The sequence below is a fragment of the Artibeus jamaicensis genome, unplaced genomic scaffold (assembly GCF_021234435.1).
Source record: "Artibeus jamaicensis isolate MK-2021 breed Jamaican fruit bat unplaced genomic scaffold, CSHL_Jam_final contig_3176, whole genome shotgun sequence".
In the NCBI taxonomy this organism is placed as follows: domain Eukaryota; kingdom Metazoa; phylum Chordata; class Mammalia; order Chiroptera; family Phyllostomidae; genus Artibeus; species Artibeus jamaicensis.
Window position 1 is genome coordinate 6990204 of NW_026521740.1, and position 531304 is coordinate 7521507.

A 531304-nucleotide genomic window follows, 5' to 3' on the forward strand; every position below is an offset into this window, starting at 1 on the left:
AATACAATGACTTTCCCAGTGGACAGGCTGGAGTCAGTTCTAAAGTGGTGATAGTGACCTGGGCTCTGGGATGGAGGGCCATTCCTGAAATGGTGCCAGTCAAAATGGATCTTGAGCTGTGAAATAGCACAGCCGGTGTGGGGAGTGGGAGCAAGGTCATAGCCAGGAAGAGGAAAAGGCTGGCAGGGGAGAGAAGAGAAGTAGATAGAGAATGATCCGTGACGTCAGCTCCCTGGTAGTAAGACCCTACGACATGTGCCACAGAAGAAAGCGCCTGACATCAGCTGCACTTTGCATTTGCATTTGTTTCTGTACTATAATTTCCTTAAGGTAGAAAATAAGAACACAACTTATGAGCTCTTTGTAATAGTTTTTCTCTTGTGCCATCTCTACTCACATATTACCTTTCTGCCAGGCTCACTTCTCGTGGAAGACAGTTTTCTCAAAATGAAACTCAGTTCAGACCTTCCCAATGAAGGAATGAGCAAGTGCACACGGATTTATACTCAATGCAAATAAAATCTTAGCTCTTGATGTGTGGCTGTTATCCGCTTAATCTTGGCAGTTGGTTTCACTGCAGGGCTGTCTGGGCCTCAAAGGCTGTACGTGACCTCTGAGGGTCAGCTGAGGCCTTCAGAGAGCATGAATCCTTGTTATTTCCAGGGGTCTAAAACAGCATGTCCTACAATCATGAAGAAAGACAGCTCAAGTGCTGACTGCTTATTTTTCATCCATAATTGGTAACTAGGCAGAAAAATATAATATCATGCAGCGATATTGCAGAAGGGTTTGCCAAGTCAGTTAAGAGATACATGATACCTTATGTATCGTGATATTTCATCTCACCTTAAATCAATGGGCTCTTTGGTCAGCTTACTTTCACACTTTGTTCTTTCAACGTTTATCTCAGAGATCCTAAAGCTCTCTGTTTTTGTTTACAGGAGACATAGTGAAATAACATGGTGAAAATCAACCTGCTTTCATGTTACTGAAAACACAAGCTGTTTGAGTAACATTACTGTGAAATTTCTTTTTTTTTCTAGCGATTTTTATTTATTTGTAGTAAGAGGGGAAAGGAAGGGGACAGAGAGGGAGAGAAACTTTGATGTGGGAGAGAAACATCGATATGTCACCTCTTGCCTGCCCCCAACCAGGGACCTGGCCCACATCCCAGGCATGTGTCCAGGAATTGAACCAGTGACCTTTTGGTTTACAGGACAATGCTCAACCCACTGAGCCACACCAGCCAGGGCATTACTGTGAAATGTCCCCTGAAACTTCTGGCTCGCCTCTGTCCACTTATGTAGACACTTAGCACTACTTTGTGAGTAATCACATTTCCTCCATGTCACTCCCTCCGAAATTACTGTACTTTCTTCGTCTTTGGTGAGATTCAGATGCAGAATCGGATGAAGCTGGAGGGGTGGTTAGAAACAAGCAGCTCAAGGCAGAGTTTACAAGCAACCGCCACAACAGGCTGCGGGGCTGGCTGAAGCGGTAACAACGCGCGTGCAGTGGATGAAGAGGAAACTAAAAGAGAGGAGTGTCGAACTGTAGATACGTTTGTTGGTTCCTCAGTAAATGCAAGCGTATTGATGTGCTGACTGTATGCTCATGTGCAGGCGTGGGGACATGTCCTGGAGGAGCCAGGCAGCCCGCCTGCACGGTACACAGCACCTACGTGACTCCGCTGCGCATGCGCAGGAAGACAGCCTTCAAGGCTGTCTTAGAGACCGTTTTGAGCTTGGTGTTAAAAAAAATAATTTTATCATTCTTTTATTTTTCGTATGGGATTTGGTACTGAAGTTTGTTCTTTAATAAGTAGTTGTCTTACAGTACTGTTTTTTAAATCTTAAAAATATTACCAGGGAAATCAATTGTAAAAGCCTTGGAAAATAAGTATTTTTACATAAATGAACTACAATTGAGCCTTGAATAAGACAGGCGGGTGTGAACTGTGTGGGTGCACCTATACACAGATGGTTTTCTTTTCATTTTTTTCTTTTTTGGTTACAGTTGACATGCAACACTACATTAGTTTCAGGTGTACAATATAGTGATTAGACATTATATAACTTACCAAGTGATCACCTGCGGTGAGTTTAGTACCCACCTGGCACCATACATAGTTATTATAATGTTACTGACTATATTCCTTTTGCTGTGCTTTACACCCCTACACAATTTTTTTCAATAAATGCAGTTGGTCCTTTGCAATCTTGGGTTTTGCATCAGAGGATTCTACCAACTATGGATGGAAAACAGTATTTTCCCATTCCTGACTGTGAATTCTCAATCGCAGATCCCCCACCTTGGATAAAAAATGCTGTATTCGATCTGCTGTTGGTTGAATTTGCGGATGCAAAGGGTATATGATGGAATCAAAAGTCATCTTCACAGTGATGCAGATTTTCAACTCTGGGGGATTGGTTGGTACCTCTCACCCCCTTATTCAGGGGTGACCCGTAATTTGAAAATGTAGGTGAGAAAAAAGGCAGAATGGGGCAAGAGTGGAGGACAGTTAGGGGCAGGCAGGATCAGTGAGCATCCAGTTATGTCCGCACCTGGAGGGGGGCTCCAGGGTCCAGCAAGAGGTGGGGGGCAGCACCTGCTTAGGACGAGGTAGGCTTTGATTTATTCTGATGTGAAGCAGGGATCACAACTCAAAGGCAGAGGCAGAGAAGGAACTTCAGCTGCGTTTTGCCAGTTGCTGGAGCTGACTTCTGTTGGCTCAGTCATGACTGTGAGTACACTCACTCCAAGTAAAGCAAATACATTTTTAATGTCTATTTATGAAGAGTTTTCACATAGATCATCAAAATGAAACTTCAAACTGTTGTGTAAAATGGGTGCCATTTCCCAAATTATGCCTAAGAATCTTAGTTCTAACTAAAGTTCCCATTCAAACTCAGGTACCCTGACTCTAAATTTAGTGTTTAGAGTTCACTTATGCTGTTCACATCCCTGCGAAATAGCTGTATATTCATAATTTAGATCAATTTCGAATGTCTCCAGAAATAAACAGAATCCGGATGTCCCACAGTAAGGGTTATTCTTATGACGTTGGTGCAAGAGCCTTCTGCTACAAGGAACGTTTGCTTTGCAACAGAAATTGCTAACAATTTTGTAAATTAAGTTAACAGAACCATTTGGATAATGTTAAAAAGTATTTACCTAAACATGTTTTAAAACTTCATTTCCTGGAACCCAAGTGTTTAAATGACTGCAGCATGGTAAATACACAGTGTAATTTTGCCAAAGAGTTTATTTTGGCCAGAAACCACCAGATTGGTTAATTGGTTAAAAAAAATAAGTGAAGTCCTTGGGGAGAAAGTACTTAAAGATGACATTTGAAAAACCTTTTTAAACTTCAGTGTTAAATCTTTAAATATTTAGAGAGAAAAGTTAGAGGCTTGTAACAGTAGGGGACTTGCATAAGTTCATCTGTCTGAGCTCAAAATCATTGGCGTGTATAATAATTCCTGTAATGTATCCAGCTCTGAAATAAAATATTAGTATGATGTAAATGCAGAAGATTGGATAACCAGAAGATCCCCTTTGGGACAAAAAAGATTTATTTGACAGAACTTTTATTTGCACCAATGGTATTAATAAAGATAATTTTTATATTTGAAAAAATTAGGGGGTTCTGATTTTTTTCTTTATGGCACAGTTGTCAAATGAGACAATAAAAGAACTTATGGTGCCCTCTTAAGAGTTTTTCATCTTTCAGGCTATGCCCACACTTTGTCTGTCCATCACTGATAGTTACAGACAGCGCAGCATTATGGCAACAGTCTGAGGTGGCTGTGTTAACTGAGTGAAAATAAAATAATGCATTCGAAAGCTCTGGCTACACACTAGACTCTCAATAATCAAGTATTCAGTTCTTTGTGGAGCTGGAAATTTATGGGAAAAAGTAATTATTTAAAATTTTCACTTTCAAAAAAATCTTAAAATGTACAACATGCTTCAAATGTACAATAGGCTCCAAACAGACAACACACATACATGGTGTGCTTATGCATTTGAAGATGCCTTGCCCCAAAGTGCTATTTTCCCATAATAATGTAGTTTATGTGCCAAAGATTAACTGCAGACGTTGTTTATTTTGTCTTCATTAGCAAGAGCTGATGAGACCCAGTTTGTTTAGCCTCAGCTAAGAAAAGAGGAGGAAGCTTTGATTAACTCACAACACTTCAGTTTCGGTGAAACAGTAACCTGGAGGCAAAGGCAGCACAGGAACTGACTGTTTCTGAATTCCTGTGAGGCCACCTGGATCGCCCAGGCGCACTACTCTCACGTACAAAAACCACACGTAATTCTTAGCCCAGATTCTTTGTCCCATTTTTCCCCTTTTATATAGAGAAAGGGAATCTATATTTAAGTGAAAAATTAATAATTGGTGACTAGCTTATTTAATTATTTTAATGTCTTCATGAAACACCATGTTAGTTTTCATTTAAGAAATCAATTTAAAGTACAAATAAGCATACTTAACTGTGTATTGAGAAGAGAACTAATTTCTGATGAGCAGTAAATATTCACTGAACAGTTGTGAACAATAATGGCCAATGGCAGTAATTGAACAATTAGACGATAATGTTCAATGACTTGTAACCTTGATTGAAATTTGTTTCCTGAATCTTTCAAGCTGTATCAAGTCATGAAAGCAGGATTTATGCAGATTTCTTAATTTGAAAAATATTAACATGGTATTAGAGAAGCAAAACTAAGTATTCCTCTAGTTTCATTCCTGTAACAGCTAGATGTTAAACTTAAATATCCACTTATAATTGTAGTAGATAAAATGGGAAGGTTGAGGGAAATTTTAAGATATAAGACATGAAAAATGAGAGATCATAGTTTAAGGAAGGAAACACTTTTTAAAAAAAGATTTTATTTATTTATTTTTAAAGAGAGGGAGAAAAAAGAGGGAGAGAAACATCAATTCATCAATTGCATACCCCCAATTCATCAATTTCTTGCATACCCCCAAATGGGGACCTGGCCCACAACCCAGGCATGTGCCCTGACTTGGAATTGAACCTGTGACCTTTTTTGGTTTATAGGACCACAGTCTAACCAGCTGAGCCACACTGGCCAGGGCAAAACAATCTAAATTGACCTTTTGGTTTTTGTGACAATGCCCAACCCACTGAGCCACATAAATCAGGGCAAGGAGTAAATGTTTTTACCTTACCCTGGTAGGTAAATGTTACAGGCTGGAGACTGTGAATTGAACTGACGAAAGTCAGATTAGAGAGAACAGATTAACATCATATGCACCTGTGGAGCCTCACAGAAAAGAAATGGTTGGCCCTGGAAGCTTGTATACCATGTTAACAAAGGACGATAAATTGTGGAGAAGTGACAAGGTCAAGGGGTTTGGGCTTCTAGGGCAGTAAATCACAGGAAAGTAATTATATGGGACACACTAATGGAAGATGAGGATTATCTGTAAGGCAAGTTATGCAGACTTAAGTCAGCACTTTCTCCAGTGACAAGTGTCTTTTCGCTTCCTGACACAAGAGAAGGGAAGGGGGACAGCTTCACAAAGGGAAATATAAGCCTTGTTTCTAGGCAGAAAGGGGGAAAACAAAGTTTCTTCTACCTGCTCTTTCTCAATTGCCTTTACCTTAAAATAACCCCTATGCCAAAGTGGCATATTTGGGGGTAGAATATTCTGATCCCCTTCAACAGCATAGTGCAAAGGACAACAAAGTAAATACAGAATACTCAAGTGTCATCACAGGTATTATTTATCTTCTTGACACTGAGCTCTCCTGCCTAAGATGAAGACAATGATGCTGACCCCACCTAAGAGGTTGCAATAAGGACCAAATGGAAACTGTGTGCATGCCCTTTGTAAACTGTTAAGAACTTCATACATGTTGGGTATCACCTAGTAAGGACACTGTGTGGTGTAGACTCCATGTTAGTTTTTCTCAATTGAAAAAAAAGCATTGCACCTGGAGATTCTGATACAGAGAGGGGTGGGTGTGAGAGAGGCTAGCTTCTACTCTCTCAAGAAGATTGGGTTTTTTTTATATCCTTACATTAGTATTAACAAATTTTTCTTTTATTTGAAAATACATTGTGACATTCTTTTTAAATTACGCTAAAGATTCTTATGTGCTTCTCCCCCCTAACTCTTACCTCAGTTGACAACCTTGTTTAAAATGTAATAAATAGTTCTCCAGAAAAGTATTAGTGATGGTTCCAATTTGGGGGATAGGTGCCCTAGAGGAAATGGCACTTAAACTGGTCACAGAAGGAAGAGAAGCCTTGGGCCAGGATGAGGACGGTGGGAGACTGGTCTTCCAGAATAAAGTAAAAACAAGGAGAAGGTGAGAACAGGTGTGCAGAGAAATTTAATGGTGAGAGTATCTTAAAATATTTAAAAATATAACCTAAATGGTAATTTAACTCTTAAAAAGGATTCCTTCTGAAAAGTCAGTTTAATGAAGATTTTTAATCTACTTTTGGTCTGGCTATTTTGTTTTATTCTTTATCTTTCTGAAGAGCATGATCTAATTAATCCATAATTTTGAAGATGAAATTAAGTGTTAAGATGGCCCACATGTAAAGTTCTTTATAACAATCTATTCTTTCATCACAGAAGATAACCTTAATTTGGCTGAAGGCAAATTCGGTGATTTTTTTCAGTAAGAGCTTTGGGTTAAAAAAAAAAGTTATCCATTCTTCTGAAAAATGCAGCAGACCTTTTAGAATCAAATGAATATTACTTTTTTCGACCCAAGCAGCCAAGTAATTCATGCAAGTACCCAGCTCTGGTCTGGCACTGAGCCATGAAGATGCACTTTGACAGTTAATTTTCAAGTTGGTTGAAGGATATGTCAGTGAGATGCTTTTCTGTACTATGTCTGTAGAACAAATCTGTCACTTTGCCAGTCTTGATAATGAGACGGACTAGCCTTTCTAGAGACATCTGGGATATAAACTATTATGGCACACGTAAATAGTATCCTTCAAGTCTCTGCATATGATATAAATTCTTCCTCCTCTCTGGAAGCTTCTGGGAGTGCCTGGCAAGAAGAGGCTGCTTACTGGAGTTCAGGACCAAGCTCATCAACTCTCTGAAGTCAAAACAGTGTGTGACTGATGAGCCTTCAGGCAGATTTCAGGAATGCAGAACATTTGGTATATTTGCATATTGTACCAGGACACTCTTATTTGCTTTGCTGGTTAAACCAAAGCCAAGAACTTCCTGGGGAACCAGAAACACTTGGGTCCTACTATGGTTGTTTGAAAAGCCCTCCTCCATTCACTCACTCACAAACGCAGAGCAGATCCTTACAGTGGAGAGTACATTGTGCTGGGGACTTGGGATGACAAACAAGTGTAAACACATAAATCTCTGTGCTTAGAGGACTGTTCAATTTCTAGGGGAGACGGGAAAACACACAAACAAACATAATAAAATTAAAGGAAAAAAATCACTGCCATGAGACGTATTCATTCTATCTTTCAACAAATTTTACTGATCATTTGTCATCAGCCAGAAACTCTGCTTGCTTTGGTAAGGAGTTGATAGTTCAACTGGAAGCCACTGAAATGTTGAAACAAACACTAGCACAACAAGATTGTGCTTTAGAAAGGCCTGTCTTTGGCAAAGTGGTAAGGTTAGAGTCAAAGCAACCCAAAAGTGGATGTTTCAATAATCAAGGCAAGAGGTGAGAGTTGCTTGAACTAAGACAAAGATGTAGAAATGGAGAGAAGGGAACAGTCTGAGGAAGTACAATTGGAGAACTTGGCCAGTGATGAGATGACAGAGAATTGAAAGGGAGAAACCCTTGTCAGGCCCTTCTGTCAGAAGAAGGGTGTGAGTACTTGTCTGGGGGAGACATGGACATGACATTGGGAAATGAAACTGATGGTGTGGTTCCAGTTGGGGCAAGAACTGGAGAAGTTTAAAGATGCAGGGGAATTTGTTGATTCTAAGCCAGGGCAATGTTTTCCACAATGGACCAGGATCCAGTAAGTGGGTCAAGAAATCAGTTTAGTGAGTTTTGACCAGCATCATTTAGAACTTTCTAAGCAGCTTTGATAGAGTATGATTTATGTACCATAACATATCCCTATTATCCAATGAGTTTTAGTAAATTTATAGTTATAAAGCCATCACCACAATCCACTATTAGAATATTTCCAACATCACAACAAGTCTCCTCATGCCATTTGCTGTTCATCTCTGCTTCCATCCTCAGCCCTAGGCAACCATGGATCTGCTTTCTGTCTTTTTTATTTGCTTTTCTCAGATACTTCACATACATGGAATCATATAATATGTAGTCTTTGGGGTCTGGTTTCTTTCATTTTACATAGTGTTCTGGGGGTCATTCATGCTGAGCATGTATCAATAGTTTGTTCCCATTTTATTGCTGAATAGTCCGTGGTACGGATATAGCACATTGGGTTATCCATTCACCAGTCAATGGCCATTTGGATGATTTCCAGTTTGGGACTAATACCAATAATGCTGTTGTAAACACTGGTGTGTCAGGCTTTCGGTGGACATGTGCTCATTTCTCTTGAATATATCCTTAGAAGTGGGTTTGTCATGTCATATAGAAAGTTTATGTTTAACTTCTTAGAAACTACTACATTATTTTTCAAAATGGCTGTACCATTTTCCATCTCCAGCAGCCATGTATGAGTGTTTCGGCTGCTCCATACTCGCTAGTTGGCGGTGCTAGTCTTTCTAATTATAACTTCTCTAGTGGGTGTGTAGGGTACCTCAAAGTGGCTTCTAATTTTCCTATTAACAAGTGTGGTTGAGCACACTTTCATGTGCTTATTGACCGTTCATATATCTTTGGTTCATTTGTGCATTTTAATTGGGTTGTTTTTCTTATTATCATTGAATTATGAGAGTCCTTGATATATTTCTTTATCAGAAACAAGATTAGCAAATATTTTTTCCAGTCTGTGGCTTGTCTTTTCATTTTCTTAATGGTCTCTTTAGAAGCACAGAAGTTTTTAATGAAATCCAATTTATCCATTTTCCTTTTATGGAGTTTATCTAACATCTCTCTGCCCACCCCAAGGTCACAAAGATTTTCATCTGCTTTTTTCAAAAAGTTTTATAGTTTTAGCAGTTATATATAGGTCTATGATTCATTTTGAGTTAAATGTTGTGCAAGATATGAGGTAAGGATATAGCTTTATTTTTCTGTATGTGAATATGCAATTGTCACACAACCAGTTGTTTATGAAGAAAATGGAAGGTACCAGGATTCACTGCACATTGTTTTGTAAAACACGAATACATTTCATGTGTTTTCTGAAGATTTCTTTTGTTGGCTCATGATCAAAATACATTCAAAGCTACTGCAACGTGGCTTCCTGAGTGCACGGAACAAGGACCTGGGAAGGAGGAACAGGAGGGACAAAGCAACCGAGAGTGATGGTCATGAGAGGAGAAGCCCCGTGCGAGCACTGACATCTGGGGCAGTGATATAGCTTAGACTGATATGAGCTGGTGAGGGTTCTGTATGGTGTGGGACTCAGCCATGGGGGTAAGAAATGTGTGGAAGTGTGATTAAGGAAGTGTAATATTAACATAGAGGATTAGGATAATTTCCTCAAGGGATAGAACATTGGAGCTGGTCTTGAAGGATGAAAAGGCTTTATCAGGCATCCCAAAGAGGGAGGCATGTTACCCCAGGGAAGAGCAGGGGTCCAAAAATGAATAAATCCATCAGAAATAAAAGAGCTGCAGCCCACTGTGGTGAGACAGGATAGAAAAGCAAGTCAACTGTGATGAAAATTTCACTAAAGAAGAAATCAGGGCTTGAGCTTTTAAAACCAAAAGCTTAATTGTGTTTCAACACCTAGCAAAATAAGGATGCATATGTGTTTTTCAATAAAAGTGTGACTAAAAATAATTAATGTTTGTTATATATATGTGTAGAAAACTCTTTTATCCATTCACTGTTCAGTCACTCAAAATTCGTGTATCTTAATTCTTTGACTTACTTTTTTCTAAGCAATAAGCTTCTTAAAATTGGCATTGCCTGTAATGACCTGTCCATTCTATTATTTTTTAGTTTACAAGATCTACAGCATTAGGAGAAATTGGAGGCCCATCCCTTTATGCTGTCCTTCTTCCCCAACCTTGGTAACCTATGTCAATATTTAACCCCCTTTAGTACTAGACCATTCTTCACAAAGTTAGGCTAATGGTATATTTATGTAGGACCATTAATCTCTCCGTTTGTATTTTGAATTATTTTCTGAAAGCTAATTTAGCATGGAGGTCAAGAAAATCAGCGGTGTGGGCAGGTGCATGCATTTTTACAGCTCACAAGTAAATTTTTAAATCCCTATTTGACAGCTATCTCACATGTAGATGTCTGCCATTACCTTACTCTTGACCTTGAACAGATATAATTACAAGGCCCAGATTGTCCTACCTATAAATTAAGAAACATGGACTATTCTTAGTTTCTCTTGCTACATTAGAAGCATGACTATTTTAGGCATTCCTATAGACATCTTCAGTGTAAATCATATTCACTAACATGAGCCGAGATACAAAAGCAATAAAGAAATTCACCTACTGGACAGAAAAGTATGATTAGTAAGGATAATGGCCATTCACATACATTGTTAAGGAATAGCATTTTCTCCCATACTACATTTTTCAATTCCTAAACACATCAAGGATGTTGTGTTTTCTTTTGCAACTAGTTTATAACAGATATGATTTTTCATCTTAGGCAGCACACACTTAGTCATTTATTTACTTAACAGATACTCCCGGGCCATGTGCAGAACACTGCCCTGGGTCCTGCAGTGGGCACAAGCACCTATAAGTGGTCATTTTAAGATCTTAATAAGGGAGGTCAGACAGGGACATAGAGAGGGATGGCACTAGTCAGTATGTGTGGTCAGTAGAATAGGGGAGTCAAACTAATACCCACTCTAAAGGGAGTGGGGACTCATTTTCAGGTGTGACGAGCAAGACCCCAGATGGCGGGACTTGAGAAAAGTCCTTTGCATCCCAGTAAGCACCTGCTCTGCAGAAGGATGCTGACCACCTACAGGTTTGAGTGGCCAGGCCTAACAGCAGCAACACGGCTCGTGTCAGTGTGAGCCCCTGGCCCAAAACGGATCTGATCCAGGTCCGTAACACCTAACAGTGTCCCCTCAGAACATCCGAGGGTGCCTTCTGTACATGCCCCTGACTTTGGTGCTGCATTTACTGCCCAGTATTTTCTCTTTCAGCTGTCAGTTCAGAGGCAAAGCTCTGTCACAGAAATATGGGAACTACACATAGAGGTTTAAAAATATTTATTCTCAACTGGAAAAAGAACTTAGGAAATTGATGGTATTTTAGTATGCTGTTTTAAATATCACATTTCCTCTTTTTGAAGCTGCAAGAAGTCATAACTCAGTTATTTGAATGCCTTTAAAGAATAACACACAGGTTTTTTCTGACTTATTTTTAGTCTTAAGAAACAGTGCTTTTTTAAAATCCAAATTTGGAGTCAAGTGCAGACGATTTATAACCAGCATGTGTATGAACCTTCATGTATATTCTGGGTGTAGTACAAAATGGTGCCATGGGGAGAGGCCAGGACTTGAAGTCCATGTCTAGTTCTGTCATTAACTAACTGAAAAGCCTTGGCTGAATCTTCTAATTTTACCACCTTGGGGGGCTTTGCAGCCACAAAATCAGGGGACTGAAATAAGTGATCTTTAACCCCGCTTGCAGTTCTAATGATTTTCATCTATATTTATAATTTATTCCGTGTAGAGGCAAATACCCAAGTTGTATAGATTAATATTTACTCATTAGTGCTCATACTGAGAAAGTCTCCTTGCATTGAAGCAGATGAGCCTGGGAGGGCTGCCGGCAGACACAGACATGAAATAATGCACGTGTTGGTACGGCAGGCAGAGCTCGAGAGGGAAATGCGGTGACTCCTGTTTGCCTGTGTCAGCGTTGGTACTAATCAAATTGTTGCGATAGCTCTGACCCTTTGCAAATCATTGCAACTCCTTTGTACACAGGGAAATTCTAAGGAAGCACTTGCTTGCATTTAGTTTCAGAACTGGAAATAGAATAGGATGTAATTGCTCAATAGTGTAAAATAATTTATCTCACAATAATAGAGTAGAAAGATTAGGCATTTGAAAGAAAAACAGCCCCACAAAACACAAAAGTGGTGTCTGGTGGGAGACGAAGGACTCCAACCACTTGCCTGGGTATCCTGAAATCACCCCAGAGATAGCTGGCTCCTCTGCCTACGTTCACATCTCCTACTATTTGTGGGTTTCAAGAGAAGCAATGCAAAAGTTTCACAATGTATTTGGCTTGTGATAGGCTTATCCTCCAGGATTATTTTGCCATGAGTCTTAGTTGCAAACAATGTGCTCAACTCAGAAGAGGTATTTCTAGGGCACAGTGCCAGGGGCTAACAGGCATTCCTACAGCGACTGCCTCAGACCATGGTTCCAGGTCCCTGGGCACTGGTTTGCGTTCAGTGCTGCCTGGGGCATCTCAAATGGGGGCAACCTGTCCAAGGAACCTGCCCTAGCCAATGCTCTGCTCTAGTTATTGAGGATGTTCTGATGGAGAAGTTGTTTAGAAGGGCTGAGGCTTTGGGTTACTGTAGGACAACAGCCCATTACTCTAATGACAAGCCACTTTCATTTCCCCAAATCTGTTGATTTATTGATAATTTGAGCTGGGAGTGGACAATGGTACCAAAAGGACAAATCACTCAGTAGAGGGGCCAAAAGGGCCAAGATGCAGAAGAGTGAAGAGTTTCAGACATAAAGCAAAAGTCAAGAATGGGTCATGATGGGCTGGACATGAACTTTGGAGCTAGACAGAGCCAGCTGTTCATCTCTGCCTTGGCTCTTGAGAGTGGCTCTGCCACTCTCAAACTGCCTGACTTTATGTTTCAGTCTCTTCGCCTGTACATTGGGACTAGAAACCCTGCTTCAAAAGACTTTGGGAGGATGTGATAAGGTGTGTAAAGTGCCCTGAATCCAGTTAGCATTAAAAAACGACCTTTCTTTCCCGGCTTCAAGAACTGCTGTTGAGTCCCCCAAAATTGGCACTGAAGACTTAACTCCTAGTACCTTGCGATGTGACTATATTTGGAGATAGGGTGTTCACTTAGGTAATTAGGCTAAAATGATGTCATCAAGCCAATATAATTAGTGTCCTAATAAGAAGAGGGGATTAGAACACAGACCCACACCAAAGGAAAACTGCATGAACACACAGGGACAAGACAGTCATCTGCAAGAGAAGGAGAAAGGCCTCAGAAAAAACCCACCCTCTTAACACCTTGATCTTGTACTTCTAGCCTCTAGAATTGTGAGAACATATGTTTCTGTTGTTTAAGCCACACAGTCTGTGGTAGTTTGTTGCAATAGCCTTAGAAAACTAATAGAAGTGCCAGCCCCCACCCCACTGCCTGCAGAAGGGCATATGGCAACATCTGGCCGCCGTGGGGGACAAATCTAGCATTTAGGAGCAGCTGTAAGTGGTAGGTGACAGTGTACTAAGGACACCTAAACTCATGCCAGACCATTTGAGATGTGCTGTGTGGAGGACAAACAAATACTGTGAATGCGAAGCTAGTCAACAAGATCCTAACATGATGTAAGCCTCTAATAAAACGTAAGTTTTTCCTTATGACAAAATAAAATAAAAATTTTAATAGTGAGCATGTTATATCATTTATATATAAAACCATACACTATCGGAATTACATGCTAAAGCAACTGAAGTGTTTATTTTTGCTGTTACTATCATGATGACTAAGAGTGATGATAGAAATCTTAACTTAAAAATCCATGTGTGTTGGTTTAATAAGGTGCCTCAATTTAAACCCTGCATGGACTGACTAGTCATCTGAGAGCTTTTTCTACCAGTCTCACTGATTGAAAACGCTCACTAACCTTATTTCTTCTTGGAGGGAAGCAGGTAAATCGGATGAGCAAGGAATGGTTTTCAAAGCAAGGCCTTCCCGTTCCAAACACACTTCAGGGTTAGTTATTGAAATGCCTTTAACTACATTTCCAATGTGCCAAAGGACTATTAATGAGCTTTGGAGGTCTGTGTGCTTTCTTGCTGATTTGACTCCTGCAGATCTTTTTATAGAAACTGAAGCCCATTTTATTTTAATGATGGCAAAGTGAGGCTGGAATGTAAATTCAGCTCTCAGTGAACATGATGGCCTCCTCAAGGAATGGCACCACCACTGTCTCTAACCTGCACTTAGGGGACTGTGAATCACTGAGATTAAACAGATACTAACATTTTGCTGTAACTGCTTCAGAATGAAAGAAGGAAGGAAGGAAAGGAGGGAAGGTGGGGTAAAGGGAGAAAGGAAGGAAGGAGAGAAAGAAAGAGACTTCCAGTCAGGTCTGACACATAAAGAGCTTGGAAGTCATCACTCCCATTCTCACAACAAGAAAAATGGTGAACGAGTTGAAACCCAATGGTTTTTGTTAGATCCATCTGAGAGCTGAGGTCACAGGGCGAACTGCCTCCAAAAAACTGGAGAGATGGGCAAATATAGAAAACCCCGGCCAGGACCAGGTTACTGGGAGTGGAAGCTACTAGAGTCCGTCACTAGGAAGAACACTTACATGATAATTTTGGCATATTGCTAGAAGCCGGGTGGAGACTAGCTTGGGAGTTAAGACCCTTGAGGGGTTCAGTCTTAGTGGTGGAAGGTACGGTTTTGGAGGCTTTGCCTCCAGGAGTCCTACCAGGTTCTCCTGGGGAAGATCAGTGGAAAATCCCTCCCTGTTTCAGGAAGGAGGAGGGGGAAAAATAACCCTTTAAATTATACCCAGAGGAAAAGTAATAATTTTGAAATACCTACAGAGTGTTATATCTGAAAAGACCAATCATTTAGGGCAAATTGCTTTCCCAGAGGGGACAATCCAACAACTCTATGACCCCCCAGCCTTCTTGTGCCACATAAGGGGAGGAAAAAAATGGCTAAGAAATGCTTCTGAAAGTCAAAGCCCAGTCAAAGATTTAGATGTAATCATGAGATTATAGAAGCCTTCTCCTCCCCATCTGAATATCAAGAGGGCTGCAGTATAACCATGGTAAATTACAACTAAGAGAGCTGTAAGGAACAGACTTTATGTAAGAAGGAGTTCATGGAGAAACCCAAAGACAACTGGGGGAGAAACAACAGGGGAACTGGAGGAAAATGAGGCGCTGGCACTAAGAGCTAAAGAAAACATTACGCATAGCCACATTAACATAAAACCTCACACTGAAAGCCTAATTGCTTCAGTTCCTATTACCCAATACATCATGTCTAGCTTTCAACCTAAAATTACAAGGCATGCTCAAATGCAAGAAAAAATACAGCCTGAAAAGAGAAAGCAAACATCAAAAATAGACTCATGTAGGTCACAGATGGTTGAGTTATCAGATATCTAATTTAAAATAAATAAATATGACTAATATATTAAGGGCTCTAATGGAACAAGTACATACATGCAAGAACTGATGAGTAATATAAGCAAAGAGATAGAACTTATTTCAATGAAGTCCACATTACCCTAATGCCAAAATCAGATAAGACATTATAAGATGGGAAAACAATAAACTAGTATCTCCCATGAACTTTTATGAGAAAATACACTCAACATGATGTTAGCAGAGCCAGTCCAATATGTTTTCTAAATGTAACATTTAAAATCTGTAAAACATCTAGAAGATAACATAGGAAAAATCTAGATGACCTTGGATTTGGCGATGAGCTTTTAGGTACAACACTACAAGTGTAAGGCATGACAAAATTGATCAATTAGACTTTATTAAAATTAAAACTTGAAAGACACTTGCAGGAGCCACATATGATTTAGAATTCAGGAGAGAGCATCTAACTGACCAAGCTTAGCCCCTGAGGAAGGGACAAAAAAGGCTCTAGCAACAGAGAGCGTCCTCTTTCTGAGCAAAGCTGTATCGATACAGCAAGTTGGTGATTCCCTCCAAGGCAGGACTTTGTACTGCTGGCTGGTGACAAATGTGGAGAGCAGGGGCACAGAAGGCTAAACATAACAATTGCAAGGAGCTCTGGAAATAAGTTCTTATCAACTGCAGTCCAGCCTGTCCCTGGATCACCCTCTCTAGTCAACATGTTGAAGAAGAAAAGTGAGGACACCAAACGCAGGAGTGAATGACCAAGAAACACCATTTCTATTTGGGGACATTCTCATCATTACTTACATAGAGCTTTCTGGAGGGAAGTTTGACAATATATGCCGAAAGCCATTTAGGAATATATACTTGACTTAACTGCCTAGAAATGGAGAAAGATAGTGTGACATTTCTGTATTTTCACAGTTTGCCTCAGGGTTAGTCATGTTTATTTTTAACTCTTCGAGGGTAAATTTTTTAAAAAACTCAAGAACAAAAAGAGATTTTTTTATGCTCCATAGTAAGAACATCACTTTGAGTGCTAAGCTGTGGTAATAAGCTAATTATGTATTGTGTTAATTCACAATTTTTATTTTGAAACAAGGCAGAATTTGCTCTAGGAGGTACTTTCTTTTTAGCAGATCTGTTCATCAAGGTCACACTGTGTGATCAGTAGTTTGATGAGCTAAATGGAATGTTCTGTGGTTATTTGTCCTGGGCTGATGAGAATGTGGATGTATTGGGGAGGGCATTTAAGGAGTGACCCAAGAAAAAATTTGCTGGCTAATAGTTGGTAACAAGAATGATTAGGGTATGTAGTTTACGTAGTTTTCTTGTTAAAACCAACATTTGCAGCATCTACTGTGTGTCCTTACTGTAGGAGGTGGAGGTGTAGCTCCAACCAAGAAGGTGGAGCTACAGAGACTAAATAGGTACAGTCTCTAGTCTAAGGACTTTGCAGTTTAGTGGAGAGGGCCTGTTCTTTTAGGAGACCCTCAACTGCTATACTGTCCTTTCTTTCTTCTTTTGGCTTTGATTATGAATGTGGTACCCAGTACTTCAATAGCCACGTTGTGATAATGAGGCAGCAGCCATGAGGATGAAAAGCTAACACACTAAGAACAGCAGAGTGGAAATTTGATGTTTGGTTCTGTGATGACATTACTGAGCCGTTGTTCCAGCACGAAGACCATTGACCTCTGAAGTCAACAGTAAAAACCAGGTGAAGAACAGGCCTTTGGTTACTTATAGCTGAAAGAGTTCCTGACTTTTGCAGAAGAAATATCTGCTTGTGAGACTAAAGCTATCATTTAAAGGGTTACATTAGGTTTAACTTTCTCCAACAACAACTTGCAATGTTTTTTTTTTTTTTTTTTTTTTTTTCTTTTTTCTTTTTTTTTTTTTAATTTATTTATTTATTTATTTATTTATTTTTTTATTGATTATGCCATTACATTTGCTCTATTCCCCCCCCCCTCCCCTCCACCCTGCATACCCCTCCCCCACCATTTCCCCCTTTAGTTCATGAACATGTGTCTCAAATTCTTTAGATTCTGTATTTCCCCTACTATTCTTACCCTCCCCCCTATCTATTTTCTATCTACTGTCTGTACTACTTATTTTCTGTACCTTCTCCCCCTTCCCCTCCTCCCACTCCCCTATTGCTAACCCTCCATGTGATCTTCATTTCTATGGTTCTGCTCCTGATCTAGCTATCCTCTTAGTTTGCTTTTGTTTTAGGTGTGGTTCTTAGTAACTGTGAGTTTGCTGTCCTTTCACTGTTCATCTTTTTTTATCTTCTTTTTCTTAGGTAAGTCCCTTTAACATTTCATATAGTAAGGGCTTGGTGATGATGAACTCCTTGAATTTGGTCTTATCTGAGAAGCACTTTATCTGTCCTTCCATTCTAAATGAAAGTTTTGCTGGGTAGAGCAATCTTGGTTGTAGGTCTTTGGATTTCATGACTTGGAATACCTCTGTCCAGCCCCTTCTTGCCTGTAAGGTCTCTTTTGAGAAATCAGCTGACAGTCTGATGGGAACTCCTTTGTAGGTGACTGTCCCCTTAGCTCTTGCTGCTTCTAGGATTCTCTCCTTCATTTTAATCTTGGCTAATGTAATTATGATGTGCCTTGGTGTGTTCCTTCTTGGGTCCAACTTCTTTGGGACTCTCTGAGCTTCCTGGATTTCTCGGAAGTCTATTTCCTTTGCCATCTTGGGGAAATTCTCCTTTATTATTTGTTCAAATAATTTTTCAACTGGTGGTTGTGCCTTTCCCCCTTCTGGTACCCCCTATAATTCGGATGTTGGAACGTTTAAAGATGTCCTGGAGGTTCCTAATCTTCTCCTCATTTTTCTGAATTCTTATTTCTTCATTCCTTTCTGTTTTATCATTTTTTTCTTCCGTCTGGTTCTCTCCCTTGATTTGAGTCCCAATTTTCTTTCCATTATTATTGGAATCTTTTGTATCCCTATTCATTTCAATTAATTTAGCTTCCATATGTTTCTCTAATTTGTGGCTAAAGTCAACCAGTTCTGTAAGGATCTTTATAACCAGTGTTTTGAACTGTGCATCTGAAAGACTGGCTATTTCTTCATCACTTAGGTCTATGGGTTCTGGGGCTCTGAGTTGTTCTAGAGCCATTTTTGGTCTGTTCGCGCTGTTAAGTGAGCGGAGCGAAGCCTTAGTTGTTTACCAGGACGGGCGACCCAGGTCGCTGGTTTGTGACGCTGTGTGTGGGGGCGGGGTCAGAGAAGGAGCAATGGCGTTCCTCTCCGCTAGCCCAGAGCATCCAGTCACACACACAAACGCCTCGGGCTTGCTTATCCGATCCTAATTTTGCGAGCCTGCTGCACCGCGCTCGGGTTTCCCTTCTCACTGGTTTCTCCGCACGTAACTGCGCGCGACCGACCGACCCACCGCGCCTCTTCCCTATGCGCTCCGCAGCCAGCTCGCTGGCGATCAGCCCTTGGTTGCCGCCTGCGCGCGCCGCGCACCGCCGCCCCGGGAATTTTTTCTTGCTAACCTGCTCCGCTTCTGGTCTCGCTCCTTGTACCGTTCCAGCCGAGTATCTAGTTGTCCTTTGGACTCCGTATTGTTGATTTTCCGTATAGCTTGGTTGTGACTGCTGTTAAAAATAGTTGTTCTTAGATTTGGTTGTGCACAGAGGCGAGGTGGACCCTCCACCTACTTCTCCATCTTGGCGGCCCCCACAACTTGCAATGTTTTAAAACATTTCTGCCCAACTCCATTGGTGCCGCTTTTGCTACAGAAGTTCCCTTTCTCATTTGGGCACATTATTTCTGAAAAGACTGAGCCTGTTCCTTTTCATACAATGAATAAACTAGACATTTCAGTAAGAATAAAATAAATCTGGACAGATGGTAAAGCTGGAAATTTTTCCTTCTTCATTAGGCAGATAGCTATATTTTTCAGCATCATCCTTAGAATAAATCAATGAAAAGAACATGCTAAATGTTTCCGAGACTTGTTCTGAAGTGACTCTTTTAATTAGAGGCTCTTCGCTTTTGGCTTCTTGAAACCTTTCTAATCCATTTCTTTATACTTAAATGAAGAAGCTTTTACAATTTTCTGGAGCTTCAGGCTGTTTTGCTGCTACAGCTGCCACATGAAGGGCAGAAGAGAAGTATTGAATAGATGCAGACAAAAATTCCTAATTTCTCTTTCTCTTTTTGGTTTTCAAATTAATGACCTATATACAACTAGATGGGCAAGCCATTTGGCACAGGTTAGTGTCTCCCTTCATTGCAGGTATCTTATGCTTACCCATGTCACATGGCAGGCTGGAACCTGCATAATTTTCCATTAATGATCCAATTTACTCTATGTGAATGTCACCTCTTGTCTGTATCCACAGCAGCTTCTGCCTGGGAAGACTTCACATTTTGTTCATGACTGGGGATCATAGCGGGCACGACTATGAAGACAGCTGTAGAAAAATGAAGTAATGGGCCTCTGATATGCCTAATGGCCTCAACAGCATTGAAAGTTAATGTGCTTAATGCTCATCTCATTCATAGTTGCCCTTGCATTATGATGGAAAGACCATGCATTATGCTGAGATAAAAATGGTCCAAATGTCACTGCAAGTACAGAGAAGGAGAGAGAGATAGCACAGCAGCAATATAAAATTTCAACTCAAACTCATCTTTAGAGGAGAGAATTACATTATATGAGGAAAAGGCAGCCAACCAAGAGACTGTCGCTGGCTTAAGGGAATTTAGCTCATGTGTGGAAGGGAAGACATCCTGAAAGGCTGTGCGGAGTCAGTGATCTGTGATGCTCCTGACAAACGGACTTTTCACTGGGGAGATCACTTTTTCCTCTAGTAGGTACAGGGTTTTCTCCTCTGGTAGGGCTGTGTTTCAGACCTTTCCAGAACTCCCCTTCTTTGTTCTATCCCATATTCTTAGGGAACTAGTGGTCGTGAGTTAATTAGATTAATAAATTCAGATCCTACTTCATGAATTAGCCCTATGTGAGAAGATATTTCAGGTGGGGCTCTTTCGAGGAAAGCCTCATGGATCATGAAGAGTTGGTGGCCCCTTTAGGACCCTCGATATTTAGGCCAACTCCAGAGGGACTGCAGAGGGACACAGGGAGGTCCTGGAGAAACAACTAATAATGAGGTTTTAAAATCCGAAGACAAACTTTCCGGCAACATTGGGGCCTCTTTTGCAGAATCCACCACCTCAGCCCTCAAAGAACCCTAGTGGGAGGAGGATGATCTTTCCGTCTCCTTCAGGGATCTGAACAGGTTAGAGGCCCAGGCACAACACTGAAGAGATGTCCGCACCCACATGTTCGCTGCAGCATTATCCACAACAGCTAAGCCATAGAATCAAACTCAGTGTCTTTCGATGGATGAATGGCCAAAGGAAATGTGATACCCACACAAAAACCAAATTTTATCTGCCATTTGTAACAGCTTGGGTGGGCCTTGAGGGCATTATGCTAAGTAAGATAAGTCAGACAAATACTGTGTGTTCTCACTTATATGTGCAACCTAAAAAAGCTTAACTCAGAAACCAAGAGAACAGTAGTTCCCAGGAGGGGGGAGGGGGGGAGGTGGGGGAGGTGGGGAGGTGGTGGTCAAAGGATATGAACTCCCAGCCATGAGACGGATGAGCTCTGGGGATCTAAGGTACAGCATGCTGACCACATCAACAACACTGCATAGAGACCGGGAAATTATTAAGAGTGTAGACCTTAAATGTTATCACCACACACACACAGATAGAGTAATGAGATGAACTGATGGAAGGGTTAATAACTAAGTTTATTTGGAGAATCAGTTTTCAGCATACCCGTATTAAATTCTCACATTGTACACCTTAAATTTACCTATGTTATATGTTGTTAATATCTCAGTAAAACTGGAAAAAGTAGTTTGATTTGATATATTATGGTAGAAATGATTTCTAAAGGTGAATAATTTTATATATCATTGAAATGTTCTTTTCCACTCTGATAAAAATCAAAGTATAATGATCAGTTTTAAAAAAGAAGTCCTCAGAGTTATAGAAACCAACTATGGACACCAAGGAATTTTTCTACTTACTGATAACAGGCATCTGCACTGAACGAACCTCCGAAGGCTGGGTACAGAGATGCCAGCCGCCTGCCCAGCGCCAGCATCCAACATGGCTGCCACACTGCTGTGACTCAGCTTTGCAGGGGTCCCGCCTTTCATAGCACTGCAGAATATCCTTTCCTATCAATTCACACAGGGGATCATGATGTGTCCCAGAAAGAAGAACTTACCATTTTTTCCTCTCTTTTGAGTAATTACCAACAATGTATGTAATTATTAGAATTTGTGAAATATTCAGGTTTAAGCCTTAGCATATGTATTATACCTCTTGCCGGTTCAGTTCTGTAACATTACATCACAATTTCACTTTGGCCATAGCATCCTTTACTAAGCATTTGTGTTCACTCACAACTGCTCACTCCTGGGTCCTAAGAAAAGTATCCTGTATTGGTTGGCTTTTGAAGAAAGGCAGTTCAGAAATTTAAAAAGTTGGGGAATAAAGAAAATGATGAAAGCAGTGAGTCTTCTTAATGGTTCTGGGTAACCTGAAAAAGCCGTGCTACCACAGTCCCTCGGAGCTCAGACACTTCACTTCCGATGGATGACACTTCACTTCGGTGTGGTGCCCGACCACACCGAAACAACTGGTTTCACAACCACATCTGATCTCATCATGCATGTTTCCTTTGAAATGAGTTTATAAAATAAACTCTCCAGGTGAAAATAAAATTTTCTTTATTGACTTTATTTTTAAGTAGTTTGTTGATACTCTTTCCTTATCATTCAACTGGAGCACATATTTAAAAGGGGGAGATAGCCCTGACTGGTGTGGCTGAGTTGGGCATTGTCCTACAAAGCGAAGGACACCAGTTTCATTCCCTCAGGCCAAGTCCCCAGTTGGGGGTGTACAAGAGGCAACTGTCTCTCACCCTTTCTTTCTCTCACCTGTCCCTTCTCTCTAAAAATAAATAGTCTTTAAAAAAGAAGAGATTATTCTAAATTAGAGGACAGTTGATATTCTTTTCTACCAGCAACTATAAAAGGGGCTTCATTTTGTTGACAACTAGGAAAAAAGTCGCCTTCAATTTATAATTTAATAATGCTCTTACTTTTCTCAAAATAAAAGAGCAGATGAAACTTGGTGTAATGGCCCCTATTTTCTGACACCTAAAGTTACTAATCTAGATGTTTGAAGTTGTAGTTGCATAGATTTAAAATTTAGAGAGAGTTTTTCCATGACCAAAAATATGTGATTTAGTGAAGGGCAGCTAAGCCATGTTAAGAACAGCAATTCTTTCTTTATGTACCAAACACAAGTATATGTACTGTTTTAAAAGGCTATAATGAAGTGCAAACTGTAAAAGTGGAAAGACAAATGGGGAACATTTTACAACAATACTAGCTTTCTTTTAGAATCTTTAAATAAAATAGGTGGAAGTACTATGTGCCTGGTATTTTAATGTGTTATATTAGTCTCCCAATTGCCATATAAAGGAGGTATTATTGATTCCATCTTACACAGAGGAAAATCAAGGCCAAGAGTATGTAAGTAACCTTGTCAAGGTCCACAGTGTCACTAAGGATCAGGCTGGAACCCCAGCTCAAGCTCATTATCTTCCCACTACACCATGTTCCTGCTCATGGGAACAGCCACAGAAAAATAAACAAAACAACTATCTCTTGGTCACATATATTATATGAAATTAAAGGCAGAAAATTTATCAGCAGTTTCTACCCAGAAGAAAAATTGGTTTTGCCTGAGCTGTCTTTCATCTCTAAATGTCTATGCACCCTCCTTTTACCTGTCCATCACCATGTGAGGCATGTGGTGGTGCAGAAAGGCAATGCCCTTGGCCTTGTGGTGGTGCAGCAAAGCAATGCCCTTGACTGAAGAAGCTCAAAATATTAACAATGGCTGTGTTTAGACTAGAGTGAGACTTACTCTGCTTGTCTCTATTTCTACATTTTATAATAAGCATATACCTTTAAAAAATAAGATCATAAATGTATGTTTCTAATTTTTTAATTAAAAATGTCTGTTGGTGAAAAATAAAAGATTAAATAAACAATTGAAATGTAAAAATCTTTTGGGAAAGTCCACTGGCTATGAAAGCCCAACTTGTAGATATCCTCAAATGTCAACAATCCGGATTCACTTAGCTGTCATCACTTACATTTCATCTCTCTCACAGCCTTTGTATGTGCTTGCACGGGTCTTGTGAGGACACAAAACCATGCTCAGTTCTCATTTCTGGGTATCAAGGGCGCTTCTTGCTTAATCTTGTTGGCATTAACCTTCCTGCCCTTCCCAGTTCCTCATCTGCCTCCAGGGTTTTCCCAGAACAGTGATGGGTTGACAGTGATTATTTTTCCCTGTTTTGAAGTATTAGGTCAGATTATGTTCAGAAGTTCCAGAGTACACTCTTTCCTTAAACACACATATTTTTTCTCTTATTTCAAAAGTAATAAGGTTTTGGAAACCTTAGAAAAAGAAGTAAAGCAAAGAATGCAAAAAAACTACCTTGCCACATTTAATTTAATCAAAGATATTTTGTGCATTTTCATTTATTACTTCACCTAGTTAAGTGTGTGTATATGTGTGAGTGTGTGTGTGAATGATTCAGTCAAGATATAAAATGAAAACTTAAAATATGGTTTTATTTCACCATGATTGCTTTTAAAACACCCCTCTTTAATAGTTTGCATAAAGACAGCTCACTAGTAGTTACATAAAATAGCAAAACTAAAATTTGCCTCTTAGCTTCAATTACCTATCGTGAAGAGAGGTATTTTTCTTTCCTTGAGCTCCCTTTAATGGAGAAAATTAGAGCTTCCTTCCTCTCCGTCAATACATCCACCACCTCCAGGGCTGACTGGATGAGGGAGCTGCGGAATTCTCTGCACCTCTTCACCAGCTCCTCGCGTTGGAGGCGGTGACTTTCATGACTGGAGGGATGGGACAACCAAACAGGCTGTGAATTGGGCTGATGCCCAAGTGTCATAAGAAAAGGTGAAATAATGCCTTTTGTGACGTGGATGAACCTTGACAATATCATGCTGAGTGAAATAGGTCAGTCAGAAAAAAACTAAGAATTATATAATTTCACTCATATGTGGGGTAGAAAACTGAAACTCATAGACACAGACAACAGTATGGTGGTTAGCAGAGGGAAGGGGGAGTGGGGAGGTAATAAAGGGTAAAGGGGGTTAAACACCTATGTGCTGACAAAAGATGATTTGACCTTGGGTGGTGGGCTCACAATGCAACATGCAGATCATAGACATGTACACTTGAAACCTACATAATCTTATTGTCCAATAGTAGCCCAAATAAATTTAATTAAAAAATAAAGAAAGCAGGTCCACATCTCTATCTCCACCCTCTTTTATCTTCGCTTGTGGTTAGTGCAGCAGGAAGGGTACCTCCCGTCTGAGGTTCTCCTTCTCAGCTGCAGTGCGTGTGGCTGCATGGGTGGGGGCGCAGTGGGGGCGCTCGTGTGGTTAAGCCAGATTCATCTGGGGAAGCCACATTCTCCCTCCTGCTGCACAGCATTCTGGGTCCTCCCCTCTGTCGCCTCTGCGTACAGCAAAGGGGTTAGAACCCAGAGTAAGAAAGGAGTAGGATTAGTCGACATTCCAAATCCCAACGTTGTCCCCTATAGAATAACTCTATATTTTACAATGCACACCTGTTTTCTGGGGGCAGGAGTTGTGTGTGTGGTAAGTATACATTATTTCTCAGAATTTGAATTACAAGTAGACTTCTGTAAGTTGTGGAGAGACGTTTCATTCCTTTAGACTCCATAATTAAGCTTCCTAGAATAGCTCAGAAAACAAATTTGCAGTTATGTCAAAGCAAAGCTCTAACTTTAGTACAAAATTTAGCGAAATATAAGTTGAGTAAAGAGTCATTCAGATATACTCAGAAACCACCAACACATGCTCACTTAGATGAGAGCAACAGAGCAAATTTAATTTACTTCAAGTTAGTAGAGTTGTGTTTTAGTCAAGGGGTTGGCTAAGGCTCCGTTATGCCTTCTGTCTTCCTCATACCTCAGTGTTTCTAGAAACCATGAGGTACTCCCTGTACAGAACTGTGCAGGAACATACCATACCATTCTGCGACAGTAATTTCACATGTCAACTTGACCAGATCATGCCATGCCCAGATATCTGGCTAAATGTCATTTCCAGGTGTTTCTATGATGTTTCTGGAAGAAATTAGCATTTAAAATAGCAGATTCAGTAAAGTAGTTTGCTTTCTCCATTGTGGGTGGGCATCATCCAATCCATTGAGGACCTGAGTAGAACTAAAAGGTGGAGGAAGGAAGAAGTCACTTTTTCATCCCTGGTTGCTTGGGCTGGGACCTCAGTCTTCTCTTGCTTTCTGTGCTCCAGTCGTTCAAAGCCTTCAGATCCAGACTGGAACCCCTACCATCAGCTCCCTGGTTTTTAGGCCTTTGGATTCAGACTGAGTTACACCTCTGGCTTTCCTGGCTCTCCAGCTGGCAGACAACAGGTCATGGGAATATTCAGCCTCCATAACTTTTAAGAAGTCTCCTAATATATATTATACATAAATATATACCTCTAAGTCCCAAGTAGAATCTGTTCTTTTCAAAGAAAGAGGGAGCTCACCTGAGATAGAACTGCCACAGGTCCAGACAGAATAGATGAAGAAGTAAAACCAGAAACATTCAGAATTACAGAAATGAAATAAGGATACTAGACCTATTTACTGACCCAGACCTCAGTGTGAACAGACAAGAGAGATGTTCTGAAAGCTCACCTAACATGACTCTGGGCACATGGGTACTCAAGGGGAATCTGCACAAGGAGGCTCTGTGGTGGCTGGGCACCCACATTAGCAGGTGGGCACTTGTTTCACTAGAACAAGAATGACTGCAGAAGCTACACAACTGGAAAACAGGAACATTCATACTACTTAGAAAAAGTGGACATGAGAGAGAGAGTGAGAGCAATTGTCAGGATTGAGTTATGATTGCAAACTCAAAACATGTTCTATAGCAGAGCCTGGCAGTATAGATTTGCCCATTTATGTAATTTAGAGTGTTTTGTTCAACCACGGTTTGCAGGTTGGGCAGAGGTAGGGTAGGAGACGGAAAGAGATTGATGGTCATTGTTGCATCCTCTCTGAAGATACCCTATTTTTCTAAGATACCTTGAATTCACCCTAATAGTACATCTTAGGACTGAGAAATATGTGCTTGGAATAGCCTGTGAATGATAACTACAGTATTAAAGAAATTTTTTTTGCTCCAGTTCTGTTTTTCTTTGGGAAATAAAAATAATATATAAAAACCCCAGCTGTCCCTTAGTACTAATTGCATTAAGCCTAAGCATTATATAAAGTCACATTACTGTTACAGTGATTTAACTTCCTGTAAACTTACTCATCTTTATGATTCTTGCAACAGTGAAGATTCCTCACCCCTTAGGTCTTGCGTTACAGGAGAACCTAGAGATCTTTGTGAACAAAAAGGATAAATTCATTGTCTTAACAAATTCTATAACTAGTATACATTATGAAAGATAAATCTCCTTAGTAAATTTTCCCCCTGAAATTTTACTTAGAGCTGGAGGATGTAGAATTTAATTTAATGTTACCAGGCTAATGTTTTTTTTTATCTTGGAGTTACTTTGAGTAAATACTTTTTCTTCTTAACTACTAGAGAGACAGTGGTAGATTCCCAGTGGGTATCATGGAACCTTGTTGAGCTGTCTCTGAGCCTCAGAAGGTTTTTCATGTTGGGTGGATGGAGACAGGAGGGCAGCCCAGCTAAAACCCTCTTTAAGTATCAGACTCCAGTCGACAGGGGCCAGTAGACACACACTAGTAGTTACAAACTATTTAAAATGCTAAAGATGATTTCTCATCTTCATTCATATTTTCTTTTAAAAATTCTCCTCCTTTTTCTATCCTCTCTTTTCTCTTTCAACTTTGGCTCTTCTCTCTCTACAAATTGTTTTTACTCTTATTTTAGCTGCTCTAAATAGGCCACTTTAAGGTGTGATGAAATCACTGGCTTTAAAAATGTTGTGACCAAACTTTCAGAAAAGTTGTTTCACGATACCATCAAAGTCTCATGAATGCTCAGCATTTGAACTTGCAGTTCTGCCTGTAGAAATTTGTTTTAAAGAAATAGTTAGAGCTGATAAAAAATGATAGAATTTATTGAGGTCATGTCATGAGCCGGGTACTGGCTTTACAAAATAATTTATTTAATCTTTACAGCAATCTGTGATGTATCATTCCTGTATTGCACACAAGAAAACTAAAGAACAGAGAGTTTAAGTAACTTGCTCAGGAGAACACAACTAGTGAGTGAGGGAGCTAGGATTTGAACAACAGAAATCTAACTGCAAAGCCAGCACTCTCAACCAGTGCAGTCCCCAAGGTGTGCAAGTTCTGGGCAAATACTTTGATGGGGCCTCAGCATATATACACAATTTTATTAAAAATCCATTTCACAAGTCATGTGTCCATGTTAGGTACCATGAATAAAGATTGCCAATAAAGGGTTGGAATAATACATAGAGGAGAAGTACTTACCTATGTGTTTATAGTCCAATCCATCCAATTGGAGAAAGGTTATTTATAGGGTCCAGACACCATCTCTTCCTGTGAAGATCCAGAAACAATCTTTTCATCCTTTCTTATCAAATTTTCATTCTGGGCTAGTTTCTTGATTCGCACCACAAGAAGAAAAGAGCAAGACTGTTGTTACTCACCATGCCATGGTTCTTCTGACATAAACAACGTAGAGCTTGTGTCTTCTACAGGTTCCTAATATCAGTTATTTAATGCTGTTTGCATCATTCCTCACAACGATGAACTATTATCTGTCCACTGCCATGAAACCTGGCTTCCAATGTTTTCTCAATGGTTGTTACCGGACCTTTTGGGGTAACCGAGTTGGGTGCCAGCTGCCGGGTATGCACAAAGCAAAGGAGTCCTGCCGCCACCCTCTGCCATTGGGTGACTCTGTGGTTGAAACATACGTGGGAAGAACTGGAGCAAGCACCCTGCCCTCCTCATATACAATTTGTTTTCTGTCCTCAGTGAGCAAGATAGCCCACTGTGGAAATGGATAACAAAGGGAAGACTGTGTAGAGCTGGAGGGAGAAGATGGCCATCTATAAAAGAAGGAGAGAGGTCTCGGAAGAAACCAACACTGCTGGCATCTTGATCTTGGACTTCTCACTTCCAGAACTATGAGAATATAAATTTCTGATTTTTAAGCCAAAAAGAAAAAAAGAAAGTGAGGCACATTGGAGTTAAGTAACTTTCTCAAGATCACACAGTTATAGACTTCTGGCCAAGACGGAGGTGTAGGTAGACACACTGTGCCTCTTTGCACAATCAAAAGAAGGGTGACAACAAATTTAAAACCAAAAACAACCAGAACTGACAGAAAAGTTGAACTGTATGGAAGTCCAACAACAAAAAAGTTAAAGAAAAAACACTCATCCAGACCGGTAGGAGGGGTGGAGACAGGCCGTGGAGCAGTGAGGACTCATGGTAGCTGGTGGAGCAGGCGGTTCCACATTCAAGTGCAGATAAACTGGGAGGAACAACTTGTGAGTGAGACAGACCACGCAATCCAGAGTTTTAGCGCAGAGAAATAAAGCCTCAAACCTCTGAGTGAAAAGACCTATGAGGGTTGAGGCAGTCAGAGAAACTCCCAGCCTCACAGGAGAGTTTGTTGGAGAGACCCACAGGGTTCTAGAATATACACAAACCCACTCACCCAGGAATCAGCACCCAAAGGATCCAATTTGTTTGTGGGTAGTGAAAAAAGTGACTGAAAGCCAGCAGAGAGCTGAACAAGCACCATTGTTCCCTCTCTGGCCTTTCCTGCACATACAGCTTCACAAAACAGCGATGTGGGTTGCCCCGTCCTGGTGAACACATAAGCTTCTTCCTTTTACTATGTAACAGGCATGCCCAGAACCACCCCCACCCCCCACACACACAAAATGGCCCAAATGAAAGAATAGATCAAAGCTCCAGAAAAAATACAACTAAGCGATGAAGAGATAGCCAACCTATCAAATGCATAGTTCAAAACTCTGGTAATCAGGATGCTCACAGAATTAGTTATGATTGCAAAACAGAGAAAAAAAGCAAAGGCTATGAAAAGTGAGTTAAAAGAAAATGTACATGGAACCAGCAGTGACAGGAAGGAAACTCAAACTCAAATCAACAGTTTGGACCAGAAGAAAGAAAGAAAGACATTCAACCAGAACAGAATGATAAAACAAGAATTCAAAAAAATAAGAGAGGCTTAGGAACCTCTGGGACAACTTAAAATGTTCCAACTTGTGAATCATAGCAGTGCCAGAAGGAGAAGAGGAAGAACAGAAAATTGAAAACATAATGAAGGAGAACTTCGCCAATCTGGCAAAGGATATAGACTTCCAGGAAGTCCAGGAAACCCAGAGAGTCCCAAAGAAGGTGTACTCAAGGAAGCACACACCAAAGTACATCATCATTACATTACCCAAGATTAAAATGAAGGAGAGAGTGTTAAAAGCAGTAAGAGGAAAGGAGACAGTTACCTCCAAAGGAGTTCCCATAAGATCATCAGCTGATTTCTCAAAAGGAACCTTGCAGGCAAGAAGGGGCTGGAAAGAAGTATTCCAAGTCATGAAAGGCAAGGACATACATCCAAGATTGCTCTATTCAGCAAAGCTATCATTTAGAATGGAAGGGCAGATAAAGTGCTTCCCAGATAAAGTCAAGTTAAAGGACCTCATCATCACCAAGCCCTTATATGAAATGTTAAAGCGACCTATCTAAGAAAAAGATCAAAACTATAAGTAGCAAAATGAAAACCAACTCACAACTATCAACAACCAAACCTAAACAAAAGCCAACTAAGCAAACAACTAGAACAGAAACAGAATCGCAGAAATGGAAATCACATGGAGGGTTATCAGTGTGTTGGGGGGAGGAGACAGGGGAAAAGGGCACAGGAAATAAGTAGCATAAATGTTAGGTAGAAAATAGACAGGGGCAAGTTAAGAATAGTAAAGGAAATGTAGAAGCCAAAGCACTCATATGTATGACCCATGGACATGAACTAACGGGGGGTGAATATGGGTAAGAGGGGGTGTTCATGGCAAAGGGGAATAAATAGGGGGAAATGGGACAACTGTAATAGTGTAATGAATAAAATGTATTTTAAAAATTAAAAAAATACAATATGTACATAAGGAAAAAAAGATCACACAACTATAAAGGCAGATCTGGGACCCAGATTAAATACATTGCAACATATCATCACACACAAAAAATCTCATAATTTTTTTATAAATATATTTTATTAATTATGCCATTACAGTTGTTCTATTTCCCCCCTTCATTCCCCTCCACCCTGCACACCCTATCCCCCACCCTTCCCCCCCTTTAGTTTATGACCATGTGTCTCAAGTTCTTTAGATTCTATATTTCCCCTACTATTCTTGCCCTCCCCCCTATCTATTTTCTACCTACCATCTATGCTACTTATTTTCTGTACCTTCTCCCCCCTTCTCCTCCTCCCACTCCCCTGTTGCTAACACTCCACATGATCTTCATTTCTATGGTTCTGCTCCTGATCTAGCTGTCCTCTTAGTTTGTTTTTGTTTTAGGTGTGGTTGTTAATAACTGTGAGTTTGCTGTCCTTTCACTGTTCATCTTTTTTATCTTCTTTTTCTTAGGTAAGTCCCTTTAACATTTTCATATAATAAGGGCTTGGTGATGATGAACTTCTTGAATTTGATCTTATCTGAGAAGCACTTTATCTGTCCTTCCATTCTAAATGAAAGTTTTGCTGGATAGAGCAATCTTGGTTGTAGGTCTTTGGATTTCATGACTTGGAATACTTCTTTCCAGCCACTTCTTGCCTGTAAGGTCTCTTTTGAGAAATCCTCTGACAGACTGATGGGGACTCCTTTGTAGGTGACTGTCCCCTTATCTCTTGCTGCTTCTAGGATTGTCTCCTTCATTTTAATCTTTGCTAATGTAATGATGATGTGCCTTGGTGTGTTCCTTCTTGGGTCCAATTTCTTTGGGACTCTCTGAGCTTCCTGGATTTCCTGGAAGTCTATTTCCTTTGCCAGATTGGGGAAATTCTCCTTTATTATTTGTTCAAATAAGTGTTCCACTGGTGGCTGTTCCTCTTCCCCTTCTGGTACCCCTATAATTCAGATGTTGGAATGTTTAAAGATGTCCTGAAGGTTCCTAAGCCTCTCCTCATTTTTTTGAATTCTTGTTTCTTCATCCTTTTCTGTTTGGTCATTTTTTCCCTCCTTCTCATCCACTCCTTTGATTTGAGTCCCAGTTTCCTTTCCATTACTATTGGTTTCCTGTGTATTTCCCTTCATTTCAATTAGTTTAGCCTTCATATGTTCCTCTAATTTGGACTAAAATCAACCAGTTCTGTGAGCATCCTGATCACCAGTGTTTTGAACTGTGCATCTGAAAGTTTGGCTATTTCTTCATCACTTAGATTTATCGGCTCAGGGGCTCTGAGTTGTTCTTGAGCCATGTTTTGATCTCTTCATGCCTGTTATGTTTGAGGAGCAGAGCCTTAGTTGTTCACCAGGGCGGGGCCACCCAGGTGGCTGGTTTGTGACTCTGTATGTGGGGGCGGTATCAGAGAGGGACAATGGTGGTTCCCTCTGCCACTTCCTGCCACTGGGGCCTGCACAGTCCATCTCACTGCTAGCTCCTTCACTGGTTTATCTGCGCGCGAATGTGTGACCATGATCAGCCCTCGGTGGGTCCACCGCCTTGCGCCCTCAGTTAGTCCCTCCACTTCTCCACACCTGGGATCTTCCCATGGCTGCTGGCGCACCTGGGTCACGCGCCCTGGTCGGTCTTGTGGATCTTTCTTGCCCGACCCCACTCTGCTGCTGGCTCTGCCCCTCTTACCAGTTTGGCTGAAGGGTTTGTTGTTGTCAGACTTCTGTGTAGATCAATTTTCTGTGGTTTGGCTGCATTTTTGTTGCTAAAACTTTGTTGTTTTTAAACTTGGTTGTGCGAGAAGGCACAGTGCTTCCACCTATGCCTTCATCTTGGCAGAAGTCTGGAAACACCCTTCATAATGTTTTAAGTAAATTTACAATTCGGCGTTGGGCCACATTCATAGCCATCCTCAGTTGCATGTAGCCTGTGGGTTGCAGGTTGGACGCCCCTGATTATGTCTTCCCAAAGTCATTGACAAACCAGAAGTTATCTTTCCTGTCTATGGGTACATGTCAAAGAGAAAGGTTCATATTTCACCATCTTGAAACAAGTTCGCAGCCATTTATTTTTCATTACGGGCTCTTTCTTTCAGTACTCTTAAAATTTACAGGGCAATGCTACTTAGAATAAAATAGTCACACTGGGTATGTCAGCAGAGTATGCTAAAACAAAATAAAACGGGCATATCTTTCAAAGGATACTCAGTGTGTTTTTTTTATTGTACAGACTATCTTGTTCTATGGTGATGTAGAAAAAAATTCCTTTCCTTCATACTGACTGACTTTGGGAAAAATGTGAAAAATAGAAAAGATCAAGGTTTTTCAATTACTTTTTAATAGAGGGGCAAAGATGTTTTGTTTTTGGAAACAATGGCTCTGGGTCCTTTCCCATCCATCCACACTTCTCTCAACTTTTACGTCATGCAGAGGTATTCTTATTATCTAAACATTTATTATTGAATCCCTAATGTTCTGAGATTGCAAAAAAAGTCACAACCTGCAGTTTTGAAACAATAAGCTGAGCACATTTTTATAAAAGAGTTCCTACTCAGTTTTAAACATGTTTCAATATCATTGGTTATCTCAGTGTTCATGATGGTTTGATTTTATTAACATTCTACAATATAAGGCAGATGAACTCAAAAGAAACATGGTGAATGTAGCCAATTATGTAGAATTTGATGAGGTCATTGAAAAGAGTGCTTGGGAAGGTAGGAGAGCATGAAGAAGGGATACATGGTGATAGAAAGAAATTTTACTTGGAGCAGTGAACACACAATACAATACACAGATAATGCCTTATAGAATTGTACCCCTGAAATCTATATTAACCAATGCCACCCCAATAAATTCAATTGAAAAATGTAAAAAGAAAAGAATGCTAAAGAACCACTCCACTCACGCACAAGGACATTGGCAAATAAGGATCTGGCACTGAGAAGACCTGACAACTGAAGAAGAAGAATTTGACAAGGATGTCAAATCCTTGATATTTTGAAAAAGAGTGACCTGAATATGAAAGGATTAAGAAAAGGTCCTGTGAAATATGAGGAAATCCTTGAATATATTGTCAGAGAATAATGATTCTTTTTTAGTTTGCCATAGTCAATGTGAAAAATGTCACATTGTGCTATCAAGTAACTTTGCTGGAAAAATTACAGCCATCCTCCACCCAAGGTAATTAATACTTAATTTCTTCTTAATCCTAAAAATTATCACATAGATGTAACTTTAGCCTAAATTTTAAAATGCAATATAAAACATTTAAATGTCATAATTTTAGCTTCATTTTTCAAGGTAGGATGCTAATCAGACTTCTTAGTTTTCTATTTACTATTAAATGTTGGTTCTCATTTTGTGAAGATTCTCCTTTTTTTTTTTTAAGTGGCTCTTCTCTGGTACCAATTATTCTTGGATAATGAGGACTTTCTGTACTTTATGCTGACAAGGCAGAGGCTAAATGGGGTTAGCAAAGCTAGATTGCTTCCTCATCTTCAACTTCAATAAAACAAACACATGAACTCTGCTAAGGACCCACGGAGTCTGGAATGCAGCAAGTTGACTCACTTTTCACCTTGTTTCACATCCAAGTTTATCTCCTCATGGCCATCGTTGAAGAAAACCTTACAGCCCCACAGACACAGTCCTGGACTCAGAAAAGATTTAGTGAACACCCAGCTCTCAAGAATGACCCTGGTCCAGGTCAGGTCCTCAGTTAGAAAGTCCTCCTCCTCAGAAAATGCTTCTAACTAAACAGTGTGCATTGCCATACACGTAGAAATATTGATTAAGTGAATGCTTAACACTCAACACTAATGCTCCTATTACCTTCTTACATACCATGGATATTACTACAAATGTGGATGAACTGTTCCTCTGGTTAAATCACTTATGGCTGCATTATGGTGTTATCTCCTTGCAAATAACTTAATAACAGGCTATTATTTTTAAACTATCTCTCAAAAATGATTTATTACAAATACATCCAGTTACCAAGACCACTGCATCTTTCTCAAGAACTAAACCTTCTGCTAAATTTTATCATTGATATTTTATGCACAATAATCTTAGTCGACAAGGAAGCACAACAAAAGTGACCAGTGTTAAGAATTAATCCTCAGTTTGAATAATTTCTTTTTTAAAAATATTTTATTTATTTTTAGAGAGAGGGGAAGGGAAGGAGAAAGTGGGAGAGAAACATCAATGTGTGGTTGCCTCTCATGTGTCCCCTACTGGGGACTTGGCCTGCAACCTAGGCACATACCCATACTGGAAATCTAACAGTGACCCTTTGCTCCACAGGCCAGTGCTCAATCCACTGAGCTACACCAGCCAGGGCAGTTTGGATAATTTCTTACTTGGGACAATCCTAATTGAAACTGAGTGAATACCTCTTTTAAAAAAGGAAAAAAATATATTTAGATACTTAACAAACAAACAGAGAAGTGGAAGTCTTTCATTTAGGTATGGGCAGACTGTTTCTTAGTCAATTTAATTTTTTCCTTTTGGATGCTAAAGTGACATGTGACTTATATGTCTATAGCTCCTTTCCTAAAAAGCCATTACAAAAAATTCAGTCTTTGTTTCTGCTGAACATGAATGGTTTGAATTTCTTGATGACAAGCCATGCTACCTTTACATGTAGTCAGAAACTCTATATTGCATGTTAAAAAAAAGTTAATATTATAAAGGGCTTGGAGTCAACAGTACTTAAAATGACATCATTGAAAAAGGATCCTTAATTCAGAAAATGGAGGTTGAAAAAAATCCATTCAGAAGTAGAGCTATAGCTAAACTGTCACTAGTATTTATCAGAATACAAGTGGTACTTGCATTAGAACATCTTAATATTAGCTTCCAGTAATCTAGATGTTGGCTTGCCAATCAGCCAATTATCTTGTCTGGTTGCCAGTAGGCTCCACCCTTGGTTTTCTTTCTTCCTAAACACATGGCTCATTAAAACATCCATTAGGAAGATAGAATAAATAAGAATTAAAACTTGAATTCATAATTTTAACCATTGTCTCCAACACTAATTCAAAGAGCTGAATTTAAAATGTTAATAGATCTGGGATTGTTTTTATGCACTTCAATTATTTGTACCATCCCTGGTAAATTTCCTTATTGTGTGATTTATGCCTATCCTCCCATACCAAGTATTATGAAATGAAATACATCATTAACTTTATTTTTCCAAAAATTAAATTCAATCTCACTATGAAAGGAAAGTTAATAGCAGTCACTACTGGGACTCGATTCTCTGTTACCCACTGTCTTTCCACACTGACAGCCAGGTTCTTTTGAGGGCTACTGAGGACTTACAACAAAGGACATTTGGGAAACCCCAGTGCTCTGTGGCCCCATCCTGACCACTCCTCATATTATAGTTGTCTATGGCTTCATAGGCTTTAGAAATTGCTCCACAGTTCCAGTGCCACCCTAGGGTGGGGGACTCAGTGCCCAGGACCCAGCTGCCAGAGGTGGACCCTCACTCATGCTCTTCTGAGGTTCTGTACCCTCCCTTAGTCACTAAATTAAAATATAATGACTGGTCCCTTCTTGGATGAATTATTTTGTCTGTCCCTTATCTTCTCCCTTACTCCCAAACACCTGTCTTTCTTTTCACTTTCAAAATCTCTTAATTTATTTTTTATTTTAAAAAACAAGAGCCACAGAGAAAGGTTGATTTCAGGAAACTTCCACTTGATTTTGAAACATAAACTTGCCTGAAAAAGAAAAATCCCAAAGTCCATATTTCTTCTCGGAAAGGATTAAAAAAATAAAGAGGGAGAGCCAACTATAATATGTCATAATAATTATTATTTATGATGTGTTTGTAATTAAATAAAAAAATAAGAAACATAAAAATGCAAAGTAAATGTAATGACTTCAGATGATGAATGAAGGGTATAAAATGAAATTGAGAAAAGTTCTTGGCAATTATTAAAAACTAAGATGTTTTGATTTAATCTGACCTCAAATTGTCCACAAAGATTGCTTGCATTATTAACAATGACTGTGAGATCCTCACCTCTTCCCCCCTCCCATTCAAAGTGGACTTTCCAGCATTGGTACTGAATTTTCGGCCTCGAGACTCAATTCCGGCAATGCTGACTGTTCCTCCGCAGGTGGGCATGTAGACCAAATATCCTGTTAGAATCACCAAGTACAGATTCCTAGGCCCTTTCCAATACTATGCCTTCCTGCAATAGCGATGACTAATTTTTTTATTGACTTTTCAGGGCAGCATTGATTAATAAAATTATATAAGTTTCAGGTGTACAATTCTATAATACATCATCTGTATATTGTACTGTATGTTCGCCACCCCAAGTCAAGTCTCCTTCCATCACCATTTACCCCCTCTTTACCCTCTTCTGCCTCCCCTCCCTCCTTTCCCTTTCCCTCTGGTAACTACCAAAGTGTTTTTTGTCTCTGAGATTTTTTTTTTTGCTTAATTCCTTCACTTTTTTCACTCAGTCCACACATTCAGGAGCAACACGTGACCTAGTCAAAGACAAGTACCTTTTACTTTAGTCACTGGCCAGTTAAAACTTTCCATCTCAGGACATGCATCTTCTCAAGCCTATCACCCCCACACCCCTCTGGTTCTCCTAATTGTGTGGGCTGTCTCCTCATCTCCTGTCAGTCTCTGGGTGGAGATGGGAGGGCCAGGTGAGTTGCTTCCCTGATTGGCCCATGACTGGCCCAGGTTTGTCTTTCAGCAGCTCTGGTTATTGCCATAAGCATTCATCTGTCTTACTCAACTCATGAGTAAGTCTTTGCATATTCGGGGGAAAAAAGCAAAATAAATTACCCATAGAATACTTAACTTAATCTGCCTGCCCTGCCTCTTTATTCCAATCTGTCTACCTGACCCAGGACCATGACCAGGCGGAGCTCTTTCCAAGCTTCTGCCAGGAGACACTCCAGGTTCTGGCTGCTGTCATGTCTCACGCCTCTGGGAGCCCACCTCTGGGGGCAGCTCACCTCTTGATGGCTCAGCTCCATTTTGATATGGAGAGTTGTTTGCTGTTTAAGGGTGCTGTCTTATGTACAACATTGGGAAATTTTAGACAAAGCATTTAAAATTGAGAAGGTGTCAACCAGAGTGTCCTTACTGTTCACCCAACTTGGAGTTTGTGGAGAGTGAAGTGACGTTCACCTTCATGGTAACAGGCACTCTGAGAAGTGCTACCATGGCCATATTTTCTTGATTTTTAAAAAAAATTTTATTTATTTATTTATTTATTTATTTATAGACAGAAGGGGAGGGAGGAAGAGAAACATCTGTCAGTTGCCTCTTGCACACCACCAATCGGAGGCCTGGCCCACACCCCAGGGATGCACCCTAACTGGGAATCGGACCATTGACCATTCAGTTCCAAGGCTTACACTCAATAAAGTCAGCCACACCACCCAGGGCTCTTAATTTTTTTTACAACTCATCTCAACTTTTCTTGAAGCCCCTATTTCTGCTGACAGTTGAAAAAAAAACCTTAATTTTGCCATTTAAGAAGAACTTGATGCCAGTTTAAAACTTAACCCAATCCCTCTAAGTGCAACTGCTCAAGCTCTCAGAAATTCTCACACATCCTCCCTTCCCTTCTCCTGGTAACATCTGGGTGTTCCTGAAGATTGTGCATTTAAGTGAGGACCCTCTTGTCCAGGAGCCATTCGGTAGTCCTTTCTGTCCTCGTTGACCTCTGATGGATGAGCAGCTCAACCCTCTCAGTCATTAGACCTGGAGCTCTTGTCCATGCTACATCTGCTACCCCATGGCTTCAGTGGAGTGCTTCCCAGTTTGTTCTTGGCATTCACAAGGCCATGTGGTCGCCTGCCCTGTTATCTCCACCCCATCTGGGCTCCCACAGTGTGCAGTCCCTCTGAGGTCCACCTGTATTTAGAATCAGGCCAGCTTGAGAGGGTTCACCTCTCAGCCCTGCTCTGGGGTCCTCTTGACTTCTTCTGGAGCACTTTCTGGCATCCTACTGACCACTTAAAGTCTATATACCCTGCCAGGGCACAGCAGAATGTCTGGACCCGCTGAGGCATGTCCCATGGACTCTGCATGGAAAGGATGTGTAGAGAGTATGTTGCTTCCTAAGTTGTTAAATCCATGATACACTGCTCATCAGTGACCTGCTTCACTGTTTTAAGGGAGTTTCAACTTTTTTAATCTTCACTACAACCTTCTAGTGTAGGTTCTGCAGGTTACGAATGACGAAAGAGGACAGAATAAAAAAATTGCCTGAGGTCACCCAGCAAATAAGGGACAGAGCTGGAATTGGAGTCCAGGAAGCCTGATATCAGAGTCTACACCCTGAACCACTATGAACCACTCTGCAGGGAGAATTTGGGGATTAGGCTGATGAAATGACTATTAAACCAGAAGATTCTCATCTACATAAATTACTTAGGTGTTAAAAATTCTTCTAATATGAATAGATACTGTGACTCTCAATCTTTTGGAGAATCTAGGTCAGCCCTTTTACTCTGTTAACCTAACTCTTCATTTAAAAACAGCAGTTACTATCATTATTACTGATAATTAAAGTAATAGCTTGATTGACTTTCTGCTTATAAACCCCAGTGGTATGCTAGTTAAATAAATAAATAAATGTGATTTCTTCAAAATTTATTTATAAAGGTACAAATAAATTTATTTAAAAGGTATAAATAAATAGGTATGCTGATCTCTGGTGTCTTCCTCTTATGATTTCAGTTAATGGGATGCTGGCAAGTATAGGATAGTTATTAGTACTTTCAAGAAATACTTGTGTTTTCTTTCCTTAGCAAAGCAAATCTGTATTTTAAATACAAAGAAATCAGTCACACTGTCGTAGATATCCCCTTCTCTTTACATCTCTAATTTAATTTTGTACTGATTCCAAAGAACAATTGTGAAATTTCTGGATCTTCTGAAGTGCGTCCTATTCATTTCCTGAAGCCTTGGAAACCCGATTTCTGCATAATGCTCTCCTCTGCACACCTATTCATTTTTTAATTCCCTTTCTGTTTTCGACCAAAAGTTGGTCATTCTCCCAAACCTCTATGTTTGTAAAATCTTTCAGTCATTGGGTGAGTTTTATATCTACCATTTTTTTCCTCTGTATTTTTCCCCTGAATTGTTTTGGTGATTCAATTTTTGGGTTTCAAATATATAATTGTCCCATTTTTACTGCTACTGACCATAAAATTTTGTCCGGTCACTAGGCTCTGAAAAAGCAGAAACAAAAGTCCTCCTTCTGTCTGCCTCCCAGCTGTGTGGCCCCAGGGCCAGAGACTGAGAGCAGGAACCTGCTCCCTACGCATCATCTACAGGACTGCCCAGTGACTGCCTATAGATAACCACCTAGTGCTTCTTATTCACTTAAATAAAGTTTCATTTTCATTTTGATTCAAACTGCACATTGCTATTACATAGAGAATGTTATCTTTTTTCCATTAAGTTGAAATAGTTGTCATCCTGACCCTGCGGGTCCAGAGAAGCTATCGTGGTACATGGGAACTTTCAAAATAAGCAATATTAGCTTGCTGAGCCGTGGCTGGAATTTGGAGACCCAGACTTGGAGCCGAGGACGGAAGTAGCACTCTATGGAAGACTTGCGGTTTACCGCCTATTGACAAAGGGATCTGTACCTGCCCTGGGTCACCTCCTGATACATTGAAATCCAACATTCTCTGGCTCCAGGGCCTTCTACACTTTAAGTATTCTATGGAGATCAGGACAGAGACTCAGTTTGCTTTTTTTTTTTTTTTTAGAATTTTTCCATCTTATTCATGAGAAATATTGGCCTACAATTTTTTTTTCTTGCAGCGTCATTATCTGGTTCTGGTATTAGGGTTCTGCTGCCTCAGACCTCATGTCAAAGAGCAGGACAACTATTCGCTTTTCATCATTTTGTCACTTTAGGTTTCAGTACTATGACTTCTTTGAATAAAACTCCTTTTCAGGCCAGAAGTATCTTATTATCAGCAATGGCACAATAAAATTTTTCTGAGAGTCATCTTTGCCTTGGCCATGGTCCTGAGATGAATTGTCAATGAATATCCATTTGTTTGGTGTTACTGTGAAACAAGCTAAGCGGCTTTCAGAAAATGTCCCTTTCTAATGACCATGCTAGACTGAGGAGATGTATAGTCAGATAATAAGCTGCCCTTTGTAAGAAAAATTCCTTGGAATAAAACTGCCTTCAAAATACTTTGCAACAACAGCAGCAAAGAGCTTCTTCTGGAAAAAACAAAAAACAAAACTCTGACTCTAATTCCAAGGCCAGAGACACCACACTGTATATATAATATAGTTTCTTTGTGCAAAAGTATGAGTATGAGTACAAAGGGAACATTTACGAGAGCCAACGGGATCAATTTGAAGGAAACGGCAGCTAGAAACTGCAATCCAATTTTTTTCTATGTAGAAAATCAATGAACCACAGGCATCTAATAAATTGGTCAATTATACACAGATGCCAGGCTCTACAGAGATGTAATAGGAGGTTTTGCAAATCATTACTGTCTCACAGAGGTTTTACGACAGTAAGTTCCACTGATTAAAATGTCAGTGTAAAACACTGCCTTTCATTCAGATAGCCAGCACAGGCTCCCTCTCTGTAATGACGGAATGTCATAATTAGACAGTGGGCAAAGCCCATGTACTAGTAAACAACAACAAGAAAGAATCAGACTTCCCAAGAAAATTAAAGAGTTGGCGAATCACCACTGAGGTGGCTTCAGACCTTTTTTTCCTCCCAAAGGAAAGAAACAACCAGAGCAACACCCAGGTACCTCATTTGGCACACACTGGGCATATTTCCATAGCAACTGCAAGGGCTTGGCTAAGGACTTATCTGTGGGGTTGCAGAGTTGGGATTTCTTTCAAAGGGGAATTAAATTCATTTTTAATTAAAGAATTAAAATTTGTTTTTATTTTTTATTTTTTAAAGATTTTATTTATTCATTTTTAGAGAGAGGGGAAGAGAAGGAGAAAGAGAGGAAGGAAAATATCTGTGTTTGCCTCCTGTGTGATTTGTGCTTGGGACCTGGCCCTCAAACTCAGGCATGGGGGCCCTGACTGGGAATTGAACTGGCGACCCTTTGATTCACAACCTGTGCTTGATCCACTGAGCTACACCAGCCAGAGCTAAAATTCGTTTTTAAAGAAAAAAAATTAAAAGTGTATTCCTAATTTTTAAAATTGAGGATCATTTCTAAAGTCTTTGAGCTCTTCCTTGGCTACGTTGTCTGGGGCACCATTGCACTGCATGGTGAGTTCCCCTTTGTGTTTTGTAGTGAGACCTTCTAGAATGCAGGCAGAGGCTTCCCGAGTTGACAGCAGGCTCGGCTTCCTTTAGATTCACTAGCCATGAAGCCCTAAAGGAACTGTCTCTGGGCTGAGGGAAAAGTCCCTTTTGCAGGGGTAGGTGGGGAGGCAGGGGAATGAGGTGGGCAGCACTCCAGCAATGAGGGAGCAGACCAAAATGGTTTCATAGGGTTTGTCCTGGCTCCACCTTTGTACCCCACCCCTTTATTTATACTGCCTTTCCCTATTTTCCTCATTTCTGACTACCCGAGAAATGAAAGAGAAATCTCTGTCTTCAGTCTCTTCTCTCATTCCAAGGGAAAACTCAGCTGAAAAGCTAGAATAGGACTCATTTTCAATAATGAGAGGGGCTGTGCTCTGTGCTTAACCCCACTCTGTGTGTGACACTCATCCCAGACAGGTGTGGACAGTGGCTATTAAGGATTAAATGTTGGTGCTTGTTTTTAATTATATTTTTTTCATTACCCTTTATCTCCCTTTTATTCTCTTCTACCTTCACCCACACCCAGTCACCACATTGTTGTCCATGTCCGTGAGTTCTTTTTCCTTTTTGCTCAATCATTTCACCCCTTAATACCCCCCAGCCCTAGCTGTCAGCCTGCTCTCTCTCTCTCAGTCTGTCCCCTTTTGCTTGTTAATTCAGTTTATTAGATTTCACATATCAGTAAAATCATGTGGTATTTGTCTTTCTCTGACTGGCTTATTTCACCCAGCATAATGTTCTCAAGGTCCATTTATGCTGTCACTAATGATAAAATTTTCTTTTTTAGAGCCACGTAGTATTCCATTGTGTAAATGTCTCATAGTTGTTTTATTCACTCATCTACTGATGGACAGTTGGATTACATCTAGATCCTGGCAATAGTAAAAATGCTGCAATAAACATAGGGTGCTTATGTTCTTTCAAATTAGTGTTTCAGGTTCCTTCAGAAAAATTCCCAGAAGTGGAATCACTGGGACATAAGGCAGTTCCCTTTTTAATTTTTTGAGGTGTCTCCATAAGGCTTTCCATAATGGCTGCACCAGTCTGCATTCCCACCAGCAGTGCAAAAGTGTTCCCTTTTCTCCACATCCTCACCAGCACTTGTTTGTTGATTTATTGATGATGGCCATTCTGGCAGGTGTGAGGTGATATCCTACTATGGTTGGGAAAATTGGACAGATACGTGCAGAAAAATAAAACCGGACCACCTTCTTACACCACACACAAGAATGAACTCAAAATGGATTAAAGACTTAATTGTTAGACCCCAAACCATACAACTTCTAGAGGAAAACATAGGCAGTAAAATCTCAGATGTTGCTCATAAAATATTTTTTCTAATGTATCTCCTTAGGCAAGAAAAGCAAAAGAAAAAATAAACAAATGGGACTACCTCAAACTAAAAATTTTTTGCACAGCAAAGGAAACAATCAACAAAATAAAAGGACAACTCACAGAATGAGAGAACACATTTGCCAATACATCTGATAAGGGGTTAATATCTAAAATTTATAAGGAACTTAATGGGCAAAGGACCTGAATAGACACTTCTCTGAAGAGGACGTACAGATGGCCAATAGACTCATGAAAAGGTGCTCAATGTCACTAATTCTCAAGGATTAAATGTGTCTCTCCGAGATTCTTGTATTAAATCCTGAGCTCCCAGTGTGGTTGTATTTGGAGATGGATCTCTAAGAGTAATTAAGGCTGAATTAAGCTGTAAGGGTTGGGCCTTGTTTTTAAGGATTAGTTTCTTTGTAATACACACCACAGAGCCCGTGCTCGCTCTCTCTCTCTCTCTCTCTCTCTCTCTGTGTCTCTCTATGCATGAGGACATAGTAAGAAAGCACCTGTCTGTAAGCCAGGAGAGTTGTCTCAACAACAACACAAAAACCAAATCAGCTGGAAGATTGATATTGAACTTCTTGCCTCCAGAACTGTGAGAAAATAAAGTGCTGTTGTTTAAGCCACCCAGTCTAAGGTGTTTGGCTAGAGCAGCCCCAGCAGACTAATGCAATGACATAACATTCCCTCAGAAATGGAGATAATTATCGCATAAGATTCTCTCTGTCAAACACAGATGGTATATCAGCCTAGAGTCCTGCAATAAAAAAACCACTATATTATTGACCTTCATGTTTGGATGGTATTTTCTCTCATAGGTACAAATATGTCTGGAAATCCTAAGGTAAGATAGCATTTTTAATGTGACTTCTGGGTAATGACTGCCCTGTGTCTGCTTAGCTTGCTATGGTGGGTGCTCAAGCCTTATGACACAAATGACACATTGAACATTGTCATAACATCTTACAGATGGGACACAGATGGTCAGTAACTTTCACCAAGGCTAGGAAACCTGTAAGTGATCAGGCGAGAGACCAGAAGGGACTGGAAATTGAAACCCCGCTTTTCTGCTTGGTCTTGGGTGCCACTCTTGGCAACAAAGTAGAGATTTGACATCTGTACCTCCAACACAGTCTGTGGTTCTCCCTGATGTTCCTTGCCACCTCATCTGCAGCCTGTGCTAAGGGTGTGATTGAACAAACCCTACCCATTAGGAACAGGCCAGGAGGAGTTTACACAGGTTGTACAGGGGGAGAGAGACTCGCATGCTTTGGGCTGGTCGTGATTTGTTAATTTTTTAGAGTAATCAGGGAATGTTGGTTGATTTATCCCTATTTTGGCACTCTGGTTTTTACTGCTTTCTGAGAATATTTATTTCTTTTGTTTTTGTCTCCTTCCTGTTTTTCATCCCCAAAATGAACATTTTTAAAGAGATTTTTTATCCTTAAGCTATTGTGAGCTTATTATGTATTGTTCGTGAAACCTGATTACTTGTGTTGTTAAAGCGTACTTATGGGGACACTACTCCAGTTATTCATTTAAAAAATTCCAAGGAGCTTTAGATTCATCTTCTTCCATGACTTTCCAAATGTTAGGTGAATAAGCACGATCGGTATACTCTTTGGGGATACAGTGTCAGATTTTACATAACGGAAACACTGTGAGTACAGCCCCTCCACTTCCATGCTAACAGTTCTCGGTAGATAGTACACCCACCGAATAGGCCAATGTTTAACCACTGGGGTTCTGGAGGCATTTGCCAATTCCCATGGTGTAAACACTCCCCCAGGACCTATTTCAAGCCAGGAACATGTTGTCACTGAATGTGCAGTTGAGAAGTGATGCATACAGTTAGCTTTCAAGCTCCTACTTGGTGCTGGTTCCAGGCCTAAATATTTCATAGGAAAGGAAGGTTAACTCTCTGCACCTTATGTTTGATTACAGCCCTGGCCCTAGGGGTTCTTGTCCTTCAGAACCAGCCTTGGTTACCTAGCCCTGTATCTCTGGTTCATGCACTAGTCTCCAAACATGGTGGAAAAAATATAGCAAGGCTTTGAAAACACAGCCAAATCTGACAGTGCTCCGGCATCCCTCCCTTAGACCACACCTTTCACCTCCTTAGTTCAAAAACAGTATTTCACCACACAGAACCATGTCCACCATGGCTGTGTGATCCAATGTATTCATTACACGCTGATAAATACAACTTTCTGTGTCAGTGGAAAGTGGAATGCCACTGGTGAATATGATACATTGTACATTTGGTTTTTACAAATATTAAAAAAAGAGTAAGAGAGACTTTCAGTTGTCTGCTCATGTCAAAAGTTAAAAAAGGTTTATTACACCTAGCCTATGACATACCCGGTGGTCAGCGGTGGCAGCAGGACAGTGGTTTTCTCACCGGGCAGCTCTGCACTTTGGTTTCGGGGATTGTTCCTGGCTCTCGGGCCTTGTGTCTACTTCTCAGTATTCGCCAAAGTTCTGTGGGCTGCCCACTCTCCTTTGAATAAACTTCTCTCGCACTAGGTTGAACAAAATCGGCTTTGCTTGCTATTGAGAGCTCAGGTTCTAAGGCTAGACAGCTTTGGTTCCAACCCCCAACGTGCCATCTACTAGCCTGTGTCCTTAAGGAAATTCTCCTCCCTGATTCAGGTCCCTCATCAGTAAAAGTGGAATAATACCACTCATGGAGTTATTATGAGGCTTGAATGAGCGAATGCATATGAAGCCCTTAGAATAGTAGTACTTGGCACATAGAAAGCCCTCAATAACAGTTAGCTATTATCATTGTGCTGGGCACGTTTTAGCAAAAATTGGTTGATGTCAACCGACGCCAAATGTGCAGGAGAAACAAACAGCCTTTAAACCATCATTTCTTATAGCATGTATTTTACATGTTCTCAAACATAAGAAATGTCATCATGCCATAATAGCTTCAAAGTTGATATAGAACAGAGAATATGTATTTAGTTTTTCCATGGTAATCAGCAGTTTAGAAGTTGATCACTCTTTAAATCCAGCATCTGTTAATGTTTAAAAAAATTCATAGTTTTCCTCAGAGCACATGATTTTGGACAAAGACGACAACACACCAAAGTGCCAACACGGGCTAACCGGTTGGTTTGCATATATAACGAAAGGATTCGAACAAAATCTCTGTGTGAACTGTACTTATTCAGTTCTGTTTTAACAAAACCTTTTATTCTCCTTCTCAAAAATTCCCCCGATGTTTGTCTTTTCAAATTCTGGAATGCCTGTGCTAATTCTAATGTCACATTCTTGTTTCCTTCTTGGCAAAATTCATTGTTTTGCTTTAGTGTTCAAAAATTGTTTTAATGTTTCCAGCATTTTTAACACATGGGCAATTTTTAAAACTCTGGCCTTCTACTTTTTTGGTCGGTTTGTTTTGATTTCAAAAAGTAGGAAGGTAGGAAGCCCTTTGCATTTGTTAACATATTTTACAATTACCACACTGGCTACTGGCTCTTCTAGAGACGATTTATTTATTCATTGGACAAATAGACACAGGGTTTTTATCTTGGACAGGACTGGAATGGATGCTGGAGAGATGTTGGTGAACAAGGCATGATCCCATCCTCAAAGGGTTTACTGTTTAGTAGGAAGGGACACAGGGAAACAGGAAGATCGAACACCCCTCAGTGAGAGGTCAGTCCGTGGAACTAGGAATGCACAGCAGAGACCACCTCACCCAAACGCAGGGTTCAGGAGAGGGTTCTCGCAGGAAACAACATTTAAGCCAAGACTTGTACAATACGTACAAGTTAGCCTAGCGAAGAGTAGCATTTTTCTTTCATCTGTTTGTGGAACGGTAAATAATGAGACTATATGATGCTATGAATATATTTTATAAATCTTTTCCTTTAAAAAAAGAACAATCACAATTTTTAACATCCTATAAATGTGTGATTTCTTTTGACAAGCAAGATGTAAACATAGCAGATTCCAAAATTGAGAGCTTTACATATATTTGCAAACTAAATTGTACTCCTCATTTCAAAATACTTCATAAAGTATTTTATGAATACTGTTCTCTTAGGCAGCTTGGGCTGCTGTAACAAATACTACGTATATTGGGTGCCTTATTCAGTTCTGTATTAACAAAACCTTGCTTGCTTGGTTTTGCAAGTGACACACACTTGCTTGTCACAGTTCTGGAGTCTGGAAGTCTAAGATCAGGGTGAGGTTGAGTTCTTGGTGAAGGCCCTCTTCCCAGTTTGCTGTGTCCTCACATGGTGAAGACAGAGAGCTCTGCTCTTCTCGTTCCCTTATAAGGGCACCAATCTCATCATAGGGGCTTCACCCTAGTATTCTTGTCTAAACATAATTACTTCCCACAGGCCCAGCCTCCAGACACCACCACTCTGGGGATAAAGGCTTCAACATGTCAATTCGGGGAGTTCACAAACATTAAATACATAGAAACATATATTGTGTAGTTATTCTTATATTTTATTTTCCTTATGTGAGAAATAGATGTTCACTTCAGTCACATGGTTTCCTAAGAATAAACCAAATTCATTAAGAACCAAACAATAAATGTTTAGGTCTAATAAACATAATAAACTACCAAGCAGATTCTTTAACACACTTTGAAAATTTGTACATAATATTAGAATCTATCGTTTTTAAGCTACAAATTAGAGGTAAAAAATTATTTTTTATTTTTGCACAAGATATTTCTAAAATGTATCCAGTAATTATTTTGAAAGAATAACATCCACAAGGAAATATTTTTTTCATATCTTATATTTATTTTGAAACATTATATTCCATTTTTATACAGAATTTTTCAATTCTGATATGCTAAAACATGACATATCAAAATTGTCAACTGTAATTGAACTTGCCTCTCTCTCCTTCTCTTTGTACAGAGCTTCACTGGCTAACCTGCAACCTAGGTCAACCTTCTCACCTGCAAGTTGAGAGGTAAGTGAGTAAAATTCATTTTCTTGAACTTTAAATTAACTTGAAAATATTCTCTCTATTGGGTTGAAAACTGACACTTCATTTACAGCCATGAAACTCCAAAGGCACTCAGCACTGCTCAGTAACCCTAAGTTTCCCTAGAAAGTTTATTATTCTCCTCTGTTATGACTATTTTAAATCTCCCCTCTGCCTACGCATCCCATCCTCCCTTCCCTCTCCCCATTCTCAGATGATGACCTTGCCTTATTTTTCATCGAAGCACAGAAATATGGCAGAAGAAACTCACAATCACAAAAGTGGGTATGATAAAGGACTTATTTTTCTATAACTGAATTGAGTTTTACCTCTAACTCTCATTGCACAGATAGCAGAACATTGAAATCCAGGTTCATTTTCTCAGTCCATTCAGGGCTGTTGTTTTTCCTTGATTCTTCCCAGATTTGCACTTAAGATCCAGGGGTGTTTTATAGTATAACTAGGAAGAAGCATATATTCCTGCCCTAAACACTAAAAGGACTGAAAAGAATGTCCAACCTAACAGCAGTTTTGACTCAAAAATAGTGTTTCCTACTAAAACATGTCAGGGCTTCTAAATGTAAGACTATAAAGTTTTAATTTATTTTTTCAATATAAAATTTGTTTCTCCTTTTACACAAACTACAAATCCAGATTGATGGACAGTGGAGATGATGAATTAGAATTTCACATAATTACTCATTTGATTTACTCTTAAGTACATATAAAGTGATGTGAGATTAATAATACCAGCTTCTTCAGCAATATAATTATAAAAACATTTAAAATTGTTTTTGTAAGTACTCATCTCATTTTTTAGTGGTACTATTATTTCTGTATTGTCAGACCATATAGTTGTTACATTTTTATTCTTTCCCTTCTATTTTCAATTAGTGTTAATTCATTTAAAGTTTACCATCATTCTTTATTTTAATGCCTTTTCTACGATTTGGTTGTCTGAAACATATTCTCCATTTTCTTAAGAAAGGACTCAAGGAAAAAGTATCACCTGAGTTCTTTAAATTTAGTCAGTTTGTCTATAGTCTTTAATACTTGAAAGTCATTTTGACTGGTTCTAAAACCCTTAGCCCGTATTTCCTTTTCTTCAGCACTTTAGAATGTTATTCCATTTTTCTTCCAGCATAGAACACTATTGTAAAAATTTTATGAAAAATATGGTTTAAGTTTTTACATATAAGTGATTAATTCTTTTGGTGGGTGCCCAAAGGATTTTTCCTTTTTTTAAAAGTCTAATAATTTTATTAGAATATACTTCAATATTTGTCACTCTTGTTGAGTTTTCCTAGGATTGCACTAGGCCTGTTCAACATGTTATATCAAATATATTATTGTTGTTATTTAGTGTAGGAGAGTATTTCTTCTTCTTCTTCTTCTTCTTCTTCTTCTTCTTCTTCTTCTTCTTCTTCTTCTTCTTCTTCTTCTTCTTCCTTCTCCTCCTCCTTCTCCTTCTCCCCCTCCTCCTCCTCTTTGGGTAACTATTCTTATTTGTTCTGTTCCCTTGATTTAGTTTTCTTCTTCAGTGCCTCCTACTATATGTATGTTGGGTCTTCATTTCCTTTCTTCTAGAGTTGTTATTTACTTTCTAATTTGTTTCTTTAATTTTATATTAAAATTTTACCCTCTAATTTTTTTCTTAAAACATTATATATTCTACTTATTCATTCTATGTTTCCTCTGGCTTAGATTTTATTCTTTTAAGGATTTTTTTATTCTCTCCTTTCTGTCTTCTCATTCTTGAGTTTTTATTCTCATCTATTCATTTGGATATTGTATCATTTTCTTAATTTTTGGTATTGTTTAAAAATATTTGTACTTTTACCTATTGAAAACATGTCTTTCTAGCTTGCTTTCATTGTTTTTAGGGATATTATCATACATTTTTTCTTATAACAACTGTATGAGATTTGACCTTAATCATTTTACATCACTCATTTTTATATGAAATTCATTTTCTTGAACTTTACATTAACTTTCCAACTTTACAGATCTAGGAGTCTCTCTTTTGTTGCTTTTGTGATGTATCTGAAAATGTAGTGTCTTACCTTGTGAGATTTCCGGGCTCTGTTCCCTTTTTCTATTTCTATCCAGAGTTTTCCTTTTCCTTTAACTCAATTGACCTTGTTCTGTTCAGTTTTAATTTGATTTCCAAAAATTTTACCCCAGTGTAGGGTGTTTTGGAAGGGAGCTTTTGCTAGTTAGTTTTGAGAGTTCATAGGTTTAGACTACTCCAGCAACTTAACACATTATAATTGACCTGCTATCATAGTGTGAAACACTTCAACTTGAAATGCTATTTTCAAATTGCCTTACAGAGCTGTCAAGTGAATATCTATTTGAAATGCTTAGGTCAGTCAGTCGCTTCATTACTTCCTTCTGATTTTTCCTTTATAAACTCCAATTTCTTGCAAGTTTTAAAGCTGTCAGGATAGAATTCACCTATATTTTTGGATTCATGAGGTTACCTTTTCACTTAATTTTATCATAGATGTTGTCCATGGATTTTTGTTTGTGCTATTCTAGTTGCTGTATGCTTTTATGGGGGTCATTTGAAAAGAAATCTCCCCCAAACAGTAGCTTCTTCCACAGCTATCTGCCCCAACTTCTACCAGTAAAATCCTTCAAACTTATAACTGGAAAGTGTTACTCTCTTGCTTATAACCATTTAAAGACTTTGCACTGTATTTAGAATAAAAGATAAAGTCCTCACCATGACCCAAAAGATCATACATAATCTTGCCTCTGCCTACTTCTCCAAGTCCATTTTTATACTCACTTCCTCATATTCTCTATACTATAGCTTTCACTGATCTTTTATATTTCTCATATAAACCAAGTTTGTTCCCACCTTAGGGTTTTCCACTTGCAGTTTCTTTTGTCTAGAAAGGTCTTTATCCAACCCTTCTCATGGTGGAATCTTCACATCCATTAGCAATTAGTCCAATTGTCATTTACTTAGAAGGAACTTCCCTAAACACTCTTTCCAAATTATTACTTCCCTTCCCATTGAGTCATTCTCTGTAATATCATCCTGTTAATTTCCTTCATAGGATTTATCCAACATTATCTCATTTCTGTGTTTAGATATTTATGTTCTTATCTCTGTATTGGTATACTGTGTTGCATCTCCAAAAATCATCTTTAGAAATGAAGGAGTTAGTGCCCCAGTTAAGGAAGTACCTAGAGAAGAACAGCCCTCAGTTGTCAGCTCTCTTCAGGAAATGCCTTTGCAGTCCTTTAGGCTCAAGTCTAACGAGCCATCTCAGCTTCACAGGTCCCTGTTGGGTCAGCTCCGCTGAGTTTCCATTGGTACTATATCACAGCCTTACTTAGCTAGCCTCTGTCCCCAGCCATCTTACTGCCAATGCAATGGGGACATTAATATAACTGTGATGGGGACAGGGACAGGGGGTCTGCATGAGTTCAACAGCATGACCTCTGATTTACCAAGTCTGGCCTAGCTACTTCTATAGCCTGTAGTTCAACTCATCAGGAACAGAAACTAACACCACTTCTCCAGTGAGACACTATCTTCCAGAAGGCCACATATACACTGAATCAGACCTTTATATGGTTCTGTGTCCCCACTGTTGAAATACAGGGTCCATGAACCAATGAACAGAAGCAGAAGTGGCCCTGCTTCCCATCACTCTCAGTGATCCACTCGGGGAATCCGGGCATCTCATCTCCACAGTTTTGTGTTCTGTGGGCTTGGAGATTCGGATTCACAAAGAGAAATACTTCTACAGGTGACACATCAATTGTCCCCATGGATATATAAGCTATGACTGCTGTCAAGGCATTTTCATATTCAGGTACCAAGGGATCAGCAGGAAAGAAATGTTGCTCTTATCTTTTAGAGACAATTGACCCTGGTTATCAGAAGAGGGTAAGGGTACTCTTACACAGTGAGGATAGAAAAAAAATGTTTGACACTTAGTGATCCACTTGGGCATCTCTTGGTAGTCCCCTGTCCAGTTTTGATGATTAGTAGTCACGTGCAGTAATGCTGGCCTGAGGAAGGCATGCAGGTCAGCAGCTCAGGACCCTCATTGATGCGGGTCTGGGTCACGCTGCCAAGTAAGCCACTGAAACCAGTAGAGATGCTACCTGGAAATGATAGGAATGAAAATGGAAAGTGGGGGAAAGACTCAATGAGCTTCAGTTGTAAATCCAAGATCAGTTCTCCTTTTCTAATAAATATTGTGGGAGCTGTAGAGCATTCCATTTGCTCTTTGCTTACCACGTTCTCTCAAGAAAAGAGGCCTGATGGAGTCCAAAAGGGCTGCTGAGGAACTTACATCGAAACATGTATCGAGGGACATCTGTGGATGCCCAGATTTTCCTTAAGGAATGAAGGGCTTGTTCCTTCAGTTGCTGGCAGACAGCCTCCTCTGGTCGGCCCTCTTTATGAGGTGACTCAACTGACAGAGCTGTCATTTTATACTCCCTTTCTAGGGACACCCACATGCAATTACTGGTCATTGTGAACATACAAAGGCCCAGACCCATCTACACACCTTGGACCATGCCTGAAGGGCTGTCCCAGGCTCAAAAATAGCCCAGCTTTTCCATCTAGCCTATCTGTAAGTGTTAGTCCCAAAGGCACTCCCTCATAGTCTTCCTGCAGGAAGATCACTTTTTTCTGAGCCTGCTTCCAGGGAAACCAGCCGGCAACAATCAGAGTTGCCCTTAGCTTCATATGACAGAAACCCTACATCCATAGATACACCAAGCATGTATTTACAGATCTCTAAGTAAGCGAATCATTTTCTCCACGCTGGCATCAAGAACTAGGCTCCTCCTGGCTTCCTGCTACACCACTATTAGACGGTAGCTTTCATTCCCAGGTAGGAAGACGGTTGCCCTACTTTCAGGTATCAATTTCATGTTCTAGGTGAGAAGAAGAGTGTAGAGCGAAGAGCAAAAGACAAAGGAGCGTGCTTTTAAAAGTTTTAAAGAAGTCTTGCCTAGTAATTTATTTTTTAATGGACAGAATGAATCACTTTGTCATCCTTAGTTTCATGGAAGACTAAGCAGATATTTTCAACTGAGTACATTGTTGTTCTGAATTAAATCAAGGTTCTGTGAGTTAAGAATAAGGCAGAATGAGGTTACTGGAAAAGCAACTAATTGTGTCCTCCTTTCCTCACAGGATCAAACCTCCCAAAAGGAGGGGACTTTATATGTCTAGTTCATCTCCATATTCGCAATGTCTAGAACAATGCCTGGTCTATGATAATAGACCAGTAGTTGATGAATGAATGATTGAATCACTTTTACTTCAGTTGGGATGTATTTCCTATTACTACATCACATTGAAGATGTAACAATCAGAAGAATGTGTTATTTGACAAGGGAAGGGAAGAAGAATAGCCTCAACAGAAATTAAATTTAAAATATTCCTTGAGGAAATGAAAATACTATTATTGAGTAATTTCATTTTTTTCTTTGTTTTTCTTAAATAAAAAGCATTGGAAAATGTCAAATCAAAAACAGACAGTATACAAAGACTTTAAGCAACTTAGGAGGAGCCAGGCTGGTTTGACCTTGTATTCTTGGCAATGGCATAACAGGGAGCCCATGAAGATTTGTGGTGAGCGATGACAGAAGTGAGTGTTTAACAAATAAGACAGAAGTAGTCTAGCAAATCTCATGTTCTTTGGAAAATAATCTCTCAAATATTTGAGAGGATGCATGTAGAGTTCAGTCTTATAAATTATAATATCAACATGGATATAGGCCTGAGAATATAGCAAATGAAAGGCAAGCTGATTCAAACAACTTTGCACTAAAAGAACATTTTAAAATTTTAATAGGAATGTATTTTCATAAAGATGTGCTAAGTAAGATTTCTTCAAAATCTTTGCATCTTGTTCTAGTGATATAAAAATAGGAGTTAGTTTAACTAAAAGGGAAAAATGAGGACAGTTAATTGAAAAACTAGAATCTCTCTCTCTCCTTAATACCTCAAAAACAATTGTTGGCAAGAAATAAAAACACTGAAAAATCAGATTTATAATTCATCATTATTAATTAATGAAAATGCAACTTATAAATCCTTTAACTGGGTTTGTGTTTAGGAAAAATGAGAAGAGACATAAGGAAACAAAAATATTTTGTACCAACCAATGCACTTAGTTTAACTTTAAAAAACACTGTAGCCCTGGCTGGTGTGGCTCAGAAGATGAGTGCCAGCCTGCGAACCAAAGGGTCACTGGTTCGATTCCCAGTCAGGGCACATGCCTGGGTTGTAGGCCAGGTTCCCAAAGGGGGAGTGCGGTGCATGAGAGGCAAAGACACACTGATGTTTTCTCCTTCTGTTTCTCCCTTCCTTGCCCTCTCTCTAAAAATAAATAAATAAAATATTAAAAAGAAAAACCACTCTAGTGAGTGCTTTTGTTTTTTCAAACTCCTGTTTATTTCGTTGAGAGTTAAATTTGTGTGCTTTCAAATAATGGAAACATTATTCATCAAAATACAGCTTTGTAAGATTTAGTTCACATCTAAAGAGAATTCCATTTTATAAGCAATTGGCTTTGAATAACAGGGTATTTCATCTACAGTTTGAGAGCCTCAACCTAGAAGGCTTTTTTAGATCAAGTTTTAAATTTGCAACCACAAAATTAGTGTTTGTTAAAAACTTTGGGAAATGTCTGCTATTTCTGTTAATAACTTTCTGAAATTTTATTTGCAAGCAGATGCCCAATGTATTCAAACAAGCTAGAAAACATATTTAGAGTCATGAATCTTGGACCCATATGCCCCTGGACTTCAAACTATGGGCCTGAACGATAGATACACTGTGAGCTGAACACTATGGAGCTGAACACTGTGGAGAATACAGCTTCTAACAAGATAGATAAGGTCTTTGATTTCACAGAGTTTATTGTGCACTTTTTCCTCAGTGAACAACCACTGCAATCATGGCTTACATTTCTATTACTAATTAGTAGTTCCCGGGCCCAACTTCTTTTAACTTGTTCATAAAGGGTAAACAATAGTGAGTTGATTAAAGTTCTTTGAATATGGCTACTCTAGGAGCTGGGGTGTTTTGGCTGTAAGTTATGGACCATTCAATTAAAGATGTTACTCATATTTCAAGAAGTCTGACGATAGGGTTATGTTAGGGTTGGTTAATGCAGTAGTAGAATAATGCAGAGAGACTATCCTTCCTGGTTTTCCTAGGGCTTAGAAGTTTTCTGAAACATATTTTCTGAGGGAGAATTTTGGGTGAGATGGAACTTTTATTTTTCATTTGGGCATATATTTTATTTTCTACCATCTAGTGTTTCTACAGGTGTTAATTTGGAAGTGGCCGATTTTAGGTGTCTTTTTCCCACACTCCCTGCCCCCCCCCAGATACAAGAAGAAATATGCTATTTAAATGATGCTTTATCTTAGTGAAGTTGTTTAAAGTTTCTTTTCTTAATTGAATTTTTGAGGGTGACATTGTTAATAAAAGTATATAGGTTTCAGGTATACGATTTTATAGGACATCTTCTGTATATTGCCCTGTGTGTTCTCCACCCCAAGTCATCTCTTTCCTCATGATTTATCCCCTTTTACCCTCTTCTCCCTCTTCCCACCCCCTTCCCCTTTGGTAATCACCATGCTCTTGTCTGTGTCTGAGTTATTTATTTATTTACTTGCTTACTTATTTAATTATTTATTGTATTTTTCCATTACCACTTATTCTCTGTATACAGCAACCCCCTCGGAGCTGTCAGCCTGCTCTTTATGAGTCTGTCTCTATTTTGCTTGTTGGTTTAGGTTGTTCATTAGAGTTCACCTATGAGTGAAATCATATGGTGTTTGTCTTTCTCTGACTGGCTTATTTTACTTACCATAATGTTCTCAAGTCCATCCATACAGTCACCAAAGACGAAATTTTCTTCTTTTTTAAGCCAGCTAGAATTCCATTGTGTAAATGTACCACAGTTGTTTTATCCACTCATTTACTGATAGACACTTGGGCTGCTTCCAGATTCTGGCAATTGTAAATAATGCTGCAATGAACATAAGGGTGCCTATATTCTTTCAAATTAGCATCTCAGGTTTCTTCAGATAAGTTCCCAGAACTGGAATCACTTGGTCATAAGGCAGTTTCATTTTTAATTTTTTGAGGTATGTCCATAAGGCTTTTCACAGTGGCTGTACCAATCTGCATCCCCACCAATAGTGCAAAAATGTTCTATTTTGTCCACATCCTCACCAGCACTTGTTGTTTGTTGATTTATTAATAACAGCCATTCTGACTGGTATGAGATGATATCTTATTGTGATTTTAATTTGCATTTCTCTGATGATTAGTGATGTTGAGCATATTTTCATATGTTTATTGGCCATCTCTATGTCCTCTTTAGAGAAGTGTCTATTCAGGTCCTTTGCTCATTTTTTTAATTGAATAGTTTGTTTTTTGGTATTGATTTTTTAATAGTTCTTTATAAATTTTTATATTAACCCCTTATCAGATATATCATTGGCAAATATGTTCTCCCACTCAGTGTGCTCTCTTTTCATTTTGTTGATGATTTCCTTTGCTGTGCAAAAAAACTTTTTAGTTTGATGTAGCCCTATATGTTTGTTTTTCTTTTTGTTTCCCTTGCCTGAGGAGATATATGAGAAAAATATTGCTATGAGCAATGTCTGACATTTTACTGCCTATGTTTTCTTTTATGATTTTATGGTTTGGGGTCTAGCTTTTAAGTCTTTAATTCATTTTGAATTTATTCTTGTGTGTGGCATAAGAAAGTGGTTTAGTTTCATTTTTCTGCATGTATCTGTCCAATTTTCCTAACAGCATTTATTGAATAATCTATTTTCAGCCCATTGTATGTGCTTGCTTCCTCTGTCAAATATTAATTGGCTATAAGGGGGTGCATTTATTTCTGGCCTCTCTATGGTGTTTCATTGATCTATATGTTCATTTTTATGCCAGTACCATGCTGTTTTGATGACTATGGCCCTATAGTATAGTTTGATATTAGGTTGCATGATTCCTACAACTTTGTTTTTCTTTCTCAACATTGCTGTTGCCATTCAGTGCCTTTTGTTGTTCCATATAAATTTTTGAAATATTCGACAGCTCTCCTCAAGCTGTTCCAAAAAGTTCAAGAGAAGAGAAGACTCCCAAGCTCATTTTATGAGGTCAACATTATCCTAATCCCAAAACCAGATAAAGACACCACGAACAAAAATATAGGCCAATATCTGTGATGAACATAGATGGTAAAATCTTCAGTAAAATACTAGCAAACTGAATGTAGCAATACTTCAAAAAGATCATAAGCCACGATCAAGTGGGATTCATTCTGGGAATGCAAGGTTGGTACAACATTTGCAAATCAATAAATATGATACACCATATAAACAAAATGATGGATGAAAATCACAGGATCATACTAATAGTTGCAGAAAAAGCATTTGATAGAATTGATAGAATTCAGCATCTATTTATGATAAAAACTCTTAGCAAAGTGGGAATAGGGGGAACATATGTAAACATAATAAAGGCCATATATGACAAACCCAGGGACAGCATCATACTCAATGGGCAAGAACTACTAACATTCCTCTTACGACTGGGAATAAGACAGGGATGTCTGTTTCTACCTCTCTTATTCAACACAGTACTAGAAGTCCTAGCTATAGCAATCAAATAAGAAGAAGAAATAAAAGGCATCCAAATTAGAAAGGAAGGAATAAAATTGTCTTTATTTACAGGTGACATGATATTGTACCTAGAGGACCCTAAAGATTCTTCCAAGAAACTACTGGAACTAATTAAAGAGTTCAGAAAAGTAGCAGGTTACAAAATCAATATCCAGAAATCAGTTGCATTTTTATATGCCAGTAATAAACTACCAGGGAGGGAAATTAAGAAAACAATCCCATTTACAATTGCTTCAAAAAAATACCTAGGAATAAACCTAACCAAGGATGTAAAAGACCTATACTTGGAAGATTATAAGACACTAAAGAAAGAAATTAAGATACAAATAAGTGGAAGCACAGACTGTGTTCATGTATAGAAAGAATTAACATCATTAAAATGTCAATAAGTACCCAAAGCAATCTGTAGATTCAATGCAATTCCTTTCAAGATACCAATGAAGTATTTCACAGAACAAGAACAAATATGAGTTTTTTCTTTGCTCAATTCCTTCACCTTTTTCATCCAGCCTCCAACCCCCTTCCTTTCTGACAGTTGTTAGTCTGTTCTCTGTATCTATGAGTCTACTTCTATTTTGTTTGTTTATTTTGTTCATTAGATTCCACATATAAGTGAAATTATATGGTACTTCTCTTTCTTTGACTGGCTTAAATTTTCAAATTGAATCAATTTCCCCTTAAATTCCTAATTTGATAAGTAATTTTACTTTCCAAGTGTTTTGTTTTCTGGAAGGAGTGGGAGGTGACAGAACTGTGCTCAGAGACTGATTCTATATTTGCCAGCAACTTATTTATCACAGGTTCGCTGTGAGAATTATAATAATTTCACCAGCTAATAGTATATGGGATAACATTTCTTAATAAGCCAAATAAACAAATACCATACCTCAAACAAATGACAGATTAATCATGTTATTGGTCCAGGCAAGGGAAAGTGAATGAATAAATTAAAATTTGATTTGAGGTGTACCTTTTTTATAGGAAGGAGGCCCTCAACAAGGTGGGGGTTGAACCAAGAGATGATTTCCAATTCCCCACAAGAGCAAAAGTCCTCTGCTGCTAGAGCGCGTTGCTTGGGAATGAGACACCAGTGTTGGTGTGGGGCTGATCTCTTTCACTGAGCCTTTGGGTGGGGTATCACCAAGGTCTTCTTGTTTCTGCAGGGTTTTTGAAAAGTTGTTAGGTTAGCAAAAAGTCACCTGGTGCAAACTGAAACTCATGAACAGTCCCCACAAACTTTCAGTGCTAATAGTCTAAATGCCCCCTTATGGTTTCTCCATTATGTTCTTGTCCATGAGCCCCCAGCAGGGCTTCCCAGCAGCTTGGCTGCTGACTGCTTTTCCGAGATGACAGATGTAGAATGATGACATCCCATCATGGCTCAATACTCTTCACACGTCAAGGCGCCATTTTTTCCTTGTCACAAATAAGTGGATTAAAACAACGTCACTTAGGTCATAAACAAGTGGATTTGAAATCATATTAAACCTATACACAACACCCAAGCATCTAATAAGACAATATGGTAAGATGAAGGTTCGTATTTAGATCCATGTTAAATGGTGAAAGGTAATTTGTTTTCTGCTATTCTTGACACCTTCCTAGTACTTCATTACCCTTGGCTTTCCAGACTGTGTGTGAGCATCAAACCTACCTTCTTTCTCTCACATTTCATTAGCACCCTAAGTAGACTGCTAAGCTGGCTTTAGACACTAAACCAGGTCAATTGTCTGTTTCAGAGAAGCAGTTACATTTTAGCAGGCCTCCTGAAGAACTCAGGGGGAGATTTCGATGTGCAGAATTTCATGTTGATCTGTGATGCAGACATTTCTAAAGAATCAGGTTTTTGATCGTGCTCATAAAAAAAATGGAGTGGAAGTCCACTTTGAGACAGACAAGTCAGGCAGTAAGGCAAACCCTGCAGAGATTCAGTTAGACCCTCCATATCACCAGCACTAGCTGCTGCACAGGGCTGTTCACATTTTAAGCAATCTAATACCCATGAGCTGTTTTAATTCATTTGCTCAGTTATTCAGGATGACATTGCAAAGTATGAATATAGTTTCCTTTTTCTATGTATTTCTCTTCTCATTTCTGCCCTCACTTATACCCCATAGAAGAAACTCCAAGGCCATACTGAAGGAGAAACCGAGTCTTAAAGAAATTATTGGCCCAAGTGTGAGTCCCAGAGGTTTGGATTTATGCTTTTCTAGCCAATCTCGACCTGTTCTCCTTCCTCCCTACACAACACATACACCACACTAGGAGGGCAGGTAGTGCTGGAACCAGAAAGGAAAAGTAAGGGACAACTGGAGAAGCAAAGGAAGCTGGGCATCGACTGGACTTCTCAGTAAGGGCAGCAATCTTTCAGAATTTCATCGTCGCCCCTCATCTCTTGGTCCCAGCCAGAAACACGTTTCTCCAGAAGTTAATGAAGCCCATCTCAGAGCCCCACCCCAGCATGCTCTCTGCCATGTCTGGGAAAGGCCCCAGCGAAGTATTCACACAGTCAGATGTTTCTGTGGTACGCAAGTTCTCAGAGTGACTTTTGCACCATACTACAGGTCTGAAAATATACCAAACCAAAGTGTTAAGGTTGATCATGCTTAAAAATTAATAAGGAAAATGACAGTCACTTCAAGGGGGGAAAAAAGTAAAGGACATAACTGAGACAGTCCAATAAAGCTGTTAGATGTTTAACAATACCAAAAAGAGTGACATCCCATTCACTCTGTCTCGCCTGCTATCACACTTCCTTTTCAGTAAAATGGTGTTGGAGAGGCTGCGAGTATTTTTAAGACGCAGCTAAGGGAACATTTTTGGGGGGTGTACATTTATATTGGGTTTAGCTGGGATACAGGGTTCACAATAAACTATGAGTATAGTCATATAATTACTAGCTGTTCTAATGTAGTACGGCTTCAGGATTCCACCTGCTGCCTGAAAAATCATCTCCCCTTGGTTCATAACAGGGGACAATTGCTACATGATTTTGTACCACAAAATGTGAACTCTGAGAAAGAAGACACCTACTAGGAGGAGCTTCTGGTGGCTAACTGGCTAAAATTTTACAAAACAGAGCCCAGCGACATTTACACAGAGGGGCCTGTCACTCAAACGGCACTTCAGGGAGAAGCCTGCACGGTGTTTCTGCCATCTGAGCCAGCACTTAAAAAGGAGTTCCTGGAATCCTATTTCAACCAATAGGATTGAGGCTTTCCCCATCCAATTGGAGATGTACAACTCTGACCAACCAGAGTGGCTCTATTCTGTATAATTAGGACAGTGCCTTTGGACCAATCAAACTTGGATGACTTGGATTCCTCTTTTGTATAATGAAGGACCAATCAGGGACTAGGGGCGGGCCCTTCTGTCCATATAAGCTCCCCTTGGGCTCTAAGAGAGCACTTTCCATTCCCATGATGACAGAATGTTGTGTTTTGCTGACTGAGCTGAAACAAGGAAGCTGTCTCACTGGAGCAGCACAGACCTAATCATTTTTCTTCTCACTCCACTGAGATTCCAGGGTCCAATATCATACTCCTCCTTTGCAAAGACACTAACGCCACTGCCTTCTCCCCATTTCCCTAGTAAAACTCCAGCCAAATACTAAGCACAACTGAACACCTACTGAGCACCTGCATACAAATAGCTGAACTGGGCCACGGGAAGACACAACACTGGTGCTGACTTGACCCACTTTGAATTCAGAACCACCCATTCCAATGAGATCAAAGCCATTCGGCAACCCAAATGCACTTCCTTTGCATGTGTTTTTCATGCTCTGAAACAATCATGCCACAGCATGTTTTCTCTTTTTAAAGATTTTATTTATTAATTTTTAGAGAGGGGAAAGGAGGGAAAGAGGGAGAGAAACATCAATGTATGGTTGCCTCTCATGAGCCTCCCACTGGGGACCTGGTCCCGCAACCCAGGCATGTGCCCTCGCCTGGAAATTGAACCAGTGATTCTTTGGTTCACAAGCTGGCACTCAGTCCGCTGAGCCACACAGGCCTGGGCAGCACAGTACATTTGCTTTATTCAAATCTCCTACCCCACCTCTTGCCCACATCCACACTCTCAGCTGCCTCATATTTCATTGATAAAACAGATGCTACTACACAAGAATTTCTTTATTTTTTATTGGTTAATTTCAAACACATGCCTCCTTTTTTCAATGGACAAAGTGTCTTTGCTCCTATTAAAGATCAAACTCTCCACTTAACTCTGGATCCAACCTCTGGCAAATAACACCTATCTTTCCTGCAACATCAATTTTTCTCTTTCTACTAGAACATCCCCATCACCACATAAGTTCTAATATTTCCTACCCTTAAAAGAGGAGGGGGAAAAAGAGATAGAGTAACAGAGACTTTCTAGCCCCCTATACACTTCCTAACTATTTCCTTATTTCTTTGCTCCTCTACATAGCAAATCATTTAAGAAATGTTTCTATAGCCATTCTATAGACAACCCCAGAACACACACTCTCCAACTTAGACCACCTCTCACCACCTCCACCATTGTTGCCTAAATCCAAGCCACCACCATCTGGATCAATCAATCAACTGCTTCTACCCTTACAACTGCATTCAGTTCTTCAAATAATAACAAGATCAATATTTTAAAATGCAAATTCTGGTTGACTCCTCTCTGATTACCCCACAAGCTTCCTATCACACATACAATAAAATTAAAATTCTTTGCCCTGGTCTACAAGAAATTTCACGACCTAGCATCTTTCTCTAGTCTAGATTCATCCCCTGCTTCTTTCTATCTCATTCACTGTGCCCCAAAAATAATCTTTTGTTTTCCAACTTACATGCACCGGCACTGTAAAACTATATTTGGTTTCATTACTGAATGCTAGGTGCTTTACTGCATCTTGCAGATAATGACAATGAGGCTCAGAGCATAGTCAGGCCACTTGCCCAAGACCCCATTCTTCCCCAGGTAAGTTCTAGACTGTGACCCATGCTTCTTCCTCCAAACTCTGTGCTCATTTAAAAAAAAAGTTTGCCCTGCTATACATTCTGCAGCCGGATTTCCCTAGGGAGGATAATTTCTTGGAGCACTTCACTTGCAAGTACTCTAGAAAGAACACTGGCTAGCTGATGATGCACTTTTCCTACCAGGTAAGTCTCACCCTGAGCCAGTCAAGAGCCATGTGAGTCCAGGAGTACAGTCCTTCTTATCCATTCTTTTACAAAAGTGAAAACTGAGGAGCCAAGAGGTCAAGCATATAATTGACATCAGGTCAGAGAGCTAGTAATTTGCAGAGCTGGAAGATTATACTTCAGGCTCTATTATTTTCTCAAATAATCTATTAAAATGACCTTGAGAATCTTTATTGTCCAAAGATTTTGAACTGGAGAGCTGACTCTCCAATCTTTCCAGTTCAGTTTTTGGCTGCTCTTCAAAAAACTATTTTAAAGTACTTTGCACAGCTTGAGCAATATTTTTCTCTAAGAGGACAGGAAGGTATGCAACGTGCCCATTGAACAAGAACTAATGACATTGTTATGAAGGGAGAAAAAAAAAGGATATCACTTCCATATCAATTTCAGCTCTTACACATTAACACCAAGCAATGACCTTTAAAATGAGGAAAGTACCAACTTAACGTGAATTGACAAGGATCTCAGAAATGAAGCATTAAAGTTGGCCAGACATTCAACTCTGTGGGTACATGGCTGAATAAGAGGAAATTAAAAATAACAAGAAAGTAACTCTTGAGTATTTGACTTAATTTTTTTCCTTTTATTGTATCTATACCAGTGGTCTATTACAATTTGTAAAAAATGGAAGAAATATTAAGATGATACTAAGACCTTGGCATTTAGGTAGCCAGTGATACCATAGTGGCCAGTTCTAGGGAACAGCTGTGGAAGACAACTTTTGATTTTAAACACATTTGTCCTTAAGTATAAGTTAAAAGCTAATTTTCATAAGTCATGTCATTGCATAGAGTTTAAATATAAACAACAGCTTGCTGGTCATTGAGTATATAATTTTTACTGTCCTTCTATGCCAATGTAGCTCTGGGTTGCATTATTTAGTCACTAGGCTTTCCAGATACCATTAAAAAAAGTACAAGTGTTACCAGCTCCTGACTGATTTCAGTCCATTTCTGACCCATATACCAGGGCAACTCCCCAATTTATTCCTTCCTTTCTTCCTTCCTTCATTCCTCTTTTTCTTTTGCTTCCCTTTTCTCTATTCTATCAATGCCTTAGTCTACTGAGCAAATAGCTCACCCACTTTATTCAACCGATTTGCCTAGAAACACTTTTGACCATCTCTATAAATCAAATCAGTCTTTGAAGGGTGGAGGTACTTTTTCTTCCAGTAACTGCCAACACAAAAAGAAATTCAGAACTAAAAGGTCCAAAGGTACATACTGTGGATGATATGGTTTGAAATAATTCCCCGGCCTTCCAGTTTCTTTCCCTGCAGCTCTTTTGCCAACATTGACAGAGAAAACACTTCAGGTTTGTGGGGGCTGAGGATGGGAGGACAGGGAAAGAGAGAGAAAAAGGGCAAGTCATGACAAAGAGCAGTCATGGTTGTCCCTCTCCAGGTCCAGATACTGCTGGGCTGTAAATCCTACTCATCTTGCAATCCAGCTCACATACCACCTCCTCTCAGGAGCCTTCCCAGACTAGGTCTCCCGCAGTTGTTATCAACTATTCTTATTGTTTTTCCCCTCATGTGTAAAATGGGGAAAATAAAAGAACCTGAAGCATGAGAGTGTTGTGTGGATTAAAAGACTCCATTCATGTAAAGTGATTACATGATAAGAACATGGTAATTCTAACCGATAATTTAGTAGTTGTTATTTATTACAAAACATCTGAGATTTTAAGGCTGTTTTGCTTAAAGCTTTCTTTATTTGCTTGCTTGCTTTGTTTACGTGTTTATACCTTGTTCCCTCAAGAGCGGAGGCAGTGTAATGAGGGCACATAGGTGGAGAGCACTTCTTATTCTTCACGTGTGGGTAGCTATGTTTAGGAGGCACACTGGGGAGCATACAGAGAACCTGTAAGACCACGTTGCCATGGTCACAAGGACCAGGGATCCACAAGACTGGAAACAAGTGGTATTTTAATTTTGTTATTAAAACCTATTCTCTCATGTGAATCACAATTCCAAGACAGAGAAACAGATCAGGGTAGCTTGTGATTTATCATTATTGTGATACGTGTATTTCAACTTAAAACTTTCCTAAAATAGCCGTACTCTTAGCCACACAGCAAAAGAAGAAGGTTGGAACACAACTTTGATGGTCCCCTGAGGCCAGAGCACAGAGAGCGTGGTTTTCTATGAGACTGAATGCCCCAGCCCCTGAAATGAGCAGCAGTCCTGAAGATAAGGCACTTCTGCAAAAGCGGATGGTGGCACCAGGCAAACCCCATGGATTCATATTCCTTTCATGATTTTATGAAGTTTTCATAGTCCCAGGGAATAGCTGAATTGATCATTGGACTAGATTTCTTGGAGATGATGAAGGATTCTTTCTTTCTTGTGGGTCACAAAGGGCCTGGAAGGGCACTTGAAGGGCCTTGAAAGAAGGATTTCAGCTTTTACTCTGAGTGTGTGGAGAGCTATTGACAAGTTGTGAGCCAAGGAGTGACATTCTGCTGTTGTGAGAGAAACGGAATATACGTGGAGAGGCTAGAAGCAGGACGGAGGATGACTGGTGGGGACTGCTGATTGGCAGGTGTGAGTCACCTGTCCTTTCTTACTTGAGTAAGAGCAAGTTTTTACCCTGGTTTTTGGTGGCTGCAATGTACCCCACTGAAATCTCTATTTCCTGGTCCTTATAACCGAACACATTCTGGTGACAATAAGCTGGCCAAAGAACTTTAAGATAATTGATAGCATTTTTTGGAACCCTGCTTAAAAGGAACCTTCGCGACTGGGAGCGAGTCTTCTTTCCCCTTTTTGGTTCCCCCTGTTGCCAGCCTGGAACATAAACATAATGGCTGGAGCCTCAAGGACCATCCTGAATCATGAGGTGACCTTTAATGGAAGCCCCATACTGGGTTAAACAGAAAGCACCAATAGATCCCTGATGGAAGCGTGGAGATGCCTCACCAATTCTGGATTGCCTATTTCTGGACTTGTTTCACATGAGAGAAGTGAACGTCCATTTTGTTTAAGCCATTGTTATTTTGGGGTTCTTGAGCTTCCATAGCTAAACTTAAGCATAACTGATGTAGGAGCCGTTGCAATAATCTAGGTGAGAGAGATGGTTGCTTGGACCAGAGAGGTAGGTAGCAAACAGGGTCAGGTTCCAGATTTTTTTTCTGAGTAGAGTCTATAGCATTTATAGATGGTTTAGGTACAGAGTGAGGGAAGGAGAAAGACTAAGAAGACTTTGGGTTCTGTGCTCCAGTGACTTGATGTTGGCATGATTTACAGAGATGCAGGGGCTAGGGGAGAGCATGTGTGGGTGTGGCGCTGGGGTGGGTGGACTCAAGAGGCTGGGGCGGTGGCAGGTTGGCCTTGCCAGAAGCAGGGAGAGACACAGTAAAACGGAGGAAAGGGAGACAGCCTGGGGCATAGATGGTGGGGAATGAGGAAGCTTCTGTTTTCTCAGGAAAGAATGCCAGGTCCTCAGCTGAGACTGCAGGGATGAAAAGCTGTGGGTGAAAATGGGGAGGCTCGAAGGGAGAGAAAAGTGTGAAGAACTCATTTTAGAGAAGAATTTCTGGGCAGTAATGAGTGAGCACCTATTTGAATTTGTGTTTATTGAAAGTGAAGCAGTTTGCAATGCTGTGTGTCTTTCTACAGGCCTGTCCAGGGGCCCTGTTGTGTTTAACTGGGTTTTGCCAGGCAAGTACTGTACACAGAAAAAAAAGGAGTAAGGGACCGAAGGGGTGTTTGCGAGACAGGAATCAGAATGATGGATCAGGAGTCGAAACTGGATAAAGAAGGAAGGAAACACTCAGGTTGGGCGATGGATTAGAAAGTTGAGGTTCTTGCAAAGTCTGAAAATTGCCAGAGTGTGGGCACTCAGGAAGCTACACAAAAGGACAGGAAGTGATGATGGTCAGAGGGTGTGAGTGTTAAAAGTGAATGGCTTGGGCGAGAGAGGTGAAAAGGCACCAGAGAGGGAAGGGATGAAGAAGCCCACGATACTGGAAAGCCTTCAAGGTGTTAAATAAAGTACATTAAATAGTAAGACGAATAAAACAATTTGTTCACCAATTACTATAATCAGTAGATTTATTAACTGGTTTGAACAAATATAGCATTCATCAGCACAAGTACTTTAAATTAAAAGGTGTTCTTTTGAAGGAACATTTACAGGACTTCAAAGGACTAAGTTTTATCCAAACATTTAAGCTTTTATTGGGTGAAAATACAAAGCATTTTTTCCCATTTGAAACTTCTTTGTATTTGGATGGGTATCCTTCTTTTTTTCTTCCATAAGGTTTTTTTTTTTCTTTTCTTTTTGGCAACTAGTCCATTAAAAAATTTTTTTAACTGACCTTTTTTCCCTCTAAAATTCTTCATCAAAATTTGTTTCTTCCGAGTTTCAACTTGCCCCCTTGTGCTTTCCTAAGTATTCACTCTTTAAAAAATAACTTTTATTCCCATACTTACTTGTTTAAAATTATTTTTTCTTTTTACTGATCCTAGAAAGAGGGAAAGGGAGCGAGAGAGGGAGAGAAACAGCGACATGACACAGAAACATCGGTTGGTTGCGTCTTGTGTGTGCCTCTGCTGGGACCGAACCCTCAATCCAGGCATGTGCCTTGACCAGGAGTCAAATCCAAGAACTTCCAGTTTGCAGGATGATGCCCAAGCAAGTGAGCCATACAGTCCGGTGCCCTTTTTTTTTTTTTTTGAGATGTTTATTTCCTTTCTTCCTGTTATCGCCTCACTGTTGTTTCGATTGCTGACCTTAGGAGAAAGAACCAGAGGTTCTCCACGCATTCTGTGAGAGAAATGTCTCGACCTGGGGCGGGTGGACCTTGTGAGCACAGCGCATCTCACACATTATTTTCTAATTGAAAAACGTTCACACTATGGGGCCAGGCCTCAGGTACAAGTCCGATTTGACAAAAGTGGTTTTGAAATACCATGGAAATTGCTTTGCTCCTTCCATATCTTAGTCGGTCTTCATTGACTCAAAAATCACTAATGGAGAGCCTCTTCTGGCCACTCGGTGTGTTGATTCACATTAATGGGCAATGACTGATTGGCTTAAATCTCTCCGGGGCATTCACGTTTCTAAAATGTGTGTATTAATGTAACAGAAGCTCTGATTCATGCAATAAACGTGAAACAAATCATTAATACTCTGGGATTTCCAGTGACCAGACAGAGGCTTCCTTTGTCTGCAGGCCCCACGCCGCCTTCCTACCCCTGAGAGAGTGGAGGGAGCAACAGAAAACTGGAGACACGTGTGTGTGTGCACCGCCACTTCATTTATAAGTCTCTGCGCCTCATGATCTATATGTCCCTCCTCCACTTTCAAGTCAGGAACCAGAGATACTCATGCATGTATTGGGGTTCAACCAATTTTTTTCTTAAATTGTAAGCTTTTTTAAAAAAAATTTTTAATTGTTTTTCAAATACAGTTTTCTGTCTTTTACTCTCATCCCAGCCCACCCCCCAGTCCTCCCCACCTCGGTCCCGTTTCCACCCCCCACTTAGTTTTTGTCCATGTGTCCTTTATACTTGTTCCTGTAAACCCTTCCCCCTTTCCCCTGAAACTCCCTCCCTTCTCCCCTCGAATTATAAGCTCTTGACCTCAGGATCCTAATCCCCTAATTTTCCGTAGAAAATTTTTTAGCTACCTAACTTTATAAAGGTTTCCAGGACAGTCATAGAGCCATGGTGGTCCCTGGCTCCTGGTTCTTCCTATATTCTGGTGTCAGTTCCGGGAATGTACCATCCGGAGTGAGTGGGGAGCCAGAGATGACAGGCACCAGTAATGGAGGTTTCCTGGTTCTCACTGTGGCCTGGCCTGAATGAGCTATAGCTCATCTTCAATTACCATGCAAATTATGAGGACAAAAGGACCCTGGCTGGGTGACAGTTCGTGCAGTGGTTGGTATAGTGAGGTTGAGGGTCAAACATGTAAGAGTGAGTGCAGCTCCCAGCCGGATTCCTAGTAGCTCTGTGATCCTGGACAAGTCGCTAAAGCCTCTGGTGATACAGCTTCTATGCATCGCAATAAATTGTTCTTACTGACAGTGTGGCTGTTGAGAGCAGCCCTTTCCTGCATCATCCATCCCCATCCGCGCTTCTGTGTTTGATGCAGCCTTGCTGCCCAGGTGGTTCCCTTGGAGGGAAGGGAGGCCTCGATGACATGGGAATGTTGGGGCTCTTTCCCCTGGTATCTGACAGCAGCATAACCTCCTCGAGTCCGCTCTGTACCCCTCACCCCTGTCTCTCTGGTCGCGACCCGGGATGAGTAGCTGCAGTGTGAGGAGCGAGCGGGAAGAAAGCTCTGTCTCCTTCCCGAGGTGGTGGAGGGCCTGGGCGTGTTGAATTCGGATTTACACCACTTGCTCCTTTACCGTCTCAGCAAAGTCTTGAATCTCTATCCCAGGATGTTTTATCGGTCTTTAGTGAAAAGCTCGGGATACCGAAGGAGAATCAAGTTTCTGAAATGAAGAAAAATTATATATATATATATATATATATATATATATATATATATATATATATATATATATATATATATGAAAAGAGGTTGTGCTTCTTCCTGCTGGTGACTGTTTACGAGAGGGAAGTCAGCGGGGCCCCCAAGAGGTCGCTGGTGGTGCAGGAACTGAGGCCACATTGTAGAAAAAGGGGGAAGGAAAAAAAAAAAAAACCCCAGAAACTTTCTTCCTTGTTGCGAATAATCGCCGTGCACCCGCCTCTCCCCAGGCAGAGGCAGTAATGTGACACCGGAGAGAAACCCGGAGACCCAAGCAGGGAGAGAGAGGGAAGAAGGAGGGGAGAGGGCTGCGGAGAGCCGGAGGGGGAAAGGGGAGGAGAAGGAGGAAAACCCCTGTCAAGGAGGTGGAGCGAGGGGCTGGTGTCCGCCTCCTGTTCCTCCCTGCCGTTTTTTAGAGGAGCCTAAACCGGGACAAAACACGCCGAGACCGACAGACACAAAGCCGGGGGTCCACGCTGGCGCTGGAGGCGAGCCCCGGCGGCCGCGAGCGAGCCCGAGGCGCCGCGGGACGCAGGGCGCGGGGGCGCTAGCGGGCAGGGCGCGGGCAGCGCCCCGAGCCGGGGCCGGGCACCTCGGCTGCTCGGGCCGCGGTGGCGGGGACCATGCCGAGGAAAGTCTCCTGAGCCCGGCAACTTCGGCCCCTCCCCGCCCCCACCCGGGCTGCCCTCCGCGCGGCCCTGCCCATGTGCAGACGGCCGGCCGGGCTCTCCTGCTTGCAGGCGGATGGGTGACCTTTTCCTGGCACGGGCAGACTGTGCGAGGCGGCGGAGCAGGCGATGAAGAAGAAGCAGCAGCAGCATCCCGGCGGCGGCGCAGATCCCTGGCCCCATGGGGCCCCTCTGGGGGGCGCTCCTCCTGGCCTGGGCAGCTGGAAGCGCCGGGTCTCCCAGCTGCCTTTCCTGCGCTTCTCCCTCCGGGACTACGGTTTCTGCATGGCCACCCTACTGGTCTTCTGCCTGGGCTCCCTCTTCTATCAGCTCAGCGGGGGACCTCCTCGCTTCCTGCTCGACCTGCGACAGTATTTGGGTAAGGAAGAGAGGCAGGCACTAGGGGGACGCTGGCCCGGAGAAGTTGTTCCGGGGGGTGGTGGGCAAGAGGCGCGCCTAGGACTTTGGGTGCTTCCCCTGCCCACCTGCCCGCTGCTGCGAGGCTTCCCAAGTGGGATGCCTGCGAGCTTCAGTGAAGCAGCCCAGGGCGTCTGCTCCTTCCCACTTGGCTGTCTGCCTGGGTCGACAGGCCGGACAGGTACCCCAAGGCGGGGCACTGCCTACCTTCCCCGCCTCCGCCACCCCATCTGGGCGGAGTGCCGGCGTGTGTTTGTGGGTGTGTGCGAGTGGGTGTATATTCAGTTCTGCCGCTCTGGAGAAAGGCAGCTACTGCCCTGTCCAGCTCTCAGGGCCGTGCGGGTGGGTTTAGCTCCTCTCCAGGGTGGGTTCTGCAAATTTTGTCCCTAAGTTCTCCTTCTGCCGTTGGTCTGGGTGGCCCAGAGACAGTTTTCAGGTTCTGCGCTGTCCCTGAGCTGCCTTGACCTTTGGCAGCCCCCGCTCGCCGGTGCCCCGCAGACAGCGGGACTTGGGGAGCGGGCTGTGCAGGCAGGTCTGGGGTTGTCAGAGGGCGTGAGTCAGGCTGATCGGCAGTGTTGCCTCTCTTGACCCCACGGTCCTCTGCGCTCTGTGTGTTTCAAGTCCGAACTTTTGTGGAGGATCCTGCTTGTTGTTTTAGGTACAAGGCTGCCTATTTTTAGTAGAGGTAAGGAAGAGGTTGTGCCGCGAGAAAAGAGCGGCTTCAGAGAGAGGGCGTGACCCGCAGCTCTTGGTCCAAGCGCCGGAAGCTAGCGGTGCCTGCACACCCAGGTCCCAGGTGCTACGCTGGCTCGCGCACCCAGGCCAAGGCAGGATGCAAACCTCCCACAAGTCTGTGGCCAGAAGAGGTCCTGCGAGGAAGATGGGAGAGGCTGGGAGGGCTCCACCTTCTTGCAGACCTGCGAGGTGATAAAACCAAAGCCACCGGCAAACATCCGGCGTCTGACTGACGCGAGCGGGTGCGCAAAGAGAAACCGCTAAAGCACTCGAACCATAATGGGCCAAATGACTCCGGCAGGCTGCAGGCTGCCACCCTTACCCACCCGAGTCCCGTTTTCAAAGGAAAAAACCACTTCAGCAAAGTGACACGTGTTAGAGTTTTTTGAAATGTAAACTCAGATCAAATAATATTCTTTCTATGTAGAGAAGCTCAGATTTTAAAAGTAGCACTTCTATTTCTGAAGAAACTTTGGGGAATTATGGTTTTGTAAGATTAAAGGAAAATATAGTCCAAGTAGATTTCCAAAGTATGATCTTAAGCATCTGGTTTTTAAGAAGACTTGGGGTCCTATGCACTTTTTCTAGGGAGTCAGATCTCTTCTTTCCCTGAGTTCTGTATTTTGGAGTCTCCTAGCTTCACCGGCTCTCAGACACCTGCTAGTGCCACAGAGGTAACTATGTTTTACCACCAACAACAATCACCGTTACCTGGCTTGGGAAAGTGATTGCTTTTGAAGCTCAGGAGTCCTTCTCCATAAAATCTGGTAACGAATTCTTTGGACAAGTTTCATTTCAGCAAAATATGGAAGCCAGTGGTGCAGGGAACATACAGGGGATGGGGAAGCAAGACATTTGTGTTGAGTGTGCTCAGGAGCACTTGGCTTTGGGCAGGGCACTGCATCGTCATGGGCCTCAGTGTTTTAGGTAAAATTGGGCTGGACTAGGTTGTCTCACACCTCCACCTGGCTCCTGAAATGTTGTGGTTTTGATATTCTTCTTGGGGGTAGACAAATCTGGGGGGATGAAAGAACAAAGACATCATTAAGGTAAGATGATGAAACTTGGATATCTACCACATTAATCATCTGAAAATTCAGATACATGTTGTATCCAGAATTTAGTGCATTCATTACGTATTTCAAAAAATGACACCTCATACACTTGGGTGAATGCACAGCATTCACTCAGGGGAGCAGGAAGAACTAAAGGGTTATGCATCACTCTTATTACAAACTGATCATTAAATTTCCGACTGAGGTGATTCGTTACAAAAAAATGACATCACTGTGAACTGAAAATAGAATGTCCTTGGCCAAATTTGGCCCTTGTTGTTTTGTTATACAAATAAAAGTATTTTGGGGCAAAATGGGCTTGTGGTCCCGAAGAGGGTCTAAAATATACCCTTAATAATCTGAGGCCAAGGTATCTGTAGAATTAGTTTCCTCTTGTTTCCTCCATTCTATTATTTTAGTGTCTGTCAAAACAAAATTTGCTGTTAGTAAACACATCCTCTCAGTTTCCCTAGTTAGCCAGTTTTGGAGGTAAATATTTTTCTTAAATATAAGTTCATGTAAAGACATAATTTTCCAAATCTAAATAACATTTATAACAAACATTTTTCTTGACAGGATATTATTTTAATATACTTGTGCAATATTATGCATCTGACACATAGTTACTTGATAGCTATTTGTTGAAGTAATGATTGAACCTGTTGTATCAAATTGGCAGTGTACTTAATATACTGAATATTGACTATTCTCATAGGGAATATGAGATAGGACCGCTCACGAGAAAAACTACATTATGGTTTATGTGCCAGCCCACGCAGGAGCAGGATGAATTGTCTCAGCACAGTAATAGTATAGGTAGGTCCTACTGCTATTCTCATTTTTTATATGGGAGAAGTAAAGGCAAAGAGGTTCACTGACTTGCTGAAAGACACACAGCACATAATACAAGACCTGAACCCAAATCTGAGTCAGGACTCACTGTATAGCACTGAGCAGTTTAAGAGATAAAATGGGAATACAGCCAAAATGCAAGTGGGCATCTGAAGAACTAACTGGCAAAAAATGGTCATACTTATTTGCATAATTTCACTTTCCTTTACTTGACATTTTTACTAAGTATCTTGAGGGACCAACAGAAGAAAAATAATTCAAGCAGCAGGTCTACTCAAACTCCACCTTCCTGTATTCATATCCGAGTTGCTGCCTTTATGTGCTAGGGAACTCCAAGCCACACAACTGGAGGTGATGTGAATTGGAATCATAAAGTCTTGATCTTTCTCTCTTTCTCTCTCTTTGTTCTTCGTCTGGACTAGTGCTTCTCAGTGTGGTCCCCAGGCCTGCAGCATCAGCATCACCTGGGAGCTTGCTACACATGCACATTCTCAGCTCTCATCCCAGGAATGAGGTCTCATCCTGCGGAATGAAAGAGCCTGGGTGTGGGACTCAGCAGTCTGTGCTTCAGCAGTTCTTCCAGGTGATTCCAATGCCTGCTCAAGTTCGAGAACCATTGTTCTGGAGTACGGTATTGCTTTCAGGCAGCTTCCTGTATATTTGAAAGGGGAGATGAGAGAGAGGAGAGATTTATAAACTTTTAAAGGTGCTGTACACGGTTTCATTTCTTTAAAAACTTTTGAAATATTTTTAATTGGTTGATTTTAGAGATGAGGTTGTGGGGAGAGAGAGAGAGAGATTTATTTGTTTGTTCCACTTATTTATGCATTCATTGGTTGCTCTGACTGGGCATTGAACCTGAAATCTTGGTGTATTGGGATGATGCCTTTACTAACTGAGCAACCCATTCAGGGCTAAATTTTGACTTTGTTAAAAAACATATTTTATTGATTATGCCATTACAGTTGTTCTATTTCCCCCCTTCATTCCCCTCCACCCTGCACACCCCCTCCCCCATCATTCCCCCCCTTTATTTTATGACCATGTGTCTCAAGTTCTTTAGATTCTATATTTCCCACACTATTCTTGCCCTCCCCCCTGTCTATTTTCTACCTACCCTCTATGCTACTTATTTTCTGTACCTTCTCGCCCCCTTCTCCTTCTCCCACTCCCCTAAATCTTGACTTTTAAAAATGCATCTTCTTTGCTGCTTAAGCCCCATTGTTTCAAGGAAAGGACCAGCCAACAGCTGCAGTCCCAGCTGGCTCTAGACATTCTGAAGTTGGGGTGAAGCAGGGCAACCAGTAAGTACAGTGTGAGGAAGGGAGGGAGAGGAGTGAATAATGATGCTTTTTCTTCCTACAGGAGCCAGGGTCAGACAGTTCCTTCTTTTTAGTCATTTGGGGGGAAGGCAAAGTCTGTTCACATTCAGAAATGGGAAAGCAAGGTAGGGGAGGAAAACTAGGCAGGGGTAACTGTTGTCCTGACCTTTTCCCTCCTTGAAATGGGTGGAGAGAGAGCACAAACAAGACCCAGGGATAGTCAGACGAATACAGCAAATTGCTGTACTTGGAGACCATAGTCTTTTCAGTTCAGTGAAATGATTACTTTTTGTCTAAGCAGCATTCAGACTGTGATTTGCTATGGGAAATAAACCAACAACTAAAATCTCCCCCAGAAATTAGGTTATGTTTTAGCCTCTGCCAGTAGCCTCATTACTTATGATCTGTGGAAATATCAAAAACTTGGAATAACACTCACTACCCTGATGTAAACGGAATAAACCAGATGGCTTACTACTGATCTTATACTACCAGCAAACTCTAATGATTTATCATCAAGCCTTGGATTTGTGATTTAGCCTTTATGGGAACTGAATTTGTTGGATTGATCTCAGGTTAATATGCTTTCCTTTCTATTTTTAATTTATACTCCTTTAAATGGGGGTATACTTCTCTGGTTTCCAAAATTGCCGATATTGCTCTCTCTCTCTCTCTCTCCATATATATGTATGTATGTATATATATATGTGTGTGTGTGTTATATAAACATATAACTAGCAAATTTAGAATTTTCTAAGTTTAAATGAATTTAAAGAAAAATATGAAAATAAACATCCAGATCTGTTACAAAATAGTTTCTCTAAACCTTAAAAGCCAAATTTAGTTTTTCTTCTGCACCTCAGGTATGGATTATGTATAGTACTCCAGGCCCCAGACAGCAATCTAGGAAGCGACTGAATAAAATATGATGTTATCAGTAGAAATTGTTGACATAAAAAGAAAATGACATTCTTGTTCATAGCTGAAAATTTGTCTTATAGGGTTGGATGGGGACACAGCAGCACTGTATTAGAGGAAGAAAAGAAAGTAGAATTTGACTGTGGTGGTCTGTTCCATAAACACACAGAATGAATGGTGAAAAGCATTCTGCCTTGTAAACTATTTTTAATGTAGACTAGTCTTAGTATGAATTGTTTAAAAATACATATAAATATGTATTATCTGGATACCGTCTTTCTTCAAATTCCCTGTCATCAAGCCAGGCTTAAAACACTGGTTGGTTTTGTATTTGTGAAACTGGAATAAAAGTGGTCAAGTGTTTTGAGTCTCAAGAGAAACAGTATCTTTTGCTTCCCCAGTGGGAAGCCGCAGGAGAAGGACGGGAGCTGGCCCTGCAGTAATACTCGGAGGTTCAGTGACGGTCAATGATAAGGCCTCTTATCTGATGCATGGTGGCCACTAAAATTATTAAGAATTATAACTTGCTAATTTGTTTTGGAACAAAGTAAGACTTAATGACAAATGTACTTTGCCTTACCTATATTCATTTTTACTGTAGAAACTCAACTTTAAGCAAACAGTGATGAACATAAACCCCTTTTTTATCAGAAATGGGGACAGAAGCACTAATATTTCACCCAAAATTCTTTACAAAAGTGAAGAGTGTAGCAATTATTGTGTAAGAAAATGCCAAATGAAGCACACTTTAGTATATGCTGTTCATGTTTAAGCAGCTTGACGTATAATTTGCAGACCACACAATGCACCCATTTAAAGTTTCAATAGCTTAATAGTTTTTAATAGTTGTTTTTGATGTAGTCACAGGTCAGTGCAACCATTGCTATAGTGAACTTTAGGGTATTTCATCACCACAAAGAGAAACCTGCTATCCTTTGGCTAACTCACTAGTTCTTCTTCCCCCTTCCCCACTCCACCCTTAAGGGGTTACTAATCGACTTTCTGTCTCCATAAATTTGCCTATTCTGGACCTTTCATAGAAATGGAATAACATAACATGGGGTCTTCTGGGATTTGCTTTATTCACTTAGCATTTTGTTTTCAAGGTTCACTCATCCATGTTGTAGCAGGTTATCTGTACTTTGTTTTCATGGGTGAATACTGTTCCACTGTATGAATTTTGTCTATTCACTCATTGATGGATATTTCCATCTTTTGTCTATTATAAATAGTGCTGTTATAAATATTCATGTACAAGCTTTTGTTTGAACACTTATTTCCTGTCCTTTTGGGTATACACCCAGCAGTGGAATTGCTGGGCCATATGATAATACTGTGTTTAAGAGCTGCTAAGCTGTTTTGCACAATGGCTGCCCCATTGTGCATCCCCACCAGCAGTGCATGAGAGTTCCAGGTTCTTCACATCCTCACCAACACTGGCCATTTTCCATTATTTTGATCATAGCCATCCTAGTGGGCGTGAGCCGGTATCTTACTGTGGTTCTGTTCTGTGCTCCCCTAGTGGCTAGTTACGTTGAGTGTCTTTCACTGTGCTTGTTGACCACTTGTGTATCTTCTTTGTTTTTTTTAAATATATTTTATTGATTATGCCATTACAGTTGTTCTATTTTCCCCTCTTCATTTCCCTCCACACTGCACACCCCTCCCCCACCCTTCCCCCTTTAGTTTATGACCATGTGTCTCAAGTTCTTTAGATTCTATATTTCCCCTACTATTCTTGCCCTCCCCCTTATCTATTTTCTACCTACCGTCTGTGCTACTTATTTTCTGTACCTTCTCCCCCCTTCTCCTTCTCCCACTCCCCTGTTGCTAACCCTCCATGTGATCTTCATTTCTATGGTTCTGCTCCTGATCTAGCTGTCCTCTTAGTTTGCTTTTGCTTTAGGTGTGGTTGTTAATAACTGTGAGTTTGCTGTCCTTTCACTGTTCATCTTTTTTATCTTCTTTTTCTTAGGTAAGTCCCTTTAACATTTCATATGTATCTTCTTTGGAAAAATGCCTATTCACATTCTTTGCCCATTTTTGAGTTGGGTTGTTGTCTATTTTTGTTTGTTTTAAGTGTTCTTTATACATTCTGGATACGAGGCTCTTATCAGATATACAATGTTACTATTTATTTTGAAGTTGCAAATGATGACACAGGTGGAAACACAATACTGTTACGTATCATTCTCAATATCATAGGTATGCACCTCTCAAAGCACAAGAAATTCATTTTATGCTTCAGTCACTTTCAAAGTACTAAGTACAGTGTACAGTGTCTAGGGTGATATAGTAAAACCTAAGTAAATTCCTAACAATTGATCGAAAGCAAGAACCTCATAGAAAGCATCTGGGGGGGCTTTTTTACAGTACTTCAAATCTTAAACACTTTGGCTCTCTGCATTTAGCGCTAACATATGATAATTTATGGATAGCTAGCACTTTGATGTCACAAAGATTCCTGCAACTTGGATGTGGAATCTAAGCATGGCCAATTTTGAACAACAGATTACGGTGCAGTGGATGGGAGTATTTGTCTTTGTATTTGCTCATGAGAATGGAGCTGATGAGCTCAGCAGGGGGAAGCATTTGGGTGCATTATGTTCTTTATATGATGCGCGACAAGGCTATCAAGGATCGTGAGTGTTCTCATAAAAGTGGAATTCATACACAATTCATTTTGCATTCACATTGTTTGTGGTTTAGCATACAGGACAAATATATAAGGACAATATTTCCTGCCTCTGTTTCTCCAAAGTAAAATAACTTACAAACTTTAGGAAGAAATGTTTTCCAAAAATGTTTGAATTTTTTAGTAGGTTTTAAAAATATATAGTGTCAAAATAGGAAGCTTTAAAATAAAGACAGCCAGTTCCATGCCACTTGGTATAGCTTCAATTTGAATAATTTGTAACAGTTTCATATTAATAATTACCAGGGAGCCACATTAGCTATTTAGCATTTAGGACGTGCTATACCACTTGGGCTGTCTCCAGTTTTCTGTCACCTATCTGCAATTTCCCAAGATAGCCACCGACTCATTTTCCTTGCCCACCTTCACCTCACTGCCTGCCTTTGCTTCTGCTGTTGCTTCTATGTGGATGGTTTGAGGACACTAAAGTTCCATCGATGATCTCTGAACTCCTGCGGCATTTATGTCATGATCACTTCTGAAGTTTTGACAGTCTACCTTGTACTGTGATAATTTGAGGGCAAGCTCCTTGAAAGGAGGAAGCTTATTCAGCGCCTTCCATCTCTTCTCGGACCCCTCTCCAGGGCTCTCTGCACAGGCCTGCAGGCAGGGTCTCTGGATTCAGTAGCGTATTCACGAAGCAGACTGCTCTTTGTTAGGGTTCCTTAGCCTGTTTTGTTTGATCACTATTTTAAGCAGACAACATGGAGAGGGGTGCCAGGAAAGACTCATACTCAGTTGATGTCTACAGCCCATCTCTTCCAGGCTGTTTGGAGTGTGTGCTCCAAGCAAAGGCATTAGAACCACCACGGCACATAGTTTTTTAAACATTGCCTTCTGTGTACAGGGATCATGGTCCACCTCTGACCTGTAGGGATTTTGAGGTGTATTTGCAGGGCTCTCCCTGTAATTAAGAACATCCAAGGTCAATCAAGAGCTTTGGCTGCATACAAACAGAATGCAAAATTCTTGTTTCTTGTCATTTTCTTGAACCCCCGGCCAGCTGTTTTGGGAGTGTGCAAAACAGTAGTTTATTTCTCTCTCTAGGAAAGTGTCTTTCCTGGGTAGTGATTTGTTTTAAATTAGCTAGTACATGTCCAGCATGACTTTGAGTCTTTAAGCAGAGGAAACCATCAGATGATGTGGTTTTTGAAATAGTGGCTGCATGGACTTTAACCTAGAATTGCAAAGTGGTAGACTGTATAATTAGGGCTTGGTGCACAAACCCAGTCACCCTATTTTGATGAAAGATATTGAAATAACCTTAAGCCATGGCTTTAAATAATTCTTTCTCCATTCATTAATAGATGATTTAAATAACCAACCATTTACATTCAACCATACTGCATTTCTGGGAACACCACTGATATTTTTCAAGTTCAGTGAGCATGACTTTCATAGTCTTGATGAAAATAAAAATGAAAGTATTCTGAAACATAAATTCCTTTGTTCAAAAGTCATTCATCAAATATTCATTGAAGGCCTTCTGTGGGCCAGAAGCCTCAGAAATTAGAAAAAGTATACTTTAGAGCAGTAATCTTGGTGTGAATCGTTGTGTTACCACTTATCTGCTGTGAATATTTGTGCCAATTTTTTTATTCCTCTGAACCGTGGGTGTTTCGATCTATACAATGGGATTAATAATTGCTATTTATAGAGCACCTCTCTAACTCAAGGCCCAGCATCCGAATTCAATGTGTCCATTTTCTCACCTTACTCCTTGCCTCTCTCAGACTCCCTCTTCTTCTGGCACACATGAACTTGTGCACATGTGCACACACATGCATACATGCTCATACACACATGCATACTAGTAAAGTATGCAAATTCACCATGGCTTGGCTTCTATTGAAAGGACCATGGTGACCAAGAAATATGAAATTGCCAAACTAGTCTAGCATTTTATGGTTTATCTTGTCACTTTCACCCTTAGATTGGCAAAGGCTCTTCAACAGCTAACAAACTCCTGTCATTTGCCCCATTAATTACACACACACAAACCTTCCTGCTTTTTATCGTCTCTTCTGCTACCCGCAAATAGTCTTGAAAAAAACACATTCTTTTCCCAGCCTGCTTTCTTCCATTTTGAATTTATGCACTGTTTCTCCACTGTGTTCACAAAATAAAAATAGTTGTGCAGAGGGAGTGTGGTGCAGTTTACTCTCTGGGATCGCCAGCTGTTCTAGGGCTGGACTAGCGATCCAAAAATCACACCTTTCCAAACAGTTGTAATGCCAAGCATACACTCTGACGGCTTGAGAATGGCCACTTATGATGGACTTAACCACACCCAGTAGTAAGGACACTTTCTTTCCTCTGCTTCTACAGGAGGTCAGGGCAATAGTCGTGAACCAAAGATCCTGTCTTTGTCAAGAGGCCAGTGAACTTGCTTCTGTTTTCCTTTTTCACTTCTTTGTGTCGCTTTGACCTGCTCAGTCTCTGATGGGTGTTGGGGCAAGTGAGAGCTACAGGGTCATTACCAACCATTGCAGCTGGTCACCAATCCCTTGAGAAGTTGAAAGCAAAAGTGATTTTACGTTATTTAAGAGAAAGTTAAATTTTGTCCAGGGAAACCATGACCTTGCAATTCCAGCACAGAACTTCCTGCTTTGACATGAAGGCTTCTTGGCACGAATGCCTTCCCGCTGGCGTAAGAGAACTGTCAGGCAGCACGTGCGGGTTGATGGAAGAGGAACTGGACCTGGGTCTGGAACGAGTCCCTAAAGAATTCAGTGATCAGTGCTGTTATGTCACACAAGCCTCCTAGGCTTAAGTTTCTGAATCTCTAAAGTGAAGAAGTTTCATTATGTCTGGGATTCTCTTGGTTTTCTTCCCTAGGAACCCTGTGAGCAGCAATATTTCTATGTGGCCCTGATGGTCCATCTGGGAATATGTCCCACTACCAGGAAAGGGAGAATGGGTTGGTTTGGGGGTTCCTTAAAAAAGTTTTCTAGGTGAATTTCATAGGCAATCCCAAGGGCTGGTGCCTCTCTTTCTCTTTTGCATCACTGAGTTAGATGCTTTCTAAGGTTCCATCTCCTCTTAAAATCATGTATTGAAAGAGATAAGAAACAACCTAACTGTAGCAAATGAAAATGTAAGGTTATTTCTTTTGGAGCCAAATGCTTATATGAAAGATTGCAAGAATCAAGTGACTAAGACAAACTGAATATGCAAAAATATTCTAGCTCAATATTTTAAGAGTTTTAATCATAATTGTGTTTTCCCTAAAAAATACCAGTTTGCCCCAGCCTATTTGGGAAGTCATGGGAGAATCTCACTCTAGAAATTGTGCGGAATGGAATGTCCTTAGCAAGGCAGAGTGAAAGAGATGGGGGGAGGGGAGGAGATAGACTAAGCCGTGGCTTTCCAGAATCCAGGGTCTACCAGGGTGGTAGGAACAAAGAAGCAAAACAAATAGAATTAAATAGCTTGTGTTGTTCAAAGAGGATTCTCACAACCCCAACTCAGCTGCCTGCTACTGGTCGTCCCATTCTGAGGTGGACAGATCCACTGGCTGAGGGGAGTCATTACCATGGGGGGAGCTACTTCCCCGTAGCTTCCAGCTACTTCTGCTAATGCTTCTTCTGGGAACTGTGTAGAACAGTCTATTGAATTTCTTCCTCTTTCAAAGAATTGAAGATATGATGATTGTCATTTGTAACCCCCTTCCCCCAAATGCATAAATCTTGTCCAGACAAATAGGTCTATTTTCCAGTTTCTCATCTGAAGTCACTTTCAGATACAGAAAGCACAAAACAACAAAGAAAAAACAACATTAAATAGAAACCTTCTGAACAATAATACCCCATAAACAATGCAAAAGATGCCAAGATTGGAAACAAATGTTTCTCCAGGAAATGGGATTAATATACAGGTGGATCAATAAACCAATAAGAAAAAGAGAATTCACGAGATAAATGGGCAAAGAATATGAGCAGGCAATTCACAGAAAAGGAAGCTCAAGTGGCCCATAAGTACATGAAAATAGGAAATGATGTTCATTCCCTTGTGCATCTTGTCATTTTGCTCTGTCAATATGATCCTTCACTGGCCTGAAGAACTGAGAAATATGCCAGTTCCTTTTGTTGGACAGCCTACTTCATGGATAGAAGTTGCTACCAGAAGTGACTGTCTTGGAAACTGCCTTTTTTTTTAGAATGACTACCACATTCACCACTGTCCTGTAGTGATGGTGGGAAGTAGACCCAGGTTTCAGGACCTGAATACAAAGTTTCATTGAGATTTTGGGGCCACACTTGTGTTGGGGCGTCTGCCAATGGAGATGCCCTTCTGTACACCAGGAACCACGGCCAGCAAGCAAAGGGCCCTTCGCCTTCATCCCTGCTTCCCTCCACCCCGAGACTTTGCTGAGTTGGCAAAAAGCATGGGAAAGAAGGAACTGACGTGGTGCTTAGACCACAGCATCTTATCTTGCCTGGAAGTATTTTCTCAATATACAAGAAAGCTTTCCAGAAACGGGACTGCAGATTTCTTGTGAATTCATTCTGCTGGTGTGTCAAGATTCATCCAACGACGTGCCAAAAAATGTGTACAATCACGTACAGATTTAGTCACCTCAAGAGGAAGTTATTTTTACCACAGTGGTGAAGAAACCAACGTGGCAACTGGCAGAGAGGCCAAGGCAAGGCCGAGGAAGGTGGGGTATCTGAGCAGCTGGGGCCTGGGCACACTTACATCTCCAGTCTCGCCAGACCGTCCTCGGGATTGCGGTCCCCTCTGAGCGGGTTGAAGGAGGAGTTCCTGTGTGCAGGACCTGCACGGAGGAGCGGAATGTGGACGTGACCTCAGAGTGTGATGCCGTTGAAGCAGAGTGGGGCTCACACTGGTTACTCCTGTGAACGTGCCGTGTGCCCTCCACAGCAGTTCTACAGAAGCCGCTCTCTACCTGAGGTCTGCAGAGCACGTTGGACGTGAAAGAGGAGGAAGGGATTCCAGAAAGCTACATACAGATCAAAACTAAATGGCGCGGTGTCTTTGTTCTGCTTTGGCAGATCACAGGATGGAGACTGTATTATTTTCTTTGCCTGTGTTTTCCCCAGCTCCAAAGGTGGCTCATGTTTGCTTGCCCAGCAGAGATCCAAGGCCTTAAGGAGTCTGCAGTGTTTGGGGTTATGTCCCTCCAGTCCTGCTGCGAGGTGAAGCGGTTCCCAGAAATTAGAGGGAGGGGGGAGGAAATATCTGTTAGCATCCGCAACCTCTGTTTTTCTATTGCCCTTTTCACATAGACAAAGGATCTCTAGAGCTACCACTTAGGGAAAATATTCTGAGTCTCACAGTTTTCTAGCTTGACAGTGAACTTTTCAAATGCGTTTGGACAAACTTTATTCAGGCATTCTTGGGCTTGCTCTCCTGTTTCTTATCATGGGGACGAGGCCAGCGGGTTCTATGTGTTCGTGTCCTGATCATTAACAATGGTGTCACTCTCTGACCTGCCCTCTGGCCTAGTGAGTGTGTGCGTAGGCGTATTGTTAGGTGTGCTCCTTAGCTTGGTAGGGAAAACATACTAGAACATTCTTTGGTTTCTGGGTGGGCTTCTGTCATTGTGTTTTGTTTCTTTTATGGCATATTGCATTCCTGTTTCAAAATGTAGCCCCCTTACACCAGATTAGTCCTGGCTATCTGGTGGGAATGATAGGCGGCTTTTTGTTAATTTTAGAGTAAGTCTTGCCCACAATGCTTATCCTTCATTGAAGTTTCACATCAAGGAGACGTAGAGGCTCAGAGAACATATGTTTTCCTATTGCTTTCATATGCCCTCCCTCCAGTGTGCTTGGCAGTCGCCCTCTCTGTCCTCTCCTCCGTCTATTCAGGTTCATTCCTTCAACCAGTGCTTGTCAGACCCAGTCATGTGCTGTGTGCTCGAGACAGTGTGACTTAAATGTATAGGCTTTTATTTGGCTGTGACTTATGACACTTTAGCCTTCTGCTTCCTTATACCAGCTCATCTCAAACATTAATGTGCATTCCGATCACCAGGGGATTTGTTAAAAACTGTGGATGCTCGTGAGGTAGGTCTGAGATGGGAGGGGAGTGCTGAGACTCTGTATTTTCCTCAAGCTCCTAGGTGTTAGCAGGGCCCCAGGTGGAGGGCCACACTCTCAGTGGCAAGGGTCCACACGGTGACATTCCCGGGAAGTCATCAGTACCCATTACCAGACAAACGGGTAAGGGTTCAGCCCAGCTTGTTAACCATCTATGCTATGAAACACTTTATACATTTCTTTTTAACAGAATTTTCATTCACCAATTTGATCATCTGAATTTAAGAACATTAGATTTTTCTTAAGGGATAATGACATGCTTGTCTGATTCAAGTTTAGAAGTACCTGTTTTTATTAGAGTCTGCCATCCACAGTATTGAAATGCATGCAGGCTGTTTGGAGATTTGGGAACATACAAATTTTGATCTAATGTCAAGTTCATTAGTAATTATAGGAAGTAAAACAATTGGTCTTGGGTGTGAAGTTTCTTCAAATAGTTCCTGAAGACTCTCACCTTGTTTTAAAATTTTATGTTTAAAAAAATTAAAATTTGCTGTTGAGGCATAGTATCAGGATTCATTGCCAAGTGTTCCTACTATCCAAATGCTCCAGGTAAAGTTTTCTCCTGGCCAGAGCAAATTATTGGATGCAAACAGAGCAAATAATTAGAACGACTTTGTAGAATACTTTAAAAGCACTATTTTAAGAAATAGTGGACCCTGTTAATACCCGATCATTGGAGAAAGCTTGGAAACAGAGAAAAGCACATGAAGAGAATAAAAACATGTTAATTCCTTTATCACAGTTGCGTTGGTTTGGTTACATGGTTCCTTCCTGTGCTTGGTAGTGTCACAAATGTGATTCCACGTGTTTATGTGTTTTTTTCACATTAGTTTTCCTGGTGGCAGAGTATCTTGTGAAATAATTCCTTTTGCAAAACTTTTTATTTTGAGCCCAGTTCCAGTTTTTAGTGATTCAAGATAAAGCTGTGATAAACATTATCAAATTTTTGCATACTTTTCTGCTTCCCTGGGTAAATTCCTAGACTTAGAATTGCAGGGTTAAAGTATGTACCCATTTTTAAATTGCTTTTAGCACAAATTGCTGTGTTTTTGGTGTATTTCACCAGCAGTCTATAGCCTGTTTGTACTCATACTTTTTTTGAAATAAGTGATTCTTCTTTTTTTTAAGATTTTATTTATTTTCTTTAGAGGGGGAAGGGAAGGAGTGAGGGAGAGAAACATCAATGTATGGTTGCCCCTTGTGCATTCCCCGTTGGTAAATGGCCTGCAACCCAGGCATGTGCCCTGACTGGGAATTGAACCTCGATCCTTTGGTTCTCAGGCCTGCGCTCAATCCACTGAGCCATGCCAGCCAGGGCATGTGCTCATACTTTTATAAACACTGGACACAGTCTTATAAAACTCCTTACCCATTCAATTGGTAAAAAATAATATTCTTAGGCTCTAATTTGCATTTGTTTTAATATTAGTGAAATTGAGCAGTTTGATGATGTTTATAAGTTTATAAAATATCTTTTTTGAATTACAGCTTTGCTCTTTCCCTTTTTCCCCTATAGATGGTTTTTTCTCTTATCAATTACAAGAGTTCTTTAGAGACAATTATTTGCCCTTCACCATATATGCAAATAATAATCTCCTTGTTTTTAATTGCCTTTTAGTTTTTTAAAAAACAATATCTTTTTTCCTGTGCGCTAATGAACTTTCTCCCTTTATTATTTCTTCTTTGCTATTGGGCTTAGAAGGGGCTTGTATCCTGATATCAAGTGCATAACCTTTATATTTTCTTCTGATTCTTTTGTTGTTTTATTTTCATTTAGTTTTAAAATCCTTTTAGCTTTTATTGTGATGTAAATTACTCAGTGATTTTTTTCCAAGCCTAGCTGGAGACAAAGTCATCATATCATTCTTTAATAGTACATTCATTTTTCAAAAGTCACAATGAATTGACTTGAGCTTAACTCTTTTTAGAGGATTTGTAACCTCTTGTACCATTTAATCCTAAGCTTTCGGGGATAGGATGCCTTCTGAGACCACCTGGGACCTCTCCATAGTACAGTTGGTCCTCAGTATCCACCGGAGATTGGCTTCAAGACCTCTGGTTACCAAAATCCTCAGATGCTCAAGTCCCTTAGCCCACCCTCCGTAACCATGGGCTCCGCATGTTGGGATATGGAGGGTTGACTGTACTTGTGATAGAAGCTGGGCCTGGGCCTCTTCTTTTGCTGCCCTCCCAGCCTTGCTTTGCAGAGGTCCCCCAGCCCCCAGCCCGCTGCCATTTAGTCTGAAGAGAACTTTGTGTGCCAGTGCATTGAGTCGTGGCTCCCATGCTGCCAGGTGGATGCGACCAGTCTCCACTCTCCACTCTCTTTGCTTTCCCTGCCTGCTGCCCAAGTGCAGATCTCCGCCTCTTGGATTCCTACTGGGTCTCAAGCAAAAAATGAACCAGCGTCCTTCCCATCCCCCACCCCACCACCTGCCACCCTTCTCAGCTTGGCTAAAAACCTTAACTGGGCATGCTGGGTGAGCTCCCTAAGGAGAGCCTGGCTCTGGCAGCCCTCAGCCCTTCACCACATCTCAGTAATGGGGACAGCATTCATTTGAACACTATTTTTATAAGCAGCCTGATGATAAGTTGTTTCGTTCTTGTGGGCTGTTATTCTTTTTAAAGCTTGCAATAGTCAGGGGACCACAATTTGAAAACACAGACATTTATAGGTCAACCATATGGTCTATGTTTTCTTTTTCTGAAATCACATTTCTCCTGTGAATTTGTCCTTAACAAGATGTTTAATATCACAGGAAGCAATGCAGTGTAACAGAGCATTGAGCTTCGAATCAGGGGTCCTCTGTTTGAATCCTGGCATGGCCACCATGCAGCTGTGTGACCCTGGGTAATTCACTTAACCTGAGTCTCCCTTGGAACTTTAGAGGGATTCTTTCAGTTCTAGAACAACCACCACCACATTATAAAGAGAATGCTATCTGGTACTCTGCTGCCTGGAGCACTGTGAAATTTGCATTTATGTGTATCTCCTAACACACATCTTCACTGTAATTATCCAGGCAGAAGCCTCGCTAGAGCAGGTGCCACCCCAGGGTATGGAGCCAAAGGGATGTTACTTACTGTGTTGTGTGTGTGTGTGTGTGTGTGTGTGTGTGTGTGTTGTTGTATCAACAAATCCATCAAAACTCTGCCTCTAGGCTTTCACAAACAGGGGTTATTTGTTGTGTATATTCCTGCCCTTTCTGTCACATTTTTTTGTAGGAAGAACCTCCTAAGATAATGAAATTATTTGTTATTCTGTTGGATATTTTTATTCTTTTCCCTATTCTCCTAAAGGACAAAAGATGTTGTGTGTGTCTTAAGACCTCTGACTGCTTCACTTTTAAGTTGTGAAGAATAGTTTAATGATTAAAAGTCCTAAAACATCTACCTTGTCATTATTTGATAACATTTTAATTGTTAAATTCTTTTAAAAACAGATTGTGATGGACACAAAAATAGGGCTGTGAGAGCCAGGTTCTCACGAGAGGTGCTAGTCTAATCTCTGATATGCTTATATAAATTGATTATTTCCATGCATATATTTGTGATACTAGAGATTCATCCACATGCCTTGGGGAGCACAGAGGAGGGAAGAAATCAGAGAGAACAGCAGGGCTTCATGGAAGAGGCGACACTTGAGCTGGGTACTAAAGCATACATAGAAGTCTGCTGGCCAGAGGTGTGGGAGAAGGTTATTCCAAACAGAAGGAGCAGCACTTGCAAAGGCAAGCCAGTGGGCAGAACAGTGGCACCTTTGGATACACCAAGCACTGCAAAGCAGCTGGTGAGAGATTGTGGCAAGAGAAAGGGAAGGGTGGGGGGCTTGTTGCAAGGGGGGCTCCTAAGGTAAAGGGTAGACTGTGAAGGAACTCACCTGTAATGGGGAAACCACTGAACATTTTCAGCCCACAGATTTGTTGTTCATGAAGATAAGTCTGGGAAGAGAAAGCCATAAAAGGGCCTAAGCAGGTGTCAGAAATGGTCCACAGATTCAAGCAGCGTGTTCAAGCTCACGAAGTGCTTGCCCACGAGCTATATCACACTTGCTTCTTTGCTCTCTGGAGAAGTGGATGTTAAGCTCACTTTGCAGATGGGGAACCTGAGTCCAGAGGTGTTTGGAGAGGTCGGAGTTGCTCAGCTGGTGAGCAGTGGGGAGTGGGGTTTGGGGAGAAGACTTCTGTACCTAGTCCAGGCCTCCGTTCCCTTTTCATCCCTTGCCTGATGGAGGCTTATTATCTCAAAAGCACTGAAGTATTTTTCTAACTCTTTTACCGAGAACTCTCAAAGTTGTTTTCATCTTGATAAAGCAAGTTTGATAGGAAAATCAACTTCACTCTTATCAGGCTTTTATTTAGTGTAATATAGGCATGTCAGTTTGCCTCCTTGCTGACATTTTCTTATGATAGCATGCTCCAAGCTGATGGATTTTTTTCTCTGATTAGCTAAAATGGGAAGAAAAATCCCCACTGCGCTTTTACTGGGATAGGATATGCCATTATCTTGAATCAATGTTCATTTATTTCACTAACTTCGATCATGCCATTTTGTCATAGATTAACTGGGCATTCAGGCTGTAGTTTCTTGGTGCTTTAGAAATATTGTTTTCTGAGTATTGCAGGGTTTTGTTTTCTGTTGCTTTACAGAAGGTTCTTTAGAGGTGCCTTCACTTACATCTTACTCAAGTCCCAGAGGCTGGGGCTGCCGATCCTGCATTCTGAGTGTGGCTTTTCCTGGGGCAGCTCAGTCCTCCCACCCCTGCTGGAAGACTTCCAGACTACCTGGGCTGCCGCCTGCTCTGGAGGGTTCAAAGCAAAATGGTCTAATTATTTTGTTTTGGTTTTAACCAGAAACAGGTTCCTAAATCTTCAATTTTGTTAAAACATAGTAGGAGGAGCAGGGTGTAGGACATCAAAAAAAAAAAATAGAACTGCACTAAGATTGCAGTAGGAGGGTAGGTATTCTTTGAAATGACTCTTTGCCCACTTGAATTTCAGGACACCTTTTAAGAGAGGAGGTGAAGGGGAAAACAGAACTCTGGCTGGCTGCTCCATGCCCTGAGTGAGCTTGTCTGAACTTGCCCTGGGTCAGGCCCTTACTGGGTGATACGTGTTTTATTAAGGTAATTGTGACATCTGGAGTAGAGAGGTTTTGTAGCTGCAGTTGAAATAGATACCAAGGCAAAAGGGGGGTAAAATGTGCCTTGTCGTCCTTACCTAATGTGAAAGGCATACCTTGCATTGGGAAAGGGCGGCCTGCCTTTTCCCACCCGCAAATAATAGGAGAAATCTATTGGGGCTTATAATAGACAATATCCTCTGCAGTGGTTCTTTCTTTCTGTCCCCCCACCCCCAGCCCCCTGAAAATGACCTGTTTTCATGGGGCTGGGCCAGACATTGGCCTTTTATGAAAGTAAAAAGCATAGTATCCAATCACAGCGCAGTGATGACATTTCCTTGGAAGCTGAGCTGCTACAGTTTGGGTGTCTGCTTTTCAGTGGGTTTATGTGTTCAGAAAGTGGGTATTGAACGTGGCCCTGTTGTTTCTCTCAAGTATCAGTTTCTTCAGCTTTATTTTTGGCAGGAGTGGGAGAACAGTGGGATGACTGATGTTAAGTGCTGAGGTGTAGAAATTCAGTGTGGCTGGGAATTTGCATGCTGCGATGGTAGATGACTAAGCAGCAGGAGCAAGGTTCTGGCTCATCCTCCTTCCCTGGGCAGGCTGTGGGGATCTGCTGGGCCAGCGGAGGCCTCGCCTTGGATGAGATCCTCCTGGACTCTCTGCATTTTTCCTGATCAGCAAGACCTGAGCTGGGCTGGGCCAGAATCTTCCTCAGAGGCAGACGTTCCAAATAAACATATTCCGAGTGCCTTCACAGCTGACCTCTTAGCTGACCTTTAAAATAATACATCTAACATCCTTCCAATTGTCAATGAGGAATTTGTTTTACTGGCTTTTCTACAACTTTTAAACTTATTATTATTGACCCCTTTAACCAATTCAGCCAACTTTCGTTAGTCTTGCCATATTTTAAGCATTCTTGGGTACATAATCTCACAAAAACATATGAGGAATTTTGAAAAAATCATAGAAAATAAAAAATGTTGTGAGATCAGTTATAATGTGGTTTATGCACACTGGAACTTATATTTCTTTCCATATCTTTTAATTTCACCTAAATTTATATGAATTAGAAAATGGTCAATTTTTGCATGTTTGGAATCAGATGACATGTATACGAAGAGTCTAATGTGTCTTTCAAGTGTAAATGAAGTAGAAAAACGGACCCACACACTCACGCACACACATGTATGAACATATGCGTGTGCACAGATGCACAGGCACATTTTTAATACACAAAATGGTAAATATTCAAATCCTGTCCATTGGATGACACCTTGTTTAAATATTTTATAGTACGTTCATACTGATTTTTACCTTTGAAAAAGACCATGTAAGGGACAGGCAAGAGGAAATCTGTGAATTAGCACCAAATACCAGGTGTCCAGTTCTGCAGCATCTTAAATGAATAGGGTTTTGTGTACCTTTGGGCACTGTGCACTCAGACTCTCCAGGGGGAATTGAGTGGGGGTTGTTGGAGTCAAATTCTCAGTGGTCAGCTGCCTGATTATTCCTTCCTACAATCGATCTCCCTGAGAACTTGTTCCCCACGCTCTCCTTTCCCACTGGTCCTCCCTCAACGCCCCGCCCGAACTTGGCAAAGAGTTTCGCCTGAATTTACTCTGCTGGTGTCCACCCTGCCACCTGGCACAGGAGGAATTCACAAGACCAGTGCTGGGAGGGTGCGTGACTATTGAAGGTGGCACGTCTCACTGCAAGTCGGGGAGTTTCAGTTTTTTGCTTTCAGTCCAAGTGTAGGAGTTCAAGTTATTCAAGGAATCAAGATCGCTACAGGATTTAGAAAGACATTGAAAGAATGAGTGATGTCGCAATAATGTAACTGCTTCAATTCCCATCTGCTAATTTATGTCAACAAAGTTTACCGGCACTCATGTTTATTATAATGAAAAACAGGAATAAAATTGAAATAAGCAAAATTCAGTTACAGATATATTAAGTGGTTAAACAGCATAGGCCTGTTCATCTCATTAATATATTTATTTTCAATCAAATTTTACTTTTTAATAATTATTTGTAAATTCTGAATGTACTTTTGGTCAATTATGAATGAGTGGTAATCTTTATACATATATATATATATATTTTAAGCTCATAGAACATTATGTATGGTCATGGGAAAATTTTAAAAATACCATATGGTCTCAGCTATGAGATGAATCTAATGAACAAAATAAACTAATCAACAAAATAGAACCACAAGCATGGGAACATGGAACAGGCTGACAGTGACCAGAGGGGAGGGGAGGATTATGATGGAAAGAAGGGGAAAGGACTAGACAAAGAACACGTATGAGTGACCCACGGACATGGACAACAGTGTGCGAACTGACTGTGGGAGTGGGGGGTGGGCTGGGTGGAGGAGGGCAAAGGGGGAAAAGTTGGGACAACTGTCATAGAATAGCGGTAAAAAATCTTTAAAAACAAATTTTAACCTACATACCAATGTTTGCTGTACAAAATAGAATAGAGTGATCACATGTGTTCTCCAACATGAAAATATATATATTTAGTTAGAACAAAGGTCTGTGGGGGAAGTGGAATGTAAATACAAATTACTAGAGAACAATGAACGAATGAAAGGAGCCCGTTACTTCCTCCCTCCTTCCTTCTCTCCTTCGTAATGACTCACCTCTGACGAGGATTTTCCTGTACTGCGGGCATCTGAAACATACCTGTGCTTGTCCTCTTCCCCCTCCCCTTCTCTCCCACTACTCCAGGTAACTGGTGTTTTCAGTCTTGTGTTTACTGTTCTCTGTCAGGTTGTGAATATGCTGCAAAATTGAAAGCTTTTTTAAGGAAAAAGAATAAACAATTATGAGCTAAAAATGCCCAGTCAGTGCAGTGTCACCCAGTGTGGGAGGGAATAGGAGGAAGGGAGATTTGAGTAGAGAAAGTGGTCTTAACTAATTGTACTTAAATAGCTTATCTTCTTGGATTTTGCCGAAACATGTGACTAAGTGAGGTTATTGCTTAGTTCATTTATGCAAGGAAGGCTCCTGAAGTTTAAGCCTCAGCAATTGCGCTGAATCTTACCTCTGTGTGTGTGTGGTGTGTGATGTACGCAAACATGTACCTAGACACCCACACACACCTGCGTCCCAACTTCAGCTGATTTGAACTTTATATGAAACACGTTTTTTTAAAGATTTTATTTATTTTTTTAGAGAGAAAGGAAGGGAGGGAGAAAGAGAGAGAGAGAAACATCAGTGTGTGGTTGCCTCTCACGTGGCCCCCGCTGGGGCACAACCCAGGCATGTGCCCTACCTAGACTGCGAATCGAACCAGTGACCCTTTGGCTCGCAGCCCGTGCTCAATCCACTGAGCTATACCAGCCAGGGCTGAAACACATTTTTATATTCACAGCGGCAGGTATAGTATCCCTTGTGTATGTGTGTGTATATATTCTATTCACATATACACATATCTATATTCTATTAGATATGTGTATAAAATGATATAATTGTTTGGTTTTAAAATGTTGATATATATCTTGCTGGAAATTATACCCCTTGCAGCTTTTTAAACACATGGTGAAAAATTCTAGAGGTCAGCTTGAAAAGGGCTAGGATACACAAGTTCTTCACAATTCTTACGGGGTCATGTGAACACAGAAGGGGAGCGACCATCACAGTACTCAGCAGTCCTCGCTGTTCCAACATGTGGGATTCTGCTGAAGTGAATCCTGTGGTGTGTTCAGAGGTTTCTGAATGCAGGAAACTGTCCTGGTCCCCAGAGGCTATGACAAGTCTTGGGACCTGAGAGCTGGGCTGCACTTTGAGAAATGTCCTGGCCGGGGAGGCCTGGAAAGCCAGTTTCCTCCATGAGTCTTCCTTCCTCCTCTCCCTGTCTCTGTGCTTCTGTCTGTCTCCCCAACCTGCCACTGCGCTCAGTTACACCCTTGATTAAGAACAAGAAATCGAAGGCTGTAAGTTTCTATCAGCAGGGTTATTTGTTCTCATTTGGAGCATTTTAATGCTGAGCCTTTCCAAACTTGGCATTCTCACACCCATCCCTTCACTTAGAAAACAGGAAGCCATTGGGTTGCCAGACTTTAGGGTGGCAGGGATCATGAAAATAGCACATCACCTCTTTTTTGTTGTTACAGTAAAAATCATGTTCCGTTTTGGTGGTGGTGGTGGTGGGCAGAATTTAACTGGACCCCACCAATATTTGTTGGTTGAGGTTTCACTGTGCTACGCACCTTATTCCATTTACGTTTATAAATTCTTTGATGACGGCAGAGACCAGGCCTCACACATTGTTTCTTATTTGTCATGGCATCCGGGGTCATGTTAGTACTCAGCAGGGGAAGGGCAACATGGATAGAATGTTGTTGAATTAAAATCTTATTGATACAGTCATTTATTCAAAAAATATTTATTGATTACCTACAGTGTGCCAGGGGGCTTCAAGGAGGTCAGAGTCCAGTGAAAAAAAAATTCTAATGTTAGTTGATCGACTACTCTGGGCTCAGTCACTATGTCATTTATTTTATTTGACTGTTACAAACTCCTCAGTTATTAGCGCTCCAGTTTACTGATGGGCAAACTGAGGCTTAGAGATGCTAACTGGTTTGCTGGGCAAGTGGAGATGCAGGGTTTGGACCTAGGCCGTGTTTCTCCAGACTGCACACTGCTTCCTCAGTAGTCCTGGGCAGGGAAAGGTAGGTGACCATAGTTTCCACCTTCTTGGAGAGGAATCCCAAGTATGGGACTGTTTTACCATGTCACAATGAATTGTTTACACTTTGGTAAGATAGGAATTTTACACTTAGAAAGCAGAAATCTCCAAGAACAAGACCTACATCTATCTCTAATTGTCTTTTCTTTTTTTAACTTGGAGGAACTCTGAGCTGAAAAGTTTGTTACTTATACTCTTTTTTTTGCATATTTTAAAGGACACATGAGCTTCAGAGAATGGCTCTTGTTATTTTGGCTGAATTACAGGGCAAATTCACTTCATCTCAAGGAAGCAAATGACAAGGACAGATTCTGTCTTTAAGCTCCAGCACAACGCCCTCCTCTGGGCCAGAGCAGCTGTGCCGTCTGCACTTGCTGCTTCTCATTCAGAGTGAATCTTTTTCCAAATTAATAAAAAAAACATGACCATTAGCTTACATTTTACAACACATTCAACTTTTTTTTTTCTCAGCAAAAGTGTTTGTGGTGGACTTGGGTGGGTGGGAGTGCGGTCAGTGACATAGCGGGGAATTCGGGCACTGGGAACTGGGGCTCTTCTGTGGGACTACTGGGTTTGCACAGAAGCACCTAATTCTCTGCATGTGGTTAAAACCTACATTTTAAGGAAATACAGCAGTTGGAGTCGAGCAGTTTGAAAAGAGGTAAAGAGAACTACTTGTAATAAAAGGCAGTGTGAAGCCTTAGTTACCTACAGCCCCAGTGTTTGGAAGGCCCACTCCAGGAATCTGTTTTCTAGAAAGTAAACATTTGCACCTTTCACCCTCATGCTCTCCCTTTTCTTCAACTGTTTTTGTTGGAAGTCTCTCTAAAACATGTTACACGTTTTTTTTCTTCTCAAATGGAACTGTTACTCATTGCTTGGTTTTTTGAACGGCCCATGGTCCTTGTTCAGGCCCCACGTGGGGCTGGTGGCTGTGACTCAGCCTTGTCCTTTGGGTCCGTCCAGGAGGGCGGGGCTGGCTGTTCTCACTGTACCTTCCCTGGGTCTGCTTTGCTTTGTGGATTCGGGTTTGTCCTTATAGTTTTGCAGTCTCCTGTCTTGTCATGGGTGCTGCTCCCGGCTGTCAGGTGGCTGGCAGTAACAGCTCTTCTTCCTCTGCTAGCTTGCTGCCTCTAAAAAGCAGTGTATTTAGAGAACAAGTAACACCTCGCTGGAGCTGTTGGTAAAACAAAGGGGACTCGCTCTTAGTAGAGCCCAACGCACGTGAATGCTGTCTCCGTTAGCTGTCATTTCATTTTCCACACACGTCTGGCTCACTCCCCAGCCCTTAATAACCACGCTATTCAATGAGTAAGTGAACAGTATTCATAACCTTTATCTCTGAGACTGTAGGCTACTAGCTCATCAGAAGCCTTTTTGTTTATGTGTTTGTTTAGCTCCAATGTTCAGTTGTGTTTTAGATGGGTGAACCTGAGGGATAACTCTGAATAAATAAATACATACAATTTCACTGACTTGTGCAATTTTGATAGATTTTTTCCCTAAGGGAATACTGAATCAAACATAAAGCCAAACAAACAAATGGTTCTTCTTTATAAAATAAGGCACTGTATGAATATTTTAAATCAACATCTTTATGTTTAATAGCAACAAAATTAAAATATCAAAAATAAAAAGAATGCAAAACAGTTTAATTTAACGTTCAGTCTAGAAAGCTGGCAGGAGACGGCTCTCTGGAACATGGGGCAGGCCTCATTTTTTCCTTGGCAGGTCACTCGTGCAGGGCTGGTGGCTTATTTGCGCTCTTAAACAGTAATTTCAGAAGCATGTTAGGAAGGTTTTTGCCTATTAGAGATCCTTTCTGTCTTATTTTCTCCCATCAAGTCATTTGACTAAATGATTTCAAGTCCTGGGGATCTCGGGCCCCTATTGGACATACTGTACCTTTGTGGCAGGTGGACGATCACACCCCTCTGCAACTAATAAATTATGTGAGGGTGCCCCCCCCCCCCTCAGAGGCTGTAGGAAGCATGGCCTGGTGAACAGAGTGTGGCCTCCCTCTCAGCCCTGCCCCACCTCACAGGCCATCTCACCCCGGACACACAGGTGTGGGCAGCGGTCCTGCAAGGGTCCCAGTGCACGGTGGGGCCTGGAAGGAGGGTCACTGTAGGGTCACAGGTTTGAGTCTACAGGCATATAAGACATCACCATTGACATTGTGTTGACCTAGGGACTGAAACCCAGGGCTTTTAGGCAACTTGCTGAGGATTATAAAGCCTGAACTTGGTGGGCCCTCGAGCCAGAGCTCGTCTTCTCTGACGTCGCCCCCTGTCTAAAAGCTCTCGGCTCTGTTCTGCCCCCTGGTGGGCACAGTATCCCAGCTCCTCCGCCCCGCTGCAAGGCCCCGCCCCAGCCTCAGGGGCCAAGCACGGCCCGGCCCACGGCTGTGGTTGTCCTTACCAGCTGAGGCGCCACTGGGGGACTTATCTGCTTTTCTTCTGAATAACTAAGCTTTTACTTCACCAAAGAATGTTCTTTGTGGAACATATTTTCTTTCAACCACAAAGTGCTACCTAAAACCTCCTGGAAAATTCCTTGCTACTTAAGAATCAGCTCTGTACTCAATTGACTCAGCATTTTTTGTCTAATTTTCAAGGATGGATTTCAGGCACACTCCGTTTCATTGAGGAAATAAAACAAAGACAGGAGGAGAATTGTTATATTATTTTTTAAATGTCATTGCATGTTTTTGGTTTTTTTAGATTTTATTAATTTATCTTTAGTGGGGAAGGGAAGGACAGAGGGAGAGAAATATCAATGTGTGGTTGCCTCTCATGTGTCCCCTGCTGGGAAATGGCCTGCAACCCAGGCATGTGCCCGGACTGGGAATCGAACCATGATCCTCTGGTTCGCAGGCATGCGCTCAATCCACTGAGCTACACCAGCCAGGGCCAGGAAGCATTATATTATTAAAATACCATCACCCTAACCCTCTTTTTGAGAGTTAGGGTGTTTTCCAGAAAGTCTTCTTAACATTATTTCCTCCTCCAGGTTTCTCACCGGGTGTTTTCAAGGAAATCTCTAATTTTCTAGCGGAAACAGGACTGAGGGACAGGAGAACTGAGTTCACGGACACGGGAGAATGCTGACATTGGGAGGAAAGAGCCAGGGTTGTGGGGGTTCTGGTCCTGGCCCCGCCTCTGCTCTTCCTCTGCCACAGGGAAATAATCACTTCCAGACGGCCCGTCCCAGGAGGCGTCGCGCAGATGAAATGGGATGCAAACGGTACATGTGAAGGCACTTGGAAAATTCAAAACATAAAGGAGCTCCAGAAATTATCAGTCCTGGAAAAGTAACGGTGACAAAAGGGTGATAAATTGTGGAGAAGGGACTAGACGAAGGAAAAGGATTTGGGCTTTGGGGGAGGGCTGTAAATTTTGAGAAGGTAACTGGGAACCATATGGTGCATAGGGTTGTTTGGTAGCGTCTGTTACATAGACTTAAGGACTTAAGTTGTCTCTGGTGGTAAGAGCTCAAGTTTTAATCCACCTTGCAGAAACTATTTTTCTTCTGGTGTCTGGCTCATATGTACCTTTTCCTTAAAGAAGCAAAACTACTATTATTTTTTACACTTCTCCCTTGTTTAGAGAAGTTATGGGCCTATCCTCTTCTCATAGCTACCGAAGGGCCCTCATATCTCAGCTCTAACACTTACGTGTAAAGTCAGAGCTTCTTCAGGTTTTTGAGCTGGAAGAGGCCTTAGAAGTTGCCTTGTCTGGTGATTCTCAACTCCCAGTACATTCTCAGCGTGACGAAGAGAGTATGCTTAGGGGTGGAAGCGTGGAGAACTTTGAAAAACTACACATTCTCCTCTAATCTAATTACTACTCTCTGTACCAGCATTGCCAGTAGTGAAGTCACTCTGCCCCATGGGAGCGAGTCATATGCCTAGGGGGTTGGGGACAGAAATATGTTACTCAATAGATTACAGAATCAACAGATTGAGTTAATAGCAAGTTGCTGTGTTCTGTCCAAAGTCACCTTGTAACATCCTAGCAGTGGACATGAAGTGTGGAAGACCCAGCAACAGCAGGGTGCGGCCGTGAATATTTAACTCACTGTGAAGAGCCCATGTGCGTTCCAGCACCAAGAAGACTTAGGCCATTAGCTTTTATAGTCCGTGTCGCACTTTCCTTTATGTGATCTTGGAGTGGCAGTGGTGTGCTGTGAGGACAACAGTGGCGAGGACCCAGATTTGAATCCTGATTTTGTGTCCCAATAGTTTGATGATTTGGGGTGAACTGTACAATCTCTTTATGAGACACCTCAGATCTAAAACTGAGGATGGTTATAATGCCTACCTCAAAGGTGGTTATGAAGATTAAATGAGACAGTGCATATGAAAGTCACATTTTAAGTACTAAAGTACTGTACTGATTTGTCTGTATTGAAATTACATACTATCACAATGACTAGTAAACTGCCATTTATACCAAATGGATGGACACTATGGCATTCTTATTGTTTGAATATTCTGGATAATAGAAGTGGAGTAAATGCCTTTCTAGTTAAAAAATATTACAAGAAAATATTCTTACTATCAAATCTATACTGAATACAATTAATCATTTGAATGAAAATTTAAGTTATTCCTGTATATTCCATGACCAGCACTTGAACACTAGAATTGTATTAAAGACATAAAAAACTATAGGAAAAGAACTGACTGATTCTAAATGGGCGCCCCAAACCATACCCTTAAAAAGACTACTTCATAAAACACATATTGATTACTTATTAACTCCCTGATTACAAAAAATATGAATTGAGGAACTGACATATGATAGAAGAATTGTAGTATTTGCTTCTTATGGGGTGAAATTTGACAAGAATTGTTTTATTTTGCCCTGTTCAGACAAAAAAATTATGCCAGTTTTCTTTGTAATATAATACAACTGGAATCCAATCTTAAGACTCTTTTCTTTTTGAGTAATATAAATTCTGCTATCACAAATCTTGATAATTCAGGTAGTGACAGTGCTATTTTAAAAACACTGTGTTTAAAGCTGCTAATATCACCTGGTCAATCTTTGTGATGTTGTACTACTGGGTGATTTTAATAGTTTATCTTCTTAAAAGTTTTGTTAAGATCTAAAAATAGATTGTTCAATTAAATATATACATACATACTTAGTGATAGTTATTTTTTATTAATTGGTCAGGATAAACTTTATTAGGTGTTTATACAATATAAATGTGAGTCACTTTGAAAGGAAGGGTTATCATACAAACAGATCTCTAAAATACGTTAGAAGTTTCTTTTTAAAATGCTGTTGTGCTATTACTCATTTCAGAAGGTTTTCATGTCCATGAAGTCGAATCATTTCCACAGATCACTCATCATCCTCATGTAATCCAATAATTACCCAACACAGTCAATCTGGATGGCTGTGGTAAAATGTGATCCAAGATGCTGATTTATAATCTATGAGCTCTTTAAAACACAGTAAGGTTCTCGAATGACGCTAGTCATATAGAATAAAACTGGCAAGAGAACCTCAACTACTTTTGGCTCTAACAGTCTTTGTTCAGTTTGAAGATCAAGTCTTACTCCTTTATTAAAAATGTTTAGTAACTATTGCATCTACATCATGTTTGTAGCAGATTATTTTTACTCAAGGGCTCAGCTCTGACACTTGAAGAGAGTGGCTGTGAATGCCCGTTCAGTTCAGGAAAATGCTGTGGTTAAGGGCTGGCCCATTTGCACAGGGAGGAGCATTATGCAAGCCTTGTTTTGTGGTATGTATATAGTAAATAATATATCCACAGTCCACGTAACTACCTGTGTCTGCCAGCAAATGGTACCTACCTAATGTCAACTTAGATCCAGACCCATATTGTTTAAATGCTGAAGGAAATATCTTTGGTTTGTTGAAAGTTTTAATTAGGGTTCACTTTGCTACTAAGACACCCACTAGATTCTTGGTACAATATTGTCTCCACATTTCTTTTTCTTTCTGGGATACTCGATTATTTTTTCACCTGGACCTTCACAACTAGTTGAGCTGAATGACCTGGAAACTTGCTTCTTGACGTGTGGTCTGTGAATTCACAGCATCAACATCATCTGTAAATTTACTAGAAATGCGGATTCTCAGGCCCACTCCAACCCCATTGAGTTAGAATCAACATTTTAAAAAAATATTTATTTATCTTTAGAGGGGAAGGAGAGAGGGAGAGAAACATCAATGTATGGTTGCTTCTAGTGCTTCCCCTGCTGGGAAATAGCCTGCAGGGAACTGGCCTGCAACCCAGGCATGTGCCCTGACTGGGAATCGAACCGCGACCCTCTGGTTCGCAGGCCTGCGCTCAATCCACTGAGCTACACCAGCCAGGGCTAGAATCAACATTTAATAGAATCTTCTATATAAAGACCACTATGTGGACTATACATATATTTTGACACCACAATATTAACTTTATTATAATGCACAGTTTCATAGTGTTTGCTTTCCCCCTCATGCTGATAATGTGTAGAAAAAATATCAGCTTGGTGTGAAGATGGATTTTTCCCTTTAGAATCAGCAGCTTGAAAACTTGAACAGTGTCCTGGTGACTGTGATTGAAGTGTTCTTGAATCCAATGGCTCTGTGCCAGCTTTTTCCCAAAAGTAACGTTTCCCAGGAGCGGAAACACCACAAATTTCCACTATCTATGTTGCTCCCTCATCCGTATTAGCACCCAAAATAGCTAATCCGTATCTGGATAATAAAAGGATTGTATGTTTTCTTTATTAGTGGGTGACAGTTAGCATGAGAGACTGATAAGTGGACATTTTTGGTTTCGTTGGGGTTTGGGCTGAGGCCTCAGCAGACAAAGTCGGGTGATATGTGCACACACGTTATGAAGAAGGAATGTCGACATATCTGGGCAGAGCTTCAGAAGTGTGACGCCATCCCTCCCCTCTCCCGCCATCCATTTGAGTGGCATGCATTAGAACTCTTTTACAGATTGCACACACAGGCACTGTTTTCCAAAAGTAGTTCCATTTTATTTGTCTTGATCAATGAATTTAAAGAGAAATGCAACACTGAAAATATTTTGATAAGAAAGGCTTATAAATAAATACAGTAATCTCCCCTTGTCCATGGTTTCACTTTCTGTGGTTTTAGGTCCCCAAGGTCAAGCATGGTTTGAAAATATGTATTAAATGGGAAACTTCAGAAATACACAATTCATAGGTTTGAAATTACATGCTGTTTTGAATAAGGCAGTGAAAACTTGCATGTCCCATTGTGTCCCATCTGCTACGTGAGTCATCCCTTTGTCCCCTGTACCCACATTGTACACAGTGTGTTACCATTCACTCAGTACCCTCCTTGGTTATCAGATTGACTGTCGCTTATCACAGTGTTTGTGTTCAAGTCACCTTTATTTTACTTGCTAATGCCCCCAAAGCCATTCACATAACTTTTATCACAGTCTATTGTTACAATTGTTCTTTTCTTTTATTACTTATTGTTGTAATTTCTCAGTTATTGTTGTGCCTCATTTATAAATTAAACTGTCTTAGGTATGTATGCATACATAGGGTTCAGTGCTGTACGTGGTTTTAGGCACCCACGGAGGGTCCTTGGAATGTACCTATCCCTTGCAGATAAGGGGGGGACTGTTGTATCACACAAGTCAATCAACAGCCATATTTTTTTCACTCATCAAGATTTCAAAGTATTTTCAGCTTTAAGCTCCTATTGCTTTTCTCTGGGAAAACCTAATACCTTTAGCACTTTCCTTTAGGAATAATAACTTCACGTTTTCTGTCACATTTATCTTTAAGTGGTTTCAGATTTAGCCACACACAGTGATTTCTTTGCTGATAATGTTCACTGTTTCTTCCTCAGGCTGCAGCCCAACTGGGTGGACCTAGTTCTCTTAGGTCGCTTCATGCCCACACTAATCTCACTCCTTGTCCCTCTATGCCTGCCTGCTAGGACGAAGGCTCCTTGTGAGTAGAGACTCTATTTTGCCCCCTGAGATATCTCCAGCACCTGACAACGCCAGGCACAGGGTGATCATCACTATATATTTGCTGACTGACTGGAGTACTAGGGACCACAAGGGTCCAGTTCAGAGGGAGACAGGTCAGCATGCCCAGCGGGAGCAGGCATTCCTACCTAGCTAATCTGAAGTCCTTGCTCTTACTCCCCTCCATGAACCTCTCGTGCCTGGTGCCTCTGACTCCCACATCATCCAGATGCTGTAAAGGATGCTGTGTTGTGCCACCGTTAGAGAGGCATTCGGGCCTTTCAGCCCTTGAGTGCTGGCTGCTTATGGCTCACAGCTGGGTCCCTCCTTCACCCTCACCCTGTGCTCAAGGTTACACCTCTTCCCGGGAGGCAGCCCACTTCCAGTGCCTGGTTGATGTGGGATGCAGAGTCCTGATCCTTTTGCCTCAATTTCTGCCTCAAGTTCTGCAGGGCCATCCCAGTTCTGGAGCTCCCTGGGGGGCCAGATGAGGTCTTCATCGCAACTGCATTGCAGTGTACCTTCTCTCTCTGCCCAATCCTCTTCCCTCGGCTCTTTATAGGTCATGTCTGGGTGCATGCACATCTCTGCCTCTGAGTCTGAGCATCAGCCAAAACAGATGCTCTGACTGAACCTCAATGACCAGGGTACGCACCTAGCGACGCTGCCGCAACTAGGCTAGAGCCCTTCTCAGTGAATGCTTTTCCAGTCCCATCATTCTGACTCCGATGCTATGGTTCTCAACAGGGGTGATTTTATCTCCCAGGAGACATTGGCAGTGTCTGGAGACCTGGAGGTTGTTACTGGCATCTAGTGGGCAGAGGCCAGAGATGCTGCCAAATGTCATAAATACATAGGACAGTCCCCACAACAAAGAATGATCCATCCCCAAATGCCAGTAGTGCCAGGGTTGACAAACACTGCTCAATGGATGAATGAAGCAATTGAATACTGCCCCTTTCATCATATTTTCCTAGGATGTGGAGTTAATGTTTAAAAACATCTTTCATATTAAAACCGTTATATGGACAATTGTATTTTTTGTTACACATGCTTTGCATATTTTACATTTACTAAAGGCCCGTGTGTAAGAAGTGGGCGGGATTGTAGAAATGCCACGGGCAGTCAACACTTCTACTCATTTGTACTCTGGGGGGCAATGGCTCCTACTCTACAACCCTGAGGTTGGCTGTAGTTCTGATGACTAAGTACCCTGAAAAAGCACATTTAAATACAATATTTCTGTTGTCCTAAGTCTTATGACTACTTCTCCTAGATTTTCTGTTTTTCTTGGGATGGAAATGGTGCTTTCTGTCTAATGTAACAATAAAGAGAAAATGGGAATCCAGGAACGCCACATCAGGATTCTGGAGCTGAAGCTTCCTTCTTTTTCTTGACAGTCTCATGCTTTCTATTCATTAGCACAAAGCTCAAGAAACGATCATTGAAGAAATGAATAAGCCAGCACCCAAGCTTCATTCATGGGACACAAGATGCTATAGCTAAGACTGTGGGTTGACATTCCAATGGAAACTCCATCCTCAAACAGTTCATCTCATTTTCTTCGGTTCTGGAAGGAGACCTCCAAAAGGAAATAGACTACACAGTCCTCCAAGGAAGGGGACAGAGGGTCCCTGAGAAGAATGACGGGGCTGGAGGAGTCAGCAGGTAGCCCGAAGGAGAAGATGGGCAGGCTCTCTCCAGTTCCTTTCAGATCTTATCAAATTTCAGCTTATTGGGGCTCACTACTGAGGATGACCTGGAGGGTAACCTGCTTCCCAATAGTGGGATTGTAAAAATATTTTCCACACTTGTATAAATTGCCCTTGGCACTGTACAGATAAAAATATAGTCAAGTTGTATGAGTTTTACATCTGCAAAAAGCAAGAGGCTGCGCTTTGTCCGGAGTGGATCCTGTGCTGGCAGTGAGGAGAGCTTGTGGGCCTGAGGTGTGGAAACTGCTCAGCCTCCTGGAGGCTCCTGACTGGAGGATCAAGACAACTAGGAACGTCCTCCAGAAGGGAACGTGTGAGGGCTTTTGGATGTCAACTGCCTCCCTCATGTCCCTTTTCTTGCCATCAGCTTGTGACTCAGAGATACTGTCCAAAACTGCCTGAGCCCACACTTTCGGCTAAGACTAATTTAAGTCTCCTGTAGCTGGTGTTTTCAATTTTATGAGAAACTTTATGGTTTAACTTTTAAAATACATTTTCTGGGATCTATCTTTAAAATCTTTTGTGTGAGCGGAAGAAACTTAATATTTGAAGCAGCCTTCCCAGAACTGTATTTTGTTGCAGTCTTCAAAAATTAATGTCATCTGAGTGGGAAGTCTCTTTATTATTTTATATTTTAAATTTTATTTCACTCTTGTTTGTTCTATTGCAGTTGTCCCAGTTTCCCCCTTTGCCTTCCTTTGTTCCACACACCCCTGCTCCCACAGTCCACCCCCACACCGTTGTCCATGTCCATGGGTCACTCATACATGTTCTTTGACCAGTCCCTTCCCCTTCTTTCCCCCCTTCCCCCCACATCCCCTTTCTTCTGGCAGCTGTCAGTTTGTTCCCTGTTTTTATGTCTCAGGTTCTATTTTGCTCATGAGTTTATTTTGTTCATTATGTTCCATAAGTGAGATCATATGGAATTTGCCTTTCACTGACTGGCTCATTTCACTTAGCATAATACTCTCCAGTTCTTTCCATGCTGTTACAAAGAATAGACACTCCTTCTTCTTTCTTTCTACTGCATAGTATTCCATTGTGTAGATGGAATCCATTTATAATTTTTTTAATCCATTCATCTACTGATAGGCATTTAGGGTGTTTTCCAACACTTAACTATTGTAAATAGTGCTGCTATAAACATTGGAGTGCATAAATTCTTTTGAATTGGTATTTCAGAATTCTTAGGATATATTCCCAGCAGTAGAACCACTGGGTCATAAGACAGTTCCATTTTTAATTTTTTGAGGGAATTTTGTACTGTTTTTCACAGTGGCTGCACCAGTCTGTGTTCCCACCAGCAGTGCACTAGGGTTCCCTTTCCCCACATCCTCTCCGGCACTTGTTTGTTGATTTATTAATGGTAGCCATTCTGACAGGTATGAGGTGATATCTCACTGTGGTTTTAATTTGCATCGTTCTGATGGTTAGTGATGTTGAGCATCTTTTCATATGTTTCTGGGCCCTCTGTATGTCCTTCTTGGAGAAGTGTCTACGCAGGTCCTTTGTCCATTTTTTAATTGGATTGTTTGTCTTCCTGGTATTGAGTTTTATGAGTTCTTTATATATTTTGGAGATTAAACCCTTGTCCAAGGTATCATTCACAAATATGTTCTTCCATATGGTCGGTTTCTTTTCATTTGATGGTGTTTCTTTAGCCATGCAGAAACTTTTTAGTTTGATGTCATCCCATCTATTTTTTCCTTTATTCCCCTTGCCCTAGGAGATATATAGGCAAATATATTGTTATGTGGGATCTGAAATTTTACTGCCTATGTTTTCCTCTAGGACTTTTATGGTGTCATGACTTATATTTAAGTCTTTTTATCCATTTTGAGTTTATTTTGGCATATGGTGTCAATTGGTGGTCTAGTTTCTTTTTTTTTTTTTTTTTGCATGTACCAGTCTAGTTCTCCCAACACCATTTATTACAGAGGCTGTTTTTGCTCCATTGTGTACTCCTGCCCCCTATGTCAAATAATATTGACCATAGAGACATGGGTTTATTTATGGGCTCTCTATTTGCTTCCATTGATCTATGTGTGTATTTTTATGCCAGTACCAGACTGTTCTGATTACAGTAGCCTTGTAGTATAGTTTGATATCTGGTATTGTGACCCCCTCCTAATTTGTTCTTTCCCAAGATTGCAGAGGCTATATGGGGTATTTTTTTTATTTCATACAAATTTTTGAAATATTTGTTCTACACCTCTGAAATATGCCTTTGGTATTTTAATAGGAGCTGTATTGAATCTATAGATTGCTTTGGATAGTATAGACTTTTAATGATGTTAATTCTTCCAATTCATGAACATAGTATACACTTCCATTTATTTGTATCTTCCTTACTTTCTTTTTCTAGTGTTCTGAAGTTTTCTGAGTACAAGTCTTTTACTCCTTGGTTAAATGTATTTCTAGTACTTAATTTTTCTTGTTCCTATAGTAAATGGGATTTCCCCCCGAGTTTCCTTTTCTGATATTTCATTGTTGGTGTACAAAAATGCTATCAATTTCTGAATATGATTGATCTAGTATCCCACTGTTTTGTCAAGTTCACTTATTAGGTTGAGTAGTTTTTTTGTGGAGACTATAGGGTTTTCTATGTACACTATCATGTCATCTCTGAATAATGACAGTTTTACTTCTTCCTTTCCAATTTGGATGCCTTTTATTTCTTATTCTTATCTGATTGCTGTGGCTAGGGCTTCCACTACTATGGTGAATAAGAGCCGTGAAAATACACACCTTTCTGTTGTTCCTGATCTTAAAAGGAAAGCTTTTATTTTTTTGCCTGTTGAGTATAATGTTGGCTGTAGGTTTCTCATGTATAGCTTTTATTATGTTGAGGTATGCTCTCTCTATTCTCAATCTTCTGAGTGTTTTATCATAAATGGGTGGTGGATTTTATCAATAGATGCTTTTTCAGCATCTATTGTTACAATTATGTGGTTTTTGTCCTTCATCTTGTTTATGTGATGTATTAGTAAAAAGTCTTAAACACAGCTGTTGGGAATATAAATAAATAAAAATCCTTTCTGGGGATAATTAATATTTTACATATCATTTGATCCACACAGTCTTTAGGTAATCTATATTAAGGGAATAATTACGGATGTGGATAAAGATTTATCTACAGATATGTTGAGTTGTTTTGACAGTATTGATTATAATGATAATGATTAATTTAAATAACCTAAATGTATAGCAAAGTACTTATTAGTTAAATGATTTATTGTACATGTGTGGTATTGGTTGTGATACAGCAACTGAAAAGATGTAGTAGAAGATTATTTAATGACAGAAAGTGATTTATGATATTAAGTGCAATAAGATATGGTGATAGGGAATGCTTCCTGTGTAGTTACTCAGAAAATGTAGCTAGTGGTTAGTTACCTCTGGATGATGGGATTTTTTTTTTGTCATCTGTATTTTCTGTATATTCTACATTGAGTAAGAGCTACTTTTGAGTAAGTAGTAATACTACTTTTTTAGCAATACTAAAAAAAAGTATTACTCAAAAGGAAAGTCATGTCTGTGAAACTCATACCAAGAAGTTCACAAATAATTAAGTGTTCAGCTTATTGAGTTTTGACAAAAATAAATGCATCCCTACAGCTACTACCCAGCTCAAATAGGATACCTCGGGGGCCAGAAGGTGGTCCTCTTGGGCCACCTTCAGTCACTAATCCTCTCTTCCTCTTCTCTGTTAGGGAAAAGCACTGTCCTGACTTCTGAGCTGCAGAGGTTAGAGCCTGTTGTTGAACTTTATATCACTGACATCATATATTCTATGCCCTGTTGGGTTCATGGCTTTTTTCTGTTCAACATTATATTTGTGAGTGATTCATATTGTCCTGTGCAACTGGAGTCTTTCAGTTTCATTGCTCCACAGTTTCCATAGTGTGCATACACTACTTTTAATGCATTCATTCTACTGTTGATGGACATCTGGTTGTTATGCACAGGGCTGCCATGAACACTGTTTTGGTTAACATAACTACACATTTCTGTTGGGGAACCTCAGGAATGGAACTGCTGGTTCATAGGGTATGTGTTTACTCAGCTTTAATAGAGATACTGCCAACCACTTTTCCAAACTGTCTGCACCAATTCACACTTCCACCTCTGCATTTTCCCTCTATTTTCTAATAGTGATCAAAGATTTCCCCAAGCTGTTTTTAACTCTCCTGATTCTTTGATGCTGTTATATTTGAAATAACTTCTACTTCTGGTATGATTGTGGCTATACTTTGAATATCAAATAGATGTTCTAGCAAACTCTGATGTCATTATCTACATTTTTAGGTAAGTGGTGTTTGATGGTTCACGATGAACCTCCTCTTTGCTTAGAGTGGCTTTAAGTCTCTTATGATTAAAGAACAGGGGACAAAGTTTTTCCTCTAATAATTATATTGTTTAAATTTGAAGATAATCACTGCTCTTTCATTACTGCTAGCAGAATTTTACTTATAAGGAAGTTGCTCTTTAGAGGTAAAAAAAATGCTAAAGTGGTATGCTTACGAGGACAAAATCTTGTAAGATTTCTCTCAGATTAGGAGCCAAAGATTTGGTGATCTCGTAGTTGACTGTGTTTTTTAAGCAAATGGTCCCCCACTTAGAAATAGAAACACTTGATACACTTCTGGGAGACCAGCAAGGCCCCCTGGCAGAAGATTCACTACATCTAATGCTCACCCCAGACCCCCAGCGAAATACTACCAGACCCTGAGAGAACTAGCTGCGGGTGTTGCGTGCAGAACCTCCGATGAACTAACAAAAGCTTTATGTGGAAGATCTTTCATTGGAGGCCTATAAATACATGGAATGATGAAAAGAAAGTGTGGAGGTTGGGGCACCTACTTCCTCTGGTTTTACGACGTTCTCTGCACTGCCGTGCACATCCTGCGTCCTTTTAAAGCTTCTTTCCGTCTGAGCGTTCAGATCTACAGCTCCCTTTGAAGGCTGCATGGTCTTTTCCACATCCTAAGGAAAGGCAGTCAGTCATGCTAAACACTGACTCATGTGGTTTTTGGCTTTTAAATATGAAAGGGCATTGGTTGTTGATGCAAAGCCTAACGAATCCAGGAGTTTCCTGGCTTCTGTTCCTGGTCAAATTGCAACAAATCATTTCCTAATTTTCTGTAATGTGATTTGTAATACTTTTTTATAATGGAAAAATAAATCCCCCAACTTTGCAAAGGGGCCATAAGAAATATTTGAGAGTGTCAGGGTCGGGATGGAGGTGGGGGCTGAGTAGGGGAGCTCTGATGACAAGAGGGTGTTACTGGCTCAGGTGTGAACACAAGGGTGTGGAGGTCTGGAGGTCGGACATGACACGAGGCCCAGCTGGTCGTGGGCCACTCCCACTCCCTGGGAGTTCACAGCCGAGGCAGGGAGGGACCCTTTCTCGCTGGTTGACTTTGAAGGCTCATGAGTTCATGCATGTCATGGATGTGCTTTTGATTTGTAATATAAAGTGCCCCCTTGTTTAACTTTTTGGACTTGGTATGAACATGTTTTCATAAAGAGTAGGTTTTGGGCAGGGCTCAAACTTCTGTACTAGGGTTTAAGAAGTTTTTTTCTCTACCATGCCTAAAAAAATCCACACCTGTTATATTTTACCCAGGGATTAAAAAATAAAACGAAAAAACTGTGCTCTTAACTGGAAGAACCTCTTCAGATGGGATTGTAGAATGGATGGGCAGAGTCTGTAGTCTGTGATCCATCTTATCTTCACTCAGACTATGTATTTTTGCATTCTAATGGAGCTATAAAACTGCTGTATATTTGATTTGTATAACTGTTATGTCAAGTGTGAGCAATGTTAATGTGGTGATATTAATTCACGTATTCTGCCTGTTCATTTGGGGCTGGTTAAGGCAATATGCAACCACTAGTTTTATTTTACTTTGGAGGTAGCTTATTATTATATAAGCAAAAGAAAAGGTTGGCTCTTAACTATGCCTATATATACTCTATCATCAGGAAAATATTTATAGTTCAGTTAATCCTGTTTAGGCCTAAAATACCCATGGTTTAATCACTCAGTAAACAAGAGAAGCCATTGTGGTGGGTAATTGTGCCAATATTCCCACCAAGCTGCAAGGTCAGAGTGCTCCCAGGGCCTTTCACAGCCCAGGACACCAAGAGCTGAGTGTGAATCCTTCTCTGGGAAGAGACTCAAAGTGAAAATCCACTTAGGACACATGCATCCACACACCTAGAAGGGAAGTAGAGTTTTGCTTTAAAAACATGTACATATTTCTTGATGATTGTCTGCAAGTTGAAGTTCTGTAAATCATTGTCATAGTTTACAAGCTGAAAGGAAGACAGTGAAGCATGCTGAGGTTAAATGGTGTGTTCCTAGACCTCAGAGGTGAAACCTGGGGACACTTGGTTTCAAAGTACAGGCTCTGTCACCATGAAGTGTTGCTCCTTAGGAACTAATACTCTGTCATAATTTAGAAGGGTTTAAATAGTACGAGCATATACACTGTTTATTTTAATCCTCACCAGTGAATCTAAAGATTAATACATTACAAAAGTAAAGAGTCATGCTTAAAAAATTCTTAACATTTTCTTCATTTATTCAACAAACTTATTGCACACCTACCATGTGTCAGGTATTGTAGCATGCATTGAGAATACAGAGGCTAACAAGATTCAACCTGCCCTGAAGAAAAGTCAGGGAGATCCCTGAGGGCTCGGGGTACAGACTGATGAAGTATATGGTGGAAGATGTATGTGTTCACAGCATGTCAGAAGAACACAGAGGGGTTGCGGGCTTTTGCGGAAGGAGAAGCAGAGAGGTATTCCCAGAAAAGTTGATACCTGCATTGAGTTTTTAAGGATGAGAAGGAGGTTCCCATATGAAGGAGGGAAAGAAGGCAATCCTACAGAAGGAACCTGCAGGTGAAGGTCAAGGTGATGATCTTTGAGGACTGCCCATTATTCAATATGTGCAGAGCCTAGTGGCTGAGGAGGTGGGTATTAGGGAGGGAGGAGTGGTGGTAAGCGAGGAGGCTTGATAGATAAACAGTGGCCATTTCATAAAGAACATGCCAGTGTATTCCAGGAATAGTGAGGGCTTTGCCAATCCTAAATGATGTCAGACATCTTCAAGTGGTTTGAAAGAGGCTGGTATAGAGACCGAGAGCAGATTTAGGAGTGGTCCAGAGGAGAGAAGGCAAGAGCCTGAAGCAGGGCAGGCAGACTGGTGAGAGCAGAATGAGATAAGAAAGAAGTAGAGCCTCCAGGGCTCGGTGGATTGGGAGTGAACTGGGGACACATCTGCACCCCACAACTTAGCTTCGAGCTGCCTCAGAGCCAAGATGAGAGAGTGGCTTTTCTTGGAAAGAAGGGATTTTGTTGGTTTGTTTTCCCTTTTGCTAAGGTAGGGAAATACATTAAAAGAGTCAGGCTAGGTGATGGGGAACAGGAAGGCTAATGGGTTGTATTTGGGGAATATTAAATTTGAGGTTGTAAATTGTGTGGAGGAAATGGTACACAGATGGTTGAGTACTGGCCAGGAGCTCAGAAGCCTGCCCTGCCCAGAGATACCATCTGAGGAGACATCAGCATAGGATCGGCATGTAAATTAGAAGGATGGATTCTTGGAGACAATGCACTTTTAACTGATGAACAGGGAGAGGAGTCCCAAAGGGGCATAGATTCCGGGGGTCGGCCAGGACAGTGGTGTCATGGGAGCCAGGGAAGGGCAGAGTGTCAAGAAGAGATGCTCACCAGGGTCCGACACTAGCAGGTGCTTGCACTGTCTGAGCACAGTATGAACGCTCATAAACATTGGTTACCATTGACTCTTAAGATCACAGAAGATGGGGGCATGACAAGCTTGGAAGGAATGGTGAGGAAGAGCAATGAAGGAGGGTATAGGATTGAAATGAAGACTTTAAAATATGTACTGAATTTGGATGATGGAGGGGAGGCAGGCTGACATCCCACATCGAGGTAACCGAGCGCAATCATGGCAGTGACGGTGGTTTATGAGGAGACTATTCTAGTAGGAGCTGAGGATGTGTATTGGGACCTGTGGGAAATGAGGGCCAGCTCTGTGCTCAGAGCCACTGCAGTCTGATCTCTTATGTGAAGTCTTCTGCACCCCCATCTTGCCTTCCCTGTGCTCAAACTGGAAGCCATCTGTTTTTCCTGATTGCCCATCATGCTTCATTCAGACCAGCACTATGACATCGACCACTTTCTCTCTGTGCAGTTGCTATTTGTTCACACTAGGTCTCCCCAGACCTAGTGTGATGGTCTTTGAGGACTGCCCATCATTCAACATGTGCAGAGCCTAGTGGCTGAGGAGGTGGGTGTTAGGGAGGGAGGAGTGGTGGGAAGTGGCTCTAACTCCCCAGTAGCCAGGGTGGTCGTTCTCCTCTGTATCTTTCATCATGCGGCAGTTTTGGCTCCGAGTGATCAGTTAATAGATGGTAGTAGAAGGACTTGATAAAGTGGGAGCAGGTGGAGATAAAAAGCACTCAGCTCCCACGGGTTCCCTCTTGGTCAAGAAGTCATTCGTGTGCTCTACCAACATAAATGACTTGTTCTATCTGGTCGCCTCTTTTGTCTGCACTTTGTCTCCCTCACCCCTTTTCTCTCTTTCCCTCTCCCCACCTCTGTCTTCTTCCCTTCCTCTCTCCCTTCTCTCCCTCCCCACCTTCCTTTCTTTTCCTTTCTATCCCCTCCTCTCCTTCTTCCTCCCTCCTCTTTCCCTCTCTCCCTCTCTCTTTGTTCCCAGTGTCTTCTGTCTCTTTCCTCTTATCCTAATTGCTATGTGTATACTTGTTCTTATCAGAATGTGCCCAGAAACCCATCAAATGTGTACTCAATCTTTATTTGGCCTGTAAACATGTGAAGGTGGCAGCCCTTTGTTGGGCACAGAGTTCACTGTGAAATATTTTGGATTTCACTTAGACCTACATGTGACGTAGAACATTGGGAGGTAATGGAGCATTTCTCTCTCACACGCACACACATTTTATTTGTTTGCTTGTTTTGTATATGTGAGTGTGTTTGTTGGGGGGCTGGAACAGAGGAGGAGGAGGCTTGTGGACTTTTAATTGTTCTCCAGGTGGGTCCAAAATGTCATCCGCAGTTGAGTGCTATCTTCAGGAGAGACTGAGGGTGTGTGTGTAGGGGCAAGTGGACTTTTGGGTGCTCACAGGTGTGAGGGGAAGTTCCTAGTTCATCTTCACTAGGATAACATTTTACCAAATCTGATCAGGCAGGAATTTGGGGAAAGTGTTTCAGTGAGCAGTCCTTTTCAGCCAGGCATGCAGGGTGGCTCACAGAGACAGGCAGATGCCTACCCTGTCTCGTGAAAGGTCACCTCCTCAGGTATGTTTGTCAATGGACTATCACTAAGTAGCTTTTCAGAGTGTGACTCAGGTGCCACACTGCCTGGATTTCCATCCTGCCTCCTGTTTAACCAGCCATGTGACCTTTAGGAAGTTCCTTAACTGAGTTTCCATACCTTAACTGTAAGGTATGGGTTTGTCATAGTGGTCTTATTATGTTGAAGTATGTTCCTTCTATATCCAATTTGTTGAGGGACATATATGTTTTAATTAATATAAGTGATATCAAACCTGTCAAGTATCAATATAAAAAAACACTTTGTTAAAAATAAAACTCTAAAACAAATATCTGAGATTTCTTAACCTGGAAGAGGAAGAGTTCTTTTTTTTCCTGTAGCCTTTGCGAAACTTTGGTGTGACTATGGGCTTTATGGACAGAGCAGAATGAAAATCCTGGGCTGTGGAGTCAGAAAGACCTGGCTAAGTTTCTGTCACTCAGTGTCTATGGCTGCAGGCCATCACTGACCCTCCCTGGGACCCAGTGTCTCTCACCTCTACTTTGGTTCAGAAGCCATAGGATTCTGTGAGGATTCAATGGAAAAATACTTACAAATGATTACAGGGTAATTTGTAAATTTACAAGCAGCTCTTCAAGTCCCCTTTCGCCCCTCAATTTATGGTTTTCCTTCAACTTTCTTTCTCTCCCATCTTTGTCCTTACTTAGAACAAGCCATTGAAAATCATTCAAATAACCTTTTTATGCAGGGAAAAGCCTCCCTTGCCCCTTATTTATTTAAGGATCTGGCTTTGAGTTGGAGCTGGAAAGTGTCCTGGTCTCATGGTAACCACAGACTTGAACCATTGTCCGTGGCCTTCATTAACGGCTATGAGGAAGGATTACAGTATATATTTGTTTACAACAAGCCTCTTTGGATTTCTTCAAGGGATATTTGTATCATCTGTGATTCACAACGACAGAGATTGCCAAATACAAAGGAGTTGAGTTTTTCTGGTCTAGTTACTGTTTTGCTTGGCAAACAATGCAGCCTCCTCACCCACCCTCTTTTTCATTACAGCCAATGATTGCATAACATTTTCAGATTAGGTTTTTTTGGGAAAGCTGATTGAGACACGTGCCTCTAAAGGAATCCTCATAGAAACTTAGGACTCTAAGGGAATTCAAGAGGAAAACTACTCCTCTTGCTTGCATCCAAAGAGGTCTGCCTTTAAATTATCTAAGGAAGATAACGATGATATTGGTAAGCCCTTCTCCTTTTAAGGTTGAAGGCCATGTCCACTTTCTCCTTAAAACCAAATTCAAAGAAACTTTTTTGAATAACTGAATAGATCTTTTAAATTAATGACACAGAACATGGCTTGCATTTCCATGAATAATGTGGTTCAGGAGTGGAGCTGCCAAACAATCACCTTGGTGTCTTTAAAGTTAAATAGCAGGAAGGGTGCTTGGACTTTGACAACACAAGGATCTAGTTTTGCAGTTTATTGTGTCTATTGATGCAGTCATAGTGGCATTTGCACCCCTTTGGTATTCCGCTGATTTCATTTGTGGGCTCATCTTTAGGGGGCTTCTCTGTGGGTTTTCTTGTGGTCTGGTTCAGAGTATTTCTCTCCAGAGAGATTTTACATTTACTTCTGACTGGGGCTCCATGATATGTCTGACCTGGGACCACTTACATTAAGTCTCTTATCCTGAGGGTTCCTATACTCATCAGTAGTTTAGATTCGACTTTCAAACCCTATGAAAGTCAGCTCTCAATTGTGAATTCTCAGGGATACCTTTCCTTTTTCTTCTCTTCTTTTCCACCCAGAGTGCAAACAGAGATGAGCATCCTTACTATCTCACTGTGCTAGTGGGTCAACTTTGTTTCTAATTCATCCTTTCAAAGTTGCCCTGGGAAGTTCCTGGCTTTTCATGGGCTCTCAGCTATCATTCCACTCTACTTTTGGGTCCAAGATTAAACCCTCAAGCCTCTTCAGCCTTAAAAACCGAACTCCTGGGCTTTCTGCCCTCATCCCCCTGAGCTGTCTCAGCAGCAGCACGAGCTCACTACTTACTTCCCTCTTTCTTTTTGGCTGCTGGATATGCCCTGTTCTCTCTCTGAGCTCAACCAAGATTGTAAAATGACGTTTATTATCTTTTATCCAACATTTCTCGGCATTTTCTGCTGGGAAAGTTTTCAGGGTGTCAGATCGAATACGCAGAAGTTGAAGTTGGACGGATTGGGTTAAAGTACCAGTGCTGCTGAACCAAGCCCCTGGCTGGTCTAAGTGACTTTGCCTCTCTGAGTTTCAGCTTTTGCCTCTGCCAAGGCGGAGGGGCTTAAGAGCCTCACAGGTCACCCCACATACTGAAAGGTTCATAAGAAAGCAAGTTCTCATTGTGAAAATGGCCTGCTGTGCATGCTGTTGGTGCCCTGCCCGGGCCTGTCTCTGGGTGGGCGCCCTCAGGCCCCAGCTTCTCTGAGTGTCGACTGCTAAGGCTCACAGCTGCCCTTTTCTGAGGAACTGCAATCCCAGACTCTGCTTCTTGGGAACTTAACCCAAGACATCATCACAATGCTTAGTTAAACAAGTGCTCATAGTTCTCAAGTTCAGGCGGAGTTTAATAAACCAGTGAGTCAATAAGCTACTGTCACAGTTTTGTAATTATCCAAATTTTTGCTATCTTATGAGCACACATGCGTGTGTGAGTTTATTTGAGATTCCATAGAACTTGGCTTTGGTGGGTTGGAGCATAAGAATATATGTAGGAAAGATCATCTAGACCAATTCAATTCAGAATTAAGGACTAAGGGTTTTAGAGACCACTTTAAGACACCCATTAATTCTCTTTCTGTGTGTGTCTCTCTCTAAAAAAATGAAAATTATGGAGAATTTTTTATGTCCTCTGTTGGATCTCAATTATAGCCAGATTTGGAAGAGCTCTGTATGGAGGGCCACAGTGGAAGGAAATACTCATGTATTGGTATCCAAGAGTCTGTGCTTGGGAAGCACCAAGAGCTTCAAAGAGACAAGGTATGTGTACTCAGGCATGAACATGACCCTTTACCCAAATAGGCAAGAACAATTTTAGGACGGAAGTTGTGAAAGAGAACTTAGAGCCCCGAGATGAGCGGTGGACACAGAAGGAGACTGTTTCAAACCTTTACCAGGACAAATTCTGATTAACATCTCTGAGCTTCGTTTGCCTCACAATTCTATTACGTGGTAATAATTTTATAAGGATTAAACACCCCTGATTCATGACTTGCTATAGGCTCTCAAGAAAGGATAATTCTTTTTTGTTATCATTGGTGGTCATAATGGTATGAAAGATTTCACTATCATCACCATTTTCATCATCATTTACAGACTGTGTCTTCACAATAAGCTGTAATAAAGGCCTGCAGCTCTGGCTTTGGAGTCTGCAGAATAAGAGAATGTTGTACTTGCTGACTTTTCTGATATAGGATTTATGGCAGGGAAGCCTATTATGCCACTGATTCATAGACAAGAATAGTTCTGTCTCCCACCCCCTCCTTTCTCAATTTATTTCTACTTCCCCTCTTGGAAAGGGAAGAGTGAAAGTTTAGGTATGGTACCAAACTGAATGCAGGATCCTGATTTCCAATTCTTTGCCTTTAGCGTGATGTTCTGAGATGCTGCGACAGTTCTCCATATATTGCCCCGAGATCACGTTCATGTTTGGAAATCATTCCTAACAAAATAAACTGTATACACAGTCTATCATTAGTCCTGTGGATTTTACTTCTTAATTACCTCTTGAGTATCATTACTTTTGTCCAATTCTAATTTTGACACCATAGCGTAAGCCACAATATTCTCTGCCCTTTAAGACAATGGAACAGGTTCTGCCAGGGCCAGCTCTGCCTGCCCTGGTGTTCTGGCACTGGCCTTCTCGATTTTTCCCTGCTCTGTCCTGCCACAGGGCCTTTGCACATGTGCTACCTCTGCAGGAAGGGCTATTACATTACTTAACCCCTACCTGTCCCTCAGATTTTAGGAGGCTTCCTTGAATTCTTGACTGGATCAAATCACCTAATTATATGTCTTCCTAGCTCTTTATCATCCTCTCCACTTGATCATATGCCCCATGAGGTCAGAGAAGATGTCTGATTTGGGTCTCTACTGTATCCCCAGGGCCTACAAGGGCCCACCACGTAGGAATCAATCAGTATCTGTTCATAAGAAAATTAAAGGTAATGAGGGAAATGCAGGAGCTGAGCAATACAGCAGCTGGCTCACTCTTGGGCACCCCTCCTATTACAGAACAGGGCCAAGAGGGGTACGATATACTGTTACTGAAAGGACCCCCACCAGGTTTGCATTGTCCGCCACCAGAGGAAAGATGTCTCTCAATGCCAGAGATTTGTGAAAAGGAAAGGAAATGTTTATTTAAAGCTATACAGACTTAAAGTAGTGACCCAATGTCTTTACTAAAATATTAAAGTCTTTCAGGATATCCACAGACACACACAGTCCTTCCTTCTCCCTCTGCCCTAACCAGGGTACCGTATCTCAGGAAAAGAAGCACAAGTCTGTGATTCAGGCTCCTGGCACCATCAGCTGTGTCGCCGCCAGAATCTCCAGCTAATCCAAAGCCACGTGGCACCTTCTCATGGCCCACCAGCAAGAGTCCTTTCACCCCTTTTCTTCCAGGCAGTCTCCCATTTCTTAAGCCATGTGGCCAAAGAGAACACCCAAAGAACATGCGTGGTTCTTTCTCGGCAAAGCTGCGTGGTGATTCTCTCTCACATGGCTGTGGGAGTCTCCACTCTGGCCAAAGCCACGTGGTTCTTCCTAACAGGGCCTCCATGTCTGTATTTAAATCTCCGCACCAATCTTCCTCTGCAGCCCCATTTCCAATTCCTCCCACAATCGGCTACACTTGCCAGCACTCCCATATCCTTCCAGCCTTACTGGGTTGCCATAGTGAGTCTGGGCAGGTGTGGCCCCATGGTGTGGAGCCAATCATCTCCAAGCTCTCACGCAGGCACTGCAACCAGGGGGAGTTGCTTCCCAGTTCCATCTTGGGTGGAAGTCACTTCCATCCCTCTGGCTCAAAGCATGACCATAGCTATTTAACATATCTATGAAACCAGTTAAAGGTTATAGATACTTTAAATGACCATGCCAGAGGTTAGCTGCAAAGCTGTTGCTATGCAAAACAGCTCTCAATGGCCCTACTCCATGTGTCCCTTCCCCCAACTCACACCTGAGGTGGGAAGGTGGGGCGTGGTAAGGACATCCTATATATCTTTCTAATATTTCCTGGACACCTTGAGTTCTGTGCCCCATTCCAAATCTCTACTTGGACTCCCCCTCTTGGCTGCACCCTGTTACACTCCTTCAACTCAAGAGATGACTTCTGTGACTCTCTGGGCCACTACTCTCACATCAGGTGGGGTCAGGTGGAGTGGCTGGTGTAGAGCTTTGTCGCTGGCCCTGCTGCCATCTCAGAGATGGAGTGACGGAAACTCTTCTTCCCTTCCCACTCAGGAGACTCAGTTCAGTTGCGCTTCTCAATTCTCCCTGTGAGACTATCCCTTCTCAATGCTCCCCCTTCACCATGCAGCTCTGTGTCCTCTGCTGCCTTCCTGAACTGGGAACTGGGGGTCACAGGCTTCCACCCCTTACCCTAGAGCAGAGCCCTCTCCATCACCTGCTGCAGGGCTTCCTCTGGTAACTACAATGTCACACTCAAGGGCAAGGTGGCCTGGTCTACCTCTACTTGTTTACAAGGATTAATGAGTGAATATTGCGTATAAACAACTTGCATGAAGTTTGTGCCATAATTATATTTAGTCACTAAACAGATGAGGCTTTTTGGAAAAGTATTTCAGGGGGGATAGTCATAGCTGGAATTTTATAATTTGTTTTCTGATGAGTGTCAAAGACATTTGTCTTAACATTTATGTGAGCATGATATACTTCCAATGTAGATGATTTCACATTATTTGGAAACCTGAGTTCAGGTTTGTAAAGCAAATATTTAATAGGAAATATATAAAATTATAATTACTATGTGTTTTTCCAGAGTGCTTGATGTTTACATATTACATAGGTCTATGTGATTCATAAAATAAAACATTTTTGAATATTATGAAATGATACTTGCAAATGTGTGAAATTCTAATTTTTAAATAATATTTTTTAGTGTGTGTTCCTCATGTATGTGTGTGTATTCATTTTTAGATTTCCCTATGACCAGGGTCCTCTCGTAGAGAGTTGGTATAAATATGTGCATAAAACATACCATTTTATGGAGCTCAGGGTTTCAAAATGATCTCCCAGATAATTTTATTTCCTGTCTCACTTTTGAAGGGTATTCTTTAGTATCCCAAAGTCATTAAGCAGTTTGGTTGTTTATGTAAATGGCTTCAAGGGATTCTGCAGAAGAATTATTTCGGTGTTTGTTATGTTCTGTAGAAATGTTCATAAATCATGTTAATTAGAAAAGGAATGGGAAATGAATAGTCTGCCTGCAATTTTGATTCCGTGATCAGTCATCCAAAGTCAATTGGGATAAAGCTCGAGATATTGGAGAATCAGTGGAAGTTTTTTGTTATGTTTTGTTTTTTCTTCTAAAAGGTATGTAGAAAAGACATGAGATAGGAGTGGGGGATAGTTTTCTCTTAAAAACAGAGTCTTAGAACTCATTTGATTGTAAATGAAAATACAAATAAAATGGTGAGGATTTCTGGCATAAGTTTCCCAGCATAGGGACCTCATTGCTTAAGGTCATTCACATTTGGAGAGGAAATTGAAAGTTGATGTAATTTTCCAGTACTGTTCAGAATCCAGGCTTTAAAGTTTCATTTTCTTAAACTTTTCATATTCCTTAAAATCAGTTGGCACTTTGGAAATTTTAACTTTACTCTGTTGTATCTTGAAACTTGAGTGAATATCCAGAAAACTCAGATTCTGAAGGAGGTCAGACACATGTTTTATAACTTCAAACATTTTTACAATGTTATCTCTAAAAGGAAACTTCATGGAGCCAGGGAATGGAGACTCTAACTACAGGAGTCTCCTTTGGGTGCTCTGAGCAACTCCTGTTCACTTTTCATTATCTTTACAGAAATACTAGAGCTTATTCAAGGGAAAAAATTGGGACTCAAGTTTGTAGGGCTGGAAATATTATTTTTGCTAGCCTCAGTATACATTTCAAGAAATCTAAGGGACAAGTTTTCTTCTTGTCAATGTTTGCAATGTAATTGCTGGTTAGTTTGAAAGCAAACATGCTTAACTATTTATAATTTGAACCAAGTTTATTTAGGTTGAATTTTGAGGAGAATATTGAATTTGGTTAACTTTTGCTCTTGTGGACCCATTTTTTTTTAACTGAGATATAATTTATTTATAACATTGTATCAGTTTCAGGTTTATTCGAGTTGAATTTGAGGAGAATCTTGAATTTGGTCAACCTTTTTGTTCTTGTAGGCTCATCTTTTTTTACAGTTGAGATAGTTGACCTATAACATTATGTTAGTTGCAGGTGTGCAACACAGTGATTCAATATTTACACACATTGTGAAATGATCCCCACAGTGAGTCTAGTTAACATCTGTCACTGCACATAGTTACACGTTTTTTTCTTATGACTTTTTTTTCTTTTAAGATTGACTCTCTGAATCTGGCCAAATTTCTTTAGCATTTATTCCATCATTAAATGATTATAAAATATTGCTATCCAAGCTTATTCTTGAAATTAAAACGGGACAGGATTTACCTTCCCGATATCTCTAATGTGTTTCCTTTTCTCTTTAACTTCTTTGTGTTGAAAGTAGCTCAGTATTTGGGTTTTACTCTCAGGATGTAAGGGAGGGGAACAGTTGAGAGACCTCCAAAATGAGGGAGAGTCACCTTGTGGACCTAGGGAACCCCTCTCTTTTGGGTCTGCTCAGTACCTTGTCAGCTGCCCAGGGAGGGATGCACTAACTTCTTGGCAAGTACATTGATGCTGTGATTCAGGTAGGTGGCTGGAAAAAACATCTGATGAAGTCTCTGCTGCGTGGCCTGGTGGGGATGGAGAGATGCTCTGTTTTCCTCATCGTCCTCACCTCTTTAGGCCTTCAAAGGAGATGCGGAGGAGTGGAGGGGAAGTTAAGGACTGGAGTCAGGGTTTTCAATTCCAAGTCTCTACCGGAGCCTTTGTTTCTTTGGGGCAGAACGGGGACAATAATGAAGTTCTGAGAATTTAATGTCTGTTGAAAGCACTTGTTGCCTAGTAAGTACGTGTACAATAGATACTAGCTTTCTTCTCTGCTCTAGAGGTTGGCAGGTCAGGAGTCAGGAGAGAGGAAGCTGGAGCAGCAAGATGAATTGTGTCAAGGGAACTCAGGGTAAGGTATCACATGGGAACTCCCTCCCAGGGAGCTCAGAGGTAGCTGTAGATGTATTTAGCTAGGCCGTTTGGGTGGTTTGGTTAAGAAACAGGAGGGAAAGGCCATATTTTCATATTCAAAAATTATGATGGGTGGCCTGTGACCACAATGTCACATACACTGTGTATCTGAAAGAGATTACAAGGTCCCCATGGATGATTGTATATGAAGAGAAGATGTCAGGGATGGGTATCCGTGCTGAGGTTTTAAAGACACCAGGCAGGAATGTGAAGAGGCCCACTGAACTCAACTTCTGCCTGAGGAGAAGCCAACCGACAAGGAGGATTAAGATACTGTGGGGATTTATAGCTCCGCGCTGTGGCCCGCTGGATGAATGCACACTTGGAGCAGTGGACAGCGGGTGCTGATGAGGAGCCGCACTGGCAGGCAGGGCTGAGGCTGCCAAAGAGCAGGCACCCTCGTCCTGGAGGGCTGGAGTTCCTGTGGATGTTGTCAAGGGGCTAGATGGCAGGAGAATGAATGCTGGCACCTGTGGGTGTCAGCCCACCGAGAGGGTGTTCCCGGCAGGCCTCGAGGGAACCAAGGGCCTGTGTGTGAGCAGGGTCTCCGTGGGGGTGGTACGTCTTCTTACCCTGTCACTCCTGTCCTCTGACTGCAGGAACAGCAAGAGCAGCAGACACCTTGGTCTCCCACCCTCCTGGGCCCATGCTTTCTTATCTGCATTTTCTCTGGTGTTTTGTGCCAGTGCAGGGCACCCTGTGGGCGATGGCTTTTGCTCAGTCCCAGTGAGGGCAGAGACTTTGCCCTGCTCCACAGAGGAAGCAGCCATCCTTACCTGGGGGGGGAGGGGGCTGAGAGAGCTTCTTGGTCCTATCCCCGTGGCATGCTGATTTTGTCGTGCCAGAGCAGGGTCAGCTCTGGAATGTGGGCAGTTTCTTACCCTGTCGCAGCAGCAGATGGCTTTTGTTTGACTTTTATTTGATACTAGAGAGGGTTTGGGGCATGGGCAGGTTCTGTGGCAGTCTGCTTTGGACTGAATACTCATGTAAGCCCCCTCACCCCAATTCGTATATTGCAAGTCTACCTGCCAGTATGATGGTATTAAGAAGTGAGCCCTTGAAGAGGTGATTAGGGTTAGATGAGGTCATGAGGGTGGAGCCCCCGTGAAGGGATGAGTATCATTAGAAGAAGAGGAAGAGGCACCAGAATGCTTTCTCTCTCCACCATGCGGGAAGGTGGTCAGGAAGAAGACCCTCACTGAGAACCAAATCTGTTGGCACCTAGATCTTGGATGTTCTGGCCTCCAGAACTGTGAGAAATAAGTGCTTGTTGTTTAAGCTCCCTCAGTCTGTGATGCTCTGTTCTGACGGCCCGAGCAGACTGACACACTGTCCTGCATGTGTACTTGGTCACCTGTACTCACAGAAGTACTCACAGAAGTACAGGTGACCAGCCTAAAGGGCTCATAGGCTTCGCCAAAACCCCTGCACCACATCATACCTCAGCAAGCTCTAGGCATCTCTCAGGTGTTGGCTCTCATCTCTCAGGTGCTGGCTCTGTCCCCAGAGACGAAAATGCTTCTCAGGAGCCTTTCAGTGGAGGCCTGTGAAAAAGTGTTGGGAGGCGGGGGCCGGACAGCTGTTCGTAGGAATCGGGATTTCCTTAACCATCCCACTAACGCACAAGAATTTGCTGAAATCTCAGTTGTTTGCTTCTCCGCTGCTTTTCTGGCTGCCCCTCGTCCTGCCCAGCTTTATCAGGGGTGAGGTGCTGTCTTCCCTCCACCCCCCAGGAGGCACAGGCCTCCCTTGTGACTCCAGTTCACTCAGATGCCTTTGGACCTCAACATTCTACTGAGCTCCAAAAATGATGATATTTTTTTTTTGGTAGATGACCTGTTTTTCTTTTTCTTACGGTTAGGTGGGAGTGGCATTCTCTGGCAGCTATCTATACGAAGCAGAAACAGATCTGGGGATGGGATTTAGAAAGCAAGAGCTCAGAGCTGTGATAAGTGCATTGCAGTATCGTCGTTTCTTGCAGGCCTGGCTTTTCTTGAACATCTCAGCCTGATGAGGGCTCTCTCGCTTCCAGACTCCTCTGCCACTCCTGTGACTAGTCATTCGTCAGTGAGTCTCAGGGTTGGAAGTCCCCAGGAGTCTCATTTTGCGTGTTCCCATACTTTATTCTCATGTTCACATGTACAGCCAACTGGTGTCTTTCCAACAGTTGTCTTGACCTTTTAGTTAAATCTTACGTTGTCTGGGACAGTGCATACTTCTAGAGCTCTGTTTCACTGTATCAGTTGGTGTCTGCACCGGGGTCATGTGCAGAAAATTTGCAGTTGGTTTTATTGGGAAGAAATGTTTCCTCCTGAAAGACAGGGGGGAACAGAGCCATCTGATCTGTTTTGATCGCATTTTTAAATGTATTGCCAGAGTCAATTTTAGGATGTAGTAGGGTTCAAGTAGTAGCTAGAAGAGACAACCCAGTAGCCAGAAGTAACCAGAACACTACAACTTTTGACCTCTGACCATAATATTGAACATTATGGCTGACCATCTTGGGGTTAAAAGGTTAGGAAGAGGGCGGACTGAATAGCGATGTATTTTTAGTCTGTTGAGAATTATAGCTGCTTTGGAAATTTTTGGTACACTGCCATGGATCAGGATTAAAATAAAGGCCATAAATGTGGTTCCAAAAAATGTCTTTTGACACTTCATTATATGGTTTGCTATTGGTTTTAGCAGTAGTGCATTATCTGAATTGATGTAAATAGTATTTATGTTTCTCTTGTCCTGCGAATAATAAGTATTGTATGTAGACATTTCCGTTTCTATTACTTAAATAGATCACCACAGCAGTTTGGTACATAGTTGCCATGCACGTAATTACTGCGTGGCTATTATAAGAAAAAATGTGTGGGTAAAATCAACCCTGCTATTTGGCTGTGTCTGAACCTTACTGACCATCTGCTAAGAAATACGGGGTCAAAATACGGGTAGTTCTGACATTGGCCTCTTTGGAGATGGGGTCAGTTCTTCTCTCTACAATCCCAAAACTTCCCTAGGGGGTGTTACTAGAGAAAAAGCAATAAATCAAACCCAAGCTCACCAAATTGTTACTTCCAGCACTGTGCTTTGCCAGTGAACCTTACTCTGAGGTTAAACTACTTCTTTTAAACTGTATCACTTCATATACATCATTACGAGTTGCAGATCACCAGTGAAGCTACAAAATGATCCCTCAAACAAAGTTGGGTCTGTCGTATCCTAATTAGTCTACATTGAGTCATGAAAGAAATTTTGACATATATAATGTAACATTATTGAGCTTTTGCGAGCTGAGCTGACGTTTTTATGTTGTAAAGAGCACACCAGTTTGTCAAAGACACTGCCTTTATAGGATGATTGTGTCCAGTACCTACGGCTGCAGGAACGTTGTGTAACGCCCAATCGCAAGAGCTCACTAATGGCCAGCCAGGCAGTTCATCTGGTCTCATGTGGAGGGCTCGCTCCTCTGTTCGTGGTCAGCTGGGAGCCGGTTGTTCTGGGAGCATCCCAGAAACCCAGGAAATGGTTAAGGGTAGCTGTTTACTTCATTTCAAATTCCCAGTGATCTTTAAGAAAATGTGTACATCCATACTTTCTATATAATTTAGTTACTGTATGTATTTGTGCTTTAGCTTTTTTCAAGTTATTTTATGTACATAAAATGCTTGTGATTTTTATTTTGATTATCTAGGAGTTCATCAAGTTAATTGACTTAGCAGTTTCTCAGCTTGGGTATCTTGATTATTTGCAATTACACTAACTTGATAGCACCGTGTATTAGATATCCATTGCAATGTGGCCAATTACTTGAAAACTTAGCAGCTTAGAACAATAACCATTTATTGCTGCATGTGGTTTCTGTGGGCCAGGAATCCAGCAGTGGCTTAGCTCCTCATTACACCACTCATGACTTTGCAGTTGAGCTGTCACCTGGGCTACTGTCCCAGCCTGGGCTGCACTGGGGCCACAGGATTCCCTTCCACCCTCACTTAAGGAGCAGCTGGCAGGGGCCTTAGTTTCTGACCACACGGATCTCTTCATAGCGCTGCCCGTGACGTGGCAGCTAACTTTTCCAAGTGAGCGATGAGAAGGAGAGAGAGAGAACCTGAATGGAAGCTGTGTGTTTTTTCAATAACCTAGTCTTGAAAGTAATATACCTTCCTTTCTGTCATATTCTATTAGTCACAGACCAACGCTGGTTCTATGTGGGAGGGGGACTGCTCATGGGTGTGATTGCTGGGAGACAGGGGTTGCTGACAGGGTCATCTTGGATCCAGGACACTACCCATTGCTGTTGCTATAGACAGCATCCACAGATTGCTTTTTAAGGATGAGCAGAAAGAAGATATGGACTCTGGGCACATCCTCTTAAAGTGGAATCACCAGATCATACATATCAACAATTCAGTGGCACTCTTTTTACAAATTGTAAAGTATTCTTATAATTTTTTTTTGCATTGTAAGGTATTTTTGTATTTTACATAATTTCATTACATTATTAATGTGTACATAAAATGCTTCAAAACATGTTACAAAGCACGTTGTAGCTGGCGGACTTCCAGAAAGTGCCCCAGGCAGGCTCTGGTTTGGGAGAAGGACAACTGAAAGTGAGGGAGACGGCTGGGTTCCCTCATCCCCAGAACCTTTCCATTTTTTTTTTTAATTTAGTGCCTGGTTTTCATAAATTAGGCTGCTGCCCCCAAGCTAATATAAGCCACTGCCATTAATAGTTCCTTTAACGGAAGAAATTTTAATTGGCAAGAAACTTGACCATTACACAATGTCCTTCGGCATTTATGCTAAGTTTCAGTGAGGCCATCTTTACCACTTCGGAGGCAGCACAGAGGAAATGTGCCCCCGACCCGTGCACAGAAAGGGCTGCTCTGTGGCAGGTGATTTTTAAAGCCTTTATTACAATCTGTGAACTAATTTAATATGTTATAAATGAACACTCGGGCGTTTTGTGAGTTCACACCACCCCCTTGGCCATTTATGGGAGATAAAATATAACGGATTCATTTTCATGTCTGTAAAAATCTTTTCAGCCTTTCTTTCCAGAAATACATCTGGATTCATTTACATGATGCACTTTCAATCATTTCAAAATTTAATAAATTTTATAGCACCTTCCGTGTTGTGGGCGCTCAATAAATTGCCATTACCAAGTTAAATGATGGGGTAATAAGGACAGGGCTCTGGTCGTTTATACTAATGACAAGGTTTGCATTTATAATGAAGTCCTGGCCACCAGGGGCAGGAGGCGCACCTGTGAGGGGCCTGTGTGAGGAAGGGCTGCCTTTTAAACCTTGCCATAAGGATTATGCTGTGCAAATAAACCAAACCGTGTGTGGGTGGTCCTCTCTCTGCCCCCTTCTGCTTTTAAAGACTTAGAAGAGCTGCCAAAGTACCTATAGAAGGTGTTTGATTTAAAAGGTTTAAAAGGAAACACTCCAGTTTGCCTTCTTGTAGGGGCATGCGAGCTAGCAGAGTTTGCAGCTGCCTGGAGGGATAAAGAACAACTCTGAGTATTTAACAGCATTTTGAAAAAAAAATCATGCCAAGAGGGCCTTTGACCAAGAAATTCTTACAGATTTATGGCTCCTGGTGCCTGAACTCCATCCGTGACACCAGAGTTACAATTCTGTGAGCACCTCACCCTGCGGCTGATCCCAGGGGCTTCTGGCTGCACTGAGGGCCTGGTGCAGTTTGCTGCACTTGTGTGTAAACTTCAGAAAGCCAAGATGATTATTTGCAGATTTGCAGAATCTCTTCTTGGTTTTTCACTTTCCCTTTTGCACAAGGAAACTCTCTGGGGTACACAGCGCAACAGGATCTGAACGGCAGTGCGTTCTCTTTGACCCAGCTCCTCAGGAGTTGTGGGAGCCTCGCCCGTGCGGAGTGGGTGGGGGTCAGCCCAGGTCGTTTCTGCTCCTGGGTCGGTGACTGCCCGCCTGGGCCAGGAACACAATAAGCCACTCCATTAAGCATGGCTTTACACACTATTACAGTGTGTGTGTGTGTGTGTGTGTGTATGATAAAATGTGTGTTAATGGTTTGTAATAATAAGATTGAAAGCAACATTACTGTCCATCAGAGGCGCTTGTTAAATGACGGTATGCCCACACTGTGGAATACTATGCAGCTACAAACCGCATTTACTAGTAAGGGATGAATTTTTATACTCATCAAGTGTAAAGAGAGGAGTATATACTTATTTGCTTGAATAGTAAACACATTCTAGAAGGCCGTAGGAGGTATAATATTGGTTGCCTCTAGGGAGGGATCTAAGTTGGCAGAAGACAGAAGTAAGAGGGGTACTGTTCCTTGTATAACCTTCTGTGACCTTTGAATCTTGAACTAAGGAAATAAAATGAAAAAATATATTGAAAAAATGTTGAAATGAAGCTTGGTGGGAGTGAGACTTGGGATGAAAGTGAGCCCCAAGAGTTCAAAGGATCAAGCCCTCTCCCCCTGTTTTCTTCTTTTTACTGTCATGTTCCAAGTGTGTTGTGCCTGGCACATGGCAAATCTTCAATAGATATTTATTTAGTGAAAAAGTACTGTGTGGATGATCACCCTTCAATTTTATTTAAAAATATATATTAATTCTTTATTTATTCTTTATTTAAAAAAATATATTTTTAAGAATTTTATTTATTTGTTTTTAGAGAGAGGAGGAGGGAGGGGTAGGGAAAGAATATCTATGTGCAAGAGATACAGCAGTTGGTTGCCTCTTGTATGCCCCCAATGGGGGACCTGAGCCGAAACCCAGGCATGTACCCTGACTGGGAATTGAACCTGCAACCCTTCAGTTCACAGGCTGGCACTCAATCCACTGGCCACACCAGTTAGGGCTATATATTAATTCTTAAAAATCAGTGCCATTCAATATGAAAATTGTCTTGGTCAGAAAAAAATAAAAACAAAAAGTGGAATTTGCGATGACAACTCATTTGGTCAAAAGAAAGTGAGTTTGGGTTTGGAAACAATTTTCTTTCAGGGTTTCTCAACAGTTTTCCTATTCTGTCCAAAGTTCTGTCTTCAGATTTAAATAGTTGATTATGGTAACTGAAATTATAGAATGAGAGAATTTTATTGCCAACTGGGTGCTCATAGACTTTGTAGTTATAGGCAGGCTGAGTCCTGAGTCCACTTCTCTTTTTTTTATTGTGCTTGAATTCCCACCTTCCTCCCTGCCTGGGACGTTTCATTGCTCGTGAGCAGTAGACATGATGGCCTCCCATGGGAGTCAACTCTTTTTTTTATTTTTTTATTTTTTATTGATTATGCCATTACATTTGCTCTATTCCCCCCTCCCTTCCCCTCCACCCTGCATACCCCTCCCCCACCATTTCCCCCTTTAGTTCATGAACATGTGTCTCAAATTCTTTAGATTCTATATTTCCCATGCTATTCTTGCCCCCCCCATCTATTTTCTATCTACTGTCTATGCTACTTATTTTCTGTACCTTCTCCCCCCATCTCCTCCTCCCACTCCCCTGTTGCTAACCCTCCCTGAGATCTTCATTTCTATGTTTCCACTCCTGATCTAGCTGTCCTCTTAGTTTGCTTTTGTTTTAGGTGTGGTTCTTAATAACTGTGAGTTTGCTGTCCTTTCACTGTTCATCTTTTTTATCTTCTTTTTCTTAGGTAAGTCCCTTTAACATTTCATATAGTAAGGGCTTGGTGATGATGAACTCCTTGAATTTGACCTTATCTGAGAAGCACTTTATCTGCCCTTCCATTCTAAATGAAAGTTTTGCTGGGTAGAGCAATCTTGGTTGTAGATCTTTGGTTTTCATGACTTGGAATACCTCTTTCCAGCCCCTTCTTGCCTGTAAGGTCTCTTTTGAGAAATCAGCTGACAGTCTGATGGGAACTCCTTTGTAGGTGACTGTCCCCTTAGCTCTTGCTGCTTCTAGGATTCTCTCCTTCATTTTAATCTTGGCTAATGTAATTATGATGTGCCTTGGTGTGTTCCTTCCCGGGTCCAACTTCCTCGGGACTCGCCGAGCTTCCTGGATCTCTCGGAAGTCTATTTCCTTTGCCATCTTGGGGAAATTCTCCTTTATTATTTGTTCAAATAAGTTTTCAACTGGTGGTTGTGCCTTTCCCCCCTTCTGGTACCCCTATAATTCGGATGTTGGAACGTTTAAAGATGTCCTGGAGTTTCCCAAGCCTCTCCTCATTTTTCTGAATTCTTATTTCTTCATTCCTTTCTGCTTGATCATCTTTTTTCTTCTGTCTGGTCCTCTCCCTTGATTTGAGTCCCAATTTTCTTTCCATCACTATTGGTATCTTTTGTATCAGCATTCATTTCAATTAATTTAGCTTCCATATGTTTCTCTAATTTGTGACTAAAATCCACCAGTTCTATAAGGATCTTTATAACCAGTGTTTTGAACTGTGCATCTGAAAGACTGGCTATTTCTTCATCACTTAGGTCTATCGGTTCTGGGGCTCTGAGTTGTTCTAGAGCTATTTTTGGTTTATTCGTGCTGTTTAGTGAGCGGAGCGAAGCCTTAGTTGTTTACCAGGACGGGGCGACCCAGGTCGCTGGTTTGTGACGCTGTGTGTGGGGGCGGGGTCAGAGAGGGGCGATGGCGTTCCTCTCCGCTAGCCCAGCAGCATCCAGTCACTCAAACGCCTCGGGCTTGCTTATCCGATCCTAATTTTGCGAGCCTGCTGCACCGCGAGGGTTTCCCTTCTCACTGGTTTCTCCGCAGGTAAATGCGCGCGACTGAGCGACCCACCGCGCCTATTCCCTGTGCGCTCCGGCAGCCAGCTCGCTGGCGATCAGCCCCTCGGTTGCCTGCGCGCCCCGTGCACCGCCCCGGGAATTTTTTCTTGCTAACCTGCTCTGCTTCTGGCCTCGCTCCTCGTACCGGTCCAGCCGAGTATCTAGTTGTCCTTTGGACTCCGTATTGTCGATTTTCCGTGTGGCTTGGTTGTGACTGCTGTTAAAAATAGTTGTTCTTAGATTTGGTTGTGCACAGAGGCGAGGTGGACCCTCCACCTACTTCTCCATCTTGGCGGAAGTCCGGGAGTCAACTCTTTAAGGGGGCTTGCCTATGACCTGCCAGGTGCCAGGACTCTGCAGTGCAGGGGACTGTTGCAGGGTGCCTCGGGAGGGGCTGGCCCCATGTAAATGGAGTGGTTGAATTTGCATTCTCTGTGGTCTGCACCCAGATTTGCATGCTTGAGTCAAAATTCAGTTAAAATTAGGAAAGGCCAGTGATTTGTAATGCACCACTCCCTAATTGGTCCCACAGTGTGAATTCCGACCAACTGGTCACTGTTGGTGGGGAGAGGATGAGTGACAGCTGACACTGACAAGGTGAAGTACGACTGTGACACCCAGGCAAACAGGTAGATTGCGCAGAAAGGGACACGTGTACCCACTTGAGGAGTGTTTTTGTCTTGGGTAGGAGAAAATTAAGTTCCAAATCAAGTATGTATTACAGAAAGAAAAGATAGGGCACAATGGAAATGTTCGTTGTGACCCCTGGGGAGGGCTTTTGTACTAAGTCTAACATGTAAAGCCAGTACATAGAGTTCTATGCAGCTGCCTGTGTATGTTATACCGCTGATTTTAGATGAAATAAATGTGTTCTGAATGGAAAAACAAAGCAGAACAAAAGAGTGATGCTATCAAATACATACTCATGGGTGTAGGAAGAATGGATTGTAAAGCATTACACAATTAAGATTTATAACTAGTTATTTACATACGAGAAAACCAAAGCTGAGATTATATGACTATTATATAGGAGCTACTGAGAATAGGATATACAACATTGATTTCCTTTTTGTTGACTTTAAATTTTTCAAACATTCAGCTCATCAGTGGGGTCATGAATGGTTCTTAAGGTAATGGTCAATCCGTCTTTTGGACTTAAGGATGGAAATAGAGTTTTCCTCCACACTGTTACCCCCAGCAGATGCAAGATTTTACAATATATACTATCTTACCTTGAAGTCATGGCTGTTAAGGTCTTAAATTTGGTGCCGTCAGAGTTAACTGCTTGTAAACTTTCAGATTCCCAGGCCCCACTGCACAGGATCCTGGTTCAGTAAATTAGAACTGGAGATCAGGAATATAAATGATCTTCAAAGATATGAAGAGGTTGGGATGCAGGTGACGTATGGACTACTGTTTCAGGAAACCTGTTCCAGGTTTTCTAATTCTTTGTTGTTTTTCTCTTTGCTATATAAAGGCTAGCCTTTACAAGACAACAAAGCCAAGAAATATTAATGCTCGGTCAGCAAGCTATAGCCTACAGGCCAAATCTAGGCCTTATTCCTGCATTTGCAAAAAAAAAAAAAAGTCAAGTCTCATTGGCACACAGCCATGACCATTTGTTGGTGAATTGTCTATGGCTGCTTTCCTGCTGCAGCAGTGGATGTGAGTGGTTGGGACAGAGACTATATGAGCTGCTAAACGTAAAAACTATTTCCTGTCTGACCTTTTACAGAAAAAGTTGGCCAATCACCATGTTAAAGCATGAACATGTATCTTTATGTATAGGTTGCATTGATTTTCCTGAGAACAAATAAGACCTTGACCAGAAGACTTTGATATTTAGCCTGTCGGTCAGTAGTCTGGTTCCATTAGCCACGAAAACTAAAAAGACCCAGCACAGAGTAAATTTAAAATAGAAGAGTAGTGACATAGATCTTGAAGGAGAATATCTGTTTCAGGCTGCTAAAATGAATGATTTACTTCATTTACCAAAGTGTGGCTTGCAGTGAGGGGCACACCTGGACCTTGCTGGGTTTGACCCTTGATGTGTACACAAGGCTTGTTCTAACCTCACTTTTCATTGGGAGTGGACAGGTGCATTAACTAATCTAGAGAGGGGCTAATACACAGGCTTCATTTTCCATCGAGAGAGAATGCTGTCCCTAATTCAGCCAGTGGGAGATGGATTTCTTGGCTTTGATAATCAAGCTGGCAAAGCAAATTTGGTTCCAACATTTTAATGAGAGAGTGTGGGTGGCCAACAAATTGCAGGTTCAGACATAAATGTTTCAAACGTGGGTGGCTGGCTTTTAACCCCAGGGCAAATTCTGTGATTGGTAGGAGGTTTTAGGCTGGTAGCCAAGTTCAAAGAGTATTTGCCAAATATTAAGAAAAATGTGAACTACTCGAAGCAATATTATATAATTTGAGGACAGGATTATGTTATTCATTGAATATGGTTGGGATGATAAAGTACTTGAGCCCATTCATATATCTGTGTGAACATTCACACGTGTGCATCCATGCTTGCACTTCCCACATGGGAGTTATCTCAAAAGACAAAGAGAAGTAAGGAGCAGAGAAAGAGGTGAATTTGTTCCTCTTTTTCCATTTTCTAGTGCCTAACTAGAAAGGGTATTCAGACCCATGTAGTACTTTATGTCTGGCTCTGGTTTTCTATCTGGGACGTAATCAAAATCCGGACTCTTATGTAATAATGCAAGGCCACTGTTTGGAAGAAAAATGAGTTCAGACCAAGAAATGAAGGGTTCAGTGAATTTCCACTTCTATAGGGGGGGCCACATTTGAAGCAGAATCCTGCTGGGTTCTGTGAGTTAACCTTACATCAGAAAGATAGAGCAGATTTGCCAAAGAAAGTAATAGATTTCAATTTAGGTTGCTTTTCATCCTGAAAAATAGTCTGAATTCAATCTCTGATCCTGTTAGCAGAGATTATAATGAAATGCAAAGCAAGTATGGTCTGAATGTTAAAAGAGACTGCAGAAGTGCCACTGTGAGTTCTTGATTTACTCTCTCTCCTATTACTCAGTAGAACAAAATATGATTTGACATAATGATCATTGTGTACTTACCCCAGGGTCAGAAAACTAAGCCCTGTTACCATATACATCTTAGATTTGCCAACTAATCAAGACTGTGACTCGAATTGGACTGGAAAAACCTATTGACTTAGAGACTGAAAAATATTAGGCATTGAAATATTAAAATCTCTAATCTTTTTTCTTTAAAAATGATAATTTAGAAATAATTTCAAACTTATGGAAAAGTTGCAGGGATAAAAGTTGCAAGAATAGGAAGTTCTCACATACCAATTTTCCCCAAATTAGCAGTTAACCACACTTGCTTCTCCTCCATCTCTCTCTTTTTCTCTTTCTGTGTATATATGTATGTGAGGTCTGTCTGGAAAAAACCCAGCCATTATTAGTATAAGAGAATGGTTTGTGAGACATCAATATGATATAACCTGGCAGCCAAGGAAAGTAGACTGGAATGCACATGCGTAAACAATGACAACTTCTCTGTACTAGTCAGTGGGGGCGATAAATGCTGTTGAGTGAGCATGTGCACTGTGTGGCCGTCACATTCAAAATGATTGAGTGAGTAGAGCAATGAATCTGCATCAAATTTTGTGTTAAACTTGAACATTCCTGTGTGGAAACTATTCAGATGATTCAGAAGGCTTTCGGGGATGATGCAATCATTGTGGCACAAATAAAAGTGTGGCATAAATGCTTCAAAGATGGTCAAGAGTCTGTTGAAAGCAATCCACATTCTGAAAGGCCTGCAAGCAGAACACCTGAGAAATGTTGAACATTTCTCCCACTGACAGTGGGAGAAATAGAAGCTGATCTGAGGATTCCAAAAACTACCATGTCTGAGATTTTGACACAGTATCTTGGCATGAAATGTGCCATGGCAAAAATCATTCCATGGCTTCTGTCTCCAGAGCAGAAGGAACATGGTGCTGCAGTTGTCAATGACTTGATTCAAACCACTATCAATGAATCAGATTTCTTCAGGAAGGTAATACTCAGAGGTGAATCAGGGGTATATGGCCATTATCCAGAAATGAAGGCCCAGTTGCCTCAATAGAGGATTCCTGGTTATCCACACCCAAAGAAGGTGCAGCAAAGTTGCAGCAAGATCAAGACCATGATAACTGTGTGTTTTCTTTTTTTTATTGGGAAGGTGTTGTCCATCACGAGTATACCCATCCATGCCAAACAATTAGTAAGGAGTACTACCTCAATGTTCTTTGTCAGCTGAGAGGTGCACTATGATGAAAACAGCTGCTGCTGTGGGCAACTGGTGATCGGCAGCTTCACCACAACAACGTGCCTGCTCATGCATCACATCTCGTACGGTTTTTGGAGAAACATCAAATCACTCAGGTGACTCAGTTCTCGTACAGCCCAGATTTGGTGTGCTATAACTTCTGGCTTTTCCCAAAACTAAAGTCATCTTTGAAAGGGAAGAGATATCAGACCATCAATGAGATGCAGGAAAATACGAGAGTGCCACTGATGGTGATTTGGAGAACTAGAGGAGGTCCCAAGGTGCCTACTTGGAAGGGCACTAAGGCATCATTGTCTTATGTACCATGTTTCTTGTATCTTCTTCAATAGATGTCTTTATTTTTCCACACGACCAGGCTGGATACTTTTTGGACAGACTTCATATATGCATATTATCTTCTCTCATTTAATTTTGCAAACTAATTCGGCTTGGTTGAAGATGCAGTGTCCATACTTTTTTAATTTTATTGTCCAAAAAGGTGTTCCAGGCTCATCTTGTTCTTTCCCTGCCTTGGAATCAACCATTCTTCAAGTGACATCTGATTATTTTTGTAGAAAATAGGGTTTAAAAACCAAGGCCTGGGTGTTAGGTACGTGCATTGCCACCTCAGGGTCGTTGCTTAGTCAAGGCCCTGTCGGTGAGCAGAGTTAGAACGTTCATGATGGCACCCACACCCGCACATGCCCGTCTGCTGATGCCCCCATCTGCCTATATCTATTTACAAAACCTCATGCTTACCCTGGTATGCCAATTTCAGTGGAACAGGCTGGGTTTATTCTAGTCAAATGAATAATGCCCTCTCCATGCTTATAACTCCTTCTCTGACTGAGAAGCAACTGACCTCAGTTATCTTCAACATAGACCCCTCCTTGCTCAATTGTGAGCAACCACACCTCACACCTGTGGGCTACCTCCTTGCCTCTGGCCCCACTGGCCTTGACCTCCCATTAGAAAAAAATGCAGCAGTCTTTAATTGGCAAGATTTGTGAAACAGAAGTGTGAGAGAAAGAATATAGTATTTTTTCACAGTCTGTGAGACCAAGTCTGACGTATATAGCCTCAAGGAAGGTTTTTGACACAAACAGCCTAAGTAACCATGGGCCATGAAACACTTCTGTAGGGAAATATGAATAATTTATCATTTCTTAAATGATATAAACAAAACTAATATCCTTTAGGAGGGTGTTTGTAATATCAAAGGTGAAAAATAAATAAAGAAGCATAAGACATTACTTTTGCGTTGAAAGTAAAAATTGTGCTGAAAAAAAACCAAAAAGTAAACTATATATATCATACATGGTAGAAAAAAAAACTTTTTGTAAAGTACAAATAAGGTTTTAATTGTTTAATTAACAATCTAATTAAATAAACGGGCCATCACAAAGAGCTGATGCAATGTAGTCATTCATGGCTATTACATGACTCATAGGTACTTGCATTTGTGTGTGGTAGGAGGTGGCCCGGAACGTGTGTGCTCACACTGAGAGGGGGGTGAGTGTTCCCACATCTGCCTTTATTGCCAGAGAGGTATAGGTAATTTCCTTTAGTTTTAGAGGAGGGTGTTGTGAGACACCATTATTTTACTTGAGAAATGTGAAATATCATACGTATGTTGATTTTGATGTTTTCTTTTTCTGAAAACTGCATGCTTTTCAGACTGTATGAAAGTTGATGACAAAATCTAAAAGAATGATTTAGAGGGCTTTCTAAAAATTTAAACTAAAGAAAGGAAGTTTATCATTGACAATATAAAAATTACCCTTGGGGAAAAACATAAAAAGCCTATAAAATAATCTGTGGGCTTTTGCTCTATGAATGCCTTTTCTATCTCCAGCTGACATCAGGTATTCTTGAAATCAATAGCAATTCAATTGCCTAGAGAGAACAGTTGCCCTCCTGTGTTTTAAACTACAGAGGACCTGTGTGCTTTTGTGATAAACATAATTTAGATGAGGATTATATTTTCTTCCTCAATTTATTAGCTACTGGTGCTGCCTTATCCTGTTACCCATATTTCTTTTTCATTATTCAACTGCCAGTACAGAAAAAGAAATGTGATAGGGTGGGTAGCAGTGCACCTTAATTTGGCAGGATTGAGAAATAAAAGCTTTCTTAAAACTGTCTTTTTAATTAGAACATTTAGCCTGTGTGTTTAGAGTTTTGTTAACTGCTTTCTGATGGATTCTATCCTGCGTATTGTAGAACGGGGAATAGGATTCTACAGTAATATACACTTTTAGATTCAGAATAGAGTTATATCACCAAGGTGGTGGACTAGGAGACACCAACCTCCAACCCCCAACAAGAAAACAACAATTAAACCACAATCCACAAAGAAAAACAGCTCTGGGAGAGTTCTGTAGTCCACTTAAGAAACTTCAGCAACACAGTGGAACAAGACCAACCAACCGACCAAACAAACAAACAAAAAACCCTTGAGAATAACCCCTCAGAAAGGGAGGGAAAAACAGCTTTATTATATCTGCCTCCCCCTGTCCCCTAAGCTGGCATTACTCAGCTTCAAGAGGGAAGCCCCAGCTAGAAAGTATCCCTCACTGGGAAAGAGAGAACAAGGTAAACAACAAGCTTTCTAGCCTTTCAGGGCACCACATGAAGGACCCTTTTCAGTTTCGTTCCAGCAGCCCTTACAGCCTCTGTGGACCATCCACAATGTTCCCTAAGGGTTACACAGTTGTAGTTGCTATGGAGACCAGTGGCCTCTCTGGACTTGTAACTACCATGCCCCCCATACTTGGTATGCTGCATCAGTAGACCCCAGGTCACAGCACATTCCAGTGTGCTCTCAACTACCGTGAAGGTCTTTTCTTACCAAAGTCAGTCCCTAATGTCTGCAAGAGGTGACTGCTTCTTCAAATGCACAGACACCATTATGAAGAATTGAAGAAACATGACTCCACCAAAGAAGTACAGTAAACCTTTGTAACTGCCCTAAACAAATGGAGATACAGGAATTGTATGACCAAAAAAATAGAATAACTATTCTAAAGATGCTCAGAGAGCTGTTAAATTTATAAAATGGGAAAACAATACAGGAATAGAATGAGAATTTCAACAAAAAGAAAGAAAAGATTTAGAAGAATCAAACTGAAAGTTTGGGGCTGAAGAATACAATGAATGAACTGAAGAATTCAACAGAGAGTTTCAACATTAAGGTGGACAGTGAAGAAGAAAGAATCAATGAGTTCCAATTCAGATCATTTGAAATTATCTAGTCAGAGGAGCAAAAAGAAAGAGGAATGAAAAAGAATGAAAAAAGCCTATGGGATATAGGGGGCACCATTAATTGAAGCAACCTGTGTATCAGTGAAATCACAGAAGGAGGAAAGAGGGAGAAAGGGGTAGAAAGCTTGTTTAAAGAAGTAGTAGCTGAGAATTTCCCAAATCTGGGGAGAGATTTAGACATCCAAGTTTTCAAAGCTAATAGATCACAACAAAATTTCGATTCAAAACAATCTCCAAGATACATTACAATAAAACTGTTTAAAATCAAAGAAAGAATTTTAAAAGCAGCAGAGAATTTTGAAACTTATAAAAGAAACTCCAATACAATTATTAGCAGATTTCTCAGCAGAAACCTTGTACCATATTTTGCTGTGTATAATGTGCACTTTTTTGCCCAAATTTTTTAGAAGAAAATAAAGATGTGCGCTATATATGGGCAGTACTAATTCCATATCTATAGAAATGTTTTTAATTCTTTTATTTATGCTTATGCATTAAAACTGTAACTCTAGAAAGCAATAACAATATCTGTATGCAAAATAATACCCTGGAATATGACAATTGGTTTTGTTTCTAAATATAAATAAATAAAAATTGAATTAAAACAAAATATTTTTTTCCTGAAAGTTTGGGCCAAAAACAAGGGTGCACAGCATGCATGGGAGTGCATTATACACAGCAAAAAAAATGGTAGTTAAGAGAGTGGGACGGTATATTTGAAGGGCTCTAAGAAAAAAACTGTCAACCAAGAATACTTTACCTAGCAACATTGTTCTTTGTAAATGAAGGTGAAATAAAGACATTCCCTAACAACCAAAAGCTCAGGGAGTTCATCATCACTAGACTTGCCTTATAAGGAATGCTGAAGGGTATTCTTCAAGTTGAAACAAAAGGATGCTAAATAATAAAATGAAAATATACAACACACTGGTAAAGGTAAGTATATAGTTAAATTGAGAATACTCTAATACTATAATATGGTGATGTGTTAACCACTTCTCTCTAGTATAAAGGTCAAAGGATAAGTATTAAAAATAGCTATAATAATATGTTAATGGATAAACAGTATAACAGGATGTAAATTGTGACATCAAAAACATAAAATATGAGGAGGGGAGGTAAAAAGGTAGACTTTTTGTATGTGATAAAAGGTAAGTTGTTATCAGCTTAAAATAGACTATTATATCTATGTTTCAAGTAAGCCCCAGGGTAACCACAAAACAAAAATGTGTAGTAAACATGTACAGGATAAAGAGAAAGAAATCAAAATATACCACTATGAAAAATCATCAGTTCAAAAAGGAAAACAGATGGAGAGGAAGAAACAAACTACAAAATAATAAACACTATGGCCATAGTAAGTCTTTATGTATGAATAATTACTTTAAATGTATATAAATTAAATTCTCCAATCAAAAGGCATAGAGAGGCTGAATGAATTAAAACAAGAACCAGCTATATGGTTCTAGAAGAAATACACATAGATTTAAAATGAAGAGATGGAAAAAGATAGTCCATGAAAATGTAAAACAAAAGGGAGCAGGAGTAGCTATACTTGTATCAGACAAAATAGATTCAAAATGATTAAAAGAAGAAAAATCTAACAAATAAATCTTTAAGTGATGATATGGCATATATTTCATGATTTCACTCTTTTAGGTACATTTACAGTCTTTCACTATTTGCCTGAAAGCAATTTTTCTTTGACTTATAAATGTTAGATTTAAAGAGAGAATTTGGAAGCCTGAGGATGGTTTTGATTGATACCAGGAAATAACACAAAGAAGCTGAAATAGAGGAGGAAATTAAAATAAATGACCAATAGTGCCAAGGAAATCTGAAGATGTACTTAATGTTCGGAGGATATTCCCACTGTAACTCTACTGTTTGGCTTTCTTATTAGGAGCATCTGAGCTCATTTTGCTTCATGAACTCCAGATCATATTCCTGGAGCTCTAAGGTACACTTATTTTGATGAAGTGCACTCAGGTGATCTGGAGAAGTTAGGTTTTGGGGGCTGAATCTCAATAATGTGTTGGATATACCTGGCTGTTTTCTAGCTCTTAAAAGGTGAATTGGGACAAGGTCTGTGCCCCAGCTACTAGGTGACTGTGCACAGACGTAGTAAGAGGCAATTCTTTGGCCTCTTGCTTGACAAATTTAGGGCTACCATACTCTAACTAATTAGCACCAGTATACTTTGAAAGTTTCTATTGTGCAATATAAGCAACTGGCCACTAATGGGGAGCTTCAGAGATCAACTTCTGCACACTCTACTGAATGGATGGGCTGGGTACCATTTCGAAACACCTAATCACCATCATGAGGAGGTAACACTGATACACTAAAGGACTCATGGCTACTGGGTGATGGTTTTTTGCTAGAAGGCACACTCCTCTTTTATTTTCACTGTCTGGACAACTGTGATGTGGATAGATAGTATTTTCTTAGCAACAAAATCTGGTCAGTAGAGTTGCCTGGATTACCCAAGCCATTGTATTGTATAGGGTACAGCATCTTTCTTTTCTAGACAGCTGGAAGCCTGGGAGACTGAAAGTAGGAGAGATGTGGGTTGTGACTAGTATGTCCTGTAATGGTTGGCCAGTACATTCTGCTACTCTAGTTGGAGCCCAGAGTAATTTTATTGGGCACGATGTCTTAAAATTGCTTTATTTGGCTTCAACCATGCCAAATATGGGGCCACATGTCTGATCTAATCCCCATTATATGAGCACATTATTTAAGCAATGGGGGCCTACTTATTATAAATAAAGTTGAAATTTGATACAAAACATTATTTTAACCTAGGACTTGAGCCATTTAGGCACTTAAGGCAGAAGATTATATCTTGGCTGCTAACATTTTATCATTTATTTTCTTCACTTTCCTGAGTCCCAGTTACCTCCTGAGACTCACAAAGTCTCTAAAATTGTCCCAGGAAAGGTTTTTGCTGGTGTATTATGGAACCATCTCTCCACTGACCTGCTAGTATCCAAATGTCCTGGACACTCAAGCTGGTGAGACATTGGCTAACATTACTAGGAGCTCAGCCGGAGCTAACTCAGACAGCTTTCATGCCCAAATGAGATGCATTCCCAGCCTATGAGATGCAGAGGAAAGTGACCAGCTTCTCTGTTTTCTCCTTGAAATGAAGAAGGTTCCCTAGAATAAAGTAGAATCTGGCAAGAGAGGAAAAGCAGGGAAGGGCAGACTCAATGTGTATTTTCATGAAGGGGATCTGTCTCCTTCATCTGGGTTGAGTAGAGTTGTGGATGGGGTTGGGAAGGGGGCAGATAGAACTCTCAAGGGACACAGAACTACCAAGCTGTCCTGAGAGATATCATTGATGGAGTGGGTCAATATTGAGACATGGGAATCAGTGACAAGAGAATAGATTTGACTGTGGATAGATAAATGAGTTCTATTCTTTTTAAATGTTTTATTTATTTATTTATTTTTAAAGAGGTTGGAAGGGAGGGAGAAGAAGAGGAAGAGAAACATGGATGTGTGAGTGGTTGCCTCTTGTATGCCCCTAGCTGGGGACCTGGACTGTGTACCCCAGGCTTGTGCCCTGACTGAGAATCAAGCTGAATTCTATTTTTATTCATCATGATTTCTAATAGACAACCTACAATAGATAGTATCAGCATTTGCTTCACTGGATATCAAAAAAGACACGTGCTTTTCATATTAGAATGTTTTCCAACTTTACTCTCCTTGGATCAATTGCCTCCTAGACATCTAAACTTCATGAGCTATTTCAATTCTCCATGAAATCATTGGCCATGAACCTAACTTTCAACTTTACGTGCCTGTATGAGTTGTAGGCTGCTGTAACAAATTACCAGAAGCTTAGTTACTTAAAACAACACCAGCTTATTACTGTATAGTTCTGGAGGTCAGAAGTCCAATGAGGGTCTCCCTGGGCTGAAATTAAGAGGTCAGCAGGCCGGGGTCCCTTTCTGAAAGTGTCCTTCTCACACTGCATCCCTCATCACATCTCCTCTGATTTCTCTTCCACCTCTCTCTCCGCAATGACCTTAAACCCACCTAAATAATCCAGGATAGTCTCTCCACTTCAAAGTCCTCAGTTGAATCACATCTGCAAAGTCCCTCTTGCCATGGAAAGTAACACAGTCACAGGTTCTGGGATTATAACATGGACAATATTGAGGGCCATTATTCCCCTAATCAATAACTGCCAATAAGGGCATTGCTGATAATGACTAAAATGCAGATGAGCTTATTTGTTTTGTCATATAATTCATATATATGGCATACTTTGGGACTGGCTAGCAAAGGGACTTTTGAACATCCCAATTCTCATCCAAATAGGTTCAATAATTTAATTATTCTTATAGAGTAGAACAAATTTCTGAATAAAAAGAATCGCATATAATTTGTTCCTTCATTCTGAGAGAGGAGTTTTTAGCATCTTATTGAAAAAAAAAAAAAAGTCTACACTTCCAATGAGGTGATCTCAGCAAGAATATTTGAAGAATATTTGTCATGACCGCAGAGGCCTCATTTTTTTAATTTTAAAATTATTCCAGTCTATAAAAGAATGTAGTTATGAGTTAAAGAGCTTACTCTCTTATCATTTAAAAGAATAACCTGAGCGTAATATTATGATGAACATATGTGGTTTTCTAAACATATGATATGGAATTTTTACCATTAAGCATGTACATTTTAAAGTGGTTTTTTAAATGCCTTTTTTGAAGGGATTGGACTAAGGAAAGTAGGAAATCTCTCCTCTAACAATGCAGTTTTATTTTTTGTATGTGTCAGGGAAGCTTTTTCACAGAGATGGCCAATTGTTTCCATACATTTAAGAATGAGTTTGAGCTGCCCACTTTCTGGATTTGGGTCTCCTGTGAATTGTGCTGGGTTTTGATTTCTGTTAAATCATCCATTTATTTAACTTGGCCTGACAGGTGGATGCTCCCTAATACTTTGCTAGTTCGTATTTTTTAAAAGAAAAAACTGTAATTGTGCAGTTCAGAAATTTGATTCCTATTTTAGCACCAGATTTGAGGTCAAGATTATATATAGGAAGAGCTGAGAAAGAGCAATGTCAAAGCTAATAATGCCATTACATTGTTGTTGGAAAAATGAAGCTGTGGTGCTAGAAATATAATTTCAGGAATATACTTAATTATATGCACCTTAGATTTAAAAATTCTATTTCTTAAGAGGGACAGGATAATGTGACACAAAGAGCTCAGACTTTGGACCTAGATTGCTGGGGTCAAAATCCTTGGCTTTGTCACTTACTAGATATACTGGGCAGACCATTCTACCCTACTTGGCTTTATTTTTCTCACTTGTCAAATGGAGGAGAAAACTAAACAAATTTATGTACACAAAGCACTTGGAGAAAAGGCTGATCCACAGTAAATAAAAGTGTTTGCTAGGAGGGTTATTGTTGTTATTTTTATTAAGCTTTAGGGCAGAAGTATTCATTAAGTAATCATTACTAAGCATCTACTAAGTAGTAGCCACTTTTTATGGCTTAACAAATCATTAAATTAACCAGATTGGCAGTAGAAACAATTTAATGTTACAATAACATTTCATAACCAGTAATACATTGCGGTTACCTTTTTATTGGTACTCCATTTAAATAAGTCAACTAAAAACAGATTTGCCTCTTTCTTAAAAATTAGAAAGCAGATGCTTATTATTTGGGAGGGAATAAGCAAGAATTACTCAAAATATTCATCATCTACCAGAAGCACGATGCCATCCATTCCTTAAAAGTAGAAAATCCATTTCAGATCTGTGTCCCTGATCAAGTTGAGGGTTTCAAGTTTTTTAATCCTCACCCAAGGACATGCTTATTGATTTTAGAGAGAGAGGAAGGGAGGGAGAGAAATATTGATGATTCAATATTGATGAAGCATCAGTTGGTTGCCTCTCATACAAGCCCCAACTGGGAATCAAACTCACGACCTCTCGGTTCACAGGACAACACTCCAACCAACCAAGTCACATTGGCCAGGGTGACTGGATTCAATTTCATTGTTAAATTGAACACTAACTGTGTTTAACCATGGCAAAGAAAGCAGATCCCAATTTAGGCCTTTCTATGTAAATGCATCCTCTGCTCCCAGGCTCCCTTTGCCCATGAAAGCATGTCACCTAGTTCTGCCTTTCCAACCCAGCATGAGAAGGAACAGGGCACCCGTGCTCTAATGATACTCGGTGTGCCCGGCTTCCCAACCTGGGCACAAATGCAGGTGTTGCCAGCTATGCCCAGGAATCACAGCAAAGCTGGGAGGGCACATGGGACAACAGCACACTTCACGAAAGTCCAGATGCGGGTATCAGTAAATGTGCTCTGTTCTGTTCATCTGCATCCAAAATCCAGCTCTGGTCTTTCCTGTTCTCATCATTTCCACCTGCTTGTTTTCAGTCCGTCATTTCCTTCCTGGGCCCTGCACCAGCCTTTCTTTCCCTCATGGTGACTGTGTTCTCCTCATCTTCACTAGTTTTCCTGAATTCAAAAACATTCACGACTTTATCTTATTCTTTTCTGTGTTCCTCTTTTTTCTAATACTGACTTGGAGCTGCAGTTCCCAAAACAAAACCATCTTACCACACCCATCATTATGTATTTCTCTACTTGACTTTGGCGGGACCTACGGAATATTATTTCGGAAGTTTTATTTTGGAAGTTGTTATTTTTAGCCATTTCACAGTTGTGACCTACAGTGCAGAACATGCTGGAATCAGTAGCATGGATAAAGATTTTCACACCACCTCCAAGCCATCTAAAAAGCACTGGGCACTATGCTTAAAATATATCTGATTAACAATTGCATGAAGGCCTACAAGTTCTGAAGCACCCTGCCTGTGAGGCTGGTTATTTAAGAGTTGAGTGCAAAAGAGGAAGGCTTGAGATTTATGACTCTTAAAGTGATTGGAGGAACTGAGACCTCCCTAAAAACAGTTCCCTTAATGAAGCAACTTAGTGAATTGTTCAGAGGCAGCCATGAGGAGGTACTTTGGAAACTTCAGTGTGAATTAGATCAAACCTTCAATCTCCTTTGGCCAGTTTTTGTGTTTAGAGGCAGTATTTTCCATTGCCCTTCCATTTTCACAAATATAGTATAACTAGTTTAGAGCATAAGAGAGATATGGTAGTTAAGATGGGAAATGATGGACTCAACACAGGTTCAGTCCAGTTCTACCCCTGGAAAGCTGACAGAGCAGCAGCCTCTGGGACCTGCCACATTGCCACACTATTTAATATTTACTGAGCACCTACCACAATGTGAAAGTGTGGCAGTTGGCCTTGATCACAAGACTGGAGGAGTGCCAGATGAGAAGTTAAAGGTTTTCCAGTCCAGTGGGTCCCCAGCTTTTGGATGAGAAACTAGTTAAGAACATTACTTGGGAGCTGCCAGGTACACACACAAAAATCTGATTTTGATGATATTACGTTAAGTGAAACAAGGCAAACTCAAAGGACAAATATGTAATTCTGCTTACATGATGCACTTAGCCTAGTCAGATTCATCAAGACAGAAAGTAGAACTGTGGTTGCCAGGGGCTGGTGGGAGAGGAGAATGGGGTGTCGACACTTAGCAGGTGCAGAGCCCCCATTTGTGGGGATGAAGGCTCTGGAGCTGGATGGTGGTGGTGGTTGCACCACAGTGTGAATATGCTGATGCCGCAGAGCCGTACACCTAAAGGTGCTTAGTTTTATGTTACGTATCTATTTTACCACAATATAGAGTCTACCGTCCACTTTCATCACTGCTGCATAAAAAGAAGTTTTCACATCAGAAAGAAAAGGAAGAAAGACGAAGGAAAGAACAAAAGACAGGAAGGGAGGGGTTAAAGAACATGCCTTGAAAATTATCAAATGTAACTTTATGAAAAAAAGCCAATTCATTGTTTTTTATTTTGCCTCTGTGTCACAGAATGGATCAGCATTTACTGGCTCATGACCACAAACCTGCATTTAGAAATTATTATCGTAGAATTTTCTCATTTTGCAGATAAAAATTCAGGTGCAGAGTGAGGAAGTGTCTTATGCAAATACCACAGGGTATATTTGTGACTGGGGTAGTCATTCTGTGACTTACAGAACAGTGTTTTTCCTACTACCATACCCATTATTGTAGGAAATTTGCTCTGAAGCTTTAGTGTTTTATTAAGGCTGCATTGCTATTGGTTTCATTTATTCTGTGTGCCAGACATCGTGAATATTTTCTCTTTTCATTTAGCAGATGTTTATATACTGCTTATTAGGAGCAAGGCATTGTTCCAAGTGCCTTACATATAAATAATAACTCATATATTTATAATAACAGTAAGAGATAGGTACAGTTATTAACCCCATTTCCAAAATAAGGAAGCTGAGGCCCAGATTGCTTGGATGTCAAGTTTTGGTATATGTCTTAGTCATCTTAGGATGCCATAACAAAATACCATAGACTGGGTAAACAACAGACATTAATGTCTCATAGTTCTGGAGGATGGGAAGTCCAAGATCACGGTGCTATCAGATTGAGTTCCTGGTGAGGGCCCACTTCCTGCCTTCTGTTGTGCTCTCAAATGGGCTTTCCTTGGTGTGTGCCTGAAGAGAGCAAGATCTCTTTTTTTCCCTCCTCTTAAAATGGCACTAATCCCATCATGAAGGTCCCACTGTGACCAAATCTAACCCTAATTACTTCCCAAAGGCTCCACTTCCTGATACAATCACACTGGGGGTTAGGGCTTCAACATATAAATTTTGGTGGGGTGGGTGGGGGTCACACACACATTTAGTCCACAACAAGAGTGTACATACTAATTTTCTGTAGCTCTTAAAAAATCCACAACTGAACTGTTGCTTACAGATGTAATTTACTTATCTTAGTACGAAGCCTTTAAAATCCCAGTACAGTGGAGGTCTGATTTAAAGGTATAGCTTCAAGAGATCTAAAAACAAATCCTACAGAGTAAAAGGACAACATGCAGCAAGCACATCCACAGGTCTGCACTGCCCAGTGACGATAACACAGTGGTAGAGAAGTGAACGTGAGTGTCAAGACTATATTGCACATTGAGTTGGCAGTAACCTTGATGGTGACTTATTGGCAATTGTTTTGAGGAATACTTTTCAGGAGGAAAAAGTCCAAATATTCTGTACAGGAAAGTGAATCAGAAAATGCAAATCCAGTTGCATCCACAGAACTCTCTGTTTTAGTAGAGTTGGGATACCTCGTGGAGAAATGTAGCCAATTTCTATCTGGACCTCTGTCAGCTGAGGTTTTTTCATTGTTTTTATTTTTTGCTATTTAGGCAAGGATTTAAAACTTATGCACTATTTGTATTCCTTGATTTTGTTTTCAACTTGCTTCTCATAACTAGCAATGCCAAGTCAGCATGATATTTCTGTCTTTTCTTTGTCATAACTGTCAGAACAAATAATCAGTAGAAAAGAATGAGAAAAAGCCTTTATTTGAGACATTCAGAAGAAGAAAAGAAGTTGCAGGCATTCACCTCTCCAATACCATTTCATGGAATCATTCTTGACCTTCCTGTTTTTCCCAGAACAAGCATCAGACTATTGGTAGACCTTCTCACACTGGTTTATTTAGTTTGGTGAAGACAGGATTGCCAGTGTGTAACAAAACAGTTATTTGCAATGATAGGAAAACATCGCAAACATCTTTAAAAAGCTGTGGAGCCTATAGAAAGAAAAAAAAAACAGACAACCTGGATTTTATGAAATGAGAACCAGAAAGTTCCCAGTAGAAAAAGTGTGTCCAAGATTCAAAGGCTACCTTGTGGTCAAGGAAATTTAGGTGGAGGACAAGTAGGCTATAGACGTTCTAAGCTTGCTGGAAATATTGCCACCTATCCAGCCGGCCGCCCACCCATAAACTTCACAGAGTTGTCCACTGTGCAGACCTCCAGCTCCAAAGTGGAGTAAGTGATTGAAATTCAACATGTATGCATCCAAATATTGCTTTTAAAAAACATACCTTCACAACCAGCCATTTCATCAAAAAGGTTAAAGGAAAAAACATGTTTTCCTCATCTAAGCACAGTCATGAGAGCCTGTGTCGATTTTGGTGGTTGAGGAGCGGAGCCTTTTTCTTATCAATATGAACATTCTCGAAGTGGCTGATTCGGGGGGGAAAGGGTGGCCATGTTGACCTTTTCCCACCTTGTTTTTTGTTCAGAAACTGGTGCTGTTACCGGAACAATATTGTTAAGAGTCTGTCTCAAACGTGTAATTTTTTCCACCTATTGTCTCCATGGTTTTACATTGTTTAATAGCTTTTAAAAAGATCTCAGAACAGCAGTGATATAGGAGGGAAAAAAATCACAACGGTTGTAAGATTCATTTCATTTAACTTTGAATCGATTCAAAGAGAAAAAATATCCAATGTCGAAATAATTTTACTTCTTTGAACACCTGAACCAAACAGTTTATTACCATTTAGTCACCTCTTGCAAGAAAACCCTTACTAATAGGTAGCCTTTAGATTTCCCAGGTAAAAGTAAGCCATTTGGGGAAAGTGTTCTCTTTGCTGAAACAGCATTATTTCCAATAAGCAGGCCACTCATTCATTTAGTCCTTCATTTAATAAACCATTGCTGAGGGCATACTATGAGCTTAGGGGCTATACTGGATGTGGGATACTTAAAAACATGGATCTTCATATCATGGAATTCCCTCTTCAAAGATGAACTTCGTCTGAAGTTTGCTAATAGAAAATGGCTGCTAACATGACCTATCAAAGTATAATCCCCAAAGTATACAAATGAATAGTCCATTTTTAAGGCAGTTTGTTGGTACCAATTAGAAATTTCATCTTGGGAAGCTCAGAGACTTTTTACTGGATTAAAGATGAATACAAAATGTGTAGCGATCCCTGTGCCATACACAGAATGTGGTCAGTGGCCTTTTCCAGCTGGGAGAAAGGTAAGGACTTGGTAAGCTTTCCCAGAGAGAGCGAGTCTCAATCAGGCACATCTCTGGTCCCCCGGGTCGGCTCTAGTCGTGGCTTGTTAGGATATAACGAATTTATTAGTGAAGTGGTCTTGTCATGAAGGGCTCAAGTGCCATCATTTCCTGAGTCTCCAGTCTGTCATTTGCCATGTTACAAAATGGGCACCTTGTCTGCACTGAGCAAGACACCCCCTGGCACCCATAGATATTGGCCCGCCCGCATACTTAGTTGGGGGCCTTCAGGGTTTTCCAAGACAACGCCTGGTTGATTCATTTCTGAATCCTAAGTATTGACATTTGTGTAAAAACATGGGAGTGTGTAGGGCAGGAAGTTCAGAGCAATCAGCTTTCCTCGGAAAATATTTTTCTTTTTCAATGTCGTGGCTATTTTAAAAAAGGCATGTTAGAAACTTTAGTTAGTTTAAAGATGAGTATGTGTTTTCCTTTCATGATGCCACACGATCATTTTCAGTAAAGACTAAGAGAAACCACCCTTTTTGTTGTGTGGCCAGTAACTCACTGAAATGAGCAGTGCTGATTCACGGGTCTGGGATGTGGTGACAGAAAGCAGAACTTGGGGAGGTTTCATTTCTTTTCCTTTGGTGTGAATGATCGGATTTGGGATGGACCAGGAGAAGCAGTCCCGAGCGCACACAGCGGGGTGTGGGGTCTGCCTGACAGCCTTCTCTGTGAATCCCTGCAGCTACATGTGCTCACATACGTTCTCGCCACAAGCCAATGCTAATTTAATGTGTATGGAAATGATCTATTCTGAGTCATGAGTTACTTTTCTTGTTACTGGTACTGTAATGGCCTGGCAGCATTTCCCCCTCTTATGTCTGGCTCATGTTCATGTGTGTTAATTCCATCTCAAAAAAACCAAACAAACATAAATTTCATAGGACCTACTTGGCATCCGCCAGTGTTTCACACAACTACCTAATTCATTTGTTGAAATTTATAGTAAAGATGACCCATCTTGAGATGATACAGTGTTGAGACCTTGCCACACTCTAACTGGGTCACCTTGGGCAAATCTCTTAACTTCTCTGAGCACTGCATTCCAGATGTGGGATTAAATTAGAAAATCTCTACATTCCATTGAGCTCTGAAGGAAATCAGAGATTTTGGACTTCATGTACATATTCCAATTGCTCCTAGGTTATATCTTCAGCTTTCTAAGAATTGTCATCATTTTCAAATGCCTGTGGAAACACTGAGAGACCCTGAAGAAAAATGGACATTGGGCCCGCCAAGTATCCAGGATGGGAGGCAGGAGCTGGGGGTACACAGGTGATCCCCCGGGGAGACAAGAAGTTTTCCCCAAGGTGGGTGAGAAAGCAGGACACTTCCAGGTGAAACAGCTGCTCCCCAGAGACACTATGGTCTGGGAGACTGGATTATGCCACAAAAAAGAGATCAGCAATTCTCTCTAGAAGTCACGGGAAATCACTTGAATCAGGATCATTTTCCTCAGCTGATAACTCACTAGGATATAAATAAATTGGAGGTGAAAATGGAGTTCTAGATAGTTCCATGGGTGTTTGAGTAAGATATTCAGCTCTCCCATGATACCATTTATGCTGATAGCTATTATCAACATACATAACACGAGTTGTGAGGTGTGCTAGGACTTTAAGCAGTTTAATAAATATTACTGCTTTAGTCCCCTTCTGCATTTTGGACCAGTTTGAACCATTGGAGACTAGAGTATTTCAGCAGATACATTGAAGACAGGCCATTGAAGATCAAAATGGCTTTAAATTTGCACCCCAGGGGGCTTGCTAACCCCCCTCCAAATTGGAATTATTCACTGAACCCATAGCACCTCCCCACCCCCTTACTGGGACAAAGCCTGCCCCATGAAGAGAAGTTAGGGACAGAGGGTATCAGAATCAGGGAGAGAGGCTGGCTCCAAAGGCAAAAATGAGCAGGTTTTTTTTTTTTAATCTCATCCATCAAAAAATTTGCTGAAAGGAGGTGGAAGAGTTGTCTGGCTAAAGTTTAGCCAGGAATGTTCTCTGGCTAAAGTTCCCTCACTTGGAATTCTGAGGTGTGGGGAAAGGAGCTTCCTTCTAACAATTAGCATCAAACCCATTGTATTGGGAATTTCGAAGAAAAAATATAAAGGAAGTAAATATTCAACAAGTATTTATTAAATGCCCACCAAGCACTTTTCTGGGCTCTGAGATATAACAGAGAACAAAACACACAAGCCCTTTTCTTATGGAGCTTACATTCTTGGGTGGGAGAAGGTGGTAATAAATAAGTAACCATACAAACAATTTCAAATATTCATAAGTACCTAAAGAAAGAAAAACAGGGTAATATGATCGAGAACAATTGGGGATGGGGTGAGGGAAGGGGACTCATCATACAGGGTGACCAATGAGCTGAGGAGCCAGCCACATGAAGGCCTGGGGGGTGAGGGTCAGCTGGAGCAGCCAGTTCTAAGCCCCTGAGACAGGGATGGGCTTGGTGGGCCCAAGGAGCAGAAGGAAGGCCAGTGTGTGTGCATCTCAGTGAGCGCGGGGACTCAGATACCCGGTCAGTCGGAGAGGAGGGCGGAGGGAGATCACCTGGTGTTTGAGGTTCCCTCCAAGTGTAGCCGAAAGTCACTGGAAGATTTCAGCAGATAATTTGAATCACCTGAAGAAACTTGTTAAACTGGAGACTGGTTCAGTAGGCATAGGGTGGGGCCTGAGATTCTGCATTTCTAACGGCCTCCAGGTGATGCTGCTGTAGCTGGTCCATGGACCCACGTTTGCAAGGCTCACTTGGGTTCCCTGCTGAGAATGGAGAATGATTTGCAGAGGAATAGGAGTAGGAGCTGCTGTAGCTCGTGTGAGGGACCGACTCTCAGGATCGTACTCCTCCCAGAATGGAGGTGCCCGTAGGTTCCAGTCAAGGGTACTGCACATGTGTGTGCCCAGCGTTCCATTTCAGTGAGTGTGCATTGTTGTTCAACAAATAGGCTATTTGTTCAATAAGGCTACTGTTGTTCCCCAAGTGTCTTCTATGGTCCAGATCAGTGCCCCTCAAGCTGGCGTGCACACAGGAATCACCCAGGGGTCTTGTAAAACTTGCATTCTGATAGAATATGTCTGAGGTGGCGCCCTGGAACCTGCTTTTGTAACAGGTGCTATGGGTGCTATTAGCTTGCAGAGCACACACTCAGCTCTATCCTAGTGCCTTTCAGATTGTTCTGTGAGGGTGTCACCTGGGGAGATTTGAAAACTTCCAACATTTGCATCACAGTTGAGAGGAATTATCTGACTCTCTGGGGGAGGAGCCAGGCGTGAATTTTTAAAAGCGGTTCCCCATGTGATGCTAATGGGTAGTCAGGCAGAGAACCTTAGAGCTAGAGGCTTTCGCCCCATTTTCCTGGGACATAGCTGGTGCTATTGTTTCCACTGCACAGACTGGGTAAGTAGGGACTAACTCACTTGCAAACACGACCAGTTAAGTGGAGAGAAGAGTTCAAATTAGTGTTTCTAAACTCCAAATTCCATAATTCTGTACCTCCTATTCTGGGTAAAACTCACTGTGCTGGGTAGTGAGGAAAACATGGTATGAGGCAGGGGTCCAAGGAAGAGAGAAAAATACAGGTATTTCAAACACAGGGCGTCTTGTACAGGAGATCGGTTATGATGGTGTTGAGCAGGCAGAAAGGACAGTTGTAGAAGGGATAGAAAGGAAATGACAACTGTTGCAGAAGGGACAAAAAGAAGGGACATTCCCAGAGGTCAGGAAATCACCATGGTCTTGGGCTGGCTATGAACTTGCACCTCGTATTGCACTCCTAAGGATGCTGCTTCTGATGGTCACACTGTGACCACTAGACCCTAAAACCCCAAACCCTACTTGAAGCCAAGCCCTGTTTGAAAAAAATGTGCCAGTAGGAAGATAGGATTTGACCTATGCATTTAGTGTGAAGGTCATGTATCTGGGGCATGCGTCTCCTGTACGTGGAAAAAATGGGATAGGTGCTCTGAACACTGAAACTTTGAGCTGTTGGTTGTGTCCTAGAGGTCACCAGCAAGACAGAGGTGGATATTGTTCTTTGGCACCTGAAGCCTGACCCTCTTCTGCTCTGGGCCCTTCCCCTGTGAGCCTTCCATCCCGTGAAGCCCCAGTGACTGGACTGCCGGCTCTCCCATTGTGCCTTCATCCCACATTCATGATCTTGACCCCTTTGAAGAGTACCCTTCTCTGCCATCCCCTGCCAGTGTTTGTTAACGACAACTTGCCTTTGTACTTGACCATGCCTGCTTTCTGAAACTTGAAAATCTTCAATGACCAAGAAACTTTTGAAAGGAAAAAAGAGAACTTTAAGATGACACTAGTTCTTCTTGTTATTTTGGAGGATTTAAAAAAATAGAATAGTAAAATTTAAAATAGAATACAATGTCCTATAACTTGTGGAGAAAATGCTTTCTTTAAAGCAGGGAAAGATCACCTTTTATTAGGTGATACATTAAAAAATGAAGTTACAAAATTTCTTATGACATCAGTAATTAATTTGTAGCCATAGAAAATTCCTATACCTGCATTTATTTACATGATTTCCTTCTCAAGATTAATTTAATACTTAGGGAAAAAAGAAATTATTGCAATAATATGTATGTATATACACACAACAGCAGTCTAAGAGGAATAAGAATGATGGCTTAACATTTAAATACTATAAGTAAACCTCAGTTAATTTGTTGTATAGTCAAGAACGGGCTTTCTAACCATCCTTTCTCATTTGAGTTTTGAAATAACGGTCAGACAGTCCCTTACACATACCTGCAATATGCAATTGTCTTATGCCAATCACGGTCTTAGTCACAAAATATAGTCGTATGTGAGATATTGTTGCAAAAACTATGGTTTTAGTTTCTTGTGTTTTAAGTGAGAAGAGCAAGAAGATGACACAGGTTCTGGCCACTCAGAGTTGTAAAGACAGTTGGGTGACTCTGTTAAGGTGATGTGTCACCTTTCTGAAGGGAACTAAGAGGTGCCCTTCCCTGAAAGGTGTGAGGAGCCTGAGGAAGGCCGTGGAGAGCTCCTTCCCATCTGCAAATCTCTTCACCTGTGGTTATCCTAACAAAACGAGACGTTATTTCAAGCATGTACTTTATTTTGCCAGAGTATTTGATATGTTTAAGAAGTGTAAAGCTGTTTCTTCAGTAGGCACATGCTTGCACTTGGCCTTAATTTATACCCCTGGAGGCAGCAAATTCAGCATGGCCCTAGTCCGTGTATTTTAAGAGGTTTCTTATAACAGGGCTGGTCTGTGGCGATACTGGTGAGTAGCACTTAGAGGGTTTACAAACCACTCTGTCACGGTGATGACATACCCAGTGTGGTTCTGGAAGCTAAATAAAACACAGGAAAGAGATATTAAATAAAATAAAGAACACACCTATGTAATTATTGCCAGAAATGAAATTTTGAAACCCTAAATTTGAGTGTGGCCCGGGCACCTGAAGATTCCTGTAGATAAACAAACTTCATTTCCCATATTCAAATTTCCAGAAAGAAATGTCTATATCAAGAGGCTTATTTAGATAAAATATTCTGAAAGCATTTTGACGGATCCCAGGAGAAGCAGGGGGCAGAGGTGGAGGAAGGCAGGTGCTCACAAAAGAAAGGGCCCCTTTCAGGGACTTCATTTACCGTGGTGTAAGACCACAGAGCGGCCTGCCCGTGCCAACACCACTTATTTTTGGCCAATTTTGGTAAAGAGATACTGACTGTTTTGGTAGAACTGTTTTGTGCTTTAAAATACAAGTCTCTTTAAAAACTGCATTTTTCCTTTTGAGGGATTCGTTCTTTAATGACAGTGATCCAATCAGCACTATTACAGTTGGAGGTGAAGGGACACCCTCCTCCCACAGTTACATTCTAAGTCTAGTCTGGAATTTTCTGTAGCCATTTCCATGGGAAGTTCATGAATGCAGTTCATGCTTCTAGTGTGCTAAATGCCCTACTGTACAAGCTGTTTTCAGTCGGGTTATCTCACTCAATCTCCGAGACTTAGATATTTTGCAGGTAAGAAAACTGAGGCTCTCAGAGGTGAAGGGATTTGCAAAAAGCCACAGAGCACACAGGTGCCCAATTCCAGATTCCAGACCCAGCTTTGTCTGCTGAAAACAATATACTCTCCCTTAAAACGCCTCGATAGCTGTGATTCAGTGTGATGTGAGCCTGGCAGGTTCAAAGACATTCATAGCCTGGCTAAGTTTCCCATTGCTCCTGAAGCCACGCTTCCAGTACAGTGTTCACTGTCACGTGGTGTTTGATCTCTCCCACGGGTAGTACCGAGCATGATGTGCTGATTAATGAATAGTTGCTGAATTAACCCATTCTCAGATGCCTTGAGCTCCATGAAAGCTGCTTAATTTGCAGGGGTCAGAGCAACTTTGTTATAAGAGGTGCGGGGATGGGTTACCTCCACCCCTTCTTCCACCCGGGGAAACCCTGTTTCAAGGGCTAGTTCACACTGTCTTCCCATTCATATAGCTTTCTCAGGCCCATTTGCCACTGAGGCAGAATTGCTTTTTCTGGGTAGAACCTAGTACTTTATACATACTTCATGTAGTTTTTTTGAAAGTAAGAATGATAATAGCTTTTATTTATTGTGCCTGTGTGCCAGACATTAAGTGAAAGGCTCCACAAATGTTACCACTTTGAATCTTCAACACACCCTGAGAGACGGCAAACCCTAGGCAGTGTTATCTGTGTCCCAGAGAAAAGGGAAGCCCCGAGGGATTAAATAATTGGCCCAGGTCACAGTGAGTGTATTTCAGAGATGCAGCAGGAACCTAGATCTGATTCTTAAATCCTGTGATTTCAATTTATTCCTTTATTTTTAACTGAGCCAAAATTTACACACAGTCAAGTGCACATACCTTAGGCGTAACATTTGATGGGTTTTGTTAAGTGTGCACATCTATATACCTGTCTACCTAATCAAGTTGTAGAACTGTTTCCCTTCACAGAAAGTTCCTCATGCCCCTTCTCTGTAGGTTCCGGCCACTCAGGAAGATTAAGGCTGCCTATCCTTGTACTTCATAGAAATTGAACTGGAGAGTATATGTATGTTTTTGTCTATCAGTTTTTCATTCAGTGTGTTTGAGAGTCATCCGTGTTGTGATAGGTACTGATATCCACCATATCAGTGTTTCGTTCATTTTTATTGCTAAGTAGTATTCTGTTTTATGACTGTATCACAGCTTGTTTGTCCATTCTCCCATTGATGGGCGTGTGGAATCTTTCCAGGATTTGGCTATTGTGAATTGAGTCCACTGTGAACATTCTCATACCCGTCTTTTTCAGGAAATATGTTTTCATTTCTCTTGGGTAATTACCTAAGTGTGGAATCGCTGGGTCATAGCGTAGGAACATACTTAATAAGGAACTGCTTGTTTACCACAGTGGCTGTACCATCTTACATTTTCATCAGCAATATAGAAGAGTTCCCATATCTTCATCATTCCATACTGTTGGCCTTTTAAAGTTTTATGCTGCCTTTTACAACGCCCCTTTTCCTACTTGACTGAGCCTCTCAAGGTCAGGAAGGGGTGTTCCTGGAGCCTGTATCCACTGTGCTTAACTCATGTCTGGCACAAATATGATGCATGTGAAACTAATTTGGGGGATTGCAAAAAAATGGTTGTCAGGGTTTCCTTCTAACAATGAAAATCTATCATTCCACCCCCAGGCCACACGGCATACACATAGTTTTAAACTGAAAAGGCTTTGGGCAGTCATCTCCAGAAGGTGGCAGCCTTTCAAAGGGAGGTGGCCATCCCTTTGAAACTGGCCATCCTTAATGAGGAGGTAAGTGACCAGCTTACTAGCCTAGCTTCCCTCAAACCTCATGAAAGGGAGGTACCGGCCTTGCCTCTTGGACTCTAATTTACCTTTTCTCATTCACACGGTGTTCCAGTGCCCCTGGCTTTATGTATTGCCGACCACAGTACTAAGGATCTTGCCACCAATTAAAGCCATCATTTCTCTCTGCTGGCCTCCAAAGAGTCTTTTAAACTCCCCATGCCGGGCCATGTGGGAGGACAAGTGACCTAAGTAAAATGATCATAAACATAGAGAAGGGCTGACAGCATCTTCTGGGAGCCATTATGCATTCTTCCTTCCAGGGTCTAACAGCGCCAATACGCACAAGCCTTCTTTTGAAAAACGCCTCTTGAGACTCAAGGCTTACTTGAAAATTGAGCTGGCCTAAATTTAGTAATAAGCCTGTCCTCTAACCTCAAGGTCAGCTAAATGTCTAGTCTCTTTTCACAACATGACCAAATCTTTTTATCCTGTAGTTGGTGGGGAAAGGCTTATTCAGAGTTTATATTATATTCTTAAAATAAACCTGAGCTTACAAAAAACATATAACTCCGTGTCTATAACAAAACATGGAAGAACTGCTGAGTGAAAAAGCTGACCAGAAGCAGAGAAACAGATCTGTGATCCGCGCTGGGGGAGGAAGTAACCAGCCAGGCATCACCTGTCCTGAGCAAGGTTGCCTGCTGAGTCCCACTATTTGCTGGGAGGCTGTGCTTCCTAAGCACAACTATCTGACATGGGAAGTCTACTTGGATAACTGGATGTCACTGAAAGCACAAGTGTCAGCCTCTGACTTGTTATTGTCTTGTAAGATGATGTTTTGGTTATATATGGCCACACAACAATATGACAATGAACTTGGTAGCTTTAAAACCATGCATATTTATCATCACATAGTTTCTGTGGATCAGGAGTCTGGGCTTACCTGGGGCTTCTGCTTCACCAGACGGCAATCAAAGTGTTGGGCGGGGCTTCGCCTCCAAGCTCACATGGTTATTGGCAGGATTCAGGCTCCCGTGGCTTGTTGGATGATGGGCCTCAGTTTCCTGCTGGTTGTTGACAGAAACCACCCATAGTCCCCTGCTATGTGGGCCTCCCTGACATGGCTGTTTTCTTCTTCGAAGCCAGCAAGGGAGCATTTCCTAGCAAGGTGAACGTTAGAATTTTATGGAACGTAATCACCGAAGTAACAGCCTGTCGTTTTGGCAATAATCTATGGGCTAGAAGCAAGTCAAGATTCCACTCTCAATCAGAGAGAGAGGATTGATTACACAAGGACACAGATACCAAGAGGCTGGGATCATTAGTGTCTGTCTGCCACAGACGGTCAATTGAAATTTCTTTTAAAAAGTGGAAAATACAGATACCATGAGGAAAACAGTTGTTTTGACCCAAAGAGGGTATTAAGTTTTCTACTCCTCTAATGAATAGTTTCAGAGACTCCAACTTTACCCCAACACAGAGATGCTAATCTGGATAAGTTCTCTGTGGTTGATGTCCACCGCTACAGAAGACTGATAGAAAGGCATGAACTAATTTCTGAAGAAACAGTTCTCAGTGGGTCCATTCAGTGCAGATGAATTGAGTCTTTTCTGTGATCCACTACTGGACAGAGCTTCTGGTCTGAAATGTGCCATGGGTTAAAGAAGTAGAGAGATTGGCAGCATGAGCTCTGTATTCCAAACTTTTTGGCAATGAGTTTGCTTATCTGAAATAAAATGATTGACCCAGACCAAACACAAAAGAAACCTTAGGGTCATATGAAACTAAATTGTCCGTACATTTTGAGAGGGCACTTTTAATTTTAAATGTAAGTCACATGTGTATAGATCAGTGCAAACAGAATGTTGTAGTTGTTAGAAGGTTCCTCGTAGATGTTCAGGAGTTAACCCTCAGCTTTGCTGAGTTTAGAGAGTCAAGGAAGAGCCTCATCTGAACTTGACCATCCAGTGTTCATTCTGCCTATCCTCGATCATTAAGGATTTCGAGTGCTTTCAGTGTTTTTCCAAATTTAAACCAAGCACAAAGTTTCACTTCCAGAGTCTTGAAGCATCATTATAATCCTTTAATAGTTTAGAAAGATTTGAAAAACTAAAGGCTGTGGTTCCCCTGCAGCTGGGCTGACTCATGTTCCTGGACGTCTTGAGCCACGGACAGCTACTGTCATGGACATTTAGCATCACTTGTCCCTGAAATGCAGTTTGGGAATGGTCTAGCCAGCTGCCTATTCAGAGTGCCCTGGTTTACTTTATTTACAAAAGAAAACTATAAATAAATTTTATTGTACATGCATAAATAAATATGTTAATATATATGCCTATTTATTCATAGCTTTAATAAATATATATTTATACACTAAAAGTTATATATTTATAATTTTGTATATCTTTATTTATAGTTTTTATTGACAATAAAATAAAACATTCCCATTGTAACAGTTCAGACATGCAGAAATTTATAAAGGAAAAAAAAGGTTAAAATCCAGTCACTCACAAATATTTGCTTTGTTTACTGAAATAGAGGCATTAACATTTAAAATACCTTTCATGCAAATCTCTATGGACCTATACCTGCATTACAAACATATACCTGTATGAGAATTTAACTGCACTAAAACAGCTGCTGGTAAACTTTTCCACCCAGCGAGGCATGTGGAGTTCTCTCATGGTCAATAAATATTGATACAAATCATCTCTGTAGTGAACAGGAATAAGAAGATTGCTGGGGCTAGGCTTTCCTGGCGGGCAGGTGACAGCGGAGAATTGTCAGAACATCTAGTCATGTGCAGATTTTCTTAAATCTTTGAAAACTTCCTGTGTATATGGGGACAAGGAAGGGTATGCAGGAAGCCAGAAGGAGCCTTCCGCCCCCCTGGCTGGTTGCTTCAGGGCCAGCACATAAAGAGACAGAAGGTCGATGTTCACTGAACGTTCCCTGTAGTGCTGCCCGGAAGCTGGCCCTGAAGCTGGCCCCACGGTATGGAGCCAGAAAACATTTGCGATGGTGACTTTTTACGCCTTTTCATACAGGACATGAAGAATCCAGGGGTGATGGCTGTACCAGTTTGATTATCAGCAGAAGGAATCAAGCAGCTAGACCCTTTCATCTCTGTCCAGTGAGGACCTGTTGAGTTGTACTCGTGTTATGAGTCTGTGATAAAAGCCACTGTTGTCAGTAGGAAAGGACCAAATGCAAAGCAGAGTCAAGACCAGTGTGTTCACAATGTTTAGAAACAAAGGGGTGCAAAGACCACCGATTCTTCCTTTGGGAAAAAGTGACACTTCGTGTAAATAGATAAATTATACCGAATCTATGAAAAACACGTGTTGTGTTTGGGGGAATGCTAAGCTCTTGTTTTCCCTCCTGCTGCCAAGGCCTGTGGTGATGTCCTGGATCTGAATGTATGTTTAGACTATTACCGTTCAGGAAAAGAACCGCGTCTCGTTTATGTTACATAGAGGCTCCTATCCTCAAACTGACTGATGTTCAACCCGGGATTCCACTGAGATAGAAATGACCGTGTATCACTGTGTAAACCAAATGCATATTTTTCTTCATCCATTTGCATGAGGAAACGTTCTAGTATTCAAAGCTCTGGCATTTTAACAAATTGCTTCCAGGATATATAAGCTGCCTAGCCAACTCTGTTCCCTTGGCCTCAAACATGTTTCCTTCTCACCAGCCCCACACTTTACCTTTTAATTATTTTTATCTTATATTTTTGGAAAATAGTTTAAAAGTATTTTTTCCATTCCAGTTGATGTATAATATTATATTTGTTTCAGGTATACAACATAGTCATTAGACACTTATGTATAACTTATGAAGTGATCATCCCAATAGATCTAGTATCTACATGGCATTATACATAGTTACCACAAGGAGATGTCACCTCACACCTGTCAGAATGGTCATCATCAATAAATCAACCAATAACAGGTGTTGGCAAGGATGTGGCAAAAAGGGGACCCTTATGCACTTTTGGTGGTAAATGGGTACAGCCACTGTGGAAAATAGTATGGAGATTGTCAAAAAATTAAAAACAGAACTGCTTTATGACCCAGCGATTCCACTTTGGGGTACTTATCCAAAGAAATCCAAAACAGTAATTTGAAAAGATATACGCACCCTGTGTTCACTGCAGTATTATTTATAATAGCCAAGCTATGGAAGCAGCCTGTCTTTCTCATCAGAGCACAGCTAGCACTTTGCCCAGGAAACTTTTATGACCCCCTCCAAGACTGAGTTGGCTATCCCTTGTCTGTGTTTTCCTATTCTTCCACTTCTCATACCTGATTACGAATGCCTGCAACCCATCTCCCTCTTTTACCAGGCAGTTGGTCTGTTAGGATCAGACACACATCACCTAGTACCTGCCATACAATCTCAGTAAACATCCGTTGAGTGAATGAGGGTGCTGATCTTCTCCAAGGCACACTGCTAACACTTCCCATGCCTGGGGCCACCCCCCATCCTATGCATGGAACCTTGGTGTGACAGCTGAGAAGATTTCCACTCTGCTAAATACATAAGGACAGAAATGTGCAGCTTTGGCATCAGATAACAAACTCTTTTCTTCATTCTCTACTGATATCAGACATGATTAAGTCTGAAAATTCATGGCAAGTATTTGATCAAAACACTCACACACAAAACTTTAAGACAAAGCAAACCTGTGGTCTTCAGGATAAGATCACTTTGACTAGATTACAGAAATATGACTTGGAAACATTGCAGTGGATACTCCAGGTCCTGTCCCTCAGCCACCTTCTGGCCTGGAGCCCAGCACCTCCTCTGTCCCACTGAGCCAGTTCTGTGGGATCTCAGAGTTGGGGGCTGGACCTGGGGCATTGCATGGACATGGAGGGTGGACGTGGTTGTGGTGCGGCTGGGAGGAGCTTGCCCAATCTATTTCAAGATGATAAATTACACGCTTACAGAGATGATTCCATTTCCTCCAGAAGATCTTGACTATTCTTTCTTTTCTCTTTTTGCAGAACTGAGAATTAAACTTTGTCTGCATGCGCCCTACTTCATAGTCACCTATGCTCATAGTGCTATGTTAATGCCATCTAATGTGTTAGTTATGTCCCTGGTTTTGTCTTCATGTTTTATTTCAGGAAAAGGTTATTTGCTGAGGGCCAAATCTTCATTTTAGCATCACCTTGCTTTGGGAGAAGTCCATGTAATGAAACTTTAGACAAATGTTGCACTGGCATAGAAGTGTTGGGGCAGAGGAGGAGCAGTGTGGTGGGAGATAAAAGGTCCTTCTTCTGATTAATGATGTTAATACGTGGATGGTATAAGTCACTGTGTAATGGACAACACTTGGGTGGAGAGGGTAGAACTTAAAGGTAGAAAAATCTTCTAGTAGCCTCTGTCATTGAAACATTTTGACATTATGGTTGACATCACTCACTGTTCCAATGACAATCCTCCATTAGTGGCCTGGGCTTAGAGGAATCACTGTTTTACAACCTACCACCTCACCACAGATCTGTTCCTTATCTTCTTTCATGGTATTCCAGCCACGGCTCCCAGAGGACTCAGCTCTCCACAGGGGAGGGATTTATGGCTTGAAAGCAGCAAAGACCATTTTAGCGGCAAGGTACCACCCCTTGGGAAGGTTGTGGGGAAGACTAGTAGGGATAGGCAGGAGTAGAGTGATGTGTCACCTTCTGGAAGGGTCTGCTCACCTGGAGAGGGTCTATTTGGAATCTGAGAGCCAAGCCACTAAGGAAATTAAATGTCAGTTTCCATTTTGAGTGAAGAGGAATCTGAGGCAGGTGGGGACTTGTGCATGGAAGCAGTTTTGGCAGAGGCTAACTTCATCCCTTGATGCACATATGCACAAGTGGAAATATATATTTTTTCACCTGAGTTTTGGTGATGAATGATTCTATTACTTGAGGCAAAAAGGTGACTCCTAGAGACAGTTAGATTAGCAAGAAAGCTGAGCAGGGCATGGCCCCTGGGGTGAGGTTGAGGGTCCCACTGCAGTACAAGTGCTATTGCGTGACTCCTGCAGGCTTGAACATGCAGCACTCAGACCTGATCTTTTTTAAGTCCTTGGACTGGGGAAATGTTTCTTCCTTTGTATTTGGCGGGGAGGGGGGAATCCAGCTTTCTGCGATCTAGGCCAATTGCCACTTTGAAAACTATCTTTTGATTAATATTATATAAAGTAAATGTGGTAAATATGCACAGAAATTATTCATGTTAAACAGTAAACAAAGCCAGAACCAAGTGCATTAGCATAATGTTGTGCAATCAAGGTAGGACTAAGGTAACTTCATAGGAAGTTCTATGCAGACGAAGCAGCCAGAGCCAAGACACATGGGTGGGGTCCTATGTATGGAAATGTCCTCAGCAGCAGCTTTTCCTTCAGTCACACAAACATCAGTGACTAAGGCACAACCACCTCTTGAGGAGACAGGACTAGAGCTGGAGGTGGGCCTCCCATGTAACCTCCTGTGTAATATCAGGGATTAATTAGGTAGAGCAAATGTTTATGCATAAACTGTTTGACCTGGTTGGGAGCACTTCCTTTGAACTGATTAATGGATGAAGGATGAGTAAAGACTTGCTCTCAGTTCCACTTCAGGTCGGTCTTCATACCAGAGCTGTTGAGAGTTGGAATCTAAACTGCATTACTGTGTTCAAATCCCTGTTTTTTTATTCTTTTCCTCCTTTTTTTTTTTACTCCCAGAAATAACATTTTATAACAAGTAATTTCTTACATTGAATTAGAGAAATACTGACATTGAGAATTTGATGATACATATATGCTTTTCCATATTTGAAGAAGGGAATCTCTGTGTATGTTATGTCATGTTTTGAGGGTGTTTGATAAAGAACCTCGATTTAGAACATCTTGAAATTGGCTAACACATTCAGCAAACAGAACTTGGCTTCAAGTGTAAGTTTTCATCCGCAAGCTCCATGACAAATTGCAAGTTGCCCGACGAAGAGCTGCGGATGCTATTTTGAGTTCATCTTTCCTTTGCAATGTATCTCCCTCTGTGTGCCCAATGTCCCCCTAGCCCACAGACATAGCCAAGCTGATACTGCCTGCCATTCTGATGGCTTATGCTGTTCCCTTGTTGTAAATGCCCTTCCCTTTGTCGCACCTGCACTGAGTCATGTGTACCCTTAAGGCACGACTTAAGCATTATATACTTCCGCTAAAATTTCTGCCTACAGAGACCTCGAGCCCTTCCTGTGAATTTAGTCCATCAGTCAATTAACACAGCTTGATAAGTACAAACAGAGGCTCTGGGCAGGTGCAGAAGTAGTGTTTACATCAGGACTTTAATTCTATTCCTCTGAGCCCCATGTTTGCATATGAGGAAGGTGAGCCTCAGTGATGCTAAGTGGCCTGGCCCACGTTACACAGCTGGTTAATGGTGAAGCCAGATCCAAATTCCAGGTGTCCTTGAAGGGCTTTTACCTCTTACAAAATTTCCCAGCTGTTGTAAGAGGGAGAAGCACAGCCAGGCTCCTCCACCTGTGTTTGTTTTCTCTGTCTGATCCAGGCCCGGAGACTAGTGGTTGAGAAACCACAGGGTGGTGGTTATGCTGTCAGGGGACAAGGATACTCGCCAGACGAGAATCCAGAACCCGGTGAAAATGGAAAAACCCAAGTTCACATTGATTGTAAAGAGTAATGTTTACCGGCAGCCACGTGATGGAAGGATGTTGTGTAAACAGACTCATGTGCTCCAGGGGCCCAGCAGGTCAGCGTGCGGTCCTTAGGCGGCATTGCTTCTGTGAGGGAGGTGAGGCTGTGGGTGAAGCAAACTCACACGCCGCTGACTTCTGAGACCGTGGAAGCACTGCAGGAGTCGGGTGGGAGTGCTGGTATTGATGTAGTGATTGGTACCGCCCCTGGCCTGCTTCCCCGAATTTCATAATCAATGGTCATAGCAAAGGAAAGGATGGCAGCTTGGCAATAGGATGGTCCAGAGGCCAGGTTTCTGCGTGATGATGCAGGCCAGGAGTTTTTCCTCCGGTTGCTCTTGTTTTTCCCTCAGCCTACAGTGTTCCAAATGGTCGATGCGAATTTTCTCTGTCAGTGCTAATAAAAATACTTATAAATCAGTTTGCATTATGTGTATCATGGTTTTGTTCTAAAAGATTTAAAATCTAGATTTTACAGATTTTGAGTAAAAAACACTACTTTGTACTTTGCAGTATTTAGGTCTAGAAGCAATTCTGATTGTGAACGTCCCGTGGGCTTTGAACCTTTAGAAATTAATTGGCCTCTAGAGTGAGTGTCATTCGGGCGGCTGGTAAAACGTATGTGATGCGTTTAGTGCTGGGATGGCTGTTTGGTGCTGCCCCTTCGAAGATGATTGATGTTAGAGGAATTCGGCTCAAAATACAGCCCTGTCTGCTGGTACTTGGGGAGGCGATTTTTGTAACATTAGTGATTGGAATAGGTGCTCGACATGATCTTTGGGGAGGCGTAACAAAAGGACCCACTTTTCAAATTGTCTTTCAGGCGCCCTTTGGGGCATGGGGTCGCAGTATCTAAAGCTTAGGAGTGACTCTCTATAAACATGAGTCAAGCACTGAGTTTTCAGCATGGGGTTTAATTCTGTGGTACAGCAGGGAGAAATCAGTTCTCTTTAAAAAATTCCTTGACTTTTAGGAAAAGTTGTTTACTTTTCATTTTTAGTATAAAGAATGTAAAGAAAGAGAAAACACTTGGTTTTGGGAACAGCTGGGTTCATGCCTAAGTGAAATGAAACATGCAGCAATCACATTTAGCTACTATCAGGACTAGTGCAAACCCTTCTCTCCATGTTGGAAAAAGATACTTTTAATGTGTATACTTATAAGAATATGAATATATAAAAGTATATATAACTATATTTATATAAATATTATATTTTTCACCAATCTCCCTTTCTCTTGTCTTTCTCTCCCCTCTCACTCTAATGGTGGAAATTCAAAAGAGAGATGAGTGAGTGTAGCTGAGTTTTGAAAAACAGCCTTAATCAAAGAAGTAAAGATGGGGTGTAAGTGGCTAAAATGTGGGTGGGTAAAAAGTGGGAATAAAACACTTTAGGTGAGGAAAAAACAAAAACTATCCACTATAATTGTAAACATCTCTTAAATGTCTTATAAACTTGACTTAAATGTTTTTGGGACTGTGCATGGCACTTATTTAAAATTAGAATGAGTCTCTTCAATCGAAACAAATTATCTTCCCTAGACAAATATCTCCTACAAATATGTCAGCCTTGTGTGACATTGGTTATATGGCTTCAGATGACGTGTGTGGTGCGTAGCAGGAGTTGTAGAATTCCTCCCCACTTTGTAGCAAATGTTGATTATTGTTTGTGTTAACTAAAAAAAATAAAATGATATGCTTTTTAAAGCCTGTGAAAAGCCCCCTAATTTTACATCCTTCGCTGATTTGAAAGCCTTTTCAAACTCCCTGATTTTATTAAATCTCCGGTGTTAGGCAGGCAGAACCAGCAGCACGTGGCAGGTCTGAGTATGAGGGGGAGTCTACGGTGGGCTCTGGAAGTGCACCGCTCCAGGTCCGTCCTGGCCCTGCTGGTGGCTAGCTGTCCCTTCTTAGGAAAGGTTTTGTCTCCTCCTCTACAACCTGGGAAAACAATATCCACCTGGAGATTGAAGAGAGAGCCACATGTAATGATTTGCCCAATGCAGGATTCACAACTGGCACCCAGAAGATACTCATTTCCTTCCCTGTTTTTCTCTGTTGCAGGAAAGGATCAAGGCTTCCCTACCGAAAAATCCATTTTCCACTGCTTCCTATTTCTATTAAGTAGTATAACCTAATGCTCTATTTCTAGTTTTCATTGTCACGATTTCATTAGCATATTCAATATCTCCTATTATTTATAAGCCTGCATTATTGTTTTTATAATCCTTGTAAGTTATTTTTGCCCCAGTGCTTCCTTGCTCCAGCACGAAATATATTCTCTCCATTGCTGAGTGGTTTCTTCAATTATTCTCGGTTACATGTAAAATCAGTCACATCCCCTCTTATGATTTATCTTTTTACAGGCCTTGTGGAGCTTTTTCTTTTTCTTTTTCTTTTTTTTAAGGTTTGTAATGGCTTTGCTAAAATCTGAAGTGTTCGCAGTCTCTAGACCAGCCAGAGTCTTGTTCATCACTTTGCCTGGTCTGTGGCTTCTCTTGTAAACTCTGAGCTACAAAATCCTTAACAAGAATCCTTCAGTCCTCCTCTGCTCAACTCTTTCGGTCCCATGTCTTGAAGTTAGACCAGCCCCTCTCCATGCAGCACCAGTTCCTACCGCCTCAGTGGGCATCAGTCAGGGCATGTTTGCCTGGCACTCACAATAGAGAAAAGTCTATGACACTTATGTCCTTTGCCTGGCATAGAGTTCCTGACAGAAAAACACATTTTGCATTAACCAGCTTTCCCCTCCTTCCCAGTTCTGCCTTTTTCTAAAGCACAGTTGAATATATATGTGTATATACAACCTTATCTGTATTATATAAAAATATATTGATATGTGTATTTACATGTAATGTTAATACATTTATTTATAATCAACATATATTGATTATATTTATAATAAGTATATATAAATTTATCTTTTAAAGCCATTTCATATATCAAATACTGTGCTGAAATGAACATGTTCATATTCAAATGACTGCTTGATATTATCAATATCCCTATTTTTTATATTATTCATACTGACTTGTATGACTGAAATCTACATGATAAATACGGTGACTTTCAAAGTCATTTGCTTCTTGCCATAAGGGGCCTTCAGAGGACCTGAGAGCTGGAAGGAGGGCTGGGAGGTCACCACGCACTTCCTTCCATCCAGTCCAGTGAGGGGTCTTTCCTATAACGTTAGGCTGGGCTGGTCATCGCGACTTCATCTCTGCCACTAGGAGGACACTGCTCTGAGACCCATGCCACCGCAGACAGCTCCTCAGATGGAAAGTTCTGTCTTTTGATGAGCTGATCCTCCCTTTGCACTGTAACCATTAAGTTATTTGGGGGAAGCCCAGATCCATTTATGTCATTGCTGTTTTCTGCTGTTGGAGAAATTTTTTTTAGTAAGAACTGACCAGAGGGGAGAAGGGAGGGAATTTCAAGGGAATTTCAGGGGAAAAAGGGAAGGGTTTACAAGAACAAGTATAAAGGACACTTGGACAAAAACTAGAGAGGGTGGAAATGGGAGGGAACTGAGGAGGGCTGGGGGGATGGGCTGGGATGGGAGCGAAAGACAGAAAACTGTACTTGAACAACAATTAAAATAAAATTAAAAGAAGCAACATTTTCCAACAGGCAAGTTAACATTAAGTAGGGTTGAATGTATTTGGCACTCTTAAGTATGAAGACCAGGAAATTAGCTGTTGGATTTAATGCAAAGATGGACCCTGTCCAATTTTCTTCTAGCAGAACTCGGCCTTTGCCCCCAGGTCCTATGCCTGCCTCTACCTTCAGACCCAGCCCTTCAGTGGGCCAGCAAAGCGCTCACTGCCGCTTTGAAAGACTGTTACTATTTTCAGATTTGTGATGAATTCAACTCATCCAGCATTATAGGAAGGATTCCTCTTCTGAGTGTAAGAAAGTGCACTCCCCAAATCACTTTGTTGGGGGAAAGCACAGTTAAGACTTTGCTAGAAAAGAACCTGATCTACTCTGTACTAGAGAGTATTTATGACCTTCAGTGCACTGTATCTTTCAGGATAGTAATGGAAGCCTAGGAATACCTAAATCCTGCCAGGGTGTTAAAAATTACGTTTCATTCATGCCCAGGTATAACCTTCCATCATAAAACCCGAAAAACGCGGAGGAAGGCAGCGACAGGCCATTGTAGTGCATAATGAGGGATGTATATTTCAGTGCCGGGCTGATGTTTATGTATGTAATTACTCAGAAGGGGTGTTCTTTAACCTACCATGTCTTTAAATTAAGTCTATTTTAAATATAATCATAACAAGTACACTTTATTGTGTGCATGCCAGGCAGTTTATAAATGGTAATTCAAATCTCCCCAGCTGTGTGAGGTAAGTTTTATTCTTCCTGCTTTACCTATGGGGAAACCAAAACTCAGAAACTTGAAGACCTTGGCCAAGGTCACATCCCGTAGGTAGATTTCACTGCAAACGGGCATTCTTTATCCTTCATTCTTTCCCTTGTGCCTCAACTCATTTTGGTGAGGATTTTATGATTTTTAAGCACCTATTTGTTTAGCTTATTTTTTTTTGGCAGGAACAACGGGTTTATCTGTGCCTACAGAATAACATATGAAAGTATAAGAATCCACTTTTATCTTCCCAAACTTTTATATTATAGTCTTACCAACTACAAAATCTTGTCTAAATCCTATTAAATCTGATACAAAACTAGAACTAAAGAGATGGTAGAAAAAAGGAGAGAGATTACAATTTTTGAAACTTACTCTTTTTTTTAAATAGATACCACCATGTTCATATGAGAGATTGCTAGTTAATTTTCTGAGGATTAGTGTTCTGAGTGATTTCAATAATTCCTGCTGCTCTATTAAAAATCCTTTTTAGGCTTGAAGACCTAATAAAGAAGAAACTAAGACCCCTTCCTGGTCTTAGTTCATAGACTTGAGCGTTTATGTGAAAGCATCATTCAGATGGGGTAGTTGTGTCCACACCACAACGTGTGTGTGAGACCGACTTTGCCATCCGCCCCGTCTCATCCGCGCGCTTTCTCAATCAGCCTCAGCATTTAGGAGCCGCTCTTCAGATCTCTTGTTGGCATGCATATTGTTAGTGCAGTTTATTTGGAACATCCCGTAGAATGTTCCTTCATACTCATTTCCCTAAAGCTTGAGAACAATTGGCAAATGATAAGTAATTTCTATGTGAAACATACTACAGTTTCATGAAGAATATAAAAGACACACTCATTTACCAGTGCCTTTAGGCCATGCCCTAGAAACCCATAAAGCAAGGAGGCAGAGCTAGGAACAGAAAATCTTTTTTATCCATTAAAAGATATGTTTGGATACCAGCCTTCAAGCAAGCAGTGATCTGTAACCCAACAAGAGTTATTTCGCTCCTGGAATGTCACAAAGGCCTACTGATGAGTTTCCCATGGGGCTTCCTCACTTAGTCCTCAGACTTCTTTCATCACATTGTGGGTTCAGCCTCCTCCAGGCTCACAGTGGTGATTGATGTTTTTGTCCACATGGTACCACAAGATACCCACCAATCTTCCCATTGTTGCACAGAACCCTGATGTGGTGTGCTGTGGGGTTCCTAAGACCTTCTACTCAAGTCCAAGTCTAGCTCTGACACCTCCCAGCTGTGTGCATTTGGGTTCAGCTTTCTTCCCGTCCTGCTTCTCTTTCTGGGTTGATGGGGATGCTGCTGAGATGGTGCAGAGGGACATGGGAGCTCCATACATACATAAGCTTATTTCAGATGTGCCCTGAAGCCCTTGGCTTTGCACAAACTTCCCTTTGCCCCTCGAATTAGACTTCATCTTCTTATCTTGATTTCAAGATCATGAGGATATATGATTTCAAGGTCATAAGGATACTGTTAACTTAGACTTGCCATTCTGCAGGGATATGTAGATGCCCTGCCCGTCTCCAAGTATTGCATCCCAGGCACTGGGAACCCTGGCCAGGGGTGCCTGCCACTACTTTCTTTAAGACTTAGCCAGAAGACATCCTCTACATGTTGCTGTGCCTGACTCCATTACAACAGTGCAGCTCACATTTCTGCACAGGGACAGATCTCATGTGTGTTTGATTCATTCATGGAAGTTGATCTTCACAAGCATTACTTGTCAACAAAGCCTGTTAAGACTTGAACATCTAAATGCATAGTCCCGAGAGGTTGTAAGCCCCCTGCAGCAACATGCGAGGCATTTAAACTACTCTCTCTGGGAATGTTCTTTAATGTTGGAAGTACATCGTCTTTCTAACTTCTCTCAATGATGATATATCTTTTTCCTGAGAGAAAGAATTTGATTATGTAAGAATAGCCCAAAGTCATTCATCTTCAAGTTTGGAGATTAAGCTATGTGATTAAACTTGAAAATACCATTCAGGGTAAAACATGGCAGGAACAGTGATTAGACTGCTCTGTTATGGAATGAACACCAGGGACCTGGGTCAATTCTTAACCTCTGATAACTACTAACCAGCCATGTGTGTTGACCTCTCTGTGCTTAGTTATTTCCTCCATAAGCTGAGGGGTCGGACTACATGATATCTGTGGTTATTTTCCTTTTCTGAAATTATATGGGAGGTGGGTGCATGGTGTAGGTGTATGATAGGTGTGGCCCACACTGGCTCTAATAACAAAGACGAAGAGAAAGTCTAAATTTAGAGCGATGGCAGTTTGGTTGGACTGAAGCCCTTTTACAAAGACAGCCCTCCATTCAGCTGAGGCCTGATGTGTTGGTTAAGTAGAGCAGTGTGTTGCAACTTTTCCAATCATGGAATACTTAGGAAATGATGTTTTTACGGCACACTGAAATAGACTGGTAAGGACTGGCGGTGGCGGGGTGGGGTTTCTATATGAAGCTTGATGAAAGTATTTTATTACATTTTCTCCTTATTATATAATTTTTCAGAAAAACAAAATGCCAAATATGAGAGGAGATATGTAGTTTTGAAGTTGTGGCAAACTTTTAAATGAAGTTTATCATTTTATCACGAAATTTATCAATTGATCATAGAGAGTGATGAGCTTTTTTTAGGTTTCAAACTTGCAATGCTTCATCCAATTCTTTCTCTAGCATTTTCAATGAAAATTTTCTCAAATTTTTGACAGTCACCACTGACGAGAAATTTTATTCATATAAAGAGGAGATTTAAAAAATGTGCAATTGTTTTAAAATTGTGTTAATTTCCTATTGCTGTTATAACAAATCACCACAAATTTAATGGCTTATAAACAACACAAATTTACTATCTTACAGTTCATCTGAAATTGGTTTTAATGAGCTCATATCAGGGTGGAAGTGGGGATGTGTTCCTTCTGGAGGTTCCAGGGAAGAATCTCCTCCTTTCCTTACCCAGCTTCTAGAAGTCACCTGCATTCCTTGACTTGGGGCTGCTTCTTTCCTCTTTTAACAATATCAGTCTGACCTCTTCTTAGGGTGTCATGTCTCCTTCCAACCCTGACCTTCCTGCCTCTCTTTTATAAGGACGCTTGTGATTATATTGGGCCCATCTGGATAATCAAGGGTAATCTTCCCCTCTCAAGATCCATAACTTAATCATATCTGCAGAGTCACTTTTTACGGGACTATATAACCCATAAGTTTATATAGGCACGGGTTCCGGGCATTAGGATGTGGACAACTCTGAGTTCCATTATGCAGCCTATCACAATTTACATCAATTTAAGTTACATTTAAAGAATCAAGCACAGCTTCTGTTTCTCTACTTGTATGTAATGTTGATATTTCTTGCAATAATATGAATGGGTTTCTAAGCCAAGCTACTTTTTTATATCAATATTTCAAAATAATGATGACTCTGCAGAAAAGCACACACTCACAGAGTGGGCATCTCATAATTAGCCAGGACCCACTTCAATGGAACATCAGTTAGAAATGAACCTATGGTAGCCAGAGGTTCCAAGTTGCCCCTGGAATCTGGGGCCACTTAACTTGTCCCCTTCTCACACCTGAGTGCTATGTTGTTAGCTCCTTGGGCTCTTCAGTAGCCTGCAGGTTCATGTCCTCAGTGGGTGGGTAACCCTCTGCCTAAGGTCCTGAGAGCTGAGACCCTACTCTGCTTTGGCCACCCAAAGTAGCTCTGGGTGGCCATCGTGAGCTTCCCTGAGAGTTGAAGGGTTCCACATCTTAAAACCCTCTGTGGCTCCCAGACTGGAATCTCTGAGCGAGGCAAGGAGTGTGTGGGTGCAGCTGTGGTCCAATCCAGGAGCTCCTGCTGATTAGCTGGCTGACATCCCAAGGTCACTTCACCTTCCTGAGCCTTGGCTCTCTCTGTTGATAATGGGGGATCATGGTAGTTCCTACCCCAGAGGTTGTCATGGAAACCCAATGGGAAGAGGTGTATAGAGTGCTTAGCACTAAAGCCTCAATCAGCATGATTCTAAAACCACAATGGTGATAATGCAGATGCTGGTATTTTGTCCTTTTTTTGTTTGTTTCTTCAAGGTTAGATGCTTAATTATCTTCATCCTGCCTATTTTCCACTATAGTTATTAGGGGAGCTTTATACAGCAAGCATGTGATTGAAAATGTCAGTTCTCATGGTGGCTGCATGGTGGCTAGATCCTGATAGAAGAGGTCTTACCTGGCTGCTGGGTAGAGCCTGACAGTGAGCAGGGCTGGGGCTGTGTTATAGCTACACAGGGGGTCAGTTGACAGTAGTAATTACTCTGAGAGGAAGGCCTCCAGGACCGAAACAGGAGCCAAGGTGATTCTGTCTCCCTTTGCTACTTCATTCCTATCTGCATGAGATTACATAGTATAATTTCGATGGACTCCAGAGCTCATTTGGCAATAAGTCATATTTATATTTATAGGTTTTTATTACAGCAGTAGTGCACTGATCATTTGATTCCTAAAGTAATTTCCTTCTGCAAATGTACCCTTGTCATTCTAAAATGTATATTCATATTTAATACAAAAAAGATATGTTATAGAAAAGGCAGTATTTTTTAATCAGGAATATGAAGAGAGAAGCATTCGTTTCCTTTTAAAATTTATTAGAAATGGAAGCTACTTTTTAAATCATAATCGATAACAGTTTAATTTGCATCTTTCAGGGTCTGGTATGCTCATTTTTATCATTTGGAATCAAGAAGTGTTTTCAGGATGTTTTTGCCTTTGTTAACTCATTGGGTGGACAGTCAAGATACTTTTAAAGGTATTTTAATAAATATATTTAAGTATTAATAGTTAATAGAGCCATTGGTCTGAATTCAGTGGCAAGTAATTTTATTAAAGCTTAAGGAAAGCTGTGCAAGCAGTTTTCTTCCATCCCAGTGTCTTTGGGCGGCCTTAATTATAAGAACCAGTGCTATTGGAGATGTTTACCCAGCATACAAACTCCTCATTGTTAACCATGGCTGGTGCGTGCTGACAGCTGCCTCTCAGAGAAATGTAACCCATGGTTAATGGGGGAAAGGGTGGCATTAGCATAATTTTTTGGCAGAGACTAGCTGGGGTTTCAGTGTTGCCTTCAACAGTGAGTCCTTCATTAACAGTGTCTTATCAGGGGCGCAGACTCCACCGGGGCTTGGGGGGCAGGGGGAGACGCAACCTAATGATCGTGTGGTAGGTAACCAGAATCCTGTGTGAAATGTCTGCTTCTGAGTCACAGGGAAAAGGATTTCAATTGCTTATGATTATAATTTGAAAAGAAGCCCATGGAAGAATGACTCTCAGAAGAATTGCTGGTGTCTGATCAAAACTGACACAGTGTAGAGGTGGCTTTTTTGACATTGACACTAATGCGTATTAGGGTTTCTATAAGAGGAATTAGAATTAAAACATTTTTGTTCTTCAGGGACCAATTCAGACAAAAATAAATCTGCTAATGCAAGACTTAAGAGTCAAGAATATATTAATCCCCTGAACGTTCTGTAAGTTCATTTGCACATTGTTAAAGGTATTTCAAATGATTGGGGGGAAAATTGTGTATTTTTGGAGACATATTAAGCTGGTTTCAGAAAGTAATAGGAAATGACTTTATGTTAATATTCATCCTTTAAACAGTAAACTACTCCCCAGGCCTCAGGAGTTTCTTTGATTTTCTTAACAATAAAAATACAAAATTACATGTAAATGATAAAATGTAAATTGGAAAATACATGATGAGGAAATAGCTATCATTCATTAAGCACTTACTGTGTGCCCAGTCGGGGCCATGTTAAGTGCTTTTATACAGGTCTTTTTTCATTTTCATAACCGCAAGTGGGAACAGGAAGCCCCAGGGAAATTAGTGATATTTCCAAGGTCACTCAACTGGCAAAGGGCAGGATGGAAATTTGAAGACAAGTCTTTTAGCCTGCAGTGCTTCCTCTCTCACCCCTGAACTGTTCTCTGTCATCAGCGGCAGTCACTTCTATTAGCGGTATCTTCCTGAGTCCATTAAATGACAACCTCCCCAGCCCCGGGCTCCCTTCCACCCTTCCTCCTACAAGAGCCACTGTTGCTGTTTCACACGCCTGGCACCCTGAGGGTTCTATGCAATAGTCCTTCTTCATGCCAGTGCTTCTAGCAGTGACCTCTTCATCCGGTTGTGTTGGTTTCTGCTGGGCTTATGTGGGCATGTGTTGACCAGGTGCCCCCACCTCCTCTCCACTCCGGGGAAACAGCCTGGAAGAAGCAGTGCCTCACTAGACTGGGACCAGACCGTGTCTTTGCTTCAGATTTTTTTGAGGCTTCTCCTTTCAGGTCCTTGTGGACCTTTAATGTGTGTGTAAGGATCAAATACTAGTGTCTTTGAGGACTAACAGCATGTCCTTTGTTTAAGTTCAGTGGGGTCTGAGAATACTGTGAACAGATGAAGGATTATGCTTTATTTCCTCTTTTTACCCTGAAGCACAATAGATCACAAATATGTCCTGAAATGATAACTTCTGGAATTTAGTTATGAAAAGATGTGTGGAGTCCCAGGAAGGTTTGGGCAACCTGTGTGGTGTCAGGGGTAAGCTCAGAGTGTCCTGTGCCAGCCCACTTTTGGGAAGCTTGTGAGCCGTGGCCCTTTTCAGTTGTGTTATGTCCCCTGGAGCAGGTGCGCCCCAGAGCTGCCCGGCCAGCCTCCTCTATGGCCGGAAGCCCTTCCGTGAGCATCAGCACCCCATCAGCGTTCTCCTGTATCATCTCTCACCAGAAATGAGGGGGATGACCTGTGATTAGGATCAGCTTGAATAAGATTTGTTACTTCTTACTTGTGGAAAACAAGATTCGACCTGAATTATGGAGTACATTAACTTGCATTTTGTAGCTCAGGGATTCTCAACCCTGGCTGGACATTAGAGTTACCTGAAGAACTTCAGAAAACACCAAATGTCAAGTGACTTGTCCCAGAATAATTATATCAGGATAGCTGAGACAAGGCCCTGTATCAACATTTCTTAAAATCATTGCAGGCACCTGGCTGGTGTAGCTCAGTGGATTGAGCGCAGGCCTGCGAACCAGACATTCACAGTTCGATTCCCAGTCAGGGCACATGCCTAGGTTGCAGGCTGGTTCCCTGTAGGCCAGTTCCCAGCAGGGGATGCACGAAAGGCAACCATACATTGATATTTCTCTCCCTCTCTCCTTCCCTTCCCCTCTAAAGATAAATAAATAAAATCTTTAAAAAAAAATCATTGCAGGCAAGTGGTATGTGCAGGAAGGTAGGGGTTGAAAACTACTGAGTAAGAGGATGGAGAGACTCTGAGGAAAGGTCTTAGGCTGCTCTGGCTACTACTCATAGTCCAACTAATGCTGCTGGTGAACTTACCAGGTGCTGATTCTGTGCAGGTTTGGTCCTAAGTATTTTTCACGGAATGAAATTACCCTTGGGTACTCCTTACAATAACCTATGTGCTTATTTCATCTTTATAGATGTGTGCATGGAAAATTTTGGGAGGTAGAGCAATTTATTCAGAGTAGAATGACACCTCTTGGCAATATTCTCTATTTTAAGTGAGATGTAATCTGTATATGTAAGTATATAGTACATCTGTTTTCTGACTGCTCTTGTCCCAGAAGACTTAAACAATTTTTATGGTTAGCATGCCTTGGTTATGCCAGCTGAGATCCAAGTATACTATAGTAATCATTGAGGAATCTTCAAATTCCACATCACAAATCCTGGCCTCCTAACTCCTACTCAGACTTCACATGAGTATCCTGAAACACTTCTTTGTGGTGAATAGTTTATATGATGCCTAAAGTAGGTAGATGTTGAAACATACTGTTTGGCAAAGACTCTGGTAATACACATACAATCTAGTAAGTCCACAAGTTGTAATCCCATGTACTTGGATTTAACCGCTTTGCATGTTCACACACAATCTCTCAGGTTATATTTACAACCTCCCTGCGAGGTCTCCATCATGAAGGGTTGGATGGGCAGGGTGAGATTTAGAATGTATTGTGATTTAACTGGTTGCAAAAGTTGAGATCACTCTCTGTCTAACCAGGGCATCTTTAATGCCATTAAACCACAAGGGTTTTGTTGGTGGTAGTTTTGGTGTATAGAGCCATATATTTTAACCACATACATAGCCACGTGACTACTATCGGGTTAGTTCAAAGGGTTAGAGTGTTGCTTCAGGTCAGTAGCCACCTGTGTCCTCCACCCACCTGAGCAGCCTGGACAAGCTTGACTTCTGTGCGAGGATTAGATCCATGCCAGCCCAAGCTAGCAATTTCTTGGCAGTTTAGAGACAGGCCCTTCTGAAAGTTGACTGAGGGTAGGAGTGGAAACATGGTGGGTATGCTGTTCCTTTTTGTTTTTCTGGCTTGACAAGATACTGTAATCCGTGATTCCAGAAGAAAAGACTTCAGACACGAAAAGGAAGCTAGAGGCAGAGTTTTAAGGGCATAGGCATTTTCTGAAAAAAATGAAATGTTGGAGGCCTTTCTAGGCCTCCAAAAATAAGAGGTACTGCCTCACAGGGTGCTGGGGCCTAGGTTCAGAGACTGGGGTCAGAAGTGGACATTCACAGGGCAATGGAAGTGGGCAGCAGGCGAGCACTTGTCCTCTGTCCTGGCTCCAGACCCTTCATCAGCCCTCCTCCGCCTTGCCTTCTCAGATTTACATCCTGACCTCCAAGCTCAAAGACCTGGAGGGCTTCGGTCTGATCTTCCTTCCCCTAAACTTGACAGCTGCACTAGAATTCTCTGTAAGACTAAACAGCAGGAAGTGTCTTTGATGTTCCAGGGACGTGCATGTGATAACAGCATTCATCCTTTGATCTCCACAGCCAAAAGGTTACCAGCTTCAGGTCTGAAAATTCTGACAGTTTGTTTACTTTGCACTGGGGAAGCATAAGACCCTAGGGTGAAAAGCTCTACCTGCACATGATATAATAATGTAGTTACACCCTAGGAAAACAAATACTTGCTGTCTCTATTGGAAGAAATTCAGGTAGCTTTTCATTTCCCTTTCTGCACCTCTGTTATGAGGAAAAGGCATTTAGAGCCTCTGTCCTAAGATGATGCAGGAACACAACTGTGGATGGGAGGTCAGGGAGCTGCTGGTAGAGAGATAACAACGTGGTCCATGGCCAAGTGCTGACACTGGTCAGCCCTGTTCCTTTCTCTGTGTAGAAAGAAGTGAAATCTTTTATCAGTGAAAGGGAGAGAGGACATCTGAGCTGAGCCTGAGTGAAGGGGGTGGAGAAGAGCCTTTTCTGGCAGAGGAAAGAACTAGTTCAAAAGGTCCCTGGCTGACAAGAGGCTGGTATGTCCGGAGCAGAGAGAAGGCTGTTGTGGCTGGTGGTGGGTGTGGTACGAGGCAGAGCTCGGGTCATGTAGGGTTATAGACCATACAAGGAGTTGACTGTTTTGTTCTTAGAGGAACAGATTTTAAGCAGAGGACTAACATGGTCTGCTTGATAAGGTTAAAAGATCCTTCTGATTGCTGTGTGGATTGGAAAAAACATCAGCGATCAATGAAGAGACCCAAGGGCTTTCCTTGGTGGCCCAGAGGGACTGGTGAAATGTGATCAGATTTGAGTAATACTGTAAAGGCTGAGTGCATAGGACTTGCAGCTGAGTTGTGTGGCTGGCATAATGGAAGATGAATCAGGGATGGCTCCTGGGCTTTGGAGCCTATGGGGAAAGGGTATATCCTGTAACCCAATAAGGAAACAGGGGAGGCAGAACTTTGTGGGGCAGAATCAAAGCAAAGAAAGAGTTCTGTTTGTCCTGGCAAAGCATGAGTTGCCTATGGACAACCAGGATGAGGCACTCGTGAATCGGGGTACCGACCTTTGGCATTTGAAGTAGAAGTCAGGCATTTGTCAGTCCTTTCTGGAGTTTTTAGTGACTTTGGTTCCTATGGAAACTTTGAGTATTTTAGAAACATTTAGTTGTTTGAGCCTTCTCTGATGCTTGAGATTGAGCCCTGGAGGACATGCCGGAGCATGCTGGGATTCCTCACATCCCTCCTGGGAAGACACATTAGTGTGGTGAGCACGCGGGAACCCTCTGTAACTGTCCCCATTGCATGATCGACAAACAGTTCTGAATTTTTCTCTAGACTTATGCAATCATTATTCTGAATTCTTTTATGCACCTCCTCTTTACTTAGTCAGACATAGATATCATTTCCTGTTTACATATGTTCCCAGGAGAGGCCAGCACAGTCATTTGGATGTAACAAATTGTCCACATTTTGGAGATTCCTGAAAATAATGCAATCATAAGTATGCCAGGTGTTTGTGCTTAAGAGTCTCGTACATGAATGTTGGAACCTGTTTTCCATCTCCCGTGTCCAGCTGGCCAGTGAGGGAACAGTCCTCCTTGACATCAAGTGGGTGATACATTGGTAGATTACAAAGCAAAGGGGACAGATGATGCTTCGGTACAAAAAAAAAATGATTTTAAGCCAAACCCACTTACTTATGTTTGGATCAGTTTTCCCACTTGAACTGCCCCTGGCTTAAGCTCTACTTCCCCTTTTTATTCCAATTTCTTAAGTCATTTTTGTTCTTTCCTGAAAAATCATTTTTCATCTGCTCCAATGAGGACATTTACCTCATTCCCTCAGTTACTGTTCTAACAATCCTTGTGTTTCTCGTATTTCCCATAGTTTGTTTCTGTTGCTTCACTTTTTGTGGAGATGATTCCCCCTGGACTGACAAGCGTTACCCTCTTGGAGAAGAGTCTCCAATTATAACGTCCCTATCATTGGCTCCCCCACGTGATCAGATGTGTTGCCAGGTGGTCACATTGGCGGTGCCCAGGCTGCCGGAGATGTGAACACCCAGCAGGCTTTTTGGATATGCAAGGGCCCAGGCACCCTCTGGAAAAAAATAGTCTTCTCTCCTCTCTGCAGTTTAACAACAGTGTGACCATGAGCAAATTACTGGATTTCTCCAGGCCTCTATTCTCTCCTCCATAAGCAGGGATAATTCTAACCCACTTCTGATATTTGAATTCAGTGAATGAATACCTGTAAAACACTGAGTTGAGTACCAGCTACCTAAAAGGAACTCCACCTTTAGTTCCTTCCCTAAACCCTCTGAGTCCTTGTCCATCAGGACAAGTAGCCATGCACTCTGAAATCACACCAGCCAGACAGTGGCCGTTAGCGCAAAGGCCAGTCGAGCTTTGGAAGCAAGGCAGACTGGAGAGGTGAAGGAATCTGACAGTCAAGACAAAGTGGAGAAACAGTGCAGTGCTTCCCCAAATGTGGTCCTAGGACCCGCAGCCCCCACGTCACTTGGGAGCTTGTTAGAAATGCAAATACTCAGAGTTATGGAATCAGAACCTCTGCGAACGGGGCCAGGCAGTCTATTTTAGCATCTTACATGTAACTCTGATGCCACTGGTCTAACGTAAATTCAACAGATATTGGGTGAGGAATAATGACACGTATTTCTGCGTGTGTGTGTCTGTGCATACACACTCATGTATATAGAGTGTTTGTAAATGCATATGTAGTACAGCAAAATCCCCTACTTTTCTTTGGTACAGTTGACTGAATAGAAACATGTCTAGAATGCTTATTTGCAATGATTTTGTCCTGAATTCATTTTGGGTATAAAACTATAGACTCATCAACTTTCTTCTTTTTCCTTCTTCCCTAGGAAATTCCACTTATTTGGATGACCATGGACCACCTCCTAGTAAGGTAGGGTCTCCGCTTGTGGTATAAACCCCCTTTTTCTTTTCTCCACACCTACAGCTTCTAATGACCCCAACCAGATCCCCCCGGCCCTGAATTGCTCACAAGAAAATAGTAGCTGACAGATGTCAAGTTAGTCTTTGACGGAGAAAAAGAAGCATATGGAGGCAGCCGAAATGGTAAGAGAGGAGAGCTGTTACTTCCTCAGTAGCTGTAGCTGCCCCAGCACTAGAGCCTTCGGCTGACCTAGGTGTTTGGCAGCTTCTCGTTTGCTGCCTCCTTTGCCTTGGCATCTGTGCTGGCCTACGATGTTATTCCTACAACCTGGCCTTACAGCCTTGGCCAGACTCATTTCTGCCCACTCCTCCCTGGCCTGCCTTCATTGGCACACCCCACCCAATGCTCAGCCCTTTAGACCCAGATTTCTTTGCCATTGCCCTTTCCAGTTTATGTTTTTAAGGGTCAGAACCATCCAGTGGAATATTAATATAGTTCCCCACCACTGTTCACTTCCTTGAAATCAATGAAAACCAAATGCCTATCTACAAAGAGAGAGAGAGAGAGAATCTTTTTGACCGTTGAAGGTAATGCCTATAAGGTACAGTTTTAAGTGCATCATGAGAAGAAAATCAACCACTAACCTTGAAGGCTGGGAATTTATCTTAATGTTGGTTTTTCAATTTGGGATTTGAAGACCCCAGTTATGACCATGAGATTCTGAAGCAGGTGTTTCTGGGTTTATCATTGGCACTGCCACTTTTAGTGTATAACATTGGGCAAGTTACTTAATGTTTTGAGCTTGAGAGTTTTAATGTGTAAAGTAGGATTAAAAATACTGGCCACAGTGCAGGGCGTCTGAAAGGGCTGAACGTGCTGATTTATGACAAGCACTCAGCATCTGGCATGCCAGGAGCATTAAATAAGTGGCGGTGAATGTCAACTAGCCTGGAGTAGCATTAAGATCATTGATGAATGTGCAGTAGCACTTAGCAGAGTCATGAATGTCTCTACCATGTGGTCTACTGCATACCAAGTGTCCACAATGATATAGGCACTAGAAATAAGTGTCCACAATGATACAGGCACTAGGAATACAAATATGAAGCTAAACAAAACAACAGCAATGAAATAGCCCATACCCTGGAGGAAAAAAAAGGAATATATAGGATTTGATGCCATCTGACGTTAAGAACCACATGTAGCTCATTTCAGGATCCTCTTGTCCTTACATTAGTACAACGTGGCTACTCATTCAGTTTCACTGAGCTGGACCATGCCATCAGAGCTGGGATCTAAACTAGGTCTCCTGGCTCCTATTCTGGGTCCTTCCACTAGGCCAGGGTTCTCAAACTTAAGGTTGCACCTGGGTTTCCTGGAGGCTTGTTAAAACACAGGTTGTTGGGCTCAGACCTCTGAGTGTGTGATTGGTAGGCCTGAGATGGGGCCTGAGATGGGACCTGAGAATTTGCATTTCTCATAAGCTCTCAAGAGATGCTGGTGCTGCTGGTCTGGAGACCACATCTGAGAATCTCAGCTCTGAAGGCCAAAATTTAAACTATTTCCTGGATATTTTCTGTATTGGGTTTTTTACTGCTAATGGCCACAAAGAGTGGTATGGCTTATCCTATAAAAGCTATTTATTAATATCATAATGAGTTCCACTGTAAATTTTCTTGGAGTGAAAACATTTTCTTTGGTCAATAACCTGCATAGGAGGGAGAGTAATTTCGGGTGGAGAAGAAGAAAGTTGCACATGGCCTGCTAGGTTCCTTTGCCACTAACTATACAGAAGTTTCCAAGTGGGGCCAAGTGCTCTCCAAGGAAGAGAGAGGAGTTAGGGGGGACCCCTAGGAATTAGCTGTTTCTCTCAATGACACGTCAGGACATTGCTTTGGGTTCCAGGTTTGATAAATGGGGTTTTACCTGTTCCAAGGACCCAGGCCCACTTCATATAAACTTGTGTTCTTGTACTCAATCTTCAGTGACCAGCCTGGGGCCACTCCTTTAGTCTGCCTGGGGCCTTACTCTTGCCAGCGTGGCCATCCTGTCTGTCCGTTTGCTAGTCTCCTAAGTGCCTGGATTCTGTGTATACTGAGCTCTCTCCGGTGCCCTGATGTTCTTTCTCTGTCAGTGTGTCTCCCTCCATCCCCCCTGCCATCTGTTCTGCACCCCTCCCTCTTTCTCCACCCTTAACTAAGGCTCCCCATGATGTATAAAACCCATCAGGTCATATCAGATCATTTTAGAGCACTTTCAGAGTAGAAGAATTAAGAGTAGAAAGTTAGAGACTCTCCCAAGTTTGAAAATGTGAATATAATCTCTTTAAATGAGCAGAAGTTTATATAATACAGATTCTTTCCCTATAACTGCATTTTCATCATCTAGAAGTGGAGTAGCAAAAACCCTCTTGACTTTCTAAGCAGTAGCCAAAATAATAAGAAGAATACAAAAGTGGATAAAAATAATATCTGTATGCGAGCATCTTTTCATCCATGCTTATTGTTTCTGACAGGGTGGAAATGAGTCCCAGCAGCAATGAGGTCAGACTTCCAGATGAAGGTCCCTTGGGTGTCCCCTGCAGTGAGGCTTTGGTTATTTAGGTCTACAGACCACTGGCAGAGCCACCACTGGACATGGTGGCAGCCAGAGGATAGGGACCGACACTTGTGTGCCTCTGCAGTGAGCCCCCACCCAACTGGGGGCTGCCGGACTGAGCCCAGATCCACAGTTCTTATCTTGGTTTAGCATTCAGAAGCCACTTTTTGTGCCAAGACAGAAAGAGCTGTGATCTAGATAAAAATAAGACTTTTAAGCCCTGAAAATGCACTGAGGTTTATAGGCGAGTTCTCATTTTATTAAAAGTGCAGTTCTACAAGATTCACGTTTCACAAGTAATAGCCATTTGGGGGATGGGGGACGTGCCGCACGACGCTTGGGGGGGGGGGCAGGTCTTCACTGTCTCCGGCGTTTTCATGGAAAAGGACCAAATGTTTCTGAGTTTTACTTGTTTTTAAAGTCTACTGGAACCACATGGCTCACCTCAGCTTTTGAGCTAAGTCATTTTAAAAAAGATGTTAATATTTCCTTCCGTTGACCACTTTTTTGCTAGCATTTTGTGCGTGCACCAAATACAGCCTAAGTAAGATCAGAGCCCTACTAAGTATGAATATGTATATCTATCTTGAATTAAATAGAAAGATTTCACAAGTATAAAACAGGCATGAAACAGCTAGCATAGTGTGATTGCACTTCTTATAAAATTGTGTGCGTGTGTGTATAGAAAGAAGCCTGGAAGGATAATTGCGTTTTTTCCAGATGATGAGATTTCAAGTTTTTGTCCTATTTCTTATGCTTTTCTGTATAAATTGAGTTCACTAAGGTACTGTCTGCTCAACCTGATGATCAGGAAAAAATATTCCTGGTGTAAGATTGAACTTGGGCTTCCAAGTCTTCGGGACTGTAGTTCCTGAAGCACCATTCTCTGTTCTGTGGACCCCCCCAGAGCATCCTCCCCCCAGAAGGTCGACCTCCTCCCCCCACCCAGTTCACTTCCCCTGGAACATGAGCAGCGAGCATTCACAGTCATCAGTCCAAGGCAGCCACCGTTGCACTTGCATTGGGCTCCAGATCTGACAGATGAGGAGAATCGGTCTGAACAACCTAAGGAAAATGAAATCACGCTCCATAGCTGATGTATATTGTTTCCTATGTGCCAAGTACTCTGCCAAGCACTTGCATGCACATCTAGTTTTTATAACACTCTATTAAAAAGGAAGTAATTTTTAGTGCTCATTTTAAAGATGAGGGGTCTGGATCTTACAGAGACTGAATAACTTGCCAAAGGCTATGCACTAAGTCTCGGCCTTGGGAATCCAGCCCAGAGCAATGTAGTCTCAGGGTTCATGCTTTTAATCATTTCAAGATTACTAATTTAAGTAGAAATACAATAACTTTTCCCTATTTCTAGTGTTTACTCTTTTATGTAAGTTGTTTCGGACCTTGACTAATACAATAAACAAGTTTTAGCCCTCGGTATACCAGAAAAAATAGTCATCACCATTTACTACTTGGGTCCAAGGGGCTCTTTTAATTTTTTAACCATCTAGTGAATTTTTTCTTTTCTACCTCATCTTTTTCCTTCCAGTCACCTTTGGGTACATACATACCTTCAGTATATGTCCATTATACATAAAATAAATTTTGGTATATACACATTACAAAAAGCAAAAGAATATTGTCCCATATTCATTGAACCAAATGGATGAACCAGGCTCTTGTTGCAAAATTCTGATGAAGTTCTTCCTCTTGATGACTAACTGCATGAGAATACCATACTTTCCTTTTGTCCTTAGGCATACAGTGCTAAAAAACAAAACACAAATAAAATTGAAAATACAGTGAAAGATAATAAATACAGTTTTCACTCACTGACTCAAGTTTTAGAGAACTGATCCAGGAGGTAGCTCCTCATCTGAATGGAGCCTGAGGTCTCACGCTCAGGATCAGTTTCAGCATCATCATTAGAGTCCTGAGTGCTGTGCTCTCCCAGTCTTGGCATTTGTCTCTGATTCTGCTAATGCTGTGAAACTCCTCCCCCTCTATTTTCCTCTCTTCGTTGTTAGAGGTAGGAATGAAAAATTTTGAATTCTCCATTCTATTCAGTGGAAGTTAAAAGCAACCTACAGAGTTGGTGCCTCTCATCTTCTTTTATATCTTTCAGAAAGATGTGAATATTTTGGGTAATGCAATAAGAGATATGAAAGGTGATACAACAGTGACAATTGATTTCCCTAATGAATCATTCTATTCCTACACTGTTCAATACAGTAGCCATTGTTCTCCTGCAGCTATTTGAATTTAAATTAAAGTCCAAAAAATAAAAATTTAATTTCTTTCACTAGCCACATTTTAAATTCTCTATAGTTATAGAATAGCATAGTTCAATTACCACTGAACAAAAGTGTAGTTCTAAGACATTCCCTCATTCTTCCATTTTCCTATTAATTTAGTATTTTTTAAAAGCATATTTGGGAAGAATTGATGCATAAGTTGATAAGTAATTACCCTAGGATGATTAAATAACAAATTGTTTTAAGATACAGGGAAAATAAAATTATTAAGTTCTTATAGTGGATCTTAAATTTTTAAAAGAGGCTAATGGACCCTACTTATGTGGTAATTATAATATTTATTATTACATGGAATTATATTACATGGGTCTATTATGCAATAATTGAAGTGTAATATGTTTTATTCTCTTTATTTAAAAAAGTATATTTTCTCCAGAACATTTCTAAGAAAGAATAAAGTCAAGAAATATTAATTTATGCAAATAGTTAGAACTGCTCAAAAAAAAAACCCAAAACAAAATGGGTCCAATGGATCCTGATGGTTCATGGAGGGATAAGAGTGATGGCTGGTGTCTACATTTGCATGCAAAAGCAAATGTATGCAAATGACATATGATGCCTTGACATATGAGATAATACTTATAAATTATTTTTATATATAAAGTAATGTGCTAGCTTGTGTCATTATTCAAATTTCTATTTTAAAATGGGTTTTTTATGAGAGAGCTTATAACTTACGCTGAACAAAAGCAACCTCCAAATGATGAGAAGTCATAATATTAATTGAGATAACATGCATAGGACCTAGCAGTTTCTGGCAATGAATAATCACTCAGTAAAGGTTGGTCCTTCTTACCCACCCATCCCTCAGAAGCCAGCTTTCCTTCAGTATCAATCAATTATTCAGTGCCTACTTTGTGCAAGGGATCAGGAAGACACACAAAAAAATGAAGATAATCTCTGATATCTAATTCTTTAAAATCTCATTGTATCTCAAGTTCTCAAAGAATCAAGGACTATGAGAACACATGATTCTGTATTTTACATATTCTGTAGTCTAAATGACCGTATACACACAACCATTCATTCATTCATTCATTCATTCATTCATTCAAGAGTTTACTAAGCACCGGATTTGTGTCGGGCTCTGTGCCAAGTGCTGTGGCGATAAGGCTGCAGAAGACTCAGTCCCTGTCCTTATGGAGCTCAGAGTCCAGTGGGAAGGACAGGCTAGAAAATAGGACCAATCTAGTATATTAGGTCATTGCTAGGTGCTATGATAAGGATGAACACAAAAGTCTCCACCAGACCTCTTTGTAGGCAAGAGTCCTGAAGGTTGAGTAGCAAGAACTTACTAGGTCAGAGAGTCTGGGATGGAATGGGTACAGAAGGAAGGGCCTCACTATTGGGGTTTAAGGAGTGGTGGGCAGAAAATGGAGACATGAACTTCCTTGAGGAGCTTGACTCTAACAGGAGAGAGAAAAAATATGATAACTTAGCCCTGCAGAGGTTGTGGCTGATCTGAGAGATACAAACAAACTCTTAAGAGATGGGGACCATGTCAGCATAGTTAAAGAGTAGGAAAGGAGTGGCAAGTCACAATTCAGTCTGAATAATATTATGGATTGAATTGTGTGTCTCCAACCTCCAAAGATGTGTTGAAGGCCTAACCACTGGAATCTCTGAATGCAGTCTTATTTGGGAATAGGCTCTTTGCAGGTGTGACCAAGTTAAGGTGATGTCACACGGGAGTAGGATGGACCCTGTAACCAATATGAATGATGTTCTTATAAGAAAGGGAAGTTTGGACAGAGATACACAGAGAGAGTGCCATGTGATGACTGGGACTGAGGCTGAGTCTAAGTTTCCCAAATTGAGTTACCAGAACCTGAAAAAGGCTGTATAAAGAAAATACAGTACTAGGGACCTACTGCTGGGTGCTTTCCTGTGCCTGGAATCATGCTAAGTCCTTTCCACTTATTGCATGTTAGTCTTACAACTCTAAGAGGAGGATCTTACTAACCTCTTTTAGAAACAGAAAACTGAAGCTTAAAGGGGCCGAGATTAGAGTTATGCTGCCCCAAACCCAGGAGCACCAATCCTTGCTGGCAACCACTAGAATCTAGGAAAGAGGCCTGGGGCTGATTCTCCCTCTGAGCCCCCAAAAGAAATTAATCTTGCTGACAGCTTGCTGTCAGACTAATGGGCTCCGTAACTCCGAGAGAATAATTTCTATTGTTTAAGCTACCCAGTTTGTGATGCTTGGTGTGGCCCTAGGAAGTAATTCAGATGGGTTGAGTTTAACATCTTTGATTACCAGGATAGCACTGACTGACTGTTATGCCCTGTTAGACATTATCTGGTTTGATTTAATAAACATTGAAATCATCCTTAGAAGTCTATTATTAGGATAATTTAAATGCATTTTCATGTGTTTTTCAACTTTTAGTACTACTAAGTTTTTCCCCAATATTCCTCCTTCACTTTTCTTTGGATTTTTTTCTTCATAATTTTCCATCTTTAGCTACTTTAATATCCCCGATATCCTCTCTAGTCTCCTCTATTTGACATTTACTTCTACTGTTCAAACTGTGTTTTTTAACATACAAAAATCATATTATATTACATTATATTTTTCTCTGAAAAGGACCTCAGCAACATTTATTTAAGAGAAAGTTACTTAAAAGGAACTTACTATTTTCACAAGATCAGGGGCGTGAGACCAACAAAGAAAAAACAGTAAAAAAGTCTGTTGCCTTTTTAAAAATAGGCTCCTATTTCTATAGGAGACTCCTCAGCCTGCCGTTTAACCTCACTATCACTGAGTCCCTAAGAGAGACTGCATTTTCATTTCCGTTTTTTACCTTCCAATAACTCCTTTAAAGGTGGAACTAATTGGCTGATCGGAGATATTTTAATGTTCTCTAGTACAGAAACCATGGTTTACATTCCTTGCTTGGAGCCCAGAGAGGGGAAACCACACATCTAGTAATCATAGTAGGTGAGTGATTTCCGGAAGCTACTGGGAGCACAGTTACTCTCAGGTGTCTTGGCCAAGCATTAGTCAATTTGGAGAGCGTTTCTGGATCCAGAATTCCCCTTTTCCCCGAGGGCAGCTTGCTGGAGCTCTCTGTGTATATACTATCTCCTTTGGTCAGAATCACTTTGTATTTGGAAGAGTGGGACTGAGATTAAAGAGGAAAATCAATGGCTTGTTTTTATCCCCTAAAACCTTCAAGCATAATTTTCAGGGTATACATATGGCCATCCACCCAGTTTTCCTCTTGTCTCTGAGGACTTGCAAGAAGACTATAAATGTCTGGCCCAGAATCGGGTTGTGTGCTAGGCCTGCCTTGGCTGACAGCTTCTATTCCAACATCAGTTCCTGAAACCATTGCTGTGATAACTGGCCCAGGTTTACAGCTCTCGTCCGTCCTGAGAATAACGTGAGGAGTGTCTTTAAACCCACACTGTCTTCTCTTCCCTGGGGCAAAAAAAAATACGGCATTCTTAAGAAGTTTATACCTTTTTATTTTTATCTAAAGCAGAAACAATGAAGTTTCTCCACAGTTTTTTTAAACTATGAAGTATTCCAACACACAAAAAAATGGTGAAATAAATGAAATGCACAGCCCGTATACATACCCAGCATACCCATACCTTAGATTTACAGCAGGTTACTGTTTCAACTCACCAGATTCTCCATTCCAACCTTCTCGTCTGTTGTTGGTGGCAAGGAGGCAGGGGAGCAAGGGTGTTGAAATCAGATAGATCTCCATTCAAATCCTAGTGATGTGACTAGTTACCTTAGACTAAGAACTGCACCTCCCGAGCTTCCATTTCCTATTTCTAAATGAGATGAATAATGCCCACCTCTTGGAGCTTTGAGACTTAAATGCAATAAATGGAAAATACTTAGCATGATGCCGGACACAGCAGTGAGTCCTTACTAATACTTACTAGTACTTACTAGTACTATAGGTGTTTTCTTTCCAGGGCCTTTGACAGATTGGAAACCCAGTTTGGGAAAACAGAGTAAGCCTCACTTCCAATCCACCAACTCCATTTTCCTTGGGTTTTTAATATCAATTCCTTACATGTCAGTTGGCCTACCAGATGCCATCTACTCATTTATAAGAACTTTCAGGTCCCCTGGCTGTCCCTCCTTTTATTCCTCAGGCTAGTTCAGCACACTAAGCAAGGCCTTCCACAATGCCTTGCCATGTAGCTTTTCCTAAGCTCGTATTTGTCTCTGTGTCCAAACCTGACTCTACCCAAAGTCCTTAAAAAAAAAAGACCTACAAAATTGAAGCACTTTTCATTTTATGGAAGAATCAATTGCACTGGGTAATGGGTTTGTGTTTAATGATTTATGGTAAATACACTAGGATTAGAGAAAGAAAGAACCAGCAGGACAGAATGAAGCAGGGAGTTAGGAATCAGTTTCACTCTTATGAGCATGACCTTGAAGGAGTCCCTTCCACCCTCTCATTTTTTTGTTTGATCATTGCAAATGGTAGGAAAATTAATGACTTGAATATTTTATTTTTAAATAACTCTTAGGGCATGTGCGCTCAGTGTGGGCTCTAAAGAACTCTGTGCTTTGGTATTTTGTTTGAGATGGGTAATTAAAAGTTAGAAGGTTAAAAGACTCTGCAAAAGGCAAGTCAATTAACTTTACATAATAGAGGTATTGTTTCTGATCCTGAAGTCACCTGTATTCTTGCTTCACTTCCCTTTGCACTCCTCACCGCTCTTAACCATGAATGTGGAAGAGTTTGGCCCACCTAGTGGCCTCCTGAGATTTCAACTTTCTGTGCAGATCTATGTCTGAGTTCAAAAACAGTACATCTAAATTTATTAATTTTATGAGCATTTAATGTGTCCACTTTTTTCCCAAGAACAATGTAATGAATTCATTTTTTTCCTCAACAAATGTTTAATGCTATTAAGTACACCTTTTTACTTATCTTTTTTTAATTAAAAAACTTTGTGAAGCCATAGGTCTGAAAATATGTGGTTTATATAATTGTTCTTTCAGCATCTTCCTCATCCCGAGGGCCAGTTATCATTGATACGATATCCTCTAACCCTTACTGGAATCCACACTGGTTACAGTCATGGACGTAACAGGTTGCTGGGTTTGATCTGCCTTTAACAAAAACAGAGAGCTTTAAATGAAGCATGAAATTTTATGTTTGCACATTGTTGTTGGAAAGCATATTTAATTAAAGAACTGCTTTAGTAAATTATAAAACCCATGCCACCATTCCTTGGCAGGGGAACAGTTAGTTGCCTCCGGGTTTTCAGAGTTGTTAGTAACTTAATCATCTTAGCAGCTCTCAATACAGTGACCTAATTCTTTGTCTGGTTTTTTGTCTTCTTTGACCACATGATCAATGCTTTGGTTTTGAATGTTATGCATGCGCCTATTTTGTTTTGATTTGGAAAGTGCAGAAAATTATAGAGCAGTGGGAAAAAATAACCACCCATACTGCCACCCCTCAGAGACAACCAGAGAGGCAAACATCTCTCTTAATTTTCTGTCTTTCTGCTTTACCATCTGGTAGAATTTCTCATCTTTGTCTTTCATTGTTTCTGTTGAGTTTCTCCCTCATTGTTCTCATGTTCTTATTTCTAAGAGTCTGTTACTGTGATTGCCCTCTGAATGTTTTATATCATAGCATTCTTTATTTTTTTAAGATCTTATTTATTTATTTTTAGAGAGAGGGAGAACAAGAGGGAAAGAAGCATCAATGTGTAGTTGGCTCCCCCATACCCCCTTCTGGGGACCTGGCCCGCAACCCAGGCCTGTGCCCTGGCTGGGAATCGAACCAGCAACCCTTTGCTTTGCAGACTGGCACTCAATCCACTAAGCCACACCAGCGAGGGCTATATTATAGCATTCTTTAGTTCCATAAAAGGGTCATTACATTTCTTACAAAAGGTTATCCTTGGATATTTTTAATTTTTTTTTTTTGGTTTATTCTGAATGGAATATTTTTCCACTATATTTCAAATAAATTGTATAATATTGAAAATTATTGATTTTGTGTTTTATATATACTCATGTGGCTGAATATTTTATTTCAATCATTTGTCTTTTTTTTCTTAATAGGGAATTACATACTTGACAAACAACATTCATTTTATCTCATATCTTATTCTATTTTAAGTTTTATAATATTACCCAGAATAGTATTAAGTAACATGAAGTCTCTGGTGAGGGACTGCATATTAATTACCACCATGTCGCACATTTATAACATACCTGGTACATAACAGCACTCAATAAATATTTGTAAAATGAGTGAAAGTTGGTTACAGGCAACATCTTTGTTTGTTTGAAGTTTTAATGATAATGCTACAAGTGTTTTAATCACTATGCTTAACTTTGACATTGAGGTTAATAGATTTTTTATCATGTCAATGAAACATTTTAAATTTTTTGTAAGCATATAACTATTTGAGAGAATTATATTTTCTAGTGATCTTGTACTTAGAAACACACTGAGTTGAATTAACTTAATTTACTTTATTTTTTAAAACTAATGGGGGATAGTTGATAAGTATAATCAGACACTTTTTAAAATCAATGTTCAACTTCTCTTAACATCTCTACTTGTGACCCGGAAGAGAAAGTGCTTAGAAAAATCTCTAAGTTTGCAGATGACTTGAATCTCTTTTTTTTATTGGTCTCGGGAGAGAGAGGAATAGCAGTAAACCACAGGACTGTCTCTAAGCCTGGTGCGTTTGTCAGCCATCGGCCAGGGGCTTCCACTCAGTGTGATACTGCAGCCCAAAGAGACTATCAACACACTGGACACCTGTCAGCAGGCAGCACAGCCGCGCAGTGAGCAAGCTGTGATTCATCCACACCTGAAAGATTATACACCGTTTTAGTCAGTAAGGATTAAAAGAGGCATAACGGAGCTGGGGAACATACAGAAAGTAACAACTAGAGTGATCCTGCAAGGTGAAAGAAAAAACTAAATTGGTTACAATTCATGTCAAGAAAGACGTTGGCTGAGGGAAATGATCAGTCTATAAAACCAGGAGCAGGACTGAGGCGAACACAGCACCATTGGCCAAGGCCTTGAACACATCTCTGGTGTGAAGTGAACAGGCTCCTTGTCCCTCAGGTCTTATTAAGGTGTATCAGAGACAGATGGAAGGTGGCTCTGTGTCTCACAGTAGACATCACTTACCCAGATGGGAGTGCAGGCCAAAACGGTGAATCAGCCTCATACAGGTTTCTACCTTTCCATTCATGGAGAACAAATTCACCTCCTGAATTTGGATTAGGAGGTGGATTAGGAAGAGAACAAGGTTGTTTGGAGGAAGAGCCTGCTCTTTCAGAGTTGACGTTCTTGAATGCCGGAAGATCATTATTTGATATATACAGGAAAATGGACATTCTATTTCCCCCAATAAGATATTAATTAGTAATTGTTGACTCATCTACAATCTAGTAACTACTGATACTCATCTCCAAATCATTCTCTAGACCCGTGGGTTCAGATGACCCATCTTGTAGGGCTCTGCTTAAATCCTGCACCCTCTGTGGCTGCCCTCACTGAGGCTGGTACTGTGTGAATACGTTAGAACTAGGAGTTTGCAGTTCTGGGTACGGCCCTGTTCCAACTCTTACTAACTCTTAGGACTGGCAAGTAGTCTTTCTGAGTTTTGTTTTTCTCATTTATAAAGTAGAAAGCAATCATGACTTTTCTGTATTCCTCACATCTGCATTTGTGAAATGTGAAGTAATGTTTGTAAACGGGCTTTGAGAACTTTAAGGTGTTGGCTCCCTCGCTGATGGGTGGGTTAAAGGTGGGAATGCCCTGTCTCCCAAATGGCTACATTCCGGGGAGCTGCCTCTCTCTTCCAGGGTTCGGCGAGGACACCCCGCAAACGAACCCCAATACGGCCTGCTGCTCTGGTGAGCGGGCTTGACTCTGGGGAGCTAACAGGGTTCCTTTTTGTCCCCTGAAGTCTAGAGTCTGGTGAAGGCAGGCTGAGTGACATCCAAACAGTTCTCTTCCAGGCTCTCATCGTCATCTTGACCTGTGCTTTCCCCACCCCTGAGGGTGCCGGGAGGCAGGAAGGGAATGGTCGTTACCTTCCTGAGGTCCAGAGCACAGAACCACTGGACTCCCCCCACCACATCCTTTCTCCAGGCCATCCCCAGACACCCTCTTGGCTGTTTCCCCCCAGTAAGGGGAAATTTGGAGCCATTTCCTTCTTTCCTCAGCTGGATACAACATAATAGAAGAATGAGCAATGGGAAACAGGCCAGAAAGAGGAAGAAGCCAAGGGAAGGAGCCAAGTGGAAAACGGCTTTAAAAACCTGACCCGCTGCCCCTTGAGAACACCACTCCTTGCCACTCTGGCCCAATTTTGTCCTTGAGGAATGCATGACCTTAAGGAGCGGTCCCCCTCCATGGGGAAGGCAGCCTTGAGCTCCTGCTACAGATCATAATGTACAAAACTATACAACACTAAAAATATCCCTTAGGATCTTATCATACTCTCCCATAACAATGGTTGGCACACATCGTTATGCGTTGTACTGTCGCCTGTATGTATATATTTTTATCTCCTCAAAGATAATTGTAATTCCTTAAGGGCACGGAACATGTTTTATACATCTTTTTGGCTTAAGGGATATGTACTAATTATAGGTACCTAGAGGAATCCTTCCATCTGGCAGGCAGAGGTAGCCAAAAGCGTGTCGGTCATGTGAGCCATACCCAGCCGGATCCCGCCGTGGGTCACAGCTCCGCGGGGCGCCCTAGAGCACTGACAATCAGAGGGGGCCTGGAAAAAGCGGGTGCTGCTTGCCCAGACTCACTTCTTTCCCTGACTTTGATTCTCATCTCTCTCTGGGTTTTTTTTTTTTTTTTTTTTCTCTTCAAAATCTGACGCCCTTGCTTGTGTTAGGGAAAAAAAAGTTTCAGCGAGGAAAGGTATCGTTAGCTCAGCGTCCAGAGCTTAGTGAACCTGCATGAGGATTAAGACTCTGCGTCTTGTTAGTGGTGTGGTTTGGGGCAGGTTTCTGAATGTCTGTTTTTCTCCGTTTCCTCGTCTGTGTGACAGGAACAGAAGCCCTGTTTGATAGGGTTCCCGGGAGGATGGATCAAAAGAAACCATAGAAAATGATTAGCACAGGCCTAGTACTAATTGCATTACCTAAGTGAGATTCTCTAATGCCACGAGTTGATGAATTGCATTTTCACTGGGGCCTGATATGAATTGGTAATATTTATAGATACTGTTTTAACATCTGTCCATTTACTTTAGGGTAAATGTTTTAAATCAATTTGGTTGTGTATGTTTTGTGATATGTGGTTCAAGCCAGATCAGTTTGGTTTAACAAATTTTTTCTTTCCCTAGCAGAAGGCTTTTTGTTACTAACCATTTTAAATAGGTATATATGATATCTCTTTAATCAGTGATATATTGAGGTACCTTTATAGATTACTGTTTCATCCAATCAGAAACATAAAGGACAACCTGGTTATTGTTAGGTACTCAAGGCCAATCAGTACCTGAGTAAAATGTCCCACAGAAGAGTCATTTCCTTTCAACATCCTGGACTTTTGAGGGTATGTTTTTCATCTTGGTGTCAGAGAATGTCAACCACTGTTATCCAAAATAACAAAAGTTATACTATTTTACTTATTACATTTAATTGTTTTATTTGTGCCTAAGCCTTTTAGATTTTGAGTATGTGTAAAACATATTCACATATTTATAATTTTATATTTTAATCATAAATATTCAATGTCTTTTATTCTATGTGAACATGAATAATTCACATGATTGAGTTATATGATAACATATTTTCAATCATATTCATAATTCAAAAACTACAAATAAAAATGAATGTTCACTCATTGTAATATCCAAATGGTCTTATAATATTTTGTAATGTAATTTTTGAAATGAAGAAAAAAATTTTAGAGCATCACAAGAGCTATTGATGAAAAAGCTGCATCATCCTTTCTTTGGGTATCTAAAAACTTAATTATTCCATAATTCGTAAAAGTTTCATTTTCAACCTTATTAGAAATATTTTCAATAGTGTACTCGTAATCTTCTAATTCTTTACAGTTGATATTATGGTTGCATGACCTTTGAATGCTTGAGTTACATCCCAAACCTATAATTTTTATTCAAAATTAAGGATTATAAGGATGGGTTTTTATATATTCTTTGATGCATATTTTATATTTCATAATTTTAAAACTTATAATTATCTTTTTATAAAAATTTCTTTAAATGTTATATAAATATATTATTTTTCATATTAGTTCATTAGAAGTTATATTTATCTCATAATGTTCTCTTTGAGCATAAGTGTATTTTAGTGAAATTCCTCCTCAGTTTATTTAGTCAGAAACTCAAATTTAATGGAAAGTAATTCAACCTTTTATGTTGAAAAAGTTCTGATTGTAGTTGACCTTAAAGTATTATCGGCGGGCAGTGCCATCTGCTTTTGGCCTTGAGTAGTCTGAGACAGAGATCCAAAAGTTCCATCATCAGTGTAGACAGAAATGTGCTTCCTACTTCTCAGAAGTCGCCACATAAGGCACAGAAAACTAAGTGCTTCCCTAATAAGTGTGCTAATGGCAGTAAAAGAGATGATTGATTTTTTAAGTATATAATTTAATATTTTTCCATATATAAGCAAATATAAAAAGATTAGAATTTTTCATCTCGCTCTGAAAAGGCTGCACTCTAGTTTCAGGCGCCCAAAGGCACTCTGGTCAGACAGATCCCGTGGTTCTGTTTGTTTCGGCAGCGGAGCACGTGCGTCCCCCGGGACGCCTGAGCACTCAGAATCTTCAGTGTTCCAGCAATGTTGTTTAGCCGTCCTGTCCTCGAGACTGTGTGCTAGCTGAGGGGAGTGTGCTGGCAGACCCCCTCTATTTTCACTTAGAAAATTGCCATCCTGTGATCCTGCCTTCTAAGTGATTACTTGGCTATGGTCAGCATACCTGCAAGAAGATAAATCTCTTGCTAGGTAGACATTTCTTAAGTACTTTTCCCCCCGTCAAAAAATAATGGCAGATGTGGTGAGTTTGGGTTACTAAATAGGCAGGTTCCATTTTCACAGGATATAAAAGATGCATAATGGCTTAAGAACTATTGTCTTCATTATGCAGCTATAGAAAAAACTAGGAAAGATTCCTGGGGAGAAGCAGAAGGCCACTGTTCTGCTTTATTTGGGGGAAAGGGATGTGACCTGTTGATGATTTAGAAGTTTGTGTCCTGTTAATGAAGCCTAGGATTATTTGACTGCATTGGGAAAACATAGATACATTTCACAATCGAAACAGATTAAGTCTCCTAAGGTCAGCTTGAGTGCTGTTTGACACTCCCTCTCACCTAGTCTCCCTTTCCTCCTTCTAGACTTCTGTTTCATTGTCAAGGACAACTTAAGCCATCTCCCGGTTTCGTCATACTACAGCCCACTTGCTCTTGAAGATTCCTCCACAGGCTCACAACTTTTAAGAAAGTTAATGAATTTACTCAGAACTGTTAGATGGGCCCCTTTCTCCCCTTCTCTCCATTAACCTGAGTCAGTTTACTTTCTAGTAAATTTAACTGTGTGTGGATAGATAATTAGGTAGATAGATAGATGGACACAGTTGGTTGGCCTTATGAGGGTGGAAAATATGTGAAATAAAATGTTACATTGTTGCTGACACGTACCATGTCATTAGGCCTACGATGGTTGTGTCTGCACTAAGCATGTACAGATAACTTTTTCTTGCCATTATTCCCTAAACGATGCAGTGTATCAGCTATTTTCATAGCATTTACCTTGTGTTAAGTTTATAAGTGATCTAGAGATGACAAAGTATACAGGAGGAAATGCGTAGGTTATATGCAAAGAGCATGCCCTTTTATATCAGAGTCTTGAGCATCCATGGATTTTGGGTATAAAACCAGTTCCCCCCACATACCTAAGGTCAGCTTGTGTGTGTGTGTGTGTGTGTGTGTGTGTGTGTGAATGTTATGAGGGTAGGTATGTAAAAATGTAACATTATAAATTTTTCCCTACCATAAAGAAATCTAATGTAAGAGTCCCCATCTCCACAGATGGTAGAGAAGTATCTGTTTCTTCCAGCTTCAATCAGTCGTTCAGGGGTCTCCCCTCCCTTCCTTTTATCCCTTGTCCTTGTGGCTGACCAAGTTCCCTGGGGGTTTTCTGTGGCCTCAGGAGAGTGGCACTTGGTCCAGAGGCTGTCCTCTGTTCTGCGTTGCCCCAGGTCATTGGGCCTGGTCTTGGGTGTCAGCCTGCAGCTTCTTCGTCTGAGTCACAGACCCTGGCCACACCAGGGCCTCTGTTCACTGAGCCTACGCATGCCGCAGCCTCCTGACCCCATGTCCCTCAGGTCCCGTCCTTCAGCCTCAGAAAACATTCCAAGAGACTTGGAATTTTTGTAAACTGTCCCAGGACCATTTGTCTACTGTGGCCATCAACATCCTGAAACTCAAGCGACGGTTGGAACTGAGGTTGCTTTATGTGGCACAGGGGTGTCCATCCTGTAGCCCGTGGGCCACACGTGGTCCCGAATGGCTACAAATGCAGCCCAACACAAAACTGTACATTTACTTAAAATGTTACTTACTTTTATTACTAAATTTTATGCCAAGTTTTATAGCTTAGATATGTACATTTCCTATATTAGTGATTGCAAACTTAAGACCTACTCAATGATTTTAAAAGATTATTGAAAGGGCCGCTACATAATGAGGGTTATTATTGTGAGGACTTTTTTGCTCATCTGGGGTGGACCAAAAATTATGTATGGACCTTGTTTTTTTCTTTTTTTGCTCACCAGTTTCTGTTAGTGTTTGTGTATTGAATGTGTGGCCCAAGACAACTCTTCTTCTTCCAGTGTGACCCAGAGACAACAAAAGTTTTGATACCCCTGGCTTAGAGCCTCGAAGGACATGCTCTGGAAAGTCCCACCTTGTTCTCCAAGATTCCCAGCAAATGATTGGGGTTTTCAATGAACATGCCTTTCCTCAAACAACTTGGCTTGCGAAATACAGGGACCCAGGCAGCTTCTAAGATTTAACCTTGTCCATCCCTCTACATCCACATTCCACCAGGCAGGTGAACCTTTCTCTCCCTTCGAGAAGCAACCAGCTCTTACTCTATTCTTTATCAGTCTTTGATTTTGTCGATTAACTTGATGTCTTCTTCCTTCAGGCCTCATTCTTTAGCATTCCAAATCACTCTTCCCTCAGTCACTCGGGGATGGAAAAATCTGGCTTTCAAAACAAATAGCTTTTCTAAAAAGTCTTAACTTAAACCAAAAAAGAAACATAAAATAAAAAGAAATGATCAGAAAAAACAATCAGGTATGACACTGAAATTGTCTCCTTTTTCTATTTTACTTACTCGTATTTTGTTCTTGTTTTGGTTGTCTTATTAATTTTTTAGTGCTTTTTTTAAAAATTGATTTTTGTTGTCATTGAATGCTCTTTTTCAAGGGCAGGGTGTGGAGAAGACTCAAATTCTTTTTGGCAGCAAAGAGTTTAGAACTTAGAAGTAAATTGAAATGCCTCATGTATGGGCTTCTTGGTGGCCTCTTACATGCATTTCCTGAGTACATGTAATTTACAATTTTAATTCATGAGTTGTTTCTTTTCATCTCAAAACTGCTTATCAAAGGACATACAGGTGATCATGACAGAAGAAAAGGACAAAGGGAGGGTGAGCTGGTAACACACATTAGTCCTGAACTGTGGTTCATTATTTTCTACAGTTCGGGGAATTTCAGACCTTTCTGTTGTTAATAACTCCAACCCTGTGGTGTAAAATTTATGAGAACATGAAGATCAAGGAGAAGCAACTCTTATCTCCATCGCCTTTGCTTGTAATGGCTTCCATAATTCACCCCCAGGGAGCAACAAGCAATTGGAAAAATTCCTCTCTCGCTGGTCACAGCCTGTTCAAAGATTGTTTGGCAAGAAAGGAAGATAAACAGTTATCAGGTGTAGCAGATTCCCCCTGAGAGTTTTATTTTTATCTCGAAGTAAATCACCCTCTGATAAGCACAGATGATAGTACTTAAAAATCTCTTCGGTGAGTGTTTGATTTTGTTACAGGATGCCCACTTGGTCATTGCACAATGACCAGTTCACTACCCGTTGTTACAGAGCAAGTCTGTATGCCTAGGCTGTTCTTTAAAGGATGGGTTATCCGATGATAACATGCGTATGAATCAATGGGAATCTTGTTAAAATGCAGTAGGCCTGGGGTGGGGCCCAAGGTTCTGCATTTCCTGATGTGTTCCCAGGTTACATAACTGCTATTGGGGCCTGGTTCTCCCTTTACACAGCAGAGTGTTAGAGACACTTAGAAGTCTTGAATAGAGTTGTACAGAAGTTTCTTAATGATTTAGTGGAACCATTAGGGACTTGTGATGCCAGTGGCTTTTATGGGCCCCTTAGCTTGCCAATCATTAAAGAAATTGCCCAACTGGAAATTAATAGTTTAAGCAAGGACAATCTTGTAATGTTTGGCTGTGGCCAGAGCAGCACCTCTGCATATGTCCATCCCGAATTGGTCCTGATGTTCTGACCCGCCTGTTGCCAGGGTTGCTCAAAGAAAGCCTTTCTTCTAGACTCATTCCACCTTGAGGTGACAGGAGTCCCTTCCAGAGCTATGTTAAACATTGCTCTTTCATAAGCAAGCAACTTCTGCACTTGCACAATCTTGTAAGGATCTAAGATCTTCTGCAAAGATTGGGGTGGCCCAAAAAGCCAACTGGAAGGATTAGATGTAATTATTCTAATTCATCAAATGATAGTTCGGTTGTCAGGGATGAATGTTTCAAAGGTTTGAACACATGATAACAAGGAATTTTAGGGGAAAGCCATTACAGTGAGTAGTTTAGACATTTCCTGGGATTTTGATTTCTTAACAATAGATCCTAATTTCAATGCTTGTCATTCCCACTCCAGTTCAAGTAAGATTCTGATTCTACTAAGTATTCATTCTACACAGAAGAATCTGTGTATTAGAAGAATATTGTTCCATCAAACAAAGAAAAAATATTGAGTCTACCAAAGAATACAGGAGTTTTATTGAATATTTGTTACCAGACTAAAGGGGACCATTCACCTGGGTGCATCAAAGCTCAATCAAATGCAAACAGGAGTCTGCAGCCAAGAAAATAAAAGTTTATTTTTAAGGAAATGGTGCCACACCTGTGAGCTAACACTCACAGACCTGGCTGCCATATGTCTTCCAGGGTGTGGGTTACATAGTGGGGGAAATCATGGCATTATTCCATCTGGTTTCAAGGTGTGGTCCATGGAGCCAGTGCTGAAACACAACTGAAGTCTAGATGTTGTCTAGAGCTTGACCAAAACTTTCTGTGGTCCACAGACCTGAAGCTTTGTTCTTAAGACAGTTTGATGTTGAGCAGAATCTGATGTCCTAAGGACTAATGATTAAAGTAGGGGATGGACAGATAGGAAGCAAAAATTGGAAAAGTCAGCATTTGTGCTTTCTGTCACTACCAGAACCAGTAAGTAGAGACAAGGACTGAATCTTTATGGGCACTTTATTCAGATGCCAATGATATGAGAAGGCAGTGGGTTGTGTACCCTCAAAAATCATCTTAACATCTCATCTCAAGCTGACCTTTTTATAAGGGAAAGAAAGTGTAGGTAAGCAGTTTGGGGGAAAGGCAAATAAGATAAGAGTTGCAGTTTGAAGGTGGTTTTTGTTTTACTTCTTTATCTGTTGATCAGAAATTCTCATCTGCTGCACTAATCTTCCCTCCTGGAACACAATGGCTGTTTACAGACCCCCTGGGGCACAAAGGTTGAATTGCTTGTCAACCTCCTGGAGTTGTGCATTCCATTTTCTGGGATAATAGTTTTCCATATTCATTAATCCCTTAAACCTACCAACTGAAATTAAAATCTTTAACTTTTGAGTTCCCCTGTCAAAACTGTCCTGTTCAAAAAACGGAGTTTCCATGGTTACATCTTGTCTTCAAATCCTCCTTTTAGATTATGGAAAGTCTTAAACACATACAAAAATTAGGAAGACTAGTTTGAGAGCCCTGTGTACCCATCTTGCAGCTGTACCAGTTACCAACCCATGAAGCTACGGATTGAATGTTTGTGTACCTTTAAAATATAAAAATTGAAGCCATAAGTCATGGCAGGAGGAGGTGGGGCCTTTGGAAGGTAATGAGATCATGAAGGTGGAGCCCTTATGAATAGGATTAGTGTCCTTCCAAGAAGAGGTATGAGAGTGAGGATTTCTCTACCTCTTGAATGTTTTTATCCTGTGTTAAAGGATACAGTCAGAGGCCAGGAAGAGAACTTCCATCAGGAACCCAATCAGCCTGCACTTGATCTTGGAATTCCCAGCCTCCAAAACTCTGAGAAATAAATTTCTGTTCTTTAAGCCATCTAGTCCACAGTATTTTTGTTATAGCAGCCCCAATTTACTAAGACACAGGGTCTACTTTATTTCATTTATATTCTCAACTCCCCATCCTCAAATTATCACCATGATCATCATTTAATTCTCACCCAAAATTGCCTCCTGTGTATGCCCTGACTGGGGATCCAACCCACAATCTAGGTATGTGCTGATCAGGAATCAAACCCATCACATTTTGGTGTATGGGATAACCTCTAACCAACTGAGCCACCTGACAAGGGCCATCCTTGAATTATTTTGAATCAAATTCCAGACATCAGGTCATTTCCTCTAGAAATGTATCAATATGTATTTCTAAACATGTACATAAGAACTTTAAAAATATAACTGCCTTATCATTATTATTAGTTTAAAAATTAACGGTAATCCCTAATATCATCAGAAATTTGTGTAGTATTTGTATTCTCCTGATTGCCTCAAAATGTTTTTCAGTTAGTTTGTTCAACTCAGTATCCAAAGAAGTTTTTCCGCATTGCATTTGTTAAGGTGTCCTAAATCTCTTTTAATTTGTGAATTCTTTTTTCTTCTCCACCCTCCCTCTCCCCACCCCTTGCAATTTATTTTTGAAGAAACTGGACCATTGGTCCTGGTAGTTTCCCACATTCTCGATTTGGACGAGTACATCCCTGGGGTATTGTGGAACACGCTACTCTGCTCCCTGTATTTCCTGTGAGTTGGTAGTTAATGCGGAGACTTACTCCAATTTTAATTCAGTGTTGTGATCTCTATGTCACAGCGGGTGCTGCGTGCGCCTCACTGCATCATTTTAGGAAGTTCATAATTTCTGCCTTTCTATTTGTTTTAATATTGCTAAAGATGATCTTATCTTTCATCGGAGAGTTCAGATGAAAGTTCAGAAATATGAGTGTTCAGAAATCCTAATCAAAAATTTGATTTCACCTTTGATAAATGAAATATGGTATAAGGGCTGAATATGGGCTATATAATTTTACATATATGAGAAATATATAAGATTAAATTGGGCTATACATAGTAAAAAGACAAAATGAAAGTGGCCTATATAAAGTAGAAGTTTCTTTTCTTTTTAAAAAAATAAATCCAAAGATTGGCTGTTCTATACTGTGGTTGTCATAGGCATGTCTATGACAGTGTCATGTCATAGGCATGACAACCACACTGTAGTCATCCAGGGGCACTGCTTTTTGTGCGTTACCTCTATGCTTAAGATTACCACATGTACAAAATGGCCACCGAAGCTCCAGCCATCACATCTGCTTCTCAGGTTGGTAGCAAGGATGGAGGAGATGGCACAGAAAGCAATCTACCTCCCAGGTGAGTCAGTCTACTTCAAGAACCCCAACCTGAGTTGGGGAATTCTGAGTTTTTCTAAATGGTCACCCATAACTTCAAGAAAAGCAAGAAAAGTTAGAAAAGTGAGATTCACGTTGTGGGACGCTATCAGAATACTGATAGAGTATTCAAAAGATTTCAGGCTGCCAGAAATGATAAATGGCTGTGATATATAATAGAAGACTACATCCTGGTATAACCCATTATCATGTAGACATAATTCCCAATTTCTGAAAGATATATTGATCCAGATAGAAAAAAAGAGGCATGCATAAAAATGCAGAGAAATTCTTAGCTAATATATTGCCAGCATTTGATAGGTTTTTGTTGTCGGAGGACGGATTTGAATGATTGTGTCCAGGAAAGCCAGGCTGAAATGGGAACTGCAGTCATATTTGTCCAAGGAAAGGAAAGACACTTCCAATTTGAAGGGAGGGGAGAAGGATGGTCTCCAGAGATCCATGCATGAGGGTCGGGGTTGGGGGAACGGGTGCTTAAGCCAGGCGTGGGGCTGTAGGTATGACGGACAGACCCCCTGCTGTAATGGAATACAAAACACACAGCTTCCCCAGGAACTACACTCAACAAGACTCACTGCTCTGAACAGGATGTGCTCTGCAAGGATGTGCCTCTTGTTCCACTGAAACTGGAACATTCACGTACTTATATTTTCAAAGTAAATGGTCTTTTGAGCTGCTTGGTTTTTATTTTGTTTTCGTAGGAAGTTTGGAAAGGGAAAGAATAACAGCTAAATTGAATTGGATGCTTACTATGTGCCCCACACTCTTTGGGATAGTTTACACTTAAACCTCACCGCCCATGAAACTGGTGCTATTATTAGCCCATTTTGCAAATGGAGAAACTGAAGCACAGAGGTTAAGTAACGTGTCTAAAGCCACTCTGCTGGTAAGATGTGGAGCTGGGATTGGAACCCTTTTCCTGCACAGAGCAATCATAGCACATATTCTCGAGTATTTTTTGTGAATTGTTAGAAAAAGCACTGGCAGTGAAAAGGCCTCACGTGTTAGTGGCTAGTTGGACCTCAGTTCAGCAACCTTGGTACTTCAGTTCTGGTTAAGAAAGAATTCAGAGGCAAGACTCAAATACAAGCAAAAGTTTATTTTGAAAGTCATAGAGCCAGCTGGGTTCTGTGAGCTCAGGAAAAAAGTTACAGAGGCAAAAGAAGACCCTTGGAGCTTAGAGAGAAAGAAATGCAGAGAAAACAGGTTTTGAGGGAAGAAGAGGAGGAGAGGCAGGGTGTGCTCCAGAGAGAGGGGGTCGCCCTGGGGAAAGAAGAGGGTGGGGAAAGGTGCAGGCATGCTCAGCAGAGAGAAAAAGCTTATGATGGGTTTTAAGGGCAGAGGTTTTTAAGGACAGATCTCAATAGAATATTCATCAGTTTATCAGGGGTTTCCTTTTAGGGTCATGGTCTCCACTGATTGGTCAGAGCCAGGGCAGGGGGTCATTAGCCATCACGATTAGTCCTGATGTCAACTATAGCATCGCCCCACTGGGCCTTACTGTTTTCCTGGGCTTGGAGCTAAAACACAGCTGAGGCCTAGATGTTATCTCTAGGGCTTAAATCTTTTTTTTTTAAGATTTTATTTATTATCTTTAAAGGGGAAGGGAAGGAGAGAGGGGGACAAATATCAATGTGTGGTTGCCTCTCATGGGTCCCCTGCTGGGAACTGGCCTGCAACCCAGGTATGTGCCCTGGCTGGGAATTGAACCACGATTCTGTGGTTCACAGGCCCATGCTCAGTCCAATGAGCTACACCAGCCAGGGCTAGGGCTTAAATCCTAAGGGTGTAGTTATGCACGGGCTTTATGAGGCTGTCCTCCAGACCCCTTGTTCCTCCTCTAAGGGGCTCTGCTCTTGTGGTTGGGGACAAGCCAGGGGAGGAACAATCACCCTGAGGGCGAGGTCCCTCCCACCTTACAATTGTCCGTTGCTGAGCACCTGGGGCTTTCTGACCAGATGACCTTTGGTGCCTGGCCCACCCTTCTTGCTCTCTCATGCCTGTCTAATGGCCTACCACAGAAGCAAGAGGGAGGAGATGAAGTGATGGCACAACTTGGCTTCGTCATAAATAGTGAACCAGGGAAAAGAGATTGTCGGGGTCTCCCAGGTGAATGCAGACTTAGTTCTGGGTCTTGGGTGCCCCATCATCCATGCTGTGCGTAGGGCACTCTTGACAGCTTGGTCCAGAAGTTTCATAATAGACCTTAGACCCTGAAACTTGTGTCCCCTCTGCGCTCTCCTTTCTCGCCTCTACCACTTCTTCATGTCCTCCACTTCTGGAGCAGGTTTGACAGTCACACACCTGCGAGGGACACAGTGACCCTGCCTTGAGCCTGACCCCACCCACATACACTCCAAGAGTTTGCATCTGAGCACACCACTTTCTAGACTTTTCAGATCTCAGACTTTGTGTACAATGTTATGTTTGTATTTGGCCTGTGGACTGCCCTGAGAACCACTGATAAACAATTTTAATTTAGCTCTTTGGCAGGACCCAACCTTGGCAGAAAATACAGACTAGAGCAGAGGAAATTACTTCCTGACTTGCTCATCCAGTTGCACAGTTAGGGTCAATCCTTCGAGCCCTCCCTCCTCTCTTCTCAACTACCGTATGTGCCCCTTTGGTCTGATCTGACAAATGTGGTCCAGCCTCAGGTGCAGTGTAGGAAGTGGTGAGGGGAGCACAGGGAGGTAGGAGAAGGAGACAGGGCTGGCAGGTCTCAGAGGTGGCATCCATCACCATCTGGGCTCCAAGTTCAAACACTGGCTGGAGGAGGAAGAGCTCTAGGCCAGCAGCCTCCACTGGCTTTTCTGCCCCGGCCCTCTGCTCAGTTCTCTGGAGAACCTGCATCTCTCTCCTTTACCGACAAGTATACACTCCTTTGGGAGCAGGGCTATCTTGCGCACTTTAATGTCCGTCTTTACCCCCATGCCTACTAGCACAGGGTCTTGCATATAGCAGGCCCTCAAAAATATTTAAAGAATGAAATTCATTATTGTCAGAGTCCTGAACTCTGTGAAGTTGAGCTCACTCACATACTGGCTCTGCATAAACACACTGACTTCTGGAAACACCCACGCATTGCTCCATGTTATCCGCCTCCTTCCTGGACCTCATAATCACCTGGGAGCTTGTAAAACATACACCCCAGAGAGCCTGATTCAGGAGCAAGCAGCGGGAGCTCACAAATCTGAATTGTTAATAGGTGCCCCCAGTGATTCCAAAGCAGGTATTCTGTGGAACTTGGAGAAACAGCTGCTGCAGCATTTCTCAGTCTTTCTGACCAGAGCTCACTGTACCAGGGGTGTCCAGCCTTCTGGTGTCTCTGGGCCACCCTGGAAGAAGAAGAGTTGTCTTGGGCCACACATTAATTACACAAACAGTAGTAAAAACCGATAAGAAAAAAAAAAAAAACGTTTTAAGTAAATTTAGAATTTTGTGTCGGGCCAAATTCATAGCCACCCTGGGCCGCATGTGGCCGGGGCCCGCGGGTTGGACACCCCTGCGTAGGTACATTGATGACTCTGGCCTCCTGGTTACCACAGGCCACAAGGTGCACACATTAGAGGGGCACCTTTGCCAGGGAGGCCCCATGTCCTTAAGAATAGAATCTGAGTCCTCATGAGTTTAAAATTCCACAAGGGCTTGAGTGTTTGCAAAATACTGTGCAAGGAGGAAGGGGAAAAAATGATTGCCGTATGAAACTTGAATACTAACATGGAACTACTCCCAAATCAATTGAACTGTAGTTTCCCATTTTTGAATCTTCATTAAATGCCCTTAAGTGAGTTTTAAGATACCATTTCCATGTGAAAAGCTTATAAAAACTTGTTTTCTTTAAGAGTGTGCTTGAAAAAGAAACATTTCTATCCTCTTCTACATATGTTAGCAAAACTGATAGGTTTTTTCCAACCTTTCTCACCTACTTTTAGCTATGAAATAGCCTTTGCTCCAATACGGCTCCCAATGCCTGCCGCCCCCCCCCCCCCCGCACTGGTTCTGCATCAGCCGTCACCTGAATTTGTCTGCGCTCAGGACGCTTCTTAGAAACTGGCCTGCACAGTGCGCTTGGCATAAATTTTACAGAGCCGTCTTCTTCAGATTTTTCTTTGTCAAACAAATTACTCCCTTTTTAATTATTCTTACTCGCTTTCATACGATGATTAAAATATCACAGGAAATGTGTGTGATTAAGTTCATGTTTCCTGAATACATTTTATGATTAGGCCCAGACAGATGGCTCCTGCCATATCTAATAGAACACCAGAAATACATCAGTAACGTCTTTATGGGGTACATTTTAGCTCCAGCTCCTGGCACCGAGTTGGATCCTAAGCCTTGTACTTTTTTTCTTAATTTATTTTTCTTATTAATTTAAAGATAATGAGTCCTGTTTTTCATTTGTGCTTCTTTGCTCTATGGTAGATATCTTTATGAGCTACCCTGTTTCTATGCTGGCATAAACTAGCATTATGGGTAAATAAATATCATTCATAAACATAAATAAAGGAAAGTAAGATACTCATTTATTTTCATTTAACTTGTGGTTCCTTCGGATTCACATTATTTTCGCATGGACATTGCTGTAAGCCTGTGATCCCTGCAAAGCACTCTGATCTCTTTCTGAAAAAGGAAATCCAGCCCCCTTACTATCTAGTCACCTAATCACAAATATTCCCTATTACAAATGCTCCCCCCAACCACCAGGGGGCACCCCACCTCCTCTCCAGGTTGTGGTCCAGGGCCCCACTGTCTCTCCACTGCCCTTGGAACCTTCCAATATGGCTGCGTGCCACTACCAACATCTCCCCCCGTCACACCTGAAGTAGTTCCTTCTGCCCCAGACCCGCTTCAGCCCAGCAAAGGGAAAGGTCGAGACCACCTTGGAGCTGGGACAGCCATCTTTAGAATCTCCCGAAGAAGGTTTGCCTCCCACATCTAAGGGAGACCAACACTGAATGCTTAACTATGTGGTTGACTTTGTTTCATTTTTAGGGGCTTTACTTGGTCTTTAGGAGACATGTTAGTACTGTGATCCTCTTGTTCCCAGTGGCTGTTATGTTTTGAGAGAGATCTTACAGATCTTCTGGGCTCCAGCTTCCTTTCTCCCCGTGCGATCTGTTCTGCACACTGTTGCTTGCAGTCTCCCTTGACCCAGGTGTGGCCCAGACACCCCTGCTTCAGCCGCTTCTGGTGCCCCTCGGCGTGAACACCCAGAAGCACTAGGGCCTGGGCCACCCCCCACCTCAGTGCCTTCTCCCCACCCTGGGGAGGTTTACAGTCTGTTTGATTTTTTTTTAATAGCACACTGGGGTTTCTTGCCTGCTCCTTTAAAAAAATGAGACAGACTCTTTACAAGGTGATGATTAGAGACCTCTCATGTTTATCAAATCTCTGTGTGTTCCTTAGCCGTATTCCTATCAGGTGTGTCAAATGCACACTCTGCAGCCTGGGCTTGCATGACACACCCCTCCGTGAGCTTTTCTCATGAGGCCCTGCTGGCACCCGGAATAGATGGCGTGAGAGTTAATTAGATGCCATTACTTGCAGAAATCTCCGAGGCTTTTTTTTTTATTGTACACAAGATGAGTCTATTAATTATTTCTATCAAGGAAGGTTTAAATAACATCAGTTAATGGCCACTTGCAGCAGCCACCAGCAGGCAGAATGTGGAACCCTTGGGTGGGGTGTCATCTTCTTCCCTGTGGGGAGAAGATCTATGAAGAAGAACCACTGCCTCCAGCAGTCTGCAGTCTGCGGACGAGGATTAAATACACGCAGAGTAAAGGGTTGAAATGACTTAGTGTAGGGCTCCGTACTAGTGATCACGGCATTAGCACAATGGGTGAACATGAAACCCCCTAAGACCCAGAGAGGATATGAGGATTTGAGTCCAGCACAAACACCAAGTTGCTTTTCCTAGTGCTTTTACAGTTGTATAGTAGTGCAGTGTTGTGTGAGTCTGTTGTGAAAAAGTATTCGACTCTTAATGGTGTATCCAGGTGGGGAGCTCACCTGCAAAGTTTCTCCCGCCCCAGGGGCCCTCCGTGTCTGGCATGTTGCCGTGAGCAGGCGACCGTGTTAGAGTTAAGCGTTGTTGTCTCTCTGGTCCTGCTCTGGAGCACTCACCCCTGAGAGGAGAGACCTCACTGAGCCTTTAGCACTTCTACGCAGACTACTGAGCCAGAAGCTTCCTGAGCGGGAGGGTCCTGGAGCATCTTCGTGGGTGGTGAAAGCACAGAATGGACCGGGGATGTCCAGCGTCCAGCTCAGTCATGGAGGGCCACTCCCTAACCCACCACGGTCTGGAACCTGTCCTTCTACAGCCCCGTATTCGTCTGCCTCACTGTCCCTTCCCCCCTCAAACCCCACTTCTCAACTCTGAGCTCCAGCCATGTGAGGGTAATTTGTTTCTTAGCGCTGCTGCCGCCTCTGCCCAGAGCACATCCTCCCACACCAGCACAATCAGAGCCAGGGCCAGTAACTCGGAGCCCGGACACGGGAAACACAACCTCAGATTGGTGAAGCGTGAAAGGGGCTGGGGAAGAGATGCTGGGCAGCCTCCTGGTGGGGCAGGGAGAGAGATATCTACACAATGGTTTTTTTTAATTGAGATATAATTCATATACCACACAACTGTCTCTTTTAAAGTGTACAATTTAGCGGTTTTCACTGTGGTCACGTAGTTGGGCAGCCATCACCACTATACAATTTCGGAACATGTCCATCACCCCGAAAAGAGCTCTGTATTCATCGACGATCGCTCCCCGCGGCCCCTGCCCCAGCCTCTAGGGGCCGCTAGTCTACTTTCTGTTTCTATGGTTTTGCCTATTCTGGGCTTCATATAAATGTAATCATACAATACGTGGCCTTTTGATTCTGGCTTATTTTCCTTAGCATATGTTTTCAAGGTTTATTCATGTTGTGCCAAGTATCAGTATTTTATTCCTTTATACGGCAGCATACTATTCAACTGTATTATACGGATATGCCACTTGTTTATCAGATCACTGTTTAATGGACATTTCTGTCCACTTTTTAGCTGTTACAAATAATGCTTCTATGAACATGCATGTACAAGATGTGGTGGGGCATATCTTGAGGGTACACCTAGGAGCGGAACTTTAGGGCCATATAGTAACTCCATGTTTAACATTGGGAGGAACGGCCAAACTGCCTTCCCAAGCGGCCGCTCCATCCTACATTCCATCAACAGTGTATCAGGGCTCCAATTTCTTCACATCCTTGCCAATATTTGTCATTGTTCATCTTACTCATTCTAGCCACCTCAGTGGGTATGAAGTGGTATCTCATTGTGCTTAACCCAATATTTTTTTAATTAAAGTGTTGGCATGTTCTCTATTTCAGAGATATAGGCAAAACCCCAGTGTTCCTTACAAGCTAGCTAATTCCTAGTTACAGTTCTTTGGGTCAGTTAGAAGTAGGTACCCTCCCAACCGCTCATGGACACAGCCTCATAGTGCATGGCTGGATGAGTAGCTGGTACCTCTGTGCAAAGAGAAAGGTGCCTCCTCCCCCATCCTTGAACGGGACGGGACTCCTTACCCAGGTTCATGGCTTGGCCTGTGGGGCACACCTCTTCTGCATGTGACTTTGTCCAGGGTTCAACCTAGACAACTGGCCTTGGCCTGCACTTGGCCATTTGGAAGTTGGATTTGCATGGATTCCAATCTCAGCTGAACTTTGGAGCTGTGACTTGGGACAAGTGATTAAGTGTCCAGGGCCCTATTTCCTTGTTGGTAGACAATAATGACAATAATAGAACACTCATGGTATTGTGATGATTAAATGAAATGAACTTTATAAAGTAGCTATTCCAGGACCTGGCAAATCAGAGTGCTGATCAAACAGTTCATTTTATGTCTTGTCTTTAGGGACCCAACACAGGTATTATTTCCTCACGTGGGTATCCAACCTTTTGGCATCTTTGGGCCACACTGGAAGAATTATCTTGGGCCACACATTAAATACATTGCAACACCTAATCACAAGAAAAAATCTCATCATGTTTTAAGTAAACTTACGATTTTGTGTTGGGCGACATTCATAGCCATCCTAGGCTGCAGGCAGCCTGCAGGCCACAGGTTGGACACCCTGCTAGGAGATGGGTCCACAGACTATGGCCCACGGGCCAGCTCAGCCTGACGTCGTATCTCCCACAGGGTGAGAATGGGTTTTAAAGGGCTGTGACACAAAGAAGAACATGTGACACAGGAAATATGCCCTCTGATCTAAAGTATGTCCCCCAACATTTCCTATCTGGCCCTTTACAGAAAAAGCTTACTGCCCCCTCTTATAAACCCCTCTCTGCCGGCCCCTCCCAACCCCTACCCTGTCCCACCCCTAGTCCAGGGCTGGCTGTCCCCACTCATGGCCCCTCTCACCTTGGAGCTGTCTTAGTCACATCCCTATTCACACAGGACCCTCTAAGAGACTATCTTCACCAGCTGAAGATAGTGAAGCCGCAGACAGCGGCTTCTTCACCCCTGAATCTCTTGCCACATATAAGGAGAGTAGGCAGGGATAGAAAGGCCAGTGAAGGGGGGACTCGAACAGTTTTTCTGGCTTTACAGTTTTGTTTCAGTCCTGATTGTAAGGAGAAACCAGGCCTGCACTCTGGATGACCGCCCGTCATTGCATTTTAGCTAAGCAACACCTTTGACCCCAACTTTATCCCAAATAGGAGGGAATCCGCTCAGTATGTTAGTGCACAGAGCTGTTCTGAATTTGCCCCCAGCCGAGTGGACTTCCTAGGAACCTGTTTCTCAGTGATTCACAGCCCCGTCCGGAAGGCAGCTTGGCCTGTGGGGAATGGGCCTGTATCCAGCAGAACTCCTGCCAGTCCCAGGAAGAAGTGACCCTGGCGTTCTCTCAGCGAGGCTGAGTGAATTCAAGATCTGCACCCCCTCGGACAGGGCTAGACTGAACGAAGGCACAGCGAGTGTTTTTTGAGCATCTAAGAGCAGCAGCCGTGGGTCTGCCTGCTTGATTCTAATACTTTGGGCATTAAAAAAGTTTCTTAAATCTCAATTTTTCTTGCATTTACACTTCTTCATGCAAATTCCTCATGCAGACACAGATGCTTTGCATTTACTGCAAAGCTTTTGCTACAGTTTTATGGAATTAGTCATGCAAACTATGCCTTCATTTTTTTGGTGTCTTACATACTAAGCATGATTTTTACAATTTATTTTTATGAACTCGAGCTTTGTGTGTATGAGAGAAAAGGAGGGATTGGTTTGTGCCCTGATGACTTGTCCCCTGAAGAAAGGCCAGAAATATCTGCAATGCCAAGACACAAACAGGACAGCACAGGTCTGCGGGAGCAGATGTTCGGGGTGCCGTCGGGGATCTGAGTTGAGCTGTCTCCAAATCTCAGGAAAAACATGCACTCTTCCCCCTGCAGATAAGAAAACTTTCTTAAAAAGGAAAATTACAAACCTAAATGAAGGATTTGCAGCTCACAATGATTTGTTAACTTTTTACCAAGAAAAAAGAGGAAAGAAAAATAAGAGGAAAAAAAGAGAATAGAAAAGAAATCTCTCAGTTTGTAGCAGGTTTTCTCCAAAGACTCTCAACGTGTCAGTTGTTTGCAAACACACTGACCAGTGGAGGGAGTAGGGAGAGGTCTCCAAGTCTCAGCTCTAAATAATTTATGTCAAAGCTTATCAAGCATTACTCTTCTGAAGCTTCAAAGCAGTTGTTTATAAATTCAGGAAAAGTAGAATTGCATTTCTAGCCTTGGATGTGAGTAATCCCCTGGATGAGCTCACTTCCTGTGACAATTGGAGAGCAGAGTATGGCCTTGAGAACATCTCACACGAGTAGGGCAGAAGTTGTGTACTGACCATGACATCTCCCAGGTGCAGGGGATGCAGAGTGTGTGCTAAGTGTAGTGACAGTCATGTCGGGAGAAAGGGCCCAGGGACTGAAAGACTCTTTAGATGTGCATCTGAGCAATTAGCATGCTGTGTGAGTTTTGTTTTGTTTTTGCTTTTTTTTAAGTAAACGTTATACATCTTCAGGAGAGAGTTTTACCATAACAGAGCAGATGAAAATTGCTGCAGTGGGTTACTTGGCTGCGGGGACAGACGGATGTTTATAACAAACGTGTCTCCTTGGCCAGCTCCCTTTGACTCCCAACCATATGTATTTTATAAACTGCCCAGAAAGAGAGCATCCTGTTAAACAAAGGAATTTTGAAGTTAAAACACTTAAAGAAAGCAGGCATACTTTAGGAGAACTTACCCAGTGACATATTGTGATCACAGATGCAGGATTTTTAAGCTAATGGTGCCTTGATTGCAATGTGATGTCCTGTGAGATGAAAGGAATGGTGTGAGAGTTTTATCCTTAAAACCATCAAAAAGTTAAAAAGGGAAACGTCTGTATCAGTGAGAAATGTGTTTGGCAGAAAGCGGCAGAAAACCTAACTGCCGTGGCCTGGACAGGGGAAGAGGCTTATTTCTGGCAGTGAGTGGTCCTTGGCCACTGCAGCGGTGCAGCGAAGTCTTCGGAGCCCTCTCTCTCTTCTTGTACTGTCCTCGCTGGCTTGTGGATGCCGGCCTGTAGGATGACAGTCATGCTTGCTTCCTCATGGTCGCACTATGGCTGCTGCACTTCCTGCCATCTCTGCGTTCCATGAAGGAGGAAGGAATTGAACGTGAAGGCAAAGGATTGAAAAAGGATGCCAGATAAATCTGTCCATTATTAAAAGATTTCTCAAAAGAAATCACCTGCGGAAGCAGGTGTTGAGGGCAGCCCTCCACATTCTCAGGGACAGAGCAGGAGGGGTGATGGTCTGAGAGATGCTGCTGCGGAAAGAAGAGGGGAGGGGGCAGCTGCTGTTGTTCACTGAGTCAGGCTTGCAGTGCATTTACCACGGGGCTGTGGATGGTCGTAAGCAAAGAAAGATAGTCACAAGCTGATGTTTTAATAGGCAACAAGATAATGAGAATGCACTTTATTTGTCAGTGGATTTATGTACTACTTTGCTTGTTCTTCAGACAATTCTAAGCCATTTACAGAAAATGTAAAATAAAATGATAAAATATCAAAGCCATGAAGAATATAAATTATGAAAGAAGCTCCCATATAGAGAGACCATAGTCCCACAATATTGCTGTAGTTGAATAACCTTCAACTGCAGTTAAATTTCCTGGCAGTCGACAGGAAAGTGGGTCTGTAAGTGGTTATGCAATTCTCATTTTCCACGAGGCAGAGGGATACTGGTTTTTCCAGAAAGTGTAGTGGATTTGAGAGCATGTGTGTTGGTTTGAATAGCTGCTCTGCAAGTGACCTTGGATAAATCATGTAATTCCTCTAATTCTCAGTGTTTCCATCTTTTATATGGGAGTCCTTGTACTCAGGGTATTGGGTGGTTTTACAAATTAAGTGAGGTAATTGCATGTAAGGTTCTAAGAAATGAGAGACCTGAGATGAGGGGAAAATGAGGTGTCAGGAGGCAGTGTGGCCACCGACACCCCCTCAGAGGCACAGAGCCCAGCTGAGTGATGCTGTCCCTCCCAGTGTCCAGAGGGGGTTCTCTAGCTGCAAAGATGCCTGTGCCCTGCAAGCTGCCTCCCTGGTTTTCTTGTTCTGTCAGATAGTAAAGTCTTGAGGGATGTCAAATATTTGTGTCTGTTTAACATAGAGTTGGGGGAATAATTTGGAGACTTCTTTTATTTGGCTGTGTATGATAGCCTGAATGTAATAATAGCTCCCTATAGAAAACAGAGTGCTTCCTCTATCTTGGGGAAAACTTCTGAAAAATCCATTTATCTAATACCAAATAACAAATGAAAATAAAAACCAGTGCGCATCAGTAAATGAGTGGGTCACAAAGCTGTGGTACCTTTACACGAGGAGTACTATGCAGCAGAAAGAAAGAAGGAGCTCCTACCGTTCGTGACAGCAGTATTATGCTAATGAAATTAACCAGACAGTGAAAGAGAAATATTATATGATTTCACCTACAAGTGGAACCTAATCAACAAAACAAACAAGCGAGCAATGTAGAACCAGAGACATGGAGATAAAGAACAAACTGACAGTAACTAGAAGGGCGGGGGAGGGGAACAGCAGGGGAGAGAAGGGGAAGGGTCAAGTCAAGGAACGTGTACAAAGGACCATGGGGGAGGGAGGATTGAATGTGGGAGTTGGGTGTGGGTAGGGCAGGGGAGAGTTATAGGGGAAATTTGGGGACTACTGTAATTGAGCAACAATAAAAGATAAAAATTTTTCAAAATTCATACTATTACCAGTAAAAAAGAAAAAGAACCCCCCCCCCAACAGCCTATAGATCGTATGGAAACCCACTCTCCATGATCGGATCCACGGTGCTCTGGTGAACTGGTCTGTATTATATGCCACACTTGTTAAAAATTAATTCATTTATGAAAAAGTTGTACTTGTGAAAGCCTCCAATATGTAGGCAGTATGACATTTCTTCATCTGAGAGCAATTTAAATATCTTATTACCATCTCCAGCTAAAAATACTGTATGAATTCCATATTCTTGTGAGGAGTTAATCTTCCAGCTCAAGTTCACCTTGTCGCTAAATCTCCATCTCATTTCAATTCATGGAGGTGGAGCAGGGAAGACGGGGTGATGTTACTTTATGTCCCCTTCTCCAGCTATCAGCAAATCTGTGCCAGGAAAGGGGCGCTGTGGGGGTGTATTGGAATACAACCAGCAAATGGACCCTTGTCATTGTTTAGGAATGTTCTCTGTGTCTGTCGCTCTTACTCCCTTTTCTGCAGCTGAAATTGTAGTTTTTGTGAATGGGTGCTTGAAGAATCAAGAACAATAGGGCCTTTGAATACTTTGGTATAACAGGCCTTATTGGTTGCTAACCCAACTTCCATGTCCCAGTATCCTCCCCAGTCTCCTCCTCTTTGACCCCATTGGTTAAATCTTACCCTGTGAAGAAGGTAACCCCATCCCCAGCTCCAGGGTGAGTCCTGAGTAATTTAAGCTTATAATGATCATGTCATTTTCTTTGCTAATGGGTAGTTGAGATGTGGGCTGGTAGCTTAGATCTAGCCAAGAAAACATGAGGGCAATTTTCCTTGGATTATAAAAGAAGGTAAGGTTTTCAGATCTTAAAGGAGTAGCCAAGAAATACTTTCTTCTTTCCCTGAACTCTGTCACTCCGCATGTGATTGTACTCCACTGGAATTAGAGTCGCCATCACGCAACATGAGGAAAAGCTGGTCTGAGGACAGTCCTGACACACCAGGATAGCAGAGCAAGATGGAACAAAAATATGGAATGAATCCTAGATCTCCATAGCTAAGGACATTTCTTTTGAATGAGAATATATGCCACTATTATTTCTTTATTTGTAAGAGAATATGTTTTTCTTTTTTTTTTTTGAGATGCTGTTTTTTATTTTTTCATTTTTACTTAAAAAGATCTTATTTATTTTTTTTAATTTTTATTTACTTATTTTTCAAGTAGTTTTCTATTTCTCCCATCCCAGCCCACCCCGCCCCGTGCTCCCCACCTCCCTCCCATCTCCACCCCCCCCCTTAGTTCTTGTCCTAAAGCATCAATTTCAACGAACCCTAGAGAATATGTTTTTCTTATCGTTTGAATTGGGTTGGCGTTGCTGATGCCTACAGACGAACGCATCCTTTTACTACACAGAGATAGGACATTGACCCAGAGCAAGCAGAGGAATCCTTTCGCCACGTCTCAGCCAGTTGTTCCCAGATGCTGCAGCTCCTCCGTTTTCCTGCCCTGCCTTTCTAAGCCCAGTGGGCGTGCGGGACGGCACTAGCCCAGAGAGTTAATGAATTTTGCATGGTGTGTTTTCCTTGCATATTACACACGCACCACACACACATTCATGAATGTAAAACATGCCAAGAAGCCAACTCTACACAGCCAAATAAAGCATGGAGGGCTAGAACGTTCCTTATTGATTCAAACCGACAAGCATTAGGGAGGTGTACTTTGGCAAAGGGGGAATAACTAAACTGAGACTACTCAATGTCAAAAGATACCACAGCCACACTCTCTCTGTGAAACTTCTCTGAGGCACCCAAACCATTACCCCTGGTCCCCCTTCTCCTACCACATCTCTCCTGGGGCACTGGCCGGAGTGTCAGTGCACGTGGTGCCAGTGTTTGGCTCCCTTACTAACCTGAGAGTTCCTACAGAGGACATGTCGTGCCCTTTGTCATAGTCATCCATCTCACAACGAGTTATTGAACTACTACTACGTACTGGTGTCTCCTCGGAGCTGGGTACTGAAGATACAATAGTCAGGAGAAGGAGCTGTGCTCCCGGCATCATGGAATTCAGAGTCTAGTCAGAGACCATTGTTGTATCCCAGTCACCCATTCGTTTGCTACTGCTTCCCAAATGCTGGCCCTCAGGAAGAGCGCAGTAGGTATCTGTTGGATTCAGGCGCAGAACTTTCTATATTCCACGTAGTCTCCTGCCTCACAGTTGTTCACGTAGGTTCATACTGTGGGGGAAAGGTTCCCAGAAGCAAGCAAGGTCTAACCCAATGTGCAAGCTCTTTCCAGGCCTCTATTTGCAGCGCGCTTACTGCTGTCTCACTGGCCAGTCCCATGGCCAGGCCCACGGTCCATGTGGGAGCAGGTCACACTCTGCGTGGATATGGGAGGTGGGATTGGTTGGGGCTCTTCACTGTGCCAGTCTGCCACGCTATTTTAAAGTGTGGGCTATGTTATAAAAACCTGAAGATCAGCCAAGGAATCTAAACAATGGTCATTTGAATCCAAGAATAAATTTCTTGCTACAAATTCACACAAACTAAAATCATATTCAGACATTTTAAATGGAAAATGATTACGTGGTTCACAGGGAACAGTGGATCTAGGCCTTTGGTCTTAAAATCTTTAAAGTGCTTTGCTGAGAGGGAGAAGCGCAGACAAGCAGGTGAGGCTCTGCCCCGGCCTCTGTACTGTTTTCAGTGGGGGCAGGCGTCCCTTGTAAGGCTTCGGGTGAGAGTAACAGACTCTGCCCATCTCCTCCACATCCAGAGGAGACCATTCTAAATTAAATGGTTGGCCTATGCCCGCAATGCCTGCTGGAAATGTTGGAGCTTACAACCAATAACCAGCACTTCTCCTTTGTTGCATTATAATAAATAAATTGTTTAGACTGAGCTCAGAGTATAAATTCTTAACTAAAAAAAATGGAACAAATATGAATAAATAAAGCTTAACTTTAAGCAGACTCTTAAATCTTGAAAGCCTATATAACATGCCTGTGCATGTTTTATTTGGAGATGTGTGTAATTAAGAGAAAATGTGTTACAGTTCTGACTGAAAAGTTAAACTAAGTATGTGGGTCTGGTGGAAAATTTATCTACCCAGAATTATCTGCATAATTTCATATTCTGGTCCAAAACTTAATGTAAAAAGTCAGTTGGATTGATTAACACAAAAGTGGAGCAACTCCAAATTCTAGAATTAATTAGAGCACTGTGAATTCTCTGTTCTAGCTGGGAAATTTGTGACTCTCCTTTTCAGAGTTTCATTTAAAAAGGACTTTTGGATCACTAAATGCATAGCATATAAGAAAGTCCCAGAAATAGCTGGACTTGGTGCAGATTCAGTGCAGTGATATTACCTGTGGTGCCTCTGAGCTCAACAAAACGTACAAGGCACTTATACATAAAGATGAGGGTTGAGTAGGAGTGCCAATCTCATACTGGGTTTCCCGTACCATGTTGATTGTAAGAGCCATAGAGAAACCTTAAAGGGCCCTCAGGAGAGTAGGCAGAGGCTCCGTGCACAGTGCAGTGGGGCTGTTACAAATGTGCGGAGACAGCACCAAGTCCTGGGTAAACATTTTGAAACATCCCCTCAGGATGATTTAGCCTTTGAAACTTTCGCATCCTCCTTATTTTGCTCATGTTTCACATATGTGGCATGCGGGCTTCCTTTCTCTTTTCTGTCAAACATGTGAGTATCCCATGGACTCGGTTTTCTGTGGACCAACCCCAGGTTTGAGTTTTAGAAAACTGTAACGTACTATAGAAATGAGATACCCAGATTATGGACTTCCTGTCTGTGGTTTGTGTTCTGACCAGAGAAAGAAGCCTAAAGAATGTGGTAAAATTAAAAGCAAACCTAGCTTTTCTCAGTATGTATTTATTTTCACATTCGTCAGTTTGAAGTGTGAAAGTATTCATCTTCCTGTCCGTGGATTCTATGAAGGTCACCTGAAATAGGAGTTTTTAATCAAACTGGAAGGCACATTTTTCAGAAGATTACTTTAAAAGTTCAACTATGGTAGTTTAATCATCACATCCAAAAATTGTTTCTGGCTCCTTGTGAAAATTGCTTTTCTCTATGAGGATTCCGTTTCAGCATGCAAGGTACCACGTGCCTGGGAACAGTGTAGTGATGCCGTGCATGGTAGAGGTAAGGACATTAGATAGACCAGCAGGGAATGAATATTTAGAAGTGCAGGGTGTCATTCCGATAACTCCCTGAACACCTGTAAATATTGTGTAACCCAGTCCTAACATCAGGCAGTGTCAACAAGAAGGAGCTCTAAAATCAATGGATTCAAGAACCCCAATTTACACTTGAAATTCGGCCCAGAGAAGTTGGTCACACGTACTTGTCAATGTCACTCAACTGGCTTGACCAAGGGAACAGCTAGAATTTCATGATTTTCAGTCCAGGGAACTTTCTCTACTTCTCCATACCTTTTCTTTTGTGATACAACAAATAATAGTGTTTCAAAATACGAGTGTACAAAAAAAACTGATGCAGTCTCCTTATAATTTTAGGAGACAACCAAAAGACAAATGATAAATATGACAGCAAAACCAAATGACAAATATGACAGCACTGATTGTGAAACAACATTTAATAGTATCTTCTTCCCCTGACAGTCCATCTCTTTAATAGGCAGATAGATATGTACCATTTATCTACTCTGCACATGGCAGGTAGGCCCAGTCTGTTACAGAGATAGGACAGATGGGTTTGGAAAGGATTTATAGCTCTATTTGTCTTTCAGTCGATAGCATCAGACACGCACCTGTTTCCAGCAGGAGCAGGAAAAAAGAAGGAAGCCTAAGTCTCAGGTTTGGCAAGGCTTCTGGGTTATGAATAATTAGGGCCGTCACTTGAGGAATGACAATGAGGAAAAATAGAGCTCCTTGGCGGATCCTCTATATTCCCCCTTCCAGAATGGAAGACATGAGCCCAGGGGTGTGGAGAGTTGGTGATTAGGAAAGAGAGGAATCTGTCAGAAAACCTAGAATGGCTGGCTTGGCAAAGCCGGTGAGAATCATTGCCAAGTTCTGGAAGGTACTGCTGGGAAGCTGAGTCCTGTGCAGCCTCTGGCATTCGGTGATGGCCTTAAAAAACGATAGAGAGAGAGTGCTCCAAGTGATTAAAGCTGTAGAAGAGAAGGGAAGCATAAGATGATCATAAAGGCAGATTTGTTACACAACAAGCCCAAACTAGAGTGGGACGTGAACAGAAATGCGCCAAGTTCCAAAAGACAGCTGGAGCACCCTCGGAGCTGGGACCCGCGTCATCCGCACAAATACTGGAACTCATTTTTCCTCTACTCTTCTTATGAATGTATTTGACAAGGGAAATGTTAGAATTCAGTTTTCATTTTTAAGGCATTTCCAGATAACAATATAGGTTAAAAGTAATCATTCAATAGCTTCAAAAGAGAGTATCTTTTACTGGGCTGCCCTCCGGCCCTCTCCTCTTACTGGGGGGGAAGCCGAGGCCCGAGTGCACCACGGAGTCCCAGGGAACTTCACTTGCAAGTGCTCCCCGAATGGATTCAATCGCTCAGAGCCGTATGGACAGTGAGTAGCAGAACTCTTCCTGAGTTCAAGCCTCAGAAAGCCCTGAGGTAGCGATTCTTCCTCCACCCCACACCTTCCAGTTCACAGTGCTGTGAGCTCACAATGTGCTATTTTATTTACCTCAGAAAATCGCTTCTTCTTTAGCATAGTATTAGTACAAAGGGGCTCATGCTTTGACAGTGTGGGTCTAAATTTCAGCTAATCTAACCAACCCACCTGCACACCTGCTTTCTAGTCATTCTGCATGAGTTGACCTTGACTGGTGTGAGCATATTTGTTCGCTTAATCGTGGCTTTTAACCGTGGTCCAGAGGCCATCAGCATTCCAAGGAGACCCCAGGAAGACATGGCAGTGCCTTTCACCCCGAGTCCCCTCCAGTATCACGCAGGCAGCCCTGCCCTCACCCTGCTGCCCCGGAAGGTGGCGTGAACCACTCCACGGCTTCACGGGGAAGGCCGGGAGCCCTGCACAACAGTGGTTCCTCGGAACAGACGGTGCGGCCACGGATCCCGGGCAGCGCTGCAGAGCTGGGCTCCCAACCCACATCCTAGGCCCCTCTGTTTCCGCTGCTCCTGGAGTGGGGCCCAGGAGTCTTGAGTTTTTAAAGTTCATAGGTAATTCAAATATATAGTCATTTGGGAACCACAGCTTGTAACCTACTATATTAAATATCATTTTGCAAAGGTTTAAAGTAGAACTGACATTGATTCACCTAATAAGACCAGTCCCAGAGAGTTCTATAAGCATAGACTGAAGGCCTTGGTCCAGAGCAACTTCGCTTCTTACCTAGAAAGGCTTCTTTTGTCCCCTTCCCATGTCAAAGCTGGGACCGTCTACTGAAACTGTGGACATCATCTGGGGGCAGTTGCTGTGGTGCTCAGCATTTTGGTTTTTTTTTTTTATTATTTTCCTTTTTTTAAAGATCTTATTTATTTATTTATCTTAAGAGGGGAAGGAGAGAGAGAGAAAGAAACATCAATGTATGGTTGCCTTTCATGCATCCCCTGCTGGGAACTGGCCTGCAGGGAACCAGCCTGCAACCCAGGCATGTGCCCTGACTGGGAATCGAACCACGATCCTCTGGTTCTCCTCTGGTTCTCCTCTGGTTCGCAGGCCTGTGCTCAATCCACTGAGCTACACCAGCCAGGGCAGCATTTTGGAAAGACTTCGGTTTATTTGGCTCGCTCCCCACAGCCCTGTGAGGCCCCGGGGCTCTGTGGTGTGTGGGGAACCCACGAAGCAGGTGACACAAAATATGTACTTCAGAGAGTGAAACATTCTGGAGCTCCCTCTGTGTCTACAAACCGGCCATAAAGTAGAAACCACAGATATAATACTCCTATAACCATAGTTATCAACGATGAAGACTCATCTGGGGTGGAGGGGTGGGACCGGAAGGGTGAGGGCTTTTGGTGTGTACTTCTTTGTAGGACACCCAAAGAAAGGACATTCAAAATTTGTGTGCAGATGATAATAGGAACATTTAAGTTGGGGTGTCGTTTTCTGCTTGGCAAGTATCCATTGAAGAAAATGGGGATTTTGAGGTTGATCTTAAGAGGTCTTTAAAAATCCTTTCATAGTCATTAAGTTTATCATTGGAGGGAATGGTCTTATCTTTATAGAGAGGTCAAGGGCATTCGGGATTTCCTAAACTCTTCGCTATGACTACTGCTCCTATTTTTTCCTTTCCCAGTGGAAGTGGTTCGCAGTATCGGAGGCAGCTGTGACCACCTGTGAGAGATTAGGGGGAGGAAGGAAGGGAAACCATATCCTTCTGCTCTTTTTCTCCTATTAGCTGCTTTGACACACTGGGCTTACATTAGCTTCTAAAGTACAGGGTCCAGCAGAAGTGACGCCTGCTTCACGGTGGTTGGTAGGATAACAGTATAGGTGTAATAATTTATGGTTTTAATTTGAACATTTCACCTAAAATGGCATATGGTGTGCGTGGGTGGGATATTGTTATAGTGCAGAAATACATGCTCATAATTTTGTAATATGAGATTTGTAATAAGAAAAGGGGGATGCTATTTGTGCCGGACCCTGCACACTGTCAGGAAGGAGAGAAGCTAATCGACTCTTCTCAGTTCCGCCTGAACGTCCAGGGACCTGAGTATTGCATGAGAAATGGCCAGTGATGCCGGGTGTGATAGGTGGCTGGTGAAAAATAACATTCCACAAGATTGGATACATTCAAGACATAACAAAAGAAAATAGTATCTCTGTCACGGGAAATTGAACTAAATATCTTTTTCACCCTTTGATGTTATAGTGTATTATATAAAGTGTTGTCTTAGAGGTCAGGAGAACCAGGGACTGAGTTTTAGTTGTTACACTGTTTAGCTTGGTGACCTTGAAATTGATGATCCCTCTGGGCCTCAACGTTCTCATCTAAAAAATAGTCCTGTACATACCTCACAGAGCACTTGAGAGTGTGAAAGGACAATGTCAAGGCAAGTGCTAGCCCAGCCACACCCAGATTGGGCTGGGGGCAGGTGAGGCAGAGTGGTACGTGGGAGTGGCGAGGGGATGCAGGGATGGACTATCCTGGATTGCATCTGGACCTCAAACACTTGCTTCATGAATCTGTGATCCATGGGGTGAGTGGGACACCCAAGAGAGTCACTTAGGTGCTGTTAATGATGCTTCAGTGATTTGGTAATTTAAGCTCCTAGAGAAATGCACAGCTAGAGTGAAGACAGTTGTGCTATTTTACTAATTATCATTAACAAGGATTAAAGGGATTTACATGGCACCTAGGACGGGGTTGGGGTCAGGGTTCGGGTCAGCTTTCTATAAAAATCAGTCCCTTTTCCCACCGTCATTCCACATGTTTACAGCAGACTTTCGGGAGCAAATCCATTGGTCCACCAAAAGCAGGGTCGAATCAACTTGTTGCTCTTGTTCATTCTAACACCTTATCAAACATCAGCACATTGACTGGGCCTGCCTAAATTTGCCAGTTTCCAGGGCATTCCATAGGGTTCTTTTCAAAAGTGACTTAAAAGCCTCCGCCTGCATTTGAATGTTATTTTGTAATGGGGCCTGCTGTGTCCTCAGAAGTCACAAGACTAGGTCCAGAAGCTCTGTGTTCATGCTCTGCGGCTGTGTGAGTGTTTAGAGAAAGGGTAGAAATGGAGCCACAGTGTGGAGGGTAAGCCCTCCTTTCTTTTTACATATTATTGTAGATAGAGCTGAAGGAGTGATGCAATGATTCTTGTTTTTCTATGTGTTCTTTTTAAATAACGAACATTTATAACCATTATCGGGGAGCTTCCCACAAGATTAATGAAAAAATTGAAGTGAACATATTTTTAAAATCTAACTAACCAATAACCTAAAGTTAAACAATAGCTTTAGCTATTAGCAAAAGGGAGTAGATAGACACTAAGCCTGCTGCTATATTGATTGCCCAAGAAATTCAGGAGAAATTGTTTTCACCTATAGTTTCTAAGTAAGTACCTCAATTTTCTGCTGAAGTCTTCTAAGACATGCCTGTGCTCTCACCATGAAGTCGTTAGTATGCTGTAACTCACACTTCCAGGTCATCAATTCACCATAAGGAATTCTCGCCGGCTGTTCTGTGCTGTGCTCTATAGAAGGCAGGGGAAAATGCATTCACCCCAATCCTTAAGCAGTTTATTTCTCCCAAGACATTGACGCTGTGTTTACATCACAGCCGTCGTCCAGGCCCCAGCCCAGTTATTATAGGAAGTCCAGTTCTGCTTTCCTGGGTCATCACCTTGTAACCAAGAATGCGGTGATTTATCCGAACATCTGAACTTCTGTAGTTATGACAGAGAACAAGCTTTCCGAACACTGAATGACAGAACCATAATTAAAATGACCTATTACAATGACCATCTTTTTACTTTGATGACTTTTATTAGCATTTGACCAGAGAGATCAGCTGTATTTGAAGATTCCTGTGGTCTCATATTTTAGCAGAATCATTGTGTTAATTAGTGCTAAACAGTCCATTAAATCTCGCAGGCTGCCAAGAACCAATCCATGTCTCTTGAAGCTCTGTAATATGGACAAGGTGGGTTCTAGACACTTCGAGGACATTTACTAGAATGTCCTGATTGGCCTAAATAAACAAGGCTTTACTCATTAAAAAAAAAACATACTGGAAGAATTGTATCAACATGTACATGACTGGTTGAGTGATATAGACAATATTTATGGTTTACTTCAATGGCAATTAGCCTTTAAGCTCAAAATTTATGAAATGGCATTCTGCATAAGATTACCTATATTTATGGACAAAATTTCAAATGACATACCATAGACAAGTTTGGGGTATGTTTACATTTATACTGTGCTATATTATTTAGCTTTGGGCCTTTTTATGGCCTGTTATTAATATATGTTGAATAAAGGAAACTTTGAATTATCATTTGTTAGTTGTTCAAAGCTAGCATTCAGAAGGAAAATAATATTTTTACTGGGGATATAAATATTTAGTCTATAAAGATCATTGTAACTGAGCAATTAGAAAAAAAAAGGCATCTGTACTGGGAAAAAAAGAAGTAAAACTATCCCTGTTCGAAGATGACATGCTCATTTATATAGGAAATCATAAAAAATTGACATCTCCCCCCAAAAAACTATTAGAGCTGATAAATGAGTTCAGCAAAATTGCAGGATACTAGATTAATATAGAAAAATCAACTGTACTTCTATTAATGGCCAATCAATCCCAAATGAAATTAAGTAGACAATTCTATATATAATAGCATCAAAAATAATAAAAGGAGTGTAAGACTTGTACAGTGAAAACTGTAAATCATCAGTAAAACAAATTAAAGGAGAACCAAATAAGTGGAAAGCTGAGTCATGGATTGAAGACTATTAAGATGGCAGTAGTCCCCGGGTTGATCCACAAAATCAACACTCCCTCCGTCAAAATCTCACTTTTTTTTTTTTTGCAGAAATTGACAAGCTGCCCCTAAAATTCATATGGGAATGCAAGGGATCCAGAATAGTCAAAACAATCTTGAAAAAGAATAAAGTTGGAGGGACTCATTCTTCCTGATTTCAAAACTTATAACAAAGCAAAGTAGTACTGACATAAGGAAGAACATATAGATCCATGGAATAGAATTGAAAGTCTGAAAATAAACCCATACATTTATGGTTAGTGGATTTCCATTTCATAGTTAAATGGAGAAAGAATGGTCTTTTCAATAAAAGGTGCTGGGTTAGGCGGAAATTCACATGCAAAAGAATGAAGTCAGAGCACCAGCTCATACTGTAGACAAAATTAACTCAAAATGAGCCAATAAGCACATGGAATAGGCTCAACATCATTAGTCATCAAGGAAATGCAAATCCAGAACCACAGTGAGATACCACTTCACACCTGTTAGGACGGCTATAATTAAAAAACAAACAAACCAAGCAATAACAAAGGGCGGCAAGGATGTGGAGAAATGGGACGTCTTTTTGTTGCTAGTAGAAATATAAAATGGTGCAGCTGTATTAAAAAGAGTTTGGCAGTTCTTCAAAAAATTAATCATAGAGTTACCATGTGATCCAGCACTTTCACTCCCAGGATGTACTCAAGGTGAATCAAAAACAGATACCCACATAGAAACTTATATAAAAATGTCTGTAGCCTCCTTAACCCTACCAGCTAAAAAGTGAAAACAATTCAAATGTCCACCTACTAATGAATACATAAAGAAAATACAGTCTATCTGTACATATAGTATTATTCAGCCACATAAAGGAATCAAGTACTATGGATTCATACTCCAACATGGGTGAAACTTGAAAACACTTTGCAAAGTAAAAGAAGCCAGATATAAAAGACCACATATTGTATGATTCCACTTATGTGAGATGCCTTGAATGATACAGGCAAAACCACAGAGACACAAAGTAGATAGTTTCAAGAGACAAAAGTAGTGCGGGAAATGAACAGTGATTGCTAATGGGTATAGAGTTTCTCTCAGGATGAAGTGTTCTGGAAGTAGATAGCAGTGCTGATTCGCAAATTTGTGAGTCTACTAAATTGTACACTTTAAACAGATGAATTTTACTGTATGTAAATTATGTCTCAACTTTTTAAATTACTGTATTTTTCCTTGAGCACTCTATACATAAGTTCAATAAAGCATAATTATAACTTGCAAAAGAATATTATTAATGCACATATTTATATATTTTGCTCCTAAGGAAAAAAAAAAAGTTCCATGACCAGCCTCGTAGGTGGCATGGAATGTTACCAGTTTTAGGTGTCAGTGCAGATGGCAAGATGAGTCCAGCTTTTGTCTTGAGTGACACGGTGAAGGTAAATACAATTCATCGCTTCCATTCTCAGTTAGGTTCGTGTGACCCTTTTCATTAGACTGATGACACATTGGCTGTTCTGAAGTGCGGGGAAGAATCCTGAGTGTTTTAAGCCCAAAGTCTCACATTTGCTCTCTCGTTCTCCCCCAGGTGCTGCCTTTCCCGAGCCAGGTGGTATACAACAGAGTGGGCAAGTGTGGGAGTCGTACTGTGGTCTTACTTCTGAGAATCTTGTCGGAGAGGCACGGATTTAATTTGGTCACGTCAGACATTCACAACAAAACCAGGCTTACTAAAAATGAACAAGTAAGTTGTCTTTGACTACTTTACTTCAATTCATTTGCGTAATTAGTAGGTGCCTTAAAAGACTTCTTTCAAAGCCCTGACAAATGAATACCAGAGTGGCAATGTCATACTGTTATTTTTGCCAGAATGTGGAAGGAAGTTTAAGTGTTCTGGTGGAAGGAAGCCTGTAAGACAGGAAGTTTGCATGAAGGAATACTTTTGTTAGGACTGAAGGACCATGTATACTCATCATTGTCTATTTAGCTAAAAATAGCAATGCATAAATCTCAAATAGTTACACCTCTGACATCCTGACAGCAAAAATAAGAAAACTTTATTTTAATATTTCTTCTTTTGTGTTTGCTCACAAGTATTCTAGGTCTTTATGGTTGTAATAGAGAGAAAACCTTCTTTGGACCAGGAATCTGACAGGTGGATGGGGACATAAGCTTCTTGCCCTGATCAGCTCAGGGAACCTTGAACTTCCAAAGCAGCATTAGGCATATTCAGCAGTAGCAAAAGAATCATCCCATTTCCCCGAAACCGCCCTGCCCGAGCCATGCTCACAGACATCCTGGTGATGGAGTAGGAGTGTATTTTCTGCCCAGAAGCTGTGCACATAGACACTACTTTGTAAGCTCATACAAAAGCAGGGTCAGCAGTCTCTACTGGGGTGCTTTGCTGATGTAGAAAAGTCAGGCATTGTGCTCTCAAGGTCGTTTTAGAGGGTCAAGTTTGTTAACCCGTCTCACAAAGCTACTTCTGTGTCCGTAGATGCTTAGGATGGATGAGTAGCTGCCAGCACGTGTCAGGGTTTCCCAGAGAACAGAACCAGCAGGATGGAGATGTATATCCATCGATCAATTGGTTGATAGGTACAAAAAGTGATTTACTGTGGGAAACTGGCTCATGCATTAACAGAGGCTGAGAAATCCCATGATCTGCCATCTGCCAGCTGGAGACCCAGGAAAGCCAATGGTGTAATGGAGTTCAAAGGCCTGAAAACCAGGGGAGCCAGTGCTATAAATCCCAGTGAAAGTGTTAATGAGATAAGATGTCCCAGCTTAAACAGTGAGGCAGGAAAGAAAGCTAATTCCTCCTTTCTCTACATTTTGTGCTATTCAGGCCTTCAAGAGGTTAGATGCTGCCCCCACACACAGGCGAACAGTCCACGTTAGGATGTCCATGGATCCAAATACTAATTTCATCCAGACAGGCACACCCAGAATACTGTTTAATCCGGGGGCCCCTGGGCCAGTCAAAGTGACACATTAGCCATCACACCATCCGGTGAGCACATACGTTTGGGAGGTAAAGAAGGCACCTGGTTCACTGTCATGGAAATTTCCACCCACGTCCGCTTCTTTCTGACATAATCCTCCCCTCTGAGCCATTCAAAACCTCACATGCGAAAGGAAACGTGCAATGGCCCTTAGTTCTCTTTTAGCATGGGGGACAGCGGGGCTGTTTGTAAGACAACGACACAGCCAACAGTACTTGCTATAAGCCAATGTATTTAGTGTCTTCCACAATATAGAGATCAATATGCCCATTCCTTTGAAAATTCCCACTAAAGAGTCTCTGAGTATCGCATCTAAAAAGTCCTTTGCAATCAACAATAAATATTTTGAGGTTAGCCCTTGTAGATTCGGTAGCAGGTACTATATAGAAAAATTATATTTGGTGATATTTAAGGACATTGCATTTTATGAATAGCTTGAATAGTGGTAGGTTCTCAGATTTCTTTACCTGACTGACAAGCTAACATATTAATTAGTCTAGTCATGTCCTTTGGACTACTTGAAAAAAAGTAACTATACATTAACAGCCCATGTGATTGCAGTTTTATCATAATGATATAATTGGGTGTTCCTTTTCGTCTTGGGGTCTGCTTACCAGATTAGAGTTTGACATTGCTCACGTGTGGGAACTATGCCCAGGTCTCAGAAGCCTCATAAAACACAGCAGCTTGCTTCCGGTTCCCACTGCTGGTCGGGTGCCAACAGTACAGCCAGGTGACTCGAGTATTAGACATGAAGATGTTTAGGAATGCCCTAGAAGAGAGAGCACATGTAAATACTTTGTGTGGTTTTTAGACAAATAAGCCTCCTTGGTTTCCTATGAGGAAGCATCTTGAGAATGGAAACTATGGTTGCAACTATGGTTAAGAGAAGGATTTAGATCAAAAATTAACAGTGACTGACGACAGGTGTGGAAATTGCTACATCTAGGAAAGGGTTAAAGACAAAGTCATGTTTGTCCTCTAAAGCTGGAGTCAGCTCTCATGTGTTTGGAATGACTGGCTTGTCTGGAAGCCAGGGAATAGACTAGACGATCTTCTAAGGTTCTTTCCAGCCCTGTGATTCGGCGATATATTTATCCAGCTTCTAGTATGATCTGTGTATAGTGTAAGTTGAAACATTTCTGATTCCTGTGGTCAGGGTGAAATATAGTTCATTACTCAGTAACTCCAGATTCCTGGTAAATTATAAGGCAAGTTTTAAAAACTCCAGGGGAAGGTAAAGATACAGTAGGAAAAACAAATAATGCAGTTTCAATGTGAAACCAAACGACAGTGACGGCTGCCTCTCTGCCGCTCGCTGACCAGGCGGTGACACACACAGGGAGCCGGGAAATGCCATGACGAGAAACTGAGTTTGAAGTAGTTCAAGATTGTTTAAAGAAACTCTTTTCCTTATTATATGTATCCTTTTACCAAAGTTTCAAGGTGGATAGAACAAGCAGAGAAAAAAATATTATTTTAACCTAAAGTATTCAAGAAATAATTTGTGGTATGAATAGCTCTTCCTCTTGGTAATTTATTAAAGGAAAGGGGGGTGTGATTTAGCAGACGAGTTAAAAGTTTCGAGTCAGTGGTTCTGCACATTAAACACTAGAACTCTGAAAACGCGTTTCCATGGAGACATTGTTCTCTGGCGTTAATAACTGTTCTACTTCAGGTGCAGAATGAGGTAGGTTGGCTCCTGTGGGCTGGCCGGGGCCTCCGGCCACCATGGAGAACATTTATTTCATGGGAAAATGTGTTCTAAGTTCCAAACGAGTGACTTACAAATGAACTGTAGAATGGTATTCACTTATAAGACTTGGATTATCTATACCATTGTATTCATATGCAACTGCATCTGTCTGGCCAGTTGCAAGAGTCAAACTCACGTACATGCATGCGTTTCATGCCAAGAGGGTAGCTGTCACAAGATACACACACATTCCCTATCTCTCTGGCTCTGTCTGCTAAATTTTTTAAAAATTATTTAATGGAATAAGACACTGAAGGAATTATTAAAGAGGCAAGGGACTATGAAGACACCAAATGTTAAAATGCCTATAAAAACCCCATCACATCTGCCCTTAGAGGAATAGAAATACCTTAGAAGTTAACGCGAACTTGAGAAAACTCCGCCCCCCAGAAGAGCATGCGCAGCAGCTGCAGGCCCAGTGCCGGCCTGCCCTTCGCTGGGCGCGCAACACAAACCCCTGGGGCCCTCATTTCTTTTATGCTCTGAAACCAGATTTCAGTTTCTTGGGCTGGTTTAGATAATCTCTTGGAAAATGGAGACTTCATACAATTTGAAAGATAGGGAACTATTTTTCAGAACACATGGGGTATGATTTTCAAAAGACTTGTAACTATCTTTGCTAATGGTCTGGTGCTATTTTTCTGAAAATACTGCTCTTGGAACAATCAAGGCTAATGGGTAGCAGGCATATCACAGCCATGAGAATCCAAGACTGTTCATTCTTTTTGGAGAAAGGCAAAAATGGGAGCCCCAAAGTTTGAGAAAGCAAATCCTTTTACTATTTTTATTCATATTGAAGTTCCTCGGGATTGCAAATTGGAAACAACATCCACTCCATGCTAATTGTTTTACTACATTATTTTATTGAACTCTTCTGAACCTAAAACCATACAAGCTAGTGGGTATGAGATCCTATCTCATAAATCAGAAAACTGAGGCAACCAGATTGTCACTTTCAGGATAGAATAGAATACAACAGGATGACTACCCATGACACCTGAACTTGAACTTTAGCCCTCCGGAATCCAAGGGCCATTCTCCTAAGGCGTAGTGATCTGTTCTGGCCACACAGCAGAATCTCCAGCAAAGCCTTTCAAAACAGAGAGTTACAATGGCCCTTCTCCTGAAGTTTCCAGGGTAGAGTCCAAAACACATTTAAAAAAGTAATAGTAAAATGTCACATGATATTCTATAGTACAGAGAGGGTTAAGAATCCCTGTTAAAACTATCACATCGTTTTCCTAAGTGTGTTCCTGAGCATCTAAGAACTCTCAGACACTGAAAAAAAGAAAGGAAGTATCATGATTATATAAATAAGGGAAATGCTGCCTCTCTGTCCCCTCTAGGAGATTTGCAACAATTATTCACATTTTTCGAGACTGGGAATCCTTTCAATTAAAAACATTTGAAAATCTGTTTAACTGGCTTTCATCTAATATTTCCCAGTCTTAGTTGGCCAGGAAACTTTTTATAAGTGTTTGTGGCTCTCCTGTGCATCCCCAGCTGCACAGCGCTCCTTTCAGCAGCTATTTAGATGATCAGGATCTTGAAAAGTAGTCCAAAGGTGAAGGAAACGGAGAACCTACGCCCACATGCTCTAGGTTGCTTTAGCCTCCTGGTCAAAAACAGAATTTCTTTACAGTGTTTTCAGCTTCCCTCTCCCATGGCTCTGCTCTCTGCAAGCTCTTAAGTCTGACTGTGGCTATAAGGCAATTCAACTCCAAAAAAGAAAACCCCACCTGAAGAAACCATGGCAGGTTTGGAAAAGGCCCAGCGGCCACAGGGATCCCTGCCAGCCTTCCCTAAGGCAGGGTCAGCCAGCCTTCATGGAAAGGAAGGAGTTCCCTCACTCATTGTGAAGCAGGTCTCTTTACTGTGTCTTCATTCTGATGGCTGTTTATCGGGGACCTACCATTAATGCTGTGTACTGAGCATGAGACAACACACTAGATATGTGTGCATCTTGTCTCCAGCCTGTTAGGCAACTTTATTAGGGAAGTATCATCACCCCATTTTGGGGGAAGCAACAAGTGTTCGAGAAGAGTGTGGAAGACTGAGACCAGAAAATGAAGTTGGGTCAAATCCTGGAGAGCTTCGAACTGTTCAGTGGACAGGGCCATTAAAAAATGGTTCTTTGTCAAAATCTTCCTGGGAGATTCTTCACAACACATGTATCTCAGTCCTACTGCAAAATACTGAGTTAGACTCTTAATGGTGGAGCCCAGGTACTTGTGTCTTTGGGGGGAATCTCTTGAGGGGACCCCTACTCACCATTCTAGTGAGGACTCATTGCAGTAAAAGTTCTGATTATTAGAACGTTTTCATTTGATTAAAGTGAATCTGCCACAAAGCAAGGAAAAAAAGTTTTCCTTCACTCTTGAATCCCTCGAACCTCGGAAGATGTCATGTATCCACTGAAGTCTTCCTTCGTGAGTGGCATCTCCTCAGGAGCCTTTGCTTGAGACCTTTGGAAAAGTCTCCTTACAATGACCCTCAGAGTTTCCTGACTTGAGATTAGGAGGGACAATGTCCACAGGACAAGAGCTGTTCCCACTGAACCTTGGAATCAAGCCAAAAAAATTAGCGGAGTCCATCCCCAGGGGCCAGGCAGGGATGCGTTCACCTGGCTCTGCAAACAAGGTCTTGTCTTGGAATCCCATAAACTGAGTCTGCTAATGGAAACTCAGTGGAAATAAAGGGAAAAAGAGGAAGAAGCAACAAAGCCTGAAAATTAAAATACTTTCTCCTCTTTCCAATTACAGCTGGCAGATTGATTTTTCTCTACTATTCAGACCCAGCTTCTTTGCTTCGTTCATGTCATTCTGCCCCCTGGTGGACATAGTCTTCTTTGCAGGCATTGTTTGTTGCATGGACTGCACAGCCCTGTGAAGACCATCCTGCCCCTCCCATGCGGGGGGTAGAAGGGCCACCTGAGCCAACAGCCATCCTCCTGATCCTTGAGGTTAGAGAGCCACAGAGTTCCCCGGGCTACTCCTTGCAGAGCTTCGATGTGTTAGAAATGTATCTTTTCTTTCATTTAAGATGTTTTGCCAAATTACAGGACACCTAGATCTAGTTACTCCTAAGTGACACAAGAAACCAGACCAGAGCAGGCTCGTTACTGTGGGTGCGGCAGGCTTGTCCTAAAGAAGCCGGGAGCCAGGCCTTTGCACTAGCCCGCTGTGTTTGTAGCGCTGCAGGTAGAGGCTTTGTCTTCTACCTTCCCGGTGAGAATGAAAGCAAAAGATTAGAAACTCCTTCCTGGCACATCCTCCGCATTATAAATTCTGTCTGGTTCTGGCCTTTTTGAAGGTCCTAAATTCTATCTCATTCTCAGATTCACTATGATTTAACTCCTTCCGGCAGATACATTTCATTACGTGGTTATCTCCTTTTTTAAAAGCATTTTAAATTCATTCCTGCTCTTGTTACAAGATGTGCTGTTTCCCACCGAGAACAAATATCCTCACTGATAGTTTAATGTTTTTACTTTTTATTATTAATGTTTTTGCACCTGCTATAACTTCCTTTCAATTTTCAGCACCTTACCTGAAAGGTAGAGAAGTTATATTCCTATAAACCCTCTTTATTCTCCAGACTTACTTTGCTAACCAATCCCCACCACCTGTTGTAAGAGGTAGATCAAGTAACAGTGGGAGGAGTGAGGGGATTGCAGCTCAGTGACAGAGAACAGGGTTTCTGGTGTCAGACGGACTCGAATTCAGGCTCCACTGTTTCTCGTGGTGAAGCCTCACACCATCCATGTAGCCTTTCTGTGCCTCAGTGTCTTCACGTATAAACGTGGATAATAATGCTTAACTCATGGAGTCGTGTGAGATAAAGTGATGTCATGCATATAAGAAGCTTCTAGGTACAGTCACTTCCAGGTACAGTGGGTGGCCCAGGGGCCACTCAGAAAACGGTAGTTTGTTTGGCATTATGTCCTAGGTGTTGTAATAATCAAACGGTCAGCTCCACTGGGGTAATGGATGTACAGGTTCGTCCGAGGAAGGCTGAACTCATTGCTTGGATGATAATTCTGTCTTCAGTGAACTATATATTTCTTGACTCCAAAAACACTTTTTAAGGGGGGCATCTTTCTTGCATAAACAATTGTGGGGGGCATGTGTTCTGTGCAGGTGACTGGGTGTGTTTTGCTGGGGGGATAAGTCAGGCCTGCCCACAGCCCTCCAGGGGCATCCAGTCTGGTGTGAAGCTGGCGCACAAACTCAACTCTAATGTAACAGAAAAAGCACACGTCCTGAGAAACCCTCAAAGGGCTGTGAAAAGTCAAAGAAGGCAACGTCATTTCCAGCCAAAGATGTTCAAAACCAAACCTGTCTCCCTCACTTCTGCAGCTGGACACTGAGCTCAACAGATTCTTCCTGCTTAACATCCCTAAACCAATTCATCTGTCTTCATTTCATTGACCTCGCTTAGGGGTTCTTAAATTTTTATGCCTTAGAACCTCCTGGAGGACTTGTAAAATACAGATTGATGGACCCAAGCCCCAGAGTTTCTTCTAATTCCGTCGGTCCGGGGTAGGACCTGAGGTTTTGCATTTCTACAAGTCTCCAGTTGATGGCTGTAATGCTGCTCTGGGGGCCACAGTAAGAAGTGCTGTCTTAGTTCGGGATCTCATCGTTTCCTGTCGGGATTGTTGACCTTTCTTCCTAGCTAAGCTTTCATCTCTGATCCTTATCTTCATTCTTCGCATTCATCCACCTTGACCTTAGACCTGAGGAAAAAAGAGAAAATCCTCCTGTGGACCACTAGTTGCCACTAAGAATGGGGAAAGTCTCAGTGTTTGTGAAAACCATCAAATGACAGCCAGAACACAATGCCCTAACCCTGTGCTGTGGTTCTTCACAAGTGGCTTCACCATTTGGTGTGCAGGACGAGACGGATGACAGCTGCAGTGACTGCACCTCCCCCGACTTTACTGTACTGATGCAGTAAACACGCACATGAATACCTGTACGCTATGTTTAAACATATGTCTAGAGAGAGTTATGCATTGTCACTGCTGATCAATTTCTCCCTGTGAAGCAGACAGTTTTATGCCTATTATGACACTGTTCTCAGACTCTAACCACTACTGTTCTATCATTAAGTTTAACACGTTGACATGTGCTTGGGGAAGGTAATATAATGTTGAATACATGAAAGAAATGGTTTTCTATGGGATCTGTTTTTCCAGCCTTCTTGTATAATACTCTGGGGCGTTCTCATATTCTTCTTATGTGTGTGGAGAAATACCTGAATAAAAATAATCTAGAGATTAAGACATTAAATGGTGTTTTCTATTAAACATACACACAGGAAAGACTTATGTTTCTAAGCAGACATCCTTGGGGACAGTTGCGTGTGCTTCCAAATAGATAATTCTATTGGTAGAGCCATCAAAAATCAAAATTTGCAGTGCGACCCGACAGGAAGATTTATTACGAAAAACAAGTACCAGGGCATGGGGGGGGGGTGCTGTAGAGAATAAACAGCAGATAAAGAGGCAGAATTCAATTTCCTTTTATGCTCAAGCTCCGGCAGAGTGTTATTTACTTGTGCCTGCCATGAGCAAACAAAAGCACAGGGTGTTGAAACTGCAAGCCATTCACTTTGAAAATTCAATTTCATACCTTCAAACAATCGCCCTGTGGATATCTAATAGAAGGAGCCGGCATCAAGAGTAGCATCGGCCGGCGTTAATTGACTGCACAGATATTTCCTGTGCGTTTGTTTGTGTGCGTCACCCTGCGCCTGGCACGAGGGGCGCAAGGCAGGCCCAGCTGCATGAGGCAGCCTGGGGTCCAGGCTCCGGTTTTATTGTTGCTGCTGCCGCCACCGCGGTGACCACGTGAATGCCCGGTTTTGTTTCCAGTTTTCAACCTGAACTAATTCATAAAATATGAAACGCCGTACTTGTGATGTGCCTCCAAGAGTAGCCGTTTTCAATGTGCCTCTTAAAAATTCCGCAGCGTGTCCGTTTTGACGGGGCCAATTAGAAAATCGAAGGAAAGTCAGCTTCAGGAAGCCAGGGAGTTATAAGAACGCTTGGAATTTCTAACAGATTTTACCAAATGTTTTCTGCATCATGACATGTTCCAGAAGATCATAAATGTTAGTCTATACCAATATAAACTACTCTTTGCCTTGCCGATAACTGCAAATAAATAGTTCAGATGACCACCCACCAAAAAACCAAGAAGTTTGGGAGATTTGCATGTTTCCTATGAAGTATTTGCTTTACCGTAAATGTTTGTACTCAGAAAAATAATAATACGTTGCTGCATTTTACTTGCACTTTTCAATTCTGCAGAACAAGTTTCAAGTGAGTCTGCATAACCCCAGTGATATCATTATAGAAATATAAAATAATGATTAACCTCTTGTCTTGATTTGACTTTAATGGGAGGGGATTAGAGGCGTTTTCTTATTTGCATTTTTGAGCAGCAATACACTGACATTGCCAGTTAAAATTAATTCATCTGTCACATTGTTTTCATGGTAGCAATCAACTATATTAAATTCAGGGCTATAAATCTGGATGGCTCTGTTTTATTCAGTGAGAAGCCCTCAGTAAAGTTCATAAATGTTGCACAAAACACAGCTGTTTGGCTCTGGTCCAGGAGGTAATATGTGGCTATGCGAGAAGTTGGGGAGGCAACCTTTAGCTTAATGTAGCTTGGAAAGTTAGATCCTACATATGCTAATTTTGTACTTTTTTTAATAGATGGAACTGATTAAAAATATAAGTACTGCCGAACAGCCCTATTTATTTACTCGACATGTTCATTTCCTCAACTTCTCAAGGTAAGATATTTTCCAGTTTAATGGTTCTTTCATCTCTTTTCAGCCCTTCCACTCCTTCTAACAATTACTTTAACATCTACCTTCATGCCCTTGAAAAGACATTTTTTAATCCTGTTATTTTCACTATGGAGGGACCAAACTTTGAAATATTTGGACACAAGCTTCATTTCTTTCTAGAATACTAATCTCAAATCTTAGAAAAAGTTGAAATTATTTTTAATAAGAAGCCGTTTGACCTGATAGGGTATTTTTTTTTGTAAGTCGTATTTTGTATTGAAAGAGTAACTTAAGAGGTAAGACGATTATTTTAACAGAAGTATTTTATGGTACATTTTTGTACAACTTGAAGCCACATAGGACTCTGGGAATGACTGAATGGTGGAGTGATGTGTATTTTATAGAATCCAAAACACTGGTACACTGGCCTCTTTGCCTACCTTTTTCATAGTCTCCGGTTCTTCCAAACTTTGCATGTTTGACGGTAAGGGGGTATTTTAGGAAGCTCTTTTCTCTCCAGCTACAGGGACTTTCCGAATTTAGGAGACCCTCAATTTGTAGTGGCAAACTGCGAGCTCTGGGTATTCTCTTCCCCAGAGAGTCATTTGCATGGGTTCCCTGGTCACCATGCTTTGCTGTGAATTGGGAGTTCTCACATTCTTCCCCTCTTCTGGCTGGCCCACGTCTGAGCTCACAGTTGTATCCCTGGCAGAGCACTGGGTCCAGGGACAGATCTGCTGACCAGCCCTGGGCCCTGGGCCTTCCTCATCAGCCAACTGACCAGCACATCCCTCATGTTTACTCCCGTGGGGATACAGGGCCTCACAGGTCTGTGGGAGAGCGCCAGATTGTCCTGGGGGCTGGTGCTGACCCAATGGTCCTCAAGACCCAGGCACCCAGGCAGGCGCTGAGTATTCCCAGCTCCCAAGTTCACACAGGCTGGGCACAGCTGCCTGGCCACTCACACAGGCTGGGCGCAGCTGCTTGGCCACTGGATGCCTAACAACATAAGGGGGTGGAAGAAAGTTTCAGCCTTCAAAGGACTTCCCTGCTGTGCAGCCGGCACAGTGCAAATTAAGTGTGAAGAGAAGGAGATTCAGCAAAGAAGTCACTGAGCTGCAGAGAGGAGTTTTGGCCTTATCTTTGAAAGCAAGCTTCCCCTGGTGTCCGGGCTGCCCAACCGATAACCAGGGTCCCCTTGGACAGAGACAAGGTGACTAGGACACCTGCAAAATCATCCTCTGTGGCCATAGTGCTCCGAGCTGGCGTGTGTTTCCAACCACATGTATAAACTTACTTGCTCCTGGATTAGCTGAGGTATGCGCCCTTCCTCTCACTTCCAGTTGGCCAAGAACATATAATTCCACATAATTAGATAATGAGGACTCGTTAGCTATTTCGGGCATTGCAGTTTATTATTGCAGAGCGCTGAGCTTAGCCCCTCTGACCCCACTCGTGAGCTTCCGTCTGCATCACCCAGGATGTCCTACAACCTCCTCGTTCCTTTAACTCTTGCTTCAGGGTCAACTCTTGACAACCAGAACAAATTGCAATGCAGCAGATTTTAATAATGAGCTCAGGACAGTGCAACATTCCCACAACAAGCCAAAGCCCGTATCTTAATCGGATCAGCAGAGCTGGGCACAGTGCGGGGAACTGTATTTTTATCATGGCCTCCAATGTCAAAAGTGTGTTTAAGAGTTTAATGCTGATTAACTTAATTGTGAAAGAAAACCTATCGATAAATATCTTTAGGAAACAGCACATCTGCAGAAAACAGTGTTGGCCCAGGTGTTAGACTTTCTCACCGGCCATGATTCAGGACGAGCGATTTAACCTCTTGGGGGGAGGGTCTCTGGTTTTCTATCTATGAAGTAGAGACAGTTCCTGCCCACTACAACCTTATAGGGATGCCCTAAACACAGGAAGGAGAAAGCCTTCCAAGTTCCTTGGAAAGAAACATATTCTGTGTATGCGAAGTGGCCTTTGAAAGGCATTTGGGTCAGGAGTCGGTCTGAGCCCACAGGGTGGCTCCTGTGGGTCACCCCACCCCCACCCGTGTCTCTATGTAACCCTCAAATACAGGGCCCAGCACTTGCTGGTATCTCCTTTCTCCATTCTGTTTTGTCCAATTGAACACGTGTTTATGGAGGACATTCTGTCTTCTATATACCGCCCTAGGACCGGGCTTCTGCAGGGAACAGGAAACATTTCCCATGCCTTCATGTAATGGTAAACTCTTCTTCCATTAAGGAAGAAGTGGCAATAAAGTGTGATGACTTAAAGAGAAAGAGTCACAGGGTCTCCCTGAGAGAAAGTGGAAGGTAAGACCTCCCCCACCCCCCCGGAAGAGGAAGTCTGGAAGGCATTGTGAGCAGGAGCCATTGCTGCTGGGGTGTGAGGGGGGGGCAGACAGCCTGAACGGGAAGGGCCTTGGCAGCCCAGGAACTAGCCTGAGCCACAGTTGACGGACAGAAGAAGGATGGAGAAGAGCTGAGTCCATAGGAGCCAAGGCAGGGACACCCTGCAGGGAGATGGCAGCCCAGAGCTGGAGGCAGGAAAAGGTAGAGACCCACCTGATCAGCTTTGCCCCTTTAACAAGCTCACGCCCTCTTCCCATCTGAGGCCTTGGGTACATGACCTCCATAAACAGGGCACAGCTTTCATACATTACAAGACAAAGCGATACTCACAAAATGTGGGAAGTTAAAAATTATTTTTTCTTTTTCGAGGCAATAGCTTTATTTAAGGAAAAAGTCTTAGGTGTAAGTGATAAAGTGTGAGCATACAAAGAAAACCCCAAAATGCACAATCAGAGAAAAACAACTAAGTTAGGGCTTGTTAAGAGGACTTCCACGTGATTTAAAAATGAGTTCTGTGTTTCGAATTGTAAGGCACAGAAATAACTAACTGCCCCTAAGAAGCCTATCCTAACCTGTGCTGATAGGAATGTTGATAGGTTTGTTTCGAGAGAATAAAGTTATTAAGAGAAGAATTGATACCTCAACCCAATATTCTTTGTTGATATTTTATTTCTAATCTTTCTTACATTTTTAACATGTCACAAGGTACTTGCCTGTGAGCAAAATATAAGAAAGTCTAGCTTTTCTCCCAATGCCGCCTTTTGCACCTAAATGTCCTAAACTTCTAAAAGGTGTGGCATTATACCAAAATGAATTGCCCCTTCATTATTTTCCATTATTAAGAATGCCATTAATTTTGGCATTCTTACCTTGAAGTTAAGACATTCTAAGTGATGCAAAATATTATCCCATGAGCTTCTGGCTCTTCAATAGGTGAATCATTTTATTTATTCATTATTTAGACATCTTTCTCTGTCCCTCATTTTCCCTTGTTGTAGAACTAGAAGGAACTGTTTTGCCACACCCAGTCTTATTAATACAACTATGAAATCCAGTAGGACCAGACCAATGCAGTGTGTTTGTAGTTACGTCAGGGTATGGATTTGGGAAGTCCTCCACATGAGCCAGAAAAGAGTTTTCTACCCGGACCACCAGATAATTGAATCCAAATTACCTTGGTCTAAAGGACGCAGCCCTTTCCTGTAGTGTTTAAGGAAGAGTTTTAACATTTGCATACTACGGTTTCATGTGTCTGTTCCCAGTTGTCAGAGTAACTTCAAGAACTATAACTTTTGAAAAGGTTCGACTTCCCAACATGGACAGTATCTCTTTAAGTTTGTCTTAGATCGACATGCTGGAGAGAATGTGATAGAATTCAGTTTGTCTTAGATGCACTGGCTGGAAAGAATGTGACAGACAGTTCAATTTGTCTTCCTCTTGCCCCCACTTTTTGTTTGTTTGTTTGTTTTCCAAGCTTTTGCAGGGAGAGGCAGTCATTCTTTTTCCAGTTTCCAATTCCTCTCAACCCCCAACTTGGGTCTTGCACAGAAAACATTGTGAAGCTTTGCGTCAGAGCTGAGTGCTATCAAAATAGTCCAAGCGAAAAATAGGAGATAGCAATACGCCAAATAATTTCAAACTATTGCCTCACTAAGCCACTTCTCACCCATGACCCCCTCACCCCTCACCCTCCTCTGCACCCATTACTATGTAGTCTTTCATCTCAGATGGTGGCTCCAATACCAACACTAACTTGAAAAGCAAAACATTTAAAACTCAATCAGTCACTAGGGAAGCAGGCAGGGTGAAATGAGCAAAGGGGGGAGTGTTTTGTGCACTTTCTTTCTTTCCTTAAAGGCAAGTCTTAATTATCGACATGAACAAAGCCTGTCCTCTGATGGCATTACTTAGCAAAGCAAATCAGACCTTGCTAACTCTGTAACCCGTTCGGGTTTCCACATCCGACTTCTAAGTGTTGGCTTTGTTTCTCTTCTCGTTAGCGAAGTGATCATTTCAGTTCTGCGCCCTGCAGATCATGTGTAGCAGTAACAGAAGCCTCCAACTTTGACGACAACGCTACTACACACTTTCTTTACTTACTTCAGCAGAGCCCAGAAGTTTGATTGGAAAATGAGAGATTTCTCCCAGTTTACCCTATTGAAACACAGCAGAACTAATCTTCCTGAAATGGCCCTTCCTTCCCTACTTTTCTCACCCCACTCTACAGGAAGTGGCCCTCCACTACCCATCAGTCCTCTGGCTCTGCTAACCCATTAAGATCAGCATAACCTGGACTAGCCCTGAGCTCACCTTCCTGCACGCGAGGAAGGACCTCCCTCCTGGTCATGTACTTACTTCCTGTCTCATCAAGTCATCTTCCTGTCTGAGCAAGAGCCCTAACTCCAGTGGCACAACTGCCCCCCTCCCATTACCCCATTGGTCTCTACTTCCTACTGAGTAAATGTGCCCCCCCATCCAGGGAGTAGAGAGTAGCTCAGTCTCTTCTGCCTGTATTTTGCGATGGGCGGCTCTATCCTGGGCAGCCAAAATGAAGTGTCCCCTCATTAGGGTTGTGAGGACAGAGCATGGACCTCCCACCCCATGAGTTGGCCCATTACTGGGATTAGCTTCCAGCAAAGGACCATTTAGTAACCATCTCTACTCTCTCCCCCACCCAGGCAGCTCCGCCTCCTGCCCCCCTTTCGTATCCTTTCCCACGTTCAAGTGTCTCCTCCCTCACTGGCAGGGATCAAAGCAATGCACCTCTATCCTTGGGTACTTTCCATCTTTTACTGTAGGTAACGCAGCGAGGGTAACTTCTACTTTCAGGCCAGAGGTTGGAAGGAAGGTAAACTTTGGGTGGAAGGTGGTTACTACAGGCTGGGAGAAGGAGGGCAAAGGAGACTTATTGTGTAATGGGCACAGAGTTTCTGTTGGGGACACTCAGAACCTTCCAGAGATGGTTGTTGATAAAAGCACACCTAAAATTCTCAGCCAAGTGCTTTATGTAGCTAATCAAAAAGGTGACAAATGTCCATGTGTTGATCGATTGAGGTGGCAGTATGGGGCACAGGTTGAAGAAAATGCTCAGAATTTAAGAATTCATGAGAAAAATGAGAAACATGCAGTTATTATTCCTAGAGAATTATATGTTGCTTTGGATCTTTGTCTTCTCAGCAATCAAAAGAAAACAAGAATATGATAAATTGACAAAGAGTCAGAAGGAGACCCACAGGGGTGATTGAGCATTGATGACTATGACCTGTGAAGAAATAAACGTCAAAGAAATTGGAAATACCTGCTATTTTAGGGTGATTTAAAAGAGAACTTCAGACACGCGGCCATTATTGTGGTGACCAAGGGACAAGCAGGTGTGTCGTTAAGTGAGAAACAAAACTGTGGCCTGACTCTGCGCCCTCCCGTTAGTGCGACACGGGGCCTGTCAACGGCTGCGGCCACCACAGTTGTTTAGGGCTCGACAGAAACCGAATTAGAGCCATAGATTATAACTGGAAGGGAAATAAGTCTCAAGACAAACACTAAAGGAGTTAAAATACACACACAAAAGTTCAAGAAATTGAAATTGAAGCTGAAAATGCTAAAAGCTGTAAAAGCACATGAAGAGAAGCTGATCCTTTGTGCAGAGTGGAAAATTAGGAATTTGAGTGAGTATAACAAAGACTCGTCAACTGTCAGGTTGACCTGTCAGGTGGACTCCACAGGGACGCTGTGGACTCTCCTCTCAAGGGTTTTAACGCTGAGGCGGTGGGATGTGGGGCGGGGCACAGACTGCATTCTTCCCCTGCAATGAAACCCAGCAGTAGACACCAGGTTCAGGTGACTCAGGGACCTTCTAAGAGGGACCAGGAATTCTGCGTAGAATTTAAAAGTTACTGAGGGGTAAAACTGACGCTGAGAGAGAACGGAATTAGGATGAGAAATCAGTATCTCTTCCCGGGCACTGAGACACAGAGCAGCGGTTTCCCACCCTCTTTGGTGTAGCTGACGCGCCTCCCTGATTTCGGCAATTTGGGAGGGAGCCCTGTGTCCTAGAAAACAGCCGAGGATTGGCAGGCCAAAACTGTTATCGCTGTCACTTTCTGGACAGGACAAGGTGTATATCAGACACTCCTCTGGCAGAAATTTCTAGAGAGACTATTATATTACCTGATACTAGACAACAAATTCTTCAACTATCAAAAACTTCTATTTTGGAAAATTAACCTGGAATTCTTCCATTAAGTTGCAATTGCAAAGAGGAGCAAGCCACCGCTGCTCAGAAAGCCTCGTCAGGTCGCCCAGCTGTGGCTTCCCAGGGGGAACATCTCAGAGTGGGGAGCTGTGATTGTGTCCCCTGAGTGGACAGCTCTGCTAACTGGTGGTGACAGTCATTCTCCGTGTGGCCTGGAAGTACGGTTGAGGGTTTTAAAAGCATGATGCAATTTCCGAGGGCTTAACTACATTCACATCTAGTGTTTGTGCTTCATCGTCCTGTCCCTAGAATTGTTACTTTCATCACTATTTACCGTAGGTAGGACTAATTTAGAAGGGGAAGGTGCATCTGGAATGGTGGTGGTTAGCTGGGGGCGGCACAGCTGACTTCTGGGACGAGTTCATTGTTCTTCGGGTGGCATGAATGTCACCTTGTGTACATCTGAGAACTGACGAGTTTGCTACTGGCAGAGTTCCCCTTATTCACGGGTAACGAGTTTTCCAATGTGGGATATTCAGGGTTCCAGAATACCATTCACATGTCCTGGTGCATGGAATTCCACTGCTGGAGAGTCATGTCTTTTTCTTTGTATTTTTCTCTATGAAGATTCTGTTTTAAAATGCAAATGAGCTGAGGGAAGCACTGTGTGAATTAATACACGAGAAAGGATTGGTGCTGTGTGTCTGCTTTCCTTGGACAGCAGAGCCCTGTGACATTGGCAGAAACGTGCAGGCATTCATTTCTTCATGGTTGAGCACCTACTGTGTGCCACGCACTGTGCTCAGTGACATTGTTCCTGGCTCCAGCAGGCCCACAGTCTGATGGGAGAGGCTAGAGATAGGACTTGGAGCCAAAGGATGGACGTTAGGACAGAGTTTGTTGCTGAAGGATGTAAATGTGGTTCTGGGCTGGGCTCTGAGGATGAGTGGAGTCTGCCTGTGGGAGAGAGGTGGGGCCAAGGTCAAGTTGGCGTGTTTTCCCTAAGCTCTCTCTGACCCCTGACGGAATGTCCAGGCCTCCTCGTGAGAAGGTCACAGGGTCATAGGATGAGAGAAGCCCTCGGGTGTCTCTGGAGGTCTCCAGAGCAAGACCTCTGCCCAGAGCCTGGAGTGTGCTCTCGGGTTCCTCGGGACAGAGCTTTCGGGCAGGTCCTTGAGAAAGGGGAGGGACCCTCAGGAGAAATTCAACCAACCCAGTCATTTTGTCTTAGTAAGGCCCTGCCCTTGGGCCAGCACTCGGCGTATCTGTCTAATTCCTGGGTGGAAGGAAGCAAAATGGAGCACCTAGATAGTTGGTGTATTTTTATCTACAACCACTTGCCATCACTCAAGGAAAACTACACTGATTTTCGTTGTGTTCGTGAGATCCCTCACACTTTTCTCAATTCCAGAATTTTTTTTCATGGGCCAGATTACAGATTCTGGAGCCAAACTGCTTGCGTTCCTATCCTGGCCCAGCCACAAGTGACTCACCCTTTCCCTGCCTCGGTTTCCCTAAATGTAAATGGGGATAAGTATGGTTTCTACTCTACTGAAGTGTTGTGAGTTTGCAGTAAGTCAGACACATAAACTATTTGCAAGGTAAACAGTGAACATTTAAGAAGTGTTGACTCATTAATCCACTTAGTGCAGAGCACCTTACCTGAGACTGTCTAAATTAGAAGGTAAGATAAGTCCTGTTTACCTGAAAGACAATTAGCAGCCACTTGAAACATCTACTGAGGACTAGCCAGGTGCCAGGTGCGGGACCCTGGGGACACAGCATCCAGTGCACACCCTCAGGAACCTTCCACCTAGTAAGAAAATAAGACGTTTACCATCTGACAAACGCTGTCATTTTTATAGTGCTGTCCTGCGGAGCAGAGCTCACAGCCTCTCAGCAGGTGCTGATATAAAAAGCCGACCAGGAAGCGCTGCTTGCTGACTGGACTGTTCACTGCTGCCCTGGCAGAGGGGCTCACCTGGTGATAATCTGTGGACCTGGAGCGGGGAGGTGTCCATCTAAGAGGGCGCTCTTCTCCTGCAGAGGTGGCAGGTGGTAACCGGCCTGTGTCCCTGTGCTTGCGTCAGGTTTGGAGGAGACCAGCCCGTCTACATCAACATCATCAGAGACCCCGTCAACCGCTTCTTATCAAACTACTTCTTCCGGCGCTTTGGAGACTGGAGAGGAGAGCAGAATCACATGATCCGCACGCCCAGCATGCGGCAGGAGGAGCGCTACCTGGTGAGTCCCACGGCATCTGAGGGGTGGCCACTCCCCTGCCCTGCTGCCTGCCTGTGCCATTCCCAGGGCACCTCTTCTGAGCCCTCTGTGGCACGGGGTCTTCCTCGGGGAGGGAGTTTGTGCCAATGACAACTTGTCCCAGGAGGCACAGATCCTAATGAACGTTTCCAAAGGACTGTTCTCACCTTGTTTTCCTCGGTTTGTCTTTAGTGTTAGTGTTGAGGTCCCAGGGAAAAACGGTCTCTCCTAGGAAGGCCACAGAGCGTATTCTCACATCCCGTTCCATTCCGTTCCCCTGGCAGTCCTATGAGGGAGGGGTGGTTCAGATGAGGACCCCTTCCTTCCAAAACAATGGGGGGCTTGCCAAAGTCATGCCCCCAGCAAGGCTGGAACTGACAGTCTCTGGGGCCTGTTGACTGCAAGTCCAGAGTTCTTTCCACCACAGCACAACAAACCCCGGTCATCTCAGCAAAAACTGGTTTGCTTTTCCTGCACTTTGTTTTGGGACCCGCAGCTCCAGGGGGATGCTGGTTTTGACCTCAGTCATTGTTTCCAGGGTGCCGTGTTGGTGACAGAAATAGAGGGCAGATGTGCATCTCTGGGACAAACCCAGGATGGAAAGGGACACTTATCACCTCTTTGTGACCTAAATTGACCAGAGCTTACTGAGTAGCTGACAGCACGGTGTTAAGGAGCCTGAAACCCTGGTCTCTGTGGGCGAGGAGCCCTCGGGGGTCACTCGGACCCACGTGGGCACAGACAGAAAGAGAAGAAAGTTGCAAAGGGGCCCGTGCGCCCATCCCTTCCCACGCTGGAAACTGACACAGAGTTGGCACCCAATGCTGACGGGGCTGCAGCAACGTCCTGGTAGCTAAAGAAAATGGCATTCGGCAGAGTTCTGGTACAAAACTCCCACTTCCTCAATTTTTAAAAATGTAATAAAAGTATGCATTTGGAGGGTGGGAGATTTTTGGATGATGCAGAGAAGTGAGGTGTCGCATCCAGCGCTGCACAGAGGTCGTGGATGCGCCAGGCACAGAACCTGGGCCTTTCGCTCACCACGCAGTGTTGGCTCAACTGCCAAATGCTTCAGTGAAATAATTCGATGGCATATTTTGACAGTGGTTTTTAGTTTTGATGGCCGTCATCTTTTTCCTAAACTGCACCTTACGAATATGGCTACCTATGTTTCATTCAGTGATGAGTATGTATGCAAAGTATAGAACCACTGGCTGGAAGGAAAATGTTGACTCAGATAATCTTTATATTTCTACTGAGTCTTGATTAGCATTTCTATCATTTTCTGAAAGCATGGAGCATATTCCACTTAATCAAAATATATTTCAGTGTTCCTGATTTGATCTTGCTATTGAGAAAGTTAGAACCAAGTTTTAGCAGAAGATGCTAGAAAACTGAAGATATAGAAATGAGTCTGCTGAATCGTTCTCTTCAAATATTAATGTCAGTGAATTCACAGTCTGCCAGAGGGTGAAAAGTGAGAAAGTGGAGGGACCATTGGGATCCCAAATGCCTGAGGGGTGGGGAAAGGCTGTTACGGGTCCGGGAAGTCACAGAAGATGCGGCATCTGAGCAACTATTAGAATGAGAGATGAAGCTGCTTACCAAGGGCAGCAGGGGCCTGCAGTGGGCACATGACTGGTGTGGCTCCTTCAGAGATGAGCCCAGAGAACAGTATGGCTGGTATACAGTGGCAGGCGGGGGCACGGAAAGAGGGAAGTGGCAGGAGGTGGGTTGAGAGAGGGGAGGGCTGGAGGCGACAGGCCACATGAGGCCCTGGGAGGCAGGGCAGTTACTCGGTGCTGGGAAACACCACAAATGTCCCCGAACTGAACACCCCTTAATCAGTGATTCTTTCTCCTGAATCTCCACTAGAAAGCCGAGCCCTTCTCGCAGCAGGAAATGCCTCGTTCCATCGTGCTCAGCAAGTCTCCCCCTTCTCTCTAGCACTGGGGACTCCTCCTTCCTTCCATAGACCTATAAGTCGCTGAGACCTGGATGCTTGTCCTGGAAGTCTCACAAGGCCCCTCACACTCGAAGTGTCCAGGGGGCTCCATAGAGACTGTAATTTGTGGGATGGAGACCCCAGGGTTGCAGATAACACCACACAACACACACAGCCGAACTACAGGAGGCCCTCATGTTCTCCTCCTACGCCCCCACCGAGTTCTGTGCTGGCCATGCCATTTCTCTGGGTGATAAAATGTCTTAGGTTCTTTCCTCTCCTCCCAACAGTCTATAAGCTCTTCAGGGGACAAAAAAGGATCATAGTTCCATCTATGTCCCTGGTACCCAGGTGAGGGGCTAAAATACTGGAGACCTCAATAGCACTCTGCTTAATTAATTAAATAAACAACCAAATATTTTTAAAGATTTTATTCATTTATCTTTAGAGGGGAAGGGAAGGAGAGAGGGAGAGAAATGTCAATGTATGGTTGACTCTCATGTGTCCCCCGCTGGGAACTGGCCTGCAACCCAGGCATGTGCTCTGACCGGGAATCGAACCACGATCCCTTAGTTCTGAGGCCCGCGCTCAATCCACTGAGCTACACCAACCATGGTGATAACAACTCAATATTAATGTAGGAGTTGGGGGGAGATTGCTAGGTTTTTCTACCCCATCAAGTTTTGTTGTCCTATAAAGCACTCCATGTAGGGTAGCCTTCACACACTCACACAAACAAGTTGTTGTCACTACTGAGAGAAGTCATAAACATAAGAGGAAAATAATGGTTTAGATTTTTTTTAAGCCCATAGAATGTTAAAAGTTGGTAGGGGAGGCAGGTCTTATATTTTTGAGGAACTGGCAGCAGCCTTTCTGGCATGATTTGGGAGGTTCCAGGGCACTTTCCCCCTTTGGCATCCTCCCCTCTGAGAGATCAGCAAGGCCGCCTTTCTGAATGTGAGCACTGTGTCCTGGAAGGGCCTCGTCAGCTGAGCTCATCAGATCCTTCCTGGGCAAGGCTCAGCAGGAGAGCAGTGGGCTCCCCAAAGCCACAGAGGGAGGCACCAGGGAGCAGGGAGTGGAGGGGGGGCCAAGGGACACGTGACTCCTTTATAGTCTGGTCCCAGCCTGACCCTGTTAGGAAGCTGTTTTCTTGTTCAAAGGATAGTTTGTTTATTTGGAGGAAGAAGGTCTATTGCCATTTTTTTAATAGATAAAACTTTTTATTTCATCTCCTTGGCCCCATTAAGCCCTTGAAATAAAACTGCCCCCTTTCAGACACTGTCCTCATTTTGGCAGCCTGGGTGGTCAGTTGTTTGCCTCAAAAGAGGGTGTTGTTTGTGTCTCCGTGGGGTGCAGGGCAGCTGTGAGGAGACCACCGTCCCCTCCCTACCGCGTGGCCCTGCTGGAGGCTGAGGGCCTGAGAGGGGACCTGTAGGATGTCCCCTCTCCCAGGAGGGCAGGCATGGCAGACCACGCCCTTGGGGACCTTGCCACGAAGCCCCTTCCTGCACACCGCACGCACACAGTCACAGGGGCGGCCTGAAACAGGCCTACCGACAGACTCACATGATCCGGCATCACAGCGCCCTGAAGCCACTTGCTTTATCCAGTTGCCAAAAACCAGGCAGTTCTGCTTCTGGCCCTGAGCCTCCCAGAGCTGCTTAGCATACAGCTGAGAGAGGGCCAGGGCCTCTGAGTCTGCTCTGGGAGAAAGCAGGGTGGGGGAACATCATCATCTCGAGATGCTGGGTGGTTTGGAAGAACATGGAAGAGGGTAAAGGGAGCCCAGGGTTTGCAGGGTCTCGGGAGGTCATGAAGAAACCAGCTTCACGGGCGCAGGGATGGGGCCTGGGTGGAGGGGGCGCCTCAGGGGGCCCCACAGGAGTGGCAGCCAGGCGTCCTGATTCTACAGCTGTGCTGTTTGAGGACCTGGGCTTTATGTCTTACTTCCTGAATGGCAAAGGGAGACAAGGACTGGGCCAAGTTCCATGCTCTTTGAGCAAAACCGTTCTGTCTAGCATTGTACATCCCTAATAGCTGTCATAGCAACTGTTTTTTCCAAGTATGCAAGTGTCTTATATAAGCTATTCCTTATATTTTCTGGGAACACTGAGATTTTCTTAAAGTGTCCATTTCTTTCCAAACCATTCTTTATTTGTAGTTGCCAAAAAAAATAATCTTAAGATGAATTATCACTAGAATGGGTACTGATTCAACGTATAGCAGCCGCACTGTGAAAAGACTCATTTTCTCTCTGTTCAGAGCCAGAAACTTGGCTCCCAGGTGCCGAGGCGGTGGCCTCCCCAGCCGGTGGCCTCCCCAGTCAGTTAGAGAAGCGCCCGGTGAGGCAGAGCCGCGCCCAGGCACACTTGGAGACATCCCAGCCCGTGAGCCTCCTCTCCAGCTGGAGCCCAGGCATCTTTATTTCCAGGGCTGAGCAATACCTGGCGCACAGAATCTAGCTGATGAGAGAATGAATGACTGCTAATGAAAGGCCACTGTGGTGATTTATGAGCCAGGGAGAGCATCTCGTTCCTGCTGAAGCCTCCAGCGTTTCCCGTCCCCGAGTTGCCCTGACAGTGGATTTCTCAAACTGCCATTGCTACTCCAGCAGTTAGTTACCTGCATGTGATTGGGGCTGGGTGTTCTTCTGAAACCCCGGCCTTAGGAAGCAAATGCTAAGCAATGTCAAGTTGGGCTCCTTACCTGAACCTACTGCCACTTCCCTAGACGACCTCCATGGGAAGAGCAGGAAAAGAGGGTAGGATGTTTTTCCAGAAAGAAAACTGCCATGGTGATACTATTTATTCAGCTTGGCTATAAAGATGGAAAGTAATGCATGTTTAAAAGAAAAGATGCGTAATTTAGCTTCTTAATTTATAAAGAATTCAGTGAATCATGTTGGCCCACTGGGTTCTGGAGAAGCTTGAAAACTGTCCAGAGCAGGAAAGGTTTTCAGCAGCCTGTGCATTTCCATCTGCTTGTAAGTTTTGGACCCTGAGTGTTCTTTTGCTGTGGAAGTATGTATGTGAAATACTCATCTCTGGAAAGTTCCACTCTGTTCTGACCAGCTGAGGCCGTCCTGTGAGTAAAAGTTCAGGCCCTGCTTCTGTCTCTAATGTACCATTTTCACTTAAGAAAACAAGTAAGAGATTTGGATCATTGCTCTTTGAAGTAAATATCTATGTTTTCCAAATCTTCGAAGGTGAAAAGGTAAAGTTCTTTGTCTCCAGCTAGTTCAAATTTGCTTCACGGTTGGGGGCTGAGAGAGTGGTCTGGGACATGGTGTGCTTATATTGCCTTGTCTGCTACTCTAGGTGGGTGACTTGGCCAGTGATTCAGCCTCTACGAACCTTACTTTTCTTGTCTGTGCAATGGGCCCATACTACTCACCTTGCCTCTGTCATGGTAATGACAGGAGAATAAACTGAACACTCCACACAGAAGTGCTCTGAAAGTTAAAACTCTCCTGAACGTGTCTTGGCACGATGCTTTCATCCTTGGCTCTGTCAGTGGCTCCATATGACCTGAAGGGACCATTTTTTCCTATTGGGGGTGGTCTTCTCTTCACTGGGGAGCCAGCAAGAGCAGTTCTTCCCACGTGGCTCAGGCCATGTTGGGTCTTGCCCTGAACCTCAGCCCCACCTTTACTGAGGTCTCAACTGGCCCCACTAGACCCCATCCCCTGGGAATTTATTTCCAAGGAAACTGCTTCTCTCTGTGTTCCCAACAGCTGGAGATCGTTTTGATCCCAGCCTGCTGGCATGCCTTTGTCCCGCGTGTATTTACTTGGAAACCTAAGCTGGTGTGGGCGCAGTAAAGCTGCAGAAGTCACACAGACTCACCCCTGGGGGTGGGGAGGAACGGTGCGCAGGGGCTGGGAGTGCTCTGACTTGCTGGGCAAGCTCTGCAGAGGACAAAGAAGCCCCCCCTGGAGAGAAATGTATTTGAGATTCGTATTCCTGAGGTGTGCTGAAAGCAGCATCACAGGTATTTTTAGAAGCAAGGAACACTTTGGGGGTTAGAAATACATGCAAGTATCCTGGGAGCTTCCAGCAAAGAGAGAAGGTGATGGGTGTAGCAGGAAGAGAGGCTGGAGGAGCTTGGTGCACAACAATGAGATCTGGGAGAAAAGGAGAGGCCAAGAAAGAGCGGCAAGCTTGGTAAGGAGCGAATGGAGCGCTACTAGCCACCAGCCGAGAGGCCACCAAAGAACAACAGCAACTTGTGTGGCATGCCGTGGATTAGCGTGCTGTCTCCATGTTGGCTCATTCACCCTCCCAGCATCCACTGGTGCAGGTATTACAGCTGATTCCTTTTTGGAGGCAGGAGGGGAAGACTACGTCTTCGTTCTCTGGGGTAGTTACAGAATTTATGTCCTATGGCTGTAAGACTGACATTCTATTTTCTTGCCGGTCATCTGCTAAACACCATTCCCATTTTCTAGAGGCATCTACATTCCTTAAAATGTGACCCCTCATCAGCCTTCAAAGCAACCAGGGGTGGGTGGAGGCCCACATGCCTCACATCTGCCCTCCTTTCATCTCACATCTCAAACCCAGGTGGGAAGGGTCCTCCACTTCTCTCTGTGGTTGGATTGGGCCCCCCAGGTAATCCAGAATAGGTTCCCCATTTCAACGATGGTACCCTTCATCCCTTCTACCGAATTCCCTTCACCATACAAAGTACCACATTTCCACACCCCAGGGATAAGGGTATGGACATCTTTGGGGTCCATTATCTGCCTGCCACGGTGTCACCAAGGACTGCTTCCTCAGCAGGGACTGAGGGGACTGTGGACGAGAGTGTGAGCATGACAGGCATTTTGAGCTTGGCCTGGGCCGTCCACAGATGGAGAGCCCACATCTTCCCACCGTGCCCTGCTGCCGCACAGTGGCACCAAACTGTGGCTTTCACGTCCCTGCTCTGCAAAACCAAGTGGCCACTCATGCGTTTGGTTTTTTCTCCTTCTACTAGTGACTCATTCATTCACCCATCCTTTCATTTACCGTTCATTCATTCACTAAATACGGATTTAGTACTTTCTGTGTGGCAGGCACCGGAGGAGGCCCTGGAGATAAATCGTTGAGCAAGTACAGATTCTGGGTCCTCATAGAGCAAAAATGGGCATTAACCCCCAAACCACAGAAATGCATGCCTTTGTGCACTGCGCAACAGAGACTGCCTCACACTCTATAAAGCAGGCAGATGTGGCTCTGTCTGAGCAGAGAATGGGACACTTGGCAAGGCTATGGGTCAGAGCTGTGATAGTTGAGTCAAGATCTGAAGGAAAGAAGAGGAGGAAGAACACCCAGACATGGGAACAGCACATCCAAAGGTCCTGTGGCAGGAGGGAGCACAGTGAGCGTGGGGAGAAGAGCCAGGGAGGCTGACGCAGGCTGAGCCGAGGGAGAAGGAAAGCACTGAGTGCCTTGATGTGGGCAGGCAGGGCTCAGGCGACCCTCCCAGGTCCTGTTAAAGAGAACTGGGAGGCCCTGAAGGATTCAAAACAAGGTGGTACATGGGATCCTCAAACTTTCACGTTTTGAAAATAATACTTCAGCTACAATATACAGAATCGAGAAGGACTCCAAGTACATGTGGATGGTGGTTCATTGGCAGTTACTGCTGTGATTCCAGCACAAGATAGTTCAGGGGCCCGATTTATGGGGCACTGACCATGTTCCCGGAGCAGCTCTGGGTGGGGGCAGAGCAGGGGAGGGGGAGCATTTACACACAAGTGTAAGACCCCTTGCTGCCCTCCCAGTGGCTAACTGCCTGGCTAACAACAGAAGACCCAGATTTGAAAGGCCGAGCGCCAGCAAGGAGAGGGACAATGGCTCTGTTCTGCAGTGCAGGGATTGCCGTTGGTTGGGGGGCATGTTGAATTAGCAAAATAAATAAATAAATAATGCAGACACTTACAACCTGAGAATTCAGGTAAGGAGAGAAACCAGTGGGAGTTGGGGTCTTCAGGGCAGGCTTCCTTGTCCAGGTGGGAGCTCAGTCTTTATGGACAATGCCGATGAGGTCACAGGTCAGGGTCCAGAGGACCCAGTAAGCAGAGTGTCTGGGCAAAAGCCTGAGTGACCGAGCTTGCTCTACAGCAAACAGCCCAGCTTGTCTGGAACAGAGGGTTTGGGGCAGCCAGGAGCCTTGGGCTGGTGGAGGAATTCTCCAGATGTCCTGAGGAGGGAAGCAGCAGTGCTCCGCTGGCTGCCCAGTCGGGTTCGCCTGACCTGCTTTCTCGGAGGAAGGTCCCGTCAGGGGCATCAGACCCGAGGGCTGCAGGGCAGGGCCAGGTGCATCCTGCTAGCGGCCACCTGGCAGCTGAGCTCATCTTCTCAGGCCCCGCCCCTCACTGTGAGTCAGTGGCCTGGCTGCAGCTGCCTCCTTGCAGGGACTCAGCTGGGATGGTGGCTTGTATTTACCAAGGCGGCGGCAGTGGTGGTGGTGGTGGTGGTGGTCAGCCTGGCAGCTCATGGAATCACTGTGAGGAGTCGGGGGTGGGGGGCTTTAAAAACTATAGATGACTTTGTCCCACACCCAAATATTCTGGATCAAGTGGTCAAGGGTACAGCCTGGGCTTTGGGGATTTTTTAAGCCCCTGAAGTGATGCCAACATGTAGCTAAGGTGGAGGACAACTGAGGAGTAATACAATCGGTTCTGAGCTGTATTAGCAGGAGCCGTTTTCACTGACAGACGCAGCTCCTGAGCACCTCCTAGGAGCTTACTTTCTGTATCCTCTGCCCATTTGGGAAAAGCTATATTTGCCCTCCCCTTTTCTATTTGTTAGGCTTTTAATAGGTGTGTGCAAATAAGTGTCACTGAAGATGTTTGAAGATGTAAGACTTCTTGTATTTACAAATACTCTGCACATGTCTTAGACCAGGTTTTCTTCTAAATTGAAGTGGGTATATTTACTATTCAGAAACCAAAGAGTATATTATACTGTACAGTTAAGATCTCACTTTAGGAAGCTGGGCTTTTGGCAATAAACCAGAGAGTGAGCACACTTCGGTACATGAAATATTTCAGCACGAGGCCATATTTTCATTTGGTCGATGAGGCATTTGGAATCTATTTGCCATCTCTTCAAAGAGACAGTGTATCACTCTAAATGAAGCCCCGTTCATACGAGTACATATAAATCCTCAATCAAAAGACACAGGTGAATAGAACTATGTTTTACGTTTCCTGCAGCCAGGAAATGTTCTTTAAAATAATGTTCTTTAAGTGCAGTCAGAGAGCTTGCCTACCAAGGTGCTATGAAGTTGTATATAGAGTACGAAACTAAAGACTTTATTTAGATAGGTTAAAATTTTGAATTTCAGACCCTATACTCGTTTTTCAAAACCTGGCACATCTCTACCATTGTCCTCAATTTGCTTCGCCGATGGTGATTTTCCCCCTCCGCTCAGCTGTTGAGCGTACACAGCAAAAATTCCCCAAAGGCAGAGTGACCTCCAAGCACGTTCTTAAAAATATTTTGCAAAGTCTGAATACAGTCAGGAAAAGTAAGTGTAAGACATCTGAGAGATTTATTGGAATCTCAGCTTGAGTTCTAATTGCAAGTACTTATGAAAACGTCAATATTAACATGAAAAAGCTGGCAGTTTTTCTACCAAATGTAAATTGGATTAGGTAGTGCGTAATTGGAAAACTGCTTGCTTCTCTCAGGCTCTCACCAAACCAGTCTCGGGATCTGTTAGCTACAGCAGTCTTGCCCTCTAATGGCTGGTAATTGAAGGGCAAGACTAAGTCCTTTTGTCCCCTTGCTTTCTTGACATACATCCCTGTGTGACTACACACTTTGACTACAAGAGGATAGAAACTAAGAAGAGGGAACAGCTGGTCATCTGTCACCATAGTAAAGCATAGAGCACAAAGTAGACATTAGTGTGACCTCGTCCTGAAAAGGCAACAGCTGGATGGGAGTCGAGGGATGGGGAGCCGAAAGCATGTAGGTGCCTTGGAGATGCAGGGCCGTCTTCCACAGAAAGGGATATTATAGACGCCTGATCTCCTGAAATGCTCATCATAATAATTAAAAATGTAACTGCCTGCACAAGTTATAGAGCAGCAAGCCTGCACATTGGGATGGTCCTGGTGCACAACCGGGACCTTTTGCAGAGCACACTTACCACACCATGCGAGTGCTCTTTCATGATTGACTAGTGAGTGTCACGGACTTGTGGTTGGCAGGAATTTAATGAGAATTTTGATTTTTATCCCATGTGACATTGTCATTGATCTTCTAGGAAAGCAGCCAGGAATGAATGGGACAACCCACTCCAGAACTGTGCGCCTCTAGGCACAGGTCATTTTTTCTCTGACCCGTAACCCTATTCATGGTTGAATGAAAAAATTTTAACCAAAGCCTACTCAGTTGCATGACCAATAAGGCTTTGACAAATAGCTCAGCTCAGCATTTCATATTACTAAGTTAAAGCAGTGGAATTGAATCAACACTCAGCTAATTGTTTCTATACTCCTTTCCTACTGAAGAGGAAGGTAGCCCTGGTGTGACTTTTATAGTAAGGTGGCCGCCCCTTGGCCACCCTACAAACGTAAATAATCACTTCCAGTTTTTGAAATAAACTAACCTGTTAGAGGCTTAGAGAAAGAATCAGCAGATGTGTAAAACAAAGTTACCAAGTTCAATAAGAGATGGAAGAAACGTTGATGACAGCAAATCTCACATAATGAAAGCATTCTCTATCTGACCACTAGTGGTTATAACCCTGCAAGATTAACAGAAGTGACTTGAAGCCAGTCAATAAGGCTAGCCTCAACCAACTTTGATTACTGCTAATCTTTATTTCTGCAGGTAATTAGAGCTCCTTGTGGATTGTATTTATTTTTTACTTGTTAATATATTGCTTCATAAATCCTTCAAATTATTTCATGTTTGTATAGGTTTTATATTCTTGGCTAAAATGTAATTCTCTGTGATGACAGGACCTGATCTTTTATAGAGCCCCCATCACTGCTCCCTGGGCGACGCCCAGCCCAGCCCCCAGAAACAAAGTGTACAGAGCACCAGCAATGTTTGCCTCTTCTCCCTACTTGCATGTACCACTCGGTATAGTTTGAACACCTACTGTGTGCCAGGTACTGTGCTGGGAACAGCTGTGGCAAGGTGGGCATATATTCTTGCTTCCTACCTCTAGCACACACAGAGAAATCCGTCTGTTCCTGTGCTCTGGTATCAGTGAGTGGTACCCACCCTGGTCTGTTGCCCAGACTCTGGAGTCATCTCTGCCTGCTCTCTCTCCCCAACTCCCAAGCATCCTAGCCAGCATCTCAGCCTGGAGTCTTCCTGAAAGCAGAGCCTGAGGCAAGGGTTTGGGTAAAGGGTGTTGGAATTTGGACAAGGATCCCAGAAATGGAGGACCAGAGAGAGAAACAGGGAAGGACAATAAAGAGGGGTGTCCTCACACTGGTCACTCTTGGGAAACTAAGACCCAAGCTTGGTAGAACTCTCTGAGGACAGTGTAGGATTCACCCAGAAGAACATTTATCCATTCATCTCCTCCTTAGTTGTCCAGTTTGCCCCACAAAGCCTTATGTCCCTGTCATCTGGGCTGTGTGCATGTATGTGCCACATGGGTTCCTATGGGTGTCACACTGGGAACAGAAAGCAAGGGATGTGTCCAGCTGCCTAGGCATGGCTGCTCTCAGGCTATTTCTGCAAGAATCTTGTGGCTGCAGCCATAGCTGGAGTAGAAAGTGGCCAAGAGGGTGTGAGGCAGGATGTAAGAGTGCCTGGCTGCAAAACTTGTTGCTTCTGTCCCCTTAACTTCTCTCAGATCAACCCCTGTCAGTGGTCATCAGTATAAGGTCTCATCGCTTTTTACACAGATACCTGCAAAAGCCATGTGCATGATCAACCTGTCTCCACTTCAACTTCTTCCTACCCATTGTCAAAGCGCCCAGTGGGCAAACCTAACATTGTCATTCATTGCTCAGAACTCTTATTTCTCTTTCCTAGATTTAATGTAAGCTATTGATATTATTATGATAGTATCACTGTTATTTGTTCCAAACACATACAACTATGAATCTATAATGATCTCGATAAAAAGTTCATTTGAAATGAGAATCATGCCCTGGCTGGTGTGGCTCAGTGGATTGAGCGCCGGCCTGCAAACCAAACAGTTGCCAGTTCAATTCCCAGTCAGTGCACATGCCTGGGTTGTGGGCCAGGTCTCCAGTTGGGGGAATGTGAGAAGCAACCAGTCAATGCATCTCTCACACATTGATGTTTCTCTACCTCTCTCCCTCTCTTCCCCTCTCTCTAAAAGTAAATAAAGAAAATATTCCTTTTTTAAAATGAGAATCACAAATGCAATAGAGAAGGGACTGGTGAATCAATGAGTAGAGTTGGAAAAATGGAAATGGCACTGCACCTGTTCTGGAAAGAAGATGTGAGAAGCTTGCTTTGAGGAGCATGTATTTGGGAACCAGTAAGTCAGGGCTGGGGGGATGGGTCCGGATTACGGAGAGTCTCGAGGGCCACAGATAGATTTGAGAACTCGTCACAGACGGCATGGTCACCAAGCCTCTTGAGCAAAGGAATTGAATGACACTGTGAAGTGTGTTACTCTTAGAAAGATTTTCCTTACTTTGAAACTATTTTTAAAAATTTTCTCCATGGTTTCTTCCAGGGTGTTGGTTGTAATTCATACTGTTTAAATTAAAATATTTGATTCATCTGAAATTTGTCTTGCTGTCCAGGATCCATTTTTCCCAGATGGCTAACAAATTATTCCAACAACATTTATAGAACAATTCATCTTTTCAACACTAAAGTGTCATTTTTATTATGTAATAAATCCCTATTTTTAGAGGGACCTCTTTCTTGACTTTTTATTTTGTTCCTTTGATCTGTATCTTTCAGTACCTAGCAAATTACATATTAAATATGTGTGTTTGCATATTTGTAAACTAATATATACAACTAATATATACTAATATATTGTATTATATAATGTAAAATAATATATAATATATAATATATTATATTAGTATGTGTAATATACACTATTATAATAGTATACATAATATATTATATAATGTAAACTAATATATACTAATGTATAATGTAAAATATATTATACATTTTATATAATGTATAATCATATGAGTAATATAATGTACAATACACATTGATATATAATATCTATTTTATTATTTGGTAGGATCTAATCTTTTCTTATTAATCTTTCCCTCCAATTGTCCTCGCTCTTTGTCTTTGTTAATTTTTCATAGAAACTTAAAACCCCTGCTTGTTCAGTTCCCCTCTTTCCCACATATATACCCAGAAAACCCCATTGCTATTTATTGGATTTATAGTAAGTTTTAGATTAACACAGGGAGAATGGGCATGTTTATGTTGTGTCTTATTATTTGAAAATGTATTTTGCTTTTCCACTTATTCAGAACTTCTATCTCTTGAGAGTATTTTAAAGTTTTCTTCATTTAGGGATTACACAGTTCTTAAGTTTGTTTCTAGGTATTTTATCTTTTTGTTTTACTATTGTTGCATATTAGTATACTGCCATTAATTTCTGTATATTTTTTTAATTTTTATTTATTTATTTTTGAGAGAGTGGGGAAGAGAGGGAGAAAGAGAGGAAGAGAAACATCAATGTGTGGTTGTCTCTCGTGTGCCACCAATCGGGGACCTGGCCTGCATATCCCTGCCCGTGCCCTGACTGGGAATTGAACCGGTGATCCTTTGGTTCACAGTCCAACACTCAGCCCACTGAGCCACACCAGCCAGGGCAATTCCTGTATATTCTTTTCAACTCAATTACCTTACTGAATTCTCTTATTGATCGTCTATAGATTTTCAGGAGATTCTTTTCAGTTTACCAGCAGATAATATTTTTTTCTTTTTTACAATTTTTATAAATCTTAGCCAACTGTTTTTGTTAGTATCTCTACAACAATGTTAAACATGTCACCATTATATCTTATCACCAAGAATTTGTTTTTTCACTTATTTTTTATAAAGAATTTATTTATCTTCAGAGAGAGGGAAAGGGGAAGAGAAAGAGAAAGAAAGGAAAACATCACTGCTTAGTTGCCTTTCACGCACCCCCTACTGGGGAACTGGCCCGAAACCCGGGCATGTGCCCTGACTGGGAATGGAACTGTGACCCCTTGGTTCGCAGGCCCGCGCTCAATCCACTGAGCTACACCAGCCAGGGCTTAGAATTGGTTTTTTATACAAGCCAGATAATTGAATTAAAAATTAAATATCCAATTCTCAACTTTTGTTCTGTTCTAGTTCTTTTCTACTAGAGTGGAATGTTTAAGATCCAGACTTTGGGGATTTTATTTCTGGGAAACTATATGCAGCATAAATCTCAGTGTCTAATGATGGAAAACCCTAAGGAAAAAGACAAAAAGAAATTCATTGACTGTCCACCCCTCCGCTTGTAACGGAGATGTCATTATAACTACCAGCCCCAGACTGCACTCTCAACAGCTTCTCTGGCTGATCTGTGAGAGGAAGACATCAGGCAGGTGGTAAATTCTGGAGGTCCCTGGGCAGAATGCTATCTGGTTCCCATTCCCGTGGGCGTGGTTTTTCTGGCAGCCAGTTTGTCAGTGACCACATTTAATGAACTGCAACAAGTGCAAATAGATTTATTATTCACAATTTTGCAATACAAGGGAAAGATGAAAGACAACTGGAGGCTGAAGGTAGAATTAGATACACATTTTGTTTTGCTTTTAATTACGAGCAAATGTGAAAATGAAGGATTTCCAGGGCAAGACCATCTTTGGCGAGGTCTGACCCATCTTTGATGCCAAGGCCACGTCTACCCTCACTTTTGTTGTTCAGTCTTCTCTGACTTACTTCTGGCTGCTACAGTAGGGCTGGAAAGGCCTATCAAGTGGACCTGACATTGAAAAGGTGAGGAAGCTTTGACAAGGACCCTGTACTTTGTGAGAGTTCATTCATTTAAATACAAATGTGGAAGCAAATAAGCCAAGATCCTTAAGGGGAATCTTGACCATAGACACTTGGGTGGACAATGTTTCTAGTTGAAGAATTGGCCTTGAGAAGGAAGCACTGTGGGAGAATGTCCAAGAGACACCCCCTTCCTCCCATGCTTCCTCTGAGCCCCTTGTGGTCTGCAAGCATGCAGGTAACCAAGACCGCCATTTCTCCTTTACTTCAGGAAATGGAGTGGAAGTGAGGGAATAAACCTTCTCACTTGAATTGTTGTGACTTAACATGGATCTGAGACTTTATCTTTGTCATCTCCAGCTGTTCCCCTCCTTAAATTTAGACCATTCCTGTAGATGAGTGTACATCTTTCACCTTCCCGAGCAAACCCCAGACACAGAGGCTGAGTAATTGTTTATTTGGAATAGCGGGTTCTGTTTCTGGCCCTTCATAGATGGCTCCTCCTGTCTAATACTAATTTCTTCCTTTCCACTGATGCTTTGGCCCCATGTCCCCATCAGGTGCTCACGTTCAGTCTTCCTGGGTCTCCTACAAGAGTTTTAAGGGGTCAGTCTCATGCATCTTGACTATTCTACTTTTGCTCAGTCTGATCACTTATGTTACTTAAAACTTTTGAGTAATATACATCACCAATATAGCATTATCCTGATTCCTTTTTTTCAAATTCTTTATCTGATCACTCCAATCTGTACCTTTTATTTTTCCTTTAAAATTACTCTCAGTGTTGCTCACTACGCCTCCGTGCCATGGCCAGCACCACAGGCTTTAAGGACTTTCAACTCTGCAGCGGCCCCCTGGCTGATCTTCTCTGATCTCGGTCACCACAGTTCCTCTCTGTCACCCTGCACAGTGCCACCAAGGCCATTTTCCAAAGCAGCACTTCACACTACACCATTGAACTCCCTGCTCAAGAGGCTTGGTGACTCGTGCCTTTTGTGATGAATTCTCAAGTCCTTTCTCAGGCTCTCAAGACTCTCAATAGTCTGGACTTCTTCTGCCAGCCCTGTCTTACTGTTTCCCAAATGCATGCTCATCAAGCCAAGCGTCTCACATCTTCTTTCCAGAACAGATGCAGTGCCATTTCCATTCTTTAAAAAAGACAAAGCAAGAAACGTTGCTTTGAAGTTTCTTGGAAGGGCAAGCTGGAAGGCCTTCTCTTTGCTCTCTCCATCCACATCCTATCCATCCTTCAAAATTGCATCTCCAATCTCTCAATCCCAAGTTTTGGGGTGCTGTCCCTTCTCTAGAATTCCACTTTCTCATGTGCCTATCTCTCACTCTTGAGTTCACACTATGTTCCAGTTACTGTTTGGTGCATGAATACTTAAATTGATCCTCACACTCTTATGAGTTTATTATTATTATATGATTATAATCTCATTTAGAAATGGGGAGTCTGACATTCAGAGCAGTTAAGGCCTTTGCCCAGAGTTCAGTTGCATCCATGAAGTGATGGAACTAGGATTCAGACTCAGCAGGCTGGCTGCCGAGGCCATATTCCTAACCACGAGGCTGAACGGTCTCCCTTTGTCCTCTGTGCCTCTCTCACTGTTTCCCTGGTCCCTCCCCAGGCTGACCCTCAGCTCCTGAAGGGACAGTGTCACCTTCCCTGCCTTGTGTTCATCCCATTCACTGCTTCCCTGGAGCCCACCATCGTGGGAGGTCCTAATAGACCGTGCTGCATCCAGACAGGGAACTTACCTGTCTTATTCACCAGCATTTCTTCAGCACCTCAAACAAACAAACAAAAAGACCAGGAGTCTGACACAGAGCAAATGCCCAAAGATCATTTGCTGAATAAATGACTAAATGGCCATTTGAATGATTCACAGTTGGGCAAATACACAATCATGTTGGTGTAGCTTTCTTAAGTTTTTCTGTTTGCATAAATTTGCATATCTGTATTTTCTTACAAGTCTCTCAGTGGGCTCCAGGACACCTCTGATGAGGAAGCTGGATTTTCTTCTAGACTATAACGCGGGTTCTTCGTTGCTCTCAGCTAAGGTAGTTGTCGCCTTCATGCATCTAAAGGGTTTTGGGGTTCACCTCTCTATTAGAGCTGATGAAATTAAGTTGCACTAATTTAATTCAACTCATATTTTATTATCGGGAGCAAAAAGGGACACTTCTGTTAGGTTGATCTTAATAGATGGTACTTTTAACTTGTTTATCTATATTAAGTAAATAAAATGGTTATCATTAGTCAAAAAAAAACTTTAAAATGTAACTTTCATGAATGTTTCTTCTTTGTGAGAAGGCTCTTTCACACTGGCAGGAAGCACTGTTTGTTTGGTTTTATGCCCTAAACCTGAAAATGCCTTCAGTCCTCATTTCTCATCCAGCGCTGACTACACTCTTTTAGATAAAAGACACCCCACTTAATCCTCTCTCAATGTTATTAGTGGAAGTCAAGTTTCTGCAGTGTGCAGTCTGTATTTAATTCATCTGCAAAACCACATTTAGCACTGAGAATTTTAAAAGTCAGTCAAAACAAATGATTTGCTATCAAAGGCTATATTAATACCATGTTTTCAAAGGGCTTTTCTTTTGAGAAATTCAAAGCACCTCATTACAGCCTCCCCAAAAATGTGCTATTCTCCAAGATAGCCATGTTAATTAATCCCATTTTGCAAATGACAAAGTTGTGGGAAGAAGCAATTAAATACCTTTACCAAGAGCTATTAGAACAGAGTCGCACTGGGGGGCCCTTGACACACGGACCGACTGTCCTTGCTAAATTCAAAGAAGAGGCTCATGCAAAGCAGGAAGGAAAATGATCAGCAAGGAGGAAGCCAGATCAAGTAAAATCAAGATTTTTCACCAGGGCCCTTTTAGCATGGGATTCCAGTGACTTGAGAAAATAAGAGAGAGAGAAAAAACCCAGACCTCAAGGGAGATCATTGTACTTCAAGGGAGAAAAGAAGCATAGAACTCAGCCCTTATTGTGATGCTGTTGACTGCAAAAGCTAAGCCCAACTGGGTGTTTATCAGAGAAAATGAACTTAGGAAATAGAATGTCAGGAACAAATTTATGAAGCACAGGAAGGTGTGCATTAGGCTCTAAAACAAAATTATAAAGCTCAGAAATGATGGCTGTCTCCTACACTTTTCCAGGCTGTTGTTCACCAGTCTACCTCCTGCTACGGCCTAGTTCAGTCCCATGGCTGTCCAGGTAGGGAAGTCACAGTCACCTCGAGGTGACCAAATCACTGTGGGTGGACCCTTATCACCCCCCCACACACACACACACATACATACACTCAGTCATACCCTCACACTGATGGAGATTTAAAACTCCTTTTTAAAAGCAAAATTTTCCTACGTCTCTTTAATATAGACAAAGCTGCTAGGTTTAGAATTTTGTTGCCAATATCTTTTAATGAACCCACCCATCTACAACTGGTTATGTGCACTATGCCCATAATGTTTGGACTATAATATTCTGATATGGTTGATTCATTCTTTCTTTCAACGAATACTCAGCACCTACTCTGTAGTCAGCCCTTTGGCAGATACTGAGAATTCCATCATGAAAACCACAGATGTGGTTTCAGCCCTCATGGAGTGTAATCTATCAGGGAAAAGAGGCGTAAAACCAGCAACTGGGAGAGGTGACCATGCTGTGGGAACAGTATGTACATAGGTCACCAGTCTCAGGTACTGTAAGAGTCTCATACGGATGGAGTCCAGAAGGTAGAGTACCAGGGTGTGATATGAAATGGGAAAGTGGGCAGGGCCTAGGTCATCCGGGACCTTAACAGAGATATAAGCATGTGGGGCTTTATACTGAAAGCAATGAGAAGTCGTAGATCGAACGTGATTAGATGGGGATGGGACATTGACAGGGCAGGATCTGCATCTGAAATCTGGGGCAAGGGGAAGACACTTGGATGAGAGCAAGGTAAATGATTTTGGTACAGAACAGGGCTGTCGTGGTAGAAGAGACGGAGGTGAATGGATGGGTTAAGACACACTGATGAGGTTGAATCAACAATTGCTTCCCGAGTGATTGGATGTGGAGGAAGGAGGAAGAGGAGTTGAGGAAGATCCCAGGCTTCTGGGTTAGAACGATTGGATGCATGTGCTGTTGAGGGTGGGGAGTAAAAGGACAGGAAAAGTAAGGTCTTGCTTTGGATATGCTGAGTTTCAGATGCCTGAAGTACATGTGAATGGAGACATCCAGCAGGCCAAAGAGAGGGCTGCACTGGAGGTATGGACTTGGAACTTTCCAGTGTCCAGAGAGAGGGAGAGGGCGAAATATATGTCCATGAGGGTGGATCGTGTCTGGAGCAGTGCAGGTGCTCAGTAATTATTTGCTGAAGCCATGGGGTAAAATCAAAGGTGAGGACAAGAGTCCTGCAGGTCACCCATTCGCTACGCTCCTTAAGGAGCTGAGAGCAAAGGGAACTGAGCGAGAGTCAAAAGAAAAAGACAACATAAAGATGTGGCACTGGGACCAGAGGAAAACATTTTGGGAAGGGTTGTCCATCATCGTTGGATGTTTCTAGGAGGGGCCAGCCAAATAAAAATAGAAATACGTGGCCATTGGACTTAGCAACAGGACAAGAGCAAGTCTTCTTGGCAAGAGCGATTTCCAGATGAACTTGAGTGCAGAGCAAGAAACACATGAAAGGATGGAGACAGTGATGGGAAGGGCTAGTCTGCACGGTCCTGGCGAGGCACGCAGAGGCACACTCGGGGCAGTGGCCATCGTCTCTGCTCAAAGAGGATGTTCTTTCTCAGGGTCACTAACTAGAAGAGATACGTCCTCAGAAACTAAGGAGGAAGGGGATTCCACATCCCTTTTCTTTAAAAAAAATTACTTGTTGAGCACTTACTAAATACACAGTCCAATGTGATTAGCATGCTAAGATCCTATGAGAAGCGGATAGCAAGATCAGATGGGACATTCAAGAGATTTCTTGGGAGAAATGCCTATGAGGGGAAAAAAGAAAGGAGGTGTGTAGGGAGAGCCTTCAGTCCCCTGTCTGACCCCCGCGGAGAGCAGGGGAGGGAGAAGTGGCTACAGGCCCAGACTGCAATGTAGTCCTAAGAAAGTTTCAGCACAGACGAGATCGGGCACGTTCAGGGTGGAATGGCCATAGACTACATTAGCCAAGATTAAAATGAAAGAATTCTAGAAGCAGCAAGAGATAAGGGCACAGTCACCTACAAAGGAATTCCCATCAGACTGTCAGCGGATTTCTCAAAAGAGACCTTACAGGCAAGAAGGAGCTGGAAAGAAGTATTCCAAGTCATGAAATCCAAAGACCTACAACCAAGATTGCTCTATCCAGCAAGCTTTCATTTAGAATGGAAGGGCAGATAAAGTGCTTCTCAGATAAGATCAAGTTCAAGGAGTTCATCATCACCAAGCCCTTATTATATGAAATGTTCAAGGGACTTATCTAAGAAAAAGAGGATAAAAAAAATGAACTGTGAAAGGACAGCCAACTCACAGTTATTAAGAACCACACCTAGAACAAAAGCAAACTAAGGACAGCTAGATCAGGAGTGGAAACATAGAAATGAAGATCACATGGAGGGTTAGCAACAGGGGAGTGGGAGAAGAAGAGGGGAGAAGGTACAGAAAATAAGTAGCATAGATGGTAGGTAGAAAATAGGGGAGAGGGCAAGAATAGTATGGGAAATATAGAATCTAAAGAACTTCAGACACGTGGTCATAAACTAAAGGGGGGAATGGTGGGGGAGGGGTGTGCAGAGTGGAGGGGAATGAAGGGAGAAATAGAACTGTAATGGCATAATCAGTAAAATATATTTTTTAAAAAAGTTTCAGCACAGTCAATGGGGAGTGCCCATGGGGTCTGTACGTTGCAGTCACTCATCAGAGGGGAGTTGCAGGAATGATCCTGTCAGAGTCTCCGTGCTGTGCTCAGTCTGGGGCTGAAAGAAGCCCGCGGGGATCATATTTTGGCATGAACAAGGTGATAGATTTAGCAGATTCAGAGCAATGCATCAGGGACCATGGGTCAATTACTCTCCCTGTAATGGGAGAGGGTCATGGCTACCACCCATGCATTATCTCATTTAATCCTTCTACCATCCCTCTGAGATAGATGTCATTATGCCCCTTTGGCAGATGAGACACCGAGGATTAGAGAGGTTAAGTAACTTGCCTAAATTCACACAACTGGTAAGAGGCAGAGCCTGATTTTCCATCAGTGGTGAGCCAGCGCTGGCTCTGAGCAAGTGCTACCATTTCAGAAAGTGCGCTCTTCAGTTGACATCAAGGGGAGCTTGACCTTGGCTACAGTAGGAGTATTTACACCATGGAAATCTGCAGAGGCTACAAATCAAGCCTTTGTGCATTTTCCCTGGAGCAGTGGTTGTTACATATTTACCAGCATTCCACGGACTTGAATCCCAGTCATCAGACTCCAGAGCTGCCCCTCCAACCTCTCAGCTACGTGCCACTGGCTTTATGATTCCCTGATACATTTCTGAAACCTACCTAGATAGAAGGTTCTCTAGAACTTGCCTTATGCCTCCCTGTGTTCCTAGCTGTGCACACCACTGGATAAATATTTGCTGTCAAAGGAGACGCTGATATATACGTATACTCACCTCTATTAATGATTAGGGGTGAGTAGTATCTGTGACATAATATAAAAGTTGTGCTCGATACAATCGTATCTGTTTACACTCAAATTAATTCCTGAATTTGTAATAGGAGGCACTACTGCAAAGTATGTTTCAACCCCAAGGTGACCTTTTAAGAGGACTGTACCCTCCATTACAGCCCAGTGTTGTGGCTGACACTACAGCGTTAACTACATGTCTCCACCTGGCCATGGGCAGCTTTCCGTGAAATTGTTGATCCTCCCGGCTGTGACGCTGCAGCCTGGGAAGTCACGTGTGCGTGCTGCCTGGAAGTGGAAGGTACAGAGGAACTTTCAGAGCTGGACTCTCCCCTCACTACATCACGTGCACCAGTGTCCCAGAGCCCAGCGTCTGGAGGGAACAACCCAAGAAGGTTAAGCCGACAAGAAGCTGCCCCGGGGCTCCAGCCACTGTAGAAAGAGATGCGCCTGCCCTAAGTGGTCTGAAACGTAAGAAGACTCAGGTGCTGGGAGTCACTTCGAACTGCGTAGTAATTTGGGAGCTACTAAAAATATTTCTAGTGCACGTGAGCAAGCTGTGGAAGGAGCTTGGCCGTGAAGCCTGCTTCCAGATGCAGCCACGGGCCTCTCAGGAAAGCAGCTCTGGCCCTCCCACAAAGCCCTTTGAAGTCTTTCAACATTGCAGAAGAGTCTGTAAATCACTACTTTTTCTGCGCTGCTTCCAAAAATGTTTCCTCCTTATTAATTTATTTTTTAAAGTCCTTTTTTGACTGCCTACCGTGCAGTAGGCCCTTTTCTCAACGGTTGGGAAACATCTGCAACTAAAGCGAAACCTGCATTGCTGTGGAGCTCACGTTCAAGTTCACTGCTCCAACCCTCTTTATCTTCAACGCTCTCGTATGTGTCCATTCATCAAACGTGCATGCATTCAGCCACACCCAATACCTTTGCATACCATTCAGCCAGAGGTATTGGGCCTTCCCCCTGTGCCACAGGAGGGATGGGGTCCGGTGCTGCAGAACCAGGTCAGACCCTGCTCGCAGGAATGCAGTCCGTAGCCCTCGGCTTCTAACACCAGGGCATTATCTACAGTCGTCAGTGGACAGGTCATCAGGTGAGGAGGCCATGTCCGTGAGGCTTCCTGGAGGAGGTGACCCCTTAGCTGAGTCTTGCAGCATAAGTTTGAGGCAGAAAGTGCGTGGCAGCTGGATGCATGGGAAGAACTAAGGGCGGTGAAGCCTGCTGGTGTGTAAAGTGTGAGGTAGAAAATAGCAACAACTGAAACCCACAAACGGGCATTTCCGTGAGCCTGTGTGGTGGGCCTATTCCCTAGTTCATGCCATCAGTTTAAAATACAGCAACACTCACAACCGAAGGCCATCTTCTGGCTAGTGTCCCTTGAAAAACAGGCAGGGGTGGCTTCCCTGGCCTCTAACCAGAAGGTGTAGACCTACAAGGCCACCGTACTGCCCCACGCTCCCTGCCTCCTCCCAGCAACACCCTCGTCCAGTCCGCTTCACCATTTCATCTCAGCCTCTTTCCATTTCCAAAGTCACCCTTCACAGGAGACTTCTGCCTATTCCTAAAGATGCAGTTTCCAAAGGTGGAAGTTCCTTCCCTCCTCATCCTCATTGCTCTGTGTTACTCACTGGTGATTCACTGGCCCGTCAGGCAGCAGCTGGGAGCCCTGCAGTCTCTCACCCGCATTCCAGCACTCCTTTATCACCCAGGAGTGAGACAGGCAATGAACTGTACAGCTGCCTCTGCTCCTCCTGGAATGGCCTTCCCGGAAATGTGGGAACCTCATCAGCCCTCTGTCAGCCAATAAAAGTGGGATAATAGATGTGCAAAAGCTTGGAAAAGACAAGAAACATATCATCTGCAGGGTTTTTGTTGTTATTGTCTAACATCTCTAGACCTCTGAAGAAGCTATTTCTGGCTTTGTAGAAACTTCAGGAAGGAGAAATTTACCGGCTTCAATAGGTGCTCTCCGCCACACAATCAAACCTTTCATTAAAAAGTTTTAAAAGTTCGAAAGGAATTGCAGTGGTGACAGAGGAAAGAAGTGAGGGTGAAATGTTGCTGTCGGAGCTCTCAGAGCCATCCTCTTTGTAGGGGGGTCTCGAACTCACAACACACCAAGTCCTGAGTCTCTGTGACTTTTCACAAACCTTATTAGCATTTTACCTGCACTTACAGACTAAATCGATGGAAGGTTAGAGCATTAGGGAAAATGGGTAGCCCATCAGACTTCCTAAAATAAAGGGAAAACAGAAGTGGCCTTTATCCTCCTTTGGGTGAACTGAAACCAACTGGGATTGCATTGACAGAAGCATCTGTTCAATCGGCAGCAAAGGGAGATGATGCGTGTCCCCATTCTGTCATGTGTCTTTCTAGGTGAGCAGGTAACTCATTAAGGCAACCACATTCACTTTTCCAACAGAAGAGGCCTTCTGACCCTGAGACACAAAAGCCCACCCAGGGCTACCATCCACCCGAGTTTGAGAGGGAAGGTGCTGCCTGTCTTCACATCTTTCCCTCAAATACAAGAGTTAATAAGAAGTTGCCAGTTCATACGGCAAATGGTGAACTTTCCCAAGCTCTTGGGTAACCAGATCAGTTTGACGTTATTAATCCATTCCTCCCCATTTGTGACTTAGGTGGAAGAACATCTAAGGCAATGCAAATCCAACTAAAGAAATGTCCTCTTTTGGAAGAAAATTCATATTTAAATTATTTTTTAAATAAGTGTTTAGGGTAAGAAAGTTCAAAGACTTTTGCTTCCTTTGTTCTTCTTAATATTTTATTTGGAGTGTGGCTTTGCAATCAGGACAACCCACAGTAAGAAAAATAAGCCTTCATATAAAAAATACTGAAAAGGGCTATACACCAAAGTATTTTTCTTTTTTCTATTATGTTTTACATATTGCATAATTACATGTTTCTATTACATTTCCTATCTATTCCACATCTATTTTATCTTTAAATATTCTATGTGGCAGATTTAGGCTTGCTTTAAAAAAAATTGAAAATCATTCCCCCATTCCCCTCCACCCCCCCACCCCCATCCCGTTCCACTTTCTAAATTCCCAAACATCCCCCCATCTATTTCATCTACTCTATGCTACCTGTTTTCTGTAGGCTTGCTTTCTATTTTCCTCTTTTTGCTTACCTATTCATTCTCTAATAAATATGGGTTGATGTTGCAATAAAAATATTTGAGGAGAAGGAGTAAAGTTTAATGCCAGAAAAAATTTTTTTTTGCTTTTGAATTTGAATAGTTGAACAAATCAATGTATTAAGATTGAGAAACCAAAGAAAACATTTGATAAGTTAACTGGATGGTAGGTTTCTCTTCAGTTGTTTGGCTTCTTTCCCATGACACCAGGGTGTTTTCATGGGTAAAATTATAATCCCAGATATTCAAACTTTCAGATTCACATTTTCCACTTTACCCACAGAAGCTTCACTTTAAGAATTTTGCAGAAAAATCTGGCTCATGTTCCAGTCTTTCTCCTGTGGAACCCAGTAGGTAGTCAATCATAGCAGACTCTGACCATCCCCAGACCTTCAGCCATTGGTGCTCAAAGGCTATCAATCGATAGGGAAGTTCTTCTAAGGCACCAACTTCCTTCTAAAACAATTTGGATTAAATAAGGAGACTAGCTACAGACCACACTCTTTATAAGAGGTATAAACATTGGTAATCAGCAATGTTCTATTAGGGTCTGACCTAGAAGTGGACAGAGAGAGAGTGCCAAGTAGGCTCAGGGGGGCCTGGAAACTGATGGCACCTCCTCATTTCCTTGAGAAATACTGGCTGGGTGTCTACTCTGGGCAAGATACCCCTCCAAGCTCTGGCACAGCAGTGAACAAGACTAAGTCCCACCTTTCCTGGAGCGGATGCTCTAGCTAAGTGAAACACATAGCAAACAAACAGGCCAGTCATGTACAGTATGTCAGGTGGTGATAATAGCCATGGATAGATTCCAAGCACCTATGAACTCCAAGGATGGGGAAACACATCCTTATTTTCACCAACTCAGCATTTTCTTTATTTTGAATGTAGGCAACAAACAGCAGTGTTAACAATACCTACACTGTTACCAAAGAATTCATAGATATTTTATGTCAACTACTATTATTGAAGATGTTTCAAAATAATCATTCACACTACCACAATACTTGGATGAAAATATGGTAGATATTATACCCATTGAGAAATCTTAACTTAATACAATAAACAAACATATATATTACCAGAACTTTTTAGTATTTTGATAAATAATTCCATATATTTGCTTTCCTTTTCAATCCTATTTTGTTTCATACACTTAAGCACATTGTTTAAGAAATGGCTCCTTAGACTCTTATCACCCACCAGAGGTCAGGGGTGCTTTATGTGGACTTTCTGTGTCTACCTAGAGTGTGAAAGGATATGTACTCAAGAGTTGAGATCTAGTACAGTCAATGACTTTTACTGCTCTATCAAGGACATCCTTAAGGGAAATTTCTTCTATGGGAAGTGTGTGTGGTGGCGTGGAGTACTGTGCCTGGGCTGGTTCGGTCCAGTGTCTTGCTTCACATGAACGGGCCAGCCGTTTGCCCCCAGTTCCGCACCATCAGCGCGCAGGTTGGCACCACTGATACCCTCAAAAGGACAAACAATAGTTTAGTGTCATTATTGTGGAAATCGTTTCTATCGTGTGGGCCCCTGAAAGTGTCTCAGGGTCCCGCCAGGGATCTGGGGACCACGCTTGGAGCACTGCTAAGCTAGATAGAGTAAGTGGCAAGTTCAGGAACCCTTTCAGGCACCTGAACCACCCGGGGGACTCTATTCTCAGAAAAATTGTGTTGTTGGTGGTTGTCCTTTGCTGTCTAACTCGAAATAGAAGTTCTACCCAAGTTTTTAAGGGAGGACTTTAAAAATCTGTCCAAAGTAATCTGTTGACATTTTTTTCTGATGGCCCAAAAGAGGCCCAACACCGAATACAGGTGAGGACATTCCTTTTACAGCAGAGACGTGTGGCCCCTGCTCAAGAGAAAGTGTCCAACACAAAGGGGCTCTGCGCCCCTTTCATTCATGGACCCTGGTGGCATCTAGTGGAGCCTTTCGACCACCTCTCAGAATAATGCTTTTAAATGGAAAAACCATTAGGATTACAAAGAAACCAAATTATATCGCATCATAGTCCCAGTCTCAGACCCTCTTGAGGGGCTCTCTACTCCAGGTTGGTGACCACCTCCATCTCCCAAACACTGGTGGCAAACACACCTGGGGTGACGGTTACTTGAAATGCATTTGTTTCCAGGTTAATTAATCTATTAAATCCCCCAAATTCTGACTGTCAAGAAGATAGATCTCCAGACCCAATGAGTCTAGGGCAAGAATATGGAAGAAGAAAAATGAGTTTCTTCTTTGCCTTCTGTAAGACCAACTGGCACACTTCTCCTGCTACATACGGCCTCTTTGGAAAGGAGCATGGCCCTGGGCTGGAGGCAGGAAGACTTGGGCACCTCCGCCAAATGGCCAAAGACTGTCAAGAATGGGACTTTCTAAAACTTTGATTACTCTTTTTGGAAAAACAAGTTGTTTGATATCAATAACTCCCTTCTTTTTCTCAGCTTCTTAAGTCAAACCAGCATCCTTAGGCTTATTATACTTCAAGAAACTATCTGGCCCTTTAGTGCTTAAAATTAACAAGCAAAAATGTAGTCATGTAGTTACCTAAAGAGTGAAACCAATGGCAACCCCATAGTGAGATTTTCCATTCCCCTGGTGAAAAGTTTGTGAATTATTGAAAAACATCTTTTTATTCTCTTTCATAGAAGAGAATGTTGGTGCTGAGAATGGTAAACAGCCAATAATCCACAAATCACTGAATTTAGCCCTGGAATTCATCAAAACTACTCCAGCATCGTGATCTCCTCTGATTGTTTTTCTTGGGCTAATGGTGAAATATTATTCTTTGACTTCAGGGTGGAGAAGTAAGTGGTGGTTTGAAAATATCCCAAGGTAGGAAGCCAACCTGTGATTTTAAATTGGCCACAAATAATCTGCCAGGTGGATATTCACCACTTTGTTAGTCAAGGGTTTCATTGTGGGCTTTCTAGTCCTGGTCAGTTTTCTCACGAAGGAAACCCTGCCCCCTCTAAACCACATCTCTCCTTCCTGTCCCACCAGCGGGCTATTTTCCTGAAGGGCGAGTCGAACCATCAAGCCCTTGCATTTCCATGATGCCATATCCAGTGGCTGAATCTTTCAGAGCCCTTCATCAGCACATTCAAAATTCAGACCACCGAGTCAGTCTGGCTGTTCTCGCGGTAGTTTATAAAACATTTTCAAATACATTTTCTCTAATCGCCATAGCCATCCTGTGAAAGAGGTATAACTACCTGTTTTTGATAGTTGAGGAAACCGATGCTTGAAAAGGGGACGTATCTTGCCAGTCATTTTCCAGCCAGTTAATAAGAGACCAAGACTCGAACCGAGGTTACCTGGTGCCAATCCCAGTGTTTTCTTCTCTGTTCCACAGGTAGCTCTTATCTGGTTCAGGCTCACTGCAGCTCCCGCTCGTCCTTTGTCTTCCAACATTATTCTTGTTAGAAACACAGCACAGCAGATGATGAGATTTTTTGAAAATGTTTGTTCCTTATTCTGTTCCAGTTGTCCCCTTTGTCCCCCTCCACCCAGCCACCCACCCCCACCTCCATAGTCAGTCGCCACATGGGGACACGAAGTCCCCATGTCCACGGGTCTTTCGTGTGTGTTCTTTAAGAACTTGTGTTTTGGGGGCTGCTCGAATTAGAAATGGCTGCCTTTCTAGTGAAGCATGAACTGGAAAACTGGGGGTTGTATTTGACTTGCAGACATGTTATGTTTCACTCACAATTTTTGTTTTGTTTTGATACCAACACTTATGAATTTGCAGATTTCACACTAGAATTCAAATAGCTTCTCTTAAAAATGGGGCAAACTTGGCACACATTCCATGTGGCATTGATCAGCGTCAGCTGAGTAGCACCGGCCCCCTGGGGACAGGAAACGTCCTTTTCCAGTTTGCTCCACAGAGACCATGTGTGCAGGCACAGGGCCCCACTCGTGCTCAGGTCACCTGACAGGCTCCTGTATTCCTTGGTGCTGGCTACACTTGCTCTTGAACGTGAGTTCCTGGGGGGCAGGGCAAGAACTGTATCACACAGTGCCCAGCATATACGGGGAGCTCTGTCAGGGCAGGGTTGAATGACTGCTACGGACCTTGTTACCTTTATTGATTGCTACACCTTGAGTGTTGATTGACGATGTTTATTCTGATCATTACAAATGGTTCTAACCTCCTGACTTCTTATAGTTGATCGAGGCTTAATAAATTGTTCGTAGTGAGTGAGAGAGACACAGGCAGAGAGAAATAGCCTCCCTCCCAAATTTGTGTAAGCAGTTTTTCATCAGATTCTTTCACATATGTGTCTACATGATAGCCGTGTTATACACTCAGTCTATGGAATTGACCTCTTCATCACTGCTGCGGTTCTCGTCTCTTTTACATTGAGTTTGTCAAGTGTTTGCTTTTCTTTGCCTCTGGTTCTCAGTTTGATCGACTCAAAGGAAACATCTGGGAAACTGTTTCAATGGCTCTTTATTTCAATAAACACTATCCTTATATACGAGTAAATTATTATCGTTATTTGAATTTTCAAATTAGTTATAAAGACGTGGGCTGATCCCTGGCAGAAGAGAAACTTTTGAAAGGGTTTCCCGTCTTGTGTTCTGTGCAGTTATGTTTTGCTCTAGAGCAGAGAGAACCCTGGGAGCAGAGCCCATGACGGGGTCAGAAGTGAGGTTTCCAGAGAAACTTCAGATGGAAAATTATAAAGAAGAAAGTCTGAGGCTTCCTAAAGGCCTTCTACCCCCTGAAAAACAGTCCAGAAAGCCTTCCGGTGGTCAGAACAAGATCAAGTCTGAATGAATGAATGAATGAATGAATGGCCTAAAAAAGGGACCAGGTTTTAAAAAAAGCAGAAAAAAGCTGAGGTATGTGATTGTGGATACAACTATACTCAAAGTTTCTGGAATTTTTTTGGTGTACTTTTTACTATACCTCATGGAAAATTTCAAATACTCGTAAAGGAGAGAAAGATGCATGAACCTCCATCACCAAGACAGCTCTTAGTCACTCGCGATAACAGGGTTTGAGAAACTGAAATTCCCAGTTAATCTAAAATAATTGTTCTGACTATTTAGTTTAACTTCCCTTTATTAAATCCATTGTGAATTCTTTGTGACCTTCTGAATGGGGAATATGAGGCCACAGAGAGGAGGGGCTGTGGGCCTAAAAAAAAATCCACAAACACGCTGTTTATATCCTGGATAACCAGAAGTTGCAAGTGTGACTTTTGTGGTTTACTTTGGCCTCCTAGGCCAAAACAATTAGACTATTGGAATAGAAAGAAGGGAAAAGCAACTCTGGACCTCTTCAGCTGAGAAGGCAAAATCATCAACATTCTATGAGACTGAGCAGTTTCTGTGGCTTTTAGAAACTTGTGTGGCCCAGAGGGGTCATAAATCACTTTTATGGTATAATACCCTTCAAGGAAATACTTGGTTCCCCAGGAATTCCTGCCATTCTTACACTCACAAAGGCTCACACTGGTGGAGATCTGTTCGAGCCTGATTTTTCGGCTCAGGACCGCCTCTAGGAGATTCTAGACAGTGTTGAGACTCGGCCTACATTCTGGGGTTTCTTTAACTGGTGAAATGAACGGCTTCGAGGTGGCAACTCATGTATCTCCACTTCATAGTTCAACTTTTAAGTAAAATCTTCACTGGTCCTTCTGACCCCTGGCCAGTTACCATCATCTTTTCCTTCTGGTGTAACATAGCAAGCAGTCACAAGTTGAAGTGCATTTCCATGTCTTTATTAAGACCTAGACTGGTAAATTGTAGACCGCACAGGATACACTTGCAGTCCATTTGAGTGATGTCACATGGCCACACTCACAGAAAGCCCATGGTGACCTGTCCATTTTCTATGTGACTAAGTAAGAAGGAGGGGAGTGGGACCCTCTATAAACCTGGCCTGTGTATTTTAAGGGTGCAATCAGCATCTCAGTATTATCGTGTTAGGGCAGATTGTCCCACCGACCGTGAGCTTTCAAATATTATCGTTACAACGCCCTCTGCAAAGGCCACTGCCAGCAACGCACTGGGCCGAGTGCATCACGCAGAAAGAAGAGCTCTGGGCTCAGGGGCTGCTGTATGCCCGGTTAACCAAGACAGCACCTTCCCAGCTCACAGCAGAGCCGCTGGTGGCAGGTGCCCAGCCACATGGTTTTCTCTGCACCTTGGAGACTAGAATCACAAAATCCCAGTCATTGTTCCTCTGAGTGGAGCCCACATCTAGAATGCACCTTGTCTAGCAGGGAGTAGGTTATAGGTCATTTAATGACATATCAGTCATGTAGCCATCTACTAAAAATAAGTATCCACAATGATATGTTTTTATCTACAGTATCATTTAAGTACTTTTGATATAAAATTTATCATGGTTTGCATTCCTGGTTTTACTCTGCTGGTGAATTTTTCATAACGTTACTTATTGCAAAACAGTACATCCTCTGAAAGCTTTTAGCAGATTCCCATGGAGATGTGCTAGATACAGGCAAAGCACAGTTCAAATTAAAATTTCATCATCCTCAAAGGCTACTTTTATAAGCTACAAGAGAGCACCTGTCTGGCCTTGGGTGGGTACCAGAATACAGAGAGGAGACATGAAGCTTTTCTTGAAGTTTGAGTCTAAATAATAGGCATGAAGACTATGCAGAGCAATGACTGGGCCATTTTTGTATTCATAGCAGACTTCAAACATTGAAGCTTTTGGTGACACACTTGAAGCAATTAACAGATTTGAAACAACAGCATTGTGATAAAGTCACTACTATGATGTAATAATGTCTTGCAAGGTCTGTAAGAAGAATCCTTAGGAATCATGCTTTTGATGTCCGGCTTAAACTGTGCATTGCCCTATGCTCTATGACATACTCATGAAGCAGAAATTATCACATTTCAATAAGCATGTGACGTTGCTTTGCACAGACTTCACATTTCACCAAGCTTCTCTCCTCCCACTCAGCAAGGTGCACTCCCATGCTCATCTCCCCACCTCTGGTCTCAGTGTTGCTTCTGATAAACCTCCCTATGGGGGGGGAAACATGGATAGCCCATCCAGAACCGTGTCAAGATGGTGTAGTGATTTCACACTCCCTTGGCTCCAAACACATAGCAATGATAGATAGAGTATTAGAACGGGAAATCCAAAGGATCTGCCAGTTTAAAAAGTAAGAAAAGCATCCCCGTGCCCGGAACAGTACCAGCGTGATGAGCAGTGGTGAAGTCGCAGGCCAGCTGGGTTGCAGCTCAGAGTCAGGTAGGGGCAGCCAGGGATTGGGCTCTTGTAAGGTAAAGGGGACTGAAAGGGCTCCTGTCAGTATGGGGGCACGAACCAGGCCCAGCGCTCTAAGGGCCTGGGGTGGGGATCCATACCTGCCCTCACTCTCAAGCAAAGGAAGCTGAACGAAAGGGCTGCTGACCTGTCCCTGGAAACTATGGCTATAGATAAGTGTCTGTGGACAAGAGAGGCTGGAAAGCCACAGCCTCACGAGTAGGAGGTGAATTATAGTCTTGCTGCTTGGTAACCAGATCTGTAATAGTCCCATTGTTCTCATAGGATGAGAACTACCAATGAGAAAGACCTGCTTCTGGACTAAGTGCCAGGAGTCCAGATGGTAGTAACCACAAAACCACTCAAGGAAGAACAGAGGGAGGGAGGGAGGAAGAAAGAGAGGGAGAGGAGGAAGGGAGGGAAAGAAGTAGCCTAATTATGGTTCCTCCTTTGGTCATCTACTTTTCATCCTTTCCTTTAATATCCTCTACTTTTACTCTGAAGTATATGGATATAAATTTACCTTTGTTTATTTTGTTCAGTACCCATGGCACACTTTTAGCCTAAAGAATCACATCTCTGTTTTTAGAATATTTTATTCTTTTTAACTGAGTTTCTAATGGTGACATTGGTTAATAAAATTATATAGGTTTTAAGTATATAATTCCATTTCTTAAATTTTTATTTCAATTACTGTATTTTTCATCTTAAGACTTATAATTAGTTCTTTATGAATATCCTCACATTCTTGATTCATGTTTTTGTTTCATAATTTCCTGCCCTTGTATAAAGGAAGTTATTCATTCTTTTATCTCTTCAACATCCTAAGTATACTTATTTTAAAGTCTTTGTCAAATTATTTCTTAAAGCCATCTGGAATGAATTCACGTTTCAACAGAAGATTTTGCCGCCTGTCTTTCTGATATTAGATTTTTTTTATGTGCTTACAATATTTGTGCTGTAGGTTCATTTTGAGAGGAAGATTCATTCTCATTCTCACATTTAAAAAAATATTTGATTTATTTTTTAGAGAGGAAGGGAGTGAGAAAGAGAGGGAGAGAAACATCAATGTGTTGTGGCCTCTAGCACGGCCCCTAATGGGGACCTGGCCAGCAACCTAGGCATGTGCCCGGAGTGGGAATTGAACCAGTGACCCTTTGGTTCACAGGCCAGCACTCAGTCTACTGAGTCACACCAGTCAAAGCTCATTCTCACATTTTAACATAAGGCAAAAACATTAATAAAAATGGACACCACATACAAATAAAGGGAATCAGCTACCAAGAAGATATTCTATATAAACATTAGTAAACTTACATGCTACAAACTACAAATAAAGGAAGATAGAGACAATTATATGCCAGCTACTTAGCACCAGAGTGCTTACCATGATTCCTTATATAGGAAGTAGCTGCCTTAATTCATAATATGAGTAAAAGATCTTAGCATTGGGTTGTTGAAGATTTCAGTTTGAATTGTTTGAACATAATGAGCAAACAATTTTGAGCTACTCCAAATTAAGAACCTCTGAAATAAAATTACATTATAGATGTAAACTATGCAAGAAAATTCTAATTGAAAATTTAAAATTACAATTCCAGGTAAAGTTCTATTTTGTGTTTTATTTCTAATCAATAGCATTAAAGAAATGATGACCCTACTTGACCTCTTTTTCCTCACTATTCCTTCAACTAATCACTGAATGCAGTCCTCATAGTTTATGATTCTATAAAATATGGGTCTGTCTGGAAAAAGTCCAGCCATTGTTAATATAACAAGAATGGTTTGTAAGACATCAATGTAACCTGGCAGCCAAAGACAGTGGCCTGGAATGCACATGCATGAACAGTGATGACTTCACAGTACTAGTCAGTGGGGGCAGAAGATGCTGTTGAGGGAGCATGTGCACTGTGAGGCCATCGCATTCAAAGTGACTGAGTAAAGCAATGAATCTGCATCAAATTTTATGTTTAGCTTGAACATTCCTCCATGTAAACTATTCGGATTATTCAGAAGGCTACAGCTATGGGCAACTAATGATAGGCAGCTCCATCATGACAAACACCCACTCATGCATCATGTCTTATACAGATTTTTTGTGTGTGTGAAATATCAAATCACCCAGGTGAATCAGCCCTGCTACAGCCCAGATTCGGTGCCCTGCAACTTCTGGCTTTTCCCCAAACTAAAATCACCTTTGAAAGGGAAGAGATTTCAGACCTTTGATAAGATTCAGGAAAATACAACAAGGAAGCTGATGGCTATTGGGAGAACTGTGTGAGATCCCAAGGTGCCTACTTTGAAGGGGACTGAGGCGTCATTGTCCTGTGTACAATGTTTCTTGTATTTTGTATCTTCTTCAGTAAATGCCTCTATTTTTCATCCTACGTAACTGGATACTTTCTGGACAGACTTCGTACATACACACCTGAAACGTTTTGTCAAGAGAGACTCTCACAAAATGTCCCACTTATACAAAATTTAGGGTATCTAATAGTTTCTTAAGTAACTCTCACTGGCACTAACCTCTGCTTAAAGACACGCTTTGTGTTAATGTTCCAGACATCGTATGTAGAAGGAAGGAAAATGACGATTAGCCAAAAAACCTGTAATTTCGAGACTTTTACCTTTGAAAATGTTTTTATAAAACTGGGTTGGGCCCACTGTTTTTACACTAGAATCTGTAGACACTTATCCGCTTAATAAAATAACCACACAATCTGGCAAAACTCTGCATACTTGGCAGCCCTTCCTGCCCTGAAGCCTGGAACAGCATTGGACCCAGCAGGTGTGGCTTTCAGAAAGTCCAGGGAACTGAATTTGGGAAACCTGCCCAGCACCTCACCAGTGAGCACTATCCCTTCCCAAAGACCAGCCTGATGTCCCAGCTTTTTATGATCCCAAAGAGCCTCCATTCATCCATAGCCAATAATGAAAACTCAAGTAACCATGGAAGTGACACTAGAGACCTAAATGACAGTAAGTTAAATTTCTTCTTAACAAAAGACACCATGTAATTTAAAAGATTTTTTTTTGACATTTAGAATGTAAACACTACATAGCATTGAACACTTTTATACACACAAAAAACCTACTGTTCCCCTTGTTAATAGCCCCCTTTTTTCTTAAAGGGTAGAGTTGAGAGAAGTGTAGAACTCTCAACAACCTGGACCCTAGGAAGGAGAGGGGTAGGAAATATGGTTTCTCCTATTTTTGTTTTTTCTATAAGGTGCTCTTCAATTGTAGGGTCCAGCTAGTGAGATCAGACTCCCTGGGCCCTACAGTCAGAATCACCTGCTTGTATAGGGCAAAGGAAGGAGCAGTGTGGCAGGGTGGGACTCGGACCCTCGTGCCCACTGTGGGCCATGATCCATCCAACAGGCAGAACATAAGGCAGCAGTGCGCAAGTGGAAGTAGTGACATGATGACATGCCAATCGGGCCCCAACAGAGTCTGGTGACAGACGTGGTATTTAGATGCCATGTACTTTGCCTTAGGAGGGGCTACGTGGGAAAAGCAAGTCCGAGCACCCTTGCCTGGAGGGACCGGGAGGTACTAGGGAAGCTCCTGAGACAAAGAGAGGCTCCAACACCTGGCCTCAGTCACCAGAGGCGGGCAGCCTGCTGAGCCTGCACCTTGGAAACAAGGAACAAGTCCAGCGATTAGATGGGGTCCCAGGAAAGGATCATACTAACCGTTATAAAGCAATGATTTACAGATTTAGAATATTTTATCAAGTGAAATCTTCTATACAACTCAATACAGAAACCAAGGCAAAGCCCAGCTCTTCCGGCTTCCGTAGGACCTGGAGTCCTGCAGCCCCGCCCATCTGCCACAGACACTGTGTATACCTTAATTTTTCCCTTTCTTGAAACTCCTTAAATCCCTCCTTTTTGGGCCCAGGATTAGCCATAAGATTGGAGAGGGCTGAATGATGGAAGATTGTGGAATGAAGGAGAAATACACGGGAGACTTGGCTTAGTTTATCTTCTGTGAAATGAACAAGGTTGGGGACCACTGTCAACTAGGTGAGAGGTGAGGGGACTTTTTAAAAATGGAGACTGTGGGTACTGAGGATGCCACTGACCACACCGTGCAGGTTCTGCATACCTTGTTCACTCAGAAGGCTCACCAGGAGTCACCTTGAACTTGCTGTCAAATCCTGAAGTCTTCTGCAGCTTCCGGAGCCTTCCTTTCTTTCCAGACGGACCGGTGTGTGCCAGTCCTTGTCCAGCCAGGACTGACTCCCAACCCTGGACCTGCTCATGAGTCCAGGGGAAGAGGCAGAAGGAAATTCCAGGCCAGGGAAACTAATGAGCAAAGGCGTGGAATTGCCTAATTGCACAGTGTTGATAGTTCATGGAGAGTGACCATCTTCTCAAAATCAGCAGAGGGTCTGTTTTAAAATGCAGATTCCTCACCTTTTCCTCCAACCCTGTTCTATCACACACTCTGCGAGTTGGGTCAGGAAATTCGAGTTTTTAATAAGTGCCCTAATTGAACATTATTCTCACTGGCTTTTCAAGAGTCCTTCAAAGTTTTTGAACAGGAGAGTGACTGGGACGAGTTTGCATTTCAGATGAGTAACTGTGGCAGCTACATGGAAAATGCATTCTGGGAGAAGAGAAGAGAGGAAGAGATGCTAACTGGCTGGGGAAGAGCTGAACAGGGGTTTGTGGGGTGAAATGGGGGGGAAAATGAGGGTTAGGAAACCATCCGGGGGTCAAATTGCAGGGCCAGACAATTGAGTGCAGAGAGTAAAGGTGAGAGGGGAATCAGGAATGACCCCCCAAAGGTCTGGCTGTGACTAGGGTGTCCTTTGACCCACTGGGCCCTTTGGCATTTAAAAAGTGAGTGTCATTCATCGCAATCCATTCTATAAAAATGTTCCAGGAGCAGATCAATAGATGATTTCGCTGTAAGATCAAAGCGGAAGAAGACAAACCCACAAAGAAAACCTTGGCCACATTAGCCTATGCTTTTAAAAATAATACAGTTTGAAATAAATTTTTAAAAAATACTTTTTTTGTAGGTTTGCCAATTAAAAGGATTCTCTTAGTTATAGGGAGCACCTCATTTCCATAATCATGTGGGAATATGAGTAGAATGGGGTCTTATCTTTACACCTAACCTTATAAGAGGGCTGGACTGGGCCGGGGAGAGCACTGTGGGGTGCCCACGGTTTAGGCCGCCATCCAGGGACCAGAGGAGCAAATCACAGGCCCAGCACCAGCAAGTGGGTTGGCTTGGCCAAAGTCACTGACCATGATGACAATCTCACAGTGAAGGGTAAAATAAAAGTTTTCATTTAAAGCCAACTTATTCTAGAAGCACTGCATGAAAAGGAAAAGCAAAGTTGCATAGCCATATAAAAACATATGTGTGCTCTCTGCCATGGAATATTACTCAACCACTAAAAATAAAATCCCATCATTTGCAACAACTTGGATGGACCTAGAAGGTATTATGCTAAGTGAAATAAGTCAGACAAAGACAAATAGCATATGATTTTGCTTATATGTGGGAACTAAAGAGCAAAATAAATAAACAGAGTAGAGACAGGCTCACAGACACAGAGAACAGACTGATGGTTGACAGGGGAAGGGGTTTGAGGGGCCGGGTGAAGAGGCAAAGGGCTGAAGAAGTACACATTGGGAGTCACAAAATAGTCCCGGGGACGTAAAGTACACCATGGGGATTACAGCCAATAGTACTGTAGTAACTATGTGTGGGTCCAGATGGGGACTTGAAACATCGAGGGGGCCGCTGTAAAGTGGAGATTGTCTAATGACTGTGCTGTGTACCTGAAAGTAATGCAAAATAATACTGAATGTGAACCGTAATTGAAAAATAAAATTAAAAAAATACATATACTATATATACTTAATATGTACACACTGTTTATCTATACACTTGGTATGTGTATGGAGAGAGAGAACTTGAGTATAAAAAAGGGGATTGTAAAACAACCCAGGAGAGTGAGGCCTCGTGCCACAGATAAAGCCGTCAACACCAGGGCAAACTGGAGTCTGGGAGGAGACGGGGAGGGGACAGGCGGTGCCTGTCAGAGCAGAACAGTGTAAGAGCAGCTGTGTTGACACTTGTCCCATTCAATTTCCCAGGACACTGAGAGGTCACTCGCCAAAGGTCTGGGTTCCAATAAGAGTGGACTGTGAGTGGCTAGGAGCAGTGTCCTGTGGCCCCTCGTCCTTGAGCTGCTGGGAAGCAGCCTCACTGTTCAGTGGCTGGGCCAGAGGCAAACAGCTGCAGGGTCTGCACAGCTCCGGCTTGGTCTTCCACCTGCGTCATCTTGTATTTATGTCCTCCGGCAAAGGATGGCTGTGGCCAGCACCATTCATCAGCCTAATGGGCTCAAATGGAAAGCTCTCAAATCCCCCCAGGGACATGCCTCGATCTAAGAAAAGAAGAATTGTTAACAGCAGTTCTTAAACTAGGAATTTATGTCTTCCCAGGAATTGACCTTGTGAGGTTATTTGTGGATCCCAATTGGGAACTGGCCTCCGTGGCCCCTGCAGCTCCTCCACCCTCCCCACCCCCACCCCAGCCAGAGGCTGCCCTCTGCCAGTCCCTGCAAGCCCAGGCCAGGCTCTCTGGGGACAGACGCAGGGCTGAGTGTCTTGGCTTTTTCCTCTGCCATTAGTTCATTTATTTATTGAATATTTATCACGTCCCTGCTTTTTCCAGGCAGGGTGCTAAGTACTTGAGGCTCAGTGAACAGGCAGTCCCTGCTCATGGACTCACCGCCTACACAAATACTCAGGACACGAGCTCTTTTATTTTTTAATAAAAATTTTTTTAATTATGGTTTACATTCAATATTATTTTGTATTAGTTTCATGTGTACAGCATAGTGGTTGGATAATAACATACCTGACAAGTGTTCCCCCTGAATCCCTGGCCAGGTGGCTCAGTTGGTTAGAGCATCATCCCAATACACCAAGGTTATGGGTTCGATCCCAGCTCAGGGCACACACAAGAATCAATCAGCGAATGTATAAGTGGAACAACAAACCGATGTCTCTCTCTTTCTCTCATACTCTCAAATCAATACAAATTTTTTTTAAAAAGCTGTTCCCCGTGATATTTCCAGTACGTGCCACTGTAGATGGTCATTGCAGTACTATTTCACTACATTCCCTGGGGTGTCGTCCCTGGGACTGTCCTGTGACTGCCCATTTGTACTCCTCCCTCCCTGCATCTTTTTCACCCAGGTCCCCAACCCCGCTCCCTTCTGGCAGCCATCAGTCTGTTCTCTGTTTCTGTGACACTGTTTCTGTTTTGTTGGCTCCTTTATATAGTTCTTTAGATTCCACACATAAGTGAAGTCACATGGCGCACCGTTGGTGGGAATGCGGACTGGTGCAGCCACCGTAGAAAACAGTATAAGGTTTCTCAAAAAAATTAAAATGGATCTCCCTTATGACCCAGGATTCCACTTCTGGGTAAATATCCAAAGAAACCCAACACACCAGTTTGAAAGAATATATGCACCTCTATGTTCATTGCAGCATCATTTAAAATAGCTAAGTTATGGAAGCAACCCAAGTGCCCATCCACAGGCGAGTGCCTATGTACAATGAAATATTACTTGGCCATAAAAAAGAATGAAACTACCACTCGTGACAGCATGGGTAGATTTTGAGGGCATTATGCCAAGTGAAATAAATTCGTCAGAGAAAGACACAAGTGTTTTGAAGACCACTGTAACGGGAACTCTGCAGAAGTGTGGGTGCTGTGAGAGTCCCCGTGTGAGAGTTTTGTGGTCCCGTCCCTCCTGTTAATACAGGTCCCTTGGGGGGGTGACTATTTATGGGACAGATCTCTGGAAAACCCCTAAACCACCACCATTTTACTCCATCCTTTGGTGTGAAGCCTGGGCCTCGGGGGACAGACCCTCCGCCTGTGAGCGCACCTGCTCTGGTTGGAGTTCCCCTAGCTCTGTTTCTTGCCCAGCCCCTGGCTACCCACCACCTACTCTGACTGTGGCCCACATACGGGCTCCCTCTGACCTCAGGCTCAAGCTCTTGGAGGAGGCCAACTGCCAGGGGACCCCCAGAGTGTACAGGACAAAGAGAGGTCTAAGCATCCTCCCGGCAAAGCCAGGTCACCCTTCCACACAAGCTCGAATTTGTTTTACAACATGTGAAGCTCCTTGTAGTTTTCTGATGGTGAAAGTGCAATACATGCATTATAATAAAAACATTTCCAAAAATGAGTAAAGTATAAGTTCAATGTATTCCCAGATACTTGAACATCCACCACCATAAAGAGCACTTTAAACAGTGTGATGCATACCCTTCCAGATATGCTTGTGTTTATGTAAGCAAATACGTTTTTATATTGTCCTGCATGTTCACATCGCCTTAAAATTGGCTTATTTTCACTTGAAAATTCATCACAGACACTGTTCAGGACGGTTCATGTAGCTGCTCCTTACCTTCCTGGGTGCTCACAAATTTCATTGTAGGAAAGTGCCCAATCATCTCTGCAAACCAGTCTCCCAGAAAGGAACACTTAAGTTCTGCCATATTTTGTTGTCATAAATCTTTTAGCAACGAAGATCCTTATCTCTCTGTCAAATTTTCTTAGAACGGTATTTTGGGTCTGACATCATGCATTTTTAATGGCTTTCTATACACAGTGAGGCACTGTGCATTCAGTAGAAACCACATTTTGAATTTTGAATTTTGATCTTTTCCTGGACTAGCGATGGGCTGTACGGTACACTCTCGTGATTCTGGGCAGTGGCAACAAGATGACTTTGACCAACTGTAGCTGATGTAAGTGTTCTGAACATGTTCAAGGTTGGCTAGGCTAAGCTGTGATGTTCAGTAGGTTATCTTTTTTACACACATTTTTGACTTATGATATTTTCAACTTCTGATGGTTGATCAAGATGTAAGTCAAGGAGCAGTTGGTCTTTCTGGGAACTGTGTACCTCTGCTTCCTGTGATACACTCAAATGCTTAGAGCATCTTTGCTGCTGAATCTGCTTGTCCCAGTTGAACTTGGTGTTGCGATTGTGTTGTTTATGTAATCAGTATATAAACCAAACAAGCATGGCAGGAGGGGTGGGGAGAAAGGGTTATTGTAAAAAAAGTTTAAGGTATATTTTCCTTATTCCCAACTTAAAACAATTGATAATAGCCACCTACCCTATCATATCAGACGCAGTGGCTTCAGATGACTGAAACTGCATCAGCCATGTGACCATGTCTGTAAGTCAACACCCTCTCCTGATTTGCATTGACAGTGTCATCTATGGAAAAACACCCATAGCTGTCAGTGTGTTTGTAGGTTGCATTATCTTTTCTCCCTAGAGACACCTGAGAACCAGTGTCTGCGCTAGGTCCTGACACTGCCTGGGTGGAGGCTGGTGCTCAGCCCTTCTGTGGGTCCCCAGCAAACTGTGGCAGGCTCAGAGTCCATGTTTAACGAACCCCATGGAAGAGAGGAATAGAAAATCAGGGAATCACAACGGCTATCCGTGAAAGTGAGAGAAGTCTGTATACAAACATCTTGTCACCTTCTGGCCTAAAGCAACACTAGAAATGATTTCACAGCCTTTCCGAAATGAACAAACCCTTTATGCGACTATTGTAGGCACTTAGTGATTATTTGTTGGGCGGATGGATACACAGGGAAAAGCATTTCTGCAGGACTAGGGATCTCAGGTTTAGTTGGAATGAACTAAGAATTAAGTCATACTGAATTCATTCAACAAATATGTGTTAAGTGCCAACTGTATACCTAGCAGTTGGCTGGTAACTGCTGTCTGTGGCCACAGCAAGCCACAGGGACTAGAACTGCCCTCCAGATGTTGGATACGGTGCAAGACTCTGGCACATGCACAGGCGCGGTTTACCCGCCAGAACCAGCACTCCCTGAGATGCTCTGACCTTCTGTGCACCAGGCCGGTGGAACGGGAGGATGTGAGGGGGAAGGAAGCGTTCCCACAAAATCTCCGAGTTCTCGACATCTCCTCGGGCTTCCTCGGGTCACTTACGCATGGACGTTACCCACATGGTGTGGCATTTGACGAGGCACTCACAGAAGCCGCAGGGCATCTCACTGCTGTGTCTTCTCTTCCAGGACATCAACGAGTGTATCCTGGAAAACTACCCCGAGTGCTCCAACCCCCGGTTGTTTTACATCATTCCGTACTTTTGTGGACAGCATCCGCGATGCAGGTAAAGACAGAAGGCTCATGGGGACGACGGTGGCAGAGTCTCTGTCTCTCAGCCTCTTGTAATTAATATGTATTGTTAGTGCTTGAAGATCTTATTCAAGACTCTGTGTGTCCTATAAATAAAAAAACCCAACAAGTCCAGTTCTGCCAGAGCCCTGGGGACCACCCCATAAGGCTGTGCCCCTGGGATGCCAAACAAACCCGTTTTTTACACTTAATGCCCCAGAGCCATGCAGTAGCAAGGACTAGGGGTGAGCACCAGCCAGCTCCTCCGTAGCGACTGTCCTTCATCAACATGGTCCCGGCCTGTGTGCCATGTCGGATGGGGTCTGAAACATTGACAGCCAATATTTGATAGCATCTCTCTCACGAGACTTGCTTAGTAGAAAGAGAAGAAAGTACTTCTTAGTACTTTCTTCTCTTAGTAGAAAGAGAAGTGAGTACCTTCTTTAGAGAGTGACTTCCTCAAATCAGGGCCCTCAGGGTGCCGTCTGCCCACCTCCTGCCTCCGGGTCCCTGGGGCACTAGTTAGGAAGCCCCCAGTGATCGCAGTCTCTCGGGGGCGGGGAAGGCCGTTGTGACCACCTCCTGGGTGACTGTGATGAGGCTGCAGATGAAATCCGCCATTGTTGGATACATGTGCGGCCTGGAGAGGAAGCGGCGGTGACAATGACTGCTCTCTTTGCCTGGTGGAAAATAAACCCTGTTACCAGGAGTGATGTTCTCCCCCAGAGAAAACATTACGTAGAAGGCCCTTGTGTTCCTGAAGAGACAGACCGAGGGGAGATAGTGGCTTCCCGGCTGCAGCTCATTCACTGTGCTTTTCGCTGACACAGTGATTATTGTTGTTGTGTTGGGTTTACCCCACACAAGAGTGTGTTCACGGTCAGGATTCCGGGACGAGCATTGTCAGTTTTCTGTCTCGCCCTGAACTTCCTGAGCTCAGAGGGCCTTCCCGCCATGCTCGACCCTGGAGTGAAGGACACCTGGTTCGAGATCAGCGCTTCAGACACTGGGACAGTTTGGAGCCAAATGACTCATTTTCTGTCACAATGAAGATACTTATTCCAGGAAACATGATACCAACTCTCTCAAGTATTTTCTTAATTATCTATTTCCTAATCTTGGAGAGAGCACTCATGCTGTCTTATCTTGGTGCGGGTGCAAGGAGCTTCAAAAACGCTTTCAGAATGTCACTTTGTCCCACCTCGACAACAGTGATGGGAGCGAGCTGAGGGTTATTGTTACAGTTTTCCAAAAGCGGATCCCGGCTCGCCCCCGTTCCCTGAGGCGGCGAATGCCAGCCAGGCCTGGGTCCCTGCTCCCGAGGTCCCCACTCTTCCTCACTCACATCACTGTCCACTTGGAGAGCTGCTCTACAAACGAGACTAGGCTGTTTTCCTCCTTCAATTCAAAGAAGTTGTCTTTAAACTCTTGAAAAGAATAAAACGATTAGCAGCCATGGCTTGACCCCTATTTTGAGTCCTACCAGAATCCAATGTCAGTAAGTTTCATATTTCAAAACTTCTATCTTCATTTTATTGGTTCTGTTTGGTCTTCTTATTAAAAAGCCGTTCTAGTCATCCTTTAATCTATGTTTATTAGGACTGAGGCCTAACAGCCTGTGCCTCTATCCTTCTTCCAACAAATACGCAGGCCAGGGTCAGTGAGTTCAAGGGCCTGAGCGAGGCCCGACACTGGGGGGAGAGGGATAGTGGGGAGCAGGTGGGGAGGGCCAGGGAGGGCGGCTGCTGGCGGCTCCATCAGAGCTGGTCTCCAAAAAAGTGGGGGTTGGCCTTATACAAATGGGGGGGGGGGTGTGGGCAGAAGAGAGACACTTTCAGCATGTTGTTGCTGCACTGCAAAAACGAATCTCTGATTTTTAAAATGATTTTTATATCCATAAAGGGAGCCTGGCGAGTGGGCCCTTGAAAGAGCAAAACTGAACGTGAACGAAAACTTCCTGCTCGTGGGGATTCTTGAGGAGTTGGAAGATGTGCTGCTTTTACTGGAAAGATTTTTACCTCATTACTTCAAGGGCGTGCTCAGTATCTACAAAGACCCAGGTAACTGTAAGCAAGCTCTTCCCTGTTCCGAGTGTTACCCACCTTGAAAAGGACTCAGGATATAAAGCAATGAAATCAGCTCTTCTATTAATGAAGGACTGTTCCCCTGAGGTGCAGAGCAAGGTTAAAAGATATAAATGCAAAAAGCCTAGAACTTCAGGTCCAAATATAAACTTGTCATGTTTTCAAGGCTGGGCGGGGCCATTTCTGCCTTTGGAAAGTGAAGTTGGCCCCACGTCCACCAGCCCGGCCCTGAGCATGTTGCTGGGTGAACTGATGAGTGGGCTGGTGCATGCCTGGCGCCCACGGGTAGAGAGGTGTGGGCGGTGGGAACCTCTCCCAGCACTGGAGCATCTCTGGTCTGTTTCCATTTGACAGGGGCGCTCAGGCGAACAAAATCCTGGCAAATACAATAGACAGAGCAGCAAACTGAAAATACAATTGTGATTTTATTCTGCCAAGTGGACTGGCTTCCAAATTAGAAGCAAGAAAGAGGGGGCAGCAAAGCAATGACAAAGGTGGCCCATGGTGCCACTGTAAATAGAATTACCTTCAGAAATTTATTTACTTTTGTTACCATTGTTTTATCCTGAGAGAAAGACAAACAGCATTGTTTCTTTGCTGTTCTCCTCAATCTCCTGCTGCCATGGCAAGCCCTGCATGTTTATTCACCAGTCTGTTGGTTGTTTTGTTGTCCGTCATTCTGCAATGGGAGGCTGCATTCTGCCTCGGGGAAGAGGGAGCAGCCGAAAGGCCCTTCCGGTGCAGCCTGCTGCCTCCCATCCCACAACCAGGCAGGGACCCCACGCCACACCTGCGTCACCGGAAGGTAGGTTGCCCAGGGTATCTGGTCTATGCCTAGAGGAGCCCTGGGTCCTGTTCCATAAGGTGACCCCTACCACCTGCAGGGTTGTGCTGGAGGAAGGTGGCTGCCTGGCAGATGCAACCTAGGCTCCCAGGTCTCATGCAGAGATAAATCCCGACGCACCTACGTGCAGGAACATGACCGGGGACCTCAAGGTGCCCTGCAGGTGTGTCTCCTCAGCAGGAGATGTGTTTGGAAGAACCGGAAGCCTAATGAACCCTAAATAGTCAGTTCGGGGAACTAGGTCTTTCTTTGCCCTTTTAACAATGGACATTGTAAAGAGGTTAAAGAATGTAAAGAAACCTTCTGTGACCAATGTTTAGTTCTGTGAGACAAGACAGCTCTGGTCCTTGTGCAAGAAGGGGGTCTTATTCCAGATTAGATTTCTTTTGTGAAAAGGTTCACGTCATTCTTTGTTATTTTGCCTCGCTTCATCTTGCTGTAGAGCGTGTGTGTGTGTGTGTGTGTGTGTGTGTGTGTGTGTAATACACAGTAAGAGACAAAAGGCCAACCGAATCCTGGAGACACACAGTTGTCGAATCAGATGAACACACCCTTGTCCCAGCACCTGGGGAGAGTGTCAGTGGCCCATGTGACACGCGTTTTGGGACCCAGAACCAACACTGTTCCAGGTCCCAGGACGCCACACTCCGCACACTGGAGGTCGACCTCGGGGATGCAGGCTGAGCACTTAGAGAAGGACATTTTTGTCTTTGTCCTTCTTAAATACAAATAAGCCACGAACAAAGCTCACCCCATTTAACTACTGTCACCAGGCTGTGTCACCTTGGCCCCCCCGACTGTTTGCTTCACTTAAATATATGACTTCTCAGGACCTGTGGGCCTTGGCCCCATGACCTATAGGCACATTAATTAAAAGAGAATATATTTCTGAAAACCGAATTGCCATTAGCTCATTTGCCTCCAGCTGCAGTCTTTCCACCTATAAATCAAAGACTGTTTTCCCTCCGAGTCCAGCATAGCAGTATAGTAATCCTCTGAGGCCTTCTCTGAAGGAGAATGAGGGACACCCGATACTCCTGTGTGGCGGGGTGAGAGGTCTCTCACACCCAGGGCCAGTTGACACCGTCCAGCTGTGCTGGTGGCTAGAAGAGTGGAACACCCCATCCCTCCTTCAGCACCCACCCTTAGGTGCACCCGCCTCCCTGGCTGGCTCCCACCAGCCCCCCAACAATGAAGTAATGAAAGGGGTAATTCACGGCACAGAGAGGGTCTTCGGGACCCTGGCCTGAGTTCAGTTCCTGAATGGAACCGGTTGTTAAATATTTTGACTTTCACCCCAGAATCACTCTTCAGCTGCCTCATGTTATGTACACAAGCAATGAACCTCTGAGTGATTCTTTCTTCAGTCACTTCCACTGTTTCATGGGCTGAAACGGATACACTGTGGGCTACCAATATTTTTCTTAGTCACAATTTCCTTTGGAGCTAAAATCACAGTGGTGTTAAAGCTGAAAATAAATAAGCAAATCAAAGACAGAGATTATGTGAGTATTTGTGATAGGAACAGTCATATAAACAGCCCTCACATAAACCTTTGACTTGGCAAAGAACTGAGCTGTTCTAGTTCAATAGCGCCACCTAGCAGCCAGACATGGAACTAACTATATGACCTAATATTTATTAGCTCTTACCTTCCTCCTTCCTGGGGATCTGAAAGCACCTGTGTCCAATCCTTTAACTTTGTATTTTAAATACTTCCCTTTACTGACATTACATTAGCATTTATTCTCATCCCATTTGCATTACAAATGTAAATATTGTCATGGAGATTTTTACATTACAGTAGGGACTTCTGTGGGCTGCCTCAGGGAATCAGGCCATCAACTATTACAAGGGAAAAGTGTGTAATTCCAAACAAATGACAAATTTTTGACAATTTAAGTTCATTTATAATTTAGGTGCTTTGTTTTTAAAATTATTGCTTAAATGTTTTATAAACAATGCCAACAAATAGAGTACAAATTTAAATATTATCTTTTTACTCAACAGGAATGATAATTAGACTTCCCATCAAAAGTTTAATAGTGCACACTTGGAGTTCATTTGTTGTGCAGTATTTAAATCCAAAGATTTTAACATAGAAAGTAATAGCAAACCTGTAGAAAGGAAATTTTAATGTATTATCCTACAGGAAAAATACAAGTTCTCATCTAGCAATAAAAAATGTCTTTGCTAAGTTAAAACAAATACTACATGATTAAAACTTGGCCTGTGTATCCTAAAGAATAGCCATTCTTTAAGGAAAGAACAGTGAGTTGGGGGTTAGAAGAGACTTCTAGTCCTCTCTCTGCTCCAGTTCTGCCCATATGATCCAGGTCAAGTGCAGCTTTGGGTGGATGACCTCTTAAGTCTGAATTATTATAATACTAAAATATCACATAGAATATTTTAAGGCTGCTCTTTCTACCTGACGTAGTGATTTCCAGGTTTAGTTTTGTAGGCTATCGCCACCTAGAGGACACAATGGAATCTTGGATGGAGTTTTATGTTCAGAATCCGTTCTTCCCCGTAACCAGTGATGTTGCAATGATCCACAATGGGATGCCATCTCAAACTCTCTGGTCACGATGTCTAGCCCCTTCTCTGCATGCCTTATGCATTTTGTTGAGACGACAGGGTATCAGCATGATCAGAGCGCAGGCTCTCAAGCAGACAGCCTAGGAACAGCTGCCCCTCCACTCCTCAGCCATGTGACCAGGGGCGAGTATAACCTTCTAAGCCTCAGTTTCCCCAGCTGTTTAATACACATAAACAACACTGTCTATTTCACATGGTTGTTGAGAGAGGTTCCTGACCAACTCCATGTAAAGCCCTTAGCCCAGAGCTCAACAAGTGATGAGGACTCAATAATTTTGGGCTGACAGTCATGTCAAGGGAGAGAGATGGGGCTTGTGTCTGTGAGAAACTGGGGCATCAGGCTCTACTGTAACTTCCGAGAGGGGGGGATGGAGGGAGAGGTGAACCTTGACTGATTTCACCAGTTACACCTGACCTAAGGGACGGGATCCACTCTGTTCTGGCCACACGTCTTGTCTTGTTCCTGAAACAATCACAGGGAGTGAGTTCACCAGAACTGTAACTACAATGGCACAGTTGGGGACTTACAAAACACACATCATCCAAGTCACTGTTTTTTTTTAATTATCTGTTTTTATGTCTGAACTCTTCCCAGAAATATCAGGGAGTAAAGATTTCAACATTCGCTGAATCCCACTGTTGAGATGGGATTGGGGCCAATTACCATTAACTTGTGCTGACTGCTGCATGTCCAGGCTGTTATATATTATATTATTTGTTAGACATTGGACAGGTGTCCAAAGGTGTAGTGGGTTTTGTTTTTATTTTAAGTAAGATCCTAAGATTCAGGTCTTTTAAAACCTTCAGTTCATTTTGTCTGTGCAGAATTATGCTGTTAGTGAATTAAACTTTGTCCAGCAGGTGGCGGTGCCTCCCCATTTTTCTCCAGGCCACGCCTGTGGTTTCCTAATGCAGTCAGTCGGCATCTGCGTAAGGCTGAAACACAGATGTACAGTTAGGCTCAATTTGGGGCCTAAAAATGGGATCCTGAATATCAAAGGATTCCAAGTACAATTGAATGCAGGAATCCAAATTGCGTTATATGAGAGCTAATTGGGGGGTGGGAATGGGGTTTTACAATGAAATAAGTTTATATGGGTTAAAAAATATACAGTAATCCACCCCTCCTTCTTCATAGGGGATACCTTCCAAAACCACAACGGATGTCTCAAACAGTGGCTGTTACCGAGCCCTATATATGCTGTTTTTTTTCTTTACATACTTTCCTATGATGGAGTTTAATTTGTAAGTTAGGCTCAGTAAGAAGTCAACAACGACTAAAAATAGAATGGCTATATCCATAACAGTATACTTTAAAATGAAACCTCTGTGGATGTGGTGGTCTTCATCTCTCCCCCTGAAAATATGTACTGGACTCACCCTTTCACCTAAAGGACGCGCTTTCCGGCCTTTCTGGGGCGGATCCGCATCGCCAGTATCATCACCCTTGAGCTTTGGGGCCGTTACTGAGTAAGATGAGGGTGAGCCGAGGGCAGTCGATCTGAGAGCCCAGAGCCCGGTTGCTAAGCGGCTAACAGGTGACTACAGAGTGGCTACGGTGGATAAAGGGATAATCCATGTCCCAAGCTGGATGGAGATTTCATCGTGCTACACGGAACAGCACACAATTTGAATTTGTGAATTGTTTATTTCTGGAGTTTTCCGTTAAATATTTTCTGGTTGACCGTGAAACCATAGAAAGCAAAACCGTGGATAAGGGCAGACTACTATATACCATCAACTCTGGTTTTATAAAAATAATCCATCGTTCTACAATGTCTATATTAAACTGGTGCTGTCTCTCGCCTTTCATTTCCATTTTTATTGTCTGTCTGCTATTGCTTTTGTGCTATAACTAAACTCCAAAATGTCCTGGAACCTGACAGAGATACAGCTCCTGGTCAGGAGGAATTCGTATTATATACATCTACAGACGCCAGTGAAATTGTTCAAAGAACTCTATTTATCATTTGTGAAAATAAGTCTGTATTCCAGGCCACCCTGCAGTTGGCTCATCTGCATCAATGTTATCCCTAAAGATGGGTTTTTCAGCATCCATGTCCTAGGCCAGAGTCTAATTATGCTGGCCCCGAATTGTGTGTGTGTTTGTGTGTGCCTCCGTTCATTCAAACAGCCAAATTCCGTGAAATACAGCAGTCACACCTGAGTCTGTAGCCCTGGGTCACAGGCACATTAGCAGCTTCTAAATAATAATTTGCAAAGCAATTTCCAGTTAGAAAGCACTTTCAGATGGAATCCTCTGGAGGTGAGGAAGACAAGTAGTCTCCCCCTCATTTTCTAAAGAAAGAAGTCAAGATTCGAAATGTTTGAACGGATAATTTGCCCCCAGTTACCAAGTCCTAAGTGACCTCAGACACCCGCACTTCTGTCCCCAGAACCACCACAGACACCATGAATTCTGATGCTCCCGAGATTCCTCATATTTAATTACTGACTCGGAGATTATTAAGTATGAAACTCTCAGATAGTATATTACAGTAGAAGGTAAAAGCTTAAAATAAAATTTATAGGTTATTTTTAAATTTTTTAACATATAAGCTTACATTAAACGTTATTTTGTTTCAGTTTCAAGTGTACAGCACCATGGCCAGAGAGTCGTAAATGCCTTACAAAGTGTTCCCCCGATATTTCAAGTACCCACCTGGCACCATACGTGGTTATTACAATATTATCCCCTGTGCTGAGCTTTCCATCCCCATGACTGCTTTGTAACTACTAATCTATAGCTCTTAATCCCGTCCCCTTGTTCACCCAGTTCCCTTCCTCTCTGACAACCATCAGTTTGTTTTCTGTATCTCTCAGTCTGTTTCTTTTTTGTTTGTTCCTTTACTTTGTTCTTTGGATTTCACATGTGGGTGAAATCATCTGGTATTTGTCTTTCTCTGCCTGACTTGTTTCACTTAGCGTACTACTCTCTGGGTCCATCCATGCTGTTGCGAAGGATAGGATTTCATTTGTTCTGGCTGAGTAATATTCCACTGTGTCGATGTGCCAGAACTTTTTTGTCCACTCAGATATCGACAGGCACTTGTGTTGCTTCCATGTCTTGGCTGCTGTAAATGACACTGCAGTGAACATGAGGGTGCATATGTCCTTGAGAATTGGTGTTTGGGGTTTCTTCAGATATACGCCGAGAAGTGGGGTCACAGAGTCCTAAGGCAGCTCCATTTTCACTTTGTTGAGGAAGCTCCACACGGCTTCCCGCAGTTGCGGCACCAGTCTGCACGCCCACCAGCAGGGACTAGCGCCCCCTGCTGTCTGCAGCCTCGCCCACACTCGTGTGGACCATCTTGTTCACCAGGGACTGAGTTCAGAAACCCTCATTTGTCATGAACGTGTTATCTTAAACCAGTGTGTGGTGATCCACACAGAAGAAAATAATTTTTAAAACAGATCCGTTTGACAGCATTCAATATCTTTCTGGTGGGGATGGGGAAGTGATAGGGAACGGTATCGCCAGACTTTTAAAATAGCGTCTAAAAATGAAAACTGAAAGCATATGACTGTTTTAACTGTGTCTGTTGAGTGAATAGTTAAAGTTCACACAAAATGTAAAGACCCCTTTAACCCCTAAATGCTTAGAGCTCTTTAGCAAGTACTTGCCTGGAGGGAACTCTCTAACCACAGACTGGGAGCTTATTCAGCTTGCGGTGATGTCGACGGTCTCACAAGGGCTCAGCCTCTAAATGTGTCTCTATGTGTTCGATGGACTTTACGAGAGCTTCACCTGCAGCCTAATTTTATAGATATAAAATATATAATATATAATAAAATATATAACACACATGTTAATATAATGAATCCTATATTAATATATAGTAAGTAATATATAATCACATATATATGTATATATATACTGTTGACCCATTTCAACTACAATTGTAAATTCTGTTGGAAATAATGATTACCTTGAGTTATTTTTTTTAATGGATTTTTCACTTGCTTGTTAATTTACTCTTGCCCTGGGGCCATCCCATCCCCAGGAGAGGGCACCGTCCATGTTATTATCTATGATTAACAGGAAAACAGGACTTAACTTACAGACATTGATTTTCTAGTAATAACTTTCCCAAAATAGTTCTCATCTGTGAAAACTGATGTTTAAATAGCAGGTATCATCTGAAAATGCCAGAACAATTCAACACACACATTCCCCAAGTGTTGAGGTGTCTGCAGTGAGCCAGTGCTGGGGCAGGGCCGTCTCAAGGCAAAGAAGGCAGCGACCGGCCTGGAAGCCACCAAGCACAGGGCTGCAGGAGCCCCTCTGAGCGCAGGGACCTGTGCCAGGCCCTGAAGGGCACACTGGTGCTCACCGAGTGGACATGGGAGGAGGCACTTCGGGCCTAAGAAAACACTGTGAGTGTAGGCAAGGAGGCACGCAGGGCCAGGGGAGGTGTAAGGAGTGGTCCGGCCGTCCCCTGCTGCCCCTGCCTCTTGGAGCTGGGTGCTCCGAACCCTCCCAGTCAGTTCCCCTGCAGCCAGGACAGCCCTCCCTGGAGGCAGGAAAAGGACCGGCAGCCTCAGCTCTCCATGTGGCGCAGCCTGGAACTGAGACACTCACACTAGTCCCAGAGCCGGTGGCCAAGCCACACTTGTCAGAGGTTCCTGTGTCACCCCCCATTTCCTGCTCTCTGCCAAGCCTGACCACCACCTGAGGACCCTACACTTCCCAACAGCGCCTCAGGGATCCTGCCAGGCACCCAGGTCCCTGTGCTGGGGTTTCTCCTAATCGCTTATTTCCCAGTCTCTTTGCCTGAGATTCAGCCTGGGGCGCCTATTGGCTCCAGGTGGCACTGCACTGTCCCAGGGGGGATCCCACTGCACCCTGCAGACCCCAACCGCCACCCTGCCTTGACCGCCTCAATTCCCCCTCTCCCGCCAGCATGGACTCCCCTTCAGCTAGCAGTCACTCCCTCACCCAGGCGTGGCTGGCTGGGTCCCCTGACGTACTGACTCTGGTCTTCTTGCCGGGAGCCTTGGGATTGCCATTCCAGGAGTCTCCCCCAGGCCCCACCTCCCACTCCGTGAGTCCTGGTTGAACTGATCTAGTCTGCATCCCAACCTCATCCTCTGGACAGCCCCGATGCCCCCCACCCGCACTCACACGGCGGGGCTGGGCATGGCGTGTGCACTCTTCTCTACACGGCCTGGCTAGGCATGGTGTGTGCACTCTTCTCTACACGGCCTGGCTGGGCATGGCGTGTGCACTCTTCTCTACACGGCGGGCAGGTGCATCTTCTCTACACGGCCTGGCTGGGCATGGCGTGTGCACTCTTCTCTAAGGCCTGCTGCATTGTGACTCTCTCTAACCCTGGCTGGGCATGGCGTGTGCACTCTTCTCTACACGGCCTGGCTGGGCATGGCGTGTGCACTCTTCTCTTATGATTCACTTCCCCAAACAAAAACCTGGCTAATCATAGCTGGGAGTAGAGGTGAATTTTCTCTTCTTGAGAATTTAATCACTTCTACTTAGTTTTTAGTTGAGGTTGACAGTAATATGCTTTGCACTGAGTAAGAGTATTACTAAGTAAAATTAGTCACCACAAATTTCAGTTTCTGGACTTTCCTGATAAACTCTGCGAAGCTAAAATGCTTCTACAGTCTGGACAAAGCAGATTAAAGAGACCTGGCCCCAGAGAGTGGCTATAGGTCTGTTATAAAAGACGCTGTGACCTCCCTGCTCCCTCCTGCCCAAGGCCCATGTCACCACAGGGGTTCTTGTGGTGACATGGGAAGAGCAGTAGGCAGAGGCCTCAGAGCTGTCTCTGTGCCCTTGGCTCATGGCCTTGCCTCTCGGACATTCTTTGCTTATAAAATGTACCCCCAGCTGGGGTGAAATACAATCCTCACCCATTTTTGCATGACTCAACATTTTATCATGGGAGCTTCTATTTTTGTTCGCCTAAATCTTTTTCAAATTAAAACTACCACTTCCTGGTCTGTATTTTTTCAATGCCTCAGACATTTATTTGATCAACATATAATGCCCTGGCTTTTCACATCTCACAAATGGCATCAGACCGTGAAAGAATACAGCAGCAAAATGCAAACACACCTGCACACAGAACACCGCCGGTTTTGTGGCTCCTTGCGGGTTATATTAAGCACATGCATTTCATTGTGCACAAAACCACAGAGAAATTCAGTATAATTCCCCACGGACAAGAGTGGGGGAGGCTTGCTGGTTGAGTAGGGGTGTCAGATGCTCTGCTCCAGTGGGAAAGTCTCACCTCCCCTGCTCCTACTCAGTGCATCCAGGTACCTACTGCCCCGTCAGGGCCGGACACCCCTGTGACTGTGTTTCAAAACTTGATGTGCTCCCAGAATTCCACTTCCCTGTTCTCTAACTACATCTTATGTCTGAAGGTAATGTGTGCATGCAATTAAAAATCAGGTAGTACCAAAAATGGGTCATGGAAAGCAGCAGTTTCCCACGCCAGCCCACCCCATCACGAAGTCTGGTTTTGCAGAGGCAAACCCTCTCAGCCCAGTTAGCAGTTTCTTCTGATAATCACACTATTTATAACTAGTATGCACGGGCTGATGCTTCTTGGTTTATTTATTTGAGACATTGTTTTCACTTCTCTTTTTCCATCACCCTTACCTCTCCTCCCTCCCCCCAGTCTTCTGAATGTGACCATAGCCACGTTTCGGATGCATAGTCCCTGTTCATGGAACTGTGATGTACGCATTTGTTTGCTGTTGATCCAAGGAGCCTGCAGTCGTTTTGTTTCATTTCTTGCATAATTTGTCAGTTTCCCTGGAATTAATTATTGCCTTGGTTTTGTTTACACTTGCTTAGACTTATTTCTATCTAAATTTTCATATGTGCCATTGGATCTGTTGTATCCATATCGCTTTTTATAATTTTTTCAATAGTACCACCCCATCGCCCCCACCTCCCCAGACCACTCCCCTCCTCCACCCAGAGCTCTGCCTTCCTGTTTCAACCCGGCTCGTGGCTCATGACACAGACGCTCCCTAACAGCTGTGCTCTGGCAACTTCCCTTTACCACGCGGCTGTGCCGGGTCCCTGTTCTCTTGAATCCCATGAATCCTGTTTCCGGATTCAATAACTCATCTGTTTCCGAGCTATTTTCAAGTTGCTTCCAAATCAAAGGTGCATGGGAGGAAGTAAATCCCCTGAGTTACTAGCTGTCTGAAGACTCAGAATTCCACTCTCTGTCTGGATCCCCCATTGTGGCTGTGGGTGGATTTCTTCATGCCCACATCCCATTTTCCACCTCTTTTTCTCTGACTTTTGGTTTTCTCTCTCTTTCTCCTGTAGTCTTCCTTTTATTCCTTTCATGAAATTTTATAACAATAGCCTCAATGTGCTGAGTATTCAGCAGACACTTTTAAACTTAACATTCACGTTTTTCATTCCTGGGAATGAGTGCTTCTTGTTTTATTTCTTTCCTGATCTTATCACCACTGTTTTCTCTGTTGCATTTCTGGAATGCTGTTGGTCGGATTTCTGAGCCCCCACGTTCTCCCTTTCTATGCACTTTATTATCTTTTCCTCTCTAAACTTTTATCTTTCCCAATGTTTACCTCTGGAACAGTTCCTCAAATTTGTATTCCTACCAGTCTAGTAAATTTTTTCTTTTCCAGTAACTCTTTTTAAATTTATTTTCTCTTTACATAATATCTTCTTCTAATGTATTAGATGCAATACTACCTTAAAGGTCCGAAAATTACAGAGATTTAAAAAAAGGTTTCCATTCTCTCCCTGCATTGTTTCTATCTGCTCCAGATTCCTCTTCACTGTTTTCGCTGGTCTGGGCCTCTTTCCCAGTCTAAAGGCTTCCTCCGTGACCTTCGTCAGGATTTGTATTTGAGGGTGAGGCACCAAAGAGCCCGTTGAAAGGACTGAGCAGTGGGAGAGGCTCACTGGCTAATGGACTCCACTTGGCATGGCCAGGCAGCACTAGAAGGTTTGCTGGGGGGAAGAAAAGATTTGTTAGTGATTGTACGTCTTGTTTCTCTGGTGCTGATTCAGTTTTCCCACGGAAGAATTCCCCAAACAGCTGCTTAGGTGTGGGAGGGGGGATGGGAAGGGGACGTACATGTGGTTGCTGGTGTGGGAACAGGAGTTGAAGACCCTCATTCACTGCACCATTCACTTAATCGTCCTCCTTTTAGTCCCTGCCTCTCCTTTCTCTCCCCTGGGTTAGCAGATCAGTCTAGAGCCTCTGCCCAAATTTTTTGGAAACCAATCCTAAGGTTGGCTGCTCCGAGGCCATGGAGAATGCCCTGCGGAAAGGGGGAAGAAGCTTCGCAAGATATCTGGCTGCAGGCAGCTGTGGGGGAAGGTCAGGGCCCAACCGCTTCGTCCCCAGACTGCCTGCCTCGTGCCCAGCTTTCCATCCGGGACTCCTGGTGCAGCCCTCTGTGCATCAGGGGTTCTGCAGGGAGTGCCGCCCTCCCCCCGATGTAGGTCCCCTTCTGCCAACACTTCAGATGTGCTTCTGCTCGAATATATTCCTCCAACCACTTTTCACCATCCAAAAATTGGTTGAGGTCTTTCTCCGACTTCACTTTCCAATTCCTTTGTTCTTGTGATCTTGCAATCACAAAGAATCAAATTATTATTCTTTACTGTCATTTTTGTGAAGGTTTTCAAAGGGGAGGAATTGACGGCATGTAATCAACCTACTACATTTATCTGGGAACGTCCTATGCACCTGAACTTTAAGATTCTGATCACCAGTTCCGTGCTCATGGCTCTTGGCTGAATCTCTCGCGTCCGTTCGTTTCAGGTGGTGGCTGCATAGCCACCCCATGCGTCGGGCTGCCTTCGAGCCGCTGCTTCAGCCTCTGTGTCTTGGTGAAACGGTACTGGTGAAATTCCAAAAGCAAAAGCAACAAACAACAAGATCCTCTAATGATAATTCATTAATTAAACTCCATTGGGTTGCTACTGAATGATGTGGCAATCACAAGGCCCCAAACGACTATGCCTTTCCAATGACTTCGAAGACAGACCAGGGCCCTGTTAGCAATCGCGTTGGTGGGAGAGGGTCAATTATAAGAACCAGTAAAAAGACACTCCCGTGACCCAAGATGGGGTGCGCAACCATCCAGAGACACATTCCAGTGTAACCTGGTGGACGTGCGCGTCTGCATTTCAGGCACTGCCACATGTCACTTCCCCAGTGCAACGCAAGGGTAGCTCCGGGTGCAGAGTCAGGGCCCTCTGTTGGAGAGCGCTCCCAGCCAGCTCCCGGCCGAGGAAAAAGCAGCCATTGAGAGGGGTTCTCGGCAGCAGCTGCCTGAGTAGCGGTAGCAGCAGCTCATATAACAAATGTTTCATGACGAATGCAAACAAAAGCCAGCGCTGAAATTCCAGCCACGCCATGTCCAAGCCCGTTCAAAATCATATAACCACTCGGTTCGACTTTTTTCCCCTCTCTAAATGCATTCCATATGAGCCGTGGTGTTGGGACGGCTGGGATCGCCTGCGTTCACTCAGAAAGTGGTTTTGAAAGCCCAGACTGAAAGGAAAGTAAGTCAGTGGGAAAGCAAACTCAAAGTAAACACTGGGGCTCAGGTGCGGGAGGTGTGTTTGTTTTCCCAGCCAGGCTCACCCCCTGGAACGGGCTGGAGGCTGGGAATCCGTTAGCGTTAGCGGGGCCCCTGGGGTGGCAGTGGCCCTGGCGGTGGCCCGAGCTGCTCTCTGCTCATGGTCGGAGCACTGGTGCCGTCCACAGGCTGTTTTTACAGCCCAGGACAAGACAAGGGCAGTGATGGAACTGAGCCTTCAGAAACTCGGATGGCGAGTTGGCACGGCTGTTTTTTTAATGACTTTTATTTTAGTTTATAATAATCTATCTGAGATGGATTATAGGGGGGAAATGCGAGACTGTTTGAGAAGCACTGGCCCAGACTCTCCTTCTGGCTCTGGCGGCCCAGGTCAGTGAGCTGGGGAGCCGTCCCATCCACGAGACCACCATGGCATTTCGGGCTTATCAGGCACCACGATTCTTCCCTCTGCTTTCACTTTCTTGGCTTCAGAGTCGAAAGTGCTGATCCGTAGAAATGGTCAAACTTCCAAACGCAAAGAGGTGTGATGCTCTGAAACCCTGCCTTCCTAAAACTGATGCCGTTTGGAACTAAAACCTTTAAAAGTGGCAGTTCACACTGGGATAGCCCCTGTACAGTCCATGAAGCCTTGTGCCTTAAATTTACACCGGCTCAGCTCCTGCTCACACAAGTGCATTAGATAGTGTCCTAAGTTGAATTGTGGCCCCCCAAAAGATACAAGCGTTGACACAGTAACCCCCTGTACCCGAGACTGTGACCTTCTTTAAAAATAAGCCCTTTGTAATCGTGTTAAGATGAGGTCACATTGTCTGGGAGAAGAGTTCATTCCAATGACCGGTATCTTTATGAAGAGAGAGGTTCAGAGACGCAGGGAGGAAGAAGGCAGAGACTGGAGTTACGATGCCACAAGCCAGGGATGCCAAGGGTTGCTGGCAAACACTGGCGCTAGAAGGAGACAAGAAGTTTCCTCCCCAGAGCCCCCAGAGGGAGCACAGCCCTGCTGACGCCTTGACTTTGGGATTTCTAACCTCCCGAACAGTATGAGAATAAATTGCCACTGTTTTAAGCCACGCGTCTTTTGGTAAATGTATGGCAGGCCTAGGAAAGGAATGCAGGGAAGAACCCTCTTCAGCTCCACTTCCAGATGAAGACCCGCAGACTCTGATCTGAAGTCTGCTCAGGCTTGAAGCAGCCCGCAGGTAGCAGAGGCGAGCTCCGAACAAAGAGGAGCACGGCCCTCCACGCCAGGTCGCCTCCCCTGGTCGGAGGAGGGGAAGAGAATCATCTAACATCCAGAGAAAGTGAAATCAGCGACTTCACAGTGATACAGTGACATATTATGAAGCCATTGGAATTTTATGTTGAAAAACTATCCATGACATCGGAAAATACTTCGAAAAACAATATGAAAAATCAGACTCAGTATTATATTTATCCTTAGATTCTATAGTACTTATATGTGTTTATAGTACACACACTCATAATATGGAAAGAAAAAAACACCAAAAGAATAGCAGTTGTTAATTGTGCCTGTGGATTCTGAGCAGCTTTTCTTTGCTTCTTTAGCCTGTGCTGCATCGCCTGCCTTTACCGTAATCAGCGCGTATCGCAGACAGCCACCAGGCGTTAGTCCCAGCCACGTCCAGGCACTGTGGCCTGTGTTGCATATTCTTCATCGTCACAGTGGCGTGGGAAGCTAGATATTATCATCCACCTTCCACAGAGGATAAAACACCCCTGACAGTCTAGGGATGTGCCTGAGGTCTCTCAGTCCATGCGAGGTGGAGCCCGTCTGCCCCAAGCCCTGTGAGCTTCCCATCAGGCCTTGGGGCCTCTCCCACTTTCATGATCAGAAGGGGGGGGAAGATAGTAGGAGGGGGAACAGTTGAGCAACGAGGAAATGAGGAAGCAAGAAGAAACTGCCTGCGGCTCTCAGGCAGGGCTTGCTCAACCTCAGGCAAACTGAAGTCATTTTTTAAATAGAGTATTGAAGCAAATTTTATTCCTTTGGTATATCATAGGGTTTTACCACAGAATTTCAGTTTCCAGTGGGCTGATTCTTTGTGTCCATTATTTTGATCTGATTTTTATTTCTATTATTTGTGTTTCTGCCTGGAAAATAATCTCGGTACTAGCAGATGAGCATTGTAAAATGAAATCGTAGATGTGTATTTTTTCACTTAGCTCAGCCCATGAAAAGCCGTCGATGGGTGGCCTGCGTCCCTGTTAGGTGGTGTGTCTATGTCCAGGTGCTGACAACTCAGCTGCACCGCACAGCTTTTGAAACGCTCAGGGCCATCGTGGCAAAGACTCCCAAGGTCTCTTCTTACCAGATTCTGATTTTATGAACTGAGTGCATTTCCTTAGCCATCTTACTAATATGCTAGAGCAGAGACACTCTGGCCCAATGCATGAATTGGACAGCACACTCCTCTTTGCTCTGAGACCAGTCTGCAGCCTTCATGTGAGAGCCTGGTGGGTGGGTGTCAGTTGGACAGAAACGTTACCTTCCTTAGTAACGCATAAAGCCCATCTTCCCCAGGAAGGACATTTCTTGACAGGGAGAGGCAACCGGGTCACTTATTTAACAAACACTGATATCACAATTACTATGGGCCAGGGAGCATGTGAGCTCTTAGAGATATTAACCCACTTCACAGTCGTCAGACTGGTCTCTGGGTTATCGCCCACTGGGGATCACCCACTGCACCTCCCTTCTCCTGAGTCCTGCAGACCCCATGGTGGTGGAGAGTGCCAACAGGCCTGGTCAGTGTGAAGTGCACACACCACGGTTACACTGTCAGTTAAGTATTTGTTCTCTCCTGTAAGTGAAGACCCAAGTCCATCTATCTATCGGTCAAGCTTTGACCACAGCCAGAATGGACCCTGCTCATTGCAGTTAATGAAGTTCCTCTGCTGCTCTTCCTACTGCATCTTTCTCGGTAGATTTGCCCCTGCCTCCGACTCGCAGTATCCCTGGACGGTATTCTCACTCCTTAGACAGCTCACTCCACGCTAACAGTCCTGGGCATCAGAACCATCCTCTCCCAAAAGGTAGCTGTCCTGTGGCCCTCTCCCTCACAGACGATTCTAGAAGTATGAAGATATTAACAGCTGACAATAACACAATTTGTCTTGTCCAGGGGAATTTCTACTACTAACAACAATAATAGTAACTTCAGGAACAGTGCCTTGCACATTGGGGGATTTAATAAAAACTCATCGAATGAATAGCAAAGGCATGTCCTAGGATAAACATTTTACGTGGACTCCCTAATTTCATCTTCAGAACAACCCAATAACATAGATACTTTTATTATTCCCATTTTACAGATGAGTAAACTAAATTTAAAGAGTTATTAAATGACACATCATTGTTTTATGGGGAGATTCCTTAGAAGAAGAATCATTTTAGATATTTTTTATTATACATGTACTAAAAATGCTTTTAAAGAGCTTTTGAAGAGAAAATATGTTGCTTTATTCACCTAAATTTGGTTCAGTAGAACCATGGGAAGGGGAAGTAAACTTTCGTCTGGGTCAGTCCATTGTCGCACCTTATTGACACTTTCATTCAGCACAGGAACGACAAGGGCAGAGGGCAGAGCCTCGGTGGCCTTAGGGTGTGGTGATGCACTCTGCGCCCCAGCAGCCTGCCCCGGGTCACACAGCACCAGGATTTGGACCCAAGCACACCCCCCTCACTAACCGCCACCTGCGGTTCACCTGAGTTGCGACACTCCACTTCAGGGGAATAAGTAGCCACTGGTAGAGATCCAGGCAAGGGCAGTGCGACCAGACTGAGAGCTTTCTCCCAGGAGTGGATTTTGAGCAGCCGCTTTCTTCCTCACAGCAACCATACCATCCACACGACTCTCTGTTCTGCCCACAGCACATGTGCTCAACCTGAAGGGCACTGTATGGTCCTCAGGGACCGCTTACACTGGCCCATCCTGTTTACTTTAAATGAAAAAAATTGTGGGTGCCTGCTTTCTTTTTCTGGGAAGTGTTTTCAGATCTTCGTAGGCAGTGCCAACCCCAGCCCAGTAAGGACCACAGACTGTGGTGAGACCAGCTCTCCAGGTCCGCACCCCCCACTCACACCTCCCCCCACCTTCCCAGTGGCTGGTCTCTAGGAGGGTCTGCCCACTGACAACATGCTCCTTCAGCAGGACTGTGAGTCCCACCTCCAGCAGTGTAAGCCCCGTGGCTGTGAGCCAGGACACAGGCAGGCATGACCTGATGGAGAACCACCGGGAGGGCAATGGAGCTGGCTCTCAGTGAGAGGAAGTGACCCTATATGGACTGAGGTCGGCCTCCTTCAGAACCAAACTACAGAGCTGGCGCTCCAAATGGCAATGAAGCCTTGTGTTTGTTCAGGGTGGTGTTTGGCTCTGCCCCACTTCTGGATTTCCACATTATAGCGTAGGATATTGTTTGTCTAAGTATAATAGGGCATATGAGTTGGTTCTTGGCATTGGTCATGGAAGATTAGCTTACTTTCACCAACCCAGAATCAGCCCCAATGGCTATCAAGAAAGACCACACAACTCCCAGAGTGTCTATAAGTAGATACCAAACCACATGTGTTACTAGTCCTGATCTTAGACCATATTATTATTAACTTTGCTTTGGTTGAAAGAGGGCCCCATCATATTGTTAAAATAGAGTTTCACAGCCTTTAAGTGACTAGGGCACGTCACTTTTAAGATGTTTTTCCAAAAGAAAATGTTAAATCCCAAATACATTTTTTTGGCTGAATTGTTGGTTTTAATGGTCCGGAGTCAAAAACTGTAACTTAATTCCTTGTAAAACTAAAATCAGTTTCATGAGGAGTCTGCTAAACAGTTCCCTCTGTTCAGCTGGAGATTTCTACTAGTTCCTAACCCTTACAATGTATTAATACATTCTTTTGCAATACCAATGTTTTTCCATTTAAAAGAATTCCGTTGTCAGTATCTGACTTTCTGTTGACATACAGTAGCTTATTTGTGGCCTCAGTTATGGTACTGTGGTTATAGTTTCCCCTGTCTCTCACTCCCTTTTTCCTTGGTATCTGTGAGGGAACTCGGCGTCCAAATAACATCTACATCTGCAGTTTCCCAAACTGTGCTTTCTGAAGGTGATGATGGTTGTGTGTGTTATTCAGAAGTCTGCGTGGCTCGGTCGAACTTCATGCTAAGTGTGACTGGTCTCTTCCATAGCTCATTCATTCACGGACTTCCGCTATGTGCCTGTGGCTCCCACCCAATACCACCAGGGACAAGAATGCTGAGCCCCGCTGAAATGCAGTAATGTGTCTGGGGAACTCCTAATACAGATCCAAGCCGTTCTCAAATGTGCTTAATAATGTTCTCAGAGGTCTAATATTTGGGACACAAATGGCAAAACTTCTTCCAATAACACGTACTTTAGATGTCCGACTCATGTAGCAAATTGCAAAAAGGAATCCACCCAAAAGAAAAAGTACAAGATACCACCATCAAAGGCTTAGCGTTTTGTTTTGTTTTACAAAATGAAAAAGAATCTCACCCCAAAGCGAGCATACAGTGCTGAAATAATTGATGTCTCATCAGCAGTACAACAAATTCCGTAAGTTGATAAGTGCCATTCTTTCTTCAGCATGGAACAGATGTGGTACTGTTTTACGATTTAGACAGATTTAGGAGTTCCGGGTTGAGTCCTGGGACACAGTCTTTAGATAAAGTACAGGTGTGTGGACAGCTTTTCTGGTTGTTAAGTGTTATTTATAAGAAGCTAGATCTTTAAAGTTCATCCTTTTATGGAATTAATTTCTTTTGAAAAGTGTTCCTGTGTTCCTTATTTTTCCATAAGTTCCCCCTCATTTTTTAATAACTTCCCATTTTTACTAAGGATACAGTGCTGCAGAGAAATATGGAGAAGGAATTTATTGGTCTATGAACTCAATTCGGTGTTGTTGAGCACCTGTTGTGCGTCCAACCCAGCCCGAGTGCAGGAAAAACCCACCAGGAAGTGCTTCTTAGTGCAGGTTTCAGTCTCCAAGGACAGTGACTCTCCTGTTCACCCAGGGGATTTATGGGAGGTGCTGGCTTGGGAAGCCCCACATGATTTCAGAGCAGTGTAAACACCTTACACACTGAGCTGCTCTCTGCTGGGGTTGAAAGACTGAGCTTAAAGTCAACCAGAGTCTCTGAGAGAAAGCAGTAGGGTCTTCAGAAGCAAGGCAACTCCTGGTTCTCTGTTTCCTTTAATCAATGTTCCTTTGTGGGACTTCATGTAATTTTTTTATTTAAAGAGACATTGATCACCCTACAGCTCCATCATGTTGCCAGTCACCCAAGTTTGGAAGCTCAAAGTCCTTTCAGTTATAACTAAAGATAACATCCCCTAGAAGTTCTGCTTGAGAGCACTATAGACAATCTCCAGCTCACCAAAGAATGCACAGATGCCAGATTGATGTGTCTCAATAATTATTGTCCCCTCAAGGCCACAGTCAAGACATATTCGATAAAGAATTGGAAGAGATTTCACTCTTAAATCCATGCAGAGCTTTAATGCACTTGGATGTGCTTATGCTTGGAGTGCACCATTGCAGCCCTGTTTCTGGAGCCCAGAGTTGTACTTGGAGGACAGAATCTACTCATAAATGGCAAAAGCTTCAGCCCTATCCTAGAAATTTAACAAAACTAGGCTCGCAGGTTTCTTTGGGTTGGAATTGAACAGGCCACACACCATGAGTGTCATACTGGCCCCAGAGCCAGCACTGACCAGAGTTTGGGTTCTTCAGCAGGCCAAGGAGTTAGCTGAGCCTTTGCAAATGGTCTGCTTCACCTTGTCCTTGACAGTATGTTAGGGAGCCAATAGCTGCACTTTCACAAAGGCGTCTTCTATTAGTAAGGTTTTCTTTTGCTTTCTTGAGACAAGGAAGCAGTATCACACAGAAATCAAGGTCATGGCCTTGAGAGCCAATACATGGTTTGAAATCAGCTCTAATTTGTAGCATCTGTTTAACCCCAGGCTCGTTCTTTAACCTCTCTCGGCTTTAGTTTCCTATCTAGAAGAGGAGGATAGCAACCTGAGCTAAGGATTAATAGAGATAATGTCCTCATGGACAAATGTATAGTTTCCAAGGCACTTTTCTATTCATTTTATTTGATTCTTCATTTTCAATCTCTAGTACAGCAGGGTTTTCAACAAGTGCTCAAGCTAGTCCAGTCTTTGAGTTTCAAAGGAGAGCAACACAGTTGTTCCCAAGTCTGTTTGGCATACTTTTGAGTTCCAGTGTTCCCAGGCCATGATGCATGCTGGTGGGTGGCCTGAGACCTCTGCTGGCTTCAGCCTTTCTTGTGGTGGTGGAAGTGCCCATTTAGGGCCTACTGATCTGGGCAGCTTGACTTCATGGAAGTGTCTCTGTCCAGAGTTTAGGAGGAATTCTTGTCCTTCTGCATTAGTTTGAAAATCACCTTTGATGTCAATAGAGTTGTTTTCTAATACAAATGTAGAGGTCACTTAAAGTTGACAGACCACATCCTGTGAAACTTTCCCACTTGCTCTTCTAGTTTATTTTTACTATAAACCAAGAGTAAAATGATATACACACCCCAACTCAGATGTAAATTGAAGCCAGACTTTGTTTCCTGATATCTGTGAAATGGAGTAAGTAAGCTAATGGGGGGAAAATGGTGCTAATACTTGGTCATATTCTACTAGTACTTGCTAATGCCTAAAACATTGAGTTTTCAAGAATGGTTCTGTGATTGTAGCCCTTATTTCTTTAATGGACTAGAACTAGGGCTTTTAACACCAAGGCTCAAAGGTCAGAGTCATGGAAACACATTTTCATAACCATTTATGGGGCATTTCAAAGTGTAAAGTCTTCTTGGCTTTGTGAAATCTAATCTTTTGTGCTCTCTCACACCCAGGCTATCTCTGTGCTGTGTGCTTTAAGCAAGCTCAGAATTTTTCACCAATAGTTCTAGCTCTTGAGAGACCCCAGGATTTCTCCTTGACACGTGGACACCAAACTTTACACAGGGAACAGCAACCACCACAGAAATGCAAAACAATGGGGTAATCCATGTCCATGCATGAAAATGTAGATTATTATACAAATGTCATTTTTCTTAAATTGGCATATTATTTAAAGAAAAAAACATTTAACTTAAAGTGATTCTCAGGCTCATGTGGAAAAGTAAACTTGTGAAATGGCCAATGATTTACAAAACTAATCAAAGGGTGTTTGCCCTACAAGATTCTAAAATATTAGAAAGCTCCTGGGCTTAATATAATCATGTAAAGGTACCAATGCTAGTGTAGAAGTGATGTGCTGTTTGGTAGAGATCTCTGCAAAGAAAGAGTAAATAAAAGTGTGAAATGGTTAGTTAAATGTTTACAGAAAAAAACAGTCTCACATTATACCATGGGTCTTAATAAATTTTAGATGGCCAGAGAATGAATTTTTAATAGAAAAAGAAGAAATAAAAAATATATAAATGGCCATTTCTGCAATGATAGTGTTTTGCTAAGGATTTACTAGGCAATAAAATACATATACATACAAAGAAGGTCAAGAATATATTTTACTAAAATTTTAAGTAAGCACATTTAAAATTACTTAAGTGAGCAAAAACATTTGCAATATCTTATTGTTAGCATATAGACTTTTTATAAATCCATAAGAAGGACACAGGAAAAAATGGAGAAAAAGAAATATAAGTGGCCAATAAATATACTTGAAAATAGGCCCAGCTTCACTAATAACTAGGAAATGCACATTGTAATGAGACCTTATTTTCTATTAAATTATTGTTGTCTGTTAAATGGAGAAACACTGAGCAGTATGAGTGCTCCGATGATGGGGAGAGTGCAGAGAAATGGTATTTTAGGAAATAATTAGGAGAAATAAATAGGAGATTGCTGGAGGGAGAGCAAATTGGTACAATCTGGGATACAGAATAATTGAAGGATACAGAGTAAGACCTGATGTCATGGCTGGGAAACTGATAGAAATATCCTGTGTCTTGATTGTGGCAGTGGTTTCGTGTATATATAGCTATCAAAACCCATTGAATTATATTAAGTTCTGTGGTTTTTTTAAGATTTTATTTATTTTCAGAGAGGGGAAGAGAGAGAGAAAGAGAAACATTAATGCATGGTTATCTCTCAGGTGCCCCCTACTGGGGACTGGCCTGCAACCCAGGCACGTGCCCTGACTGGGAATCAAACTGGTGACCCTTTGGTTCACAGTCCAGTACTCTGTCCACTGAGCTACTCCAGCCAGGGCAAAGCCTGTGTTTCTTAAATGTAAGTTATTCCTTGATGTTTTGATGAACAAAATAAATGTTCACAGCCTTTGATCCAGTCATTCTAATTCTAGAAAAAAAAATCAGACAAGTTTATAAAAACTATTATGAGATGATCTTCACAGTATAGTTGACAACTGCAAAGCACAATGGACTTAACTATTTACAAATAGAAAAATGGTTAAATTTTGGTACATCAATTGGAACAATAATACACTAAACTATGAAAATTGTGTTTCAAAACATTTAAAGCATAAGCAATTGCTCAAAATATAATGGGATAGGAACTGTGGAAAAAAGGGGGTAGCTAATAGTATTTACAATATGACACCAATTTTATTAGAAAAATTACATAAGCACTGGAATATAATGAAATTGAAATATCTCAAAGTGTTCACGCTCATGAGTCATATTCCTGTGTGGTAGGATTACTAGTGATTTTGGAAAAGTTATTCATTTGAGGAAAATAATTGAGCGGTCAGATAAAAATTGCATGTGCCAGAGAGAAGCAGAAACAATGTCCACCAGAGCACTTAGGGCATTACCAGAATCAGGCAGACCTCGATCCCCTCTGTTCTGTGTACTTCTCTGCACACGCAGCAACGTCGACTCCCCAAGCAAATGAAGAGCATCACTCTCTAGGGGCAGCACAGACTCATGCAGATGCAATCCAGGGTTCAACATTTTGTCCTTGGACTGGCCTCTCTACAGACTTCCAAACTCTTATCAGCAACTCTCCTTTGGATTCCACAAATTGCCTACCAAATTCTAGCCAATGGTTCTTTGAAAGTTCATCTCTAGTTACATACATGTACACACAGTCTTTTCTAGATGTATATGGGAGCTGTGAATTTGTGTGAAGATTTCTAGCCCTGAAATACTAAAATCTGATGACTCTACTTAACTCTTTAATAGTCTCGAAATTTTTACCTTGCCTCAGGAACTATGGTGTAAACACTGTAAGGGCAGGGATTGGCTTCCTGGGTCTGCATCCTTGACCACGTGGGGCAATCATACTTAAGACAGTTTAATTACATGAGGGTAGCTCATAGATATTTTCTATTGCAGCATGACCATCCTTAACCTGAAAACAAATTGACTTAACTCTGCAGTAGCTGACTTGAGTTCTCCCCACAAGTCATCAGCATTAAGATTAAATGTCAGTATAACAGTTTAGCCAAACCAGATGTGAACTGTGCAGCTCTTTCCATGGCCAGAACATAGGTTTAAATATGTTTAAATGTGCATCCTTCACATGTGTCTTTATTGAGTGATTACAGATGGCACTTGATAGAGTATCCATGCTCTGAGAGACTGAGGTCATTGATTTGTTAGGTTTGTAGGTGTGGACACTCCAAATTCTGCTCAATGTCCCCCAAATCCTGTAACACAATTCTAAAGGGGTGTTAAAATGGCATTTCCCTGTTTACTTTTCCTCTTGGCCTTTGAGGATTCTTTCTGGGAGGTAAACACGGAGACTTTTCAGGAGTGAAGTTTAGCCTTTGTAGATATTTTTTTCAATAAAGCATATTTTCAAAACTCCTTCAAAATTAAGTAGCAAAAATAAAAGCCATGGGCTTTCTTTGGAAACATATGAGCCATAACCATCACACTTCTGGCGGACATAAAACTGATTCCGAATTGTATAAAAGTGATGATTAATTGTACAAAAATGTTGAGAGTCAGGAGATGTGGGGAAGTGGAATGTGAAGTTGGATTGGTTTGTATTTTCTTCCATTTGACTTGGACTATTGGGTGACTCTCTAACTGTATCCTCCTAATTCTTTTCTGCTTTGTTTAGAGTATTTGTAAAGGCACACAAGGCAAGGAGCCGAGCCAAAGCAACAGCTAGGCAGGTGCTTCTGCCAGGCTGGGGAGGCAACTGGGATGGAAGGTGCAAGCAAGCCAAACTCTGAGCACATGAGGTGGCTGCAAGTCTGGAGACACAGATGAGGCAGGCAGCCCAGGGAAAGATGATGGCATTGGGGGTGATGGCAAGAGTGAGGGCCACTGCCAGACGTAGCCCCGGGGTCTCCACAGTGGATATGGATCTCACAGGCTGGGACTCGGTGTCCTGGAAACTTCCTATTTAGTCATCAATGAAATGTCCACTTCACATTGAACAATAGATCTTACACAACCATAGTCATGGAAAAACACTTATGTTCAAGACTAGGGAGCTCCAGAACTGCCTTCAACCCTGCTGTGGTCAGCCCTAGAGACAGTGGGGTATTCAGCTGACCAGAAAAGGCCCAGAAAGTCAGGCAGCCCCTCTGTACCCTTTGGGGGCCTCCAGAAAGTAGTGGTGAATATTCTGGAAAAAAATGGAGAACCAGTGCAGAAAAGGAAAAGGGCTAGAAATGCTTTAGATTTTCCTAACACAATAATTCCTGCGTGTTGTTGGGTTTTTTGATCCATAGTCTCCAACCGATTCTCTTTGTAGTTCATTATTTACTTAAATAGCATTTAAAGTGAGTCTGAGTTGGTTTGAGCCCAGTTACACAACCCAGGGAATTGGGCAGAGGACCTAATGGCACAACCCTTGACTCAAACAGGGCCATGAGTTGTCCTTCGTGTCCCCACCACTTCGTGGGACACCCCTACGCCTCCCATCTGTTCTAGTGATGGTTTCCAGAGAGTTTCTCACAAAACTTTACTTTTTCTCTTTTTCCCAAAACTATTTAGATGCTGCCATGAATTCTCTTTTGGATGCTTTTACTTTCCCAGCTCAGGCAATATACAACAGAAGTGAAAAGGAATAGAAAAGATATTGTCTCTATCCAAATGGAACTTTTGGGAGAGAAAAATACATGAAACATCCAAAATAGATTTCTGACATTTAAAGCATTATATAATCAATTCTAAATCGTGTGGTATTGGTAAGCAAAAGGCACATTAAGAAAGTGATAAAGCTAGTGAACAGGTAGGTGGGGCAAATCTATCTATAAACGTACATGAGTGTGACATAGGATATGAGTCTTTACTTTCCCTGAACCACCAGTTCTTAAACATTTAAAAGAGCAGAGCACCTTGAAGTCTTAATATCTGTAATTGCAGGAGGTATCATTTATCCACTAAGTTTCAGTTAAGTTTAAACTTAAATAGTTTTGTCTCAGCTGGGAAGATTGGCATTGTTTAGTTTAGTAGCAAGATACTGATGTTCTGAGAGAACAGATTTTGAGAAAGGTAACAATAATGTTGCTGTTATAGTTTACACTTACCAGGCACTTTTTAAGTTTTTTTAGATACTTCATTTAGTCCTATCAACAACCCTATGAGGTAGACACCATCATTATGTCTGTTTTGGAAAGAATGGCATTTCCAGGCGAGGATACTGACATTAGGGAGGATTCAGAACTTCCCCAGGTGGAAAAGCTGGTCACTGGCAGAGCCGACACCCCAACCCACTCGGCTCATCTCCCACACCCTTGTTCTTCGCCCATCGCATACCGCTGCCTCTCCACACAAGGAGCAAAATCAGAAAGAGGAAGGTCTGAGAGAGGCAGGGTAGAGTTCGTAAGGCCTAAGGTTCTAGGAAATTTTATTTGGCTAAATTCTTAAGAGCCCAGTGTTTCTAGAAAGCTTAGAAATTCTGTTGCAATGATGTTCATTGACATTGTAGATATGCTATTTTGTTTATTTTTTCTGGGAGAAAGACTTTAATAGTTGAAATGACTAAAACCAACTGCTTCAATAAAGTGCTCCAAAGACTCTCTCTGGTTAACAGTAAAGCCGTTTGTTTTCGTCATGTCAACAACTTCGGCCTTCATAAGGGTTTTAATGACTCGCAGAATGGAATTTAAGAAAGCAAACAATCTGAGGAAAAAATGCTTATTTTTTTAATAAAGCAGAGCAAAAATAGAAATCCTTTCCAGTCCAGCTGCTGCAGAGTCTTAAACATTCTTAGTATGTTTAGGACAAAGGGGTGATTAACAAGCACTTCTTAAAAAAACTTTTTCACCATTATTCTAATTGTTTAGATAAAAATTTATGGTAATGTATTCACTGTCAAAATTCTAATGAGTTGACATTTGGTAACATTTATTTTTAAAGTTATTTATTGAAATATATAATCTACTAGAACTAAATGATGACCAGGTAATAAAATCAATTTAATATTAGTTCAGTCTTGTCAGTCTGTTAAAGAGAAATATTGCCTTTCAAATATTTTCACAAAGCCCTTTTTTACTTACGAATACCATTGAGATGATACGATTAAAGGCAGTGAATATCAATAAGCCTGAAAACATCTCTTGCTACAATGTTCAGGGTCATATCTTTTTCTCTTAAAAGTTCTGACATTCTTAAACTGTTTCCCCTGTTGATCTTTTGTGTCTGTAGACACAAGCTCCTGTGTGCATGGGGTGGGGGCGGGGGAAGTTCCGCAACAATTGTGGACGTTCTGTATTCACTGCTGCTGCAAGGGATAAGCTTAGATGTCAACTGATTTCTACTATCTGACAGTATATGTGTTTATTGTACATTAGGAAGAAATAGTCATTCATATATATATATCCAATCAGGAGATGAGCCAAGGAATGGAACAGGAAACTAATGCCCTCCTAAGCTTTCTAAGTTCACACAAAGAATGATGGGCTCAGTTGCAACCATCGACTGATTAAAGAATTGGATCTAAATACCTGAAGAAATAAAATACACAGAGAGCAGGATGGTGTAAAAGCCTTCAGCCAGAAAGTGCAAGAATTGGGGCTTATGTCTAGTACTGATTTTGGACAACCAGTCATGGTGGCCAGAAACACAGGCTGAGGGTTGTCAGGCTCAGCCCAGCTGTGACCACTGCCATTGGCTCCAGAGAGGGGGATTGGTGGCTCACATCCCACAGTGTGTCACTCCTGGCCTGGGCACCCCTGAATTTGACAGCCAGAGGGATTCCGTACCCCACCCTCAGCCCATCCCCACCATGCCCAGCATCTCCCCACTCTCTGCTGATTTGAACTTTGTGGGATAAAAAGAGAAAGAAAGAAGGACAAGTCATTTGGCTCCGGAGAGCTTTTGCAGCACTACAAGAGGAAAGTGGGGTTAAATCTACCCCAAGAGTGATTGAAGGCAAGTGAAAGAGCTGGGCACTTTCACTCACCTACACTTCCAGCCAACAGCTCAGGCCCTCATTCCATCCCAACTAAACCCAAAACATGACGACTGAGCTAAGTAGAATGAAGTTAGAATTGGCTCTTTTCTGGCAGAGATGGGATAAAAGTTTTCTAGGAGGACATGCTAATTTCTGTTCACATGTTCCATAGCCTTTGATGTCCAACCACATCATCTCCTTGAGCTCAAAGCAAAAAGAGGTCACGCGCACACTAGCATTGTCTTTACAATCCCTTGCCATTCAGATCACCTCGTACATCTTGCCTGCTGGGGCCAGAGGGGACACCAGTACTTACTGGAAAAGCTAGTGACTTCATATGGGTCTTATTTTTAAAAACCTGCTCATTTAGGTGACATTCAGTAGATCCATTTTGTAATGTACGAGAGGAAGTTGGCGAGTGAAGACAAGAAAAAAGGAGAAGCAGAACCATAGAGCTAGTAAAGACTTGAAATAAGCAGCATTTCGCCAAGGCCTGAAACCTTGGCCACTTTACATGATTGGGTGGCTCAGAAATTGTCAGTGGTTTTCTCTTTTCTCCAAAAGAACTGACGGGGCAGGGGGAGCATTTTAAAACTGAACCCAGGACTCCTCGGTTCTCTGTGTGAGAACCCACAGTTCCCACAGAAACTTGAGAGATGAGTTAGTGAGGGACTCAGTTCCTTAGACTCGGAGCTGCAGGATTGCAGACAGGCCAGCCGGGAGGTTACCTCAGCGCAGACCAAGTAAATAAACCATTTGGTGAAAGCCATTAGAGAGTGAATGTTACTGGAAAGTCGTAAATCAGCCAGCCTGTCTATATAGGGTTTCGCTAGATTGGAGGAGCAGTTTGGAATTTTTAAAATGTTTTTCTGTGTAGGAGTTGAAGAGGAGCTCTATGACATCACTTACCAGTCTCTATCATTATATCAAAATTAAAATGTAAAATATGGTATGGATTGAATGCCATTCCACTTACTCAATTTTATGCAGTCAAGTTGTTTATAGAACATCATGAAACTTCATTTCATGCCCCAATAAAACTGAAATGTAATGGATTAGAGCTCTCCTGTTTGTTGACTTTTAGCCTTCAGATATCTTTGATTTTTTCCATCCTTTGAACAGATTTTTAAAGAATGTCTTGAATGTCCTTCAAATCATCCTTTTCGTCTGTCCCCTCCCCGACCTGTCTTTACACTCTTTCTAAAGTGAACCAATCCTGGTAGAACCTAATGATTTGCTATGCTATATTATAAGCATATTTTTTTCAATGGTAGCGCCTCTTTTCTGGTTGCTTCTAAGCCACAGCATGGTCTTTCCGGCACTGGGAGACTTTTCTTAAGTAACTTCTTACCCCATCTGATCTAAAAGGAAGGCTAGTATACAAATGCACACTTTCTGGCTTGCGTGGCATAAAAATTTTCCTGGCAATCTGTCCTCCCCCTGCATCTCCCCACAGGTTTCTGCAGCTTCTCACAGCCATTGGCCGTAAACATTCATCTCAAGACATCACCCTCAGAAGCCTTCCCATGTAACCTGTTGTTGACATGGTGATGCTCCTCCCTTTTTTCTTTCACATGTCAAAAAGGTAAAAGAGCTTAATGTTTCTCATCGGAGGAAGTTAAGCTTCTATTCTACCTTGATAAAACACCCCTCCTCCATTTCTATTTTTTATTCTACCTTAATAAAAGTAAAAAGCACCCCTCCCCCTATTTCTTTTTAATAGCAACTGCTCCAAAGGCAATTACCATTTAAATGTCTTCTCTTAGAAACTTGCAATTTCTATTGCCCTACAAACTTTCATTGGCAAGTTCCAGTACCGAACACAAGTTTATACCACAACCAAACCTTTCAAAACGTATCGTGAAAGAAACTTTGATTCGGATTCCCAGATTACATTTGTAAATTTCAGTGTACCTGTAACACATTTATAGTACTTACATGTGCATATCAAACATTTGCCACTGCTCCCGAAAGTAATAGTCACGGCACCCGGGCGTGGCTGCCTGCTGGTCTTGGCATCTACTGGCATTGGTGTATCAATTTCGAACTTTCTATAAGTAAACAAATGGGCCTCTCATACACCTGGACAGACTGCAGTTTTGTCTCGTTATTCTTTCTTAGGGTTTTTGATTAAAGCACAGCAATTTGGACGTGTTCCTAGATAGACACAGTGTCTTACAGAGTGTGCAGCTGACAATCACCTGACAGAGAAGGAGGAGGAACAGGGCTGTTAAGCTGTAACCTCCTAAGACCTGGTACTACCAACGTACTGTAGGTGCCAGAGAAAGTAAATCTTAATTTTAAAGTAGCATTACAAACCCTCCCCGTGGAAGTGACAGCATCCTTGGAACTTCATTTCACACTTTCCTCACTTGGGAATGGTTATTTTGAGTAGCACCTCTTAATGACTTAACTTCTTAATGCCTGGGCAAGAGGTTAAATATCTCACTTATCTACATGTTCGGACTCCGTGAACAGCTACTTCACTCAAAGCTCTTCAAGGGTTTATCAAAATCATGTTTAACATTCCAGAGACAACATCCAGGTTGCTGGTTCTTGAGACTTGCCTTTGGTTCACCCGTCAAGGCTGATCGTGGTGATAAATATAATACCAAAACAGCAGGAACAGTGAGATAGACTGTACTCTATTTAAAGAATGTATCTAGCATGAACTATAGCAAAGAGGAAAACCCAGGCTCTGTGGCAGCCAGTACTGAGCACCCCATTCATAGACACAGGAAATAGGAACCATTTAATTACTGTCACGGTGGTCATCACATGGTATAATTCACTAAAACGTTTTGTGCACTAAAAATTTTACAAGCTACCACATCCCCGTATTAAGTGCAGGTCTGTAGGCAGTACGTACAGGATCTTCAAAAGCCCCATGCAGGATGGAAATTTGGTAAATTAGGTTGAAGTTAGGTTACATCCTGTAGCATTAAAGAACATATCTTAAAATTTAGGAAAGTTGTATTACACAAATTTCAAGACCTCTGACAAAAGGAAGTAATATTGTCTTAAAGCTGTCAGAACTGAAAACCTTATAAGAGACACCACGCAGTACCAAAAGTTGCCATTTATCTTAGGGAGACGAGCAGAAAGGCACATGGTCAGTGGATTGAGCACAGGCCTGTGAACCAGAGGATTGAGGTTTAATTCCCAGTCAGGGCACATGCCTGGGTTGCAGGCCAGTTCCCAGCAGGGGACGCACGAAAGGCAACCATACATTGATGTTTCTCTCCCTCTCTCCTTCCCCTCTAAAGAAATAAATAAAATCTTTAAAAAAAATTTTTTTTAAAAAGAAAGGCACATGGTCACTTATAAACGAGGATATTTATCTGGTATTATCTAGAGTCATAGAAACTGAAAAACAGCTGAGTTATCTCACAGTAGCAAATGGGCTGTGTGACCTGCCAGGTATCTATCAAATGGAACACTTTAACACACATCGCAAAATATGACTTGGAATAATTAATGCTGTAGGAAAATGCATGCTATCTAGTTAAGTTTTAAAAGAATATAAAATTAAACAGTATAGCGAGATCTTATTTTTATAATTCACGTATGTAAATAAGAAAAAAACTAGAAGGAAATAGATTACTACAGTAATGAATGTGGCTTGATTTAAAGTCACTTTATCTTCTTAATCTTCCCCCCAAATTACCATTTATATGTGTGTGTCTATATGGTATGTACATATTTATATGTATTATAAACAGAAAAAATGAATTTTTAAGTTGTCAAGTTATTTTGCTAAGGATTAAGACAAAGCCAAAAGGTCATAAGCTGCCAAGAGCTTTGTGATGACCTTATGCATGACTAGACAAGTAGCTCAATCGACCTGAAGCCCTGGAGAAAATAAAAATAGAACAGAGGAAAAATGGGTCAAAGAACTATCCTGTGGGCGCGTCACCATGTGTGAAGTGCCCAACATGACTGTGGGTGTCAGCAGTTGGCTTTCACACTGTCAGGGCTAGATTTAGAGAGTGCAGTGTGATTCCAGGAGAGGGCCCCTTCCCCACACCCGTGTGTGTGTGTGTGTGTGTGTGTGTGTGTGTGTGTGTGTGTGTGTGTAAGAGAAGTGGCCTCGGCCTGCTAACACAATTCAGGCTATGAGGAATAGAAAGAAGAAGAGTCTTGTATGTAAAGTAACAGCAAAGCTCATGAGATTGTCAGATGCCAAAGAAATTTGGACAGAACTGCTGGACCGATCCCCAGATCTTCTGTGTTCAAATCAATGCATTTGATCAAGATGTCCTCATCAGTTATTGGTAAGGGCCTCTATAATATGGTTCCAAATAAAGTAACAAACATAGGAAAAGTAACAAAAATGCATTTCTCGACAACGACTTCAAATTTAAAAAACGTGTACTTCCAACAAAACATACATTTTATTAAAAATGCCACCAAAGTTTTCTAGTTAGGTTTTTTTTCAGAAGTAGGTCTTTTCAAGCAGAAGTGTTTGGCTCAGTGGTTGCAGTGACAAAGCCTCTGGCTTCGCCATTCTCATGCCCAAGCCCATACTGTGATGGCAAAATGCTGCCAGGGAAAGCATGCATGTGTGACTAGGGTAGCATTTGTTTTCAAAGATATAGATCAGCTTTTTGATGATTTGCATCATGATGCCAAAGTTGGGGAGAAAAGAAATGGGAGCAGATGGCTCTGCAGCCAGTGAACCAGGGCAGCAGGGAAAGCCGGGGAGCTGGATGGAGCCGAACACAGTGAGCTGGTTCCTGCCAGCACAGGGGTGTCTGAACAGCAGTGGACAAGCTCTGGCTCCTCTTCACACCCTGCTGATAAATAGCAGTGATAGGAGGCTGGTTATTCTCACATTAACTTCTAAGTTAGGACCCCCGTGTGGTTGGACAGCTCCTGCACCAGAATCAGCCAGTTAAAAAGGCAGGTTCCAGGGCACTGTCATGTCAGGTGCCTAGGTGATTTGTTTGTGGCACATTCAGTTTGTCTGGCAAAGTGTCCACTTGGCCCTACGCAAGGGCACAGAGGTGGCCCTTGATACCCACCCTTCTGTGGTCTGCGCCCCTTCTCTAATGTTCCCCTAGGAGAGAAGCCCTGCCTGGACTGAAGGGAAGCCCAGACGATGCATTGCCTGGGAAGTGATTGGAGAGATCATGCATTTATTTCCGTCTTTACTGTTCATGTTTCCCCTTTAAGGAGGAAGCCTATGCTTGCAGCTCTTAGCAGTTCTCTTATTCCCTGGAATCATGCTTGGTGCTCAGTGCAGAGCCAGGGAATGAGCCAGGGGAGGCCAGGCAAGAAAATATCTAATTTGCCCTGGCTGGTGTAGCTCAGTGGATTGAGCACGAGCCTGCGAACCAAAGGATCACGGTTCGATTCTCAGTCAGGGCACATGCCTGGGTTGCAGGCCAGTTCCCAGCAGGGGACGCATGAAAGGCAACCACACATTGATAGTCCTCTCCCTCTCTCTCCTTCTCTTTCCCTCTCTCTAAAAATGAATAAATAAAATCTTAAAAAGAAAGTATCTAATTTTACCACCCCAACTCCCAGCAGTTTGGGCACTGAGGACAGTAGCGTGCATTTGGATTGCCCAGGCAATAACTTGGAAGCTCCTTCAGTAGAGGGCTCTCACCTCAAGATTTGATGTTGTAAGGATCTGCCTGTGCAGGGTTTCTGGGAAATGCATGCCTCCTTCCAGGGCTGGTTGCTGGCTTCCCTGCCAAAGGGGGCAGTGCCTTGTGGGGTGGGTGGGCCCTCCTGACCTACCTCACACAGGTCAATCACTTTCCCCCTGGTTCTTTATGTCATGTTTATGCTTCCAAAAATCAAAGCAAATTGGGAGCCTTATAAAGGCTTCATTCTCTTGCATCAAAGGAGCCCAGCACTTTCAGGCATTTAAAAAAAAAAAAAAGTAAATCATGTACCTTTCACTTGGCTACACAGAGAAAAGGTTCTCTTGAAATTCAAAGTGAGCTTGATTATTTTTAAATTATATATATTTCTAGATCTGAAAAGAAGATTGCAAAAAAGAGGAGGGAAATACCTCTGTTTACTTTACCAACCCCAAGCACAGAGTTAGCCATGAAGTGCCTTTTGTCCTTTCTCACCCTAATTGCCTTACCTCCAGGAAGCTGGTCTGAATACGCCATCGATCATCCAGTGGCAAATCAACGCTGGCCCTTTCAGCCCTGCATGTCTCTGTGAGCCACAGTGACACACATTCATTTCCGGGGGCAGCCACTGCCGGGGAGCGGCATGTGTTTGAACTGTGTGGCCTCCCTGCATAATTCAGGAAACGAGTGCACTCTAGGTGCAACAGGCATCGTGTTCGCACGGTTTTGGGAGCAGCCAGCATGGTGTGGGGCTCCGCAGGAGTGGTTCAGAGATGCGTACGTACGCACTCTGCCTTCTGCACGCTCACTTGTGCCCCAGCCCCACCCCACCTGACCTTGGCTATCATCACACCTGTCACCTGAGAAAGTATGCCTCATCCCTTGTGTGCTAGAAATTTCTGGATGTAACCTAACCCGAGATTAGTAAACCACAGGTTTTCAGACGGAGTGACTTTTAGAACAACAGGGCCTCCGCGTTGATCACCACTCAGCACCCCTGAAGCTGAAGAGTTGATGCCTATCTTTTGATGATGCTTATTTTTTTTCGGCTGTAAACTTTGGCCCCATTTCTGGTTGTTATTCAACTTGTATTCATTTCTTGCACATAATCTCTGCTGGACCAAGTTCAAACAAGCTCGGATTGGTGGGGGCAGGGGACTTTGGTCCGTGTGGAGTGTGCATTCACTTAGATCAAGGGGAGGAATGCCAAAGCCAGCCCAGCATCAGCAGAGACTGCAAGCCAGTGCTGAGGTTTTGTTATTTTGCATATGGTTAACCATCTCGAAGGTCGTAAAGTGGGGCCTCTGTCCTCCAGTGCAGCAGCTGGGTTTACACAGTATTTCCAGATTGTTTACTTTGACCTAGGGCCAGGGCTACATCGTTTTTCCATTATGCACGTTGGACAGATGAAGAGAGGTGGAAAGGGGGACTTCATGGGGCAGGTCTGTGATTTCCTTTTTATTTATATTAAAGGGGCTTTTAAGAGTTCTGAAAATTATGACCCAGTACCTCTATAAGGTCCATGCCACAGAGTTACAAGGAGCCACCTCTTTAGCAAAAATGTTCAGATCTTGGGCAGTAAAGCGAACTTTGTTCATGGCCTCCGCTTGAGACCATGTTGAAAGCATCATGCTTGTCACTGCTCAGTCTTGCATACAAACTGCTTACTGGTAAATGGTATTTACCCCCACATTCAGAAGTTAGACTCCCAGTGTTTGCTTGGAGCACCTTAGGAGAAGCGATGAGAACCTGAGCTTGCACACCTTCCACCGGCAAGTGCACTCTGTACAGATGGGTGTACCTGGTGCTGAGCAAAGGTGTGTCCCCAAGGTCGCCCTAGAACTCTTCCTTTGTAGTCTGTTCCCTGAGATACCTGCCTCTAGAGGATAGTACCGTTGTCCTGGCCTAAGTTCTTCCACCCGGGAGCGTTCAAGACCAGCTGAAAAACCGCAGTTTAAATGACATCCCCTGCAAAGCCCTTGGCACTTGGGTCGCGTGCACGGGACCTGAATGAATGTGTTACTTCTTAGTAAAATATTTTCTTTTGCTTTAGCAGCACTTAAAAATGATGGCAAACTAAGTAATTGAACAGTATTAATAGGTTATACAGATACCTTTTTGCCTCTACCTTGTTTGGATTTCCTTAGTCAATGGCTGTAGTAAATAACACAGGTGGCATAAATTCTGTAGCTACCAGGTCGCAGTGTATATTATGTCTTTCTACATAGGTATTCGTGTTTGTGGCGAATGTCCCTTATCGCAGTATGTCTTAAGCTTTGCCAAGCACGTATAAGTGACCTGTTGCCGTAACACAGGGTTCTCCAGTTAAGCAGCTCAGAAAAGCAAATACCACTACCTGTCTACAACCACCTCTGATCCTAAACTCCTATAACAGCGTAGCCTAAATAAATGTAATTCCTAGAAATAGAAAGGTTGTTCAGGGAGGACCCTCAACTATGGAAAGAATCTAGTGAAAACAAAATATGTACAGACAATACCAAAAGTTGCCTTTGGGTTAATCCAGTCTTACAGATGGATTTAACACACAGGTTTTAGACCAACAGACGGTTATGGAGGGTTCTTAGGTGCCAGGAGCTGGGTGCTGGGGAATGAAAACTGACTAAGACACAGTCCCTTTCAGTCTGGAGACATTTTTGCTGGCTTGCAGGTTTTTCACCAGATCCCCCCAGGCTTACCAAGCATTCCCCTGACTTAGAACACGACTTAGAACACTCGGGCCCTTCTTTTCAACTGATGCCCTTAACACCAGAACACACACGGGGGCAGGAGAGGTGGGCGGTTATAGATTTCCACTCGATTTGTGCCCAAACGGCACCAGGCTGGGAATCAAACACCCACTTTCTAGTCAAGACCGTCACGTACAGGTCGTGCAACCTTGAGCCAGTCTTGTGACCTCTCAGCCTCTTGGTAACTGTAGGTAAAACGGTGACCTTGAAGACTGTGAGAGATCATCGGTGTGGGGGGTGAAAACACATCGGTCCAGGGAGCTCTATGCAAATGGAGGGCTCTGTACAGGATATGCTATTCTGAGGGATGGGGGGACAATGAGCTGTTTCGACCACTCTCTATAAAGCTTTAACGATGCAGAAAACTGACCCAACTCAGCAGTTTCCCTACTGACCTATTTTTGTTCTCTACCATCATTGGGTGACTAATTACAGATTTTTTTGTAGCTGGGGGGTCAGAGATAATAAAAAGGATCCCCATCCGGGGCCACAGGGACTCTGTGGGGCCTCTGCTCCTCAGGGAGAGTACAGAGCCGGAAGCCTCCGAGAGTCTGTCCACACACCTGTCCACACACCGTCCTGCCTCCAAAGCTGCCTTTGGACGGGTCTGTGTGGAAAACCCATCTTTACTTTGCTATTCAAGTAGACAGATCAGAGGTTGGTTTTTATGTGTTTGCTTGCCTTCCCTTCTGATCATTTCATAGCTCAAAACCAGTATGCCTGCTTTGAGGAGCTTTTCTGCAATTACTGTGAAAATAATTTAGGGTATTCTTTGGCCAGTCCCTAATGGTACATAAGAAAAATGAAACAAATTGAAAGCATCCTGAAACCACAGCTTCTCTTTGCCAATATGGGCGGATTAGTTAAAGAACAGGGGCAGAAACACCTGGCGGGCCAACACTCTCGTCCCAAAAAGGCAACTGAACCACAGAGCTGCACACTGGAATGGATGGACCCCAGGGGAGCCCAGATGTCAGGGTGCACCCCGCATCCATGGGCCTCTTGGGAAGTTTCTGTTAAGCACATTCTGATACGGTCTTTGTCCCCACTTGGCTATACTGGCACCTCACAGACACAGCCAAGCCTTCTTCGGGTCTGACGACACTCTTTTCCTTCTGTTGGTTTCTTTCATTCATTCAACCAGCGTGTACGGAGGTGCTGTGTTTCCCCAGGTACTGCACTGTGGAAGTACAAATGAAGGGGTTACTAACCTTATCCTGAGCACTCTCAGCATAACAAGCTTCATGGAGAGAACAGCTAGATGAAACTGGTGAGGATGTTAAGAAAAAAAAAACTAGGGAAAACATTTCAGAAGTTTGATAGTGTCCTAGAGGCCTCCTAAACGTGTTTTATCTTTTGGTTAAAATATGTAAACCTGCCCTGTCCTGTCAGACACACACAAACCACAGATCTACATGATCAAATAGTCAAACAGTAGCTATAAAAGACCCAGTGCCATACGGAGTACTTAAGACAAGCCCTTGAAGTTTGGTCTCCCCATGAAGGACTTCTGACGAAGAAGATGAAATGCCGATGCTATCAAAACAGCCAGAGTGGAATGCCCCGTCTGCCCCATGGTGACAAGGTTGTGAAGAAGAATTCTCCCCGTACACCGTGAGCCCCAGCCCACCGTAAGCAAGCGACATGAAGGGCAAAGAAACTGGGCTCGGCAGTTACTGTTTCAGACCCAGCTTCTGGCTCCCCACGTACCAGCTGTGCGACCTTGGGGAAGTTACTGAATTCCAGTATCCCATCTGTGGAATTGTTATAAGAAAAAGTAAATGCATGTTACCTCTCTCACAGTCCTCAAGAATGCCTGTGATGATGAAGCTAATGCCCCATTCACTGCTTATAACTCCTGTGCCTTCACCCCAAAGTTATTCAATAAATATTTGCAAAAAAAAAGAAAGGTGACATTGGACACACAAATGAGGTCTAATTAGAGCCTTACTTCTTACACAAAGCACTTGCTTCCTGGTCTATGAAACCCAGAATTTCAAACCCTTTCGAGCAGGAGCACAAAGCTCCCATTTATTTAGCAGCCAGGCAGGTGACATAACAGAAAGAACTGGCATTTAGCGTCTGAGACAAAATGGAGAGAACTGGCCTCTCTCAGGGGGACGGCCACACTCAGCTCCAGAAGGATATTGCCTCTCTTTGAGAGAAGCCAGAAATCCAGGCTTCCACGTGAAATATTCCAAGTCTTAAAAGAACGAAGTCCAGTTCTTAAAAAATATCACACGGGCCAAATCACACACTCTGCCCGTCAGATCTCAGGCTGTGTGCTTGCCATCCCTTCCTTCATGGAAGGAGCTCTGTTTTTGCCTCTTGGCTTTTGAACTGTTCACCAGTGTACACAAGAGACATGAGCCCCTTGAACTCATGGCCTCGGTTCCCACTGACTTCAGAAGACGCTCATGGGGTGAGGTCTTTCTTCACTTGTTGACGGTTGCATTCTGCAGTATATGTTCCCCTACCAGGGGGCTACTTCCCTTCCCAGAGGATGCTAATAATAAGAATAGATCTTTAAAGCATGATTGTTTTGTGGCTGAAATAACAACAGTCTGCAAAAAAAAAAAAAAAAACCTAACAACTTCCTCTAGAACTGCTATTACAGTAATCTGGAGAGAGACTTGTTCCACAGTTCCCATTGTTTTGTTTTGTTTGGAGGGAAAAGTCTTGCATTTTACAGAAGTACTTAGCAATAGAATGACTTTTCCATAGCTCTGATTAGTGTACAGCAAGACACATAACCATATGCCTTTGAAATGCGGTTTTAAAAGTTGTCTACGGACACTACAAGGCAAACTGTCCTCCAGTCTTTCCATATGAAGTTGACAGTTTCCTACAGGCTCCCGAAAGCTCCACTGGTTATGACCCCGTACTTAGTGAGTGGGAACCTCAGCACAAATGCAAACCCAGGCTCAAATTCCAGCTCTGTTGTTTACTTCCTAGCTGTGCGGCCTTAGGTAAGTCATTTAATCTCCCAGAGCTTTTATCTTCCCATCTCCAAAAGAAGGGGCCATGACACCACCCAGGGTTATTGAGAATATGAAGTAAAATAACACTCAGAAGGGCATAAGACACCCCTAAATGGTTCTCGCCATCCATGGTTGAATCTGAATCTCTGCTCCTCCTGTAGCAAAAAAAAAAAACACTCCTATTTGTAACCATGACTTACCCTCTGGCAGTATCGTTAATCTCCCTATTAAATTTGCCAGCTCTGTGAAAAACAAAAGGACCAAAAGGCTATAATTATTTTAAATAAACTTTTGGTTCTATGTCCAGTGGCCTGAAACCTGAAAGGTAGAGAGTTGGGTGAGACCATCCAGAGAATAAGGAAGGGAGAAGGGCGAAGTCCGGACCAGAATCCTGGAAAGTACTGGCATTTGAGTGGTGGGCAGCAACAGAGGGCTGGGTGCGGAGAATTAGGAGATGGAGCAGGAAGTGATCAGAAGGAGAGCAGGACAGCCAGGAAAATTCTGTTACAGACACCACAGAAGAGAGGGTTTCAAAATGAAGCACATGGCCAACAGTCTTGTGAGGTCGTGCTAAGAAGCAGTGGAAGGCATGAGAATTACAGACTGAATTCTCAGCAGGGAAGCAAGAATCATTTGAGTGAAGTATTGAGGGAACACAAACCAGGTTTTGATGAGTTCAGTCATGTGTGTAAGTCGAAATTTCATGATAACAAATCCATGCAACTCTTTAAGAAGTTCAGCTGTGATAAAGAGGGAAAAATAGATTAAGTATGGAAGGGGACACAGAGACAAGAATTTTATTAAAGAAAGAAAAGACTTGCACACATCTGAATTTTGGTGAGGAGCCAGTTGAGGAGAGGTTGACAAGAAAAGAGAAGGCAGACTGAGAGCAAGACAGAGAGAAAGAGGAGACAGATGGATGAAATAAGAATGGAATATTCATGCAAAGCTAGAGCTTGGTGGAAAATTAGCTTTACTACGAATCCTCTGAACTAGTTGGCACTGCCCCTTGGGTTCAAACAGGGAATTTAGGGAGGAGGCTAAGAAGAGGAAGGAGGACTGAGGTACCTGAAATACATACCCTTGGGTAACTTTGCTATCTAAAAAATGAGTCTTTTAAAACTTTGTCTTATTGCCACTAATGAAAATTTCCCCTTTACTCTTACCTAAAAACCTCCTCGGATCTGTAGAGTTGTCCAGCAAATACAGAACTCAGTCTCCTGGTGGTTGTTCTGACTAGTACTACCAAGCAGCCAAAACACTTTCACCAAGATACTGAGGCGTTTGTAATTAAAATGTGGCTGAAAAGGCCACTTGGGATATCAAATATAAACTTTATTAGCTATCTCTCATTACCTTATGAAATTTGGATAGCATAAGTCAGTGTATAGGGATCACCAGAAATCACTTGAGGGAGAATGTTACTAAGTTCAGATGCTGGTCATCACAAGAAGGCTGACTTCTCCCAAATTCTGTAGATCTTGGGTCACATAATTACAAGTTCAAGCTGAATAAGCACCCAAGAAAAGTTTTCCTGGAATTGAGAAACTCACCACATCATGATGGTTGCATTGGTTTCTATCACTGACTTAAACAAATGGTCATAGAAGAACTCCACAATAATCAAAAGGTAGAAAAAAAAAAAACAAGCATCCACCAATGGATAAATGAATAAACAAACTGTGCTATATACAAAAGATGGAATATTGTTCAGCCATAAAAAGGAACGGAGTACCGATGCATGCAACAGCATGGATGAACTTGGGAATCATTATGTTGGGAGAAAAAAGCCAGACACAAAAGGGCAAATATCATATGATTCCACTTACAGGAGGTGCCTGGAATAGCCAGGGACACAAGGTATCACTTACAGGAGGCGCCATTCACAAACAGAATGAAGAACAGCTAGAGGAGAGAAATAGGGAGTCCACATTTATGGGTATAGGGTTTCTGTGCGGAGTGACGGGAGAACTGTGGCCATAGTGGGGACAGTTGCCCAATGTTATAAATGTAATTAATGCCACTGATATGGATACTTTAAAGTGGTTCCAATGTTGTCATATAAATATATATTACATATATACAACATATCTATGTTATTAAGCATTAATATAAAATTAAACAGATTTTAGCTATATATTTTACCACTACAAAAATAACCATTTGGAATGTACAGCAGTTCAAATTGTATTTCAGGAATCTAACAGCCCTTCACTTATTCTTCTTGACAAACACCCTCCTGAAGGAGTAGAGTGCAAATAGATTTTGCATCAAGTTGAACTATCATTAATAGATGTCAATATTTTACAATAAAAAACCCAAGATGGTTAGAAAGTGGTGAGGCAGCTTTTTCTGTGCTTCCTTCTGAAAGTGAAGCCCTTTACATATATAGCAGGAAATAGAAGATGAAAAATGGGTAGATTTTGCTGTTGAAAAGAATGTCTAACTTCGAGTTAATAACGGAATGGTGGTCCAACTGCTGCACTCACGCCCCCTGAGAAGGCTGTCAGGTAGTTTGTGTTTAGCCAACTGATGCTGATATTTCACTGTGGTGAAATCTTTCCAAATCACGTTGGGACCGCATTTCGCCTTCCATTCCTAGACTGGTGAGTTTCTTCCTTTAGGAGCTGCTAGTTTTATGCAGGTCACACAGGGCCTCGCCCTTAATCCTTTCCACCTAAAGCATCCTGTTCAACTCGGTTCTTTTCCAGAGCATAGGAAACTTGGGAACATGACTGTGACCGTGAGGAAAACCGTCCCCTCCCCCGAGGCCGTGCAGATTCTGTACCAGCGAATGAGGTACGAGTACGAGTTCTACCACTACGTCAAAGAGCAGTTCCACCTGCTGAAGCGCAAGTTCGGACTGAAGTCGCACGTCAGCCAGCCCCCTCTGAGGCCCCAGTTCTTCATCCCAACCCCCCTGGAGACCGAGGAGCCCATCGGGGATGAGGAACAGGATGACGAGAAGTGGCTCGAAGATATTTATAAGAGGTGATGGTGCCAGCCCCGTGTCACTTCCAGTGGCTTTATCTCCCTTTTCCAGAAATGTGTTTTTGTTCGTTTGGGGAAGAAAAATCCTGAAGGGACTAAATTAATGCTCGGCTGCATTAAAAAGAACAAGACATTCCCACAGGTTGGGGTCATTGGGAGATGCCCGGTTTTGCGGGTTTTATTTGTTTAATTTTATTCTGTGTTTTTCCTGGCTCCTTGGGCCCTTCCTGGGTACACTAAGATGACTCCATCACAAGGCATCTCGTCATAAAATAGCTTCCCCCTCCCCCAATATAATGAGAGAAGGGGGGAGGGCGGAATATAGCCCATAGCCCAGAAACCTATCATTTGTAAAAATGACTTGTAAAAATATTACCTCAGTGGTAGGAAACACCCAGACTTGTATATTTTGGTAGAAATACAAAACCACTTCAGAGACCAGGGAACCCACTTTAAAAGGAGAAGGTAAGACAGATGAGGACATCAAAGAGAGGACGTCCCTGGATTAGCATCCCTGCCCACCCAGGTAGAACCCCGCCTCTGGTCCCTCCCAGGGGACACCTTCTCCAAGAGCTGCATGCTTGCTATCTCTGAAGGAGTGAGTCAGCTTGTGCCACAGTCACAGCCCCCACCAGTCCAGAGCCCTGAGGACCTTTCAAGGTCAAAGAACACGGCAAGCTCTTCTGAGACATTCCAGGTCCAAGCACCATTCTGACCTATTTCAAAGGGACACAGCAGGGAAAAGAATTGCTGTGCCATCAGTTCTTTGGGAGAAGGCACGTGGGCAGGGTCGGTCGGCTCTGGCGGTCATGTGGCCTTGGCAAACAGCATAGTCCCATCCTTTGCGCCCAATATGAAATATTTTCTCCCAGCATTGTTTTAACTGGATACCCAGGAACCAATTTAGTTCTGACACTTAGCCTGTGGCAGACATGCTAAGCCTGATTAGGCAATGCATCCACAGCCATCAGGCCAGTGGGGTCCCATGGCCAGTGGGGTCCCACAGTATCTGGGGTCTTGCACCATCTAGTCCCTTCAGAGGTGCCTATTTTTGGTTAAAAAAGGGGGGGTACTGAATTCTGTCCAGGCAGCAGGAAAACTATGGTCTCATTTCTTATGGGAGCAGCTCACTCCTGAGAACCCTTATTTACTAGGGTATCAAGAAGAGGAGAAGCAAGAGCTTCTGGGTAAGAGACTGCTCGGGCTGTTTTATGAAACGGTGTCTGCCCCCAAAGTGCTCTGAGCAGATGTCGGGCAGCGTCATGTCTCCAAAATATCTCCTCCCCCCCTTACTCCCATCAGCTGCCATCCATCCATGATGCCTGGATTCGGTTATTAGAAATCTATCTCTTTGGATTCTGAAATGTTTTCCTCTTTAACTGCCCCCTCCCCCTGAAAAGTACATATACTCCTGGGAGAACGATGCACAGCCAGCTGAGACTCCAGGGTGCAGGAGGTGCTGGCAGGCAGGACACATGCCGCAAATTTTGTCGTCTTCATTTTTTCTCCCCTAGAGCCAGCCTTTCAAGAGCAAAGTGTGAGTTGGGGATACTTAATAGTAAATAAGACTCTAATTTTACACAAGCTACACATTTTCTACTTTTCAGAAACCAACAAGTCTCTCTAGAGTTTTTTCTGCATTCACTAAAGTTGGACGGTAGCCAAGATATAAAGCAAGTCATTTGGAACCTGTCAAGTGTGCACTAACGCTACTTTATCATGAGATGTATTGAGAAGGCTCCACCCCTCGGGAGTCCAGTGAAGGCTGGGACCACAGAGGCACAAAGTCCAGCATTTGGCCACTCGTGGGCCTCCTTTCCGCCTCAGAGAACTGGGGCAGCAAAGTGATTAAGGGACATGTAGAGTTGTGATCAATTCTAAGAGAAGAGGAAATGTCCTCATCCCGTTTAGAGAGACCAGGGCCCTACTATTCTAGACATTCTTTAAAAAGCAACTCGAAAAATAGTTACCATAATCAAAACGAGATCAAGAACCGCTGCCTGCTATGTTGCGAGCCATTTCTATGAAATTGCACAGAAAAAATGATACTTAGTTGACACACGTGCAGTCTCACTCTCTGGAAACACAGTCGAGTTGGCTGAGAGTTCTCTGCTCTGGTCAGAACCTCGGGACAATTGGTCATTTGACAAAGGTACCTTATCTCTTAGTGCAAGTTCACATGAGCACTTCTACCTGTGTGTTCAACGGCACTGATGGTCAGCAGTGATCATTACACATCAGAACAGAAGATGCTCACTGATGGACTTGCAGGGCCTTACTCTTATTTTGTCCCAACAAACAGCCTTTAGGTCCATAAAGGCAAAGCACTTCGTCAGTATCCTTAGCTAAGATGAAAACATTTCTTTGGCCCTGAGCCCAACACAGTTTGTACTTCATGAAATATATTGTACATTTTACATAGTTTAATTTAAAAAATACATTTTAAGCTGGTTGATCTTTGACTGCCTTATTTATTATAACCTTTCAGCACATTCCAAGGTTTTAGTTACTCAGGAAGGAGTTAATTAAAATGATTTTATTTTGGTCTGATGGATGTTTTTTAAAAGGAAAATTATTATTATGAACCTTCAGCCTACTTTCCTTGAGTGCCGTAAAAGTGCTTGTAAATTTTTTTTAAGGAGAAGGAAAAAAAATGGTGTTTGACATTGATGGAAATTGAAAAATATATATGCAACTGAAACGAGCTGAGCTGAAATAAAAGCAATCTGTGTTTGAGATGAAGTGCTCCTTAAGTTATTCATTACCCATGTAAATAAACGTATGTAAATAAGTTGAAAATGTTTTCCATTCTGTTGCTACCTGGAACGAAAGTGCCTGCAGTTCCTCAGCCTCCTTAATTGGCCAAGCTTTTTCCCTCAAGGTGTCATTTTTAGAAAGACGTATTTTAAAAAATCTATAAACTCTCATTCCTATAATCAGATGACACTAAAAATTGAGCCAACCATTCATTCATCCAGTTATGTATATAATTCCCAAGACAGCTGCCGACTTTATTGCCGTGCCCACTGGTTGGTCAGGTGCCAGTGGGCACCGGAACTGCCAACCTCTGATACCGGGTACCAGGGCGGCAGGTCAATGATGACTGGAAAAGCAAGGACATGCCACCTGCTGGTCTCTTTCTCAGACATGTAGAGCCTCAAAAGCTGGGTGATTCTAACCTCCCAAGGGAGCAGTTTTGATCCAGAAATGCTGTCCCTGAGAAATTTCACCATCGCATCAAAGGGAACTTGCACAGAGAGAGGGAATCCCCCCACCTTCTAGACCCCGGACACTGCATTCCAACCGCACATGAATACTTTGTAAATGAAAAGAATAGGAATCTTGGAACTAAATGAAAGAAAAATCCATTTGGGTAATAACATGCTTTACTTCAAAAAGAATCCGAGAGTCTCAGACAGCAAAGTGGTATGTGGTTCCTTTTCTTTATCACTTGATTTGTTGTTCTGTAATCCGGTCACCTGACGTTTGGCTCTGTGTGAACTTGAAAGGCAGAAGTACTAAACCAGACCTGGGCGATTCCGCCTCTGGAGCTGCTTGTTTGGTCTGACGTTCTTCTAAAATGTCCTTTGACCTGGCTGGTGTAGCTCAGTGGATTGAGCGCGGGCCTGTGACCCACACGATCACGGTTCTATTCCCAGTCAGGGCACATGCCTGGGTTGCAGGCTGGTTCCCTGTAGGCCAGTTCCCAGCAGGGGATGCACGAAAGGCAACCATACATTGATGTTTCTCTCCTTCTCTCCTTCCCTTCCTCTCTAAAAATAAATAAATAAAATCTTTTTTAAAATAAATAAAATAAAATGTCCTTTGACCTGCACATTTATCCAGTGAGCTACTTGGCTTTAAATGAATTTTATAGATGACGTCCATATGTCTTAAAAAGCAAAATGATGATCCATAGCCATTCAGAAAAGCAGTTCTGTGGGTCAAAATGGTGAAATTCCCTTCTAGTAAAAATAAAGAGGATTCATTTTACCAAACTCTCTTACTTCACATCTGATGGCAAAGAAACCAATTTTTAAAGGTATTTTGAATATCCTATGAAGAAAAGATTATTTTAACTGAAACCAAGATTAAGAGTCTTTGAAGAAAAACACGTGGAACTTTGTTCACACCCAAGTCATTGTGGTGTAACCAAGCCTGTTAGTTTGCCGGGGCTGCTGTAACAGAGGCCCCCAGACTGAACAGCTTGACCAACAGAAGTGTGTTTCCTCCCGGTGCAGGAGGCTGGAAGTCTGAGATCACGGTGTCCACAGGGTTCATCGCCACTGAGGCTGCTCTCCTTGGCCTGCACGTGGTCATCTTCTCCCTCTATCTTCACAAGCTCTACTCTTTGTGCATGCTCATACCGGTGTCCAAATTTCCTCATTTTATAGGGACACCATTCATACTGGATGAAAGACCACTCCGCCGAGCTCCTTGTAGCTCAATTACCTGCAAAGGTCACATTCCGAGGTACCGCCAGTTGGGGCTTCAACATATGAACTTTGTGGGGACACAGTTCAGCCCATAACACCCAGGTTACAATGGAAAAGTTATAGCAGAGGAACAAAACCCTAATGAGGAGAGAAGCCAGCCTCAAATCACAGACCCTGGGGCTACCCTGGAGCTCTGAGGTTACCTGTTTTTTCCCTCATTTACGGATGGGGGAATCAAGGTCGGGAGGTGCAAATCCATCCCACATTTTTTTCCCAGTGAGCATTTGATTAGCTTTGGAGTATCTACCAAATTAAAATTTCAAAATGCTGATGTAGTCAGGGTCCATCTACTGTCCTAGAATCCACAGCGGAAATAATGCAGCACAGTCAGCCAAACCCAGAACCACATTCCACACCGAAGCCTCCTCCCAATGCGACTCTCCTCAGTCTGTTGGCTGTGGGGTCCCCTTCCCCAAAGGGAGGCCCTATTGGTTTTCAGTTGCTTTAGTTCTCAAAGAGAGATGTCGAAATAAATGTTTTATTCTAGATTTTTCTGTCTACTGAAAGGACACAGAAGTTCTTGTTTCTGGATAAACAGATATAGACCACGTTTATCCATCTCAAATTATAGAGTTTTATTTTTCTTAAAGGCAAAATGAAGATTCATGTGCTATTTCCTGTAAGGGTTTTCAGATGGACCCACCCCCAAAAATAAAGTTATGTGAAGCTCATAAAACTAGGTGAAGTCAAGTGCAGACGTGCCCCTGAAAACCAGAACTAGAGGATCACCAGGTCCTGAGCGCTCGAGGGCCTCCTTGCTCACTGGCTGTTTCACTCGCTCGAGACTTCCTTTCTGCCTGGGCAGGCCTGACTCAGCTCTGAGTGCTGCTGACTTCCAAGGAACACCCAGGCCCACAGATGTTCATGGGTCACAGAATTGTGAACTGACCACTTGTGCATTTTGGATTTCAATGTGTAAACATGGGGATTCCCTTTTCAAAACAAAAAAGAAAGAAAGAAAAAAAAAAGAAGGGGGGAAAGGAGGGGAAGAAAAATCACCATGCAAGGGAAAAATGTGAGCTAAGTTTTTCCTTTTGGAATCTTGGCATGTGAGTGTAGCTATCTTCATTCTGGCTTTCGCCAGACACTGTACGCTTGGAGCAGGCATGGAGCAATCTGCCTTACGCTGCAAAACGTTCAGAAGTAACGCACTTCCTACTCCAGGCCTGAGCCCCGGCAGGCTGCGCCAGACACAGCTTGCCGGCCGCATGGCACAGAGAGGTGGCTAAACCAGGAAGCAGAGAGGTTGACCATGCACCAGCAAAGTCCTCAAGTTCAAATCCCAGCTGGTCTATTTCACTGGGTGCTTGAGTAAATCACTTGACCTCCCCAGGCCTGAAGTCAACCCAGCTGGAAAACATTAGAAAGAAAATAGGACGTTCACTGAGAACCCAGAGCTGCTTCTGGGATGAAACTTGTCCCACCCTCCACCCCTGTATGCTAAGAGACTAAGAACCACAGTTCTGGGGCTGGAAAAGATTTGTTTTTCCATAAAATGCTGTGTCCCCAGCAAGGGAGAACAGAATTACACATAAATCCAGGTCCACGGATGTCGCCAGTCCCTCGCATTGGCAAGCACTGTGCCCAGCCGCACTCCCGAAATGTGAGTGGAGGTGACAGGAACAGGTGCGCTGTGATGCCGCAGTCTCAGCAGCCTGGCCATCGCCCTGGGCTAGCAGCCGCTCCATGGATTTCCCCTCTTCTCCACCGCTCTCTCTGGGGGGAGTCGATCTGTGTCCCCATCACACATTCTGTGTTGCAGAATCCATCACTCCCTCACAGCTTCTACTAAGTGCAGGCGTCCTCTGCCTTCTTCAGCACACCCTGTGCATCTGTGGTCCTGTTAATAACAAGGAGCCCAAACAGCTGTGTGATTTAGTGCAGGTTGTGTGCAGGACGTGTCTTAATAAAAGTCAAAAAACGGTACTTTTTGGAGCTCTGTTTCTCATTCTCAGAGGCACCGTCACTGCTGATGCTGCAGGGGAGCTGTGGCAATGACCTTGTGGGCTAGTGGTGAGTTCAGCATGGCCGGTCCTTCGGAGCCCGCTGTAGGAGTACCAGAGGGTCGAGACTGTACCGCGTGGCATTACTAACATTTTTCCTGAAAAAGAGAGTTATGACACTCACCGCAAACTTCCGTACAGCCACCCTCTTTGCATCTTGTGACACGCCTACTATTTTCTTTCCTCCCTTGGCACACTTTTCTATTTGTTCTCCATCTTTGATTGAAAGTGAATGAAATTCTCCTTGACCAGTGTGGCTCAGTGGGTTGGGCATCGCCTCACAAAGCGAAAGGTCCCTGGTTGGATTCCGGGTCAAGGCACATGCCCGGGCCGTGGGTTCGTCCCCAGTCGGCAACCAGTCAGTGTTTCTCTCCCTCTCTTCCTCCCTCCCTTCCCTTCTCTAAAAAAATAAATAAATAAAATCCTTTTATTAAAAAAAGTGAATGAAATTCTAATCCACTGCATGTTCTCGAAGGATAATTCACAAACCAGGTGGACAAGATAGACAAGGAAAAAACAACAATTGAGTTAAATTTGGGAAATGCTGAAGTTCAAAGTCTGGTGTCACATAGCACTGTGGTAATTCAAGGTCATACTACAAACTGGGAGGAGCTGTGCAGTTAAAAAATCAGTTTATCTTTATTGAACCCCAAATTTCTCAAAAACTATTTGCCGTGAAACCCTCATTAAGACCCATTAACACCCTGGGGAGTGAGTGTTCCATTCATCATGCTTTGGGAAGCATTGCTTTAATATCGGTCATTTTTTCCATTAGCATTACTTGCTTTCTGCCTTGGTTCCATTTTTAGTCTTCCAAATGGTCCGTGTATCCTGCTTGAGAAAAATATATTTGCAGATGGTTAACATGTTGATAAGCACAAGACGAGGCTGATAACATTTTTAATAAAATGCACAAGGAATCACCTTTCAGTTTGGCTTACTTTTCCTGATCACATTCTTCTACCTCATGAGAAGCTCATTTTAGAAAAAATCTTTGTGCTTTTTAATATGATTCTGGTACTTCGAATGAATTCACTACTTGCATGACAACAGGTGCTTCAATCACATTGGATAAAGGACATCTGCCCCTTTTCCGCGCTGGCCTGTGGTTGGCTGTGCAGTGGGAGGCCTACAGTGGCCCCGTAGAGATCTCAGGTTGTTCGGGTGAGACTGGTGGTGGGAGACGGGAATGAATGCTCAGCTCTTGAGTTGAGCTCGGCTTTTGCTCACTGAGGTACCTGTGTCGTTCAGTACACTAGGGGGAGCTGTATCCACAACAATTTACTCAAGAAATCCCAAGGTCTCTCCAACCTCATCTCTCCCATACCTGCTTGTTTTCCTACAATGCTTTAAAGCAGCGTGACCCAGACGGAATTCATGGTCCGAGTACTTAAAACACAATCCACACGCCATCAATTGATCAGTAAATTATCACCTTTCTCAGGTTGTGGGACCTACTGCGTAATGGGGTATTATTTTTAAATCACTATGGTATTATTACAATCGGTCTTTATCAGCTCATCTCTCCAGAGTGTGTTGTGTAATGACGACATGATTGAAATTCTGACTTGACAATCAGGAGGGGACGCGTATGGTGCCTTGATGGTCATGAGAACCCTCGAGCGATTACCGCTGTGGCAGCGGCAAAGGTGAGTGGGAAGTGAGTACGTGAAACAAACGAGGGGGTCAGGAGACGTCAAGGGCTGCCTGTTATCGGGGCAGTGCGAACTGGGAAAGATTCAGATGACGCTCCGTTCGATTTTTTTAACATACAAGAATTTCCTGGCACGCCTAGGGGCTAAATATGGAAAAGGTGGTTGCTCGGTGACGACTCGAACAAGGAGGATTCGTGTGGGATGTGTCCCACTCCAGGGACAGTGGAATTTGCAGAAAATAGTGGGCAGATATAAAGCAAAAAGAAAACCACTCTGCTCTTTCAACAGATTTGCAAAAAAGATATCGCACCCTGTTTGTGTAACAGGAAATTAGGGCCCCGTACAGTTAAATAAGGAGCCCACGGTAGCCTAGTAAGCAGCAGAGCAAGGCGGCATATTTGAAAATTCAAGGTCAAACTGAGCCTGACTGCCACAGATTTTGAAAGTAATTTTTATTTTACTCAAAGGGCAATGAGACGCCCTTAGATATTTCAGAATGAGAGAGGAACAAAAGGAAATGAGTTTTCTTTTTCTAAACTAATAAGCAAGCGGGCAGGTATCACTGGGCTCCCTGCCGTATTACCTCTTAGGTGGGCTTGGCCAGTGGGTGGTGTGCAAGGGATGAGGAACATCTGAGTGAAGTCTGCCTCAGACTATGTAATGGGTGAGGAAAAACAGCCAACACCCCGTCAGTCGTCCTCGCGTGCACCTGGGGCGTGGGCTGGGGTGCTGACCTTGAGACTGGAGAAGAAGCAGGACAGAAGCTAGAACCTGAAGGTGGCACCATGACTGCCATGGCTGATTTTAATGGGTGGAAAACAGTGTCCTGCCCAAAGGTGCTCAGGAAATATTTGTTGAGTTGAACGGACCAAAAGGAGCTAAGGGAAAACACAGCTTTAACTTGAGTATTTCCAGCTTGGATGGAGATGCAGGTGATATGGATGAGACGACGGCGTGAGAGAGCTTAGTGGGCAGAGGCGTTCAGTTTGGGATGTGTGGGCGTCCTGAGTCCAGCACGCTTGCTTGGCCCTCCTCTCTTTCACAGTCCTCAGGAGCAAGGCTCCCGTGGGCGCTAGATCGAAGCCCTCAGCCCTCTTCGTGGCCACCAGCAGCTGAGGCTGGGTCCCAAATTCCTTCAAGTCAACAGCACAGTGCTATACAACCCTAGTCATTTTCTAGATGTGCCATGATGTAAAAAAGTTTGGGAAACCCAGTTTTAATTTATTAAAATTAAATACACAGAGTTTTTAATTTTGATTTCTTTTTCCTTAAAACAAGCCTTTTCTTTCCAGGTCCAGCAATGTCTTATCTTTTATACTAATCATTATTTGCCTTCCACGTAAGCACGTTCAGACATCAGGGCACTGATGCACCATCAATAGGTGACCCACCTGTTTAATTTTTCTAGTGAAGACCATAGGTTAGAAACCCACCCATCTTAAACTGCTTCAGACCAATTAGGGAGGAGAATACCGCAGAACTAACTGACCTAAAAACAAATCTTTGCCCCCAGCACCAGCCTCGAGCAAACTGGCCAATCATATAGCCCAAGAGAAATAGGAAACAGACACTATTCACCATTCTCGTGCTGATAGTCACTAACCTGTACATCTTGAGTCTTCCTTTTACTGAAGTGATTTAAAGGTAAAAGGTTTCATTAATTATAAAAGTTCTCTAGTATTGACAAGCTCAAACCTGACCAATATCCAGTCTTGATAGTCATCCCCAAAGACAGTTTTGTGTGTAATACTAGGCATTGAAAGAGATATGCTAAAATTAAAAATTCTAAATAGGTATTTTAGAATTCTTAAATTAAAAGAACAAGTGGTATTTTGCATTTGTATTTGACTGGATAGTTTAGAAGTCAGAGGCAATACTTCATTTCGGTTCAACATACTATGTTGCATATTTACATAGTTCCATGTCATGTTTTTAAATGTTTACATATATGTTATATTAAACCCGTGTGTAGATAGGAACATGGATTAGGAAGTTGAGGCTCAAAGAGGAAACAGATTTATATGAGGTCACATAGTAGCTAAACTGATTGATTCTAGAACCATCTGATTCCTTGTTTAGCACTCCTTTGTCTAAATTATGACTCTGGCCCCAGCTGGTGTAGCTCAGTGAATTGAGCATGGGCCTGCAAACCAAAGGATTGCAGTTAGATTCCCAGTCAGGGCACATGCCTGGGTTGCAGGCCAGTTCCCAGCAGGGGATGCATGAAAGGCAATCATACATTGATATTTTCCTCCCTTTCTCCTTCCCTTCCCCTCTAAAGATAAATAAATAAAATCTTTTAAAAATATATAAATAAATAAATTGTGACTGAAATTATAGGAAATAATTTTTATTTTTCTTCATTCACTAGGTATGTTTATCACACATTAACTTCAGGGCTCCCCCAGGAGTTTGCAGAATCTGAGCTCTTTGCCCAAGAGTTCAATTAAATATAATAGAAATGGTAGCTATTCACTGGGGGCATTTTTGAAGCTCTAATTCCAGATACAAGCCTTTTATGTGGAGATTCTACAGAGTGTGACCTATATGCTACCTGGTTTGATCTTCACCATGGTTTACCTGTCACTTGTAGGGCAAATCTTACTTTCAAGGACATAGAAAATAGCAGTGTGGTAGATTAAGACATAAGCTTGGTGGTGGGAAAATGGAGACAACTGTACTTGGACAACAACTAATTAATTAGTTCATTTTAAAAACACATAAACTTAGTTGAGTGGGAATCTAAAAATGTCTCCTTTTCCCATTCCTTGTAAATTAGCGTCCAAGCCTTGGGGGCAGCGAGTAAGAGTGAGGAAGGAGGAGGTGGCGCCAGAAGGAAAAATGTCAGGAACCGGGCTTCCCAGTTTCCTCCCCTTCCCAGCCCTCCCTTCCCCAAAAGACTCCTCTTCATTTCATCCTGGATTTCCAGAAAACTTCTTCTGTGATGGTCAGGCAAGATAGGAGAGATTTGTGTTTCAGTTGTAACTCACACTGAAGCTGTTGTTAGCAAATCCAGGCCTCTGGCTATTTTCCTGACTGTGGCCAGAACATGAACCTGAAACCCAGAAACACTGGGGGGGTGGGGGCGGTGGGCAGGCAAGTCTCTGCTGGCTTCACCTCTGCACAGACTCAGATGTAACCAACATTCTGGGATCTCGGGGACTATGGATATCTTACCCTTCTATTATACCCTCTTTTCATCTCTTTAAAAATAGCATAAGAGATGCTATTCAAAATGGAAATGGTTTTACTTTATTACCCTAAATATGCCTCCACACTCCAATGACTTGACAGGATTTGTGTTATATTGTGCAAATGGACACAAGCCATAGAAAAATCTGGTTTGGGGAGAGGGGAGAACTTTAAACAGAAACACAATGAGAGAAATCTCACACACACACAAAAAAAGCGTTAAGAGTTTCTGAGATTCAAAACAAAACAAATCACATTTAAAAAGTGAACACACGGGGGAAATATTTCTGGCGGAAATGGCAGGTAAAAGATGCAAATTGCTCTGTAAAGAACTTACCTAGTCAACAAAAGGAGTAAGGAGTATGCAAAGGACATGTTCGTTCTCAGAGCCTAGCTCTGCCCAAAGCTAAGTAAGACACAGGGAAAAAATGTTCATCCTCATTCATCATCAAAGAAATCTGAATGGAAGCAATGTGACACCACCATTGGTCCTTAGCGACAGACACGTTTAAGTGTGTTAACGTCCCAGAGGATCAGAGAGTCCAGTGAAACACTAACTCCCACTCTGCTCGTAGGAATGAAACGGGTAGATTTCTGTAAAGAAATTTAGCAATTCATATCAAAACCCACAATAAAAATACATGCTGAGGTGCTCACTAGTTTGAAAGTGCTGATTTCATAACCGGAACATCAAATCCCCAATCTGGAACCATCTAAGGACATCAGGAATATGTATGAGCTCAAAGGACAAAGTCTCAATCTAAACTGCTGTGATAACATCTCTCCACCTCCAAGACACATAAGCATAGCTTTTACTTGAATTAGAGTACATAGGTTACCATATGTTGATTTATTTATTTTTTAATTTATTTTTTTATTGATTATGCTGTTACAGTTGTTCTATTCCCCCTTCATTCCCCTCCACCCTACCCCCCATCCCCACCATCACCCCCCTTAGTTTATGACCATGTGTCTCAAGTTCTTTAGATTCTATATTTCCCATACTATTCTTGCCCCCCCATCTATTTTCTATCTACTGTCTATGCTACTTATTTTCTATACCTTCTCCCCCCTTCTCCTCCTCCCACTCCCCTGTTGCTAACCCTCCTTGAGATCTTCATTTCTATGTTTCCACTCCTGATCTAGCTGTCCTTTTAGTTTGCTTTTGTTTTAGGTGTGGTTGTTAATAACTGTGAGTATGTTGTCCTTTCACTGTTCATGTTTCTTTAACTTCTTTTTCTTAGATAAGTCCCTTTAACATTTCATATAATAAGGGCTTGGTGATGATGAACTCCTTGAATTTGATCTTATCTGAGAAGCACTTTATCTGCCCTTCCATTCTAAATGAAAGCTTTGCTGGATAGAGCAATCTTGGTTTTAGGTCTTTGGATTTCATGACTTGGAATACTTCTTTCCAGCCCCTTCTTGCCTGTAAGGTCTCTTTTGAGAAATCTGCTGACAGTCTGATGGGAAGTCCTTGGTAGGTGACTGTCCCCTTATCTCTTGCTGCTTCCAGGATCCTCTCCTTCATTTTAATCTTTGCTAATGTAATGATGATGTGCCTTGGTGTGTTCCATCTTGGACCCAACTTCTTGGGAACTCTCCGAGCTTCCTGGATTTCCTGGAAGTCAATTTCCTTTGCCAGATTGGGGAAGTTCTCCTTTATTATTTGTTCAAATAAGTTTTCCACTCATGGCTGTTCCTCTTCCCCTTCTGGTACCCCTATAATTCGGATGTTGGAGCGTTTAAAGATGTCCTGGAGGTTCCTAAGCCTATCCTCATTTTTTTGAATTCTTGCTTCTTGACTCTTTTCCGTTTGGCCATTATTTGCTTTCTTCTGGTCCACTCCATTGATTTGAGTCCCAGTTTCCTTTTCATCGCTATTGGTTTCCTGTGAAATTCCATTCATTTCAAGTAGTTTCGTCTTCATATGTTTGTCTAATTTGTGGCTATAATCAACCAGTTCTGTGGGGATCCTGATCACCAGTGTTTTAAACTGTGCATCTGAGAGTTTTGCTATTTCTTCATCACTTAGATTTATAGGCTCTGGGGCTTTGAGATCTTCTTGAGCCATTTTTGGTCTGTTTGCACCCGTTAAGTCTGAGGAGTGGAGCCTTGGACTCCCAGGTCACTGGGTTGTGACTCTATGTGGAGGCGGGGTCAGAGCGGGGAAATGGCGGCCCCCTCTGCCGTTTCACGCAGCTTGGTGAAGAGCAGAGCCTTAGATTATTCACCGGGGCAGGGCCACTTAGGTCACTGGATTATGACGTTGTATGTGGAGGCGGGGTCGGAGCAGGGAAATGGCGGCACCCTGTGCAGCTGCTCACCGCTGGGGCTGCTGGCTCTCGTCCAATCGCCCACTCCCTCACTTGTCTATCCACACACAAATGCGTGACCACAGTCAACCCGCAGCCCTGCTCCCTCGCTGTTTCCCCGAGGTCACTCACTGGGTTGCTCACTGGGTCCAACCCTGCGCCTGGGTTCCGCATGCCTGAGTCCGTCTGACCAAGTCCTCCTGTGCAACCCCGCTCCTCCAGCTGCTGATTTTGCCCCTCTTACCGGTCAGGCTGAAGAATTTGTTGTTATCAGACTTCCGAAAAGTTCAATTTTCTGTGTTCTGGCTGTGTTTTCTGTTGCTATTATTTAGTTGTCTCTAAATTTGGTTGTGTGAGGAAGCACGGCATCTCCAGCTATGCCTCCATCTTGGCAGAAGTCCATATGTTGATTTTTTTAAAAAATTTAAATTAGTCTCATTATCTTACAGTCAATGTGGATGTAGGCTCAAAACCCTTCTCTTCGGCTGTGCCAGTCTAACCAGCTCCCAAAGACAGCACTGTCTCCACTGTGACCTGCTTACCACACCAACCAGGGCGGGCGATTTCCATACTTAATAAAAGCACACGTTTGCCAGTGGAAAATATAATTTTCCGCACTTTCAGTAGGGATACAAATAGGACTGGATTTGAAGTTAGAGCTTCTCACTTGCATGAGTTATGTTTTAATTAAGAAGGTTGTTCTAAAATTTCACTATGTCAAATCTTTCTAGAATAATTGAGCCATGTCCTAGAATTTCTAACAACTTTCATTATACTTAAACACTTGTTGAAATGGAATTGGCTATCACATGTAAGGTGATTATTCATGGAAACCATCGCTACCAGTTTGCTGAAATTTTTCTTTCTAGCAGAGTTCAGATACTTTCAGATTGCCAAACAATTGCAGAGATTATTTTCTAGCTCATTGAGTTGGAAAATGTATTTATCTTTCATTCGTTTGTAACTTTACTATCCCAAACATCACATTGGTAAATGAGAGAAGAGACTTATAATTTGCATGGTCATAATCAGGGTTTGAATAATTCCATTATTGCCTGTTTCTACATAGAGCCAAGAAGACAAGTTCTGCCTCCTAAATGACAGAACAATCTAAAGATCTGAACCAATAATCCTGATCTGTCTCTACTTTTTAAATTCCCTCTGTCCTGCATAGAGCCAGCCACTTCCTGTGTCAAGAAATATTGATTTCATTTGTTTCACAACTGGGGTCAAGTTTTATCCTTGAGTACTTAGAAATATACTTTTGTAATTGTGTGGACTTGTTAGTTTCACGTGTCAGAAACCCAGCTCTAACTTGTTCAGACAAAAAGGAAATTTGTTGGAAGGGTGAAAGGTATAAAATCAAAGGAAGAACTGAAATAGGAAGATGCAGGAAGGACTAGGGTGCAGCTGGGCTCAAGGACAATGGGAACCAGAAATTGTCTGGTGTCTCTCTGAGTACAGATCAGCAGGAAGTGTGACACACGCCCCCCACCCCCACCCCCACCCCCAGACCTCACTCACAGCTTCTGTCACCACAGGGGAACTGGCTCCTGGCTACAGTGCAGAAAAATCTTGGGGAAAGACACTCACTGGTTTAACTGAGTCAGGCCCCCACTCCTGAGCCAATTAGAAAGCCAGGAGGAAGGTTCTCATGGTATGAACGTCATGATCCCAGAGACTGGTGAATATCGTGAATGAAACTGCTGCCCTAAGTAGGGTCCACTAAAGTGTCCTCTGAGATTTGCTTTTTAAAGTTCTGCCCAGTATTTCCATAATCAATCAAAAGAAGCAGCCACTTTTGTGAAAATAAACTGGTGAAATCTTTTCAAATGGGAACAATATAACCCAATCCAGAAAATAAAAATCTGTTGCAATCTCATCACCCAAACATTTACATTTTAGTAAATGTAAATATTTACACCTCCCAGCTTTTTCTATACATGGTGTGCCACTGAGATGGTGTTAAATATACAATTCTACATCCTGATGTGCACATAAATGTAAAAAGAATACTCTTAAATAATCACATTTTATATTTACAGGTCCCTTTAGGTCAGGAGATCTATGACACATCAAAGGATCTGTGACTTTCTTGAATTTAAATGCAAAAATCTTATTAGTATGCCTTCTGTGTGGGAAGCATTCCACATTTGTACCAGATTCTCAAAGTGGTCTGTGACCAAGAGTTGTGGTATTCAAGTTTTCAAAGCACTTCCTCATAAACAAGGGTAGACTCATAGCTGCTGCATATTTAATATTTTACTTTCAACTAGTCTCAAGTGACATAAAGGTTCACAACACATGTTACACCGTAACTTGCAAATGCATGAATTCAAACCCCTGATGTCCAAGCCAGATCCGCAGTGTGGCTGAGCCACACCAGTGCTCAGCATCTGAGATCAGCTCCCTTCGGAGGAAGAATAGAAGCTCCAAGGATCGCGTCCTGGATATTGATGGTGAATTGCAGAGGTATGGATAGAACTGACCTAAACAGTTTAGCAAAACTAGAGCTATTTCACTGTCTGAATTACTAGGGCTCCTGCTCACAGAGCTTGGAGCCGTGTCTTCGGGGCAAGATCATTCAAATAACAAAACCAAAAGTGAAAATTTCAGGCCAATTCTCAAGTTCCACCAACGTAAATTACACGAAACAGCCAACTATCACGTCTCCTCCCCGAGGTGGATGGTATAAACCGTGAGCGGGTCATCCCCTTCAGAGCCTCCAGGGACTGTGCCCCCGCTAAACTTACTCCACAGTGGCAAACGTTCCGTTTCCCTTAGTGCAGCCTAGTTCTGCCTCTTTTCAGAAGTCGTTTTCTCTGTCCCAAGGCACACCTTTTCACCTTAGCCTTTGTTTTCCTTCTCATTGGCGTGCTCCACTGGGATGCCCTTGCACGCTGCACTGGCGCTGTGGACACAACGGACGCAGTGGAGGCTCCTGGCGTCTGCCCTCCGCGTTAGCCAGGGGGAGCCCTGGAGCAGGAGCAGGCCCAAGCTGCCCCTTGAATAGCGCGTTCCAGGTCAGGTCAGCACCTCTCCACCTGCTGGCTCCGTGTCCTCAATGCCTCCATTCATTCAAATCCAGTCTCTGATTTGTCGTATTTTTAGGTGTCCATCGCGTATGGTCATTTCCTTCAGAAATGGGAAACTCCATTTCTCAATTACAAAATTCTTTTAAGCTTCTCAGGGTGAAAAGAGAAGTGTTTTACCCGTGTTTCTTATTGTCACGTAGTTAATTTAAGAGGTGCTTCATGAGTATTTTACTTAAACCTTTAAAAAACATAAAAAGGAAAAATGAATAGAGAAAAATCATTCAGTATGGGAATCTTACTCTGAAAGAACCAAGCAGGTAGCTCTAGTAAAGCAGGCTTTTCCTCTGCCCCGAGGTGTGTGGAATGATTTACTACGTCCATGAAGGAAATTAAAGGACTTCGAGCTCAGAGACTTCGAGCCCAGACCCTCTGGGGAGAGGCCTGAAGGTGGGAGGGCGCCCACGGAGCTGGAGCTGCGTTTGAAGACATAGCTCCGAGGCTCAGGGAGCTGACCGTTCGCAGCTGGCCCGAGTCTGTGGATCATGACGTTCAAAAGAAGAGAAGAGTCACCTGCAGCTCTGCCCCACGGCTGATTAACACACTGGTATGTGAAGCCAGCAAGGGGGAGGGCGCTGATCAAGCTGCAGACTTCTCAGCCTGTCCGGGACTTTCAGGGCTTCATTCCAGGCTGACGGCACTGTCGAATTGACCACGGCCCCATCCTGTTGGTACAAATCCTTAGAACACTTGAAATAGAAGAAATCTAGAGTCAGGCTTCATCACATAAAGAAAAATATTGTGCATAAAATAGAATAAAAATAGTTTCAGAGAATATTAACTGACTTGCCCATTCTAGCGATTCAGAAAAGCAGCTACATGGAGAATCCAGGAAGGAAATGGAGATCTTAAAGAGATAAGAGGCTTCAGCCCAAAGGAGAAATGACCTTTCACTGAGATGTCCCTAGGAGTCCTAGTTAACGTTTAGCATCAAACTTGAACCAAATATGCTGTGTCAGTGAATCCTCAATCACCTTTTCAGCACGTTTTCTGGGCCATGGCTGCAGCCCGGACTCCAGGAGCCGTGCTGGTCCCCAGCTAGGATGAGTTACTTCATTTAAAGCAGAGCTCCCAGACCTTTGGAATTTATGAACCAAGGAAAAAACTTTAATGGAAACATGGAACCAAAATAGAATTGTCAGGGAGTGCTTTTTTTCTCCTTGCTTCGGTGAAAACCAGAAGAAGGAGGCAGAGGAGAAGAAAATGAGGAAGGAAGCAGGGGTGTCAGGGAACTATCTCCCATCGCCATGATTCTGAGAAAAGAGCGGACAGTTTAACCCCAAAACACTGAGAACACAATCATTAGATGAAAATGACATGCATTTATATTTTCGGAAAAAGTCACTGAATTTTATTTTCTCACGGGCAGGCTTTGGAAGCAGTGGATGGACTGCTGTAGAATATGGGCTCCATCATAGCACAAGTTCGAACACCGACTCTACCTCCTACTAACTGACTCGAGCAGGTGTTGCTTTGAGTTCCCAGGGATGGTTGCCCAAGGACAGTCGTGAGAAGGAAATGAGCAGGGCACAGCAGGGCTGAATGAACGGCAGCTGCCGTCATCCTTGGACGAAGCCTGTTGGCCCTCCTTTGTCTGTGTGTGTGAGTGTTGGGGTCCGGGCAGAAAGGAAGAGCCCCGCCCCCAACACGAAACTACCCCTCTTCTGGGCCACAAGTGCCCCTCAGCCTGGGTTTTGTGGAATCTCGTCTCCTTCCCCATTAGAAAGTCTCATTTAAACCTGACCTCACCTGACTGAAGCTGTTTCCTGAAGAGACGGCTAGCATGGGGGAGGCCTCGGGGTCCTGCCCACCCCGAATTCCTGGGCCAGCACTGGAAGCCCCCAACAGCTGCTATGAAACCCATCATTTTGATTTAGAATGAAATTGATGTGTTTGTCGACCATAAAGACAGATGGAGCAAGGGCTGCCAAAAAATAGAGGATTTGGCCATGAACTGCTTCTTAGATTCTGTAGGCCTTTTTAGCTACAAGATTTATATCAGAGGGTAACATGTGGCTGTAAAATGTAAGGAGAGTTAAGTGTGATCTCCCTCCTCCCTCCCTCCCTCCTGCAGACAAATGACATGCAGACTTGAAAGGAAAAAGCTAACGCTCTGGATGTGAGAGTCAAATGTGAAGGACAAACGGACTTAACCTCCTCACTGGGACGTTCTGAAATGCTGTTCTAAAGGCTGGTTTGCTCAGAGTCGGAACTGAACTCTGGAGCTCCATCACTAAAGAGGAAAACAGAACACGGAGAACAAGGGCCCTCCCCCCCGCCAGGTGACCTTGGGGATAGAAAGGCCCCTGGACCAGCTGTCAGGAGAACTTCGCTCTGAACTGCACCTTTATTGTTCATGTCCCCTTGTGCCTCAGTTTCCCAATAGGAAGATAAAACTAATACCAGGCCCTTCTCTTAGACAAGACTGTGGTAAAGATCAAAGAACACTAAATTCTGAAAAACGTTCATAGCACGCATACAATATGGCATCACTGTGATTACAGTAATATTGATGGAACTCCAACTTTATTCTTTCTTTAATGGCTGAAAGTTTAAAATAAAAACGCACGAAATAAAATAAATGCTTGTCTAGGTATTCAAGACCTCATGGAAAACTTGGCTTTTGGCCGTGGAGTAATCGGATGCCCCCAAGGGTCTCTCGCCCCTTGAAACCCGAAGCAACAGGGATCCAGCGTGGCTGCAGACCCCAGTTCTGCACCCTCGAAGCCTGCAGACCCTCTGCCGGCTTCTCGTGCTTTCCAGAGAGCTCTGTCCCCTCGTGACCTCTTCTCCTGGGCTCCCTGCTTCTCTGTGTTGCAGAGGGTAGAAGGGGAACAAAGACAGGTTTTCCAGCACACAGCCCGAAAGCTCAGAGAGGAACTTCTGGCTCCCTACCCCACCTGCTCCTTTTTCTCCTGCCTTCTCCCCCCTCCCCTTCAGAAGCAAACCCCACAAATTCCTCACATTGTCTCCTGAGGAGTGACTTCCCCGTCCTCGTCCTCATATCTCGGTGCTGGCTGACATCCAAAGGGTCTCACCCCATCCAAGCAGGTTCATCAAGGCATTTTTTTTTCAAACAAAGGTGGATTCTTTCTTAAGGGGAGTCTAGCTGTTAAGGTAATAGCATCTGGAGAAAACAGCACTGTCACTAACTGCTATGAGAATAAACCAGTTCTCAAGATGCGGCTGCCCCACCTATGGCATCGGCATCACCTGGCAACCTGTTAGAAACATAAATGCAAACTGGATGGATGGGGTGGGGAGGGAGGGGAAGGCAGGGGCTGCAGACCTATCAGTAAGAAAGTCTGCATGGGCAGTACAGTGAGCTGTGTTTGAACAAGCCTCTGGGATAGACTGATGCCGACTAGAGTGCAAGAATCACTGATGGATGGCTCTGAAGAAAAGCAGCGTATGTATCCCAATTAGCAGTCATACCACATCCAATGTAGCACCTGGTGTACAGCAAAGGTTCAGTGAGTGCTCTTTAAATAAATGAGTAGATGAAACACTAAACGCCCAGCTCTCTGATGCCATACGAAGAGGAAACAAAATATGAAACAATTTTTGTTCTTGTGACTTGAAACCGAAAAGAATGAGAAAGTAATGCATGAATTTGAAGTCTTAGCAAGGAGTCAACTGAAACATATTTAGCCTGTGTTTTCAGTGATTGCAGATGAGAAAATAAACATAGCACAACCTGACCAAGCTGTGAGGGAGCAGAGCTGGCCCCACCCCCCACCCCAAGTCCTGGGATTTCCTGGCTCCACACACCCTTTGTAGGGGAGGCTGATCAATGCAAGATTTCCTGGTCCAGGTCTCACATCTGTAGGGGCTCAAAGGGCGAAGTCGATGTGGGCTGGAGGAGCTGGAGGAGATCGTGCCACGGACGGGGAACTCATGCTGGGCTTCTCTTCAGAACAAGAAAGATCTGGATGAGCAGAGATTTATGGGATTTTTTCCCCGGTTTTGGTAACATTCCAAACCATGGAAAGAAAATGCAACATGTTTTTATTTAGCAGACATAAATTGTATTTGCCCAAAGAAGGAAGCTAGATGTGAACAGCCAACCCAAGATGCAGGCGAGGTCCCAATGCCTAGTATGAACCTGTGGCTGGGGTCTCATGGGCAGGCCCTGAACAAATGGGCTGGAAAAGAGGCTGCGTTTCCTTCAGCCCCAAGGGGCCCCTCCAGGGCAGTGGGGCTAAAGTGCTTCTCTCCTTTTACTTCGAAGTTGTTCTTGGTTTTCTCCTTTCTCTCTTCTTGGGCATGTCCCTCTTCTCTTGTCAACCCCTCTTGGTAAATTCAGCACCAACAACAAAGTTTGATAATTTCTTCGAATCAGAGTTTCCCCCACCCACATGTCTGTGTCACTGCCAGCAAAAGGTCCTCTAAGTAGTCCTAACCTTGGAGAACTTGTGGTATGGATGAAGGAGAGTGGGAGGTGTGAAAAGCCAAGTGGGGCCTTGACTACTTCCCTTCAAAGAAAGTCAGCTGGAGCTTGGGGAAGTACAAAGGAAAGAATGGTAAACTCACTAATTGTGAAAAGAATGACTAACCTTCAACCTACAGCATTTTAGAAACGGCAGGACTTATAAGTGACGTGTATCATAAAAGCTCCAGCGGTAAAATCTGACACACTGCATGAATGAGTGAATGCATGAATGAGTGAATGAATGAATGCATGCATGAATGAGTGAATGAGTGAAAAGTGGGTAAAAGTGTATGTAGAGCTCTTCAAGCACTTGAAGTATAAAACACCCACGAATGAGCTGAGAGTTGTCTTTCAACAGTATTATACAATAGTTTGGTAAACTAGGGAACCCACCTAATTGTCAGGAAGTGACTTTATTAGAATCTTTGTTAAACTAAAGATAAATACTGTGTGTTTAGCTACTAAGATGATAACCTAAACTATTCTGCAATGGAAAAGGTTAACTGAAACTGGGACTAACTACAAATCATCTAGAATTTCAGCTGATCTTCTTTGTTCCAAAAGTCAGCTGCTTCATCCGATTTATGTCTGCAGGGAAGGCAGGGGGGATGTAGAAGTGAATTTCTGTTTCACAAAAAATCAATAAGTTAATAGCAGAGCTTCTACAGAGGCCAGAAATTTTTTTTAGAAAAACCTTTCTGTGTTATACCACAGAACAAGCCCAAGCAATGACTCTGGTCACATGACAAGTAAATAAAATACTTGTGCATTCCAACTTCAGCAAATGGAGTTTTACTGTCTAGTTGGGGGAGAAGGGAGAAGCATACTTCTGAAGGTCACCGAGCATTTTGCAACTGGAAATGTAGATTTTCTTAATAGTTAAGCAGCAGTGTACTTAAGTTGAAAACGACTATTTCTTTCATCCATTTTTTTTTATCTTTAGATGGGAAGGGAAGGAGAGAGGGAGAGAAACATCAATGTGTGGTTGCCTTTTGTGCCTCCCCTGCTGGGAACTGGCCTGCAGTGAACCAGCCTGCAACCCCTGTATGTGCCCTGACTGGGATTCGAACCGCGATTGTCTGGTTCGCAGGCCCGCGCTCAATCCACTGAGCTACACCAGCCAGGGCTCTTTCATCTAATTTTTTAAGGTCAGCTCACTCTGCTTTTTTGTGTACTTTTTGAGCAATTCCTGGAAAGAGGTCAACATCCCAATAATGTAACTGCCAGGGAGCTGGTGTGCAGACTGGCACCCCTGATCCAAGTAATCTGAAATAAATCTTAACACCACCAGGACTCATGAAGTCTAATTTTCAACCTGAAAAATGACCTAGGGTTATATAACTTTCTACTTTGACTAACAGTCACATCAGTCACTCAATGGCAAAGCACTTTATGTGTGCATGTGTGTGTGTGTGTACACTCTTATATGTCTATGTATACCTATTGGCTATATATATACATTATATGTGCATATGCATACATACATGTATATTTTATGTACGTATGTGTATATATCTATATGCGAATGTACATAACTTTTATAATTTAAATAACATTAAGTAGACATCCTCAAGCAAGAATCTAAGTGAAAACCTAAGTATTTTCTTGAGCTGTATCTATCAAAGCTGGTCGCTAAGAAATTTTAAAGGATGAACATTAGCTCTACAGACACCAGGTTGCCCACATCCCCATTAGTTAAGGAGGAATTGGGGTCCAGGACTCAATAAATCTACACATTACCGATCACTGTCACCATATAAGGAAGATGATACTGTACAGGAAGGCTACTCTGACTTAACTTGATATGACACTTCCATGGAAATTACAGTATTTGGATTTTTAAGTCAATATAAGAAAAAACAATTTGTTCTGACATTTATGAAATCATCTTGGAGCATGAGTCAATGACCCTATGCTTGGAAATGTTTTGTGAGATGATGCAAGTTTCCTATTGTTCCTAGGTAGGCGAAGTGTAGTTGATAAGGGTGGGTGCCCGCTGTCTATGGATGTACATAAATACAGCATCCAGACCAGACTGGCTGGTGCTCTGAGCAGGGACACCAGTTTCCAGTGCTGAGGGGGCTTACAGCATGCTGGGCACTGTGTGTTTTTCCCTCCTTGCTTAAGGCAGTGCTGTGCTAGTCACATTTCCTGCACATCCTCACATCTGCCTACACTTCTGGAGAGGGACACTCTCACTGTCCTTTCGGCTCTCAATTAAACAGGAGACAATGCCCAGGCTTAAGACCCTCCGGGACACTGTTTCTCCTGCCCTTCCCTCCACGCTGTGTCAACCCTCAATAGCACTTGACTAAAGGGTGCATGGAAAATAAGAGAAGGAGCATCCATGGCAGACCTTCAGCTACAAGGAAGCACTATTTGTTGAGATTTTAGGAACTAAACACATTCAAATTAAAGTTCAAAAGAGATTCTTCAGTTTCCTGACTAGTGTGTATTCAGCTATGTGCTGTTGGACTTGAGGATCTCAATTACCCAGACGCCTTTGCCCTTCTTCAGTATGAAGAGTTCAAGGATTACAAATAATAAACTCCCACTGATCCCAAATGACTGAGAAAAGAAGCATTCTAGCTATTCATTTCAATAGCACCTACTCGGCTCCACTGGTCTCAGAATAGCTTGTCTCATAATAGTTCTTGTCTGGTTTCCCCAACTACCCCATGAACTCTTGCAGGTCACATTTCCTCAGTGCCCTTCCCAGGGGTACTTGGTGCCTAACATTAGGAGACATCCACTAAATGTGTAGTAATTAAATGTTAATTTTTTTCACATCCTACAGAAATATGATTCATAGTACAGATTTTCAAACTATTACTTCATCTTTGCTTATTCATTTCAAGGTATTAAACAAGACAGTCTCTGTGCAGTTGATCATGCATTAAAAAATTTCTGTTCTTGTTCTATGGAAGTGATTTGTGTTAGATACTGGTAAGTTTTTTTAAAGCAATGAAACTCTTAAGAGTTCCAAATCTAGACATGATAAAAACTAGCATTTTTCAATGTGTACTGTCTCGTTGAGTCTTCACAGTAATTCTGGGGGGAAGACGTTATTCATTTTACACATGTGCACATCCAGGCTAAAAAGGTGAGTCCCAATTACTTCGAGAGAAGCAGAGTTGGGATTCAAATCCAGGTCTTCTGATTCTAAATCCCATGTATCATTATCTCTTTGAACTTAACATCCTCAAGTATAGAAGACACTATTAGAATAAGGGAGTTCACTAAAACCAATTTTCATCTCAAAGCGTGTTTCAGAAGGTGCTTTTTAATGAGCAGTCCCATATGCAGAAACTCACTGTTTCTCCTCTCTTCTCACCTTTTCCCTTCTCTCCTCCACTCCCCTCCCCTGTCCTGGGTCCTTCTGCCATCAGCACGCCTTTCTGACACATATTAAGCAGTAGACCACAGAGAGAGAAACATTTTATTGAGATTTGTGATAAATGACAATTTTCTTTTGGAAGCCATGTTAAAAAATACTCATTCTAAAGTGCTACCTCAGAATGTTCAGTGATTTAAAAAAAAAATAGTATTGGCCCTGGCTGGTGTAGCTCAGAGGATTGAGCGCGAGCCTGGGAACTAAAGGATTGCAGTTCGATTCCCAGTCAGGGCACATGCCTGGGTTGCAGGCCAGTTCCCAGCAGGGGATGCATGAGAGGCAACCATACATTGATATTTCTCTCCCTCTCTCCTTCCCTTCCCCTCTCAAGATAAATAAATAAAATCTTTAAAAAATAGTATTGATGACCTGAAAGTGCAGTTAAGAAAGTGACTTGGTATCTTGTTACAGGACTGAACTGAATTCAGAGGAAGGTTCCTGATGTTGGTTCCCATTTGTCAACTAAGCTACAAAGGCTGGGGGAAAGCAAGGTTGGACTCGGGCCTCGGGTCTCTGGGCGTTCACCCTCGAGGACATACTTTTGCATTTCTCCTTCTGCCTAGTACGAGGCAAACTTCCTGGCCATACCTGCCCAGCTCTAACAGGTTAGGTGCTCTGTTACTTGAGAGGAAATGATGATTATTATTATTAGTTTCAGTTAATCACCAAGGAACAAAAAATAATGGCACCTTAGACAAGTCTTTACTCAGTTGAGAGTAAGAAAATTCAAAATTCAGAGGAGAGAAATCCTGTTCTTGCCAAGGGGATGGACACCGTATTCAAAAAATGAGATGTTGCAATGCTTACATCCAGATTAAAGTATCATTTTTTCCTTAACTTCCCAAGCTCTACTCTAAATCACCATTAATCTAATTTTAGCTAATGCATCCAAAGGATCCCATTCTGCATTTTATACATTTGGCAGTAAATTTATTTTTAAGTCATCTTCAAACTATCCCTAACCCTCAGCAATCAAGATGGTTAAAGAAGAGGAAGGGATGTGGAAAAGGTTATCTCTGGCTGTGTTGGACTGAAATGTCATTTGAAACATAGGCCCAGTTGTTTTCCTGTGTGAGACTCGGAAACCCATTCTTAGTAGGGAAAGAGAATACACAGGCAAACTCAGTGATCCAGTGGTCTCTGTTAGGTAACAGTTAGGTAGGCGAGATCTAAACAGAAGAAAAATCAAATGACAAGGATCAAATGACAAGGAAGACAACAAAATAAAAATGACCCAGAATGAATGTCTTCCTGCCATTCATTCAGGAAACAGAGAAATGGTCAATTATACCCTATAAAAAATACACGACTATATTAGCAGCTTTAATGGTAGTAGCCACATAGTCCATCCCTGTGCAGTGTGCAAGCTTTTGCCAAAGGGCTGTAAGAACATCACGTATTCTTTTTAAAAATTAATTTATTTATGTTTTTATTTTTAGAGAGAGCGGAAGGGAGGGAGAACAAGATGGAAAGAAACATCAATGTGTGGTTGCCTCTTGTGTGCACCCTACTGAGGGACCTGGCCCGCAACACAGGTATGTGCCCTAGACTGGGAATCAAACCGGCGACCCTTTGGTTAGCAGGCCCGCACGCAGTCCACTGAGCCACATTAACCAGGGCAGGACATCATGTCTTTTCTACATGGCAGTGAGACCTAGGTGTTGGGTCCAATCCGCTAAACTGAGCCTGCTGTTCAAGATATGGGGAACACTTATAAACTACTGTTTTGCTACTGCTACTCACCATGGAAATCGCTAAATGCATTACCTGATCCTCTTTCATTCCAGGCCAGTGTCCCCAAAAAACCAAACAAATTTTTTTTCTTTTTAGCACATTTGTTCTTCTTTACATGTCATGAGAAGAAGAAGCAAAAGTGTTTCCTTTGTCCTGTTTTAGTGACAGAAGTAAAAATAAGCAGTTTCCACATGGTTGGCTGGCAAGGGGCCAGGTGGTTCCTGTGAGGACGGGCCCTGCTCAGGCACCGCCTTTAGTACCTTGGGGTCGAAGAAGCCACAAGGGCTCCCTACGGCCATAATGGCCTTTACAGGCCACTCCCATGGCTATGGCTCAGACCTCAGATACAGCAGCTTTTTGACCCTCTCTCCTCTCCCAGACCATCCCCCAAGTCTCCTGTAGTTCAGAGGGAAGGACTGTGTTTACTTTTAAGACTAGGACCCTGATCCTGAAACATGACTGGCTGCTTTTTGTAAAGCAGATATTCAGGCCAAACAGGGCCTAGCCAGAGAGAAATGCATGATTTTTAATAACTAAAAAACATGGACAGTTGATTGTGAATGCTAACATACTAGGATGTTTTCAAATAACTTCAAGACCTTTTTCAGTTGGAAGACTGACTACCTTGGCTATTTATTAGATCCAACTGCAAGTAGAAACTACTCTTGACAAAAACTACAGCTGTCCATAGTCCAAAACCATGGAAACCAGCTCTCTCTGCAAACAATGAGCCTGCTTCCAGCCAAGGCAGCAAGAGATTCTCATTTCTCATGATTTTCTTCCAAATCCCAAACAGCAAATGCCTTTAAAATGCACAAAAGAGCAAGGAGCCTACTGAATTGGCAATTACTCCTGTTCCTTTTTACTAAAGGAGGGGAAGGCATAAAAAATCTATTTTGCTACTTTGGGGCTTCCAGAGACAGGATGGCCTTGGGACAAGTTAACCCTCAGCATAGAGAAATGTTTGGAGCTGCAAAGGGAGAGTGATTTTGCGTTTTCATGGCCAAGGTATGTTTTCTTTTTCAGCAAAGGCCCTGTTCCAGGGGGAAACTGCAATGTACTAGCTCCAGAATGAATCCCGGAGAAACCACACTGCTTTTCAACATGGTTATAGTCAGCACATAGTTTCCGGGTTATAAACCACCTCCCCCTCATTCTCCAATCCCAGCCAGTCCACAGTCTAATTTCCAAACACTCTTGCAACAAAGAGCGAAAGCCCATAGATGTTGGAATTTTAAATATGCACCCGAACTCAGGTCATGTTATCAGGGCCATCCTACAAGGCCTGGCCTGTTTACCCAGAGGCTCACCAAAGAGGAACTGTGAGACAGCTGGGGCCCATGCTGGAGGAGGCTGTCCCACCACCTGGCCCTGCCAAGTCCCTGGCCCAAGGCAGTGTCCTCATTGACCAGGACATTTCTGTTGATGCGGGACAGTCAGCTGATGCACACATCCACGTCAGCTCAGCGGGGGCTGTTGGCCCAGGATGATTTGGACGACCCTGCTGCCCTGGAATACATTAGGTGGCCCCACAGTGTTCCCGTGAGATCCTGTATTTCCCCCATCCTAGCAACCCTTTCCCCTCCACGTCCCCTCCAGGACTGAGAGCACCGTTCTGTTCACTGCTGGGTCCCTGGTCCTCAGTCCAGTGCCTGGCATTCAGCAGAAGTTCAGTAAACATTGTCTGAATGTTGCTGGAAAGACAATACCCAGAGAGACCCATGCTAACCATCTATTCATTAGCAATGAATCTCTACTGGTAGAATTTCAGTGAGAGAACTCTCTGAGTAAGGGAGAGATTTAGAGCAGAGGCAGCTTGTGAAGACCAGTTAAAGAGGGTACCATCTACTTCTCAGGCCTGCCCTGTGGATACATAATCTGTAACTTTCATCACATCCTGGAGTACTTTGAGAATGTGACTAACTAACTCTATACACTCCCTAGCTAGAAAAAAAACTCAACCCCCCAACACACACACCAGGCACACACATACACACACATGCAGACTTGTGTGCAGTTTCAAGAAATGACCGGCTCCATTGAAATACATTCCTGGTACCCCAGACTGAGGACCTCAGACCCATCTTCATTGGGTACTTTTCTCCAACTAAGACTGTTTTAGACTTCGACCTCCCTGAGGGTAGGAAAGAAATGTCGGCTAGCCTTGCGTCTGCCCAAAGTACCGCAGTCTCTTGCATGTACATAGTCAGGGGGGAAATAGTCACCACATGTGCAGAGAGAGGGTGAACCGTTGACTGTCAAGATTTAGCGAGAGCACTTATTTTAAGCAATCCACCAGTGCCTTCTGTGCTTTTTCTCCACCCATTCACACCTGGCCCCCAAAGAAATGAGAGCAGCCCTATAGCTTGCAGAGTGAGGCACAAAGGGTGCTCCTGGCACCAGTGCAGAGAAAACGACCCAGGGTGCCTGCCCCAGGCCAGTCTGTCCTCTGTGGTGAGGCCACAGGGTTGCAGAACTGCTATGGGGGTGATTTGAGTATCTGTGAGGACACTTTTCATTGTCACCATAATTAGGGCTCACCACGAATGTTCATCGGTTGAGACACCAGACGTTTTACGATATGCAGACAAATCCTACATAGCAAAGAGTTGTCCAAAGCCCCACATGACCTCCAACTGTGCCATCAGATGTAGGTGAAAATATGTTTATAATCCTGTGATCTTAAACGCTAGCTCTGCACTACATATCATCACAAAGTAATTTTCTTTGCGTGGTTTTAATGTACGCCGAGTTTTCCCAGAATGCTGCTACCACTTAAGTCCACATAAGACTGTACATTATTTGGTTTGGAAACCTACCAAGAGTTGTTCACCTTTTGAAAAAGCACAATACCAGTGTCTCCACCTCTGCTGGAGTCTGAGTCGCCAGCTCAGCACAGCTGCGGCGGGCTGCACGCGAGAGATGCTGCACCCCTGGTGCGGTGGCGAGGATCTGCAAGCTCCCCTTCACCCTGTCTTTTAGTACAGCTGTGCCTCAGCATTTCCACATTTAAATGCATGCTATTCTTTAAAATCACTTTAATATTTCTCCTTTACATTGCGGTAAGGGCATTCCAATGATTTGTAAAAATTAACGTGTACAGGTAAATTCTACATGGATTAAAGATGCTGTGAGCGAAAAAGAGAAATTTCTGCTGTTTTAATCCCCATTGACCATGCTCTGTTCAAGACCTAGAATGCAATGAGACACTACAGCCAAAAGCCAAGAAGGGGTGATGCTGTTACCTCCAGCTGCTGCGTGTAAGCATTTGAATGCCCTTTTGGTGCTATGCATTGGAGCCAGAGCTGAACCGGTGGTGACCATGTGCCTGGGCCTGCCAGAGAAGGTCCCAGTCTCCTCCTCTTGCTTCTACCCTAATTGTGAATAGCACTTCTCTCATTCTCAGAAGTGCCCTGGCTTGGGTGACCAATTATAAATGGCCACCCTTGTAACTGACTTCGAATTTCTAGATTATAAACTCCCACTCATGCCCAATACCCCAATTTAGAGTTGAAGAAAGAAAAAACAAAAAGGAGAAGTTTATAGTGTTGGGGAGTTGGAGCAGAAGTAGATTAAACAGGAAAAAGAGAACCCATTAAAACAATAAAAAGAAATCAAACTTCCCATTAAGAAGAACAAAATCCAGAAAGCCACTCCTGCAGGTATTGTCCTCCTTGGCTCTGAGGACTGGTGGGGCAGGAAAGTTTCACAACAGCCCCGTGAATGGTTGGCTTGTTTCCTTCCAAAGAGGCCTACAGCTGGACACCAGTAGTCGGAATAGTAGTCCTATTTCTTAGGCAGGCTTCCAGGGCCGCCAAGTGTTACAAGCCCTTCATAGAGGAGCAGATTTTAAAGGTGAATTGAAACTATTTTAAGATCCCTCTAGGGCAGCAGATGGACAGAATGACGGATTGTTACTATGGAGTAGTTGTTTTCATTTCTGGCCCAACTGTGCACACAGCACCATGTTCGTGACTGGCGGGGTTTGTTCTGTCTGCAAGCGAGATGCGTTGCAAGAAATGTGCAAAGAAGGGAGGGCGGGAACCAGATTACATGTTCTTCTAAATAAAATAGAAAAATATTGACTGGGCTATAAAAAGACTAGTTCTGTGTGGAACTTTGCTTTGGTACTACCTTGGAGATCCAGTTAGGAGATGGGGAAGTGGTGTGTGTGTGAAATGATCCTTTGAGGAGTTTCATTCAGTAAGTCAAAACTGAGACTTCCTTGGATCAGTTCAGTGTCACCAGATTCTTTGACCAAAATACTGATAAACTTTAGTATGCTCAGTGGTTAAGAATTCCAGTTCTAGATCAGAGTACCTTGATTCAAATCCCAGCTTCACCAGTTAACAACAACTATAGGCAAGTTTCTTCACCTCTTTGTCTCTCAGTTTCCTCATCTGTAAAATGGAGATAATTGTCTTACCTCATAAGGTCATTGAGACGAGTTGATGATGGAAAGTGTTTAGAATAGTGGTGCTTGTCAGTGTCCATTGTGGTGGCTGTCATCATTTTTAAGAAGTGAAATTGCAAGCTTCCATTATAATGTCTTCAATATCAACATGCTGTGCTCAACCTCATGAGCCAAGACAACTTTTTCTTTAAGACAACGAGCCTGTGCTATTTTGATGAGAAGGGTCCCAGTTTCCCTGCCTTGAGTCGGCCTGGGAGAAGGGTTGTGGGTGATAAGAGCTATTACAGTCACAGGGTGGAATAACCCTAGGGAGCTACTGTGCTGCCCTGACTGCAAAACACAAAGAGAAAGAAGTGATGATAAATTGATTTCAATTAGAGAGAGCTCCCAAAACTGGGACATGAGGACCAGAGGGCTTTCATTCCAAACAGTGTTATCGAAGCGTTTGCCTGCACAAAGCTCCTTACTAGCCCCTCTCTGTGCTACCTGGATGTGTATATCACTCAAGGAGTTCATTCATACGTTCACTCATTTATTCAACAAATCTTTGGGTATTTGTTATGGGCCAAGAGCAGTTTAGAGGCTGGAGAGAGATGACAAATACAAGTCTCCTAAGTTCAAGAACCTCTCAGAACAGGGGATGCTGACCGATAGCAATCATTAGATCTGGGCTAGATGACTAGTGATGGGGGGACCCAGGGAGCACAGGGAAAGGGTGCCAAACTCAGTCACTGATGTGTGAGAAGTCAGTCTCCGGTTCTGGCACAACCAGAGACTGTATGGAAGGGTTTCAAAGCAGTCATTCCTGATTTGATGTCAGATTGAAAAGAACAAGAAAGTTTCACAGTAAATTTAGTATGAGCAGCAAGGGGAGAAAAGAGTGTTAGGAGAGGCAGAGAATGCATGAGACACATGGTTCTTTGCTGACCAGCCAGTGAAGTCAGGGTTCCTGTTGTCATTTGACAGATGAGGATCTTCAGCTGAATGCTTAAGTGGCTTGGTGGAGTCTTGAGCTGCCTAGCTATGGGGCTGGGTTAGGCAAGTGGGTGTGTCTCCAAGCCCCGGGTTTTCCACTGCCCAACTGGGCCTCAGTTCCTGGAAGACTGATGGAGCCCAGCCAGGGCTGTGTGGAAGAAAAACTAAGAGCATATTGTTACATTCAGAGTGATAGTAATATGTTTGGAATTAGACTGTATTAGAAAACTGGCTATGCTGGATGTCCCTAGCAGTGATCATGCCTGGGTAAGGATTCAGGCAAATTAAATCCATTGGCGATAGCCTGATAAGCCCAGGAACAAAGTGTTCATTCACTCCGAGGAGTAGAACTGCCCGGTCAATTAAACTACCAGTGACCTCCTTCTCCCTGAGACACCCATCTGCCCAGGGACTTATGCAAATGAGCTGCAGACATACATAAAATGCCCATCTTCCTTCAAACGCACCCTGCCAGCCATCTACCTCTTCCGGCCCAGTTCTTCTCTGTCTAATCTTTCTCTGTGTTTTGATTGGTTATGCTCCTCCCTGCCTGGGACTTCCTTCACCATCACCCTCTCCTGGGTCAGTTAAGGTGCATATTCAACCCCAAGTAACAGAAAACTTGGTTAAACAATGACTTCAGCAAGCCAGGAGGCTTAATTTTCCTTATTTGCAGTGCTAACATTGGTGGTAAGGGAGGTAAAGGTTAGGGAGGTAAGGATGAGATCTCGGATAACTGGCGCTGCAATCTTGAATCTCTATTCCTGGCAGGTAGAGCTGGAAGTACCAGGAGAGAGACGATATGTGTATTTGGAAAGCAAAGCTTGTCCAGAAATTTCCAGCAGATTTCTCCTTACGTCTCACTGGTTGAAGCTGAGTTTCAAGCCTCCCCAATGGAAAGAGAGGCTAGGAAGTATAATTCTTTTTAACTGGGTGCAGGGCTCCCTCACTCACTAAGGGACACCTTCACGGAAAATAGCATCAAGCCAGGATATCTATAAAACACTGCCAACAAAAATCTCAATTGGCGCCGATCTGCGGGAGAAGGCACTTGCCTGTAGGGTACTGGAGTTTCTCTTCCACTCACCAGGTTTGTTCCAAGGCCTACTGTGTGCCAGGCACTGTGCAAGGGTCCTGGCAAAAGCAGTGGCCCTTGAGGGGCCTGCCACCCAGAGGGACGATGCACACCCGCACAAGCGATCACGATATTCCTGGGTTCTGACCTACAATGTGCTGCTTTGCAATCCATAGAAGTGTCAGGCAGTTTATAGAGATCTAACTAGAAATTTCTACTTTTGTAAAAAATTAACAACGAGCTGAGGTACATTCGAGCGGGTTGAAAATGTCACTTGTTTACTGGGTCACCACATTATCACAACTGGCAGATAAATCAGTTACGGAAAACAGAAGTATGAAAAATGTTTACTTATAAAATAAGCATCTGAATTTACTACCATGTCTGATTCCATCTCAGATCATCCCTCAGCCGCAGCTGCTGGGCTGTTCTCCACCATCTCCGCTCCAGGAATGTTGGCGCAGAGGATTCCGTGTTCCTCCAACTCCACTTTCATCTCGGTGCCGTCCTTCGGCAAGGTGAAGTACGAGGTCAATGTCATAATCACTTTGCCTTTTTCAGTGCAAAATTTGTACTGACTTCAGTCATTACTATTTTTCACTGCTTTTCAATCTCAGAACCCTTCCTGCAGTGTTCATTGGCAGATTCAGGTTATATAGGCCCTCAAAAATATTTTTTACAAATGAGAAAACCCTCAAGAAACATACATTCACAGAGCACAGGCCCCAGTCCAGGCCAGGGACGTTGTCATGAGAGGAAGTGGGTCCAGGCCAGGCGGTCGCCCAGCTAGGCTGGCAAATCTCTCTCCCTCTCCAAGGTCTCTTCCCCCACCTTCGCCAGCCAGCCTGGCCGTTTAAATCATATGGCCCTTAGTTCTGTGTGTGTGTACGTGTTTGTCCATGGGTGTTCATCTTAGATTTTTACTCTTTTAAAAAACTGCTTTACTCTAAAAAGGAAGCACAGGGTGTGATATTTCCGTAGGGATAAACAGTGCCGTGGGAACCCAGAGGAGGTACATTCAGTTTGAGGGGCCAACCAAGGCCCCTCAAGAGACATGACGTCTAAGCTGACTCTTGAAGGATTTCAAACTCCCTCCCTCAAACCGCCACCCTCCTCCTCTATCCGCAACTCCATGCTGGAGATTTGCAGCTGAGCATCTGTGATGGAGACCTGGGCGGAATGCCGGCCTCTGGGGCCACACGTCTTCTCTCGGAGCAGGCTCATTCCACTCTGTGCTGATGGCTTCAGCCTGAAGTTCACGCAGTGACTTTTCTAAGGCTTCCCTAGGGCGGAGCTTCCTGTGCAGACGTGCGGACCAAGAAACTGGGAGGTTCCATCTTTCCACCTGAAAGGGTAAGATTTTTCTTTCTTTCTGTACTAGAATGGCCTCAGCTCATTATCAAGATTTCTATGACAGCTTTTACATGTCAGTTTTATGAGTTTTAATGCAAAACATTTGAAAACAGTTTTTTCATTTGGCTTAGCTACCACGGTTTGAAATGAGAGTTTGGTATGTATGCTGTTTTCGACCATGTTAACTTCAGAAGGCCTCGCCATGGATTTCTTTTCATGTTATCCTAAGTATTTCAAAGGGTTTAAATATAGGCTCAAGCTATGTCCTAAGAATTATTTGAAAAGCAAACACATTCCTGGTTCAGCACTGTAACCACTGCTGCAGCCAGACCAAGGCCCTGGACACAGGACAGAGTGGCCAAGAAGTGAGGCCATGAGGAGGCCCAAGAGGCCCCCAGACAAGTGATGGTGGGACCAGGCGCCAAAGTCATGATCATAGCAAGTTGCCTTTGGGGTTCCCCCACATGTCCAGAGTTGCAAGAGGTTAGGGTTCTTCAAGAATCTCCTAATTCCTCATTACCCATCCTGCTAACCTATTCCCTTGCTACCCACCTTCCCCAGCTTCCCTGTTTGCAATAGGCAGCCACTGTCCTGAGACTGTGGGGTGTCCAGTGGGGTGGCTTCCTGAGGAGATAATGAGGAGATTTATGCCCATCTCCAAAGAACCTTGGGTCCTCCCGTATACTTTCTTATTGATTTGCTGGTGTGATCTGTCACTACTTGGATGTTTGCTGGTTTATAATTTCTTGTTTTAATATCCAACCTAAAGGAATAAAAAGCTGTAATTTTATCCAAACAGGGGTGCTCCTTGAGTGATCATTTTCAAGGAGCTATAAGGATGTCCAAGTACAAATGTTGATTCTATCAGAAGGCCAATTGCTCCATTAGATAGGAGGGTACACAGTGCTGTCCTGGGGCTTTAGTCACTCTCCTTGATGGGAATGTTAGTGATTGTGACAGGCCACTGACTAATGCTGGTCCCTGTGCTTCCTCAGCTGGCCTGGCTCTAGTCTATCCCCACTGGATTTAGGCTCCCATTGGGCCAATCTGGAGCTCCTGCAGGAAGCCACTCCTCTCTCTGATGGCTCAGGATGTGAGCTCTGGGTCCATTCTGAGCTGCCCTCAGGTGGTTGGGTAGAGTCCTAATAGCCCATCTTTTGTTCTCTCTCTTCTCTCACTCTCCAGGTTCTGCTGAGGGTACAGAGAAACTGTGACATAAGAATGTGACATTATTGAAAGCCTACTATGTGTCAGGTTCTGTGCTAAATGCTGTAAACAGTTGGTCTCAGAAGCCCCAGAAAGATCTAGAAATGGATCCTATTATAACTTCCATTTGGCTGATGAAGTCACACATCCAGAAAATTTAAGTAATGATTTATACAGCTAGTAAGGGTCAGTCTGATTTCAAAACCTATGCTCTTTCCAGTCATACTGTGCTGAGCCCTGAAAGTTCCATATCGTCCAAAATTCCTTAGCTACTCCCACTGAGGGTGGGGAGGGGTGGAGAGGAGAAGGCAGATTGAACCCCGTCTCTTAGAGCACACGAGACCAGGCCAGGACACCAGAGTGGTGCTACTGAAAAGAATTTTCCTGGAGCTTGTCAGTGACCCAGATGAGGGCTGCTAGCGGTTACACAACAGCTACGGTTCCCCCAGAGGGCCAGGATCTGCAATGGCAGCAGCAGAGCAGGCCTCAGCCAGTCTAGACATTTGGTGGGAGCTGAGAGAACTTATACCTTGCTCTGTACCAAGGTTAGGCAAATAAAGTTAAAACGCTGAGCTGCTTTGCTCCTGGAGGAACTCACCTCAACTCCAGGACTTTATCAAAACCACCATTGGTAGTTGTCTCTCTCTCTCTCTCTTTCTCTCTCTCTCTCTCTTTTTTTCCCCAAATGACTTAAATGTAATCATCAGAAGCAAATGAAATCAATCATTTACAACAGAGAAGAGAGCACATCGGTGACTATTGTCAATGGCACTGGGGTAGAGAGGTCCTGTGGGTTGCCCCCAAATGGATCCCCACCAAGCAGAGATACCCACAGTGGTCCTAACAATCTGTCCCAAGAAAGGGGAGGTGGGCATCAGCTGGTCCTGTGGTCTCAGGTCTTGTTCATCACTCACTCCTGACCAACTTCAAGAGCCCTTAGCTCCACATGCTCCCTGGTCAGTACCCTTTGTTTCATGGCTTGAGGCAAAATCATCAGCCTGAAGAACAGGATTGCTCTGTGCACACTGGTCTTTGCAGTCTCTCAGCCAGTGGTTACTAGATCCCTGGTCCTCTCACGACCTCCAAGGCAGTTGTCCATCTATGTCTATCAGGTCTCCCAGTTCTCCCGGGTGGTTGTCCCTAAAGGAGGTGAGCATGAGGATTATCTCTGCCACTCCTATTTACAAAAATGACTTGATGTGGGGAACTATATAGAAGAATGTGTAACAGATGGGAAGGTTTTATGCACTGAGGCTCTGAAAAGGAGAGTCAGTAAAACCCAAGCTCTTTCCATACAGTGTTGGGGTGGATTGTACTCAACTGGAGGGAATACAGCCTGTTACAGTGCTCCCCACCCTCTCTGCTGTCACGGTGCACAGAGAATATGGTCGTGCTTGAACCTCACACTGGAGAACAAAGTGAAGAGACGTGGCCACTCACAGCCAGAAGTGACAGGCCAGGAAGCTTTGGGGACCCCAGATCCCAGCCAGCCTCCTGAGAACTGGGGAGGTGACTAGTGTCTGGGCACACCGTTGGGCCTGCCGGAGAAGTCAGTAGCAGGATCTGGTGACCAGTCGGAGGAGCCCAACCTTAGTACTACCGCTGCGGGTGTTCCTCCCTCCGCAGCTCAGCAACGAGCACAACTGCTAGGGGTTTGGAGCAACCTCCTAAGCCCTCCCTTGTCTGAGCCTGAACCCCACCTCAGTCTAACTGCTCCCATTGAACTCCTGATGGTAAAGGAAGGTCATTTTGCTGAAGGGTTATCAGCTCTGTTTCTCTCAAACAGTCAGAATGGCAGCAGTGCACTGGAGAAAACACACGAAGGAAGAGAATTTGTCTCTGATCCACATCCTTACTGGGTGTTTTGGAACATAAAATCTTCCTTCCACAAAATCTTCGGAAGAAATCGGCTCTATTTCAAAATGGGACAGACATCCCACCAAAAGGTCTCCAGAATATCTTCTATTTTATTTGGTATAATCCCCACCTTCCCACATTCTGGGTCGAATGTAAAATGTTGACCTATACATTTTTAAGTGAGTATATTTTTATAATTTATTGTAGCTTCAGTTAAATTTATACTGTCACTGGATATCACAAAGAAGTGATATTTCTGACTGAAGTCCATAGAACCACTAATAAAAATAGCCTAAACAAAGAGAAAAGTGACCTCAACGTGCTTATATCTGTTTATCAAATTTAATAAGTGGTTTTGATATGACCCAGCAATCCTATTTCTAGATTTATATGCCCAAGAGCAATTCATGCATAAATCTGCCAAAAGACATATATAAGAATGTTTATAGAAGCTTTATTCATAATAATCCCCAGTTGGAAACAACTCCCATGTCCATTAACAAAAGAATGATAAATAAATCGCGCTATATCCATGTAATGGACATTACTCAGCAATAAAGGTTACAAACTACCCATACTTGCAAAAGCATGGATGAATATCACAGACATTATGTTGAGCAAAAGAAGCAAGAAACATGTTGTATGATGTCACTTATATGGCATTCAAGTACAAGTGTCTAGAGTAGTAACCTTCAGGTGGAGAGGCAGGGATTGACCGGAGGAAGAACAGGAACTTTCTGGACCCATGTGCCAGACATACACTATGCCTCGGTCTGAGTGGTGGTTACAGAGGTGTTCTTATGTCTAAACACTGAGCAGCACACGTCAGATTGGTACACTTCATTGCATAATATATACTATATCTCAATAAAAAGTAAAAGGATAAATAGATTTGACATGCATTTAGTGCCTAGGAAAACTTCCTTAGGGACTTAACTTCTCCTTGAATTTAAAAAAACTGTTCAATGTGACCTAGGAAAGGCCAGGGCTCTCTGGGAGAGAAACAAGGGTTAAAGGTCACATCAGAGTCAGCTGGAAAACCACTTAGTGAGATCAGTAGGTACTTCCTCCGCTGAGATGGACCATCCTGAAGTCTCAACATAAGGCTTATCCTACCCTATTTGTTTTCCACTTTTACCTTTCCCATCTGAGTCTTGATGTAAGATGAATCCTGTCTCCAAAATTTGTATGTTGAAGCTCTGACTTAAATGTGATTCTGCTGGGAGGTCTTTAAAGAGGGAATCAAAGTTAAACGAGGTCATCAGGGTGGGCCTTAATTCAACCTGACTGGTGTCCTTCTAAAAAAAGGAGATTAGGACACACACCAGGGAAGGACCATGTGAAGACACAAGGACAACACGGCCACCTGCAAGCCAAGGAGAAGCAGCCTCAAAAAAAAACCAATCCTGTCAACATCTTGATCTCCGACTTCTAATCTCCAAACTGCGAGACAATAAACTTCCGTTTCCTAACATCAAGTCTGTTGGACTTTGTTGTGTCAGGCCGAGCTAATGAGCGTAGCTTCTGCCCCAGGTTGCGATCATTCATTTTCCCACTCTTGTGTCCAGCCAGCTGTGGCTGCTTCACCTAAGCAGCCTTAACTTTATCCTTAATCTGTGTCCAGACCTCAGTTCCAGAAGTTATTTGGCATTCTGGACCCAGGACGTACTCCAAGAACAAACCACTTTAAACAAACACAGGAAGCTCAACCTTCATTTTCCAAAAGAGGGGAAAAAAGAAAAGAAAGGTTAGAATGACAAAGTTTAACAAACTTACAGTAACCCAAGCAACAGCTCAGTCTCCTTAGCTGTAAGCTCCCAAAGAGAAGGGATTGTTCTGCCAGATTTGGGGCCTTTAAAAAAGATAGAAGAGAGAGATCAAGCAGATGAGGTCTAGAGATCAAAGATGCCTCACGTTCACGTAGTTGATACCAGAAGAGACTGACTTCTGCTCCCAGGAAGATGGGACAGAGGTAATGTTCCGAATTCCTACTGCTGAGCACAGCTAGAAACTCTGAGCATTTTGTATAAAACCATGAAATGTGGAAAGAAGAGGGCATACCGACTGGAGACCCTGGGACCCAAAGATTTCCATGGTGGGGAATTCCCTGGATTCTCTTTTTGCCTCATGCATACCAGACTTGTAGCTAAAGAAGCAGGCAACTGGGAAACACCAGTGGGTGCAAACCAAAGAAAGTCCCAATAAACACCTTTTCCCTCTAATCAGAGGACCAGGAAAGAGGCAGCTTTCTAGGCTTACTAGGCTAAGATAGGTTATTCTATACAATAACTATTCTACTCCAGTCAAACACCACAGAAAATAACTGTGGCCCCACCTGTGCCAGAAAAGGCTAAGCAGGGAACTTAGACTCCCACCTTTACAGGGTGCAGTAGTTCCCTACCCCACTCCCTCCCCTGTGACCCACCAGGGTGAAATCAGAGAAGGCTGACAAGGGAGCCTGGACTTCACCCTGCTGGATAGTGACAGCACCACCCAGCAACAGTAGAATGCATGTTTTTTTAACAAGTGCCCAAACCACAGAACAGATCTCAAGATAAACCGTATATATCCTGGGCCAGTAAAAAGCTCAATACAGTTAAAAGAATTAAAATGATGCAAGTGTGTTCTCTGACCATAGTGGTATCAAACTAGAAATCAGTAACAAAAAGACAACAGGAGAATCTACAAACATATGGAAACTGAATAACAGTGGATTATTTTGTCTTCTTAATACATTGATGCCTTCATCATTATATTATTTCTTTATCTGTCTTTGGTAATTTGCTTTGAACTCTACTTTATCTGATACTAGCATAGCCACTCCTACTTGTCTTTGGGTAATGCTTACATAATATTTCTTTTTCTACCGTTTTACTTCCAACCTGCCTATATCATTATAAGTGAAGTAGGTTTCTTGTAGACAGCATACAATCAGGCTATGTTTTTTTTTAATTCACTCTGTCAATCTCTTTTGATTGGTGTATTTAGACTATTTTTTGGTGTATTTAGACTATTTATAAGCACTGCCTGCCTTCCCCTAAGATCAGGAGCAAGGTAGGTATGCCCACAGCCACCACTCTAATCCAGCATATGCTGTAATGTCTGGCCAATGCAATAAGACAAGAATGCAAAATAAAGACACAGATCTGAAAAGAAGTAACAAAACTGCTCTTACTTGCAGATGGAATGAGTGTCCACACAGGACCCTAGAATGTATAAAGTTCTCTCGAAATTCATCAAAAAAAGAATCTTATTGGAAAATGGGTAAATACATGATGATACAGTTCACAGAGGAGATATATAGATGGCAAGCACACAAAAGATGTTCAACGTCTCTAGCTCTCAGGGAAATGCAGATTGAAAGCACAGTGAGCTGTAACTCCACACCTACCAAGATACTCAGGATGGAGATAAATTGTATCACTCGTACAATGCTTGAATTGTACGTAGAATGGTAGGGCCACCTTGGAAAACAGTTTGGCATTTTCTCTTTAAAAATAAACCTGCAGCTACTGTATGACTCAGCAATTGCCCTCCTGGGAATTTATCACAAAGAAATGAAACTATGTACACACAAAAACCTGGTCACAAATTTTTATAGCAACTTTATTTATAATAGCTCCAAACCGAAAACAACTTATAAGTCCTTCAATGAGTGAGTGGTTGAACAAACTGTGAGAGACTCAGCAATAAAAAGGAATGAACTACTGTGCACAAAACAACATGGATGAATCTCTAGAGAATTATTCTGAGTGAAAAAAGGAAATCTTATATATGATTCCATACATAACATTATTGAAATGACAAAATTAGAGAATTGGAGGATAGATTAGTGGTTTACAGTGGGTTGGGAGAGAGGGAAGTGAATTTGGCCATAAAGGGTCAACGAGAGGGATTTTGGTGGTGATAGAATTGTTCCATATCTTCACAGAATCAATATCAACATCCTTGTTGTGATACTGATTGTCCTGTTGAGTTCTGTGGGGTATCACCATTGGGGGAGACTGGGTACAGGGTACGTGGGATCTCTTTTTTTTTTAATTTTGTTATTGATTATGCCGTTACAGTTGTTCTATTCCCCCCTTCATTCCCCTCCACCCTACCCCCCCATCCCCACCATTACCCCCCCTTAGTTTATGATCATGTGTCTCAAGTTCTTTAGATTCTATATTTCCCATACTATTCTTGTCCCCTCCATCTATTTTCTGTCTACTGTCTATGCTACTTATTTTCTGTACCTTCTCCCCCCCTTTCTCCTCCTCCCACTCCCCTGTTGCTAACCCTCCTTGAGATCTTCATTTCTATGTTTCCACTCCTGATCTAGCTGTCCTTTTAGTTTGCTTTTGTTTTAGGTGTGGTTGTTAATAACTGTGAGTTTGTTGTCCTTTCACTGTTCATGTTTCTTTAACTTCTTTTTCTTAGATAAGTCCCTTTAACTCTTGATGTTGTTTCTTCCAACTGGAGGTGAATCTGTAGTTATTTCAAAATAAAATGTTTAATTTTAAAAAACGAGAGAGAAAAAGTTCAAACAAACAACACAAGAAGAAAGTTCTCAACTAGACTCTGGTTCAGCATAATTTTTATGATTCTAGTGCATTTTATAAAAAGTCTTTCTTCGAGTTTAGTTTGTAACCATCCAATCCAGAAAGGAAAGGCCTAGAACGACGTTGGCAGAGAACCTTCATTCGGCTACAGCAAACTCGCTGCTCAAGGCAGCCGACCCCTCAGAGGAAAGTAGAGGGCAGCCCACAGTGGTACTCAGAGTCCATCCAGAAAAGGTCTTCCCATCTGCTTGTTGGCTTCTCTTTGTAAACATGCAATGAAGGAGGAGATGATAAGGGTCCTGCTTTTCCAGGACCCCGATTCTCAGAAAGGAGGGAAGTACACCCCGGACATACTTCAAGATCTGAAAAGACTCTTTGTCAGTTGAGCGTTGGGTCCATCTGTGCTTCTTTAAGTGATGGAAGGAATTCATCTTTTGCCTTCTGCTTCATGGTATTATCCGCAGACAGTCGGGGCAGAGAGAAGCATAGAGGCAGAATAGCTCCTCCATTCTGCCCGGCACACTGGGGAGGAAGTGTGGCCCAGCCGGAACACCCTGGGAAGGACACAGGGATGACTGCCCGTGACAGACACCAACCCTACTTCTGGGCTGCTGGACACACGGTCTAAGGAAATGCTCCCCGCTCGCCCTGTAAGTAAGGGCGTGGGCATGACCTGTCTCTCCCCCCACTTTCCCCTGACACTGCCAAGAGGGAAGGAAGGAGAGCTAAGGTCTAAGAAAAATGAGAGGTTCTATAACCAGCACCTGACATCTGACCTCTGCCCTATGGCTTTAATGCAGAAGGACTAAAACCAGAAAGAGATGAGGTACGTGACAGTACCTGTTACGCTTTTTGCCAAAATGCCTGCCCCAGACATGAAGGAGAGGAAGTACACACACCCTCGGAAGATTCCCAGGGTAGAGCCTGAGGCAGCCTACACCCCACTGCACACTTGTCTGAGGTTGCATGTCTACATGAGACACCGCACCATATCTGTTTATCATAGTAAAAAAAATGGTGTGTTGACTTACTCACCGTGAAGCAACCTGCCCTTTCAGAGACCTGGCTGTGCTCAGCTCATTGCTTCAGGCACAGAGGTCCTGTCATGCTGGGGCCGAGGTCCGGGAAGCAAACTGCCTGGATTCAAGTCTCCCCCCACCTCTTGCTAACTGGTGACCTTGGGCATATTCCTACTCTTTCCGTGCCTCAGTTTTCTTATTTCCATAATGAGCATAATGGCAATGCCTACTTCATAGTATTTTGGGAGGGTTAAAAGGGTTCACACCCATCAAATATCTGCCACACACGTTCTTTATCTAAAACTAAAAATGTTAATTTTTATCATCATGAGTTACTCTCTGATGTTTCACACCAGTACATAGATACCACTTGAATAGCAGTTGATAACACAGCAGAGATAAACTTGCAAGGTAAAACAAACAAACCAACAAACAAACCCTGAACAATTGTTGCTATGTCAGGATAGTGAATTTAGAGAAACAGCCATATGTTTTTGCTGTGCGGGCAAGCATATTTGGGCACAGACTTGGGCCGCGGCCACTTTAAAGTAAGAGCTCTGAATCCATTCGGTATATAAACCTATCTCCTCCCCCCCTCCCCACACTGCCCCCCCCCCATTGGACCACAAACAGAAGGATTTGTGCTCCAGGAAACACGAATAATATAAAGGAGCCGACTCAGCGTCGGGCCCTCCTGCAGTTCCATGTGTTGACGCCCTGCAGGCGGACCAGGGGGACACTGTCCATGTCTTCCACCGAGGCCACTGTGTGGGCTGCGTCCGGGAAGTCTGAAAGGCTGTGGGGAATGTTAACAGGGTCAAATGTGGGCCTTCGGGGGCAGGCTCTTAGCTGGAATGTCGTGCCAAGAGACCTTTCTGAAGCTCGCCCAAGTGAAACACGGGCTTTGTCACACATGTGGCAATGACATAAAACTGGTGTGGGATGGTGCCCTGGTTTTTCTGAAGTGTGAGACCCTAGACCAGCTCTGAGTTAGGGCCTGACAGGTCCGTCCTGGGGGCGGCCACTCTAGCCAGTTAGTTACCTTTGAATCGAATATCCTTAGAAGCCAGAATCCTCTGTTGTGTGAGGGGAACAGTCCCCAGCTGTTCTCTGTTTCCACTGAAGGCGGGACAGGAGGAAATAAAATGGATCAAACAACACAGGCAGGATCTAGCTTAGATACAAAAGAAAACGCCCTGTTAGTGAGAATTATTGAACAGCAGAGGCGAGCTGTGTAGGAAAGCAGAAAACTCTCTTCTCTGAATACCTTTTGTTTTAAATCTCCACATGGGCTGAGGGCAGAAAAACTGTGAATTAGTGACTGGCAGCCCACATTCCCCAAAAGGAGGTACCAATTTACCAATGCCCAGTTTTCTGCAATATTCCTGGAGAATAAAAGGCCCTCCAGACTAAAAACTATAGCACACGTTCTAGTAATCTTGGTTAATGGCCTTGTCTTTTGAAATGTAAATATTGCCAAGTGCTCAGATACATCAGCCGCTCCTATCCCTGTGAATCACCAGAATCAGATAGATCCCTAAAACCCAACCACATGCTCTGCCAGGGACTGAAGGTTTCATGAACTCAGGAGAAAGGGCCTGGGTCAATCGTGGACAATAAGCTGAGGGGAGTCCTGGGTGCCAGGCAGAAGGGGTGCTCATGAAGTCCGCTAGGATGAAAGAACGGCACGGAGACACCCAAATTACTCATTGTCTTGTTCATGGTTGTATCGAGGTTTCTTTCAACCCGTACAACCACCAAGCAATGAGAACAGCCTCTCGTGCCTGTCTCTGGCGTGATGCCATCAATGCCTAGAGTGGGAATTAGAAGACTGTCAAGATTTCCTCCAGACCTATCGTTTCCTGATCCTGGGATGTCTCTGTTTCCCAGAAAGTCACATGCTCCACTTTCAAGGGAAGCTCAGAGAGTCCTAAAGCAGAGGAACTCTGACATGAATGAGAACAAATGGAATCAATAAGGAATTCATAGTATTGAGCCACCATAGAAGGAATGAAACTTTCAGTAGGAAAATTAAAAGATTATATATAATTTCATAACAACTGCTGACACGTATGAGAGCTTAATATATATGTGCTGGGAAAATATTTCAAGTGCTTTTTACACACTATTTCATTTAGTCCTCATAACAATGCTTTATTATATCCATTCTATGAAAATTTTGTCAGGAGGTCAGAAACTGTTCAGTCACCCAGACCAGAAGTGGGGGAGTGGGACTTGCAGTCACTGCACTCCGTAGGATGTCCTGGATGAGTCTTTCTTCTGTCTTTCTTGAGTCACTTCTCCATCAGTTCTTTCCTCACTGGGCTCTTCCGCCAAGCCTGTGGAACGAGACTGGATACGTCCCCATTGGGAGGCAGCAAAGAAGCCCCAGGAAAGGGAGCAGAAGTGACGGATGTAGACCAGCTCAGTTCTGGGAATCAAGAGAGAAGGCTATGACCTTAGCCATTCAACCACTTCCTCCTCTGGCAATAGAAGGGGTAAGATCTAAAGGGCAAAAGCTCTTGCTATCACTTCGCTCTCCCAAACCCACCATGGATGACCCCATGTCGCTGAGCCACAACTAAGCCCCCAAATCTTTGTCAACACAGTACTGAAACTGGCAATCAAAACCAAACCTTTTTGTACTCCTGAGCTGACACACAGCCTGTTTTCTTTGAAGACATCTCAGCCCACTTATAACTAGGGCATAGCATTCAACCTAACAGAACTGAACAATCAGTAAATCACGAGAACAATGACGAAGGTGTGACCAGCTGGTCACACACAGCTCTGCAGCTTCTTCAGTCTTTAGAGCATCCCCTGATAATGCTCAGAATCCTTTTTCAAAGAGCACCCCCCTTGCTGTCTGGGTCAATTAATGATAGAGGTAGGAGAAAACTGCTGTGTAAATAGAGGGGTGCTGGAGATCTTGGGTGCTACTCCCAACCCAAGCTGGGATTGGATGCAGAACCTTGCAATGGATTTTGTTACCCATCAGGGGCAGGGGAACTCTCTCAACTTTTCTCAAACACAGTGTTCCTCTTTTTAAAGGCCATTCAGACCCAGTAAAACCAAGCTGGACTTTCCAGCCTCCTCTTTCACTTTGTTCTTGCCTCCTTATCTCAAGAAGGAAAAGAAAGTCTGAAGAGCCAAAGAACACCCACCCACCCACAGGAATATCAAAAGGACTGGTTTGTAGAATGAGTTTGCAGAAGTGACTGGGAAGTTTTTCTAGACATTGAAGAGGAAACAGTTCAGAAGAATGAAGAGTCCGAAAGAACCTTGGTCACAGCAGAACAGAGCAGGATCCTCTCTCTGTCTTCCTACAGGAAAACTCAGTGTCTGGAAGCCTATGATTTTTCTTAGGGGGACAAAGTAGAACTGTCGTGTTTATTGCTTTGCCTTTCAAGTATTATCTCCTCAAAGAAAGAGGTCAATAAAGCATTTGCGAATGAGTTTTGAGTTTTTCTTTCTTTTTTTCTTTTCTTTCCTTTTTTTTTTTTTTTTTTTTTTTAGTGGCTAACCAGCTGTATATGCTACACATAGGGTTTTAATTCCAAGCTTACCTTCTCACCTGAATTCCAGAATAGTAACAGTCAGGCTTCTCAGGAAAAGAGAAGACATCTTTTTGCCCCTGAGATATGAATTAAATAAAACTGCATAAAAAGAAAATGTGAGAAGAGAAGAGTTTCTATGACTTTGGCAAGATGCTGAAAATGAGAAAAAGAGATATAAGCAGGAACTCGGAAAAAGGTCAAGAAAGATCTTGAAAGAAGAATAAGAACAGGATCGTGGAGCATGTCTGAACATTAGGATCCATTATTTATTTTTTTAAGTACATTTTATTGAATATGCTATCACAGTTGTCCCAATTTTTTTCTCCACTTTATCCCCCTTCTGCCCTGCATGCCCCCACCCTCCTGCATTCCTCCCCACCTTAGTTCATGTCCAAGGGTTGTACATATGAGTTCTTTGGCTTCTCCATTTCCTATACTATTCTTAACCTCCCCCTGTCTATTATATGCCTACCAGTTATGCTTCTTATTCCCTGTACCTTCTCCCCGCCAACTCTCCCCTTCCCTATCCCCACTGATAATCCTCCATGTGATCTCCATTTCTCTGATTCTGTTTCTGTTCTAGTTGTTTGCTTATTTTTTGTTTTTGTTTTTTAGGTTCAGTTATTGATACTTAGGAGTTTGTTGTCATTTAACTGCTCATACTTTTTGATCTTTTATTTCTTAGATAAGTCCCTTTAACATTTCATATAATAAGGGCTTGGTAATGATGAACTCCTTCATCTGCCCTTCCATTCTAAATAACAGCTTTGCTGGATAGAGTAATCTTAGATGTAGGTCCTTGCCTTTCATGACTTGGAGTACTTCTTTCCAGCCCCTTCTTGCCTATAATGTTTCTTTTGAGAAGTCAACTGATAGTCTTATGGGCACTCCTTTGTAGGTACTCTCTCCTTTCCTCTTGCTGCTTTTAAGATTCTCTCCTTACCTTTAATCTTGGGTAACTTAATTTTAATATGCCTTGATGTGTTCCTCCTTGGATCCAATTTCTTTGGAATTCTCTCGGTTTCCCAGAAGTCTGTTTCCTTCACCAGACTGGGAAAGTTCTCCTTCATTATTTGTTCAAATAAGTTTTCAATTTCTTGCTCATCCTCTTCTCCTTCTGGAACCCCTATGATTTGGGTATTGGAATGCTTAAAGTTGTCCCAGAGGTTACTAAGCCTCTCCTCATTTTTTAAAAATTTTTTGCTTCCCCATTCTATTCCAGTTGGATGCTTATTTCTTTGTTTTGTTCCAAATCATTGGAACAAAATGATATAGCCTTCAGATGAAAACAATGCTTCCTTCATTTTTGAAGGAAGAAATCATTGGAACAAATCATTTCCAAATCATTGGAACAAAATGTATAGCCTTCATTTCTTCCTTCATTTTGTGACCAAACTCAATCAATTCTGTGAGTATCCTAATTACCAGTGTTTTGCCCTCTGGGAGATAGGTTTTCTATTTCCTAGTCACTTAGCTCTTTTTCTGGACTTTTGATCTGTTCTTTCATTTGGGCCATATTTCTTTGTCTTGGCAGGCCTGTTACATCATAAGGGGCAGAGCCTTAGATATTCACCAGGGCGGGGCAACCGTCCTTTCTGCGTTGTGGTGCTGTCTGTAGTAGAAGGGTTGAAGAGGGGAAAATGCCACTCAGTCACTCTGCTCCAGCCCCACTTTCCAACGAACTTTCCTGTGAGACTGGGAGTTTCTCCTGCCTTTGCAGTCCCCACAGTATTTTACAGCCTTAGGTTTTGAGTCTTTAGTTTTCTGGTCAGCCAGGCCCTCCTCACCCCAACAGTCTGCTGCCTTGCTGTGGGTCCTCTCCACTTGGCTGCGTTGGATGTCAGAGACCTGTGCAGTTTGACTTTCTGGCAGTTCTGATTGTTTATTATTTTTAAATTGGTTGTTATCCTTCTTTTGGTTGTGCAAAGAAGCTCAGCGTTTCTTCCTGCCCCCTCCATCCTGACCAGAACTCCCAGGATCTACCATTTGTTTATCCCTTCTTCCATCTCTCCCATGTGGCAAGGCTGAATCCAAGAGAATTTAGTGAGTAAAATGGATAAGCACTAATGTTTTAACTACTAAATGGAACCTAGTGTTTCATCATTATCATCATCTTCTGTACTCAAGTGTCTATTTGATACCATGGCCATAATAATGACCACTTTCTTCCATAATAATTTGGAGAGATGAGAAAAGGAAAAATCTTTGAAGGAACCATAGGAGATGCCACTGCATTAATTTTCATCTGACTGTTGAAAGTCAGTGTGGCCCTAGAATTTACGGTGAGACTAGGAGGGAGCTATTCAAGAAGAAAACACCCTTGGCGTTCTCTCTGGGGCTTATGATTAGGTTTCTGGTTTGAGGCTCTAGATTTTCAAAGAAGCATTTCAGATGAAAACAATGCCGCTTGTGCAGGTAATCAGGCAGCTTTCATGCATGTACAGTTACCAGGAGCAGAAGCCACTAAAGAGGGTCTTGACATGATCTGGGGCCTCAAGAATGTAAAACAATCTGCACACCAGGTCCTGTGTGGCTCTTGAGTGGAAGAAGGGGCAGACTGGGGATTCTGGGGGAGCGTAAGACAGGTTGGTGACAGGCAACAACAGCTGAGCTTCTGAAGTTCATATAAGGGGGCTTGTCCATCTTACATGTGTACAAAGATACTGAACAAAGATGTGGGTCTTCTCCTGGTGATTTCTTAATTTATCAAAACAAACAGTTAATGAGAAAAAGCCTACCTGAACAAAGTTTTCTTTAGGCTAGCCCACTAAAGAAATCACTATTCATTTAATAGCTGCACACCAATAATCATTCAAAGATAAGAAGAAGACCCCCCAAAAGGGGGACTTTGTAGAGGAAGAGCCACATTTCCGACACACAAGTATGCAAACAAAACAGACCGGGCAGGAGGCACCAGAGAAAGAGAGAAGCTAAACAATGGCTTTATTGATTTAGGACATGTGGATTTCATCAGGAAGCTGGATGCGTAAAATGGGTTGTGGTATCTGAAACAGGCAAGGAGCAAAATTAGGTCACAGAGCTCCTCGGACAAAAGGAGGGATGAATCTTTATTAGGTAATTGGACTCGGAGGTAAGAGGGAAAAAATAACTTTTTTCCTCCCTAACCCCCTCCCCTTCGGGTAATTTTCAAGCCTTCAAAGGTAGGTCTACGTGAACTGAACTGGCACATCCCAGGACCGCACTCTTTGACAGAGCATCTGCACTGCCAAAGAAGCCCTGGGCCAGAAACTAGAGATTCCCTGGGAAAACACTCACGCTGATATGGAAATAAATAATGGGGAGATCAAAGCAACACATGTAAGATGTCCCAATGGCCTCAGTGCAAAGCTTTGGCTAAATTTGAAAGTAATAAGGTGGCAATAATAATATATTTTTTTACTTGGATAGGCATTTTCCTCTTAAGAGTCCATCCCTTATGGTAGCTTATATAAAGTTGATGTTATTCACACAATAGCCTCATTTCAATAACAATGGACACAGAAGAAACAATCACTGAACTGTTTAAATGTGAACATTTGTACTTCCTTCAGCAAATACGTAGGAAGTGTGCCAGTAATCCTTTGGCATAAATCACTTCATTCAGTTAATACCCTCTGGTTTGGCATGCTGGGCCAGGATAGAATTTGTAATTATGAGAAAGGGTCTTTTAAACCTTTACATCTTTCTTTCTGTCCCCTTCCTTCTGTGTATTCTTTTTTTCAAGAACTTTCTCACTTAATTTTGTGAGAAATTAAGTGAGAAATTTAAGAGGCACCTAGCTGCCTCTTCTTGCTTCCCACCAAGATTTATGATCAATCCCATAAACTAGCCCTTCCCTGACACTCTTGTATACCAGGTCTCCCCAGGGTCCTGGTCCCCAAGGACCAACCCAGGGAGGGGCTCTTCACATCAACCAACACAGGAAGGAACTAGTACTGGCCCTAGTGTTTCATCCCTGCCAGACAGTATTTACACTTAAATGGCTGCTTTAGATGCATGTTAACACTTGGTGTAATAATTTGAGCTAAATAATTATAGATGAATTTACTGACAAAAAAGGACCCTATAATGGCCTTTGATATTTCAGAAGGGGACATAGTTTTTAGAGCACCTAATCATGCAACATATCCTGTTAAACTTTTTGAAACTACACAAACACAACACCTCACCAACCTGTCTCCAAGGATTTAAGATATAATGAGAGAAGCAAGTCAAGTAACTTCAATGCGAGGCAGGTTTGTGAATGGGAAGGACTCTGAGACCTAGAGTTGGGAAGGCTTCTTCCCTGAGTAAAGGGATTAGGGACAGATACACAAAATAGTGCCTTTGTCTGTTTTCAAGAAAGGTACTGTTTTCAAGAAAGGTCAGATTTCAGTAGGTAGGACAGGAAGGATTAGGGCAGACAAAAGCTTGAGCAAAGGGAGGAAGAGTCCTGATTGGACTTGTTCCTTAGGCAGCCAGCCTTCAGGGGCATACCCACATGGAGGGCCGGGAGAGGGATCCAGAGGCGGCTTCTGCCTCGTGGGCCCCCTTCCCACCAGCATGGTCCAGGCTGGTGCTCACTGGACTCCCAGAGGAGACTGGAGAGGAACAGGTGTAGAAGCAAGAGCTAGAAAAACATGTTGGAATTCCACGTGGCAGCCAGGTCTCTAATGCCAAGCCAAAGGGTTTGAACCTAATTCCCAGGGCATTAGGGAGCCTCAGAAAACATAATAAATGACCTTTCCAGACTCACACATGCGCACAGGTATGTGTGCATGGTGAGTTGTATGTGCCTAGGTGTGAGTGTAAGGTTGTGTGTGAAAGCCTGTGTATGTGTGTGAGTCTGTGTGTATATGTCTATGGGAGTCTGGGTGTGGATTGCATGACTGTGTACAAGGATGTGGGCATGCTTGTGTAGTGTGTGCAAATACCTATGTGTGGGGGTGAGTGTGAGGATACGTGTTCATGTGTGAGTAGGAATGTATGAGTGTGTGTATGAGTGTGGGAGTGTGTGAACGAGGTGGGGGTAAGTCAGTGACTGCAATGGGCTAGTCAGAGTGGAGGGACTGCTGAGCTTCCTGCAGCGGCCATTCTATGGGCTCAGGTAGGAGACAAGAGTCCACCTGATTCCAGGCCAAGCCCAGCCTTGGGCAGGACGCCTCTGCTGCCCTGGCTGGGAGCCAACCTGGCGCTGAACCGAGAGGAATGATGCTAATGAAGGATCAGCGCTCTTGCCTCTGTTTGCTTCCTCCTTTCATAAAAGGCAAGTCCTCCTTTTCTCATCTTTGTGACCCTGTTTTTTAAAATTTGCATGTGCGCACTTATATAATTTTTAAAACATAAGGTACAAGGAAGATATGTTATAAAACCCCGAATGGGTTTTACTTGAACCTTTTATTCTTCAACCTGTCACATATTAGCTACGTGACCTTGGACAAGTTATTTCTTCATTCGACACATGTTCAGGAAATGCCTAATATATACCTTAGCACTGTGTTTCTTGCTGGGGTGATTTAGGAACAAAGCAGGGGTGGAACTTACCAGTGAGGGAGCTGGATATTAAAACAAATCATACAAATCTATAACAATGCATCGAGAAAGTGCTGACTCAAATGTCCAGGCTGCTCAGAGAGTGTGTCTTTGGGGCCTTATTTTCCTTTGGGGGAGTTAGGGGAAGTCTCCACATCTGTCAACCAGGGGTGTTGGCACCAAGCCAGGGGGGTTGCTGTGAAGCTAAATGTGATTGCATGTGTGACACAGTGCCTGACCAAACAGTGGTTATTGTTATATTACTGTGGTAGAGGTGAAACACTCAAGGCTGCATCCTCTTGACTCAGGTTAAGGGCAGGGAGGACTGGCATTGGATGCCAATGGCTTCTGCCTTGAACAGAGAAAGGCTGAGCCCCTGAGAGGACTGGCTGACAAGGCCAAATAGACCACTGAGCTGTGAAGTACCGGCGAGCACAGGAGGCACAGACCGTGGCTCGGAAGCTCATGTGTTTAAGGGCTGGTGCACTGAATGGGGAGGGCCAAGCTCCAGCCAAGCCAGGAGACCCTCCAAGGTTACAGTTGTGTTAGAGGTGGGTCATGTGCTTCCTGCCCAGGGAGGGAGCTGTGCTGCCGCCAGACACCTGACTTCCAGACCAGACCCTGCTCAGGAATCTGGTGTCCACCCAAACCCAGTACCGTTTCAAAACACACTGGGTGAAATGTGCATGATGGAATCCAACGTACGCACTTCTTGCAATGGTCAGTATCTCTCAGGTCAGTCCCCCAACTTCTTCTGAAGTGTTCCAAGAAGCTGAATACTATTTTTCCATTACCTGGCTGCTCCTAGAGACAAGCAGATACTCTGTGTTCAGTGAATCACGGCCTCCTTAAAGAAAATCCAAGTGGGGTTTTTGTTGGAGGGGGTGATGTGGGGACTTGCATTTTTTATTGTGCTAAAATATACATAACATAAATTTAATAACGTTAACCATTTTTAAGGCACAGTTCAGTTGATATTAAGTACACTCACGGTGTTGTGCGACCGTCACCACCGTCCAGCTCCAGAACTTTTATCTTGTTAATTGAAACCCTGTACCTATTAAACCACTCCCCATTCTCCCCCTGCCCCTGCCCCTGGTCCCCGCCCTTCAAATTTCCACCTCTATGAGTTTGATTATTCTAGTCATCTCATGTAAGTGGAGTCGTACAGCACCTGTGTCTAGCTTAACTGACTTAGCTTGAAGTCCCAGTGATTTTTAGAAGAAAATGCAGCTCCCACGGGTGTATGAGCCTGGGAAACAGGTTAAATACAAAACGGGTCTGGCCAGAGCTGTTTCAGAGACGAACGTAAGGAGAGCGGGCCTCTGAGGAGACTGCCTGAGTTGGAAGCCCGGGCCCAGCATGACAAGCTGTGTGATTTGGAGCAAGTCACCTAAGTTCTCTGTGCCAGGGCTTCCTCACATGGAAAAATGGAAACAATGACAGTGCATATTCATGAAGCTACTGTGAGATCAAGTAAGTTACATGTAAAACCCTTCCAACAATCCCTGGCACTGGGCAGCATCAGATGGATATAAATATAATTCAAAATAAAATGATGAAGTTGACATTCTCAGGAAACACTTTCGAACTGATTACTAAAGAAAGCAAATTTACTCTCTTTGTGTGTTTACTCTCGCAAAGCATACCTTTTTATATTCATTCGAAGGTTAAATATGAATTTTTTATTTGAGACATAGAAATATATGAGTTAAACATGGCAGCTCTCACTATTAAGAGAATATGAGATTTGAAAGGATCATGGAAAGGTTTTCAAAACCCCTACTTAACGGACTGCACAACCAGAAAGGCAGCTGAAGCAAGTCCCGCTGAAGAAGTGAAAAGTGAACCTTAAACCACGGGGTGGATGACGCAGCCAAGTATCTTAATATTGCTAATGTTCAGAGATTGACATTTGGAAATACTATATGCAGAGGACCCTCAAAGAGAGAAAACAATTCTCTACTAACATATATTTATAGAAGAAATTACCCCATTGTTGAACAAAGAGATGGCTGTTTATCTTAGAAAAGCTCCTATTTAGGATTCTAACAAGCCAAAAAGGTCATGTTGAGTGTAGATTTTGCAAACAAAATTTCTTGTTTGCAATATGAACTTTCTCTGCCAGGTTTTCTTTTTCTCATCAGGGGTCATCACTGTTGCTTTAGGGCCTAACTTTGCAGATACATCTTCCACAGTCCTGTCGTTGGTGAATTTTGCGGGAAAGCCATGCTGCCTCCACCATGGGCCTTGGCCTGGTGCGGGCCTCCTGACCCCATAGCCAGCTGATGTTCCCACCCACTTACAGACTGGTGTCTTTCCCCACCCCTTTTATGAAGCCGACATGCAATTAGCTTTGGGGTAGACCAGAATCACGAGAGCCTAACACAGTTCCCTGGAGAAACATGGAGAGCATCATTTTCGTCGTCAGGCTGTGCCTTTCAGAGGGGGGACAGCCAGCCGTCAAGTCCCTCTTCCTGCACAGAGTCTGAAATCAGGTGGGTCTTCACTTACAGCAGGACTGTAAGGAAAAAGAGTTCAATGCTCTGGCTGCCCCCCCAGAGGCTGGTTCCGAGATACAGCTTCCTTTTTAGAGAGAACACTCCTCACTCTCTCTTATTATAAGCTTGTATTTGGCTCTTTTTGTCCTGTGTTGGCCCCACTACAGTCTGTTGTCTTAGAGAGTTTTTCTGAAATGTTTACCCAGGAAGCACATGGAATGCGCTCCCACGACCTGAGTCCCCATTTCCACTCTGTACTGAGGCTCTTTGTTTTCACATATCAAGTATCTCATGCTTTTACCCAAACATTCTATTTGCCAATAAAGAGTCAAGACTGCAGCTGCAGGGAAGGGCAAGGGGAGCCGATGGAAGTTAGTGGAAGCCAGTCAAAGGGGAAATCTTTTATTAATTTTGTTTTTTAAAGCAGGTTTTCAAGAGGACCAGAAAATTCCCCTAAAGTCGTTTCACTAGAGAGAAAGCAGGGTGTGTCGGGGCACGAAAACAGGAAGGGGGCGAGAGAGGAGCCGTTGTCTGATCATCTCAGTCAAGGGGAAATTTGTCTGAGGTAAACAGTTCTCAGAAGCAGCCATGGTTTCACGAATTCGATCTGAAATGGCCATGGCCTCCTCCGAGTCAGGCCTGGCCGAGAAGTCCGTGCTGGTTAGGGCTCTGCAAGCCAGTGTGAGTCAGTGGGACTATCTCCAAACTTGAAAGAACTAACTTGGGACCTAAAGTGGTGATGACTATTAGGAGTAACAGAGATGATAATATCTAATTTGTAGAGACTAGAAAATAAAAGTAAGGCAGAAATAAATATCTGACATAGTAATATGAACATACTTGGATTATGCAAAGTAATGAATTTTAACATTAGACTTGTTAATTAGATAGTTATATAAAGTTTCTAGGAGAGCCACTAAAAGCCTAGAAATAGAGTATATAACTTCCAGACTAGTAGAGAGGGAAAAAGCAATACACAGAAGGAAATTTATTTTATAAATTGATATTGTCATTATATTCCTTATATTAAAAGAAACTGCTGAACTAAGTATCCAATTTAGTTAACTATGAAAAACATGATAGATTTCACGCAAATAGAACAGGGAAGACAAAAGCAGAAATTAATAAGATGGGGAAAATAAATATAATAAAGAGTATCAAAATGACAAAAGTTGGATTTTTAAAAAGTAATAAATGGATAAACAACCAGCACAGCTGATCAAGAAAAAAGATAAAAGGTAAATAAACAACACTAAGACTTAGGGGAGAGAAAGGACCAAACCATAGATGTAGCAGAGATTATAAAGATAAAGAAGAATATTGTGAAGTTTTAAAAAATAAATAGAAACTTAGATGAAATAGACAAATTCTTAGAAAAATATAAATTACCAAAATGACTCAATTAATAGAAAATCTGAATGGTTTGATAACTACAAACAAAATTAAACTGGTAGTTTAAATCTTCCCGTAATAAAACTTCATGGCTACATGATTCTACAGGTGAGTTTTCCCTAAATACAGGAACAAATGCCTTCAATCTGATCAAATTCTCTCAGGAAGCAGAAAAAGAGGAAATGTTACCTCAACTTATTTTACAAAATTAGTATAATTCTTTTACCAAATCCCCCCCACAATAATAATAGCCCTCAAACATGAATATAGAGGCAGAAACCCTGAACAAAGTGTTAGTAAACTCAGTTCTGCATAATATACATTATATTATAATCAAGTTATATTTATTTTAGGAACGCAAAGTTAGTTCAACCTTAGAAACTCTATCAATATAATTGGCATAAAGGATTAAAAGGAAGAAGAGATGTATTCATCTTCATAGCTTCAGAAAAAGCATTCACTGAAATTCAATATACAGCAGACTAGGAATGAAAGAGAACTTCCTGAACCTGATCAAAAGTGCTCACAAAAATAACTGTAATATCTTATTTAATGTTCAGATTTTTTTAAAGTATTTTTCCTTTGAAATCAGAAACTCAAGGACATTCATTCTCACTTTTTTCAGTATCACTCTGGAAGCGCTTTAAATTTCTAGATAAGCAAGACAAATAAATAAAAGATAAAGATTGGAAAGGAAGAAACAAAATTATTACTATATGCAAATTATGATTACCTGTATAGAAAACCTGAAAATATGTACAAATTATTACATTAGAGCTTCTAGCAAGATTACTAAATATAATGCCAATTTATAAAAGTCATGTATTCTATACCAATAACACCTAGAGTTTTAAATTTTAAAAAGATACAATTTACAATATGAAAAATTATATACAACACTTAGTAATAAATCCAAAAGAGATATGCAGTTCCTTTCTGCAAACAAAAATCTATAAATACGTAGTCAAAGACATTTCAACATACTTAAATAAGTGGAAGGACATACTAACTTCATAAAGCAGAAGGTTCAGTTTTGCAATGATGTCATTTCTTACTAAATTAATTTATAGATTTAAGGAACTTGCAGTCAGAATTCCTAAATGACTTTTCTTGGAAGATAACAAAAGATTTCTAATATTTATATGAAAGGTCAAATAGCTTATAGTAGTCTAAACACTCTTAAAGAAGATAAAGAAAGTAGGGGACTTTCTCACCCAGATAACAAGGCTTCTACAATGCTTTAATAATTAAGATAGTGCTTCTAGGCCTGGCTGATGTAGCTCAGTGGATTGAGCATGGGCCTGTGAAGCAAAGGGTCACCAGTTCAATACCTAGTTAGGGCACATGCCTGGGTTGCAGGCCAGGTCCCCAGTAGGAGACACGTGAGAGGCAACCACACATTGATGTTTCTCTCCCACTCTTTCTCCTTCCCTTCCCCTCTCTCTAGAAATAAATAAATAAAATATTTTTTAAAAAATATAGGGCATTCTACTTTAATAAGATAGACAAACCGACCAATGGGACAGACTAATGGGCCAGAGCAAGTCCTACACGTGTGTAAAACTTTGATACTGGTTGGAAGTGACATGACAAAGTGTGGACTGTTTTCCTACAGTGTGGGACGCTTACTTATCTGTGTAAGAAACTGTGCAGAATCTCTACCTCACGACTCATTCAAAAGTTAATTCCGGAGGTATCAAGGGTTTCAATGGGAAAAGCAAAATTTTAAACTACTGGTAAGAAATATACACTGCAGTATTTAGGGTAAAGTCAGAATTTATTTACCTTAACTTTAAATGTTCAAGAGAGGAAGAAAAGCGATAGAATGCAAAAGAAAATGAGGGTAAAATGTAAGCAGTGTGTGAACCCAGGTCTAGTGTACACTGGGGTTCTTTGTACTGTTTCTATCCCTTTAATTAAATAAGCTTGCAGCTACCTCAAAATAAAAAGACTTGTTAACAGAAATCCTTAAGAAAATATGAGACAATCTTCATCACCTAAGGGAACAGAAGCCATTCTTAAACCCAACTGAAAGGGTGAAAATGTGAAGGAAAATATTGACAAAATAAATTAGATTAAAATAATTTCTGTTCATTAAAAGATGCCATTAAGAGAGCGAGTAATAAATACATGCCATCAAGTGGGAAAGGCAATTTGCCATGTGCAAAACTGACAAAGAATTAAGATCATGACTATATAAAGAACTGTGGCATAGTTCTTTACATATTCAAAACTACATGCATATTTATGTATCTTCATACATGCTAACCTCTATTAAAATAATAAACAACACAATGAAAAAACAGGCAAAAATTGATGAACATGTATTTTACAAAGGAAGGAAACCAAATAATAAACATTCAAAGATGCTCTACTCATTTGTAATAAAAATGTTCATTAAAACCCCAATGAGACCTAATTTCAGACCCACTTGACTGGCAAATATTAAAAATCCCGACACTATCCTGTGTTCTCAAACATGAGTAGCACAGGAGGTCTCCGAGGGCAACGCAGGAGGAGTCAGGACGCCCTTCCGCATCGCTTCTTAGAGCTGACTCATCAATTCCACTTCTGGGTACTTAAACACCCTGGTAAACACACTAGGAAAAATCTTGTGCATGTATGCCAAGAGACAAATATAAGATGTTTTTAACAGAATTGTTTGTAATAAATAATAAAGACTGAAAGCTACCTAAAATTTCCATCAACCGTGAAATGAATGAACAAAATATGATACATTCATGGAATGGAATAGCAAACAGCCACATACAGCAGCAGGAAGTCCTGAGAAAACATACTCAAAGAGCTGTGAAAAGATGAGATTTTGAAAACTGGGGAGCGAGTTAGGCAGAGAGAGGAAAGGACATTGAAGTCACAGGGACAAGGAACAAGCAGATGCTCATGCCTCCCCCATCACATGTGGGCTCTGGTCCACATGAACTCATCTCTGGACACCTTTTCATGAACCATGAGAAATTCGTATCAGGTGAATTTCTTCTTAGGATAGTTGCAGAAGGAAAAGAGTGAGGTTGGAAAGCCAATAAAACAGGTAAGGTAGCTAGGAAAGGAACAGAAATGTTTGCAATTACTGTAATTCCTCTCTAGAAAGCCAGGTGAGCAAAATTAAATTTCATGCTTCTGCCTGCCCTCCAGCAGCAGCCCCAGGGCAGAAAGGAGCCAGGGTCAATGTAAGGCCTGCTTCAATGTGAAGATTACAAAGACAGAAGAAGGACTACATTAACCTGGTTATTGGAAAGGATTCTAAGTTAAAAACAGCTAAACTAAGGTTTTTCTGGAGTTTTTTCCAGACACCTAGGTTACCCCATGTCTCTGAGATCAAAATGGGAATGAGCAACTGTTTTTTAAAAGTCAGGAAGTTTTTCTGTGCAGAAAGAAAGATTTACTATAGCAGGGCTTAAAATGAATATTCAATTTATTAAAACTATAAATTAAGGATCTTGGTTTTCATTAATGTTAGATCTCAGTTTGCAAATCTTGTTTCTTTTTTACTTGGATATAACTGCCAAAAACTAAGGTAAGCCATGTTCGGGTCTTTGATTAATGTTTAGATTAACATGTAAGTTAAAGGGACTAAATTCTCCTCTCTTCAATAACTAACAAGATTTCCTTGACATTTCATACTACAATTATGTATTTAACACACCTACACTTAATACATCCTATCAAATGCCTTTCACGTAAATTTAGCAAATTTAATAAGTCTTTCCTAACATTTAGTCAACTATTATTGTGAGTTTAATAGCCTTTAAAATATAGCAAAGCTAATAATTTTAAACTCACGTCTCTTAAAATCAGATAAAGCATATTCAAGTTAGCAGAGTAAAGACAAAACTTACTGCATTGATATGATCCCTACAAATACATACTTTACATAACACTATCAATATTACATCAACTTTTTTATCCTGGGTTTACAAAATTATCTAACGAACACCAGCCTCAGCACCTCTGGCTGGATGCAGCAACAGGAGACAGTCCATTTATAGATCTTGTCCCCGGACTGGCCTGAACAACACTGCCCCAACCACAAGCCAACAAAGGGAGCACTGGTTTCACTGTGGGCTCTGTGTGTTTACCCAATATTTACCGAAATACTTTCACAATAGTTTTCTGCATACCTACACTTCCCTCCAACTCTCTGCCCCACCCAGATTGCAACACATTTTTTTCTTTTCTTTCTTTTTTTTACCCAACAAGAGATCATGGAGACTTTTTCAGATCAGTTTATAGAGAATTTCCTCAATCTTTTTAATGACTGCATTGGTTTTCATTGTATGCAATGAATAAATTATTTACCATAATTTATTTAAATACTCTTCTATTAATAAGTATTTATGTTGTTTCTATTCTGTCATTATTACAATCCATGATGCAATATAAAGCCTTGTACATATGCAATTTGTTTGTTTGTTTCAGCTTTCTTGAGATGTGATTGACAAATATGTATTTTTAAGGTATACAATGTGATTTTTGATATATGATACATTGTGAAATGATTACCACAGTCATAATAATTAACGTCACATAGTCTATCACGTCACATAGTTACCCCCTGTGTGTGTGTGTGTGTGTGTGTGTGAGTGTGTGTGTGGTGAGAATACTCAAAATCTATGCTCTTGCAAATCCAAGCTTACATTCTGTGATTAACTTATAATTACCATGCTGTACACTGGGTCTTCAGAATTTACTCATCTTGTAACTGAAGGTTTATACTCTTTGACTTGCATCAGAGGGCAACATTTTTATGTCTTTCCACTTATGAAATTCTGCTTCCCCTCAATACTTTTCTTTGTCATCTGTTTTATCATTTATGTAATCATCTATTTACACAATGCAAACCCAGATTGGGGAAAATTAATGCTTCAAATCATAAATCCAGAAAGGCATTGAACACCTCATTAGAAGATAAGCCAGAGAAGAAAATTGTTCTAGAATATAAAGTATGTACAATAAAAACAAAAGGATTTACAAACATCTTGAAACTATGGGTGATGTAGTTTCCCAATTGTTTCTGACAGGTAGGGGGTTGGTAAATAAAAACCGCTTCAGTGCTGTGTCTTTGTCAGTTGGGGGCGCCATAGCAAGATACCGTAGACTGGGTGACTTAACAAGAATTTATTTCTTTTTTTTTTATATAGGACACAATATATTTTATTTTAGACTTTTTTAAAAATTATATTTTCTTGATTATGCTATTACAGTTGTCCTAATTTTTCCCCCTTTGCCCCCCTCCACCCAGCTATCTCAGGCAATCCCCCCACCATTGTTCATGTCCTTGTAAAAGCTTATAAAATCTTTGGCTACTCCATTTCTTACATTGTACTTTACACCCCCAAGGCTACTCTGTAACAACCTCTTTGTACTTCTTAATCCCCCACCTCTTCACCCATTCTCCTCCTCTCCCCTCCCATCTGGCAATCATCTGGTAACTAACTTCTTTTCTTGTGCTGCTTTTAAGATTCTCTCTTCATCTTTAACCTTTGGCCCTTCTAATTATGATGCATCTTGCAATTATGATGCATCTTGCATCCATCGTAACTGGGACTCTCCAAGCTTCCTGGACTTGCATGTGTGAGAGAAATTTACTTCTCATAGTTCTCCTAGGCTGGGATTCCAAGAGCAAGGCAGAGACCGGGGTCTGGCGGAGGCCCACTTCCTATCTTGTAGACAGCCACCTTCTCACTGTATCCTCACTGGCCAAGAGAAATCATTTCTTGCATATCTCTTTTAATAAGGGCATTAATTGCAGCATGGGGACACCACCCTCGTGATCTAGTCACCTCGCAAAGGACCCACCTCCAAATACCATCACACCGGGAATTAGACTTTACCATCTGAATTTTAAGGGGCACAAATAATCAACAACAGCTCATTATCTCTAGCTTAAGATGTATAAAATGTCACTGCTTTTGCCTTTATCTAGCCTCCATCTCACCAGGGGCGGGGCCACAGGTGCTGTTAGGGTAACAGTAATTATCTAAGTGCAATGAGTTGTTGAACCCACCTGATGCTGGAAGACCTCGGTGCCTCTAAATTCCACCCAAATATTTTGGGGGTTCCCCACACTTGTCTCATATTTTCACAAGCAAATTCACTCATGCAGCTGAGACACCATCAGTTTTATTTCAGTGTCTTTGTTTTTATTTTGCTAGCTTGTTTGTTTTGTTGTTTAGCTTCCTGTTAAAGATGAGATCATATGGCATTTGTCTTTCAACACCTGACTTATTTCACTCAGCATAATGCTTTCTAGTTCCAGAGACACCATCAGTTTTAGTTTAAATGACCTGCCGCTGGCTTGCTTGAGACCCCAGCACAGACATTTCCAGCTGTGGCTCACGTACACACAAGGAGGAACGGGTGATACTCTGCCTCTGGGTATAGAGTCGGGGAAATAATGAAATGATTCAGCTTCTTTTTAAGCTCCTGAGGGATCAAACCAAGATGAGGCTTTTCCAAGAAACCAGACCTAAGACACTGCAGTATTGAATTTCGGAAGAAGTCTGAGAAGGAGAAGTGGCAGTTTCTGCTTATGTCCTTGCCCTGCTCCTTGGGATTTTCCTCCTAAAAAAAAACAAACAAAAAAAAAACACCATCTTCGTCTCCTCTCTACAGAGTCCTATTTTAGTATATACATTATCCAGGTGGCAATAAGGGGGAAGCTGACATCCTCAACAGGGTGTCTCAGCTGCCCATGTCCAGGTTCACTATCTTCTACGCACAGACACCTTCCCAGGAAAGCCTGAATATAAGAAACACCTGACCTGGCTGGGTAGCTCAGTTGTTCAGAGAGTTGTCCTGATATACCTAGGTTGCGGATTTGATCCCGGGTTAGGGCACATACAAAAATCAACCAATGAATGCATGAATATGTAGAACAACAAATTGGTGTCTTTCTCTCTCTCCCTGCAACTCCCTCTCTCTGTCTAAAATCCATAAATTTAAAAAAAAATTTAAATAGAGCCTTGTTCTTACTATTCTAACCTTGGACTATGCAACAAGTACTTTTGAGCCCCCTTAAAAAGTACCCCCTTTTTGAGCCGGGTTAAAATCACCAAACTAAAGAGTATACAGTTTATTACAACACTGTTCCCACTGGGTAGCAGAGGCAGCTAATAATATTATTTTAAATATGTTAAAGGCAGGTTTTAGGGGGGTTTTTTAGTACAAGCCAGGAAGACCAACTTATTCCTTTTTTATCCTTCAGAACAATTGGGAGGTTCTTGGGTTTTTCGGGTTTTTTGTTTTTTTCAATCTCAACTGACTCATTTGGTGGAAATAAATTCACATGCCAGCATGTGGTCTGACCAATGTGACCTATCCATTACAAAAAAAATACATAACATTTTCATATTAAGGTATATTCAGCAGTTATACATTCTTGCTTTAATTTTTCCTCATTCTTTAAAATTTATTGATCATAGAAGCAAAGAGTACGTACCTGAGATTATCACGTACTCAGAAAGATTGGCCAACATCAGTCTTGTTATTCAAATCAAGATAATTCAGTCATTTCAGCCAGCTTGAGTGAAGGGTGTATTACGAGAAGAGAGGGGTGTTTCACGAAGCTTGAAAATGTGTACCTAGGCAACCCATACCTGCCGGTAACTAGATGTTTGCTTGCTCTGTCTTTCTCATCTTTCCCAATCCCATCCGTTTGGTCTGTTGCCTCTAGTTTCCTCTGTCCTTTGCTCCCCATTCTGGCTTCTCTTGGCAGGCTGGCTCCCTCTGTTTACTCACCAGTATGCATGGCCCGAGCCGGCTGCTCTAATCCAGTCTGAGAGATAAAGGAATGTCCATGAGTTCCTCAGGTAGAGCCAGATGTCCATCATCTACTGTTATAAAGACGGCTGCCCAGCCCCACCCTCCAGCACACCCTTCGAAGGCACTTGTGTGATAATGAGGGGTAGTGTTCACAACCCTCCCCAACATGTACACCAGCTCCTTGCATTCACATGTGAACCTCTTAGCATATCCGACCCTGCTCCCCTTGGCAGATAGTAAAGTGAGCGACCAGTTGTTCGTGATCACGTCTGGTTTTCACAGAGGTGTCCAACAAAGATGGGACTGGTAACCCCAAGGTTCAAGTGTTCAATGTTTACTCTTTGAGTGGAAATGATTATGGTATTTTTCAATATGTCAGGAGAGGTCCCATTTATTTTTAAACAAATATATATTAATTAAAAGCATGCAAATAATTCCGTTGACCACTTCTCAGAATGTATGCTAAGAAAATAATCATACCAGGACACAAAATGTTATAGATAAAAGTGTTCAGTTTTAGACACATATAACTGGGGGGAAAAGGCACATATCCACCAATAGGAATTTCAATTACAAATGTATGTTCCATGCATGTGGCCAGCTATCACGCAACCTTTAAAAATCATCTTTTTGAAGACTATTTACTAACATAGGAAAATATTCATAATATTGTTAAAGAAAAAAAGCAAAACACAAAATTATATATCTGTTCCTAATTTTTTTCTAATTTTATCTTACATTATTTGCATATAATTAATTTAAAGAAGATGAGCAGGGAACACATGAAAATGTTAACAGTGATTATTTCTGAATGGTGGGAACATGGGTAATTTCAGATTTCTTCTTGACTGTTAACTTATTTTCTAGCAATCTAAGATGATTATACTGTGTTTATAAGATGGAATATGTTTACAATCCCTATTCTACTGGCCCTGTTGCCTGAATTTTCTGATTAGGTCCTTCAGCCTCCCACCTCACAACAGGGGCTTCAGTAAAATGAACGGTAAAGGGGAAAAGAGAGAGGAGAAGATAAAAGTGAACTATCATGACGCATGGCCAGAGCCTGCTCTCAGTTCCTCTCGTGCTCCTGTGGGAAGGGCCCCAGGGAAGCCAGCAGTGTCTGTGGGACAGCCATCTGACTGTAGCTGCTCATTTCCTCGCTCCTGGCCATGAGCTGCAAACGCCCCTGCCTCATGCCTGCAATCGGCAACTGTCATTGGTGCATTGCGGCTCCCAATGACATGTGGTAAGGCTGATAAGACTTGTGGTCACACCCATCATTATTTTTTTTCTAAGAAATGGCTAAGAGTATTATTACAGTAGAGTGTTGACAAGCATGGCAAAGATTAAAAGCGTGGTTCCTTTTTGAAATAAATTATTCAGCATTTAGACTGGCTGAAGATTTACTTGGCAGTAATTTCTTAGTTAAAATTCCCTGAGGTTTGTTTATATGGCTACTTTGGTTCTTTATTTTAAGTATATCAGCATTTTTCCACAGCTTCAAGCTATTCTCATCTCGGCATGTAGGAAGTTAATAGGTAGCACAGAAGCTCATTATTTTAATTCCAGTACAAAAAAAAAAAAAACAGAATTGGCTAAAGAGGCAAAGGTACTAACGCCATCTCTTCTGGTGCCCTGAAGGACCCACAGGGACAGCCACAAACTCAAACTCCTCATGGCAATTGGGACCCCTGGTCCAGGTCACCAAAGGAATGGGCTCAGCCAGACGCAATTCCAGATAATCTACAGACACTGTCTGCAAATATGAAATAAGGACCAGATGGAATTTTGTGTTTCTAATGCAGCAAAAATTCCTATTTTGAAGAAGTATCAAAGAAATGTAGTTTCAGTTAAGGCGGCTGCCCACCTAGATTATGCATTTCCAGCAATACCACCCTTCTTCAAAGCATCTGAGGAATTCCGGTTTGGAATTGCAAAATGCATCCGAAAATTAGTCTTGCTAGTTTCTAATCACATATGAATGAGATTAAAAAGTCAGATTGCTCAATTTATTTACTAGACTGGGCTCCAGATGCCTTTTATATTTTCTAAATAGCAGATGCTCTCACACAACCAAAGTTCAGCACCAATAAATCCTTCAAAACCACATTCCTTGGGCTAACACAGGAATTCCAATAAGAGAATTCCAAAAGGGATTAGAATAATGGTAAAATCACTAGACTAAGCGTATAGCCCTCCTACTTAACAATTTGGAGCTGGGCATTTGGATCTGTAAGGTCAGACACACTTTAATTTTAAACAATCTTAACACTCCTTCGTTCAACTAGTAGCGAGTAAGTGCCAGACCCTGTCTCAGGGATTGCAGCAGAAACACACAGGGGGTTAGCCTTAGCTCTATGGCAACTGCATGTTTCACAGAACCAACTGTAGTGGTCTAAACATGCTGTCTTAGAATCATGCTAACTTGAACTAACTCGGTCAGAAAAGAATACATATAGAACAAGGCGCATCAAAAGTTAGAAAGTGAAGCGCAGGCCTGTAAACTAAAGGATCACAGCTCAATTCCCAGTCAGGGTACATGCCTAGGTTGCAGGCAAGTTCCCAGCAGGGGACGCAGGAGAGGCAAGCATACATCGATATTCTGCTCCCTCTCTCCTTCCCTTCTCCTCTAAAGATAAATAAATAAAATCTTTTTAAAAAGAGTTAGAAAGCGAGAGGGATCCTTTTGACATCACTTTCACAGGTGCTTGTGTGTGTGTGCGTGTGTGCGTGTGTGTGTGTGTGCAAGTTGGAAACAAAGTGGGGAAGTACATTTGTATTCCGCTAAATTTAATTTGAGTGCCGACATAACACCTGAGAATCTGGGATGCTCCCTCAGCTGGAATGCACAACCGAAGTTACGTACATACCTCACAGTGGTTGTTACAAAATAGAGGACTAAAACCTTCCTATGCTGTTTAATAAAGTATTTTTGCCATCATCGGTAGTAATAGCAACATTTATTCCGGCTGAGGGGTGTCCCAGGTTTTATCCCTTTGACAAAAAAAGCAAAAATAGTTCAGGAAAGCCACTTAAAGTTAATTCCATTTCAGTCAACAAATATAATTTAGACACTAGGAATGGTGCCAAGACACGGGGATACAAAAGTGAATGTTTTGATGAGATGTCATCCAAGTTCCCTGAAGTTTGGGGGTCTCGCCGAGAACGTGACGGAGACGCACACTCTTCCAGCTCCCACTGGGCCCAGCTCCGGAAGCTCATTGCCCCACTGCTGCCTCCCAGGGTACCTGGAGATGCCCTAAGCATAGTGGTGCCTTGAGGTGGAGCAAATGATCTTGACCAAGAGATGACAGTAGCCTGGCAGAAATATCTAGAGAGACAGGCAGTTTGGGGTTCCCATCAGAAAATGACCAGAATCTTGGCAAAAGCGAACTGTGTTGCACGGCGAGCATCACCGGGCCTGTCGTGCGTGTCACAGACCACCATCCCGTGTTGGGCGGAGCCCTTGGTCCCTTGTGGGAATTCAAGGCTGTCACTCAGAACACTCTTCCAAATTTTCATACCATTCCCAAATCTGGGGGTAAAGGACATTCGGCAGGTGCTCTAAAACTACTTTCCCCTTTCTCTGCCCCATTCCCCAAGACCCACTTTTCTCCTTTAGGTACTCAAGGACTGGTCCGTATCAGAGAACAAATTTACACAATTTTGTTCATAAGGGATGTCGTCATGACAATGATGTCCTGGCTCCCTCCTGCCGCAATGCTCCCCCACACAGACACACCCCTCCTCGATGAGCAGGCAGTACAATGCTGGTACTGACTCTCAGACTAAAGAAAGTTACTCATCCAACCCAAGGACCGTCTTGTTGGTAGAAACTATAAGCCAGTTATTCCCAACTCTAGGAAGATTGGCCATTATGCCCAATTGTCTGAAGATTCACACCTAAAATGTCATCAGTTCAAACGAGTCTCCCCCTACTTGGAAAATGAAGATGTTTTGTCTCTGGTCCCTTTCAACATACAGGGTACGCTGTCACTACATAAATCCCCTTAAAGTTACCACCATATAAGTGAGTAGTAGGTATAACTGAAATTTAGGGATGTAATTGGCACTGTCTATTTTGGTCATTAAATTAATTTGAAGTAACAAATGTACATTAAGTAAGCTTACATTTCTGGGCTTCATAGTTCAAGTCTGGTAAGAATTCAACACGATGTCTTCTCATTTAAGAAAGATTTGCGAGCCAAAAGAGAAAATTTAACTTGATCTGTACTGCTGGCTTTTTCTGTGACCTTATTAATATCCCTCAGAGCTTTAGGGGTACGTTTTTAAATCATGAAAACATGTATTGCTTTCGACATTCCAGAGAACTTAGTGGTCAGGAATTTAGAAAATAAATGATTGGAACAGAAATTGCCCTAAATATTGTTCAACTCTATAGATGATGATGTATATTTTTCTTCCTCTGCCATTCAGATAAAATCTCCTGCTTCTTATCTTACATCCCAGCACACAACACACCTGCTTTGAATCTGTGTGTGGTGAATGATGTACATACTCTTTCAGAATATCTTGTAGCTGCATGATCAGAATTAAGTAGACTTTAGTCTTTGGTTTAGACATTTATTCTTTAGACATAATCTAGTGTCTAATATATATCAGGCATTTCACTTGGATTTGGGAACATAAAGATGAAGACAGTCTCCATGCTCAAGGAACTTGAAGTCCATCTGGAAAGAGAGAGGGATAAATGAATAATTATGACAGAATGTGATGGATACATTAGTGAAAATGTGGGCAAAGTGCTTTGGAAGCATAGGAGAGGTAGTGAATAGTAGTCTTGAAAAATTGAGAATTCGCCAAAGTTCTACCTGCCACCTTTGGACGAGACTGGAATGGCAATGGTAACATAGAGGGTTTGTGTACACCCACACACGCGACCATCAGCGTACAATTTCAGACTTTGGTATAAAGTTGAATTACGTTCCTGTTTCACAGCTGAGGAAATCAAGATAGTCTTGGTCAGTTTCAGGGTCACTGAGGCCCACCGACCCGTAGTCTGGCATGTTTATTCATTTTCCCTGCCCTTTTTGCAAGAGAATATTTTGTAACAATGAACCTTCATGATTTCCAGGCACTCAGAAAAATGCTGTTGGACCCGTGAACAAATTCTTCTTGATTGTTTTGGATTAAGAGTTGCTACTCTGCTGAAATTAAGCCAAAACTACCTTCAGAAAGCAAAGTATTTTGTTGGAACAGAACACACGTCGAAGTTGGAAATGGGGGCTGTTTGGGTGCCCTGTGCCGGAAACCCTCAGAGTCTGCGCATCCCAGCACCAAACCCCTGCTCCCAGACCTTGGGAACATGGCTTCCCAGGCCTGCCTATTCCAAACTCACACTCCCCACTTCTTCTGTTCTGCAGCTCCTAGGCCTGTTCCAAGAATGCAATGTAACACTATAATTTTATGGAATAGCAGGCAATTCTTTCTAATGGAAGGCCACTAAAATTAATCAAATTTCATTAATTACTAAGCCATGTAAGTAACTGGCTGGTGGTTACAATTTGAATGGGCCATAGAGGGAAGATAAATGGAATGATTTCAGACTATCAGGTCCCTTTGTGGCTTTTGGTGGGGTCATCACTCCTGGGAATGGTATACAAAGAACTGAAGGATGACCGAGGAATGAGCAGCACTGTTACCTCCGTGTTCTGTCTCTTGGGTGCACAAACCATCAGATGTGGCCAGTTAGGCCTGGAGGCTGCTTTCACTCACAGTGGAACCTTGGCTGAGCTATTTCACTTCTTCCTAGCTTAGATAAAGCTCTAAAAATGAGAATAAAAATATATTAAATTTTAAGCACTCCTATAAAAGATGATACAAGTAAAGAAAACTCATTCACATTTCATGATAATATAATATCACTAGGAACTGGATGTTTCTGTCCTCCTCAAAACTGACGTGTTGAAGGTCTCATGTCGTGCCATTTGGAGGTGGGGCCTTTGCGAGGTAATTAGTTCATGGGGCTGGGGCCTTTGTGATGTGATTGGGGTACTTAGAGGAAGAGAGCTGGTCCCCTCTCCAGGGAGGATCAATCAGAAGACACCATCAGCAAACCAGGAAAAGAGGCCTCACCAGACATCAGAGCTGCTGGTACCCTGGTATCCCCATATCCCCATCTCCGGAACGGTGAGAAATAAGCACTAGTTTTATATGCGAACCAGTCTATAGAAATCTGTTTAGAGCACTCTGAACTAAGACAAGTGGTGTTTAGGAAACAAATGGATAGTTAGGTGAGAGATTCACCCACTTCTGAAATTAGAAACTCTTTTTGAGGGGGCGTGTTGAGAGAGAGAGGAAGTAAAATGACACATGCTAATGGTAGAAATGATACACTACGCCACATCACCTCTGCAAGACAACATAGACAAATGAAACAGGTAGGTGATGAACTGGGAGGAAATGTTGTAAACACTTGATAGACTAAACACATGATAGACTATATAAGAAACCCCAGCCAACTGGCAGGGGAGCAAAGAGGAAAACCTGAACAAAAGTGGGCAAAAGATAGAAGCAGACAATTCACAGGAAACCCAAACAGCTAACTAGTATGTGAACAAACACTAAGACTAGCTAGTAATTTTGAAAAATGCAAATTTTTGAGAAGGTGGGCTTCCCTGGCCTTGCGCCAGCACCTCCCAGATGCTGAAGACGAACAAACAAGAGAATAGATGCGCTTGACAGGAAGTGCACACCTTGGCTTTGCCTTGCCTGTGCCTCTTCCAGCCCCGGACAGGAGGCACTGCTTTGAGGCTCAGGCCCCACTTTGGACTTGACCGTCTCCCACTGTAACATCTACAATTGAATACGGTTTTGTTATCTTTTGAACTCCTGAAGTTATTTGCTGGTACCTTCCCTATGGCACTAACTGTATGCTGCCTTCTTCTGTAGTGCTCCAATGTACCTTCCCAAAGCAGGAACTCTTAGTCATCTTGAATCTTCAGCAGTACTAGCATATTTTGCACGTAACAGGAGTCCAATAAATATTTATTGAACTGAATTAAGTGGCAGTGAGGGATGCTAAGCTCCCAGCTAATAGTCAGGAAACCATGCCGGCTTTGAAAATGAAGAAAAAAGAAGGGGAAAAAAATGACCCAGTTGAACTAGCTCAGCAGTTTCTGAAGTATGTTCCACAGAACACAAATCCTGTAAAGCACTACCTAAAGAAAGGGTCCTGGGTCAAATAATTTGGAAGAGGACTACGTGATGTATCCCCAGCCACCCGACCCCATGGAGAATCATTAGCAACGGTGTGCTGGGCCCAACGTATTCTGGTTTGCAAGAGTCTGTTGTTTGTTGTTAGGAATTTTGTGAGTCAATTGTCAGACCACTGCTAAATATTAAACTGTATAACTTACAATGAAAGAAATTACTTTAAAAATAAAAATAATAATTACTCAAAACAATGCTTCCTAATTATTTTACTACCTTCTGCTCTTGTGCAGGCTCTTGATGTTATATGCATCTGTTGGATGAATGGTGGGAGTACCTGGCCAGCTCATCCCAACCTCACAGTCACTGCTCTGGGGTGGCGGGGGGGGGAGGTTTGAAATGGACCGTGGTGGGAATCTTTAAACCTGAGAAATCAGCATGTGCTACAAAGCCGTGTTTTTCTCCAGAGAACGGGTTGTTACACATTTAGGAGCCCGCTCCTTGTCCCAAACATATCAGTGAGAGCCCTACAATAAACACATCTATTGAACTGTCTAAATCACTGCTCTGAACTTCATTTGACCATGAAGTTATTTTAACGTATAGTATTTATTAATGTCCTGAGACACGTACTTTGGGAACGACTAGACTCAATGATCACCAAGGCCTTCTGCAGTTCTAACGACCTAGGTAACCCACAAGCCTTTCCAATTCATTGAGATGCAGATGCGGTTAATCAGTGCTACCTTTAAAAGGAGAGTCAATAAATAAATAAATAAATAAATAAATAAATAAAAGGAGAGTCAAACTATTTTAAAAGGACTCCTACTTCCTAGGAAATACTCATTGATTTATTTATGATTCCTCAGTTCAAAGCAATTTGGTGAAGAGTAGACTACCGTATAGAAAGATGTGATTTACCCCATCCATGAGCAAGGAACTCAAGGTCTCTAAATCTCATTTTCTTCACCTGTAAAATGGGGCACTGCACAGGAGTTTTGAAAAAGCAGACAAGATTATTTATGGAGAGTTACATGGAAAGCTATGCAGTTATTACACATAAAAGAAAATGCGATTTGGGTGTTTCTCTCTGAAAGTGGTACAGTAAATATGGTCTATAAACTATCTTTAGCTGAGTTAGCCAGATCTCGGAAGTCTTCTCTCAAATTCCCATAACAAAGTGAGTAAAACCCTGGCTCAGACTCCAAAGTAACCTAACCATGCTCCAAGACAGCTCGAAGGTGATCGTTAAGATGCCTCCTGGCTTCATAGTCAAGCTCACAGGAAACTGCAGCTATGTTTTCCAAAGATCTAATTGAAGCCAATTATATCCAGACCGATAGTAAATGTGCGTGTGGCTGGGTGGTCCCAGTACAGACGGAGCTCCTGGCACGGCGCTTCCAGGCAGTGGCCCTTATCGTTAGGAGCAGTCACAGTTCAGAGAGGCCACGTGTGACCAGACCGCTGCCCGGAGAGAGAGGATTTTTATCTCTCAGGTCAGCTTCGTATGGCACAAATCTGATTTGGAATAATATTTTCATAAACATAGACATTTTCAGGTTTTTGCCAAGGGTCTAAAAATGTGAGCCTGCCTCTTAGGAGGTCGCTTTCAAAGGTGAGGATGAGGGGAGGGAGGAGAGGAGAGGAAAGAGGAAACACTAGCTTGCTCTCTTTCTCTCTTTGATCCCTAAAAACACATAAAAGGATGGCAAAATGCCCAGCACGTGCTTCCTGTTTTGGCTGGCCCCCACCCAGGGATCTGGGGTCTTCATCCGAGGGCCACAGTGCAGCCCTTCTGCTGCTTCTGCCTGCAGCGGTGACATTCCAGATGTGGAACAACTGGAGCAGCATGGTCACTGACACGTGCACACCAGCTCCAGGGCTGCGAGGAGCATCCTGGAGGCCCAATGTGGGTGCTTGGAGTGACAGAGGCCATGGTGGGGAGTGGGTCTCAGGGAAAGAGTTAATTATCAACCCGAGTGGACATACTTCATGTTTTAACAACTGCTATGAGCACACCAGAACATACTTACTAACAGTCAGCCCTATCTGTCTACAACCCTCTTCAGCAGCAGGTCTTTGCTAATGACATGTCTCCCGGTTTCTGATTCTCCCCATGTAGAATGAATCAATTCTGAGTTACGACAGAATGACTGGTGTAGTGTCATAATGCAATGACCAGCTACGTCTTGCTTGGGAATGAAGGGACACTGGTATAATCTACCATTTACTTATGTGCCTGAGTGTTCAGTGCTTTCTTTTTAGGATTTTCATCTTATTCTATACTAAGGACAGCCCTACTGGAAAAGGACTGTCACCCTTATGTTATAGATGAACGCTTATAATACAGACTGTCAAGTTACTATCAAAGTCATACAACTAATAATGGGTAGGGTCAACTTTACACATGGGTCTGTCTGGCTCCCAAAAGGGGGCTGTAGGGGACAAACCGGTCCCCTACAGTGTCAGAGTAGTAAATGAGTCATTAAGTCTTTGGAATGTCCTGGCACATAGAAATCACCCCAAAAATGTTTGACTTTTCTTGTCCTTGTGTCTCTCAAAGCTGCCACCCACGTCCAGCCCATTCATGGCCTGGACCTTTCTAGGTCAATAGATCTAAAATCTACTTAATATCACCCTCTCAGGTCAAACATTGCGTATCTAAAAAATAGATTCTTTACACTTAATGTCAACCTTAAATATAGAACTTCAGGGATAATATTAGGCACTTTTGCTACTGGGTAACTCTTAGGTACACTTTAATTTCACTTAATGGCTTACTTATCAACTAAATGAATTCTCTCTTGCTGAGAGAGAGGAGGAAACTGGAGACAAGGGTGATTTAGGAGTATGGGGACTCAGGGCCCCAGATGACCTGGGTAAGGCGCTGGCTTAAGACATTTTTTTTGGAACTGAATGTTTCAGTAGGTTTTGTTGTTATTGGGGTATGGTGTCACTGACAAATTAAGAGATGATTACCATTAATAAGATAGTGTGTCAACAGCTTCCAAGAGGAGGAGGCACGTCATGCCAGCCATGAGGGGCCACATGGGGAAGCAGCAGGGTTGGTCAGGAGGAGGGCCGAGCTTCAGGCGAGAACCTTTACAGTGGTTTCTGCAGGAAGGACCAAGTGAGGCAGGGTAAGCTAGTTTGGACTGGCAGTCTGAAAAATTTCTGGGGTCTCTGGGGCTTAAAAGCTGTCCCTAGTCTTTCTGTACCGGGCCTGAGGGTGATTGAGGCAGGCAGACAGTATCCCACTGTGAGAGCCCAGTCAGAGAGGTACTGGGTATAGGCTCTGGATCAGTTGGTTTGTATTGAAAAGCACACTTCTGGACAAGTTGTTTGCCATTTCTAGGACTTTACCAGACCTGGTACAGTCAATTGCTACCGGGTCAACAAGGCCCCCTAAGTCAAATCATCAGAATATAAGACATGGTTAACATGCGAAGCACAGGGCGGTAGACCCCTGTGGTAGAAGAAGGGGAGAAATGAGAAAAGGAAGGGAAGGAGCCCAGCCCCACGGAAGCACCTGTGCAGGTGCACTCAGTCTGACTCTTGTCTTTCTCCCTCCATCGTCACCCCACCTCCTGTGGACTAGTGCTTTATACCCAACCGCCTTTCTGTCTCCATGGCCTGCGCCTTGCTGCTTTTGTGCACCTCTCACCGTTCTTCTCCACAATCATCCCATCGTCAAGGCTCTAGTCTCCTCTGGGTGGGCCCCAGGAAGCCTAGCTTTTTCCTTCTTGCTCTTCCAGAATGCAGCAACCCTGTCACTCTCAGATCCATTCAGTTAGTATACACCAACAGGCTTCTCACAGAATACCCACAGGCAGCCAAGACACATACCGCTTCACAACGGGGCGTATTCATCAGTGAAACATAGACTTCCGGGCGTGGGCTTATGTTTCGTTGGGCTTTGTCGAACAGTGTGATCTGTGCCCTCCTACAAGGGCAGCACCAGGACAGAGCCCTGAAGCTGACTAGTCTCAGTTTGGGGGCAAATAGGGTAAATGCCTTCTGGGGACAGTGGAAGCCCACAGAGTCTTCCCCGTGCTGCTGCAGCCAAGGCAGAAGCTCCGAGAGACACCCAGGCCACACCTCAGAGGTCCCACTCGCATTCCTCACTTTGTGGTGCCGGGACCCTCTGTGCGAATCTTCTGAGAAGTTAACTGGAGAAGGACAGACAATACCTTAAGGTCAGGATGACAAGTAGTTTCCATGGGTTCTAGGGCCTTTACAAGGTCTGTTTGCTAGAGGCCGGTTAACATGGAGCCATGCCTTGCTCCCACCGACACCTCCAAAACCTAAAGGAAGCCCTAGATCTAAATCCTCCAGTTTTCCTCTCTTTTTGGTAACATTCTGAAGTTGTGGTATTGGAGAGATTTCCAGGAAGTTTTTTCAGCTTGACGCCTCACTTCTAGTAAATTCAGGTGTAGAGAAGCAAGGCAAACACAAGCATGCTTACAATGTGAGATATTTCAGACTACTTTGAACAAAGCAATACTTCCTTCCATGCTTTAAAAGGAAAAAAATTAAAAGATCCAACACAAAAAAGTCCTGGCTTAGAAATTACACAAGAATCGGCTTTTACAGTTTGGGTTTTTATAGTTCATATCCCCGGGTTGCTGTGTGCAATGTGAATTTGAAGTTTTACAACAAACACGCGCTTAGACACCTCTGCAGTGAGTAAGCCCTGATTATCAGCAGTTATTATAAAACCCAGACTTTGTAGAATAGATTTTTTTCTTCCCATTTCATTCAGAGTGCTTGTAAAACGTGAACTCCTCATGCCTGAGCTTTCCCCAACCCCTACAAAATTTCTCCTTCCCCTGACCGCACCTTTCAACCTCCCCTCTTTGCCCTCTGCCCACCTGAACGGCCCCATCCTTCCCCCATCCTGTGGCGGAGCTCCACTTCTCTGGCCATCACAGTCTGCACTTGTGGCTCTTCCTTCCGATGCAGAACACCGTCTGCTGATAGGATGGCTTTGGCAATTAGCCCTGGATTGCCATCGCTGTCTTTTAAAATGTCACATAAACACTCCCATGCTGTTTAATGTTTCCCTGAGTTACAGCTTACCTCCCCAACTGGACCATCCGTTCCTAGAGGCCAGCAGGATGACTTCCATTGTTTGTATTTCTCAGAGGGCCCAGCAGAGTGGTCCTAGGAAGTCAGTTCACTACAGTGGGGTCTTGTTTTGGCCATTTCACCCTTCCCCACCTATTTTCTGTGAGTCCGTATCAACTTTCATTAAGTGCCAGATGCGTTCTTTCTGGTAATCTGAAACTCTTGGTTTGTTTTGGAACCTGGAGCTCATGTAAACTGTACTGTGACGAACTTTCTTTAAAATGGGAAGATTAGAAGATTTGAGTAAACAAGTTCATTCCCATCAAAGACTTTTAAAGATTTATAGACCCATATATGTTATAGCTTGGTCAGTGTTACTTCTCAAATATGTTTAACTCATATTTCCGTATCCTGTCGTAATCAAGCTTTCTTCTGCAGCAGAAATGAGCCAAAACATTTCCACAGCTGGGGTTCCATGAAGGCCAGCAAGACACTGTTGGCCTGGGGAGGCTGAATTACTCCTATTCATTTCACCTCCAGAAATATTAGAGGGGTCAGCTAACTGCACTTACTTGAAATATACCAGAGAGACCCAATCTATGAAATTGTGAGAAAAAATTTTGTTTTATTGCCAAACTTGAAACCAGACCTGAGTGGTACTTAAAATTTCAGTTACACGAGCAAAGGGGTTTCTTTACACTTGAGGAGGGGCTCTTACATCTCGAGTTGGAAACGGTTCAACAAAGCAGGTCTAGGAGCCATATGTCGGCTGCCTCAACTCATCATGAAACAGAGTGTGTGCTTCAGCAGCTTCAAAACAAAATAAAACGAGCGAGCATAAACCCATGGACCTGGCCTTCAGAGAGGCAGAGCTGGCCGGAGCGTGGTGGGTGTGTGAGCGCATGCTCCCGCCACCGAGGCAGCCGCCTTGCAGGGCAGAGGCATGGCCCTCTGGGCACGGCGGGGAATGCCATCTATCATGGCCAAAGTTGCTGTAGGAATGCAGAGAAAGCCGCTGAGTTCCTCGAGGTTCCTAACCAGTGGGGTTCCCACCCCAGAAGAACCAGGGGCAGCCTCCCTGCCGTGTTTTGAGAAGCCTTGGTGTATCTCAGAATCTTGCAGCCAGACTTCAAATGTCACCATTACAGAGGAGGCCCATTGCTTAGGCCTCCGCCTCCTATTCAAGTGCAACACACACACCACACATGTGTACACACACGTGTACACACATGTGTACACTTACACAGCCCTGGGACCTGAGGAGATTCACTTGCACAGCTGGCATCCCAGGCCTGACCTTCACAGGGCCTGCTCTGGGGCCTGCCTCAGACAGAGGGCCCGGGTCATGCAGAATCTCTTTGTAAGGCACGTGTCTTGGTCAGCTTGGCTTGCTATAACAAAATCCCACAGGCGGGGGCTTCGACAACAGACATTTATTTCTTACAGTTCTGGAGGTGGGGAGGGCCAAGATCGGGGTGATGGAAGATTTGACTCCTAGCGAGAGTACCCTTCCTGGCCTGCAGATGGGTAACTTCTCATTGTGCCTTCACACATCAGAGAGAGATAGAAAGAAAGAAAGAGAAGGGAGAGGGTCACGCTCTGGTGTCTCTCTCTTTGTACAAGGGCACGTATCCCATGGTGAGCACCCCACCTTCATGACCTCATTTAAACCTAATCCCTCCCAAAGGCATTATCTCCAAACACCACCACATCCGGGTTAGGGCTTTGGCACGTGAGTTGTAGTGGGGACGGGAGGTGGGGGACACAAACATACAGTCCATAGCAGCATGAGAATGACAAGAACCTGTCGGATTCCTGGCCCGAAAGGGAACATTTCTGTTGTTTTAAGCCACCCAGTTTTGGCAATTTGCTCATTTGTTATAGCAGACCTAGGAAACGAAGAGATCAAGAGGTGTTCCTGGAGAGGAAGTTCAAAAAAAATCACAGAACCCTGGCTTTTGCCCCAAAAGAGCAGGTGCAGACAGGTACTAAGCAGGATACTTTGCATCCAACATTGTACAGATGCTGTCTGCCTGCCTGTTTGAGGTGGGGAGGAAAAGGGGCGGTGCAGGATGCAAAGCAGGATCCACTAGACACTGCCACCCCTCACCCTCTCAGCACTCACGGAAGTGTCAGAATGTCCAGTGAATGTACAAGCAAACAAGGGGGAGGAGGAGGAAGAGGGAGGAGGAAGAAGGGGGTGGAGGAGGCAGAAGGGATTGGGCAGGGGGAGGAGACAAGTGGAGGGGAAGAAAGTGGGGAGGGGGGGAGGGCAGGGGTAAGGAGGGCCTTTGCATTGTAAAGGAGCATATTCCCTTGCCCAGGGATTAGAATTTAGATATCTTTGGGGGCCATTGCTCAGTTTACCACTGAGTCTTTAAGTACATGTTACACAGATATGTAAATATGTCTTTCTCTACAACTTGTAAAGGGAATTGCCTTTAACTTGACACGGCCATAAAATGAACCTACTTTCCACATTAGTCTACTCCTTTCTCTCTTCAGCTGCCTATACAATGCCCTGGAAAAAGAAACAATCACCTGATAACCTGGATGGTTAAACCACCTCAGCCACTGACTTGAACAAACGTGTGCTGAGCCAGCATCCCGGCCTAGCCAAGTGGCTTTGCGTCATTGTTCACACAGGAGCCTGCAGAACCCTGTAATCACCAGTCAAGCATTGCTCTAACCTGGCAGGCTGCACCGCAGTGTTGCATCACCAAACAAAAGGTCGATTCAGAGGAGAAAAAACTCAGTCCAGTTGGTTGTTTGACTTTCGCATAGGCAACACAACCGTTTGATAGATGGACTCTTTCATTTTTCATAGTTATTTTAGCACCTTATAACCACAAACTAAGTGTGCCATTTATATAACTGTACGCTTGTGTATTTACAGGGTTATCAAATGTTTTAATTCATCTATGAAATCAACATTAACCACTCCCTACACTCATATTTGCCTTTGGCACACCCAACCCTCACCCACCCCCACCTCCCCGTCTCCTGTTTTTCTATTTTAGACCACAGCAGAGTTCTCTGTCCAATCGGGTCTCTATTTTTGTTTAAGGTTTTAATCAAACAATATTCCCTGAATGCTTAGTATGTTCCAGGCACTGAGCTGGGTCCATAGGCAAAATTGTAGCAAGGTATGAAATGAGACAGATTGAACATTTTTTAGCAAGAAATGTAAAGGTCTACCAGTCTGGGTGAACCCCACAGTTCGGAGAAGATTTGGAGAGGCTTTCTGGGAGGTCAGAGAGGAGTCAGGTGAGAGGCTGCTCTCCGTGTCCTGAGTTAAGCCACCATAAGGTGGGTAGGCACCACTGCCATGGGGAGGGCAGTGCTAGATCTTACAAAGGTTTGATCCCACTGCACCTCACAGAAACCTCCTGGGCACGCAAATGGGTAAACTCGCCAAAGTGTCCCCGACCGGTCCCAGGATAGGAAGTGTGACAACACCAAAGACTCATGAGTTAGCTCTTGCAGTTGTATGTTCAGGCTTGGAAAGGTAGAGTTCTGAGATAAGGGAAGGAAATTAGCTACACGGCCTGAGAAGAAAACCCAAAGCACCAACCAGAAATAAGATCCTACATGAAGACACCTGAAGAGCGATCAGGGGACAACAATTCATCAGTCCTTTCAATCTGCCCTCTTCATACAACCACAGTGGTTTAGGCCCAACTTGGAGGTTTGGGTCCTAGAGGAATCCACTCAATGCAGAACAACCAAGTTATTATGCAAATATTTGCATACATCAACAGCCCTGGCTGGTATGGCTCAGTGGATTGAGTGCCAGCCCGTGAGTGAAGGGGTTGCTGGTTCGATTCCCACTCAGGACACATGCCTGGATTGCAGGCCAGGTTCCTGGTAAAAGGAGTATGAGAGGCAACCATTCATTGATGTTTCTCTTCTTTCTAGCTCCCTTCCCCTTTCTCTAAAAATAGATAAATAAAATCTTTTAAAAAACATTTGCACACATAGACAAATACACATGACAATTCTATATTCCATTACCCTTCACCTTTTGTTCTTAAAAAATGTTGGTTGATGTTTTACCTACTATCCAATGCTCTTACTATATATGACAAAGCAGAACATATAAAAAAGTGGTCTCACAATTCCAAGAGGCCTATGAGTTGTTTTAATTGTCTTCCAGACAAACAACATATAAGATAAAGCTTTCTGGGAAGAGTTTCATTGATTGTTCTGGGATATTAAACGGATATATATGGAATACTGTGCTACAGTTGGGCAGTTCTGGTCCCAGGTCTCTTATTGGCCAGATGTTTGCCTTTATATTTCTTCTTCCTCTCTAAAATAAAGGCCTTGGACTAGATAATTCTTCATAAGTTCACATATTTTGTGGTTCTCCTCACTGCCAGGAAAACAACACTTCTGAGGTTCCATTTTATTGGGAAGTTATCTAATGGACTGGAAGTCTCTTCACTGAGGTCTATTGGTAGGAGAGGAGCCCTACAGTCTCAAAGGGGAAACCAAAGGGAAGAAATGCATAGTTTGAACTGATAACCCAGACTCAACTCCTGTACCCCATGGATGGGGAAAGGAGAGTGGAGGGAGTAAGGATGCCAGAGCCTTCAAACTTGTTCAGACACAGCCCTTCTTGCAAGGAATTTGGCCTCTGGGATCACTTGGTTAAACATGGCAGCATAAAATTTTTTTTAAAAATCTGTACCAATGGTGCCATCAAGACCTGGAAGATGTAGAAGAGAAACAGCATCTTTAAAGCACTAGATGAGACACATTGAACTTTGCAGGTCCCTTTTCAATAGTAAGACCACTCTAGGGCAGGAAGGAATCATGGAAACCATTAAGGGAAACCCACTGCACAATCATCGGACTTGCCAGTTGTTTACCTACTGGAATTCGGGAGCAGAATAGACCCTCTGGACTGAACTAGCCTCCAGAATACTGAAGGAACTCTGGGAGTGGGGATAAGTGAAAGCAAAAGCAAGAAATAGAAACTTCCTACTTAGTGAGGGGAATGGTGGGAAACGCAATAAAAGACATGTGACTAAATTTGTACCTTAAGATGGCAACCTGAAGATGGTAATTCCCATCTGGTTGTGCAGATCCAAAGCTGAATGACACCTCAGACAATTATCAGGATGATTGCTGTTGCTACCAAAACGTCTTAGGGCCAGGAAAGAGAGTGCCCTGTATCAGGAACGCAAGTCAGAGCGGAGAAGGTGAGGCACGCAGGATAGAGGGAAGGGAGAGATGAGGGTGGAGATGGTGGGGCCCCAGCAGGACCATCTTCCAGTTTCCAGAATGTGCAGGATCCTCCTTTTATGGCCATAAAGAGGGACTGAAAGTGCTTTGGGGCCAGAACTATGGGTTGTAACTAGTGTCCATTGATGTAGCCCATTTCTTATGGATAATATGCACTTCTGGAGACCTCCAGTTAGATAGGTATTTATCTCAAAGATCTCAAAGTCTCCATACTAGAAAAGTCACCAAGAACATTTACTTTTGGTCCTCAACTGACTAAAGGACTATAACACCAAATTTTTCTTGAATAAAGATACAACCACACAATTGGTTAAAAGGTCCATTAAAGTAAGTCCTTTTAAAATGGGGACCAAAATTTTACACTAAACATAAAAACACCTTGGCAAAAATTTAATCTTAAATAATAAAACTAAAATTTATAAAAAGTAAATTTATATGACATTTTTAAAAGTTTAGGTGAAATTGCTATTATGCCTTAATTTTTTAAAAAGATAAATTGCCTGAAGGGGTTTTTTTGTGGGGAAGGTTATTATTTTTCAATTAAATTGCATGATAGCCTAGTAAGAGGTAGTTTATATTTATGTTTATTTCTTTCAGTGTGGTCACAAAGTAATGAGAAGAAAATCTGAGACAGCATTAATCTTCCCCAGGCTTCCCTTAATCCTTTGATCATCAAATCACTGCCTGCCTGAGAATATATTCTGGCCTTAGCTAGACTAGATTTTTCTCCTTCATTTGTTCATCAACTTAACTCAAGCTTAACTCTGCCAGAGTCTCCTTGTTCAAAATTGTGACTATGACTCCAACAATCCTCCACTATTATCTTCATCAACTTTATGAGTTCCTGAATATTTTATATTTGTATTTGATTGTTGTATGTTAACAACATTTGAGCATCAGAAAGAAACAGGCCACAGAAGGCCTTGGTGGGATTAGCTAAGAAATATTCTCATGTTAAACTGAGAAGGTTGTTTGTCTAAGGACCAATTTCTCAAGCAGTCAGGTCATTAGTGAATATTTTCAGACTTTGATGGTTTAGCTCCCCCCTGACTTTGGCTTCCTTATGCATCCTGCAACCTCATAACTATAGAGACTCCTTGGATGAATATGAGGATAACAAGGACCCCCTATAGTTTGAAACTCATATTGTCTCAAACTAAGCTCCTCATCCAACCAGAAAGCCAATTTAGCCCTAATATATGCAAACTGGGGTACGATCATTTGTTTGCCACTGCGCTCACTCTCATTTGTGAGTAATTTTCATGAAAAATCCATCTGGGTTGTGAGTATACCAGGAACACATTTCCCCTTCCAGCCACAAGGCAATAACTACAATAGCAGCTCCCCTGAGCACCAAAAAAAGACAAAAAAAGTCATTGACTCTACTATAAAAGGAACCAGAACACTGATAATAATTCTTTCTAGCACCGAAGTGTCATGACAAGGTGACTCTACAACAGCAGAAGACACCCTCCAGATGGGCCCTTCTGAGCATGCTGCAGAGGATAGCCTGAGCATTGATAACACGGATAGACCCTTTTCCTTTTCCTCGTCAGAAATGACTCATAAACTCATCGCCACCTGAATATTTATTTATCTTTGTTTAGTCTGACTGCTAGATTTCTTCAGATGCCCTATGGTTTGTTTTTAGGCACTGGGAACATGGAAAATTAATTATTTATGGTTAGGGGTTGGGGGCGGGGGGGAAGAATTATTTATGGTTAGAACATGGTCTACCTTGATCCTTTGGCGGAGACTTTTGATGTACATAAGGCATTTAAAGCAAGCAAACCAGATATGCAGACCAAAAAAGGGAGAGAATTACCAACTTCCTTAATTAGTTTCTAAGGTTGGCAGTTTTCATCCTAATTATAACTAAAGTTTGCTCCAGATTCTGTTCTTTGAGCTTTGGATTTATTATTGTAATAATTAGACAAAGTGTTCCTTCCATATTAATGCTGAAACTACTGTTATTCCTGATAGGGTGCAGAATGTCCTGTATCTGAGAGTACTGGTAACCACAGAATTACAACTAAAATGGTTTTATGTTTTAAACTATAAAAAGTCAATGACCTTACTTCTATTAGGCAAAATTTATTCTCTGCTTGTGAAAATCAAATCCATGTCATGAAAAAAAAAACTGGATCACAAAATAAATTGAAAACACTGATGATGTTTATTTCACATACATTTAAAAAATAATAATATAAAAACTACATGAAGAAGATTCAGAACTACTATCCAGTCCTAAACAACCATAAAACTAGACAAAAATATAGAAAACATGTATTTTTAGACAGTGTACAACAAGCAGTGCAAGACTGTTTTTTCTGAGAAAAGAAAAATAAATGAGGAGAGACTTATGGTTGACAAGGCTTTCTGCTTGGAAGAACTTTCTGGACTCCAGTGCAAGGAAGTAAAATGCAGAGAGCCTGGCTCTCTTGCTGATTTGAGGAGACAATAACAGCAAGTTGGGGAATCCAAGCCAACTGTGTGGGGCAAAATATGTGAAAGGAGGGAGCCAGGTGGAAAAGCAACTAAAAAATTTGCATGGGTTCGGTCCTCTGGAGTCTTTTTTTAAAAGATGTTATTTATTTATTTTTAGAGAGGAGAAGGGAGGGGGAAAGAGAGGGAGAGAAACATCAATATGTGGTTGCCTCTTACACACCCCCTACTGGGGACTTGGCCGGAAACCCAGGCATGTGCCCTGACTGGGAATCAAACCAGTGACCCTTTGTTTTGCAGGCCAGTACTCAGTCCACTGAGCCACACCAGTCAGGGCTGTCCTCTGGAGTCTTCATCTCTAAGTACCATCTGTGCCTGTATGGCGACGAAAAATGAAAAGGCAGACAAGAACAACTATCACCAGAGAACTGTGCATACACTGTCCCCAGAGTTCCATCAAGGATCGGTAATATTTCAGAGAAATGCATTATTAAAAATAAAACAATTTTTTCATTTTACTCTTTTTAGAAAATAAGTCTTTAAAATAAAAATAATGACAATGTATTATCAAGCATTAAGATGCCAGAGTAGTGGGGCTAAATTAGCTCTAGAACAAAGACTATTGTCGCCCCACCAAAACAGACTTAAAAGAAAGTGTTAGTAAAATTGATTCTGAGTAACTTAACTGCTTGTCAAGAAAAAAAATCAATACTCATTAAAGAAATACAGTAAAAAGAGCACTCAACAACATAAAATTCACAATGCCCCACACCCAACCAAAATTCACAAAATGTAAGGAAATGAGAAAAATCTGACCTTCAACCAGGAGAAAATCAATCAATGAGGGCAGACACAGAAATGACAAAAATAATGGAATTAGTAGACAAGGACCTTTACATTTGTGTACGTTCTAGGACCCTCTGGGTCTCTCCAACAAACTGTCCTGTGAGGTTGGGAGTTTCTCCCACTGACTCCACCCCCACAGGTGTTTTCAGTCAAAGGCTTTGAGGCTTTATTCCCTCAGGTGTTTATACCTCAGTAAAACTATTTTTTTATTGCATATGCTATTAGAGTAGCTGCTTTTTCTCAGCTTGCCCACCTCCAGCCAGCCCCATGCTCACCCTTCCCTTTGTGAGGGTGTTGTGTCCATTGGTTGTGCATAAATGTTCTGTGGTTATTCCCTTCACCTTCTTTCATCCAGTCCCCCATCCCTCCTCTCCCACAGCTGCCAGTCTGTTCCATGTATCTGTGCTTCTGTTTCTATTTTGTTAATTTATTTTGTTCATTGGATTCCGCACGTGGTATTTGTCTTTCACTAACTGGCTTATTTCCCTTAGCATACTATTCTCCAGGTCCATCTGTGCCATCACAAAGGATAAGAGTTTTTGTGGGGCTTGTTTGTTTGTTTGTTTACTACTGCCTCGTATTCCACAGCCTTTTTATCCATTCATCTGTTGATGGGCACTTAGGCTGTTTCCAGATCTTGGTTGTTGTAAATAGTGCTGCTATGAACACATTATACCAAATGAAAGACATTGGATATAAAGAATACATACGTATAAGTCCACTGTGTAGAACTGCTGTGCCTATGGTAACAGGAAGCAGATCAGAGGTTGCCCGGGCGTGGAGTGTGAGAAGACCAGGAGGATGGGCGGGGAGGGCAGTGATTCATTGTAGTGGTGATTACACGGGTGTATACGCGTCAGACTATACACGGTAGTGAGTTTAACGATCTGTGAAATCTGAGAAAGTGGGTCAACTCAGAATAAGACACATCTGTCATTATTTTTGCTATTGACTCCTCAGATAACAATACTTTAAATAGGAAAAAGAATTAAATGGGTCTATACTGCTAAAAGTCATCAAACTCTACACTTAATGTGTTTTATTTTCTGGAAATTATATTCCAATAAATTGAGGGGGAAAGCAAATAAATTGTTATATGCAAGTCTTCCTTTGAGCGTGTGTTATAAGGGAGGTGGGATTTTTTTTTCCAGTGGGTCTGAACTGGTCAAGGCATTTAAAAACTCTATGCAGTAATATTTGGACTAAAACTCCACTCTTTTATTTTTGGTAAGTTTCCCTGTGCTGAACATAAATATTATTTAACTCTCCAAGAAACAACAAAGTGAGTTCACAGTGAGGGCTATCTCTTTTCAAAAAACATTATTATGTATACCATTCTGATAGTGAAATGTGTTTATGAGTCTTTAACAGGGAAATTTAAATATCTTTGAAAGGTAAAGGAAGGGGCCTACACATTGTGACCTGCTGGGCTTATCAGTGTTGTTGGTGTCCTGCACTGTAGTCTGTTAGGGATCAAAAATACTAAAACACTGGTGTGGTGGATGCTGTAAGGCAATGCTTGCTCTCCCTCTCAGCATCTAGGTATTCCATCCCCGACTAGCTTGGAGTATGGACTTCTGAAAGCTTTTGGAACTGCCTTCTGCCGAAGTGAACTGCCTAGTGCATCTAACACCCCCTTCTCAAGCACAGCCCACATCCAGTGACTGGTCAGCGTAGGTGTACCAAGGCCTGGCCTCCTTGCCTCTGTTCAGAACAACGCTGCAGGGCCATCCTAGCTCTGACCCATGGCAATCAGTACCTGAAAGGGAATTGACCTTTGGCTGGTGTGAGCTCTCTCTGACCAGGTGAATAATAACTATCCAAAATTCACTAGCTTTCTTATTTACCATAATTAATCAGCTACTAAATATAATGAAAAAAATTCCAATCACGATAATAAAATATATATATACAGAAAAGACTTAGGAGTAAGCATAAAAAGGCAAGTGTGGACATATATTTGTAACTCTGCTAAAAGCCATTTTTAAAAACAAATGGAGTGAACAAATGGAGGGAAGAATAATGTTCTTATATAAGAAAACTCAATCCTGATAAAGAAAGCGATTCTTCCTAAATTCTTCTGTAAGTTCAATGTAGTCCAGATTTGAATATTAATAAAAGAAAGTTTTTATAAAATAATAAACAGGAAAATATTTTTGAAAGATAGGAATGGGGGAATAGGAGAGAGGAAGCCTTATGATGTCAAATATTGCAACATAAAACTGTGGTCACTTCCTCCGGGTCTCCTCCTTTCCAGGCCCCCTGCCCAGAGAGTGAATCCCTCTGTTGTGCTTCTCCTCCTCCTTTCTTTCCTACTGTATAGCAATTACCTGCTTCTTTTGTCTCTTCCATTTTGCTGTAATTTCTTCCTAGGACAACCTGTGCTTTTCAAGATAAGCCTTCAGCACCCAGCACAGTACTTGGACAAAGTGTTGAAAGAATGGCCACCTAAAAGGATAACAAGGTCAAGCACAAACTGGCTACAGTGCAGCTTAGTTCACGTCTTCCTTGGGGAATATCCAGGAGCCCCTGTTATTATAATCCAAGCTGATACTAATGCCATTAAGTAGTAAATACTTATTTCCTGCAGGTATGCCTCCTTTCCTCTGTACGTACATTTAAAATAATGCATGCATTTGTAAACCTGTCCATGTATGAACAAGTAAACTGCATGTGAGATTATGCTCCTAAGTCTGCCCAGCAACAGAGACCTTTAGAGACTAATATCTCAGCCCCTTTTATGAGAAAAGATGCTTCAGACGCTATAGTTGAGAAATGAAAGTTAATACAATGAAATCTGGTTTTCCCTCGGCAAAGTCAAGGAAGGGCACTGTCTTTACACCAGGATATGTTGACAGTGTCTAACTGCATTGAATCTTATCTACATGAGCAGTAAATCCCCTCACCCATCGAGCTGGTAAGAGAGCAGTTTTGCCCCACTGCAGCTGCCAGCCAAGTTTTCAGCCCTTCCGCTACCTAAGAGGTTCCATTTCAGAATGGAGATGATAAAGCGCCCAAATAGTACAACCCAAGTCCCAGGGATTTTCAACAATAACCCCCTTTGCCAAGCAGGGGAGAGAACACACTGTTTCACTGTAAACTTCCTAGAGATCCACACAGTAATTTGACTACCTGTGCCCACACCCATTACCAGAGGGCAGGACTCACCCAGTTAATGAAAGGTTAAAGCTGGGCTTAAAGTTACACACACCCCAAAACGCATTTCATTTTGAGTTGTTTAATACAGGCCCGGTCTACCAACTGATTACTGGGTAGATTTTGAATTTCAGCTTTGATCAGTGTATAGCTCAGAGTTGTGGAATGCCAACTGGGCAGATGATTTAATGAAAACAGAATGGATGCACAGGCCTGAATATACTAAAAGAGTCAGAGGGGATTGGTTTTTTAAGGAAGATATGTATGCCTGATAAAAGAAACTTTAGTTTAAGAAAATTATAGCTTAGAGTACCCTGACGATATAATAATAAGTCCTCTCAAGTTAGAAGAGTACACATTCGGGTCTTTCACCGTCTAACCCTCACATCCTTGCCACTTCGAGGCCTGTGGACCCCTACTCCAGATGTGCTTGGCCACAGATTTGCTCTGAACACTGTAATGAGGATTCAGTCTGTGATCCTAAGACTTGGAGCTATACTTCCCAAAGTCTGGATCTTCTAAGGAAAACAGACAGTTGGTATTGATTTATGTTTCCTTTGGCCCCAATTACCTCATAAAAAGGCTTGAAAAAGCATGCATAAAGTGTGCATAAAAACATATATAATATACATGCATAACATGCATGAAAGACCTCGGAAAACATGCATATTGGAAAACCTGCATAGAATTTAAACAAGGCTGATGTCTTTTTAAGTCTTTATAACAACTCTCTCAGAGAGGTATTGTTATTACCATAGCCCCCGAGATTCAAAAAGAAAGTATTTGAGGAAAATAATGGCTGAGTTTTCCCAGAGAAGAAAAAGATAAAAGTTGTCTGATTTTTCCCAGGGATTGGAGAAAGGTATGACAACTCCCAGGAATCTCTTCGAGTTAGAGATGTCTGGAAATAGCTGTTTCTGGGCAAAACTATCAGACTGAATCAAAAGTAACACACCAATTCTAAATCCTCGCAATTACATGTGGAGAGCTGGCCTAGATCTTCTAGGTGCCACCTTGCTATAGGCCAGTTGTGTTGCTGACAGCTCAGGGCATATCAGGGGAGAGACACACTCTCAGTCGGTGCCTCTTCTAGCTGCATTAATCCCACTGAAGTGTGGTTCTGGAACGCAGCCTGTCTCCCCACTGAGGCAGGGCTCAAGGGAGCACCAGGCCAGCGCGGGTGATCTGATCAGCTCAGAGGATGAGGGGTGGAAGAAGCAGAGCCCCCGCATCCCACGGCCTAGTTGTGGAAGCAAACCTGAGACAGAAGGGCTGACAGTGATCTGAAATAAGGCTCATTTTAAGCAGAAACTAAGTGGGCTTGGGTAGAAAGAGGTTAAATTATGAACATAGAATATTTCTGGTTAACATAGAGTCATCAACCCAAAGACTGCTTCACACTGCCTTAATGGTGCCAGCAGCAAATATATATAATCTGTCTATTCTTCCCAGCCCAAACAAGACATAAGACAGGTTCCAACACAGTGCTTGTCTAGAGGAAGGATGTCCAGCTGGAGAGCCAAGAAGAACACTCACCAAACCAGGAGAAGAAAACCACAGTCGACATGTCTAAATTGGTTAGCCCAAGTGGTAAGTACTGTAACAGTTCTAGTGATGTAAATATCCTTAAGGGTGAGCTGGACTCTCGAGGCTTAGTGATTTAAATTGGGAGCGAGATAAGAATCCTATGGAAACAGTCTATGCAGATGCATGGAAAAAAGAAAGAGTATTAGACATTGAAAATACTGAGAAAACCAAACTATACAGTCAAGACTCGAGCCCCAAACAAAAGATTAATATTTGATGATCAGACCAGTAATTTTCAAATAACGTGAAATTTTTTTCTAAGTGGTCATTGCAGAGAGTAACGAAAGAGCCTGCAAGAACACCTCCTCCCCAACGTCAAGTATGTTTTAACAGAATAGTCAGCTTTGACTTGTTTTACGTATTCAGGTTTCATATGAGATTTTTTTGTTTTAGAATGCTGTTTTAAGAAAGTTTAGCCCTGGCTGTTGTGGTTCTGTGGATTGAGCACTGGCCTGTGAACCAAAGGGTTGTCAGTTCAATTCACAGTCAGGGCACATGCCTGGGTTGTAGGCCAGGTCCCCAGTTAGGGGCATGCAAGAGGCAACTGGTCAATGTATTTCTCAAACATCAACGTTTTTCTCTCCCTCTTTCTCCCTCCCTCCCATCTCTCTAAGAATAAATAAAATAAAATCTTTTTTAAAAAGTTAAAAAACACTGTAGCGACCCTAACAATGAAAATAAAATAAGCTACAAAAATTATAATTATTAAAAAGCCAAACCAAAATGAACTTCATTTCAGCAAGTGAAAAATTCACCTTGAGAAGGAAGATGTCCGTAACAGCTTTCATACTTGGCAGAGTGGCAGGAAGAGTCATGCTCACAAGAGGGACTAAAGTCCTGGGGAGCACCAGCCAGAACACCAATTCCTTCCCATAGGCCTCCATCAAGTTCGTGAGAAAGTTTTCCCAAGACTGGAGGCAGGAAAAGAGCTCAAAGAGAGATTCCCTCTGAGGTAGAAGTTCCTCTCAAAATACTAGGCAGTGGTGTGCTACAGGCTAGAAGAAGGGCTGAAAAGTGGAGAGGAAGCCATGGAAAGCACACTAAGCCTTTGTTGAAGATACAGTAGCAGCCCCAAAAGTCTGAAAGTGGGGCAGGAGGGGCAAGAAAAATCCTTTAGAGATACTCTCGCAACCTTCAGCGAGTGCCCTGTAGTGACAGTACCCTCCAAAGTCTGACATGGGACAAAGAACACTGATCTCCCAAGGGAAGAAAAGTCTAGGAGTTGGACTGGGAGCAAACAGAACTCTGCAGAGATCCCAAAAGTTGGCAACCAGCTTGTAAAGCAGAAAGCAATCTTATGTGGTTTGGAAAGTTGGTGGCTGGATGCTCAGTTGTAAAGACAATGATGGGAGCTCACCACTGCTCAGAGCCCAAGCCTTGCTAAAGGGAAAACCCTGTTTTTGCCTTCAAAAAATCTGAAGCCAGTGGGAGAATAAATCTACATTATATTAACTCAGCACCCTCACTAACAACCTGAGAAAAAGAGGCAAGGTATTGTTTTTAGGGTAGATACTATTTACATCAGTCTTTCTTGTTCCTTTAGACACGTGTTTATTTATTTGTTTGTTTGTTATTGGCATAGAATCACAAAGTCTAAAACTTGTAAAAAAGAAAAAATGATGTTGTCCATGATCATGAGAAAACATAGTCATTTGAAGTAAACCCAAAGATGGCCCAGATGGTGGAATTATCACACAATGACTTTTAAAATAGCTATAATAAATATATTAGAGGATATAGTGAGACAAACTAGACAATATGTATGAAGAGATGAGGAATTTCAGCAGAATGGGAAGCTATTAAGGAGAATCCAATAAAATGCTAGAAATAAAAATAAAATATACAAAATGAAAAAAAACATTCAGTGTAATCATCAGACTTCACAGAAAAGAACTAGTGAACTTTATAACAAGTTATATACTTAACCTGCTTGCTTAAGTTCCTAGCAAGGTCAATGGGGGAGCGAGGCTTTAAATTTACCTCATCTAACCTCAAACCTACATTTTTTCCACAGCATCAATAATTAGCAACGCATTTTGCTTGTTTTCATTTTACCAGTTTCAAATCACTTTATTTCTAATTTCATTCCACATAGAGGGCATTTTTCAGTGTCACAGGATGGGTTCTTTCAGCATCACAAATGGAAGTTGTTTTTCTCCTCCTTGTTTTTACTCCTAGGAGCTCAGACCAGTTACTAAAAAGGATAGGAACTCTATTAGCAAAGAGGGAAAGCCAGACACCATAGAACTGTGAAGCTCAGCAGTAGCATCACTCTGATTACTCCTGCCCGCAGACCCGAAGAAGAAACCACTGAGAAAACCTCTTTTCCCCTCCTCTCCTCCATTCTGCAGGATTTTGTGCCCCAGCACCCAACAGTGAGACGCCAGATTAATCTGAAAAAGAGGATGGAGAGCTGAAGAACAAAGAGGACTCCATATGCAGAACAGGGGGGAACCTGAAGTTAAGGGGTATTAAAGAGACTTTACTCTGACACTCGTTAAATGAAGCAAGAAAGACTTTGTTCAAGATTACTGCAACAGGAGAGAGAGAGTGAACTTAACTCCGAGTAACAGGAACATGTGGGAATTTACAGCCAATGGGCAATGGATGGAAAATTACTACGAGGAACTTGGTTAAGTATCAATGGTGGCTAGAGGGAAATGGAGCTTGATTGGATATCAAGTGTGGGGCAATTCTTGACAAACTGCCTTAGCAGGATTCCTTGCTAAAACTGGACTGAGCCTGCCAAGGACAGGGTCAAGGACGAGGCCTATTCAAAAAGAGCACTCAAGAAGTGCCTTGGTAAAGTTTAATCAAAGAGAGAGACTTTATCAGAAGCAAAAGATATTCCAAGACTTGAGAGGCCACGGGAAAGAGGTAAAGGTGAAGGTCAGAGACAGTGACTCGTTACAGGGGGTGGCCACGTGGATACCAGGGAATCAATTACCAGGCCTGCCAGTGAGAAATAAGAGAAGCACCTGGAATAGGCACATGCCTGAACTCATAGCAGAGAGTGGAATGCATAATTCAAATTCAAAATGAAGGCCTGTTTTATACATTTTTCCTGTACTCTGAGAGTACTTGACCTGCTGACAGTCGCTTAGGGAGCATCAGCCACCCCCTCCCTTCCACACTCCGGGTGCAATGCTGGGGTAATAGTTGAAAGGTTGCTTATTTAATTTTTCCCATTAATTGTACTTACCTCTTTCCAGACCCTTCTCCTTAAAAGTCTGCATGCTGTTTATAACTAATAGCTAGACAGCTTTCAAGAGCATTCTTGAGTTGTAAGAGGTAGCTATGCACGAAGGGAGGGACCGCAATTTCCCATCTACACTGTCACTGGATTGCAGCCATTGTTTCCAGTCTGTGGTAGTTGCCTGGCCAATATCTAAAGATGAACAAGGAGCCCTGGCTGGTGTGTCTCAGTGGATTGAGCATCAGCCTGCGAACCAAAGGGTCTCTGGTACGATTCCCAGTCAGGACAAGTGCCTGGGTTGGGGGTGTGTGAGAGGCAATCACACATTGATGTTTCTCTCCCTCTCTTCCTCCCTCCCTTCCCCTCTCTCTCAACATAAACAAATCTTTTTTAAAAAGTAAAGATGAACAAGCATAACTTGGTACACTGGGCCTGTGTCGACGTTTCTATTTCCTATCTCTAGATTACTATAACTTGTCCAGCCATTGACAATAGCCTCCTAGAAAACTGCTAATGAATCAAAACACAGTGTTCTGTTGAGCCGTTGTTGCATTGCTGGTATTTGGGTAGGTTAAATTGAGATAATCCCCGAGAATTGCCCTCCAACTTCCAGCTACCAATAAGAGGGACAAGCTAGTGAACAGCCAATGGCACCTGGGAACCTTCATTTTCCATAAAGCCACTTCCATTTTCCATTAAAATTTATCAGTGAAGTCGATTATACAGTTAAATCAAAAATTCCATGGGTTCAAATTCATTTCAATGGATTTCTATTTATTAGCAATACCTGACTCTAACAAGTTAATTATTCATTTATATTAATGAGGGGGAAAAAGCAGGCTAAAATGAGTGTTGAGTTGGTCTGAATTTAGTGGAGAGGGGGTTTTTTTGGTTGATGTTTTGGTTTGTTTAAAAAAAACAAACCTTATTCCAAGCCATGCAGCTGAGGACCCGGTTCAAACAGTCCCCCCACAAAATGCACTGCCTTACTATTGTTTCCAGAGCTAAGCAGAGAAGCTCTAAGGGAATGAAATTTTCCTCCTTCCCACTGTTCTGTTGTCTTTCAAAACAGCAGAACTGCCAAGATCAGCAGGGTGAAAGCCTCCTTTGAGGCATTCCTTACGCCTCTTCCACTGGCTTGAGCAAAACAAGTACCTAAATGGCATGCCCAGTTCCCAAGGGGACACCCCGGAGGCCACACAACCAGTGTAGTGTAACAGACAATGGCACCAGTGAAGACAGAGAAGCCGCGGACTGCCAGGGGTCAGATCCAGGAACTCCGAAACACAGGCTTAAGTACTATAAATACCTTTGAAAAACGGACAGGGGGATGGGAGAGAACAGGAACAGGTGGTGGGGGCTGCAGGCGCATCACTGCCCCAGAACAGTGAGCCCTGCGAGCTGTGTTCAAAGTCCCCTTTTACCCAAAAATGGGATGATTTTCTCTTTTTGAGGCTTGGTGTACTTCTTCCTCATCCTAAAGAACATTTTATGTTTTCACAAAAGTCTGGCGTGATTTTTTTTCACACTGCATCATGTGCACCTTCCCAATTTACCATCATGGAGAAAAAAAAAACCGTCTGCATCATAAACATGAGAGAAAAGGTTTCAGAGCACAATTAGAGAAGAAATCGTTTGAGGAGTAGACTGTGGAAGTAAGCAAAGGCCATCTAAATTAGAACAACGCAAGGCTATTTATTCAGAGTTGCTACAAGAAGGGAACCAGCCACTGTCATTTGCAGTTTGACAGAGGATCCAGAAAGCGTTTGTGGAAAAAAGGTAAAGAAGGCTTCAGTGTTCCCTGACCGAGGCCACCACCGGCTCGGGAAGCTGCAGGTGCTCAAACTGGAGGGGAGGCATCCCTCTCATCAGCTGTGGGGTGCATATTTGGCTTTTTCTGGCAGGTCCCAAGTTGGAAGTAGTGATAAAAATTAGGGAAGTGGTCAGGTACTGACCAAACTCCAGCCATTTGAGGTCAATTGCTGTAGAAGTCATTCTATGGCTTCCTGGGTTGTTAATGGAGATAGCAATCTGCAGGTCACTGATAGCAGGCCACTTCCTGGGGTGTTTATTGTGGGTAAAGGGCTTGGTTTCCTAGGCAGTTCGCAGGTCGGAGCTCTCTTTTCGTCTGTGGTCTGGCCATTGTCCTCTCATATACCCAGTCCCTCAAGTGTACCCTGAAACAAGAACCTCAGCAGGGAGGAAGAGCAACTCACATGTCAGTCCATGTCACCTCTCTGAGGAGACCGTCACTGGGGCTTCATGAAGCTGGGGTGGAGGTGGGATGTATCTTTTCCGTGTTTTATAACTCTCCCAAGCATTTGGTTTACTTGACCTTGTAGTTTCTTGGTCCATGTTCTCCCACACTTCGGGCAGGAGGGAGGGACATGCTGAACTGGAAGAAAGTGTGTTCCCTTGCTCTTCCCAGGAATTCGGGCTCTAGGCATCTTTTTCTTGGAGACAGAGGAAACCTTGGTTTGAGAGGAATGGAGGAATGGAAACTCCATCCTTAATAACATTTTAACTTGGATTAAAATAACCCCTCGTATCCACACAGAGAATGAGTATTTGACTCTGGATGTCAGCACTTGTTAGAATGTTGCATTAGTCAGCTCAGGCGGCCATAACAAAGCACCGCAGGCTGGGGGCCTTCTGTTTTCTCACAGTCCTGGAGGCTGGAAGCCCACGATCAAGTTGCCCCATTCCGAGGGCTCTTCTCTTGGCTTGCAGGCGCCCACCATCTCCCTCTGTGCTCACATGTGTGTGTACTGCAAGATATTGCAAGCTCTCTGATGTCTCTTCTCACAGATACACTAATTCCATTACATTGAGATCCCACTCTTATGACCTCATTTAACCTTAATTACTCCCAGGAAGGCCCTTCCTCCAAAGACAGTCACATCAGAGATCAGGGCTTCAATATATGAATATGGAGGGAACGAGCATCAGTCCACAACAGATGGGGAAGGTGTGCACATCCTGCTGTAAGGTGACGCCCTATGTGTACGTATGTGGTGAGAGCCAGGGAGATGACCCGCAAACACTCTTGGCTGAATTAATAACACTTAGATCCCTGTAGATGAAATTGTAAAACTTCAAGTTGGAGAGTTTTGTATTATTTTAGGACCAAATATGTTTTTGACTATGAGACAAAATTCTTCACCTAAAATTAGATGTAGATTGATAAAATAATCAAAATCTGACCAAATCACAACAACTTTTCAAATATGATTAGATTTTTTTTCCTTTTTGAGATAAAATTATTGAGACAGAAATATGTAAACATAAATATAGCATTTAGGAAACCAAGGATCCTTTAAGAGAGAGAAATTTTTATTTAACATAGCTTATCCCAAATTCCACCTCTGCTACCAAATTTGCCATCCCCCACGGATTAAAGTCCAATCTCTTTAACCCCAGTCTATCCTTCTAAAGTCCTCTGCTACTTTTTCTGCACTAATAACAATGGTTACCACTCGCTGTGTGCTAAACCCTCTGCTAGTGCTTTACATGCACTTGTTGTTACTTGTTAGCATTTGCACTAAGCAAATGAAGGAGATAGTAAAACTCCCTTCTCTACAGAAGAGAAGATTACGTAACTCCTCTAAGATCCCAGCAGCACCCACCCAGAATCCCCACCTAAGCAACGGCGCTCACACCAAGATCCATCTGACTCTGTGCTCTTCGCCTCTGCACACTGTGTGCTGTCTCCCCTCTACCTCTGGCCTCTGCAGACACGCCTGTGGCTCCCTTTGAGACCAGTACATCTCCAACTGTAGGCCCTCAAGTGTCTGTGCTCCTGAAATGTTGAACCAAGTTCAGAAATTAAACTCCTTAGACAGGGTAGACTTTTCTGCACGAGAAAGTCAGAAAGCAAAGGCCTATTTGACTATATTAATTGTAAAAAAAACTGTTTATTTCTTTTGCCATCTAAAAGACAAAGAGTAGACTAGAAAGATATTTACTCTATGCCTGGCAGGCATAAGGCAATATCTCTAACATGCAAAAAAAAAAAAAAAAGTGCCTACAAGTCAAAAAGAAAAAGAACAAACAAACCACTAGAAAAATGGACAAAGGATGTAAACGAGTAATTTACAAGCAAGGATCTTCAAATGCCCAATAAATGCATGATGAACAATTCTCAAGGGATTCAGGGAAATTAAAATTAAAGCAACACTAATGATCTCTTTTCACTTGTTAGATTGGCAAAAACTAGAAAAAAGGAATAACTTCCAGTGCTGATAAGGATATAGGGAAATAAGCACACTTATATATAGCTACTGAGAATTGGAAATGCTATGTTTTTGAAAAGTTACCTTATCATGTATTTCTTGGTAACTCTCTGATGCTTTAGCAAAGGGCAACACACAAGGCAAGCACTCTCTAAATTTTTATTAAGTGACTAACTAAGGAAACTTTAGAGCAAAAAGCGAGACACCTTGAGCACATTGGCATGGAAGGAGATGAGAAAGTATGAGGAAACTGCGTCTGGAGCTCTAGGCTCAGAAGGAACAGACTGTTAGTTAGGGAGAGTCTGAGTCAAGGTTCCAGGACTCTGTGAACCAAAGCCCAGGGGACTGTCACCAGCATTTACACGGGGCAGTGGGGTGAACCTGGAGCCCTGCCAGATGGACACGCCTCTCCAGTAAGCAGCTGGCAGGAACCTGGACATGGAATTGCAGATGACCATGAGAAACTTGGGAACATGCTGTTAGTCACTGAGTCTCTGCTTTTCTTGGGGACAGAAAGTGACCTCAGCATAGTAGGACCAGTAGTCTGTTTGGGGGCTCCCCGAGGCCAAGTTTTCTCAGACTCTCACTCACAAAGCATTACAGGCTCCAGGTATAGACACCACAGAAGCTAGAAAACCACACACAATTATTGTAAAGATCTCAACTTTCAACTAAAATCAAGCAAATTTAACCATCTTCAGCCTTAGAAATAAGGACGATTTTTATCACCCAACCAAATCCATTCTACACAAAGCCAGGAAAATGAGCAAATGTGTACAGAACTCTCTGAGATCACAACATAGTAAGTCTTGTTGAGAGAATCCTTAAAACAAGTCCCCGCTTTCTCCTTCTCCCACAAGCAGAAAATCAAAATGTAGTTTTTTAAGGAGTGTTTCCACTGGGAATCATTTTACTACCATGGAGGTGGAGAAAAATAATTTAAAACAGCTAAGAGAATGGATCTGGATAACTCTGTTTTTTCTTTTCTTTTAGATCTTAAAAACCATGCTCTTTAATACCATGAGTCCGTGTACGGACGCCATTCAAAATAATGGTTTTATATTCTCTAAATCCCTAGGATTAGTCATTTTAAGGGGATATCATATATCGGAAAGCTACTTTTACTTTTTTCCCATCTTACAAGAATATAGTAAGCAATTACTAAATAGCTGATTCAGCGCCCATGATAAGAATATATGGAAATTTTTGACATTGTGGTTCCATGGCCCCAAAAACCTGCGGTGTCTGTAGGCACATAACCAGCAATTTTTTCAGAGTGTCAGTGGTCAGTCGTGTTTCAGGCTGTTAGTAGTACATGGTTTTGTGTTTGTTGCTGCTGTTATCGCTGTTTGCTTTCTAAGAACTCTTAGTTCTAGAAACAATTTGATGGGCTGTGAAAAAACGCAAAACATATTATAAAGAACACTAAATAATATTGTTCTCAAAAACATTAACAGTGAACCATGGGAAATTAATAAGATAAATTTTCAGGACAGACATACCAGGTGTCTACAGATCAGATAGCTATTTTTATAGATAAGCTCCAGTATTCCAATTCGCTTGATAATTTATATCAATCGGTAAAGCAAAATTCAAATGTCCCTTCTTCAGTAAAGAGGGTGTAGGGATTTCTTTCATCTAAAACCTTGTTTTGTATTTGATAGGCCTCATAGTCTCTTTATGTGTGATTGGAAGACCCATCGCTGAGTGGGAGGAGACAAGGGAGCCCTAACCATTGAACCTGACCCTCCCTGGGCTGCAGGGCTCTGCTTTAGGATGGCAGACGGAGTGCTTACATTTACTTGCTCTCCTTCAATTCCCTTTCAGTGACACTTGAACAAGGTGGAATAAGTCCATAACAGTCCTGAGCTGAGTGGAGCAGAGGTTTTGACATGTTTTTGAAAACCAAAAAGTATTATATGAGATTATATTGCTGTAAAACCATGGCTGAGAAACATGTAGCCCAGAATACACATAAAAAGTGAGCACACTGTTCCCTGAAAAACCCTGGAATTGCCCATCTGTATTAGGCAATTCTGTGCCCATCTGTATTGGTTTCCTAGGGCTGCAATAATGAAAGCCCCACAAACTGAGTGGCTTAGAACAGCACAAGAACATTTTCTCAGAGTTCTGGAAGCTAGAAGCCTGAAATCAAGGTTTCTAGGGAACCTTGAAATAGGGAAGAAGTACACCAAGCTCATGGGGTTGGTTCCCTCCAAGGGAGGAACTGTTTTCATGCCTCTCTCTCTTCACTTCCAAAGACAACCACTGATCGTCGATGGCCCTTGCCTTGTAGATGCATCACTCCAATCTCTGCCTCTGTTGTTACATGGTACTCTTCCTCTGTGTCTCTGTGTTTTTCTTCTACATATAAGGACACCAGTCACAGTAAATTAAAAGCCCACCCTACTGGAGTATAACTTCATCTTAACCTAACTAATTACATCTTCAATGACCCTATTTCCAAATAAGGTCACAGTCTGAGTTACTGGAAGTTTAGAACTTTGGGGGGACACAATTCAACCCCTAACACCATCACCCACTCATTTTCTCTCAGATCCATTTCCAGTCCTTTCCCTGCTCTGTCTCTCAGACTACTGACCTCTACGATCTACATTTTCCAGACTCCCTTGCCAAACTGGCTTCTGGCTAGTTTCGACCAATGGGAGGCATTGACAAGAACCTGGCAGTTGAAAAGAAGGAACAAGCCAGGGTATGTCTCACCCCCTTTCTCAGTCTTGAACAGTGTCTCCTTTGGTAACTGTATCTACCGCATGGTTCTGGTTCCTACCTGGAGGTTTGCTCCTGCAGGGTGACCCTACTCCGGATTTCCAACACCCAGGAAGGGGAAACCTGAGCTGCTAAACTCTGAGAACCTCACCCCTTATTACTCCTCTGCTTCTGAACTCTGAGTTGCTTCATCATCCTGTTTGCTCTGTCAGCTCTTCCAAGACCTTTGTAATTAATTCATCTAATTAAATTCCCTCCATTGAACTTCCTGGCATGAGTTCTCTCTTCCGGACAAAACCCTTGACTGACACAAGCTTCGAGAAGTGATGCCAAGCTCTGAGTCAACCAGCAAAGAAGAGAAGTGGGGCAGGGGGCAGACATCAGGGTAACTGTTGAAAGGACCACCAATGGGCGAGGTGGGCAGACTCCAGTCTTCTCCTCTCCCTTCCCCCAGCAAATGTACTACAACTGATGGGAAGAGGGCATGTAGAAAATAATAGTTGTAAGTATGCAAAATCCTTCATCTTTTTTAGTGGGCAGCCAATAGGTAACACTCAAATTTGAGAAATTAAGGGGAAAAAAGACATAAGCATAATTCTTGTAAAATGCTAGCAGGCATCAAAAGAGTCAAATAATCAATAAATAATAGTTATCTCCCAAGATGTAGATGTAAGGTTGAGATGAACGAGTTTAGTTTGTTTTTATTTTATCTCCTATATTACTTTAATTTGATAAAGCATGTGCCTCTATGACTGCTTCTATTTTTTTTAAGCAATGATTTCAAAGATTTGACTAGGCCTTTGAATAAGGAGCAAGGGTTTTTTTATCAGTCCAATTTCTATCATCTGGTTGGACAGAACAAGGGAAAGTACAAAGTGAAAAAGTAGGTGAGTTTGAAAGCAAGCACATGAAAAAAGAAGCTAATGGCAGTACTCATTAATTAAATAATTGCTTTATATCTACATCGTGGGTGGGAGAAATCCATGCAGAGTGCATTTCAAATTGGAAAATGCCTCCCTTTTATAACATAGATGTTCCTGAGAATTATTTTTTTAATCTTTAGAGATGTGTGGGTGTATTAGATCCAGTTTTTTTAAACCCCCCACTCCTACTCCTGCAGCCCAAGCCCAGAAAGAATAAGAGGCAGAGACTGCGGGGGAGACCAGAGCTGGTGGTGCTCAAGCCCACTCTGACCAGTGAACACTGACATGGTTGCATAACCTGGAAACATTCTTCTACAATAGTATAGTACAGTCTTTTGTTAAGGGGTAGGGTACATAGGCTTTGGACAAAGGCAGACTTGCATTTCAATTTCAGGGTTGCCATCTATTTCTTCGGCCTTGAGCAATTAGACTATCTGAACTTCAGTCTCCTTTTCTATCAAACAGAGAAACCATGTTTAGTCCACAGGGATGTCATGAGAAATAGGAAATAATATTTGTAAGCAATCTTTTAGATGCTTTGCACATAGGGAAACTGAGCTCAGCAAAGTATGTCATTTGCTAATGAGGAAATAGGTCAAATAAGGCTCTGCATACTTGTACGTGGGCAAAAACATCGTTGAGGGGAATTCTTAGCTATTAATCAGGTTTTTTTCAAAGCACTGGCTTGTTTATTAATCCCTGAAAAACATATGTACTGCTGGTTGTACTAAGTGTTTTCACTAGGATGACAACAACAGGGACAGTCCTAAGCAGGGCCAGCCTTCTCCGATAGCTTGCTGCTAGCTGTGTTTTCAGGAAGCAGACTGAAATGAGGCCTCCTTCACGGAGGCTGGTTGGGAAAGACTGAAGACTGCAAGATACAACTCCATACTCAGGGTGTGCCATTCAGTCCGAGGCTCTGTTTGTAGTTGGTGGGTAGTAGGAAAGTATTATAGAAACTGTGGTCCAGTAGGAGACCCAAGATTCCCTAGACACCAGCTTCCTAATCTCCACATTATCCCATCCCTCCTGAAGCCAGGCAGACAAAATGGAAAGAGCCCAGGACCCAGAGAGTGAGTGAGCAAAGAAAAATGGATAAGAATTTCCTGGTGCAGAATAGTAATCTTCTAACACCAACATTAAGAAAATGTTGAAATGACTGATAATTATAGGTGCAATAGAAAGCTCACAATGAGCCCTAAAATACTGCCAGATCTGGTGAGCCTCACGTATATCACGTCCTCTGTGTAAAATTTATTGTGAGTTGAAAGAATGAGACAAAAGCTTGACTTAGTGATTGAAGGGGAGGTGACTCAGAGCACACTGTGTTCTCACTGTACCCAGCAAAAACAGAAGTAACGCCCAGCTTCTGATGGTCCCTGATGACATCAGACATACTCAGCAGCTGCAATGTTCAGGGTAAGCAGGAAGGAATACCTGGTGGAAATAATAGGACCCAGTGGAGGGGTCCAGCACCAAAGAAGAGAGAAGAGTAGGCAATGCCATTTGATGGCTACAGATGATCAGACTTGTTCATTACTGTACATGGGGTACCCTCTAAGAACCCCCCAGCAACACTTCCAGAGATTTTCTCAGGGTCTACACCATAGTGAAACACGAGACGTTACTGAGATCACAACGATAGTTTATTCTTGACTTAGTGTGGCTTTGGAAAACTCCAGCACTTGAGTAAATTTTACATAAAATAGTCATTCTTTTGATTGCTGTCAGATTATAGCCACAGCCTTGGTTGGAAGCCTATTATTGCATGCAGCCTAGGTTCCTTGATGCAGACACCAGCCTGCAATGTCCTCTGCATTGTGGATGAGATGAGATAAATTCACAAGGACTACTGAGTCCTATGGAGAAAAAGGGACTGCACAGCCACTCTCTCAAGAGGAGAACACATTGGAGCGGCCTGGCCAGTCTCTCAAGAGGAGAGTACCCTGACCCTTGCCTTGACAAGCTTTTATTGGCTTTCTAATAGCATGTGTCACAGAAGGTTTTTATTCATTATACTTAGGTTTGTGTTAGGTACTTTTTACAGAAAGCAATGGAAAGGATGTTACTGATTACATCTTACAGATTAACAAGAAAAAGATGTTGCAAATGCAAGGGAACAATAAGAGTAATTGGTCTGGTTATACTTCAATCCTTGGGAGAATCAGCACAGACTTCAGGAAGTTACTTAATTTGAAGATGTCCAGTAAGCATTTTCTGCCTCAACACAGGGTGAGGGAGTTTTAGCAAAAGCAAGTCACAAAGCAGCCTAGGTATAATGCAGGCCTGGTTTGCCACAGGAGAACCAATCCATGGGTTTGGCATCCTATGTGCCACCACACACTTATGGGCTTTCCCCATAGGGCTGAGCTATAATCACCATTGCCAGGCAGATTGGTTCCCTCAGTTCCTCAATAATAACTAAATGCAAAGACCTCTGGAGATTCCTATGGGTATACAGACTATGATCATCAGGCCAAGGCAGTCCTTTGCCTAGAAAGCTCCAAGATAGGAAACCCTCCTCTCTCATTCAAATGTCTGCTACTTCGAGAGACTTGTAGAAGACCCAGTCTTTCCTGATAAGGTGATATCATCTGATTTGTGTATTAGTCATGTTAGGATAGCCTTTGCTACCATAACAATACAATCCAGAAAACTCCATGACTTGACATACTTAGAGCTTATTTTTTGAATCACGTAATGCCTGATACAGAGTAGGTGGCTCTCCTACATTTTGAATCCATGCCAATTAGAACATGACCTCTATGGTCATCACAAAGGAAAAAGAGAGCTAGGGAATCTTGTGGGATGATTTTTTAAGTGTCAGGCCTAGAAATGATCTAGGTCACCACTGTCCATCATCCTGCTTGTCCGAATTAGCCCATGACCCTGGCCTGTGAGAGCTGGGAAATGGAGAGGAAAACCTAACCATGGGTGAACACTCAGAACCTTGCTACATCTTTTCTTTAAACTATTTATTTCTCTAATTAGTAACCTTATTTAAGTTGCTATTATTAAACTTATGTATTTGTGTCTTACGAAATCAGTCAAGAAAGGAGATATTTCTCCAATCATCAGTTTGCACACTTTAAAAATATTACGATTTTATTTGTCAATTATCCAATGCATCAATAAAGCTGAAAAGCATAAATTAAAAAAGAGAAGTGTATTAATCAATGTTGAAGACAATTAAAAACCAGTACCAGATACCTCCTCTGCTGAGCCATCTCCATGTGACTTATCTAGTTATGAGTTAAATACTGCTGTATATTTATCACAGAGAGAGACAGAGCAGCCTTTATGTCCTCAGCAACAGCTCAGAAAGCTGCCAACATTAGAACCTATTTGTTTTACTGAGAAGAGGGATTGTTGGCTGGAACACAGGGCTCCCCATTACTCTTTCTGGAAAAAGCAATGGGAACTTTAGCTTTTCTCTGGACAGCTACCAGCATCTATCAGGAGAAACAAGTTTCGCCTCTCTTTCTAAAGGGTAGCACTTAGAATCCTAACAGCCCTCCCAGCCTCCATTGCTGTCAGCCATGGCTGAGGGTCCCAAAGCCAAGCTCTTTTGTGTCTAATAGAAATGCTAAAGCCAGTCAGCTCTGCAAGACGCAAACAACCAACTGGCTCAACCTGGAATTCTAAGTGAAACTGAAGTCTGATGGTGCTGAGCTAAGCAGCCAGAGTCAAGGTTGCCCTGGTAGAATTAATTCTGACTTCTGACAGAGCTTCATTCTGTGACCGGAAGTAGAAGAGTTCACATCTCAGCACTTGAGTTAACTCAAGTTCAAACTTGAGTCTCTTGAGCAAAGAAGTTTCCTTTGGAGGATAAATCTGGAGGTCAGGATGAGAGGAATAAATATCAAAGTCTTCTGTTTCTCAAAGTTGATTTTTAAAAACCCCCGTCTTGACAATTCACCACTGATCTTAATTTTCCATGCTACTTCCGTCGAGTTCTGGACACTATCTACCTCCCCCTGATTCACAGGAAAAACAGAGAAATGTGAGAATCTCTCAATGCTCTGTCCACACTACCCACGAGACTTTTTAGCTGAATATTTTCCACTTCCTGTCCTGTTTGGCCCTGTACCCACCCCCACCTGACTTCCACCTTCACCGCCTCACTGAAACTGCTCTGGCTAATGCTACCGCTGATCTAAAAAACATTTGTAAGTCCTTATCTCATTTGCGCTTCCATAAGCACTGAGTACTGCTGTTGCCCATCTGACCATCCCTCATTTTCTACTCAGCTGGTTGCAAGTTCCTGTGATTTCTGGTTCTCCTGCCACCTGCCAAGTCTCATTTATGCCTACCTCTTATACATCATGTTCCAGGTACCACCCTTAGCACTCTTTTAATTCACTCAATCAGACTTTCTTGAATAAGTAAACACTTAATGGAAATACTAAAGCCAATCAGCTCCTCAGATTAAAAAGGGCTCAGAGTTGGTACCAAAAAAACCAGGATGGAGTCACATCCATTCCACCCTCAAGGACTTGTGCTCTGGATCTCACCCAACTACCCACCGTCTGCCCAGGCACGCAGGCTAAAAAAGTAAGTCAGTGAGGACTCTTCTCTCATTCTCTCAACCCAAATCCCCAAGTACAGGCAAATCTATCTTTTAAAAATCTTTTGAATCTACTCCCCCTTCTCCTACAAGGTCACTGGCTGAGGGCCAGTTTTCATCATCAACCTGGACTGTTAGCAGTAAATCTTCATTGTTTACCTTGATTCTAGCCTCCCTCTCCTCCAGTTGTCCTTGCGTAATGCTTCCACAATTTCTTTGAAAAGTTCAGTGTGATCACATCACTCTCCATTCAAATCCCTTCAGTTGTTCCCCATCAGCTTCTTGCAAGGCCTTTCATGAGCTGACCCTCGCCTGCTCCTCCTACCCAACTCCTACTTGTCTCCAGCACGAATGTTAGTTCCAACATTAATAATCACCTTCAAGTTTCCTTTGATGTTCACACATTATCACACGTCCAGAACAACAGCCTTAAGAATTCCTTTCCAGTCTCATGACTGGTTTTCTGTTTGCTATGTATGTAGTTAACCTTGCATACCATGGGTCTGGAACAAAAAAGTATATAGACTTAAATGCCCAACAGGCATCTCAAAGTTAACATGTCCAAAACAGAATTTCATGTAAAACCGGCTTTGTCCCAGTCTTCTCCATCGCTCAGGCCAAACCCTAGGAGGCAAACATGATTCCTCTCCCTTCTCAACATGCCCAAGTTATCTGTCAACTTCATACTCAAAATGTATCCCGAAGCAATTCACTTCCCTCCCTTGCTGTACTTATCTCCACAGTCCACACCCCCAGTCTCCAGACCACTGGGAAAAGTCCCCAGCAGGTGTCTCTGCATCTAGTTTCACACCATTAGAATTCATTCTCCAAACAGCAACTAGTCTCAACTATTTTTAAAAAGGTTTTATGTATTTTTTTAGAGAGGGGCAAAGGAGGGAACAAGAGAGGGAAAGAAATATCAGTGTTCAAGGGAAACATGGACTGCCTGCCTCCTGCACACCCCCAAATGGGGACCTGGCCTGAAGCCCAGGGATGTACCCCAACAAGGAATCAAACCAGTGACCTCTTGATTCACTAGGTAATGCTCAATCCACTGAGCCACACCAGCCAGGGCCAGCCTGAACTTTTAAGAACATAAATGAGATCATGTCGCTCCCCTGTTCAAAGCCCTCCGATGGCTTCCTTGGAACTTGGAACAAAAGTCAAACCTTTTCAGAAGCCTGCACAGATCAGCCATGTCCTTTTTTCTGGCCTCCTGCGCACACTTGTCTCTCCCTCCCCCACTGCTTCCCGGGCACACTGGGTTTCTTTCTGTTCCCCAAACACAGCAACCTCAGGCCATATGAGGGCCTACACAGTGGCTGTCCTCCCCCCCCTTGAAACACCCTTCTCTCAGAGGCTGGGTCCTTCCTGACAGTAGGTCCCAACTCAAATGTGACCTTTTCAGAAAGGCCTGTCTGGGTCACCATACTTAAAGCTACTTCCGTCGGATCATCCTTGATACGTTGTTGTTGCTTTTATTTTTCTTTTCCCAAGTTTGAATGTAATTTCTATGTACAGTCCTTCAACCCAAAATCAAATACCTTAATACAGTACACTAAATACAAGATGAAAAGCAGAAAAGTGGTCATTCTCCTAACATCACCCTCTTTTATTTGTATTATGTCTCTTATCACTGCTTAACTTCATTAGTTGATTTTTTTTTCATATGACTCTTTCCTGTCATGAAGATACAAGATCCACAAGAGCAAGAACTTATGTACTGCCCTATGCAGTGGTAGTATTCCACACTGAGCCATCAGAATGGATGTCCATCTTTAGGCACTCATATAGCATTAATAATAAGACTACTTATTATTATGTCAGCCTTCCTATCCCAATCCAGCATCTCAGCAAGGCCTTGCTTCAAATAATTGAAATGATTGGTGGTGTTGAACAAACGACTGAATACAACACACGTGTCTGGGCTAATTTCATTGTTCTAGCACGCGCACCGTCTGCAGTAGTGAAGAAGGACGTGGTGGGTGACCACTGCCTGTGCAGGCCTGATTTGCAGCCCCTGGCAGGCCCCTCGGTTTTCTTCCACTGGTTAATTCTCCTTGGAGGTGGCTGTGGCTGCTTTGCAACTTCATTTGGACCAGTAGCTCCGGTGTTTGAACAGAATCTGTTTTCTTCAGAAGGTCCTGACATCTGCCATTATTGACTCCCTTGACATATCTCAATAGGGACGTACAACTGAACAGCAGTGAGAGGGGAAATGAAGCTGATTTCAGAAGCTCCAGCAATCTTACGTACCAGTTGTGACTTGTCGGGCAAAGTATTTCACTTCTCTGAGTCTGCTGCTCCCTCCGTAAAATGGGCACACAATAGTAACCTTCTCCCCAGGATGGCTGAAAGACTGAACAAGATAGTATAGGTCAAAATATCAAGCCAGTCACACCCGTAGCATCCAAGGCTAGGAAGTGTCAGTTTTATTTTTACTCCTTCCCTTCAGAGTTTTTATGATCAATGAAATAACGCATCTACAAGTGCTCTGAAAGACATGTCCAGGTTATTGATATCACAGCAATAATAAATCATCCTGTTTTAGATTTATCTTCTTTATTCTTCCCAGATTTATTGAGATATAATTGACACAGCATTGTATTAAAGGTACACAACATAATAATTTAATATATGTATATAATTTGAACTGATTGCCATGATAGGTTAACAAACATCACCTCACATTAATTACAATTTTCTTTTTCTCGTAATGGGCACTTTTAAGATCTACTCTCTTAGCAACCTTCAAATATAAATACAGTGTTGCTAATGATAGTTACCATGCTGTACATTACATCTGCAGGACTGACTTATCTTGTAACTGGAAGTTTGTACCTTTTGACACCCTTCACTTATTTCTCCCACCCCACGCCCACTCCCCTCCTCTGGCAACCACCAACCTCCCCTATTTCTATGAGTTTGTTTTCCACATATAAGTGAGATCATATAGCATTGGTCCTTCTCTGTCTGACTCATTTCACTCAGCATTATGCCTTGTGGGTCCATCCACGTTATAACAAATGGCAGCATTTCCTGACAAATTATCCTTCAAGTCGAGAAATCAAGTGGCTTTCCAATAGTGGTGGAAAGCTACCATTGTGGTGGCAAAGCCAGTGCTCCAGCAGAGGAGACCCGTGCTTCTCTCAGCTGAGCAACACTCCCTGGACACAGCGTCCTTCCGGGGAGATCGCTGATACGTCATACAAAGCTGCTAGACACTGAGAACTAGACCTGCCAGCTACCTACAGAGAAAGAAGGCTTCCGGCTGGATCCAGGCATTTCCCAACGGCAAGTGCTGAAATGGGGACTTTCTCCTTTGTCTCCCCTCTCACCCAAATACCTACCTTTATTTGAACACAGAGCTCACCAGGGCTCTTCCTCCACTGACAGAGGCTGAGGCTCCCGTCTCACCTTTCAACTCAGCCACACTTGTCTTAGCTTCTGAAAGCCTCTTTCTTTTTGCCCTCACCTGACACTAGGACCACCTCATGCCATGACTCGGATAATGCACTGCGAGTCCCCATGGGGCCACGTGCCCATCATGGTCACATGGCAATAAAAGGAAGTCCCAACCAATCCATACCTGCCTGCAATCATGTCCTCCCACCAAGAGCCCCAGCCAGTATCTCTGCGTAGCAAGTTATCCTGATCCAAAGAAACTAGGGTGCCCAGGAGGGCACTTAAAACAGCCCTTAAATCAACAAAATAATTTGTGATGTGGCTCGTAAGTTTTCTCACCAACGATCATCTATGGAATAGATTCTTCCCATTTTAGCTATTCTTGTTAACTAAGTGCTAAACTTTTAAACTCATTATTTCAGTCTTTGTGTCCTCCAAATCCGCTGCCTTGGAGCAAATCTCTGGTCCCAACGCTCTGGTTACCTGCCTGCCCAGAATCTCTTGGGGAGCAGGGTAGGAGTGGGCTGAGGAATCAATGTCTCCAGTCAAAACTCATCTGCCTCTTACCAACCATGTGATCCTGAGAAAGTCACTTAATTTCTCAGAGTCTCAGTTTCCTCATGGATAAAACTATTGATGATGGTGATGATGTCAACCTCATGGAGCTTTTATAGGGAAGAGTTAAGAAAATGCCTGTGAGGTGTTCAGCACAGTGCCCAACACATACATAGTAAATGGAGACTAAATGCTAATTTTGGTATTATTGTTTAGCCCAGGAGAAGGCAAACTAAAGTTCAAGTGCCAGATCCAGCATCTACATATTGTCTGTGCATGTTTTCATTGCAATAGCAGAATTGAGTAGGTGCAACAAAGACGATATGACTGCAAAGCCTAAATATTTGCTCTCTGGTCTTTACAGCAAAGTCTGCCCCACTTTGCTCGAGTCGATACCACTCCATCCCACCCCATGGTGATATCACCATCAAAACTACAGGTGGCAGAGGCTGCTCCTTGCCTCCCAATATGCATCTTTCCTTTCTTCTATAGAAATAGAACCCTCTCCCATTTTTAGTCTGCACATGATAGCATGGAATATAAACTGCATTTTGCAGACTCCCCTGATCCTATGTGTAGCCATGTGACTGAGTCCTGGCCAGTGGGATTTAATCTGAAGTGCTTTATGCAATTTCTGGAAGGAATCCTTATAGGGCTTCCCTTCCTCCTTCCCGGTGCCGAGAGTGCAAATGTAGAGCCTGAAGCTGGAGCAAGAACAACGGTCTTAGACCATGATGTGACCTGGAGAATGGAGGCTGCTCATGGCAGAGCCAGAAGACAAAGGAGCCTGAGTCCCTGTCACTGCAGACCTGCATACACAGTTGGATACATCATCAGCTATTTATCTGAGATCTTCTGAACTCAGTGACCAACCTAATCTTCGCATGTACTGGCCATTCCCATGTAGAAGAATACAAAGTTTGTCATTAGCCTTCAATGCCCCTTATTTCATACACCCCCTGAAACACTCTGTAGTAAATTTGGTACTTGAATAAATTGGTTCTTGGCCACACAGAACACTTATTCTTACAGAATGCCAAAAGAACATTGCATGTGTTTAATATTTATTCAGGAAAAAAGAGTACTGCTCATTCAGTGGGGAAAAGATTTATTAAAATGCTGATTCAGGGAAAAAAGATTAATTTGAAACCAAGGTTTAAAAGAAGATTTGAAAAAAAGAGTGACATTAAGCCTGAAAAAGCATCCAAGTCTTGTGCTTTCAGTAGTTCAAGTTGGTCTCTGGTCATTGCAGCAAAGGAGGTTAAGACAGGGCCACACGCCCACTCCCAGAAGAGCCTGTCCCTCCGAAACAAGCTGTCCATGGTCATGGGGAGCAGAAAGACACTGCTTTCATTTTCCAAAGATCAGAAGACTGAGGCTTAGAGAAGCGAGCTCATCCAGGGTCACACGGCCGGTAAAAATCTGAACCCGGCCTGTCGGGCTCCAAATACAGCTTTCTTAACCACCGGGCTCTCGGGGGCAGGGAGGCCTTGACACTGAGCTTGCTTCTCCAGAGCAAGCTGACCAAGATCACATGGAAGGCAGGAAACAGTCAGTGTTTCTGGAAAAAGGATCTTCTGTGATCTTGTGTCCTAAGTTGGTAGAAAGGCCTGGGAAATGCACACTAATGAATAGGGAGGTGAAACCTAGTACTTTAAAAAAATGTCATTAAAATCCCTGACTGCAAAAAAAGGAGACGGCTAGTACAGTGCCAGCAGAAAGCAGGTTTAGCAAAGAGCCGTGTCCAGGAAATCATGCACTTTCTCTTCAGTGCGCTCATCTTTTCTTTATAAACCATCTTATCGTCACTGGCTCAGCTACTAATTGCAATAGTCTCTGGGGAGTGCTGGGGGCCCAGCAGTGATGGGCCGTGGGGCGAGGGGCTCACAGAACCCTTCCCAGCACTCACACCGCCAGGCCCAGAAGCTTCGCAGTCAGGAAATCTGTTTTAGATGAGGCATGGCCACTGTTTGCCATCTGTAGTTGTACCAGAACTTTTTTTTAATATTAACTTTTGTTTTTCTAAGTGGTTCATGTTCTCCGTGTGTGTGTGTGTGTGTGTGTGTGTGTGTGTGTGTGTGTGTGTGTTTGATTGACCCACTGATATCTATTGAACGCGAACCATATGCCAGGTACTGGGTCAGGTACATAAAAATGCAATGCCACACTTCACACCTAACAACTCTATGTGCTGTTATCCCATTTACCAGATAAGAAAGCTGAGATCACCACCAAGATTGGCCTGGATGACGCAGCTAGACGAAGCAGCCTTCTGAGATTCCATGTAGAATCTGCTCTTTTCATCCCCAGTCTTTTTTTGAAATGGAGAGCTGGAAAAGTCTTTTAGGTTCAACAAAGAGAAGGAGAATCCTTTTAAAGTTATGCGCTACTTTCTGCTATGTTTCTTTTCAGTCACTGACCTGATTCACCCCCTGTACCTTAGGTGTTTATGTGTTAGTCTAGAAACAGTTCACCCTGTTTCAAAGAAATTCCTCCATCCCCTCAGCACCCCCAATTTCTCTGCTACTTTTGATAGTTTCCCAGTATATTTATAATAGACCTTAGAGCCCAAGACACCCTTACCATAACCAGTACACCAGCAGTGATCAATTGTTTTAAATCTCAGGACCATTTTACAGTCTGAAAATTTATTGAGGACCTCACAGAGCTTTCGTTTCTGTGGGTCCTATCTACTGATATTTGCCAGTGTGGCATCGAAAACTGAGAAATTGTTAAGCTATGGATTAATTCCTTCAAAAATAATAATAACCCCATTGCATGTTTACACCAGTAACGTTTTCACAAAGCATAACTATGACTTTAAAGAACTGGTGAGAGATGTACAATTTTTCAAATCTCTTGAGAGCTTGTTTGGAGGTTCTAGCAGGGGAGCGCAGGTACTCGTATACCGTTGACCGAAGACCGGTCCTCTCCTCTAGTTGAGAAGGTCGTCCTCTTCGACTGAGCGCGCAGCTTCGGGAGGGACGCACATGGATCAGTGAGGGAGGAAGGGGACACCCGCCTAGCCAGCCAGATCAGCCGAATCAACCCTGGCGATCAATGGGGTGACAGATGCCGCAGCCAGATCGCCCTCACATCCTCAGATCTCTTCAGTGGCTCTCCATGTTCTCACACCTTCCTCTGTACTCAGTCTGCTGTGGTCTGTTGGGTTGGTGGAACTATGTAAAGAAAATCCATCTCTATATAGATATGTAGTTAGAAAAGGGAGGAATATTTTCATGCTTTTTCAGATAACAGGATATACTACCTGATACCATACCAAAACTCAACAAGTGGGAGTTTTTAAAAAACAGAGGTTTGGAGCAAACGGAATCTGAATCTATCGCTAATGAACATTTCACACTCTATTACTTTAAACTCCATCAGACTACCTTTTGCTATGAACCCACGCATAATTCTGTAACATCATATACTAGTCATTCGGAAACTCACTGAGTTCTTCAGATCTTCCAAGTGTTGGCACGTTTTATTATACAGTACCCCCCCCAAATTGCATTTGTTAAAATCACGACAAATCTCATGAGAAAACTACTGGAGTTTGGGCAGCTTTCCAGGCCACAGTGGAAGATATAGGTTGTTTAAACATTTAATTTTCCCTCAAAGGCTTGAATTCTATCATTGGCAACAATAACTGTCAGTTACTTTTCTGAAGTGAGAGCTCGCTTAGTTCATTTTCAAGAAAACATCTGCCATATATCCAAGTCCGAACAACCACAGTTTGCCTGTCAGTCATTCTATCAAGTAAAAATGGTGTTGGGTGAGAAAAGCAGCTAGTTAAGCTCCTGACTCAAGCAAACAACTCCCTGGTGCCTTTCCTGGAGAACACTGAGGCTCTGGGTGTACTCAGCGACACTGTGTGTGTCCTTCCCTTTTGTCAGAATGGGGGAAAGACCATGAGGGAGGATGAAGATGAACGACATCAGCACTTTTCTCTGCTTCCTGGGGCAACGTGAAATGAAACCAGCATATTCTACCAGCATGTGCACGGCAGTGAAGAACACAATGACCGCTCGTCCATCCATTTTGGTGCCACTGCCCTAACTCACGCCACCAGCAGTCTTAACCGCCATTGTTATTGCATCATCAGCGCAAAAGTCCATTCATTCAGTGAAAAAGGCGAATAACCTCTCAGTTTATAAAAATGGTGTTGACTTCGTGAATCTCCCTTAAAGGGCCCACAGGTCCCCCTTTAAGAGCCACTGCTGCTGCAAGCCAAGGGAGAGCCTTCAATTGTAGCCTTTCGCTTACTGAGTGAGAGCCAATTTATTCCAGGAAGGAGGTAGTAAAAAAAGTTCTTTATAAAGTTTAAATAGAATAAGTTCTGCTAGGAACACAAGACAGATGTGACTTCCTGATGCTCTGAGCCCAGGTCTGACCTTTAGAAATGCCAGTATTCCAATTCCCGATTTCCATTCCCATTACCAGATTTGGGGAGAGTTAGTCACCCCCTCTTGACCACATGAATGTATGTAACAGTTATTCCCTCTGAAAATAAGGAACTCGTGGATAATGAGAAGTGTTGTCCATACATGTCTTGCTAATGGCTGGCCACAGGCTGCTGTGCAATGCTCGCTTGCTCGCTCGTCTCACTTGTTCTCACTCGTCTCACTTGTTCTCACTCACGCGCACACACACACACATCTCAGGTTCTGTACAGTTACAAAAGCGATTTTGCTGGAATCATTTTTCCTAAATAATCTTTATCACATCTGTTAGGAATTACTAATTAAAAAACAAAGTTAAGAAGATCAAAAGTATTATAAATCCATCTTGCTGTTAGATCATGACAACGACCCCTTCTATTCATTACTGTCTGCAAAAGTCTCATTTTCTGAACCAAGATCAAGTCTAATAAGAAAAAAATTCTTTTTCTGCTGAGTAGCGACAAGCATGCAATATAAATTTAAAAACTCAACAAAACTGTCTTATTAGTATCACAGGGACTATTTCACCCCACAAAACTTTTGGGTAAAAAAAAGGGAAATTCGACCACACTGTTTTAGTACAAACAAGAGAGCCTGTTCTGTGTTTCTGCTATGAAACTGGTTTCTCAGAACTTTCCAACTTATCAGTGAGGGCAACGTTTCACATGATTTTTTCCTGAACTTCCTTTGTTTTAGTTTACAGGATCACGCAACTAAAGAGAAGTTAAAACAACTGATTTCTCCAGACTCATCTAGCTCTGATATGCAATGGTTCTAGAACCCCCATTAGTTTACCTATTGGAGTCTCTGTTTCTTGCTCATCTTTGTCTGGCCATTTCATAGAATAAGGTCCAGATTCCCTGCTCCAATCCAGTCCATTGAAATGAAACATACTTTCAACTTGTAATACAAGGGTGGACAGTTAGTAATGACAATTTTCTCAACTCAGATTCCCATTATGCAGGTGTTCTGTGGCGTGGGTGATTAAATGCCTGGTGTGGAGTGATTGACCCTGTCGTTCTAGAGTTCTTCTGATGTTGTTTCAGCTGCTTACGTAAAAAAAAAGGTAAGTTATGTGATTATTTGAGAACTTGATTTAGTGATGTTTTAGATGAATGCTTTCCATCTTCTGGACACTTAATTCAGTTTCTCATACACCACACCTAGTTTAAACCTTCAAGACCATGCTTTAAATGCATCAGTAGCTCAGAATGAATGCAAATATTCCTTCGATCTGGCTGAGACTACACATCTCTCCCTTTAGGAAAAGAAAAAAATAAAACTGTAGAGACTGTCATAAATAATTTTACTTAAGTGAATGCTGAAATTAGGCACCACATTGCCTGGCTCCTAGTCACCAGCTTGCAGCCAGATATGTCGAGTACCCACTGGCCAAAGCCTTGCCTTTTCAGAAATGGAAAGCAGGAAAAACAATACAATCATCTCTTACAGTGGCATATTGGGCCCATCCCCAAAGTTAAATATACCTAGATAGTTCTCAGTGTGGTGACTACAGCCGACTTTGGAAGAAAATAATGTTCACAGCAGCCCCTGAGCTGGGATAGGTAATAACAAATGAGATGCAATCATGTGTCTCTGGCACACACTTCCAACAGTACAAGGAGTTAATTGCATTTAAGTATCTTACAATATAGGGGCCTGGTCATTTTGGAAGTTAACCAGAGCTTCCCCCCCCCTTTTTTTTGAAAGAGATACTCTATTTTCAATAAAAATGTATTAATGTTGCTCTCTGAACCAGTAAAAAAAAAATCTTTCTTGGATCAAGTGAAATTGCATGGTTTTTTCCTGTAAATCTTCCTATCTGTCCTTCCCACTGTTGACTTCTTATCAGTGGTCCCTGGGCTGAACTCTGGAATGCTGGATCCTGTGTTCCTTCTGCCCCTGGTAATCCCTGGTCTAGTGTAACCTGCAGCACCACGCACTGCGGTTCTCACTCAGATTGCATGAAAGAAACTCTCCTCCTGCTGGAGCCTGGTGGCCATCCAGGGAAGCGTGCCAGCCCACAGTGCCACAAGGGGTGAGGGAGAACACACGTGTCTCGAACAAAAGAGCAACAGGAAGAAACTAGTCCGAAAATGGCAGGGTGAGAGGCTCCTTCGCTGTGCCTTTTAAAATCGTGGACAGGTTGATACATAGATTAATACTGCCCTACATACCTTTATGTGGGAGTTAAGTAGACTCTTGAAAAATAAAAGGAGAGCTGACACAGGAATTAAAGTATTTTCTTCTACATACACATTTCTTTCTTTTTTTTTTAGAAAATGTCAGTGTAATTGATAGCATACAACGTTCTTTGGCCATTTTTCAGTTCTTTGTAGATGCAGGATGCTGAGGTTAATTGGTCTCTCTCTCTCTGGAATTTGAGTTTTAATTAAGTGCTTATAATTTCTATTAATACTTTTTAAAAGCTAGTATTTTCAGCTAAGAGATAGTTATAACCTTTATGTGCTATGTACAAACAGAACAACCGCAGGTTACGTCCCCTGCATCCAGGGCTGTGCATGCTAAGCAATGGAAATGGAGAATTTGCATTGTAATTATTTGTAAAATTACTGGTAAAAGTAGGCCAGGGGGACACAAATCTTTTGGAAAATCAGAAATGCCAACTTGAGAAGTTTCTTGTAGGTCTGTAAAATCCATTCATGTTTTAAAGCTTTACAATAACAAAATCCAATTTGTACATCATGAAACTGTGAGGGAAAATAATATATCCCAATTAATGAGAAGAAAAAGTAGAACTCAGTGTATCAGGAAAACTTGCCAGAGTTTGCCAGATACCAAATGTAATCTAAAGTTTTTTGACATGACCCAGAGGATACCAGGCAGAGCCAGAAGCAAGACAAATATCCTCATGAAGTTGGCAGCAGGCTCAGAGCCGAGCTGCAAGGTACAGGGTTGGGGTGGCGGGGAGGGGGCCTCCTTCGGGGCCTCTCCTTGTCGTGAATCAATCACCCTGTTACCATATCAATAGTAATGGGAATGTTATTTGCCCCATAGGTGATGACAGGGGATGCAACTTTTAAACGGGAAGGGACTTACTCATCCCCCCCATAAACTTCATCTAGTATGAAGGTCACCATGCAGTCAGCAAAAAGTAGGACACGCTCCCAGCTGAAGCCTGTGAATGAAAAGGTATGTTTTGGTGTAAGGTAGTCCCACTGCTTAGGAATTGCAAGAAAATAGGCTGTAGCATGTCAAGTATTCCAAAAACAAGCAGAATTTGAGAAGCAGAATCCCAGATCAAAGCATGAAGAGTTCAAGGAGGGTAAGCAAGGAAAATAAGCAGGCACTCGGCCCAGGGTGACCGCGGAAGTGAAAAGGACTCGAGTTCTGCTGAGATCTTGCTTCTCCAACGCTCCAAAGCCAAAACTAGGGTTCAAGCTGACAAAGTACAAAAGCAGTTGATAGAAGCACGGAAGAGCAGCCGCTGGGAAATTTCAGGGTTCTAATTAAATCAGGCTTAGATTCAACAAAAAGATGAGGGGATCCTGGGCTCCAGCCATCCGAGGTTGAGACTATTGTATCGTACAGCAGGGGTCCTGGCTTTGGAGCCTGTTACACGCCTGCCCTTTCCTCGGGGACACAGGAAATACCTCTAGCTAAGGCCTGGCTGTGGGCTGACAATGAATCAAAAAGCAGGGTATGACAGGAAGTGTGACAAGCCATGTGCTTCCATTCCTCAGTGACTCCAAAGAACGTGGTCCTATTAGTCTTCATGAGTGTGTGGGTGTGTGTGTGTGTGTGTGTCCACACATAAGCCCCAGAACTGACTCTCCTGGTCGTTTTCTGTCCCCGTGTTTATGTTCAGTCCCCACTGCCTCAGATCTCTGCTCTGGGAGGCTCTCACAGCCTGCTGCACTTAGGATAATTCACTGCATTTGAAACATACAGTAATATTAGCTGTCTTTCCCGGGTAAAAATAGTTTTATCTTAATGTGGCCTTAATGGAAAAAGCAGAGAGATGGGGACACAGATCTTTGACCCTGCAAATTTGACCACACACCAATGCCTTCTCACTGAACACGGTCTCTGTAAGACAGTAAGCATAGCAACACATGTGAGGCATTTATCCCAGTGTAATCAATGTCAGCCATTGTGTCCGAACAGTGCATTGCTTAGAAAGACAAAATGCCAACTTGACGATGCTAGAAAGACCCAAACCCAGTTTTATACAATGTGCATGTCAACAAAATAATTTGACCTCACAAAGGTGTGAGGGATGAATGAACGAAGGATGGAAGGAATAAATTAATTAATTAAATGGGGGTGTTTACGCATTTTTAAAAAGAGTTCGTTGCTTCTCAAGTAGATTTATTTCAGAATCTCTGTGAAGAACAATAGCTTCAACGGAAATTATTTAGCACTCCCTTCTTCCCCCCAAGCCAAAACAAAACAGTCTTTTTGAAAATAGTCTTTTCAGAAATGTACATACTATAGGAAGCAAAATTCACCTACCTCTTGTAGGCAACATTTAATATTAAATGTAGAGAGGTTTTTTCCCCACCACATTCTCCGAATTACAGAAATTAGGAATGGTAAACAGATGCTTCAACCTTTTCCTGTACATGACTAAGTATTATGTCCAGGGTTGGGTTCTTAAAATGACACTCCTTTCTTTAGTCCAGGAAACTTTGATCATCTAACCACAAGTTTTACAATCTACGTGGTATTGAACATGTGAAGAATGAGTGAAGCTTGCTTGTGAAAAAGCTGGCTCCCTGGCATCCCAGCCATAGGCTAGCAGGAGAGACTTCAAAAACTTGATACGGTCTCCGAGAGAAAGAGAGTCGTGTTACCACCAACAAGCAGACAAGGCGAATTCCCATGATGCCAGGCCACTGCCCGAGGGGTGGAGGGAAGCAGAGGCACTTCGGGGCATCCCTTCAAGGGACTGGTTTCCTCTGTGATGTCACATGCCACTGGGGGTGAGGCCAGGTTGCTACTTGCCCTCCACTTCCACAAAACGACAACTGCCCCCGGAGCATGACACCCATGAGGAGTCTTCCTGGATCTTGGGTGTGATATCAGCCAGGTGGGCCACTGTGCCTCAAAGTCAAGGAGAACTGCTAACATGCCGAAGTGCCCCGGATGACACAGATTGCATGACTATTTTAAATGTGGAATTCACTTTAAAGTAGGCCATGAGGATGAAAGGGGGTGTCTAGGTCATTGTTATTGCAGGGTGATGGGTACATAGGAGGTCATTATACTATTCTCTTTACTTTTTGTGTATGGTTGAAAACCTTCATAATAAAATGTTGGCTTTTTTTTTAATCTGCTAACATAGTTGAGGCAGGAAGTAGGCATGGTCATGGAGAGAGAACAAATGGAATGTTCACACTAACCTCATTTCTCAGGACAAAAAAAGCAACTCAGTGCTTGTTATTGGGGGAAATATCCCAACCATTAGCACTGCCCTGTCTGATCAACACTGTGGCGAAGCCATTAAGCCCAGCACCAATTTGGATAAAACAGCTGCAAAAATAGAGGCTGCTCCAACCTTGAAACCTAAGGAAAATAATAATTTAACATTTTGTTTAAAAATCTCTGAAATGAATCCATTCCCCCCGCATTTACAATAACAGCTTTTCACTTGAATTATGCATTGCTGTGACTATTTGAATTACAAATGTATGAATTATTCATTATCTATAGTGTGACTGAGTGTTTTGGTCCCGTGTGTTGAAAGCCAGAGCAAAGCTTGCCCAGGACCTGGCCGGCGAGTGGAGGGTGGCATCTGGGGACCGTGGGAGGCAGGTCGCCCTTCAGAGCCCTCCACCGCTGGGGTGGAAGAGTGGAAGGGTGCATGATACTGTACATAGTTGTCAACTCTGACCTCCCTGTCCCCACTGTCTCCTGGCTCCCCAGCCTGTAACAGCTGCTACCCACTGGCACCACCTACATTTTAAACCAGCTGGAGACAGAGTTCTACGTGATAAGCCTGTTATATTTGCAGAGTAAGCAGGAGCACCTAATGGCTTGGCCCCCTAACGATTCTGGGACAGCCTCTGACAGGCTACAGCAGAATGCACTGGCAAAGCAAAGGAAAGCATAATTAAAAGAGCCTTTGTCTAAGCTCCCTCTAAATCAACCTTTTAAATGTGCTCAGTTTAAGAGTCCCAAAATGCCAGTTCAATCACACTGACCTCTAAGAAGCACAGAACCCCAGGATAGCTCTGGCCAATTAGTCAAGCAAGAGGGGAGCGTGTGTGCATGTGCGTGTGAGTGTGTGTGCACTGATGTGTTCAGAGAATCAACACAGATGCTAAACGGCCCCCTGGAGAGAGAGCAGAATGACCCCCAACGGAACTGAACTGACTCTGATAATACAATAGAGGGAGAAAGGTGAACACATAGGGGACCCTTAAAGGAGTGAAACTAAAACTTGTATTCTTAACGTAACTCACGGAGAAAGCGAGCCAGCCAGCTGGCTAACACCAGAGAGCATGCACAGTGAAGGATGAGGCAGGGGAGCAGGGAGAGACCGATAAAAAAAGAAAACATGAAACATGCCAAAACCAAGAGGGAAGAAAAAATATGTGGTGTCAGAAACCAAACTGGGGAGCAAGAATGAAATTTTCAATAGTGCAAAGTGAAGCCCTGAACCGGCAATGTGCTTTTTGCTAACAAAGAAAACCTGTGCTTCTTGTAGACAGCCCAGCGAACCTAAATATATACGTGGGTGTTTTAAGGGGGGGGTGGCAAAGTGGGCAGTCTTTGCCACCACCCTGGTATACAGTTTTTCCTCCTGAGACCTGCAGACCCGCCCTGTGCAGCAGGAGGGGAGTCAGGGCGTCAGTACACAGAGGTGTTGTTTGGTTGCTGGGGACGCTGGGAGCCACATAACGCTGCTCGGGCTTCATTCCACGAGGGAAACTGGAGCCTGCACGGAGTCAGCAAGGAAGCCTGGCAATGGGTGGCTGTCCAGAGGAGCAGGGATTTGGACTTGGTGGGTGCTCTGGACAATCGGACTTGGATCTCCTACACAGCTGGCTCAGAAAGACTCTGGTCTGAGCCCTTGCAAGTTCTTCTGATCTTCGGTTTCTTGTTCACATCACTGGGAGCCTCAAATGTCACCTTTGACTTCAGTGCTGTCCTTGTAGGTTAAGTTTTCAAACCATTGAGCAGAATGCCTTTGGATTGGTGTATTTGTTCTTTTAGTGGTCATGTTATTATTTGGACCTAAGTTTTAAATTTCCCTAATTCTAATTGCAGTTGCTCAGGACATTGGCTAGTTTCAAGTTCTGGAAATATATTTGAACACCTCTCCCACAAGTGGGTGAGAAGTTAGAATAACAGAAAGGTTTGGCTCCGAGTTCAGTCGAATATCAAAAAGCCCATGTTTGGCTAAATGGGTTTGTACAGTGAAATCCCAGCTTCCCACTTTGCTCTGCTAGGCCGGACACATCCTAGATGAAACTGATGAAATTAGACAAAGCACGAGGCTTCAGAGCACTTATTGCAATATCCTATGGATAAGGAGAATTTGTTGCAATGCACTGTTGGTAAGCAACAATGGATAGCCCTTCGGTTTCATTCTTCATGAATGTTCACAGTCAGCCACTAATTCATCTACTCATGTATTCAATATGTTCAGCCCATCCCATATGTTGGTCACGATAGAGAGAGTGATGAAACCTTCATCAGTGATGAACTTTCCTCTCATCATCTTAAGACAGTTGGCTGTGGCAACCCCTGAAGCAAACCTGAGAAGTTGGTCTGTTCTGCCCACACAGTGAGGGCAGGCTTCTCAAATTCCTATTGCCCCAGTTGTCAAGGGGGCCTGAGGTGTTCCACCAAAGGGACCAACAAATCAGCCTTTGGTTCAACTTAGAACAGTAATACATATTTCAAGTGCCTGGGGCAAGGAATAGAGTTTAAAAATAAATTTATTATGTTCTCTAACTAGGGATCAAAGCAAAGCTCAGTGATCTACGTGAGGGCTGACTCTGTTTCCTTGATGATAGGCTGATTGACTGTTGCAGCCGGCCATACAGAATCCGCACAGCACAGGGAGAGCTGCCTACTGAATTGGCTGGGCCTTTTCACCCGGACACAAGCAAGCTGGCCTTGATGGCAGTCTCTTTGCCCTACAAGGCCATCAGAAAGGTCGATTTTCGTCCCAGGAATTTGACCCTACTTTTGACACACTGGCATTCACAATAAAGTTTAGGAAATTATATTAAGTCTTTTTCTATGGTCAGGCTGATATTCTGGCATGTCAGGGTAACTGAAAACAGACCCCTGAGGTCCCTCGAGCTTTTTGTGTATTTGCAGCCTGCGGTTTTGCTGCAAGGGAGAGAAGTGCTGTGGAACAGAGACAGGCGAGCCCACTGACTGAGTGCCCACGCACAGATGCGGCGCCCACGCACGCGAGTGCTCTCGGGGAGAAGCAGAAGACGGCTCTGCCTTCAGTCACTTCCAATCCGATCCGAGGCTGCAACGCTGCAACGCTGCACTTGGAGCCGTCACGTCTCAGCTCAGTCTTGCACTTCTGAACTTTCACACCAGTATTTGGGGAACTTTCAGAAGGGGAGAGGGGATGTAGACAATGATTCCCTTTTGCTACTTATGCGAAAAGGGCAACAGAGCCGATGATTAACTGCCATGTCCTCTGTGAACTTGAACAGTCACCGCTTTAACGTCGAGACTACTTTCTGTTCCACAGGAAAAGCTGGAAGAAGCAGCAAGAAACAGGCATGTATCTGTGGTTACACACTTATGCAGTTCGATGCTTCATTGCATTCTCTAAATTGCATGTAGGTAGTTAGAGTTTAACAACTTTTTGTAGTGTTTTTAGTTTTCTACAAATTAAATTTCCAACTTGATTTGGGGATTTTACTCCGAGTAAGTGTAACACGCTTTCGAGATACCTTTTCTGTATAATATTGATAGTCTGAAAATAGTTAAAACAACTACTACCTAGGATAACACACAAATGAGTTTAATTTCTCTTCAAAGAAAAATTGAAATTAGCTTATTTAGAACTCTTATATTAAAACAATGAAACATTAATCAAAGCACCTTTAAATGACTTTTTGCAAGTTAACAATTGGGGAGAAATCTAGACGGCATCTCCAGTCCTTGGTAGGATGCTTTGACATCGGGCGGGGGGGGGGGGCCGTTCTAGGAGGTATTTGCATCTCTTCTTTCAGTTGAAGTGGCACAGCATTGTGAAAGAAAAGAAGAAATGAGGAGTGAACAGCTGGCTTTTACATGGTGTCAAAGAGCAGGGTTGGGCTTTCTGGAATAGGACTCACCGCACAGAACAAAGGGATGCTGACAAAGGACGGTGAGCACATCTACAACTTCTGGGAATAATGGGTCTGGCAGCAAACTCACTCACCTCATCAAGAGGACCAGAAACAGAGATTTCGGGGAAGGAAGAAAACCACCCACCGACAACTGGGGACTTCACAGGACAGAGAACAAGCGGTGTTCTAGGGAGAGGAGGAGAGCAGTTGAGGAGGTGCCCGTTAATTTCAGAGCGAACAGCAGAAGAAAGTGATGCCCCAGGACTATTAGCCAAACATGCAGAAGTCAAGGGAGCCTGACATTTTAAGGCAATGTGGAATTCAGCCCTCACAGTCATGGAGCTGTAGAAGTAGGTCCATGACAGGATTATAGTTGGGAGATGATATGCTTTCTTAAAACAACAGAAGTGATGAAAGGATAGCACTATATTGAATAAAAGAAGAATTAAATGTATTTGGCCCTCACTATGTACCAAGCATCATGCTTGTTGCTGTCTATTAATGATCTCCTTTAATCCAGCAAAGTAGGGGTCCATTTTACAGATGTAGACACTGAGGGATGGGGAAGCATTGTAGCCCAGGATCACTTAGTTAAGAAGCAACTGCCTTCTGAGACAGCTTGCCAGAGCAGAACAAGCCACAGAATGTCTGTCCTTCCCACCAGCCCCTATGAGGGATGCTTCTGTGGGTCTCCCACCCAGGACCTGGGCAGGAGCTGAAGCTGGAGGGGAGCCACAGCTGAGAGCACCTCAGGGGCACCCACTCCCTGGTAAAAGCTTTACAATAAGCCTCATTTAGCCTGCAGCATTTCTAGATTAGTCTCCATACCTTACAACGAGAAGGAGGGGGTTCCTGTATGAAAATCCATTAACCCAAAGGTGGACGTGGCCAACAGAGCTTGTGTGTGAGGATAAACAAGGAGAGAGAAAAAAAGCAACAAAGTCACGAATGCTATAGTGACTAGCCAGTCAAGAGAAACCAAAACAGGGCTTTTACTGCACAAATTATAATGGGGGCCACTAAGTACAGTGACAGATTCTCAGCCATCCAGGAGTCCCCAGTGGTCTCATTCATTCAGTGTCCTTGCTGTGCTTCTCCATCTAGAGACCCTTACTATATGCCAAGGAAGCCAATCCTGGGAGCTCTCCTCCGCCCCGACTCCCCCAGGAAAAACGAACCAGACTTTCTTTGTACCTTGACCTAAAGCTGCCCGATGCCCGGCAACCTGCTCTTATCTCTATGTCAGATTTGGCTCACATAAATGTCATGGTTGAGTCACTTGTCTGTCTCCTTCATTATACTGTGACCCTCTTAAAGGCCAGAACTGGTTTTTATCCCTGAATCACCACCACGGAATGTGCTCTAACACAAACAAGCACTAATTTCATAATTGTTTACCGAACAACCTGTGGCTCCTACTTATTCTCCAAATCCCCTCAAGGAGGCTTTCCTGATTGATTAGTGGTGCTGTCCTGTGAATTACCAGAACACAGTTGTTTATTAGATTATCTGCTTCTCGACCTTGACCTGTATCAACTGTTTGATCCATAACAGGCTCTTTATAAGTAGTAGCATAATTTTTCATCCCCCTGGTCTAGAACTCTCCCCTCAAAAGGCAAAAGGCAAAATGTCATTATTATATCTCTCAACCCTAGGCCTGTATAATTTATTTTTGGACATTTTAAAACTTAACTGTGGCATTTTTACATCTATCCCCATGAAATTCCAATAGTTCATTACTTCAGTCTATGATCTGAACAGTTTACTGCATTTCTGAACAATAACCACTCACACTTTTATCGTCTAAGCCTTTCAATAAATGCTTGTGCACCACAACAATCACTCACCAATAGCCTCCAGCACAAAGCTTTTCACCAGCAGGTTTTCAATAACATTTTTAAGATAAAGAGAAACATACTAAAAGTAGACTATTTGATAAAATCTTGCCTTCTCTTGCTGACTCAAACAAAGGCAGAGGAAATAATAAAGAGAACTATTGCTACTGACACTGTTTTCGATCAGAACGTTAAAACCATAAGCACTTAGAAGTCATACCTTTTGGAAGAAGTGGTAAAGGGGTGGGGGGCACAGAGAGGGGATGGCTGAAGGGTGACAACCACTGCCCACCCTGTCCCCACCTAACCCTGAGTTCACCTGCTGTTATTTTCTGTGTATTGAGGTTCACCTTAAGGCTTCATTTGCGGGGAACTGGTGCCAGTAAGAAAAAAAGATGGAAAACCAACCTCCTCATTTCAGATGCCCACCTCGCACATGTATACATTGCACAGGGCACTTTCAACTGGACAGCCCACAGTGGTGCTCGTCATGTTCCGTGGGAAAAAAAAACAGTGTCATTTGGTTGGATCCTCAGCAGTCAGTCACTGTGCTGAGATGACAGTGAATTGATTTCTACCTGGAGGCAAGTCTCTGGAGCCAGACCATTGAACTGAGCAGCACTTTCCCCAATAACAGAAATGAATTGTCAAAAGCATGTTTACCGAGTGAGCAAGTGATAAAAAGATGTGAGAAACTATTAAGATTAGAAAGTATTGAAAAAAAATGTTTTAAAGACATTGGCCTAAGAATAGACCCAAAGCAAAAATCACAACATAGAACAAGAATAAATATTAACTCCTCCTTTTAGATTTTCAAAATCCATTGCTAAAGTATGAGATGGGAGACCTAACATCAGCACTTCTTAGGAAAATGCCAGGAGATTTATTATTAATAATAATGCCAGCTTTTTCAATGTCCATATGTGTTACTCAACCTGAATTAAAAGTGTAACATAAAATTGATAACATCTAATGCAAGTTGTATTTGCAGTCATATAAAGAAGGGGAAAATCTGACCATCATTCAAACTGGTCAAAGTACCAAATGGAGATTATGGTTTCAATCCTGGTGACTCACTGGAAGAGGAACCGAGATGAACCGGGCTGGACACCAAGGCGAATAGAATGGCGAAGGCTCCATTGACCAAAACAGGTGAGGACATATTCAAGGAAATGGGGATGTTTACTTGACAAAGATATCTTAGGAGGGACATGATAAATATCTTTAAAAATTCAGAGATCATATTTGAGGGAGGTCAGCTGTTCTTTATCTAACAGCAGAGAGCAGAACTAGAACCAGTGGGGTAACGTTGGTAGAAGCAGATCATGTCAGTTAGCGTTCTTTGGTTGTGAGCAACGGAAATCACTGACTCGCATGCAAGAGTTCAAAAGTGACTGGGAAGGCCAAGAAACCAGATGAGGCCAACGAGAAAGAGGTGGCACCAGAAGACTCTAATATCAGGAACTTCTTGACCATCTTGCCTAGGACTATCTCTAGATTAAAAGAATTCTAACCCTTTGTGCCACTCTGTTCAATCCTCAGAAGCATGAGTTTTATTAGACACCCTTGGGTCATGGGCCTGCCCACTGACTGTCCAGAGAAGTGACAGAAAGAGTCTGGTAGAAAGAACTTCCAGAGATCCCTTTGATATCCATGTCGAAGGACATTTAGTTTTACGCATTGTTCCAACCTAGGCTGCCCCAGTGGAAGGCAGATTATACCCTCCCTCGATCCCACACACAAAAAAAATCACACTGCTCTTAGAAAGGGGGAATGGATTTAAGGCATCCAAAAAATAAAAAATGACTACTACTTAGAGCTCAAGATGAAGCTATACTTTCAAAACATTAAAGGGTCCAAAATGTAATTTCCAATGAGGTCATTCCCTTTAAGGTATTCAAGCACGGATCACAGGATCAAACCGAGGAGGTTCTGACCTGAAGTAAGAGGTGTGTTCGCTGAACTCAGAGACCCCTTCAATGGTAAGATTCAACAACTCTAAGTAGTTTTCCAACTGGGGGCCTATCCGAACCATTTGACGAGCTTTTTCAAACTATGCCCAGCTGTCTTCCCTGTCCCCAAACACCCTAATGCCCCCTTCTCACCCCTCATCCCCTGTCTCTAGTTGAAAACCAAAACCATACCACATCGAAGGCTTCTACTATTGTCAGTACTTTATGTAAGTGAAATGGTTTGGAACAAGAGACAGGATGGTAATCGAATGGAAAAATTCCTTTTTTACTAAAAAATCTTTTTTTAAGTGTTACGAATGTCTAACTTGTATATTGAAGCAATGTAAGAAATATCTGTGAAAAATGAAAAGGGACTTGTTTGAAGAAAATTAATAGTTGGAGTTATCTCACAATGCTGCAAATGTTGGCTTTCTTCTGCTACTGCTATTTTGCTTGGAATGGGTCCAATTTTCCCCTTGCAGGAACGGAGACAAAATCTGTTTGAAGCCATTAACAGCACCAATAGGGGGGACCTTTGAATTAATAACCAGGAGGCCCGTCAGCCAGGAGCAATTTTGAGCATAATCTTTTCCTTTGACTTTTTTTTGTAAAGACTGACATTTTGCTGTATTACATTTGGTCTGGCATTCCACTGTAGAGCCAAATAATATATCTTCCCAACTCTATTTTTTAAATTGACCTAAGTAAAATGTTTTAATTTATTTCATGGGGATTCCTTTTGTAAATTGTGTTAGGCACTATGAAGCATTATTTCTGAGCTTAAAGTATTCCTCGTAATTTAGTGAAAAAAAATATATATATATATATATATATATATATATATATATATATATATAAGGGCATAAGCACATACTCCCTGTAAAGCTAAGTGAACAGAGTAAGATACAAAACCATACAGAATGCATGACCTTTATTTTGTTTCTCTGAATATAAATTGATACAAAATTTAATTTTTTCTTACTCGATTTTTATTCATCCCTATTTGCCATTTTGCAGCTGTACCCTTTGCAAAGTCTTCTTGTGATGTATTTCTGGAGGCTTCAGGTGATTCTCACATGTGCTCGGTCCCCAAAGATGCCACGTGGTCTCGTTGCTGTTTCCCTCTGCACCAGCCCCAGAACCCCTCCCACCAGCAGGCCCTGCATCTGCCTGGCATTGCCGCTGCTTCTCCAGAAACACCCTGTCGGGACCACCATGCACACCCCTGACGCAGTGGAGCCACCAAAGCCCCAAGTCTGAGTCGGATTCTGTGCTCAGTCCTGCCTTTCCTTGGGCTGGTCACTGCAAGCCCCTCCCGCCCACTCTACACCACTGCCCAGGCTGAGCTTTCAAAAACTCCCATTGGAATCCAGGTCTCTCCTGCTTTCCAAGACTTCAGTGGCTTTTCCAAGACCTACATTATAAAACCAAACCCCTTAGCCAAAACTACGTGGCCCCCAAATCAGCTCTGGTGGGAACTCTTTCCTGGAACTCACTCTCTCCTCATGGGGAACAGCTAACGGCCCCTCGCCCAGTGCCCTGCTGTGTGCCAGGCCCTGGTGGGCTCCGGGGTCAGTGCCCCTCACCATTTCCAGAGGGTTCGTGCTGTCCTTCTTCCTCCAGTAGCTCCTGCACCAAACCCATTTGCCTGACTTCTTCTAAATTAAGACTGACCCCAGTCCGATGACCCAGTGCTGAGTGAGGTCACTGGCCAGAAAAACACCCACTACTCCGAGCCCTGGCCTTCCAGGGTGGCAGGTCATCTTGGCTCCCCACCCCATGCAGGGTAATGCATAGCCCACTACGCTACGGCAATTCCTACCCAGCCCTGTCAATCAGAGTAACCCTCCCAGTGAGAAGAGGACCTGAAAGCCACACTCCTGCACAGTCCAGGAGCTGTCTGAGGCTTCCGAGGGCACATTATCATTTCCTCTTAAGATACAGGTTTGCCTTTGCTACCTCACATGGGCGTGGTGAACACAGCCAGGTTTCCTGTTAAAGGAAGCTTCTTTACTTACCCACGGAGACCATTACATCTTAGATGGCATGGCCAAGACTTGCCTTCCTTTCACTTCTTTAACGGTCATGGTCAGAACCACCCCAAGTGACAGAGATAGGGCTGAGGGAATATCTAATCTTAGCAGTAAAACTCCCATTTATCATATTCAGATGACCAGTTTAGAAGGGAAGACAGCAGCAGTGGAAATATCTCTGGGACCTCTACAAGGGATTAACTCAACAGGCTGTGGAATGTCGGTGCCTCACCAATTGATACCCAGCTATGAACGCATTTCTCCATCTCAAACTCAAGTGACTCTTAGAAAGGGGTCATTGCATGTATCACACACGTAGGGGACTTGTGTCTCCAGTGAGCCTGGCATGTCTGACTGTTATCAGCACAAATGTCATATGATCGCTTGATAGACAAGCCCCAACTAACACTGGGCCTAGCCTCCTAGTCGCCATTACTTTAAACCTCACCCAGAGTTGCCTTGACCAGAGTTTATTGGGATTATGTGGTGAGGTCATCTGAGCCAGTAACTGAGCCAGGAAGCAGAGGCTCAGCCATCTGATGGGCCGGCCAAGGCTCCAGCCACAACATCACTGTCAAAACAATGTCATGGACAAGCCCAAAGTCCGTGATGATCAAAAGGTGCTCTAAGCACGCTAAGGCCTTGCTTAGCATTTTCTAGGCTTTGAGTTAGAAAGGTATATGTAAATGTTTTGACATGATGTTGGGACATTTCACTTAAATAGTGAGCTGAGGTACTGGCAAGAAAAAATCAGACTGCCTTTTATTGAAGTTGCCTCTACAGGCTTCTTTAGTTTGTTCTCTTGTTTGTTTCAATAATGTTAACAAGGGGTGGGTTTTCTCCTGAACTTGGCACTTGGTTGCCTCTTCAAGGCTCAGAATTACAGAGAGGCCTTGTTCAACAAATACTCATTGAGCTCACACTATGTGCCAGACGCTGAGTTAGTCACTAGGAATACAATGCTAGGCATGGGAGAGGGATCGTGTCCTCTCAGGGCTGACAGTTTCATGGACAGTCCCCTAGAAGTAAACTCAGCCCATCATGAGGCTTATCATCTCTACAAGGGCAAAGCCAGCCGATTTGATCCTCAGCTACAGAGCTAGGAGTAACCCTGAGATTTAAAAAAGGGCCCCCTTGACCTCAACTATCTATAGCTCAGCTACAGACATCCCTGGATTAAAAGTGGTGAAAAGTAGCAAAAGTTTTAGGCCTGGAATGGTCAGGCTGACCCTGTTAGGGGTGTGCCAAGTTATTGGATTTATTCCATTCTTTTGAAGATTCTCTAGATTGAGGACCTCAGTTAAGGGCCTCACCCTGCCCACATCACATGGCTGTGACAAGAATCTTCCTTATCTCTCTTGCAGGAATCTTCCTACTTAGTTCAAGAGCAGGGAAAGAAAAATAAAATAAGGAAGGAAGGGAAGAGAAATCTGAGAGCCAGTCTTACTGACCCTTGTGCCAGAGGTGTCACCTAGCTTGCCACTTCCTGCAGCGGTGGCTGGGTTCCTCCAGGCAACGAAAAGGTGGAGCCACTCCCTGGACCCACGGGGAGTGACTCCACCTCCCTGCAGGAACCCTACCTCCAGGCTACAGACAGAGGCCTTCAGGGAGAGCTTCTAGAATTCCAGTGTAAATGAGGTCAGGTAGGTCAAAATGTTTTGTAAACTGTAAAATTCTATAAAATTATAGGTTGTTATTATTACTGTTACCGTTATCATTATAAAACAATAGTGGTAGCATCACTGTTAGACTTGCTGACCAGATATTCAAATCAAGAACCATTACCTCTCCTTTTCTACTCGCTCCATTATCTTTTTATTCTTTCTTTATTGTATTGTATTTTTTCTCTATTGTATTGTACACATAGTACAATAAACATATTCTAAGTACAGTATCCACTGTTTCATTCAGAACTTTTCCATTAACATACAGTCAAATAGTTATAGTTTAACATATAAATAAAATCAAGGCAGTTATATTTCGACTAATATAAATATTTAGGAAGTATACATTTAATTATGGTACATGTTATAGACTTAATCTTTGTGCCTCCAAGTCAAATGTTGAAATCCTAACTCTCACTGTGACTGTATTTGGAGACAAGACTTATGAGGAACTAATAAAAGGTAAATGAGGTCATAAGGGTGAGGTCCTAATTCCACAGCGTTTTTGCCTTTAGAAGAAAAGGAAGTGACACAGGCGCTCTCTCCTCACATCACAGAGAAGACAGTGAGCTGGCAGCCACCTACAAGCCTGGAGAACAGCTTCGGATATGGCTTACCCTGCCAGCACCTTGATCTTAGACTTCTAGCCTCTAGAAGTGTAAGAAAATTAAGATCTGTTGTTTAAGCCCCACAGTTATAGTACTTTGTTATACTATAACCAAAGCAGAGCAGACTAAAACAAACCATTTTTTACTTACTTAAATGTATGGTCACATTTAATACTTATACTTACTTGATAATATATGTAAGTATATTAACCATTTTTGTATGTACTAGAATTTCAGTATAAATAATGTACAGGGGTGGGTAAAAATAGATTAAATTACCAGCTATTATTACCTAAAAGATAAATTATAAGTAAGGATACAAAATAATGATAAGACAAATAACACAAATAAATAATACAGTAATTAATAATTAGATAATACAAGAATAAACTCTATTTTGCTGGCTCACAACTATAACCCTATTTTTCCCTCTCTATATAACAACTGTTCCTTTTCTCTGTTTGCTTGTTTTTGTTTTCAGATGGTGGCTTTTTGCCTAAACTCTTTTTATCAATAAGATATTGCTGCTAGGGACAGTAAATGATTTTAAGGGTTAAAATTGTCATTGCAAGTAATTGCAACATGTTTGCTGTATGTGTACTGTCGGACATCGACTCAATAAATGTGTGGGAAGATTGAATATCTGCAGAAATGTTCTGGTTTGAACACACACTTCTTTAAAATCTGCTTGCAAATTAGAGACTTTCGAAAGCTACTGTTTCAACACTATGGATAATGAAATACAATGCAAATGAGATTAAGTCAAAGAGGAAGGCCCCTGAATGCAATCTTCAAGAGAACATAGGAGACATTTAAGCAAATATTGCCATAAATTAATTCAACACTATGCTTTTTGGAGTAATTTACAAACCAAATTGTGATGTCTATTACGTCTTGAGTCAAGGCATTAGACTCTGATTGCATCTATGTATAGATGCAATCTATACACCGAATCAGACTCTGGAATGACTTCCCTGAACACACAGTACAAAGGAGAAGCAGAAGAACTGGGAAGGAGCAAACTTGAACTGAATCTGCCTCTCTGCCTTGCTGCCCAGCAAGCATGCCTCGTGGAGGCCAGGAGGTCAACTGGGCCTTCCCCGAGCTTCCGACCTTTCCTCTATCACTCTCCCCATCACACGGTGTCTGCCTTGTGCCCTCAGGGTGGCATCCTGTCAAGAAACTGATAGACTAACCTCTCCACAATGGGGAAGTCACTGCTCAGTGTCACCCCTCCCTGCCCATTAAAAATATCCAGAGTTACAAAATGCCCTTGGAGAGGCCATGCTTCAACTTACGCAATCATTTTGATTGATGGCAATGCTAGTCTTTGCTCTCTAGTTGTACTGGTTTTAGTGATTTTATTGATATATAGAGATCAAGTTCAATTAATGTTTTTCTCCACAAGAATATAATAATATCACAAGAATCACTTCAGATTCAAGATACGTCACATGTCATCTTTGAATTACCCATCAATATAATTGTCAACAAAGAGTAGTTTTTCAATATAAATCAAAACCTATTAGCACTTTCAAATCTAAATGAACCTATTTTCTTTCTACTTATCTATCTATTAGTATCTTGTAAGTGCAGGCTGCTATAACAAAACACCACAGACTAGGTAGCTGAAATGACAGATATTTATTTCGCCCAGTCCTGGGGGCTGGGAAGTCCAATCAAGATCAAGGTGGCAGCAGACTCAGTGTTCAATGGCAGCCTTCCTGCTGTGTCTTTATGTGGCATATGGAGGGAGGGAAAGAAAAACAGAGAGAAAGACACAGAGAGAGATCTCATTTCTCCTCCTCTTACAAAGACACTAACCCCATCATGGGAGCTCCACCCCCATTACATCATCTAAACCTGTGACTTCCGGAAGATCCTACCTCCAAATACCGTCCCTGTGGGGTTAGGCCTTCACCAGATGAATGTGTGTGGGGCTCAAACATCAAGTCCAGAGCAGTTCGAGTGTGTTATTACAAGGCACATAAAGTTGTCCTGAAGTAGCAGAAGAAATAAATTTCTCCCGGTGAAAGGAAATTAAAGATTTAATAACTGACGCACAATGTCCAGAGGAGACATTTCCTCTGGGATTGAGCTGCCAACAGAATTGGACTGTCCCCAAATGTACGGTTTAAGAGAATTTCCGATGCGAAACAACTTTTCTTGAGGAGCAATCCCCGATGAACCCCAAGGCAACTTCTGGTTCTGGCATGTCTTGCCCTGGGGAAAAGGATGTGATGTAAGGATGGCCCATCTCCCCTTCGTTGGGCTGTTGATTCATTCCCCAAACACTAACGGATCCCCTGAGGAGCTTGGCCCCTGGACAAACCTTCCCAGAACGGCAGGCCATGCAAGTCTCCCCCCCCCACCCTGGGGAATTACCGGTGCATCCTGCCAGAAAGTGCACACTAAATGCTGACCCTGGGAGCCCAGCCCTTTCATCACCTTGTAATAAACTGGAATTTCCAGAAATTAAAATCCAAATCTGAAATTCCAGCAGAATCTCACCGTGTGCTTGCAATCCAAAAAGAGAGAAGGAATCATCTCGGCCTGCCGTAGGTCTCGGCATCTAAAATAGTTCCCTGCTGATTCATAATGTAAACACAGGGGTTAACTCCCTCCTTTCAGAAATCCGCCCTTGTGCACCCAAAATTATTGTTATCTGTGTTCAACCGTGAGAGCGTGACGAGCTGACTGGCTGCCAGGTTGGCCCTTTGCCTTTCCTGATTTGAATAAATAGATCTGGCTTTGGGCAGGTTTTCCAGACTGACATGCACTCCAGACACGCATGTTATTGTATTAAGATATATAGCGACACAAAAATATTTGTGTAATCAATATATCTCGCTCAGCTTTAAAATGTAGGACAGCTTTTCAAGTAGCCTCATTTTCACAGATCGAGGAGACTGGTCAGAAGCAGTGACAAATGTTAAAGGAGGCAGCATGTTTATTTATAACAGATTGATATTATATCTAGTTTCTGTGTACTAGGAAACGGAAATAAGTTTGCGCAAACCCTTCCCTGCCCCCATAACCCAAAACACAGGAGACACATCATCTGAGCCCTCTTACTGTTTAATGTAATACTTTATCCTGAAACGGGGTTATCGAAGGTCTGGGTTTTCACCCGTTGATTCACCCTAGGCTTTTTGCTTGACAAAAAAAAAAAGATTTCCTATTATAGTAAGGCTGTTCTTTAAAATGTATCTTTTCCTAATGTGGTCTCTTTGAAGTATCCTGTCTATCCTAGCTGTTTCACTTCAGTACACCATCAAAGGGGAGGAGTGAATGAAAACAAATGAAATTGAAACTTGGACCTGGCTAGGGCTGCTGAAGGCTCTTCATTTAAGAGACTGGTTCCTTTTCTCCCACACTGTGGAATCTGAATACACCCTTGAAGTTCTAGTCACCCCAACAGGGTCCGCCTCTACACTTCCTTCCTCCTGCATTCTCCCATCCCATTTGGCAAAGAAACCTCAGGCTCAGACTCCCAGGGAGCAACCGAAAAAGACGCTTGAGGAAGCAAATACAGGCCATGAACCCAGAAGCACGTAACTGAAGTTGGAACATGGCTGATTTAAAGAAATAGACCTTAGACAACGCACACCAATAAGATGTAGGTACTCACATGTGTTACAAAATGCAAACACAAATACTGAAGCTTTCTGGGGTATGTGGAAATGGCCTAAATGAGGCAGGATTTCAGGGATGGATTTATATTCATCCTCTGCTCCTTCCATTCCTTCACCATCAATTTAGCTTTCATTCCCTGGCCAAAGAACTCACAACCATTGGATCAACACAGTCTGTTGTAAATAATATTCTCCCAAATATTCATGAGTGGAGAGCTTGGATCTTTTTTTCTCCCATCAGATCATTTTTATACTGTAGTTTTATATTCTAGAATAGGATGTCAAACCACCATGACATTTTTCTTTGTTTCTCCTTCCTTTCGAGATCTAAATCCAATCATTTCTTCAATGTATATAGAAATCAAATTTCAAGTTATAGAAGTAACTCAGATTTATTCAACTAAATAAAACAATTCAAGGTGAAATTAAAAATTATTTCTCCTCTAACCTCCCTCCATTTTCCTTTCCTGAAGTAATACCCCTATCCATGCTTACACAATTAGACACAGTACCTGTACATACAATTAGGGTGTTTTGTCGTTTCTTTTTACAAACATGAAAGCAGTGCACACTTTATTCTGCTGCTCACTTGGCTCACAGAAGTACACGTCACGGACCATCCCCTACTTCCTACTTTTGATGGTCACAGGGATCGACACCACCAACGTTCCTCTGGTCCCCTACTGATGGCTGCCTTCTAGTTCTGTGTCTCTGCAAACAACGCTAAAACAAACATCTCTGTATGCCCCTCCCTCTCCCACCCTTCCTGCTTTCAAAGTTACCCAGTGATCCCTGGACTTTTGGCCAAAAATGTATTCCTGCCCCTCAGGAAAATGGCCACCTAGAGTTTGCTCCTCAGAAGAAATGGCTTATCCAGGCCCCAAAAATTAAACCGTGTTCAATAATAGCTTATTTTCTCTAGGACACTGTTTTCTTAAAAAAAAATTCCAGCAAATGAAACCTCAGATTTCTCTGGATGATTTCCTCAGTCTACTTAATTTGCACCATTGAAACAAAAATTTTATAAAACCACTAATTAGAAGTTCTTATGTTGTTTTCTGCTTGACCACAGTGTTTTAAAATAAAAGTTGAAAGGTCAAAGAAATCCCAAGTTGAGAGCAGGTGCTCCTGAAAGGACCCTTAACCTGGAACCCTTTGACATGGGACTGCCAAAGCAAGTCAGGAGCCAGTAGCTGGACGGAAAGGTTTTGCTCTCCTCCTGAAGAGTGAGGTGTCCACTCCAATATTTTGACCTCAAATTCATTCTTATTGGCCGAAAAAAACTAAAACAAAACAGAAAGTACTAGGGTTTGACTTTCTCTAAGCCACTTGCTCAGCTCTCCACAACCCACAGTCATGGCCTACTTTCAGTTCCTTAACTCTGGCAGGCTCCCACCTACCTCCCGCAGCTCCTCCGCCCTCTCCACACCCCCACCCCCACCCACACCGCCACCCACACCCCCACCCCTGGCTTCCAGTCTCCTGTCAGCCCTCTCCTCTCCCCTACACCCCCTACCTGAGCTCATTCAGGGTGTGGGGATTTCTGACACTATTCTTATGCTTACCGTGCTCTTTACTTATTTTGACCTTGATTATATGCTTTTCCCACCAGTTTTTGTACCTGTCCCTTTGGATTTAAAACTCATTGGAGAACTCCTAGTGCATCCACTCTGTGGGGGAAGGGTGGCAGCAGGCACTCCCTTTTATTTTCAATTACAGCAGTTGTAGTTACATAATCCGAGTCCCAGTTGTGAGACCATCAGGCCTTCTTGAGCCTCCCACTCTTCCAAAATCTTAGGCCGTGGAATCATGTCCATCTTTCTCCTGAATTTTAGGAAATCAGCATTCCACAAATTTACAGTGCATAAAAATTGAACACAGCTGTTTCCCTCGCCAGCTATCGCAAACGCGCTCCCAAGGTGCCCGTAAGTAGCACTGTGTGAACTCAAATGTTGCCTTGTTCATTAAAATTTATGGAAGGGAGCAGTTTCCTTAGTCCCTTCTGCACTCTCTGGGAAATGAAATTATCAACAAGCTAAGTCAGGAATTTTTCTGGGGCTCTGCTGTACAAGGAGTGAGATATCTAGAAAAGTCTCCCCTCACTGTCTTTCTTGACCTGTGTCTGGGAGCATCTGCCGTTTTCTCTGTGTGATCCCCACGCCCAGCCACCATCACGTCTACTCACCTGCCCCAGTTCTGCCTCTTTAAGGACCCGTGTGGCAACCCTCCACTGTCTCTCAGCCCATCCTCCCAAACACACACACCACATTGCACAGAAGAGGAAAGCCAAGTGGACACAGCCACATTTGCCCTGTATTTTCTTTTCTTATTTAAAAAGATTTTATTTATTTATTTTTAGAGAGAGTGGAAGGGAGGGAAAGAAACATCAATGTGTAGTTGTCTCTTCTTGTCCTGGTGCCCCACACCAGGGAACCTAGCTTGCAACCTAGGCATGTGCCCTGACTGGGAATCAAACCAGCAACCCTTTGGTTCACAGGCTCAATCCACGGAGCCACACCAGCCAGGGCCTACCCCTGTATTTTCTTTAATTTTCTCTTTGCTCACCTAGTTTCAAACTTTGCTATGCTACATCTCTTCTCCCTGTTCCTTGCCCCCCTTCACACACTCAAATTTACACGCACACACTCACTCACTCACACACGCATAGGCCCTACTAGACACAATGCCAGTCACATCACCTGAAAGCTTAGCACGATGCCTAGGACAGAGCTGTAGTCCTAAGGAAACAGGCTCTGCTCCTGGCGGGTTAGAGTCCCCTCCACCCTTATCTTCCATGTTCTCCTCTTCAGCACTGGGCCCTCCAAACACCCCACCCAGACCCAGAACTTCCTGATGGAAACCGCCAGCCGAAGGCTCCTCTCCCCCCTCTGCTCACCACTCCCATCCACCCCGGGCCCTCACTTTTCAAGTCTGTGGCTCTCCTTGCAGATGTGTCTCCTTCATTCCTTTCCTTGTTTACTCCAGTTAGTAACTGTCTACTCTGTTTCTAGGCCCTTCCTCATCACTGATTTTACAAACCCATTCCAAGTATAGACAGTTAACTAATAATACTAATAAAATTCTAAGTCCTATACTTGAAATACCAACTGTGAGCTATTTGACAACAGAGAACGGAGCAACTGTTTCTGCTCGGCCTGGGAGAGAAGGCTGCAGAGAAGAGGTCCAGGGAGCTGGGTCTTGAAGCATGAGTAGGAGCTCCTAGGCAAAGGACGGGAAGGTCATGGGAAAGGCTCTGCGTGGGAAAACCAGGGGCCTGTGCGGCTGCAGTTCGGAAAGTGTGGGCGGGGAGTGGCCCTGTGCGCCAGTGTGTAGAGATCCCGAAACAGCACGCATGCCTGCAGGACATACTTATTTTGGATTTTGGAGGAAGTTGAATAAAGCCTAATTTTAAAGAATGTTTTATGCCATAGGGAAGTCGAAATTTTAGTTTACGGCCAGAATTGGCCAAATGTTTTCGAAACCAAGGAAATGGCATAATTACATCTAGGTTTTTAGGAGGAAATAATTCAAGTCTATGAATAAAGTAGGGGGATTCAGGGGAAACAAAGCATTATGTCAGCAAACTATTTTTTAATGGCTGTATTGATTTGGATTAGGTTTATCCTACTCTTTTGTTGTATTTATTCCAAATCCAGGTTTTTCTTGGGAAATCACATTTCCCACCTTATGGTATTAATTCTGTTCATACTGATGCTTAGTGTATCACCACACAGGTGCCTGGAATCGACCTGGTTTCTGCCGCTCCCAATAGCTTTCTCAAAAAAATGGCGGTCATGTTCACACATATTTCCAATGATACTTGCCTTCCTCCATACGACCCTGCTTTCACCAGCTCATCAAGCATTTCTGCTCACTCTTGCTCCATGTCCATTGAAATCCCACTGGTCACACAGCTCTGTCACTACAAGTCCGTCACTGTCTGAGTTACGGCTCAGCATGTTGGCCTTTTGACGCACCTCTGGGAGATGCAGTGCCTTCATCGCTTATATAAATAACTATAAGGGTGAATATTTTAGGCTCCATGTCAGGCCGTCATGGGAAATATTTTGAGGCTAACAGTTCACTTAGCAATTGGTCAGTTCTCACCATGGAACAAGATTCCTATTCCTCCTTGGTGTGGTGCCAGCCCCCACCCAGCCCCCCCTTTCCATAAGTTTGGGGTACAGCTAGATTTGAGGGGAGGGAATACCCGATGAGGTGGGAAGGTGACTGTCACCCCCACATGACCCAGCATATGATTCCCACTGGGACAAAATTTAAGAAGAAATAAATTATAGATTTAGCATTTCAAGCTAGAAAAGAGATTTGCTTTTTAAATAAAACAATCCTCAAATCTTGGATCCAGTATTTTTTTTCCTTCTGGTTTCTTTGAAAAGCATTTCCCGCATAATTCTGCGGCGGCCCACGGGCCCACGGCAGTTCCACACACAATGAGTGCTATGAACTTGGGAAGCCTTCCCTTCCCGCTGGCGTCCCCAGCGCCCGGATCAGCACATCACTCACCACACAGGCAGGAGAAAGGCTTCCCACACTAACATGCTCTTGAGTGCCTAAGCCAATCTCATTTATAAAAAGCTAAGCACCCATGGCATAACTTGCGGTTGCTCCAAAAAAGTCTTAACCTGAGCTTTGTCAAGACACATGCTGCGTTTAAAATCTAAAAAACATTATCACACTCGGTCTGTAGAGACTCCTGTGCTACCCCGCTACTTCTAATTTTTGTGGAAATTGTACCAGCTGTTCAACCAGCAAACAAGAGATGGATCCATGTACAAGGGCCATTGAATGGAACATGACTATTGTGTTGTTTATTTTCGTTTTTGCCAAAGAAATCTAAAGAAATATTTTGTTCTTCAATATATTTTCTGGAGATTATTTCTATTAAATTTCTTAAATATTTCCAGGATAACTGGATACTTGAGCTATAGACCTAGAAGAAAACAAGCAGCAAACCTCAAGAGGGCAGAGTTATTTTTAAGCCTCCTCCGGCCGAGGCACGAGAGTCCTACAAAGGGAACATTGTGGTCGGTGTTCTATGGTAAAGTAAGTTATTGGCCCTCGTCCTTTATTCTTTTCTACACTGATCCCGTCTTTAACACTTTGCTTTTTTGCTCATGATGGATTTTTTGTATTAATTTTTTAAATATTTTATTAAAATATCATTTATCCCCTGGCTGGTGCGGCTCAGTGGATTGAGTGCCGGCCTACCAACCAAAGGGTTGCCAGTTCAATTCCCAGTCAGGGCACATACCTGGGTTATAGGCTGGGTCCCCAGTAGGGGGCACATGAGAGTCAACCACACATCGATGTTTCTCTCCCTCTCTTTCTCCCCCCCTTCCCCACTCTCTAAAAATAAATAAATAAAATCTTTAAGAAATAAAATAAAATATCATTTATTTTGATTAAATATCTGGGTGCTCTGTTAAGCTTTTCATTGAAAACAAGTGCTTACTCACCTCACCCTCCTTTTAGCTCTGGTCACACCCTCTGCCATGTGATTGTGAAGTTCCTCCACCTACCAGAGCATATTTCTTCTCCTCTAAGTTTAGCTGTGTGACTTGCTGTGACCAATAAAATGAGACAGAAGCAATGGTGTGTCGCTTTGAAACCTAAGCCTTATAAGGACTTGCAGCCTTCCACTTGACCTCTCTCACTTCCACCATCACCGTGAGAACTTGCCTGTGATCCCAGCAGGAGAACCTAAATGGAGCAGTGAAGGAGAGATATGTGAACAGAGGCAACCCAGCCAAGCCACATCAGCTGGGCCCATCCTAGATCTGACTTCACACAGACCTCTGAGCTAAATAAGTGTTCACTGTTGAGACTTTGTGGTTGTTTGTTACACCAAAATGCAATATACATAATAATAATTATATTACCTTGTCAGTAATTGGCTTCAGAATGGCAATATCTGGGCTCAGTGCAGCCAACAACACAGAAGAGAAATTTGCTGGAATCTTCAAGAGAAATTACTCCTTTCTTTTATGAGGCATACCAAGTCCTCTCTTTTATTTTCTTCCTTACTTCTTTGTGAATGAGAAAGCAATGCAGCTCTGGTAGCCAATAACGACCATCTGAAGGCCTCCAGGAGAATTAACTTGAAAACAAAATCAGGCAATGGAGGAGTACAGAGCTGTGACAATAATAGAAAACAAAGCAAAAAAATGACGATGACAAAAAATAAAGCAAAAGGCTTGATCAAACCACGCCTGAAGCCCAACCTACCTTTTGATTTCTTATTCATGTGATTCAGTCAATATCTGTCCTTGTTGTTTAAGCCAGTTTGAATTGGGCTTATGTTTCTTACAGCTGAAAGCATTCTTACTGGCTAATTCAGACCAAATGACTATTTCCAAACTCACTTTAGGACCTTTTCTTTACATTAATCCAGATTTAATAGATGAAGACTCTCAGTGATCTCATCTAAAGTCCATAAAGTTCATAGTCATTATTGAAAGTTCTGCGCTCCTTCCCTCAGGGCTTCCTCCATAGAGAGCTTTACATGGCTTAACTGGCATCTTTATGCAGATGGCGTCTCTCCCTCTGTCAGTGTGGTCTTAATTATACAAATAACTTCTCACCTTTCCCCAAGCGATTTCTACTTTAAAATGGAAAAGGGAGGGAACTGATTCAATCAATTATTATATTTTCATATGATAAAATTTTTGCATCTATTAAAAATAATGTATTTATTAACTACTCAGACATTTACTCAAGAGCTACTCTTCAGTTCTAGGGACTGTGCTATGGAAGAATACTTGATGATACAGGGAATGTTAATACAGACTGTAAAACATATTTACAGTATGATCTTAAATACTTCATGTGAAAAAGGAGTGTGTGTACACATACCTACAAAGAAAATAAGACTGGAAAGATATTCTAAAAATATTAATAAGGATCATCTCTGAATAGTGGACAATTTATTTCTTCTTTGTGCTTTTCCACATTTATCACATTTTCTGTGGTTACTTTCTATTCTGCAAACTGAAAAACTACCTCAGAAAGGAAAGTATGCTATGTTCTAGATATGTCTAATAAATCTTAAAGTGTTTATCATCTATGCTCTAACATTTCATTCTTTTTTCAATGAGCTTTGTTGTTTAATAGATACTCAGGTTGCTATATGTCTGAACTAGAGCCAAAACAAAGGAAAGGAATATTTTTAAATAATCAAGACATCATATGTACTTTTATAATTGCCTCTTTTTTTCACGTCAGATTGGAATTTTGGAAAAAGGAAGAAGAACCAGACAGATGCCACGCGTTATGTTTCCTACTCAGACCTCCTCTGAAGCCTGGGGACACTTCTTGGGAAGTCAAAGAAAAGGAGAAACAGAGAGGTGTCATGAGACTCAGCAGTCTGGGGGTACAGAGAGAATACGACTAACTCCTTCCATCCCTATTAGAGGAAGCAGGTGACGTACTTGAACCCTCCAACGGACTAGCAAGGGGAAAACCCACGTTGTACTGAAACCCTTCCAGGGATAGGCTGGTTACTATTTCAAGGAAAGAAATTTTTAAAAGAAAGGGAAGTGGAAAGAAAGATGAGACATGTGTATGATTTTATTTCAAAATGATAATACAATAACTTATCTTAAAATACAATGGAGTATCTTTATCTTAAAGTGATAATACAATAACTCTATTGTACTACTAGAAGGAATTGGAATAAAGGAAAATAAGTTAGAATTAAGGCTGAAATGCTCTACTGCATATAGAATTGAGTACCTATGTATAAACTACATTCAGAAACTAATATTATAAACTACATATTTTTTCCTTACTCTTTTTAAAAACTCTTTCACACATGTTACTTCAATTCTCACAATCTCCTTAAGCAGGACTTAAGAAAAGTATTCTTCTCCCCATTCTTTATTTTTTATAAATGAGAATCGTAGAAATGAGGTTAGAATTCAAGCCCAAGTCTTATATGGTTAGGGCTCTTCTCTGCTAAATAACTCAGGTATATTTGTTCTGCTGATGAGATAGAAAACATCTCATTTCCTCTTTTTTAATATGTATATTGAACTAAAAAATTGATTACAATGGGTAAAATTTTCCACACACAGAAGCACCCAGTTCAGTCTCCACTTTCAGTGATGTTCTGAAAAATATAAGTCAACTGACATGCACTTGATCTTAATAAGGAACAGACTTCTTTAGAAAATTATAGCCTTTATATTAGATTTTTCATTACTTTTTCCTTTACTTGAAAATTGCCTACATGCTACTGAAAAGAGTACATCTTGGGGGATAAAAAAAAATGTCTCAAATATCAAAGGACCTGTGGCCAGAGTCTCTTAAGATAGTAATTTCTCCCTCTCTCTCTCTCTCTTTTTTAAATCAACTCAGTAGAAATTAACTTGAATCATATTTTTAAAGAAAACCAACCTGATCTTGGACAGCTCACGTGCAAAATGAAAAAGAATAAAGTTAGAAACCACACAACATCCAAAATCGTTCCTGTGGAGAAAATTGCCATTGCCACGGTCAGAATGGTTCACTGCTAAGAAACGGTTGGGTTGGGCTTGATGAAGACCGAACCCTCCTCTCAACCGACCTGGCCTGTGGCTCTGAGGTTTACATATGCATGACAAACCGTAAATACATCCGTGGAGGTACTTACTGAAAAGTTCAATAAACCATTAAGATAGTTCTAATTTTTATCTGCCAAGAAACACGCGTGTCTCACATTTCCACCTGATAAAGTTCTCGAAGTGAGTGTCCTCCTCTCTGGTAACCTGGGAATGTGGTTTTGTGCAGTCACCTGGATGTGTAAGAATTGTGAACTTTGTATACCGGGTGGGAAGTAGCTTCCTAGAGGCTAGGGTCTATGTTTCTATAAAATGACTCTGCTCATTTCCCACTAGAACCCACAGTGTATGGACAGAGAATGCCGCCAAAGGCGTCTCTCTGGCCTGCTGGCCTTCCAGGAGCTTCCCGGCTGGGGCAGTCAGCGTGGCCATGAGCCTCCTGCTCAGAACCACCTGGTGCTTATTGATAATGCAGATCCTTGGGCCTCACCCCAGACTTCGGAGTAAGAATCTCTTGGAGCAGAGCCTTGGAATTTGCATTTTAACAGGCCCCCTGGATGATTCCTGGGAATTTGAGGGTCACCAATCTCCCAGCTACTAGAGGAGTAAGATCCACCCCAGCAAGGGTAAGCTAACACAACCCAGAGAAAGGGGCCCAGCGAGGGTGGGGATAAAGCAGCGGAGTAATGATGGAGGATTGGGCTGGTCAGACAAAACACCTAAGCAAATGCTAGACTGAGAGAGGTTCAAATAACAGTAACAAAGAAACAACCTTTTGCCCACAGGACAGTTAGCTGAGCTCCCCATCCAGCCCGCACCTATGACAGGGACTAGAGAGGACTAAACAGTGTTGACAGAACTGCCAGCCCACCCTGATGCATTGTGGGATCTGCCCCTCCTCGGCCACACAGGATTGCTGCGCACATACATCGAAAACAGTGAGCCTCTACCCCACTGGTGTGCTGGTGAGTGTTTAATAGGCTCTCCAGAAAGAAGAAAACCCTGACTCAGAGCATTGGCCAGTTTCCATGCTATAAATTCTCTCACCATGGCTAATTTCAAGCCATTTAACGTGATGTCACTGAATGTAGACTTAGGAATATAGGTACATGATGGTTCTCATAAGCCAATACGAACCAGCACACCCACACTTCTCACATAAAGAGAAGACTCATCACTTTTATATCATTTTGTCCTTCTCACATTCTTGTATCTAAGTGTCCTTCCTGTCTCACAACTGCACATGTAACTATTTTTTGCTAATAATGCATTTAGAAGGTACCCATTTTGGGCCCTGGCTGGTGTAGCTCAGTGGATTGAGTGCGGGCCTGCGAACCACACAATTGCGGTTCGATTCCCAGTCAGGGCACATGCCTGGGGTGCAGGCCAGTTCCTAGCAGGGGACGCAGGAGAGGCAACCATACATTGATATTTCTCTCCCTCTCTCCTTCCTTCCCTCTCTAAAAATAAATAAATAAAATCTTTAAAAAAAACACTTTGTTTAAAAAAAAAAAGATACCCATTTTTATACAAAAGATGGTTTGTTTTTCCCTAACAAAATAAAAAGTTTGAATCCAGAAAATGTTTACCACAGTTAACCTGCCTCTTTTTAATCAAATAAAAAAATTACCTTGTGCCTGTGTGGTGGCAGAATAGGGTCTCCACCAAAGATGTCTGCATGCTAATCCCTGAAACCTGTGGCTGTGTTCAATTACATGGGAAAGGGGAATTAAGGTGGAAAAAGGAATTGAGTTTGCTGATTCTCCGATTTTCATATAGATTGTCCTGGGTTATCTGGATGGACCCAGTGTTATCACCAACGTCCTTAAATGTGGAAGTGAAAGGCAGAAGGGTCAGTGTCAGAGAGAGTGATGCGATATGACAAAGACTACAGGCCACTGCCAGGTCGGAAGATGGAGGACGTGGCCAGGAGCCAGAGGGTGAGGATGGGACCCCTACAGAGGCTGGGAATGGCAAGACAACGGATTTTCCCCTGGAGCCTTCAGGGAGGAATGCATGCTGCCGGCACCTTGATTTCAGCCTTAGGAGACCCATATGGACTTCTGACCTCCAGTATTTATTAGTTAAGAAAATAAATCTGTGTTGTGTTAAGCCTCTAAGTTTGTGATCATTTTTGACAGTAGCAGTAGGAAACTAACACATCCTGTTTTTCAGGGAAGAGGCAAAATAAAGCAAGAAAAAATACAAAACCAAAAAGCCATAAGTGGCCCTAGCAATGCTGGCCACATCTGCCCGTAGTGCAGGCAGGGAAAGCCTGTCCACAGCGCTCTTGCTACACTCATACGTGTACACACACACACACACAGCGCAGGATGGGCACCCTGCAGGGCTTCAGGAAGCAGTTAGACTCTGAGGAATTTGTAAGATACTAAAGAGCTTAAGCCTCAGCTGTTCCTTTCGACTATTCTCACAGAGGAAGTGTTCCACCTTGATGCCACGTCACTGTCACATGGATACCTTAGAACAAGACTCTCAGCCTAAATGTAGCACCTGCACCAAACTCTGGAGCTGGTACTTAGCACCACCCTTCCTGGCCAAAGGCAGGACATTCAGAAATCTCCAGAGGAGTCAGGCATCCTCTCTTATGGATGCTTATTCATTCAAGGGTGGGAGAGCCTTAAGGTATAAAGTACACCCTCCTTCGAAATCTCTAATTTGCCACCTTTAGATGTTCTCCATGGAGCTAAGAGATCCATTAGTCAAAGTTTCACATATTGCAGGCGACATCTAAGACAGGTAAAACCAGTGGCCAAAGCCACCCCATGAGCTCACTGGCATCAGAACCAGGACTCATAGCCCGAACCCTGCTTTTGGCCCTTGGTTTCTCCACTACAACTCATGACATGGACTCTGAAAAAAAAAAAGAAGGTAAAGCTTCATTCTATACTAGCGTCAAAGAACAGATACTGATTGTTTTGAAAAATAATTATCAATTCCATACTTATTTGTATAAGATAGGGAAAGGCTCCCAGCCTCTCATCCCCTTACTTTGGCCTCCTTCCCTACCCTCTTTCTCAATCTTTCCCAAGGAGAAGAAACACTAAGATGGCTTTTTAATGCAAATATTGACCAGGCCACATTTGTTCTGGAGAAGGTTCGCTGGATTCTAAAATGTCAGGCACGTTACCTTCCATCATGTTTTCATTTCCATGCAACAGGAGAGAAAACAAACATAGAACCCACCTCATCGGGACAGGCTCTGGCACTCTCTTCTTTTCCTGTGCATTCCATTCATGGTCCCACATGCTGGCCGGAGGATGGTCTATCCCAGATGTGGGTTTGGGATGGGAGGAGAAAGGTGAGTGACAGCCCGGCCCCGCCAGGAGCTCCGGCTCAGCCTCATCGGAGTTCTGCTTCGGAGTGAGGGTGTGAGTAAGAGGTCTGACCGGGAGCTTGTTAAACCAATATTAAAGTAACGTGAGTTCACTTTTGTTTGCTATGGCTCCTCGTACACATTGTTCCCCTCACTTCTCAAGAGAAAAGGCATTGCAGAAAGCCATCTTTTGGAAGGCCAGGGAAAACAGAGAAAAGAAGGAATGGCTGCTATACACAACACTAACAAATCATCCAACAAACCTTATGTTGACAAAAAGAAGCCAGACACCAAAAAGCATATACAGTTATGTTTCCATGTATATGAAGATCAAGAACAGGCAAAACTAATCTACAGTAAATGATTTCAGATTAGTGGTTACAGGGAAAGAGTTGAGGGGGTGGAATTATACTAAAAAAAGACTAAAGGGAGCCTTCTAAGGTGCTGAAAATGTGATCTGTCTTGATCTGAGTGACGGTCACACACATGTATATATATGAGAGCCAGTTGTTGACCACTGGCTGAGTCGCGAACTCTAAAACAAAATCCCATTTGTCACATGAAATGTTAATTTTCAGATAGTTATGTACGTGAAGGTGCATTTCTATTTTTAAAGCTGTGAAATCTTTAAATTAGAAACGTAGAAGCTATATTTACTCTTGATTAGGTAGAAGAGTGTTTCATTTAAGACATGTTTAATTATATTTCTCAACCTGAATTTTCTTTCTGATTAGAAAGATCAATGGGAAGGCCCTGTATCACCCGCTATTTCCAGAAGGAGTCTTTGTTTGTTTGTTTGTTTGTCTGAGGAAAGGCAAGGCAAGAATTAGACATTTTATAAGAGTTACCACATCTGGGTTCTTCTACGTGTTTATCTGTAAAAAGCCGAAATGTTTGCCAACGTTTGAGATATTTTAGTGTTCTCTTTGCTGCATAACTTTTATGTCCTACATCTCTTTTATACAAAAGGAAATGAAGAGGCACATAACTGCTGCTTAGGGTGGTGACTGTGGCATTCAAAAATTTTTTAATCATCTTGTTCAAGAATTTAGAGGAGATGTTATAAAATATGCATTTACTGGTATTGGAACAGATGAAAACACAATATTTTAATTTTTAAAGACCAGAAGAGCTATTTTAAAAAGCATGTGTTTTTCATAGCATACTTTATCCCAATGATTCTAAGGTTTCTATTAAACAGAAAAACAAATTACAAGTCTGGCAACCACAAAGATGGAAGGGGGAGACGTCTCCATAAGTGAAAGGGATCGTACCCAATAGTAAAGTGATGACAAAATACCACGGTGTATTGACAGCATTGTTAAAGCTCCAAATTATACTTAATGATAGCTGACTGATGTCTGGGGGGACAAGAGCCCATGGATGGCTGACTGTTGACAAAAAAGGGAAAAAGAAAAACAAGGGCGAGTGTCTCCTCCAGAAAACAGCTCAGTTAAACAGACTCAGCTGAGACGCAGCAGCTTCCAGGACAAAACACCTTCCATTCCGATCCAGTAGGTACATGGACCAAGCCCGGCTCTCTCTTGCATGCACAACCCAGGCTACTTTATCAGCCCGTGGGGAATAAATTTAGCGCCCCAACAGTAGCCCTGGATCCAAATTCCAGAGACACCAGTTCAGGTCAGGACTCTCGTCTCTGAGCAGGTGGAACTTAGCTTGTCAAAGGCAGTTTAAATGTGGTATTGAGTGTCAGCTGAAGCCCGGCAAGGTCCCTGTTCCTTGCAGAAATGTAATATTTACCAGGAAACTGTGAGCTAAGTAGACTAGGTCTGGTAGAAGGGTGTGGGTGTTTTAGGGTGTCTAAACTTTTAACAGAGAAACTTAATATTTGCATAAGCAAAGAAGATTATTAGACTAACGGACCGACACATTCACATGCCAAGCATCAAAGTCAGACATTATAAGGTCTGCTTTCCTAAGGTAAAAAATTTCAAATGCTAGACTTGTCACCTGGCAAAATAGATCCTGGAGCTAATTCGGGGAACTTGAGAGGAATGTGTTCCTTGGCTGAATAAAAATCCCTGCCATTTAGGGAAAACAACGGGACATTAAGAAGAAGCAAACCCTCATCACTACCCACCGTTTTCAGCATCGCCCAGTAGGTCCCACCGCGAATTCGTCCCACAGGTAAAAACTAAATCCAAGAGGAAGAGAATGGAATTTAACATTTAAGACAATATTCCCTTAACTTTTTTTAAGAGTTCGACATTCTTTTGTGAAAGAAACATTCATCCGATCAAATTTTAATTACACATTTTTCTCCAGTTTTTAGACAAAGCACAAACATTGAGAAGTTTTGATAATGACGTCTAATTCTAGAGCTGTCAAAATGTTGTTACTTATTAAGATAAATGAGTCATGCTATCATTGTTACAGGAGAAAAAAAAGATGCTCTTAATTAGAAATAAATGGGTAGCAATCGTAATCTGTATCAAAATATTCTTTTACCTAAGTTTAACAAATTCCTAGTACTATCCAGACACAGAAACCCAAATTTAATTTGGCCACCTACCATGCACAAAAACATCATGTTGGTGCTGTGTAGACGCCAAGACTTTTACCAGTCCCCGCCCTACAGAAATGTACAGTATGAGAACCGCACACAGGAGGTGCGTTCAGCAGGAAGAATGCCATTTTAGCCAAACCAAAGGATTGGTAGGCTATCAAGGTATGAAGATTGACAGAATTTTCCAAATGAATGTCATGAACTAAGTTTCCTCTAAATGGTGGAAAATAGTCCCTCCTCGGCCCAGAAAATGCAGAGTAACTTAATAGGCTTGTTCACTTCTACAGCCCCTGGCACACAATTTCCCTAAAAGGAATTGCTTAAGCTTTGTGGGGTGGGCAGTGTTGTTCATACCCTGGAGCTCCCTCAAGTTCTGTGTGGACACGCCTCTCACACAGACCCATCTCTGCGGGCTGTTCGGTGGGCAGTCAGCTCTGGGGCACCAACCAGATCACTCTTTGACTTTGGAAACTGGAGACTCTGGCAGGGTCTACTTCTTCTTTCCATGGCATTTTCCCAGCCTGCCTCTTGCCAGCTTCAAGGGAGGATCGAGTGAATGTTTTGCAGCGTACGCTGAAGGTGATACCTTTTCAGCAAGCCCATCACAGGAGTCAGAAATCAAAAGGCAACCCACTGTGTGGGTTGCGTGGGCCCAAGGGCCAGCAGCAGAGGCAAATGGCAGCTGTTCTGAGCCTCCTGATCAAGGATGAAGGATGAAGGTCACACTTCAGCTTCTTAGACATGGTCTGGAGGCCAGGGAATGGCCTCGCTGGCCTCGCAGTGAGGTGGGAAAGGACGTGTCCATGCTTGGTGTGGGGACTCTTGGTGACCATGAATGAGAAAGAAAAACCTCTGTTGTAAAGAAGCAGTATGTGCCCATGCCCTGCAGGAACATGGGCTGTGGTCCCCATGGAGGGACTTGATGAACACAAACACTACGTCAAATGAGAGTTCTGACATTAATGCTGGCAATTAGTATATTAGTGTATCTGTGACCAACAGGAGAGGCGAGGCCTTCTTCATCAGAGGCCTGTGACACTGCGGGGAGGGAGTCCTTCCATGCAGTGCAGGAACTGCTGAAGACGCAGGGAACTGGGAAGCAGAGCAGGAAAGTAAGGAACACATAAACATCAGCAATCCTGCAGACATGGGAAAGGACTAGAATGACGGTTGCTGAGCAACCACATCCCACAACAAAGTGAGGTGAGACCACAGCAGAAAACAGTTGAGGCCCAAAGGAGCGGATCAGACACTGGCCTCCGAGAAGAACCTCATGACCAGAAAGTGTGAGCCATGGCGGGAAAGCCGGGATGTGGCCACGGTTCCTTGATTACCACGGTAGAGGAAGAGTTAACACCATGGATTATATCTTGTTGTTTTTACCCAAACATTTTGCATCAGTGCAAGCTGGAGTAGTTTGGGAATTTAGGATACACTGGGCTTAAAACTGTATCATTTCTAAATCTGATCGAGGCAAAGTTAATGAGTTTGGAGCCTTGAAAAAGAGAGAAAGAGTTTTGACTCACTTGAAATAATGCTGGAAAAATGCATTTCAAATGACAAGCGTTCAGAACTCTTTTTTAAAACACAGCAGTTTCCAAGGTTTACAATTTTGTGGGTCTCTAATGGCGAAGACCCTACAAAGCAAACCCGGCTTTGCCAGCGTTCTCTTTTAGAATGTTCTTGGAATTTGGTTGAGGTTAAGGATATTTCCATAACGTAAGTCTACACCTTAGCTGTTTTCCAACATCTGAACATCACTGTTAATGGGACAGCTTCTCTTTTTATTTTACTGTGGCCTTTCTCAGCTTCCCACAACTGGGATAGTATTTCATATCCACAGGAATGGAAATAATAACCAATAGCTCACTTTCCTCTCCTGTGGTTTCTGTTTGTGTTTTTCTCCTGCTTCCTTGAGCTTCCTCAGCACCCCTCCTCCCCAACCACTTTTCAAGCACTGCTCCACCCAGCATCTTTACTGAAAGTCAAGTTTTATGAAGAGTAAGACAAAAAGAGGGTAACGAGGGCTAATGAATGCCTAGAGCCTGTCATCTCCAGAGCACTGAACTTGAAGCCAGAAGGCCAAGGTTTCAGGCTAACCCCCAAGCTCCACACCAAGTCTTCAATGATTCCCTAATGTCTATAAAAGGTAGAAACTCCTTAGCCTGGAATTCGAAGTTTTCCTCAATCTGACATTGACCTGCATCAGTGTGCTACCACAGTGCCCACATGAATTCTCTTCTGCAGCCAGCTGGGAGGCTGCCCCCGAGCAAGGCACGCTCTTCCCTGGGGTCTGTGCTGTGCCCAGGGCTCCACTCACTGACAAGGCCAGCCGCATCCTTCCCCGCAGACGTCCCGCTGATCGGGAGCCCAAGCATGGGTCTTACTCTGGGTCACCACACTCAGATGCTGAAATAAGGTTATAGCTTCAGTCAAAAGCAGAGTACATTAAGTGATACTCGCTTTCAGTAAAAGTCACCTTAAAAGATCTTCAAGCCAAAACAATAAAGGGAACTGAAAATAGAATCTGGTGTTTGTAGATCAAATCTAAATTGAATATAAAAATATATTTTTATATTCAATTCAAACTGGCCTGCTGACTCAGTTTGTTCACAGCATAGTCCCGTACACCAAAAGTCTGCAGGCTCAATTCCCAGTCAGGGCACTTCTCTAGGTTGTGAGTTCAATACCAGGTATGGGTGTGTATGGAGGCAACTGATTAATGTTTCTCTCTCTCTCTCTCTCTCTCTCTCTCTTCCTCTCTTTCTAAAATCAATAAACATATGCTCGGGCGAGGATTAAAAATTAATTAATTAATTAATTAAAAGAGGGCAGTGGTCAAATCTACATGCAGAAAGGATGTGTCAGCAAAAGAAGGACTGGCCTGCTTGAAACCTAGAGAAAGGGAGCCAGCGTGTCCATGTGTCCCTGTGACTCTCCAGAGGACAGCGCCTCCTTCCTGGTGAGCACAGCACTCTCAGCCACCTGGCTGACGGTCTCTGAGCAGAGATGAGTGTGCCGGAATATCACGATCCAGTCGCCTCCCTGCTGGCACCACCCCATCCTTTACTTTTGCTCAGATGTCATGCCCACCAACGAACCTGTGGTCATATTTGAACTCCCACGGAGGTGTCTTTAAGGAAGAGAAACGCTAACTGGAGAGCATGAATATCCCAAACCTACGACATCAAACAAAGGGTCATTGGGTTTGTACTCTTTACCTTTGCCCTCTGTGAGTCTGTTTGGCAGGTACCCCTTGCCGAGAACATGGCCAACCGGAGGCCCACGGACCAAATTGAGTTTGTGAACCTCACAAGCTAAAAGCCAGAGCACAGATGTGGGATCTCCAGGAGGTGATGCTCTCCAAACACCCTGTGGGGGGGCAGCCTGATCCCTGCAGCATCACCCCGCTGCCTCTATAACTGCCACGCGATCTCCTCTTGCACCAGTCTTGGTCTGGTTAAGAGGGAAAACCCACACCAGTTACTTTAACAGAGAGATCTTAACGTGAGGAATTGGGCACTAGGTATTAACCAAAAAAAAAAAGGGGGGAACACCAAGTTTTCATGGATGTAACAAATGCAGAAAGTGCCTCCCACCCTTAAGGGTTGGGGGAACAAAGAAAGCATGTTAGAATTATTAAAATTTTGAAAGTTGGAGTAACGTCATGGGCTAAATTACGTCCCTCCCCTTTAAAAAAAATCTGTATGTTGAAGTCCTAATTTCCAATACTTTGGAAGGTGACTGTATTTAGGGACAGGGTCTTTAAAGAGGGGATTAAGTTAAAATGAGGTCATTAGGGTGGGCACTAATCCAGTATGACTGGTGTCTTTACAAAAGGAGGGGATTTGAACATTGGTGTGTACAGAGGGAGGACCAGACGAAGAAGACACAAGAGAAGACGGCCATCTACAAGCTAAGGAGGGGGCCTCAGGAAAAACCAACCACAGCAATACCTTGTTTTGGGGCTTCCAGCCTGCAGAACCGTGAGAAAATAAGTTCCTGTTGTTTCAGCCACCTGGACTGTATGTAGCGTTTTGTTGTGGAGGCTCTAGCAAACTAAAACAAGGGAGGGGAGGATTCCTGCAAACTGTAACTCAGAAAACTAAGAACGGGGCATGCACTGCTGGTGTGGTGCCCGCGATCCAACAGGCAAAGCAGGGAAGTGGTTTGCTGAGTCCCAGCTCCAACACTGCAGGGCAGGGGAAGAAGGATGGTTTGCAACTAAGACAATAGCTCAATGACAGACATCATATTGTATTTGTAGATATTCGTCATCATCCGCTTGGAAGTAGCTCCAACAGGGCAAAGATTTTGTATCGTTCACTGCTCTGCCACCAGCACCTCTGACAAATAGCAAGAACTCAATAAATACTTGTCAAATAATTAAGTGAATTTGTATCCTCACCCAAAACAAAGGGTGAAAATCAGACTATGGTGACACATACTCTCCAAAGTATCTCATAACCACTGTATTAGTTAGGACTAGGTTGGCTTTAACTACCAGAAAAACCAAAACTATAGTGGCAAAGGATAAGGCCCTTATTATTATTTCCTAGTATGTGGTACAATGAATCTTGAAAACATGTGTTAAACTGGGCTGGGTTTTGTTGGCTTTTTTTTTCCCAAGGACAAAGTGCATTTTTCATGGTACTTATTCCAGGCCCCCTCTGGACATCAGCCAGGGTTTTGCTTGATCTCCATGAAGACACTGGAAAGTTCCTAGTCTGGAAGCATGTGGGCAGCTATTCACCGAGGAGTGACCTCCCTTTCTGAAGGGTCAAAAGAAGGAAAAGGTTCACCTCTTCGTGTCTGAAAAAAGCACCCGCTGGTGCATTCTGAATGCAGAGATCACATGCTGAGATGCAGTGATCACAAAAGTAAATCTTTCCTTCCGCCTTAATAAAAAATATATGCAGCCACAATTTCTTCTATCTGATTATTCATAATTTCTAATTTCCTGATAATGAACATGTATTTCTTATGTAATAAAGACTTTTTTTTAAAGCACAGTACAGTGGTTGTTTCCAATTCTCATGGTTACAGAATGAGTCAATCTTTTTAATGTCAATTTTTTTTTCAGAGTGACCTAGTAGAAGGAGCATGAATCTGGGAGCTGGAAACTTCCAAGTCCTTGTCAAAGCACCAAGAGTCCCTTGCTGTGTAGCCTTTGCAATTCTTTTGACCCCTCTGAATTTTGCATTCTTGTGCCATAAATAAGGATACTCAGAGACATTGAAAAGTACAATTGGTTACTGTTCGCTGTATCTATAAAGGCATGATACCTTTTTCATTTAGAATAGATCAAGAATTGAGTCAGAGGCACACCACCTAAATAAAAGCTGGCTTTATTAGTCTCCATGCTGAGGAAAATGCTATGTCCTTTGAGTATATTGCAAAGATCAGCCTTTCAGTAAACCAAAGCCTCGCAATCCAAAACCTGCTTTGGTTGCCATGGAGAAAGAAGATTGGAAACATTCCTTTACTCATTTGCCAAGTATTTACTGAGTGCAGACAATGAGTACCACTTGTAGTAAAGGTACCAGCCTCTCCCGTCCTCCTTCACAAACATTAGATGTGTGCCCACAGCCCTGGCATCCCTGTTCTTCATGGCACAAGCTCTCTCCAACCTCAGCGGATGGCACTGAAGAGAGGAGCTGGCCCAGGAGGAACTGAGCCTGTCAGAGTCAGTCTCCTGTGAACTGAGACTGAGTCAGGGATCTCTTAGAACTTGGGGTGGCCACCATGTTGGGCCATGTACAAGCAGAAGAGCCTGGGGTGCAGCCAGAGCAGAGACCTTGAAACCGAGGAGAAAGGACAGGGAGAAGAGGGGAGAAAGCTGCTGGTTTCCACAGACCAGGAAGAACTCTTGCTGGGTTCAGGAGAGTCCTGCGTATCTCCCAGTAAACTCCTTTCTCGATTTGGGTTGAGCAGGTTCTGTTTCATTGCCCCAACAACCCCTGCTTAAATCTATAGAGCCTCACCTTTTATGGAAGTGAATACTAGACTAAACTTGCATACACCAGGAAGAAACCCACCAAAAATCTGGGAAGTAGTATAAAGTTCCCAACTTCTTTTTTTTATATATATTTTATTGATTATGCCATTACATTTGTTCTATTTCCCCCCTTCATTCCCCTCCACCCTGCACACCCCCTCCCCCACCCTTCCCCTCTTTAGTTTATGTCCACATGTCTATCTCAAGTTCTTTAGATTCTATATTTCCCCTACTATTCTTGCCCTCCCCCCTATCTATTTTCTACCTACCATCTATGCTACTTATTTTCTGTACCTTCTCCCCCCTTCTCCTTCTCCCACTCCCCAAGCCCTTATTATATGAAATGTTAAAGGGACTTATCTAAGAAAAAGAAGATAAAAAAGATGAACGGTGAAAGGACAGCAAACTCACAGTTATTAAGAACCACACCTAAAACAAAAGCAAACTAAGAGGACAGCTAGATCAGGAGCAGAACCATAGAAATGAAGATCACATGGAGGGTTAGCAACAGGGGAGTGGGAGAAAGTTGCCAACTTCTTATTCTGCCAAATAAAAAATAAATGTTATACTGTACTATCATCAACATCATGCTATAAATTATAATGTAGATGTAATACATAACACTTTCAAGTTGAATAGTTTAATTTAAAACTCATTGCATTATTCTTTTTCCACTTTTTATTAAAGTACAGTTTACATATAGTAAATTTCGCCCTTTCAGGTGTACAGTTCTTCAAGTTTTGAAAAATGTATAGTGCCATATAATGTCACTACAATGGAAGAGTTAAAGAGAACAGTTCCATTACCTTAAAAAAAACCCCTTTGTGCCCTTCAAAGTCCACCTCCATCATCACCCTCAGCCCCCGGAAACCACTGACCTGTTTTCCATCATCGTAGTTTTGCCCCTGCAAAAATTAGCATACACTTGAAACGAGGCACGATGCAGACTTCGAGCCTGACAGCTTTCACTCACTGTGATGTGTTGGAGGTTTAACCATGCTGATGTATGCACCAGTGATTCATGTCTTTCTTTGCTGAGTAGTATTTCATCACACAAATGTTCCACGTTTTGTTTATCTGTTACCCAGCCGGGAGACGTTTGGATTGTTTCTGGCCTCAGGTGATTGTGAATAAAGCCACTATGAACATTCACTTACAGTTTTTTGTGTGAGTGTAGGTTTTCGCTTCACTTGGGCAAATATCTAGGAAAGGAATTGCTGGATCTTACAGTGAATGTGTATTTAACTTTGCAAGAAACTGCCGAACTGTTTTCCTAAGTGGCTGGGCCATTTTACATCACACCAGCAATTGCTCCTGTCCCTGATAATGTTAATTTGTGTTTATTTTAGCTATATAATTCTAATAATTATTTAATGGCATTTATGGTTTTTATTTGCATTTCCTCAATGATTAATGATGTTAAACATCTTTTTATGTGCTTATTTGCCATCTATATAACTTCTTTGATGAAATGTCAGTTTAATTCTTTTGCCCATTTTTAATTGGCTTATTTGGTTTTCTTAGTATTGATTTTTAAGAATTCTTTATATATTCTGGAAAGAAGTCCTTTATCAGATAAATGCTTTACAAATATCATCTCCCATTCTGTGGGGTTTTTTTTTTTCATTCTTTAACCACTGCATTATTCTTATTTTTGTATTTTGACTTGGACAGTTGAAAATATTGTCAAGAATATCATTGGCATGGCAGTGTTTGTGAATCCCTACTATGCAGAACACAGAAAATAATGGACAAGGATGTGAATAATTTTGTTAGTGACCCAGTGCATACATAACTTAACCTTATTTTAAGGCAGCTGTACTCCATGGAGTCATCCAGAGACCCAAGTTCTATCGTTATCTTGTGGTTCAATCATCCTCTGGCATATTGTCTTCAACTGCTTGATTGACGTTAATTCACTTTAATGACGTCATTTTATTTGCATTCCTGCCCTAAGGAAAAGAGGAAGTAAAGTGCAACTACTTCCTTTTCAGGACATAATCCGGAAGTTACCAAACCTTAGTCACTTATCCCCAGCTAGCTATTAGGCAGGCTTGAAAGTATGCTCGTGAGCTGGGGCAGCAAAGTGCTCTCTTGAACTCTATTACCATGGAAGAGTATACATGGGAGGACAAGCACAGTCCACTAGAGATAAGAAATGGAGCTGTTGTACCTAAAATCAGAGTTTCTTACTTTTACTGACAGAAACCAGAAAGCAGAAGTTCCTTTTTACAAGCTACAAAATGCTTTGCCCAAAGCCACTTTTGAGGTCAATAGAAAGTGGAATGTGATTTTCTTTTTGCCTTGGAATTAGTGAAAGGAGTTGGCAAAAGCTGAGGACAAAAAGGGAGCCAAGCATCAAGTATGTCAAGGACACCCAACAAAACCAATAGCATACCCCTCCAGCCCCACCCCAAGCCTCCCAAAGACTGAGTTAGTGAAGAGGTAAGAGGAAGCTGTTGAGTGATTGCCCTATAGGAATGTAACTTTCTGCGGTAAGAGATAATTTCTTCCTCATCCCAGAGGATGGAAAAAGAATGTGTCCTTTCTCAACGGTAAGTGAGCAAGGCTCGAGATAATCACTCACCCAAGGGCAATTCTGCCCCCTAGGTAGGATGACCAGCAATCCTGGTTTGGGTTGGGACTAATGAATTTCTGGATGTTTTAGTTTTCTGTTGCTGTTATAACAAATAAGGATAAACTCGGTGGCTTCAATGATGAAAATTTTACATCCTACAGATCAGGAGGTCAATAGTTTTTCTAGACTAAAATCAAGGTGTTGATAGAACTGTGTTCCTTCTGGAGGCTCCCAGGGAAAAGCTATTCCTCTTTTGTTCAATTTCTAGCAGTTGACTGCATCCCATGGTCTATAGTACCCTTCCATTTTCAAAGCCACCAGTTGCATCACTTCGATATCTCTTCTTATAGTCACATCTCCTTCTCTGACTCTGACACTCTTACTTCTTTCTTATAAGGCCCCTTGTGAATACCATGGGCCACCCAAATTACCCAGGATAATCTTCCCATCTCAAGATACTTAACTAATCACATTTACAAAGTCTCTTTGTCAGGTGAGTTAATATACCCGCAGGTTTGGGGGATTTGCATGTAGACCGCTTTGGGGAGATGTTATTCTGTATACCATTCCAGGACATGGGACTTTCAGGCCTAGCACCAAGAAAGTTGGTCACCCTATTGCCAAGAGGCAATTGGCAATACCTGGGGATTTTTTTCTCCCACAACTGTCATCCAATGGATAGAGGCCAGGGATTCTGCTAAACATCCTACAATACACAGGACAGTCTCTCATAACAAAGAATTATTGAGCCCAAAATGTCTGTAGTGCAAGGCAGAGAAACTGAATTAGATATACCTACAAAAAGTCACAAATTGCATCCCTACATGGTAAAACTGATGATTTTTCTCTCTGCCTACCTGAGCAACAGAAAAGTAAATGGAAGGAAACGGTGGGTTTTAGAGAAGAGGGGGAGTAAGCAACAATAGGAGTTTCTATTCCTGGCATGGAATGGATACTTGAGTTTCTTGTGGGTTGCATGGCTCTTGTGGAAGAGTGCTGGGAGTTTGCCCTGTGGTGCCACACTCTGAAGTTCTACCAAGTGAGTGAACTCTACCACCAAGGGCAGACAGCCAGGGGCAGGCATGAAAGGAGGCTGGAAGAGGTTGGGCTAGAGCCAGACCTTCCAAAATGGGAATGGCACAATGGGGCGGCTTCATGTTGCTTCGTAAGAACTTACTAACTAATCCATAAGAGAATCAACCTTAGCTGCCTGGCACAAAGACAACATGCACAGCCCATTGATTTCACCCAAAGAAGCAGCAACAAGCAACATGAGGAGATAGTCACTGTGCATCCACATTTCCCCTCTGTCCCTAATCCCTCCAAACAACAAGAAGAAAGGAAATTGAAAGGCAGCCCAAGAGCTTCCTCACTTAAAGTCCTTGAAGCCAAAAGTCTAACCTGTGATGAGGGAAATGTAATGTTTTGAATGAGATATGCAGTTAGGGTCTAAACTGGACTAATTTCAATAAATTGAAAGTGACTAAAAAGTAAGAAGATCTGTCACAAATGTTTAAAAATCTGCTGCCTAGTAGAACAAGAAGAGTGGACAGAGGGCAATTGAAAGCAGTGATCAGAGGAAATATAACTGCATGTGTGTTTCCCGCGCAATTTGCTCTCAGGACTGGAGGCGTAGCCTCTACAACCTTAAAGTCAACAGGTTTCTTTTGTCTCAGAAATCTAATGAAGGAATTTTTTTCTTGGTTTTTCAAACCCACAATTACTCATTTGTGGAAGAAAGTATAATAAAATATTATCTTGCTTAGCTCTCCTTATGTTATTCCCCTTCCACCATTTCAAGCAGGTGGCCAGACATTTCTCTGCCCCATGATAACGGGGTATGGAAGAAGTTACAGAGCCAAAAGGAAAAGTTGCCTGAAAGATATTTTGCCCAACAAGCAATGAGATTGCACTTTCTAATACTATTCCCCAGTATGCGAACCAGGGCCTCTTGAAGAAATGGCTGATTCTAGGCCTAGGACAGAAAATACATGAGATAAGTCTAGAGCATTGTTTAGTACCAGCAAGTAAGAAAGTGTTAAAACACACACACACAATCAAGGGACACAGGACCCCACTGACAGAGTTCTCAATGACCAAAACTGTAACAACTTAAACAAAGATAAAGTAATATTGAATGATAACCCAGGATATAAAATGAATAGACATGAGTCCATACTGATATTACTTATTGAATAAATAAATAAATGGGGAGAAAGAACAAATCTCTTGTGCAAAACAATTCCAAATAATTTCAGGGTGTTCTCCATCCCCAAGAAGGTAAAAAGTAACTCCCTACTCATTAAGTGTGGGCTGCACACAGTGACAAAGAGGACATCACAGAAAGGGGGGAAGAGGGTAACTTTATGATAAACAAACCAGATTAACACTGTCTCAGCCAGGTGCTCAAGTTCAGTATCAACAGTGAGAAGTTGAGTGGGTAGCGGGTTCCCTTGGTGTGATGAGAATGTCGTGCTGTCCCTGTGGTCTTCCTCCCCAAAACCTACAACCCAAACCTAATCATAAGAGAAATATTAGACAGACCCCAACAGAGGGATAGTCTGCAATATCCCTGACCAGTGTTCCTCAGGACTGTCAAGGTCATCAAAACAAAGGAAGTGGAAAAGCTTTCATTGCCAAGAGAAGCCTAAGGAAACATGGTAACCACATGTCATGTGGTGTCCTGGATGAGATTCTGGAACAGAAATAGAACATTAGGTAAAACTAAGGAAACTAAATAAAGTATTGACTTTAGTTAATAATAACAATGGACCAATATTGGTTGGCCAATTGTAACAAATATACTATATAGTGGACTGAAACTTGGACATTTTACCACAAAGAAAGTATAACTTAGTGGTGATAAACTCTAGAAAGAAATTTATATATTTATAAATTAGAAAATGTTATATAACATGAGTTATTCACAGTGGTAGATGTCTGAGGTGGTACTCCGTGGTTTTGAGAAACATCTGTTGTGCTTAATAGAAATTTTATGATTAAAAATGTTTAAATAATTTGAAACTTTCCTTCTGTAATTTCCCTATTGTCTCTGAATTATTTTCTTGGGATTCAATAAATCATTCAGAATTTTTTTATTCCACCCTCAGTTTTTAAACATTTGAACTGCTATTCAGCCTCACTTATAATAAGAGATATATAAATTAGAGCCAAAATAGCATTTTTATTACACCTACAAAATCCAAACATACACTATGTTGGCAAAGTCGTGGGGAACCAGTCACCTTCATTTAATGCCAATGGGGATGTAAGTTGGTAAAACCCAAATGGAGGGGTATTTGGCAATATCAAAATTACACATGGTCATAACTTTGGTCATACCTAAGATACATTTCTAGAAATGGAATCCAACAATTCTATTTCTAAAAATGTATCTTACAGTTATACTCAGAAAGAGGCAAATTATATAAGTTTATCCATTGTGGTATTGTGGATAATTGCAAAAGATTCAAAAGGTTTATAAATTAAAAGTCTAGTTAAGTAAGATGCACCCATACAGTGAAATACTACGTAGCTACATGTTTTTCAAGAATAAGCAAGCTCTGTATATGATGATATAAAAAAACTTCAAAATGTATTAAGTTAAAAAACAAAATCTGCAGCAATGAATATATCATTTATATTTTAAAAAGGTAGAAATTGGCTTATAAATGCAGTTTTAAAAGTCCTTGGAAAGATAAACCAAATATTAATAGCAACAATTACATAGTTGAAGATAGAGAAAGGAAATGAAGTAGGAACCAGGCAAATAGGAGACAGGTACAGGAGATTTTTGAGACCTTTTTATACCTTTTGATGTTAGAACTACATAAATATACTACCTATTCAAAAAATCAAATAAGTTCTAAAACTTTCACCTTGTGAAAGTTCTACCTTGTCAGAAAGAAAAGATCGCTGGTTACAACACATAACTCTTGCTCAGATAAGAATCTAAGTGCACGGACCATAGAGTATACAAGTTAATTATTACATTTTATATTTCCTTTAAATGATTCAGAACAGAAACAGCAGAATTAAAGGCATGATATTTATGATTTTAGTATTTGTTATAGCTTTTACTTGCAAACAATCTAAAGCTAGTTTTAGAGACATGATTTGCAACAGTTAGTCCTAATGACACCTTAAAAAGCATCTTTAGTTAAATGACACATAAGTTAAATGATACCAGATAGAAATATAGACCTACACAGATGAATTGGGTGAAAACCTACACAAGGATTGGAAATAGTAACCACTTGGGTAAATATTTTTTCTATTATTTAAATTTCCTTACAAGAAAATTAATTTACAATTTAAATAAAAACAATAAAAATGTAATTTAAAAATATATGACAAGCCATGTAAAAAGAACAGTAATAGCACAAAAAGAGGAAGAGGTAGAAATGAAAGTAACTATTTTAAGTTTCTAAGACTCTGTATGAAATAGTAAAATAGACTGTGATAAATTAAAGATGTTTACCATAAATCCTAAGACAACTATTAAATAACAAAGCAAAGAGTCATAACTAATAAGTCAACAAAGGAAATAAAATGAAATCATAAAAATAATTATTAATTCAAAAGAAGGCAGAAGAAAGAAGAAATAAAGAACATACAAGACAAAGAAAAAACAAATAGCAAGATGACCAATTTATACTTAACCTTATCAGTAATCATATTAATATAACGAGATCTAAATACATCAATTAAAAGGCAAAGATTGTTCATTATAAATAAAAAATTGAAACCCTATTATTATTTTCTTTAAAAAACACACTTTATATGTAAAGACACAAAAAGATTAAAAGTAAAAGGATAAAAAATATAACATGTTAACACTAACCAAAAGAAGGCGGGAGTGGCAATACTAATAACTGACAAAGTAGACTACAAAACAAAAAAATTTTGCCAAAGACAAAAAAGTTGTTTTGTAATGATAAAGCTGTCAATTCATCAGGAGAACATAATAATCTAAACGTGTATGCCCCTTATAACCAAGCTTCAAAATATATAAAGCAAAACTGATAGAACTGTAAGGAGAAATAAACAAATCCACAATTACAGCCGAAGCACTCAATAACCTCTCTCAATAACTGATAGAACAAAAGGAAAATCTGTAAGACTGTAGAGGACTCAAACATATCCATCAATTGGACCTAACTCACATTTACAGAAAAACACAGAAAAGACATTCTCAAAAATGTGAAGGGCTCAAGTCATACAAAGTATGTTCCCTGACTACAATGGAATTCTACTAGAAATCAAGAAAATGGGACAAGAAGTAATCGTGATTATTCAATATGTGGTAAAAAAAAACATTACTCATTGCATTTTCAGACCATATTTTAGGATAATAATCAGGACAAACACAAATTCAGCAGGAACTGACCCTCTCAACTCAACAAATCCCGAGACTAGGACTGAGTCACGTGCTTAGTCACACACAGAAGGAGCTCTGGTCGCCACCACTCCCAAGGGAAGCAGCTCTTGCCTTGTACAGACAAAAACAAAAAATGATTGCCCGCCTTAAAAAAAAATCTCTTCCCACCACCCAAGGCCAGAACACATGCCACAAAAGCATTTTTGACCGCTGGTTCATAGTAAATTGCAACTGCCTGGAACAGCTTAGGGGACCTACTGGAGGGAAAATGAAGGGAAGAAAGACTTTTGTGAAGATTTTAGTTCCTACCTTAGTGAGCAAAAGGTTGACAAGTGACCACCTGGCGTGATCTAATAGTTATTTAACAAATTGAATATTTCCCCAATTAGTAGGCTTGAGTGGTTCTGTTGTGGGAGCTCCCCCTCTTGTCCTCTGTGCTCTGTCTGCGCACCTTGGCTGGCGTTAAGTGGATGGAGATAGTAGAAGCCATAAATTTCTGGTTGTGACCCATGTAAATGAACTGATAACCAAGAGAGGACCCAAAAAGTGATGTACGTATAATGGGAATCTGGGAGGAAGGGAGAGGGTATGTTATACCTTTGTGCGATATTATCAGAAGTCCATTGATAATATGTAGAATTAACAAATCACAAAGTGCGGTAGGAGTGTATCGTTTGAGAATGCAGAAGTAACTACAAGAAGAAACAAAACAAAGAGAAGTGGAAGCTCTTGATGGACACTAGGTTGTTTCTATCTTTGGACGTCATTTTGAACAATGTGGGGGCCTTTGGATGGTTTTGAGAAGAGGAGAGACATGAACTCTGATAAAAAGAATCACTTTGGTCTCGTGTGATTTTACTTATATAGAATCTTTTAAAAAAAACAAAATAAATGAACAAACAACACAAAAACAAACTCATAGATACAAAGAACAAACAGATCACCAGATGAGAGGGAGGTTGGGGGGAATGGGGGAAAAAGGTGAAAGGATTAAGAAGTACAAGTTGCCAGTTATAAAAGCAGTCACAGGGATGTAAAGTGCAGCATAGAGAACATAATCAATAATATGGCAATAACTATGGTGTCAGGTGGGTACTAAACTTATCACTTGGTGAACTATACAAATATCTAATAACTATGCCATAAACCTGAAAGTGATTATAATATTGTACTCTGACTGTAATTGAAAAATTAAAAAACATTTTTTAAAAAAGAAGAATCACTTTGGTTTCTGCGTTGAGGTACAAGGCAAGGGCAGAAGCAGGGAAAACCACTGACCTAAGAGAGAAAAGCTGTTGCACACAGTCTTACAAATAACCAAGGTTAGTTCGAGATACTCTCATCAGAACACCATTATCAGGCATTATGTAAGTCCCACTATCGAATATTGCCTAGTACTAACAAAGTTTATTACAGGTCCCTTCCTGTGTAATACAATTGCATCATTTTAAAAATATTCTGGAAATCAAGCTTTTCACTAGTTTGATTACCTCTTTCTGCAATGATTTGGGGTGGAGAGGTTTTGCTGGGCTAAGGGGGGAAAGGGTTCCTTTCTTTCTCTGCCGGCAGTGCCTTATCCCTTCCTGTGTCACTCACACCTCCAAGGACAAGTTGCTGGAGGCGCAGGTCACAGGTCACGGGCTACGGAAGAGGCTTGCATTTCCCTGGGCGTAGCCTTGAGGTGCACAGAGCCTACAGTCTCTGTGAGTTTGTCACTGCCTGTCCTCTGCTGTTTGGCAGAGAGGTGAGAGGAAAGGAACAGGGAACCAAAAAACATCTTCTCTACTGAGCAGGCCACGGTATGAGACAGAAATGACACAGAGACCACTTTCGTAGGACCCTGAGCCTCAGGTTCCTCATTTGGAGAGAACAGTGCCACCTCATAAACTGACTTGGGGATGAGTGAGACAATCCACATAAGGTGCTTTGCACAGTGCCTGGCACAAACTAAGGGCTAAAAAGTACTTGCTATTATCGTGCTATGTATTTGTTGCATGTGTATTTTAAATTTCAACATATTCATCTTTGCTATGATTTTATTCTTTGGCTTAAGAATAATTTGACGATTAAATTTAAACATGTTACACAAGTATCAAGGCTCCAAATCTTATCTACTGAGGAATTATTTTGTGGTGCTTCCTTAAATTGAGATTAATGCTTAAGACCCCCTTATAAATAATACGCCCAGTACCTAGGTTCTCTGGTCTCTTATTTATTAATCCACTTTAGAAAGTGTTCTGTACTAACCTGCCTTTTCCTGAACTTTTCTCTACGGGGAATAGTGTTATGTTCAAGCAGGCACAATGTCTTTATTTTAACACATATAAAAAAATAGAAGCAGGCACAGTACGGCATTGAAAACGGCTTCAGTGACCGGCTGACCGAAAGGGCCCTGCGCTTTGTGGGCTGGTTGGGAAGTTAACATACAACTCAGCAGTTGCTTCAAAAGGAATGCCTTCACAACGTTAAAAAGCAGATTTCATTTCCCACTTGAAAAAGTCACAATGTCCTACTACTCTCTTAAAAAACAAACCCAGAAAACAAAGTTTGCTTGTTATAGTTCCTCATCACTGTATGTGTAGGGGAGGCTTATTATTTCTTCCCATTTAATATTTCTGGGAACATTTCTATTCTGGGGTATACATTTATATATTTGGGGGGCTCATCCTGTTTTATTTACTTGCCTTTCAACCAACGTTTATTTTTTATTTATAAAATTAATATATCTTCAATGTAGGAAAATACAATGTTGAGAAAATTGCCTATAATTCTTTCATCTGCAGATAACATTTTGTGTTTTACTTTCAGTCTTTTTAAAAATACATTCTTTTATGGTTACATAGTTGAAGTTAAACAATACACACAATTTCAAACCTGCTTTGTTCCCTTAATATTATAGCATAAGCATTTTCGTATGTTACTAAAAATTCATTTTTAAGGGTGCCAAATAATCCAATACATAAATGCATCATAGTTTACTCAGCTCGTCCCCTACTGTGATAGTTGAGTCTCAAATTTTTGCTCAAATACATAATGCAGAGGTAAACGTTTTTGTTCATAAGCTTTTGTCAGGTTATTTCTTCAAAATTGGTTTCTGAAAGAGGAATTAATGTCAAAATGTGCAAAAACTAGGATCACAATGAATACAAAGCTCTTCCCAGAAAGACTGAACCAGTTTGCCTTTGAGGGGATTTCAGAGCATGGTGGTCTGGCCAGCACTTTTTCTAATAGAAAAAAAAAACTTTTTAGAGGGATTTAAAAAATGCTATTCACATTCTGTTTTGAGAAAAGAAAGTAGAGTAACATCAAAAGTTAGTAATAACCTAGAAAAATACTAAATACCCATAAACAGCAAATTGTTGTCCTGGGTATACTGAGATAATTCACGAGAGATGTGCACCATATAATAATGATATTTGAAAACTATTTTTCATGTCTGTGTGTCTGTCAGATCCAGAAGTTCATTGATAGATAGCAATGAAACTTTTCCAAACTCAAAGATTTAAGACCAGACATTGGAAAAATTTAGTAGCACTGTGTAAGTATTAGAAACATGATCGGAACTACTTGATCATTAGAAAGAGAGATTCTGGGGTGCGGGTAATATACAACTCATTTTAAAAAATGAATGAATTATTTTTTAAAAATACTAAAAGAGTTTATAAAACATATCTTTGGCACCTTTCTTTCCCCGAAAGCCAAACTGAGACTTAGTCGTTTGAACTGCACACTGTAACATTTCAAGCAGTGGTTCTCCAAGTACAATCCCCAGACCTGCAGCAGCAGCCCCAGCATCACCAGGGAACTTGCTAGAAACACAAATTCTCAGGCTCAGTGACCTAATGAATTGGGAACTATGAGGGTAGGTCCCAGCCAGGTATCTTAACAAGCTCTCCTAGTGATTCTCATGCATCCCCAAGTTTGAGAAAAACTGATTTAGTGTATAAAAGCAAATCAGTTTGTCCCCCTACCCAACACCACCACCTGAGGCTATAAAGCATCTCTTAAAAAAAAAAAGCGCTCTGCCTCACTGTTTTTGCTTATCTACAAGTGTTTGGAGAAGTCACTGAGTGTGCTTAGTACGTTACTGTCGATGACAAAGAAGATATATAGGCACTGTATTAAACTTGTATTAAAATACAAGTGTAGAACCTTTTCCCTATTTCCCACTTTATAACAAGATGGGATTCTTTCTTGCTCCCAGACTTCATAGGGTTAATTAAGAAAGTAGGTGGAAATGCAGAAACGGTTAAGAGAAGGCAGTAGATTACTTTCAGATAGGCCTCGGAGATATGAGAGGCTATTTCCCTGAGAAGAGATTCTGGGAAATGTGTAAGACTCTAGGTTCCAGGCACAATTGTGAAATATTTGTGCGCTGTCTGCAGTGCCCTCTGGCTTGCTCTCCCAGGGGTCATATGCCTTTGGTCTACTCATAATGATAATGTGGGTGAACTTTTACTGAGAGCCTATCCTGTGCCCTCTTGAAGAGTTCACTGGGCACTGCGTCATTTAATCTTGGCAACTACGCCAGGAGAATGTGGCTTCAAAACCAGCTAAGACTCAGGGAAAATAACCCACCCGATATCACACAGATATAAGCGTCAGAGGCAAGTCAGACCAGACTTACCTGATTCCAAGGGTTGTGCTCTTAGTCTCTGTACTCCAGTGTTCCAGATTCCAGAAAAATTCATTCCTCTTCCCTCGAGCCAACTCCCACTCCCTCAGATTGCGATCTTAGACGCTCCTGGCTCTGCGGGGGCAGTGGGTGTGGGGAAATCGCTCCACAAGCAGAGTGCGCATAATTCGGGATATCATCTCTCATGATTATTTGTGCCTAAAAGGGAAAGCTTGCAGTTCTTTAGACCTTAACAATTTGGGGTGGCCTCTCGAGCAGCTAGTGGAAAAGGTCTTTGAGAACAAGTTCAGGGGAACTTTCCAGAAAACTTTCTGAATTCAGGCCACTGCCTCTCCAGCCCATGAGTAAGGACAGATTGTTTATATGCTTTGTAATGTGTGTGTGTGTAAGGATGGATAAAAAGGGATCATTCTGCAGCAAATGTATATTAACCCAGATTGAAAAGTAGATCTAATTTTTAGGTTAGATGTTTCCTCCTGTTAGTCTTAGTGAGATTAGCACCTCAGAACAAACTGAAGAAAAACACTTATTGAGCATTTACTATGCACTCAGTGATAGGCGCTGGCATACAAAGACTGACTTCAAGGAGAGGAGATGGGAGGGGAGGAACTACAGCTACCACACTGTATAACATTGTGGCTGGAACAGTGACGGAAACGTGCATAAAGAATTATGGGAAAGAGGGAAGGCAACCACCTTAGCTTGGGGGAGTCAGAGGTAGGTTCTTGGTGGTGGAAGCAATGCCTTTCTTATTCTTAAAGAACTGATGCAAGGCAGAGTGGAGAGCATGCTGAGGGCACTCAGGTGGGTATGTGGGGAGATGAAGCATTTTGCTGGTCTTCAGCATGAAGCTACTGGAGATGCAGGGAGTGGAAACATGATTCACAGGACAGATAATGACTTTTTAAACACTGGGGTTAGGAGCCTTGCCTTTCTTCTGTACCCCATGCGAGGCTCTTAAATGCTCTCAGAAGAGAAATGGCACAGGTCAATTTGCATTTTAGGTGTGTGGTCTGGCCAATGAGTGTTAACCTGGAGAAACCCAAATGAAAGAGAAAGGTATTGCAGTTACTCACTGGTGGTTAGATCCAAGTGACAACAACCTTACAAGTTTGTCATTATTTGAGTTCTGAAATCTTGAACTATTCACCCCATTAATTTGAATGGTTTTATTATACTTTTAAAATGATTTTTAAATCAAACATGCACATGCACAGTTACAAGCCACAGTCCCCTGCCCTCCCTGGTCCAGCTCTAGTCCTGTTGCACAAAACCACATCTTCTTCATGAGTTGTGCCTCTGACAGTTATATCCGCACTTTCAAATGATATTCTTTTGCCCCACTTCGTGATTCATTTATTTGGATATTATCAATAGCCTCCTAGTCACATTACACAAAGATATAACATACCCTCTCCCCTCCTCCCAGATTCCCATTATACGTACATCACTTTTTGGGTCCTCTCTTGGTTATCAGTTCATTTACATGGGTCACAACCAGAAATTTATGACTTCTACTATCTCCATCCACTTAACACACCCAAGATGCGCAGACAGAGCACAGAGGACAAGAGGGGGAGCTCCCACAACAGAACCACTCAAGTCTACTAATTGGGGAAATATTCAATTTGTTAAATAACTATTAGATCACGCCAGGTGGTCACTTGTCAACCTTTTGCTCACTAAGGTAGGAACTAAAACTTTCACAAAAGTCTTCCCTTTATTTTCCCTCCAGTAGGTCCCCTAAGCTGTCCCAGGCAGTTGCAATTTACTATGAACCAGCGGTCAAAAATGCTTTTGTGGCATGTGTTCTGGCCTTGGGTGGTGGGAAGAGATTTTTTTTTAAGGTAGGAAATCATTTTTTTGTTTTTGTCTGTACAAGGCAAGAGCTGCTTCCCTTGGGAGTGGTGGCGACAAGAGCTCCTTTTGTGTGTGACTAAGCACGTGACTCAGTCCTAGTCTCGGGATTTGTTGAGTTGAGAGGGTCAGTTCCTGCTGAATTTGTGTTTGTCCTGATTATTATCATAAAATATGGTCTGAAATGCAGTGAGTAATGTCTTCAACCACATATTGAATAATCACAATTACTTCTTGTCCCATTTTCTTGATTTCTAATTTAATTCTAACCTAGTTGGAGAATGAATATACTTTGTATGACTTGAATGCTTTATTTTTTCTTAATATATTTTACTGAGTATGCTATTACAGTTGTCCCATATTCCCCCTTTTATTTCCCTCTACCCTGCACACACCCTCCCACCCACATTTCCCCCACCTTAGTTCAGGTCCATGTATCATACATATGTTCTTTGGCTTCTACACGTCCTACACTATTCTTAAACTCCCCCTATTTTATACTTATCATTTATGCTATTTAGTTGCTGTATCTCTTCCTCCATTCTCTCCCTCCCCTTCCCTGCTGATAACCCTCCATGTGATCTCCATTTCTGTGATTCTGTTCCTGTTCTAGTTGTTTGCTTAGTTCACTTTTGTTTTTGTTTTTCTTGGGTTCAGTTGTTGACAGTTGTGAGTTTATTGTCATTTTTTGTTAATATTTTTTATCTTCTTTTTCTTAGATAAGTCCCTTTAACATTTCATATAATAAGGGCTTGGTGATGATGAATTTCTTTAACTTGACCTTATCTGGGAAGCACTTTATCTGCCCTTCCATTCTAAATGATAGTTTTGCTGGATAGAGTAATCTTGGATGTAGATCCTTGTCTTTAATGACTTTAAATACTTTTTTCCAGCCCCTTCTTTCCTGTAAAGTTTCTTTTGAGAAATCAGCTGATAGTCTTATGGGAACTCCTATGTAGGTAACGGTCTCCTTTTCACCTGCTGCTAATTTTAAGATTCTTTCCTTATCCTTAATCTTGTTTAATGTGATTATGACATGCCTTGGTGTGTGCTTCCTTGGGTCCAACTTCTTGGGGACTCTCTGAGCTTCCTGGACTTCCTGGAAGTCTATTTCCTTTTGCCAGATTGGGCAAGTTCTCCAATATTTTTCCAAATAAGTTTTCAATTTCTTGGTCTTTGTCTTCTCCTTCTGGCAACCCTATGATTTGGACATTGGAACGTTTAAAGTTGTCCAAGAGGTTCCTAAGCCTCTCCTCACTTTTTTTAAATCTTATTTATTCATTCTGTTCTTTGAATGTTTATTTCTTCCTTCTGGTTCAAACTGTTTTTTTGAGTCCTGATTTTCTTCCTGTCACTGTCGGTTCCCTGTACATTTTTCTTTATTTCACTTTTCATAGCCTTACTTTTTCCTCTATTTTGTGACCATACTCAACCAATTCTGTGAGCATCCTGATTACCAATCTTTTGAACTGTACATCTGATAGGTTGGCTATTTCTTCATCACTTAGTTGTATTTTTTCTGGAGCTTTGATCTGTTCTTTCCTTTGGGCCCTTTTTTTTTTCTGTCTCCACGTGTCTGTTACATGTAAGGGGCAGAGCCTTAGGTGTTCACCTGGGTGGGGCAACCCACATCACTGTGTTGTGACCCTGTGTAGAGGGGAGGGGTCTGAGAGAGAACAGTGCCTCTTGTTCAGTCTCTGCCAATTTCAGTCACTTCCCCTGCTACCCACAAGCAAATTGGGCCCTTCTGGTGCTGATTCCTGGGTGAGTGGGTTTGTGTACATTCTAGGACCCTGTAGGTCTCTCCAACAAACTCTCCTGTGAGACTGGGAGTTTCTCCTGCCACCTCAACTCCTACAGTTTTTTTCAGTCAGAGGTTTGGAGGCTTTATTTTTCCACTAAAACCCTGGGTTGTGTGGTCTGTCTCAGTCCTCAATTGATCCCCCTGGTTTATCTGCATGTGAATGTGGGACCACCTGCTCCACCAGCTGCCACCTCACCATGAGGCCTCACTGCCCAGCTGCTCGTCTCTGCCCCTCCTGTTGATCTGGATAAATATTTCTTCTTTAACTCCTCGGTTGTCAGGCTTCCATACAGCTTTATTTTCTGTCAGTTCTGGTTGTTTTTTTGTTTTTCAATTTGTTATTGTCCTTCTTTTGGTTGTGTGAGGTGGCACAGTATAACTACCCATGCCTCCATCTTGGCTGGAAGTCCTCTGCTTTACTTTTTTTTTTTTTGAGATTTATTATATGGCTCATATTACAATCTAAGTTTGTAAATGTTCCAAAAAAGAATGTCTATTTTATGCTGTTCCACAAATGTCAGATCAAATTGGTGGATATATCTGAGTCTTCTATATTTTTGCTGATTTTTTTTAGCGTTGGTAGTTAGCTAGTTATTAATAAGAAATAAATGAAGGGAATTTGACATTGTTGAGACTTAATGGGCTGGGAGCATGAGCCTGTTGGTTTCAGTAGGAAGTTACTGCCTCACATACTCCCCACGGAACCGATAGAATTCAACATGGTGTAGGAGAAATGCTTGATCATAGAGGTCTGCCAGCCTAACCTGGGAAAAGAATCAATTGGCTACGGGGTGGACCCATCAGAAGCCCACAAATGCTTGGGAAGTTGATTGACTATTTTGAAAAAAGCACCTTGTTCTTCCTAGGCCTTAGATAATGCAATACTAAGAAACAATGAGTTTTTTCTCACCCACTAACGCCCCACAACCATGCAGGTCTAGCAGTTGTGTGGGCTGGCAGCAGACTGCACAGGCTCCAAAGGACTGAGCTTTGCTATGAAACAGAAACTCGGAGCACCGGCTTTTGTTCTGGCCTTGCTGAAGGCACGGTTGGGCTTTTTCTACAGCGGGATGGACAGAAATGAGACACTGGGAACCCCAAAACAGACTTCCGTTTCCACCAAATATATCTTGCCACACCACAATCTCCCAAGGTGAGTCTGTGAAATGCTTTTCCGTGGTCCCATGAAAGAATCCTACTTCCACCAGCAACAATTTTCTGTTCGTTCCATCAGTTACTGAGAAGGGTTATGAGTGCTTCTGCTACAATTATGAATTTGTCTTTTTCTCCTTACAGATCCATCAGTTTTTGCTTCATGTATTTTGAATACTTATTATAAGGTATATAAATATTTAAAATTATTTTTGTTCATTTAGAATACTATATTATAACATTTTATGTTATTTTTTATTGAAATGTTATCACATTGAGTATTAGGTATGTTATAAGGTGTATAAACATTTAGGATTAAAGTTACAGTACACTACATATAAAATATTTCAGAATATTTTATACTCAATGATTTTTTTAATAAAACAATTCCATTTATACTTTACCAAAAATGTCTCCTTCCCTACTCCTTCCATCTCCTTTAAACTTTAACTATAAGAAAGAAAACACAATTCAAAGTTTTTCTCATTGTTGTATTGTCACTATGAAGCTCCCTAACCAGAGGCCTGCAGTCATGAAGCCTGGCCTGAGAAGGCAGTTTCTGGAGCTCACATGGCTGTTTACATTGGGAAGAACAACTTGGTGGGGAACTTCCAACTTGCCAACTTTTCAATCAGGGAAATTAGTGAAAATATGTGCCTAGAAAAATTAATTTATTCGTCTGGTCAAAGAGTTTTAATTCAATCCCGATATACCGAGTAACAATAAAAACTTTGGTAATTAGTTTGGGTTATATGATACTTTTATTAAAGACAAACAAAGGAATTTAATTAAGATTAAGAATGTTAAGGAAATAGGTCATATGATTAGCTATGAAATAACTTTAACTTTTGAATAAGCTCATTGTTACTTAATTAAGATATATTGATTTATAGAAACTTCAGAAGTACTTTTGTTCCAAATCGGAAATATGTTGGATTTCTTAATATATAACTTTTATGCTTCTTAATTACCTATTGGAGCAATGTCAATAACATAGTGCTCTTTTAAAAATAAATTTAATAATTGGTTCTTCCTCTATTTTAAAAAATCTATTTAGTGTATTTTAATCTCTCTCAAAGTAAACAAAAATTCTAAAATGCTACCTGGCATAGTCTCATTGTTTAAACTTGCTGCTTTAGAGCCAAGTCCTTGCTAATGACTTTAATTGCATCAATCATTCTAAAATTGGGCTTTTTATCTTGACTCGTTCAGTTCTCTTAGACTCCTGGTTATGAAACCATTCAATCTATGGTCCAAGGCAATTGGAAATGAGGGTAATCAGATCTTGTTGTCAGAAATATACTCAACTACTCACTCTTTGTAGAGCACTGTACTCATCAGAAGCACCATGCTTCTGGCTAGTGATTCAATCCACTTGCCATTCCCACCCTTAAATTTTGCAAAATCCAGTATCAATTACTTCCTCTTGGAAGGCTGCTAAGATTACCCATGTATGTTCCTCAATTGTGTTGATTTGCATAATTGTTGTGTAAATTGTGCTGATTTGTATCATTTTAATGAATATTCATTAGTATGTTGCTTCATAAGTTGTTTTCTAACCATATAGTTCTCATGATCTGTTCTCATAGCCTAAACCCTTACGACAGGCACTGTTGTGCATATGACAAGTAACATCATTGAGGTTAGCACACATTCACTTAGAAAGAGCAAGTAATATTTCTAATGATCACATCCAGTCACCATAAAATTCTGAAGTAGATTTCTGAATAATCAATGAAAGTTTGAAGTGAGCTTCATGCTATACTCTAATGTTTTGAAATTTGAAAAATTTCTGGATGGAAAGTGTTCCCATCACCTTCAGTTCACAGAGCCTGTGATTCCCAATCATCTGAATAAACAAAAGTTTACTATGTGGTATTCTGCACAGAGCAGGAACTCAGAGACTGCGTTTGATTTTGACAAAAACAGAATAAAACCCCAGACAGTAGATCTTTTAAATTTCGATCCCATTATTTTACATTTTTTCATAAATTGTCAAACAAGGCCTATGCTGAAGCATAGTCTTACTTTTGCTATAAAAATGGAGTTTACCTAGTAATATATTTATGTGAAGAAAGAGAAAGCATTTTAAATTATTCCTTCAGTCAACAGCTATTTATTTAGCACCTACTAAGTACTCTATATTCTTCTAGGTTATTGATATACATAAGTAAGCATAGCAGACAATTATTTCTGCCCTTATGGCATTTATATTCTAGTGGAGAAGACACAATTAAAAATTAGTAACTATATTGGATAGTGACCATTGCTGCAGAGAAAAATAAAGCAAGGAGGGAAGATAGAGAAGACGAGGGGAGAGGATAGGGGAGGTGGTTCAGAAAGTGCACTCTGAAAAAGTGACATTCTAATAAAAATCTGCAGGAGTGATGGCTGAGGCCACGGATAAACCTGCAGGTGCCAAAGTAGGAAGTGTGCACCTGCCAGGCACAGGCACTGGTAGGCACCCCTGGGGTCTGCAGTGGGTTGGGTGAGGAGGAGAGTGGTGGAGAACAAGGTCAGATCCTGCAGAACTGTGGTTCTCCACACTGGCTGCACATGTGCATTCCCTGTGGGACTTTTAAAGTACTCAGGCTAAGCCCCCCACCCCCAGAAACTGGTTTTCAAAGGCTCCCAAGGTGATCTACTGAAGGCTTTGGTATGGATAAAAATTTGTTTTCTTATTTTTTTATTTTTCCAGTTTTATCGAGATATAATTGATATATCAGGTTGTTTTAGTGTAACATATACAATATACTGATTTCTTACATGCATATATTGTGAAATGGTTATCACAATAAATGTAGTTAGCATTCATTACTTCACATAATTACAGCTATTTTTCTTGTGATGAGAACTTTTAAAATCTGCTCTCTTAGCAACTTTTGAATTCGTAGTACAGTATTATCAGCAGTAGTCACCAAGGTATACATTATGTCCCTGGACTTACTTATCTTTAACTGGAACTCTGTACCTTCTGAACACCTTCACCCATCTCCTCCCAACACCTCCCCGACCACCAGGCTTAACTCTGTTTCTATGGGTTCAGTTCGTTTAGATTCTGCAGGTAAGTGAGATCATTCAATACTTGTCTTTCTCTGTCTGATGTATTTCACTCAGCATAATGACCTCAAGGTCTATTCATGTTCTCCAAAATATTTTCTTATGTGCAGTAATACAGTATACATTTGTTTTATATAAATCTACCATCTCATTCATGATGATCAGTATCCACCTCTTTTAATTCTACAGAGAAGCCTGGAAACTGCCATTGAAATTTTCTTCTCTTTGAGTCATCTCCAGTAAGCCATCAGTAATTCACTTCTTATGTGTGTTGCTGTTGTTTATTTGCATGGGTTTTCTGGTTTCAAAATAAAGCTGGACAGATGCAACTGTCCTGGCTTGTTGTTGGAACCTTCACACATTCCAATAGCATTTTCCCCTGGAATGTTGAGTTTAATGAATGAAAAACCAGATGTTTCAGGTACATCCAGCCTGGGTTGAAAAGGGCATACGTGACAGGGCCTCAATGCCTTTTGAAATAGTTAATATGTCAGGAGTATCCATGTCAACTCTGCAAAATGTGTATCCTCTAAATGTAAGCTTGACATGTTCTCTTAAAGAGAGATTCGTATCACTCAAAATGCTAACAGATCACAGACAACATGACTTTGTTTATACCAGCTGATACTGTGAAAACTCATAAAAGTGTTTATTCTGATGTAATATAATAATTTAATCACTAAAACCTCAATTAATCTAATACAGCATTACAAAAACTATTGTTTCAATGGTAAACAGGCAGAGACTAGAGTGTCAAACATTCAACAAAAAAGTGATTTTCTCTAAAAGAATCTTAGTTAATAGAAAGTTTTTAATACTGTAAGTGAATGGCTATAAAACCTAAGTATTACTGTGTAAATCCAACATTTGATTACATCTGGTTTTTGCTGAAGAGTAATTGTGTGTATATATATATATATGTGTGTGTGTGTGTGTGCGTGTGTGTGTGTGTACACATATATATATTAGTCACTAGCTGTATTAGTTTGCTAGGGCTTCCATAATAGAGTACCACTCTACTCTAGGGTAACTTAAACAATAGAACTTTATTCCCAAATAGTCCTGAAGACTATGGCATGGTTCCTTCTAAGGGCCATGAAAAAAGGATGTGCTCCATGTCTTTCTCAGATAGCCATCTTCTCCTTCACATAGTCTTCCCTCTACACCCATTTGTGTTCAAATTTTCTCTTCCTATAAGGACAGTAATTATACCGGATTAGTGCCCACCCTAATGACCTCATTTTAACTTTACCTCTTTAAAGACCACATCTCCAAACATAATTATACTCCAGCGTACTAGAGGTTAGGACTTAAACATATAAATTTGGCAGGGAGAACACAAGTCAACCTCTAATATTAGCATTATCAATGGTTTCTAACATATTTTTAGCATCTGACTTTTTGATAAGCAGATACACTGAAGAAAAGCAGCTGCATTGATGAAGTTATAGCTTCTTCATACTCTAATTCCAAGATCATATATAATTTGGTATCACTTTATAACCAATAGTACCCTACATAATGTAAATTATGTTCCCAAACAAATGAATTGCTTTATGGACAGTTGTTATTAAAATATGTGCCATAGTAAAAAGATGTACAGATTGGAAAAGCTCCTGAAAAGTCAGTAGACCTGGGATCTGGTGTAGGTCCCACCACTGACCAGTTCTGTGACCCAAGGTCTCTGAACAGAATTAGCTTTCTCACAGAATTGTGAAAATCGAATATAATCACTAATGCCTGACAGCATTAAAAACCATAAATTGCTATGCAAACATATAGGATTTTAAAATCTTTTTAGAATGAAATATAACACAAACTACAGTTCTGTTTCTTCCTTTCCAGTACTTATACTTTTATTCTTCTTTCTCACCTTAGTATACTGTCAAAACCTCCAGTACAATGTTGGATAGTTGTCATCATGAGCGGATGTTATAATGGACTCTTAAAATACACTCAAGACCCTCTGATGGAATTGTGAACAACCTGATCCATTTCTGTCATAAATGTTCAGTAGAGCTGCCAGCGAAGCCGCCTAAGCCTTTCGTTGGCCCACTGTCTCTCCTCGGAAGATAATGTCTTTTTTTTTTCTATGTTGCTTTTAAGACTTTGTGCCACTGGTTTTCTTCTGTTTCACTAAAGTGAGAGTTAAAGTTGTTGGGGTTTTTTTTCTTTAATTTATCTGGCTTGAAAGTCTGTAGTCTATGGATTGGTACCTTTCATCAGTTCTGGAAAACTCTATACCATTAGATCTGCAAATTGTCTTTCCCATTGTCTGTCTCCTCTTCTGGAACTTCAACTAAACGTATGTTAGACCTGCTCTCAGTATCCTCTGTGCTTCCGATCCTCTTTTTTTTTCCTTATGCTGTTTCTCTATGCTGTTCTCAGGATATTTTTTTCTGAACGATTACATAGTTCAGCACTTCTGTCTTTAGCTGCCTCTGATCTAGTGTTAAAACCATCCATTGAGTTTAAATTTTCACTCGTGTTCATCTACATAATTGGTATTTATATTTGATGGTTTCAGATGTGCCACAATTGCTCTTCTCTAGTTATTTTTGACCACTGCACATTGTATTTGTAAAAGTATTTATAGGAGTAATTCAAGGCTTACAGTGAAGGCACTTTCTTCCAAGAGAGGAACTGTGCTTGCTTTTAACAAGTGTGGCACACTATCAACCCAAGACCCCCTTACACTAAATTTGAGGTTTGACCTTTCTGAAGATCCAAGAAATTCACGCTGCCTAGAGGATTTCAACAGAGCTGGTTGTCTTACTTGAGGTTTGCTCTAAGTTTGAGTTCTCAGCTTATTGTTGGGAACGTCATTGGTCTGGCTACCGACCTTGAGAAAACTCTGGACTTTGATGTTTGTCCTCCAGGTTTTCAAGTCTATTAAAATGAAGGTTGTAATTTTCCATGATCACAAAATGACCTCAAGGCAAACTGATTTCTTCTTTGCTTTTCTTTCATCTTCTTTTCATGTTTGGCCTGAGAGTTTCTCACTGTTCTGTCATCTCTTCAATATTTCAAGTCAATTTAAAAAATATTGTATCCAGTCTTTTTAGTTGTTTTTATTGGGGGGTTTGGGAGGTGATCTGAATAATTTAATTCATCATTACTGTAAACAGGAAGTACCTACATAGGTTAATATTAAAAAATTAATTTCCTTCCCTTATGAGGGAAGGAAAACCAACAAGTGTTTAACATATTATGTCAGTCCCTCATATATATTCTCTTAAATAAGTTTGACAAGAATACTTCAAGCTGGATAGCATCTATTTTAAGGAAGCAAAACTGAGTCCCTAGGAAGTTAAATAGGCCAAAGTCACCTAACTATTAGTAACTGGTAGAACCCAGACTGGGACACAGATATTTTTGGTACCAAACGGCTATTTTCATTATTACATAAAATAATACATCGATGCAATAAACATCTACATAACCTTTACTAAATTCACCCTTTGGTAAAATTTCCACACGGTTGCTTTCTCTCTCTCCTCCTCCTCCCTCTTCACCTTCCTCCCTCCCACCCTCTCTCTTCTCCTGTCTCTTCCGCTGTCCCTTCATCTGCCATTAGATGGTGACCTGTGGGCTTCTTGATATTTCACCACTAACACTTCACCACATGTCTCCTAAAAACAAGAACTTTCTTTCACATCCACCATGCAATTGTCATTCTGAATAAAGTGAATATTGATATAACTTCATTATAAAATATGGAATCAATTTTAAATTCCCAATTGTCCCTTTATAGTTGTGCATTTTTAAATCTAGAATCCAATCAGGGCTTATGTATTTCATTTACTTGTCATATCTATGCCATCTTATTTTAAAAAGAAGTGATTAGAAAAAGACCTGACCAGATACAGACACACAAATAATGATTTGAGGTTGAAATAAAAATGAGTATTTTAGTTTATACTCTGATGCATTATTTTTATTTTTTTAATGAGAATGTAAAATATACATAATTTTTCAACCAATATATTTTTTAGAAAGGACTGCATTTTAAAATAATGCTCTTCATAATAATGTTGATGTTCATGAAATTCATAATACTTCTGCTTATTTTTTATATGTAAAAATATTTAGCATAATATTTTTTTACTATGCTACAGGTTCCCCACTTATCTAAAAATGTATGGTTTTTATGCAGTAATACATTGAATTGTGGAAATTTTAAAAATAATTATTTTATCTTTCACAATATTATGACCAATGTACTTTGTTCTGCCTATAAAATAGGGTGATCAACTTACAACATCCAAAACTCCCATTGGTCCTAAAGCACAATTTAGTTGAAGAAAAAATATTAAACAACCTTAGGGGATTTTAGAAGGTCATGTCCATAGCTAATCAAATATCTTATACTACAGTGACTACTGTCCTTGATATCTCTGAAAGTATGCATGCCATTCCTTGGAAATGCATTTTCTTTTGAGAAAACCTGTAGTTTTAAAATCAGAAGACATCACTTTAAATCTACACTCTACTACTGACTCATTGTGTAACCTTCAACCAGTCATTTGAGTTCTTTCAACTTGGGCTTTTTCATTTATAAATTGGAGATTGCAGTATCTACTCTTTAAGGTTATTCTAAGGAAAAATTAAAAAATGGAAGACATCATGCAAAGTCTAGAAAATGCACCAACACAGAGAAAAAAACATTAATTTTTCTTATTTCAGGAGCAAATCCCATAAAGTAATATTGTATCCTCCCACCTGACAGAACCTGTTTGACAGTTTTAAAGATAATCTCAGTTAGAGGATTAATTCTCTAACTGGCTAAGTACATTCCTTCTGCTCACGTTGTTTTTGAATTTAAACAACATGCCTAGCTCCGTCATTACTAACAACCATAACTTTTCATTGGGGACTTCCTGGAACAATCTTTTTTATGCTAAGTGACTATGGGAATTTATTTTTTCTTTGACCAGACAGCTAACTGTGAGCATTTTAATATATTTCATACATAACAAAAAATGTACAGTATTACAGTAAAAATTTTCATCTGTGGATATGGCATTGGTTTGAAATAGTTAATTCTAGTCGAGACTAATAATTACATTAGGGTCTATTGTCAGCTACCATTCTAATTCACATCAGAAAGTCAATAAGCCTGATAGTGCAGTGCAAATTAGAGGAAATCTGTTTTTTCTATACTCGGGTTTTCACTAGATAAAAATTAAGATAGATCAACAAAATAACATTTCTGCTAGATAAAAATGAAGCTTCTGGATACAAACAGGAAGTTTTTTTCTCATTTTTATTGAACAATTTTGGTTCCTAATTGTAACAATATAGGAACAGTATCTCGTATAAAACTACGAATATGCTAACTGAGGATAGACCCTGTAGTCCTGATAATTTGTGAGTGAGTCCAGGTAAAGGCACAAACCCTAAAATGTCTGCACATTGTAATAGTCACTCTGATGACATTTTAAGTCCTTATTTGTATGCCTGACTTGAGAGACCCACAATGTCCTATTTCTCACACATAAAAGGAAAAATCAAACAGAATGGTTTTGATCAATAAGACATGTTTACTGAATCCTGGGCACAAGATGAGCTGCGGTCAGATGATCTTGACTCTAGAACTGGTTCCGCCGATATATCTGACCTTGAGCAACTTACTTAGTTTCCATGCAGGTGAAAGGAGGAAGTGTCGTACAATAAAAGGGTCTTTAAAATTCCTTCTAGCTGTACAATTCCACAGCTCTGTGGATTATTTTTAAATTTCAAATAAGACTGAAAGTTGATTCTTAGGATAATTCTATTTTTTCAACCTTTTCCTAATTGAATACGAGTCCTTGAAAATAGTTTAGTGTTATGCAACAAAACTTTCTGTCAGTCATGAGTCTGGAACCATCATCTCTCCCCCAACTACCCCATCCACCCCCTCAACACCACACACACACACTCCACTGTGGCTAAAAACAGACCAAACGTCAGACTGAGGAAAGGACCAGGAGATCTCGCAGGGAATTGAGGAGACAATGCCAGGGAGAAGTGGACTGAAGGCTGAGAGAGGGTAGGGGAAGTCAACCAATGATTCTGAGCTTTGAGGCCAAAGTCATCAGAGTGGCAAGTCCAAGACTTTGCATCCTGCTGCATGGAAAGGGAGGATCCTGGTTCAGTGACCTGAGTGCATCAGACGCACCTTGGCAAAAATGAACCCAGGTATGCATTGAAATGCTGCACCAGGTGCTACACCACTCAGGGCTTGGTGAGTTCTGCTGTGAGATAAGCTGGGTAGAGACTGAATGATGATGACGAGAGGCCGCCTTCCCTCTCACGGTTGGAATCATCATGAACTGGGCTGATTGGCAGAGGCCCACAGTGGGGTCGCTCAGAGCCTCAGTTCTGTGGGAGGGGGGCTACTGCATGGTGGTCAGAAACCACAGATCATCACCAGTGACACCAGTGGCAAATCTCTGGCATTTGAAGCAACCAAAACCAGAAGACATGGCAAAGAGTCAACAGTGACAGAGTTTAGCCTCAGAGGACCTTTGAGTTCTCTCTCCACTCATGGACAGTAGCAGGGGGATTATAGCAATCCTCAGGGTGGGGGATGGAAAGCCTGCTGATCAAGTTATGGGTTTGGGGGGGCCATTATAATTCAGAGTCCAAGGTCATTGTAATTTTATTTGTACATTGAATTTGTTGATGTCTCCACTATACAGATTATGTTTTCAACTATTAAAATTTCTTAACATGAAAGCCAGCAAGAAATTAATGAGGATACATAGGTTTTTTTACGTTACAAGGATAACATTCATCAAGAAAATATGGTCAGAAGAAACAAGAACCCATGTTTATAAATCCTAACTCAGTGAGTGCTAGTCCCCATTTTAAAATCTTTTTGTTTATTTATTGGCTTTATCCATGTAATAGATGTTTTATGTAATAAGAACTGTATCCTCATTTGAATGCTTCCATATAATATTCTGTGTTCAGATACATACATTGTGACTAAGAAGAGATTTTGATATTCAAGGAATACTTGTCAACAAACACTATACTAAAAACATTAACATCCTTTAAAATCTTATTTGTATTATTTCAAAACAAACCACTTTTATAAAGCTATTGACTCAGTAGTCACTAAGGCACATTTTGGAAAACAGAAAGAAACTTTGAAGGAGTAAGGCATATCTTCCCATTACATTCTTATATTATTTTTACAAAATTATACGTGTCATTTGTGAAAGTTTTGACTAGCGGGTACAAAATTCAACCTGTTTTCAAATGCAAGAAAGAAATCATTTTGGTATCTATAAGGCCTTAGAGTTGTATATGGTGATAACCTCTTGGTCAGCTTCTATGAACTTATAGCCTTGTTTCATACGGTCAATCAGAAAATACACCCAAGGCAGGCTCAGAAGCAGAACCTATCATTCTCACAAATGTTAGAAAGTTATGATCATATATACGTATGCATATTTTGTGTGTTATGTATGTGTATATATAGTCACTATATACATACATATACATTCAGATGTTTTATACAATACATTTTTATGGCAATAAGTTTTTATTTTTCATATTTTTTAATCTTAAAAAGCATATACCAAAATGTTAACTGTGGGCAATTCTAGGCTTAGAATTATTAGTAAGTTTTATGTGTGTTCAGTTTATTTTCCCTAAAATGGCCATGTATTTCTTATAAAGTAGAAATATCTGTTAAAACAGTATAGTTTATGGCTGAGAAGGATGTTCATAATAAAAAGTTTCTATTTGGCAGCAGACTTCCAACTTCAGGGGGTGCAACTGGCCAAGGGCCTCAGCTGCTGGCCTTTGAAGTCCATCAAGTCTGCTCTTCCTAACTCTGCTCCCAGCCTGTGACAACGGACAAGGTTACTAAGGCAGGCCCCCTCCTAGGGGACATGGGACTCCTCTGATGGCCCATTTTACTTGGGGACCCCTCTGGGGCCTTACAGAGATTTTCCTGGACCAGGTGGCTGTGCAGAATGCCACCACCCAGGCTCCTGTCCTTCTCTCCCTCACTCAGGGCCGGACTTGGATCATGGTGCGATGCTGCTCCCAGCCTCTCCCAGCTCCCGCCCACTGTCTCTCACAGGCGTTTTCCTATAAAATTCATGTGTATTTAATCCTATCTTGGGGTCTGCTTCTCAGAGGACCTGAAATGAAATGACACAGGCTGCAAAGCAGTGTAGCACATTATTATATTTGGATTGAAGAAAAATATTCACGTGTGTGTGTGTGTGTGCATACACATGTGTTTTTACATTATGGATATACACATATATCCACAGTATGTATGTTTACAATTTTAAAAAACATCATAGAAGAGCAGCTTTCTCTGGGTAGGAAAAGTAAAGGTAATTTTTGGCTGGTCTATATTTTCTTAACTTTCTACTTTAAGTGTATATTACTATATAATTTAAAAAGTAAACTTTTACACATTACTAATTTACTTCAATCTGTGACAGATTTGCTTATACTTAATTTTACACTTTACCAGATTAGTTAAAGACTCGCTCTGTTCATTCCCTTCTTCACAGACACACGTGCCTGTTACGTGCAAGCTCTGTGCTAGGAACCAAGGCCAATGTGAAGGTAAAGATGAACCAGTGAAGCCCGGAAGCAGGCGTCTAAAGGCAGTGCCCCGAGAGAGGCACAAAGCACGTGCTGTAAAGCTCCAAAAGATGGGAAAAGGCCAGGTGTCTGAAGGACCAGGGGAAATTGGTGCAGAGGTGGCATTTCAGGTAGGCCCTGAAGGGACAGGTAACTTTGGGGCTTTTTTTTACTTTGGAAATTTACTGAAACAGCCTCTGCAGTTCGGGTCACAGTTTGGGAGTGATTCGGTGTTTGGGCCTGAGGGCATTCATACTCTCATTTGTCCCAGCGCAGGTCCCATCAGACAACTTTCTGCTAATGGGGGTCCCCTTGCCAGCGCCACCCTGAACCTGCATCGCACCACGGTGATCTAAGGTCACAGTGCTGTTGGATTTCTGGCCACATGGTAGGGTTTCCTCACATTTTTATCTCAGCTTCACAGAGGGCTCATGAATTTTAAAGATGCTTTGGTTCTTGTATTGCTCACTTCCCCGTTGGCACCAAAGGGTACAGTGGATTTTGCCAGGCAGTGTGGGCCCCTGCCACCTCCTGCTGTTCCTGCAGTGAGGGAAGTCTGGGGGTCCCATCTGCAAGTGTCTGCTTTAGTGGGATCACCTCTCTTTTCCATGCTCCGGAAGCTTGGCCCGTCCTGACTCATCAGAGACAGACGGGTGGTGGAACGGGGCACATCTGAGAGATGAAGATGGGAAAAGGGAGGGTACAATAGCAAAGGGCTAGAACCCAGTGCTCCACCTTCAGTTCCCACAGCGGCTGACTTTACAAATTAGCAGCAGGTTTTCCATGATCAGAACCTCACAAGATGGCTCATCATTGCACCCAAAGGACTAGACTCCTTGGTTTAAAAGTGGCTTAGCACTGCAGTCTTTTCGAATTTGAAAACAGCACTTGAATCATGTTGAAAATTATTTTATCATAAGCAGAACATCTTTGTTCCCGTTCAAATATTGTAACTTTCTGAAATGCCTATGAATAGCCCTTGTGGGGTAGAGTGAGGGCGGAGGTACACACTATTAACATAATCTAACATCACATTTTGCTACACGAGCCTGTTAACCTTACTTGGCTCACCACAAGCTTGAAATTCAAATACTGCAATAGCTCGTCACTTTGAGTGCACTTCCTTTTTGTAAGGACCCTACCCAAATCTCACAAGGCTGGCCTGACTCAGGAGCCATTAAACGTATGAAAGCACCTCCTAATCATTTCCGTACCTGGAAAGTCCTGCCTGTTCTTTGCTGTTAGCAGATGACTTGTTAGAGTAAAAACCCTGACATTATCATGGGGAAAGAAAAGTCGTTTGAAGAAAGAAACAATAGAACACAAAGTTCTTCAGTGAAATGCTGACTTCAAGTGTAATATAGACAAAGACGTTATTCATAAATCTGAGGTAACATTCTTTTCAATTTTATTTAAAGAAATGCTATAGTAGCTGAAACTGGAGTCCACAAGTCTTTCCTTAACATGTCACTTTTTCCTCCAATTAAGATACATAGACTTATTATTATAATGTTCTTCAGAATTCTTAAGATTTTCCATTTTATCACAGCAAGCATTTCAACATTTATTTTGGAAAAAAATGTTTAGAAAGTCTTGTGAATTTTTCTAGTAAGTAAACCAATAATTAGGTCTAGGAACAGGAAGATTGCTCAGTGCCTCTTTCCTCACCCCCACCTCCAAACAATCAAAGTTCAATTTTTTTCCTTTTTATTTATATAGCAACGTTGCTCTTAGAGAAAGACGAGGGAGGAGAAGAAGAGGGGGTGCTCTTCTCCAGGTTCGGAGAATTTGGGCCAAACAGTCTTACTGAGAACTTGCTGTGTGCTGGGCGCCATGCCCCTGCTGGGCTCACCAGGGCAAGAGACGAGGGAGGGTAGGCAGACCTCCTATACAGAGATACAAAGGCCTGAAAGAACATGCAAAGTTTATTGCTTTGCAGTTTGTAAACTTTTTGAGAATAAGAGCTCCTTTTTCATCTAAGTATATTAAAGTGTGGCTCTCTACCCAACAGCAATTGCACTTCTGTCTGTCTAGTTTTCAGACCATGCTTGGGACCCCCGCGAAATCAGCGACTCCTGACAATAACTGTATTGTCAGCCCCAAGATCTGAGGTTGAGACAGTTCTTCTCTGATCAAAGGTGGCAGAGTTTTGAGTCACAGAACTACTCTTTTGCAAATGCAATAAAGGTTGAATTAAGGATTTTCGGCCACCTCTTCGCAATAATGGGTGCAGAACCCAAAGTACTTAATATCCAGATAACAGTGCAAATAAGATCAAGTTCAGTAAGGATGGAGAAGAGTGACGGGGACAAGGGGAGAGTTCTCTTGCAGCCTAAAGTCTTATTTATATACGTGGGAATTTACACAGTTTGGGGGAAAGTTTTAAACGGATGGTCAATCAAGGAAGAGGCAAACAGCCCTCCTGTCCTCCATTCTATCACATGCCTATCCCTGCTGAAGAACCTATTGCAAACCAAAGGCCAAGGCTGCTCAGATGTTTTTTTGTCTGCTGCCCTGTCAAGGGCAGAAGAATTTATTTTTCTGTAGTTCTTTTAACTATCGTGGAAATGAGGTCAGGACTCTGCGATTGTCATTTTGTTCCAAATTTTTGAAATATTTTATTATTTACAAAAGATTTCCCTACTGACTTTGGACAGAAAAAAATATGAATGTGCAAAACCTGAGTTTTAATAATAAAAAATTTCCATTGTCGTGAATTCAGTTAACAAAATTTATTCCTGAAGGACCTTGGAAGGAAAATAATTAAGAAATGTAGTTTTGTTTTGTTTTGTTTATTTTTATTGGAGAGTTTTATTTTGTTTGTAGATGTGTAAGGAACATATTCATTGTTAGAAATTTAAAAATACTACCCCCGAAAGTATAAAGAATAAAACAAAGGTGTGTCCCTGGCTGGTGTAGCTCAGTGGACTGAGCATCAGCCTGAGAACCAAAAGGTTCGATTCACAGTCAGGACACATCCCTGGGTTGCGGGCCAGGTCTCCAATGGGGAGGTGCACAAGAGGCAACCACACATTGATGTTTCTCTCCCTCTCTTTTTCTCTCCCTTCCCCACTGTCTAAAAAATAAATAAATAAATCTTTTAAAAATTTTCTAACAAAACAAAACAAAAACAAAGGTGTTGCTCCTACTGTCACCACTGCGTATTATGTTTTGCAGTCTGTCTTTACAGACTTTTTTCTATTCATTCCCACATGCAGACACACGCACTGTTTCAAATGTGATCAGAGTATTTTTTATAATCTGTTATGTAATCTACCTTCTTCACGTAATATAATATTGTGTCATCTTTTCATGTCATCTCTATGTGTGTACATCTCTAATACATTATCCTTTTTAATCATTGCCTCACATTGTATTGTATCAATGCACTGTACTTTCGAGCATTACTTACTATAATCAGGTTGTATACTTTTTTATTTCATTTCTATTATATGAATAATTCAAGTAAATATTCTTGAACATACATCTTTAGATATATGTTTGATTATTTCTTCCTTGCAGTAGAATTTCTAGGTCAGACAGTTTGCACACTGAAAATCCCAACACATGCTGTTAAATACCCTTGTGGGAGGCTGACGATAATCCTACCTCCATCCCAGGATATAGCAATGTCTGTGTCTCCATAGTGCCAACATTGGGGCTTTGCTTTATTTTAATTTTTACCATTAATAATTAAAAAAATTAAATGTCATTGTTTTTTAGTACAACTATTGAGAATAAATTTATTTTTCTGTGTTTATTGACTACAAACAGTACTTCTTAAAACCTGTTTATGCCTTTTGTCCATCTCCTCTCAGCCTGTGGGATTTCAACCTCACAGTTTTTAATAACCTTTTATATGTTAAGGATAGTGATATCACTCGGTAATGACTGTAAACTCCACAAGGGCTGAGACCATCTTCTTCATCATAATACAGCCAGCGTCGTCAAGTCCAGCAATTTTCAACCTTTTTCATCTCATGGCACACATAAACTATTATAGTGACTAAAATTCTACAGCACACCACAAAATGTATTTTTTGCCAATCTGACAAAAAATAAGTATTGATTTTGATTCATTCACACCAGATGGCTATTGTGTTGACTATTGTCATTCTTCGGTTTGACAGTCTAAGGGAAAAGAGGTCGGTGCCCCTGACTAAATAGTCAGGTGCTGCGTGTTTAAAAATTCTCATGGCACGTGAGTTGAAATTTGTTGTTCTAGTGTCATCTCTGATCCACAGCAAGTTCCCCAAAATATTTGTAGTTTGACTGACCTTGCCCTTCGTATATGTGCTAATTATGTTTTTCCAGTTTATATTTCTCTTCAACTTTTTAATTTATTATCCACCATCCAAAAGTTTTAAATATCATGTAGAAATAATCTATCAATTTATTTCCTTTACGATAGATGACATTTGAGTCATGTAGTTCCCATATCAAGATTATAAAAATAATAACAACATTTACACATATACTGCATGTACAGTGAACCATTGCAAACACATGACATTTGTTCACTCATTTAACCCCTGTAACAAGCCTTCTGTGTAACAGAGTATATCATCCCAATCCTCCCACCCCCCAATTATTTCTCCTTTAAAAAAACTATTCTAGCCATTCCTCTCCATTACTTTCATTAATTTAAATATGTAATGCTTTCACATTTTCTAAATCAGAAGGAGGAGGGAGAAGAAAGGGACATGTGTCACTCTCTCCCCTTTGTCTTAGCTGCACCCTGTTTCCCTCCATGTGCGTGATTCCCTCCCCTTTTTACAGAAGCTGTAACACACTTGCACACACCGTTCTGCAGCCCGTGTGTTCGATTCACTTAATAAAATATCCAGATGCTCTTTAAAGTCACTTTGTCAATTTTTGATTGTGATTGAGTTAGATCTATAAAGGTGTAGACAATTTCATCTTTAAAATATTGTCTTCCCACTCAAAAGATATTTCTATTTCTTTCTAGCTTCCTTTTGTGTCCTTCAGTAAGGTTTTTAGTTTTCTTCTTATAAATCCTATATATTTTTAAACTTTATTTCTGAATGGTTGGTCTTTTCAGCTTTTATCTAATAGGCCGGAAAAATATCTCCTTTGTATTTTTTAACTTGTATTTACATTATGACCAATGAGGTAATTCATTTTCACATCCATATGGGCAGTGTGTATTCTCTGTAAGTTCAACTTCTGATCCTAAACATCCGAATAACAGAGAAGGTTTGAGAAGTTCACAGGACCACTAAAATCATTTTTCACCACTTTAAAAATCGAATTCATCATTCCCACCAAAAGCAATTTCTTCCCCTTACTCCTTTGTTTCTCTTAATAGGAAAACAATTCTCCATCATTCAGGCTCAGAAATCACAGAAATCATCTTCTTTGATGACGTTTCCTTCCTCGCTCCCTACTTTATTTCATTTGCCCAAAGTAATTTTTTAAAAATCTACCATCAAAATTTCTCTCGCTCTGATTCTTTCTTTATTATTGCCACAACTTTGTTCAGGTTCTGCATACGTTGGCCTAGTAAGGACCAGTTTTATGGTCTTCCCACCTCCCCTCTCTTGCTTCTCTCCCTAAACCAAGGATAAGTGAAGGACAAATGCAGTTATATTCTACTGTTCATGAAACTTGAATAGTACACACTGCCTGCCCGATTTAGTTCACCTTGCTGCCATTTTCTGTCTGTCTGCCACTCTACTACATTCTCCCTATAGTTCAGCAAAACCAAACCACTTAATGTTCCCAAAATGTGCTCTGTGCTTCTCTTACTCTTTCTCTGCCTTTGCTCCTGCATCAGAAGCACCTGAAATGCCCTCTCTTTCTATTAAGCTACTTTATTTTGTTTATATTTTTTGGTCTCTTGCAATCTCATCCCTTCTTCAAGGCTCATGTGCAATACCCTCTCCAAGAAACTTTTCCTGTGATCTCCTCCTCTGAACTCCCAGGGTACACATCTTGTTCTTCAACTGCCTGCCCTGTTATTATCACCATTGTAAACTGTTTACGCAAAGAGAATGAAGTCTTGCATAACAGTGAAAAGGACCTGGCATATGCAACAAGAGGATCTGTTCAAAGGCCCACTGTTCACTTACTAAAGTTTTTAGATCGGATAAGTCATTTATCCTCTTGAACCTTAATATCTTTTGTTACGAATTGGCAGTGGTAGTAATAATGTATATAACAAAAAGAACCTGTGAAGAAGTAAGTAGACAATATATGGGAAAAAACTTTGCAAATTGCAAAGCACTGTATAATAAATACTGGTTTATAGTTGGGAGGCCCTGAGTTCCTGCATATTCGTGCACCAGGACAATGTGTTGATGTGCCATATTCTACACCAGATGGTAGCAATATTTTCTGATAAGGTTTAGCATCATGATCTAGTCTCAAAAATGAAAATCATCATTTTAGAGAAAAAAACAGACTTTTTAATAAATGATTTTATAGTCACCGAAAAGTGAAGAAGAACCCTAAAAGTACTGAGCACCCAAGTCCAGCTTAAAGGTAAATGACATTATTTTTTTTAAAGATTTTATTTATTTATCTTTAGAGGGGAAAGGAAGGAGAGAGGGAGAGAACTGGCCTGCAACCCAGGCATGTGCCCTGACTGGGAATCGAACTGTGGTTGCTTGGTTCCCAGGCCCGCGCTCAATCCACTGAGCTACACCAGCCAGGGCTAAATGACATTATTATAGAATGTAAAAAAATTGCAAGTGATGCTGACAGAAACTATTCCAAATGGAACATATTTTCATTAAAGAGTATATGGTATATGGGGAAAGGGTAAGATGAAGATGAGAAGATTAGCCATTCTCATTTTTTCAAGTCTAGTCCTGAGGCAAAGGGTAGCTGAATTAAGTGAAGAGAATTGTTGACTTCTCATGGATCAATCTGCTGTTATTATTCTCCTAAAATAAGTTTTTCAATTATTCATAACAACCTCTGGTGCTTCTCTCGTCAGTGGTGTCACAAAACACACACACACACACACACACATACACACACACCATATTTTGTGCACATGTGAATAAATTGCCTGATCTACCCTAGAGAGAAATAAAATGAGTGACTCTCTGCCTTTACATCACTATCTCTCTTCCATAAGCTTTTTCCTCACACTCTTATTCTGGGCAAAGACATTGCTTTCCACACATATGAAAGGTAGGAAGCCCCCAAAGCCTCTCTAATGTTCCTCTTTTTTCTCAGATAGTTTCCCTACATTTCCACTCATCTTTCTCCTTTCTTTACTTTTTACTGAAGTACAAGTACATTCTATAAAGTGCCTAAATGGCATCAAACTTTTGTGTGTATAGCTCAGCGAATTTTTGCATATGTTTAAATTCAACAACCACCACCCAGATCAAGATGTAGAACATTTCCAGTAAAATGGATCATTTTAATTATCCCAAAAAAGAAACCCTGTACCAATTAAAAGTCATTCCATATTCCTCCTGCCTCTGGCAAACACTAATCTATTTTCTGTCTCTATGGATTTTTCTACCCAGGACAGTTCATATACATGGAATCATACAGTATATTGGTCTTTTGTTACTGGCTTCTTTTAGTTAATATAATGGGTTCAAGATTCATCCATGTTGTAACATATATTAGTAGTTCACTCCTTTTTATTGCTTAATAATATTCTACTGTGTGGATATACCATCTTTGCTTATCATTTATCAATTGAAGAATATTTAGGTTGTTTCAACTTTTTAGCTACTGTGAATGATGCTGCTATAAACGTTATGCACAAGTTTTTGTGTGGACATATGTTCTCATTTCCCTTAGTTATGACCTAAGTTTTTTATTTAGATGAGGTCCAGTTTATCTATATTTTCTTTTGTTGCTTATGCTTTTGATATATCTAAGAAACTACTGCCCAACACAAGGTCATGAAGATTTACTCCTTTATTTTCTTCTAAGATTCTTAAAGTTCGAGCACTTGGGTTTATGGTTTAATTTGAGTTAGTGTATATACATGGGGTGAAGTGTTCTCTCAACTTCACACTTTTGCATATGGATACACATTTGTCCCAGTACCATTTGTTGAAACAACTATTCTCTCTCCCTCTTGAATTGTCTTGTCATTCTCACCGAAAATTAATTGACCCTAAGTAAATGGATTTGTTCACTCTTTTTTATTAATACTGCATTGTATAAATATACTACAATTTATTCTTCTTTTGATAGACATTTGGGTTATTGCCAGTTTGGGGCTATTAAGAATAATGCTATTGCGAACATTCAGTTTTGGGCTATTATGGATAAATATGATATGACTATTCGTGTACATGCTTTTTTATTGTCCTATGTACTTATTTCTCCTGGGTATACGCCCAGGAGTGAAATTGTTGGAAGCCAGAGTTCTCCAGGGAAACAGAACCAATAAGATAGATAGGTAGGTAGGTAGGTAGGTAGACAGACAGACAGACAGACAGACAGATAGATAGATAAGGAATTGGCTTATGTGATTATGGAGGCTGACAAATTCAAAATTTACAGAATGACCACTGGTAAACTAGAGATCCAGGGAGAGCCAATTTCCCAGTTTCAGTTCAAAAGCCATCAGACAGGAGAACCAGGAAGAACTGCTATTCCAGGTCAAGTCAGAAAACCATCTGCTAGAGAGTTTCTCCTACTTGGGGATAGTTGCTCTTTTGTTCTAATCAAACCTTCAATGATTGGGTGAGGCCCATCCACTATGAAGGACAAACTGCTTTACTCAAAGTCCACCAATTTAAATATTAATATATAAGACACAGTTGCAGAAATACCCCAAATAATGTTTGACCAATTGTCTGGACACCATAACCCAGCCAAGTTGACACATAAAATAAACCAAAATAGTTGAGTCATAGAGCAGGCATATATTTAGCTTATTTACATACTGCCAAAGGGATTTACAATTTGGTTGAACCAATTTATGTCCCAATCTGCAGTGCATGAGAATTCAGGTTGCTCTATATCCCATCTTGGAGATGGGAAGGAAGTCAGCCAGGGAGCGGGAGAAGTGGTTCTCGGAAACATTTTTCCTCTCTTAAAGGATCTCTTCTTCTCTCGACATTATGACTTCAGGATATGACAACACTTGGCACTGTCAGACTTTTTAATTTTAGCCATTTTGGTGGGTAGATAGTGAGAAGTCCTTGTGTTTGTACTTTGTATTTCTGTGGCATGAAATTATGTTGAACACTTTTCTGTAAACTTATTGGCTATTTGGAAATCAACTTTGTAGAGTACCTCTTCAAGAGTTTCTCCCATTCTAAAAGTTGAGTTACTTGGTCTTTTCTTATTGATTTATAGAAATTTTTACATATTCTGAATGAGTTCATTGTCAGATGTATGCCTTGAAATATATTCTTTCTACCCCACCCATTCTCATGATAGTGTCTTTTGATTAATAGAAACTTTGTTTTTTTTAACTTCTCATTTAGGTCTGTGATCCATCTTGAATTAATTTGTTTGTGTATGTTATAAGGTAGGAGTCAAGAATCTTTTTTTCTGTGTAAATAGCCAATTGCTCCAGCACCATTTATTGAAAATATTATCCTTTCCTCACTGAATTACAGCAATGTCTTTGTCATAAATCAAGTTCTATTTCTGGATTCTCTATTATGTTCCTTTGGTGGATTCGTATATCCTTGTGCCAATACCACACTGTCTTAATTACTGAGCCTTTTAATAAGTCTTTACATTTGGTAGAGTAAGTCTTTTAACTTTATTCTTCAAAATTGTCTGGCTTATTTTTATATCCTTATATCTCCACATAAATTTAAGAATCAACTTTCAATTTGTACACACATAAACACACATGCATACACAAATATTTTGGGACTTTCTTTCTTGTTTATTTCTGTCTCAGCTAATGTCCCTTTCCCTAAAAAGTTAAACTCTCCTTTCATGTCTTCATTATTATTCCCACATGCTTCTCGTGGATGCTCCAGAACCATCACTTTATTCTTGCATCTTCAATCTTTACGCTACTTTAAATTTGCACCTCAGCCTCTAAACATAGCCAAATGTCTCATTTCCTGCCAAATCAAAACTAATAAAAGCAAATATTTTTCAACCTTACAGTACTCTGACATTACCATCCCCATTTAATATTTTAAATACATGCATATACATCTTAATTATAAAAGTTCTAAAACATTACAGATACTTTGGAAAATAGAGAGAAAAATATGCCATGGTCCAACAACTCCAAGGAATTAAATAGTCTATTTTATATATTTTTCTAGTATCTTTATGTGCACATGTATATATGTACTTCTTGGTATTGTAATTCATGTGCTTGATGTTTTATTTAAGTTTTTTCTATCCTTTTCCTTCATTTATTATAAAATTTTCCCATACCGCTTTATAATCTTATTATTTTAAACAACTGTATCACATACAACTCAGTATATAAACTCAAATTTTTAAAACAATAATATATTCAAAACTTTCTGTTGCCTCTGATTTTTAGTCTTATAAATATTGCTATAAACATCCTCATTCATACCACTTTCTCTTTCATGACTACTAGACTTTTTGAAAGAATAGTCTATATCTCATGCTTCTAGCTATCATTACTCCTGAAATCTACCTGTTCCTATCTTGCTATGGAACAACTCTCTTAAAGGTCACAATGACCTTCCAGTTGGCAGCCTGATGTCTCTAAGTGGACATGATTTTGAATCTCTGACTAGCACTGTTGTTCTTGAAACTCCATCCATTCTTCCTGATTTCTGGCCATATGTGGCCTAGGTTCACTTACATCTCTGACCACTTTTTCCCTGATCAACTCATCCTCCAGAGTTGTATTGTAGATACCCCACCTCTACTCTGGCTGTATTTATTTTTCTCTCTGCAGATGATGTCCAATGTATAACCCCAGCTCTGATATTTCATTCTAAACTCCAGTCCCATGTTTTTGCACATTGATCATCTCCACCTAGATATCTCTTTGGCACCTCAAATTAGGACTATCACAACAATCATATTTTCTTTCATAACTTCTCTTCTTCCTATGTACTGTACTCATTCAGGTTTAACCCCCAGAGTCATCTTAAACTCTCACCTCTCTGTCTTTAACTCCTCAATATCAGTTCCATCAGATAGACCAAGGGCTACTTCATGAATAGCCATGTCGTTCAACCATGTCCTAGGAGTGGGAGGGAAGTCAGCCAGGGAGTGAGAGAAGCAGTTCTCAGAAACATTTTCCCTTTCTTAAGAGGATCTCTCTTCTTCTCTGGACATTATGACTTCAGGATATGACACTGGGAACTGTCATTACTATCTTCTTATTAGCCAGAAAATGATGCCAACACCCAAGACATCAGAGCAGACATGAAAAGAACATGTTCCTTGATGATAGTATCAAACTTCTGTTCTGAATCTTTTCAACCTGAAGTTTACCTGGTAATTTCCATATTTGTGAGATATAAATTTCTTTATCGCTTAAGCCATTTTAAATCAGAATAGTTACATGCAGTTGAACGCATCCTTAGTGATAGACCACTTTACATCAACTCCTTGTTATCCCTCAGGTGGGTTTTTGCAGTGCTATGGGGTCTTAATGCCTTCAAACCCAATCCATGTCATACATATGCTGCTAGATCATCCTTCTTAAAGAAATATTTTATCATGTGTCTTATCTTGTTCAAAGACCATCAGTCACTTCCTATTGCCTAGAGAGTAGCCCAGGCTCAGCAGCTTAGCATTTGTGGTTTTATACAGACCTACCCTCCTTTATATACCTTGTGTTATAGAGACGCAGAATTAAGTTCTATCTCTTGAACATGCCTCTCCTTTTTTCTGCCTAGTTCATGTTTTCTTTACCTGGAATATTCTTGCTCCACTTCCTCCTGTCCATATGCAATCTTATTCTCAGAAGTGTTCCTAATGTTTCCCTACTTCCACATCCTACAAAGAAATGGCTTCTTCTTTTAAGCTTCTGTAGTATTTATTAGTCTACTTTATAGTGCGGTTAATTGTATAGTGTAATCTCTTCTACTACCTATGATGTTCGATAGAACTTTCTGTGAAGATGGTTAATGAGCACTTGAAATATGGCTGGTGCAACGGAGGGCCTGAATGTTTAATTCTGTTTAGCTAATTTAAATGTAAATATTGGGTTGGCCAAAAAGTCTGTATGGTTTTTTTACAGTACAAAAAGACACATTTAAAATTTTCACCAATAACTTTATTGATTTGGATATTTTGAGTATGTCTGCCATCTCCCACATGGTATAATGTTGATTGTTCTCAGTTAATGTCTTGATTTGATCACTATCAACTTCAACTGGTCTACCCAACCGTGGAGCATCGTCCAGCGAGAAATCTCCAGCACAAATCTTCATGAACCACTTTTGACACATTCGATCAGTCACTGCACCTTTTCCATACACTGCACAAATCTTGGGGGTTTTTTTTTGCATTTCACTTGCATTTTTACCTTTCTTGAAATAATAAAACATAATATGCCAAAAATGTGGCCTATTTTCTTCCATCTTAAATATTAAAATGGCTACAGAAAAATCACCAATTTTGATTTTTTTGATGTACACTCACATGACAGCTGTCACAATACCATCTAACAAAATTGTTGTGAGTGAGGTTAAAGACTAAGCACTTCTAGAGCCATCTTATAGAAAAAAGCAAATGAACTTTTGGTCAATCCAATAGCTACTGTCTAGCACAGTAACAGACTAAAAGGCTCCTGAACATAGTACAGAGATTATATCTTACTTCTGTAATCACCAAAGAGTACCTGAAAGGCACAGACTGCTTTTATTCCCTATTATCTTCTCCACATAGCCTTGTTGATAATAAACACTGAATAGTTATTGAATCATTGAATATGGAAGTCACATTTACCAAATATAGAAGGGTTCCAATTTTTGTTCCAAATTCAAGCAAATAGGGAAGAATGATCAAAACTTGAACTTGTTACTGAGAAACAGATGGCCGGTTCCATTGTAAAAGGATCTCTCCCTCTCTACCTATCACGACATTCTTCCTTAGTCACATAGAGAAACTTCTTCACAGTTCAAACCTCTTTGTTTTTAAAACTTTCAATTGTGCAACAATTTCAAACTTAGTGAAAAATTGGAAGAATAGTACAGAAATTTCCATATTCACCCATTTTTTTAATACTGAAACATTTCTTAGAATTTAAACATACCGCGTGGTTGTCATGAACTGGGAGGAGGGGATTAGTGTGTAGTGGGTATAAGAGTTTCTGTGTCACAGGCTGAAAAAGTTCTAGAAATCTCTTGAACAATAATTTAAATATACTTAACACTACTGAATTCTACATTTAAAATGGTTAACATGGTAAATTTAATGTTATGTTTTTTCACCACAATAATAAAAAAAACACATACCATCATCTTCAAGCACAGTTAATCCATCTTTTAAAAGCAAGCTATAATTTTATTACAGATTCCAAAAGAAGCAAGTATCTTCTCTTTTGTCCTGCAAATTATTTTCCTAGGAGTCAATCTGCTTTTGTTTTTTGGAAGTTCTTCCTTATGGCTGATTTTTAATTCCTTGTTTTATAAGATAACCCTTTTTCATCATATTCCAACCTCAACAAAATTAATTCTTCAATATAAACAATAATAACAGATTCACCAACTTTTAGATTTTTTAAATAATTTCTGTATATGTGTATGTGCTATGTAAGAGGGTTTGTTTTTTAGATTTTATTTATTTTTAGAGAAAAGGTAAGGGGCAGAGAGAGGGATAGAAACATCAATGTGAGAAAAAACACATCAGTCTGTTGCCTCTCATACATGCCCTGACTCACTGAATCAGCAACCCAAGAAAGTGCCCTGATGGGAAATCCAACTGGCAACCTTTTGTTTCACACAGTCTGATACCCAACCGACTGAGGCACCACAGTTCAGGGTGAGGGATTTTTTGTGTGTGTGTAATTTTTCTGAACTACTTGTGAGAAAACTGCATGCCTTTTTTATGACTAAGATATTCTCATACAAAACATATTCTGGAAATTTAACACTGATATAGTACTTTTTATCTATAGTCCATATCCCAACTGCATCAATTATCCCAATAATGTCCTTTACAGCTTTTTTCTCCTCCAGTAAAGGATCCAGTTCAGGGTCACATATTGCATTTAGTTTCCTTTAATCTACAGCTTTGTTTTGTCTTTTTTTTGTGTGACATTCATGGTGTTTTAAGGGCACAGGCCTATTATTTTATAGTTTTCCTATATTTGGGTTTGTCTGATGCTTCCTCATCATGTGATCCAGGATGTATTGTTACACATACTTTCTCTGCCACCCACTGGCCTTGACCTATTCACACCTATCATATTCCTAAGTTTTTAAAGCATTGCATCTCTGTGAAAATATATACCCATACATTTCATTTAATACATTTAAACTTTTGTATAAAATACAAAATTCTACCATTTCAAAAGCAGTTGTTGGCTCTGTGCTTATAATGGTTTCAAAGGCAAGTGAAATTTACTTAAAGGATTCAGTTTCTTTCTTTCCATCAATTATTTTAATATTGAGTGTGGAAATAATTCCTCAAAGAGGACTACTACTGTAAACTATTAAAGTTTAGTGATCTTACTACTGCCAGTGAATAAATCAGAACCATAGTCTTTCCATTTCTTAAATCATAATTTACTTTTATACCTCTTAATGAAATTGACAATGTAGAAAAAAGACAAATTCTGATTTATAATAAATACTTTTTACTTTCGAAGTGGTAAAAGTTATGTATGAATCGGTACTACATCCCAAGATTTCAGGTATTTTTAAATGAGGGGGAAATAACTGGCAAGACCCTTTAGAGAAGCTTGTATTTAAAACGTGTTTAGAGGGGGGGAAAAGGCTCTCAACTGTAGCTATAGCGCTCATACTGGAAACAGAAGAATAAAAATGGTCCTTGAGGATTTTTCTGGGGAGTAAGAAAATTGTTTCAAGGAAGAAACTGGCAGAGACATGGAAATTTTGGACAGGGGAAGAAAAAATGCCGTAGCGTTTTGGACACCATGAAAGCGCTAGAATGTTTAAATAAACATTTTACATTGTGAGAAATGTCTGAGTGGTTTTTTTTTTCTAGAGGAAATTAATTATTTCTTTAGAGGATAGAAAGAAGTCTCCCTTTCTCCCCCCAAGTTAAAGTGTCTTTGGCTCTGTTTCTAGGACTTCTAGGAACGTGCAATTAAAATAAAATCGACACGACAAAACGCTTGCAGCATTTAAAGTTGTTTTCTTTCCCAAGCGCTCAAGAAAACTCAAACACTGGGACCCTTTTTTGAAGTCTAGAAGACGTTTAGAACGTCTCCTGCACACTCCCGGACGACTCCGGTCTCCTGCAGCAGTCATTTCCCCTAACCCGGGGCTTCCGAGCCGCGGGGCTCCAAGGGGGTGTGTCCCGCCCCGCAGCGGCCGGACACCAGCTTCGCCGTGG

At 42.2% G+C, this 531304-nt stretch overlaps 1 protein-coding gene and 2 long non-coding RNA genes across 3 annotated transcripts; 2 read left to right on the top strand and 1 right to left on the bottom strand.

Annotated features, from left to right (window-relative positions):
- Positions 1–69955: 69955 nt before the first annotated feature.
- UST (uronyl 2-sulfotransferase) lies at positions 69956–335083 on the top strand. The gene is made up of 8 exons (XM_037156825.2): positions 69956–70758; positions 180560–180603; positions 227564–227719; positions 237467–237546; positions 246189–246342; positions 288431–288528; positions 290436–290593; positions 332030–335083. Exons 1-8 carry the CDS (start codon positions 70509–70511, stop codon positions 332311–332313), a joined length of 1224 nt encoding a protein of 407 aa, XP_037012720.2. The 5' UTR covers positions 69956–70508; the 3' UTR covers positions 332314–335083.
- Positions 335084–349441: 14358 nt separating this feature from the next.
- LOC128627106 (uncharacterized) lies at positions 349442–368313 on the top strand. The gene is made up of 4 exons (XR_008391230.1): positions 349442–349609; positions 358328–358423; positions 365486–366439; positions 367625–368313. It is a non-coding gene; the product is annotated as an uncharacterized LOC128627106 (long non-coding RNA).
- Positions 368314–464425: 96112 nt separating this feature from the next.
- Positions 464426–465321, bottom strand: LOC128627105 (uncharacterized). Its single transcript, XR_008391229.1, has 3 exons — positions 465264–465321; positions 464639–464975; positions 464426–464485 (listed from the first exon to the last, which is right to left on the bottom strand). It is a non-coding gene; the product is annotated as an uncharacterized LOC128627105 (long non-coding RNA).
- Positions 465322–531304: the final 65983 nt, after the last annotated feature.

Bases quoted from the DNA above. Each gene is read 5' to 3' on its own strand.
- UST (XM_037156825.2), top strand. From the start codon at position 70,509: ATGAAGAAGAAGCAGCAGCAGCATCCCGGCGGCGGCGCAGATCCCTGG. The intron at 180,604-227,563 runs GTAGGGTCTCCG...GTTCTCCCCCAG, and splicing joins ATGGACCACCTCCTAGTAAG to GTGCTGCCTTTCCCGAGCCA. The intron at 227,720-237,466 runs GTAAGTTGTCTT...TTTTTTTAATAG, and splicing joins GGCTTACTAAAAATGAACAA to ATGGAACTGATTAAAAATAT.